Here is a 525,957-nt window from a genome sequence, read left to right as displayed (position 1 = left end):
TAGAAAGTGGCCAGAATTGCTGAGTTAGTCTTACAGTTTTTATTTTGTCAAGCTATTTGTAAGTTCCTTGTTTTAACAACTACCAATTAGATTTCTATTTTCAGTAATGACAGAGTAAACTTTTTCAGGCCACCCTCGAAGCCTATTTTCCCCTCAAGGATTTGCCGTGTTGGAAGTGGCACAAGGATGAGAGGCTGAAAAGCCACACCAAAGCCACTGAGAGGCCACAGCCCGACCTGAGCTTTGGCAGAGTCAGCGAGCTGGGGAGACAAAAGTGCGAGCTCAGAGTTGCCAAGACACCAGAACGAGAAAGGCCAAGATCCCAAATAGAAAGAAAGCTCATTGAGGTGAGCCCAACTTCTCCACCACATTTACCCCTGGTTCGTCTGCTCAGGCTGTCACAACAGAACACCGCAGACTGGGTAGCTCACACAGCGGCGTTTATTTCCTCCCAGTTCTGCAGGCTTGAAATCCAAGACCTGGGTGCTGACAGGTTTGCTTTCTGGTGAGGACTCTGCTCCTTCCTGGCCGCAGACGGTCACCTTCCCACCGTGTCCTCACACAGCCTTTCCTTGGTGTGTGCGAGGAAGGCAGGCGAGCGCTGGTGTTTCTTCCACTCCTGGAAAGGATGCCCGGCCTGTCAGATTAGGGCTCCTTGTAACCTCATTTAACACGAACTACCTCCTTAAAGGCCCCATCTCCAAACAGCCACGTTGGAAGTTGGGGGCTTCAACGTGTGAGTTTTGGAGGGACACAGTTCAGACCGTAATACCCCTCAAGGCATTTGGCAACTAGTAATGCACAGGTTGAAATGCTCTTAGTATCTGTTCAAGCTGAACGTACCTAGCGGGGCCACTCCTAGGTGTACGTATGCCCAGCACAAGTGTACCCACACGTGTCACCAGTAGGCATGTCCCCAAATGCTTCTCACAGCATTATTTGTGATGGCCCCAATTTATAAATAACCCCTGCCCATTAATAATAGGATAAATCGTGTTGTGTTCACACCATGGAACACTAGACAGCGATGAAAAAACTTATACTATCATAGATCTGTCTCACAACTGTAATATTGGGTAAAAAGAAAAAAAACTATAATACATACTGTATTGGTTCTATTTAAGTTCAAAAATAGGCCAAACTAGGGGCACCTGGGTGGCTTATTGGGTTAAAGCCTCTGCCTTCAGCTCAGGTCATGATCCCAGGGTCCTGGGATGGAGCCCCGCGTCGGGCTCTCTGCTCAGCGGGGAGCCTGCTTCCCCTCTCTCTCTCTCTCTGCCTGCCTCTCTGCCTACTTGTGATCTCTCTCTGTCAAATAAATAAATAAAATGCTTTAAAAAAAAATAGACAAAACTAATCTTCAGACCTAAGAAGTCATGATAACCGCTCCCTGTGCAGAGGGGGTGGCTAATGACTGGGGCCGGAAGGGTGTGCTGCTGGTATTTTGCGGATTAGGGGGAGCTTGAGTTACTGGTTACATGGGTGGGCTTATTTCATGAAAATTCACTGAGCTGTATACGCTCAGGACTTTGCATTTTTCTGAGTCTGGTATACATTCAGTTTTAAAAAGGGATACGGGTTCTAAACCATGTTTCTCTCTTCACTGAGTACCTCTGTCATCCCAGGTAGAATATTCTGTCTTTGCTCTAGTCGCTCTCTCATCGCCAAAATGGGAATGATAACCGTGCTTGCACCCAGGGCCGTTTTTCAGACTCGGTGAGATGACCCATCTAAAGGGCTCAGCACAGTGCCCGGCCCCCCACAGGTGTTCACCGACCCTTGTCACGCTTTCGTTGCTGATACCGTTCCCCTGCCAGCAGCGCGAGGACGGGCCTTACCCTCGGCCGCTTCTCTGGGAAAGAGGACAGGCAGACGCTGAGCTTGCTTTGGAAGGAGTTCGGAAACGACCATGTACAGAAACTGCAGGGCTTTGCACAGGCTGTTTATTCGAGAAAGCCGCCGTGCTCCGTGGTGATAGGAAAGCGGGAGGGTGGGAGGATTCGAGGACGCACTTCCCCAGAACAGCCATTTACCACAGACATCAAAGCCAGGCCTGTCGTCGGCACGGGAGTCCCAGAATAGCTTCATGGAGCCCTCAGAACCGGTTCTCAAAACGCTTCCATGTGGTGAGAGTCAAGCAAAGTTTAAAAAAAGAAAAGAGAAGAAAAAGGCCTTGATTGGGTGCTACATAATGGGATAGTTTTCAGCTGCTTCGGAGCATTTGGGGCCAACACCTTTATTTGCAGTAATGAGTCACATGAGAATGAGCACGTTAGGGCTGGTGACCGGGCCCGTCCGCCTCTCCCCGGCGGAGTAACAGAGAAGCCGGTTTCGGAGAGACCTGTAAATAATTTGTGAAACGGATGGTCGGAAGAGTGACTTGTAAAAGTAGCACCTCTTTACCGTCCACATTTACTCCATATGTTCTTGAAAACAGTTTATTTCATTTGCTGAGCAAAACTTGGAGTTTTACTACATCAGTCCTGCAGGGCCAAGGCTAGTGGGAAATGAGAGTCAAGCTTTAAGTTTAGGCCATTTTCGAATGGAAGGGGAAAAAAAAAACTGGTGGCAATCCCGAAGTGTATACTGTTTGGGGCCAAGACCAAGCTACCAATTTGGATCTCAGACATGGGCCCCAGGAGCAATTAAGAGATTTGCTTCAGCAAATCAGACTCACTTTGACCAGGATGTCATGGCAGAAGTTTTCAGAACAGCCCGAAACTCCCATTTTCCCTCCCAAGTCTCAAATCTCGGACCGTGGTCAAAGGAGTTGAAGTATTTTTCAAGTCCAGGTAACAGCCCTCGTTGCGTGCGCAACAAATTTTAAGTCTGGTTAACTCCCAATCATTCACGGTATTGGAGGCAGGGAACAGTTTGGATAAATTAAAACACGATGGATCCACATTCTTTCATACTGGATGTGGGGGTGAAGTTTACATTCACGTTCTCAGTAGAACGTGAGTGAAGGCTTGGTTCGCTGTACGTGAAACAGCGACGTCCACGAGCCCTGTCTCTGAAGAACCCAGAGTGAGAATGTCCTCTGCACTTTAAGGAATGATGACAGATCTTGGAGGGTCGGGTAGCCTGGCAACAGGGGCGCTCTAGGCCAGTGGCTCTCCGAGTGTGGTTCGTGGGGGCGGCAGCATCAGCATCACCCGGGAACTTCTGAGAAATCTGGGTACAACCAGCTGTCGGTGTATTAACAGGTCCAATGCAGCCTACAAGCTAAGCGCCCCCCCACCCCCCGTTGTAAGCTACACGAAGAGCTTTGGGATCCCATCCTGTCTCAGAGCCAAGCGTTGGATTTTTAGGGGTGCCAGAGAACCCACCTCTTGGGAACCGGCTACCCACTTCCCTCTTTCTTGCCGGCGTTACACTCCTCTGTAAGCGCTGGCTTGTGCTGGACTGCACCCCCTACCGGTTCCAGCCGCACCCCTGCTCCTCCCCGACCTCTGCCCCGGCCAGTGGAGAGTCTACACAGAGGACGCTGCTGTCAAAGGCGAGATTTATACCGGAAAAGCTCCTCTCCAGCTGCTGCTCACTTGTGCTGACCGGGTTCTGGCTCTGGCCTTGAGCTTTCTGTTCTCTTCTGCGGCTTTCCGCCCCTCCCCGCGCTGCCTGCCAGTTCCACAGAGACAGCCCACATCCAGAGTGGCCCTTCTAGAATCACTGTTCGGAAAGCTCCAATGTCTGTCTCCCCGCTGGTCATTTCAGTCTGCCCTCGCAGGTCCTCGCCAGGAGAGCACGGTCGCCTCTTCCGAAGCCAAGCAGAGTCAGCAGAGACGCCCTCCGTGCTGCAAGGCTTCCTTAGGGCCTGTGGAGGTGGCCCGGCGCTGTGCTTTTCCAACTCTTACCACCTGCTGTGCCTCCAGGGGTCGGGGAGCCCCCACAGTGACTTACCTGCTCTCCCGATAAAGAATGGGTGCAGGTGTCATCAGCAGAGAGACGGAGCCACCCTGCCCTTTCTGTGTTGTGTGCCCTGGTCTGGGGCTGGAAGGCCCAAGTCTTCCCCTAACAGCAGGAGTCTCGTCTTCAGCGTTCAGTGGGGGGGTGTAACTTCCCCACCTGGCTCGTCCACCCCCACGCCAGCCTGTAGGGCTAAGAACAGTACCTCCCCGTAGGTTTGCTGGGACAAGTCCTGAGTGAGCGCCGGTGAACGGTGCCTTAGAATGGAGAACGCTGCCTGCCCCGAGGAAAGGTTAGCTTTCCTCCCCTGCTATCCGTAAACCTCAAACTAAACCAGAGTTCCTCACTCTCAGCTCTGTTACCGTCTTGAGCTGAATAATATTTTTGTGTAGAATGTTCTCCCGTGTACCATGGGCTGTTGAACAGCATTCCCGGCCTCCCCCACTAAATGCCAGGAACATGCCCCAACCGCGACAAGAGCGTCTCCAGACACTGCCGCACGTCTCCTGCAACAGAACCACGAAACTAGACGATGCTAACGAGAGTAGTGTAAACTGCAAAGCCAACAAGAACCATTCCAGCTTTGCTTTTGGGTTTAGCGCTATGAATTGGTTCCCAGGAAATGGACAGCTGCCATGCTTCTGGGTAATCGAGTGACTCATGTTAGCATGGCACAGCCCTTACTTTCTCTTCAATGCACCGGCTGTAAGTGGCGTAAGAGACAAATGATGTCAGCCGTATCGGTCATCAAGTGAAATAAGTTTCGTTCCCTATTATAAAATGTGCTTTTGTATGTCTGATGATAATGTTACAATGATTAAAAAATAAGGTCGTTATCATCTCCATTTTTATCCACACTTGCCCACAGCCTGATGTTTTAGATCGGAACTTTTTTTTCTTTTCCTCAAAGACGCTCCCTGATTTTCATCATTTACCAAATCAAACCTTGGCTGCATGCGTGTCCACCTGCCTGCCATGTGGCGGGCACTGTTCTGCCCTCAATCCACCCCAAAGCCAGAGACTGCCATCCCTTTGAATGGGGCACGACGGCCCCAGATGTCAGTGGGGCCATAAGCTCCCTCCTAGCAAGCTTGAAGGTGAGCAGTAGGGTTCCCCAGAGCAGATTTCTCAGCAGCAGCAACTGTCTTTCTGAGTTACTGGACAGTTTCTTTCCTCATGACTCTGGGTCCTGCATACTCCAAGTAGGTCTACAATCTGTCAGGACCTGAAATATAACAACGCTGGTCCAGAAAATGCAACAGAAGGCTGTTAGTGATTCATTACCTGCTCCGCCTGCAGGGAGAGTTGCTCTGATTACTTCGTCAGTGTCAGATGTTACAAAAATCTGGGAGTAAATATTTGTAGAGATTGAGACAGGCACAGTTCTGAGAGTACAGATGCAGTAGGACCTTTGAAATAACGTCAGGGAGGCAAAATACCCATACATGTGCTTCTAGTCTGCGTCTGGATCCCCTTAGGCTGTTCCCTCATTACTCAAGGCAGGCTACTCGGCTAAACCTGAATTTGGCCTCAGACCCTTGATCCCCCAGCTCAGCCAGCTGTCACCCATCAATCAGGAGGCAAGAGCTTGCCGGGTCGAGAGAGAGGACTGTAGCCAGACTGCCTACCTTCAAATCCCGCTCCACCTTCTCCTAGCTGTATGATCTGGGGCGTTATGTTTCGCTTCAGTTTCCTCCCTGTAAAAATGAGGCCCTAGTAGTACCTACTCACAGGGCTAATGGCACCAGTGCATGTGACCCGCATAATAAGTGCTCAGCTATGATATGTGTTGCAACGGAGACTGAGCTCAAGGGTGAGGCTGACTGAGGCTGCAGCCACGGGCACTCCCAGAAAAGGAACCACTGATTTACCTCGCACTGGGTTAGGAGCTCAGTCTCCACCTGGGGAGGCAATGCAAGGCATGCACAGGGCATCGCCGGCCTTCCCATCCGGCGTCCCCACTCCCTCCAGTTACCAGATCATGTCTATACCTTTAGATTCAGCCGTGTGCACTGAACTTCCCGTCAGCGTCCCCCCAAGTAAGAATCCGATGACCTGCGTAAGAAAGAATTCATATGAAGGAATCTTTGGCTTATGTGCAAAGGAAAAAGTCTCCCTCGGAAAAATACAGGCCTTACACATTTCACAGACCCTCGTGTCCACAGAAACAGTCACTGGCAATTAGGCAGCCGCTGAAAGATCAGAGGCAGGAGCCCGCACATGAAACACAGGCAGCGCCTGAAGATCGCCGCCTTCTATCTGAGTTATGGGCGGCCAAGGTTGCCTCCCCCTGGGCCCAATATGCTCTGAGCTTTTCCTGCTGTGGACGGAGGCCCCGGGGACTTTTATGCACCCCAGTTTTCATGCAGCTTACTGATCCCTTTTTCACATGAATGAAAAACGCCTTTGATTTTGAATACTCATGTCTGTTTTGTGTAACACTTAACTGATGTGCCAGAATCATTCTGTACCTTAAAGGGGGTCTTGCGCTGGGTTATTAAAATCAGTCCTTCTGTGAAGAGTCACTTTGTTCACTTAAAGGATAACCGCCCTGCCTTTCTTAATGATGCTCATCTCGTTAAACCTGGATTAGAGAAGAGAGAGGCAAACAGGCCAGCAGTCGGAACACGGCCAGAGCCCATCGATGAGTTGGTCCAGCCACAGAAGAGGCTTCAAAGAAATATTGTCTGCTGATCAGCTGGGCTGGAGGCCTCCGAGCCTTTCAGCCCTGCTCTCCCACGGGAGCCCTGCTTTAGAGCATTCATTCGGTCAGAATCCTGATAAGCCAATAGAGACCTTGACCCAATGGGTCCACTTCATTTACTCAGAAGACATAATGTGCTGTTTCATCATCTGCGGAATTCCCCATCACTGGAGAGGTCCGTGAAGATAAACCATTCATCCATTCAACCGGTGTTCGCTGTTTCCTCTAGGTGCAGGGCACTGCAAGTCCTGGGAATGAAGTCATGAGTCAGCTGCTCAAAATTGGGAGGGAAGACAGAGAAGTTACAGTACCAGGGGTCGAGGCTTCCACTCATATCTGTAGCTGTGGCAAGTTCAACTGCATGTTCGGCACTGGCAAACAAGAGGAAGGTAGTATTTAAACGAAGCTGACAACTCTGCGTCCATCTCCGCTCTCATTGTTGAGTCTCGACGAAGTGGAGTGTCATCTGCTGTCTGCTCCCGCCCCTCCCAGTGTGAGATTCTCTGCTGTAGTGTGAGTCTCTCGAGTTAAGAAGACTGTAGGTGGTGGCTTTGCATTTTGTACATTATGGACCCTAAATTTAAGACACCGTCCTGTTGGGGGCTCAGCCAAAGAGCCAACTGTTCCAATGCTGAGTGGCTTAAATTGTCTTCAAGGGTAATTTTGACTTCATGGGGTTTTCACTTTAAATGCTGATGGTAGAAGCTACTCCCCAGTGAGACCAGATTCCTCTATCATAACCGCAGAAGGGGAGCCAGGCTGTGACACCATAAAATGGAAGCCTCCGAGCAGTCAGGACACCTTTCCCAGAGGAGGCCACTGCCAGAGCTGGTTTGGGAAGAATGAATGGACATTAGCCAACGCAAGGAAAACCTGAGTGGAATTGGTGGGGAGGAAGAGAAGGAGGATGACAGTGATCATGTCGACAGCAGGTGGAGAAAGCAAAGAAGTACAAGAGACAGGACTCTAGGAAGTCAGAGAAAGAAAGGAATCAAGGAGGAGCTCTGAAGTCACGGCTTGGACACCCAAGTAGCAAACTAAGTAAACCAAGTCGAGCAAGCAGACCAAAAGCCAGTGGTGTAGGGACAATGATGTGCTCCATTTGGAGTAGGCTGAGTTGGGTGCCTGTGGGACACCTGAGTCAACAGCCGTGCCTGGAGATGAGAGGCAGGAGCTGCCAAGGCAGACTGGGAATTCGCCAGTGATGGAGGGCCCTGGAATGAGTGTGACATCCTCCCCAGAGACGTACAGAAGGAAGAGGACCAGAGATGGAACCTCCGAGACACCAACATGCATGGATGGGCATGGAGAGAAGCATAAATAAAGAAAGCCCAAAACAAAAGTGTCCAATAACCCAAAGAAGAACGGATTTTGAAACGGGAGTGGGGATCATGAGTAGGGCACCGGGGAGACAGGAAGAGGATCAGGATGAGGAAGTCTGAAGGCATCCTAGGGATATCTAAGCTATGACGGCAGATTCAAGGACATGAAGGAGCTAGGCATTTGCAGAGGTGGAGGGCGAGTGGAAGGTAGCAATTCAGTAGGGTGCCACGGAGCTCCTAGTCTCCCTCCTACTTAGTGGTTCACAGGGGCCAACACCAAGGGAACACCCTGGCATCTGAGGAGCCTCTCATATGTTTCAATACCCTTTCCCAGAGTTCTGTCTCCATCAGTCTGCCTGAAACCCCTACCATCGGACTCCTGCAGGCAGGTCTCTGGGAGAAAGCATTAATTAACTAATGAACACGCTGATGGGTGTCATGACAAGAAATTAGCTCACCTATATTCTCAGGTCCCTAAGGGGATGCACAGAGATCAGAAGAAGTAGATGAGGCCAGTGAGAGAGGAACAAAGTGGGCAGACTCAGCTAGAGGTCTCTTTCCCCTACCCCATTCCATCACCACTCCCATAGTGGGGCTCTTGGATTCATGATCAAAAGGGACAAGGAGGGTTATATGAGAACCTAATGTTCTCCTCACAGGTTTGACAGTTTTGAGTTTGACAAATTTGATCAATCTTGCTAGTGAAGGAAATTAGATTGAGTACCTACTATGGGCTAGCCCCTTTGTATAAACTATGCCACCACCCAAATCTGCTAGGTAGGCATTATTTCCCCCATTTTATTCCCTCTAACCAGATGTGATGGGAAAGGTGTCTTAATACCGATTAGTATTCTAGACTTTTTTCTATCTATAGTTATACAAGTGCACACACACATACACATGCATGCACAATCTCTTTTTTGAACTTTAATCATGGAAAATTCCAAATATTTGCAAGACTAGAGAGAAGAGCATAGTAGTCTCCATGTGCCCATCACTCAATTTAAACAATTATCAACTCCCTACTGATCTTGTATCTGTAACCCCAACCACTTTCCCCACCTAGGTTGTTGTGAAGCAAATTACAGATTTACAAGTATCATTTCACCCATAAATGCTTCAGTATGAACCACTAAAAGGACTATTTTTAAAAAACTATAACCAGGGGCGCCTGGGTGGCTCAGTGGGTTAAGCCTCTGCCTTCAGCTCAGGTCATGGTCTCAGGGTCCTGGGATCGAGCCCCGCATGGGGCTCTCTGCTCGGCAGGGAGTCTGCTTCCTCCTGTCTCTCTGCCTGCCTCTCTGCCTACTTGTGATCTCTCTCTCTCTCTCTGTCAAATAAATAAATAAAATCTTTAAAAAAAAAAAAACAAAAAACTATAACCATGGTACCATTGTCACACTCAATTATAGGTAAAAATAATCTCTTATTATCAGTAAATATCCAGTTAGTGTTCAGATCTCCCAATACTCTCATAAATATTTTCCCAGGTGTTTCAGTTGGAATTCAAGTAACTGACATTAGTTAATAGATCTTTTAAGTCTCCTGGAATGTGTACTAGTCCCTATGATCTCCCATGTACCTATCTCTTTTTTTAAGTTGCAATTTATTTGTTGAAGAGCTGGGACATTCATCTTCTAGTTTCCCATAATCTGGACTTTGCTGACTGTATTTCCTTAGTATTTTTTATCATGTTTCTCTGTCCTCTGTATGTTCTGTCAGTTTGCATTAGATAGAAAGTCTTGATTGGATTCAAGGTTGATCTTTGTAAGAGGACTCATTCGTAGGTCATTGTGGTCTTCCAAGTGGGAGGCATGTACATCTTGTCTCTCTTTCTGTGATGTCAGCAGCCATTGGTGCTCCAAGCTCCATTCCTTCCATAGAAGTTACGGAATGGTGATATTATTAATTCTATCACTTCCTCGTTTATTAGCCAGGATGCACCCATTTAGAGGGCCTCCCCCCTTCATCAACTGTTCTGCTACTTAGCGGTATATTTCATTTAGTAAGGGCTGGATATGTGCTTGATTCTTTTCCTTTACTTACCAGTTTTCAAAATAATGAAAGCAGCCTTTCAGTGAGACCAATGAGATCTCAATGAGGGGACTCAATGAGTTGTGTGTGGGGGGGATATTATTATGATTAAACATGTTTCATAGGTCCCAACCCATTGTCATTACTATCTTTCTGATGCTCCTTGTGTCCCATCTTTTGCCAAGAGAAACTATTCACGTCAGCTCCTGAGTCTTTTTGGTACAAACCCAGTAGCCCTTAAAAACTTGCTTGCTTTCATGCCATAATGTTCCAGTCTCCTATTGTACATTTCCTGTCCAAGGACTGGACTGAACAATTTCTCCAAGGAGCATGGGTTTTCCGTGTGTGTGTGAGGAATGATATTTCAAGACCACAATCCAGGTGTTAGGAACACTGATTATTACTAAGCAGGTAATTGTTTCTAGGTCTTTTTGCTATTTAACATTAAGATCAATGAGAGAAAGAAGGGGGAATGGGGGAGAGAGAAAGGAAGGAAGAGAAAGTGTATCACAAGTTCATGGGAATGATTTCAATTCAGGACTACAAGGTTTTCTTATTTTCATCAATCTGGCATCTATTTCCATACCAAACTCCCAGTACCCAGCTTTTAACAACATCAGTATAATAACTCACTATCTCAGAATGCATGCACCATAGTCTCTGAGTAGCAAAGCCAACACCAACACGATTACTGAAGAGAGTTTAATGTTCTTGTGGTCTTAGAGTTCTTTATACAGTCTATCTCAGTAGGGATATATAGTTAAATTACTAGTTGAACAGTAATTTAGAATTGTTCTCTCTGAGGTTTCCACTGATAGCATATAAAGTTAGGTTCGTTATTTCATTTGGTTTTGGGTTTTAGGGATTTTTAATTTAATTTTGCGTTATATGAAGTCTAGCTTCTATCCCTATTCTCTATAGGTAACATTTTGGTTTTTTTATGTTTATATTTTCATTGTTTTTAAAATATATCATATAATCTCCTCCTCCAGAAACAAACATATGACATACACTTTTCCAACATGATTTTTTTCAGACACGTTATATCCATGAGGCCCTTCCGTAATATTTGTGGAACAAAGGGGTCTGTCATTGAGACCAGATACTACATGCTATTCGGTAGCTTGCCTTTTATCACCTCACACTCCAGGAGCTGTTTCCCCCTCCCCCAGTGCTCTGGAAACACCATCTGATGCCCACCAGCTTTGTGGGAAGATCCCCATGGCAATGTTTTTTGGACTTTTGGCTTCGTCCATCAGTGAAACACTACACGTATGTAGTCCACCAATTTTAGGCTGCATTCCACAGAGTTTCCATACATTTTGTAAACAATAAAAACAGCATTTTAAATTATTCCCACTTGTTTTAAATCTATGAAAGGGATGATATTCGCCATTTTTTACCCAGGATTTATATGTAACTTGATGGTGAATGGCTGGAGACCTAGGCAAGTGTCTCCATGAGTCCTGTCTTGTTTTTTTTTTTTTTTCCCCCTCAACTATTACATTTCACTCAGAAAATTTTAACTCACATATATTTGGTAGTTCTAATTGTTCTGGATGCTCATGTGGAAAGTGTTTCTAGTACTGCCTTAAACCACTTCAAAACTTAGCAGTTTAAAACAGTAATTCATTTTTCGTGATGCTGTGGGTCAGGAACACATGCAGGCTTGGCCACGCAGTTCTTCAGCTCCATGCCATATGCACCCAGCTGGTGGCTGGGCTGGGCTGGGCTAGAGGGCCCAAGAAGGCCTCATTCCCATGTTTGTAGGGGAAGTTAGGAGTCAAGTTTTGAGGCCAGAGGGCCCGGGTTTGAAACCCAGCTCTGCCACTTGTCACTACACACGTGGACTGTTGGATAAGTAACCAGAGTCAATGGGTCATGGACCATATTATGAGAACTCCTGACACTCCACATGACTTGCTCTAAGAGTCCTTGGAATTGCTTGATGGGGAGCAGTTGGAAGGCAGGAGTGAGGCTGAGGCCCAACTCATAAACTTCTCAAAGGTAAAATTTTGAACTAATGATGTAAAGAAAGCATGCCTTTGTTACATTCTGAATTGGTAGGGGGCTCCTGAATGAGAACATACCAGAGATTATTATGTTGTGTTGTAAAAGGAAGTTAAAACTGGATGCTTTGGGATTCTCCGTTGTTTTTTTTTTTTTTTTTTTTCTTTTTGACTAAGGTCCCAAGGTGAGACTTCCTAATTTGAGGTAGTAGACACCCTAGGTGGGGCATGCTGAGATGAAGCATCTTTTGTCAACATCAAGAATCACCCACCTCTGCTTCCAAAGGGAGGTGGTTAGAGAGGCCAGAGGGGATGATTTCTTTGAAGAGAGGAATTGGATTGTTGTGGCATTTTCCCTTCCCCTCACTTATGAGGGACTTGTGGGGCCCAATTCTTTCCTCCCTTTAAAGAAGGTTGGATATGAAGCTTGACACATGCATAAGAAAGCAAAAGTGAGAGGCTGAGGACATAGGACCGAGGAAGTATAGAGGGACAGGGCTGTTCACATTCAGGGGTGACAGGGACAAGTCTGCGTGAGTTTCCCCAAAGGTCTCCTGGACTCACAGGAGTGAGGCTGCCTCGCACAATTACTTGACACCAGGCAAGAGAACAGCTTCCAGATATTATGCAACTTCATGAAAGTCAGAATAGGACTATATTAGTTAGGATTTAGTTTGATGCAAGTTAGGGAAAAACCTACAATAGCAAGATAAGAAAGAAGTTAGTTTCTCTCAAACAAGACTTAAAGGAGGAAGAAGTTAATATCTCTCAGGTCAGTGTAAGCAGGCCAGAGCTGATAAGGGTGGTTCCCAAATCATCAGCAATCCAGGATCCTTTTGTCTTGTTCTGCTACACTCAACACATAGCTTACACCAGAGGGCCCGACATGACTTCTGTCTGTCCATCCCTTCTCCATTGCAGCCAGCTGGGAGGAAGGAGAAAAGCAGTGTCCCCAAATATGAGGACAATTCCCAGAAATTGCACATAAGACTCTCACATACCACTGGTGAGAACATGGTTGTGACAGACCATGTCCACCTATGAGGCAGGCTGGGAAACATCATTATGCCAATTTCTCATGTGTTCGGCTGGCTGGGGACTCTACTTCTGAGGAAGGAGGGTAAAATTGCTGCTGGGGAGTAATTAGTAGTCTCTATTACATTGGTAGACTGCCCACAGTCAGGAATTGAGTTGTAAGAGACTGGGCATAAGAGAGGCATTACCCAGGTCAAAAGGAATTACAGGAAGCTCCCAGCAAGGGCATCACCAAACACATTCTCATTGCGCCACATGACAGAAAGAATCCACGCCAATACAGATGACAATTGAACTCACCGTGTAAGGCTGCATCTCCTTTTCACCAAACTGTCTCTCCCCGCCAGACCTCAGGTCAGAGGATTCGGAAGCCATGACCCATAAGTGACAGAGGAACCAGGAAAGACAATAAAATCCCCCTTTGCCGTACTTCTAGCTGGGGTCCAGGCCAAGCTGGAGGAGGGAAGGCATACTACGTATGTAAGAACTTGGATTTTTAAATTATTATTCTACACTTTTAAATGACTAAGATAAGACTTGCTGTTTTTATAAGTGCCTAGAGGACATCAAAAAATCTAACAGAGGCATTTCCGCCAAAAGTTGAACATAGAATTACCATATGACCCAGCAATTCTGCTCCTAAGTTTATACCCCAAAGAACCGAAAACATATGTCCACACAAAAATTGTCTATGAATGTTTCTAGCAGCATTTTTCATAATTGCGAAGAAGTAGATCCAGATGTCCATCAACTGATGATGGATATACAAAATGTGATATATCCATACAGTGGAATATTGTTCATCTGTAAAGGGAACGAAGTACCACAAAACTTGAAAACATATGCTAAGTGAAAAGAGCCAGATGCAGTAGGCCACATATTGTATAGTTCCATTTATATAAAATGTCCAGAATGGGCAAAAGCACAGAGACAGAAAGTCAGTTAGTTGGTTGTTGTCAGGGATTGGGACTATTGGTGGGTAACTGGGGAGTGACTGCTAATGAGTATGATTTTCTTTCTGAGATGATGACAATGTTCTGGGCTTAGATAATGGTGATGGTTGCTAAACCTTGTGACTATACTAAGAACCACTGATTTATACACATTCAGAAGGTGAATCTCATGGTATTTTAATTATATCTCCATTTTTTCCCAAAAAAATTAACCTAATACGAGCCAGAAAGTTATCCTGCCTGAGATCCTACCTGGAGTTGTGACAAGAACTCATGCACAGGCATATCTACAGAGACAGTGGGAGAAAGGGTTGTTTTTTTAATTATACTCACAAAAGCCCAGTCCCTTCCATATAATGGTTACATTTACGGAGCTCATCTATGATCCTTGATATGATAAAGATGTGATCAGAGCAGTAGAAATGATTAGGGGACTTCAGGCTCAGCTTCCACACATAAAGAGCTTGTAGACTGTCATTCCCATTCTTCCAATAAGAACAAACCAAGTTAGCTAAAAATTAACTTTTTTGAACCCAGCAGAGAACAAAGTCTGCAGGTAGGCTGCTATAACAAAGTACCATAGACTGAGTGGCTTACAAACAACAGAAATGTATTTCTCACAGTTCTGGAGGCTGGAAGTTGCAAACAAGGTGCCAGTGTGGTCAAGATCTGGTGAGACCCGTCTTTCAGGTTGCAGACTGCCAATTTCTCACTGTGTCCTCACACAATGGAAAGAGGACAAGTGAGCTAGCTCTCTGGATTCCCTTCTATAAGGGCACTAATGCCATTTATGGGAGCTCCACCCTCATGACCTAATCACCTCCCAAAGGCCCTGTCTCCTAATATCATCACACTGGATGTTAGAGTTTTGACATATAATTGGGGGTGGGGGCACCAATACTCACTTTATAACCACAGAGCAAACTGCCGCCTTGAAATTCAGAGAGATGGGAAAATCCAGACACACATCCAAGATCTGCTTACCTGGAGCAGAATCCGCTGGAACCATAAACTAACAGGAAACTTTAAAGGTAATTTTGATGAATTTCTGGAAGATGAGTGGGGACTAGCCTAAAAATGAGAAACTTTGGGGACCTTCAATTTTGGGAGGCCTTCACACTTTGGTGAGCTTTACCTTTAGTAACCCTATCAGGTTACCAGATGAAGATGCTATAAAAATCCCCTGATGGCTCTGGCAGGGGTAGGGGAAGAATAGCCACTGTTACTCAACGCGGAGTGTTGTCCATAACAAAGACTACTCCAGGGAAAAAGCCTACACCAAGGCATTATCCCACCTAGGGGAAGGGCAGTGCTCCTCCTTCAGCCCCCTCTAACCTCTGATCTCACTTAGGGAAGAAAATCTATGCCAATAGAGAATCACTTGTGGAGGTCACAGCCAGAGGCATAGCTCACAGGAACACTGAGCTCCGAATGAGGCCATAAAATGCTCTCCTTCCCCCAGTTCACCACCACTCCCACAGAGCTCCAATACAATGACAGTGGAATACAGCATAAAGAGCTGCAAGACACTGACCTTCACTTCACAGATGAGGAGCACTTAGGGAAGCCCAAAGTCAAGACAGAAGACAAAAACAAGAACACTAAGAGGAATTTGAATGCTTTGGCACCTGTAGCTACAGGAAACCTGAAACCCAGTCCAAATCCTAACCAGATTAACATAATCCTCAAACTAAGGGCTAAGGCCCTGTTACTCAATACAGCATGTCTGGCTTTCAACAAAAAATTACAAGGCACACCAGAGGCATGAGAAAAGGCTGCAGAGATCAAGCATCAGAACCAGACTCAGATATGACACAGATGTTGGAATTATCAGACTGAGATTTTAAGATAACCATGATTCATGTCAAGAACTCTAATGGGAAAAGCAGACAACATGCAAGAAATGATGGGAAATATAAGAAGAGAGATGGAAATTTTAAAAAAGAATCAGGAGGAAATGCTAGAGATCAATACTCTAGCATAAATTAAGATTGCCTTTGATGGGATCATAAGTGGACTCACAATGGCCAAGGAAAGAATCAGTGAGCTTGAAAATGGATCAATAGAAACTTCCCAGATAGAAATGCAAAGACAAAACAAAGAAACCCGAACATTCAAGAACTATGAAACAATCTCACAATTTCAAAGTATGTAACAGACATGTAATTGGAATATCAGAAGGAGAAAAACAGAGCAAAACATTATTTGAAATAATGTCAAGAATTATGCAAAATTACTAACAGACACCAAATCACAGATCCAGGAAACTCAGAGAACACCAAGCAGAATAAATACCAAAAACTATACATAGGCCTATCATACTCAAATTGCAGAAAGCTAAAGACAAAGAGAGAATCTTGAAAGAATCCAGAGGGGAGAGAAAAGACCTTACCTATAGAGCATAAGAATTACAGTGAACTTCTCATTGCAAAGCAAGTAAACAAAAAGAAAGCAGAATGAAATCTCTAAGATGTTGAATGAGAAAAGCCACCAACCTAGAATTCTATATTCTGCAAAATTATCCCTCAATAGAGGGATAATAATAGGAGTACTAGAAGTACTTCTAGAAGTAGAAGTAGTAGAAGAAATAAAGACTTTCTCAAACAAATAAAAACCAAGGGAATTCATGGCTGGCAGACCTGCCCTACATGAAATGTTAAAACATTTCCTTCCAGCAGAAGAAAATTATATAGGACAGAAACTTGCATCCACATAAAGGAGGAGGAATAAATGAAGGTAAAATAAAATCTTTTATTTTTATTTTTCTTAACCTTTTTAAAAGATTTTATTTATTTATTTGAGAGAAAGAGAGAACACAAGTGGGTAGGAGGGCAGAGAGAGGGGGACAAGTAGACTCCCTACTAAGCAGGGATCCTGACATGGGGCTTGATCCCCAGATCCTGGGATCATGACCTGAGCCGAAGGCAGACACTTAAATGACTAAGCCACCCAGTTGTCCTTAATTTTTCTAGTATTAATAACTGTTTAAAGTAATAATGATAATGATAATGTGTTGGGTGGTTATAGCATATGAATGAATGAAGTAAATGCAGCAATGTCCTTGGGATGAGTGAGAGGAATTCACAGTACTCTGTTAGAATGTACCTACACTGCACATAAGCTATAGAGTGTGATTTGAAAGTAGACGTGAGTTAGTTAAAAATGTATTTTGGAAACAGTAGGGCAACCATAAGAAAAGTTTAAAAAGAAGTATAATTGATATCATAACAGAGGGGATAAAGTAAAACCATATAAAATGCTTAGTTAAAACCAGATAAGGCAGAAGGAAAAAGGAGAGAAAAAGAAACAAAGAACAAATGCAAGGAATAGAGCACATCACTTTTAATGTGAGTTGTCTAAATATACCAAAAAATCTAGAATAAGCAAAACAATCCTGAAAAAGAAGAACAAAATACTAGTGTTAGATGTTAATAATAAGTGTTCATAGGTGTGGGATATATGTAAACTCTCTGTATGATCTTTGCAACTATTCTGTAAACTTAAATTGTTCTAAAATAAAAAGTTAATGTTTACAAAATTATAGAGTTCCTTAGAACTGCAATTAGAATGATTTAAGTTTATATTTCATCTATGCATGCCAGTGAAATAGTAAGTGAAACAATAGTGAATGCTAAAATTTTAAAGAAAGGATTAGAGAAAATTATAATGGAGATACCAATGTGCCCATTAGAATGACAGAATTTCTTGGTTTGACAACATTAAGAGATGATGTTAGCAATGATGTGGAGACACTGGAACTCTCATACATTGCTGATGGAAATGTAGAAATGATATCTCTTTGGTATAAGTTAAACATGCACTTACCATATGGTCCAACAACTTAACTTCTAGGTGCTTCCTCAAGAGATCACACAAAGACTTATTCATGAATGTCCATACAAACTGGTAACCACACCCAAATAGATGAATAGCTAAACAAATTCTGGTATTTTTATACAATGGAATACTGTTCAGAATTAAAACAGAACAAACCAGGGTTTCTACGTGGCTCAGTCTTTTAAGCATCTGATTTCCGCTCAGGTCATCATCTCCAGGTTCTGGAATCGAACCCCACATTGGGCTCCCTGCTCAGCAGGGAGTCTGCTTCTCCCTCACCCTGCCCCCTGCTCATACTCTCTCTTGCTATCTCTCTCTCTCAAATAAATAAATGAAATCTTTTAAAAAATAAAAAAAATTAAAGGAAGAAACCTACTGATATATGCAACAAAGTAGGTCAATATCAAAAATATTATATCCAGTGAAAGAAGCCAGACAGAAAATTACCTACTATATGATTCCATTTTCATGGAACGCCAAGGAAAGACAAATCTAATCTGTAGTGATAAAAAGCAGATCAGTGGTTGCTTGGGGCTGAAGATGGGAGGTGGAAACTGAGCAGGGGCAAAAGGGAACTGGTTAGAATAATGAAAATATTACCTATTGATTATCATGGTGGTTATATAGATTTACATGTTTACTGACACTCATCCAACTGTAAACTTAAAATGTGTGCATTTTATTGTATATAAATTATTTCATAATGGAGTTGATTTTGAAAAAGGAATAGAGATAAAATAACAAACTGAAAGATGATGGAGAGATTAAACTTATGCAAAATTGACATTCCAAGAAGAATACCAAAGAAATGGAACAAAAAAAAAATCTTTAAAATTTTAGAAAATGTTTTTGCAAAAAAGAAAAGCCTCAAACCACAGTTTGACAGACCCATTGTACCCCTGGAATATTTGATACAGGAGAATCAACACTGAAATTAGAAGGTTTACTGTGTACCAAAGGAAAATAGCAAATATTTGGGGTATCTATGTAAAAAAAAATCACCTATAATGGGAGAAATTATGGCTGGCCACACTCTTCTCTTCTGCATCAGCCCTAGAAAACAGTTGGGCAACATCTACAAATTCCTCAGAGAAAATAAAGATCTGTACCCAGCCAATATTCTTTGACAAATAAAAGCGAACAACAAATATTTTTGAACCTACAGGGAACATATTGCTTAGGAGCCCTTATTAAAGAAGCTGTAGGCAATTCCAGCCAACTGCCCCCCTTCTTGGGTTCCATGCTCAGCAGGATTCTGCTTGAGATTCTCTCTCCCCTCTTCCTCTGCCCCACCCCCACTCATGCAAGGCACATGCTCTCTCTCTCTCAAATAAATAAATAAATAAATTCTCCTTTAAAAAATGTACTGATTAGCTCCTGTTTGACCACCTAACTTCGAAGGGTATTCAAGCTGAGCTATTACAACTAACAGATATAAAAGGATATTTTAGTTATTTAAAAGTTAAAACTTCAAAAAGTTATTTAAAAGTTTAGATATTTAATGTTATATAAAGATATATAAAGGTATAAAGGATATTTAAACATAAATGCTAGAAGAACCAACAACCACAGTATAATACAGGAAACTGAAAGTTACCATTGAGGGGAGAAACTTGACAGGGGAGGTGGGAAGAGGCAGAAGCATACTAACTTTTATTGCACATAGTTGAGTTGATAATTGTTATTTGAAGAGAAAGAAGTTAATTATATAAAATTCAACCATTAAAATAACTTTAAAAACACTAGCCATTGAAATAACTAAAAGCCAACTTAAAACCTTTCAAATCCTCAGGAAATATGTGCACAAAATTAATACAAAGAAACACAAATCACATAATAAAAAGATTTTTAAAGGGATTAAGCAATACATATGGTAACATAAGAGACTATTAAAAATACCAAATGTATCTGTTGCTATCGATAAATTCAAATGGATAAACTGACTAAAATAAAAATACCCAAGCTGGATCTCAAAGCAAAAGTCAGCCATTTGCAGTGAATCAAAAGGAGGTGTAAAACAGAAATATGGGGTAAAACTCTGGGCTATATAAACAAAAAGAGCAAAAATGATAGCTTAATAAAATTCGGGGGAAAATATTAAATGGGGGTAAATAAAGACAATTTATAACAAGGACAGTACTATAAGGAAGACCTTATATTTATATATATATTTATATACAAGTTATAATACCGTTCAAATTTCACAAAGCAAAAACACAAAGAGGTAAAAGAAGAGGTAGGAGTAGGAGACTTTACCTAAGCTGATGACAAATAAAGTTCATAAAATAATAAATAAGCTGAGAGAAGACCTACATAAATACTTAAGACATATTTTATGCATTAAGCTCACAGAACAGGTAGTCAGTATCTTCTCAAGAACCCCACAAGAGGGGCGCCTGGGTGGCTCAGTGGGTTAAGCCTCTGCCTTCAGCTCAGGTCATGATCTCAGGGTCCTGGGATCGAGCCCCACATCGGTCTCCCTGCTCAGCAGGGAGCCTGCTTCCCCCTCTCTTTCTGCTTGCCTCTCTATCTACTTGTGATCTCTCTATATATCAAATAAATAAAATCTTAAAAAAAAAAGAACCGCACAAGATAAAACGTTCTCCAGTCACCGTACAGAAAAACTCACAATCAATGACAAAACTAGAAAACAAAGAGAACAAGCAACCTCACAACTGTTGAATCAAAAACCGAAACAAAAATAGAATTTTTTAGAAAATAACTGTAATGAAAACACTTCATATGTGGACTTACGAGATATAACTAAAATAGCATACAGAGAAAAATTCAGAGCTAAAGACATGGATATTTATAAATTAAAAAATGAGCCCTGGAGGGATCAGTCAGAGGAGTATGGGACTCTTGATCTCAGGGTTGTGAATTTGAGCCCCATGTTAGGTGTAGAGATTACTAAAAAGTATAAATACTAAAAAATGAAAAATGATCTAATTCAAGAAATTAGAAAATAAATGGAATAAATATGAGGACAGAAGAAAGAAAAACTGATGGAGACTTTAATGTATTGGAAAGGAAAGGATTTTAACTAAAAAGTAAGCAGGGTTATTTAGGATAAAAACAACCTAATCAAGAAAAAAAAAAGAGAAAGCACAAAAAATACAATAAAGAAGAATGATGAAAATAACCTCAGACTTAGAGTAAATAATTACATATAATAATTATTAAAATAATTACATGTAAAATAATTACATGTCTTATTTGTTTAGTTGCAAAATGAGCTAAGATGATTTCCCAGAAAAAAAATGAATGTCTAATACTAACCTTAGAAAAGAGAAAAATCTAAACAGACCATTATTTAGAAAAAAATTAAGTTTTAAAGATTTAGTCAGCTGTCATCCACCAAAAAAAGGCTGACGTGTTTTCCCAGATGGAATTGAACCAAAACTTTAAGGAAGTCTAATGTTTTAAAAATTTCTTTCTGGAAAATTAAAGAATCAGTTCTGAACATTCATGCATTGAGGCACTTCCCCTGCTCCTTTTTTTTTTCAAACAGCAATAATGGACAAAATACACAAAGAGAAAATTAGACAAACAGAGCCAGTTTCAAAAACAAATTAAATATCTCCATGCACTAGGAAACAGAACAGTAACACGAAGTGAAAACCTGATCTGCGGACACTGGGCTCTGAACCGACCATGGCAGCTGGGAGCTTACCTTTTGAAGGGTCACAGGGTCTAAGCATGATCGTATGCAGCCAGGGTCTTCGCCAGAAAACAGAGGCTGCACCAGGGCTCCTCCATCTAGGAAAGGAGGCTGAAAAGCCATTGCCAACTGTGCCTGGTATGAGGCTTGAGTGAAGCTGTGGTCCTCGGGAGGCAAAGAACACAACACAGTTTATGACCAGGAATGAAATCAAGCTGTCCACTGACAGCTTGGCAGCCTCTTTGCCATTGCTTCAATATCACCATGGGGCAGGAACCCTACATAGCCAGATAAGACCGGCTCAGGAGTGAGGGAGCAGGGTAGGTCCACTGGGCTGGCTGGTAGGATTGTGAAGGGGGGGGAGGGGAGTGATGACAAAACAGTTTCCAAAACACAAAGACTAAAAGAGTTTATTGTACATCAGATGTGTCCTTTAGCAAGAAGAAAGGAAGAAAGCTGTGGGGTTCAAGACACAATGATGAATACAACAATTAATGAATGTGTGCATAAATTTAATTAACTGTAGACTATAAAAACTGTTAACTTTTTTATGTATAGAAAAGTGAAACAAAGTATAGGAATCAATATTGGGTGGGGTGTATGTTCACTAGGCAATATTAAATCCTGTTGAGATTCTTATTTTGTGACGTGGCTTTTTATAAGATTTATTATTTATGTTAAAACTTCAAGTGCAACCATTAGAAGGACAGAAATACAGTCAACACAAAAGGAAGCAAAAGAACATAGAAAACTTTATCAATCCAACAGAAATCAGGGAAGAAAATTAAGCAGAAAAAAAAACATGGTAGGGGCACCTGGGTGGCTCAGTCGGTTAAGTGTCTGCCTTCAGCTAAGGTCATGATCCCAGGGTCCTGAGATCGAGCCCCGCATCCGGCTCCCTGTTCAGTGGGGAGCCTGTCTCTCCTTCTCCCTCTGCCCTTTCCTCTGGTTTTGCTCTCTCTCTCATTCACTCTCTCTCTCAAATAAATAAAACCTTTTTTTTTAAAAAAAATGGTAAACAAAACACAAAAATAGGTGTTAAATATAAATAAACCCAACTCTGCTACTTACCACAATAAGTATAAATAGAATTATTCATTTTCCAGGTCTGCTATTACCAAGTTACCACAAACTCAGTTGCCTGAAACAGCTGAAATTTACTCTCTCAGTGTTCTAGAGGCCAGAAATCCAAAATCCAGTTGGTGTCAGCAGTGTCCTGCTCCCTCTGAAGGGTCAGGAGAGAATCCTTCCTTTGCAGCTCCCATCTTTGGCTGTGGCTATATAACTCCAATCTGCCTCTTTCTCATGGCCTTCTCTCTTGGTCTGCCCCTGGTGTGTCTCTTATAGGAACACGTGTCATTGGGTTTTGGGTCCATCTGGATGATCCAGGATGATCTCATCTTTACCTCTGCAAAGACCCTTTGTCCAAATATCACATTCACAGGCTCTGAGGGTCAGGAAGGGCATATGTCTTTAGGGGTCACCATTCAGCCCACTACCCAGGTTAATTTACCTACCATAACAAAAAAGAGAGACTATAAAATCGGATTTTTAATATCAGCTATATACCAATTACAAATTATATACCTAAAGGTAAATCACCTATAATGATTGAAAATAAAGGGAAAGAAAAGTATATACCAAGGAAGTGCTAATCAAAAAGTTGAAAGAGCAGTAGCAGACAGCCTTAACTTGTATTTTCACTGTACTTTCAGTGTCTTTGATGAATAATTCTTAATTTTATGAGACAAATGTATCAATATTTTCTTTCATAGTTAACACTTTTTGTTTAAGATACTCTTATCTCTCAAAATAACATTTATCTGTATTTTATATCAAAACTTGTAAAATTTTGCTCTTGACATGTAAGTTTGTGATCCACCTGGGTTAATTATCTATGGTGTGAGGTAGGGATAAATTCCATTTTTTTTTACCAATATGAATGACTTTTTTTTCAGATCCACTTGTGGAATAGTGCTTCTTTTCACCATTGATCTTCCATGAAAGATAAGTAGATCTGTTCCTGGGACCTTTGCTCTATCCAGTGTTTAAATTGTTTACCCCTGTTCCTACACCATGTTATCTTCATAACCATAGCTTCATCATAAGTCCTAATTGCTGATAGGACAAGTCTCTCTGCCCTACATTGTTCCTCTAGAAGATATTGACCTCTTTGGGCTTATTATTTTTCTATATAAATTAAGAGACAATAAAGATCTGAATAAAGAAATCTATTATGTTCAGGAAGACCTATTATTATCAGGAAGATAATAACATAAAGATGCCAGTGCTCCCCAAAATGACCTCTAGATTCAATGAAAATTCCAATCACATTCCCAGCAGGATGTTCACAGAACTTGATAAGCTGATTCTAACATACTTGTTCTCCTTGATCCAGCAATTCTATTTCTAGTAATATATCCTACATGTGTTGCACATATAGGCAAAGTGAACATATAAAGAAATTCACTATAGCATTGTTTATACTAAAAAAAATTTAGAAACTACCTAATGTCAGCAAACATGGAACTGATTAAATAAATTATGGAACATCCATACAAAGAAACACATAAAAAATGTTTTTAAAGACCAAGGCTACTCCATATACATATGTCAGGATCTCCCACATACATTGTTAAGTGAAAAACAAAAGAGCAGAATAATTTAAATTATGCTTTTAAATTATATTACTTGTAGTTATTGTTGTTAATACCACTAATACATATTGAACATTTATTATGAGATGGGCACTTCTCTAAGTGACAGAACATGGCTGAGATGGTTTTGCCCTGAGAAGTGCTGAGAAGTGGCAAAGCAGCAGTCATCTACTATTGCCAGAAGGAAGGGCAGGACAACGGAAGCAGTACACATGTATATATGTACCTTGGAGAATTCAGCCCTATGTTCAGGAAGAGGGAGGCAAGCAGGAAGACATCATGTAAATAGTGTGGAAGTCCTATTCACCATTCTACTCAATAAGCACATGGTCAGAGGAGACGGACCCACTCCATCATTGATGAACACTGAAATAACAATTAAAAGACATTGACCAAAGCTCTCAAAGGAGAACAGGTATGATAAAAGTCTATGACATAGAGATTATTCATTTATTTGGGACTCTCTTGTTTGCAAGTAGCAAAAGCCAAACTCAAACAGCCTTAAGCAAGAAGGCGAATTTACTGGTTCATTCATTTGAAAAGTCTAAGAGGAGATCATCCTTCAGGCATGGTTGGATCCAATCACTGGGACTGTCCTGTCCTTCCTTGGCTCTGCTTCTATCTGTCCAGAACTTAGCCTTGGGCAGCCTCTCCTCTTAGTCTACCACCAGCAGAACCTGCAATTTGCCCTTCCTGTTTAAACTCTCACAAGAATTCTAACAAGAGCCCAGGCTATGTTTGGGCCAAATGCCCACCCCTTGAAATGGGAATGGAGTCCGTTCCCTATAGGTCAGCCACAGAGACCAAAGCAAATGGTATCAAAGAAAAACAGAGCTGTTTTTTTTAACAGAATGAGTGTGAATAGAGAGATGCTGAGTGTGCAAAACCTACAGATGTTTATAGTCGGGGCTTAGCCTAGTCTGGAAACCCAGGAGCGGCTGTTTTGGGAATGTGGAGCTTAAGACGGAATATTTAGAAAATTCTACCAAATATGCAAATGTTTACTGCTCTTCCAAATAAAGACTCTTGGTGCCTTTTATTGCTTCTACCCTTATGTGACATTAGTTAAAGTTCTAAATTGGGAGGCCGTGGAGGAAGAGGCATGAAAGCCTTGTCTTTCCTTTTTGCCTTTACCCCCAAGTATAGGGGGTAAAGCATCTACCTCCAAGTATAGGAACAATGTCTTATTCTTGTCATATGCCTAGAACATAGCCCAGAACCTGGACTGTAGTGGGGAATAGGTAAGTCTTTGACAATCAACGGTAAAATAATGAATAAAATATCATTTCTAAGAGTATCTTTTGTCATTAGATCTGCTTAACTGTATTCTTGTACTGAGCTGTTTTGTCTTTCTGTTCATCTTGCCATTCTTTTTGCTGGTCTTTTTGCCTCTTCTGCCCCTTAGTTTTGTATCTGGGTTCCCTTTAGCCACTCCATACTATTTATGTTTTGATGACTCGTTTCTTTAAAAAAAAAAAAGATCTTATGTATTTATTTTTGAGAGAGAGAGAGAGAGCATGAATGGAGTGGGTGGGGGGCAGGAGCAGAGGGAAAAGCTCCCTGCTCAGCAGGGAGCCCGATGTGGGACTCGATCCCAGGACCCTGGGATCATGACCTTAGCAAAGGCAGATGCTTAACGAACTGAGCCACCCAGACACCTTTGATGACTCATTTCAACTCGTTCTCTCATAGAAGTCAAATCCTCAGTTTTTATCCAGGTACCCGAATGTTGGTTTAAAAAGTCTGTTTTCTGACGTCCTTTGCAGCTAAGCATGGTCATACAACCTAGACTTAGTTCTGGATGATGGGAGGTGAGCATAGGTGTCCTATGACAACTTCCAGGAAATTTCTATGATTGCTCATCTCCAAAGATGTCTCCCAATGACTCCACCCTCCAGGAAGTGCACGCCACTCTTCACATCAGGGAGTGGAGCGTGTCCATAACCACCTCTTCCTTGCGCTGCTCCTGGGACTGCTTTAACCAGTGCAATGCAGTAGGAGAGAGACATTCGGGGACTTCCCAGCCTCGGCCTTAAGAGGATTAGAGCTATAATTTTCTTCCTCTTGGGACACTCATACTTGGCATGGTCCTTTTCAAATGCAGCTTCCATGCCTTGAGGGGCCCAAGCAGCTGTGAGGAAAAACCCTCAGGAAGGAGAACTGAGTGTTTCAGGCCATGGCCCCATCTAAGCTCCTAGCTAACAGCCAGTGCTGACTTGCCAGCCATGTGGCTGAGGTCTATTTGGACCTATCAGCTGTCCCTGAATGTTGGCCAACACCATGTAATCAGAAGAACTGTGCATTCTACTCACAGAATCATTATTTATAATAAATTATTGTTGTGAAAAAAGACAAAAAATAAATTACTGTTGTGTTAAGCCACAACAGTAATGTTAGCTTGTGTTAAGTGTTGGGGTAGTTTGTTATGCTGCATTAGAAAACAGAAACACATTCCTTAAAAAGCAGTTATCATATGCCCTTTGCCTCTTCTTTTTCCCTTTCTCCTTCTAGTTGGCTGCGATAGAGGCATAGTAAATAGAACTAAAGCAACTATCTTGGACTATCCCTAATCTTAGGGATTAGGTCATGAAGGACAAGATAACTACACACACACACACACACACACACACACACACACACACACACACGAAATAAACTAGAATAACTAGAATAAACCACTGTTCTTTTGGGTCTCCTACTCAAGTTGAACCTAATTCTAGCTGTATTGCCTCATTCTCTAGGCACCATTCAAATGGTAACTTTTTTTTTTTTTTGGAATTTCTAATCTGAATTTATTTCAACATTGCATTTTTTTTTCCATTTTATTTATTTTTTTCAGCGTAACAGTATTCATTGTTTTTGCACAACACCCAGTGCTCCATGCAAAACGTGCCCTCTCTATTACCCACCACCTGTTCCCCCAACTCCCACCCCTGACCCTTCAAAACCTTCAGGTTGTTTTTCAGAGTCCATAGTCTCTTATGGTTCGCCTCCCCTTCCAAATTTTTTTTTTAATAAACATATAATGTATTTTTATCCCCAGGGGTACAGGTCTGTGAATCGCCAGGTTTACACACTTCACAGCACTCACGATAGCACATACCCTCCCCAATGTCCCTAGCCCCCTCCCCCTCTCCCAACCCCACCTCCCCCCAGCAACCCCCAGTTTGTTTTGTGAGATTAAGAGTCATTTATGGTTTGTCTCCCTCCCAATCCCATCTTGTTTCATTTATTCTTCTCCTATCCCCCTAACCCCCCATGTTGCTTCTCCATGTCCTCATATCAGGGAGATCATATGATAGTTGTATTTCTCCGATTGACTTATTTCACTAAGCATGATACGCTCTAGTTCCATCCACGTCGTCGCAAATGGCAAGATTTCATTTCTTTTGATGGCTGCATAGTATTCCATTGTGTATATATACCACCTCTTCTTTATCCATTCATCTGTTGATGGACATCTAGGTTCTTTCCATAGTTGGGCTATTGTAGACATTGCTGCTATAAACATTCGGGTACACGTGCCCCTTCGGATCACTATGTTTGTATCTTTAGGGTAAATACCCAGTAGTGCAATTGCTGGGTCATAGGGTAGTTCTATTTTCAACATTTTGAGGAACCTCCATGCTGTTTTCCAGAGTGGTTGCACCAGCCTGCATTCCCACCAACAGTGGAGGAGGGTTCCCCTTTCTCCGCATCCTCGCCAGCATCTGTCATTTCCTGACTTGTTAATTTTAGCCATTCTGACTGGTGTGAGGTGATATCTCATCGTGGTTTTGATTTGTATTTCCCTGATGCCGAGTGACGTGGAGCACTTTTTCATGTGTCTGTTGGCCATCTGGATGTCTTCTTTGCAGAAATGTCTGTTCATGTCCTCTGCCCATTTCTTGATTGGATTGTTTGTTCTTTGGGTGTTGAGTTTGCTAAGTTCCTTATAGATTTTGGATACTAGCCCTTTATCTGATATGTCGTTTGCAAATATCTTCTCCCATTCTGTCAGTTGTCTTTTGGTTTTGTGAACTGTTTCCTTTGCTGTGCAAAAGCTTTTGATCTTGATGAAATCCCAATAGTTCATTTTTGCCCTTGCTTCCCTTGCCTTTGCCGTTGTTCCTAGGAAGATGTTGCTACGGCTGAGGTCGAAGAGGTTGTTTCCTGCATTCTCCTCAAGAATTTTGATGGATTCCTTTCTCACATTGAGGTCCTTCATCCATTTGGAGTCTATTTTCGTGTGTGGTGTAAGGAACTGGTCCAATTTCATTTTTCTGCATGTGGCTGTCCAATTTTCCCAGCACCATTTATTGAAGAGGCTGTCTTTTTTCCATTGGACATTCTTTCCTGCTTTGTCGAAGATGAGTTGACCATAGAGTTGAGGGTCGATTTCTGGGCTCTCTATTCTGTTCCACTGATCTATGTGTCTGTTTTTGTGCCAGTACCATGCTGTCTTGATGATGACAGCTTTGTAATAGAGCTTGAAGTCCGGAATTGTGATGCCACCAACTTTGGCTTTCTTTTTCAATATTCCTTTGGCTATTCGAGGTCTTTTCTGGTTCCATATAAATTTTAGGATTATTTGTTCCATTTCTTTGAAAAAAAAGGATGGTATTTTGATAGGGATTGCATTAAATGTGTAGATTGCTTTAGGTAGCATGGACATTTTCACAATATTTATTCTTCCAATCCAGGAGCATGGAACATTTTTCCATTTCTTTGTGTCTTCCTCAATTTCTTTCATGAGTACTTTATAATTTTCTGTGTATAGATTGTTAGTCTCTTTGGTTAGGTTTATTCCTAGGTATCTTATAGTTTTGGGTACAATTGTAAATGGGATTGACTCCTTAATTTCTCTTCCTTCTGTCTTGTTGTTGGTGTACAGAAATGCAACTGATTTCTGTGCATTGATTTTATATCCTGACACGTTACTGAATTCCTGTACAAGTTCTAGCAGTTTTGGAGTGGAGTCTTTTGGGTTTTCCACATATAGTATCATATCATCTGCAAAGAGTGATAGTTTGACTTCTTCTTTACCAATTTGGATGCCTTTAATTTCTTTTTGTTGTCTGATTGCTGAGGCTAGGACTTCTAGTACTATGTTGAATAGCAGGGGTGATAATGGACATCCCTGCCGTGTTCCTGACCTTAGCGGAAAAGCTTTCAGTTTTTCTCCATTGAGAATGATATTTGCGATGGGTTTTTCATAGATGGCTTTGATAATATTGAGGTATGTGCCCTCTATCCCTACACTTTGAAGAGTTTTGATCAGGAAGGGATGCTGTACTTTGTCAAATGCTTTTTCAGCATCTATTGAGAGTGTCATATGGTTCTTGTTCTTTCTTTTATTAATGTGTTCCATCACATTGATTGATTTGCGGATGTTGAACCAAACCTGCAGCCCTGGAATAAATCCCACTTGATCGTGGTGAATAATCCTTTTAATGTACTGTTGAATCCTATTGGCTAGTATTTTGGCGAGAATTTTTGCATCTGTGTTCATCAAGGATATTGGTCTGTAGTTCTCTTTTTTGGTGGGATCCTTGTCTGGTTTTGGGATCAAGGTGATGCTGGCCTCATAAAATGAGTTTGGAAGTTTTCCTTCCATTTCTATTTTTTGGAACAGTTTCAGGAGAATAGGAATTAGTTCTTCTTTAAATGTTTGGTAGAATTCCCCTGGGAAGCCATCTGGCCCTGGGCTTTTGTTTGTTTGGAGATTTTTGATGACTGTTTCAATCTCCTTACTGGTTATGGGACTGTTCAGGTTTTCTATTTCTTCCTGGTTCAGTTGTGGTAGTTTATATGTCTCTAGGAATGCATCCATTTCTTCCAGATTGTCCAATTTGTTGGCGTAGAGTTGCTCATAGTATGTTCTTATAATTGTCTGTATTTCTTTGGTGTTAGTTGTGATCTCTCCTCTTTCATTCATGATTTTATTTATTTGGGTCCTTTCTCTTTTCTTTTTGATGAGTCTGGCCAGGGGTTTATCAATCTTATTGATTCTTTCCAAGAACCAGCTCCTAGTTTCATTGATTTTTTCTATTGTTTTTTTTGGTTTCTATTTCATTGATTTCTGCTCTGATCTTTATGATTTCTCTTCTCCTGCTGGGTTTAGGGTTTCTTTCTTGTTCTTTCTCCAGCTCCTTTACGTGTAGGGTTAGGTTGTATACTTGAGACCTTTCTTGTTTCTTGAGAAAGGCTTGTACCGCTATATATTTTCCTCTCAGGACTGCCTTTGCTGTGTCCCACAGATTTTGAACTGTTGTGTTTTCATTATCATTTGTTTCCATGAATTTTTTCAATTCTTCTTTAATTTCCTGGTTGACCCATTCATTCTTTAGAAGGATGCTGTTTAGTCTCCATGTATTTGGGTTCTTTCCAGCTTTCGTCTTGTGATTGAGTTCTAGCTTCAGAGCATTGTGGTCTGAAAATATACAGGGAATGATCCTAATCTTTTGATACTGGTTGAGACCTGATTTGTGACCCAGGATGTGATCTATTCTGGAGAAGGTTCCATGTGCACTAGAGAAGAATGTGTATTCTGTTGCTTTGGGATGAAATGTTCTGAATAGATCTGTGATGTCCATCTGGTCCAGTGTGTCATTTAAGGCCTTTATTTCCTTGTTGATCTTTTGCTTGGATGATCTGTCCATTTCAGTGAGGGGAGTGTTAAAGTCCCCTACTATTATTGTATTATTATTGATGTGTTTCTTTGATTTTGTTATTAATTGGTTGATATAGTTGGCTGCTCCCACGTTAGGGGCATAGATATTTAAAATTGTTAGATCTTCTTGTTGGACAGTCCCTTTGAGTAGGATATAGTGTCCTTCCTCATCTCTTATTATAGTCTTTGGCTTAAAATCTAATTGATCTGATATAAGGATTGCCACCCCAGCTTTCTTCTGATGCCCATTAGCATGGTAAATTGTTTTCCACCCCCTCACTTTAAATCTGGAGGTGTCTTCGCATCTAAAATGAGTTTCTTGTAGGCAACATATTGATGGGTTTTGTTTTTTTATCCATTCTGATACCCTGTGTCTTTTGTTGGGGGCATTTAGCCCATTAACATTCAGGGTAACTATTGAGAGATATGAATTTAGTGCCATTATTAGTCTGTAAGGTGACTGTTACTGTATATTGTCTCTGTACCTTTCTGATCTACTACTTTTAGGCTCTCTCTTTGCTTAGAGGACCCCTTTCAATATTTCCTGTAGAGCTGGTTTGGTGTTTGCAAATTCTTTCAGTTTTTGTTTGTCCTGGAAGCTTTTTTATCTCTCCTTCTATTTTCAATGATAGCCTAGCTGGATAGAGTATTCTTGGCTGCATGTTTTTCTCGTTTAGTGCTCTGAATATATCATGCCAGCTCTTCCTGGCCTGCCAGGTCTCTGTGGATAAGTCTGCTGCCAATCTAATATTTTTACCATTGTATGTTACAGATTTCTTTTCTCGGGCTGCTTTCAGGATTTTCTCTTTGTCACTAAGACTTGTAAATTTTACTATTAGGTGACGGGGTGTGGACCTATTCTTGTTGACTTTGAGGGGGGTTCTCTCCATCTCCTGGATTTTGATGCTTGTTCCCTTTACCATATTAGGGAAATTCTCTCCAATAATTCTCTCCAATAGACCTTCTGCTCCCCTCTCTGTTTCTTCTTCTTCTGGAATCCCAATTATTCTAATGTTGTTTCGTCTTATGGTGTCACTTATCTCTCGAATTCTCCCCTCATGGTCCAGTAGCTGTTTGTCCCTCTTTTGTTTGGCTTCTTTATTCTCTGTCATTTGGTCTTCTATATCACTAATTCTTTCTTCTGCCTCATTTATCCTAGCAGTGAGAGCCTCCATTTTTGATTGCACCTCATTAATAGCTTTTTTGATTTCAACTTGGTTAGATTTTAGTTCTTTAATTTCTCCAGAAAGGGCTTTAATATCTCCAGAGAGGGTTTCTCTAATATCTTCCATGCCTTTTTTGAGCCCGGCTAGAATGTTCAGAATCGTCATTCTGAACTCTTGATCTGACATATTACCAATGTCTGTGTTGATTAGGTCCCTAGCCTTTGGTACTGTCTCTTGTTCTTTTGTTTGTGGTGATTTTTTCAGCCTTGTCATTTTGTCTAGATAAGAGGATATGAAGGAGCAAATAAAATACTAAAATGGTGGCAAAGACCCCAGAAAAATGCTCTGTAACCAAATGAGAAGAGACCCCAAATTGTGGGGGGGAGAAAGGGGATAAAAAGAGGTTCAGAAAAAAAAAAGAAAAAAAATTTAAAAAATAAAACAAAAAAGAAAAAATATAAAAAAGAAAGAAAAAATATATATATTTAGATAAACTAGTCAAAAAATGTTTAAAAAGAAAAGGGTAAAAGTTTTAAAAAATTTAGCAGAAGAAGAAAATAGAAAAAAAGAAAAAAAATTGAAAAAAGAAAAAAAAATTGAAGTAGCCGTAAGACTAAAGAATCATGGGGAGAAAGCCATGAGTTCCGTGCTTTGCTTTCTCCTCCTCTGGAATTGCTCTGCTGTCTTAGGAATTGAACCTACTTTCCTTGATAGATGAACTTCGTCCTGGCTGGATATTTTGTTGATCTTCTGGGGGAGGGGCCTGTTGTAGTGACTCTCAAGTGTCTTTGCCCGAGGCGGGATTGTACCACCCTTACCGGCCGCCGGACTAAGTAATCGGCTCGGGTTCGCTTTTGGGAGCTTCTGTTCCCTGAACGCTTTCCGTAGAGTTCCTGGAGGACGGGAATGAAAATGGCGGCCTCCTAGTCTCCGGCCCGGAGGAGCCGAGAGCCTGGGGCCCCACTCCTCAGTGCGCCCCCAGAGGACAGCATCCAGTCACTCCCGTATCCCCAGCCTCCAGCCGCGCTCCGAGCTCACCCAGCCCGCGACCAGTTCAAGGTAACCCCAAGCTGAGAGTTCAGTCCTCGGCTCTGTCTCTGCAGCCAGCTTCTCCGTTCTAATACCTGCGAGCTCTGCGACACTCCGACACCCCCGATCCTTCTGTGACCCTGCGGGACCTGGGGCCACGCTGACCCCGCGTGGGCTTCACCCTGGTTTAGCCTCTGGAGCAATGTCCCTCAGTGGAACAGACTTTTAAAAGTCCTGATTTTGTGCTCCGTTGCTCCGCCGCTTGCCGGGAGCCGGCCCCTCCCCCCGCGGTCTATCTTCCCATCGTTTTAGATTCACTTCTCCGCCAGTCCTACCTTTCAGAAAGTGGTTGATTTTCTGTTTCTAGAGTTGCTGTTCTTCTTCTCTTCGATCTCCCGTTGGAATTGTCGGTGTTTGCAATGTTTAGATAAGCTATTGAGCTGATCTCCTGCTACCTGATGTAGTCTCAGCCTGCTACTTCTCCGCCATCTTGACTCCTCCCTCCCAAATGGTAACTTTTGCCCATTCCCTCAGTTTCTTGTTGTTCTTTTCATTTTAAAATTAATTTTTGTTTTATCCAAGAGACATGTATATACAGTTTTAAAACTCTAAATAATTTGGGCATTCCAGTTTCTGATAATATGAGGGATAAGCTTAGCCTCCCTTATACCTTCCTTCAAGCTCCCCCTTATAAATGCCACAAAAATCAGAAGAAAGTTGTGTGAAACTCAGGTAAATTTGTGAAAACTCTCTGGAACACTGGGAGGTGTTTAGGTCCCAGTGTGAGGGAGAAATGGAAGCCCAGAGCCAACATGGCTGAACCTCATGGATGGAGACCAGAGGCAGCTGGGTTGCAGAGACTTTGAGATGCACCTGGGCTCTTTAACACTGTCCTGGGCAGAACTTGTCCACCCCAGTGCCACAGTGAAGCAGAAAACACAGTGGCCAGCCCTGTACTGTCAGGACTGCCAGGGTAACAACAGAGTGGACACGCTAGCCAAGCTGGGTTGTTAAGAACTAGTTAACTGTGTGTGCAAACTGACTGGCCAGCCCCTTCGCATTCCTTGCTTGCCCCACTCTGCTTTATGGTGACTCCTGCTTCATAGATAGTTCTTGAAGAAGAATGAGTGTGAACCATCATATACCGAGATGGGTTCTCACTCTCCCTGCAAACCCCGAGTCAAACTTATTAGGACAGATAGAAGCTAGGGCTTATGCTTTGGCCCTTCTTATCAGCTCAGACATCTAATACCTCTAGGGTAGAACTTCTCATTCTTGGCTTTAAGGACAGTTTGGGCAGATAAATTATTATTGTGAGAAGATTTCCAGTACCTGGTAGGGTTTTCAGGAGATCCCTGGCCACCACTCCCTAGAAGCCAGTAGCCCGGATCTAATACTGCATCCCCTCCCCTGAATGCAACCTCATAGGAAAAAATAATAATGATAATTATCTTGTTGGGAGGGCCACTGAGATATGAAAAAAACAACACATGGAAAAAATGTAGATGAAGCAAATTCAGCAGACCAAACAGATCAAGAAGGAAAAATAAATCTATCAAAGCAAAAGGAAATGATTGTAAAGGCAAAGGCATAAAGGAGCTCTGAGAGGAATTCCTGAGTATTGGGGCAGGGAGGAGAAGGAAGCGAAGGATTCCATAGTTTGAATAGCAGAAAAAGACAGAATAATCAAAGAAGTGAAGGATTTGTTACGGAAAGTATCAGGATGGGTTATAGAGATGAAATATAAGAAAGAAAAGAGACATGGAAAATAGAAGTAGAAGCATCAACATGCAAATAATAGAAGTCTCAGAAGAAGAGGAAAAGTATAGAGTGGAATATCTAACTAAATAATGACAGGTCCTCTCAGATAAGAGAAAGTTTTAAAACCTTGAATTACAAATACAAGTACTTAAAGAAATAAGACAGATGAGGTAAAACATACGTAGGTACATTTTTGTATCACATAAGTACATAAAGACAGTAAAAAGCTTAAACTCTTCTAGATGCAAAGCAAATTGCCTATAAAGGAAGAAGAAGCAAACCAATGTTATTTCTCAACAGCAACATCTGCAAGGAGACCAAATGGCGGTCTTTTCAGTAAAAGAATTTGGGACCTAAAATTTCATAGCCAGCTAAACTCTCATTTAAATGTGATGTCAACATAATTACTGTTTACCATACGAAGACCCTCTTTTTTAAAACCTTCTTAGAAGAAATGGTCCAGCAAGAAGGAAAAACTCTGGGGGAAGGGGAGGGAGGGTGACTGAATATGGAGGTACAAAGAAATAATTCAGTAAATGTCACTGTTGTAAAAGTCAGCAACCATTACAACAAAATAAGCAAACAAAAATTTTACATACACAGCAATCAGTAACGAAGATTGATCACATAGATCGGGGCACCTGGGTGGTGCGGTTGGTTAAGTGTGTGACTCTTGGCTTCAGCTCAGGTCATGATCTCAGAGCCGTGAGATCAAGCCACAAGTTGGGCTCCAGGCTCAGTCCAGAGTCTACGTAAGACTCTCTTCTCTGCCCCTGTGGCCATGCTCTCTCCCTCTCTCTAAAGTAAATAAATAGGGGGTGCCTGGGTGGCTCAGTCCTTAGGCATCTGCCTTCAGCTCGGGTCATGATCCCAGGGCCCTGGTACTGAGCCCTGCATCGGGCTCCCTGCTCTGCAGGAAGTCTGCCTTCTCCCTCTCCCACTCCCCCTGCTTGTGCTCACTCACTATGTCTCTCTCTGTCAAATAAATAAACAAGATCTTTTTTTTTTAAAGTTTCAAAAATAATAAAACAAATAAGTCTTTTAAAAAAATTTTAAAATTGAATTTTAATTCAATTAATTGAATTGAATTTTTTTGCCTGAAATTATACATTCAATTTTATTCTCCTGGTGGTTGCTCATAACTACTAAACCCAAACTTGGTTTAATTTTCCCCTTTGTAATGGAAAGTAACAGGGAAGGAAAAAAAGAAAAAGAAAGAAAGTATGGTAGATAGATTACATGAAGAAATACTGATGGGGTTTTTGTTAAGAATTTAAATATAAGAGTATTTGCAGTAAGTAGAAATAGATCAAACTCCGTATAAAAGTCTAAAGACTCAGAAGGACTTATCTACAAGAAAAAGCCTTAAAGCAAAAGGTTATAAAAAGATTAAAACCATAGGGATGGAGAAAGTAAAATCAGAGAAATAAGAAATTTTTAAAAATGTAGTGATGTTATCAGAACAAATAGATATGACCAAAAGAATGCTCTATTTTTATAAAACATACTTCAATAGATAAAGTGATCATATACTCACCTAAGGATTATCATCAAAATGATCCTCTAATGACCATTGAAAGAATGAATTGAGTGAGCAAGTGTAGTTGGCAGACTGAGATACACAGGCATAAGAAACATTTCTCATCCTCATGGAACAGTACACAAGATCTAAGCATTTTACCGTATGTAAATTATTCCCATTTCGGTACAGTTCTTCCAAGAAGTAGGAGCCAAAACAAGATTGGAGTTTCCGTAGTGTAGTGGTTATCACGTTCGCCTGACAAAACAAGATTGGACACGATAGAAATTTATTGGAGGAAAGTCTCCATAAAGAATAAAGGGAATGGGACAGAAAAAGGTGGGGAGAATCTTCACCGCAGGGCATGTTTGATACCTGTGAAAGGAGAGGAGGAAGGGAAATTGAGTAAAATACTCTCGGACTTCCACGTGGTTCTAAGAATGTTTCCGTTAGGCGGTTAGGAGAAGAGGGAGACCTCAAGGCAGAGTCTGCATCCCGTAAGAATGAACCAGCTCTATCACCCCTGCTGTGCCCAGTCATTGAAGTGTGGCCCCTGTAGGCAAGAATGAGAGGGAGATTCAGAGTGGTAGCTGCGGAGGATATGCCAGTCAACCTCACTGCCTGAGCAGTTTCCCTTGAAGGAGACCTTAGTGGCACAGTCCCAAGTCTGTCCCATACCTAAATAAAATAACCCAAGAGTGTTCTTCTGTACCAGCAATAGCTATGCATAAACTACAGACAGGAGATCATGCACAACAGCAGCCCAACCATAAAGCCTCCTGGAATGAATCAAACCAAAGTCCTTTATCAAGAAACTCAATTAAAGGGCACGGGACTTTTTTCAGTAAGTGGAGAGATTATGCGATGTTCGTTCATATGTGGAATGAATAACATGTAAATGTGTTGATTCAACTCAATTTAACTCAAGTCCACTTAAAATATCTCAGGAAGTTTTAGTAAATCTGATAAATTTATTTTAAAATATATGTGAAATCATTAGTTCCACGAGTAGCTAAATTTTGAGAAAGAATGGGAGAACTTGCTTATATAGCACATATATAAGAAATATATATAAAGAAATGTTAGAGAGCCATAGTGATAAATACGGAGTGGCACCAGTCAGGGACAGGCAAAGAGATGACAGAAAAAGACTAGAGAGTACAAGTACAGGAAACTAGAATATGATTGTGAGGGCACCACTAAACACTGGGGAAAGTATGGATTATTTAATAGATAGTTGATATGGACTGATTGTGTTCCCCCTCACCCCTCCCCACAAACCTACATGTTGTAGCTCTAACCCTCAATGTGACTATACTTGGAGATGGGATCTTTAAGGTGGTCACTAAGGTTAAATGAGGTCATAAATGTGGGGGCCTAAGCCTATAGGATTAGTGGTCTTACAAGAAGGGGAAGAGAGAAAGATCTCTTCATCTGTGTAGGCACACACACCAAGGAAAGGCCACATGAGGACACAGAGAGAAGCTTGGCCATCTGCAAGCCAGAAGGGTGGTCCTCCCAGGAAATCATGTCAGCTAGAACTTGATCTTGGACTACTAGCCTCTAGAACTGTGAGAAAATTAAGTTCTGTTCTTTAAACCACCCAATCTCTAGTATTATGTTATGTCAGCCTGAGCTGACTAAGACAGTTTTGGTGGTGGGGGTGGGGGTGCGGGGGGAAGTTAACTGTATTGAAAAAAAAATTGTTTACAAAGATGAACTACAGACGGATTAAACATCTCTGATGGAATGATCAAATGTTTAAGCTAATGAAAGAAAAATGAAAACATGTTTTATAACCTTGGGGACAACAGGAAGATTTCTTAAATAAGACCCTCAAAGCACAAACCACAGAGTGGGGGAAAAAAAAACTGAAAGTGACATCCCATCATTTTTACCAAATTCTATTCATTACAAATAAATCACTAGATTTAGCTTATGCTCAAGGAGAGAGAATGGCATAAGTATATGAATACCAGAGGTGTGGTCCCTGGGAGCCATTTTAAAGGCTGCTTAACACAGAATAGAAGTGGGCAATTCCTTAAGGACAAAAAGCAAAAACTAAATAAATACATGAAAAGGCACTAAACCCCACTAATATATATAAATTAAAAGAGCAATTATTCATCATTTTTACTTCACATTTGGCTAAAAATCTTTTAAAGTAATGACATTCAGTGCAAGTATGAGCTTGCAGAATCTGCCTCCTTCATATATTGGTGGTGGAAGTGCGAACTGTTAAACTTTTGGGGAAAGCAATCCTTCAAAGTCATTAAAATATTAAAGGACCTCACTTTGCCCTTCATAACAATCTATTTGATAGAAATAAAAGTGCCAGTACTTAGGAACATATGTGCAGGGATGGTCTGTTGTAACATAACTGATGGCAAAAAAAAAAAAAAAAAAAAAAAAAATCCAACAACCTGGGAACAACCCAAATCACATTCAAAAGGAGATTGCAGAAATTACGGCACAACCAAACTGAAATGTTCTTATCCAGTTATTAATGTTTGAGCCTAGAGAAAGGTATGGAATCACATATACCAAATCATTAGTATGTTATCACAATAGGATTATAGGAGAGAAAAGAGATGATTAATTTTTAATGCACTTTCATGTAACTTAAGTTATACAGCATACCTGTTACCTCATTATTTAACAAAGACAAACATAATTTTTTGGAAAAAATAAATATTTTCTTACCCGTTGCATTGATTTACACTTCCAGATGAAATAAAACCACATTGGAATTTCTCTTGGAATTGCATTAAGTATGTAAATATTTTCTTCCAAGTCATTTATATATTTTAAAAGCAGACATTCACTCATTTGTTCAATGCATAGTTCCTGAGAATGAAGAGCCCTGGCTCCTGAGAGTAAACCATTTCACTCTGGTAAATCAGTTCTTCTCATGAACAAGAAGAGAGAGAAGTTTTTGCAGGGCTGGGGACATGGGTTTTCTTTACACCCGTCAAACCCAACCAAGGAACCAAGTTTGGAAGATTCCATCTTGAGTGATGGGTAGAGTGCTAAGGTTTTGCCATCCTCAGTGAATATTATTTCTCACAAGTGAACTGTTGATGGAATTAAACAGGAGAGCATGGAGGTCATGTACTCCCACAAGGCAAGGACCTGGAATGAAGGTATTCACGGACAAGATGTGTGTTTTGTTAGTTGAGCAGAGAGCCCTTCCCATTACACAGCATGAAGTTATGCAAGGCTGATCCTCTATTGAATGGCATAGCAGACACAACTGGCTACTCATGCCTCCCCTTCTTCCTTGGTAACTGAACGCAGATTTGGTTCATGTACCTGATGTCTATCTGTTTTAGAGGAAGGTGGGCCCTTTGTTAGCCCTCGGGGAGAATTTTAGTTCATCTTAGCCTCCCATGGCATTTATTTTCCCTTTGTTACTGGTTAAAGGATGGACAGGTAAATCAGTTATATGATGGGACAGGAGGAAAAATTATCCAAGAGGCTTCTGAGAAAGTTTTCTTACTCTTAAGAAAGGATGGAGGAAGGGACAGCTTCTCTTTTCTCCTTCCAGTCTCTGAGGAATGTGTGAGGGAAGCTGTGGTACTTTAGCAATTATAGCCATTTTGGGATCATGAAGAAAAGCTGAGCATAAGTGGAAAGAACCTAGATCCTGATAACACCTGAACCTCTCGTCTTCTTAATAACCCAGAGGGACACTATGTGACTTCCTGCATGATACAACAGGAAGTAGGCATCACCACTAATGTGCTATTTTTGTCATAAACTTGAATCTGAATCTGATCATGTCTCTAGACCCAGCTAACAATTTACGGGAACTACAGGGGACAGAAGAGCATGTTAAATAACACGATGGGGATGCAATGAACATATTGCAAAATGCTGGGCACACAACAGGAAAGAAAACTTGGCTTTTGGCAACACATAACTGAAAAGGAATGAAATACGGAGGGAAAATCTCCAGATTCAAAGAGACTTCAGAGACATAACAACCAAATGCATCGTGTGGATCTGCTGTGGATCTTGATTCAAGCAAACCAACTTTAAAAAAAATTATCAGGTGGTTTGGCAAATGTGAAGAGTGAAATTTGGTTATGGAATTATTGTTGATATTTTAGGTGTGATAATGGTAATATGATAGTGATTTTGTAAAAACAATCTTTCACTTTAGATTTTGCATTTCACATTTTCTGGCTATAGAAGACAGTTGTGAGCAGAAATTAATTTAACCTTCAGGTGCTTCCTGAGTTAGCTGGGAGAGTCAGCTCCTTCCGTGGCTATCCCAGGTACCCCTCTTGTACAATACTGATCCAGCTGTTTTATAGTTCTTCTTGACTTTCTCCTTCACTGAGCCACGACTTAAGGTAAACACAGTCATATCAGACTATTTACACCCACAACTCGCAGAGGTACATAGAAGGTGCTCAGGCAATGTTTATTATTATTATTCAATTATTATTGAAATAATTACTTAGCTAATTAGCAAATTAATCATTAACAAACATAAGGTTGGGGCGCATGTCTTTACTATAAGATCCATGAAGGAAAGATTGTTGTATCTCTTAGTTTCTCTGTTTATTTTCAGCTCTCCCAATAGAATGTAAACTCCAGGAGGTGGAGGGGAGAGGAGGACACTTGACTATCCTGTTCACCTCTGAACCTCTACCTAGAGCAAAGCCTGGCACATGACTGGTTGTTCAGTATTGGAAGAAAGAAAAGGAAAGACAGAGAGAAAGAGGGAGGGAGGAAGGGAGGTGGGGAGGGAGGAAGGGAAGGAGGAAAAAGTCTTACTCTGTAGAGGTTTCTCTATGGAAGGTGATCCAGGCTTAGACCCACCCATAATGCAATTCTAAGCTATAGATGTATACAATGTATATGTATTTGGGAGATTTTTAAAGACAAGATATTTTTCCATAGATTTCATTTTTAGAATCAGTTGAACAGAGCTCTGATTTTCACTTAGAATAAATAAGAACCTTTCAGTACTATGCAAAGTGCAAATCTTGTGTCCAGCGACTTTGTTGCACAAGGAAATCCACCTGTGCTCTTGTGGGTCTGTGTCACCTGCTTCCAGTCAAGCCAGTGGGTGGGTTGTTCATGGTGGCCAATAAATGCTGTCCAGAGACAGAGATGAGAGCAGTGAGCAAGAAGGACAAGGTCCCAGCCCTCCTGAGGCTTGCATTCTGATGTGGAGAGGCATACAATGAACAAGGAAACAAACAAATAATTTTAGATGGTGGTAAGCTGTGTAGACAAAATAAAACATCAGACAAGCAAAGGATCCCAAGACTTTAGGATTAGCAGGTAATTAGCTGCACCACGGAGAGTGCAGCAGCGGTGGCAGAACATACCAGGTGACGGAAAGGGAGGAGTCCTGCACCTTTCCCTTGTGTGTGGCTCACGCATCCATTCCGAGGCCTCCAGCAGCCGTCCAGGGCTACACAAGCGGTGCCAACCCCATGGTTTTGTGGGACTGCCTGCTAGTGGGTCACTGGGAAGCTTTATGAGCTCTTCAAGTCACCTCTTCCTTGCTGCCAAATCTCTAATCCTGCCATTCCCACCACCTCCCCTGACTCTCCCTCCACCACCGATGATCTCTGGGAAGGGTGTAAATAGGCCAAGTCAGAAAATTGGACATCCGTCTTCTGTGTCCCTAACCTGCCACACCCAGTCACCAGCAAAGCTCGTGGATTAGTCACCTCTGCCTGCTCCCATGGTCAAGTCTATTCCAGACCACCATGATCTCTTTCCCAATGACCTCCACCTCTAGGAACATCATGTGGGCACACCATGACCCCACTGGCATCTCCAAAACACAAATTAAGTCCTGTATGCTCAGAAGACTTTCAGGATACATTTCTTAGCCTGACCCTCCCGACCTGATCCTCACCTACCCCCCCCCCCAAGAAATTGCCCGTTACTCCTTGCTCCCATGGCGTGTGTATCCATGCCAGGCTCCAGTCCTCAAGCATACTGCACAGGCCCCCCTCATGTCCTTACAGCTGTCGGCAACACCCTCCACCCCTTTGCCTGCTGAGTTTGGCCCCTGGCTTAGTCATCACTTCCGCTTCCTCGAGGGGCCTGCCTCAACACCACAGACTCTGAGCCTCCCAGACTCAGTTTCCCCTCTCCTCTCTTGGTCCCCATCACACCCACACTCTCCCTCCTGCCGGCCTTGCTATATTCGCCTTAGATTTCGAGCTTGGAGACTCAGCGCTGCATTGTTCGTGATTGTATCCAAGGGGACAACAGCCACGCTGAATCCCAGTTGTCCTTCTCTGAAAAGTGGAGACGAAAACAATATTTAATGTTAGTTGTATTGTATGGATTAAATGAGATAATGTGTGGAAATGCCTACCACAGTGGAAGCACAACCCATGCCTGAAGAGTGCATGGTAGCTATTCCTCTTACGTTATTGAACCTGAACACGCTTTTCATTGAGGTTTGAAATACATTCAGAAAAATGCATAAAATCCTTAGTGTACACAGATCAGTGAATTTCCACCAAGGAACACACCCTTGTTACCAGCCCCTAAGATAGCACTGTTTTTAAACTCAAATGTTATCACCTCAGAGAGGTCCTCCCTGGTCCCACCTGCTACATAGCACTCCCCATTGGACAACCTCTATAATCTAATTATCTGTTTTACCTATTAGCTATTTCCCTTCCTTCCAGTGTAAGTTCCAGGAAGGCAGGGATTTTTTTTTTAAGTCTCCTTTCTTCTCTGCTGTATCCCCAGCTCCTTGACTGACTAGTGGTGGGCACATAGTAGGTGCACAATAAAAATTTGCCAAGGAATGAATGATACCGTCTTTCAGCTCCTGGGTGCTGCAGCACTGTCAGGGGGAGAGCTAGGGCCATTCCAGGTTAGACAGCACAGGGCAGGAACCCCCGTGCCCCAGACCAGCCCGACCCACCTGAGACTTTTCTCCTCACTTTCCTCGCCAGCCAGGCCCACCCCACCACACCCCACCTCCATTTATCGTGTATAATTAAAATAATATTAATAACAAAACACCTTGCCCCCCCCCACAGCATCTCTTAAGAATTGTCCCGCGGACCCCCAACTCTCCAGGTGGTGGCAGCTCCGGCTGCCCTCTGCAAGCACCTGATCGAGCTCCTGGCCAGTCTTCCACCTCCGGCTGGGCCTGCAGGCGGCTGAAGGGGTCTTTTATCATTTGCTCCATTCCGCTCAAGGAGAAATCGAGGATGCGTGAGGCAGACCCAGCCGCTTAGATCCTTGGACTCCGAATCCCGCTGTCTTCACCGCCAGGCACAACACGACGACGTGCGGCGATCGCCACCGCCACCTTCAGTCGCCACGGGTTGTCATCGGTTTTCCAGTCGTCACCCCTCGCAGCTGGAAAGAACGCCTGGCTCTGTTCTGGGCCTGGGGTCTTGCTTGCGGCTGTGAACAAAGTTTCCGCAGAAACGAACGGGTAATGAAGGCAGCAGCGGACGGAAGCAGAGGGGACCCGCGCAGAGAGGCTCAGCCACTCCCAGGAGGCAGCCCTTAGCAGAGCCCCGGGTGGTGGGAAGGAGCGGGCCACAGGGCGACATGCTGGCGGGGGGCAGGTGGTAAAGAGCAAGTAAATGTTCCTGCCACATCCTCTCCTGCCGCATCCACTGCCTCATTGATTCTTCCCCCAACTTTGAAAGCGGACACCTTTGCCCCATTTTACAGACAAGGAAGCCCAGGCCCAGAAAGATGAAGGCATTTATCCAGTAGGAATTCGAACCCAGTGCTCTGAAATGTGCCAAACCCGGGCTCTGTCCAGCCCTCATTCGGCGCCGCCGCCTCCTCCCTCCCGCGCCGTGACCTTAACTCGGCACGTGCTGGCCCCTTGCGCCTCCCCCCACATTGTCCCACTTAGCCCTTCCTGGAGGGCAGACTGGGGGGCTTTGCGAGGGACCGCGGGAAGACGCACCCAGCTTGGGGTCCTGGGTTAGAGGCCCCCCTCGCCAGGCGTTAGGGACCCCGCCCGCGCGCCCCGCCCCTTCCGCGGCCCGGCCGGCGCTGCCTCTGTCCATGGTCAAAGCACCCGGGGTAATCCGCCTTTCTCTTCCGCCTGCCGAGCCCCATTCATATTCTAATCACAGCGCTGCCGGCCCGCGAACGGCCACTTTATCGGGGCCCTCAGAGACGCAGCCTGCCCCCCCCCCCACTTCCACTTCCAGACCCCCAGCTCCTCGCCCCCCCCCCCTTTCTGCACTTTAAACTCAGCCGGGGAGGGGGTCCCTGGGAAAACCGCGTCCCCACTTGGACGCCGGGCTTCTCACAAACTTCGCGGCTGGCTGGGGGGGCGGGGGAGAGGGCGGGAGGAGGGAGGGAGGGAGGGGGGGTCTGGGACACAGACAGACTGACAGAGTTACGGGAAGAGGCGGGGAGGGGGGTGTCAGAGAGACCAAGGGGGATAGAGACAGAGGAGCAGAGTCCTAGGGAGAGACAAAGAGACGTGGGGGCAGGGGCTGGACAGAAATACTGGCAGCCAAAACAGGAGAAATAGAGGGACACAGAGGACGAGAGAAGGACAGAGAGACAGAGACTGGGAGACAGGCAGAGAGCGAGAGCGAGGCAGGGAAAGGGGAGAGACTCGGTGAAGGAGATGGATAAACCCAGGGAAAGACAGAAAGTTCTGGAGGAGACGAGTCCGCCCCTCACACCCTCCCCGCCAGGCGGCCTCCTCCCCGCCCAGGTTGGGGGCTGGGGTCTTAGAGCTGCCGTTCTCTCCCCCACCTTTCACCCTCCGCTCCCTCTACTCCTCCACGCGTGTCCGCGGATCCGCGTGTAAGGGAGTCGAAGCATTCCTCCTCCCGCATTCCCAGGGCCCCCACTCAAAATCTGACCCGGGACCAAACCGGGAGGGGGGCACAGGAGGAGAGGGAAAGGAGCCCACTCGTGGCCGCGTAGGCGACTCCCCAGGCTCCCCGGAGTCCCCTGCCACCCCCCACCGCCCCGCCTGGCCCGATCGGGGGAGGGGTGGGGAGGGAGGAGGGGGCCACATCTAAGCCAATTTTGATTTTGCCTATAATGAGTGCCGGGCGAAGGCTGGAGAAGGCCTCTGGAACTTTAAATAAGAAAAACGTTGCTAATGCTATAATAGAAGGGGGAAGTCGGAGGGCTGGGATTGCGTCGCTCCGAGCCCCCCTTTTCGGAGGCGGCTTTTCTTATTCAAAACAGGCCCACAATGGGCTTCACAGTGCGCCTCGCCACGGCCCCATCTGACGAGCGGCCATTCATCAGGCCGGCTGGCCTATCAATGACATTGCTCCCATCGGGGCTCCTATAAAATGATGCTTTTTCCCATGAAACATCCGCAAACATTTTGACGGGTTTGGCTTTGCCCGGCTGGATTACTGAGTGTCCCCTCGCTCACTCGCTCTTTCTCTCTCCCCCTTCTCTGCACTCTCTCCCTTCTCCCTCTCTCTCTCTCTCTCTCTCTCTCTCCTCTTTCTTCTTTCTCTTTTCTTTCTTCTTTCTCTTTCTTTTCCTTTCCTCCTCTATCCTTTTTCCCTTGCACTCTCTACGTCTCTTTTTCTTTCCGACTCCCTTCCTCCCTGGGCATCTCTAGCACAGGGGATCCCCAAACATCAGGACTTTTGGGGGGCGCCCGTGCTGTCCATGGGAAGAGCATGCATTGTGGGTTACTGGAGGAACCCGACATGGATTCCACAGGTCAGTCCTACTGGTGGGGGGTGGGGGGAGACATTGGGAGGGAAAGAAAGGGGAGAAGGGGAACTTCAGAAAGAGTTGCAAAAAGTTCAGAAGGGTCAACTTGACAGTGGAACCCTAGGAAATAGCGGAGAGCGTGCACAAGTTTTCAATCCATCGCAATGTGCGATGTAAGTGGATGCGTGGAAGTGTGTGTGTGTAAGCCTGTGATTGTGTGTGTAAATGTGTGTGTGTGTGCGCGCGCGCTCTGAGGAGCGCGCTTTTGCTTGTCCTGAACACAAAGTTACGTAAAGATTCTCTGGCTCGCGGCGAGCTCGAGGTGCCGCTCGCAGAAACTTTGCGAGCCGACCGCCCCCTTCCCGGGCCCGGCTCCTCCCCCGGGTTTGGGGGCCCCGGAATAGCGGTGCGCTCTGAGGCTGGTGGCTAGGGCCAGGAAGCCGAGCGGAACTCTCCAGAGGCGGGGGAGGGCGAGGGCTTCTCAGCGCCTGGGAGGTGGGGACGGAGGCTCCGACTGGTGGAGACGCGCAGCTGGAGGGAGTGGCGGCGGCGAACACGGTGGTCCTGGGGAATCCGCGCCGGGTCGGAGGTGGGAGCCCCGGGCCGTCCGAGGCGGGGTGTAACCTCCTTGCCCGGAAGGGCCATCCGACGACGCGCTCCGCTGCGGGGCTGTAACTCCGCTGGAGGAAGGGCTGGACGCAGTGCGGCCGGCGAGGCCTGGCGTCAGGGTCTGCAAAACTCTTCGGCACTTTGGAGGCTGTGGGCGTCAGGTTTTGGGGTGGCGGCGATGCATAACAACTGAGGAGGGAAACCGAGAAATCTCTTACAACGAAAAAGCCCAGCGTCTTGGTTCTCCAGTAGAGTTTTCTCCACCTTCCTCTTCTAGCACCTAGGAGGAGCCGCCAAACTTCTAGACCTAAGCTATGCTCCCTAGGCTCGTTCCAGGTGGAAGAAGTTCCCTGGAAGCCCCCACCCCCCTTCTCCAACCACAGTCCCTAACCAGTCCACTCCCATCGCCACTCGGAGGCAGCCTCTGGAATTCTTGGGGAGATAGGGTCGGGGAGAGGCAGGAGCTGGGCAGTGAGCGCAGCCTGGGCCGAGGCCGCAGCTTGAAGAGATCCTGGGGCTGAGGTCTAGGAGCAGAGCGGAGCAACAAGTGCCTTCTAGTCGCTGCCATCCCTGAACACACTCGCGTCCCTTCCCCGAGCAAATAAACCACCACCACCAGAATATTTCTTCACCGCCCCCCAAAGCAGGCTGGCAATAGATGTGGGGTGGGGGTAGAGGTCATCTGTGCATCACCCCAGATGGTCTTTCTTCGGTCCGCGCAGAGATTTCCAGCCTCTCCGGGCTTCTGCCGAGGCCCTGGTGGCCAGGACACCCATCCCCTCGGGCCAGCGGGATCTTCGGTTTTCCTGGGTAGTTGCCTATCTCTGATCCCAAGAGTCAAGTCCCTCTCCCACTGAGTGTGCGCCCCCTCGGAGTAAGGAAAGGCTGAACCCCGCAGTCTTCCTTACTGTATAAACCGAGGCAAGGAGAGGGGTCGCCTGCAGCGCGTTCCAGCCTGCAGGTACCCAGCGGGCCCCGCTGGGGTGCTCTCTACTGGCGGCAAAAAAGGCACCACAGAAGGAAAGAAAGCCCAGCCCTCTATATTTTTATGTAGAGCGCTTGCACCAGCACGCACCCCAAGCACCCCAAATTTAGAAGCAAATATCCTTGAATAAAATTAAACCCACGTCTGCATTGTTTGCAGCCAAGCATTCACAAGGGGAACCACGTAGGGACTTGGGGTTTCCCAACGCCCCACACCAGCCAAGCCCCAGTTTGGGGTTTTAAGTGCCCTCTGCCCTCTCCCCTTGACGGGACCTCCTTGTGCGTTCTGGGGGAGGCTTATGGGGCGTGAAAACGTTCTGTTTCCTGTCCTCGATGTAGCTGGTGGCCGTGGAGGCATCTGGTCACTTTTACCCCAACCGCAAACACCCCAAACGGGTTCTGAAACAGAACTCTTTTCCACATCCACTCCCCCTCTCTTTTCCGAAAATCGGAGACATCCTCAGATCGCCATCCTGAAATCAAAATACAAGTTTCGGGCAATGTCAGGGTGCAGAAATGACACGGGGAGCACTAGGTGACATTTCACAGTCGCAAACCCGACGACTAGGAAGGTGCAGCTCAGCGCGGTCCGGTCCAGGAGCCTCCCCTCACCTCCCTTCCGAGAACTTAATCCAATTAGCTTTTCTTCAGAGTTTCCCTTGTTATGTAAAGGTCCTTTCTCCCCTCTCGCTGAGCCTAGCGCTCCAAAGAGCAGTTCGATTCTGCTCCTTTTACAGCAGATTGCGTGCGACCGGAACCACGGGTGTGATGATCACTGTTTCATCCTCAAAGGGCTCGAGCGATCGATTCGCAGCAAGTGCTGGAGCCAGGCCTCCGATCCCGACTCTTAAAAGGAAAATCCCCGCAAAGTGCCTCGGGCCCGGGAGAACCGTTTTGCAGGGGCCGGGGCTCTAGTGGTCTGCCTCGGGGCCACTTCAGCGTGACCTGAGGAAACGCGCCCCTTTGTTCCGCGCACCGAGTCGGTAATATATTCCTCCAGTTTTCCCCAAATACTCATCAAGTGCGGGGCTAAGACAATGGCCCCGTCGGGGGAGGCCGCGGAGCTGGCGCGCGCGCCTCAAAGGGCCTTCCGCGCGCTCGCGGCGGAGCGCGACAAAGCCGAGCCCCTCTCCCAGGAGACCCGCGGCGCAGCCGAGCTCCCGCCGACTGCGAAGGCCGCAGGCGCGCGCGTGGGGCCGTCGACGCACCGCCCCGCCGGTGCGCGGTTTGCGGTTGGGGCGGGCGCACGCTGCTCCCGGCCTGCGCGCCGGCCCCACGCGGCCGCCCCACGCCGCTCGGCCGCCGGCACCCTGCCGCCCGGCCCACCGTCACCTCGAGAGCCGACCGCGGCGGCCACGCGCGCCTAGCCCTGTGGGTCGGAGCCGGGCCGCCCTGTCCAGGCGAGCGTTGCTCGGTGACTCAGGCTGGAAATTCGAGAACGAGGGAGAAAAGCAGGTAGAATTTTAGGCCACGGAGAACTTGTGCCAAGTGGGCCGGGGCGGGGTTGGTCGGCTACGCAACAGAGGGGTCGTTTCTTGTTAAACGGGATGGCACGTTAGAGAGGGGCACTGCCCAGTCCGAACTGGAAATTTCTGCCTCGACCACTTTCTGCCCTGAGATCCAGAATCCAGAGCTGGGGAGGCCGAAGTACCCCTGGAGCCGAATTTGAGCACCACAGGCCACGGCTCAGCACAAGGCCTGACCTGGCCCCATGGGCCCCCAGGTGGGGACAGACAGTGGCCCTGGCTTGGGGACCCCGGGTCGGAGAGCGCCCGGGTGGGAACAGGGCCCGAGCCTCCTCCATCCTCTCCTGGCCACGGCCCTAGGCAAGGAGGGGGGGGGGGGACCCGGTCTGCCGGCTCAAGGGAGCAGAGGGCCGGGGGGTCTGCCCTTCGCTCCTGCGCCCACATCAGGCTGTTCTCTCCCTCCCCGGGCCTGTGTGTGTGTGTGTGTGTGTGTGTGTGTGTGTGGCCGGCAAGGGGGGGGGCATGAGCGCCCCACCTTCGCCACCTGCCAAGCGCCAGGGTCTGTGAGTTTGGCAGCAGGGTCAAGTGAGAGCCGCGTGGTCCTGGGGTCCCCAGGCCGGTGGCTGCGGCCCTCGCCGACGCGGACGCGGCGCTCAGGACAGGTCCGCGAAGCCCCTCAAGCGACTCCGCGCGGCGGCGGTGACAGAGCGATTTTCCACCGGGCCTGCAGGATCCGGAGACCCGGAAAAGTTTGCCGGGCCGCCGGGCCACTAGGCCCTAGGATTGCCTTAGCGGCGCCCTCCCCCCCCCCCCCCCCCCCGCCCCGGCGCGTCGCCATGGTGACCGCTGGAAGTTGGTGGTGGAAAACAGACCCGGCGCAAAGCAAAATATTATGAGTGCAGTTGGGGTGACTTCATGGGGGGCGGGGGACCGGAGGGCATGAGCTGGAGCCAGAGGCACAGGCCGACAACAAAGGACCCAGTGCGAGTTGGAGAGAGGAGTTTGCTCGGGGCCTTCCCGCCGCTGTGTGAGAGCTGGGCTGACCTGCTCCCCAGAGGCGCCGAGGTCTCTAATTTCCCTCCGGGCCGGCTACACCTTTTCTCTGCCCACCTGTGCGCCCTTCCTCCCACACCTCTTCTCTAGCTTCTCCTGCAGCCGCACTCCCCATCCCCAGGTTAGGCGCCAGCTGGACAGTGCTCCTGCCTCCCCCACGAGCCACAAGCTCACCAACGTGAGAGATTCAGGCTTCTTTCCCTCGTGCCCCGTAGGTCACCCAGGAGGAATTTCTCCTCGCTCCTTCTCAAAATCATTCTTAAAAGGGTGGGGGAATGGGATAAGGTGGGAAAGAGAAGAGGAGGAGGCTCCTGGTCTGAAATCTGGGGGGGGGGGGGGGGGGAGGGTATGGGAGCGTGAAGATCCTGTCCAGTTTTTTTTTTCTCCTTTGCACAGTGGGAAAGCTCAGAGTTATCATTCCAACTCAGCCGCTTATAATTGTTACTTTAGGTAAATCTTATAGAGCTTTGTCAGATTTTCGTTTGAAAATCTAATAAAACCTTAGGCAGCTTACAGTCTGGGTTTTCTGATAAATTAGATACAAACCTCTTTATGATAGAATCAGGAAACCTCTTTACTTGTAGAACCCAGGAAGCAAATAGGAGCCGGTAACCACCATCTGAACTGTGACCCACTGCACAATTAGTGCCTCTCTTCCCACACTAATAATACACTAAAATGTTTCAGTGAGCCAACTACTAGGATTTTAAGAGTCAAGGACCTTGGATAACCACTTTTGAAAGGTCTATAATTTCCTTTTTAAATTATACCTAAGGTGCATTTCTGAAGACGTGAATTTTATGGGCTATACCCGCATCAGTTTAGGAAACACTGAAATGCATCTGGAGGATGAAGCCAGTATCATAGACCCCCTTCTGTGTGGGACATGGATACACACTGGCCAAAGAAGGGAGATGTTGCCATCAAAGGAAAGCCAGACTCCATTTTCCCTTGCTCAAGCTTTTAGAAAGGGGAGAGGGTCTTCTCACACAGACACCCTTCCTGGTGATAATTCGAGCAGAGGAGCCCTTCCCTTCTCCCTGACACTCTGTTACCTCATTTATAGTTGAATGGACCGGATGTAAAGATCGCTAGGGCCCACCTAAAATTTTCCATATGGTTACCTGCCCGTATTATGTATGTGGAATCTGCCATACTTTGTAAAGCCATTTTCTAGACATTAATCCTCAAAAGCACCCCCAAGAGAGGGATATAATTGTGACCTGCACCAAGCACAGGGTTTCTCTTCCATTTCTAATGCTGTAAGGTGGTGCTTCTAAGTCAAGTTGACGTGTGTGTTTGCCTTGGTGTCTGCGCCCAAAAGGCTAAGAAGACATAGAATGGTGACATCCCAGCATGGGGAGTGTCACTTGCACAGGCCCCTGAGAGCCAACCCCATGTGTTCTGCACGACACTTGGGACTCCCTTCAGCTGCCCTTCCAGGGCTCTGCAGGGTGGAAAAGGTGCAGGAAATGTCTAATGTTGTTTTTGCCCCTTCCACTCTATTTGAGAGATCTGTGCAGTTTTAATTAAGGCTGGGGGAGAGAGAGTGAACTCAAACAGATGATTTGGAAGCAGCAGGTCAAAGTAAAAGGAAATACTTCATGTGAGTTTATTGGAGGTTTTGTTCAGTCTCACTCACTGAGCACCTGCTGGGTGGCAGGAGGGACAAGGTCACAGTCTCTGCCGTCAAATGCAGTGCATTTGAGAAGGGAAGGCACGGACACCCTGAGAGCAGTGAGCGGCCAGGGAATATAGAAATAGGTGCTTTTTGGAGCCTGAAGGAAAGGATTGTGCTCTCTTGTCAAGAACCAACTATGGGTCAGCCCTGTCACAGGCACATTTTCACACACTAGCGGAGTAAACCTTACCATAATTCCGCGGCATCCCTTTTGTGAGATGAAAGAGGGTCTGGAACTTGTGTGAGGTCACAGCTCCTATGAGACCAGACTGGGAAAGCCTGCCCCTCGCCACAGCCAGTCCCATTCCTATGGGTCCCGCTAGAATGCTAGCCTGGCAGGGCTTGGTGACGCCTCTGGCCTTGAGATGGATTTGAATTCCACTTGGAGAGAGAAGTGGACGAAAGCGGAGAATCATGGAAAGTTTTAGTCTTGGCCCCCAGAGAAAACGTCTCTGAAGGAGTCATATGATTCTTCATTTGGAGAGGATTTTAATGGATGGCTTGCTTTATTCATTCAAGAAAACTACATGTCTCCGGTGTGCCAGGCACTCTCCTGGATGCTAGGCTTACAAAAATGCCAGCAGTGCTCTTCTGAAGCATGAGTTCTAGACAGACAAACAAGGTAACATCCACAAACACACAAAATAGGTGATTTCAGTGTGTGATAAGCACTATAAAGAGAAAAACCACTCCCTGGGGTGAAAAAGGTAGAGCATGGTGATGGGAAGGTTGCTCCCTTCTGGGTGCCCCATAAAGCTGGGTGCCCTTGATCTGGAAGCTTACTTTAATGAGCCCCAGTGTTCTAATGGAACTGATGCAAGCATCTGAAAGGGCCCTTGTATAAAATGTGAAAAGGGCCATACGTAACAGTCAGTACATATCTCTACTGTGCTACTAAGCATTTTTATTTAAATGCATTGGCTGCACAATGCTCACAACAACCCTATATATATAGAAGGAACTGTTATCATTCACAGTGTAAATGGGCAAACCAGCAAGCTAGAGACAAAATTTAAAGCTAGGAGCTGTCAAGTGTTCAGTGAGTTTCTGAGCATTAGAAGCTGGGCTGGCGAGACGGACTGCGATTGCACCGGAAGCAATGTCCACTGTGTGTGCCTGACTTTTCCTGATGCAGCGTGCAAGCACCGACTCTAGCTTTGCACTTGGGTGTTTAAACTTCGTTACGTGCCTTTCACATGCCAGGCATGAACTAAGTGCTTTAAATGCATTATTAGTTGAAAAAAAAATACATTTTGGTTGCATTTTAAAATATATGTCATGGGTACTATTATGATCTACTCCATTGTACGCCGTGATTTCTGGGGCAAAAAGGGTACCCATGAAGGGAGGAGGTGACCTAACCTGCGTGTGGTCCTCACCCTTAGTCACAAGGCTATCCTGATGACTTTTTCTTCTTGTTCCTCCTCCTCCCCCCCTTCCTCCTCCTCTCTACCTCTTCCTTCTTCCCCTCGACTTCCTCCCCCTCCTTCTTCTAGTGAGGGAGAGGGTTGTGTTGGAAAGGATGTCCAATAAGGCATGTATCATTTTAGTGAAAACAAAGGACTTGTTATTTTTGTCCCTATATGAAAGTGGCAGGGTGGTCCATTCAACTGTGGAGGCAAAATTTTTTAACTACTGTTGGCAAAAATAGGGAAATAAAGCATTCATATCTTTACTACAGATGTGAAATGTACTTTAGTCTTCAGGATTCATTTGAACTTAACATTTGCTTTGTCCCTGAGAATGTCAAAGCTTTCTGCACGCTCACATGCGGACATGCCTCCATAAGATTAAACTAAAGAGGGAACAGCCATTAGGTCATGTGTGAATAAACATAGTCTTCAGGTGACTTATCCCACAGTGTATTGCAGAGAGAAGTCATCCACAGACATGCATTAACCTGTGACTGGAGGCGAATGTGGTCTGACAATGACAAGAACATAAGCTTCGCCATCACACAGACCAAGGTTTAAGTCTCAGTTCATTTGCTTTCTAGCTGTTGTCACCCAGGGCAAATGACCTAACTTCCCGAAGTTTTCGGTTTTCTTCTTTGTGAAACTATCTATGCTGTACGTCTCAGGGTTAAGAGAATATAATGAGATCACACGTGTTAAGACTGGCTTCTAGAAATTGCTCAGTAAATGGCAGATAGCATTATTAAAAATATTTATCTGGTCTTCCTGCGCCCACTTCTGTGTGTCTAGTTGGAAAAAGGGGACTGTTTCAGCATAGCTAGATGTTTTCTGTTACCGCATAGATACAACCTTGATTCTAATGTCAAGATAAATCACTCTTCTCAGGTTTAGGAGGAGGGATTAATTTCGTCCTCGTTTCCCTACCTTTCCATGAAGAAGGCATCTTAAGTGCTCCCGTTGGCCACGATTTCATCCTTGTGTTGTCCAGCTTGTTAAAGGAAGTAGGAAATGTGTCTTGGTAGAGAGAACACATGTTCGCTGGAATGTGAACCCTGGAAGGAAGTTCCATGGGACCCTCAGAGTAGACCTACATTCTGCCCCCCTGCCAGAAGCCCCCCACAACTCCCGAGACCCTTCCCATCCTGGAATAGGAAGGCCTACATTCTCTATCCCTGTCCCCCACCCCCGTTCTGCTTGTAGGCACCACCGTTTTAAAGACAACCATTTTACACTTGATCCTCAGGAAGTGGCAAATTCTGTTTCAAACAAGCCACTCTCTGAAACTCAGTTGAACAAGATACACAGGAGGAGTTTCCTTCTTTTGCCTTTCTTGCATACTTTTTTCATGCAAGGGGCAAAATGTTTGCCTGTCTGTCTCTGCCTTTATCATGAGTTTTTAAAATCTATGTTGTGATTTTTAAATTTTCTGAAATGCGAACCAATTTTTTTTTTAAGGGAAAGCGAGAGATCATAGAAAGCAGAAAAGAATGAAACTCGACCACTAGGTGTTCAGTTGACTATGATCCAAACATAGGCAAACAGGACTGGATTGCCCTGTACCAGCAGACTATCTGGTTTTTGTTTGTTGTGTTAGATCGGATCCTTAGAGCAGAGTAACTTCCAAATATGTATGTAGTTTCCACTTGAGAGGGTGGTTAATCCCCAATAAAACATAAAAGTGTGATCTGCCCCTGAGCAATCAGTAGTTATTAGTAGCAGTAGTTATTAGTAGACAGGTGAACCTGAGTGCGGTGGTTTTCTGTCGCTGTGAGGGTCTTGTTTAATTTAAAGGGATAACAAGAAAAGCCTTTGCAAGGGCTGCAGTCCAGGGAAGAAGGTCAGCTAGCCCTGTGTGTCCTCTGTGCTTTCGGACCAACCTGTTGTGCTAAACGTCAGTGTTGTTCAGATGCAGCCTAAATGAGCTGGATGAACGTGGCAGATTTTTATTTTCTCAGAACGGAGAACAACCGCTTCAGAAGCGCCGATCCCCTGCTCCATCTTGTAGGCGAAAATGCACTCCGTCAACACAAGTGAACCCTCTTGAACTAGATTTTAAACTGTCATTTGAAGAATCTAGAGAATGACTAGCGATTGCTGATTTACACCAGCAGCATCTGATTTTTGAGGCGTAGATGCGTTTCGTGAAGAAAATTACGGCAGCGTGTTTGTTTTGAATCTTGTGATGGCTGCAAAATCATTTCCCGCTATTGTTAGACTTTCGAAGAAAGAGGTATTTCTTGGAACGTTACAGTTATTGAACGTAAGATTTTTAAAAGATGAGCCCGAGCGATTTTTTTAGTCCCACGTCCTCTTTTTCAGAATGATTAGTCTAGGTTTGGGGTGTTTATGGGGGGGCGTAATGGATTTCTAATTGGTGTGCTGATTCTAAATGCTCATGGTTAGGCTGGGCTCTTAGTGAAGTTTTTAGGATTTTATAAAGTTCCAGAATTGAGACCAGGGCACACACTCAAGCTTAATTATGCTGTGTGTGATATCAATAACTTCAAATATTTTGCCATGTTTTCTTGGCAGGGTTCCATTCCACTGCTGATAATAAGTGTAGAGTGGGGGAGGAATTGGGAATTAGTATGTGCCCATTTTTTGTTCCACCCAAAAGAAAACCAACGAGTTTTGTGTCATCCTTCTGTGACCACGAGAAAGGCTATATTATCTCTGTTTCTAGGAGTTTAATTTCTTCTACTTGATGACTCCTTTTATGAAAGAGAAGTAGATTCTCTATAAAAGCATTATTTGACCTCATACAAAATAAATAACGTTGGCTGAGAAAGCCCTAGGAGTCTACATGGAAGAGAGATCCCAGAGCGCTAGAGGCCCTCAGTTAAATCATTGAGACTCTCAAGCGTTGGAAAGAAGATTGAGTGGTTATCGTGAGAGAGGCTTTGGTCTCCATGAACTTTTACTTTCAACGCAGTGGGCAGAGTTTTTGAGGTTGCTGTGGTTTGGGTAGAGTAGGGGACCTTTTCAGAAATGCCAGGCTTTTAGGAAAAACAAAACAAAACAAGAACACAGCTGTTCTTCTAATCAAGGCTCTGTTTTCAAGTTTGAAAACTTTGCTGCGATTAGAAGAATGAGTTATTTCTCTGCTTCATTGGGGTTTCCTCAGGGTGCCCAGGTGGCAGGGAACTCTCGGCCTGGGCTACCTCACCGGGCACAGCCGAGGTGGTGCTGGGAGCGGGGAGAGCTGCCCACCCAGACCTGCCCCAGGCACCCCACGCCTGGTGCGAGCCTCACCTGGAGCCCCGCCAGGAAATCACACAGTGGGGCCCAGAGGGCTGCAGAGGGATCCAAGGGAAGAGCAACCTAGAAAAGGGACTCCCTCTGCATCTGGGTTTTGTGCAAAGGTTTTCATGATCTCGAGAGTTTAGAAAACAAACAAAAAGTCCCGAGAAAGTTGTATGATTATAGGTAGTGCCTGGAGACTATCCGTTGACACGTAGATCATTTTTGAGAAGCAAAGAATGGGAGGGAAGAAGGAAACTACATTGAAATAATTTTTGGCAATTGACGTCAGGCTGACTGAGTGAGTTACTTTCAAACTGGTTATTTATTTTCTTAGTAAAGTGACTCCCTTCTTTGAAACTGGGTAGCAGATGAATAAACCATACCGTGTTTTCCAGGCTCTGCGCTAACTGCTGGTGCATGCCACCTCGTTTCATTCTTGTTCTGGACCTTTGGTATCATTATCCCCGTTTTGCAAGTGAGGAAGCTGAGATTCAGAGAGCCAAGTTACCGTGTCCAGGCCAAATATCCGGTGTCAAACCGGGTTTGGAAGACAGATTATTCTGATTTTGAAGCCAGGATGCCTCCTTGCCTCCCCAAACCTAGAGTTAGAAGGAAAACCCGAGAGATGTCCATGCTAGCCCACCTCCCCTACTTCCTACCTAAAGAAGTTCAGGAGGACAAGTCATCCCTGATCCTTGATGGTGGGGAAGGTGGCAGGTGGTAACCCACACTGCGGTTCTTGGGAGCTCACTGTCCTGGGGGCAGTGGGTGTCTGGCTGCCATGGGGACCTCAATGTCACTTTGGCAACAGGCTGACTGAGGACGCCCAGGGGCATTCCTTCCTATACACTGCCTTGGTGCAGCGTGTACCTTCGTCTCAAATCACTTCCCCAGCTTCCAAACTCAACCTGGCCCCACCACTGGGGAGGGAACTCCGCTGGCCAGTTACTCTGGCAAATTTGACATCCTAACACACCATCAGAGCTTCATAGCTACTTACTTACAGGCATGATTTTCCTTATAATAGGTTCAACATGGAAAGCTTGCTGTTCAAATAAAATAGCGCCTTCCATTTGCATAGCATGTTATAGTTTGCAATCACCGGTATAACAGTCAGTGAGGGCAGTTTGCAGTCATCGACTCAATCATTAACAGCTCTGGTTCTGGAATCCCAAAGTCTTGGAGAGAATTGGTTTTTCCATGAGCTGGGATGTATGCTTCCCAGTAAAGTGGGGCCATGCGTTGTCCCCACCTCATAGGATATTGTGAGGATTAAATGAAATAAAGTGTGTAGAAGGTCAGCATGGGGTCTTGGCATGTCATAAAATCTCAATAAACAAAAGGTGCTTTGAGCTCCATGTGCTTCTTGTTTTCCCCTAGTAGCTTCTAAGACCTGTCGTCTCTCCCCTCCCCATGAGGATGGCATAGGAGAAGAAAACAAAATTTTATACAACACTTCCACTGTGTTCAGTCTTTTCAATACATGACCTTGTAAACCTATAGGCAGGGTCTTTCCCAGTTTCTTCTCCTTCTTTCTTCTTTCTCTTCCTCCTTCTTTCTCTTCCTTCTCCTTCCCTCCTCCTCCTCTTCCTCCTTCAAGATTTTATTTATCTGAGAGAGAGAGAGAGAGAGAGAGAGAGAACACACAAGCAGGGGGAGCAGCAGACGGAGAGGGATGAAGCAGGCTCCCCGCTGAGCAGGGAGCCCAATGTGAAACTCGATGTGGACCTTGATCCCAGGACACTGAAAGCATGACCTGAGCCAAAGGCAGATGCTTAACCGACTGAGCCACCCAGGCGCCCTTCCCCAGTTCATTCTTAGTGAAACTGCCCCTCAGTGGGCTCAGTCACACGCAGTGGCTCATGTAGCGAGACTATCCACCCTGAGGTCAGTTACCGTGCCAAAGCTGATGTTGCTTCCTTTAAACCGGGCCATCGCCTCCCCACTTAAAAACATCGGGTCATAAGGAAGGAGATGGCGGTTTCCCTTCCACAAAGAACTGCCATAACCATGCCTCACGGGGGACTTACCCACGTGTGCACAAGTGCACACATTTTTCTGGCCTCATTTTTACATGTTTACTTGACGCTTTCTTTGTTTCTCAAGATTTCCCCCTGTGTCGTCACTATCTGGGCTTAGCCCAGGACAAAGCATTTTGCCGAGGGTGTCTTGCACAAGTCAGTGCTCAGTAAATGTTTACTTAAGATACAAGTCAATGTGGGATGCCTGGGTGGCTCAGTCAGTTAAGCATCTGCCTTTGGCTTGGGTCATGATCTCGGTTGGGGTCCTGGGATCAAGCCCGTGTCGGGCTCTGTGCTCAGTTGGGAGTCTGCTTCTCCCTCTCCTTCTGAAGCTTTCAGTTTTCTTCATTGTGAAAACTTCTATCCTGTACTTTCCAGGGTTAAGAGAACATGATGCAGATTAACTACCCCCTGCCCCACTTATGCTCTCTCTCTCTCTCTCTCAAATCTTAAAAAAAAAAAAAAAGAAATGTCAACCCATCCTTCATATTATGAAGAACGCTGCATCTCTCTGCTTGCTTTCTAGCAAGGCTGGCTCGTAGCTCCATGCAGATGAGTACTTGATTAACTCCGGCTGAGCTGGCCCTTTTCAGAGCCCCCTGCGTGGTGCCAGGCATGGATGCTGGTGCTGTTTACTCCCTTGCCTCCTCCCTCTCCTCACTGACCTGCAATTCTATGCCTAGCTCCGTCCTACCTGCAGGGAACAGTGGGGTAAGTAAGGTGCAGTCAGCTCTTAAGGAGCTTATATTTGTCCTAATCCTCCTAGTAACTTCATGGGGTAGTTTCTGATTTATTTATGAAGATTTTATTTATTTATTTGACAGAGAGGGACACAGAGAGAGGGAGCTCAAGCAGGGGGAGTGGGAGAGGGAGAAGCAGGCTTCCTGCAGAACAGGGAGCCCGATGCAGGCCTTGATCCCAGGACCCTGAGACCATAACCTGAGCCACCCAGGTACCCCGTTTCTTATTTATATATAGGAAGGAATTGAGACTCATGAGGTTAACTAATGTGCCTAGGGTTGCAGAACTTAGTGACTTTTCTGGGGTGGGGGGGACAGTAGAATTAGTGTCTTCCTGGCGTCCAAAGTCCTTCACTGCACCAAAAGATCTAAGAATCAAACGGAAAGAATGCTCACAGAAGGGACCACTGTGGCATGCCATGGGAGTGGGCATAATGCAAAAATTTTAACAGCTAAGACTTTTGTGGTGCTTATCATGTGAACATTCTCTGTGTGTTGTTCTCTGAGTCTCATAGAAACTCCATGAGGTGTTGTTAGGACCACCCCTCTTTTGCAGACCTTCAGAAATGAAGCTTGAGGAGGTTGAGTCCCTCCACTCCAGGTCACACGGCAAGGCAATTAGACTTGAACCTGGGAGTAGAGATTCACGGGCTGTGTGCTTAATACCTACCGTGTCATGAAAACACACAAAATGTCTCTGGCATAGACAGGGCCTCGGGAATCGTAGTGGTTCCATGGTGCTGGAACAGGCACTGTGCTAAGAGCTTTCCGCACCTCCCACCACTAAGATAAGTTTGGCAGATTATGGTTCTCCCCGTTTTACATAAGGGGACACTGAGGTTTAGAGATTTTGCCTAAAGTGTGAAGGCCGGAATTCAGGCCACTCATTCCTGGCTAGTGCCTAAGCCCATGTGCTTGTTTTTCTTTCTCCTAGTTGACTCTCAAGAAATAACTCAAAAGAGAAAAGGTACGTACCAAATTCATTAAGACGTTATAAAAATAGGAATATTAGTTCGTGGGAACACTGGGCATCAATGAGTGATCAATACGAGGGCTGTAGCAAAACAGGAAAAATCTGCTTGATGGAAGGTTAAGGGAAAACGAATAGAAACAGTATGTCCAACCGGTCCCTGGGGATGTAGGTCATATGTGTGCCCATGACTGCTTTAGATGCGGAAGCACCAGAAAAAGGACAAGCATTCACATGTGAGGGGGTGGGATTGTGGACGAATAGGTTTCTCCTTTCAACAATTTAAAATACAGTTTCGAGGATCCATTAACACAGGAATGAAAAAAGCATTTTTCCTAAGAGAGGGATGTTTTGGGAAGGTTCAGACTAGTTTGAAGTCTGTTTGGGTCTTGCCGTCGGGAGTGGGGGCTCCTGAGGCTCCAGGGCAAAGCCCCATCCCCTCAGAGAGGGAGTGAGAAGAAATGCAGACGAGACAAAGCAAACCCATAGACTAGAAAAGGCAGTGATGGGGGCGCCTGGGTGGCTCAGTGGGTTAAAGCCTCTGCCTTCAGCTCAGGTCATGATCCCAGGATCCTGGGATTGAGCCCTGCATCGGGCTCTCTGCTCAGCGGGGAGCCTGCTTCCTCCTCTCTCTCTGCCTGCCTCTCTGCCTACTTGTAGTCTCTGTCAAATAAATAAAATCTTTAGAAAAAAAGAATTAAAAAAAAAAGGCAGTGATGTCAGAAATCAGATACCATCAGATGCCATGCATAGTGAGGAGCCTTGGCCCTAAGAACCTTTCTCCAGACTTTTATATGTTTTTAATAACGTTATAATCATAGAAATAGAAACAAAGGAAAAGTCTGCCAGCATTAGGTGGAGGGGAAGTGAAATTTGCCCAGCGTGCTCAGGCAGGAATGTGCGTTAACTCTGCTGTTCCCAGGGACATTTCCAGAGCAGAGATCTGCTTTTACATGGAATGTGTCTTTGACAGGAGATGGCACTGAACACCTCAGCTTTCATGTTCTCTAGTCTCCGGGGACGTTGGTGAGTCTGTGTGATCTCCGAGCTAACAGCTCTGGGGCACTTCGGGGCTTCCTTGTTAATTCTTGTCCGTTGCCAATAATGACGCCTCCATCCTCTCTGTGACCGCTTTTGAGTTTTCCGTACTGAGTTTTCCTAAAGTGAGAAAGGGCTTAACATCGAGCCCCTGATGAGTACTTGGCAGTACGTCAGACACAGCTGGGTACTCACAGTGAGACCTTAAGGCATATATAATTACGGGTTTTACAGTATAAGGTAATGGTTAGGTGTAACCGCTGACGTGTTTTGAGTCAAACTGTCATTCTTCAAAGATATTCTTTCACCTGTGGATGCTTTTAAGTTCTATTTTTGTTGCTCGCGTGTGAACAGTGACTTTGTGGTTTTGGTTTACTGTTGTATCTTCAGAGCCCAGAACAGTGTCTGATAGTAGTTGCTCAATAAATAATTTTCAAGTGATAATTGAAGCAAAAAAAAAAAAAGTGGATGGTTAGGTTAGATTTGGGTTCAAACCCTGGCTTGGCTGCTTACTGGCTGTGTGATTTGGGACAAGTCATTGCCACGACGTCCATGAAGTGCTTGCATTGGGAGGTCACGTTCCAAGAGATGACATTAGTGTCACCTTGGGCTCACCTGCGTTCTGTCATGATTGAGACCCTGGCCAATGAGGAAGACCTGACAGGACACTGGGCACGTGGACCAGCCGGGAGAGTGAATTCCATTAGCCAAAAAGAAGGCAGAGGCCATAGCTCTTTTCATCCAGACCTTTGGATGCCTTGGGGGCCTGCTTCCCCCATCCATGAAATGAGATGATGATTCCTGTATATGAAGTAATTACAAGAGGTATGGAGCAGTTCAGCTCAGTGGTACAAAATGGCGGTTCACACAGTGGTAGTTGCTGTAACTGTAAGAGAGAGAGAAACTGAGGCTCAGAAAGGGGTAAGTACGTGGTCACGTTCACAAACCAGTGAGACAGCGAGGCAAAGCAATCAGGCCTCCTTGTCCTTTTCTCTGTATCGGATCCCCCCGCTGACAGGAGGGGCTTCCTTGCTGCAGTCGGCCATAAGGGGGCTCAGGCCCTGACGCTTGGTCATTTCCAGACCTGCAGGAGAGGCTCCCCAGGGTACGGATGGGGAGACAGCACAGCCAGCAGGTGAACGTGGGCAGTGTGGAGAGGCCCCTAGAAACACAGAGTGAGTGGTTTGGGCCGATGGGAGAGCACGGAGGCGGAGGGGTCGAGGAAGAGTGGCACTGCCTGTGGCGGAAGTAAGAAGGCCTGTGCAGTCGGCCCGTCCGCCTTCCGCAGAGACTCTCGTCCGTCGTCAGCACCCGAGGAGTCTCAGGGCAGCCTTCTGTAGCAGGGATTATTTGCCTAAACTGGAAACTGAGACATACCTACAGTGGGAGTTGGCGGGGCGGTGCATTATTTTTTAAAGGAAAATATTAGAGTTAGGAAACACATGAAAACATGGCTCAGATTTTTTTTTTAAAGATTTGATTGATGGATGGATGGATTGATTTTGAGAGAGAAGAGAGTGCACGAGCATGGGGAGGGGCAGAGGGGGAAGGAGAAAAGAATCCCAAGCAGACTCAGCATGAACGGGGAGCCTGACGTGGGGCCTTGATCTCTGGACCCTGAGGTTGTGACCAATCTTGTTGTGACTGACGGAGCCGCCCAGGTGTCCCCCTCCCCCGCCACTGCTCAGATGTTTAAAGAAAAGAAGAAAAGTAAAGAGGCAAACTGGGGAGTGTGTTCTTTAGCAAGTACTGCAAGGAGAGTGAGTGGGGTTGTGGATTAGGGATCTCGTCCCAGGAAAGGGTTGAATTGAAGGAGGAAGCGAATCCCTCCCATCTTTGCAGAGAGCCAGGCCACCAAATGTTGAGCGGATTCTAAGTGGGCTGGTGTTTCTGAGCACCCCGGCCCCTGTGTGCGATGGGCTCCCATCAGCTACAGGGATAAAGAGGACACAATGGACACATCCTGAGGCCCGGGGTGTGGGGATCATGGCACCAAGCCATTCACACTCCTCTCTGTCCTGGCCATGTGTCTGTGCAGCCTGTACCTTCCCCATCTGCACCGTTGATATCGAATGAGATCATCCCCGTAAATGACCAGGAGCCCAGCGCCGATGCTCCACAGTGAGCTACCGTGCTGCTGGTGGTGAAGACGGTGGGAGGCCACGTTCCAGGACGTGTCATTACTGTCACCTGAGATTCACCTCAAGTTGTGCTTGAGACCCCAGCAGGTGAGGGAGAGCTGTGGGGACAGGGGGACACCTGTGTCTTGGACCAGCTGGAGTAGTGAATCCAGTTAGATGGAAAGAGGGCAGAGTTCTTATCTTTTCTCATCTTGCTGCCTCTGTCCTAAGCCACTCCGAATTCATTCGGCTCTTGCAGCGGCCTCCTACCTGGGGGACCGTTAAGTCTCAGTTTGCCTGGGACTGGCTTGCACATGTGGTCCTGGCAAAATCAGTCTCCAAAGTGTGGATCATAATCATGTGGTCTCCTGCTTCCCTTTCTCTGCCCTCTGCGTTTGTGTTCAGTAGCACCCAACGGAGCTGCCCACAGAATGGTTTCTGGTTTTGTTTTTTAGAGATGTGTTTATTTGGGGCGCCTGGGTAGCTTGGTTGTAGAGCCTTTTCACGTGACGCTCCTTCTGCCAGGAACACTGCTCCCTCGCTGTTGACCTGGGGTGGCAACAGGATGCCTTCGGAGTCTTCAGCTGTCGGTTACATGCCACCTCCTCCGAGAAGCCTCCCTGACTCACACATTAGATCAGACTCCCGTTTCTTTTCTCTTCCGCGGCTCTCTCAGGAGCCCCATCTCTGTTATCCAACGGCTGACTCTCACGCTAAACTCTAACCTTCCCTGAAGGCAGAAGCGGTGCCTGCCTGGTTTGCCGCTCCGCCCCTCCCGTGTCGCACAGCGCCTGGCACGCGGTGCCCCACAGATGCCTCACCAACAGGCCGTGGGGTGAATGTGTGTACAGCCCCTAGCAGGCTACACTTTCTGAGCCTGTGCCGCTCACGTCACCTGCTTGGGGCCCCCCCAACAGCTTTTTAGCACATTGGGGTAAAGTGGGGTTCTTCCTAGGGCCAGCAAGTGCCTACATGCATTCGGCCCTTCCTACCTCTGACTTCGTTTCCTGCTGCTCTCACCGTCCTCCCTCTCCCCGCCACACTGGTTTTCAGGCCCACCCTCAGGTCTGGCCCCTGCCCCCACATCGCCTCCTCCAACAGGCCCTCGGTGTCCCGCTAGCTCAAACAGCTCCCCCGTCTCTCTTTATCTCATTCTGGGGCTTCATTTTCTTCCCAACACTCCTTGTGTTCTGAAGTCATCTTGCATATTTGTTTTTGGGCATCACCACCACAGAATCCAAGCCCCCTGAGAGCAGGGACCTTGTCTGTGGTGTCCAGCACGAGAACCTACCTTGGTGTCAGGCAAACAGTTGGCGCTAAAGCAATGTTTGGTGAGCAGGGGAAGGAATACAGGCAGGGGCAGGGTGGGGTGGCCCCCTGGAGGCAGGGCAGGAGCCCCTTCCTGGAACCCAGAGGCCCCTGGGGCAGGGCCTGTGGTGTTGTCATGGCAACCCACTGACCTGTGCTGCCCCCCCCTCCCCCAGAGGCCACAGCTGCCTGCCTCCTGGAGGCAGACTTGCCACGTGTTCCTGTGTGTCACTACGGTGGGGAGCCCAGGGCAGAGGGAAACTGGGGCCGGGAGAGAGAATGATGAAGAGGAGATCACGCCTTGGTGCCGGGGGAGACAGGAGCAGGCCTTGTTGGCATGGTTCCACTGGTAATGGCTGCGCCTGGGGGAGGGGAGAAGGGGGCGGAGACACCCTGACACCTCCAGGACCTGGGGTCTGGCCCTCCCTTGGCAGCTGGGAGTGTGACGTGTCAACTTTTTGATGTAACATTTCTAGAGCTGTGAGTTCCTAAAATAGGCCCCAGCACAGGGCCCTGAAAGACTGTTGATAGAAAGAGTATGAATAACGCCTTCTATTAAAACCCGGTGACAGTTTGTAAGTCAGGCAGCATTTTCTTCAGGTGTTGCATAAGTCGAGAACTCCCTGTTCTCATCCAGTTCCTCAGAAACAAAGCTCGTCGTGTCACTCCCCCACTGCTCCAGAACGATGGCTGGCTCCCAGCTGCCTGTAGGCTTCTCGGTCTGGTGGGTGAGGCCTTGGCAATCTGCTCCTCCCAGACTCTCCCACCTGCTCCCCCGCCTCCTCTGATCCCAGGTCAGTGGGCTTGTCGCCTTTCTCAGAACCCACTTTGTGCTTTTGTCCGTGACATGGCCCTCCTGGCCTCTTCTCTCTGGCCCGGGCCGTATCCTTTAAGGACCGGGTGAAATGCCACCTCCTGTACGAAGGCCGACACGGAAGCTTCTCTGTGCTTCTGTGACATGGTATTATAGTAACAGACTACTCCCGGTTACCTGCCAGCTTCTTGAGGCCGTGTGTCCCAGTAAGAGCACACTAGCCTCAAAGGGAGCCAGACCTGACCCTGGCGTGGCCAGCAGCTAGCTGCCTGCCTTTACCCAGCGTCTCTGACTCTCCAGTGCTGACTCGGAAAGATCCGAGTCAGGATCTTTCAGGTCTCTGTTTCAGAGTTGTCGTGAGGAGGAAAAGGGAGGCATGCAGAGCAGAGTGACTGGTGTGGGGGGAGAAAGGTCAGTAAATGCCTTTACTGTCTGTCCTCGTCACTCGGCCGCGAGCTCCTGGTGGACAGAGACCATGCTTTCCTCATCTTTCCATGGCCCGCAAAGCCAGGCCTGCTAAGCGCTTCACCTGTATTATTTCAGTTAATCTTTGGAGAACCTGGAAGGTGGGGCTCTTGGAAGCTTCAGGAATCATCCTGATGTTACACAGCTAGTAAGTGGCAGGGCTGGGAGTTGAAATCCAGTTGTTCTAACTCCGAACCCCACATTCTCCCTGGCCTGCCTCTGTCTTCTCTTTCATCTTGCACTGTCTCCCCCTTGGTCACTCCATCAGCCACAGGCCTTCTTGCCATCCTTCCATCCACGATCACCAGCCACCCAGGATCTCACCTCAGGGCCTTGGCCTCTCCGGACCCCTCCCTGCGGACCTTTTGAAGACTTACGCCCTCCCTGCACTCAGTCTCTGCTCAGATGCTGCTACTTCTCAGAGGCCTTCCCGGGGGAGGACCCTTTCTTCCCCATCCTGTTCTTTTGTCCTACTTTACTTCTTCACAACCCACCACCAGCAGCCGGGAGCCCGACACCAGGCAGGTGCCTGCGGATGACGCATGGCAAAGATGGACAAGGTTATTAGACTTACATGTTTAAGGTGGGGAAAATAAATAATAAAACAAGAATGAGTGAACAAGGTATTCTCGGGTCCCCCGACCCTGGGTCCTCCAAAGGTATCTTGCTGTAATATATTGACCCCCCGTTAAAATGTTTGTGTCGTCTCTTCTGTTGCAACTTAACACTTGGTCGTGACTTGCACAATGCATGAGTGGATGGATGGCTAGCCCACGATCACTGTCTGTGCCCGGTATGATGTGGCAGGCAGAAGCAGCATAGGCTTTGGAGATGGAAGGTCTGGGATTGAATTCTGGCTTTAATCCCTCTGACTGTGTGACCTTGGACCAGCCTCTGCCATGGTCTAGACCCCAGTTTCCTTATGTTTAAAGTAAGATGAATTTCAGTCTCATGAGGTACACCAGGAAGCTCAGATCATGTTCTTGGGTCAGTGTGCCCTGTGAACGTCAAGGATTACCTGGCTTTGGGCCACCGTCTCTGTCGGGTCCTCCCGCCGGATCAATACCTGTTCCCCAAGCTGTTCTGAGCCTTGGACGTGCCATGTCCCTGATGCAGTTACTTCCTGGCTGTTCTTTGCTGCTGCACAGGGACCCAGACTTCTAGAAAACCCAATCTAAAGTGGGAAGGCTTGAAGATCTGCCTCTGAGGAGTAAGGGTTAAACTCCTTGGAAAGTAAGAATCCACAAGCATGGTTGGTGTCTTCCTTCCTGCCCGTGACCCCAGATGAGTCAGGGGAAGCAATGCTTTGCAGCCCAGAAGCCCAACTCACAGCTGTCTGTACATCCTGTGGGATACTTAGAGCATATGGGGTCCTTACTCAAAGATTTGTTTTTATAGATCAAGAACGAGGCAGTGGGGAGCAGGGAGTTAGCCAAGTGTGAGCTGAACTCTCTTTGTCCCATGCCCAGGTCAGGGTGCAGATAGGGCAGCACTGACCACAGCCTGCCTTCTCTTGGAACTTTTGCTTCAAGCCTCAGTTTTCATGTCTGTTAGTAGAGATCTTAAAACATACCGCATACTGTTATTCTGAGATCCCTGTAATGTAAGCCACATTTGTGAAAGTATCTTGCATAGTACCCAGTGCACAGTGGGAACTTAATGTTATTCTTCAAAAAAAAAAGAATGCACTGAACAACACATTCATTGTGTCACAGCCATGGGGTAGGGCACAGTGCAAGCCACTGGGTACAAGGTGGACAGAAAGAACAGGCTTCCTGCACTCGTGAGTATGGGGAGTAGCATCTGCCCGGCTTTCTAGTGACAACTGCGGGCCCGAAGCCAGTCTTCCTCATGTCTGTGTCACTTACAGCTTTTATTAAAGCTGCTTCTTTCCAGAAGGCACAACAGAGACACTCGTTGAATGCTGCTTTCTTTATTTGAAAAATCACCTTTGATGTACCATTTCGTGCCTTCTGTGGTAAAAAAGAAAAGATTAGGAAATTCTGTAGCCATACGGATCTGCTTATATGCGGTGCATTCTTTGATACCACGTGTGTCAGTGACGCGACATTTCTCGGGACGGTGCTATCGGAGCAGCTTCAGACCAGGTGCTAGTGAGAGTCGAAAGAAATAGAACAACACGGACTTCATTCTGAAGATATTTAGGACCTAAACAGAAGGGCCTGCTATATATAGCAGAGGCTGGCAAAGAAATACGTGAATGAATTTAACAGAAAACAGTAGTAGGTTCTTAGACTTCCAGCAAAAGTCCGAATGCCAGGCAGACTGTGCTCAGTGTTGCTGTGTTGGTACCGGGTGCTGGGGACCGTAGAGAACACAGGAGGAGGAGAGAGCTCAGCCCACCCTTGGAGAGAGCATTTTGGTCATGATCTAAGTCTAAATGACAGTCCTGCCTCTTCTTAGCAGTGTGACTTTAGTCAAGTCACCTAATCTTACTGAGCCTTCGTATTCTTGATGACACCCACTTCAAGCTCATTATGAGGATTAAGTACCGCTGGTTTATGTAATGTATTTGCGTAATGCTTGGCCCATAAAGAGCCAATGGACAGAGACCTTTATTATTATTATTAAATCACATAATCTTCAAGTAAATGAGTTAGCACAGCGCTTGATTAGAAATGCAATAGTCCTGTCGTAAAGACCAAAATACATCGTTAATAGTTTTCAAGTAGATGAAGTTTCCTGCAGGTGACCTGAAGAGAGGCCTTGCAGTCATGTGGACCAACCTGACTTAGGGGGCGTCGGCTGTAGATGCCGCTGTTGAGAGACCTGCCAGGGAGGAGGACGAAGGTCAACAAGCACCTGCAGATGCAAGGCCCACGACCTGTTTAGATGTCCCGGTGACATCTGATGTAAGACCTCTGAACGCTCTGAGAACTCCAGATTTCCAGAACAGCAGATGCTTCTGCCGTATTTGGCACTGCTGGGACCATGGTCTGGACCCTCCAGAGTGCATCCTGGATGCCACAGGGGCACGTGGCCATTGATGCGCTAGAAGACAGCCAGATGCAGGTGGACTGGATGGCACGGAAGCGGGAAGAGCTCCCTCCAGGCAAGAGCGAAGTGAGTGGGGGTACTTTGACCAGGAAGATGGAGCCGCGGTGTCTGTCTTCTGATCTGTGCTCTGTGTTGCCCCGGGGAGAAGAGTAGCAGGGTGGCTCCCGGCATAGGCCATGGTGTGGGAGAGACCTGAGTGGTTGCTGTGGGTGGAGCGAACGGTTACTTGGTGAGTTTTCTTCTTTCCTTCCGGCACTTCCAGTCCCCTCTCTCTTCTCGTCACCCTGCTCTCATTTCTCTCCAGTGCTGGGCAACCTGGTGGGGGGGGAGCACAGCCCTCTGGAAAGTTCTTCCTTGACTTGAGCTCTGAGCTCTTGTGGGCTGGTGTTGCGCTCTCTTGGCCTTGGGTGTTCAGAGCCATCTCCCTTCCAGAATGTTAGCATGAGTTCTTCAGAGTGTGCCCCGCCAACCACTGGGGCTTCTCACCTGCAGGAACTGGCCCTTTTGAGGACTCCAATGTTAACAGGCCTGATCTTTTTTTTTTTTAAAGATTTTATTTATTTGACAGACAGAGATCACAAGCAGGCAGAGAGGCAGGCAGAGAGGGGGAAGCAGGCTCCCTGTTGACCAGAGAGCCCGATGTGGGACTCGATCCCAGGACCCTGAGATCATGACCCGAGTCTAAGGCAGAGGCTTAACCTACTAAGCCACCCAGGCGCCCCAACAGGCCTGACCTCGACACAGACAAATGGGTGAGAGGGAGAGTATTTCTCTTAGTTCCCTGTGTCTGCTGAAAAGGTGTGTGTGTGCACGTGCATACACGTGTGTGCATGTGAATGTGCGTGTCCATACGCATGTGAGAGTCGCTAGATGTGACTAGTTAGGAAGACCAGGGTGGGCTCGAGAAACAACAGCAGTCGCTCTCACCGGGGTGCTCTGGTGGAGGACGGGGCTACGGATTTCAGGAGCTGCCCTCCCAAACCAGCCGCGCCTGCCACCGAGGAAAACGGGCTAGAACTCGAGGGGATTAGAAGATCCGAGTGGAGATATTCTAGAGCATCCTGAAAAGAATTCTGGAGATTTGTACCCCGAAGCATCTTTGGAAGCAATGTGATGACAAACACCCACCTTGCTGTGTCCTCTCACCTTTGACAACCTCACAAGCCACTTGTTTCTGCGTTGCACAGTTGGTGTCTGGAAACTGGTGGCATTTTAATGTTTTGAATTTCTCTTCTACTCAGTGTTTCCTCAGAAATACCAGCTTTCCATTTCCTCTTAACAAGCTGCCTCCGGTTCCTCCCCTTGGATATGTCCCCCTACTTATTTACAATTTAGGGAGCAGCTTTTAAAAAAGCAGTTTGTTGGGACATAGAATGGAAAACAAACCCCAACGCTTCTCCCTGCAGTTTGCGTTTGCTTCTTCCCTGTCCCCCCACCCCCGCCCCACCCCTGCCCCTCGGTTGCCAGCATGCCTCCTTTCTGGAATATGTCACCTACAGTGTTAACTCATGATCTTGTCTTTGGCTCTTTGAATTTCAAGGAGTCACATGACTTAAATCTCATGCTTTCTAGGAAGAAAGATGGCGATTAAAATCTTTCCTTCTGAGAGTCGTCAGAATTCTGTGAGATGACATATGCAAAGTGCCTGGCAGATTAGAATAGGTGCTCAGTTAATGCCAGCTGCTAAATTCCAAAGACAACACGGTGCGGGGGGGACTGCCCCCTGCAGAAACACAAAGCTGTAGTCAGCTCTGCTCTAACACTGTATAGGCCTTCCCCCAAATCACTACATTCTACAAAACAAAATGATAGATACCAGTTTACTAGAAAAATAAATGAGGGGCGTAACACTCAAAAGCTCTTTCAGTGACACATTAAAAAAATAGGAATCTAATCAAAATGACAGCAGAGTTTTGCCCACGTTAATTCAGTGTTTAAGAGGTGCAGAAATACAACTAAGCCTGGCATTTCACCTTGGAAAAGACCTGAAGTCTGACTTGGAGGTGGATGTCCGAAAGGCTGTCGCTTGTGAGTTATGGTGAAGTGGTTATTATCCAGGCAGGTGTGGCTCATAACACGCGTGGTGAGCTTAGGTAGCTGGTAGATATCTCCGGCGTGAGCACGTGGGATTTTTGCATATTCCTATGGCTGGGGGGTTTGGTTCAGCTAGGTGTGGTTTTCTGCATTTGCCTGATGCTTCTTAGGGAAGAAATGAGTGTTAGCAGACACAAAGTTTGCTGTCTGCTCAGATCATTTCCTAATGTATTACCTGCACGGGAGTGCATGCTTATTTTCCAAACAAGCATTGTAGGAGAATGGACTGCAGTTAGCGGATGTCGTTGAATGAATGACGGAGGGAGCGCTAGCTGGTCTAGCCAATGGACTAAACATCGTGCTACATTGTGGAAAGTACTTTTGTAGACTTTGGAATCTGATGAAGAAAACAGTCTTTTAGATTTTGAAAGTACTACATAGCTGTTATATAGCTTTTAAGATCTCCTCCCACAGTGGTTTTGGGCTTATGCTTGGAAGCGCTCCTGGGGCGGGGGCGGGGGGGTGGTGTGGCGGGGAGGGTCACCAGGCAAAGGAAGGGAGCTGCCAAGTTCCCTGCCCTCCTCCTCCAGTTCATCCAGAACCCTCAGGTTATATCTGTTTTCCTTTTTGTTTTTCATTTGAATAAAGGGTTCTGCTGCTAATTTATCCATAAACCACCACCAGTGGTTTAGTAGACCAAGCTTTGTTTTACAAAGGACTTCTCGGTGCAAAGATAATCCTCAGCTGGTACTATTGAGATGTGACTATTCCAGAAGTAGTAGAATCTGACCAAGAAATACTCAAGAGGGCTTCGGTCACCGTTGTGTCTCCGCAGTGGCACCCGTGGGGCTTCGTGGAAAACCCAGTTTCAGCCGGGGCAGGTCTCAGATGAAAACCAAGGGGCAGTTGAGTCGAATGTGTTTATGATGTTCCTGTCTCTTCACAAACACCAATAGCAATTCTGCAATTCTGTGATTTTCTTTCCTCTTTCTCTCTTTCTTTCTGTTTTGTTTTTTGTTTTTTGTTTTTTTTTAGAGAGCTGGATTGAAAGATGTCTCAATGAAAGTGAGAACAAACGTTATTCCAGCCACACATCTCTGGGGAATGTTTCTAATGATGAAAGTAAGTGCTTGAAATTCCTTCTTCCACCATGTCCTAGACACGGCCAGTGTCCTCATGGGAGGGATGGTGTTTCTCGAATGCTAGGTTGGGTCGAGTCACCTGGGGCAAGAGACTCTGAAGCCATTTATGGAATACACTAGCCCCCCACCCTGGGACATTCTGCGCTGGGGAGTGCAGTGCAGTCGGGTAAACCGAGAAACGAGCCACAGCAAACACCTGCTGTTTACACGTTCATATTGTCTGAGTCCCCAAAGACCGTGTTACAGTGACACTCCAGTTGGGCAAATGTGGACCCTGAATGGGAAAGGCCATTCTCTGTGTCCCTGTAGATGCAGGATTAAATCAGTGTGTCATGGGATCGTTGTTTCAGCATCACAAATGTCCTTGCTCGTTGAAAATAAAGATTTCTCCCAGATCTTGGACTAGAGATTTGGGAGTTAATAGGAAGATATAAACTGCTGTGGTTACACCTTTCCCTGCGTTATGTCAGATTGGGTCTTCTGGGGACCTCATATTAAGAGAGAAGACTGATGGGGGCTTGTTTTTGCCTCCTAAACACTGAAAAGGGGGGGCAGCTCATCATAAATGTAATTTCCAGCAGGGACAGAGTGCCTTTCTCCCTTGGCTGGTAAAGTACATCGCCTTAGTGCAGCTTTCTCAGAGCATGGCCCAGGGACCATCTGCTCCACAATGCCCAACAGTGTTTGCTGGTCATGCCAAATAGCTTTCTTCAGGTTCCTTCTGGCATTGTCGTTCTATCATCACGATTTTGCATCATTTTATAAAATTGAGATTAATTGAACATAAAGTTTATAAACTTTATGTGAATGGTCTGATGAATATCTTTTGTTCTCTCATTTTGCATCTGCTTATGTAAACACCACCCAGAGAAGAGGCAGAATGTTTCTAGAACTCTGGGAGGTTCCTTTGTGTCTCCTCCCTGTTAATAACCACCATCCTGAATTTTATCACTATCGTTTGAGTTTGCCCGTTTTTGAAGCATTATATAAATGGACTTATAGAGTCTGTATTCTTTTGTATATAGCTCCTTTCACTCAATGTAATATCTGTGAGATGCGGCCACACTGTTTACGTAGCTGTACTTTTTCATTGCTGTGTAGTATTCCACTGTGGGCATATGCCACAGTTTACACATCCATTTAAATGTTGATGGTACATAAGTTGTCTCAAGTTTTTAGTTATTTCTTAAGCATCTCTGAGCATTCTTTGTCTTGTGCTAAAATATATATAACATAAAATTGGCCATTTAAATAATTTTAAGTGTACAATTTGATGGAGTATTAAGTACATTCATCCGTCACCACCATCCATCTCCAAAACTTTTTTCATTTTCCCAAACTAAAACTCTAACAATAACTCCCCATTCCCGCCTCCCCTGTCCCATCTCCCAGTCCCTGGCTACTACTATGCTACTTTCTGCCTCTATGAATTTGACTATATAAGTAGAATCATGTAACATTTGTTTTTTTGTAACTGGCATACTTCACTTAGCATAGTATCTTCAGGGTTCATCCATGTTGTAGCATGTATCAGGAATTTCCTTCCTTTAAAGTCTGGATGACATTCCATTTTGTGTATACCCCATTTGGTTTATCCATTCATCCTTCGATAGGCATTAGGGTTGTTTCCACCTTTTGGCTCTTGTGAATAATGCTGCTATGAACATGGGTATGCAAATATCTGCTCAAGTTCCTGCCTTCAGTTCTTTCAACTGTATACCCAGGAATGGAATTGCTGGAATGTGTGATAATTCTATTTTCAATATTTCGAGAATCACCATACCATTTTCCATACCAGCTGCACCATTTTACGTTCTCACCAGCAAAGCACAAGGGTTCCAGTAGCTCCATATTCATGCCAATATTTGTTATGTTGTGTGTGTTTTTTAAAGTAATAACCATCCTAATGCATGTAAAGTGGCATCTCATGATTTTCATTTGTACTTCACTAGTGATTTGTGGTTTGAGCATCTTTTCATGTCCTTATTCATCATTCACATATCTTTCTTGGAGAAATGTCTGTTCAAGTCTTTTTAGCCACTTTTTAATTGAATTGTTTATTTTTTTTGTTATTGAATTGTTAGATTTCCTTATATATTTTACATACAAACCCCTTATCAGGTACATGATTTGCAAAAATTTTTTTCCATTCCGTGGGTTGACTTTTACTCTGTTGGTTGTGTCTGTTGACACGCAGAATTCTTATTTTGATGTAGCCCAGTGTATGTTTTTCTTTTGTTGCCTGTGCTTTTGGTGTCATATCCAAGAAACCAATGCCAAACCCAACACCAGGAAGCTTTTCCTCTATGAGATTTTTATAGTTTTATCTCCCACATTTAGGTATTTGACCTATTTTGAGTTAATTTTTATATGCAGTATAACTAAGGGTCCAAATTCAGTTTTTTTTTGTTTGTTTTTGCATGTGGATATCCAGTTTTCCAGCAGTATTTATTGAAAAGACTGTTCTTTCTTCATTGAATGGTCTCAACACCCTTGTTAAAAATCGTTTAACCATATATGTGAGGGTCTATTCCTGGTCTCTCTGTTCTATTCTATTCTATTGGTCTGTATGTCTATCCTTATGCCAATGTCACACTATTTTGATTGCTGTAGCTTTGTACTAAGGGGTGTGTGTGTGTGTGTGTGTGTGTGTGTGGTGCATATGATCATCTTCTCCAACCACTCTGACTAAGCCTTCCAGGACTATATTAAATAAATTGACAGAAGTGAGCGTCCTTGTCTTGTTCCTGATGTTAGAGGAAAACCTTTCCGACTTTCACCATTGAGTATGATGTTAGCTGTGAGTTGTTTGTATGGGCTTTTAGTGTGTTGAGATAGTTTTCTCCTATTTCTACTTTGTTGGGTGTTTTATCATGAAAAGGTGTTAAATTTTGCCAAACACTTTTTTCATACCCATTGAGATGACCCTGTGGCTATTCTGTTAGTATAGTGTACACACAGATTGATTTTCCTATGTTGAACCATCCTTGCATTTGGGGAATAAAAAACCGCACCTGGTCATGGTATACAGCCCTTTAACACACTGTTGAATTCTGTTTCCTAGATTTTGTTGAGGACTTTTGCATTAATATTCATGAGGGCTATTGATTGGGAGCTTTCTTTTCTTGTTGTGTCTTTGTCTGGACTTGGTATCAGGGTAATGCTGGCTTCATAGAATGAGTTGGAAAGTGTTCCCTCCTCTTCCGTTTTTTGGAGGAGTTTGAGAAGGATTAGTGAACATTCTTGTAGATACTGCTTTTGTGGTCTGCCTGCTCACATCCTTTGCCTGTTGGTTTCTTTTTAAGTTGTGCTGTTTGTCTTTTCCTTAATGATTTGTAAAGGTTGTTTTTATATTCTCAGGAGGAGGTATTTGTCAGATAAAAGTATTGCAAACATCTCTGAGTTTGTAGTCAGCCTTTCATTCTCTTAGTGGTATTTTTTTGGTGAACAGAAGTTCTTAATTCGAATAACATCCCGTTTATCAGTGTTTTTCTTTTGTAGTTAGTGCCTTTTGTTTTGCATTAAGAAATCTTTGCCTACCTCTGGGTCATTAAGATAGTTTTCATATTATTGTCTAAAAGTTTTATTATTTTGCCTGTTACTTTGATATCAGAAGTCCATCTGTAATTTTTGTATATGGTGTGAAGGAGGAGTCAACAACAAAAAATTAAAAAATTTATTTTTAATTTTTGACTGATAGAGCACCTTTTGTTGGGAAGAATCCTTTACCCATTGGCTGTAAATCAGGAGACTGTACATATGTGGATCTGTCTTGACCTTTATTCTGAACCATTTGGTCTGTTTTTCTGTTTTGGGGTCATAAGATTCTTTAAGATCTTTTTGGTTAATTTAAATTATTAATATTTCCATACAAATTTTAGAACCAGTTTGTCAATTGTCACAAAAATCCGCAGGATTTTGATTGAGATGACACTGATTCTACAATCAGTTTGGGAAGAATGGACATCAACATCAAATTTCCTGTCTGTGTGTGTGACCTCACACCTCCATGTATTAAATGGCCTTTAATTTCTCTCAGCAGTATTTCATAAATTTTAGTGTAGAGGCTTTGTGCATCTTTCATTAGATTTATTCCTAGGTAATTGATATTTTTCAGCGTGCTTGTAAGTAGTCGTATTTACAATTTTTTCTCATTCTTTGTCACTAGCATATGAAAATGCAGTTGATTTCTTAGATCATGACCATATCCAGCTGCTTTGCTAAATTTGCTTATTAATTATGAGTTTGCTTTTAAAATTTTTTCAATGGACATAATCACGTCATCTGAGAATAGTGAGAGTTTTCCATCTTCTTTTATAGTCTGTATGTTATTATTTTTCTGTGCTTTAGAGACCTTAGTGCAATGTTGAGTTGAACTGGTGATAGCAGACACGCTGTCCTGTTCCTGACCTAAGGAGGAAAAGCATTTTGTGTTCTAGCATTGAATGTCAGGCTTGCTGTGGGTTTTGTTTGCAGGTATTCCTGATCAAATCCCTGGTTTGCTGAGAGATTTTTCTTGAATATATGTTGACCTTCATTAAATGTTTTTCTGCCTCTGTTGAGATTATTGTAGTTCCTCTTCTTTATTCTATTAATATGGTGAATTATATGGATTAAATTTTGAAAGTTGCCAATCTTCCATTCCTGGCATAAATGGCACTTGGTCAGATATATTATTATCTTTTTTTTATCTATTTCTAGGTTACATTACCTGTTTTGTTAAGAATCTTCGTACCTATTATTTATAAGATTTTATTGGCTTCTGATTTTTCTTTCTTATGATTCCCTTCTCAGGTTCTCGTGTCATACAGGTCTTCTAAAAAGAGGCGGGAGTTTCTTCTTTTTTGTTTCTTCTGAAGAGTTTGTGTAAGATTGACACTACTTCTTTCTTAAAAGTTAGGAGAATTCAGCATCAAAGTTCTCTGGGTTTGGAGTTTTCTTTAAGGATATTTTTTTCTTGATTTGTTACTTTTAGCAGATTGTTACTTTTAAGGAATTAATTTCATCTAAATTATCAAATTTCTTTATATGACACTGTTTAAACTTTCCTTTTTTTACTTTTCCTCATGTATTTAGCACATAGAGCAATGGCTCCCTCTCATTTCTGATATTGACAATCTATGTTTTTCTATTTTCCTCAGTCAGTTCTGCCAGAGTTTATCAATTTTATTAGACTTTTCAAAGATGCAACTCTTTAGCCTTATTGTTTTTTCTCAACTGACATCTTTTTAAAATTTCATTTATTTCTACTCCTCTTCTGTATATTGCTTCTTTTCTTCTACTACTTTGTTTGAGTTTTGTCTTTTTCTAGCTTTTGAGACTCTTAGATCATGGAATCTAACCTTTTCCAAGACAGGCATTTAAAGTTACAGATTTTCCTTTAAGAACTGCTTACGTATATCCCATAATTTTTCTGATGTCATACTTTCATTATCATTCAGTTAAACTCATGTTCCAATTTCTATTGTGATTTCTCCTCTTTTCTTCTGGCTTAGTTAGAAATCTGCTGCTTTGTTTTCCAAACATTTGGTTATTTCATAGTTATCTAGTTATTGGCTTCTATTATAATTCCACCTTGGTCAGAGAACATATTCTCTATGATTTCAATCTTCGAAATTGTCTAGACTTGCTTTTTGTCCTGACAGATGGTCTCTTTGGCAAATGCCCATGTACACTTCTGAAGACTGTGTATTCAGCAGATAATGGGTGAAATCAGATCAAGTGGGTAATGGTATATCTTTTTTCATCTTCCTATTTCCAACCTTTCTGAATTGAATATTAAAGTTTTTAATATGTGTTTTTATACCAGTCTGATCATCTGTAACTTAAATTGTAATATTTACATCATTTAAATGTAATGCACTTAAATTAAATTACATTGTTGGGTTTAAATCAACAAACTTACTATTTAATCTTAATTTGTCCCTTCTGTCTTTATTCCTTTATTACTTCTTTTCTTGATTTTTTGGGAAGAATGATCCAGTTTAAGATTTTTTTCTTTGATGTTTTCCTCTACTGACTTTCCAATGACAGATTCTTTTCGATTGGTCCTCTCAGGTCCACTCACATTACCCTTTCTCTCCTTTCCAGCCTAGTCACGAATTGCTCACACTTGAACCCTATTTAGCTCCATCCCACCCTCTGTACTATTGCCTTAATGTATTTTACTTCTAAATGTTTCAAACCCCATGAGACATTATTATTATTGTTTTAAACAGTCAATATTTTTTTCTATTTATTCACATATTTACCCTTTTGGGGGCTCTTGATTCATGCCAGTAAGTGCTTCCACCTGGGACCATTTTTACTTCAAGCCAAATAAACTCCTTTAATAGTTTGGGTAGTGTAGTGTCAGGTAGTGGAGAGCATGAAGAACGTCTTTATTTCACCTGTATTTTTTGAAGGACATTTTTGCTGGATATAGAATTCTAGGTTGTTAAGATCTCCCCCCCGCCCCGCTTTCAGTACCTTACGGTTGTCATCCCATTGTCTTCTGGCTTCCAAAAGTTAGTCTTCAGACTTATTTTTCCCCCTTTGAATGCAATATGTCTTTTTGTCTCTGGCTGCCTTAAAGATTCTTTTCTTTGTCTTCAGTTTTCAGCACTTTGACTACAAGGTACATGGATATGGTTTTCTTATATTCTTTCTTCTTGGGGTTCACTGAACTTCGCTATTCACTGAACAACTGGATTGTTGTTCATCAAATTAGTAAAATTCTTGACAATTGGCTCTTCAAATAGTTTTCCTGCCCCATTCTGTCTTACCAGCTTCTGGGACTGTAGTTATGGGACTACTGGACCTTTGACTGTACCTCCTATGTTTCTTATCTCTGCTTTGATTTGTCCATTTTTCTCTCTTTGTACCTCAGTTTGGTGTTTTCTATGGACTTCCTGAACTTCCAGTTCTCAAATCTCATTTCTGTTTTGTCCAGCCTGGTAATAAGCCTGTCCAAGTGATCTTAATTTCAGGTTTTCTTCTGTGGTAGATATCTGTTTGATTTTTCTTTTTTTCCCTGAATCTCAGTTGATATTCCCTGTTTTTCATCTCTGTTGTCCATCATTTCCTCTATTTTGACCATCTGTTCCCTTGTCCCCTTAAGCATATTAACCATAGTTATTTTAAAGTCCCTGTCTGGTAACTGTAATATTCGAGTCCTCTCTGGATTAACTTCTAAGACCCGTCTTTTTCCTTTGGATTTCAGGGTTTGGGTCCTGTTTTTCAGGTTGCCTTATAGTTTTTGATTTGATGCAGATATTTTGGATGCAAAGCAAGAGAGGCTTTGGGTGAATTATGTTAACTTCCTCTGAAGGGTGTTAAATTTTGTTCTAGCAGGTAGATAGAGAACGAGCAGGTCTCCTCAATCCTGTCAAACCTTGATTAAATCTGATTTGTTTTAATCTTGTCTATGCTTCTAGGATGGGGTCTCTACTCCAGGCTCACAGCTAAAAGCTCTGGGTCCACAGCTAAAAGCTCTGGGTGTTTACTAAGTTCCTTCTTCCTCATCCAGCTTGAACTCTAGCCTCTGACTCCCCCACTAGTCAGTGATCAGTTGATCAGTTCTTCAGCCTCGAAGCTGATGTGTTCTCCTTGATTTTTTGGTTTCTTACTCTCTGCATGAGTCAGTGGGCTAAAGATTTAAGGGGAATTCAAATGCAGATATGTTTCCTTCTCTGAGGCTCTTCTCTCTGGAACATGGTTCCTTAGATCTGAGTGAGCCACTTTGTCATCCCAAACTCTGACTTCAGCCCAACAGACCATACTGTTGCTTGGGTTCTGTTTCCCAGGGCAGCAGTTGAGAAGCATAGTCAGGGAAAATTCAGGGTGAACGTGGAGGGTACATCCTGCGCTTCCTTTCTCTCAAGGCCTGTGGTTCCTCTAGTCCTGTCTGCATTGACTGTTGTCCCATGTCTTCAAAGCTGTCTAGCTTTTGCGGTTGTTTTGGTGAATGAGTTAAACCAGTGCAAGAGATCTCACCATGGAGAGACCAGGAGTCTAGTTGTCATTAATTTTAGACAGGGAGATTTAGACTCGAATTGGTGAAGGGACTTTCTAAGACTGCACAGCGAGTCAGTGCAGTGCTATGTCTAGAGTGGGGCCACCTGACTCCTACCTGGATAAAAGAACAAAGAAGTTGCTGTCCACATGTTGTTTTCATTTTTGAAACACAAAGATTCTATTAAAAACTATATCTCCTGGCCGTGAGTTATGTGTATCTATATTTTTGGAAAATCTAGGAAAAAATAGAGGAGGAAGAAAACTTAATTGCCTCTAATTTCACTGTCCAGAGGCAACCACTCCTGATGTCCTTCTAGTCTTTCTTCCTTAGCATGTATTTTTAAGCAAACTTTTATATATGTATATGTTTATAGTTACAGGTATATATGGTTGTCATTTACTGAGCTACAAGTGCTCTAAGTCCTTGACCTCATTCAAATCTCATAATGGTCTTAGGAAGTATCTTATAATGAGCTTCCTCTTAGACGTTTGAACACCGAGGCTCAAAGGCCCAACATTACATAGCTGTAAGTGGTAGAGCTAGGATTTGAACTTGGTTGGTCCATCTGCTTTGAACATCAGTCATTTTGTCTTTGCACTATTCTCTCTCTCAGAAGGCAGTGCTGCAAAGCCTTGCTGTTGGCAATAGCTTGTTCACAGGAAAATGAGACCAGAGCTAAGAGTACTCATCACCCCTTTTCAGTGGCTGAAGCGTAGACCAGCTTTTGCCTGTGCCTTGTCACATTTTCCACTCAACTGGAGGCTCCATGAGGGTAGAAATGTTGTGGGGTTCACTGTTGGAATCCCAGGGCCTGGACATAGAGGGGGGCTCAGGAGATGGTTGAAGTTTTAAAAAACAGGAAAAAAAAAACCCAGATCTAATATTTTAAGAACGCTTTGGGTGATGAGACACCTCACAGTGGTTTATCATCTTATGTAACTAAAAGATGGGAGGTCGGAGGTTCCAGGGTTTATTTAACAGCTCAGGATCATCCAGGACACAGACTCTGTGTGTCTTTCTACTAAGTCCTCCAAGATTGTTGGCTTTTGTCCTCATATTAGAACCTCATGGTCACAAAATAGCTGCTTTAGAGAATAGGCATCCAGTTCATATTCAGGACAGGTGGATGGGGAAAGGGCAAGCGCCAGTTAGCTTTCATCTTACATGTCTTCCTCTTATCAGAAAACAGCAAAATCTTTCCCAGGAGCCCCCCGCAGACTTTCCTTAACATTCTTTGTGTTGAGAATGTTATCATCTGTAGCTGACAGGGAGGGTGGGTGACTGAAAATTTGTCAGAAGAATAGAAAAAAATAGAATTACTCTTTTTTTTTTAAAGATTTTATTTATTTATTTGACAGCGAGAGAGAGAGATCACAAGTAGGCAGAGAGGCAGGCAGAGAGAGAGAGAGAGAGAGGGAAGCAGGCTCCCTGCCTGGCAGAGAGCCTGATGTGGGACTCGATCCCAGGACCCTGAGATCATGACCTGAGCTGAAGGCAGCGGCTTAACCCACTGAGCCACCCAGGCGCCCAAAAATAGAATTACTCTTAATGGTTGCACCACCCCAGGCCAAAGCCAGCCCGCCTCCTGTGTTATACAGCCCAGGTCCTAGGATGTTTTTATTTTTGTTTTGTTTTTAATTTTTAAAGAGTAGAGAAAAAAATGAAGAAGTCTATGTAACAGACATCATCTGTGGCCCCCAAAAACCTAAAACGTTCACTATCTGGCTCTTTACAGAAATAGTTTGCCAACCCTATCTTGGATGAATCAGGATTTTTCCTCTGGGGCTGTCCTTTCACTGCCCTGAATAAACCTGGGGTTTTATTAGCAAGCAGGAAAAAAAAAATGCAAGATTGGCTATTGAGTGGCTAGTGAAAGGGTCTGCCATAGCGTTTATCTCCGAACTAGGCCAAGAAGGTAGAAATGCCTTCCTACGGTGATGGGAGAGAAGTTAATGTTCCACCGCTGAGAAAGATTTCTTCCACTGTTCTGAGAAATGGTGGACATCAGCACCGGGAGTCCTGGTGAAAATGAAATGGAGTGGGAGAATAATCCTTTTATTAGCCTAGAACTAAAAAAACTGAGGCTCGGAGAAGGGAAGTTTTTTGCTCCAAATCATACTCTCGGGTAGTGCTAGAGTTCCAACAGCTGCCCACGTCTTGATTCTTGTGCAGTGCTCTTCCTACGGCGCCCTTCTTAGCCGACAGGGTTTTAATCGATCAACAAGAGCACTAGTGAGCAGGAGGAAATGGGACATGAAACATTTTGATGGAATGTGGTTGGGAAGAAAACCCCGGATCAGGGAGGTCAAGCCTCAAGTGCCTGATGAGTGAGAGGCTGAACAGGAGTGCATGGGTTGGTTATTTGCCAGAACTCAGGTCTTACACATCCCCATTTCCAACCTGAACAAATTGCATTTTCTCTTGAGCAGATAGTAGTGGAATTTTATGTTTCTGATGGCATATTCACCACCAACAAGGAAGACTTTGAATGTAAAGCATTATCAGGTCAGGACTGATTGGAGTATCACGTCCAGTGAGGAGAGCCCAGGAGTATGGATGGAGCAGAATTGTACGGGTAGAACAGACATTCCTGCAAAAGATTCCCTGAGCACTTGCTACATACAGGACTATGTAGAAAACCCAAAGTTATACAAAGAAGGCAAAGGCAAAGAGTCAATATTAAAGTATGAAATAAATGAAATATTATTCAGTATTCATTAATATATTGAATATTATAATAACATGTATTCGATACTATTCAGCATCAGGCAGTATGCTAGGCCCAATCACAGCCACGATTTCCTTTAATCCTCTGGGAGGGAGCTGGTCTTCTAGACAGAGGAGGAAGCAGATCCAGAGGGGGGACTTACCTCAGCGTCATAGCCAGTATGTGGCAGAGCTGAGACCCGAACTTAGTGGTGTCTGGTTTTACAGCTTTCTCTCTTCCTACCACATAAAGAGCCTCTTCTGTGATTCTCTGCTCTCAAGGAATTTTTAATCTAGAAGGGAAGAGCAGGCCCAGCCCACAGCTGAATAATAATACAAGGTCATAGGGGATCCATTCCATTTGAATGAGGCAATGAGTTCTACCTCCTCTCCTGGACTCAGGAACAACCTCATTGGAAGCTTGTTAGAGAGGTTCCTTAGACTCTCAGGCCTACTCCAGAACCTCCCCCCACCACCTGGCCCTGCCTCCGCATGTGCTCTGCCTCTTTACACAACCTCCCCAGCTGATGGGAATGCAAATGAAAGTTGGGAGAGGTCACAGCCTGGATGGTGACCGGGAAGCATCTTGGAGGAGGTGGCATTTGTTTTGGGCCTCAGAGCATCCGTGCGGTTTGTTCCTTTAACTGGTGATGGTCAAGGGCTGGGAGGCAGAAAGCCACGAGGAGGTTTTTGAGGTTGGAGAATTTTCCAGATTGGCTTGAGCAGAGAGGTTGAAAGAGCGTGGGAAACTGGGCTGGAGAGGTAAGTTTGGGCTATTCTGTCTCACCTGCCTCCCTGGGCACACAGCCCTACTCCCGTCACCCTCCCTGGCCCCTCACCAACTCCTCAGGGCAGTTACCAACGGTCTGCTCGTGATGGAGGATTTTTACAGCACAAGGGAGGGGAAAGTTGGCATTCAGTGGCATGATGGCCTACGGCCGGGGTCATAGCAGGTCACAGCTTCATGTGACTCATCACCATCCTATTAAAATCTCCTCACAGTTCAGGGCTGTGTCATAACTCTGTCATCCCAGTCCGCTCACTCAGCACGTCAGGTTATTATCCAGTGTGAGATCTTGTAACTTCCTAAGATGGGTTCCGGAGAAGAGGAAATGTAGCGAAACATTGTCCTAGTCCCACCGAGTCGTGGACAAAAGCCCCCTACCAAAAGCAGAAAGGCATTCTGATAACTTCTAGGGCAAAGGCACAGACTTAGAGAGGGAGGTTCTTGGCAGGGTGTTGGGGGGTGCATCCACAGGGAGTCCTCCCATGATGGCTTCTAACAATCTGATTGCCCTCACGGGGCGTCTGCTGCAGTTTTATTCCTGAGTGGGAAGCCAGGGGCAAGACTGCTGGCTGGCCCAGGAGGCCACGGTTTAAGACAACCCACCAGACTCCTCCCCTTCCTCAGCTGTCCACTCTGCCACCACAGGCTGCCCTTCCTGTCCCCCCGAGTGTCCATCTGTCCTCTCCTCCTGCGGAGAAGGGGCTAGTCCGTCATCTGTGACTGGGCCCCTCGGTCCCTCCATGGGCCGTAACCACCCGGGGGGAAGGGAACATGCCTAATTGAGTCACTGACTAGAATAGGGCTTGGAACATAGCAGGTGCACATGTCGGTTAGGAAAATGGATATTAGGAAAGCAAAGTGCCGTCGAGTCATGGCAGGTTATGAGTCTTTGTTATTTGCTCACAGTTTAGGGCATCCCAGGACCACTTAACCATATGACCAGACTCTTCCTCCGGTGCTCCCTGCCCAGGAGAGGAGTTTTTCATTTGTCCACACTTAGAGTATTTCATACGCTCAAAAGCCAAAATGCCTTAAAGTTACTCAGTGAGAAGTCTCGGTCCCACCCCGGTCTTCCCACCTCAACTCCCTAGGGGTGTATGTTTTTTTTTTTTTTTTTAATATTTTTTATTTATTTGACAGAGAGAAATCACAACTAGGCAGAGAGGCAGGCAGAGAGAGAGGAGGAAGCAGGCTCCCTGCAGAGCAGAGAGCCTGATGTGGGGCTCGATCCCAGGACTCTGGGATCATGACCTGAGCCGAAGGCAGAGGCTTTAACCCACTGAGCCACCCAGGCGCCCCGGGGTGTATGTTTTTATTGGCTTCTTGTGTTTTCTTCCACTATTTCTGGTGCTTTTGGGGGGGTGAATTCTGTCAGTATTTTATTTCTTTTTTTTTTTTTTTTTTTTTTTAAAGATTTTATTTATTTATTTGACAGAGAGAGAGATTACAAGTAGGCAGAGAGGCAGACAGAGAGAGAGGAGGAAGCAGGCTCCCTGCGGAGCAGAGAGCCCGATGCGGGGCTCGATCCCAGGACCCTGAGATCATGACCTGAGCCGAAGGCAGCGGCTTAATCCACTGAGCCACCCAGGCGCCCCTATTTCTTTATGCAAATAAAAATTCAAACATATGTTCTTATTCATCACCTTTTTATTTTTTTAAAAGATTTTTATTTATTTATTTGACAGGTAGAGACCACAAGTAGGCAGAGAGGCAGGCAGAGAGAGGGGCAAGCAGGCTCCCTGCTGAGCAGAGAGCCTGATGCGGAGCTCAATCCCAGGACCCTGGGATCATGACCTGAGCCGAAGGCAGATGCTTAACCCACTGAGCCACCCAGGCGCCCCATCACCTTTTTAAAAAAAGATTTTATTTTTAAGTAATCTCTACACCCAACCCGGGGCTCGAACTCACAACCCCCAAGACCAAGAGTCACATGCTCCAGTGACTGAGCCAGCCAGGCACTCCCTTTACTGCCACTTTTTAACAGAGAAAAGGGCACAGCCTATAAGCCTTTTGCTGTGACTTGCTTTTTTCACTTAATAATAACACCCGGAATGTTCCTTATCAGTAAGAGCAGAGAGCATCTTCGTTCTTTTCTTGTTTTTAATCTTTTTTCCACAGTCGTGTAGCATTCTGCTGTGAGGGTGTACCCTAATTTAGTTCACCAGATGAGCACTGGGCTCTTCCTGAACTTTGACCACGTTAGACAAGTTGCAAAGAAAAACCTTGCGTGTGGTCATTTCCCACGTTGCCATAGGATCTGTTCCCAGACACGGGACGGCTGGATAAAGAGCATGTGGGATTTCAGGAGATTCTGCCAGATGACCTCCTCGTTGTGGGGGGCGGGGGGCGGCACCATTTCACACCCTCCCCACCCCCGCGAGGCGGGAGGGCACCTGCTCCCCATAGCCTCCGCGGAGTTGTGTGGTCGAGTTTGGATTGCTGCCAATCAATGGTATTTTGGTCCAGTTCTCATTTTCACTAATCGAGATTAATCATCTCTTCACATTTCAAGAACATTTGTATTTTTCTCCAACTGTGTGTCAGGTGCTTTGCCTGCTTTTTTCTCTGGGTTCGTAGCTTTTTTCTTTCTGGTTTTCCTGGAGCTCTCTCTGAGGTGAGGAGATGAAATCATCTGTGGTATGACTCCTGTTTTCCCAAGCATGTTGTTATCTTTCTACTTAAGGTGTAGGTCCCCCCCCAACCCTGCCCAACACACACACACACACACACACACACACACACACACACACACACAGAAGCTTTGGATTTCTTATGTAGGAAAGTTTATCAGTATTTTCTTTTATGGCTTTCAGGTTTAATATCAAAATTAGAAAGGCCTTTTCTTATTCCAGTGTTCTGAAGGAATTCACCCAGAGGAGGTAAAAGGAGGCAGGTGTGGGGCCCCCTCAGAGCAATGCTGCCAACATCACAGTTTTGTTTGGGACTGAGCCTTGTTCCCACGGGGGGAAGGGTATGCTGCCAGGGGCTGGTGCCCACTGCCAAAGGCTTGGTCCAGGCACCCCGCTCATCAGCTTTGCAATGGCTGGGAAGGGGTTGGATAAGGGGAAATGAAGTGTTTGGCAGGCCAGGTGCAGCCAGGTTAGTATAATGAAAGGAAATAGAATTAGAACTTTGAAGTGAAACTCGAGATTCGCATAAACTTGAACCTTTCCTGGGATTTAAAGAGAAGTAATTAATTTACAAACTTTCTCTTTCAATATTAAACTCTACCACACTGGCTCTGGGCAGGAAATATTCTAGAAGAGGTTCCCAAATATTGTGAAATCCATCAGCAGATATCAAGCCGATGATCTGTTCTCTAAAATATTTTGTACAGTACTAGAGTTTGGAGGAGAGACTGAGGCTCATGATGTCTGGGTTCAGGAAGTTTCGATGTCAGCTAGCCTGGGTCCTCTCCTGACCCCACCACTAGCTGTGTGACCTCAGACCAATTGCTTCCCACTTATCCGAGCCTCAGTTTTTTTCTCCCTTAAAAGGGGATACTATTAATAATCAGACCTAAATTTGATTAAGCACCAAGTATCCATCAAGCACTGTATTTGACGTTTTATGTCTGTTAAGCTGTTCACTGTCTTGGGTAGCAGTGAAAATTAAATACAGTGAAGTAAAGAGTGCCTGGCCCCTTATACATTTTCAGTAAAAGTTCTCTGGTGGTAGTATTATTTGTATGCTTATGAAATCAGATGGGTAGGCTGAATTTAATTGTGGTATTATCTTAGCCATTCATTCATTCATTCAAGAATGAATTCATTCAAGCAAAGGCTTCTTGAGCCCCAGCCCTATGTGGGTGCTGGAACCATAGTGGTGAGGCGGTCTGTGCCCTAAGGAACTTACAGACAAGTGAGGCAGACACACTGGGGGCAAGCAGTGACCACACCCCATGAGGACTTTTCTAGGGACCAGCCAGGGTGCTGGAGGAGCACTGGGGAGGAGCAGACAGCCTTGTCCCAGAGGCTGGGCTTGCCAAACGCAGTCCCATGGACAGGATGGGGAGCCAGGTGCCTGGCCCCTCCAGAAGACTGATAACTACTATAGGAATAGGGAATACTTAGGGTAGCTTGTATCTTGTGCCAGGAGTGGTTAATTAATCCCTACAGTACGTGCCTGGTGCTATTATTATCCCTGTTTCTCAAATAAGAAACCAAGGCACCAAAAGGCTGTTAGAGGTCACACAGCTGGCAAGTGGTAGAGCCAGGGCTGGAGCCTGGAAATTTGGCCTCAGAGTTTCTACCAGAAGATGGATCCAGAGAGGAAAGCAAAGGAGCTCACCACCGGGAAGTGGACTGCGGTTCCCTGGACTGTGTTTGGAGATAGGACTGCACAGGGGCAGCGGGACAGGACGGCGTGAGCGGCGTCTTTCTGGGAGGCGTGTAAGCAGGCGGCCGCTCTCCGACTTGGGTAGGACGCGCAGGGTGGGCTTCACAGATAGACAGCCTCACCTGGGCCCTGAGCACCTCCGGGAATCCGCTGGCCTGAAATTATGGCGTGAATCTCATTTGGCTTGAGGCATTTTTGCCTGTTAAAAAAGAAAAAGCATTAGGCAGAACCAGTTCCTGAAGTTTCTATCAGCTATGGTTCTTTTCTTCTACCTAAAATGTGCTCCGCTGTCCTCATCAGCCCGACGGCTCCCGCTCCTCCTCCAGCTCCCAAGGCTCAACTCACAGCCCACATCTGGTCCTACTCTAACATCCTGGACTCTCCCGTCCAGTTTATTTGCTGATAATTTGACTCTGAGCTTGAGAGAGCAGAGACTCTGTCCTCGCCCTTTCGTCCCCGGCACAGGGCTGGACTGTAGCAGACAATCACTATTTGATACATGAATGAGCAACCAGCACTTTCGGTGAATTGGGATTGATAGCCCCCGGATAGGAGGTGTCTATGACTATGACACACACCCCCTTCTGGAAGAAAGAGGCTGGCCATTCAGACCTTGAGCGCCAAGTCGCTAGTGGTCTAGAAAGGGGCCTGCAGAGGTGGAAGGCGCCTGTTTGATGACTGAGCTGGAGAGGCCACATTGGCACCAGGGTAGACCAGTTCTTGGTTAGTACCATAAGCAGCCGCCATACGCCGAGCGTGCGGTGAGACCCAGCCATTCCTCACCGGCTGCACTGCCCTCTGCAAGGGAGAGACTCCCCAAAGCTTGGTTTCCTTGGATATAAACTTCTTCATAGCACGCTCAGGAGGAAAGCAGTGGGATGGCATATGAAAAATGATGCCTATCCCTGGCTTGAGTACTTGGCCGATAAATGCTATTGTGATTGTGACGGTATTCGTTTTTTTTCATGTGTCTAGTTGTTAGCATACTCTATTTAATTTTCAAGCTGTCCTTGGGATCTAAGCTATGATTCTCATGTTTTAGGGGAAGGACCCTCAGGCTTCGCTGAGTTAAGGAACTACCTATTCAGGGTTCCACCCAGAGTTAAGGACATGGCTGGGATTTAAATCCAGGTCTGCCTTGCCCCCAAAGCCAAGTCTCTTTCCATTCACTGGTATCTGAAGTGGGCCATCACAAAGCTTAATTGGGGAAAAGCATCCAACATAATAGAGACAGGTCTCACTTACATGGGAGGTGCTAGACAGAATCCCAAAATGAGGGGCTCTTCCAGCTATGGCCAAGTGGACCCCTTGTGTGCTGCCTTGGGCTCTGGATTTTGTCCTCCCAGCCTTTCTCATGTTGCCTCCTCTCCTGGTACGCCCCTCCCTCAGAGTCCGCCTCTCAAAGTCTTACTCGTCCTTGTAAAGGCAAAGGCAGCCACAAGCCAGGGTGCTCTGTGTGGCCCTCCCTTGTTTTAAGTTAGGGTTGTGTGCATGTCCTCGGGTGTGAGAGAGAACATTGAAAACAGACTGGAGGTAAAGAAGATAAAAACAATAGTTCCCTGTGTCGAGAGGGGCTTGGATTTACAGGGATTTTTCTATTTTCCAAAGTTAAAAAATGAACATGGATGACTTTGGGGAACAGGAAACAAAGTTATTTTAAAAACCAAGACTGTGTCTTCAAGGCGCAGCTGAAATGCCCCCTCCTGTGTGGAGCCATGATGTGGCCTGGCGTGTGTTCACCTGGCGGGGTCTCCGTCCCTGCCTGTCTTTGCCCCCGTGTGTATCTCCGAGCAGAATGGCTCCAGGCCTCCTGGCCGCCAGGGCAACTGAGGGCAGTCTTGGGAGGTTTGGGAGCTCTCAGTCTCTGTTAAGTTCATGTCATCATTCCCCCAACAGCCTTTTAAGGTAGGCGTGATGATCATCCTCAGTTTAAGAAACGGTCTGGAAGCTGAAACAGACTCATTAGAATGTCCGAAAAGTCCCTTTCCAGATCCCGTCCCCATACCCCACAGGGACCCACACTGCGGTCATCATGATCTTATGGGTCCCCATGTCTTGGTCTGTCCCTCGCCTTCTCTACCTTCTTTCCCCTGACTTGGTCCCACCTTCCTTGCCACCTGGTTCCCTTCTCTGACACACTCCAAGACTTACAGCTCACTTACCACTGCCTCCAGGAAGCCTTCTGAGAAGCCTCTGCTCTCTCAGGCTCCCGCTTGCCTACCTGTGTCACAGCATTTATCACTTCTTACTGAACTTGGCCTTTCTCTCCACTGTTTGTCTTTCTCTTTCTCCAGCCAGACTGAAGGACAGGAGTCTAATTTCTTTGTCCCCAGTGTCTAGCTGGCATAAATTAGGTATTCAGTGAATATTTGTTGAATTAATTAATATAGTCATTTCAATGGCCTTGTAAAGTGACCATTTACAAATGAAGAAAATGAGGGGTTTGCTCAGTCACGGCCAGTGAATTTTGGCACTGATTCTAGAACATCGATCTTTTGATATCTAGTCCAGCTTGGCTGAAATGCTGAAATTTAAAGAAGCAGAGGAGAAAAATTCTGCCAGTTCTAGGCGGAATGGAAACTGGTCCAGTCATGGTCCAACATAAGCTGAGAGGTTGTTTATATGCTTTTCCTTGGTTAAGAAGAAAATTCAATTGATCGTGTTTTTTAACATTGCTTTTATTTCTTTTCAATTATTTGCTTAGTATAATTTCTAAGAGTTAGGATGTGAGGTCAAGGGACTGGACATTTTAGATGGCTCTCAATATTGGTAAGCAACTGCCAAATTGATTACCAAAAACTTTGTACCCATTAACACTACCTTCAGAAGTATGTGAGTGTCAGTTTTACCACTTACACACCAGCACTGGGAATTATCATTACTTAACATTTTCATTACTCTCAGAGATGTAAAGTTGTGCCTCATGATTATTTTCTTTTTATTTCTCTGTGAACAGCTGAGGTTGAGTATTGTTTTCTACATCTATCTATATTCTTGTAAGACTCACATGTTCATGTTCCTTATTGTGCTACTTATTTTCTGAAGATAGTCGAAGGCATTTGTGGAAGACAAACCTGGCTATTTAGTGGAACAGGCACTGTTAGGAGGAAACACAAAGATGAGTATGTGAGTGTCTGTATCCGTTACAAGGCTTTTGGTGGCAGGGAAGAGGTTATCCAGGGAAAAGAGGTTTTATGAACTAAGAAATTTTATTACCTCACAAAACAGGGAGGCAGCTGCGCTGGGGGTTGGCTAATCAGGCACAACATGACACTCTGATCCCCCAGTCCCTCCCCCTTTCCTCTCTGCCACCTCAGCGTGGACTTCATGCCGAGGCTGCTCTCTTCCCAGCTGAAAGCTCACCGCTCTGTGTCTGCTCTGCCATGTTCAAGAACAGGACAGACTAGACTCTCACCTGCTGGTCTGTTTGCTTTTGCACAAAACAGAAGATACTATTATTTTTTCACAGTTTTAGAGGCCAGAAGTTCAAAATTAAGGCCTCCAATTTCTTTTTAATAGGGAAAAATATCTTTCCCAGAAGCCTCCAGAGAGCTTTTCCATAAGTCTGATAGGCCAGCACCATGTCACCTGCCACACCTACCCCATCAGTGGCTCAATGGGTAGATTTAAATTCATCAACATTCTGTCTGGGATTCAAAGGGGAATCACCCCCCCTTGGCACATGGTTTCCTCTACATTGCGGTTCTGTGAATGAGCAAGAAGCTGAGTATGTACAGTGGTTGAATAAGCAGCAGCAGTATCTGCCCCAGATACTAATTAATCAGAATTATAGCAATCTTTTTGTTTTTTTTTATTTTTTATTTTTAAATTATTTTTATTAACATATATTATTTGCCCCAGGGGTACAGGTCTGTGAATCATTAGGCTTATACATTTCACAGCACTCACCGTAGCGCACACCCTCCCCAATGTCCATCTCCCAGCCACCCTGTCCCTACCCCCCTTCCCCCAGCAACCCTCAGTTTGTTTCGTGAGATTAAGAGTCTTTTATGGTTTGTCTCCCTCCCGATCCCATCTTATTTCATTCCCCCTGCCTCCAGGATCCCCCGCCCTGCCTCTCAAATTCCTCATATTAGAGAGATCATATGATAATTATCTTTCTCTGATTGACTTATTTCGCTCGGCATAATACCCTCTAGCTCCATCCACATCGTTGCAAATGGCAAGATTTCGTCTCTCTTGATGGCTGCATAGCATTCCATTGCCAGATTTATACCAATCTTGATAAATTTTCATCCAGAAAATATTTTCTGAACTCTATTAGGCTAATTTATTTAAAAATTTCTTTTTGCTAAGCATACTTCTCTTTCTTCCACTTTCATTTTTGTTTCATTGAAATCTTTTCTCTGGGTACGGATCCTTTTCCATATAAAGTTTATACCAGAGATTTATTTCACTGACCATTTTACATGTTCTCTATAAATTTGGTTGATTGTAGTTGTAGGCTTTGACATCACTAATTTTCTCTTGAGATTATATCCATACTGGTCTTCTTGGGTCAAATTTTGTGGACCAAGAAATTTTATGTTGACTATTTCTATTAATAGGCTTATTAGGAATCGGATGAGGGTCATTATATGTATTTCTCAGCTTATCCACGATGAAATTATGAGAGTTCTTTTTACACGCAAAGTTGGATCTGTTATTCAGGTCTGGCCTGATGCCTGTTTTCATAGGGCTGTAAGCCAAGAATGGCTTTTATAGATGAATATTTGTAATCTGTTCATTGGTAGAGAATATGAAATTTAAACCCCAGTTTAGAAAAATGTTAACCTCCTCCCCCAAAGCAATCTCATTTATTCTTATTAGTAGATATATTACAAAACTTGTACTCAATTGCTATTATTTTGTTTTGAATTTTATCAATAAAAGCTTTGTGGAAATTTGTTTACCCTTGTTATATAAATATGACACGGTAGTTTTGATTTTGCCTCTTGGCCCCCAATCCCTAACATATTTAGTGTCTGGCCCTTTACAGAGAAGTCGGCTAGCACTGCTCTGTGATATTGCTATCCTGAATCTCCTGGGCACCGACTCCCCCTCCCTTACCCACACTGCTCCGTGGGGTTAGCAGGATCAAATGGTGAGTTCTTAGGGTCCGAATCATAGAGTCAGGCATCCACCTGCAGTTGGAAAAATAGTAAATTGGGTGAACACAGTCATATTGCTCAGTGATAGAGACAGCTCTTCAACTCTAACGAATTTCATCAAATTAAAAATGCCAAGTGCTCTAAGAGTTTTCTGTATAAGTTAGTCTCCCTTTTTTTTCCTTTTTCAAGAAGATATCTAACATTTTGGAAGAGCCCAATTGTCACTGCTTTCAAAGCATCAGTATTTGAGGTTTCTTCAAATGCTTGGGACCCTGGGGCTGCTTGGGAGAGTATTTTTCCTACTGAAGGTCACTCCTTTTTCTTTCATTTAACAGATGAGGAAAAAGAAAACAATAGAGCATCCAAGCCCCACTCCACTCCTGCTACTCTGCAATGGTAAGTTCATTTTCAGCAAGTCCTCTCTTGATGGGGCCCTCATGCAACTGTCACTTCCTACCCGCGGAGCAGGGTGGCACTGGGAGGTCTGACGTTGTCCTGAGAACTTGACAACCAGTAGCTCACATGCAACCAGTTTGCTTTGCGGCTCTGTGTAAAATACTCAACTTAGATCCTGCCTGGATATTTGGATTTCCATATTTCTTGTATTTTGGGGTAGATTTTGTTTCCCGTCATCAAGACCCTGGCAAGGGCTGGATCCCACAACGGTGTTGCTCACTGACTTTCTGGAATGTGTTGTTACCATTAATAACGTTGCAGCAAATTACAGAAACATAGGTCTGTTCACCCCTACCAAAGAGTCCTTCATGGGTTCATATTTGATTGCAACTATACTACAATTATTTTAACATTAATAACACGAATAAGCATTACCTGCTTCAGTGGCTTTCCTTTCGGTATCTGGAATTCCTGGACTTGGTGCAACACCTAATGGATGTTGTTTGAGTGGCTGCTCTCATGTTTGAGGTTTACAGGTAGATTTTCACGTAAGGGGCTCACTTAGAAATCATGTTGTAGCTTTCCCCCCAAACACCATTTCAGTTAAGGCTGTTACTCCACTGGCAGCCCAGCCCAGCAAACCCGAGGAGATTAAGGAAGGAAGGAGAGGGAAGAAGGACTGGGGAAGAGAAGGCATGAAGACCTATTACGTGCCAGACTCCATGCCAGGAGCTTCCCATACGTGCCTCATGCCTGGTCTCATTCTCACGGTTCTCTGAAGTTGGTATGTTATGCCCATTTCACAGAGGAGGATAAAAAGCTTAGACAATTAAGTCATTTACCTGAATCTACACAGAGCCATGAAGGGGCGCAGGCAAGAACCTGGCTGGGTCTCTTTAACTGCAAAGCCCCTGCTTTGGAAGAAAGGAAGAGAAGACTCGGGAAAGATAGAGAAGAGAGAACAAATGAGAAGAGGAAGCAGGTGGGCTTTAATGAGCAAATCGCATTAGATTCTCCGGACTAATCCACGCACAGCTGGGAGGAAGACAGCATCGGGGAAAGCGTTCAGGAGTGTAACTCAATTTTCTCTAACGAGGGTCTCAACAGTCCACTCGCTTGGCTGCAGGAGAGCAAGGGTTGTTTGCAGGAGCTTGATTTCCAGACTTTGGCTTGTTTCCATCGTTTTGTCCCTATATTCTTTTTCTTGTTGCATTCGCTGCTTTTTGCTTTCTTTAAGTTTCTGCTCTATTCCCTGGTCGAACTTCTGCCTGCACCCTTCCCCCTAAATTATGGTCACACAAATTCCCATAATGCCAGGACATCTAAGGAGGCATCCATACAAAGGACTTAGGGCATGGGAGTTTCTAGAAATGCAAGGAATCAGCAGACACTCTGACTTAAATAACCTGAACACGGCGCCTGTTTCAGAATAAAAGATGTGAGTGGGAGCAGAAGAAAATCACCTTGTTCATGCCTGTTTCTCTGATTCTCGACATCTGCCTGGCAATCGTGAGCTGGTAGACAGTGCCTCCTCTTAAGTCTGACTGCCAGAATGAATGCCCAGCTGTGCCTCTCCTCAGCTGGGGAATCTTGGACAAGGTCCTTAACCTCCCCGTGCCTCAGTCTGCTCACCTGTGAAATGGGGAGAGCAGTGGTGTCTAACTCCTAGGGAGAGTCATCAAGAGGAAACAAGTTCATGCAGACGAAGTGCTTGAAGTGTCTGACGTCTGACGTAGATCCAGCTGCTCGGCATATCCTCCCTTCTGAGTTGCCCGAGCATCCTGGGGTCAGGGCTTCTCTCCTTCCTGCTGTAGGCACCGTTGGTTCACTCCTACTCTCCCTAATATTTGTTTCTACGTGAAGGGTCACATAGATGATTCCAGAAGAAATGACATCTTCCAATTTCACAAAGTCAGGCAGGAGATTTTTTTAAAAATAACTTTTAATTTCAAGGCCAAATCAGATTTGAGAATTTGGCAACTTTTGTTTTATTATTATCAAAAGACATCAAGTTGTTTGAAGAACATCAAATTGCTCTCCAGTTCTCTTTCTATGTAGAAGACAGACTTTTAGTCACTAGTTCAGGAAATATTGGTCCAGCTCCTTCTATTTGCCACACCCTGTTTCTAGGCTCTGAGAATGTACCAGTGAATCAGACAGCCCAGGAATAGGGACCCAGGGGCGGTGAATTTGTAATGATGTAGAAGTATCCTATTAATGATAAAGAAACAAGGAATACATTAGATGCTGACAGGTGCTGTGCGGAGAATTCGAATCGGCTGGCGGGGTAGTGTCTCAGAGGGTATTGTAGGTGGAGTGGTGAGGGAAAGCTTCCCAGAGGAGGTGACATTTCAGTGGACACTTGTATGACAAGAAGTCCTCACTGACAACATGACAATGTGAGAATCAGGGTTGGGGAACATTCTAGGCAGAAGGAACAGCTTCTAAAAAAGCTGTACTATTATAGGTCGGGCTTTCCCAGAGGCAGCCTGAGCAGAGACCTGCACACCCGTGTTTTATTCAGGTATGCAGCCAGGTGGGGGTGTGAAGGACGCTAGGGTAGGCAGGGCCAGGGGGTGTCAGGTTAACAGGAGGCTTCGGCAGAGCCTTCAGCAATCCCCAAGGGAGTTCTGAGGCTGGGCTGGCCCTTCTGAGAGACCAGAATCTAGGCAATGGATCCAGGCCTTTACCTCCTCCCCCCCTTGCCCATCACTGGATGTCAGCGGTCCCCTGGGCGGGGGGGGGGGGGGGTGTGAAGCTTTGGGCAAGTCAGTTCTCTTCACATTCTGCTGAAGACAACTCCATAGGATGTCTTCTGTCTCAGTACCAACCTCCCAGCAGTGAGGAAGGATGCCTCAGTCCTCAGGAGCAACCTGGGCACACACCACAGCGTCTGCCACTCCCTCCAGGGTGGGAGGTAGGTCGAGCTTGTTCAAGGAACCATAGGAAGCAGCCAGTGTGGGACACAGCAAGAGATAGGAGAGTGATAAAGATAGGGAGAGGGAGTTAGGGGAGAGGATCTGTGAACAGCAGGAAAGACTCTCTTTTTAAAAGATTTTATTTACTTTTTTGTTTATTGAGTTGGGGGGAGGGGGAGAGGGAGAGAAAGAATCCCAGGCAGATTCCATGCTGAACAAGGAGCCCGCCGTGGGACTCAATCCCCCAATCCAGAGATCACGACCTGAGCTGAAACCAAAAGCTGGGTGCCCAACCACCTGAGTCCCCCAGGCACCCCAATATTTCTCTTTTTAAATTTTCTTTTATTTTTAAAATTTTTAAATGATGTTCAGTTAGCCAACATATAGTACATCATCAGTTTTTGATGTAGTGTTCAAGGATTCATTAGTTACGTAAAACACCAAGTGTTCATCACAACACATGCCGTCCTTAATACCCACCAACCAGCATTTCTCTTAAATAAAAACAGAATCATGCTTCAGACTGTGGGGGAAGACACGTGACCTCCTATATATAAATTTGCACTTGAGCAAAATTTTTAGAATGTAGTTTCAGCACAAATACTTTGTCTCTGAAAAGGAACTGGACGCACCCTCCATTTCGCAAGGGAAAATGATATCATTCAGCCTGCGTACCCTTTCTGCTCTGGCCGCCAGCGAGTTCAGAGCTAAATCTGTGTTCGTGTATTTTTTCTCCTTTTTCCCTTGTCCGACTTTCTTCTCTTTCTTTTGTTAACATTGTAGAAAAAGGCAAGATATAAATTCAATACTTATTTTTGCTTCGATTTTATTTTATTTAATTTACACGAGGGATATATTTCCTCTCTTAAAAACGGAAATATCGTTGATGATGCTAACTTGGTTGTAGTTCCTGCCTCTTCCCCCAGAGCAGCCCTGTCACTAGTGAGAAGTGTGCTTGTGTGTTTACAGTCCTTGTCGACACGTTTACGTGTCTGTGTACCAACACAAGTTTCCAAATTGTGATTTTTAGGATTTCGTATTTCTTCCTTTCTGAAAGGAACACAGACATATTGCACTAAAAATACGCTATTGACCCATGGCTTGCTCTTTCCTCCCTGGAAAGTCCGAAGCCATCCCCATGTTAGTCGGTAAAGAGCAGCCCCATTGTAACCGCTGCGCACGATTCCATGGATTTCGCCCCTTGCCTCTTGATGGACATCTAGGTTGTGTCCGGAGCTCATCTGCGCCCTCACAAACAGCACTGCTGGGAACCTCTCCATACCTGCCCCCTTGCACACCTGTGGGAATGTTCTCCATGTTGGGGTCAAGAATTAGAAGAGTTGGGTGCTCAGAAAATAATAATGGGAATAAAATTTGCCCTCTCAAATGGTTTTGCCATTTTGTATCTTCACCCACCATACAAAATACTTAGAAAAAAAGAAGGGGGGGCACCTGGCTGGCTCAGTTGGTTAAGTGTCTGACTCTTGATTTTGGCTTAGATCATGATCTCAGGGGTGTGAGATTGAGCCCCGCATCAGGGTCCGTGCTGGGCTTGGAGCCTGCTTGGGATTCTCTCTCTTTCCCTCTCTCTCTGCCCCTCCCCCCATCCCACTCTTTCTCTATCTAAAGAAAAACAAAAAAGAAATAGGACCCTAGCTCCACACCATTGCATCTCATTCTCTGAGGTGCGCGCATGCTTCACGCCATCCCCTCTCTGCAGTGGCAGTGTGCAGCCCCTCAGGACCGCGAGGGGGGCAGGCCCAGAAAAGGACATTGGTCTCCTTGCCAAGGAGGCCTGACTGTGCTGAGCTCTCTTGGGATGCTTGGCTTGTTTTGGGAATTGGTGTAGGAGCTATTTGCTTCCCCACCTTCTCCCTCCTTGCCACAGGCCCCCTCGCCATCACCCTCGAGACCATCCCCACTCTAAGAACCAATAATACAGTGGCCAAGCAGCCTAAAATAATTGAGGCCACGTGATCTGGAGGCAGCTCCCAGCAGAAAACAGGCAAATATTGTCAAATGCCTTCTGCCAAACCCTTTCCAGCATCCTCGGTCACGAGGGTTAGTAAAGCCCAAGCCGCTGGGGAGGGTGAGCGCTGCTGGAGACCTGGCCACACAATAACCTCTATTCAAGCAGAGCATTTGGGAATGGAAAGCAGCCTATTCCTCCATCCTGGCCCGCTCGCTGCCAGCACATATCCCCCTGCGCAGCCCTGCCCGCTCACACACCTCCCTGTCTCCTGTGCCCCTTCTGGCTCCTTGGGTGCCAATCAGGGTTTGAGACATCCTCCCTTTCAGCAGTTCACAGGGGGAGGGAGGTCCTTCCCCAATGGAAGATGGTAGAAGACCAAACTGTCACTTTGTTGGGGGGCATTTTTTCCCCCTTTCTTTCGAAAAAATTAAAATGAAGTCTCGGGTGATTGACAGCCTTTCAATAGTTCAAATTAATAGGAAACAAAATACATTTCGTGTTTCCCTTTAAAATGCTCTTGGAGGCCAGAGGTAGAACACTGGGCTTTGTGCTGTTCCAAAGAAGCGTGTTGAAGTTTTACACCAGATCACAGCTCCTAGACCGGAGTCATCGAGTGTGACCGACACCTGACGTTTTGTACCCCTTTCTGACTGGATCCCTTACTCAAAAGTGACATGACCTTATTTGCTTCCATCATAGGAGTTCCCCCATCTGGTTCTGGAAAGGCAGGCCAAACGCTTTTAGGTCTGACACAGCCAGAGCTGTCAGGTAATGCCAGTAGGTGTGGCGGCGTCCTCTGTTGCTGATGGAGAGACGAAGTCAGGGCCCCATGAGGGGTGGGTCTCAGAGCACGAGAAGATGTGGTGTGGTGCTAGGAGCCTTTTTTTTTTTTAAAGTATTTTGTGCTGTGATTAAGATATACGGTAAAGGCATTTGAGCGGGCAGTTCTGTGGTCCCACTAATGTTTCCCCGTGTGTCCCAACCACTCCCGCTTCTTGACCCCAACATGGCGAACACTCCCACAGGTGTTCGTGATGGTGAAGTAGAGATGCGTAGAGACAGGGAAGGGATGGAAAGAGAGTATCAAGGAGGGGATGGCTCATGGTGGAGAATGGTGCCCAAATCACCTCAGCTGTCAGGGGTGCCCCCCAGAGCTCTGGGCTGCCCTCCCCCAGGCCGGCCCCAACAGAAGCATCAGCAACAGTGCAGAACTGTGACACTGTGCTGTTAGATGATGCCGAATTTTTGTCCAGAAAATAAAAGGGGGGGTGGCTTAAACCAAAAAAATGAACGTAAGGATTCTAGAACCTGGCTAATCCCAGGCCTTTCTGGAGTACCAACCCAGTAATTTTTTTTTAAAGATTTTATTTATTTATTTGACACAGAGAGATCACAAGTAGGAAGAGAGGCAGGAAGAGAGAGAGAGAGAGGAAAGCAGGCTCCCTGCTGAGCAGAGAGTCCGATGCGGGACTTGATCCCAGGACCCTGAGATCATGACCCGAGCCGAAGGCAGCGGCTTAACCCACTGAGCCACCCAGGCGCCCCCCAACCCAGTAATTTATAGACCAATCACAGGCTACGGATTCAATTCCTGGAGGTTCTGGTCCAATTCCATAATTACAATGGCAGCACTAAGTCCCTGAGTCAGTCCGTTGCTCCGCGTCAGCCAAACCTATAGGTCAGATGGGCTTGCACCATGTGACATCCCCAGCCGAGGTCTCTTGTTCCTCGTGAGAACCTTGTAGAGTCAGCAGGACTGTCAGTCCTGTTTAAAGAGAAGGTCTGGGTGGCTCAGTGGGTTAAAGCCTCTGCTTCGGCTCAGGTCATGATCTCAGGGTCCTGGGATCTAGCCCCGCATCAGGCTCTCTGCTCCGCTGGGAGCCTGCTTCCTCCTCTCTCTCTGCCTGCCTCTCTGCCTACTTGTGATCTCTGTCTGTCAAATAAATAAATAAAATCTTTAAAAAAAATAATAAAGAGGAGGAAACCAAGGCCAGCAGCTGTATGCAGCAGAGGGTCACTGTCTCACTCCACCCGAGAGGGGAATGCCTGACTTCCAAGAAGGCCCCTGAAGGGGAGGCAGAGCTGGCCAAGGTCCTGGAAGAATTACCAGAGCCACCTCAACACGGGTGTCTGGTTGGTGTGTCTACCCAGGAGCAAGTCGTGGACTTAAGTGCTATTGGATAAAATGGATCAGTTCTGTTTGTTTGTTTCGGCTTTTTATACTGTCAGCCTCAGATCTGGTCAGAACCAGAGCCCGCCATTTTGTATGTGGTTATTGTCTGGTGCTGTACTCTCTTTGGTTCCCATCTTCTTCGGATCAACCCTCGGCTTCCTAAAGGCCATGGCGGGAATTGTGTATTGGTGTTCAGTGCTGTCTTCTACAGCCTGGCACATAGTAGATGCTCAATAAGCATGTGCTGGCTCACTGACCCCACCATGAATGTCAGGCCATAGCATAGTGAGGGCTTTAGAAGTTCACACTGCAAGTCCGGCTTTTCCCAGAACAGCAACTTTGGGCAAGTCCCTTCCCTCCTCCATGTGATGGAGATAATGTTACCCACCCTGTGCCAGTAGCCATAGAAAATGTGACTATGCCTGGCACACTGTAGGCACTGGAAAATATAAATCAAATATGCGCCTATGAATCAGGGTTTTTCTTTAATCACCTAGGTCTTAAGATTCAAAAACAAAACAAAACAAAACAAAGCTCTTCTGATCTGTGCAAAAGTCTGTTTTCCTTCCTTCCCACCGCCTCCTCTGTTCTTCCTTCTAAAGTATTGACTGACTGTGTTCAGGGCTAGGAACTCTGCTAACATAAATAGGGGTTTGGTTTGGTTCCTGCCTTCACAGGACTCTCTAAGACGTGAAACATTCCAGGAAATTTCCACTGTAACCTGGAATAACGCTGACAGGTGTCCTTACCCGGGTCCCTCTCTGCTGGCCGGCGGGCTGCAGGCTGTGTGTGGATTCTCGTTGAGTCCCTCTGCGGCCTTGAGGGAAATCATTTGGGTCATTTTACCGAAGAAGGAGGCAAGAATCTGGGAGTTCGAGCAGCAGCGCCAAGACCGTGGCACCTACGAGCGGCGGAGGCAGGATTTCAACCCAGAGAGTGCTGTCTTGGAACCCAGTGCCGCTTCTCAGCAGAGGTGGTGGGAGACACAGAAGGATCCAAGAGCCGTGGAGAGGCCCAGCAGGTGGGGAGAGCTGTAGGGGCAGAGGCTGGGCCTCCTGTCCACACGCTGTGCTCCACGCACGATGCTGGGTGCCGGGAGGTGCACATCGCAGCACCCTGCATGTTACTGAGTGCATGAGTATGTGAGTCCGGCGAGGAGGAAGAACCGTTGAAGAGGCCATCCTCAGAGGGGCTGGGCGGGCGTCAAACACGGCGTCAGGAGAGAGGAATCCGAGCTGGGCTGTGGAGGGCAAGGCACAGTAGAGCAGGTCACCTCTCACGGGGGGCGCACCAGGAACGTGGAGATTGGTGCGGGGGAGATCCCGTTGGCTGGAGCCAAGTATATGTGCAGAGGTGTGGGTCGGCAGAAGCCTGGAGAAGTAGTCAGGGGTCCGATGTCGGGGTCTTAGATGCCAAGGGAGGGAATTAGGACTTTACAGGGGCAGAGGGAAGCCATGGGTGGGTTTGGATCACCATCTGGCCTCCAGTCGCTTAGCAAGTGTGATTTCACAGATTTTTAAGTCTCGGATGACTCTGAAAACCTCAGTAGTAAGTTATTATGTCCAGCAAAGTTTTTAAAACACCCTACTGTCCGATCTTCTGGGAAAAGAGAAGAAAAGGGTTCTGTTACAGACATGTCTGCAAGGACCTGGGAGAGGAGACTCTGAACCGAACGCTCACGTGTGCGTAGAAGAGAACAGGTTGCACAGGGGAACAGCAGGGCCCGTTGTGCTGGTGCTGAGACGTTCACTGCAGGCACAGACACAGAGCCTCCTCCCGTGCCCCCCGACCCCAAACCTCGTGAGGAGGTCTTCCTCAAACTGTGTACTGCAGATAATGACTCCCGCTGGCACCTGGACGGAGTTCATTATCTCCGCATAATAGGATGGGCTCGATTCAAATATGATCGCATTATTAAATAGAAGATCAGAAAATGGAAGACGTGGGGAATTTTTTGGTGATCATTAAAAATATCCAGGTATAATGGAGTATTGTTCACCATGTCAGACTAATGATGTCCTCCACAAGTGAGGAGGAAAAGGGGAGATTTCATCAGATATGAAAAGAAATAATTAACTGTCTTTCTTTCTGCCGTGCCTTGGTCAGCGAAGTGGACATTCCAATTAGCAACTTGAGTACACACGCGGACCTCTGGATTTCGTAAGGAGGTTTGGGGAAAGGTATCATGACGCTCTTTCTGCGGAAACTCATCAAGCGTCAAAGTGGCCCTGAATGCCAGTTACATCTATTCAGTCGCAGAGCTTATTAAAATGCTTCCTAGTCATAAGCCACCTGGATACCTTGAGGAATAAAACGTGCGTAGAAACGTTCTTCTTTAGAAGGCTCTGGCCTCTGGCAGGTAACTACTTAATTAACTCAGCCTGTGTGAACTGTCACTTGGACCCGCATGGATTCAAATAGTTTGTTGCTGCTATGGGTTTATTTAATGGGATACATTTTCACCTTGGTCTTCCATCTTAATGCTGATCTGTTGGCCTTACTAAGTGAGGAAACAAGCCACAGGAACGTTCAGTAGAAACTGAGGCACGGGGCGGGGGGGCTAAACAAAATAGCTAATGGAAAGGGGAGTCAGGAATTTACCTGGGAGCCTGTGCTCTTTCATACCACATCACTCCTGCCCTCTGTAACTCCACTGCAGTCTTTAGTCATGAGGAACAGGGCCCCCAGCCATGCAGTTGGCCCTCAAAACCCAGAGCGTGCCTTGGTTTCTCCCATCCACCTCACATCTAGCAACCACAGCATAAATGTTGTCTCTGCCCTCACGGCCACTCCTTCATTTCACGCTCTGTCTCTTCTTGCCTGAACTCTTGGAGTAGCTCTTAACTGGTCTCATTTGTTCATTCATTCATTCAACAGATACTACTAGTCAGCCGCCATGTACGTGCCAGGCCTCACTAATCAGCCGTGGCCTCCCACCATCGAGGCGCCACCATGACCTTTCCAAAGAATGAATCTGATCAGGCCACAATATGCTAAAGAAAATGTAACGGGTCCCTGTCATTTTAAAGGATCACATGCCTTTCATAAGATGAAATCTGAATGGCTTGAAATGCATGCGTGTTGAATGTACCCATGGATTTTTCTGGCCAAAATTAATTTTAGGAAATTGTTAGCGAGGATGAACAAAAAGGGATACTTTTCTCCCTCCCACAGCTTGTCCTGCACAAAGTTGCAGCCGCCCAAGTTGTGTGTGTGTGTGTGTGTGTGTGTGTGTGTGTATTGGACTGGAAAATGTTCCCCCATAGTCCAGAGAGTTGAAATCAAAGCTTGCAAAGGAAGTTGCTTAGTAGGACTCTCAGGAGTCTGAGATGAAACCTATGAGACTTAGGTGTTTTTGTTTTAATTGTTATATTGTCTTACAGTCAACCCGTTGCTGCCTAATAGATCATATTAAGCTTTAAATTAATGTTGGTGACTATTGTTACTGATGACACAGTGATGACTTCTGCAGCATCCCAGAAACACTCTGCTCTTCCCTCCTCTGAGTCTTTATTTTTTCAGTTCTCTGAGTTCTGCTTCACCACCCCCCGAAAATAACACTTTTGTTGTAACTCTTAAACTCCAAGGGCTGCCAGACTCTTGTGCCAGGCCGTATTCTCTTGTGGGCACCAAAGGATTCTCCCTCCCCCCTCCCCCATGGTTTCATGTTTTCAGAGGTTCCTCTGAAGCCCGTTCTCTGCTCATACCATTGTCTCCATCATCCAAAGCGCGTCTCGGTGTGTCCTGATCCTCCCTCTTCTCCTCACCTGGAACCCCTCCATCCACCAGAGCAAGGATACTGTCCCATAGAGTAAGACTGTCCCACTGACCGGCTGCTTGACCACGGGCACATGAGTTCCACTGCCTGAGCCTCAGTTTTGCCATCTAAAGCGTGGGTGTAATACCTACTTCAAATGGGTTTTGCGAGGATGGAAAGAGATACAAGATACCCAGTGCCTGGCGCCCGGCAAGAGAGCAAGAGATGCTAACCGTCCTTGTTGTCACAGGGTTCAAATCCCAGTCCCTCCACGAAACTTTACAGCATCTTCCCACTGTCCACTGCTCCTGTTGTGCTTAAGGATTCCTGTCTCTGTGCGTTACCCTCCGCAGAGAGGCTGCCAAGTGAGCTCGGGCCTAGGTTGTGCCTCATGTCGACACAGGAGCCTCAGGAGCCAGACAAGGAACAGAAAATAGATTAGGTGTCAGAAAAGGAGGGAGGAGTGGGGACTCTGCCCAGCTCGAGGGCACACATCCCTCTGGCCAGTTACTGGTCATACGGGAATATGGGCTCAGTGTTGCCAGATCTCAGCCTTTTCAAAGGAAGCTAGATTCTTACGTGAAGTGTCCTTGGGCCAACACTGTTTTCAGGTCAAACGAAGCATGTCTGTGAGACCCCCGTTTGTGAAAACTGTCGGTGATAGCCCACACAGGTTTGTGCATAAGCTGGTTATCTGGACCTCTGAGCTCACTTTTAGAGAGAAACAATGCTGCGCATGCCATGCAGGGGTCCAGGCTAAGCTAGAAAGCAGATTCCCGTTCATAGCTGACCTACAGCTTAGGGCAGTCCTAAGAAATGTAATCTCTATGTGAAAGCCTTTTCCCACAGGGAATGCATTTAGAGTTCTGATTTACGATGCTGGGGACACGTGTACTAGAATGGAAGCCCTTTCAGGACAGGTCCTTTGTTTTGTTCACTGCTATTTCCTCAATATCTAAAACACCACCTGGAACTCAATAAACACTTGTTGAATTAAAGATTACTTGGGTCTTTATCCACCTGCTCACCAGTAATCTGCTCCTTGTATGCAAACAAGGACGGTCTTGCTCCCCATGGGATCCCCAGCACTTGGCAGGAGCTAGGAGATCAGTAAGTATTTGTGGAACGAGTGTGTGGTGGCAGCGATCTAACCATCAAACACTTATGGAGCACCTGCTGTGTGCCAAGGGCTATGCTGGTCTTCAGGGATGTAGGAGTGACTCAGACACGGTGCCAGTCTCCAGGAATTAGGTCACACAGAAAGGATTGCACAAACTGTTTCCTGGAACGCTTCTAAAAACGGTCAGGAGTTACTCAGCATCCCCCTTCCCAGAAGAGAGGGGAGTGGGTGAGATGGTGAGACCATTCAGCACCAGGATTCTTCATTCATCTGAGCATTCCTGGGGTTGAACTCATCCGTAGGGTGTGGATATGAAGTCATTGAATTGATTTTCTTTCAACTGCATGTCGGAATGAGCCAAGCAAGTGCTGCCTTTTCAAGTGGGCACCTCGGGAGGCCACGTCCTCGTTGAACTTTATAGTTACGACAGTGCTGGACCCTTTTTTTGGCAAGTGCCTCCAGAGAAGCTAGAAGCCATTTGAGGACATTTGTTTCACTGCTTTAGGATCACGCCTTATTTTTGCTCCTTCCCCTCCCCCAAACTGTTTGGGATGAAAGCGTTCTTCCAACACTTTATCTCTCCAACTTGGTTCCAAGTGACTTTGGGTTGTTTCCTAAAATCCAATCTGTGATCAAAAGAGAAATATTTTCTCTTCTTGAGTTAATTGAGCAGCATGTGCCCCAGGCTGTGGATGCAGCAAGCCCAAAGAGAAGTCCCCCAATTGTCACGTACCCCAGCAGTTCTGTCGGAAGAAGTGTTCAGTCTTCCAAGCTGTCTGTGACAAAGGGGGCAGGATTCTTTCTGATGCCTGCACTCTGGTGTTTGTGTTAAGGAGGAGGGGGAAAACGACAAACTCTACCTCGTTTACTTTTGTGTGCCCAAGATCTAGCACGGACTCTGGCCGTGCAGGCACCCAGAGAGGTTTTACGGAGAGGAATAGTGATGAGGAAGATGATGAGGTCCAGCATCGAAGTGTTGATTGCGTTTCTCACGGTGCTGACTCAAGTCACACGTCGCATCTGATTGTCACGTGATCGAAGGTGAACACAGCCAGCACCTCCAAAAGGAAACTGAGGTCTGAGGTTAAATAAGTTGCTCAAGATTATCAAGCCAGCAGGTGACCACACTGGGGTCTGAGCCCCTGTAGGAAGCCCTCACCCTGGGCCGTTAAACTGTACTCATGGAGAAGGTGATGGGCATGGAATCATAATGATCCCAAAGAGACCAACGGGTTCAGCCTCCACTCTGGCCATAAAACCTCCCTTCAGTCAGTGGGTCCCTGGCTGTCCAGCTGTCTGGTTTTTCCTTTGGCATTTGTGTTCTCAGGCTATCCCACTGCACTGCTCTGCTCCAACCCTGGGACCCCTATCAGAAAAGGCTGCACAAGGGAGTGTGTGGTTCGAAGCTCAGCTGAATGGGGCGCCTGTAAGCTCCTGTGTATTTTTGGAACATTTCTGAACCTTCTCCACCGAGAATGGGGCCAGACCAGTGACAGCACAGAAGAGAGGGACTGGGAATTTGAGCTGAAAGTGACCCAAAGTCATAACCACAGGGACCACGGGTCTGATCCCGTTAACCTACCAACTCCGTGCCTGAACTTGGGTGGTGTGCTTGGTCCTCCTGGGTCTCAGTTTCCCCATCTGGAGGAAGAGTTCTCTCCTGGTCAGGACTAGAAGGCGCATGCCTTCCTTGCCTGAGGTTTGCTCACTGGGCGTTTGTCCGCAGGCTGGAGGAGAACTACGAGATCGCGGAGGGGGTCTGCATTCCGCGAAGTGCCCTGTACGTGCACTACCTGGACTTCTGCGAGAGGAACGACACCCAGCCTGTCAACGCGGCCAGCTTCGGGAAGGTGAGTCGGCCTCCCCAGCCTTCCTCCTCTTTCCCTCTTCTGAGTCACTGATGCACCATTCTTAAGCATTGCTGATATCTTCATTGCTTTTGTTTTTAAGTTACCAAAGTAAATACTTCGGTAACTTTGCTGCAAGCAAACACGTCTTAACAAGGAGATACCAAGCCAAACACCAAAACGAACAATTGCAAAGTATTGAAAACTCCAAACGATTCAGACAGGTCCTCAAGTGAAAAAGCGAACACCTAACTTGAATTTCCTCCCTACTTAATTTGCCAGGAACTGGACTCTTTCCTCTGAGAGGCCAATGTTAAACTCCCCAGCGTGTTGCGTGTGTGTCAGTGAGGCTGGGGTGGGCAGGCTGCTTGGCTTTGTATTGGGAAAGCCTTGGGGAATCCGGAAAACGGCCTCGCATCATTAGCCTGCCGGTCTGAAAATCCTCTGTGGGGGGTCGGTGCTATCTGTAACACGACTGCAGGCCTCGCTGCTGTCTGTCCATCTCGTGGTAAAAATACATCCCACACTTCAGGCTATGTCCACAAAAACTCCTTGTCGCTGGTCATTCATTTTCACAGGCCAAGGAGCGCTGCTGGAACACTCTTCTAAGACTGATAGAATTGCAGGTTTGGAGGCACCTGGGTGGCTCAGTTGGTTAAACATCGGACTCTTGATTTCAACTTAGGTCGTGATCTTAGGGTCATGAGATCGAGCCATGAATTGGGCTCCATGCTTAGTGCAGAGTCTGCTTAAGATCCTGTCTCCCTCCCCCGACTCTAAGTAAAGAAACAAGTAAGTAAAATCTTAAATATATATATATGTATAGGTTTTTATACCTCTAAAATACCTAATTTAATTTGAGTCCGTACATCCAAACTCTTCCTTCTTTTATTAGCTTCTTTCCCCCATGTATAAGTTTTGCTGCATTTGCTCACAAAAAGGCAGGTGTGTTTTGTACCAGGACTCCTCACCAGGTTTCCGAGTACGCCCATAACAAGGACTGAAGTGGCAGGAAGAGGTGACCTTTCATCCGTCATCAGCTGGGTTAGGGGAAAGAGCAGTGTCAGGCCTGAGCCAGCAACTGCCCTTCTGCCCCTCTGCTGGAGAATTCAAAGCCAAGTGGCTGAGAATTATTAGCTCCACTGAGGAAATGGGAGGATGCTCCGTGGTGACTTAGGGGAGGGCCTATGATTTTGTGATGCATTCCACGTGCAAACAATTGTTTAAAAAGGTGAGTGGGGAAAGCAGCTTTGCCGTTTCTTTCACTCATTTCTTCGTTCCTTTGGCGTGGGTTGAGATGGGCTGCGTGGTAGGCACTGTGTTCTGCAGAGACCCAGAAAGGAATTGAGTGTGGGTCCCACTTGTGGAGAGCCTCACAGTCGAGGGAGGTCGGTGAGCGCCTCAGTGGGTGCGAGAAGGAAGGGTGTACCAGGAATGCAGGGGGTGCTGGAGCTTTGTCACTCATCTGGGGTCCGGAGACATTCGCTCGTATCCACACTCCCTCACAACGGCCCCTGTGGAGAGATCAGATAAAGCCTCCAGTGGCGGGAGAGGTTGGGTGAACCGAAAGATCCAGAATGCTAACTGTCCTGGACTTATCCCTTAACTTCTCTGAGTCGCCCTGACCTGGGACTCTTCCTTCCGCACAGAGCACCTCTCTCCACCTGTGCTGTTCAGGACAGTAGCCACTATGATTGTTTAACATAAGCAGAAGAAAAAATTCTGTCCTTCAGGCACACTAGCCCTATTCCACATGCTCACTGGCCACAGGTAACTGGAGGCTGTCCTACTGGGCAGTGCAAACAGAACACTTCATCATCACATAAGGTATTACTGGACAGCCCCGTTCTGAACCTTTGTGAGCCAGGGATGAAACTCACAGCCCTCTGGACTTTGCACCAGACAGCCCGCAGGAAGCACCTGTGATCCCAGGAGATGGAAGTCTGCAGGAGGGACTTAAATCCCAAACAGGGTCCTGTGGAACAGGTAGCCCCAGCTCAAGACTCCCCACCACACTTGGAGGTTCTGGGGCCTCCCCCTGCTACTTCCCCACAAGTGGTCTCAGCCCTCTCTGCTTGGCTGCCTCCTCTTTCCCTCTCCACCACCTCCCACTGCTCACCTTCCCCCTTCCTCCTCGGGACCACCTCCACCAAATCGCCCCTGTTCTCTGATCCACATTCCTGCTGACCTCTATGCACCAAATGGCTTTTCAGAATCTTTTTCCAAATAATAACTTTTTCTCTCTAAGAATTATAATGTCAGCTGCTTCCAAAATAGCCACCAAAAAGGCAGCCAAACTCTGTCTTATCTTCATTCCAAAAGCAAGGACATAGTCCAATGGTTTTAAACACACAAACGAAAGAGCTCTTTGCAGGTACCTAGACATGGATTTCAAACGTACTGGGAACTGGGGCTGTCCTTCCAGCCACAGAGGACAGAAGGGGCCCGCTGAGGGTTTCCGCACTAAGCTCCTCGAGCTGGAGCCCCAGCCGTGCTCTCCCTTCCTGAGGGCTCCCAGCTGCAGCCGCCTCCCCGCCCCCCCCCCCCCCCCCCCCGAGAGAAAGGGACCGGTTGTTCTGTGAAGCCTGGGATTGTCATCGTGGGCAGCCTTGCTTTGAACAGATCCATCCAAACTTTCCATTCATCTACGAACTTTTAACTCTGAGCAGACAAGGTTCAATACTTCGGCTTCGCGTTTAGAGAAAAGTGTCACTGGTGGCAGCTTCCCCCCACCCCACCCCCACGTCCCCTTCTTGCAAGTGGGCTGAGGGGAATGCGAGGCTCTCCCCCCATGTCGCCTGGCTGGGATACTGTCCTTGATAAAATGAGGAGAGCGCAGCAACGGTTTTGCCCCAAGCACGATCTGAGAGAGATCCTCTTTCCAGCACTGCGGCCACACTCCATCAGCCCGGGCTTCCAGTAATACCGTATTGACTTTGGGTCCCAGAATTAATTTAGGCGTCGCAGAGAATGCTGAAGCTTCGAGCCGAGCTGGTCTTGTGCCTGCTATTCTGTTGGCCACCACGAAAGGTGACCCAGCTTGGAGTCACTGAAATTTTCTGAGCTCCCATTTCCTTACCTCTAGACGGGAGTAATCCCTCCCCAAATTACTGTAGGGCTAAAATGACACAGTGCCTATGAGAACATTTTTTAAATTGTGAAGTGTTCTACCAACAGAAGAAGGCGCCGCTATCTAAAACTGGCCTCCCTCCATCCAGCTTCTTGTTTTCCACCATTCTTTTCTTTTCTTTTTTAAAGATTTTATTTATTTCTTTGACACAGAGAGAGAGATCACAAGTAGGCAGAGGAGCAGGCAGAGAGAGAGGAGGAAGCAGGCTCCCCGCTGAGCAGACCCTCCCCCACTCCCTGACGTGGGATCATGACCTGAGCCAAAGGCAGAGGCTTTAGCCCACTGAGCCACCCAGGCGCCCCATGCTTTTCTTTTCTTAATAGCACTTATCATTGTCCCGACTGTTACCTGTACGATACAACTAATGTATTACATGTTGCATGAGTAGTTATCTACATGTCATTGCCTGTTATTCCACCACTACATACTACAGATAATATAGACTGTATATAAATAGTTATATACTAGTTGTAGACTGTATATAACTGTATAACTATCATATATATGACATAACTAAAAAATATATATGCGTACGTATATGTTAGTTGCTTGTTTTTTATTCACCTCCTTCTCTAGAATTGGAAGCTCCACGAGGACTTTTTTGTTCACTGTTAATCCCCAGCTCCCAGAACAGCCCCTGGCACGTAATAGATCTTCAGATATTTATTGAAGATTGAATTACTTATGTTATGACCATTTTCCAAGGACAATCATTTGACACTTGTGAATTTGTTTGACCTGTATGATGCCCATATAAAGCAGACATGATATCCATTTCCCATTAGCCCATCTGCTGAGCAGGGATGAACCTGTTCAGGTACCAGTGGAAACTGGCTGTGTTTTCCTGTACTCTGAAGGACTGCCTCCAGAGTCCTCTGTTTCGCCTTCCCGCTCTGTCCTCTGATGACATCACAGAGAAGCCCCACAGCATCTGACCATCATTTTGGTTTTGGTTAGATAATTAAAACTCCCTCTCAGCTATAAGAAAGTCCCATTCAGTCCAGTTTAAAACCTCCATCTGTGGGTGCCTGGGGGGGGGCTCATTGGGTTAAGCATCCGCCTTCAGCTCAGGTCATGATCTTAGGGTGCTGGGATCGAGCCCCGCATTGGCCTCTCTGCTCAGAGGGGATCCTGCTTCCCCCTCTGCCTGCTATTGTCTCTGCTTGTGCTTTCTCTCTCTCTCTTTCTGTCAAATAGATAAATAAAATCTTTTAAAAGACAAAGACAAAAACAAACAAACAAAAAAACCCTCCATCTGACATGGAAGTCAGAGTCTCTCCCTTCCTGAGTGAGGCGCAGGATTTGCTCTGTGCAAGGGGGGCACAGTGGGCCCTCCCGCTGTCCTCCGACTTCTCCAGAGCTGGGGCAGAGGGATGTCGGAGAAGGGCGGGAGGAGGAAAGTCAACGGGAGTCATTTTGAACAGCTGGTGCCCTGCAAGGTCTCCTTCTGCTAGTGACCTCTGCTGGGCTCATGGGTTTGGGGGACCCTATGGATCTCCATCCACACTGGCTACAGGGATGGTCTCTGCAGCTGACCTCCCTTCCACCACCCACCCCCAGGCCGCTCTTGTTCCTCCACTGAGTTGTGTCAGAGGGTTTTGACTAGCTCACTGCATACCGACTGTTACACCCCGACTCTCAGAGATGCCCAGATGAGCCCCCACAAATGTAGTTAATGTATGGGACAGGCTGAACTCAGCAGTGTGCACACAGAAAGTGACTTTGCTTTGTTCTACCATGTTCTGGCCAGGCCTCCTTCCCTGACCCCTGATGGTTTCATGGCAGGTTTAAGAGCTTTTTGGTTATTGATTATAAGAGCAAGTCTCTTTTCAATAATTCAGACTCTTTCAGACATTCAGACTCTTTTAGTCCAGTCCAGTACAAACCTGCAGCCTCAAATCCTCTTGAAAATGCCTCCCTGACCTCCAGCTCAGCCTTGACCACGTGTGGCCTGGGGACCTGCAATGGGGAAGAAGAGAGCGTGATCTGACCTTTGCTTTTCCCCAAACTTTTCTTCCTGCTGCTGGAGTCTACAGGCTTGTCAGCTTGAGAAAAAAGACGTCCAAAATGGTAACCCTAGTTTTCCAGAAGAAGCAGTAAAACAAATTTTACAATGGAACTGTACATTGAAACAGACACAAGATCATAGGGCTCAGTTGACCTGCACGCGACATCATACCCAGCTAAGTTGCCAGAGCCTATTACCATATCATTCTTGGGGCCGCCGGGTGGCTCAGTTGGCTAAGCATCTGACTCTTGGTTTTGGCTCAGGTCATGATATCATGGGTCATGGATGGAGCCCCACGTCAGGCTCCATGCTCAGCGGGGAGTCTGCTTGAAGATTCTGTCCCTCTGCCCCTTCTCCCACTTGCCCACACTCTCCTTCCCTCTCAAATAAATAAGTAAATCTTAAAAAAAAAATGGGTAACTCTTTAATAGATGTTAGAAGTATTTAGCTATGTCTAATTATGAATGCAGCACTCACAGACCTTTTATAAAATGAATAAAAATCACAAACACATAGAGCTTTCTATGACCTGGTACTGCTGTAAGCATTTTACATAAATCAGCATTCTCCAAACTACTATTTGAGGTAGGAACTGCTGTGACTCCCCCATTCTAGAGATGGGTAAACTGAGTCCCAGAAAGGTAAATTGCCCAAGGCCACATAGTTATTAAGTGGATGGGAACCTGGGAAATCTGATTCCAAGAGTCCAGGCACTTAAACTTATCTCATCTACCCAGAGCATTTATTTTGGGGATCGGGGGGGGGTATGGTGTGTGTGTCTGGAGGCAGGAGGTGGGTCTATGCGGACAACAAAACTGTGGGATTTTGGACTTCGATGTGGTCATTAGCAGCCACCTGGCAACCTCTTAGATGATGGAATTTGGGAGTGAGGTTTCAGCCTCTCTGTCTCTCAAGGGCAAGTGTGCTGGTCATTGCAGTTGAGAAAGGACCCCCAAATCTTGCCCCACTGGAGGGTTCTAGGCACTGTGAATCCTGCCGCCAGTATTCCCCATGCTGCTTCCCCCTCAACACTTGGTTCACCCAGTTATTAGATATTCATTGACCTCATCCTGATATGGCCTCAGCCCTGTACGGGCAGGTGGGAACTGGAATGAAGAAGATAGTCTGTCCTTGGGGCATTTGGGTGGCTCAGTGGGTTAAGCCTCTACCTTTGGTTCAGGTCATGATCTCAGGGTCCTGGGATCGAGCCCCACGTCAGGCTCTGCTCAGCAAGGAGCCTGCTTCCCTCCCTCTCTGTGCCTGCCTCTCTGCCTACTTGTGATCTCTCTCTCTGTCAAATAAATAAATAAAATCTTAAAAAAAAAAAAAGAAGATAGTCGGTCCTTGAGGGGTGCAGGCTGCAGAAGGGACATATCCCTACGGGAAACCACAGAGCACAGTGGCAGATGTGCCCCTGAGCTGGAATGCCCGTGAGTGGAGGGGCTCGGAGAGGAGACTGCTGCCTCCTCGGGGTGGGGCAGGGGTGGCAGCCCGAGAGTGGGGTCAATCTGGGAGGAGCCCCAGACACCCACAGTCATCCTCTCCCCACAGCAGCCCCGTGAGAGCCACAGAAGCTGAAGAGGGTGTGTTAATGTCACCAAATACTTCCTTTTTCTGCGGCTCCACTGGTCTTTTGGAAACTCTGAGCAAAAACTCTACCTTCACAAAAATGGAGCATCCCTGATTTGCAGCAAGCTAGGCTTTTTCAGGAACAAAAATGGGTCTCAGATCTCTGAGCTGGAGTACGTCTCTGACTTACCAGTGGATTGCTTTCCAAGCATCTATTACATGCGTTGGTGAGAAGCTGAAAGGCAAAAATACGTCTTCTTTAACAAACCTTGGTTGAGGTTCTACCGTGTGCTATAGGCCAGGAGTTTCCAGTAATGCCAGGTGTGGAGTCCTAAACTTGAGGATTATCACCCTTGCTCTCTGCACCTCCGTCCCTCCATCTGTCACGGGGGAAAGTTAGTCCAAAACATACGACGGTCTCTACCACATGAGCTGGAAATACTTTGCAGCTAGAAACCGTAATGGCAGTATCTCGTGTCCTCCTCATACGGCCCTGTGAGCTAGACGCTGGTTGGTTTGTTCATTTTGAAAGTTGACATGGCTGACTCCAGGCCACTGGAACCTTCTCCATGAAGTAAATCCTGGGTAGAAATCAGAAGGTGGAACAGTTAGGAATTGTGTTGGGAATGTGACATGTCACCCCAAACAGTGACATAAATAAGTGAGTGATTTTACTTTTCTTCACGTAGAATAAGTCTAGAAGATGATCACCCAGTACTGCCATTACAGTTCTAGAAGCGCGTCGGGGACCAGGGTACCTTCGATCTTTCCGTGCTCTGGCCTTTGTAGCAGATGGCTTCCAACTTCGTATTGCCTCGTGATCCGAAGTGGCAAAGGCTGTATTCCAGGCAACAAGTGGGAGAAAGTGGGGGGAAGAAGAGAAAGGTCAAAAACTCCAGCCAAATCAGTTGTCTTCAGGAGCTTTGCCAGAGCCCTCCATCTTGCCTGCCGAACTTGGTTGTCAGGGGAGCAGGAAACTGTACACTGTTGCCCCCTGGAATAAAAAATTAGAGTTTGGTTAATAAAGAAAAAGGGGGAACAATGAGACATTTTAGCCACGTACGGACACTTTAAAAATCCATTGTATTCTGTTTTTTAAAAATTGAGATATAATGGACATATAACTTACTAAAGGTGTACAACGTAATGCTCTGATACATGTGTGTATTGTGAAATATTCACCAGACAAGCTTAGGTAACGTCTCTCACTACGGTAGTTAATGATTTTTTTTTATATTTTATTTATTTATTTGACAGAGAGGTCACAAGTAGGCAGAGAGGCAGGCAGAGAGAGAGGGAAAAACAGGCTCCCCACTGAGCAGAGAGCCCAATGTGGGGCTCGATCCCAGGACCCTGAGATCATGACCTGAGCCGAAGGCAGAGGCTTAAACCACTGAGCCACCCAGGCGCCCCGGTAGTTAATGATTTTTTATTGTGATGAGAACTTTTTTGGTGATAAGAACTATAAGGTCCACTGTCTTAGCAGCTTTCAAACATCCAGCAAGTCGACAGTAGCCACCATACTGACCACGGCGTCTCCAGGACTTACTCGTCTCCCAGCTACAAGGGGGAACCTGTTGACCCCTTTTCCCCACATGGCCCCTGTGTATCCACTATGAAATGGAACCAGGATCCTGAAAACGTGTACCGAACACCCTGAGATTAGGAGCCCATGGGAAGGAACAGAGGCAGCACGATGCGATCTCTTAAGGCTGGGGCTGGGTAACGTGATTTACGGTCAGCACCGTCCAGCGTGTCAGCGAGAGGCAGATTCGTGGACAGCTGTGACAGCTGTGACACAGTGTAATTTGAACACGTGGAAAGGCCAGGTCACCTCAAAACTGCATGTCCCCTGAAGACTTGTTGATGTCCCATAATCCTTAGTTCCTTTTCTTGAGGAAATGCAGCCAGAACAGAGCCAGATAACTCATTAATACGTATGGGTTACTAAGACCTCAAATGCAAAGAGTTCAAGCTATTCAAGGGCCTTAGAGATTGGTTGGTGGGACCCAACCACCTTCCTTTTCTAGCTGAGGAGATGGAGAGAGGGACTGAGTGGTTCTCCTGAGGTCACACGTGTCTTGGCAGGGCTGGGGATGTGGGGCGGGGGACACCAGGAAGCAGTAGGGAGAGAGACAGGGGGAAGCTGGGGTGCCGGATGTATGAATTGGGTTCATAATTTTGGCCTGCCTTTCCCCTGTGCGGACTTGAGGTCGTTGGCAGTTTGGGCTGTGGGTGGCTTTTCCTTGCCTATTTGGCTCCTTCCTCATGGCTGGCCATGCTTGAGTAAAGCCAAGAATCGCCTAGCGTATTCTGGGGACCCGTGCTTGGGGCAGCTGCATATACCTTGAACGGAGAGGGAACCAAAAGTTCCTCTGACTTTGTGGGCCTGCCGTCTCTCCTCAAGAGTGCTGACAGGCCGTCCTGGCCCTGGGTCATGCGTGCCCCTGTGCGGGGTCCCTGACCAAGATAAAGGTGCTCTTGGGACATTAGGATCCTTCAGGAATGGTCTCTTTCCAGTTTTCAAAGGAAACCCTTCAGTACATCGATTTCCTTCAACTTTAAATTCTCGTGTATGGTTTTCTCCACTTTTAGTACCTGCTGTGGCGTGTCTGTGTCAGGAGGTCTGATGTCACCCCAGGTCCCATAGTTTGTTATTTCAGGTGTCTCTCCTGTCGTGCCGTGTGACAGCTCAGAAGTCAGATTGTGGGGGCTCGAATCCCGTCCCCACCATTTCCCCGCCGCGTGAGCTCAGACAGTTTCTGAATCACTCCAGGCCTCTGTTTCCCCATGCACAGAATGGGACAGTGACAGCGACCACGTGGAGAGCTGTTGACGTGATGGCTGTCAGAGAGGCTTCCGCGGCTCAGCGCCTGGTAAACACAAACACTCGCGCCACGGGAGCTGAAATCATGATTTCAGTTTACCATGGCGACCTCTCATGACTTTCCTACACGTTTTTAATATATCACCGCCAGCATCGATGTTTCGACTCTTCCTCCTGAACAATCTTGAGAACAATTGTTCTAAAAATGTCCTGCCTCGCACACATGCTGCCATTGCCACCCTCACCCGCTCTTGTTATCGCCCTCAGAGTTATTCCAGGTTTGACTTAACCTGCCGCTTATGTAACTCACCTCGTTCCAAGTAAGTCGGCGTGCGATACTGGCTCTTCTCATCCTCTCACACGTGACACGTCACCCAGGCAGCCTCGGGATGATGCTGGGCTCCCCTATGGAATCTGGGACTTCTCGGAATTGTCACCCACGGTACTTCTCAAGGGGGCAACACGGTTCCAGCTGTTACCCTCCTGGCCCTGGGGGTGTCCACAGAATCCCGCATCAATCCGTACGCGTGATTTGAAATTCCATTCCCGTCTCATTGCACTGGATAGGAATTTCTTGAGAATGTTTGAAATTGCTCTTGCGGAATTTCCCATGGAACCTGCAGTATCCTACTGCCATTGACCTCCCTCCTGCCCCAGTACCTAGTGCCCAGCAGGTGTGACAAAAAAACGTTGAATGGCAAGGGTTATACAGCATCGTGTAACCACTCTGGCAAACACCCATTTCAAAATGAAAGCATTGAGTCAGGCTGTTTAAAAATCCTTATTGGTAGCACCAGATTTAATTTTTGTTTTCTTTTCTGTTAAAGGGGTGAGGTCTCTTGTCAACAAAGACAGTGAGTCCATATCTCACTTTCAGACTTAGAGTTGTGGCGATATTAATTCCTTTCGCCAGTTGGGATCCCTCATCATTTCTTTCTTGTGCTCACGAAATAGCATGTGGGTTTGAAGAGAAGGCACAAGAATTTTGCAGTATACAGTTACAAAACAACAACTTGTCCCGGTACTGGATTTCTCATTTCTTGCTGTTGGAGTCGTCCCTCTTCCCACACCCAAGGAACCTCTGAACTAAGACCCACAGCTCTTATTTTAAGCACACTTGACTCTTTCTAGACACAGAAGTTTGTCTCCTTCAAAGTGTGGGAGAATCTGCACTTATCCCATTACCTTGGAACTCCTTTTGGACCGGTTCTTGTTGGTGGCAGATCTTTGCCTACTGAGGGTGGGTTGAATTTTTGGAAACAACCAAAGCCTTTTTTCAGAGCCATCCCTGGTGACTAAGTTTGGAGACTAAGCTGGATCAAGATCATATGGTTTGAGGTCAAAGTGAAACAAAGCCTGTCTGTAAGACTTAACGAGATAGAGTGGCTCTAAAGGTGTCCCTTGAGGCAGCATCTAGAGAGGACATCAGGAGTCTCACACCCCTTGCTGGCCCCCATGGTGCCGGCCATACTGAGGAACAGGAGAGACAGTGGAACTGGGATCCCGTTTCTCCCACTGGTCGAGTCTGTGAATCTGAGCGGCCTCGAATGGCCATAGATCCCAGTACCTCATCGTGAAACGGGGATCTTCATACTTCCCTGCAGTGTCGTTTTCAGGACAAAATCAATGTTGTGTGTAAAATACCCCATCTGGTGCCTGGTCCTTGCTGACGCCCCGTGGGCGCCAGTTCCCCTTTCCCTTCCCCCATCTTAAAAGAGGCCAGTGATTTGAATATGCCATTTCAGAAACATGTGCCTAAAACTCACATTTATTTCAAAACTGCACCCTCAAAATGAGGTCAGGGTATCCCCCATGCAGAGTTTCCTCCGGCCTGGAGCAGTGTATTGGTGGCTGGGGAGAAACATGGACAAGTGAGACAGATAACCTGGCTGCCACCACCACCACCGAGAAGAATCCAGGCAGCTCCAGGGAGGGGAGATGGGCAGAGCTGCTCTGCCTCCCACCCTGAGCCCCACGGAGCCCCCTGCCCCAGCCCGGCTGCCTAGGCTGAAAGGGAGAAGGGTGGGATTCCCGAGTAATTAAAGGGAATTTGGAAGGCTGGGATGTTGCGGAATGTTAGATCAGTAGCTAGAACAGCATGTGGCGTTCTTTAGGCAGGCTTCATTGAATCCATACAAAAAGAGAAAGAGGGGCTGCCTGCCGTCTGCTCATTTATCAAACAGCGAAACTCAGCTTTCACAGTTCCACAAAAGTGTTTGACTGTTTGCTGAGTCTTGCTCCAGAAATTAAAAGCTGAACAGCCTTAGTGGTGCTGAATCGACTCTGCATTTTGAGACTCAAACCAAACTGTGCAGGGCTTTCAGGTTCTGGGACCAGCTGATTATCTGGTGAAAAGAGAGGAGAATAATTTGTAATTTGCCGCCTATAAGAAACACTAAAAAAAAAAAAAAAAAAGCAGCAAACCCCCTTCCCACAGGTTTTTGTTGTGGCTGGAAGGAGGAGGTGCTCTCTGTAACAGCCCTTTCTGTGCTCAGAGTGGGAAAAGTCTTGACTTCCATTTGGGCAGCAGGGGTTGCGGTCCAGCCGCGCCTCCCCCCATCCCCCACCCCCAACTCCGCCCCCAGCCCTTCCTCTTAGTTCTCTGTTTGAAATTACTTTTCCCTCTTTGGGAGGAGGAGGAGAGGGCTTGGCCTTACAGTACTTCCAGATAAAAAGTATTTTCCTAAAGGGAACTAAATATTCCAGCAGCACAAATATATTGCTTGGGAGACCAGGATATACCACAAAAGCCTGAAAAAAAAACGAGTTGAATGAGGCCCCTCCAAAAACCCATCAAAGAGTAACTCCGTCACTGAAGAGAATGCAGTAGAGGATCAAGGAGACGGGGCGGGGGGGGGGGGGTACCACATGTAGCCTCTTCTCTCCAGCCCCCTGCCCTTCAGCGGGTCACTGTCCCCCTTGTGCCGCCAGGAGAACCCATTGAGGCAGAGCCTTGCTATAAGCCTGCGAGGTTAGCTGATCAAGTGTTTTTCCCCCATTTTACAGACAAGAGACCGGATGTCAATGGAAGGTCTCTTTTGGCTCCTCAATTTCGCACAGATAACCGCCTTCTACCCTTCACGGAAAGTGACCTGATGGTATCTTTTACGAACCTTGAAATGTTTCTCCCCTTTAATCAAGCAGCTCCACACTTGAGAAACTACAATAAGGGGAGAACCTCCAAAATGCTAGCAATAAAAATAAAAATCATTCCGCAAAACGTACCACTCATAGCGTGATTTATGTCAACAGAACATCGGAAACGATGTCCGTGGCCAGCCCAACAGAGATACTCACTTATTCTTTCATTTACTGAAATCAATGAGTTAATGTGCTGAGCTGTCATATCTCCTCCAGGGACTACACAGTGGCCTTTTAATGGCCTCCCTGCTTCCACGCTTGGCCCCTATGGTCCCTTCTCCACCCAGCAGCCAGAGCCATCCTTTGGGAAGCTAAGTCAGCCTCATTCCCCTTTTCCCTGCTTGGAGCCCTCTGACGTCTCCCATCTCATTAAGGATAAAAGCCGAAGTGCTCACAAAGGCCTACAAGGCCCTGTGTGAACTGTGCTCCCTCACCCCTCCTGGCCTCCCGACCTCATCTTCTGCGCTCCTGAGCACTTACTCTGCTCCGGCCACAATGGCCTCCTCGCTCTTCCTGACGCGCGTGAGACAAGCTCCTACCTCAGGGTCTTTGCACTGCCTGTTCTCTGGGCTTGCACCCTCCCTCCCCTAGAGATCCATGGGGTTCATTCCCTCACTTCTTTCAGATCACCCCTCAAATGCCATATTAGTATTTAGCCCTTATCACCCTAAAAAATAACCCCTGCCCCCACACTCCCCCGCTTTTCTCTCCGTAGCACTCACCTGATAGAAGATATATTGACTTTTTAATGTATTTATTTTGGGTCTTCTCCCACTAGGTGTAGGCTTCCTAACAAAGGCTGTTTCTGTTCAGCTCAGTGTGGTGTCCCTCAGCCTGGCCAAATGTCTGGCGTGTAGGAGAAGCTCAGTAAATGTTTGTTGTTGAGTGAATCCTAACTGCGTACCAGCAGGCAACCAGTTGTAGTTGTTGAGGCTGCAACTTGTCAAACATGGGGCAGAGCCAAGGAGGCAAGGCTGCAGGTCCCGTTCCTGTAGAGTCCCATGGGCCTACGCAAGGACTTGGTGGTGCTGAGAGGAGAATTAAAAGTATTAAAAGCTGGATAAGTGGGTCCTATGGACCACGTAACTATAGTCCCTTAAACCCAACCAGTGGCCCAGGGACGATTTTTGGAAAGGTATAAGGTATAAGCTAATATTTCAAAGGTGAGTAGATAAGGCAGACAAGGGCATAGGGAGAGGGTTCCAAAAAATGAGAACAGCCTGTAGGGAAAGGTAGAGTAGGAAAGAGCGCAGTGTATTCATGAAACGTGAAAGAAATTACAATGGCCTTGGGGACCGAGAGAGGAAGAGGGGAGCGGTGAGCTAGAATGAAGGTCCGGCCAGTCTAGCAGGATGGGTGGGTCTGGACTTCATCTAGGGGGTTCATGGAGAAGTGGTCATGGTGCCATGATTGGATGCAGGTGCAATGAGGAGACCCATGTTCACAATCCAGGCACGAGATCGTGGCCTTGGGATTGGTGGTAATGGGAGGATGTCAGCAGAGTCCAGGTATGTTCAAGATGGAGGGAGGATGGAAGTTGGGCACAGATTGGAAGTGACAGGGGCAGTCCTGGTTTGGAGAAGGGACAGCGCTTATCTGGCCGGAGAATCAGGAAAGGGGCGTGGAGGAGCGGTGTACGTGCTGGGTGCCCGGGGACTGCTGCCGGAGGAAGATGCCGGAGCATGGTGCCCAGGGTGGGGGAGCACTCGGAGAACTGGCGGGCGCCAAGTAGTCCGATTTGGATGGAGCATGGGGTCATGCAAGGACATTGTGAGAGCAAAATTAGCAGCAGAGCGAGGCGTTGAGCTGTGCGTCTGAGCTCCAGAAGAAGGAGGCTCCGCTCGGGCAGCTGGCGTGGAGAATTGTCAGAGAGGCCTCTGAGGAGACAGGTCATGATCTGGATTGTTCTCTCGGTCAGTCCGTCAGGGGACTCCGAATCGTCCAAACAGAATGACTTTTGCTTACTGAGTATTTCTATTAAGCAGAAGAAGTGTTTAATGGCCAGATTTCACTTTACTGGAGGCGGGTGGATTGAATCTAAAAGAGACACCTGCGGGTATCACCTGCCAACGGCTCTCACCGTCCTCTCAGCTCTTTCTCCCTTTCCCTGGGGGATTGGGGCCTGGGCCCTCAGCGGCTGTTCATAGCAGAGGCCACCAGAATGCTGCCAAGAGTGTCACAGGCAAATTGGAATCTTCATCGAAGAGCCGCCGGGAACAAGAAATCATTTCATTCCTCACCTGATGTGTAAATGCAGGAATATGACATAAAAGGGGAAAAAAGGTTGCTGTTAAAAGAGGGGATGAGGGGGCCCTAGGACCCTTTCATTCATTCAGAGGCAAGAGTATTGTCATGGTAATGTTGAGTCAGACTGGGTGCCTTTGAATTCTGGGTCCACGTCTTGTGAGCTGTGTGGCTCCGTGCCGGCTACTTAGCCTCTCCAAGCCTCTGTTCCCTCATCTGTACGAGGGTGTAGCAGTGGAACCTGGACTGCTGTAATGATTAACTGAGATTAACCAGGACTTGACCCCAAAGCATGTGTGCTTACCCATCATACCGATAGCTTCGCTGTTCGCCAGGGAAATGGAGACAGGGGCATCTGAGGTCGTGTGGGAAGGTCACAGGGGAATTGGGACAGGCTCAAAGAAAGAGAGGAGTTCCTCTGGTGTGAGCAGGGCACAGCGTGGGTCTGGTGTTCCAGGCAGAGGGAACAGCATGTGCCTGGAGCTCAGGAAACATGTAGGGGGTTGGATAGTGGGATTTGAGGCTGAGGTGCTTGACTGGGGCAGATCACAGAGGGCCTCATGGACCAGCCTGAGGAGGCTGGATTTTTATCCACTGTAGGTCGTGAGGAGGCATCTAGCATTTTCAACATGGAAATGAAATGATCATATTTGGATTTTAGAAAGGCAGCGCTGGGCTGGGCAGCAAGACCGGGGGCAGGCCAGGCAGTTAGGAGGGTGAGTCTGTGGGTCCGGGGGAGGGGTCATGGCGGGTGAGGGCAGTGGCTAGGGGGACAGGGAGAAGTGGCCAGGCTCAGTGGGTCTCTTTGTCAGAATCAGTAGGACGTGGGTCTGTGCAGTGTTGGGAAGGGTGCAGTCTCTCCTGCTTCTGTCTTGGATGACTCAGCGGAGGCTGGTGCCAGCCACAGAGTTGGTAAAACGGCATGTATTGATCCATACAGTGTTCAAAAGGAGCAAGTAAAACCCATAGGCCAGCGAGGAAATCGTAGGATTCATGGATCCATGGATTCAGAGGCCCGATTCCACAGCTCGATAATTCCCCAAGACCACAGCGTGGAGAATTTCAAACACACTGTATGTTTTATTTCCTCTTGGAGGTAGAACAACCAGCTCCAGAAATCTGTCCTTGTTTCCTGAGGGCTTTCTGGAACATCTCTAGACCAGAGTCTGCGGCTCTGGTACATTAGCCTGGGGCCAGGACATTATGTAGGATGCCGTTTGGCTAAGTATGTAGAAAGATTCAGAAATTTGCCCATTCTCTTCAGTCATGTGTGATCAGGCTTAGGAACAACAATGGCAACAACAAAATGCTGCTTTTTGATTATCTACATACGGTTTTCAGGGAATAGGCAATGATTTTTTTTTTTTTTTTAAAGAAGAGTAAAAGAGCCACCAGAACATTGTGGAAGAGTTCTGGTGCTCCTTTCAAGGTCAACTTGACCTTCTTTTGTCAATTAGGAATATTTCCAATAAGAAAATCCTTTTTTTTATTTACAGAAAAAGTTGACCTTAAAACAAAATGTTAAAGATCTTTTTGTTCTCATCACAATCCTACTAACCTAACAAATAGCCATTTTTACTTTTCCTTCTTCCCTTTCCATTCCTATATTTGTAAAATAAATTATAAGCATAGCATCATTGTAGTCTGAGGTACGCTATTTCATTTACCATTATGTCTTACATAGACTTGCTGTGCTGTGACAAGTATTTGTTACTCTCATTTTTTTTAAAGATTTATTTGAGAGAGGGAGGTTGGAGGAAGGGCAGAGGGAGAGGGAGAGAGGATCTCAAGCAGATTCCCTACTCAGCCTGGAGCCCGACCTGGGGCTTGATCCCACAACCCTGAGATCAGGACCTGAGACAAAACCAAGAGTGGTACTGGGACACTTAACTGACCACACCACCCAGTTGCCCCTGTTACCACCATTTTTAATGCCTGCATCGTGGTCCGTTGAGTGCACATAAGATCATTTAGCCAGCTCCCTGCCATCAGACACTTACACTGTTTCTAGTTCCTCTGCCTTACTAATAGACCTGCACACAGTTTTCCTTACTTCAGATTAGTTCCTTGGATTTCATAGACCGAAAGGTATGTACGTATATTTTGTGAATATATGTACGTATATTGTGAAGGGTCGTACCCATAAACTGCGTCACCAGCAATCTGTGAGAACTTCAGTCTTGCCACACCTTGGACAGCACCTGCCATTCTTTTCCGAATGTCTGCTAATATTAGAGCATTAAACATGGTATCTTCCTGTTGTGCCTGCTGCATGGGGGGAATCTCCCAGACTAAAATGCAGAAAAATCTCTGATTTTTCCAAAGCAACTCATCAGTGTTTATCTTGTGGGGACTGGGGCTCTTAGAACTTTATTGTAGTGGCTAGGTGGGAAACTCTGAACCCAAATCGTAATCCCATGTTTAACCAAGGGCAGACTCTGTCCATCTTCTTGCTTTCCGTATTTCCCTGTTATCTCTATCGGCATATCTAGAAATGGTCAGCACTACCACTTCGCAAACAGCTGCTTCGTATCTGGGCAGTTCTGGGGGAAGACCAGTTCTGTGATGAAAGTCTGAGGGCGTCCTTGGCCAGACGTTGTGAGGCCACCCAAACCGTGCCATGCATCATGGGCAGAGCGCGTAGAAAGTCCTGTCCCTGACCCCGATCAGACCCATCCCCGAATCCTGCTTTTCCTCAGGTCTCAGCCGTTTGAGAGGGACATGGACAAAGTGAGAGCCCATAGCCGCAGCTTCCAGGAGTTAGGCTGAAAGAAACCAGGGCTGTGTCAGCTACAGACGTGATGTCCTCCAAGATTTCAGAGAATGACTAAATTGTTTCCTGTAGCATCATCGCTATCAGATAACATTTTAGAAGCCCTTTTTCTTTCCTAAAGCGGTATCGTCATGTTCTCTTATTAGATTTTCTAACCATCCTTGTAAACAATGCATGTTTTTTGCTTGTTTGTTTGTTTTTTACCCGTTTTCAGATGAGAAAAACCTGCTCCATTATTCACAATGGAGACGGCTTCCTAATGAACAGAAATGGTCCATCTTCATGGCTCCCATTCCAGAGTCTCAATTTCTCTCTAATTTGTCCACTTCCTTCCATCCTACTGATGCTGATTTAGTTGAAGCCACCATCACCTATCCCTTGGATCTGGGGAGGAACATATAAACCCCTGTGTCCCCAGGTGTCAGAGGAGGGAGCTAAGCGCAGAGAAGTTAAATAGCACATCCAAGTTCAGATAACTAGCAGGGTCTCAGTAAGTGTCTGTCGAGTGGCTGAGCAGATCCATCAGTAAGAGCATCAGTGTGGCTAGAAGAGGATGGGGGTGGATCAGGAGAGACTCCCCCACATCCTTGAAAAGGCACGGAGTGTTCACGCCCCGCCAGTGGGAGGTCGTCGGTTGGGTCTCATCACAAAGGGCAGCCAGGAGGACAGGCTCTCTCTGACCATGCCTGCCTGCTTGGTGAGGTTCTAGAAGAGGAGGGAGGCTGGAAGAGTTTGGTGAGAAGAGAAAAGTCCCTCGAAGTAAAAGGGAATGAGTTATCAGGACAATCGGTGATACTAACAGGTAATTTTTATTGGGCCCTTACAAAGGGCAAGGCATTGTTGTAAATTATCTGCATACATTTGCTACTAGATTTTACAAGAATTCTCTAAGGTCTGGGTTATTATCATTCCCATTGACTTGAATGTTGACTTGCCTAAGGGTCCCCAGCCAACAAATGGCTAAGTTTGGATCTCTCTAACCCAGGTAACCCAGCTCCAAAGCCCTTCCACAGAACCCCCTTGTCACCCTGCCTCCCCACAAACATCATCTCTGTGAACACCAAGACTGAGGCCTGCTGGTTATGTCTTCACCTTGGCAGATGGCTTTGCTTCCAAGTTGCTTGCAAATCCTCACGACTATCCCAGGCAACACTGTGCATGAGCCGAGTGTACCCCTGGGTGGGGGTGGGGCTTCATCCCTGCATTCAGCAACATGCATGGAGCTCCTCCTCGCAGGTGCCCAGCCCGGTGCCAGGTCCCTGCTCTCAGGGAGCTTATCTTCAAGTAGGGGGAGGGAGAAAATCGGCATGCAGGGAGCAAGTGCACAAGATAGTTTCAGAGTTCAGAGTAAGAAGACGACATGAAGCAGGGCCACGAGATGGTGAAAGACTGCCTGTTCTCCTCCCCCCTGGCTGGTCAGAGAAGGTTGCTGGGCAGAAGCCTGAGTGTTGTAAGCAGAGGAGCTAACTTCATGGGGATGTGGATGAGGTCGCATTCCCGGAAGGAGGGAGCTGCCTTACAAAGGCGCTCAGGGGAAGTGAGCCTGGTGTGTTTCAGAAATAGGGAAAAGAATTTAAAAAGCCAGCGTGGCTCCTCGCTGGAGTCTGCTGAGTAAGGGTGAGTCACCAGAGAGGAAGACCAGGAGGTAAGAGCAGGGACTGGTGACAGAGGCGGAGGGCGGGTCTTCACCCCAGGCACGATGGAATACACTGGAAGGCTTTAAGTAGCTGGGCAGACACTTTTGCACACACTTCCCCCACATCGTGAGCAGGAGGGCAAAGAGCAGGGCAGCTGAGTGAGACCCCTCAGAGTCCAGGCCTCACGCTCACTCCCATGCTCAGCCCCCCCCCCCCCGACCCCACTCCCAACACTGGTGTCTTCTCCAGGGTCTCTACCGACTGCCAAGAAGTCATTGCAATCAAGGACATGTTTTCCCTTTTCTTTGGATTTTTGTTTGAGAAACGCAGTGACTATGCTGATGGGTAACTGATTCCTGTGTTGACTTACAGATCATAAGGCAGCAGTTTCCTCAGCTAACCACCAGAAGACTCGGGACCCGCGGACAGTCAAAGTAAGCACCGGCCACCGTGCCGTCCGCTGAGCGCGTATCTTTGAGTCAGGCCCGCACTCTGGGCTGTTTATCCCCAGCTCCATTCCCAGGCCTGGGGGGAAGTCTGGATCTGGCACGGGGTAGACAGCAGGGCCCCCTCTCCCAGGGTCTCTGACAGAGAGGCTATGGGAAGGCCCGGGGCAGTCGGGTCCAGCCAGCTGCTTTAAGGAATCTGACTTTAGGCCACCCTGCCTTTTGGTGTTTTTGTCAGATGGTCTCGGCCATCACTTAGAGGAGCGCTGGAGGCTTCGTGGACAATCTCTAGTTCCTTGGATTGCTTTGCTGAGTGCATTTTCTACTCTGATAATATCCAGTCGACCAGAGAAGCACCCTGCACCAATCCCTGCAAGGGAGATGGGGTGGAGGGGTCCAGCCAGACCCCGGTACCCAGGGTGTGCCGTCAAGCAGCCAGCCCGTATCTGCTGTCACACTTTCTGTGTGTCTCATGGACAGGTGCACATCACCTGCCCTCCCTCCCAGAGGGTATAGTCTGGTGGGGAAGACAGATCAAAACAAGTTATGCAGATTGTGACAAAGAGGCTTGTCATAGGGAATAACCAAAGGAGAGTGGCCTAGCTTAGAAAGGGTAGCCCAGGAAAGGCCTTTTGGGCGGAGTCCTGGAAAGTGATAAGGATGCATGGACCCCTTCTCCTACATGGGAATCGGTGGGGAGGGAATCTCTGCCTTCACTGCACAGGCTTCACTAAAATCTGATTTATAAGATTTGCCTCAAAGGGTGTTTCAAAAATTATTGGAGGTTAACAGGTATTCTGTGGAAAAGCTCTATTTGCCACATACGTTTGGAAAGCTCGGAGTTCATTCAACAGGTTCCTTTTTGCAGGACTTCTCAGAACCTTTATTATGTTGATGTACACGGTGACTCCACTAGAGGGTGCCTTATTATGTAGCATTTCTAATGCTTTGACCATGTCCAGTAGCGGCACATACTGATACATAAAATATTGACACTTAAAAAGAAAAAAAACAGAAACAAAAACAAAAACCAACCATGTAGGACTTGTTAAGACTGGAAACTGAGGGTTGTACTTCAAAAGCAGCATGTCCGGTAATGTCCCCCAACTCCCCCTGCTCCTGCCGTCCCTGCGCAGCATTCCCATCCTCCCCAGGTGGATTTAACTCTGGAGCCAAGTTAGGTTTTAAAAAAGTTAATCAGGGACACCTGGGTGGCTCAGTGGGTTAAAGCCTCTGCCTTCGGCTCAGGTCATGATCCCGGGGTCCTGGGATTGAGCCCCCAATCAGGCGCTCTGCTCAGCGGGGAGCCTGCTTCCCCCCTCCCCCATGTGCCCACTGCCTGCCTTTCTGCCTACTTGTGATCTCTGTCAAATAAATAAATAAAATATTTTTAAAAAAGTGATCAAACTGGGAAAACCCCTTTTTTGGTGGGGGGCAGTAAAGCTCTAGAAAATAACAAGACTCATTTCGTGTGTATGTGGCTCAGAAGCTCTTGGGGAAATTTCCAATGAGCTTTACAGAAATATTTTGAGCAGGGAATATTTTGGAATAGATTTCTAATAATTTTCCAAAGCAACTGCTCTGAAGTACAAATCTCATCTGTAAAGAAAAAAATCCAGTATTTGTTTAAAAGTGAGTCTTCAGCCTTGGTAAGAGCAGGGAGTACAAAACCACACCCCTCCTTACTTATTTGCTGGTAAGGCCAGGGGTTGGCACATGATGGGCAATTCAGTCTTCAGATTGGTAGGAACAGTGTTGCATGAACAGAAATGAGTGGGTCTTTGAAGAGTCCCTGGGTCTAATACATTTTTGCTCATCTCTAAGAGAGAGGAGGAGAAATAAGACTGCAAAAATAGAACCATAGTAGAGACAGGGAGGGAAGGTGGTAAAGATAGAACAGAACCATTTCCCATCGTTTATAAACTTGGAGAAAGTTACCTTCTGCCTACATGTGAGAACCTGTTTTTGTTTTGGTTTTCTTCTTCTTTATCCCAGAAGCAGGCAAATTGGGCACTATTTTCTTTAAAAATTCCGTGGTGTCAGTTTCATGGTGCCCCTTCCACAAGGAAACCTCCCCCCCAGGTTGGTCACACTTTTAACCAGTTGAAAGGTAACAAGAAGCTCTAGTCTCCAACCTGCCCGTTGGCCTTAGGAGAAAAAAAAAATCCCTCAACAAATTTACCATGACAGAATACATGGGGGGGCGAGGGGAGTGTGGATTGTGTTGACCTGTCCTACAGAACTGAAACAGAAAAACCGAGACTTTTTCAGAGCAGAGCAATAGCTTCGCCGAAATTGCTGGTCTCAGCAGCACACACTCTGGAAAATTAAGAAGTGGCCCAATCTGAATACGCTATTGGACCCGTGATCTCAAGAGATTATAAAGGGGAACTTTGTTAAGGTTCAGGAGGCGTGTCCTAACTGCCTGGCCGCCTGGAGGACAGTCCTGGAGCCACGGAACCCGCCCCTCCCCCGCCCCAGGGTACCTCTCCCCGCGGCTGGCAGTTATGACAGTTGGGAAGTAGAAGGTGCAGAAGACAGAGAGCAGCTCAACACAAAGAAGAACTTTCTGATAACTGTCCTGACCCAAAATGAACTGGGCTGCCTTCGGAGGGCCTGAGTTCTTCATCCCAGGAGGCATTCAGATAGAGGCGAGATGCCCACTAAGCAGAAATGTCACAGAATGGTATCAGGATAAGTGGGGCAGGGAGAGGGGAGGTTATGTGTGCTCATCTTCCTTCCCTGTGAAGCCTCTCCCCTAACTCAGAATGCTTTCTCCCCGGTATGATTTGAGGACTACCCACAACCGTACCTCCGCGAGCAGCAATGAGTAATTTATGTGCTGTACAGCATTTCTGAAAGCGAGGTCCGTGAATTTCTTCCACGAGCATTGCCCTGTGGCTATAGAAACCTACTCTAGACCTACTGAATCAGAATCTTTGGGGGGTGGAGCCGGGGAGTCTGTATTTTAATGTTTTGTAGGTGATTCTTATTAGTAGCTAAGGTTGGAGAATCCCTGGCTTAGTAGTTAAAGCACTTCAGAGGTTCAAAGCCTGCCTCTACTCACTGGGGGATCTTGGGTGGGTTACTTCAGTTCCCCGGGCCTTAGTTGCCTGGTCTATAAAATGGGGCTAATAGTTAATTCCAGACTTACAGGAGTTTTGCGAGATTAAATAAGGTAATGTGTGTAGAGTGCTTAGCACCATGTTAGCTGCTGGGATGAGTGTCGTGTAGTAGTAAACCGTGACAGCATCTCCAGCGGCTGGGGATCATAGAGCTGGGAATATAATGCAGCTGTGCTACCGAGCGGGCTGGTCAGTCTCAAACTGACGTGCGTCGCAATGACCCGCGGTGCTTGCCCCAGTGCTGATCCTTGCATCCCACTCCCCTGTTCTGAATCAGTAGGTCCGGGAAGGGCCTAGGCATCTGTATTTTTATTATGCTCCGTAAGTGACTCGGAGTTTGTAGTCGCCTCCCGTGGTGTTCTCTGCTAGGGCAGCATAGTGCCTTTGTGCTCAGACAGACGGGTGTTCAAGAATCTCTTCTAGAAATCTGGATGACCTAGGGCACCTGTCATAAGCCTCCTTCCCTCCTTTTGCTCATCTGTAGAAAGACTGTGCTAATAATCCCCATTTCCTAGTAGGAGTTTCCGAATTCCAAATGTAGGTAAAGCGGTTGGCAAAGTGCTTAGATGTGGCAAGCGCTCAGGAGTTTCTGTAGCTAAAATCCAAACAAAATGTAGCTTCTGTCCCTCCTTCCATCTTCATGGAAAATGTTGCTATTACTAAGCCCACTAGAGTTAATGAAAAGTTTCGGCCTTTTATATATCCAGTGCCAAGGGAGCCGCTGAATGTATCTTTTGAAAATCCAGTTAAGACTATCTTTATTGACTAAGGAAGATCTGGGCTAGTGAATTGGTGGCGGTGGTGCAGTTATGGGTTGCAAACACACCCTTCTTCTTGGGTCTTCACCGAAAAGGACCCCGAGTTCTGTTCCTCTGAGATCACACTGGCACAATACAAGAGACTAAATACCAATGGAAATTTTTTGCATCCCCCCCCTTTCTGCTTTGCAAAGTATTTGACTTAACATTTTCTGTAGGAGGCAATTTGGGTTATTTTTACCTGCCTGACTGATGGCTGGCAACTTGGAACTTTGGTTTAATTCTAGATTTCTGAGATGTCAAGTCTCCCAGGAGAGTTAACTCTTCTAGCCCGGGGAGGGTGGGCCCAGCCATCCTTGGCCTTGGGGACCCCCTCTCTGGAAGTCGCACTTGATAAAGTGCATGTGGGTCTCTCTGTCTCTTCCCCCCCACCCCCCACCCCCGGCCCAGGTATCATTACTACGGCATTGCGGTGAAGGAAAGCTCCCAGTATTATGATGTGATGTATTCCAAGAAAGGAGCCGCCTGGGTGAGCGAGACGGGCAAGAAAGAAGTGAGCAAACAGACGGTGGCATATTCACCCCGGTCCAAACTTGGAACGCTGCTGCCAGAGTTTCCAAATGTCAAAGATCTAAATCTGCCAGCCAGTCTGCCCGAGGAGAAGGTGACCACATCTGAGGTGTTGCTGGGAGTGGGTGGCTTCCCTTTCTCTCTCTCTCACACGACACACACAACCTCTCTCCCTCTCAGTGCAAAATGGTGAGTTTAAAAATATAAAGATAGAGGGGCACGTGGGTGGCTCAGACTCTTGATTTCGGCTCAGGTCGTGATCTCAGGGTCATGGGATCGAGCCCCGCATCGGGTTCTGCAGTGAGCGTGGAGTCTGCTTAGGATTCTCTCTCTCCCCCATCCCTCTGCACTATCGCCGCCACCCCCGCCTCCCCCCAGACTCACATGCTTATTACACTCTCCCTTTAAAAAAATTTGAAACATATAAAGATAGAAATTGGAATAAAATATGGACCTTAGTTAATGATAATGTACGCAAATTTATTCATTAGTTGTAAGAGAGGCACCTCCCTAATGTAAGAGGTTAGCAATAGGACTAACAGGTGTGAGGCATATGGGAGCCCCCCATACTGTTTTCAGAACTTGCCTGCAAATTCAGTACTCTCCTAAAATAAAAAGTTTATCTACCTATCTAACCTCCCTACCTCCCCATCTATGATGCCACTCCGTCTCATGTCATGAAGGAAGAACCCTTTTGGTTCTAGATTGTAGATTGGTTTTTTAATAGGATCGAGTTGGTGTCCCCGTGTGCTGCAGAGGATGTGGTGAAATCATAGTCCCATAGACAAAGAAGACTTTATAGGGTACCGTGAGTCAGATAGTTTGGGGCATAAGGCATTTGGAGAAAATGCCTGAAATATATCTCTCACCTTGACACAGCCCAGTGCACCAGCAAATGTTGAGCGTCTGTTATCTATGGATCCCCCTGGGAGCTGGGACGCTGTAACTGAGGCATGAGTCCTGCTCCCAGGAGTCTCATGGCCGACGGGGGAGGTGGATGTCTGTGCACAAGCAGACCAAGTTTACATAAAATGAATGCATGTCTGCATTCTGGAACAAAATGAGTATCTGTAAATGCTTTAAATCTAGGAACTAGTAACTTTTTCCCCCTCAAAGTTGCCCCCCCTTTTTTTTTTAATCAATAAACTTCCTATATTGTAGCTTTAAAATTCTTGGATAAATAGATCTGGAGATGTTGTTCTACTGAGCAGATTCCAGGAAATTTCTGAATGTCTTTTTGGGATTTTTGGCAAACATCCTTCTTATAAGTACTCATTGGGTTTTAATTCTTCAGTATCTTAGCTGATGAGGAGAATCTAATTAATAACATCCTACTGAACTCTGTGGCGGGCCAGGCGCCGTGCAAAACACTAGATACACAAGTGTGAGTAATATGCCATTTAAATTTTCCCAGGGCCCGTGGTCTCAGGTGTGGGGAACGGGGGAGAGAGAAAATCTCACACTTTCCACTGGATCCTGGGGCAGGTGCTCTGCTGTAGAGGCATGTCCAGAAGCACAGAGGAGGGACCCCAGGGCCAGAGAGCACCACAAAGGAAAATTCGACTTACTTGGGTCTTACAGGATAAATAGGTGTTAAGTGGGTTTCATCCCCTCAACAGGGAATAAATGACTTGAAAATTGAAATTCCAAGGGTGGACAGTGGTAATGTCTATTAATTATGCTTTTATTGTTGACCCCCCTTCTCCCCACAGGTCTCTACCTTTATTATGATGTACAGAACGCACTGTCAGAGAATACTGGACACTGTCATACGAGCCAACTTCGATGAGGTAGGTCAGTTAAGGTTGATCCACAGCATACTCTGTATTAAAATATCAGTCGCAGGAGCTCCTATTTTGAGAGCCCCTACCGGGTGCCAGGCCTTTGGAAACCCCTGTGGTGCGTCAGCTCCCATCATCTTGCCGGTGATCCCGGGAAGCAGGTCCTGTCGTCACCCCCATTTCACACATCTTCTGTGTGGACAGCAGGTGGCATGGCCCGCTCCTTGATCTGACTCAGCCGCCTGCCCCGCTGGCTTACGAGGAAGACGGTTTCTCAGGGTTACTATGATCCCCGGTATTATAGGTTCAGAGAGATAGGAGGAAAGCTTTCCTATATTTTGGATTTAATCTTTTCCTGAGGCCCCATTTTCTTTTTATCTTCAAATAGTACAGTTAAGGAAAGGAGAGGAGAAACAGGAGAGGATGAAGGACAAGTTACATAACCAGAGAGACCGTAAAATAAATCTTCTTGCCTAAAATGCCATCTGAGAAAGCCTTCCAGAGGGACAGCGAGAAGCCACACGTTTCACCTCGTAAACCTGAGGCCTTTCTGATTCCAAAAAATGCCTTCAGGCCAAAAAAAAAAAAAAAAAAATCCAACTCCCACCCCCCCTCCCCCCCCCCCACACCCTCTGGCGTAGGTGGAGGACATTGAATTTGAGAAAGATGCAGGCTTCAGTGGGGTTATAAAAACCAGGAGCTATTGGCGGACAAGATCCCAGAGACTCCCTGGTGTGGGTTTCAGGGGGGGTGGTGGGGGGGTGTGCACTGTGGGAGAGGGGAGGGTACAAAATGGCATGGAGCACAAAGTGCTCTCTCCCCCACATTCTTGTGCCTTTCTGCCCCCCAGCCCCCAGGCTCACGGCAGTGAGCATTCCCTGAGCACTGTGCTTACCTGTGAGAGATCACAGACTGTTCCCTCAGTAACCGGGGCGCGGGTGGTCGCCTGCGAGCTGGCACTTGGCTCATGGGTCCAAAAGAGATAGCAGGGTGCTGGTAGAGAAGGGCTCCTGTTCCTGCTCTTGGCTTTCATTCATGAGACTGTTTAAATCTCCCAATTGGTTGAGCAACCATTTAAGCGGATTCTTTTAAAAAAGAAAGAAAAATCACTGCTTTCTCTCTTGTTGTGGTTTGGCTATGTCTTACACCCCAAAGATCACTGAGATGAGAGCAATAAAGGTTCATGCTCAGTTCAGATCACACTGGCTTCTGTAGCTAATAACCCAAGTCTTAATACATTAGAAGTTTATTTCTTACTGGTGTCACGACCCAGTGTGGATGCTCACAGAGGGCAGGCTGGTTCCTGGGGGTAGTTGAGGGACCCAGGGCCACACCCTGCCTTAGAGCCTTGGAGTCCTCATTTTTCAGCTGACAGATGGGGACAAGGTTACAGGGAAGACATACCCGTTTCTTAACCTTGTCAGCCTGGAAATAAAAGGCATCATTTTTGCGCATGTTCCATTGGCAGAAGCTAGTCTCATGGCCCCACCGTGATGCAAGGGAATCTGGTCCCTCACTGGGCAGCACTTCTCTCCCACAGAAGAGGAGCTCAGGGAGCTCTAGTGGCCAGCTGTCCCTCTCCACTACAAGTACTAGCCACAGAACTGGAGACAGTCTCCCCTTACATTCATATGTACTTTATTCAGCTCAAAACTCACGCTCATCATCTCATGGCACTTAATTCCATGCGTCAGTTCCAACACTTACTGGGCACTTAACGGGGCCGTGCTCCTGCTGTAGGTCTCGGGAATGGGGCAAGAAGTAAGATCCAGCCCACAGGGGGGAAAATAGGAATGCACATCAGGACGAGGATGCAGAGTATACAGTGCAGGCTGCGGAAATCTTGAGGGGGCTGAGTGCTTTTCTGAGGAAAGTGCCAGACTCAGCCCGGGCTCTGCCATGAAGGCCGTTATTGTGTATCCCAGAAATAAAGGTAAAAACATTATCCCTGCCTTTTTAATGCAGAGCGTTCCTGGAAGGTGAAGATGAGACCATGCCTAGCAAAAACCTTTTGTAAACTATAAAAGGTCATATGAATGCCTGTCAGGTATGTCAACCAGAGAGTTACACGACCGGCTCAAGGACACACATTCAGTTAGGGCCAAAGTCATGACTGCCTCTTTTGTCACCTGACACCTCCAGTCCAATATTCTTTCCATGCCCTTGGCAGGGATATTTGGTGGCTGTTTTATAAAATGGGTAATCAAAGTGTGGTTCATTCACCCAGCCACAAAAGAATGAAGGGGGGGTGTTATTTTCCTTTTGATGGGCATGGCTTTCTCCCATGGCTGAGGAAAGTCATGGGTAAGTGGATTGTAGGTGCATGAGGTACACCTTGACCTTGCAGCTTGCTTCAGGTCTTCAAGATCTTTAAGGGTTGAGTTATAACTAATGGCTGGTATCACATTCTTAAATCATCTTGTTGATGATTCATCAAGATGATGAAACAAACATCTTGTTTGTCCCCTTCCTTGAGGGCAGGGACCTTGTCTGTCTTGTTTGCTCCTGTATCCACGTCACCCATATTCTTAGGCTCTCGGTAAATATTTGTTGGGGAGATGAGAGCATGGATGAATGGGTGGAGGGATGTAAAAGTACCACGGCCTTGTAGCCCAATCAGGCAAGTACAGAGAGCCCCAGTCTGCACGGAGGGGACTCCCTGCAAAGCCTTCTCCCAACGACGTTGCATAAAGAGCTGTCAAGTCCAGAGGTCTTGTGTTTGAGTCCAGATCCACCACTTACCAGCCTGTGACCTTGAGCAAGTTACTTAATCCCTCTGAGCCTCAATTTCTTTGGCCCTAAAATGGAGATGATCATTTTATCTACATAAGAACTCATGGAAGTGTCTGATTTTGAAATCAGAGCATAAGAAATGATAGATATTTTGGTGGCTAATGTTTTGTTGAGATCCTTTCAACACCGTAGCAACTAAGCACCCCTGACTGGAAGTTATCAGATGTGTTTCCAGAAGGTGCTAGTATATTTAGGATGAAGTGAAGAATAGATATGGAAAAGAAATAGAAAACCCACATAGGTATTCTTTTTTTTTTTTTTAAAGATTTTATTTATTTATTTGACAGACAGAGATCTCAAGTAGGCAGAGAGGCAGGCAGAGAGAGAGTGAGAGGAAGGGAAGCAGGCTCCCTACTGAGCAGAAAGCCTGATGTGGGGCTCCATCCCAGCACCCTGGGATCATGACCTGAGCCGAAGGCAGAGGCTTTAACCCACTGAGCCACCTAGGCGCCCCAACCCACATAGGTATTCTTTTTTTTTTTTTTATTCGTTTATTTGTTTATTTACAGCATAACAGTGTTCATTGTTTTGGCATCACCCCAGTGCTCCATGCAGTACGTGCCCTCCCTATTACCCACCACCTGGTTCCTCAACCTCCCCCCCCCCCACCCCGCCCCTTCAAAACCCTCTGGTTGTTTTTCAGAGTCCATAGTCTCTCATGGTTCATCTCCCCTTCCAGTTTACATAGGTATTCTTAAGGAAATCGTCTCCTGATGCTTCACTGAGCCAAGAAGGAAAGGGCTGGGAGTTCAGGGGACTGGAGTAGATAAGCCAGAAAACTCGTGCTTTTCCATCCTTTGCCTCTGATGATGTTGCCTCTTACACTTACAAGGAATAAAGAAACCTCCTCCCTTCGGACTGATAACCCATTTCTGTTTGTTAGATGCCTACACACTACCAGGCATTTTGCCTCCGTGATCTTACTGGGTCCTGTACTGGGTAGATGTGATCTTTATTTTACAAAAGCCAAAAGGCCTCCTATTTAGATATTTCTGCATGAGCTCCAGACTCTGTTGACTTGACATCCAACTTAATGTGACCAAATCAGAGCTCTGACTTTCCACCTGAACTTGCTTTTCCCTTCTCAGAACCCACCCAAGGGCTCAAGCCAGGAATCTTGATGCTTCTCGCCCCCCTGACCTTTCATACCCAGCATCCTGGGAGGTCCCACCCACTCCCCCTCCTGTGTGACACTGTGCCTGTCCATTTCACACCCAACTTCCAAGTCTAGGCTCTTGAGCTTTCCACTGTCCTCCCTTCTTCCTTTTCCTCCTCACTGTGAAGAAATAGTACCTTAAGATGTTAAATGGCCTGAAATGTGGAGGGTAAAAAGGGAGGCTAAAACTGACCCAACACCCCCCTCTCCAAAGGCTGCTCAGGAGACTAAGGACTGATCAGGGCTCCCTGTGCAAGCTGAGCAGGATTAAAACAGACGGATGCCTGCTAAAGACTGATTCCCCACAGGTTTGTTTTAACTACACAGCTGCTGATCTTTTCCAGAATTTCGGCTAGAAATGGACTGTTCACATATTAAAAAAAAAAAAAAAAAGGCAGTAGGGCTGCATGCAAGGAGAGCTAAGAAAGACAGATGAATTCAGAATCTATAAATCATAGGAATCAACGGGGCAGAGGTTTTCTAGGCAGTATTAGAAGGGCAGGCAGGGAGGTCTAGGACCCAGGGACCCTGATGCCCAGGGACAAGCTGGCGAGGGTCCTCTAGAAAGAAAGCACCTTAGCCAAGAGCCCTGGCCATCTCTAGGCTCAAGCCAACCAGCAGTCAGCCACCAGCCGTCCCAATGCCAGAGCAAGAGCCTTGACAGGTGAGCAGAGCTACGGTGGGCATCCTGGCTGGGTGACACTCAGAAGCTTAGGCAAGGTATCACAAAGCTTAGGGGAGCCCATGGATTTCTTGGGGCCAGCAGTGGCTGTGTCTGCATGATGTAATGACCACGGCCACTAACCCTTAGTGAGCATCTACCGTGTGCCAAGCATTAACATAGGAGCTTACAGGAACCCTTACCAAAACCTATGCTGTAAGTGCCAGCTTTACTGCCATTTCACGGGTGAGGACGCTTACCTGTCTCTAAGCTGAGACGCAGTACACCCCTGGTTGGTAGTGGGGCCTGGGCTGGAACTCTGGAAGATAGTCTCCACTCACCTGCATTTTCTGTTTTAAGTTCTCGTCTGCCTGAATACTCTGCAACATTGTCACTGTTACGGAATAAAGGGGACTGTGATTTAAGTGTCACGGTTTACAAACCCGAACTTCATTCACCGCATTGATCATGGTTTTGCTCAATACCTTGGGCCCCCTAGGAAGTCCGGGGGGCGTGCTTTCTCCCCATGCCTTATCCCATTAGCCTCCCACCCAGGCCAGGCCGTGGGTGTCAGGGACGTCTGTCCACAGGAGGCTGAGCTCAGGTCGCCAGGCTTGGAGTCAGAGGTAGCCTGGTCAGAGGAAGGTGAGACCCTTCCCCTGAGAGGGGCCTGAGGGACACGGAGAGTTGTGAGGACAGGCATCATGAGGACAGGGTAGAAAGCTGGGAAGCCGTCAGCAGTCCAAGAGGAGCTGTGGGTGTCAGGAATGGGGTAGAAGACCCGTTACCATGAGAAGAACAAACCAGCCACGAGACCGATCTGTGGAATGATCTGTGGACAGACGTGGGCTCCGCCTCATCCATTCCCTGACATGCTGTCTGGATTTGGACAAATAACTTAATGTCTCTGCAACATGGGAGCGAGGATTCTCAGCTGTAGTAATACAAGTATTCAGTGAGAGAACCCATGCAAAGTGCCTGGTCTGTCGTAGTGACTTGATAAATGAAACAGAAGCCCACAGTAATCCCATCTCCAAAGTAATGGACGGTGCGGGGTGGGGTACCAAATTATCTTTTGCGTTGGATCAGGGTTGATTTAGGGAACCAGGAATGTGGGGAATGCTACATGTGGGGGTTTGAGAGAACCCAACTGTGGAGAAAAGAAGGAAAAGGAACCAAGTGGAGCCTATGAGAATTCACAAAAATTCAGTCATTTGTTCCCTGTCTCCAAGATGAGACACTCCTCACTGTTAGCTAAACTCTAGGTATTTTTTTTTTTTAATTCTAGGTATTTTAATGGTATTATGTACATTAGTTAACCATCTCTGCTGTTTCCCTTCACTTCCCTTACCTTGTCCTGCATCCCGGGCCCCCACCCTGCTGTCTCCTTGACCTCCAGCTCACACGGGAGAAGAGGGAGGTGTACAGGCCACTGAAGAGTTGTCTGCCTTAGACATGGGCTCTGCCGCCTCCTCAGCAATGGCACAGCTAGAGCTCCTGCCACGATGTCGATCAGGCTCTCTCCAGGGCCACCTGTATTTCTGTTCTGTGCTAGTGGTTGGGGTGAGAGTGCCCACGTGATTCGCCGCCCACATATTACCATCTAGCATCCCATAGTGGCCACAGCCAGCCAGGGCTCTTTGGGGAAATGGAGGAATTTGGATAGGAAGAGGTCCTTGCATTTTCTTCCGGTTTGGGTACACACATTTCGAGATGCCTTCCAGATACATTCCTTTTACCAGCACCTCATGCATCATTCCCTTCTTTTCGAGAACACCCAAGGGCCCCCAACAGGCCCAAAGAATAGTGAGCCCTGGTGCTCTCAGTTTGTTAAGAGCACCTTCCTTTCCTTGAGCTTTCCCTGGACCGCGGTGAGCATGAAGGAGCAGATGTTACCATGAGAGTCCTCTCTGGCAGGACAGACTTGACCCCAGGCTGTGAGGCCAGGTGGTTCTGCAGCTGGGAGCATGCACACATGGGCAGGGAGAGGATGGCGCTGGGGATGGTGCCACCCCTGCACAGCAGGGAAGCAGACGACCCCACTGCAGGGTGGTGGAACCCCTGGCTTTGTTGGAAGGACCACGTAACCTCATGGTTCTCTTTTCTGTGGGTTGATACAGGTTCAAAGTTTCCTTCTGCACTTTTGGCAAGGAATGCCCCCCCACATGCTGCCTGTGCTGGGCTCCTCCACGGTGGTGAACATTGTCGGCGTGTGTGACTCCATCCTCTACAAAGCTATCTCGGGGGTGCTGATGCCCACCGTGCTGCAGGCGTTACCTGACAGGTGGGCACGCTTCTTCCTGTGACTCGTCCTCTCGCTGAACGTAATCGTGCACTAGCTGGTGCTCTCCCTTGTAAAGACCACAGACATTGGGCTTTTAAAAATTCAATTTGATTTATAGTTTTTAATATAAATAAAAATTTGAACATTTTGAACCATTTGTGTGGTTCAAAATTCAAAAGGTGTAATGCAAAAATGGTGAAAAGTCTTTCCTTACCAACTCCTATTCCCCAGGCACCCCAGACTTCTCCATAAAGCATCGAATTGAGTCATTTTCTTGGCATGGGGTAGGGTTCAGGGGGGTCCATCCAGATCAGCTGCACACATAGAACCAATGCATATATCATATTCTTTTTTTCTTTCCCACTGAAATGATGATGTACTATATTATACTGTTCTGCACCTTGCTTTAAAAAAATCTTGGAGCTTATGCTGGGGCTTCCTTGCCCCTCCAGATCACTCCCTACCATGCCCCATGCTGCCCCCTGCCCTGGGGCTGGACCAAATGGAGTACCTCACAGGGCTCCCTTTCCCTGTAGCATCCAGCTAGGGTCAGCCAATGGGGAGATCAGAAAGAGGGAGGAAGAAGAGGGAGGTCAGGGGACGGACTCTGTCTCCCTCCCTGGGAGGTCACCTCGGGCTGGCCATGGCCATCCACACGCCTCTGGGGCCTTCCAGTATACCACCAGATTCAAATTCTCCTGGAGTACCTGTGCTCAGGTTGGAAGCTTGTCCTTTGGACATGGGATGGGTGAGAGCCTGCTGCCCCTAACCCCCCACACCACAGCAGAGTCTCCGTCATGGGCTCCTTCATGCTTATGGACACCTTCATGACTTGTCCCTTGTAAATAAACTCTCCTATTTTGAGTGGCCTCTATTTCCTATTAAGACTGTTAGAAAACATTTCACATCAGTCTGTGAAGAGATTTTATTCTTTTTTTGTGCCTGCATACTGTTCCCACCGGACTGGATGTAATCAGTTGTCTTCATGTTTCCAGTCTTGTTTTACTGCAAACAATGCTGTGATGGATGATGTATATTCTTTTTCAGGGAGCAGAGTGCATTAGCTTTCCCAGGGCTGCAGCAACGAAGTAGCACAAACTGGGTGGCTTTAAACAATAGACATGACTTCTCTCATGGTTTTGGAGGCCAGGATTCTGGAATCAAGGTGTTGGCAACGTTGGTTCCTTCCAGAGATGCACTCTGTGCCTGTCTCCCAGCCTCTCGTGGTGGCTGGAGTCCTTCGTGTTCCTTGGCTTATGGATGCTTCCCTCTAGTCTCTGCTTCTGTCTTCACATTGATTCCCACTCTCTGTGTGTCTCTCTGTCTTATAAAGACACTTGTCATCAGATTTAGGGCCTACCCAGCTAATCCAAGATCTCATCTCAAGACCTTGAATTTAATCACACTGCACATAAGGTCAACTTCTCACATTCCAGGTAGACATACTGGGGAGTGGGGAGGGGGTACCATTTATCCCACTAGATGACGTGTGTGTGCAGAATAAGATCCTATAGGGCTGAAATTCTGGTTCAAAGGATGTATGATTTAAACTTTTCTCAGTGAACTTTTGATGGGCATTTCTTTTATTATGAGTGAAGTTGAGTGTCTGTTCATATCTTTAAGAGCAACTTCTGTTTTCTTTCCTGTGACCACTCCGTTTTTATCTTCTGATCATTTTTCTATTTGGTGGTTGATGGTTTTCTCATTGATTTATAAGAGCTTTTTATTTTTTAAAAGATCTATTTATTTGAGAGAGAGAGAGAAAAAGCAAGAGAGATCATGAGCAGGGAGGAAAGGGAGAAACAGGCTTCCCGCCAAGCAGGGAGCCCCGATGTGGGGCTCCATCTCAGGACCCTGGGACCATGACTTAGCCAAAGGCAGATGCTTAACTGACTAAGCCACCCAGGCATCCCCAGGAGCTGTTTATTTATTAGGTATAATAACCATTTATCTGTGTTTAAGAGTTGCATATAGTTTCTCATTTTGTTGTCATTTTTTTTGTCTTTGCCACGCAGGAATAGATTTATGTAGTTGAATTTATCAATCCTTGCTTTATGGCTTTTGGATTCGGTATCATAGTTTTAAAAGTCCTCCCGATACCAACGGTTAAGTAATTTTCCCATGGTTTATCACACTAACTTTATGGTTTCATTCTGTACTTTTGAATTTTTTTTTTTAAAGATTTTATTTATTTATTTGACAGAGAGAGATCGCAAGTAGGCAGAGAGGCAGGCAGAGAGATTGAGAGGGAAACAGGCTTCCTGTTGAGCAGAGAGCCCAATGCGGGACTCGATCCCAGGACTCTGGGATCATGACCTGAGCCGAAGGCAGTGGCTTAACCCACTGAGCCACCCAGGCGCCCCTGTACTTTTGAATTTTTGTTCAATCTGGAACTCATCCTGGGGTAAGATGAGAAGTATGGCTTTGTTTTCTCCTTAGCAGCTCTCCTGTTCTCCCAGCACTGTATGCTAATTATTCCTTCTTTTCTTCAGAGTTGAGATGGCGCCTTTATTTTTTTTTAAGATTTTATTTATTTATTTATTTGACAGAGATCACAAGCAGGCAGAGAGAGAGAGGAGGAAGCAGGCTCCCTGCTGAGCAGAGAGCCCGATGCAAGGCTCGATCCAGAATCATCAGGGATCATGACCTGAACCAAAGGCAGAGGCTTTAACCCACTGAGCCACCCAGGCGCCCCGATGCCGCTTTTTTTATATAGTAAATTTTATATGTATCTGGGACTGTTTCTGGACCCCCTATCCTATGCCATTGATACTTCTCTACATTCATGTTCCACGGTCACTCTGCTTTAAGTTTTGTGCTTTTAAACATATTTAATATTTAGTAGGACAAGCTCCTCATACTTACTTTCCTTTTTAAATAATTTTCCAATTATTATCACTTATATTTCCGTATGAACTACCTTGTCATCAGTTTGCCTATTTCGATACATATACATAGATCACATTACATATGTATTCTTATTGGGATTACATTACATTTAGAGACCAATGTAGGGAAAATTATGTATTTATGATACTGAGAATTCCTAACAACATGGTTTGCCTTGACATTTATTCTGATCTTCATGTTGTGACTATAGGAATACTGTAAATGTTTTTCTTTCTTTTTTTCTTTAAAGATTTTATTTTTTTGACAGACTGAGATCATAAGTAGGGAGAGAGGCAGGCAGAGAGAGAGATGGGGAAGCAGGCTCCCCGCTGAGCAGAGAGCCCAAAGTGGGGCTTAATCCCAGGACCCTGGGATCATGACCTGAGCCAAAGGCAGAGGCTTTAACCTACTGAGCCACCCAGGCACCCCTGTAAATGTTTTTCATATAAATCTTACACATTTAAAAAATTTATTCTTAGACATTTATCAATTTGTTGCTATTTTGAGTGCAGGCTTCTCCTCTACAGCTCTTGACGGTTGGTGGTTTAGGTATATGAAAGCTACTGATATCTGTGTGTTATATTTGGAGCTGGCTATGCCAAGCTTATCTTGTTGTTGTATTTCTTTTTTCAGGTTCTTACATTTTCCATGTTTAGAATCCTGTTATCTATAAATACAGATAATTTTACTGTTGTTTTTCTAATTTTTATACCTCTCATTTATTTCTCTTACCTAATTACATTGGCTTATGCCTCAAGAACATGTTGAAGTTCTTGACTTTAATGAAAATGCATTGTGTTTCTCCATTAAACATTGTGTTGGTTTTTGAATTAAGATTGACATATTTTATCATGTTAAGGAATGTCTTTATTTCCTTAATTCATTAAATCTTTCGTGAAGGGTGTTGTTGAATATTATCCAGTGGTTTTCTTCATCTATGGAAATTATTACATTATCTGTCTCCTAATACTGAACCATTCTTGCATTCTTAGAGTAAACCCCACTTTCTCATAGTATATTTTCTTTAATGTGCTACAGGATTTTATTTGCTAATGTTTTATTTAGAGGTTCTACATCAAAGTCATAAAGTGAGATTGGTCTGCGATTTTCTTTTTGTATTTAATCATCATTAGTTGTTGGTATCAAGGTTATTCTTGCTTCATAAAAGAAATCTGGAAGCTTCTCCCCACCCCCATTTTTCCCTGTGCTCTGACACACTTTAAATAGCACTGAAATTATTTGCTCTTGAAGTCCATGTAGAATTAATTGCCCTTTGAAGGCATCTGGGTGTGGTGTTTGTGGGAGTAAATCTTTGAAATTTTTCTTATTTCTTTTTCTATAGTAATTGGTTAGTTTAGATTTTCTGTCTTCTCTGAGGTGAGTTTTGGTAAAGATCTTTAAATGTATTTGCTGAGGGTTAAATGTATTTCTATATTATATTTATTATAATATAATATAATATAATATTATAATATACTATATTATAGTATATTATATACTATATTATATTAATATAATATATTAAATGTATTTCTAGATCTTTTAATGTATTTGCTGAGGGTTGAGCAGAGTGGATTTGTAGACTCATTGAATTTCCTCTGTGTCTCACTATTTCTGCTTTAATACATTTCAGTTGGTGTACTTGGGCTTTCTGCTGCTTCTCTGTGATTAAGTTACCAGTTTGATTTTTTCAAGGCCCATGCTCATCGATATATTTATTGGTGCCATTCCTCTTTCTTTTTTCTAATACAGCAAATTATTTTAACTCATCTCTTTTACTTTCCTAAGTTTACTCTGTTCTTCATTTATTCAACCCAAACCAACTGACCAAAAAACAGATGCTTGATTTACTTACTTACTTTCATTCTTGTTTACCAACATAAATATTTCAGACTTGGGTTTTTCTTTGAGCACTATTTGAGCTGCATCCCATAGGTTTTGATATGTAATATTTTAACATTGTTATTTCCTAGATATTTTGCAGCTTTGGTTTGGAGCTCTTCTTTACCCTAAAAATTTTTAAAGAGTCCTTAAAAACTTCTAGTTGTTGGGAGCTATTATTTTCTGGTTATGGGAGCTATTATTTTCTGGTTATGTTGTTCATTTTAGCTTTTATTGCCTTGTGATTAGTGACTGTTTCTGAACTATTTTTTCTTTTAAGATTTTACTTGTTTTCTAATACATGGTCAATATTGTGACACTTGGGAAAATGAAGCACTGTCTGTCTTCAAAGTATAGACTTTGACAGATCTGTATTTGGGTCAACATTATTGTTATTTATTCTGTTGTCTTAGAACTGGTCCACTTGGACTGTTATGGACCAAGACAGGTAAATAGGTTTCAGACTTATTACTAATACATGTTTAACTATTTCACCTTGAATCTCCCTTAATTTTTGTTTTTGAATGTTGATGCTATGCTATATGGTACTTTGATATTTCTAGCTGCTTTATCTTCAATGTAATACCTTCATTATGAATCACAACATCATCATTGTAAATTGTACTCTTAGCATTATTTTTGGTACACTTAACATTATAAAATCTAATTCAAAATTTTTTGGTGCAGAATTTAGGTTGTCTGATATTAAGATAATGACCTCTATGTTCTTTTTTTTCATCTGTCTGAATACATTTGCCCATCTTTTTATTTGTGACCTTTATAACTTACATACAGAACCATTCAGAATTTGTTTTATAGTTCAATCTGACCTTTTTTCTTACTAGGTAAGTCTGGCCCAATTACATTTATTGACACAACAGATACTTTTGTTCTTAGTTCTTTCATTTCATTTTATATTATTACATAATATGTTTATAGCTTTTTATTTAATTTTATTTTTAAAATTCAGGCTTATTGACATATACTTTATCTATAACAACATTAGCCATTTTTAGTGTATACAGTTGCTCCTTGAACAACACAGGTATTGGTTGTCAAACCCCTGTGCAGTTGAAGATTTGTGTATAACTTTCAACTCTCCCAAAACTTGACTGATAGCTGACTGCTGACCACAATTCTTGCCAATAACATAAAGAGGCATGAAACAAAAACAGATTTTGTATGTTACGTGTATTATATACTGCATTCTTACAATAGAGTAAGCCTGAGAAAAGAAAATGCCATTAAGAAAATCATAAGGAAGAAAAAATAAATAACAACAGTGCAGTATTTATTTAAAAACAATTCCCCGTATAACTGTGCTCACACAATTCACACCCATGTTGTTCAAGATGTAGTTTCATCACTTTAAAAAATGTTCTCATGCCCCTCTTCCTCCCTCTGCCAGCCCCTTATTATTTGGGGTTTGCATGACATGTCCTTTTCCACCCTGTTACCCTGTATCTTCGTATTTAAAGTAGGTCTCGTGTAGCCAATATAGTAAACTCTTGCTTTTTTATTCAATCTGACAATTTTTACTTCTAGTTGCTATGTCTAGACCTGTGCATTTAATATTAATGATGCAGTTCATTAAAGAATTCCCTCTTACTAGTTGTTTTCTTTTTTTTTAAGATTTTATTTATTTGAGAGCAAGCGAGTGAGTGAGCATGAGCAGGGGGAGGGGCAGCGGTAGAGGGAGAAGCAGACCCCACTGAGCAAGGAGCCCAACGTGGTCCTTGATCTTAGGACTCCAGGTCATGACCTGAACCAAAGCAGACACTTAACTGACTGAGCCATCCGGGCACTCCTCTTTTCTTTTCTTTCTTTTTTTTTAAAAAGATTTGTTTATTTAGTTTTAGAGAGAGAGAAAGCACAAGTACATGGGGGAGAAGGGGCAGAGAGAGAATTTTCTTTTCTTTTCTTTTCTTTTAAGATTTTATTTATTTATTTGACAGAGAGAGAGATCACAAGGAGGAGGAGTAGCAGGCGACAGAGAAGGAGAAACATCTTTCCCGCTGAGCTGGGAGTGGGAGCCCAATGTGGGACTTGATCCCAGGACCCTGAGATCTTGACCTGAGCCAAAGATAGACACTTAACCAACTGAGTCACCCAGGCAATTCAGAGGAAGGGAATTTTCAAGCAGACTCCCCACTGAGCACAGAGCCCCACATGGGGCCCGATCTCACAACCCATGAGATCATGATCTGAGCCAAAACCAAGAGCCGGACTTTCAAAGGACTGAGCCACCCAGGTGTCCCCTACTATTTTCTATTACTTCCTTCTGTTTTTATCCCTTTTTCCTCTCTTTGTGCCTCGTTTTAGGTTAAATTTTTGTATCACTCTATTTTATCTCCATAATCAGACTGTTCTTTATACCTGTTACAAAAAAAATCTTAGTGGTTGCCTTACTTGCAGCCTACCTTCAGATGACACCATGTTGCTTCCCACGTTGTGTAGGGACCTCCCAACAGTCTGCCCCCAATCCATCCTCTCATTTTTTATGCTGCTGCTGTCCCACATTTTGGATTCGTATACACTCCTAACTCACATGTGTTGTTACTGTTTTTGCTTTAGATAACTATCCTTTAGACTGGTTAAAGATATAGAAAACAATCTTTTTAAAATTTACCTTCAGTCTAGTGATTTTTGATCCTCGTTTCTTTACATAAAATCCCAGTTTCTGTGATATATTGTCATATCCCCTGCCTGAAGAATCTTCTAAAACTTCTCTCATATTGTCGGTCTGCTGTTAATGAATTTTTTCAGCTTTTGTTGGTCCAAAAAAGGCTTTATTTCTTTTTCATTTCTGAAAGGTACTTTTGGTGGGTGTGGCATTCTGGATTCACAAGTTTTCTGTCTTGTTTTGTTTTCAGCACTTTACAGATTTTAATCCGTTTTTTTCCGACTTGCATGTTTGCACATCTTTTCTACTCAGTATACAGTGTGCCTCCCCCTCCCACCCCCCCGGCTGCCTTCAAGATTTTTCTCTATCTTTGGTTTTTAGCTGTTTGAATATGACATGTCTAGTCGTTTTGTTTTGTTTTGTTTTTAATCCTGCTTGAGATTTTCTGAACTTGGATCTGTGCTTTGATGTATTCCCTTATATTTGAAAACTCCCTGCCGTTATCTTCTGCTCTGTCTTCTCTCTCTTTCTCTTCCTTCTGTTATTTCAGTTACATGCGTGTCAGACCTTTCCATACTGTTCCACTACTTGGAGGCTCTGTTTTGTTTTGTTTTTTTAAGATTTTATTTATTTATTTGACAGACACAGATCTTAAATACATACACAGACACAGATCTTAAGTAGACCGAGTGGCAGGCAGAGAGAGAGGAGGAAGCAGGCTCCCTGCCGAGCAGAGAGTCCGATGTGGGTCTCGATCCCAGGACTGTGGGATCTGAAGGTGACCTGAGCTGAAGGCAGAGGCTTTAACCCACTGAGCCACCCAGGCGCCCTTGGAGGCTCTGTTTAACTTTTTTTTTCACTCATTTTGTGGTTTGGTTTAGGTCATTTTTTATTGGCCTATCTGCAAGCTTACTGACTTTTTTTCTAGTATATGTCAACTTTACTGATGGAGCTGTTGATGGCATTCTTCATTTCTGTTGCCATGTTTTGTTTTTATTTTCATTTCTAACATTTCATTTTTATTATTTCTCTTTCTCCTGAAATTCCTCATCTGTTCATCCTTATTGTTAATCTTTTCCGTGGGAGCCTTTGGCATATTAACTATGGTTATTTTAAATTCCTTGTTTGATAGTTTCTTTTGATTGCTTCATCTCTTGAGAGTGGACTCTTTCTCTTTTCAAAATGTTTATTTTTGGAGTATATATTTTTTATATTATATATTATAAATATTTATATATATATTATATATATAAATATATATATTTATATATATATATACTCCTATATATATATATATATATATACTCCAAATAATATATTTATTTGGAGTATATATATTGACCTACAATGTTACATTGGTTTCAGGCATACAGCATCGTGATTGGAAAATTCTATACATTATCAGCGCTCATTGAAATAAGGGTAGTTACCATCTGTCACTATCCAACATTATTATAATATTGACTATATTCTCTATGCTGTACCTTTCATCCCTGTGACTGACTTGTTTTGAAACTGAGAGTTGGTATGTCATAATTCCCTTTGCCTGTTTTGCCCATCCTCCCTATCCCCCTTCTGTCGGGCAACCACCAGTTTGTCCTCTGTATTTATTTATTTTTTTTTTTAAAGATTTTTTTATTTGTTTATTTGACAGATCACAGGTAGGCAGAGAGGCAGGCAGAGAGAGAGGAGGAGGCAGGCTCCCCGTTGAGCAGAGAGCCCGATGTGGGGCTTGATCCCAGGACCCCGGGATCATGACCTGAGCCGAAGGCAGAGGCTTTAACCACTGAGCCACCCAGGCGCCCCAGTCCTCTGTATTTATGAGTCTGTTTCTGGTTTTTTGTTTGGTCATTTTGTTGGTTTTTAGAATCCATGTATAGGTGAAATCCTATGGCATTTGTTTTTTTGGTCTGATTTATTTCACTTAACATAATACTTTCTAGGTTCATGCATTTTTGTTGCAAATGGCAAAATCTCATTCATTTTGTGGTGAAGGAATATTCTGTTGTGTATCTGTGCCACATTTTCTTTATATATTAATTGATGGACACTTGGGCTACTTCCATATCTTAGCTATTGTAAATATGCTGCAGTGAATATAGGAATGCACATAGCTTTTCAAGTTAGTGTTTTGATTGTGAGTCAACAGCCAGAGTGGAATTACTGAATTGTGTGGTATTTCTATTTGGAATTTTCTGAGGAACTTCCCTACTGTTTTCCGCAGTGATTGGATTAATTTACATTCTCACCAACAGGGCGGAGGGTCCCCTTTCCTCCATATGTTCACCAACGCTTAGTAGTTTTTGCCTTTTTGATACTAGCCACTGTGACTGGTGTGAGGTAACATCTCATTGTGGTTTTGATGTACATTTCCCTGGTGATGAGTAATGTTGAGCATCGTTTCCTGTGTCTGTTTGCCATCTGTATGTCTTCTTTGAAAAATGTCTGTTCAAGTTCTCTGCTTATTTTTAATTTGATTACCTGTTTTTTGGTGTTGAGTTGTATATGTTCTTCATATATTTTGGACGTTAACCCCTTGTTGATATATCATTTGCAAATATCTCCTTCCATTCAGTAGGTTGCCTTTTTGTTATGTTGATGATTTCTTTTACTGTGCAAAAGCTTCTTACTTTATAAAAATTATATATATTATAAAATTTATATTATATATATATATTTTGTTATATGTATCTATATGTAGATACAGATGTATAATAGTTTATTTCTGCTTTTGTTTCCCTTGCCTAAGGAGACATGTCCATAAATGCATTACTAAGACCAGTGTCCAAGAGCTTACTGCCTAGGTTTTCTCTCTTAGGAGTTTTATGGTTTCAGGTCTCATATTTACGTCTTATTTTGAGGGGGTTTGTGGGTGTGTTTTTGTCTTGTTTTTCCAACACCATTTGCTGCAAAGACTGTCTTTTGCCCATTGTATATTCTTGCCTCCTTTGCCATCGATAAATTGACCACAGGAGCATGGCTTTATTTCCGACTCTCTATCCTGTTCCAGTGATCTGTATGTCCATTTTGTCCCAGCACTTTACTGTTTTGATTACTTTAGCTTTGTAGTATATCTTAACATCTGGGATTGTGGTGTCTTTGTTCTTTCTCAAGATTGCTTTGGCTATTTGAGATACTTTGTGTTCCCATATAAATTTTAAGATTATTTGTTCTAGTTCTCTGAAAAATACTGTTGGTATTTTGAGAGTGATTGCATTGAATCTATAGATTGCTTTGGGTAGTAGGCCCATTTTAACAATATTAGTTCCTCCAGTCCATAAGCATGTATTTCTTTATGTTAGTTTATGTTGTGTTCTGTTTCTTTCATCAGTGTTTTATAGTTTTTCAGAGTACAGGCCTTCCACCTCCTTGGTTAAAGTTTATTCCTAGGCATTTTATTCTTTTTGGTGCATGTGTAAATGGGATTGTTCTCTTAGTTTCTTTTTCTGGGACTTCATTATTAGTGTATAGAAATGCAACAGATTTCTGCATATTTATTTTGTGTCCTGTAACCTCACTGAATTCACTTATTATTAGCTCTAAGAGTTTTATGGTGGACTCTTTAGGGTTTTCTATATATAGTATCATTTCATCTGCAAATAGGGACAGTTTTACTTCTACTTTACCAGTTTGGATGCCTTTTAATTCTTTCTCTTGTCTGATTGCTGTGGCCAGTGAGGATGTCCAGTACTCAATTGAATAAAAGTTGGTGATAGTGAACATCCTTGTCTTGTTCCTGATTTTAGAGGGGTAGCTTTCAGTTTTTCACTTTTGAATATGATGTTAGGTGATATATAACCTTTATTATGTCAATGTATGTTCCCTCTAAACCCACTTTGTTGATAGTTTTTATTATGAACTGATGTTGAATTTTGTCAAATGCTTTTCCTGCATCTATCCATCCTTCATTTTGTTAATGTGATGTATCATTTTGATTGATTTGTGTTAAATAAACATCTTGGCAATAAATCCCTCTAGATCCTGGTGAACGATCCTTGCAATATATTGTTGAATGCAGTTTGCTAATATTTTGTTGAGGGTTTTTGCATCTGTGTTCATCAGGGATATTGGCCTGTATTTTTCTTTTTCTGGTAATGTCTTTGGTTTTAATACCAGGGTAATGCTGGCCTCATAGAATGAATTTAGAAGCTTTCCTTTCTCTTTTGTTTTTGGGAAAAGTTTGAGAATAAGTATTAACTTTTCTTTGATTAATGTTTGGTTGAACTCACCTGTAAAGCTTTGGACTTTTGTTTATTGAGAGTTTTTTGTTTTTTGGTTTTTTTACTGATCAATTTTGTTACTAGTAAACAGCCTGTTCAGATTTTCCATTGCTTTCTGACTCAGGCTGGGAAGGGTTATATGATTGTAGGAATTTGTCCATTTTTCTTCTGGGTTTCCAATTTGTTGGTGTATAATATTTTGTAATAATTTCTCAATTTTTTCTGTAATGTCAGTACTTTCAGTTCTGATTTTATTGAGTCTTCTCTCTTTTTTCTTAATGAGTCTGACTAACGGTTTATCAATTTTATCTTTTTAAAGAACCTGCTCTTGGTTCCATTGATCTGTTGTTTTATAAGTTTCTGTTTCATTTATTTCCACTCTGATCTTTATTCCTTCCTTCCTTCTACTGACTTGGGGCTTTGTTCTTTTTCTAGTTCCTTTAGGTATAATATAGATTGTTTGAGATATTTTTTGTTTCTTGAAGTAGGCCTGTATCTCTCTAAACTTTCCTCTTAGAACTGCTTTTGCTACATCCCAAAGACTTTTGGACCGTTGTATTTTCAGTTTCATTTGTCTCTATGTATTTTTAAAATTTTTTTATTTAAATTCAATTTTGTTAACGTATAGTGTATTATTAGTTTCAGGGGTAGAATTTAGTGATTCATCAGTTGCGTTTAACACCCAGTGCTCATTCCAGCAAATGCCCTCCTTAATGCCCATCATTTCTTCTTTGATTTCTTCATTGACCCATTGGTTGTTTAGTAGAATTTTGTTTAGCCTCCACATGTTTGTGTTTTTTTCCAGTTTTTTTTTTTTTCCCAATAGAGTTCTGGTTTCATACCATTGTGATCAGAAAAGATGCTTAATAATATTTAAATATTAAACTAACGGAGACTTGTTTTCTGTCCTCACATGTGCTCTATCCTGGGAAATATTCCATTTGAACTTGAAAAGAACATGCATTCTGCTGTTTTTAGATGGAATGTTTTGAATATATCTATTAAGTCCATCTGGTCTAATGTATCATTCAAAGCCACTGTTTCCTTATTGATTTTCTGTTTCCTTATTGATTTTCTGCCTGGACGATCTACCATTGATGTAAGTGGGCTGCTAAGTTTCCCTACTATTAATGTGTCACTGTCAACTTCTCCGTTTATGTCTGTTAATGTTTGCTTTATGTATTTAGGTGCTCATGTGTTGGGCGCTAGATATTCACAATTGTTTTATCTTCTTTTTGAACTGATTCCTTTATGATTATGTCATGCCCTTCTTTGGCTCTTGTTACAGTCTTTATTTTAAAGTACTTTTTTTGCCTGATATAAGTATTGCTACCCATTTTTTTTTCTATTTTCACTCTCATTTTGCATCCCTTCACTTTCAGTCTGTATGTGTCTTAGGTCTGAAGTGAGTTTATTGTAGGTGGCATAGAGATGGGTTTTGTTCCTTTAATCCATTTAGTCATTATAGGTTTTTTTTCTTAATTTTCTGTGTGTCCTGTAATTTTTTATTGACTTCCAAACAGTGGTTGGAACAGTAGAGACTGAAGTAGAGAGTATTTATGCCTGGAAATAGACATGCTTCTTTTCTCCTAGACTCTTAATGTGAGGAGTTGAGTCCGTTGATTTAGGCATTGATTGCTTTGGGATTTTGTTTTTGTTATGGGTACCCTCAGTGAACTACCAGATTCATATTCTTCTGGGATACCCAGTGCTCAGGTTGGAAGTTTGTTTGTTGAAGGGGTTTTTCTCAATGTTGCTGCTACACCATTAGCGTTGGGCCTTCCCTGTTAGGGAAGTAGACACACTTGTCAGCCTCTTTGGGGCTGAGGTGGAGGTGTGGGGGTCCCCTGCTGTCCTGGCTTAACCCCAGCAAGCCCTGCGTTTTGGGGGATTCTCAGTGATCCACCCTCCCCATCGCCCCCCCCCCAGGAGAAACCTCTAATAATCTGAGCCTGTGATGATTTCTACCAAGATTAGAGAGCTTTTTCTTTTTATTTCTCCCACCTTCAATGGGTCTCTTTCTTTGCCCATGGTCAATAGTGTTTCTGTCCTTCCCCTAGCCACTTGAGGCTTCTGTTCCATAGGGGAGAGGGCTGGCTAGGACGTCATGCTTTCTCCCACGGCAGTGGTTGCTCCCCTCCTGCAGAACAGGTACCTCAGAGATAGGCTTCCTCCACTCTGTTCTCGGGGACTCTTCATGAGCACCAGACACAGTCTGTGGTGATCTTGTGAATAGGTGTACATTTCCTTTGCACCCATGGCTCTCAGAGTTCTATACCGTCATGTGAGTTCACACGTTGCCTTTAGCAGTTTGTTTTAAAAATTGCTGAGCTGAATTCTTTTTACTTAGCTGTCCCACTTTCCTCCCTCAGCCATGGACGGACCAGTCCCCAAATCCTCCTCTCTTTGGAGGTGACTGTCTTTCTGTGTATTCCAAGTTAAGCAGTTGTGACCTCAGCTATCCGATGGATTAGAGAACAGTTAGGACTTCGCAGATTATCTGGTTTTCTCTTGTTATGGTAGGAGCGTTGCTCTTTCTAATTTTCCACATTCTAGGTGGAACAGAAACACACCTAGAAAGGCAACAAAGAGAACATCCTGGTGGGATTGTGGTCAAATTTTAATCTCATGCTTTTCTGTATTTTTCTAGTGTTCTAATTAAGATGAGATTATTTTTATAATCCTGTGCATATGCGTATATAGCTGATTTTAAATTTTAAATATGCATAGGATTATAAAAATAAACACACACACACACACACATATATATATAGACCCCTTTAAGCTTTGAGTTATTCTTTCTTGTGCATTGTTGAAGGGAACTAGATAGTGGCCAAATGTGTATATCTTTGTTTTGTAGTGAAAAGGTACCTCTGGGGGTGGGGGGACAGGTCAGCAGGAGTGTAGACACCATTATATGAGGGCTTCACATTCCACTAGTGCTTACTGGGTGTTACACACAGGCCAGGCATCCGTGGTTTGTTAGGAAGCAGTTTGTGGGGTGCTAATGAAATGCTAACCCCTGCTGCCTCCTCTGTAGCTGGCTTGTCTTTATAGACATAAAAATTGAAGCTTAAGAGCTGAAATAACTTAAGTCTACTCTCAGTTGCAAATAAATGAAACAGCCATGGCTCAGCTGTTCATTCCACACTAAATAGTGTTTATTGATTACTACAACATGCAGGGTACTATGCTGAGTCCTGGAGCATCACATTAAAGATGACAAACATGCTCCCCACCCTCACTGAGCTCACAGTGTGCCCAAGGAGGCCATTTTTTAAAAAATGACATTGTTAACTGATTTGTATGATTTTGCCAAAATGATCCTTGACTTCGAAATCCAGCCCCTTTCCCATGAAATCAGGAAGAAAAAGTTACTCCAAAGACAGACTTCATCAGATAGCTAACTTTTCACAATTTTATGTACTCCTTCATCCCTGAAACCTGTTTGAGTGTCTTCTGTGTGCCCGGCCCTGTGCTTGGCCAGGGTAGAAATGAGATTTGACTTGGAGGTTCTCACCAGCTGACTAGCTCAGACCCACCCCTTACCTTCTCACTCAGTAGAGCATATTGAAAGTCTCTCTCTCTCTATATATATATATATAATATATATTATATATCATATAATTTATAGATTATATGATATATATATAATATATATAGTAATAGAGAGAGATATATCTCTCTCTATATATATCTATATATATCTTCTTTGGTGAACACGTGATAATATAGAGAGAACCATGAACCATTCGCTGTTTATAAGAAAAGTAGATCATTCTCAGACTTGGGCTTGTCACTTCTTGTGACCTCCCAGGGGATCCTGGCATAGTGGTTGTTAGTGATGATTGGTTTATCAGAAGTAAGGAAGCGTGTGTGTGCATGTACATGTGCACATGTGTGTAGGAGTGGTGGAAGGGCGGAGAAGATGAGCTAGCAGAGAAGCAAAGAGAAGACTGAGATACTAGAGCTTTGGAGGCACACACATGCAGCCTTCAGTCTTGGCTTGTCCATTTGCTTGTTGGATTTCCTTGGACAAATCACGTAACTTCTCTGAGCCTCAGTTTCTCACCTCTCTGCTGGGACTAACAGTAGTACCTATCGCACAGGGTAGATGTGAGGGTTAAATAAGAAAATACGTGTGAAGTGTTTAGCACTTGGCACACTGCACTCATTAACAGCAGCTGGTATTAGTGCGGTTGCTGTTGTACCAGCCTCTGGGCTGGAAGTCATTCAGAGAGTTACAAGTGTGGACTTAAGATGCAGGAGAAGGGCTGAAGCAGGGGCTGTAGACAAGAGAGCCACCTGCACAAAAGGGATGGGAAGGTATAACACTGGATTTGGGGACAGACCCTGGGAGTGCCAGCCTGGGGAGTGAGATGGAAGGAGATGGGGTAGTCAGCAGAGAACGGGGTCAGACCACAGGGTGTATACCATTGGAGGAGAGTCTGTGAGAAAAAGGGTGATGGTCAGGGTCATCTGAGGCTGCAGGAAGGTGGAGCGGGCCAGGGGGCATCTCCAGGCTAGGTGATCTGGAGGCTAGCTCCTCACTTGCTCATGTTCAGATCACTCCTAAAAGTCTGTGCCAGTTCCAAGTCCCAAAATGGAATCATTTCCAAGATGAGTCTCTTCCCACTTTTCTTCAGTGTAATAAAATCAAATGATTGCACAAAGCAAAAGGACCATCTCAGGTCCTGCTGCTTACTTCCTGCTCCCATACAAAGGGCAGCTCCTCTACTCCAGCTGCAAGTAATGGCCTCTGGGGAAGATGTGATGGGTGGTCAATGGCAGCCCACCCTCCTGGATGGTCCAGCAGCCATCAGATGATTACTCCACACACTTCTCTAAATTTTGACCTCTGTCAAGAGTGGCCAAATGCTCTGAGAAGTCTTCTCACTTCAAAGTTGGATCCAGTGTGCTAATCACTGAGAATGTACTTGGGCTTTATTACGTGTGCAGTACTTTTGGTTCACTCAGTATTCAACATTTATTAAGTACCTCCTGTGTATCAGGCACTGTGCTAGGCACAGGGGGTACATATACCGCTTTTCTTTCATGAAGACATCTTTGACAACCTTCTTTCCTCATACACCCACAACCACTCACCAGGACATCATGCTTGGCTCTGCCTTCCAGGTATTTTAATCTGACCATATCGCATTATTTCCACTGTTACCATCCTCATCCAGGATGCTTTGTTGCCTGGATTGTTGGGATAACCTTCAAACAGATCTCCCTGCTCTGTCCTTGCCCTTCTAAACTCAATTTTCATCTCAGGAACCAGGCTGATCTTTTTAAAACATATGGCAGGCTAACTAGTGTTGAGATATTTGGTAGAGCTGGAAGCGTGAGGAGACTGGCAGTTTCAGATACTGTGGTCAGCACTTGAACCCAACCTCTAAAGTTGCTAAGGAAGGGAGAAAACTGGCTGCAGTCTGGGGCAGGAGCTTTCCAAGCTGGGAGAACAGCAGATGCAAAGGCCATGGTGAGGTTGTCAAGGACCTGAAGAAAGAGAAAGCAAGCTGCTGCTGTGTGAATTGAGTAAGCTGGCGGGAGTGGGGGTGGTGAGAGGGAGTGGGAGGAGCTGAAGTCAGACAGATAAAGGGGGGCACAGTGTGATGTCTGGCACTATGCTAGGTGCTAAACACACTGAGAAGCAAAATAGACATAGCCCCTTGCCCTCCACATCAGAGCATACAGTCTATTGGGAAAGATGGACATGAACCAGATAATCACACAAATCAGTGTATAGTTACCAACTGTCACAACTTGCCCCTTCAAGAAGAACAATCAGGGGCTCTGACCTAGATTAGGGGGCTTCAGAGAAAGTTTTTCTGTGGATGTGACAGTTGCTCTGAGATCAGATCAATGAGGAGTCGAATAGATGAAGAAGGGTTTGATGCTCTTGGGTGGAAGGATGCCAAGGTCAGAGACTCTGAGGTGGGAAAGAACTGGGCAGAGGCAAGAGAGGTTGAAACATGGTGAAGAAAGAGACTGCAAAGTGAGGCTGGAGAGGAAAGCAAGGCTAGAATGTGAGCTTTGGGGATCGTGGTTAGGATTTTGGTCTTTACTGTAAGAAGAATATGAAAGTATTGGGGGGTTTTTAATCAGAAGGTGAACTAGATCAGAATTGCAAGTGTTTTGGAGAAATCCCTCTTGAAATGTGGAAGACAAGGTAGAGGTGGGGAGGTGAGCAGAGCAGGTAGGCTCTTGTACCCACTGTTGCAGAAGCTGCAGTACTGGCCTGGGTGAGAGATACTGATAGGTGGGAGAAGAGGGAAAGACTGGCTGTGGCTGAGAGAAACTTGGAGATAAACATCGGCAGTACCTGCTCATGGCACAAGAGACTATTCAAGTGTCAAAAACCAGATGCAGTAAAAGAGGAGCAAGCAGCCATTACAAGTCTTATGGTGTGGCACAGAGGGCAGACAGGGGCCACCTGTGAAGTTCTCGTGCCTTAAAACAAATTGTAACTTCATTCGATCTATTCTTTAGGGCTGTCGGTTTATGAGAAGCATGCAGGATAGATGAACAGGTTAAATGGTACTATGAGGATGTCAGCCAAATCAGAGGATGGGACATTCCAGGGAACAAATAACAGGAGGGGGTCAAAAAACCAATGGCATGAAAGAGACTTTTTTAAAAGTCTTTAGAAATAGAACAAGGCAATTTTTTGTGCAATGTGTAGACCTTGTTTGGATCCTGGATTCAAAGAAACCAAAAGACTGCTCTGAGAGAAATAGAGAAATTCGAGGACAGACTGGGCTTTAGATAATATTAAGGAATTGATGTTAATTCTGGTAAGTATACTAATGGTAATGGTAGTTTTAAATGTGTGTGTGTGTGTGTGTGTATGTGTGCGCGCACATACATACATGTTTAAGTGCATGTTGGAAGATGGACACAAAGTTTCTGAAATGATACATCATGAATTTGTTTGTAGTGTTCCAGAAAAGACAGAGCAACATGTGATAAACTGACCTGGGAAAATGTTGCTCTTTATTGGAGCTGGGTCAGATATACTTGAAGGTTTATTATACCATTCTGTCTTGGGGTATATTTGAAATTTCTCCACACAAAAAAGTTGAAAACAAAAATTTTTGGGAAAGTAGAGTTCCCAGTGAAATAGGGAACATAAGAAAAGAATGTCTGATGGAGAAGGAATGAGTTCAGTTTGGATGTGGTGAGGTTGATGTGCCTTTAGAACGCTAAGTGGAGGGGTGCTATACATGGTTGGTCTAGAGTTCTGAAGACCTTTGTTCTGGACCTCAAAAGCAAGTGTGCATAGTGACTAAAGCTGTGGTCACAGAGAAGTTATCCAGGGAAGGACAAAGTGTGACATGTGGGCCCAGGACTGGATGTGGAGAAGTTGGAGGAAGTAAAGGCCAGATAGAGGGGCTGAGTTTTGTGACTGAGAAGGAGTAGCCACAACACAGATGGGCCACAACCACCGGGGGAAGTGAAATGTTTCCAGATGAAGGAGGGGGCCAGCAGAGCCAAATGCTGCCAAGATGTCAAAGAGATGGGAACCAAAATGAGTCCACTGGGTTCACATCTGGATGCAGCTTACTGCCTGGTGGGAGCTGTTTAGGCTGAGGGACTGGAGTGAGTGAAAGGCGAAGGAAAGGAAAGAGTGTGGACAAGTCTCTAAAGAAGGATGTCTGTGAAGTGGAAGACAGAAGGTAGCACCCTGAAGAGAGAGCATGAGGAAATAAGAGGGTTTATTTTTAAGATGAGACATGCTTGGTGAGAGGAAGAGGTGAGATACCCCAGAGAAGGGGCAGAATGGTGGTGGGGTTCCTGAGGAGGCAGGAGGGGATGACATGGGGTTGGCCCTTGATTCTGTCATGGTGGCCAGGGAGGAGAGCTGTGCTCCAGTGGAATGTTAGAAAGTTCTCCCTTTGCGGCTGCGTTCCCTGAGGAGTGGAGATGGTGCCCACTGCTGGTGGAGGGTCTTGGAGAAGGTTGGCAAAGTGAGGAGTGAAGGAAAGAGAAACTTGGTGGGACTGCCTGGGGGAGGGAGGGGGGGTTGGTGATTAGGGTCTGACAGGAGAGTCTGCGGGACACTACCCAGGGCCAGAGCCAGGTAGGCGGTGTTGCGGGGTATAGGGGTGTCGGGGGTGGGGGGTGAGGACAGCATGGATGCTCCATGGCGGCTGAGGTCCCATGGCGGCAAGCCAAAGGAGGACTCCAGGATGACATAGGACCCAGCCTCTGGTGTTCACAGTGAGAGCCTGAAAGCGGTTCTCAAAGTCCTCCTGGTTCCCATCTCTGGTACAAACTGCTGCAAACCTGCCGTCCTCTCACCCTTCACCCCCGGCCCCCACACAGAACCTCTGCTCTCCAAGCGGGATATGGTTTCAAGGTCAGGACTGTGGGTCAGTGCTTCCCAGTTCCTGCCAAGCGGCCCACATCAGGGGCAGCCGGAACCAGGCCGGGGGCGGGGGCACGGGGGGCACTGGGCCAAGAGTGGCAGCACAAGGTGCTGTCAGGCCCACCGCCCTCCCTCCACACCCTTCACACAGGCTTGTGCAGCAGCACGACCAATGACGCTCAGAGTGAGGGCGTCCTCCGGCAACCAGCGTGGGCACCAGAGCACGTTCCCTCCGGGCCCTGCTCATGCCCACACGCGCCGCGCGGGGCCACCCATCTTGCCCCTGAGGCCACTGTTCCGAGTGACACTGGCACGGCCAAAACACGATTCTAGAGCAACCCAACCAGGGCGGGCAACACACGAGGCACTTAAAACAGATCCTTTCTTCCTTCCAGCTTAACTCAGGTGATCCGAAAGTTTGCCAAGCAGCTGGATGAGTGGCTAAAAGTGGCTCTCCATGACCTCCCAGAAAACTTGCGGAACATTAAGTTTGAACGTAAGTACGAAGGTGGCGAGCCGAGGGGAAGGGAAAGCAACATTTTGGTGCCAAACAGTCTTATTTGGTTGTTCATGAAATGATAATAATAATAATAATAACTTCCACTTACTGTTTGCAAAGCACCAGATAGTAAGCCTAACGCTTTTCCTGCATGAACTTCCTCAGTGCTCCCAAAAGGTGTGTTACAGCTGGTGCCCTTCTCCTTGTATGGCAAATGAAAAGGCTTAGGGGGGTTAGTCAGTAGCAGAGGCAGGATTTCCCCCCAAGGTCTGTCTGTCCACACCAGAGTGTCTGCTCGTCACCACTATCTCGTCCCACTTAATCCTCATGCCACCACTGGGATACAGGGGGCGGCATCCCCACCCTGCAGATGAGGCTCCCGAGAGGAAGAGCAAAACCTCCCCAAAGCCACCCAGCCAGCAAGAAGGGGCCAGGAGTCAAACTCAAGTCTGGCCAACCCCAAAGCTCTGAGATTTCCTCAAAGCCCCTGCCCCCAAAAAGGTGGTGACGGGAGCCAGAGAAAGGCTTCAGGGCTTCACATATTCAATTCTCTGCCTAATGAGAAAGCCAAATTAATATTTCTCCTACGGGGATTAGGACTGTGATTTTTTTTTTTTTTTTTTTTTCTGCTGAGCATCACCAGCCATCCTCCCCCATTCGTTTTGCCTGAGAAAACCGGTCCTATTCCTCTGTCCTGGTGTTTCCGTACTTGTGGAAAGACGCACGTGCTACTCCACAAAGATGAAATGATTTTAAGCCAAACAAAGTTTTAAGATATAGGTTTCTTAAAGCAGCATTTGAATACAGCTTGCCATTCTTGCCCGGGAGTAAGTGGCGGCAGGGAAAATGAAGGGGATCAAATTACCCTCTCTGGGCAGGCACAGGGAGCCCTTTCAGACCCGCTCGGGGGCCGAGGCCGCCTGCAGTGCCCAGCACCTACTGATAAAGCCTGCTTTATTTCACGGCTCTCAGTTCTTTTCTTTTCATGAGCACTAAATTCCACATCACAAAGTTAAAGAAAAAGTAATTAAGGAGAAGGATTAACGATTGATCGGTCTGGAAAATTAGAAGTTCATTGGTGCCCCCCTCCCCCCCACCCCACGCCCTTTTTTCAAACCAAGCTGGCTCTGAGTACAAATTAGAATAATCCCAGGGAAATTTCTGCTTCTTGACCAGTTCAGAAATTAATGAGAAGAATGCCCTGCACCCGTTTTAATTATGCTGACAAAACGAACCTGTTGAAAGTTGGCGGCGAGGAGGTCTGTGGGACCTTCCACCTGTCGGGGCCCACGGGAACCCCTCTTCCCAGGGAACCTCAGGGGGACTTCGAGGATGGGCAAGGCATGGAAATGCTCACCACTCCAGACAACTCTGTGAGCGCGGAGACCTGAGGCTGGCACATGGCTTGTCTGCCTGGTCTTGAAATCTTCAGGTCGCCCCGCTTTGAACCATTAGCCTGTTTTATCAATGTCGTAAACAGGATCAGTGAAACTCACCAACAGGTCATGGAGATCATTTGATAAAAATGGCAGATTATGAATGCAAGCTCTATCCAAGACACAGCCCAGGGTCCCATCCTAAAATCTACCCCTCGCACCGCACACCACTGAGGCTCAATCAAGTTTCCCTATTAGATATACTACTTTTAAAGGGCCTTCTTCAAAGCTTCCACTCAATTCCAGCAATTATTTATGGGGAGAAGTGATTGAGCTTGCAATTAGCGAAATGAAAGACAAGTAAATAATTGCTTTTACTCACGGTTGATTGACGCCACAATTTCTCACACCTGCCAGTATGGCATGCGGTTGACTTTGAAATATGTACCCCAAATATCGCCGCTTTAGGAAATCATTGTCTCTACAGGAGAACAAAGAATCAAATGCAGGGTTTTGCCAGCAGGTGCATTAAAAAATAGGGTTGGACAGCGAGACAAATTTAGGCCAATAAGCCACTTTTTGAAATCCGCCCCTGGAAAATCCGAGGTGGGACCATACAGCGTGCAAATACTTCAGACTAACTCTTTCTTCTTGCAGTGTCGAGAAGGTTTTCCCAAATTCTGAGACGGCAAACATCACTGAATCACCTTTGCCAGGTACATGTCCTGCGGAGTCATTACCTGCGAGGGGCGCATGCACGGAACAGCTCCCCGGAGGAACTGTCGGGTGGGGCTGTTTGGTCGTTGAATGCAGCATAATAGGTGTTTGATATATTTTTACCGTTACCTTTCATTTCTGCCGATAAAGAATAAAAACATTAGGCAATCACGAAATAGTTTCGATTGACGTACAGAATAGCTTCTGACGTCAGTCGCCCCTTAACCATGCACCATGTTCTGGTGCAAGTTTGCATTTCCCTTGAGTGAATGAGGCTTTCTCAGCTATGGCTGGCACGTGAGCCTGGACCATTCTTTCTCTCGAGATGTTTTTGGTGCAGTGCAGAGGTCTGGTGGCATCCCCGGCATCTTCCCGCATGCCAACACCAGATGCCCGGCACCCCACCCCCAGGTACCAGCCCCAGTAGAGCCCCGGGGGCCCAGTGTCTGCCCTTGGAAGTCACAGAGATAAACGATTCACATGCATAAAGGGGGGGGGCGGTGATGTGCTGTGTATGTATCATCCCAAGGAGTTCAGAGCTGCACAGTATGTTAAATATTTACCCACTTTTATTTATTTAATCCGGATTTTTGTTCTTTTCAGCACTAAACTGACATATGCTTCCTATAAAAAATAAAGCAGTAACAAAAATGCGTACAGTGAAAGGCAGAATATCTCCCCATGACTCGTTGGTAATGATTCGATGGCATAAATCTTTGCGTTTCTCTTAAGTTTACACCTTAAGGAAGGGAATCGAAGCCTATTAAGGGCCCAGTTAACATTCGTTAGAACTTTTATGATCTTAAAGCAGAAGGGGCAAACTGGTGGCTACAGGTCAGATCTGGCCCTCAGATGGGTGGGGTTATTTTTGTTTGATTTGCATGTGTTCAAAAATTGTTTTACTTCGTTGTTAACAGTTGGCCCTAGGAGATGTCAGCTAAACAGCCCCTGAGCCACATTTCCCAGGGCAGGAAGCGAGTGGATGGGCCAAGCTCCTCTCCATCAGGCACTGTCCTCCTTGTCAGCCCCACTGCCTCTTAAGCTTGGCAGGACCCCCTCACTCCCACCTGCCACCTGCCTGCCTTCTTTGTGTGGGTGGGGTTTGCCACCTCTCCCTCATATCGTGGGATCTGGGTCGGTACTGTTTATTCAAGGTCAAGGTTGAAGGGAGGGGTTTCTACTTAGAGTGACCTGAAGGAAGCCTCCAGGCCAGTTCTGTATTCTGAAAATAAAGAACTACACTCCTGCGCACCTCACTGTTGCTACCCTGCCCCCGGCATAAAAGGCACAGCGGGTGATTTGGAAGATCTGGAAACCAGAGTTATACCTTCATGTTCATGCTGGTTGTGAGAGAGGCCACACCTGGGCACTGTTCCGGAATAAGGCAGAGCCCCACCAGATTAGTGGGATTTAGGGGAACAAACAAATATTGGCACAACAGAGAAACACTGCCGTATTTCTGAGGGTGCGTGCCTTCGGGTTCTTTCCCCAGCTTGGAAGAGCTGGGCTTGGATCATATTGGAGAACTAGGCATGGTTGTGATGCCTCCCTCCGGGGCTCAGGAAGCTTAAGGAAGCCTTTGAGCCTTTAATGCGTGTAGGTAAAAACATCCATACCTGTACCTACAGCCGCCAGCACACGTGTGCGCTCGCCCACGTGCACACATAAGCTCACTCTCCGCTTCCCACACAGACGGTACGTATTTTAATCAGCATGTGCTGCCTTTCCATCTTCATGGGATAAGCTCTCAGACACACTTCTGGACTAGCCAGAGGAACTGGGGTTGGTGACAGGAAGGAAACTCCATGGAACTTCCCAGCTAATATCCCAGCAAACTTTCCTAAACACATACAAGACAAGTCACGCTGAAACCCAGGATCTAAGTAACCAGGCCCTTTTCGGGTAAACTAAGCAAGCAGCTTGGCTTTCCTGTCTCGACCATTCATTGCAGAGAATCTTTGGAGCGCCTACTATGTGTCAGACACGATGTTTAGTGGTACTTGCCCTGAGCAGGAAAAAAAAAAGGTGAACGAAAAAATAATTAAGAGTACTAAGTGTTAGGAAGGAAACACAATGGAAATAGAGAATAATGGGGCACGTGAGTGTGACTGAGACGCAGGGGTTAGCGGAGGCCGCGCCACGGGTGTTGATCTTGTAGTTGGGGCGTGCGTGATGGCAGGATTGCTGGGCAGGGTGAGAGAGGACCGCTCCAGCTGGCCCGGAGCCATGAGCCCTGGCCCTGAGGTGTCCCTGCATTGCCACAACCAGCACGGACCTGAGTAACAGTAGCTCCTGTACTGAACTCTTCCTCCTTCAACTATGCCCTTTGCAAGCATTATCTCAAAGAGTCCCCCAACAGCAGCCTCCTTCAGAGGCAGGTCCTGTTCCCTCCATTTTCTAGATCAGGAAACCGAGGCAAATCTGCTGGCCTGCCCCAAATCAGCCAGCTCGTTAGCAGCAAGGCCAGGACTCGAACTCAATATATTTGAGTCCAGAATCCCAGACCTTTACTTCTGGTTGTTTTCATTATCATTAGAGATGGACCCAATTCATAGATTCATATATTTGAGGTCTCTGACCTTTAAAAAGTCCTATAGTGATTTAAGTAAGAGTTTACTTGTGCTCAGAGCGGGGAGAAAGGGGTTGTCAGTATTTGCCTTTGTCTGGAAATTCACACACATCAGGAGACTTTTAAAGATTTTATTTATTTATTTGACAGACAGAGATCACAAGTAGGCAGAGAGGCAGGCAGAGAGAGAGGGAGCAGGGTAGAAGCAGGCTCCCCGCCGAGCAGAGAGCCCGATACAGGACTCGATCCCAGGACTCTGGGATCATGACCTGAGCCGAAGGCAGCGGCTTAACCCACTGAGCCACCCAGGCGCCCCCAGGAGACTTTTAATGTCCATGTGTATCAGAAAATTTTTTTTCTCCACTTTGTTAAAGGCATTTTAAAAACATGCAAGCAAAGGAAATGATTCTGGAAATATTTTTCTTTGCTTATCAGCATTGTTGAATTTGGTGGTCCCAAGTATTGTTCCCATTCACCAGCTGCAGGGTTTGCGGAGGAAACCACAGGTTGAATGCTCACACGAGTGTGCTCACACAAACACCACAGGCACGTTAATGAGCAACTGAGTCTCAAGGTTTTGTTCCCCTTCCCTTCCTCTCATCATGATAGTCACCTAAAAACCAAAAAGCAGAAAGAGAAAGCTAGACCATAAACTGCTTCAGAATGCATTTATATGAAAAAGACACATGGTCAGATTGCTGAGATGAAAGCTGTCGTTGGCCCCCGGGCAGCAGGACCATTCCAAGGTCTGGGCCCATTGCTTCTCGGACACGAGAGAGACGTGGGTTATTAAGCACAGAGATCCCATCCTGCAAGCTTACATCTGTAGACTGACGGGTCTCTGGCCTTCATCCCATTGTTCCCCAGGGGTCAAGACCAAAGGGGCTGGGAACAGCAGGGTGTGGTCTACTCTCGGGCACCCTGGAGAAATCTTTTACACAGCTGAGAGAAGAGAGCCACAAGAGAAAAGACTGTACACGTCTTCTGAGTGATGGGCTCATCTGCTGATTTCCTGAAATGGAGTTTTCCTGAATTTCAAAGTAGTTTGCAAAATACCCTATGCAGATTCATTCAAAAGAAAATAACGTGCCGGGGTTTTAACCTAACAGCCCTCGAGCTAATGAGTTAATTGGCTTGGATTACAGGCATCTCGGACAGTGATCCACAGTGCAGACATCACATTCCAAATGCTGGAAGACTGGAGGAACGTGGACCTCAACAGCATCACCAAGCAAACCCTCTACACCATGGAGGACTCCCGCGATGAGCACCAGAAACTCATCATCCAGTGTAAGACGCTCTGCCAAGGGGTCTATCTTTTCTGGTTTTATTTTTAAAAGAAAGAAAAAGTATCTGCGCAAATATTTAAGTGGCATTCCCACCTTGTCCTTCCCCCTAGGTTCCCTTTCCTCTTATTGTTCCTGTTAAGTGGGTCAGCCCAGATAGGAGGACTAATTGATTCAAGAGGACGTGTGTCAACATCCCCGGGGAAAAGGGAGCCGGGTGCAGCTGGGCAGTGCACAGTGCCAGGCAGAAGGCCCCACCTGTGACTCTCGGCACCGGGCGTAGTCCCAAAGGTGGCATAAAAAATGAGAACAGCAGTGTGTTGCCTGTCCGAGTGTACATCGGCCTGGAGTGAGCCAGATACGCTGTGCCTGTTTCCCAGCGGAGGGTCACACGAGTCAGCCCAGCTACGGGCAGGCGAACCTGCCATCACACTCAGTGTTTGAGGGGGGGAATGGATGGTGGTGTACTTCTGCGAACATGTGTTCATGTCCTGGTGGACAAAGCCTACGGGAATATTCCAGCTGTTGTCTGGATGAGGTCAGGCCAGGTGTTGTTAGCAGTAGCGGACGTGCAGGGGCCAGAGAACACCGCCACCGTCCACACACCTCTGCTGTTCCTCACCTGCCCACCGCGGCCTGCAGCCCCGGGACCTCCCACACCCAGTGGCCCTGGATGCGGGTCTCCTGGCAGCTTCCTTGTTTTGCTCAGCCTTCCTTTCTCATGCCTGGGTGGGGCCAGGAGTACGGAAATGGGAAGCTGCATGGAGGTTGGCTATCCCCTGAGAAGTTGGGCCTGTTCTCCTGAGCACCCCGGGCCCCTCAGACTGCCAGTCTGGGCCTTCTGTATGTCCTCTTGAGGGAACGTTCTTCAGCCAGGCTAAGCATGTGGTGGTTAAAAATAACTAAGTTCTGAAAGATGTTCCTACTAGAGACCTTCCCACTGAGTCCTTTTCAGAAGCCACAAGAGAGCAGCTGAAACCTGAACCCTGAGGTCCTTCCCTGTGGCTTCTTTCCTGGAGCGCCTTGTGTACTAGTTCCTTCCTCCACAGCAGCCATCAGCCTGCTTCCCCCCGGTAAGAACTTAGAGGTGGTCACTAAAGTAAGACGGGAGCTCACAGATGGCCGCCTCTGTGCAGGGTCTTCGGCCAGACCTACCACGGGCATGATCTCGTTAATTCTCTACACCAACCCCATGAGGAAGATACCCGCTCCCATTTTACAGAGGACAAGGCTCAGCCTCAGAGCGGGTGACCCTTACCCCCGGCAGCAGAGCGGGGCCCCTGACCTACACCTGACCTTGGCTTCACCACCATGTTCCAGTGCTACTCACCTGAAGGAGAAGAGAAGACAAAAATGATGAGATATGGGCAAGTTCCGGAGGCTGCGGGGTCTTTTCAGATTCTTATGGTCATGCTCCTGTTCTGTTTGTCCCCGCTCCCTGCTACAAGGCCAACAGAGAGCTTGGGTGTCAGCTGCCTACCAGCACTAGCTGTACCTCTGATCACTGTCTCCAGGCCAGGCATGGATGTATGGGAACCATCTGTGTGGTTGGGCCAGACAGATGAATGGGAACTGAGAAGGACACGACTCCCAGCAGCACGAGACCCAGCTCTCCCCTCCCCAGCACCTTTTATGGAGGAGGAAAACATCAACCATACGCACAGGAGACAATGCAGTCCCCATCGCTTGCTGTAGGGACATGCTCTGAGACTTTGCTGGAACACCTTGGAGATCACTGCAGCCTCTCCAAGAAGAAAACGTTTCGGGATTTTCTCTTCAGGTTCTCTTGGGCCCAGGACAGAATGGCACCCTTTAAAGCTGTGAGTGTACTCTTCTTCCCGAGGAAGGGAGTGCTGAGGTTTGGTTCATCCCAGCTGATACTAAACGCCTGTCATGGGCCAGGTACTGTGTTGGAAGCTGGGCAAAAATCATGGAGTAATATGGACAGTGCCCTTCCCGTGTGGAGCTCGGAGTTAATGAAAGATCAGACATTGAACAAGTAATTCACAAATGGTGGCGTGTTACACCTCTGTATGATGCAGTGCCTGGAAAGGGGGGGAGCAGAGTGAGCAAAGGCACCAGCCCCCAAGGCAGCAGGCCTGGCACGTGAATATCATCCCTGCAGATCCCCCTCCCCCGCACCCCAGACAGGTGGGCAGTAAGTTCTTGAACACAACTGTGTGCTGCACCCTCCTTTCCTTATCAGCAGTTGACAAGCCTGCACGTTCCTGCTTTAGGGGTCTCCTCAGCGAAACTGGTCCTTCCTGGGAATGCTCGCTTACCCTAAATTAAAGAACGCACATTCGGACTTGAGCGTGCTGATGAGCATGACCGTGGTAAGAGCAGGAGGTGGGGTGCCCCCAAATCCCTGGCTCTTGTGCCCAGTGACCCCAGCCTCCCTCTGGCTGGCTTTGAAACCCGCCTCTGCTATTCGCTGGCGGTGAGACCTGCGGAGGGTCACTGAGTGCCTCCGCCCCCTCCTTTGGAAAACGGGAGCAATAACAGTACCGGCCTCCTTGGGTGTTTCATCTGTTCACTCATCCAGCACCTGAGAATCCGCTGTCACATTCCCGAGGTTACTGCAGGCTTAGACTTGAGTGCCCATGCAAAGCAGTGAGGAAGGTGCCTGGCACGCGGCAAGACCCCAGGAGGTGTGAGCTGTAAGCACTCTCTCCGCCACTTGTGTCGTCCTCATCATCATCGACAGAAGCACGATAGCGCCCGATGCATCCACAGGGCCATCAAGAGGAAAGCACCCTGAAGAGAAATTAGATACCTGGGCTCCGTCCCAGCTCTGGCATTCACTCGCTCGCCCTCTGACTTCGAGGGGGACCTTTAATCTCATTGGAACACAGCTTCCTCCTCTGTAAAAAGACACTGATATTGACTCAATGGACATTTAAAGCCCCTTCTCGGGGCACCTGGGGGGCTCAGTGGGTTAAAGCCTCTGCCTTCAGCTCAAGTCATATCCCAGGGTCCTGGGATCAAGCCCCATATCAGGCTCTCTGCTCAGCAGGGAACCTGTTTCCCACCCACCAACCCCGCCTGCCTCTCTGCCTACTTGTGATTTCTGTCTGTCAAATAAATAAATAAAATCTTTAAATAAATAAATAAATAAAGCCCCTTGTCATTCTAAACTGTTCTGATATCCCCTGCCGGTGGCTGACAGACGTCATGAACTCAGCAAACTGGAGCACCTCAGCTATGCCTGTGAATGGGAGACCAAACACGGCACGGACAAATGAAAACTTTAAAAAAAAAAAAAGTGTGGCTCTAAAGGTGTGGTTTGGTTCACAGAGCTCCACATGCAGAAAACACAAAAGGGTCATGAAAAGAGATGTTTCAAACTGGAGGTCACCCCAGCAAGGTTTCTTTTTTCTCTAGTGCTTCACAAATTCCATAGCCCTTCCGGACCGGTTATTTGATGAGCAGCTGAAGACGGGCTATAAAGTAGCACCATTATCTTCCTTTTCCTAACGCAGAAACTAAGGACACAGAGATTGTTTCCTTTGCACTGTGAACATTTATTAAGCATCTACTGCATGCTGAGCCCTGAGAGGCTGGTTGGGCAGCTTGCCCAATATAGTTGTGGTTTAGAAACATTGAACTATCAAACATGCCCCGCCACGGGGCAGGAGCAAGGGATCGGTGCTGCCCGGGTCTGTTCATACAACCAAGCACATCCTGGATAACAGCTGCACGCGGGGAAGGCCCCAGCTAGGAAAGATCCCAGACAGAGAACTAGCCCCGGGAAACACACCACAACTGTCAAACAGCATTAGCAATGCAGCAAAGCGGGGGATACAGATAATAGAGTGCTACAGAAGCTCGGAGGACGAGTGACCAGTTCTGCTGGAAGCTCGGAGGACGAGTGACCAGTTCTGCTGGAAGCTTGGAGGATGACTGACCAGTTCTGCTGGAAGCTCGGAGGACGAGTGACCAGTTCTGCTGGAAGGTCGGAGGACGAGTGACCAGTTCTGCTGGAAGCTCGGAGGACAAGTGACCAGTTCTGCTGGAAGCTCGGAGGACGAGTGACCAGTTCTGCTGGAAGCTTGGAGGATGACTGACCAGTTCTGCTGGAAGCTTCAAGGACAAGTGATCAGTTCTACCAGTGTCCTGCGGAGGAGGAAAGGGATTTCATGAGAGGCATCATGTGGGCTGGGCACCAGGAGACAGACAGTCCAGGCAGAGGGAACTGCCTGAGAAAGCAGGGCTTGTTGAGGGCATGGCAAGTTAAACATGGGAGCCAGGCTCTCAGGCACTCAGGTGGCAAAGATGAGCCTGGAAAGGTAAGTCAGGGCGTATTTTCTAAAACCTAAATGCTCTGTTAAGACTGGAGTTCCATTCTATTCAATTTCATTCCTTTGTTCTTTTAAGATGTATCTCTGTGTAGACACAGCTGCAGTGATGTGTGGGGTCTCTCCTTTGTTTGACAGTGTACCAGGAATTTGACCACCTCCTGGAGGAGCAGTCTCCCATCGAGTCCTACATCGAGTGGCTAGACACCATGGTGGACCGGTGTGTTGTGAAGGTTGGTAACCCAGAGTGGAAGGAGCAGCCCGGGTACTGCAACTCACCATTCACCTTTGTGGCACTTGGGAGATAGAGAGCCCCACGCTGAGCTGTCTGAATGTTCCTCAGCAGCCACGGAGCCCTGGGATTCTGAGGAGAGCCCTCGGTCCCCTCTGGAAGTGGGGGCTGTAGAAGGCAGAACCATGAGTCTCCTTCCCCTGATTCAGCCAGGTCAGCATCTCTTTTATCTGCTGTGTGCACTGGGTCTTGACATAAGATTTCATTCTTTAAAGCATATTTTTTGCTGGAAGACACAGCAAGTCAAAAACCATTGTTCCAAAGCATTGAACTTGGAGACCCATAAGCCTTCCTGACATTTTTCAGGGGGTCGGTAATAAACCAAAAGTTACGTTGACCACTGTTTAAGCTGTTCCCTTTCTTGTAGGTGGCTGCCAAGAGACAAGGGTCCCTGAAGAAAGTGGCCCAGCAGTTCCTCTTGATGTGGTCCTGTTTTGGCACAAGGGTGATCCGGGACATGACCTTGCACAGTGCCCCCAGCTTCGGTAAGGCCACCCCAGCCCTCCCCATATCCAAACACTTTCTCTCTGGACTTGGTGCTTGAACGTCACCTCTCTAGATTCAACCTTGATCTCACTTGCTGTGTTTGAGCCCACAAGGACATCACCCTGAAACGTAGCTGTTCTGGAAGGCGTCGACATTGTCAGGACTTCCAGGGAGAAAGACAGCATTGTGTGCTAACGTATGCAAATCTGAAAATGGAGGTTCCCACCCAGCTAGTACTATTGGAGTTTAGAGGGGACTAAAAACATTGGGTGCACTCCCCTTTGGCCAGGTGTCCCCAGTGAGCGCCGCCGCGTCCCAGGACTATTGCAGAATTCCATAGTGTGGCCTTCCCAAGACCGAAAGCCTCTGAGTGGGAACACTGGCATACAGCTTGGCTAATGCTCCAGGAGTGGGGAGAGTGTCTAAAAGTTTCTTTAACACTGTGCCTCAGTCGGATCCCTAGAAAAGGACATTCATGTTCATTTTCCCTTTGGTTTTGCTGACCTTTGGGTGCGCCTCACCTCCCTCCCCAAGGGCACACCTACGGCTGCCAGAGTAATGTGACTTGGAATCTCTGCCCAGCGGTGCTCACGCTCGTCCGCAGGCAGGAACCCAACCACCGACCTAGGGAGAATGCTGTGCTACATTGTGGGACGCGGTTTACTCGTTTTCACTGAGTCCAGGTCCTCGTTAGCAAAGTGAGGAAAAACGCTAAGGCATCATCCAGACATCTGAAATCTCCAAACACTTTCGCCTCAAATTTTGAGGCATTTCGGCAAAGGGCTGTTGGTAGATTTTCTGCTTCAGTTCACTACTTGACTTTGCGAGTAGAGATGTGGTTTCATTTCTCATTACCTCCAATTAAGCCAGTCGGCTCTGGGGTTCGCTCTGGGTTTAATTTGACACTTTTCCATCCAGCTTTTTTATGGTCTTGTCACCATTTTCCAGTTGTGCTACACAACGAAGCGAGTATGTGGTAAAACAAAGGCGGCACTATTTTTTCTAAACAGCTCTGCCCGTGAAAGACTGTGTTTCCCCGGTTGGAGCAGTGTTTTGTTGTGGATTTCTTTAATCTCGGCCTTGGGAAGTTCTCGGCGCTGGCCTGCACCGTGGCTACAGATGGAAATTCTCTGTGAATGGTGCATGGAAATGCTCTGGTGGCCAATACCTGGGCAGGGCCATCGGGCACCGCGTTTTGATGACTTCCAGCAATTGTGTTAGCACATGTCACCACTGGTTCTGGGAAAACCATTCGCGCATCGCTGCTTGCAAGCCGCGAATGGCTGAAACATATTTGCGGTCTGTTCACTGCTTCAAAATCAAAGAATCCACAACATCGCACCCAAATATACGTACCCGCATCCACAAAGCAAGCCTCCTTTTTCGCTTTATCCCTTAATCTTCAGTGTGCTCATTCTTAAACTGATTATATAGATTACGGAGGCCCCTTCATTAGACAGGGAAAGTAATTTACTTGGCAGGATTCTTTGGAAATCATTTGTTTTTACTAAGTTAACAACATGATAGAGGAAATCAAGACAGTAGAACAGCTAGGGTTCTGTGAAAGGGCTGGATTTATTACCAAGCAACATTTTCCTTGAAATGTTTTCCTTTCTTTCTTGAACCACGCACTGTTTTAGGATATACCAGAAACTTGGACAAATGGCAGAAACGGTCACAGATGTCTTAGGAAAGGCAAGGAGCTGCTCACCCAATTTCACGTTGTCAGTATTTCCCAGCCCGAGGCGGGCTGAAATAATACCTGTTTCCAAGTCCATTTAGCACACTCTCTGCCGTGGTCCCGCTCATCCGACTCATTGTGGAATTCGGCAGCTTTGGGGTGACAGGCAAGTTGAAAGAATCCGCGGCAGACAAAAGCCCAGCTCCCCCTTTCTGCCTGTATATGTCAAAGACACAGTTGGTGGTTGTGTTTGGGTCATGTGTTCCCTGTATAAAAACAGCTAATTAGGAAAAAGAGCCCTCTGTTCACCGGCCCCCTCCCCCAGCGGCAGGGGCCAGCTCTATCTCGCCCATAACTCGCACAGGATCCCTGCCGCCCCCGTGGTGCGGCCGACCGTGCAGTGAGGGTGGGGAATATCACAGCGATCGGGGGAGGGGGGGCCTCCTCTGCCACCTCTGCCCAGAACGGCCTCTTTCAAAGGTAGTTGACTCCTTTCTTCTCCTTAATTCCTTTTCACTCTTTTCTTCCTAATTCCTTCTCACTGAAAAGAGCCTATGCTGTGAACTGAAGTAGCCAGACGATCTTTCTTTGCCGCCAGCAGCAGTTTCTAGTAAAATCAGTCAGCAAAGGCAGGCTGGCAGGAGACGAACTTTGAGTCCTAACGGGGCTGAGGAAAATAGTTTGTGTTTTTGAAACACACACACACACACACACACACACACACACACTCTCACACCCTCACACCCGTGTATTTTCCGTCGACGCTGTGATTTCCGTTCAGAGGACACCTGGATCCCAAGTCAGTGCAGGTGTCTTTACCCTTTCACTCTGGGTTCTCCCCACATGCCCTGGATTTCACTGCTGGGAACATCTGGAGGCAACCATAGTCCCTGGAAGTACTCCGGCATCAAACTGTTGGAAAAGCCACCCCAGGTTTGCCCACCAAGGGGGCAGGATTGCTCACAGCCCACGTTCTCACCTGCCCACGCACCTGTTTTCTGGCTTAGTGTCGTAGTTCAGCTGCTCGGGAAGGGCCGAGGGGGCCACATGGGAGCAGTCCCGTCAGGCACCCTGCTCCCACACCAGGTGGCCGTGACCGGAGACTTCCACACTGCTTCTCCTGGCGTAGGTGACCAGGCCTGGCTGTCTTACCCAGACCCTGCGAAACGTTGCACACATCAGCCAGGCCCCTGCCAAGCGCTAGGAGGCAGGAACTGCTTCTCCTGTATTCAGGAGGAAGCCGACCCCAGAGGAGAGGGGCTGGCCCACAGGTGCACAACAGACTGTGCTGAGGCCCCTGGAATCTTCTCCATCCTAGAGCCCTGTTCTTCCTGCTCAGCCACCACCTCGTCTAGCTTTCTGCAGCTGAATACTACTCATAAAAACAAGGTAACATTGATGGAGAGCCTAGCATGCACAAGGCACGATACTGGGCACATCCTCATTTAACTCTTGCAACGACCTGTGAAGTCTGATGGAGAACGTGAAGCAAAGGCAGGATCATGCTGCTCATCGTAGCAAATGCTTAGAAGGCACGTATTACAATCAGTCCTCACACTAACTCTTCGAAGCAGATAATAATAGGTAGAAGAGAAGCTTGGAGAATTTTCTTGCCCAAGATCAGTATGGCAAGGGGCAGAGCTCTGTTTCAAAATCACATCTGCCTGACCACGAAACCCATGCTGCTTCAGTCTCCACAACTCAGACAAACACCCTGGACTCAGAGGCTGAGCACCGAAAGGTAAGACAAATTTGTTTAATCCTCACAGATGGATTTTTAAAAATCCATATTGATAGATTTAAAAATGTTTTGAAGCTATGAGAGAGCAAAACATCATGAGTAAGAAGGGATGCCAGAAATGGTATCTTTCAAGTGTTGAGAACAAAGAACTGTCAACCATCATTTAAGACTGAGGGCAAAGTAAAGACACACTCCGTTCTGCAAAGACTAAGAGAATGTGGCCCCACAGAACATCACTTGAAAAGCACTTAAAGGATGCATTTTCGCAAGAAGAAAAATAAAGGTCTGGGATACAAGAAACAACCAGGTTCTAGTTATTGTTGATGTGTAACAAATTACCCCAAAGCTTAGTGGCATAAAAATAGTATTTTCATTATGCATGTGGATTCTGTGGGTCAGGAATTTGAACATGGCACAACAGGGCTGGCTTATCCCTATGATGTCTGGAACCTCAGATGGAAACACTCAAGGGCAGTGGTGCTTTGACAGCTGGAGGCTGGAATCAGCTGGAGGCTTCTTCCCTCCTGTGTCTGTGCTTGGGTTTGGATGTCTTGAAGACAGGACTGCTGTGATCAGGATGCCTTCTGTGGGCACTCCATGTGGCTCAGTGTCCACACTGCAAGGTGGCCTCTGAATAAGTCAACTTGTCACATGGTGGCTCACTCTTCCGGGGGAAAGCCACATGGCTTTTTATGACCCAATCCCAGAAGTCGTCACCTCCCCCATACTCTGTTGGTCAAAGCATTCACAAACCAACCAAGTTTGAAGAGGGTGCAGAGACACCCAATTTTCCATGGAAGGAGTGTCCAACAATTTGGGGGCCCTCTTTTAAGATGAGAGAAATTCTTAAATTTGCAAACAAATTTAATTACTAGCATTTAAAAAATATTTTTCATGTTTAAAAAAGATAAAAGCAAGCCCCAGGCTACAAAGTAACATGAGATGGTGGGAAAAGAAGCTTCAAGGACTGGTTAAAGAGCGCTAAGGTTTTTGTCTCCAAATGTTAAATAATTTTAGACTTCACTGAAAAAAATACATTTTGGATTTAATGTGTGAGATATATATTAATAAATCAAGAGCTCATCACTAAATCATCATAATTTACAAAGGAAAATGGAAAAATTTGAAAAGAGATGGCAAGATAAAAAAGCATAGAAACAGGATGGCAAACAAAAAACATAAAACAAGATGCTAGAAAAAAGATCAAGTAACAATTGCAGTAGATGTCAAAGTCTCTTCCTTCCAAAACATCGGGCACCAATGTTTTTACAGATAGCTTTTACTAAACTTTTAAGAAATATAAAATCCTTAGTTAATGAAAATGAACATGTTTCAGACAATAAAAACAAAAGGAAAGCTATACAACTCACGAAGCTGATGTATCTCAATTATGAAGCTAATACAACCTCAACTTCAAAATCTTGGAAGAATGGTAGAAGAAGAGAAAATTTCAACCCAACCACACATATAGATGAAAACTTCTAAATAAAATACTAGCAGATCAAATCCAGCAGCAAAATTTTTAAGATCATGATTAATAAGGTTTATGGCAAGAATTCAAGTATGATTCAAAGTCAGAAAAATTACTTATCGACATACACAATTAAACATATTAAATGAGAAGAATCATATGGTCCTCTCTATAGATGTAGAGGGGGAAAAACGGATTTGATATAATTCAGCTCCCAGGTATAATTTTTTAAACTCTTAGCAAACTAGGAATAGAGGGGAATTTACTTAATATGTTTCAAGGGCAACCAAAACCCTACAGTGAACATCATACTAACTGGTGAAACTTTAGAAGTTTTCCCATTCAAATCATGAAGACAAAATGCCTTTTAACACTGTTTCTAATAAATATTGACTGGAAGTCCTAGCCGATGCAATAAGAAAAGTAAAAGAAATCTAAGAAATGGAAAGGAAAACACAAAAACTGCCTTTTGTTATAGATGTCATGATGGCCGACAAAAGAGTCTACAAACTAATAGTGTAAAGAAGAATTCAGTGAGATCATTCAATTGAGTTTTTTTTAAATCATTGGTATTCTTAGCATAAACCAGAACCTAATTAGAAAATATAATTGAGTGTGTGTATATAGTAAGTGTATACTAACATATATTAAGTATATGTCATAGTATATATAAATACATTCTCATATACCATTCAAAATAGCCAAAGGAACTAAAAAATACCTATAAAATAATTCTAACAAAAATCGTTTGAAGAACTTCAAGGAGAAATTTTTAAAATATTATTGAAATATACCCTGTTTGTGTTTGGAAAGAGTCAACATCAAAGAGATCATTCTACCAATTAATACACAAATCCAATAGAATTCTAGTCCAATTCTTAATTTTTTTCCCTTTGATTTTGACAATCTGATGTGAAAATTCATGTGGAAAGGCAAAATGCCAAGGATAGTAAAGATATTTTGAAGGTGAAGAACAAGATGTAGGGTCTTGCTTACCTGATACTCACACTTGTTACAGACTAAGACAGTGTGGGGCTGTAACGTAGTGAGACCAGTAGAGAAGTGAAACAGAACAGAGGTGCCCAAGACAGACAGATAGAAACTTGTCATCCCCTCATCAGATCCTTGTTCCCTTATCTGTTAAACAAGAGGATTGTATATATAACAGAGATGGCACTAAAAATCAGTGGATTAGGCAAATTTCTTCTGGACAAATTAAAAAAAAAAAAGTTGTAGACCCCTTGTCTACAACTTCCGAAAGGAAACATCTCAATGGGGGGAAAAAGACCTTAAACCTTTTGGAAGAAAACAAGGAATGATATCTTTATGATCTTGAAATAGTATATTATTTATTTTTAAAGGCACAAAAAAAACCCAATCATAAAATATTACAAAAATAAATATGTTTGGGTTTCAAAATTGTGTTTATTAAGCACATCATAAGCAAAGTGAAGAGATAAAAGCCACAGACAAGAATGTATTTTGCAGTGCATACAACAAACAAACTGCATATATAAGAAACCCCTGTAAACAAATTGTTTAAATACCCCAGTAGAAATTCATATACCCCAATATTATTCCAATACCCCAAAAGAAAAATGAGCAAAGAAAATGAATAGGTGATTCACAGAAGGGGAAATGCTAGTTGACATTAATCATTTGAAAAGATGTGTACCTTTCTAGTAATTAGAGTAATGCCAACTATAAAGACCATAAGATAATACTTCACACCCTTCAGACTGGCAAGGATTATATTTCATGCACTATCAGTAGGATTGTAAAAAATTGGGGTGAGCAATGGGACACCATCTCTTAAGACCAAAGATGCAGGCACTCTTGGACCCAGCAGACACAAGAAAAGAGGTGCAGAAAATATTCGTAAGAGTCAGTTTCCAATAGTGGAAACTTACAAACAACCTAAATTCCATCACCAGGAGAATGGATAAATAAAGTGTGGTATATGCGGACAGTGGCCATCGGACTCGAGCTGCGTGCCTCCATGTGGATGGATTATCAAAAGCAAGTAGTGGACTGTTCTGTGAGGTATGATACCATTTACATCATGTGTGAAAACAGTACCATATGTTATTTATGGATACATAATTATATGTAGTAAGAGTAGAACAAATAAATACCAAATTCAAGTCAGCGATTATCTCAAGTTGAACGCCATGAGGCAGAGAAATACAATTAAGGAAAAGAACACAGAGACTTCATCCTTATCTTCAATTAAAAAACAAATCTGATTCAAACATAGTAAAATATTAAGATCCTATAAAGCCAGGAGTTGAGTCCACTGCCGTTCATTTTAAAATTCTGTGTACTCTCCTATATATTTGAAATTGTTCATAAGAAAAGAGAAATGCTTTCATGCTATGAAATGTGATCAACTATGTTAACATGTAGCAACAGCAACAAAAATCTCCTTTGTCTGTGTCCTAATACCCTTTTCCACAGCAGACTCAAATGCCAACTCTGTGACTTTAGGCAAGTTGTTTAAAGCCTCTGAGCCTTCATTTCCCCGTTTATTAGTTGAAGATAATAATCTTCGGCAGATAATAATCTGCCGGAAAGAGAGCTCAGCATAGTGCATATAGTACACGGGGCTTGCGCGTTTGATTGGTTGATCTAACAGATAGTCATTGAGCCTCTACTCTGTGCCTGGCACTATTGTGGACACTGGGTATGGAGAACAGTGGGGGGAAGAAAAACCAGATAAACATCTGCATTTATGGAGCTTGTATCTAGTATGATACAGGTTATAAAGTACAGGGAACGGTGATAAGAACTAGGGAGAGAAAACCCAGGGTGTCAGCTGTAACTGCCTCTCTCCTGTCTGTTGGTCTTTGATGTTTCTCTCTTCCTCCCTCCATCCTGCCTCCCCTCATCCCTTTTTCTCTCTCTCAGTCTTTGTATCCCCCTTTTCACTTTGCCCTCTTCTCCTCGCACTGTTCCCATGGCCAACCGCCCCCCAACCCCCTGCCAGCACTGAACTATTTGTTGCCCAATTATCTTAATGATTGACTTCTGCTACGTGGGACCCTGTAGCTTTTGTGGAGTCAGGATCTGAACTTTAGGTTTCTTGTGGACTCAGAGCACTTGGCAGCGTAGGGAGGCAGCAGTAGCTCTACAAACTCATGAAAAGGTGATTTAAAATTAGAGACCAGTTGGGTAACTGATCAGAGCCATTAAGGAAGAGAGCTTGAAGCTCAGAATCAACACTTGCCCCAGAATACTGGCCTCCCAGCCTAGATATGATGCTTCTCCCTGTGAGGTCTTGGACAAATTTCTTCACCTCGTCAGATCTTTGTTTCCTTGTCTATAAAAGGGAAGGGTGTATAGATGACTTCAAAGGCATCTGCCTGGGATAAAACTACGACACCCATTTCCATTATCTAGAGTTTTTCGTTCTAACTCATCGTTACGTGTTTCTATCTTTCTATCCTTTTGGACCTAGAGCAACATTGCAGCAAATAGTTTTTTCATTTTGAAGGCCCTTTGAAGTATTTGATGCTATCTTTTGACCACTTTGGCTGTATGAGCAAAACAATCATTATGATATGATATCCTACGGGATCTTAAAACATCAGGAGCAAAAGGGACTTTACAGATAACAATAGTTACCATTCATTAAACTTCTAGTGTGTCCTTTTCCTCACTATAGTTAGTACTTCTGTAACCAAAACGGGTTGTACTACCCCCCTTTTAGAGAGCTATGTTGCCTAATGAGCTGCATAGAATCAGTCTTAGGTTCAAGTCCCAGTTCTGCCAGTTATTAGTTTTGTGATACTGGACACTTACTTCACCTCTCTAGGTCCCAGTGTCCTCCTTTGCAGAAGGAGAGTATCACTCATCTCCTATAGTTGTGATGAGGATTAAGTGTGATAATAAATCTGCACATTTACACAGATCTACATACAGATAATGAATCTGTCCTAGAGCAAGGGCTCAAGAAGTGGCTGATTTTGTTGTTAACGTTTACTAGGAGTAACTCATCCAGGGTCTAAGTCACTAAGTGGCAGAGCTGGATGTCAGCCTGGGTGCATTGTTCTAGCGCCCATGCAGTTACTCACAATGCTGAACCTCCTTAGTGGTTCAGGGGACCCATTTTGGGGAAGTGGATGGAAAGTTGAGTTTTGGAGGCTACATCTCACTGTGGCTTAGCACAATCGACCCCTTTCTGAATTTCAAATGGACACAACACCCTGGGGATGAAGGAAGAATGTGGTAAAAGTATAGGACAGGAACACTGGCTTTGAGCTTTGTGGATACCAGGACCAGAGTTTGTGGCAGGCTCTGAAGAGAGGGGGGATATAAGAGTTGGTGTATGTGGCCGGTTGGGCATCCACTGGCCTCAGAGTTAAGCTGAGGATTTTCTTCTATAGCCTTCTGTAAGGGGGTGTGTATGTGTGTCCGTGTGTATGTGCAGAAGCCAGGTGCAATTAAAAAGGAAATTGACAAATTCTACCAAGAAGGTGGAATTAAAAAGGAAAAATTGATGAATTCCACCAAGGAGATGTTGTGCTGTTACTCCCCCACTGGCCCCAACACCTTATTTCTGACAAGTATGATGCACTAACCAGCTGTGCACCTGGAGCCATAGCCTTAGCACCCTATTCCTGAGACTTGAAAAGGCACAGCTCCCAACTCAAAGGACCCATCTGGGACCTGGGCTTTGATTTTCTTCATCTGTGAGTAGACTGAACTGGATGATCTGTAGGGGACTGGAAACAGATTTGGGAGCCAGACCAAACCAAGGCAAATCCCTACATATCGCTAATGGAGGGACTCATTTCCTGCTCCCTAAGGGAGCACAGTACCACCTATCCCAGTCTTGGTAAGGAGGAGACGTGTGTTAAGTGTTTCGTAGAGTTTGAGCACATGGTAAGCATTCAGTAGACCATGACGGCGACGATGAGGACTACGACTAGGACAGTGATAACAGTCATGGTGGTGATGATGGAATCACAGTAGAAGTAATACCAGAGAGTCTTCCAGGTCCTCTAAAAAGTAGACTAGAGGGAAATGGGAAGAGGAGGTCAGCTGTACATAGGTGGGTGAGAAGTTTTGGACATTTCATGGGTAGCGTTTTGGACATTTCATGGGTAGCAGAATAGCCACACGGAGATGTCCCCTTGGGAGTTGGAAGCATGGGACTAAAGAAGAAGGTTTGGTCCTTCTGGCTCTGGCTTTCCTGAAGCTTGACCACAGCAGACATTAATCGAGCCTCTTCCACATGTGGATCATCCCACTGGCCATGGTGGCAGCACGACATGCAAGAAAAGATGGTTTTGAAATAATGTGTTATAATAGGAACATAACTACCTTATGGGGTGGTTGTAAAGATTAAATGAGAGGATATGATTTTGAGCACAGAGACTGGCCCTTGGGAAAATTCCTGGGGAGGATTGTTGTCATCCCTTTTCATAAACAATCTAAGAATGAAGAATGCTATTTGAGAATACCATACATTCTCGATTTAATACCTTTTCTTTTTTTTTTTTAAGATTTTATTTATTTATTTATTTGTCAGAGAGAGAGAGAGAGCACACAAGCAGGCAGAGTGGCAGCCAGAGGCGGAGAGAGAAGCAGGCTCCCTGCTGAGCAAGGAGCCCGATGTGGGACTCAATCCCAGGACCCTGGGATCACGACCTGAGCCAAAAGCAGCGGCTTAACCAACTGAGCCACCCAGGCGTCCCCTAATACCTTTTCTAATAAACATGTGTTAAACAGATGTCTCAGAGACATTTAAGGAAATAATTCAGTTGTTGTAATTTTTAATTTTCAGTTCTGCTCCCAGAATTATGTCAGGTACATCAGTATAGGTACATCACTATACTGATGGCAAAATCCCTGCCATGGACATCCTTATAGTCCAATTGGGGAAACAAGGCATACTTGTGAAAGAGATAAAAATGAAAGATTTTTGCACAGAAATCAGTTGCATTTCTGTACACCAACAACAAGCCTGAAGAAAGAGAAATTAAGGAGTCAATCCCATTTACAATTGTACCCAAAACTATAAGATACCTAGGAATAAACCTAACCAAAGAGACTAAGAATCTATACACAGAAAATTATAAAGTACTCATGAAAGAAATTGAGGAAGACACAAAAAAATGGAAAAATGTTCCATGCTCCTGGATTGGACCTAAAGCAATCTACACATTTAATGCAATCCCTATCAAAATACCATCCATTTTTTTCAAAGAAATGGAACAAATAATCCTAAAATTTATATGGAACCAGAAAAGACCTCGAATAGCCAAAGGAATATTGAAGAACAAAGCCAAAGTTGGTGGCATCACAATTCCGGACTTCAAGCTCTATTACAAAGCTGTCATCATCAAGACAGCATGGTACTGGCACAAAAACAGACACATAGATCAGTGGAACAGAATAGAGAGCCCAGAAATCGACCCTCAACTCTATGGTCAACTCATCTTCGACAAAGCAGGAAAGAATGTCCAATGGAAAAAAGACAGCCTCTTCAATAAATGGTGCTGGGAAAATTGGACAGCCACATGCAGAAAAATGAAATTGGACCACTTCCTTACACCACACACAAAAATAGACTCCAAATGGATGAAGGACCTCAATGTGAGAAAGGAATCCATCAAAATCCTTGAGGAGAATGCAGGCAGCAACCTCTTCGACCTCAGCCGTAGCAACATCTTCCTAGGAACAACGGCAAAGGCAAGGGAAGCAAGGGCAAAAATGAACTATTGGGATTTCATCAAGATCAAAAGCTTTTGCACAGCAAAGGAAACAGTTCACAAAACCAAAAGACAACTGACAGAATGGGAGAAGATATTTACAAACGACATATCAGATAAAGGGCTAGTATCCAAAATCTATAAGGAACTTAGCAAACTCAACACCCAAAGAACAAACAATCCAATCAAGAAATGGGCAGAGGACATGAACAGACATTTCTGCAAAGAAGACATCCAGATGGCCAACAGACACATGAAAAAGTGCTCCACATCACTCGGCATCAGGGAAATACAAATCAAAACCACAATGAGATATCACCTCACACCAGTCAGAATGGCTAAAATTAACAAGTCAGGAAATGACAGATGCTGGCGAGGATGTGGAGAAAGGGGAACCCTCCTCCACTGTTGGTGGGAATGCAAGCTGGTGCAACCACTCTGGAAAACAGCATGGAGGTTCCTCAAAATGTTGAAAATAGAGCTACCCTATGACCCAGCAATTGCACTACTGGGTATTTACCCTAAAGATACAAACATAGTGATCCGAAGGGGCACGTGTACCTGAATGTTTATAGCAGCAATGTCTACAATAGCCAAACTATGGAAAGAACCTAGATGTCCATCAACAGATGAATGGATAAAGAAGATGTGGTATATATACACAATGGAATACTATGCAGCCATCAAAAGAAATGAAATCTTGCCATTTGCGACGACGTGGATGGAACTAGAGCGTATCATGCTTAGTGAAATAAGTCAATCGGAGAAAGACAACTATCATATGATCTCCCTGATATGAGGACATGGAGAAGCAACATGGGGGGGTAGGGGGATAGGAGAAGAATAAATGAAACAAGATGGGATTGGGAGGGAGACAAACCATAAATGACTCTTAATCTCACAAAACAAACTGGGGGTTGCTGGGGGGAGGTGGGATTGGGAGAGGGGGAGCGGGCTATGGACATTGGGGAGGGGAGGCGAACCATAAGAGACTATGGACTCTGAAAAACAACCTGAGGGTTTTGAAGGGTCAGGGGTGGGAGGTTGGGGCAACCTGAGGGTTTTGAAGGGTCAAGGGTGGGAGGTTGGGGGAACAGGTGGTGGGTAATGGGGAGGGCACGTTTTGCATGGAGCACTGGGTGTTGTGCAAAAAGAATGAATACTGTTATGCTGAAAAAATAAATAAAATGGAAAAAAAAATAAAAAAAAAATGAAAGATTTTTGAACAAAGTGAATGGTGCCCAGATGAGGGTAAGGCCAGTGACTCTGCGAGGGCCAGATTGAGCAAGGAAAAGACTCGCTTGCTACAAAGTGTTAGTGACACTTACCTGATGTCAAGCACTAGCCTAGGCTGAGGACACAGCAAAGAGGAGCAACTTTTGACCATGCAGAGAGGATTATGGAGCGGGGAATGAGAGACTTGAACGGAGCGTTGGAGCCCAGTGTAACACGGACTGCTGAGCAGGTGGAGGGGTGTACCTGAGCTGCCCTGACTTACCTTTCTGTTCGGATCTTCTCTCACCAGGGTCTTTTCACTTAATTCACCTGATGTTTGATGACTACGTGCTCTACCTGTTAGAATCCCTGCACTGTCAGGAGCGTGCCAATGAGCTCATGCGAGCCATGAAGGGAGAAGGAAGCACTGGTAAGCTGGCATTTCCCTGGGAATTTCCCTACTTGGCAACTTGATTTGTATCCTTACTTCCATGTTCTGTGTTTCTTCAGCTCTGTCTTCCCAAGAATTTAACTGTAGTTGGCAGGCCAAGTGGTGTGAAACCAATGATGTCTTCTTCTTCTTTAGAGTGGGCATGCGCGTGTGTGGAATTGTCTTGCCCGCCATGATGGTGGTGCCCAAATCATCAGAGGGCTTGAAGCAGGGGGTGACATGACACAGATGAGAAAGAATATTCCAATTGTTAAAGTCCTTTAAAGACAACTTGCCCTGACCTTTTGTTCTGAGGACCCATCCTTTCTCTACCCGTAGCAGAAGTCCGAGAAGAGATTGTCCTGACAGAGGCCGCCCCGCCGACCCCTTCCCCAGTGCCATCGTTTTCGCCAGCAAAATCCGCCGCATCCGTGGAAGCGCCACCTCCGTCCTCCCCGGTCAGCAACCCGTCCCCTGAGTACACTGGCCTCAGCACCACAGGTAACGAAAGGCCTCCCGCAGGCTCTGAGTGCGGAGTTGGTACTTAAAGCCAGAGCTTTCTGGAAAAACGTTCTTCCCCCCAAAATGCCAAGCATTTGCCTGGATTTACAGATGCCTCGCAGTTACTCATTTATTTGTAGGTACATATTCTTCTTGCTTCTGTTTTCAAGTTGGCAGATGGAGTACATGATAACTGCCACCCTCCCCAACCAAGCCACTGAAATGGTGAGAATGATATGACATAAATTAATACACAGCCATTCTTTCTTAAAAACAAGAAAGGGAGCTCTCTGAACCAGAAATTGAGCGGCATCTCTGGAAAGTGGGGCAGCCAGGAAGCCATATGCTAAGACATGTCAGCCATGGCAAGGCGGGGGCAGTAAGCAAGGTGCAGGCTGGTGCTCTGGGGCTCCCCAGGAAGCCGAGACTCCCTCTGGTGGGAGGCCCCGAGGAGGACCACACACAGGAGTGGCTCTTCACTTTAACTGTGGACGGCGGAGCAGAAGGGCCTTCTAGACAGAGGGCGGTGCGAACAGATGCACAGGGCTGGGGGCGTGTGAGGCTTTCTCAGGGCACGGGAAACTTTTCAGTAGGAGATCCGCGAAGGCATCCTGGGAGGCTGGACCTGTAAGCTGCGGTCGCGTCCTGAAGGACCTCGAATGCCAAGACACGGTTCGGAAAATAGAGAGGAGGTGATACGAGGATAATAATAACTAGTTGCTAAGGTCCGGTGTCACTGGGGTAGTTGTCTCACGATAACACGGCAAGCTTGTGGCGGAGAAGTGAAGGGTCACAAACCTTAAGTCCCTTGTTCCGGGCACCGCACTCACTCAGCCATTCAACAAATGTCCTTAAGACATTGCTCACGAGACTTGTGGAAACGAGACTGTGGCGGTGGCGTGCGTCCGTGCACATGCGTGCATGTGCCTCCAGAGCAGCTCATGTGGCTGCTGTGGGATCAGAGGACGTACGAAAGCCAAGAGCACTTTGCTAACAATGAGGTTTGATCCAGATAGAAGGGCTTACTGTGATTAATGCCTAGAAGGTTGGGGCTGCGGGGAAGCTCTGGAGGCCAGAGGAAGCAGTGGTCCGCTCCCTTCCCACCTGAACTCTGGCAGGCAGGAGGGAAACCTGCAGGAGAGAGGGGACATGCAAGGCAGTCTTAGAAGCTGACAGAGAACTGACAGGAGAGGAATGAAAGGCAGAGAAGACCTTCTGCTAGATGGGCCCTGGGTCGGGCTGGGCCAGCCGAAGGACCAGTCCTTGCAGAGTGGAGGGCTTCTAAGACTGTGATGATCCATTCGTCATCTTTCCTTCCAAACCTTAACTATTCTCCCCGTTACCTAAATCGAAATCTGGAAATCGGCTTCAACTCTTTCCCTCAGCTTCTGTATTCGTTAGGTTAGGCTAAGCCACTGTAACAAAACAGATCCAAAAGGTACGGAGTTAACACAGGAGAGAGCGATTTCGTGCTTACAGACAGTCCTGGCAGGGTGTTCAGGTCAGAGAGGAGGCCCTCTCGAATGCAACCATTTGGAAACACTGGGTCTTTTGGTATTAGGTTGCACGGCACTGCAAGGCAGTGGTTCTGAAAGTGCGGTCTGTGGACCAGCAGTCCTATCTTCTCCTGGGAACGTCTTAGAAATGCTCGTTATCAGGTCCTGTCACAGACCTTCTGAATCAGAAACTCTAGGGGTGAGGCCCACAGATTTGCTCAACACGCCTCCAGGTGATTCGGATGCACACCAGCTAGAGGCCCACTGCCTTTGGGCTTGTCAAGTCTGCGACCAGCTGATGGAAAGAGAAGGTGGGTGGGGAGAGGAGAGCGCACGCTCTCAAAGCTTGCACCTTCCTGGCCTGCAGGGGGTGCTTGCTTGTCCCTTCCATTCCCATCCCCCCAGCGAGGACTCAGTCACAGGGGCTCAGGTAACTGCAGAGAGCAGCTGGGAAACGAAGGCTGCTTGGACGGACCTGTTTCTTCCCATCCCACCGTCACCGTGTGTTCAGGCCTTCCCCACCTCTTGCGGACATCGAGCGGATTCTCAAGCTGGTGGCCTGCCTCCCCTTTTGTCTGTCCACTTTCTTGCTGCCCACTGCACTAGTTTCCCTCCCAAGTGCAGGGGCCAAGTCCACCACCCCGCACCTCACACTCAGGCCTGTGAGCAGGCTCGTTCTCCAGTCGCTGCTCACCCCGCTCCCCCTGCCCCTGAGGAAATCCCTGTCGTCTCCATTTCCCTCACGCTCCAGGTTTGCATTTTCCTCCAGACCCTCACAGCATGCTTGAGCTTACTTATATCTGAGTTCTACTTAGAATTATTTTGAGGATAGACTAGGGACTAAATCGCATGGTTTTGAAGACCAAATAAATAGGGTGAGATTGCCCTATTTAGGATGTTGTGTTTTACCCATTCATTTGTTTACGGGTCCATCCGTTTATCTACCCATTTATCCAATAAATTTTTCTCCAGTGGCTTCTATGTACTAAGCACTTCAGATCCTTGCCTCCTGGGACGATGTTATTTAGAGGTTCGGGATCTGATGGGTGCTAACTTGGGCTGATTTTGGAGCAGGGAAGGGAGGAGCCCAAAGGAAGCCATGTATCTGGAGGGTCTGTGAAGACTGGATAATGCGCGAGCAGGTGGTCTGGGCAGAGGGAGGAAGCATTAGTACAAAGACCTGGAGGCAAGAGACAGCATGTCCTTTTCAGAGAAGCTAAAGTATATATCCTAGGAATCTTCCATTAATTCCTTCCCTCGAGTCTCCTCCTCCTCCAGAACTAGCGCTACTCAGGGAACGAGCAGGTGCTTAGGAGCCTATCAGGTGCCTGCCCTCGTGTGCACTGTGCCAGGGGCGGAAACTTGCCAAGGAACTCAACGTCCTTTGTCAGGGACGGCTAAGGAGACTGGATTCTTCAGTGCATTGCGAAGGAAGGGGGTCAGAAACTGGCATTAGATAGAGCTTTGATTTTGCTTTGGGTATGCGGCCGGAAAGCGCCCTCACCTTCCGTGGGAATTTACATTCCGCCATCACATACGTGTTTACATGGATGCACCTGGAATTGTGCTTTGTCTCCACTTTAAGGAGGAAAAACACGCCTCCTCCCTCATCCATCCCATTTTCTCTCCGTCGTGGGCTGTTGCAGTTTCTGCTTAGGAGGCTTGGGAAGAGGAGCCGTAGGGGAAAGAACCACCTGAGTCACGGGGAGAGAACTCGAGCCCTGTTCACAGCTCTTCAGCCACTCGGAGGTCCTTCCCAGGCCAGAGCATGGGGCAAGGCAGGAGCCAGGTCAGTAAGAAGGGCTCTCAGCCTCACGCCGACCGCCCCGGGAGACGCACGTGAGCCGATCGGTGACAACGTCCTTACCGTGAAAATAAAATAAACAGGGAAACCATGCGCACCAGACAGTCGTGCGTTGTGGAGCAGAAGTGGTTTGTGGGGGGAGCTCTTCGGCAGCACGGCAGCTCGTCCAGCCAGGAGACTGTGAGGCAAGAAGGGGACAGGAGGGCTGCGAAGGTGGTATGTCCAGAATCTCTTCATAATTCTCGTCCGGCTAGTGGGTCTGCCTGGCTTTCCTCACAGCACTGTGGAGGCCTCGAGGTGCGGCAGGTGTGATCGTCAGACCCACAGGAATATCATAAATGTGTTCAGAGATTTCTGCACAATGTGTTCAAGAGTCATAAAAGTAGCTTCTTAGAAATACAAATGTGAAACAGGTTCTCTTCAGATGATCGTAACCTTTGAAGATTTTGGCACATTCCTGCTTTGTTCTTAGACATCTCCAGGGGGCATTAAAAATGTCATCCTAGATAAAACTATGTGTAATATTTTTCTCAAGCACCACTTTTGAAATATCCCACGGCTAAATTAGACTGGATCTTGGCATGCAAGTGGGTCATGGTCTTGGAGGAGACATAAACATAATTTCCTAACAACACGGATGGTTTTATAGATATTGCATTATAAAACACATGTATCCCTGATATACACCAAAGTATTAGGAAATGTACTGTGGTGGGTTTCTTAAATTTGGAGATTTGGGCAAATATTCCATTGACCAATATTGTGAATTGGAAAACAATTATTGTGTATCTTATAAAATGCATTCCCCATGTTTCTTTATTTTTTTTAAGTTAACTCAACATATGGTCTTCATGCCCAGTTAATTTTTATTTTTGTCTTAAAATTACTGGCTGATTTATATACCATGACTTTCTAGAAAGTATCTGAAGTGATTAACAATTTAAAAAAAAAAAGGGAAAGAAAAAGCATTTAAAAAAAAAAAACAACCCCAAACCAGAAAGTAAGAAATAAAGAAGTGAGGAAAATTAAACAAAACAAACCACCCCTGCTAAAAACAGTTTACTAATACATTAAGTGAAATTTCAAGTGATCTAGTTATTTTGCTGGGTCTCTAGCATTTTCTAGATATCAACACTCAGATGTTGTACGTATTATCAAGTTTGAGTCAGAGTCAAGGCCAATCAGGTGTCTGCAATTCTTCCACATATCAGTGTCTCACTTTTGATGGACACTTCCCCATTTTTCAGCTGTGAAAAAGAGAACAGTATTATGTCCGCTTGGTGAGCACAAGGAGAAAATTAATTCATTGCACATAATCTTTCGGCATCCTTTGGTACAAGCTCTAGTGAATACAAAGTCCTTTATTATAGATAATGAGTTATGACTTACTAGGAAAACAGCCACTCTGCTTATCTATGGCTTTGTGTCATTCTATGTCCGTACCTACATGTATTTCTAAATGTGTTTTCTTAGGACTGTTTTCATCAATTGTTTTTAAAGGGGTGGAGGGGGGTGTGGAAGAAAGTGAAAGGAAAGGAATATGGGGCACCTAACGTGGAACCCGATACTGGCTGATTTTTATTGGGCACGTTCAAGTCTATGGCAAGGCCATGATAGGTGACTGGGTAAAGGATTCCATTTCAACGGATTTCCACAAGGTAAAAATCTAACCCATTTATCTGTTTTCTTCCCTAACTTTGTGAGCTTGCCGCCTCACTCTTGGCCTAGCAAAGGTCAGAAACCTTCATTTTTGTTGAGGGAAACTGGCTCTTTTCCTCCTCAGGAGCGTGGCAGGTGGTGCCAAACCAACCAGCCCACTTAACATGACATTGGGCTGCAATTCTTTAATGTCATTTAATGCAAACTGTAAAGCTCCTACTCCATCCTGCTGAGGCCTCGGAAGGGCTCGAAGACCTGGTTTATGATGTCATTTGAAGTATTCCCTCCTTTAGCAATGACAATAAAAGTTAACTATTAAACGCATGTTTTCACCTTCCCACCATGGTTTCCCTGTGCCACAAAACCGGCAAATTAAATCACCGAGATTCTAGGATCCCTATAGAAATAAAGGCAGACTCCTTACAAATGGCCTGAGCTGTAGAACATCTGGCCTGCCCAGCTGCATTTGCTCTCCGCCGGTTGAGGATGTAACAAAGCTAACTGGCCCCTACTCTTTCCAAATAACAAAAGCTCAGTTATTCCGAGGGGAGCTAAAAGGAGTGGGCCACGGGGGCCACCGCGGCCCTGCCCCAGAGCCCACGATGACTCACTGACACATCCTCGAGTTGTCCCTGCCCATGAAGGCCTCCTCCTCCAGCCCCGCTGCTTCCGCTGTCGAAAGGAATGGAATTAGGAAACATAAGCTGGGACTGAAAACAAATTGTTGAATCTCTTCTTGACTTCACTTCATCGGGTCTTGCCTTGGTGCTGGGGCCTCTGGAGTTGCTCGTTCATTCTCCTGTTGACCTCTTCTGGGCCTAGTCTGTGCCGTGTCCTGGGGGCACAGAGTGATAAGAAGGGGCAGAGTCGCCGCCTTCTGATACTTAAATCCTAGTGGGTAAGGGGATTCAATACAGAAGTAAACTACCAGGTCAATAAACCATTTCAAACGCTCATAACGAGAATAAGAGTGTGCTAGGAAATGGTCAGAGGAGGCCTCTCCGAGGAGGTAGCATTTATCCAAGCCCCATAATATCAGAAAGGGTCAGCCACATAAAGTCTGGGGAGAGGGAAAGATCATTCTAGGTCATAGGGAATAGCATGGACACAGGCCTGAAGCAGAGAAGAGCCTGTCATCGTGAGGACTGACTCCTCACTGTCGCATGAGCGGACAGTGGCAGCCCGGGAAGCTGCGGAACCAGCATCTCTCTTGGGAAAGGATCCCGGTCGGCTCTGTCAATGAGATTTTGGCCAGGGAGCTACCGATAAAGTCACCCGAACAGATGACGTTTTCAACTTGAGCAAGTGTTCTCCTTAAGCACTATTCCCTGGAGGACGGGTAGCCGGTGGGTAAATATACCTATGAAGTTTTTTCCTGTCACAGTCTTGAAGGTTATACCAAATGTTTGCTTCATAGCAAATGCTGTGAGAGGACACCGTTCAAACAGAATTTTCTGTGATGATGGCAACTTTATTTTTTTATCTGAGCTGTCCAAAGCAGTAGACACTGAGCACACAGGGCTACTGAGCACTTGAAAGGTGGCTAGTGCAATTAAGGAACTGAATTTTTTTTTTATTGTATTTTGTTTTAATTAGTTTAAATTTAAAGAGCCATCTGTGGCCTGTGGCTACTGTCTAGACAGCTCTGGAATCTAGACACACTTAAGGGAGCTTATTTCTCAGGAAGGTACTAACAAAAGGCTTAGGTTAGATCAAAACCTGAGCAACATCTGTGATGGTTCATAGAATCCTTGCAGGGGGAAAAGGTCCCAACAGTTTAGGTCAAGATCTGAGGGAAGGCTACGGCCAGGTAGCCTGAAAAGTAACCTGAATTTCCTCAAGTCTGTACCAGATCCTTACAACCTCTGATCTTGACGGGCCCGCTACACGCAGCGTGCATGATAGGAGGCAGTGGCTTAGAGAACCTTGCTACTCAGAGTGTGGTCCACCGACCAAGAGCATTACCAACATTTAGAAGCTTGTTATAAATGCAGAATTGCTGGCTCAGCTCCCAACCTGCTGAATCAGAATGTGTCTCTTAACGAGATCTCCAGGGATTCAAAGACACATTCAACTGAAGCCACAGCTGTTGTGGAAAGGCTTTGGAGTTGGGCAGGATCTGGGTTCAAATCTGAGTAAGTCTCGGGCCACAGTTGTCTCACCTGCGAAAAGGAGATTATACCACCTACCTCAAAATGTTATTGCCAAAATTCAGTGAGTTAATGTATTAAAAAGAAAGTAGCTTGAGGTCTGGTTTATGTTGGATGATTAATAATTCATTCCTTCATTTATTCAACAGGTTATTCCTGACTGCCTGTTTTATTCCAAGCCCTCTTCCTAGCCTCTGTTTAAAATCCCCTCCAGGAGAATCTACAACAGTAACAAAAACTCAGGGATGGGAAGGAAGGACAATCTTCCTCTCCCGCAGTTTTAATACTAGAACATAGACAAAACTTACCTTTATAGGATTCTTGGATCTTTTGGGATCTTTATGGATTCTCAAAGCCCAGGGGATTTTCTCCATGATCCTCAGACTTTGAACTAAGGATGGGTGTGTAGGGAGGGAAGAATAAGAGAAAGATGTGTAATTAGGCACATAGGGAAGGTTTGTTATTGTCTTGCCCAAAAATAAAAAGCATGAGAGCGGTCTTAAAAATTAAGCACAAACTGTGAACCACACACATTTTCTTTTATTAGTTTCCTAAAAAGAGCAGCAGCCACCGTTCTCACTGGAGGCCCCACTGATAGGACAGGAAATGTAAGGGGTGTTCTTTTCTAGTCCCCAGGCAAAAAGGGTTTCTCACCCGAGCCAGTAGGTGTTACTCTGCTAAAGCCTGCTTGAGTGGGTCTGTTCGATGGCTGGCACATGGCCATCTAGGGGTTTTGTTTCCCAGACCACAGGAGCCCATTTTTCCAAGAGTTCCACTAGCTTTTTGTTTGATAACATCTATTTCTAGCAGCATTTACTCCTTCAACAACAACTTCAATGAAACGAAGATTTACTGAACACCTACTATTTGGCAGACCCTCTGCTGAGGATACAGAGATAAATAAGGAACAGTTGCTCCACTCCAGGGGCTCAGACAAAAGTAACTTCCACTGCATTCCCTAAAGTGATGGCTGTTATCATCACTGTGTCTTCTTATTGCTGGGTGGGGTGGAAAAAGAGAAAATCTTTTGGCTTCCTTGGCTGCCTCCTTTAAATACCCACAGACCTCACAGTGCTCTGCCGAGGTCCCAGGGGCTTGAAGGGTTAATTACTTGCTTGCTGTGGCTGGCTCATTTTTCTCCTGTACTTCCCACCCCTCTCCAATTCTAGCTCCAGTTGTAAAATTTTGTTTAATATATGTTAATAATGTTTTTCTTTTCACAGAGGTAGTGTACATTCATTCTAAAAAAATACAGATAAGCAAAATGAAGAAATGTTTTAAAAGTTTACCTCAATCGCACTGCCTAGAGATAACCCGTTTTAATAAAAAGGATCCTTTTAAAAATTATAACAGTAATATAATTTCATATGAAGCACAAAACAGAGGAGGGCAGCCGGGCATAATCCAGTCTTCTGGGGCATGATCATTTTGGAATTTTGTCTTTCCAGTCTCCATGCAGTTGCTATGAACGATGCCTAACATATAGCCTGCTAAAATCATTATCTCCTTGTATATGATGTACATGTGCAAACCAGGAAGGGGTACTTTTAGCCACCCCGGTGAATAAGAACATCTATGATTTTATGGAAAAAAACATGTTTAGAAGTTTGGTGTAATTAGCTCAATTTCTACTGCTGTTCAAATTTCATCCCTGGTGACAGAATCTGACCCAAGAAAAGTGTCTTTCTTCCCTGTCATCTGAAATGGGACATAGAGGAATCCCTGAGAAAGTCCAATACAAGAATTCCTATGAATTCACAGGGAAGAGCGTGTGAGTATCATCGAGAGCTTACACGTGCCGAGCTCATGTCAGTTACCGCTCACGACAGTTCTGCAAAATAGCAATTATCATGCCTGTTTTACAGATGATGAAAGAAAATTTCAGAGGCTTGCCCAAGATCTTCCAGCCAGTACACAGCGGGACTAGACCCCAGAGCGGAGAGGCAGTTGGTAGAGAGAATGAAAAGCCTATGCCAGACTGGGGTTCAGAGCCCCACTGGTCCCACCCACGGGGACCTCGGGCAAGTTAACAATCTGAGTTTCCCTGAAATGGGCTTGAGTGTGACACCACTAGCCTGAAGGGCGGACCTAAGGAACCATCCTGAGAACCAAGCGTGGAGTCCACTGTAAGAGTGTTGTGGGGGACACTGTGGGGCAAGTCCCAGTTGCCTTTTACGGGGCATCTGAAAGAAATTCCTGTTTGATCTTAACTCCAAACACAGGTGACTCCTGAGCTGCTTGTTTGCTATCTTATGGCTTCTGACTTGTCAGGTTTCCCTGTGGCCTTGTTTCCTGGAAAACCTCTGAGCCCAGGTTAAGGCCCACCTCTACAAAGAGTTAGAGTAGACATGTTTAGCTTCACTCCTGTTTCACTCCAGTTTTAATTTCTTTGTTCACTCCCACATTCGCATGATTTTCTTGAATCCTTTGTATTCCTACGTGCTCTCTTACGTTCTTTCAGATTTAACCTTCTGTTTCCTCATCTGTGAAGTGGGGGTAGTATTTATTTTAAGGGTATCTGTAAGGCACTTAGCATGGTGCCTGGACTGTATTAGATGCGCAATAAATGGTGTGTCCTTCATGCTGTTGGAATAAACCTTTGTCCCTTCATTTAAAAGGGGCGCTATTTGCATTCTGAAAGATTCTCCGGTTTACAACAGAGTTCAATACAGAGTTCTTTTAATAATAAACAAATGTGTTCACAGTAGGACTCCATTTTCACTTGCCTTCCAGAGTATCCCTCAGTGAACCTGTCTGGGATTGGCACAGGGCTGGCCCACCAACTCCTCCTCCCACCTGCCCCACGCCAGTTCAGCTACTTGTGTACTATTTGCAAAGTCCTTGGGATGGAAGGAACCGCATCCTTCAATGACAAACGTTCCTTCAGCTTCTCTCAGGGATGTTAGAATAGAAAAGATCTGCTGCAGAAAACAGAACTAAAACACCAAGTTTTACTTCCCCTTAAGAATGGCCTCCCATAACCAGTTCTTCAATTTTCCCTGTGCCTGCAAGGGGCCGTTCAATTCTAGTCCCCCCATCTCCTAAAAAAGGTTTCATTATTTCCACTAGATCAACATTTTGAAATTTATCAGAAATCGACAAGTGTATCATTTAGTGATTTCTTAAATTACCATTTTTATAGTCTAACCATCTTGTAAAATTGTTAAGCATCTTGAGGGTTTTAAAGTTTGTCAATTTCCCTTCCCAATCCCTAACACTTTAAAGGTATCCAATTAAAAAGTAAGTTAATGGAATTAGTAAATGTATGGAATAGGTCACCGTGAAGGTCACTGTCTAATAATCTTCAAAAAGACCTGGGCAGGCAGAGCCTAATAATCTACTTAGGGCTGCTTAGAGCAGTTTGTTGGCTCTCTGACACCTGGTTAGTTGGGTGTTGAGAAGTTACTTGGCCGTGCTTCTCTGAGCTTTCTTTTGTCCTCTCTCCTTCCTTCTCTCTTTCCTCTCCCTTTTCTTCTTTTTAAAATGTTTATTGATTTTGGGCCACCAGCCTCTGTATCAAGCACCGGGGTTCCAACAGGGGCCAAATGGACAAGGCCCTATCCTCATGGAGCTTCTAGTTGAGGGGGGATAAGCATTAAGTAAATCACATTCGTGAATGGGGGTAAGATGACAAACTATTGTAGGCACCATGAAAGACTAGAGTGTGGTAGGGGATCAGACTCCATCTGGGGTTAGAAGACAGCTTCTCTCTATTGAAATATGAGGAATGAGTGGAAACTAAGGGAAGAATACAGTTTCAGGCAGCAGAAAGAGCATGTGCAAAGGCCCTGTGATGCTGGGAATTGTGGTTCTCTGGGAAAAAAATGAAAGAAATCTATTATGGCTAGATCAGAGAGAACAAAGGGAGAACAGAGAGAACCTTCTCATGAGGTCAACTAGGACAGAGACACATGCTCTGTAAAGATTTTGACTTTCAGCTTAAAGAGCATGGGAGGAGGCCACTAAAGTGTTCTAAGAATGGGGCATGGAGGAACTGCGAGAGTGACTTACACATCTTAATTTGTCTCTGCAGGAGCAATGCAGTCATACACGTGGTCTCTGACCTATACGGTGACAACGGCGGCAGGGTCCCCAGCGGAAAACTCCCAACAGCTGCCCTGTATGAGGAGTACCCATGTGCCTTCTTCCTCCGTCACACACAGGATACCAGTTTATCCGCACAGAGAGGAGCACGGGTAGGAAACCTGCCTCACATGCCACTGGACTTTTACATTTGGGGTCACTTAGCAGCTGTTTTCTCAAAGGGCAGGAGGAGTGCTATCCTTCGCAGGCACTCAGCACCACCCTGAGTATAACAGACTCTTGCAGTCCCCACGGGGCACTGGAGGTGGACATTAGCAAGCCCATTTCCCAGATGCGGAAACTGAGATGGCGGCTCAAGTTCAATCCCTCGGGGTCACACAGCTGATAGACGCAGGGCCCAGACTGAGCATCTGTCGTGTCACATCCAAAGCCTGTATTCTTCCCTCTCTTCTGCTTCAGAGCCCCGCAGAAGACCCCCTTCCAGCAGTTTCCCCAGGCAGTAGAGCCTTGTGGTGGGCCCAGGCCTCCTGTGGCTGGATTAGAGGAGGGCTTCCCCCCCGAGGGCTGAAGGTCTCTGGACAGCGGCAGTTGTTCAGGGGACTCAGGGTTCTATTGGTGCTTTGTGCCCAAAGAAATAAGTCATTGATTTTGCCCATTTTTTTCCCCAAATCTCTGTTGGGGAAAAAATGTTGTTGCTGTGATGAATGAACCACAAGTCCATTAAGAAGTGTTACCTGAAGCAAAGGAGCTTCTTGTCATCATGCAGTGTCTTCATCAAAAGACACGAATCCTAGAGTGTCTAATGTGCAGTCATCTGAAAACCACATGACATTAAAAAGGGCCCTTATTCTCAAGAAGGCGAGACTGCCACACGGGTACTGGGAGGCGTTTCCAGCAGAGCAGCTGTGGGAGACACGGGAGGAGGCCCCCTCAGGTGTCGTCCACATGGTGGCCCAGCAAAACACAGCAAGACGCCAACCCCGAGGCTGGACATCGGCCTGGCTACTGGCTGACCGACTCCAAGATCTGTCCCCAGGGTCAGGTCCCCCTGACTGGTGGGGTGGGCAGAGTTTATTTTCTCAGGGGACCTCTTAGAGTATCTTCCCACACCTTTAGAACAGACTTTGAAAATGGTTTCAGGAAGCCTTTTGATTCTGGGGCAACGGCAGAAGAAACACCCACGTGGTCTTAGGTCCGTGTTTTTGCTGAGAAGATGTTAAGAAGAACAGTGATAAGAATATCCTGTATTTCATAGGACTTTCTATGTTATAGAGGGTTTTCACATATCTGACCCTCAGAATAACCAGGGCCAGCATTTTTACACAAGTGAGAAACAAGTCTGTGGGTTGCCCAAAGGTCCCACAGCTAGAAAGGGGCAGAGGCAGGCTCTCTGGCACCTGGGTGAGTGGCCCATGATGCATCCTCCGTGGGGCCAGCTCGCATACAACACCCTGCCCCCCTGCGGGCAAGCAGAGGCCTGGACGATACAAAACATAAATCCCCAAGTAGTTTCTTCTTTCTTCCCTATTTGACTTCAGGCTATAATATGGGGCTTCCCAACAGAACAGGAGTAGAAGTTTCCATCCCTAATTATGTTTTGCTCTGGGCTGGCTTTCATTCCCTGAGCGCACTCCGAGTGGTAAGGGAGGTATGCTGAGGAGAGAAGGAAAATCAGCCTGGGAGTTTAAACCCACAGCAGGGTGGCGATGGTAAGAACCAAAAAGAAGGAGAAAAATGGAAAAGAAGAAAGAAGAACAAAAAGGAAAGAAAAAAAGATGAGGTTGATGTTTGGAGGCAGGAAAGTGATCCGCCATCCGCGCCCTGACTCCCACTCTTCACTGTGTTTCCTGCGTTTCAGATACACGGGAAGCTACAACTATGGGAGCTACGGCAGCCAGCATCCTCCCCCCATGCAGAGCCAGTACCCGGCCCTCCCCCACGACACGGCCATCTCTGGCCCGCTGCACTACGCCCCTTACCACAGGAGCTCCGCACAGGTAAGTCCACGGTCTTGCTTGCTGGCCCGCCCAGGCCTCGGGACACCGGGTGGCAGGTCTAGTCAATTTAACACAGTTAATAGGTACCTTCTGTATACCACGTGTGTCTGTCACCAAGGAGAGGGGAGGATCCTTTCCTCAGGGTCATGTCCACCTTTTGGTGGCTGCCCACTGAAGTGGGTGCTCGGCCACTGTTCAGGCTCCACTCCCTCTTGCCACGTGGGTGCACACCACCTGTCTTTGGTTCCATCTGCTCTAATCCCATGGTCCAGTCAGCCACCATGTCTGCTGCCCTGTCTCAGGCAGCCGCCCACACACAGGATCACTGGTCGGCCATCTTGCTGGTGTCGGCCCTCCTCGAGTCCTGTCAGGACTGTCACCTGGCAGCATTCTAACTGGTCTCTGGGTCTTACGTCTGTTCCTTTCCAGTCTGATCCACACACACAACCTCACCAGAAGAATGCTCCTGAAATGAACCCTTTATCAGATTGTTCTCAAGCCACACACTTCCTTTGGCTCTTCGCTTGTCTAACAAACCAAACCAACCCTCTGTGGCCTGTGGTGAATGGAACTTGTGGTTGCACCTCTAACGCCAGTGTTGGGCCCTCTACTTGTCTCAGACACTTCCTGTTGCTCTGGCTTCAAAGGCAGCTGGTCTCCAGTTCTATTCAATTCTACATCCTCAACAGCTCTGCACCCCGCACTGTCCTTGCCTCAGCTCGGGGCTAAGCTAGATGGTGACAAAATCCTCCCACCGGTCTCTGTGTCACTGAACCTGCCCCTCTCTGGTCCATCCTCTAGACTGCAGCTGGAGGAATCTTTTGGAAAAAACCCGACGGGCCGTGAATACTCTCCCTCTTTTCATGTCATTGCATTCAGAGTCACGTTCAGTTCTCTTGTCTCTTATGACATGTTACCTTATGATGTGTCTTGGCATGTCTCTTAAGACTTGTTACCATCGGGCTTTTGCCTGCCTCTGTGGCTGACCAGCCACCCCACTCCCATTTCCTCCAGCCATGCCAACCCCTGTGTGGTTCACAGATGCTCCTCTCCCAGGGTAGGACTTTCTTTCCCCAGAATTGTGCGTGTTGTTCAGGAGCCGCACTTGTCTCTGCGGCGCCTCCTGACACCAGCCCTTTCTTCCTCCAGGACTTTATGAGGTCCCACTGTTCTGGACTCACATAGCGCCTCTGTCGGCAACCCTCCTCACACCCTGTTATCATCACTGACTTCTCTGACTCCTGCAGGAGACCCCAGAGCAACTCGAAGGCCAAAAAATAAGTCTAGTGTCCTTGGGTCACAGGCCCTGGCACCTGTCAAGAGCCACAGCTACCTCTGACTGAACACTTGTCATGGGCCAGGCACCATCCTGAGCACTTTACACATCATCACGGTAGTTTGTGCAGAACCTCCTGCCTGAGGATCTGAACCCAGGCAGTGTGACCCCGTGTGTCCAAGCTCCTTCACGTGGCCCTCTGCCCCCCTCTCCTGTGCTGGCATTCGCTAAGAGTTTCTGGAACCAGTGAGACAGGAAGTGAGGCAACACAAGCAACGGGAGTGCAGAGGACCCTCACTCCATGCTGCTGGGGGCTGGCAGCCAGGCAGGCAGGATGGGAGCGCTCCTTGAGGCGGGGAGTACTCAGGATAAACTAGAAAGGGGCCCAGTACAGGCAGGGAGCTCTGCTGCGGAGCGCTTGTGGGAGTCTAGAAGAGAGATGGCAGGACCCGAGCGAGGGCGGAGGCCGGGATTGCATCAGCTGCCAGCCCGAGGACCAGCCTCGGAGGGGAGGCACCGAGGAGCCTGTATCCACAATACATGGGCGCTCGGGGCAAACAGGCCTCTGTTTTGATTTCCATCTGCGGTACCAAGGGAAGCCCCAGTATAGTCCCCAAACAAGCCAAGAAGTTGATTCCACTAAACCATCACCTGGGGCATTCATTATAGGTCTCCCAACTGCGTCACGCAGAGAAGCCAGCTCCTGAGGTCCTGCTTCCCTCGGGAGCAGAGTCTGTGCTCCTCACTGTGATCTGCAAAATGCCTCCGAGCTGCTCTGGAGGCCAGCTCACACTGAACAGAGGCAGCTCACGGGGGCCTTTACTCATTCACTCATTCATTCATTCACTCCTCAAATGATTGTGGGATGCTTGCTGTGTGGCAAGCGGGCACCAGTCCCTGATCAGACAGTGGAGAAAGGGACAGAAGCACACTTGCCCTTGGAGAGCTCAGGCTCCAGTAGGAGACAGTCGTCTAAGCAGCAGTGGCCAGATGAAGCTAAAGTCCTAAGCCACAGAGCCCATCATTGTCCTCCCTCTTTCTTCCCTCCCTCGTCCTTCCTCGTGAAATTTCAGGGGTGATATCTTTAAAGCCATGGCCATGTCTCCTAAAGGCCCATGTGGTCCCTGGTGATCAAAGATAGGTCTGCAGCCTCCACTCTGGAAGCCACAGAAGTCCCCGAACGGAGCACTATCATTTAATAGCAGCTCTTAATCAAAGGACCAAGGACTAATTGAAAGCCCACGGAGGAGCCCTTTGAATCCAGACAAGGGGTGAGAGGTGACAGGGTCGGGCAGCCTCTTCGGCACCATGCCCTCCGCCCCTTCGACAAGGCCTTTTGACAACCTCTGACCCCCCCCCCCCCACACACACACACTCACACTCTGTGCTTGAAGGGTTATGCCTTAGCCTCCATTTGTTAAGTGAGGTGAGAAGTTAATTATATCACCTCTCTACCCCGGTTGATTGGGGGGGTATGGTCAGTACAACGTAAAGAATCCTTTGTTTTTTCATTAACATTTATGCATCAAGTCCTGTTTTAGACACTTGAAAATACATAGACTCACTTAATTCTCATAGCAACCTGGGGAAGAAGGCATTTTTCTCCAGTTTCTAAAGATAAGGAGACGGCCTCATAAGGTAATTTGCCCCAGCTTATGCATCCAGTAAGTAGCAAAGCAGACTCAAATGCAGATTCTCCAGCTCTGAACCCCAAGCCCGGGGCTATGAACACTACCCCCAATGTGTTTTTGGAGGGTAGATGCGAATTCAAGAAGTTACTGCAACTATTCTCAGTCAGTTTCAAGGGATCAAAGAGAAGAATCCCATACCCTGGGCTCCCTCTTTCTTTCTTCCTGTGGTACTCTGGTTTAACGTTGAGCAGAGAGGGGAAAACCCACCGCAGGGCTGATGAGTACCGAAGTACTGAATATCACACTTCATTATATCAGACTCACTGCGGAAAAGATCAGTCTGAACTGGAGAAAAACCACAATTATAGAACACGGTTAAGGAGTGCAGGTGGTCATCAGCACTAGAGTAACTGAAACAAATCTCGGCAAATGAACGCCTGTCTTCAAGGCGCATGCAGTTGTCCGTGAAGTGCCGCCATCCTGCGTCCCAGCCCCAGTGGGTGTATGCTCGGAATAATCAGAACCCATTTGGTTTGGTTTTGTTTTTTAAAGATTTTATTTATTTATTTGACAGACAGAGATCACAAGTAGGCAGAGAGAGAGGAAGGGAAGCAGGCTCCCCACTGAGCAGAGAGCCCGACGCGGCCCTCCATCCCAGAATCCTGGGATCACGACCTGAGCTGAAGGCAGAGGCTTTAACCCACTGAGCCACCCAGGCGCCCCCCCCTCCCATTTGGTTTTCGAACTGGAGTATGTGTGTGCCCTTATCTGTACTAGTTATTTGCATGACACACGCTTTCCTCTTGGGTAATAACAAACACAGACCTCCGGTCCTGCTTGAATTCTCGTAATTTCTGAATCAGTGAGTCCCGATGAAGGAGGTTTTATGCTGTAAGGCTTGAATGATTTCAGAAAAACACCCTTCTTGCCACTCTGCCATACTTGTTCACATCCAACTAAGTGAACGAGGGATGGTCTCTGCTGCCTCTTCCCAGGTGCCCCATTCCCATGCCCGACCAAACAGGGAAAACCAACCAGACCAAATACATGGCTGCAAAATATTTCTGAGCCTCATTCAACACACATTTGTGGAACTTCTGCCCCCTCAGCGGCCATGAATGTGCACTGGGCCCTGGAGCCCAAAAGCCATTTGATCAACTAGAAGCTGGAGGGCTAGAAATTCCCCTAGTGTAGACGGGAAAGCTGTGCTTTATCCCTCATCTGCATGGCCAAGGCCCAGCCTTGCCAGCCAATTCCACAACTCTCACAGAATCCCCAGTGGCCCCACCTGGCCCAGGGCCAGTCTGCTCAGGGTGTTCCACTTCGGGAGAGCAGGATCCTGAGCCAGAGGGGAGAAAAGTCAATCAGCCAGAGTAGTGGAAGATCTGTGACTGCAGAGCCACCTTCCTGGGTTCAAATCCCAGCTCTGCCTCTAATCAATTTCCTTATCTGAAAAATGCGGAGGATTGTAGTACTTATTTCTCAGGGTTGTGAGGGTTAAGTGAGTTGATAAAGATTGGAACAGGGCCTGGCTCATGGGTAACACTATTTGTGTATATCATCTTTCATGACACTATACTTGTTATATTTTGTGTAATTAAAGAATATCTATTTCTCTCGCTCTACTAGCTCTATGGAGACAGGGACCACATCTTTTCTTCCCGACCATTATACCCCCAGGGCTCAGAATAGATGTGGCTTTTAGTGGGTGGTCAGTTAAGTATCTGTCCATGAAACGAAATGAATGAATGGCTCCTCACTCTGGTACTAAGTTGCTCTGTGACCTCAAGCAGATCGTTTCCCCTCTCTCGACCTCGATTCCCGCATCTGTGGAAGGAGAGGTAGGACCAGATAGTCCGTCACTAAGGCTCTTCCTATCATTAACGGACCGTGATCCTGTGATGCGAAGAAGAATACTAGTAACAGCTAACGCATTTTGAAAACTTACTTTGTGGGAGTTCTAAGTGCTTCATGTGTACTAACTCATTTAAGCCAGACCCTAAAAGCTCAGCGGATGTGGCTTGTCTGGCCAAGTTTTGCGAGGGAGCTACATCCTCTTCCAGAAGAGTCCAAGAGGAAGCCTGCCTAGGGGCAGGCCCACTGGCAGAACCTCGGTGTGGTGTGAGAGCCGCCTTTCATAGGAAAACAGTTTGTGCTCCTGACTAGGCCACCTTTCACCCCTTGCTCAAGGAGCAGCCCATTTCTGAGGGTCAGGGATAAAGGGCTCATTCTTCCCTCTTCATGTGCAGGAGCGGCGAGTCAGCCTTGGGGTGGGGACTTGTTTCTCAAAATAGAACTTCCTAATGTGATTCCAAAGAGGCCCAGAATCAGTCACAGCTGGGATGGCCACCTGACAGAAAGTCAGACCCCTGATGCACGCGTACACGCACGCACATGTGCCCACAGGCCCCCCTCACACACCTCACTCACCGGGCGGGGACTGGGGACTTCTCCCCAGCTTAACATCAGTGGCCACAGCGTGTGATTTAAGCCAGCAAATGGTAACTTCCTGTTATGGGCCCTCAACAAAAAGCGCCTTTCTTCTGGGCAGAGCTCTCTGGACCCCAGGGTTTGTGCCCAGCATGCTTGAGACCCCGCACGAAACCGGATGTAAAGTGTGAAAGGTGAGGCGGGTGCCACAGGCCGGCCTCAGCCGCTCCCGCCAGACTGAATAGAAGCTTCATTGGTGGCTTTAATCAGCAGGCTGAGGCAGCGGGCTCTTCAGCCTCTCATCTTTCAATGGTCTCTTCACCACGGGGAAAACGAGTCACTGACTCATTTGCAATTAGCTGACCTAACGGGACAGATTTTTCCATGCTGGATTCTGTGGTAACAGGATTTTATTGTCCCATTAGAGATATTTTGAGCCAGTCTCATTTCCAGGCAATTACGCTTTTGAGCCTGTGACACCACCCCTGGGCACAGCTGCATCTAGGGTCCTGGATTAGGCACAAAAGCCACACTCTCTTGGGCTCTATGGGAAAGAGGCTCCATAAGTCCATATGGCGACATTTTACCTACACAGGCCAAGCCAAGGCAGGTTCTGTCAGAATGAGCAAGAGGAGGCCTGGTCAGCGCTGTAAGACCCCGTGGGGTCTTAGAGGAGGGGGCTTAGAGCAAGAGGGACAGAGACATTAAAGTATAATGGGGCATGTTCCAAAACAGGCATGTCTTCCTCTCTCATGTGATTCAGTCATGGCCGGTTATGCCTACTTTGTGCCACAGCGATGTGGGGGGAAACGCTACCCCAGCCCTGGGTTTCCGCGCCAGCCCTCACGTTAGCCTGCAGGTGGCTGTGGGCAGGGTGCTTCACCTCACGGGTCCTGGGGCTCTCATGTGCATACACGGCCTGGAGTATGTGATCCCTAAGCTGCTTTCTAGTGGTCACACCCTGGTGTTCAGTTGCCAGATAGCCGCTGCGATGCCCGGCATCATTCCAGATATTGGGAATATGGTAGTGAACATGGCAAAGCCCAGCCAGGAGCTTATGAATAGAAAGCAGTGGAAAGAGACAGCTAACAAGCAGGATGGTAAGGGCCTGACCTGAGAGGCAGAGCGTGGAGCATTTAGCATCTTGAGATAGGATGTCCAGAAAAGTCTCTGAGGAGATGACGTCTGAGATCTGAAGGAGGTTCAAAAGGCAGGCGATGCAAGGAGCTTAGGGCTAGGGCTGGAAACAAGTGTTCTAGGCAGCGGGAACAGGTAGGACCAAATTCCCTGAGAGGAGAACCAGCCTGGCATGCCACAGGATGGGAGAAGGGGGCCTCTGGGCCAGGGAGAGCACCATGAGCCAAGGTGACATGCATGTAGGGAGCTTACTTGGGAGACTATCAGGAGGGGGAAGCAATCTTTTGGGAAAAATGCAAGACTGTTTTGTAATAATATTAACATTACCTGTGTGATACCTGGGATCTTGTTTTCTTGGGCAAGGTCAAGTCCTGCTATGATCTCAGGCCTGAGGCTTCACCATGGCTGCCGTACACACAGGACCCTGTAGATCCTCGTACTGGGCACATGGGTGCACTCAAGGGTTTCTGATCCGATTTGGGGATATGAAAGCCTTGGTATGCGTTCAAAGCCCCGGGTGCTTCTCCCTTGAGTTCCCAGACACCATCTCCACTCTTCTCCCTCTTTCTGACCTGTTCTTGGGCTGGGAAGTGGCTGCAGTTTCAATACAAGGCATGCTTTCCCATATAAAGAAACCCTTCCTACCAGGAGTTGGAGCCGTCTCTCTTGATCCCTGAGTAACTGTTTCTCTCTGCATGCTTTGGGCCTAACAGCCTGCCCCTGCTTTCCTCGGGCTCCCACTCAAAGCAGCAGAATGGTTCCCCGTGGTCCCCTTGACTAAAGGGAGGAGCCACTGTTGTCAGAATCCCTTCTCGAGGCTGTCTAGGCTTCAGCCTGTCTGTCTCCCTCCTACCTAATCCCCCGGGGCTCCACTCTCCAACTGTCAGGGAAGACAGATGGGCAGCAGAAGAATTCATACTTACTCTCTCTCCCCTATTCGCTGCCTTTGCCATCCTTGTTGACTGACTCCCATCCTTGCTGGGGTGGCCCTTCTGTAGCCCAGGGAGGAAGTCTGTGTGTGAACCCGCCTGCAACTTGGAGCTCTCAAAGGGTGCCTGAAGCGCCACACGTTCCTCCCCTCTAAAAGGGGCTTATTTGCATAGCTGTCTTGGAAACAGAAAAGAATGTCGAAGAAGCACTTCTCTTATTCCCAGTTCTTTCTAGAGCTACTTCCCCTCTTCTGTCCTCCACAAAAGCACCCCTCCCATCCCCTCTCCATTGGCTTATCTCGACTCCTTCCTCCACATTCACACCAAGCCCAACAATTCACCATTTCCTACTTTGTGCCTCTTTCGGGACTTCAGTGAATGTGAACCAAAAAGAGAGATGTTCTCTAAATGATAGGCACTAATAATAACCTTTGAAGCTGTTGGCTTGCTTCCTCTTCAAAAGCCTGCTTTTAGGCTGCAGTTCATAATTGAATTCAACTGTAAAATGCTATTTTTAATAATGTCACTGTGTTTTACTTGGTAGTATTGTTCTCTTGGGTTAATGAAATGAGACCTATCACATCTCCTTAATGGTAAAATTCACAGCCATACCTCCATATGTCCATATCTGTTTGGACATGCTGTTACTTGTACACACTCACACACACACACACACACACACACACACACACACACCCCTGTACTCCCAGTGGGGCTTTCCTTCTTTTGGATTTGACTTTCCCAAATATTCTAGATTCCAAGCACAAAATCAGTACTCTTACTTGAGTGAACACCAACTGTGAAAATGAAATCCTTTGCATTTCTCCTGTTGGTTCCTTCCTAGACGAAGTTTCAATCTTTCAGAAGTTCACTGATTTCCTTCCTATCAACTTTCATTAATAGCATCTTAAGAAATTAACTTAAACTGTGAGCATGACCAATATTGTGTATATGCAACTCACAAGCTAAGTTTAACTTTGTGGAATTTCTTTCCCCTCAACAAGTACCCTTTCAATAGCCCTACTTCCCGGATGGAACCCTGTTTGATGAGCAGTACTCCTAGACTGCATCCCACCCCAGTCACCCCCCGATGGCCAGAGGTGCCCACAGCCAACACGTGCTACACAAGCCCGTCTGTGCATTCCACGAGGTACGGAAACTCTAGTGACATGTACACACCCCTGACCACGCGCAGGAATTCTGAGTACGAGCACATGCAACACTTTCCTGGCTTTGCTTACATCAACGGAGAGGCCTCCACAGGATGGGCTAAATGACTGCTATTGCAGGAATCCATATTTAATATTAATAATTATTAATAATAATAAACCCAACAACCCACCCCCAGAAGACTTTATCTCTATACATCATAACTCATGGACTACTCCTAGGTGTCCATTTCCCTAATGAACGTTGAGTCTGGGATTCAGTGTGGAAGGAATCAACTTTAGTTCAGAAACAGGACTCACTGAAAGTCCGTGAGATTGGGTTCCTGTAGCCAAGCCAGACTTGACTGTTTCTATAGAGCACTATTTTGGGCAGGCCAATCTGTGCCTTTTCCCTCTGTTCCATGACTTTGCTTTGTGTTGGCAAACACTCCCCGTAAGCTACTTATTTTCCTGTTGACAAAAGCTCATTAGTCTTGATGGATACTAGAGACAGAGTCTGGTTTGTGTTCTTGGAAGGGCACATAATTTACCAAGAGCATTCACCTTGCCATCTGTCAGTCACCTTACTATACAACCAACAGCCCTCGGGTATGTTCTACGCATCCCTTCTTCCTGGTGGTGCCATCACTGCTTCCGGGAGCACCAGAGCGAAACGCTGGTGTCTGGAAAACTCTAGAGTCCCTGTAACTACACCCATGTCTTTCACAGTACCTGCATTGTCTTGGAATGTAAGCACTGTCTAGAGGGAAGGAAGAGGCCTGTTCTGTATGCCTTAAGTTGATTGACGTTTGTAGGGGACCGCGTCTTCTACATACAAGTATTTGTCCTAAGTTTGCACAATGGCTAGTGTCAGCAAAAGGCAGAAGAGGGGTTTTTAAAATTCTGTGAGAATGTGGGTTTATGGTATTGAGTATCACACTCAGCTCTGCTGTATTAACTTTGTGAAACCAGATGGACCAGACGTTCACTTACCAAGCACCAAGTGTGAAAACGACTTTCATGGTTCCTTCATAAGACCATAATAATTTCCGACACTTTGATAGAAAAAAAAATTCAAAGCTGTGCCTTTGAGCCTATACTATACTGTGTATGTGTGGAAATAAGAAAATGTATTGTACTTTTGGAAAATTTTTTCGTAGGCATTTTTCTGTCAGATTTGTAGCAATTTGTGAGGTTTGTTAGAGATTAACATAGGTTTTCTTTCTGTATTATAAAATGCACCAAGCAATTATGGTGGACCTATTACCCTATGGGTAAGAAATAAATGGAAATATGACATCGGATGTTTTAGCAGTTGTTCTGTAAATAAAATCTTTGATCACACCACTCAGTGTGATAATCATGTCTACAGCTAAAATGGAAATAGTTTTATCTGTACAGTTGTGCAAGATATGAATGGTTTCACACTCAAATAAAAAGTATTGAAATGAGCTCTTTCTTCATTTTCATTTTACATTTGACATTTGACAATTTGTGTGTGTGTCAGAGAGAGAGAGAGAAATAAAGAATAATACATAGCATTGTGTTATAAGTAGGCAAAATTAGGTGGTCTCATCTGGTTGTGCTTATCCACTTCCCCCATCATCTTGTCATAAAACAATCACTACCATTTGGATGGGCCACACATCCGGTCCTTGAATGATTTAGCATCGATAGCCTAATGGAGGTTTGTAGGGGACCAATTCTACATACAAGGATTTGGCTTAGGTTTGCACGATGGCTAGCGTCAGCAAAGAGCAGGTCTTATAGGGAATATTATTCTTCAATACCAGCATCATGAAGAGGTCCCCTGGTACTTAGTTCATTATGTTTTAATGATCACTGGGTGTAAAGGTATTTCAAGTGCAGGGCTTTAAATACTAATAAACTTCTGGGATAGAACAGTAACATTACTGAATACTTAATCAGTTTCAACAAATTCTTCTCCAGCTCTTCATTTTAACTCTAGGGCTGAGGAGTTGAGGATACAGAGGCAAAATGACTATTTTGTCCAAACATTAAAGAGTAGGATCTATGAGAAATTGAGAGCCACAGATTTCCAGAAATGGCAGCAGTGACTATTTTAACTAAAAGGCAAGAGAATTTGACAACTCAATTTGCATGTTGAAAGATTTATTTTTAAAGCCAAGCTCTTACTTGCCATTACATAACATATTTATACCTAAAAATGATTTTAGGATTAAAAGGATATATTTTACATAGCATCCCCTTAAAAATATTTCCCTATGTTGTTCAACAAAAAGAAAGCAGATGTTGGATTTCACTCTCTGAAGGTAAATTAGTTTGATCTCCCGGCCACGATGTGTTAGTTGGCCCAGTCTGAGGAAAGCAGCACTGGGGGCGGGGCGGGGGGTGAAGAAGAAAAAATGTCAGATTTAGTCACCGTGTAACAGGAACCCGAGAAGAACCAAGCCTGTGGCTCTCTTACAATAGAAAGCTAGTGCTCTGTAAAGGAAAGGATGTAGTCAGTCTGCCATTGGAGTTACCAAGCATGAGAAAAATGAAGCATTTGCCAAATTTTCTGGCCAGGTAGCACATAACGAACACCACTCATGTGCAAGTACAGCCTCAAGGTCGTTAAATGGACAGATGTTGAGGCAGAGATCATCTCAACCAACAAGGGCACAATCCCAGAGAACAGAGTGGTCATTGCGTTGACTTTGCAGGGGAGAGAATGCATGCCTCCTCCTCACCGCAGAGCCGAGGACTGGGGTTCAGCACTGTAGGAAGACGGCAGCTTTCCATGAGGACGGGGTCGCTGGGCGCTCTCTCCAGAACGCAAGGTGCCCACTCTTGGGAGTTGAGTGTACTGCCCGTGTTCCCAATTGTTCTAAACCTTCCATTTCAGAACTGAGAAGGATCTGATTAGGAAAAGACAACAGCTGCTGTGAACTCGCGACTCAAACGCACCTTCTCTCCCCTCTGATGGTTCCTCGCCAGTGACCAGAATGGGAACGGGCAAGGTTGGCAGCTGGGAGTAGGGCCAGCCACTTGTCAGAGGAAGAACAGAGGAGTCTTGGCAATAAAGGGACACTCCCCTCCTTAGGACTCTTTCTGAAAAGGACTCTGCCAGCTTGAAACTGGCCGAAGTCATGAACAGCAGCCAGGACGGCTCACCCACGTTGCAGGCCTGTGGCGTCCTAGGCATCCATCCTGCTGTGTCCCTTTGTCAGGCCTCTCGTGTGCCCCAGGTCTGGAAAGAAAGGGAATCTGTGGCCCTTCTGAGATTGCAACCCAGTCAGAGACCAATCAGAAATGTGTGCCATTGGGCAAGCCCAACTCAAATAGGGAGAGGGACTGAAATCTTGGAAAGAGATCTGAAAGGGAGTCTTGGCTTCATCACCACGTGACCTCGGAGGCATTACCTCCTCACTGAGGGCCTCAAGTGGGCAGGTTCTAGGACTGTAACATCTCAGATTATGGCCTGTGCGCCGATGGAGCAAGGCTGGCAGATCCGGGTGAGGAGGGCAGACAGCTCAGGGGAGACAAAGAACGGACTGGCAGCTGGGCAGTGACTCAGAGAGGGAGCCACAAGAGAGCGGCGACGGCTCCACCAGCTGGTGCTCAGACACAGCCCAGGGTTCGTACCCATGAGCAGGGCCCGTAAACCCGCCCCTGCCACTGAGCGAGGCGTTACCCCCTTCCTCAGAGCCAGTCCCCTCTCTTCCAAGGCTCTGGACTGCAGTCTGCTGCTGTTTCCCCTGCCTCCAGCTCTGTCCTTCACACTTGCTTTAAAGTGACATCAATCAAAAGGTCAGAAGCGAATTGGCCGATGGAAAGAGCAAAAACAAACAGGCTGTTTGTCCCAACGTCTGTACGTCTTAAAGGCAGAATCCCAAGATTAAAAAAATAAATAAATAAATGCTGGGGAGGGGATAGTATAAATACTCCCTTTATTACAGGGAAGAGGGCATGTGTGTGCGTGCACGGGCAGGGGTGGGGGTTGATGTAGGTCTCCTGAAGCACAGAGTTCACACTTACTCAAGAGCCCGAAATGTGCAACACGTTGCCACTGGAAGCTTAAGAGAAAAAGATGGCTCTCCTCCTTGGCTTCCAAGTGAGGAAGCCCCGAGATTAAATCTCGCTCCCACCACCGAAGATGCTATAGAAAGGACATTCCTGCTCTAAGTAGGCCTGGACTTCAGCAGCTCTCAACTCTGGCTGCCCAGGGGAGTTAACCCTGTCCACGTTTTTAAAACTACTGACGTATATCTGTCCTATCACAGTAAGTAATTGGCCAGGAATGTGACAACCCACCCATCCCCCGCCCCCAACAACAGCACCAACTGCTTTCAAGCTCCCCAGGTGATTCTAATATGCAGCCCAGGTTGAGAAGCAAGCCCTTCCACCTCGAGGCTCTAAGATCCAGCGGACTGCTACTTCCTGAGTGCGCACCCCAGGGTTCCAGTCTGTCCAGAGTGGAGAAGGGTGCCACTCCCCATAATCTAGGCCGCCTGGGTTCCCCGCAGCTGACGAAGCTGTCCCTAAGGGCACTGTGTGGTTTGCCCTTCAGCCCAGCCCACCTCCCTACTGCCGCCTGCCCTCCTAACCTGGACCTTCTCTGCTTGGGTTCCTTGGCAACCTCTCAAGCTGAACCCGCTTGGACGTGGCCCCTGTGCTTTCCTCTTCTTCCAAGGAGGTCAGAACCTTTTGTGCTTCGTCAGCCTCCTCCTTGAAGCTCTTCCCCCGGCCCCTCTCCTGCACCTCGTGCCCCCCCTCCCCAGCCTTCTCACCCTCATATTTTGCTGCTGCTGGTGTAGGTGCGACAGAAGACGTGGGCCCCCAGAGTTGAGAAAGGAGCTGTTGCTAGGAAAAGAGTGTGGGTGAAAAGAGGTGGTGGGCGGGAGAAACAGGGCTCCCCAGTCGTATTCCTCCCTTTGCCATCATAAATGCCTAGGAGCTAAAACCAGTTGTTTTGAGAAGGATGATGAGAAATGATGAGGTCTGACCGCGACAGCAGGGGTGAGAGAATCAGCCTCGGGAACGGCTGCAGGGCTGCCGCTCAGTATTGAGACTGGCTTCCTGAGAGGAGGGAAGAGCGTCGGGGAGAAGCTGAGAAGAGTGAATTCTCCGGAAACTGCCAGACTGTGTTCCCACCAGGGCTGACATCTGGAGTGTCCGGGGCCCGCGCCTCTCAGACCCCATCAATGGCGAGAAGAGAGATGTAGTCAAGGCAAGTGAGTCTAAGCGAGGAGCCCTGCAACACGCTCCCTTCCCCTCGCTCTCCGAATTGGGTCTGCCTCCGTGGATGGAGGTCCCCATTTCTTGGGGTCTGCTCTTTGCCAGGCATGTCATCAGATGGCCCGTCTCCATCCCTCACAACCTCCTTGCAACGTCAGTGGCATAATCGTCTCGGTGTACAGATGAACAGACCGAGGCCCAAAGTCACACACGGTTAAGTGGCAGGGCTGGGATCTGAACACACAACGGCCCCACTCCAGCGTGTATGCTCTTCCTACAACCACACTCTGCCTTCTTCCTCCTTCCTCCTTTGTCTCCACACCACCCCCCACCCCCTTACCCCCGCCAGCCTCTCTCCTAAGCGCCTTTGGCTGGTGCAGTTTTTAAATCAACCTTGACCATGGTAATAGAACCTACCGGGGTTCAAAAGAGTTTCAGAAGTTCTGGGAAATTCTTGTGTGCGCTAAATGAAGGCAGTGTCCAAGCTGGGCACCAGATCCTTCCCCCACGCCCGAGGTGGCATTCCACTCACTGTAAGTCAACAGCACGCGAGCTTTCCCTCTGTCATTTCCCAGGGTACCTACGAACAATACATGATCAAGGACTAAGATTGGGTCATTCTATACAGAAACAGGAACAAAAGAAAATCAGTAATAATGTAAAAAAAAAAATACCAGGTCACAGGAGGATTTTTATTAGCAGGTTGAAAAAAGACTCTGCAGGGGAGGTGCAATGAGCCAAGTATTCAGGAGAATGAAGTCATTTGAAGGGGGGAGGCGGTGGGGGGGGCCTGGCTACCTCTTGCTGTTCAGGTCACTACCCTTTGACAGCAGTGGCCTCTGACCTCAACAACCCCACAATTCTGTTTTGACTGACCCTGAAACCCATGAAATTCAGATGTAGGCACTGCCCAAAAGTTTGAGATAAAGCTGACTAATATGGGAAAAGCTCCCGGTATGTGCCCCCAGCTGAAAGGAGCTGGCAGTTCTTTGGCGGTAGACGCAATTTATTCTGTCCTCCTCCTTTCAGGGAAATGCTAATCCTTCATAGGCAACTGGAGGGGAAGACTAAAATGAATGATGATGAATGACAATAATCCTTTGTCCTCTCCTGCCTCCTCCTAGGGTTGAACCTTAAGAGTTTAATCAAATGTTGGTAAGTAAATTAATGCTTTACTGCCTAAACAGTTAAAAAGCAAGCAGTGGGAAGACGGGCTTTGAGAATATATTTCTTCTGACCTGTGAATCTCAAACACTTAATTGCAAAGACACGGATATGGGGTGTGTGTGTGTGTGTGTGTGTGTGTGTGTGTGCGTGTGTGTGTGTGTGTTGAGTGTTTTAGTCTCCTTACTCACACATACACATATATGACAATGTCCCCAAACGGTCCTATCCCGTTAAATTGTGTCAGCCTTAACGACATTAACTTCAAGGCCGAAAGACCAAAGCAGCGTGCTAGAATTACTCTTCTGTTGTTACACATCAGCAACAACAAAACTCGTGTGTTTGTACATCAGTAGGAATAACATGACCTTTATCCCCGAATCTTCACATCATTGTGAGGGAGGCTGCATTTTTCATTCCAGTTCAGCTAACATTTCAGGGGCTACTCCACACTGGGCTGCTGGGCTGCCCACTTGGATGGCCATCTCTTGTAACCCTCCAAAGTTTTATAACGCTCGCTACAGCTGAGAAAAATCAATGCTCGAAGAGAGTGAGTGACTTATCCCTGAACACCCAGGGACAGAGTTAAAATCCAAACGAGTCTTTTTTGGCTTTCAGGTTTTCCTGTTAGATACAAAAAATTGGTTGTCAGTAGGGGTTTTAAAGAATTTGACGAATGATGGGCTTCTGAGATGCACACAGAGAGTCGGGACTCAAATCCAGGTTTTCCAATCCCTGGTCCCGGGGCCTTTTGCCACATGACAGCATTGCCACCCAAAGCGCTGGGTTTTCCCAAGAGGTGTTGGATGGGATTCCAAGCCAGCAAGATGCAAATAGGTCTGACCCACATTCCAGCTCTTGGATAAATAAAAACTCCTAAAGGGCAGAGCCCATTTTGTGTGCTTCATTTGAGAGTCCCACTGTGGACAGTCAATATTAAACGACGATAGGTACATGTGCCAAGGACTAACAGCATGGGTTCAATTTTAGCAATTAAAATACTGGGAATATGCCTGAGGAACCTAATAAAGGTGCCGAAAGGCTGGATCAAGTAATCATAGATTTTTAGGAGTTTTTTTTATTATTATTTGTTTATTTATTTGACAGACAGAGATCACAAGTAGGCAGAGAGGCAGGCAGAGAGAGAGAGAAAGAAGGAAGCAGGCTCCTGGATGAGCAGAGAGCCCGATGCTTGGCTTGATCCCAGGACCCTGAAGGCAGAGCTGAAGGCAGAGGCTTTAACCCACTGAGCCACCCAGGTGCCCCAGATTTTTAGGAGTTTAAAAAAAAAAAAAAAAACTTCGAAGTCATCCAGTCCAACTCTAATTTTATAAATGATACCTGAGCAATTAAAATAATCTGCACAATTATCTGACACCAGCTGGCAAGAGACCCTCTCCTGTTTCCCAGTGTTATTTATCTTTGTCATATGGCATGGTAAGAGAATGTTTTCAGGAACGTCACATTTCACAAACTGAAGTTGCACTGGTTGGCTGTAGGGTCATCATTGATAATGAAATGTCTCTAGGTTTAACTTTTACTTATCCCACTGACCAACTGTCCTCTTAAGAAATCTCCACTGCTGGCTTTCAAGTTTAACCGGGTTGGTATTTTCAATAAGTGTCTCACTAATTTTGATCTCTTGAACTCCTCTCATGGCATCCCTCCCCCGAGTCTGCTGGCTCTCCAAGCTCTCTCCACTATTCTCTCTTTATAATTCACTTTCTCCAGGAAGGCTTCTCTGCTTCCTTGTCTTCCCATCAATGTGCATCTTGCTTTGATTTGCACAGTACTCAATTCTCCCCTTCCTGCTAGAAAAGATTCATGTATTGCCTGGCTGTTTCTTAGACCCCCAAAGGACAAGATAATGGTTTCTACTTCCTTTTTACTCACTTTTATTTTGGCTGGGGGGAGGGGGGGGGTGTGCCTAGCACAACACTGTGCTCCAATAAGCACCAAATATTTGTTAAAGGGACAAACCATGTTAATTAACTTTGCTACAAAAGGGGGATTATTGGCAGAAAATGAAATAATCACTTTTATCTGCTAGGTTATTCTGAATGCTCAAAGACTAACGGGTCACAGGCACATGAGTTTGATAAGTCTACGGAAAAACTAGTTCAGTGGTTGATACTCTACCAGAATCTTGGCCCAGTGGTTCTCAACCCTGGCTGCTCACTCAAATCTACTTGGAAGCATTTACAGCTACCAAGACCTCACCACAGATCAACTGAATCAGAATCTTTGCAGGTGTGCCCAAGCAATGATTTGCAATACATTGGTATTTGATCGGCACATACTGATTCCTACAACCTCACCCTGATTAACAGATTTTTTAAAGACTGAGCATGATCAAATATGGTTTTGTTGTTCTTGGAATCATGGAGTTTTAAAACTGAGAACTAAGATACTATCTGGACCAACCCCTTTATTTTATAGCTGAAGATTCTGTGACTTAAGAGAGATTGAGCAAATAGCCTGACACAGTGGCAAGGGGATTCCTGTGTGACAGGTCATGTCCTGAATTAGTGGAATTCTCTAGTTCAGGGGCTGTAGCAAGTAGATCAAACTGTTCTGTTCTTAAACTTCTGCTTTCTTCTATAGAAAATGTACAACAATGTGTGTGTGTGTGTGTGTGTGTGTGTGCGCGCGCGCGCGCGTGTGCGCTCACACGCACAGCCGTGCACATACAAGATTTGGATTTTAAAAGCTGTTAGCACCAGGTACTCCTTAAAGACCAATCTGGCACATTCCATCTAGCCCATTGTCACAGCAGAGGAAAAGCCACAACGGGATATATCAAAGTCTAAAAGAAATGACTAGCATGTATTTGCGGGTTTTTTTCACTGGCCCCGGTCCATAACATTTTATGCTATCAGAGCCCAGTGCACTTCTCACCCTTAAGTATACCACTTATTAGCAGACTTATTGCTTGTGAGCAAGCTAATCAACACCCTGAACTTCCCTTTTCTCTATAAAAAGGAAGATAATGCCTGTCCTATTGACCTTGCACTTTTCAGCCATTAGGAGGATTAAATCAGATGATCTATGTGGAGATATCTGAGAAGAGTAAAGCACTGTGTGAATATATGTATAGAATATACATACGTATAGAATAAATATGTGTATAAAATTATTATATTACTGGGGCACCTGGGTGGCTCAGTGGGTTAAGCCTCTGCCTTCGGCTCAAGTCATGATCTCAGGGTCCTGGGATCGAGCCCCACATCGGGCTCTCTGCTCCGCAGGGAGCCTGCTTCCTCCTCTCTCTCTGCCTGCCTCTCTGCCTACTTGTGATCTCTGTCTGTCAAATAAATAAATAAAATCTTTGAAAAAAAATTATTATATTACTATCTTTCAGAGAAATGACTCGTGAATACTTAATACTTTTTTTGATTATCTGGGCTCTAAATCCCAATTCTTCAGTACCATGCCACCCAAGAGTCAACAGGAACTAGAGCTATGCTGGACTAGAAGCCCTAGTCACTGAAAGTATCACATAACTAAATATTCAGGGAGGTAAAGTGATGTAGTGACCAGGATTTAGCTAGTCTAGGCTCTAGTCCCAGAGTCTGCTTTTAACTATTGACTTTGGACAAGTCACTTAATGTTTCTGGGACCAGAGTCTCGTCAGTGGTCAAAGGATGACTTGAATTAGAGTCAAAGATCCTTTTGATTTATAAAATCAGAATATTAGTGCTTAATTAAAATTACTAAAGTGCAATTTCCCAAGTTCTTAATTGATGTGGTTTTACATTTTTTAAATCTCTTTTTAGAAGTACAGGGTTGGAGGCTAAAAACATAAGCCTATTTCTAAATCCATGTGTAAGACCCTCTTTAAAAGAAACATCTCAGGGTACCTGGGTGGCTCAGGTCATGATCTTGGGGTCCTGGGATGGAGCCCCACATCAGGCTCCCTCCTCAGTAGGGACTCTTCTTCTCCCTCTCTCTCTGCTTCTCCCCACAGCCCAGCTCGTGCTCTCTCCTGCTCTCTCTCAAATAAAGTCTTTTTAAAAACTGTATAAAAGAAACATCTCAACTCAGATACTTCATGCTTGTTAGTATCCTGTCCTGGTGCCCTCGTTCCAAAAATAAATATATGGTTACCCAAAAGGCATGTAATATACTACTAGACACAGAGTAGGCACCCAAATACTGTTACCTTAAAGCTCTCAGTTTGAGTCCTAGCTCTTGTTACCTAGCTCATCTGAGCCTGTTTTCTTATCTATAAATGGGAACAGTACCTTCCTCAATGATCCTTTGAGACAGTGTATATTAAAATGTTTTGTATACTGTTAAAAAATTGCAAGATATTACTATTATCTAAGGAATGTAGCTTATTATAACTGCAACACCTCTAAGAACTATACTTTCTCTCTTTTGTTGTTTTTTTTTTTTTACGATTTTATTCATTTGACAGAGATCACAAGTAGGCAGAGAGGCAGGCAGAGACAGAGAGAGGGGGAAGCTGGCTCCCTGCTGAGCAGAAAGCCCCATGTGAGGCTCAATCCCAAGACCCTGGGATCATGACCTGAGCTGAAGGCAGAGGCTTTAAACCACTGAGCCACTCAGGCACCCCAGAACTGTACTTTTGATTTCAAGAGATAGATTAAAATCTTTTTGAATTAGTTTATTATGGGCACAGCATGTACTCCAGGGCCTGGCTCAACAAATATGCTCAATAAATGTCTGCAGCATGAAAAGTATAATCCACAGAAAGACCAAAGGCTCCATGAGCTTAGATTCCATATTCCTTTTTATCGCCAAATTCCCAGAGCTAGCACAGCATCTGACACATAGAAGAAATAGAATAATTATGAGATGAACAGATTTTTGTCCCCCGTAGTTCCTCTTCCGCACAGTTCAGGAGGTCGACATGGGCAGCAGCGGCATTAAAGATGATTTTTGGTGAAGGCTGCTTGGAATGGAAGTGAGAATTACTTGGGAAATGCACTCATTCTCTAACAAATAGCTTGGGAGAGCAAAAAGAGCATAGATTCGGAGTTCAGGTTGTTTCCAAATTGTCCAGTCTTGGTAAATTATTCTATTAACTTCTCCAAGACTGTTTCTTCATCTTAAAGTGAGAATAAAAAGAGAACAGTACCTCCCTCATAGGGTTAAGCACTAGAATGGAAGCCCCCTAAGAGCAGGGGCGTTATTTGGGGCCCACTGTACCTACACTGAGCAGTACTGAACCTTATTGAAGAGTGCCGGGCACAACACAGGTTCTCAAGTTGTGTTGACTTTGTGAGACACCGCCTGAGAGGACACGGGTGAAGTATGTAACAGGAAAATGGCACATAGTAAAAACATTTCGCACACCTGAGCCTCTTTCACCTTCACTTTCCGCATCGCCCCTATCATCACTAGGACATCAGTATTATTACACGACTGGAGGGTGTAGAGCAGCTGTCTTTGGGGGAAAGACCCGGATTTAAATCTCTCATTCCCCATTTACCAGCTGTGTGACTTAGGACGAATTACTTAACCTATCGGGGTTCCTCTGCTTCCGCAAAAATCTGCGTGTCGCGAGAATCAGAGGCTGCATGGCGACCACCTATCACTGAGTCTGGAGCCCCCGCGGCACGCGATACGTGGCAGCGACTATTACTAAGGGGGAAAAAAAAAAGACCTTTTATCCAGATAAGTGCCTGCAATTTCCCACATTACTGCTGCTGAATACATAACATGACCGCAAACAAGGGGAGGAAGGAAAGAATTTCAGAGAGACCGAAACCGCTAAACGAGAAAAAGAGGGAATTAAACCGGTGCTCGGCAGTTCCCACCACGGGGTGCCAGTTTCCGCGACTGTCAACCTGCCCGACCAGCCAAGGCTAGAGCGGGACAGTCAGCCCCGACAGGAACAAAAAGGAGGCAGAGCCGACGCTTACACCCTCCCCCTAACGGTCTCCTCACCGCCGGCCTCTAGCGGCCCCGGGACTCCCGTTTCCGGCCCTGACCAGACCACAGCTCCCAGCATGCCTTTGGCGGGAAGTCTTTCCCGCTGGATGACTACTAATCCCGGCATGCCATTCGGCACACCAGTAAATTAGATGGAAGAGGGGAATGCCCTCAACGAACGCAGGGAACTGTAGTCCATTTAGCTTCTGGCTCTTAGAGGGGAGGAGAAGAGCCGGGTCGCTCTCGTCAGCTGAGGAGAATGATTCATAGAGGAGGGTCAAGAGAGAAAAACAGTTCTGTCTGCAAGCGCCCACTTAAAAGGCTGGACTCTTCTCCGAGGGAGGGAGAGGCAGGAGAGTAAGCCAGGCCTCGGGACTGACCTCGCCTCAGGCCGCTCGTCAGGCCTCTATCGAGTCCTGGGCCTTGACGGGGGCGGCCGCGAGGCGCCGGTTGCTGGGGGACCGTGACGTCGCGGGGTGAAAGTTGAGGGGCGGTGACGTCGGCCCAGCCCGGGCGGAGGCTGGCGGGTTGGAGGCAGGAGGGAGGGAGGGAAGGAGGGAAGGAAGGAAGCTGGGAACGAGCGAGCGAGCGGGGGCGCGAGGCGTTTACCTGGAGGCAGCGGCTTGGGCGCGCAGAGCGGCCGCGGCTCCCCCGCACCTGCGGCCATGGATGAGGAGCGCGCCCTCTACATCGTCCGGGCCGGCGAGGCGGGGGCTATCGAGCGGGTCCTGAGGGATTACAGCGATAAGGTAAAGAGCCCTGGATCCGGGCGTGCGGTAGAGCACCCCCGGGCCGCCCTCGGGGCTTGCACCTCGCATCCCTCCCAACCCCCTTCATTCCGGGGATGCGCGTTACTCTCCCCCGAAAACGTTTCCGGCTTGGGCATGCGTGTTTGTGCCCCCAGTCTTCCCTGTCAGTGCATCCCGCATCCCCCTGCCCCCACTCTGGCGCCCACTCCTCTGATTCCGGCCCAGCAGCCTGTCCTGTGGTCCTCCTCCCAAGCGTGCAAGTCACACCCCCGGAATCCGTAGATGTGCGTCTGTGCCCTGTGCCCCACTCTGGGATGCCTAAATGCACGCGAGGCTTCCTCACCTGTATGGCATGAAAATCCGTGTTTCCGTGTTTAAACACGGCCCTTGATGGGCATAAAACCTATCAGCCACGATGGCAATTCTTTGTATGCCTACAGCACCGCACACTTTCCAAGGCTTGATGTCTCCTGTATGGTCAAACTTGATTCTCAGGGTGTTTATAGGGTGGATGGTACCATCCTTCCCATTTTATAGATGAGAAAACCGAGGCGTTAAGAACTGAAATCATGCCAAGGTCATGGACGTACTATGTTGTAAATTGGGGGGTAGATTCTGACTCCAAATAATACCTATTACATGTATCGGATTAACAGCTTTCCCATCCATCATCTCATTTAATCTCAACAGCAGTCCTGTGAGGTTTTATCTTCGTTTTGCAACTGAGATTGTTTCTGTTAAGTAACTTGCCCAAGGTCATCCTTGTGAGCTGGGATTCCAACCTAGGTCTTCAAACCATTAATTGTTCTTGCCACTTCACACCTGTGCGGTAAGAAGGTATCTTGTTATAAATCCCAGTCACCTCTCTGAATGTTTCTCCAAGAACCGTTAGCTCTCCATTACTTCTCCTTCCAGGAATTTTACATGCGCACTTCAAAAGGTAGCATATCACCCCTTTATTCTTCATTTAGGAGACTACTTTATAGGAATTGACCGACTACTCACTTCTGTGAAAACAGTCAACACCAAGTCTCACCTTGGATACAGCATCTTTCTTCCTTTCGCTTGCTCCCACTCGTAGTTTCCCCTTCTGTGTTTGCTGTGTGCCCACCACTGCACTTTATTGTACTTTGTGTGATTGAGCTGCCATTGTGCTATTTCTGCCCTGGGTGGAGAAGATCCAAAGATAAGACACCTTCATTTCCATTTCATCTTCCCAAAAACCCTGTGAGGAAAGTGGTGGTATTCCCCATTTCCCAAATGACATTTAGGATAATGTTGCCTCAAGACCACACAGTCACTGAGAGATGGGGCTGAGATTTGAATGTAGGTTGTCTGACAGCTCTTTCTACACTACTGTGTTGCTTTCTCTGGGAGGATGTATGACTTGATTAAATTCTGTTTGTATCTTGCTCTTCCACTCTGTGATATGTTTTACTATTGCGTAGCTGCCTAATTTAGGAGAAATTCATTTAAGGCATAGGTGTACATATTGTGGAGATTATATTCATTTAGCCTGATTTGTAACTCCTTTCCAAAAAGAAATTCAGGCAGCTACCAACTGATTTTCAAAAGAAAGAGTGTTGAATCAATGAGTATTTATTTTGCAATTACTATATGCCAGATATCCAGCAATAAATAGGAACTTTCTTCTTTAGGGAAGGGAGGAGGAAAAACCTCCAACTGGATCTTACCACTTTCTTCAATATTTCTCCTTCCCTTCATGTCCAAACTGACCAGAACTCCAGATTCGATTCCTTGAGTTTATCTCTTCCTCTCCTTGATCTCCCTCCAGGTTGGTTTCCACTTACTACTCCTGGCCAGGTGCTGTCAGAGCTTAGCTTCTGGACATCTCCAGCTCTCCTTTCACATTGGGAATGTTTTTAAAGTTATAGTGCCCAGTGTATCTTATTTAAGGCGATATTCCTGAAGTACTCTTTGAGCCATACCTGAGAATGCTCTGATTTGACATGAGCCCCATCAGTCAGCTCCTTCAGAAAAGAGCTCTCATGTTTAATGCTGATTATAGTAGGGCTGGCATACAAAGAAAATAGCTACGGTTCATATTGGCAATGGGGCTTTGCCCCTCAAGGCAAGAGAGACCTTGGAGGCGGAGGAATAGGAGGGGGAAGTATGACTGTGGTGGTCTGGTGCTAAAAATGGGGAGGTGAAATTAAACTACCCAGCTCTATGGGATATGGAGTCTAAAACTCTTAAAAAGTAGCTGAATACTGTGTGCTTCATTTTCCTCATCTGGAAAAATAGATTTGAGAAATGTTTAGGGACATTGAGGAGTCTAACCAAGAATGGAAACGAACAATGTACAGGGAAAGTGACAGGTTTGTTATTTGGGGGATGAGGTTCTTTATGCTACCTTTTTTCTCTAATAAAGCTAGAACTTGGGATAGTTCTAGAAACACAGTGTATATTTGAGTAGGGTATGTAAATAGCCTGGACCATGTAAGAGGACTTTTTGCTTTCCAGTTTGAGGTTGAGTTCCAACTCTTTGAGTTCATTCCACAGATTTTTGCAGAGGAGCATGTTTAATGGGCTGTTCCCACCAGATAGTGGAAAGAAGGTAGAATTTAGAGTCAGATAAATCTTGGTTCAAATCTGCCTTTTATTGGCTTCATGGCTATGGATGTTATTTTAAGCCTGAGTCTTGGCTTACTGATCTGTAAAATAGGGATACTATTACCTAAATTATCATGTGGCTTAAATTAACTGAAGTTTAATGCTGTACACTGAACACAGTGCATCTAGGAGGCGCTTACTCAGTGAGTTATAGTTCTAGTGATCAAGGTACTCAAGGACATTCTGTGGCCATAGCACAGGCTCTGGAGCCAGACTGCCTGGACTCTGATTTTCAACTCACCATCTATGTGGCCTTGGACAAGTTACATAACTTTGTTGTGGCTCAGTTTCCTCACCTGTCAAACAGGAACAACAGTAGTACCTACATCATAGGTTTGTTGTCAGGATTAAGTGAGTTATATATCTAAAGCACTTAAAACAGTGCCTGGCAGTGAGGAAGGCAGGAGTTAAACCTGTAGCACTGAGTTGAGGTAGCCTGATTTAACAAAAAATTAGGGGAGTATACTCGAGCCTTTCTTTTTCCTTGACCCTTACATTTTCTAATGGGTAGCAAAATACCTTGTACCTTGTTTAGAGCATAGTTACCTATCTGGCTCCAGGTAACAACATCTAATTTCTACTGTATTACTGAGACTCTAATTTTCAAGCCTTCTTCCTTCATTCCCTGACCCTTGTTATTCTGGGGGAGAGAGAAGATCCATCTATCCCAGAAAAAAAAAAAAAATGAAACTTGTCTGTTTCTCAAGGGCATAATGCAAGTTGACCTAGCATAGGAAAGTATTAAAAAACAAATAGAGAGAATGGTTATTCTTTTTCATTTGTCTCAATTCACCTGTTAACCTTCATTGAATGCTTGCTATGTTCTATGTATTATCTATCCCAAGCATTTTGACACATCATCACATATAATTCTCTTACATTATTACTTATGAGAAAGATAGAAGTATTCTCTTTTGCAGGGAATAGGAAATTGAGATTCAGAAAGACAAAGTGACTACCTATGGGCTCAAGGGCATATAGCTAGAAGTGGCAGATTCCATATCCATATTCTTTGGATTCCATATCCAGGACTCTTTGTGCAGGGTTATGTTGCCTTTACCCTGTCTATTCTGTGTTTTTGAGCACAGAAAAGAAAAATGTTTTCAGGACCAATACAGTACTTCCTTTGGTTACTGTTGGGTCCTAATCACTTCCACTCTAGTTATAGAGGGAGCTATTAAATTATGAGACATATGGTCTAGTGTAGGCTGTCCAGGCTCCTCCTCCTTCAAGTCCTGTTCTGATAACAGATTTAGTAGAGGGGGGCCTGGTGGCTCAGTCAGTTAAGCATCTGCCTTCAGCTCAGGTCATGATCCCAGACTACTGTGATCAAGTCCCACATCAGGCTCCTTATTCAGTGGGGAGTTTGCTTCTCCCTCTGCCTCCGCCTCTTCTCCCCCCACGCCCCCCACTCATGTGCTCTCTCTCTGTCAAAATAAATAAAATCTTAAAAAAAAAACGGATACAGTAGAGAGATTACCATCTTTATGGTGTTGTTGCTGTGATCAGAACAGTGATCATTGGCCTGAGATATTCAGTATTATCTTAGCTCCTTGAATCAGAGGATATTTAGACTAGAAGGAATCTCAAAGGTAATTGGAGCTGTCCCCTTTAGTTAATAGGTGAAGAGACTGAGCCTAGAGTCATCGACTATGATGATAGAGAGATGGCTTGGTAGCCATAGAGACTACCTGGATTTATGATTATCCTATAGCACTCTCCAACAGGATTCCATTTTGGAAATATGACAAATTTATGACCAAATTAAAGATAAAAGTTATATAAGATATGGGGAAGTAGGTAGATCTCCAAGAGTACTCCTCATAAGAAAAGAAAATGATACTGATCACAGCAAGGTCTTCATTTATGTGCTAGAAGAACCTGATGGATAGGGACCTAATATTGAGCCAGTTCTAGAAATACAGGCTACACATTTGAATAGGGTATGTAAATATCCTGGATCATGTCAGAGGACTTTATGCTTTCCAGTTTGAGGTTGAGTTCTGACTCTTTGAGCTCATTCCACAGATTTTTTGCAGGGGAGCATGTTTAGTGAGCTGTTCATTGTTATACCTTGTTCTTGTTTCCAGACTGAATTATATAATCTCAGTTACTGGCGTTTAGTTCTAGGAATAATCGCTATTCGTGAAACACAGCACAGTACAACACACACACACACACCACCCCAGTAGGCTAATTCCCTTGTATCAGTACTGTTTGAGTATATCTTCTAAAATATGAAATGACTCCTAGTTCTCTAGTAGGTCAGTATTTGGCTAGATGCCACATCATAGGCCATGCTATAATAACAATAGTGGCCACTTACTGAACACCTGCAATGTGCAATGTGCCATACATAAAAGATAAGGAAACTCTGACAGGTAGTAAAATTGGATAACTTGACCAAGGTCACACTTTTAGTAAACAACAGGACTGTACTCAAACCCAGTGCCGTCTGACTCCTAAACCTGAGCTTTTTAGAGCCTACTCATGGGATATAAAACCTACGGGGAGGAGTCCTCTTAAAAGTCTGGTCTATCACGGAGCTGTTCCTAGTTTACTTGGTCTCTAAATTGAACAATGGTTTTACTCTTTAGTTTATATTTGACTTGTTGCTCCTGTTCATCTGGAAATTAAGCATATAAAGAAGGTGAGGTGGCTGGCTGTTGGCTAGCAGTTCTATAAAGGTATTTACAGCCAGAAATGTTAGTTCCCCTTCCCTTCCCTTTCAGCTTTTGAAAAGGTATAGAATAAGGGCTAGAAGTACTAAATAGATGAGGTACAATCTAAGTTGTATAAAAGAAACCAGCCCTAGAGAAGCCAACATCTTTGGATCCAAATAATCATAGAGGGTTGAGCTTCTGAATAGATTGGCACATTCAAAATTCAATTTGTATTGCCTCACATGCGAGTATATTTTCTAATTAAATTAAGCCCTCATGCTAGTTAGGGCTTTTGAAAGCTTTTCTTTCTTTCTTTGTTAATGTTGTGGTTTTATGACGGGATCAGCCTTGCGTTTAAAAGCAACAGAAAATTTAGTCCTTGGTACTATTCTAAATTATCACCTTAAAAGATAAATTCTATGTAGAAATTGTCTGAAAGATATTTTTATAACTTAATGACGGTCTTTCCAAAAGATGATTTCTTTCTCTGTTCCTTTACCATAAATGCCAGAAAAAGTTGAGGAGAACCATTATATTGGCAACCAGGTTCATTTGTCCCAGATAATTTATGAATTTAATATTTCACATATAATGGGAAAAAATCAGCTTTCTTGGTCTTTGAGTGCAATTTATTATCATATGTATTGGACTTTTATTATGCTTCAGTTTAAAACCTTAGCCTGATGTCTGCTGCTTCTTTATCTAAAGTTAGTTTTTATTAAACCTTGTCTATAAATTCCTGAGTTACAGACTTCGGAGTTACAACTTGTTCTTCCTTTCTCTCTTCTTTCTTTCTTTCCGTGTTCATTCATTCATTTATCTTTCATTTTTTAAATTTCCCTTTTAATTGTGAAAATAATATACCAACAGTGGATTTTGTCAGACCTCACCAGAAATCCTACCACCGCTATACAGTTGCTTTTATTTTTGCATTTTAACACTCAAGCCTTTGTTCGAATGCATCCATGTACTTAAACAGGTACTGTCACCATAGACATCTAGCTTGGTGTTTTATGATTTTTTCCACTTGATGCCATTATAAGTAATCTTCCATGTTGTTAAGAGATTTTTAGCCATCTTTTGTTTTAATTGCAAGGCAATATTTTATCAGTGGATGCACAGCAGTTTATTTCCTCAGTCTCCTGTTGTTGGATATTCAGACTTTCTCTTTCTTTCTTCCATAATATTAGATAACACGGCAACAAATATGATTATGTATATAATTTTTCTCTCCTTCTGGATGACTTCATTAGGATAAATTCCTAGGAGTAGAAGTTCTGGGTCAAAGGATGTGAATATCTTTATGTTTTCTAGTATATGCTGCCAAATTACTTTCACTTTTAGAGTTTATGTCGGTTTATACTGCTGCCAGCAATAGCACACCTGGATTATTGATGCCCATTTCTTAGAATGCTTTATGTCCTCAGTCTTGCTCTCCTTTGATCTGGCCTGTAAGCAGCTGCCCAAAATATTCTTCCAGAATGCTCTACTGTTCATACCTCCCTCAGAATCTTCCTTTAGTTGCCTGTCACCTATCTGCCCGATCAGGTATAAATTTTTAAATTCAAGCCGTTCTTACCACCTCACATCATCCATTTTAATTGTTTCGCAAACCATATGTGAGGCAGCCTCTTTCCATTTTCTTCGAACAGCCTTGTCTCTTATCTCTAAGTCTTCCCCCTGACCATTTCTTCAGAACTGCTTCTCTGTCAGCATTTCTCCATCTCATTTAATTTCAAAAATTGCTTCTTCTGTAAAACTGACAACATAGAACCACCTGTAATGAAGATGTCTTTAGTACTTTGTGTACTTAACTCCTAATGAGTTGCCAATAAATGTCACTGTGGCCAATGAGAAAAATACAAAAGAAAGGCAGAGATGTTCAGTGGATTTTTTTTTAAAGGAAAACTTAGGATTCATTAGAGCACTTGATTCTCCTGAATAAAACCTGAGAAAGGGATTGAGAAGCTTTGTGCTCTGTTTTGGGTAATATCACTGTTTCTGTTGACAGTGGGCAAGTAACTTACTCCATCCTCTGTTTCAGCTACAGAAAGGAAAACGGTGTTGCCAATCATTTGGATTGGAAATTTGGAGGGTCCTGATACTCTGTTCTCTTACAGTTATTTTTTTGGTCAATGTTGTTGGCATCATCATCATTATAATCCTATTTACTGAGTGTTTACTCAGCACCAGGCACTGAGATGTATGTTATATGCCTTAGCTATTTTAACCCTCACAGCAGCTCTGTGAACTAGGTATTCCCTCTTTTCACAAGAGAAATTCAGTAATAGAGATTTTATTATCTGCTCAACTAGTTAGTGGTGGAGCCATAATTTAAACCTTAATTCTTAGAGAATTACTTTTCTGAAATACCAGTCTATTAAATCTCTTTCCTATCTACAATTCTCTGATCATTTCTAAGTGCGTATGAAAAAGAAAGCAACATTGGGTCTTAGCAACACTGAAGACCCTTCCAAATTTCTGTCCATTTTATTTTTCCATTCTCTTTCTCCACTTTCCCATCCCCTCACATGTGTCCTATATTTCATTCTGATAGACCTGTTTATTTCACAAATATATCATAGCATTTCACACATCTGAGCCTTTGTTTCTGTCCTTACAGTGCTTTCCATTTGCCTCTTGGCAAACTCCTATTCCCCCATGATCCAGTTCAAATGCTCTATACTCTGTGCAAAGCATTCCAGATTTCCTCAGGCAAAGTTAGTGGCTTGGTACTCTGTTCTTTTTGTCTGTTTTTCTGCTGTAGTCTTTCATACTGCTTAGTAATTATTTACTTACATGCCTATCTTTCTTCCTTTAATGTGATTGTTGAAATACAATGTGGGAAGGCAACATTTCTACAGACATGTTTTTAAATATAACCAAAATTAAAAATCTGTATATTTAAAATGACATTGTTTCCCTTTTTTCCCCCCTCAGCATAGGGCTACTTTCAAATTTGAATCAACAGATGAAGATAAAAGAAAGGTAAGCTTTGGTGTTTGTGTGTGTGTCTGTGTTTGTATGTATGTGTGTGTGTGTGTGTGTGTGTATTTCATTCATGAACTCTAAACAGTGAACTTGTTTTCATCTGGTGATTATTTAGTTTTTGGTTTCCCTTCAGTTTGTTTTCAGGAACTCTGAGAAGATGACAGTGCCAGGGGTAGTATGGATTACACCCAACTTTCTCTGTTTCATCCTCACAGGACCATTATACTTGCGTAAATCAGGGAAATAGGAAGAGTTTAGAGGGGTCTCTCCCCATATCTTCTCACCTCCAGAGATTGACTTTATTTGGTGGCAGAAATGTAGGTTGCTCAAAATGCATTGCTAATATTGGGAAACTTGGCTTTGGATTAGGTTTTGGGAAAGCAGCTGTTTGTGGTGCTGCCCCTCAACCACACATTGTTCCCTGTACTGGCAGTTATTTATATTGTCAGCAATTGTCTTGGTCACTGACTTCACAGGCATAGAGGAAAATGGAATCAAGAGCCTCACCAGCAGAGGAATTATAAGAAAGGGTGGATCAGAGGGGTGCCTGGGTGGCTCAGTCAGTTAAGCATGTGACTCTTGATTTTGGCTCAGGGCCCTGCGTCAGTGTCCACACTGGGTACCTAGTGTCTACTTAAGTTTCTCTTTCCCCCTCTCCCTCTCTCTAAAAACAATAAAAAGATAAAAATAAAAATAAAGAAAGGGTGCATAAGAGATAACCATGTAATGTTATGTTTGCCTGTTGGGGTTGCCTGTGGTTGCTTTACTTAGCTGATTAGAGCATGATGTGAAAGGAGGAGCTCACCAGATCCCCCTGAGCATTTTGCTGGGCCCCCTACATCTATCCCTGGCCATATAAATATCAAGAACAAGTGAGAGAATATGACTGAACCAGTGTAAACCTATCACTGCTGCTGAAAAAAATAGCTTAAATCCAGGGCTTTGCTGGGAATGGTTTGATAATATGTTGAAATCATCCCTTTATTTACCTCCACCCCCATGTATGTCTACATTTTGCTCATTCTACCTCTTAAGACTCCTTCAGTCCATTATCTTCTTAACCCCTGCCCTAATTCAAGCCTTCATCTGAGTTATTGTACCAGTTTCCTGACTTTTCTTTCTTTTTCCAGTTATGTGTCTTTTCAGTCCACTGTCCATAATTCTAAAACAACAATATGATCTTGTCACTCACAACTTTAAAACCCATGAGTGACTTTCTTTGCCTATAGAATAAGGTCAGGTGTCTTAACATGATATAATACATGTCCAGTGATCTGATCTCTGTCCAGTACTACTCTATTATATTTTACGCTTTAGTCATATGAAGTATTTCCAGCTACATACACATCCACATCCCTTCTGTCTCTTTCTTCCTAACTTTGCATATGTTGTTTTCTACCTAGAACGCCCTCTCCTTCTTGTATACCACTTCCTCTTTTCACCTACTCAGCTCCAGGAACACCTTCAGGAAGCTTCCTCTAACATTCTGCCATGATGAAGTAGCCCTCTTCAGTGTTCCCATAAAATTCTATGTAAATCTCTAACATTATGGTTGTACATAGTCTCTCTCTCTCTCTCTCTTTTTTTTTTAAGATTTTATTTATTCATTTGACAGAGAGAGAGATCACAAGTAGGCAGAGAGGCAGGCAGAGAGGGGGGCAAAGCAGGCTCCCTGCTGAGCAGAGAGCCCCATGCAGGGCTCGATCCGAGGACCCTGAGGTCATGACCTGAGCTGAAGGCAGAGACTTAACCCACTGACCCACCCTGGTGCCCCACATTGTCTCTCAATTATATATTAATGTCTCTCGTTGATAAACTCTGCACACTCCAATGATAGATAGTAATATTTATATCCTCAACATCTAGAATGAACAGCACATAATGGGTACTCAAAAAATATTTATTGAATGAGTGACATGGGGTAAACTGTGAAGGGTGAAGATTTAAGATTTAAGTTTTCTTTTGGATTTGAACAATGTAAACAAGACTAGAGTACCTTGTGGAACAGATTCTTAGCTAGGGATATGCTGATTGGAGACCTTTTCAAGATAGGCCTGCCCAGAGAAAGACAATTATCATATGATCTCCCTGATATGAGGAAGTTGAGAGGCAATGTGTGGGGTTTGGGGGGTAGGAAAGGAATAAATGAAACAAGATGGGATCAGGAGGGAGACATACCATAGAGACTCTTAATCTCACAAAACAAACAGGGATGCCAGAGGGAGGGGGTTTGGGGAGGGTGGTTGGGTTATGGACATTGGGGAGGGTATGTGCTATGGTGAGTGCTGTGAAGTGTGAAACCTGGTGATTCACAGACCTGTACCCCTGGGGCTAATAATACATTAATGTTAATTAAAAATAAATAAATAAAAAAAAATTTTTAAAAGGCCTGCTCAGGCCTGACCCCTTATCTACTGAGTCAGAATTTGGAGGGTGGAATCCAGGCATGTGTATTTTTATAAATAGTCTTCAGGAAATAAGTACTTACAGATTTGGTGAGAATACAAAATGGCACAATCCCTGTGGAATAGAAACTGGCACTGTCTACCAAAATTACAGATGCATTTTGCCCTTTGACCAAGCAGCGTCACTTTTAGAAATCTATTCTGTGAATAGGTTCAACCCAAATAAATATAGTTTTTTATTGAAAATTGTACATAATAGCAAAAGATTAGAAACAAATGTCTAGGGAGTATTTGAAGAAACTAGGGTACATCTGCATAGTGGGATACTATGACATAATAAAGAGAAAAGGGAAGGAGGAGAAGGAGAGAGACAGGTATATGCTAAGGGGACAGAGTTAAGTGAAAAAAAGAAGGGGCAGGGTGTTTAAAGGAATAATTTTTGACACACTCATGATAGGTATTCAGGCTGGGGAGGCAGTTGCTACTTTTATTTTGAGAGAATCTATACTATATCTCTTGATTCAAGGTGCCTTGAGACTCTGATACTAGAATCTGACAGTGCTTTTACTGGTCAAAATAAGTACATTAAGACAGAGATTCCCCCCACTCCATGTAGGTTTCAGTTGAGGCAGAATAATTCCCCACTCAGTTGTTAGTAAAGCATGTGTATTTTCTGTAGGATAGTAGCAAAATGTAACACATTGAAGTATTGTCTTTTACTGCCTGCTAGATCTTTGGAGATAGTAGCTTCTGTGTCAGTGATGGTAGGTAGATTCCTGCTTCCTGGGAGGTCGGATATAAACATATGCAGTTAGGGACCTAGGTAGCTATCTTATTAATGGAAAAACATAGGCAAACAAAATCATGTTAGTCTCCAAGGGTTAAAATCATTAGTGACTCTTTCATGCCTAAGGCCCTAAAACTATTGGAATGCTCTAAAGGATCTATATCCTAACAGCTTTTTAGGTTCTCTCTGTAGAGATGTAGAATAGTATAGGCATGACTCCACATTAAACCCAATCTGAAAATAAGAGGAACTCAAGTTACTATACAATTTATTTTGCTGCCCTAGTTCTCTTTTCCTCTTTCCTAAACATGTCTCTGGAGCCTTCTTCCAATAGCTCCTTGGTAACAGCAGCACCCCTTTCAATAAACTACAGGTGCTATCTTTCTAAAAAACACAATCCCTTTCTACTAAGAACTTTAATGATAACTTAGAAGTAACTATAAGTGAACAGACAGAGCCTTTCAAAAAATAAAACTTGATTATACTGAGCTTTTAAGGAAATGGTTATAAATTAATGATCCTTATGCCTAATATATATATATATAATATATATATATATTATATATAATAAAGACCCAACCCTTAGGTAGTGTCTGCATTTTTTACAAAGATTTGTATTGCAACAGTAATGCAGTAATGATATAAGTATGGTGAGAATATTGCCAGCCCTATTTTATGGATGAGAAAACTGAGGCTCCCGTTAATGACAACTTGCTAACACTCACATGACTAGTAAGTGGCAGATCCTCAAATAGAGAATGGATTTTCGTACTGATAAGTGCAGCTCCGCCACTGCTCAGTGCTCCATAGCTGCCACTCATTACCACTTGAGGTATATTTCAGAGGTTTTGAAGTTATGACTCACTACCTTGTTTTATCTCTTGTTTCATTCCTTGAGACACCATTTAGGCAACTAGACTTAATTGGAAAATAGCAAAGGAAATTACCAACAAGGAGGGCTTAAGTTTTTCGGGGAAAAGCAAAGTCAGATACAACTGTTAAATTTTGCATATAATGCAAATAGTTCCAGGTGCGTATGGATCATTGTATAGTTGGATAAAAGCACCTGTGCTTACTGAAGCATTTGCCTTACATCCTCTACCTCTAGGCTGTGATTGTTTACCTGCACATAAACAAATACATCATGCAAATAGGTAGGATGGTTGCTGGGGGTAGTATGATGAATAATCTGAACATTTACATTGTGAGGAAATAAAATCTCTTATATTGGCTTCTAAAACACAACTGATCTCAAGACCAATAAAGAGTACTAATTGTAATAAATGTTTAAAAATACATGTCATAAAAGAGTAAAAGAATTGCAGCTCTTTGACCTGTCAGGTAAGAGAATACAGCCATATCGAATGTGGAAAACCTCAGTTGTCTGAGATAAATCTTTGTGTACATAGCAGTTTTCCTCAAGAGAGTAAAGTTAAAAATAGCCAAATTTTGAGCATTTATATCATTACCTCTAAACTCACATAGATAAGCCCATTTTTTATAAAGGCAGAGAGTAATTGCTAGTAGAGAATTCTTGAAGAATAAGAACTCTGGCTTAGCTTTTTTTAATATATTTCAGCCCCCCATGCAACAGAAAATAGGCACCTAGATATAGTAAACACCTCTTAAATAAATGGAGGGAACTTGGAGATTGTGCAGAGGCCAGAATTCCTATGACTTGTACATATTGTTTGACTCTGAATGTGATATTCTCTTAATTATACAGCAGAATCTCAATGTAATGTTTACTGGAAAAAAATGGATACAATAGTATTCATATAGTATGATCATAATCATGTAAAAGTAATAACTATACAAAGAAAAATGACCAAGGAAATTTACTAAATGGTGGCTATCTGAATATTACTATTTTTCTTTACCTTTTCTATATTTAAATAGAAAATTACAGTAGATTTTAAGAATACGGTTATTATATAGCATATGTTATATATTCTATTCTTCTATAATAGCATGATTAGAGGGATAAACAAAGACCAATGGTTTTTTAAAAATCATTTAGTTTCTCTAAAATTGAGCCTTCTTGATTATCTTATATATGCCTTTGGAAGGGAACATAAAAAATGTTACTGGTTTGGAAATAATATCACTCATGGAGCCAGTTTATTGTGCAAAATAAATTTATATGAACATGAAAGTTCATTCTGCCGTTTGAAATTTTCATTTTACTTTTTCCTCCCAGACTTGATGTACTTGGCATAGTAGTAGAGATCTCTGTATTCCACAAATATTTTTTCAGTAATTCCTGTGTGCCAAGTCCTGTGTTAGACCTTGGTTGCTAAATTGGCTATTTGCCTGTGGTGTGTGGTTTGGCACTTGATCAGCTACAGATGCATACTAAAGATTGCCATTGTAGACTCTAGAAAATGAATGGGTAAATTTCCATATTAGATTCCCCTAAGGAAAACGTGCCAAGACAGAACCATTGATTCTATACTGTGAATCCATACTTAGGAATAACTCAAGGCATGATGCTTGTCCTGAAAGCCCTTTATACTTATTTTAGTTATTTGAAATTGTTAAACTCTAGTTTTTGCTAAAACAGAATGAGCTTTATATGCCTTGTAAATTTGACTCAAATTTTATTTGATGTCTCACCTTAGGGAGTATTCTGACACATGACGCTAGTACAACTCTTATTTAGAAGACAGTAACTTTAAAAATAATCATTTTCATCATTTTGATTTCTTTAAAACACACATTCACACATGCGTGCACACACACACACACACACACACAAAAGCGTCCTAAATCTTTTACTTTCTAAAGTTCTAGAAGAGCTGGGATCTGGCATAAAACTTGACTTAGAAGGGCTGAATTGTATCATAGGCCAAGGTGAATGCTTCATAGGAGTTCAAAATAATTTAAATTTCATTTCAGATTCCATTTTTTATCTTGGATGTTTGCAAAGGCATTGAGAGACTAAGTGTAGGGAGAAAGAATCAAACAGCTCTTCCAACTTAGTAGGCCATAGATGTGGCAGCCCACATACGGTCTTTGGATTACATTTGAGGATTTCTTTTTCAGAATGATAAGAATAGTATCTCCAATTTGTACTTTAGAGTTTCAGATTCATTTTCTCATACCAAAAACAAACAAACAAACAAACAAAAAAACCACAAAAAACTCATCAAGAAGTTCCACTTCCAGTCATGACAGTATGAGTTCTACAGACCTGCTCCCCAATGAAACTGGTGAAAATTATTTTTAAAAAACAATCATTTAAAGTCTCTGAAAATAGTCCTAAGAGCATACAGTCAATAAGAAGTACTTATTCAAGAAAATCTACTAAAACTCAGTAAGAAAAGTGAAAGTCTATGGTATTTGAACTGAGACCTGCTCCCTTCCACTGTATTAGCTGAATGACATAGAAACTATTCTCCAGACCGATGCATTCAAGATTCAAGAACATAGAACTCTCTCTTTCCTCAGTTCTCAGGTGGAAGGCTGTCTTCCCAGTAGGGATGTAAGATCAGCATTTCTCATCCTGCCCAGCTACCTGTTGCTGAGACTAAATTCTAGGTGAATGCAGTTGAGTGGTAGGGTCCCCCTCCTTTCACCCAGCCCTCCTTCCACGGTACAGAGGCTCTACTGTGGATATGGCATCACAGAAAATAGACGAGCCCCAGCTGCCCTTGCCCTCGCCTGTGGGATGCAGTTTCTACTCTGGGAGAGGCAAGCTGAGAACAGCTGGGGTTGCTGTTTCTCTGTCCCTTCATCAAACTCTCAAGGAGGTATCACCCAGAGAGAAGCACGACATTGTCTTTGCCCACAGCATCAAAACCAGAGCTCAGAAATTGTGCCCAGAGGAACAAGCAGACCTTATTGCAGAGATCTCTGAATCGCTCCCAAAAGGAATCAGCATCATTTGCAACAGAGTGTGAAGTGCATGCCTGAGGATGCAGGTTGTGGCGAAAGGAACTGGAGGGAGACTGATAGTCATTGAGATGCAGGCTAACCAAAAGACTGGCTAGTTTGCTAGAGAGAAAAGGGGAAAGAAGCAGCTGGGAGGAGCCATGGGGTGGTTAGAACAAATCCTAAATACTGACCTCAGGGACTATCCCTTCAAAGGAGCCCTAATAGATTGGTTCAGTTTGTGGAGCAATTTATGCCCAGGACATTGTTGAAGACAATAGATCAATCAGCTGGTAGTTAGTGGAACTTAACAGCTGGGTGTGGCCAGGGAAAGAGAAGGTCAAAGAGGGGCCAGCCAAACCCACTGTCATTTTAGGATGACTGTGGCATTACTGAGGGTGAGCCCCCTGCAGAGCAACATCTATAGATAAGGAGAGGGAAAATATACTTAATTAAAATAACTCATCCAGTCACTGAGCAAATAATAATAGCAAGTCTTAGAGGATAGATGCAATATCTAGTGTTGCTACTGTATATTACATAAAGTGTCCAGTTTCCCAAAAAAGTATATATATGTACATATACATACACATACCTACATATATATATGCATATAGATGCATATATATATGAACGACGTGAAGAAACCAGAAAGAATGACCTATACACTGGAGGAAAAAGCAGGGGACAGAAACTGTTGGTGGGAATGACCAGATGTTGGCTTTAATAGACAAAGACTTCAAAGTAGCCATTATAATTATATTCATATAACTAAAGGACGCCATGATTTACAAAGTAATGCAAGGGTTGATGACAATGTCACATCAAATAAAGAATATCAGTACAAAGAGAGAAATTGTTAAAAGGGAAAAAAAGAACCAAATGGAAATTTTGGAGTTGAAAGGTATAATAAAGTACAGTAACAAATAAAAATTCACTAAAGGAGCTCAACATTAGGTTGAAACTGGGAGAAGAAAGAATAAACAAACTTGATGATAGATCAGTAGAGAATATACAAGGTCAAGAACAGAGAAAAAAGAATAAAGAAAAGTAAAGAAAGACTCAGAAATATGGGATAACGTTAATGCCAACAGATATATATAATGGGAGTACCAGAAGGAGAGGAGAGAGAGAATGAAGAGAAAATATTGAAAGAAGTGATGGCTAAAAATTTCCCAAATTTATTGGAAAACAACCTACACATCCAGGAAGCTTAATAATTCTGAGTAAGATAAGCCAGAGATCCACAAACAAATACATCATTAGCAAAAATGCTAAAAGCCAAAGACAAGGAGAAAATCTTGAAAGCAACAAGAGGAAAATGACTCATCATTTACAAGGGAAGTTCTACAAAACATACAGCTGACTTCTCAAAAATGTAGGCCAGTGGCAGTGGGATAATATACTCATTCAGCTCAAAGAAAAAAACCTCAACCAAAATCCTATTACCAGCAGAGCTATCTTTTAACAGTGGAAGGAAGATAAAGACATTTCCAGATAAATGAAAAGCTGAAAGTATTTGTTCCAGACCCACCTTATAAGAATACTAAAAGTTCTTTAGACTGAAAACAAGTGACCCAAACCACAGTTTGAATTTACATGAAGAAAGAAAAGGAACTGGTAAAGGTAATTGTGTAATTTTAAAAGACTATATAAATGCATATATTTCTCCTTTCTTAACTGGTTTTAAAAATATTTGTATAAAACAATATACAATGTATTGTTGAGCCAATAACATACAGAAATGTAATATATTTGCTAAATGGCACAACGGTGGATAAGAGCGAAGCTGTATTAGACTAAGGAAGTGAGTCTAGATAGTAACTCAGATCCTCAAGGACAAATCAAGAGAATCCTCTACCTTCAGCTCAGGTCATGATCCCAGGGTCCTGGGATCGAGCCCCGCATCAGGCTCTCTGCTTGGCTGGGAGCCTGCTTCCTCCTCTCTCTCTCTCTGCCTGCCTCTCTGCCTACTTGTAATCTCTATCTGTCAAATAAATAAATCTTAAAAAAAAAAAAGAATCCAAAATGATAAATAAGAAGGCTAATGTAACAAAATCTATAAGTATATGCTTGTTTTCCTTTCTCCTCAGGGTCTTTAAAAGACAAAATTATGTAAAGTAGTATTTATCAAGATATCTTGTTGGGTTTGCAACATTCGTAGATACATATATAATGATGATGCTACAAAAAGAGGGAAAGGGAGTAGCATCATGTAGAAATAATGTTTCTGTATCTTATTGGAATTAAGTTAATACAAATCTGGAACTGATTCTGAAAAGTTGTATATGTGAAGTAAGCCCTTGAGCAAGAACCAAGAAAACTTAGACTCAGGAAGTAACTCAATTTTAGGAAAACCACAAAATGTTGTTGAAAAAAATTAAATAAAATCTAATAAATGGGAAGACATTTTATGTCCATGGATTGGAAGACTGACTTGTTAAAATGGCAGTAGTTCCCATATTGATCTACAAATTTAATGAATTACCTTTTAGAATTCTATGTAGCTGCTTTGTAGAAATTGACAAGACAATTCTTAAGATTCATAGAAAATTGAAAGACATTCAGAATAGCCAGAACAATTTTGAACAAACTTGGCTCACAGTTCCCAATTTCAAAGTGTACTACCAAGCCACAATATTCAAGACAGTGTGGTACTGGCATGAGGATAGATTAAATATATGTATATACATGTAAATCAATGAGAGAGTATCAAGAGTCCAGAAATAAACCCCTGTGTCTCTGAGACTAATTTTTGACCAAGGATGCCAAGACCATTCAATGGGGAAAGAACAGTCATTTAACAAATGGTGCTGTGATAGCTAGCTAGTCCCACTTAAAGAATGAAGTTAAACCTTTACTTCATGCCATATACAAAAGTTAATTCAGTAGATTAGACCCAAATGTGAGAGTTAAAGCCATAAAACTCTTAGAAGAAAACAGAGAGAAATCTTCATGACCCAGAATTTGGCAATGGATGTTTAGATAGGATCCCAAAAGAACAAGCAACAAAAGAGCAAAATAGATAAATTGGACTTCATTGAAGTTAATTTGTGCCTCTAGGGACACTGTTAAGAAAATGAAAAGACAACCCACGGGATGGGAGACAGTACTTTCAAATCACGTATCTGGTAAGAGACTTGTATCTAGACTACATAAAGAATTCAATAAAAGGACAACCCAATTCGGAAATGGGCAAAGGATCTAAATAGACATTTTCCCAAAGACATGCAATGGGCCAGTAAACACATGATCAAAATGATAACATGACATCATTAATCACCAGGGAAATCCAAATCAAAACCACAGTGAGATTCCAGTTCACACTCACTGGTATGGCTAGAATAAAAAAATCAGATAATAACAAGTGTTGGGGGTAGAGAAATCAGAACCCTCATACCTTATTGGTGAGAACATAAAATTGTGCAGCCATTTTAGAAAACAGTCTAGCAGTTTCTCAAAAGGTTAAACTCACTAATTGTACTCCTAGGTATCTACACAAAAGAAACGGTATATGTCCATGCAAAAACTTATATGTAAATGTTTACAGCAGCATTGTTCATAACAACCAAAAGGTAGAAACAACCCAAATATATCAGTTTGTGAATGGATAAACAAAACGTGTTAACCATACAATGAAGTATCATTCAGCCAAAAAAAAATAAAGTTATTGATAAGGGCTGCAACATGGATAAACTTTGAAAACATTATGCTAAGTGAAAGAAGCCAGACACAAAGGTTACATAATGTATGATTCCATTTATATGAAATGTCTAAAATAGGCAGATCCATAGAAACAAAATTGATGAGTTGTGGCATAGGGGCTAGAGAGAGAGGGGAATGGGGAGTTAACTTCTGACTAGTGGTTTTTGTTTTTTTGTTTTTTTTTTGGTATCAAGAATGTTCTAAAATGAGACGATGATGATGGTCGTACATGTGTGAATATACTGAAAACCAGTGCATCATACACTTTTATTAACAGGGTGAACTTTATGATATATGAACTATATCTCAATAAAGCTTGTTATTAAGTACTAGTAGGTAACACACACTACCTAGCCATTATCATTCTTTTTTTTTTTTTTAAGATTTTATTTATTTATTTGACAGACAGAGATCGCAAGTAGGCAGAGAGACAGGCGGAGAGAGAGAGGAAGAAGCAGGCTCCCCACTGAGCAGAGAGACCGATGTGGGGCTTGATCCCAGGACCCCGGGACCATGACCTGAGCCAAAGGCAGAGGCCCTAACCCACTAAGCCACCCACTAACCCACTAAGCCACCCTGTCCATCATCATTCTAAGCAGTGTATGATATTAACATGTTTAATCCTCACAACAGGCTATAAAGTAGGTACTCTTATTTTGCTTTGCAGATGAGGAAACAAAGGCACACAGGAAATTATTTGCCTAAACTAGTGATGTGGGAGGCCATGATCCAAGCGCAGGCAGTCTGGCTCCACAGCCTATGTGCTACACCATACTGCCACTCATTAATAATTCAGTTGACGTGCTGTATAGCTTAGGAATTGATCCTATTCATTTTCTGATTTTAGGCTTCTAAAATTTGAAACTTGATGCAGAGCATAAGCAAAACTTTGACACTGAGCTGATTATCTGCACTGACAAGAAACAGAAGATTGTGCTTTGTAGTGGGTCTGGATAGGGTAGTATGTAGTGTCAGCTCTCTCCTTAAGCCGTGTAGTACTTGATCAGAAGGAGTTAGGCATTCTGCAGTTTGGGGGGTTTTTTCGTTTTTGTTTCTGTTTTTGTTTTTGTTTTCCAAACATGTACTGTTTCTTTTTCTTAGCAGTTAGCTCTTTCTTCCTTACAAAGTTTGATTGTGTACTAAGGAAAGGGGAGAACATGCATGTCTGCCTTTGACTAATAAAAAATTCTTAGGGACCTGAAAGAGTTTACTGACTGAACAGACATCTCCAGTGTTCCTAGCTTCCCCATTTATAGGTGAAAAATTGAGAAGTTGACTTGCCAGAGGTCGCAATTAATGAATGGAAGAGCTAAGACTCAACCCAGGTCCTTTGTCTCCTTTTCTGCCTTCAGTGCTCCTCCTCAGGGAACTCACAGTGTAGTAAGGGACCCAGAATATCTTCCAGTACTGTGATTCCTTCTAAGTAAGTTATCTTGCACCAAGGGTCATCACACTCAATACTTTCAGTAGCCGGAAACCCACAGCAGCCACTGCTGTCAGATAGCTTTAATTGTTAGAAAGCTTTTAGTTATATGAACTCTAAATCTGCTTTGGTTGATCCCCCTACTTTACACGTATCCCTCTCTGCCTCTACCTTTGTCCACTGTTTGATATGTCTTCCTACCTCCTTTCTGCCATACTGTCTCTATCATGTTTTCCCCACTTATTGCCTAACACTCATATTGATCAAGAAGCTTTTTCTGGCTGAATTCTGTATATTTCTTCAGTCTTGTAATACACAGCTTAAATTGCTATACATTGAAACACATTTACTTTCCTTATTTATTCATTTTACACATGTTCAGTCTTCCCAATATATAAACAACTTAAGTTATGCGCTTTTTAGCTCCCCAACCCAAAATAGCCTTCTTGTCACTTAGAATTTACTTCTCGAATAATTTGCATGTACTTGAATTTTAAGTTGGGAACATTTTGAGTTGTGTGCCTATATGGGGGCTGAGTACACAAGTGCTCAGTAATGGACACTATAGATTCCAAGTGAACACCACAGAATCTATAAAATTAATACATAATTGCAGTGTTATGTTTATAACATCAGCATCTTCCTTTTTCAAGTGGCTTTGCCATTAAAAGACAAATACAGATAATAATTTCCTAGCCATATTGTCCCTGTGTAGAGTATGCCTGTTAATGTTTCTTGAACTGTTTGTTCATCTGGCCATCTTTATGATGTAAGGTATATTAACCTCTGCTCTACCTCAAGCTAAAGATTTTTAAATATATAATCTCATTTAATATTTAAAAGCCTTAGATGTTATTCCTATTTTTAGAGATGAAGAAATGAGACAAAAGTGATTTCAAGAAATTTGCCCAAGATCACATAGCCACAAGGGCAAAGCTAGTGCTTGAAGCCAGGTGCTTTCTTCACTTCAATTGTGCTGTTTCCCAATAAGTAACATATAAGGTGAATTACATCTTACTGTATGTTCTCTTAGATGCTATCTATATTAACTAATGACAGTAACTCTGTGATACAGATACACTTCTGTCTTATAAATGAGGAAATTTAGCTTTAGATAAAGAAAATTGCTCCAGATCCAGGTTCAGAAAATGGGAGTACTAGGGAATAGGGAGAAAAACAATACTCTGTTCTCCGCTTTTTCTGCTACGTCACTAGTGTCTTTGTGTACCTTAAAGGATCTCTAAAATCTCATAACTGTCACATTGGGATACCTTAACTTCTCTGTTGTCCCTCTTCTCAGCTATCTTAGACTGCTCTGGTTGCCATTAGCAGAATACCATAGACTGGATGGCTTGGTTAAACAACAGAATTTTATTTCTCTCCGTTTTAGAAGCTATAGGAAGTCCAAGATCAGGATGCCAGCAGTAGATTTCATCCTGAGACCTTTTCTCTTGGCTTGTAGGTGGCTGCCATCTCACTGTGTGTTCACATAGCCTTTTTGTGCAGAGAGGGGTGGGGGGAGACTGTGAGTGAGCTAGCTCTCTAGTTTTCTTCTTATAAAGACACTTCTTATAAAGCCCCTCCCCAATGACCTCACCGAACCCTAATTACTTTCCTAAAAGCCCCATCTCTAAATACCAACACACTGGGGGTTAGGGCTTCAACATACAGATTAAATGGGGACACAGACATTCAGTCCATAACATTAGCTTACCATCAGAGTGCCCCTGACTATGTTCTGTACATACCTAGGCCATTATAGCTGAGAACCAGGGATTCAGAGATAGAGTAATTAGTACAGAGTGAATAGTTCAGTGTTGTGGAGTAGATGACACTGGACACAAAGCACGGAAATCCCAAAGAGACTATACAGGAAAAGACTTTGAGAAACTGAAAAAGGCAAAAAGGCAAAGCAGCTGTAGAGATCCATGGGACCATGATCTCTATTAGCCACTAAGCAATGAGGTATACGTTGTGGCAATGTCCATCTTTCAGCCCTGTTAGTACATTGCATAATCAAACTACAGCTTGTGCTAAGAATTCGCTAAAGATTAAATGAGATAATGACCCTTACTTGGTATATTATAATAAGCAACAAATGATGATACTTTGTATTTGCCACTATATTAAAGCACTAAAATATGTTTTATGTAGGTAGTGGAGAAAAGGGCTTTCTGAAAAATAAACAGACTCTTAAGTACTAAGAGAAGCAGAGTTGGCTGGTACTGTATTTGAAGAGAAATAAAAAGTTTGACATGCCCATTTCTGCCCTCAGTCAAGGAAGGATGGGTAGCTGAGTGATGTTGTGTTTCCATTTACACCTAAGCAGTCTTTCCTATCCCTTAATGAATTCTTGATGGTGCAACATGTCTTTCTCAGGATTGCTAATTAGCAAAAAAGCTTGAGCCAAACTTACGTAATTGTTGTTCCTCTGTACTCTTTTCAGTCTTTTTGGCAGAATTACCATGGTATATAACATAACCGGAAGGACTGTCTTACTGAAAAGTGTGAATGTGCATATGGGAAAGTAGAGGTGAAATTTAGGCAGTGAGATGAAACCTTACTCACAAGGATAGTATCCATTACATAAAAAGTGAGAATTACCATTACCTCCCGTACTATAAGCAGGAAAAGAAACACACAAGAGTGCACAGGTAAAATATTAAGCTAAATATCAAATGGTCCCAGCTGCATGAATATTCATTTAGAAAATTTCATCTTTAGCTTTTTATAAAGAAATTCCAAATTTGACCTTCAGAATCCTTTCTCTAACCTTTATTTAACAACTCTTTTTTTTTTTTTAAACATTTATTTGACAGAGACAGATCACAAGTAGATAGAGAGGCAGGCAGAGAGAGAGAGAGAGGGAAGCAGGCTCCCTGCTGAGCAGAGAGCCCCATGTGGGACTTGATCCCAGGACCCCGAGATCATGACCCGAGCCGAAGGCAGCGGCTTAACCCACTGAGCCACCCAGGCGCCCTCTCTAACCTTTATTAAAAGCACAGTTGGAAGTTCTGGCAGTGAGTCGGTGATTGTTTAATATTTTTGTAAAATACAAATTTTTAATAGGTCTGTCTTATAGAACTGACAGCACTGTTCCAACTATTAATTATAGTAAGCTTGTTTGAGAATTTAATACCGCCCCCGTCTGTCTTGCATGCGCACACATACACTCACACACTCACGTGTGCTGTACACAGAGGGCAAAAGTTTAGAACTATCAGATTTAGGTGGCTGACCTTCAACTCCGGTTAAGAACTAAAATTAGATCCCCGTGGAATATATATCCAGTGACATCCATCAGAGTAAGCACAACCTTGAGAGGCCAGGGAGGTGTCAACCAATGGACCCTGCCTTAGCTACAATATTCCTTTCATATCTTATTTTCTAATCTTAAAAATTCCTGAGACTTTTTGTATTGTGAGTTTTAACGTATTTATTTTCATGTAGAAATTCTTCCCCACCCTGCCCCCACTAAATCTTTTAGTCAACCAGTGGTTAAAGAGGATGTACTAAGATTGTCCTGTGACTTTAAGTATCCTTGGCACTGTGCCACATCTCCCAGATGAATATGCATAGTCTATTTTAAGAGCAGTGTCCTATCCCATCACTATAGGAGCACTGGTTGGAGCAAGAGCATAAATCAAGCATGTGGTTAATGTTGTGGACATAATGGACAAAAAGTGGGTGGGCGGGAGTCCATTCTTACTAAAGAGAAAGTAGTAGACTCTAAGATTAGGTATTCACTACCATGAAAATAGAAGAGAAACATTAATAATTAAAAAGTGATGATAAATAGAACCATGTTTAAGGACTGAAGTTTGTTTATTGAAGGAGAAAAAAAATCAGTCCTCAGTAATTCCTTTCACAGGCCTAGCTTAACCCAGAATTGCTTTGAATGTTAGAACACCCACTTTTGCTTTATTTTCTTATACATCATCTGATACCAGTTGAATAGAGACGAGGACTGAGAGGTAAGAATCTGAGTCTCCCTTCCCATTGTAGCTTTCTGTGCTACATTAAGCAAACAATGTAGCCTCCATTGGAGGTTTCCTATCTGTAAAATAAAAGAAATATTCCCTAATCCTGAGTACATTATTAGGTATTATTTTTAAAAAGAATTCTGTGGCCAAAGTACCAGTTTTTTAAAATTAAAAAGGTTTCTTTTCCATAGTACATCTGAGAATCTTTAATACTTTATTAAGGTTTATAAGTTTCTCAGACTTACTCTCCCCCATATCCACTTTTTTATAGAACCTTTTGCATTGCTAATGTTTGCTAATATTAAATAGTCCCTATAGCCCCTTCTAACTCTTAATATTCTAATCAGTCAATTATACTCATTTTGCTTGGCTCTTCAGCTGTTTTCTGTCCTGTAGTTATCATAGGGTTACTGCCAAGTTACTGTGTGTGTACCCTGAACTGGAAAATTGTTATATTTTCCTATTTCATATAAATAAGACAGATGTTAGTACATGTTTTTGGCAATGTTCACTTTCTCTGTTCACTGCTGTTTCATTTTGATTTAGTTATTCAATCATTGGCCCACTTTTATTCTAAATTAATCTATAAATCTTTACCTGTATTTCCCAAATAATAGTGAAGATTTTTTAAAATCTCAGCTCATTAAATCTCTTTGGTAAGTACTTACGTTAGAGAGAAAATTACATGTCAAATATACATATAGGCTTATTATTTCAATCAGAAAAATAAGCCTTCTTCAAAATATTGCTGTTGGCTGAGATTATTAATTAGAGGTCTTGTTCTTGGAAGCATACAATTTTAGCTCTTACTGTGTACCATCATCTCGTTTACTAAAATAACACTGTAATATATATTATCCCCATTTTACACATAATGAAAATGAAGCTCAAAGAAACCAAGTAACTTGCCCAGATCTTACAGGTAAAAACAATGGCAAAGTGAAGACAGACTCTGGAAGTCTTAAGTCATATACTTTTTTTTTTTTTTTTATAGAAAGTGCTCGTATGAGCTGGTAGGGGGAGGGAGGAGCAGACGGGGAGAGAGAGAGAATCTTAAGCAGGCTCCACACCCAGGATGGAGCCCATTGTTGGGCTGGATCTCACAACCCTGAGGTCATGACCTGAGCGGAAATCAAGAGTTGGACTCTTAACCAACTGAGCCACCCAGGAGCCCCTAAAAGTCATATTTTTTTTATTACAGCATGTAGCCTCTCACTAAATTATAGTAATACTATATATGGCATATGCATTTTAATGTTAAATAATGTTTATTGAGTATTTATTTTATTCTAGGACAGCACATGCACACTGTCTCATTTAATTCCCCCAATGACCCTATGAAGGAGGTACCATCATACCTGTTTTATAGATAAGGAAATTTTAAAAGTTGACCAATTTATTCTAAGTCATACAAATAAATAAGTGGCACCTAGGAATTAAGCCCAGAGCTTTAATGACCTATCTGGACCTAATACCCTATATTTAACACACAGTGCTTTGAAGATGTAGCGCTTAGTATGTATGTGTATATATATATGTGGGTATATATTCAGCATATTTGACAGCATCTTTGTACCTGTGTAACAAAAAGAAATAGTATCAGACAAATCTTGCCCCCCACCAAAAGTGATGAAAGAAATAAGAAATCTCCATAAATATAATTCAAGGTCAGAAGTGTGTTAAGTGCTATAAAACTGGTAGATGTAGAAGAGGTTACTTCTTAAAGATTACAAGGATGACATTTGCCTTGAAGATACAAGCCAATGTATTGGGAGGGTCAGGGTTAAGAAGACATTCTAAGTACAGGAAATAACATGAGAAAAGGCACATACGTTCACATAGGTAGTAGAGAGTAGGTTTCTTAGCCCAGGTCAAGGATATTGTGACAATAAGTAGTTGAGTATGAGTTTTGGAAAGGTGGACCTATGGGGGACTTATGATCTGACCCCCTCTAACTAGGAGTTTAGGTCTATTTTATTTGAGGTGTCCACTGTGGAACAATTACGGAGAAATGTCTACCAAGCATTATCATTTTCTTTTTGCTGCCAACTTTTAGAAATGGTTCCCCTATCTCCTGAATGACTGATACCTCCATCAACCAAGTTGTCCAGATTAGAAATCTGAAGAGGCTCCTTGTCTCTTTTCCACCCTTGACATCCAGTCATTCTGCCAATCATTCGGTCAGTTCTACTTCCTTAAATCTCTTTGATTTCATTTTTTTTTTAAATAAGCTCTACGCCTAATGTCTGGCTTGAACTCAGGACCCCGAAGATCAAAAGTCACATGCTATACCAACTGAGCCAGCCAGACACCCCTTAAAAATCTCTTAGCTTTCTATTTCTCTGCCCTAGTTCACACTACCCTCATTTTTCACCTTATTATCCATTTTTGGTTCTATTCCCTTTCTTGTGCATTCTCCATATTACTATCAGAATGATAATTCCAAAGCACTCATCTAATGTCTTCCCCCTGCTTAATACCCTGCAGTAAGTTCCCCATTTCCCTCTGGATTAATTCCAACTCTTCATTCTCTTCAGCATACAGACATGGACTAGTATATCTTCTCTTTAAAAAAAAAAAAAAAAAGGGAAGGAAAAAAGAAAAAAAGGATCTCTTTCAATCTTATAGTCTCTCTTATTACCATCCTATTTATCTGTTTCCTTATAGTCACATGTATTGAAAGATATGTACTTCTCTCTGCATTTTCTCATCTCCCAAATACTGTGCATAAACTGCTTTTATCAGGGTCACTGGTGATCTAGCGTTGCCAAATCCTTAAACTACTTGCCACTCTCCTAAATTTCCTCGTTTCTAGCTGCAATTCTTAATCTCTTTGATCAGGTTCTCCTCCTCCCAGCCTGTAAGTATGGGCATTTTTCAGGACTCTTACCTTAGTCCCTCTATTTTTTATACATTTTCCTCCAGGCCATCTATTCCTATAGAGAAGACATAGCCCTGATGGCTGCTTAAGGTTTTAGCCACATATGTTCAACTTTCTACTTGACATCTCTGCAAGCATTGCAAACTTAATGTATCTATACATAATTTTCTCCAAAACCCATTCTTCCTCCAGTCATCCCCTTCTCAGTAAATGGCGCTATACCACTCAAGCCAGAAACTTTGCTCTCCCCCACAAATGGCAAGTTCTGTCTCAAATATATACATCAAATCCATCTACCTCTCTCCCTCTGTACTGTTTCCATTCTAGTTGAAGCTGCATTTGTTCCCCTCCATTTTTCGCACCAGGGTGATTTTTTTAAAAATCTTTAATTGCGTTGTATTTCTTCTTTGCTTAAACTCCTCTAGTGATTTCATAGCATTTAAAGTCTAACCTCCTTATCATAGCCTATAAAACTCCACGTGATCTGGTGCCAGTTTGCTTTCTAGTTACATCTCCGAGCACTCGGCCACTAACATCATCCATTCTGGCTTTCATGACTTTAAACACACCAGGCTCTGCCTGCAGTACTCTTTGCACATTTAGCACCATCTCACCATTAGGTGGCTTAAATATCACTCTAAAGTTGATCCTTTCTCCTATTATTTTCTATCATACCATCCTGTTATTTCTCTTTTAACATTTAAATTTTTTATTTATCTTCCCCGTTAAACTGCCATCCCCATAACACATAACAGAATTATGTTTGTTTTGTTCCCCAGTATACAGCTATCACATAACAATAATATAGTAGGCATTCAAGTGTTTGTTAAGTGATTGAATGGAAATCAAACATGTACATTTCAGATCTCACCTTAGATGCCACTTCCTTAGGAAGTCTTTCCCTGAACTGGTCTACTTCCTCCCATAGAATTTAGATTTGTACCATCACAGTTTTTTACACTTAAATCAGTGATTCTCAGTAGAGGGTGATTTTGTTTCCCGGGATTTGGCAGTTTCTGGAAACATTTTTGATTGCTGTGACTGAGCAGTGGTAGTGAGAGGGTGTTACTGGCATCCAGGGGGTAGGGGCCAAGGATGCTATTAAATATTTTGAAGATACATATCCTCAGAGAATTACCCAGTCCAAAATGTCAGTAGAGCTGAGGCTGGGAAATTCTAGCATAGACCTATCAGACCTATTGTCACACTAATCCATGGCTTATATTTCTTTGTAATTCTCCCCTCTTCAATTTTAAGTTCCTTAGAAGTTTGCCATTGTCTACCCAGTACTAAGGACATTGCCTTGGATTTATTAAATAGACACTTGGTGTCTTCTTGATGAATTAATAAATAGATAAACAAATGAAGATACAAACTAGCCATGGCACAATTGGGTTATTGAGATGAAGTATAACTTCTGTTGCTTATGGAATAATGGAACAAGGGGTTCTATATGAGTTATTGATGAAACATCATATTTCAGAGGGCGTTTTAAGTTTAAATCTAAGTTGTTGCAACAAAGGGGCCCCAAGATACATGTGATTTAGGCAATGTTGGTTTTATTACCTTTTCAAGTAATAGTTCTGAGGTGATTGATTAGTTCTAGTCAGATGGGTGAGTGACTCTGCTGCATAAATTTATTCAGTTGCCCTATTTCTTTCTAAGTTGTAAAGTTATGTTTCACCATCTGAGCATTGTCATGCCTGAACTGGGCTGCCACTTCCAGGTTACAGAATGGGACAAGAAAATGGAGAAGGTATGCCCACTGTCGTAGGGACCCAAACCCGAAAATGTCATGCCACATGCCCACATACACAAGAGCTCAGGCAAGTGGCCATGAAGAGCAGCTGAAGAATGTGGTATAGCCAGGCAGTCATGGGTCTTGCCATAATTCTCTTACCATGTAAGAAGGAAAGAATGGATTTTGGTGGACAAACTAATGATGTACTGTATGGTGACTAACATAACATAATAAAAAATTAAAAATAAAAAAAGTTAAAAAGAAATGCATTCTCTGGACAGTGCTTCTTAAATTATTTGTGTTGAAGGGCTAAGAGTTTTTTTGTTTGTTTTGCAGTTTTACCTAATTTGTGGTAGACTAGTGCTTTCACAAAATGCAATAAAAGTGAAACATTAAAAGAAATAATCATATCCTTCAACAGTCACAGCAAAGTTGGATTACTATAAATATTTCTAAATGCAAACTCAGATTTTTGTACCTATTTCAATTTGTGTACCTCTCTCAACAGTCTGGGAACAAATAGTTTGTGAACTGGCATCAAGTCAAAAGTAGACACTTTTGAGTAGCATCTACCTTTTGGGTTGCCAGAGTATAGTAAATTATGATGCCTATATTTTGAGCAAAGACTTCTTTCTGTATAGAACTTGACTTTAAGTTTTTTGTAAGTATTTTTAGAAATCACCGTTTAAAACTGTGTAAATCACAAGAGATCATTTGAATGTTCATATATGCTTTATAGCATGTTCTGCTTGTCTCATGGCTAAAGCCAAAGCTGATCTTAGTTTTACAGATTCATAGTGAAAAGCTTATCACTTTGGAGCTGGAAGAAGGTTGCTTTAGAGAGTCTTCCAGTTTTAGTATATTTGCTGCCGAAGCAAATACTGCCTTAAACAGTCTTAATGCATGGTATAGGTGAAGAAAGAGGCCTAATAGGGTGTCATGCTCAAGATACAGTTAATAAATGGCAGCTAATGGTACAATCATTGACTTGGAGTGGAAATCACACTGGAGTCAGATGATCTAGATAAAGGCCTGGCCTACTTCTTAGTTCTAAGTGTCCTTAGGCAATAATTTGGTAAGTATTTAGTGAACATTTCTTAGATTGAAGGATATATATGAGAAGTTCTTTTGTAAACTGTACATCACATAGAGCAAACAATATCACCATAATTATTAAAATTATGAAACCACCCCTTCTGATATTAATAAGTCCACTCTTCTTTCTGGATCCTGCTGTATATCATTTTAGAGGCTTACTGAGAAAAGAATTCATTTAATAATGTGTCGATTTAAACTTTTTTTAAAGATTTTATTTATTTGAGAGAGAAAGAAAGAGAGCGAGCACAGAGGGAGAGGGAGAAGCAGATTCCCCACTGAGCAGGGAACCTGACATGGGGTTTGGTCCTCGGACCCTGAGATCATGACCTTAACTAAAGGTAGATGCTTAATGGACTGAGCCACCCACGCGCCCTAAAATTATTTTTATAAGTATTCTGGCAATGTGGAAAAATGCTGGTAATTAAATTAAAAATTAAAAAGAACAAAATGATGTACACAAGATGATTGTAGCTGTGTCAAAACAATATGTATGGGTTACTGCTAATCAGTGGATTGACTAAGAATAAATCCTTCTGTCTACTGCACGTAAGATACACTAGCTAGTGTAATTATGAATGTTTTTCTATTAGAGAGCTTTTAGTAACAGGAAGAATGTGTTGAGCACCAAATGACTGCTGCAAATTGTGGTTTGGATATTCTTTGGAGTGGAAGAATGTTGGGGGCTGAAGTGGTTAGAAAAAAATTTATATCAAAAGTGAATTAGCTTTGGAGAATGGTTAAAAGTTGAATAGCTGAAGAGGAAGAGGAATGGATGCAGGGAGATGGGAGGCAATAAGAAAGAAAAAAAGAGCTCAGTGTGAGATAATAGCTAGAGAGGAGGGTTTAAGGGGGCATAGTATGAAAGAGAAACCTGAAAACGCAGGTTAGAACATCTTAAATGTTAAACTGTGAACTTTGAGATTCACTGAGATATACTAAGATGTAAAACCTGTACTGAACACTCGCCACATGCCAGGCGCTATTCTAAGTGCTAGACACGTGGATGTCATGTAACTCTTACAGTAAATGAGGCGCAGGGAGGCCAAGTTTGCCACAGTCTCACCGTTAAAAGATGGTAAAAGATCCAGGGTTTGAATACAAGAAATTTAAATCCAGAACTTATGCCCTTAATCACAAACTGCTCTGGTTCTAGAGTCCATGGTAAACTAAACAAGTTTCAAGCCCAGGACCACTGACCTTAAACAAGTAATATACTTCACCCCTGGAGTAGTTTTTAATATTTAAGATAAGAAAAGTAATGTGACCAGATAGTGACACCCCATTCCTATCCCTGCCACCCTTGTACATCTTCAGGACAGTCAAGGAGAAGTTAAGGCATTCTTGCTAATGGCTTTCAACTCTGCCTACTTTTCTGTACTTACCTGGTTCATTGCTCTCAGTTAACCCCTACCCTCTGATATCCAAGTTATAGCAGTCCATTGTTAACCATAGTTGAATGGTTCTCAGAGTGTGGCTCCTGAATCATCAGCAGAATTTAGGAACTTCTTAAATGTCCCAATTCCAGAGCCTCACTCACAACCTACTGAATCAGAAATTCTGGGGGTGAAGTGCGACAATGTGTTTTAACAGTCCCTTTAGCGGATTATGATGCATGATGAAGTTTGAGAACCACTGCTGTAGTAGACTCCCAGGTTTCAGTTCAGGAGCAAACTAACCTTTTTTGGCAGTACTAGTATTAACATTGGGGAACCATTTGGGATCTTACTCTTGAATTTATACTGTTGGATTTGCAGTCTGACTTTATAGAAGTAGTCATGGCTTGGTAAGTTAGTGAGCATTTTAAAAGGGCTTTTCCTCAGATTCTTTGATTCTTAGTAGTTATACTTTGTAAGCATACCTAGACTTTGCCTTATGACTTTAGTTCTTTACAGAGAAACAGTCCTCTAAGTGGAAGTTATTAAACCAGAAAATATTTCCATTAATTTTAATGGAAAAAATTGAGTTCCCTGATAATCTAAGGTACCAAAATAATTTTCAGATTAAAGGTCGGTTAACATCTGCCTTCGGCTCTGGTCATGATCCCAGAGTCCTCGGATCGAGTCCCACATCAGGGAGCCTGCTTCTCCCTCTCTTCCCCACTCATGCTCTCTGTCGCTGTTTCTGTCTCCCTCTCTCAAATAAAATCTTTAAAATTCACACACACACGCACATGCGCGCACACATACACGTGTCAGTTGAACAATGAAAACAAGTCTGTATAAATATTTTGAAAGTAAATAAAAACAGTCTGTACCTAACATGTAATGACAGTCTGTTGTACTTGCAAAAAGAGGAAGAGAAGACTTGATAGTAAGTGGTGCCTGGTGGAGGAGGGATACAAAGGAATCATTCTTTAGAAAATGCTGGAGAGTCAGGGGTTAGGTTTTAAGGATGGGAATTTGTGGTTATCTTGCACTTAAAAATAGTTCTAGCACACCTGAGCCAGCTACAGGGATACAGATGAAACATAGCCTCTATTAAGGAGCCTGGAAAAGGAGTGAGATGCTCCAACAATTTACTCTACACAAAAGCAAAAACTTAGTTTTAGTTGGAAGCACAAACAGCAAAAGAGGGAGCGACTGGGAAGCATGTAGACCCCTCAGTCTTCAAACTAAACCTGGGAAAAGGAGTGGGCTGAGAAAAGGAGTCTACCATGGGTGGACATGGTAGCAGAGCCTGCCATGGAAGGAGCAGCAGGGGAGAGGCTAGGACGTATAGCCAGAGGCCTGGGAATCCGTTTGAAGCACTTGAAAAGAGAAAGGAAGCCGTGCGTGACAGAGAGCAGTAGAAAAGGGAGCTGTGGGCTCATTTCAGCTGCATTCTGTGGGCAACAGGGAGCTGTGGAAAGTGTTTCAAAAGAGGAAAGTATGTTTTAGGAAGAGTGAAATCAATTGAAAAAAATAGTTACAGCACAGAAAAATACCGTTTGAGCAAAAATAAAGGTGAAATACAAGAGTACCTTTGAAACAGGTAGAGCATGCACTCAGCAGTTGGAAAAGTGTAAAGGATGCTCCTTCTTCAGTTTTCTTGCCTGGTGTACGTATGTATGCAAAACAAAATTTTTCTGGTTCATCCAAATGTATGTGATTTATTAATTTGCTCTTTAAATTCTCTGACTAAAAAATGATTGAGTATAACAGTAAGTGTGTCTATTAAGCATCACTTTTATTGTATTTTAGGTATGTCTTGATTTTTTTGGCGGGTTGTAATAAAAGAGAGAGAAAAGAATCATTATCCAAAAAGTGGTTTAATTTTCAAAATATGTTGAAATTATAGCAAAAATCTACCTAGTGATCATTATGTGAGGCAGATCCGTGAAAAGAAATGGTGTGTTTAAGAACAACTATGATTGAAAATTATGCTTTAAAACTAGAACTCTTGTCTTTGGTTAAAACTAGAACTCCTGTCTTATCTTGAACTCTAGAACCCACTGAACTTCAGGAAGCCTATAGATGAGGAAGTTTTTAACTATAAATTTTGTAGGCTCTCTAATCTCTATCATGTAGCCTTCTTATGTCCGAGAATTTCAATCCATTTGATTTATAGCCTTGTCTATTCCTATTTGTATTCATGCTTTGCTCTTTTTCTTTCTTGAATCTGAAGGTGGAACAAGAAAGGACCCATATCGTCTGTAGATTTGGGGGGTATTTTATTGTTGCTTTTCTCTTTGGTTTAAAAAGGAAGGAGGTAAAGATGTCTTTTTAATTCAATATGTAGAACTCCAAATTCACATATATAATATTTTCTAATACCTTATTTGTAACATGTTTCTTAACTTAAGCAGCAGTGTAGATGATTTCTCTCCTGAGTAAAGTTATGTGGGAATAAGGGTTATCTGACTCCACCTCCAGAAATATACTGCATAGGAAGTAGTATATAGAATGTGGTTTTGTTTTTGTTTTTGTTTTTTGTCTTGGATCTGAAAGATCAGACACTGGAGAAGAATTTCCCTGTTTTTTATATTTCTGTAATGGGGACATTATACTTACCCCACCCTCCAAACTTGTGTTCATTTTTTTTTAATGCCTTAATGATGATAATAAGACATTGAATGAAAGTCCCTTCTAGTTATGAGAGATAGCCGGGATAGAGTTGACATTATAAATTTTTCTCAGCTTGTCAAGTTAATTTCCTTCCCACCTCCAAAACGTAGTATAGCCAGCCCTTAAACAATGTAGAGGTTAGGGTGCTAGTCCCCAGCACAGTCAAAGAATCTGCATGCACTTTTTGACTCTCCAGAAACTTAACTACTGATAGTCTAATGTTGACCAGAAGCCTTACCAATAACTTAGTCAGCTAACACATATTTTATTTGTTATATATTATTATATCTTTTTTTACAATAAAGTAAGCTAGAGAAAAGTGTTATTAAAAACATCATAAGGAAGACAAAATACATTTACAGTACTATATTGTATTTATAAAAAAAAAATCCATGTGTAAGTGAACCCATGCAGTTCAAACCCCTGTTTAAGGGTCAACTATACATTTAAAGTTGCCACTTCATAGCTGTACAACTAGGAGGTACTGAGAAGGTACACACAGCCTGGGATTCTTATCAAGATCATCATGCTTGACCCAAAGATAGCACCTTTATAAGAATTAAAGTCTGATGATAAGTAAATACAAACTTTGTTAAATCCGACGTTAGTCCTAGTTGTTGCTGTTGTTTTTATAAAGTGTAACCGGTACAAAAATGGTCAGCAATAGAGTGGTTCATACCTGCTTGCTTCACATGTACCGGTGCGAGCTTGAGAGACCCAGACCTACAGCTTATGGACAAGCAAGCTGGACATTGAATTTTGAAAGAATGATCAGTGGTTCTTAAATTTAGGAATAATAGGAATAATTAAATTTCAAAAAATGCAAGACAGATATGTACACTTTGGGCCATCAGCTATGATTCGGACTAATTGCCTTTATCCTGATAGTCTGTGTATTCTGATATTAAAAATCTGTTGAGAACAAAGCTACGTAAGACCTGACTGATTCACTCTGGCCCAGTACAGCCTCTCTGGCCTTTAATTTCCATATCTGTAAGTGAAAGAAATGTAGCAAATATAAAGTCTCTTTCAGTTCTAACATTGTGTGACTTAAAAAAAAAAATTAAAAACCTTTTCTAGCCAGAATCTGATTGCTGTTACATACATTGGTAGAGAAGTATTCTGTTTTAAATCATTTAAGCCAAGTAATGATTTTTGAATACTCGTTCTTGTTTTTCAGAAACTCTGTGAAGGCATATTTAAAGTCCTTGTAAAGGACATCCCAACAACATGTCAAGTGTCCTGCCTGGAAGTTCTCCGCATTCTCTCCAGAGACAAAAAGGTTTTAGTTCCTGTAACAACCAAGGAAAATATGCAGATACTGCTGCGATTAGCCAAGCTAAATGAGTCGGATGATTCTTTGGAGAAGGTGTCAGAGTTCCCAGTTATTGTGGAGTCATTAAAATGTCTGTGTAACATAGTGTTCAACAGTCAGATGGCACAGCAGCTCAGCCTGGAACTTAACCTTGCTGCAAAGCTCTGTAACCTCCTAAGAAAGTGCAAGGACCGAAAGTTTATCAATGACATTAAGTGCTTTGACTTGCGCTTGCTCTTCCTCCTGTCACTTTTGCACACCGACATCAGGTCACAATTGCGCTATGAGCTCCAGGGACTACCGCTGCTAACCCAGATCTTGGAAAGTGCCTTTAGCATCAAGTGGACCGATGAATATGAATCGGCCATAGACCATAATGGACCTCCTCTCTCACCTCAGGAGACAGACTGTGCCATTGAGGCCCTCAAAGCTCTCTTCAATGTGACAGTAGATAGTTGGAAGGTGCATAAAGAGGTAAGGTTGAGAAGGATATTCTTATCTACCTATAACTTAATTGGTCTGGGACATCCCTAGAGCTGCCTACGAGGGAGGAATCCTTACTTCCCATTTGTGTAACACTTACCAGAAAAATAGGATGAAGATGGACTATTTCATTATTTTTGTTTTTTATGGATTTTTAAATTTTTAATTCCAATTAGTTAACTATGGATTATTATTTTGTAAGGTTGGCAAATATAGTTCCTTTTCCCAGTTGTTCTATCACCTGCCCTTTTTTTTTTTTTTGAGTGCCTCTTTCAGTAACAAGGTTTAAATGAGAAGATTTGAAGGGAAATAAAACAATATGATTCATAAAGTTATAGGCATTTACAATGATTGCCATCTCAAAGAAAAGATAAGCTAAATTAGGCCAGATAAAATTGATCAATCAGAATTCATGTCTGTTCAGAAGAGCAAAAGACCTTTTGTGTATCCCCTATCATCCCTAGAGTGTTACAGTATGAGATAACTATCAGAAATGTAGGACTACAACTAGATATCCATACTTTTACACAGTTCTAGAAAATATAATTACACCACAGTGTGGGAAAGGTTTTTTCTGGACTAAGATCCTTTCTGTGGCTTAGACCTTACAATAGCCAAAGGCAGATATGACAGTTTATATCTAAGTACCCACAAGAACAATATGCTAAACAAGAAACTTAGCTTAAGGAAGGCAACAACTGTAAGCAAAATGGACATAAACTTTTTTCCTTGTCTCTAGAATCTTAACATTTCACATTTACATTCTTTCTTTAACCTTAAATGATGAGTGAAATTGAGCCCCTGCCTTTAAAAAAAAAAAGAAAAGAATAAAGAAAGAAAGAAATGGAGTATTTTGGTGCCAGCGTAAATTATCTTCTATGACAGCTGACTTGAGGACTTAGACTAACATCTTGCTGTGTCCATTTGAAGCAGTGCTCACCATGAATACAGATCTGTTTTTGCCAGCAGCCTACTTTGAAAGGATTATCTCAGTACAGTGCTATAGTGGGAATATGCAGGCATCTGAGTTTTAAAGTGCAAATAGGTCTATATTTTGAAACCAAATATTTGAAGATCAGTCCTAACAGCTGTTTTAGATGACTGTAGTATGGTCAGTTTTTCCTGAGACTTGGCAGGAAAAGATGTGGAAAGCCCACATGCTCCATTTATGCTTTGAAACCAAATATTTGGAAGTATTTAAAATATTATGTCTCTATGCTTATTTGGTACCTTCTATGGTTATTTTTCTTACACTGTTTGTTTTGGTGTTTTTAAGTTCTCCATTTAGTTGCAAGAGCTCTTCGGAGACTGTTGGTTTGCCATTGTTGGAGCCCCTATTATTTAAATTGTGCCCAAAATAGTAGCTCACACTGTTCCAATTCCTGACTAAAAGGGTTTATTATAATTTAATGGCTGCACATCAGTATAAGTATGGAATGACATGTAATATATATCAGTAAATTGAGATTAGCCTTCATTAGTTTAATAGTGGGGCTAGAAGAAGCCTTGAAGATGTTGAAACAGCAGTTACTCATTCTGGGTAATAGAAAGTTTATTCTCCAAAAGATACGTGAGAAAGGACCAGTAGTCCTGAAGCAGGCATCTCTGCAGACCTAGGACTTCTTGTGAGTTGTGGATCAGTAGATAAAGCCATTATAAAAATGTGCCCGGTTATTGTGACGGGGCTATTACTGAAGTTATCAGAAATTTAAGCAGTATTGAAACCAGGATCTTGCCAACTCATTTAGGCAAGAGTGTGGGAAAGGTTTTTTGTTGTTGTTGTTGTTTTAACCAATTCAGTCTCCATGAGTCTCCACATTCAAATTTTAGCGAACATTTAGTCAGTCAGTCAGTCAATAAATACTTATGGCCATTTACCAGATATTATACCAGCATTGTGTAATATGTTGGCAAATAATAGGCATAGTCTCTGCCTTCAGTTTTGTTATGGTAGGATAGATAATAAATAAGTAAACAAATATATAATTCAAATTGTGTTAAGTGTTAGGAGAGAAACAGTGCAATGATTGCGAATAGTTTACATAGTCAGGGAAGACCTGTGAAGGTGTCTCCTGAGATAGGATGACAAAATGATGGAACTGTTTGACAACTGGGGAGGTGAATGTTTCTCAGAAATTGAACAGCATATGAAAAGACCCAGAAATCAGAGCATAGGGAGGGACTCAGAACTTAACATAAGGAAAATCTGTAAAAAGGATGCAGAGAAACTTGCCAGTAAGAGCCCATTTACTTGGAATTTAATAACACCTCGATTGTCAGATGAATGGCATCTTTCTCCAATGAAACAAGCACCTGAAGATTTGTTAATACTTGAAGAAAGCTACTGAAATAAAAGGACGTTGAAAACTCATTATATAGAATAATCCAACTTTCAAATTTAACTTTAAAAATAACTAATATTATTTTCCTTATAATGAAAATACATGCTCTCATAGATCTAAGGGGAAAAGTATAGAGGCAATAAAAAAGTGCAAATCACCTATAAAACTACCACTTGAAGATAAGCACTGTTTGCATACTATTCTAACAATTCTTCATTATATAGTATGTAAATATAAACATGTGTAATTTCTTTTTATAAAAACACAGTCATTTTATAATCTTGATCTTTTTTTCCACAGTAAATGTTCTTGAAGAGTGGTGGTTTTCAAAATGTTCCTTGAAGCCATAAAGTTCCTAGGAATAGGATGAGTTCCAGGTTCTCCTCCCTCACTTTCAAAAGAGCATCTTTGATTGTTGCAGTTGCTATTGTTTTTTCTCTTTATAGTAGGTTGTAACTAGATATCATGTGGGGATAAAAAGAGTTCTGCAACCAAAAAATAATTTTTTTTAAAGATTTTATTTATTTATTTGACAGACAGAAATCACAGGTAGGCAGAGAGGCAGGCAGAGAGAGAGGAGGAAGCAGGCTCCCTGCTGAGAAAGAGCCCCATGCGGGACTCGATCCCAGGACCCTGGGATCATGGCCTGAGCCAAAGGCAGAGGCTTTAACCCACTGAGCTACCCAGGCGCCCCCTAAAAAATAATTTAACAATTTATTCTCTTTGTCAAAGGTTGGTAAATCCTTATGAAGAACTAATCTTCTTAAGTCATTTTATACTTAATAAGTAATTTTATACGTGAATATTCCTTCATAAGGATCAACCTTTAACAAATTCCTTATGTGTAGGCATTTAGTTTGTTTGCATTTGTTTGCTGTTTTACATGGTAATACAGTGAATTTTCTTATTAGAAAATTTTGTAGATAAATTCCTGAAACTACTGGGCCAAAAGATTTTTTAAACCTCTAGGAGTTTTTTATATGTATTGCCAAACTGCCTTTTAGAAGAGTGCTAGTTTATACCTTTCCAGACCCTGGGCATTGCACCTTTAAAGATCTTTATCTATTAGACAGCTCAGCTGTTATAGAAAATGTAGATGTTTGGTTTGAGTTTTAACTGTTTTATATGTATTTTTAATCACTGTTCACTTAGCAGTTCATCAAAACCAGAAAATTAATGACTAGGTTTTTCTTGAGGCCTACCAGATTAGTGCCGTTTGTCCATTTTAGGTTCATGCCTCAGTGTTAAATTCCTGCCTGCCTGCTGATACCATCAGCAGATTAATTTGGAGATTCCTTTCCATTCAGTAGGAAATATTTATTTCCACATGGTGTCCTTCTGTCTCCCACACTTCCTCCTTCCCTCTCTGTCTCATTCTTTCCCTTTCCTAAAGGTAGTATAATGTTTAAGATTGTCAAAGGCTCCTTTAGCAGGACCTGAAGTCAGTTCTAGAAACATTAACTGAAATGGTCTTGTCTTCCTCCTCCTTTAACACTTTGCTAAATCTCTTTGTTGATGGAGTTAAGCATGTTACTGTAGAGATCCCTCACTTAGCACACACTCCCTTCTGCAGTGCTTTCCAGATTATCAGTGCATTGTAACGAGAAGACACAAGGACCAACAGATATGGTAGAGCCAGACAACCAAAAGCAAACATAGAGAAGTAACACAAGTATCTGAGTAGTCAAAAGATGCATTTGAGTCAGATAAAACAGTGAATGTCCATAGGAGTTATTTGGGAATGTCACACTGTAACAGAAGAGGTTAGTGCCATGATTATTTTAGAGACTTGAAAGGGAATGTGGGAAAAGGACATGATATTAATTAAATAAAAATAAAGCTTCAAGCTGTGCCATGTTTTTTTGCTGAATCATCTTTTCAGTAAATATTGAGTGCCCAATATATGCTGAGTTCTACATTAGGGATACAAGATACGAGATGAAGAAAGCATCACTGCCCTCAAAGAACTAACAGTCTAATAGGAAAATCAGACATATGAACACAGATGGATATACAACTGTTTGTTACATTACTTACTTTTCTTCTCTATATTTTCTGTATGTTTAAAAATAAGAAAGTGTCACCTCCGTAATGCACAGATGCTTCAAATACCATATGTTCTAGATCTTTGAGGGTTTATCTGACCTCACTGGCATAGTCTCTCTGCTAAGCAACATAACCCAGGACAGAGTACACATTCAATAAATATTTGTTTAATGAAAAATAAAGTGTGATATAGAGAAATATATAGGAGAAAAAATCCAAAGTAATCAAGGAAGAAGGAAAAGTTTATGATACTTTTTAAAATGTCAAAGCTGTTGGGGCATCTGGGTAACTAAGTTGGTTAAGCATCTGCCTTAGGCTTAGGTCATGATATCAGGATCCTGGGATCAAGCCCTATGTCTGGCTCCCCACTCTGCATAGTCTGCTTCCCCTTCTTCCTCTGTCCCTATCCCTGCTCATATCTCTCTCTCTCTCAAATAAATAAAATCTTTTAAAAAAAAGTCAAAGCTGGGGCACCTGGGTGACTCAGTGGGTTGAAGCCTCTGCCTTCAGTTCAGGTCATAATCCCGGGGTCCTGGAATCGAGCCCCATATTGGGCTCTCTGCTCAGTGGGGAGCCTGCTTCCCTCTCTCTCTGCCTGCCTCTCTGCCTACTTGTGATCTCTGTTAAATAAAATCTTAAAAAAAAAAAAAGTCAAAGCTATTACAAAATTAATTAGAAGCCTAAAACATTTAATAACATTGTTTAGAGCAGCAGATTTCTAGCCTTTTTAGAGTTACAGTACTCTATAACATTTATATCTTCCCTTGTGAATTAATTCAAAAAAGCAAAATATTATTACTCTGTGCCCAGCACCATGTTCAATGAAAAAGTTGCTAAGGTAAAATACATTATCTTTGCCTGTGAGGAGGCAGAGAATTTTGAATATATACAATTTGGCAGGACAAATAACCTTGGTAAAGGTAAAGCAGAAGGACTAGGGTAAAACAGGGTCAAAGGTTACCTGAGATAGAGCCGTATTTCTAGGTAAATGTGTGTATACTTCTGTGTGTGTGTATGTCTGTATCTGAATGTCTTTCAGTTTTTATGGAATTGAAATCAAATTTTCACACATTCCTAAACCTTCTTAAAGAAATCAAATTTTCACACATTCCTGAACCTTCTTGAAGAAATTAGAACTGTCCTGGGATAACAATACAAGATTAGGACTTGGTGTGCAGTTTTCTCCCTTCAGACTTTCACAGGCATTGATTAGATCAGTAGACACTTTGAATGGAAAGATGTGAGGAAATCCATACCTTTACCAAACAAAAGTGAAATCTTCCACCGTTTGCAAGGAGAAAAAAGGCAGCAGGACAGTAGTAGAATTTGTAATTAAGAAGTAAGGACTATATAAAGAGATCCCAAAGACTTTCCTGAGTTTTTAATCTCCCTTTTAATTGAGTGTTACTTTATTTTGATTTCCACTATCACAGTAAGCCTGTTTGCTTTCTGTCTCTTCCTCTTCCCTTCATCCCTGGTGACTTATTTTTTCCTTCTGAACCTTTGGAGATAATGATTTCAAAGGACAGAATATTGACATCTGAAAGATATGATTTCAGAGGAGAGAATATAGATATCTTAAAGATATCAAAACTAAGATGAAGCAAGTAAATTATAGTTATATAAACTGTATTTGTGTAATATTTTATAAAGAATAATTATATTTAATCTTTCCAGCATCTTTGTGACACAAGAGCATTAACCCCGTTTGATAAAAAAGGACAGGAAAGTTCAGAGTTTAAATTACTTATGGAAAGTCATACAGCAGAATAGCCAATACTCGAAAATAGTATCCACTCTAACCTTTGTTAAATAATACTTCTTAAATGGTAGCATTCATTCAGCAAATTTTGACTGAGACAGACTAATGGAATAGAGTCTAGAAATAAACCTACGCATATATAGTCAACTCATTTATGACACAGGTAATGTTGAAGTGCAGTGGGGAAAGAGTGGACTTTTTAATACATTGTACTGGATCAGTTGTATGTCTTTATGGAAGAAAAACTAATTTGAATCCTTACTTATGCCATACACAAAAATTAATTTGAGATAGATAGGACCTAAATATGAAAGGTAAAATAATAAAGCTTTTAGAAGGAAGCAGATTATCTTCATGACTTTATCTATCAAACATTTCTTAAGTAGGCAAAGATTTTTAAAACAGGACAAAATAAAAATCAAATTTTAAAGGAAAAGTTGACAAATTGGTCTTCATTAAAATGAGCTCATCAAGAGAAGAAAGTAAAAAAGCAGGCGACCAAAACAGAGGAGTTATTTGCAACACATCTATAAAGAACTCTATCCAGAATACATTAAAAAGCCTTACAAATCCATAGAGTCAACCCAATTAAAAAATCAGCAAAAAGGCTTGAACAGGCACTTGACAAAAGAGGTATCCAAATGGCTTGGAGTCATATGAAACTTCATTAGTCATCAGGAAAATGCATAATAAGAGACCACTGCACACCCAAAAGAATGGCTAAATTTTATAACTCTGACAATACCAAGTGTTGCCACAACTGTAGAGCAACTAGTGGGAGTGTAAGTTGGTATAAACACTTGGAAACACTATTTGACAGTATAGTCTAAAGCTTGATGCAGCAGATGAGGCATAAGAAATTATATTCACAGCAGTACCCGTCAATATAGCCCCGAACTGGAAACAATCCAAGTGTCCATCCAGAGTAGGATAGATAAGTAAAGTGTAATATATTCATTGCATTCAGCAGTGCTTTCTTAAACTAACTGTGGTGAAGGACCAGATTCTTTTTTCCCCTAGCTATCAGAATAAAACTCTTGTATAATACAATATTACATACATTGTCAAACTGGAAAAGTCTCTAAATGCTCACGCACACTTTTTGCAGTGGGGACACTACAGATCAGTGGCAGGCAGGGTGTGGATCGACACTGGTCCACAGACTGCACCTCAAATAGCACTACTCTCAAGTGATGAAAATGAACACAAGTGATGAAAATGTGTAGACTAACTACACATACCAATCTGGGTGAATCTCACAACCAGACACAAAAGGGCCTATATTTTATGATTTCATTCAAGCAAACTTGAATGACAACAAAAATCACTAACCTATAATGTTAGAAACTAGAATTACCCTTGAAGAACAGGTGACTGTCATCTGAGGAGGCCGTGAGGGGAATTCTGAAGTTCTTGATCTTGACATTGGATCATTTTTGTGTGGGTTATATGGATGTGCTCATTTTGTGAAAATTTATCTAGCTGCCCACTGAAGACTGTGTCTCTCTTTTGTTTTACTTATAGTTTACATTAAAAATTATTGAATATTGGGGCACGTGGGTGCACCAGCTGACTGGCTCAGTCAGCTGAGTGTCAGATTCTTGGTTTTGGTCTGATCATGGCCTCAGAACTGTAGGATTGAGCCCTGCCTGGGCTTCACACTGGGTGTGGAACCTACTTGGGATTCTCTTTCTCCCTCTGCCTCTCTCTCTCTTTCCTCTCTGTCTCCCTGTCTAAAAAATAAATGAATAAATAAATATCGAACACCTATTAAACATATGTACTCTAAACTTCTAAAGTTACCAGATTAGTGGAGAAAGCAATGGAAATGCAAGTGTGGCATTAAAAATTATGATTTTATGAAAGGAATCATAATAAGATAGCGATAGAAAATAATGAAGGAAGAAGCCTACTTAGATTAAGTGGACAAGGAAGAGGCTTCTCTGATAAAATGTTTTAGCCGAGACCTAGGAGATGAAAAGGAATTGGCTATGCCAGGAGTGGGGGAAACAATCCATGGATTTCAGCAGTTGTTTTGGGTACAGAAATAAAGAGAATTTAGTGGATTTATGGTAAAAGGGCATTGCAGACATAAGTACAACTTGGGAATTGGTGTTACAAAAGTTGGGATATGAGGAAATGGGATGGAAAGAAGTAGGATTTTGATTTACCAGTTTCAAGTAAAAAGACCAAAATGGATAGTTTTGCAAGAAGCTTATCAGCATCAGTGTGAAAAGAGAACTGTGATATCTAGAATAAAGGAAAATCTAGTATTTGTTTTTGTTTTGAGAGACAGCATGTATGAGCAAGTGCATGGGTGTGGGAAGGGGGAGAGAGAGAGAATCCCAAGCCGACTCCTGTTCAGCATAGAACCCGACACAAGTCTCGGTCTCATGACCCTGAGATCATAACCTGAGCTGAAATCAAGAGTCCTATACTTAACTGACTGAGCCACTCACTCACCTAAGGAAAATCTTAAAATCCTTTTAAAAGGAAGTGCATTCCCACTTAATTTTCAAAACCAAGGAAAATATCTTATTAAGAGTTAAGAAATGGAAGGAGTACCTGGGTGGCACAGATAGTTGGTGGCACAGACCCTTGGTTTTGACTAGGGTTATGATCTCAGGGTCACAGGATTGGGCCCTATGTGGGGTTCTGGCTAGGTGTGCAATCTGAGTTTCTCTCTCCCTCTGTGCCTGCCCATTGCTCAAACTTGCTCTCTTTCCAAAATAAATGGATAAATCTTAAAAAACAAACAAAAAAAGTTATATGGAAGAATTTCACATGTGTTTCAATGTGTTTCATGTAATTTGGGGTAAGTAAAAGTGTATTTACGTATTAGAGAAATGGCTGGCGAATGGGACAGTGTCTGGGTCAACCCTGCCAGTCTTCGTGTCTCTGGCATTCCACTAATTCCTCCTCCCTTTTTCTTTCTTCCTTCCCCAGCACATGATTATTTCATTATCACTCATTTCAGCTCTATCTTCTGTTTCCTTTCTCCCTCATTATTCCCCTCATCTTCAAATGTTCCATTGCAAGTGCTAAGCACTTCCTTGTGTATCATCCTCTTTAATTCTTTTATGACCCTACCAGTCACATATGTGTGGAGATGCCTGTGGGGAAACTTTGGCTCAGAGAAGCTATATGACTTCTCTAAGGTCACAACTTAGACACTAGACTCCCAAATGCAGTGCTTTTTCCGTTGTGCCACTGAGGCCTTCCTCTCTTACAAATAAACATATAATAATTTTATGCTTAAAATACTGTCCTCTGCATTATGAGTAATGAAATTGTGCTCTATTGTTTGTTAGATTTTATGACACATCTTCTCACATATATATGAATATATGTATAATATGTTAGTATATTTCACTTTATACAGACTTGAGATCAATATATACTAAAGTTTTAAAATTTTTTATAAAGTTTTTTGAATTTTTAAATAGTTTTTGAAATAATTGGTGACTTCCTGAAGTATAGCGTACACAGGATCTCTATTATAATTATCACTCATTTTATTTGTCTTCTAATTATTAAAAATCTGGACAAAGAGAGAGATGACTTTGATGCAGGTGACTAAAGAAATTGTAGTGGCCCAAGAGCTCACTAAAAATGAGGAGGTAAACTAAGTGATTACTCATAACTTAGCTTATTTCCTACTGCTTGCCTTTTTCTCTCTGACTCTCTATGAGTCTTTAATACTAATAAGGAGTAAACATTGGGAGAATAGGAGATTAAACTCATTCACTTGTTTTTCATCACTTGCCAGTAATTTGGGAGGAATTAGCAAGATTTGGGGAAGCTAGGAGAATAAGAAGACTCATTAAAATGAAATTGATAGATTATATATTTTAACTTAATTGCTTTTGAAAATCAAGAAATGAGGCATTAAGGATATATAACCTGCTCTTAATATATCTGATAGCAGGGCGCCTGGGTGGCTCAGTGGTTTGGGCCACTGCCTTCAGCTCAGGTCATGATCTCAGGGTCCTGGGATCGAGTCCCGCGTCGGGCTCTCTGCTCAGCGGGGAGCCTGCTTCCCTCTCACTCTCTCTGCCTGCCTCTCTGCCTACTTGTGATCTCTCTCTGTCAAATAAATGGATAAAATCTTTAAAAAAAAATCTGATAGAATTATATCTGTTTAAACTTTTATAACAATTAGCAGACTGAAACAGTATACTATCAAAAGAATCTAGGCTTTCTGGAAATGGCAAAGATCATTAGGTGAATTGAATCTTACTGTAAAACAGAGTAGGAAATGCATGGATGTTGATCATGCATCTCTTTGCCCGACTTGCCCAAGGGAGCGGCTAGATCAGTACTGTCTGCTTTCAGCCATTTCTGGAGGTGGTTGTAGCTCTTCATGTGAGACAGTAACTATTCACTTAGTACTGAGAACTTTCTCTTCAGTATCCTAACTTCTGTTATGTATGGTATAAGAATGACTGTTGGCGGGGTAGGCAGGTGAGCCATAAGTAACCCCGAGGAAGGTAGTAATACACCAGGCTCCTTCGTTAAGGCATTTAATCCCAAATTTTTCCTCTTGTCTTTTTTGTTTGCTATAGAGTGATTCTCATCAGTTCCGTGTCATGGCAGCTGTCCTTCGCCATTGTTTACTAATCGTAGGTCCAACCGAAGACAAAACAGAAGAGCTGCACAGGTAGGTAACCTCTGTGTTGATATCTCAATGAAGAGTATCATCAATTCTTGTTTTTATGCATCCAATTTTTGCTGTTGAAAGCACAAGAAAGTGAAAATATTACAGTAAGTCTGGTAACTGTTAAGAAATCATTACTGTGCCCTGATGAGAAATTTTCATTCTATTCCCTTTGACTTTGTTAAATTGAGTCCCAACAAAAGAGAATTTGGCATTTGTTGCATTCAACAATAAAACCCAGAATAACAGTAATAATAGCACAATTCAGTAGTTACTGAGTACTATGTGTGACACGATGCTAAGTGCTTTATAAAGATTAACTTACTTTAATCAGCATACTCATCTTATGAGGTTACTGCTATTCTTCCCTTTCGATAGGCCATGAAATTGGGGCATAGAAAAATGAAGCAATTTCTTTGAGATTACACAGCCCTAGTAAATGACAGGACTTGGATTTGAACCCTGCTTTTCATTACTGCACTCAGTAGTCTCACTGATTTCACTATAAGAGTAGTTACCAAAAAGTATACCATAAGCAATATGTATTAATTAAAATTTTAAAACTTATTATAAAAATTGGGTCACAGTCTCAAGTATTAATATTTAAAAAATAGTTCAGATGTTGTGACTTGGTGTTGGAGCTCTTGGTGGACTACTACTAAAATGTGTCATTCTGTAAGAATTGAGTTCATGCATTTTTCTAGTTCTCTCTCTATTCTAGATCAGACTTGCAATAACAACACTTCTGACTTTAACAGACTGCTTATGGTGCCTTACTCTTTAAAAATACAAGTGGTATTTTTTTAAGATTTTATTTACTTATTTGACAGAGAGAGAGCATGAGCAGGGGAGAAGCAATGGGAGAGGGAGGAGCAGAGGGAGAGGGAGAGGGAGAAGCAGACTCCCCACTGAGCAGGGTGTCTGACTCACTGGGCTCAATCCCAGGGTTCCAGGATCCTGACCTGAGCCAAAAGGAGATGCTTAACCAAGTGAGCCACCCAGGAACCCCAAATACAAATGGTATTTTAAACAATTCAAATAAATTCAAATCTGTAAACAATTAACTTTGGCATTAACTCTGCTTTACAAATAAATTTGGATTCCTCTTAATAGTCGAAAGCACCTACATTTACAATATTCTATTTTTCAAAATATGGCTTAAATAAAACTTCATAGAAACACAACAAAGTGTAAAAATGAAGCATAACCTTATTGTTTTTCAATCAAATCCTTATTATTTTAGTTATGATCAGTAATTTATTATTTGATATTTTACAGAGTTTGTTGGTAGGTTATCTTTATGTACTCTGCCCTGCAAACATTCAAAAGATTATTTTATTCACAATTAAAAAGTGTGATTTCTTTTCCTTCAGCTACAGATCAAAGTTCCTTTAATTTTCTTGAGACTGTGCCTTTAAAAAATAATCAGATTAAGTGCAATAAATCATGGCCTCTAAAACAACTTAAACACTCTGACTCATAATTTTTTTCATAATCAAGACACTAGAAATACAGATGCTAAAACTTTTAAAAAATGGATTTACAATAAGAACAGGAGTAAATTGATGGCTTTTTCTTTTGGAAATCAGTTATTATAAGTTAAATGGCATTCATACAAGAATATAAAGAGAGGGACACCTGGGTGGCTCAGTCGTTAAGCATGGCCTCAGGTCATGATCCCAGGGTCCTGAGATCGAGCCCCAAATCGGGCTCCCTTCTCCTCGGGAAGCCTGCTTCTCCCTCTCCCACTCCCCCTGCTTCTGTTCCCTCTCTCTAGCTGTGTGTCTGTCAAATAAATAAATAAAATCTTTAAAAAATAAAAAATTAAAAAAATAAAGTTCGTAATAAAAGAAAAAAAGAGTAAGGAGAAAGTGTTTTGGGAATTGTTACACTGGTTACAAAAAACATTGCTAAGGATTTCTCTGATAAATTTAATATTTTAACACAGTATCCAGTATTTATCAAAAAAAGAGCAAGAGGAGAGGTTTTAAGAACCAGATTTTTAAGGGCACCTGGGTGGCTTAGTGGGTTAAGCCTCTGCTTTCAGCTCAGGTCGTGATCACAGGGTCCTGGAATCACGCCCCACATCAGGGTCTCTACTCGGCAGGGAGCCTGCCCCCCCTCCACACACACACCCTGCCTGCCTCTCTGCCTACTTGTGATCTCTCTCTCTGTCCAATACATAAATAAAATCTTTAAAAAAAAAAACAAAACAAAACAGATTTTTAAAAAAGTAATCAGATTTCTTTATTTTCTGATATTTGCTTTAAATATTCTTTTTAAAGATATTTTACTTTAAATTTACTTTTATCTTAAAAGTTGCTCTGATAAAATATCTATTGGCTACACTGTAAATAAGATTTCCCTAGAGCCACAAACAGGTTATAGGAATATATCTCAAAGCCTTTCCTAGGAGATTGAAGTTGCTGCTGACTTGACAGTTTATCTGGAATGGCCCTGCATGTCCCTTTAATCGGAATTAAAGTGATTAGTATCATTTGAGAGTAGTGACTCTAGGCTAAGCCATTTAAATACAAAGAAAACTACATTAACCTCAAAGAGCTATATTAGGAAACTTACTAGGATCTTAATACCCACTAAATTCTACGTATTTATTTATAGTGTAACACCTACTAAGTTCTGCATATTTGTATTTCAGTATTTATACAGAAAACCATGTGTGTGTTTAAGGCAAAGTTAAAACAAAAAAATTGGAATGTTTTTCAAAGTAACATTTTGTTCCTTTTTTTTAAGTTATTTTGTAAGTTTATTTTTTTCTTTTTGACACTTTAAGGAAGAATGTAACAAAATAGGTAAACCTGGATAGTGCATGATTATGCATTAAAACTCATAAAGAGTTGTGGTAACAATTAAACGAGAAATTAATAAAGCACTCTGTCCCTGCACTGGGGAAGCACTCAACAAGCGTACGAGCTGCTGTCACCTCTGCCGTCACACTGCTGCCCCGGCACTTCTTTTACTATTATCACAATAAGCACACTGGCTTTTAGGTCCAATACTTAGTTCCAGATATATTTTTTAAAGTTGTTTTTGATTTTGATATTTTGTCATATTGTGAAATGATAACCACCACAGCATTAGCTAGGCATAATGTCTTAACGCATGACCAACTTTTAATTAATGTTTGAAAATTGAGGGGAGAGGAGATAGGGTAACGGTTAAAACAGGTGAAGGGGATTAAAAGGTACAAACTTCCAGTTTAAAATAAATAAGTCACAAAGATGAGAAGTACAACATGGGGGGCACCTGGGTGGCTCAGTGGGTTAAGCCACCTGCCTTCGGCTCGGGTCATAATCTCAGGATCTTGGGATCGAGCCCCACGTTGGGGCTTCTGTACCTTTACCTTTGCCAGAATAACTCTGGTTTAAGGTCATCAGTAACCCATCTGGCTATAAGCTACATCTTATCATGGCAGTCCCCTTTATAATACTCCTATCCCACTCCACACAGACATACATGTACTTTTCTGGTCTCATTGTCTACCAAGGCCCCTCCCCGCCTTGTCCTTTGCGTTACACGGTATACTTAGGGCCTAGAACAAGGCATAGTAAGTATTTGTTGAGAATGAAATGAGGTTTAAGCTAGTCTTGAAGAATGAGAATATTCTTCTAGGCAGGAGAACCCATGGCCAAACACAGAAAAGAGTTTTTGTGTCTATGGCGTATTTAGAGAACAATGACCAGGTCACTGTGGGTTAAAAAGCTATGCTTTGCTGAGAGCAGCATTCAGGAGTCTTTCCATTGGTTATCTTATCTAAAGTTTTCTGGATACTTCTCACCTCCTGCAGTGGCTCCAGTCTTCTCTTAACTATCTGGTTCTTCTACTGTTCTTGAATTTTATCTACTTGGGCTTTAGAGGCATGGCTCCACCAGAATGCCTATTAACTAAGGTCACTAGTGACTTCCATTTTGCAAAACCCAGTGGACACTTCCTATCATCTTACTTGATCTGTCCCACATCATTTGACACCCCACTTTTGTGTATGTACTTTCTTCCAGGATACCATACTATCCTGGTTTTCCTCCTACCCCACTAGTTGTAATTTTTTCCTCAGTTCCTCAGCTTCTAGACAATAGAGTGCCCCAGGTTCAGCCCTTACAGTTTTTTAGTTCCACACGCATTCCCTCCCTAATTTAATCAACCTTTTGTCTTCAGACACCATCTATTTGCTAATGATCCCCCAGCTTCTATCTCTAATCCAGATCTCTCCCTCCAGACTCAACTCTTGCCACTAACTTCCTATTAACATCTCCACTTGGAAGTCTAATAGATATCCCAAATTTAACATATCCAAAATTAAATTCTTAGTCTTCCCCTGAAAAGCTGCTCCTCCTGCAGTGTTTTCCATTTCAGTTTATGGCAACTCCAGCTTTCTACTTGCTAAGGCTTGAACTTGGATTCTCACACTTCACTACTGGCCTGTCGATGTCTTTCAAAATGTATCCGGATGTAACTGCTTCACTATTATCATCATATTCAGTCACCTGAATTTTATAGTGATATCCTGATTCTTCTCCCCTTTGATGTCCTGCCATTCTTTCTCAATGCAGTAGCAAAATGACCCTTTTTAGGTAAATCAGAGTATATCATCATGAAAGACCCTACAGTGGCTGCCACTTCACTGAGCATAAATAATTTTAAGAGCCTGCAAGACCAATCTGGCCATGCCTGATCTCCTGTCCTACTCCTTTTCCTATATATAGTGGTTTGGCAACACCAACTTCTTTACAGTTCTTCATTTATGCCACTGCTTCTACCTTGGAGCCTTGGCTCTTGCTTTTCTTTCTGAAATGTTCTTTCCCCACATTGTCACATGGCTCACTACCTCACTTCATTTCTTTGCTTAAATGACACCATTTTAGTGAGGTCTAGCCGAATCACTCTATTCAAAATTATAACCCACCTGTTCTATCTTACTTTCCTGAGTTTCTCCGCCAGGCTGCTTATCACCTTCTATCATGCTATTTAGTTATCTTACTTCTTTTGTTCACTTTTCATTGACTGTCCTCTCCATGCTGGAAAATAAGCTCCCCAAAGGCAGGGATTTGTCTTTTTTCTTCATAAAACAATGTCTGACACAAGTAATAAATAATTACTGAATCAAGCTAAAGTTAGGAATTTACATCTTTTGGAGGAAGTCTTTTGGAGGTCTTAAGGTTCATTTAAGTAAGTTCTCAGCCATAAAGAAAAGATATGTGAGCCCCAAATAAAGAAGATATATTTGAACCAGGAAGATTTGTTAATGGCTATAGGTCTCCATGTACCATTATCATGTTCCTCATTGTCATTTGGTATTAAATTATGTTTAGTCCAATGATTGATACAGGACTGGATTTTAAGATTGCCTCCCCTCCCCCACAACTAACAAGGCTTTAATCAGGGCATTAAGGAGTTCTAAATAGGCATTGCTTTTAATCTGCATATCAGGAGGGGGCTGGGAGCATGAGTAGGAGGATGTCATGTCCCAGTGATTAATGATCTCTAGGAAGCTGAAAAGGGGAGAGTAATATACACAGTATTTCTACCCCCTGGAGTAGGAATGCAAACACCATTGTGCGGATCTGTGCATAGTCACTGACTTCCTGGTAGCTGGAGAATTTCATACACTCTTCTACCACAAATAAAACTGTCAGAGAAGTGACAGAGCTCAAAAAGCGGGCCTTCCTTACTTAAAAAGAATAGCTCAAACACAGTGAGCCAGAAAATTAATTTTGTAGTTGTTTGGAAACCCAGTTGTTTAATAAGAAAAGTGAAAATGGGAACTTTCCTTGAAAAGCCTAAAACCTCCAAATATTTGTTGAATCAAACTCTACATTTGGTTTTTTAAATTTACCAGATTCCTAGAAACTGCTTATTTTAAATGAATTTATAGGGAAACATTCCTTTATAATGAAATGCATCGTTTTAAACTTTTCAGTGTGGTCTCTATGGTGGATTTAGAGAATCATACTATCAGTGGACTTCAGTGTCTATTGCCTTATGTGTTGAAAAAAATCCTAACATTTCAAAATGGTTTATACAGTTGTAGAAAGTAATGCTATGGTAGAGTTCTTTTTGTTTTATTTGTTTTCATCCCCAGTGAATCTGTGATATTTAATAACAGTTTCCAAATGCTAAAGTCAGAAGTGAAACATTTTTAAGTCTAGATAAGGAACTACAGATGTTTGCAAAAATTTTTAAAAGAAAGTTTTTGGGGAAAGCATTGTATTTCAACTAATTGTGTGTGTGTGTGTGTGTGTGTGTGTGTGTGTTTATACGAATAACCAAAATTAGGGCCATCGTTGAACAGTAGCAGGTAGTAATCACAGCAGCAGCAACAGATTTCTTTCATGGGGACCACCAAATAACTTGTATTCTGCCAGGACTCATTCATCCATAGGACTTATTATTTTTGTTTGTGGCTCAGATTGTTTTGATACCTTTTACATTACTACTCATTGTTCTGCACTAATTTTTAAACTTTGATTTCTTATGAATATTTTTTCCATGATATAAAAAGAAAGGAAGGAAATACTTATTCTTGGAGAAATGAGAGCTACACTTCAGACTGAAAGAAAGAAAACAAATGTATATATTATTTCTGTTTTGTTGTTGCTTACTTTGTTTTATTTTTGAGGGTACCATTATAATCTAAATTAAAAAGAACTACTATGGTCTAAATTAAGATAGCATCAGATAGATTAAGCCCTGAGTTTGGTTTCCAAGTGGTTAGACTTCTCCATTGCATTTGCAAGAGTTTATTTTTAGTCAGGATGTGGTTATTTTTAGATCTGCTTCTCTGTCACTAGGAAATGTAATGCCTGTCTTTCCATTGTTGTTTATCAGGAAGTTCTGAGGCACAGGCTTAGGAGATCCAGTTAGCAGAGAACACCACCTCCTTTTAGATGAAAGAATGTGAAATAATGCCTGAAGGAAAATCTGTTAATTGAGAACATATCTAATTTTAAAATTATTAGTGTCACTTTAATCTCTTACACACTGAGCAACAGAAGATTTTTAAGGAATACCAAAAACACAAGGTTTGGGTTCCCCCTACTGGTGTGCATCCCAGGTGCCTGCGTTCATTAACAACATAGCAGAAAGGTCTAGGGGATAAAGATTTGAAATGGCTATGTTGGGCTCTTTTAAAGAGAACTGGTGATGAGAAAAGGAGAAAAAGCACCATTACCCATTTTCGCTAATGTCTTTTTAAAAATGGATGATCTAAAAATTGTATTTTTTATGTCCAGAAGGAACAAAACTTAATCCTATAATATTTGGTTTTTAATGTTGTTGCCTGTGATAAGCTGCTTATATACAGCTTCTCAGATGCTTTATGTTATAATCTAAGGAATAATAAAACATCAGTGGCTCCACAAAAGGATTTAAAACCCCACGGAAAGAATATAAAGCTAGCATTGTGTCATAGTAAAATTAAAGAGCTGGTGTTGAAGCTAATTCCTATTTTAGCATTTCAGAAAGTGACATGACATCATGTGATTGTGTGTGTCCATTTAACATCTGTTCTTTCTAATTTGTCATATGTGTATTTAAAACAGTTCTCTTTATTTTCTGTCTCTTAGTCAGTAAATGCCAAGTAATATAAAGGCTTGTTTTGAAAAAGAAAAATTTTAATTGACTCCTAGAAGTCATTTCTGAACTTCTTCTGTTTGCATTTTAAAAGACTATTCAATGAAATTAAAATATTGTATTTTTAAATTGCTTTTCAGCAATGCAGTCAACCTTTTAAGCAATGTTCCAGTCTCTTGTTTGGATGTTCTCATTTGTCCATTAACCCATGAAGAAACAGCCCAAGAGGCAACGACACTAGATGAACTGCCCAGTGATAAAACGGCTGAGAAAGAAACTGTTTTGAAAAAGAATACCATGGTATACAATGGTATGAATATGGAAGCCATTCATGTTTTACTCAATTTTATGGAGAAGAGAATAGACAAGGTAAGACTGATAACATGGGAGGCCTTGGGAAGATGTTTCTAAAGAATGTAAATGTGCCATATATGCAGACATCACAGGGACATGATTTTTAAATATAAGCTTTTTTAAAGTAGCTAATGTTTTACGTAATTATATCTTGGAAATCATTTTATTACAGTACATGATTAATTGCAAAAACCAAATTTATTTGCTTAAAGCCAAAAATTTTGTTGATCCAAGACTAAAACTATGACTGGTGCCTGAAAGTGAAGGAAAAATTAATTACTTTTCCATGTAGGTATTTTGTGAGACCTAGAAGTAAAAATTATCCCCCCAAAATACTTGATGATAAATTCTTTCCATAATACCAAAAGGCTATCTTTTAAAAAAAATCATCAACTTTTCATTTGTTGTAAGTTGCTTATTTTCTTATCTCTCACTTGCTTTTTCAGGTTAATTATATTAAAAGGTAGCAAGGTAGTGTGGGTGGGTCATCAAAACCTTTGGTTCATTTAAGCCCATTGGCTGAGCCAGTGAGGACTCCACAAAATGTAGGAAAATCCAGGGAGGATAAAACAGACATTAATAAACATGAAGTTAAGTGATGGAATGGAAGCTTATGTTGCTTTAATAACATAAAATGTCTCTCCCTCAAAAAAGAAGTATTAACATGCTCAGTTATATAGAGGAAAGTAATACTGTTAGAAACTAAAACAGTATGTCTGGTTTTCTTTATAGGGAAGCAGCTATAGAGAAGGTCTAACTCCAGTTCTCAGCTTATTAACAGAATGTTCCCGAGCCCATCGAAACATCAGAAAATTTCTCAAAGATCAGGTAACTTCTTAATGCAAATTACACAAATTACACCTCATAGTTAATCTTATATGTGGTTTTTAAAAATAGAATTAAAAAAAGTGAGTTGCATTCTTTCATAATGGTTTTCTTTCATAAAATCAGAAACTCAGAAAAGTTAGTTTTAATCTTTGAAATCTCCCTAATCCAGAAAAACGTGACCCTTTGTATTTTTCTGAGTCATTCATTCATTTATTCAGCATACATTTTAGATCTACTTTGTGCTGCTTGTAGAGTTTACCTTACAGTGGCAGAACAAAAAGGAAATGAATATATATATATATATATATATTTTATAATGGCATGTAGAGACTTGTTCTAAAAAAAGACAGAAGGAGAAGGGGAAACTTAGGGAACTAGGGAGGGCCTTTGTGAGAAAATGACATTTGAGCAGAAACTTTGATAAGAAAAGGATCTCTGAGAAAACCCGGAAGAGGAATGTAAAGAGAACAAGATCAAAGTCCCTGAGATGAGAGGATGGTTTGGTGTGCTTATGGAAGAGCAAGGAGGCTAGACCAAATTGGCAAGGAGAGTGATAGATGAAGTTAAAAAAAGGTAAGTAAGAACCAGATCCCTAAGGTTGTATAGGACTTTTGATGCCCTTCTAAGTGAGATGGGAAAGCACTGAACCATTGTGAGAAGGGGAGCTGAAGGGGATGCCATTTATATTTTAAAATACTCTGGCTGCTATATATAGGATAGACTAAGAGAGTGTGAGTAGATGCAAGGAGGCCAGTTGAAAAGAGAGCTGATGGTGAAGGTTTGGGGCAGGATGGTAGAGTTCATGGTAAGAATTCTTTCCACAACTGTTCTTCTGTCAATCTGCCCTTATGATTTATCTTTGTCTCCCCTTCTGTCATAATGGGTGAATTTTCCCTGCTCTCTTCTGTGACCAGCCTCTGTACTTGTGTCCTGGATTCCTTTCCTTCTCATCTTCTCAGGAACTTTGCTCCTGCGTTTATTTCCTCTCTTTTTGCATTAATCTTTTTTTTTTTTTTTTCCCTAATGTGCTAGGTCATTTCTGTCTTCACACAAACACACCTTCCATCTTAAAAACAAAACAAAAAACCTTCCCTCAATTTCACTTCTCAAGTTGCTTCCCCATCACTCTGCTCTTCTTAGTGCAGTGTTCCTCAGAGTTTTCCATACTCTCTCTATTCTTTACTCGTCTTTCTCTCCTGAACCCACCGAAATTAGGCTTTCATGCTTTCCACCCTAGTGCAAAGGTGCTCATCAAAATTCATCAACCCAATATTGCCAAACCTGATAGCTCTCAAATATTTTTTTTAATGCATTCCCCCAGTGCATTTTGATGTAACTGACTATTCTGTCCTTCTTGAAATACTTTCTTCACTTGGTTTCTAGGACACAATGGGGGAACCTCGTTGCAATGTCTGAGTACCCCAAGACAATGTTGTCTTTGTCTCCACTCCCACTCCCCTGGTGATCTCATTCAGCAGTCATGGTTTTGAAAATCATCTATATGCTGATGACTCCCATATTTATATCTCCAGCCCTGACCTGTCCCTTCAGCTCCAGACTGATGTAACAAGCAGCCGACTCATCTCCTCCCCTTGGATGTATAGTAGAGGTCTTCAGTTTAACATATCCCAAACTAAGCTCTTGATTTCCCATCCCTTCACCCTGTTTCTTTCCTTCTTCCACATTTCAGTATATGGTCCCATCATTCACCCCACTGCTCTTTTTCTCTCATATAGAATTTCCCTTGTTCAATGAACCAGCTTCATTTTACCCCTTTATGTTTATGGTCAAGATTTAGTAAGCATCTTACTATATGTGAGGCACATTAGTAGATACTGCTGCTAAGGAGAGATTAGAAAGTAAAGACTCCTCCTTTGAGGAATTTACAGTTCACTGGAAGAAGAGAGGAGTGCAATGAAAACGTGAATAATCATTTAAATCTAATGAAATAGTTATTGAATTAAGATAATTTCCAGTTTGATTATTTTAACACATTCTGCCATGACTAGGAATACTGGGTAAAAAATAATGAATGAAAAATATTTTAAGTTTTCTATATTTTAGCTTTTTTTCATAGGAGATCCAGGTTCAACTGAACTGTTTAGATTTTGCTGTCCCTAACCAAGATAGCCCCCCCCAAAAAACCTGTTTCTTAACAACTTTGTATGAAGACCTTGGGCCACATATTATGTGGACACAAAGATTTCTAAGACTCACTTTTTGTCTTCAAAGAAGCATTAGAGTCTAAAGAGATGAAACATGACAAGTAAAGATGACTGAGATATAAGACACACACAAAAAATCAACTTTCCTTCTGAGAAAGATGCAGTCTAAACTGTGATGATTAAGAAAGGCAGAATGTGTGGCACCTGGGTGGCTCAGTGGGTTAAGCCTCTGCCTTTGGCTCAGATCATGGTCTCAGGGTCCTGGGATGGAGTCCTGCATCGGGCTCTCTGCTCGGCAGGGAGCCTGCTTCGCCCCCTCTCTCTGCCTGCCTCTCTGCCTACTTGTGATCTCTCTCTCTTTCAAAGAAAGAAAGGCAGAATGTAAAGTAACAGATGATTAACTTTGGTAATAGTACAAATAGAACAAATAGTATAAATAGCTAATTAATTATTACACCCTGTAGTTAATACCTGATTAAATCCAACTCATGCATACCCAGAGGAAATTGGTCTTAAGTATTTAGACAGGTGGAAAGAGAATGTGGTAGAAATTACTGACCCAGGTTGGGTTAGTCTGGAGAGGCGCTTACAGAAGAGACGAGATTTTGTGGATTTGAAAGAGGAAATGGACAAGATTTGTCAAAGAAAAGAAAAAAAATTTGTTGGAGGGTAATATTTGGGAGAAAATAGAATGAGTCCATGCAAATGCAGATTGTCTGGGAGTGATATATAAGAATAAAAGCAACAAACTTCTATTTTTTAAAAAAACTTGTCTCTAAGAAATCCAAAACACAGCTAACAAAACTTTGGGGTGATAATCTTTGTTAATAGATTCTTTACTCTGGAACAGTAGGCACATACTACATATTACATATACTACATTGCTCGATATTTCATTCTTCAATATATTCAGTATATAGAGACCATATAAAACTCGGTCTGGTTGGCTGAATCTTTACTGTGCAGTGACTTTGTACTTACAGAGCAAGAAATCATGGTGCTCTACTATTAGAAATATGGCTTCTGTAAACATGTTGGGTAGATTATTCAATTTTCTGAGGTTTAGTTGCCATTTGTGTTCACAGCACCTTCAGTATACCTCCTGATACATGGTAGGCACTCAATATAGAAGGAGAGAGGAAAGAAGTCCATTGAATGGATTAAATAAAATGATATAAACATGAAGGGTCTGGCACAGTAAATTATTATTTGACTTGGTTTTTATCCCCATTTCCTCTCATAGTGCCTAGCTTATAGAAGGTGCTTTTAAAAAGATTCTGAGGGATGCCTGGCTTCCTCAGTCAGTAGAGCATATGACTCTTGATCTCAGGGTTGTAAATTCGAGCCCCATGTTGGGTATAGAGATTACTTAAAATAAAAACTTTTTTTTTTAAAGATATCTGAATTAATCCATTCCTCCTTCAGTCAACAAATATTTATTAAACACCTGTAATATGCCATGAACTGAGAAGAATAAACAAAACAAAGACATCCCTGCTCCCTTGGCACTGACTCTTGTGGAAGAAGGGCCAATGGTAAAGCAATATATACTGTGTCAGGTGGTGATGAGTGTTTCGAGGAAGGCTAAAGCACTTAGAGGGGGTGGTATACAAAAAAGAGAAGTCATATAAGGTGGTCAAGGTTAGTCATACAGGGTAGTCAGGAAATGTCTTCCTATAAGTAACATTTGAGCACAGACCTGAAGTAAGGGAATGAGGCATGCAAGTTTCTAGAGAGTTTCTGGGCAGAGGGAGCAGCAAATGCAAAGACCATGAGACAGGAAAGTGGGTGGTGTGTGTAAGGAGTTCCATGGAGGTCTGGGTGGCTGTAGCAGTGTCGGCCAGAGCTGTAGAAATAAAGTTAAAAAAAGAGCAGGAAGCTGAGTTATGTGAAACCTAAAGGAGTTGTAAGGACATTGTTTTTCACTGTAAGATGAGAAGCACTGGGAACTAGAAGACTTTGAGAACAGGAATTACATGATCTGACTTTCAGAGGCTCCCTAGCTGCTTTGTAGAGGATAAATCATGGAAGAACTGGGATGGAAGCAGAGAGCACTGGGTGGTTGTGGGAATAACCAGCGTGAGACATATCAGTAACTTGGATATGATAATATTAGAGGAGGCAGTGAGAAGTGGCTGAATTATGGATATATTTCAGCGGTAGAAACAATATAATTTACTGGTGGATTGGATATGGGGTATGAAAGAGAAAAGGCTATTTCCAAGGTGTTTGTACTAAACAGTTGGAAAAATAGACTTACCATTTAATGCAATGGAAAACTAAGAAGGAACAGCTTTGGTGGGAGCATGGAAGATTTGTGTTTAGGACATGCTAAATTTTTTTTTTTTAATATTTTATTTATTTGACAGAGAGAAATCACAACTAGGCAGAGAGGCAGGCAGAGAGAGAGGAGGAAGCAGGCTCCCCGCGGAGCAGAGAGCCCGATGTGGGGCTCGATCCCAGGACCCTGAGATCATGACCTGAGCCGAAGGCAGAGGCTCTAACCCACTGAGCCACCCAGGTGCCCCAGGACATGCTAAATTTGAGAGGCCTATAAAAGTCTGGAAGTCAGTAAAGAAATCAAGATAGAAATATAATTTAGGGAGTTCTTAGTGTATAGAGACCATCTAATGCCATAAAACTGGATGAGATCACCAGCAGATTTAGTGAAAATAGTGAAGAACATTGCCCAAGAGCTCAACCCTTGACTATTCCAATACTTAGAAAACAAGAGGAGAAAAGGAATTGGCAGAAGAGGCTGAGATGAAGCAACCAGTTGAGATAGGAGGAGACTCTGAAGAGGGAGGGTTCTGGGTGGATGAATTGAGTGAGTGAGTGAGCAAAAAACAGACAAACCAAGAAGTGTCCTAAGCCCTCTGCAGATCACAATCGATAAAATAGGGATAGTGATATTACTACCTCCTTTGCAAGGTTACTGTTGGAGACTGAATATACAGAATGTATGTATATCCTCTATTATAGCAACTAGCACCTAGAAAATATTCAATAATGAATAGCCATTTTTTATTATAAAATAAAATAAGAAAACCTAAGTACAGATTTTTTTTTTTTTTAAGTAAATACTGAAAATGCTACAGGAATTACAAGAAGGGGAAAATCAATAGGAGTCAAAGTTTTAAGGAAGGCCCCGTGGAAGAAGGAGAAACTTGACCCTGACTTTAAAGTGGATTTTGATAGAGGCAGGCAAAGTCATTCCAGATGCTTTGATGATTAAAAATTCCAAATGAATCAGAGTATTTCATGGTGGTACAGTGAAGAGATGTTTCTCTTCAAATGAAATTTCATTACAACCATGAAATCACTTTAGGGGTTTTTTTATTTTTGTTTTTGTCTTATTTGGAAGCAAACCTATTTAGTTTTTAAAAGCTTTTTCCATTCTTACAAAACTGAGCTCATAGACATTATAAGACTGACCAGTTGCATGGTACCATCCTCACTTACTCTAGGACCCCACAACTGATGATGGTTTTTGCATTTCTGCCATTAGGTTTTACCACCATTGAGGGATGTGACAAACCGACCTGAAGTTGGCTCAACTGTGAGAAATAAGCTGGTGCGCCTCATGACACATGTTGACCTTGGAGTCAAGCAAATTGCTGCTGAATTCCTTTTTGTTCTTTGCAAAGAGAGAGGTAGGTTAAACTCTCTTTGCTCTCTACGTTTTTATTTTTCAGAGGGAATTTGAGAAATCTTTCTGTTAATAGTGGCCATCTCATTCCACTCTTTTCAGAGCTTACTCCTAACTTCTACTAGAGGGCCTGAGGATATATTAAAAATTAATCATTTAAAAACATTTTCTATATGCTTCTGTGCAAACACACTCACATTAAACTTTGCCTTCTGTATCCTTAACCTTGTGAGTCAGGACCTGGAGTCATAATGAAAAATCTGCTTAAGTAATTCAGGTACTACTATTTTTTTTTAAGATTTTATTTTTATAAGTAATCTCACTCAGTGTGGGGCTTGAACTCACAACCCTGAGATCAAGTGTTGCACGCTTTTGCATGCACCAACTGAGCCAGCCAGGTCCCCCAGGGTGCTACCGTTTTATAACAAGACACGGGCCTGGGTTAGTTCCCCTTTTTAATTCCTCTTGGAATTAAAGCTATAGGAGATTTGGTTTCTTCACTAAGTTATTATATCAGTAGGTAATTATTTGATATGAGCTACATAACATAATATGGAAGTGAAAAAAGGAAGATGGAAAGTGCAAAGAAGCCTAAGATACATTCCTTACCCTTGAGATAAGGATAAGATAGCGGTAGAGAGAAATTTTAAAATAACTATACTACAGTGTAATAAACACCATTATAAAGTGACTGTCTTCTGAGATAACATCTAATAATTTCAGATATTTTTTTAATTATATGGGCTATTTCCCCTGCAAAAGCAGGTTCTTCAAGATACCCAGATATTTTTACCTACTTTTTTCTTTAGCTCCTAGTTTTATAAATGTACTGGTATGAAAATCCTATCTAAGCAGATTTTATATTCCACTTTTTTTTAAAGTACCTCCGTTTTGTGAGACAGAATTTGGAGGTAGAAAACTCACTTCTCTTAAAATCTTAAGTTAGTTTAATTCTTTTTTTTACCCAGCTTTATTGAGGTATAATTGACAAGTAAAGTTGTATGTATTTAAAGTATATTATACAACATCATGATTTGGTACATGTAGGTATACATTGTGAAGTGATCAACACAGGTTAAGACATCTACCACCTCACAGAGTTACTTTTTGTTTTTTTTTGTGTGTGTGATGAGAACGCTGAAGACTGATCTTAGCAAATTTCAAGTGTAGATAGCATAGTATTAACGACAGTCACCATGCTGTACATTGGATCCTCAGAACTTACTATAACTGAAGTATAACTGAAGTCTTACAGCATTTGATCAGCAGCTCCTCATTTCCTCCATCCTCAACCACCACTCTACTCTCTGCTTCCAGGAGTTTAATTTTTTTTTTTTTTTTTTTAAAGATTACACATTTAAGTAAGATCATACAGTATTGGTGTTTCTCTGGTTTATTCACTTGGCATAATGTTCTCTAGGTTCATCCTTGTTGTAACAAATACCAAGATTTCATTCTCTGTCATGGCTGAAATAAGTAAATACACACACACATATCTCCTTTGTCCATTCATCTGTCAGTGGACTCTCTGCTTTTTTCCGTATCTTGGCTATTGTGAATAATGCTTTAGTGAACATGGGACTATAGACATCTCTTGGGAATAAAGACTTTGTTTGCTTCAGATATATACCCAAAAGTGTGATTGCTTGATCATATTGTAGTTGTTTCTAATTTTTTGAGTAGCCTCTGTGCTGTTTTCCATAGTAGCTGGACCAATTTGCATTCCCGCCAGTGGTGCATAAGTGTTCCCTTTTTGCCACATCCTTGCCAACACTTTCCATCTCTTATCTTTTTGGTAAAAGCCGTCCTAACAGGTGTGAGGTGATCTGTCATTATAGGTTTGATTTGCGCCTTCCTAATGATTAGGGATGGTTGCACCTTTTCACAAAAATATCTGTTAGTCATTTGTATGTCTTTTTTGAAAAAAGTCTTTACAGGCTTTTTGTCCATTTTTAAATAGAATTATTTGGGGTCTTTGCTGTTGAGTTGTACCCACAGAAGTCTTAAACTTTATTTTCTGACTTTATTTCCACTAAAGTTCCTGTTAAGATGGTATATTAACAACATAATTTGATCAATAATAATAAACACAACTATTATGTATGGGGGTGTCATGTTCCAAACATTCTATGCCATAAGCTCATTTATTTCTCATAAGGACCCTCCATTGTCATAAATGAGTTAACCTGGCACTTTCAGTAATTTATTCAAGGTCACACAGTTGCTTGAGGGCTAAAGCCCAAATTTGAGTCCTCTTTCCATTCTGCCACATTTCCTTTTATAGTAATTTTCACCAACTGTCCTCATATCTGCCTTTTTAAACAATTCAATTCTTTCATGACTGAAAAAAGATTGATGTAGCATCTTGGAATTAAGTGACTGGTATAGTCATATAGTAATCTGTAAATACAGGCTTAATTGAATCAGTTTTTCCAAGATCAGAAATGAGCTGTTTGGGGCACCTGGGTGGCTCAGTGGGTTAAAGCCTCTGCCTTCGGCTCAGGTCATGATCCCAGGGTCCTGGGATTGAGCCCCACGTCGGGCTCTCTGCTCAGCGGGGAGCCTGCTTCCTCCTCTCTCTCTGCCTGTCTCTCTGCCTGCTTGTGACCTCTGTCAAACAGATAAATAAAATCTTTTTTAAAAAATTAGAAAAAAACGAAATGAGCTGTTTTTTAAAGTGTAATTATGTATGTATACATAAATCTAAATTACACACTATCAGTCAAAAGAAGTTTATCAAAATATACACTAACATCTTATCCATGGTTACCTCTCACTAGAATGACTGGTGACTTTTTTTTTAGTTCTGTGTATTTTATAATTTTTCTACAATGACCATTTTTTTTTTTAAAGATTTTATTTATTTATTTGACAGACAGAGATCACAAGTAGGCAGAGAGGCAGGCAGAGAGAGAAAGGGAAGCAGGCGCCCCGTGGAGCAGAAAGCCCCATGCGGGGCTTGATCCTAGGACCCTATTTGAGGTTTTTATAATCCTAACTTTGAGCCCAAAGCCAACCCATATTAGCCGAAGTATATCATTTTCATTTGACCTTGAACAATTCTATATATACTCATCCACTTTTCCTTCCAGTTTGATTTTAAGTTTAGTAGATACATTCTTCTGGAATAAAAATTTACCTATTTAACAAAAAACTTGTGAGCTAGAGCCAGGGAATACAGAGGTTTAAAGATTAACAAGGTCTCTGCTCTCCTATTACTTTCTTATCAAGGGTTACCAACTCACGTGCCGAGTTGGTAATAAAAATTAACTGGATGTAAGAAGATAAATGAAAACTGACACTTACCTCATTGCTGGGAAGGCAGCGGGTTGGGAGTTGGGGAACAAGGGGATGGTGCAGAATTGGAGAGAGGACATTGCTGCTACTTAGCTCCAACTGATTGTTACCATGAAGGAACATAGATGGCCAACGTTACCAAATCTTGCAGGTTTTCAAGAGAAGCCAGGGCTCTGAATTTTTACATAAAATCTCCCAGTTTTTAAATGCTGTCAACTTATTCTAATTTAAAACCTTCTAGCCAAAAAAGAAAGAAAGAAAAGTTTGTAGTCTACATTCAACTTGTAAGTCATCAGATTTTGGAGTTAAGGTTAGGTTTGGAGGGAGACTCTATTAAAATGAGATAAATTCCAAATAATTCATCAGTGTTGAACTTCCCTTTTAAGGACGTTCAAAGCTAAGCTTGAAGGTGAAGAAACCATGATCAAGGCTCAAGAGTCACGTCACACTAAGTGGAAACAGCAAACATCAATCAAATTAGGTTAGGGACGCAGAGACTAAATGAAGAATGAAAACTGAAATGGTACAGGATACAAAGGGCAAAATTTCATGGCAGACTTGGCACAGAGAGAGTCATTCAAGTGTCTTAAATACCCATCTGCACCAGGCTAAAACTGTAACCCCAGTGGACAGTGGCCCACAGGTTAACTTGTACTCATGCCTACCAACTTGTGTTGAGCCAAATCTAAACTTGTATTACCTGCTCTGCAAATTGTATACTTTCTCCGGGGTGCCTAAACAGAGGCCATATATCATGTAATAAAAGAAAGTAATTTATAATACAACCTGCCCCGTTAACACATTCATTAATTCCCAGCATATGCTAGGCACTGTGGTTGGGGCTGAACCACACAGAGAAATAAGGCTGGAACACCTCAGCACATAGCCCCGCAACTGCAAGCTTGCTCTCATCTCCTTTATTTCAGTCTCCCAGGTAGAAGTATCAGTTTAGCTTGAAGCTAACATCTCCTGCCTGCTGATCTTTTCATCTTCTTGGAAAGCAGTTACCTTCTATTCTTTTGGTAACTCTCCCTATGTGTTTTCCTCAACCTATATACATCTCCATGTCACTGTCCTTCACATCTTAGCATCTTGAGAGATTAGTCTGGTTTTCCTCTTAGTATCCTTACTAGCCACTCAGGCTTCAACTTGCTGCAAGTTAGGGTTTCCAATGTCAATCCCTCCTTTCCAGACCCCCTGGAAGTGTTCTCCATAAGCTCACAAGGTAACCAATGTTCAAAAGCAATGTAATTTTTTGGGGGTGGGGGGTCTTTATCTTACTGTTGACCACTCTCTGCCTCTGCGCTACCAAGCACTCCTAGATTGCCTCTGACCTTTCTTTCTAGTCTTACCAACTGTCTTTGCACACATTTAATTGCCAGTGTTCCCTAGAGTTCTCATCTGACCCCTGTTCTCTCTTTATATTATTTCCTGAGTCATCTCACCCTCTCCCTTGGCTTCTGCTTCAGCCTATTTGCTGGGGATTCCCAAATCTGTGTATCTCTTAATAAACTATTAAAATATTCATAGCCATCTGTTTCTGGTCAGGTTTTCTTCAGTCTGTCTTCCACATGGCCAACAGAGGGATTCTTCTAAAATACAGTCTTGTCATGACCACCCTGTAGAACTGTCAGTGACTTCCTGATACCTGGTAAAATCCAAATTTTATTAGATACTAACTTCATGGCCTGCCTCTATATTCTAAATTCAATTTGCTATTATATACTTTCTGCTTAGTCATGCTAAATTTTTTATTCTTGCCTAATTTTACTTTACTATTTCTTGGCTTTATTCTTGAAGATCAGCTTAATTATCTTCTCTGTGAAGACTTGTCTCATCATAGAGGCAGAGTTAATCATTCTCTCTTCCTTGTACCATTTTTACTTAAGTCTGTTTTTAGTGCTTTTGACATTTGCTATGTTCTCATTCTCAGTTAATGTCTAGAATGCAAGTTCAATGAATTGAGTTTCTTTAGGTCAGAGATCGTGTCTTCTTCATCTTTGGATTCCTAATTTTAACAAAGTACCTTAGAGATGGTTATAAAAAAGTAAACCTTTCTGCTGTCTGAATGCAGTGTAGTGACTATATGGTCTTGTGGATCTCTCCATATAAAGGAATAATCAGTACACTATAAGTGAGAAATAACAGCCTGAAAGAGGGAATGACTGGGTAGTGTGGACACAGCCAGAGAAAGTCTTCACAGAGAAATGGGAAACAGCCTTGGTACTTATAAGAAAGAGACTAATTCAAGAAGAGGAGAATCCACGATGTACAGGAATGATAGGCGATAGGTTTGGAAAAGGCTGCAGAGGCCAGAAAATGAAGAATCCACAGCCTTTGTGGCAGATCTTAAAGGTTTTATCCATGAAGGTGATAACACCATATTTTTGCTTTACAAAGATCTATGAGGCAGTTGTGTGGAACAAGGAATAGAAGGATGTGAGACTAGAAATAGGGAGACCAATTAGAGGAAGTTGCTAGTGTAAAATTTCCAAAAGTAGCAGTATTTGGAAGGAAAAGCATTATAAAACCTCTACATAACAGAGAAAAGGGAATGGTCTCTGGGTAGAATCTGGCTCTGCCATTCTATCCTTGGTAAACAGCAGAACCTCTTTTTGCTTTCATGATAGAGTGTGATAAGACCCACATTTGTGTAAGCAATGATATCATTACTACCAGTGCATGTCTAACTGCAGTGACGTTGTTTTCCTCTGTTCATAGTGCCCTCTGGCATCTTGATAATGGTGAAATACTTTATGCAACTGAATGCTGATTTGTCTCATTTCTGTAACAGTTTTACAAAACTAACTGCATGGTTGATTACTGGGACAAAAAAATAAATATTTTTATATTGTTTCTTTTTGGGGTTTTTTTTAAGATTTTATTTATGCATTTATTTGACAAAGAGAGAGCACAAGAAGGCAGAGCAGCAGGCAGAGGGAGAGGGAAAAGCAGGCTCTGTGCTGAGCAGGGAGCCTGATGCAGGGCTCAATCCCGGGACCCTGGGATCATGACCTGAGCTGAAGGCAGATGCTTAACAGACTGAGCCACCCAGTGCCCTGTTTCTTTTTGTTTTTAAGGGCCACCCAGAAAACCTTTCTTTGCCTTAGCAACGCATTTTAACATCTAAATTTAGTCCATTTTCCTTTTACTACCTTCCCAATACTGAACAGGATATCGTACAATATATTTGAAAATAGCTAAAAAGTAGCTCCAAACACTCCACTAAATAATGTCAGTCAGAACTTCACAAAGAAAATGTTTCTCACTGTGAAAATTTTGTAGTCCATTTGTCTCCCTACCCCAACCCCCATTTTTTAAGTATTTTATCCTATTAACAGAAGTTCATTTGATTTTAAAATTACGGCTATAGCCTTACCTGTTTTAAAGGCAAGGTGTGTCTTAAATAGCCTTTGTAACCCAAAATATCACAGAGTTGTTTGTTCCTGTGAATGAACAGTAAGCATTATTTTCATGAAAGTGCTAGGTGTTTTTTACTATTAACTAGCTTCCAGGAGGATTGTCTGATTAAGAAAGCAGATTATTTAATATTCTGTTTACTTCTTTTTAACCTATTTTGGCCTTTCATAAACTCTGCATTCTTCAACTATTTTAATGTTTAGCCATTGAAGTGGCTATTTATATTTTATGTCTTTTTTATTATTGTTATTTTTTAAGTATATTCATATCTCAACTTAGGCATTTGCAGTTTTAGTGAATTTTTTTCCTGAAACTACTAAACCTCTTTATTTGTTAAAAAATAAGCCTTATCAGAGGGGCGCCTGGGTAGCTTAGGCGGTTAAGCATCTGCCTTCAGCTCAGGTCAGTCCCAGGGGCCTGGGATCGAGCCCCACATCTGGCTCCCTGCCCAGCAGTTTGCTTGCTTCTCCCTCTGCCTGCCATTCGCTCTGCTTGTACACACTCTCTTTCTCTCTCTCTCTCTGTTAAATAAATAAATAAAATCTTTAAAAAAAAAAAGTCTTACCAAAAGTGCTTGCAGTGAGAATATCAGTGCCATGTGCATTCAGATTTATGATCCTTTGCCTCACTGACTTTGTGTCTGACCATGTCATTAAAGTCATGTCTGGGGGCACCTGGGTGGCTTAGTCAGTCAAGTATCTGCCTTTGGCTCAAGTCATGATCTCAGGGTCCTGGGATCAAGCCCCACATCAGGCTTCCTACTCAGCAGGGAGTCTGCTTCTCCCTTTCCCGCTGCTCCTCTTCCCACTTATGTGCCCTCTCTCTCCCTCTCAAATAAATAAAAATAAAATCTTTAAAGTCATGTCTGACATCCATGAATATTAAAAATATCTGTATGCACTGGATATTCACTTCTCTAATTATCCATTAAGAATTCATTAATTTAGGTAAACCTTCCCCATCTTGGAGAGGCACTGAGAGTAAGAGGGAGCATATTCAGATTTATTCCAAGGGCTTTCAAAGTATACCACCCTGATCCCTCATTAAATTCTAATACGATTCTATCTAGCATCTCCTGAGAATTATTACCAAAGAGACAGCAGTGACCAACAGGTTTTAAGGTAGAAAATGGTTGAAAGAGAATAAACTTTAATCTACTTTATTATTTAATCCATGTTTCCTTTTGCACAGATGTCACCAATTTGCCATATCCTTTGAAAGAAGGACTTCCTTTTATGTGTCCCCAAAGTACCTATTTTCAGTGTCAAGGAAGGTACCCTCTAGTTCAAGAACTTGAAAAATTTAATGAACAGTTCACTCCTGGACTATTCATCCTATCGATGCCTTTAATGATTTCATACTCTGATCACGTATATCCCCTTTCCCTACCCTATTTCCCTATCTGCTGCCCCTTTCGGACCCCAAAGTCACTTTAATTGCCCTTCTTTGAATTTTCTCCAGCTTTATGTTGTCTTTTTTGAGGTAAGTGCTCTGAATTACAACAGTATTTCAAGATGTAGGTTTTACTAAAACTTTATACATGAAAAAAAAATGTGTTAAGTTTGTTTCCTATAGTTGTCTTTAGGATGACATTTTATTGAAAGCCTTAAATAAAATTTTTATCTTTAGATTGAATATTTTAGTGTTCACCTTGAAACTGTACCTGAAAAGGAAGTGCTCTTAAATAAAGCTAACAGTTGTTTAGTATCCTCCTTAAAGGTTCTTACAAATCACACACACACACACAAAGAATTCCTGTAGTTTCCGGTTACCCTGCAAAAGTTTTATGTGTCTGCTTATCTTAGACTTATCACCTTGCACTAATGACAGGGTAACACTGACCTGCACCAAATGGTTCATTGGGCTGTTGCTATTGTTGTTGACTAAAAGAAGTCCACCATGCTCAGTTTACCTAATATTACCAGGGAAAAAGAAAGAGTATTTACTGTGTGCCAGATACTTTTCTAAGCATTTTGCATGTGTTAACCTGTGAAGTAATTATTATTCCAGTTCTCTAGACTAGAAAAAATAGGGTAAGATAACTTTCCCATGTCAACCAGCTATAAGTGGTAGAACCATTAATAAAATCCAGCCAGTCTAACTCCTGGACCTTACCTTTTCAGTGGGTATCATGCGCTCATGTACTGTTGCTGACTTTTTGAAATAAGTAGTGACTTAGCTATCCTTTTTACAAACATCCTTAAGTTTTGTGATTTCTGGTACTCTTTCCGTACCATTACTATGAAGGGTACAAGAAAGACTTTAGATAATGACTGTGTTGGTAAAATTCCAATCTGGGTTTCATTAATTCTGGTTTCTAGTCTTCATTTCTCTAAAACTGGATAAAAAGCTTTGTGACCAGAAACTTAAAACACCACCTTTACCAACAGCATTGTGGTCACAAAGGCTCCACTCCTGCCACAAAGTGTATTCCAAACAGCTCCACTTGACTTTCTGATACCTGAAAAAAGGCTTTTGGTCCTCAGAGCATGTAGGAGAATTTGTAGGTAGTTCAGTAAAACTTCTACCATACTTTGAAAACCTCTCAATTTTAAGGTTTACTGCCATGGTATGAATCTCCCGACTTCCCTGTGCTGGAGAATAGGCTGTAATGACAGTGAGCACAAGGATTCCTGTCTAAAAACCTCTTCTGTTTTTGCAGTGGATAGCCTGCTGAAATACACTGGCTATGGGAATGCTGCAGGACTGTTGGCGGCCAGGGGCCTCTTGGCTGGAGGAAGAGGAGATAACTGGTACTCAGAGGATGAGGACACAGACACTGAAGAATACAAAAATGCAAAACCAAAGTATAGTATCAAGTTTCTTTTCACCTAACTATGTCTGTGCCTCTGATTTGGTTATTTGCCTTTCACTTCCTTCGTCTCTCATTTTCCAAGTGTTTCTTTTCTTTTGTGGATTTGGAAGCTTTCCATTTTAATAGTGGTTTTAGAGGCAGTTTCATAGCTAGTGGCTTAAAGAGTGACTTCAAGGGATTGAGGAAGGATAATATTGCAAGAAATATTCTGCTGCATGCTCATTACCCTCTCTGAAGTATCTGGAGAGATGGTATTTTTAGATATATGCCATCATATACTTTAAAAATATTATTGCCCACTTTTTGCTTTCTTTTCCATAAGGTTGAAATTTTATAGGGTATAACTAAGACCAAGCATTTAATTTGGTTATTTAATGCTTCAGTTTTTCTCAGAAATCTAAACATACATTCCATGAATTCTGATCTTCCCTCTTGCATAAAAGCCATTATGAGTCAATAAAATGGTACATTACTAGCAAAAGGAAAGAAGTGTAGCTCCACAGTAAATTTTAATCCAACACTTGGGTAATAATCTTTTAACAGATGTGTTATTGCACTGAGGCAAACCAGAGACTCTTATCAAGTCTTCCCTGAATCAATGCTTAGAAATCAAAGACACTAATTCTTCTCTTATCCCAAAACAGACCACCTCTACTTCCTTCTGTTTCCTCCCCATCCTTTTCGTCCCCTTCTTAACCCCCCCATATCCCAGGTAAATTTCTTAGTTCCACTTATTAGAAGTTACATGAGCTCAATTTTCTCGTTTCCATTACTAAATGTTAAAAGGTTATTCCCTTTCCTTTTGGCATTACCAATGATGTTGACATGCTAGTTTTTCTACTGACAATTTCTAGAATGTAGTGAGGAACATGTGGTAGTTGTTGAAGGACAGAAAATCATTATCTGCAGAATTGGGCTTTTTTTTCTTAAAGGATAGATTGTGCCCTGTTAACATGAAAGTACTACATTATCAGAAGGTGAAAGCAAAGATCATTTCCTAATTAGACAAGACTTATTTGGCCTCTATTCCTTGGCAAATCAGGCCTGGGTAAATAGCATTACTTTTAGTATTTCCAGTTCAGCCTCAGCAGGATCTTGGAGAGTATGTCCTAGAAAAAAAAAGACTTTTGGGGAAAAAAAGCTAGCAGTGACTCTAAGCAACACATTCGTAAGACTGCCACCATTTAGATGTTATAAATCGGCAGCTCTGTCATCTAATTGAAGCTTAGATACAGGAATCATACTTTAACCTTTCCCTAATTATAGAAGTCATCATTCTAATTAGTTTTGCTAGCTCTTGACTTTTCTATTTGATAAACTGTATTTTCATCAGTTTAGTATTTTCTCTCCCTCCATTTGAGACATTAAAGAATACCACTTGAGGTATACTTTCATATTTTTTAATGAAAGCAGAAATTACTTTAGGCATTCATTGTGTCCCAAGTTATGTGGACATGTCAACTAAGATTTAAAAAAAAAAAAAACAACTCTTAAATACTCAGGAGTGGTTGATGTCCTTATATCTTGGTGTGTATTGTTGATTTTGCTTGACAAATGACTTCTACCAGTGGTAATGATCACATATCTTATAAGCACCAGAATGCTACTATAACAAGAAATTGCTTGGAGAAAATATAAGAACATTGGGTCTCTCCTAATAGAATGGGAAATAGAAATGTGTTAGATTATGAAAGTGATGTTAGATTTCAGGAGAGCACCTTTTGTTGACATCGAGGACCATGTTGTTTGGTATTCTTATAGTCTTGGCTAGGAAGTTTCTATACTTAGCCCTTATGACATCCCTAGTTGGAATTTTCATCAGCTTTGGACCTGGCCTATATTGTTCATAGGAATGGTGTGTTAGTGTTGTCAGAATTGTCACCATTGTGAAATCTTCTTGTTTCTTAAATATTGCTCATGACAAATATAAATATGTGTTTCTCACACAGCGTTACATCTTTCCCCTTCAGATATATTTGCATCTGTTTTTTTTCTTAGATCTTCCCTCTTTCAGGTGAAACACTAGTGGGATATTTGTTAATTTAAAATACTTATTTATGGTGTGCCTGGCTGTATCAGCTGTTGGAGCATGAGACTCTTGATCTCAGGGTTGTGAGTTCAAGCCCCATGTTGGGTATGGAGCCTACTTTAAAAAAATGAAATGCTTATTCAAATGGTCCTTGTGGAAGTGGTGGGAAACAAAGTACTTTACAAGCAAGAGAACGCTTTGTGCCCTGGGGAGTGATCTATAATGCTCGAAGAACTTTTTCCCTAAAAATTACAAAAACTCTTCACCAATCTAGTCAAGCTTATAAACTCAGCCCTGAAAGAATTGCTTTTTCCCCTACTCTCTGATTACCCTTCACCATCAGTGTTCTCAAGATCACAGTATGCTTTTCTTATGATGCATTTATTCACAACAGTTGCTAGTATTGGCAGAAGCAGAGAAATTACCCTTTATCCAGTTGGCCCTAGTCCCGTTGTCAAAAATGTAAGTGGATTCTGATTGATGCACCAAGGTAACCTATAATCCTTTAGTGGAATCTGAAACCAACGATTGTGTGGAGCTTACATTCAGGCTATGGGAGACCGTTAATTTCACAACAATCTTTTTTGTGTCAAAGTAAGTGTATTTAATGGACTGGAAATGGCTTTCTGCAATTAGCAGAAATATACTTATAGAATCAAGTTACATGCCACACAGGTTTTTGGTGTAAATCTAAGCCATGCTTGTTTAAGGTTTTCAGATAAACTTTGATCCTGTATCAAAGAGAAAAATTTCTAAATTCTAAATTTTATACCATGTCTGGGGTATAACTTTTACACCATGTCTTTGTGCCTCTGAGCATGGAGGCCCCTTGCCTATATAGGTGGGTATAGTCTAACTGACTAATGCGGTTTTGCACATCATTCCAAACAGCAATCGAAAGATGTGTACCTAATGACATTTGGCTCGTTTTAGACCAGTAGCTGTCAGGCTGGGTGTATAGGAACCTAGGAGTCCAGAGAGTATCTTTAAAGGGCTGCTTAATGGAGGGCAGGAGGAGGGGATGGCCAACGTAGGCAGAACTCTAGGATACCTACTTAGACTCTTCATACCCTACACTAGTTCATAATCACATACAGAAGCTTAAAATCATTGCAAAAGCAACTCGGGTGTTTCCTTCTCAGCTGTATTTCTCTTAGGAGTAGCTGTGGCAGTGACTGTATAATTTCTCCAGCATGAGACAAGAGACTTTTTTTCTTCGTCAGGATTTTGTTTGGTTGCTTTAAGCCTCATTGTAATTGTCACCATATATTGAAGATGTAACCCAAAAAAAACCTTTATTTTTAATATTTCTTGAAGTAAATGAACAAGGATGTAGTAACTTTCTACTGTTCTTTTTATTATTTTGTTGGTGATCAAGTATTCTGGGGAGTTTTTCCTGGAAAGACATTTCTAGCCTTATTTGCATAGGCTTTCCCACCCCACCTCCCCCTATCCTGGTTCTGGGCTCACAAGTGCCTTTTCCTGAAAACCCTGATCCCTTTTCAGAGGTTGCAGATTGTCCACCCAGAGGCTCAACTTAGCCCACAGTTAGCTGCTGCTTGGCTTGTTGGATCGTTGGTTATTTAGTTCTTGTGTTGCATCGTTGGTTATTTAGTTCTGTGTTTTTATTTTCTGTTTTACATAGTACTTCTTAATTAGTTGCCGACATTTAGAATTCAGATATTTCAGATGATGCAAATTTGGATTTCTGACTTCTTTTCAATGAGTTCTAATAACACTAAGCCTGTATTTTCACATGGCAGACAATTGGCTGATGGAGCTGAGTGGCGGTGGTCCCCATCATACCAGGCGTAGGCTCCTCTGGTTTAACAGTGGATCCTTTTCATTCTTACCTGCTTAGCCCCTGTAGAGATTTGCCCTTCCAGCCCCTCCTTTAACCAGAATGGTTAAAAGTAAAATTAAAAGTAAAAGTAAAAAAAATTAAATCAAAATTAAAAAGTAAAAGTAAAGTAAAATTAAAGTAAAATTTAATCCCTGCTTTTTAGAGACTGAAGTTAACTTTCATATAGCTCAGGGAAATTTTAATAGCTTTTTTGTTAAGTGACTAGTACTGTTGATGTTGGCCAAGTATAGCAACAATCTGAAAGCAAAAGTCTTGAAATATATTTCAGCTTTTGCATATATATTCATAGGCCCATACCTTTTTATGTCTTAATCCCTTCATCACCAGGTCCATAACTGTGCTCAGTTCACACAATGACCTTATATAATACAAAATGTTCGATGATACTACAAATGAGTTTAAATAATTCTTGTCACCTAACTGGAAGACATATATAATCACAGAATTGGAATGCTGGAAAGACGGGGTAGGGGAGCAGACAGGGTGAGAAAATTACCCAATATAGTATCCACCACAATTAGTGTACCTTAAGCATCTTAAGACTCAGTCTTAGAACAAGATAAAACTAACCCCAGAATTTCAGTGTCAAGATCCTGAAACCTATAAAATTAAGTCTTAGACTATATTATCTGAGGTTCTATAAAGGTAGCAAGTGAATGTTCAACTGAAAATAATCTCTTTTATGAAACCTCACATCATTGTTACAGTGACTATTTGTTTTCCTCTCTGGGAAGGGAAACCACAGGAGTCTTGTTTGAAGTGGGGAGCAGGAGGGGAGACAATGTCCAAGTTTGCCTCCTGACCCCGAGCACAATGGCATTTTTCCTATGAGAGTGGCACAGTTTCATGCCCTAACTTGTGTTTTTTGTGATATTGCGTACATTCATCTGTGTACTGGGGGTGGGGGGTGTTGCTTCAGTAAAGGTTGATAAATTCTTACTCTGTAAGAATGAATTTCTGCCTATTGCTTTTATGCTCCTTGAGCAAAGGATTTTGTGACTTTAGTAGCTAATTTCAGAGCAAGCCATTAAATTATTTTAGCAGCAGAGGACTTGAGGTCAGCTTGTGGAAAATGGACGTCATTTCTATTAAGCCCTTAAAAGTACCAAAAAAAGAATCAAATGTGCCCTGATTCAGGAATTCATGTCCTGACTTTACATTGTGGATACAACAGAGTTTACCAGTGTATCCTCCTGACACGTTTTACCCCCAAGGCAAATGGTGGCTTGTGCTAATGTCATTATAGAATACAGCAGTCTGGGGATCTGATTTCTTAAATCACCCCTCCATTGAACTTGAGAAGAGGAGCCTTCTCTCAAGAGACAAATCAAACGTGTTTTACTTAGTTAATCCATCTACCTTCCATTGTACTTTCTTCTAACGCCTGATTTCCTTTGCTTGGGAAGTAGAATGTGCTAATAATAAGTACCTTTACTAATTTATTTATAAGACTCGTTGTTTTCTAATTTAGAATGTGGCAGAAAAGAAACCAGTGAAAACATTCTGTTGTTATAAGCCTAAGCAAATAATAGATGGGTGGTGGAGTTACATTTTCAGTGTGGCATCTGCATACATCTTAAAAACGCTGTAGTTCTCTGAAGCCTTGTCTGGGTCCCCTTTGTTCTTGACTTTTGGGGACTCTGATGACCCCATTTCAGTGTTTTTTTTTAATGACCACTAACTAGAGGCCTTTTTCTCTTCTATTATGAGCACCTTAAAAAAAAAAAAAAAGAGGGAATAATAGCACACGGTGAAGTGTCTGAGGTTGGCACTCCAGCCCTATGTGGTTTTTAACCTCATTGAGGATCAGAATCACCAGGAAAATAAAATACATAGATTTAGTTGCTCTCAGTCAAGGCCTAAGCCTTTTCTTTAAAGTTTACGGAGTGATTTCTAATGTGCAGCCAAAGCTGAGAATGACTGCTAGGAACTTTCAAATTCTGTCCCAGAGTTCCTAAAAGTGCCTCAGGGGCAAACTTAAGAGGAAACAAGTAAGTACAGACAAACAGGAGAGGCTTGAGGCCTCCATTCTGCTTGGCCACCCCATCCCCTCTTTTGCTTGAGTAGTTCCACTTTGTCTATTTTATGTATGGGCTTTCTGTGTAGATTTCATTTGTTTCCAAAAAAGGCAGGGGGAGGTTGGTGGTGGATCCACTGCTCTGAAGGAAAAAAAAGTTTTTAATCATAGCTGTAGGTGTAGGTCTTAAGCAAGACTGTTAAAACAGATGTTTTAGATCTGGTTTTTTGAGGATGCTGAGCACTGAGTCCTTCCACAAGAATCTGAATATCATGTGCCCTCTGAGGAATGTAGAAAAACAAAAGGAAATCTTTCAGTAATAGATGATAGTACCTAGTGACCTAGCCCTTTTACTACTCAAATGAGAAATCCCTGGTCAGTAGAGAGTTAACCTGCCCAAGCCAAAGTCTAAAGCAGGGCTTGCAAGCTAGCTTCCAGAGGACCTAATTGATCACAAGGTCTTTGTTTTGGCCCACAGGATTGTACCTCCTGCCACTTTAGACTGGCACTGTCCTCAAGTTTACCCCAGTCCCTAACACTCCACACTGTTTATAGCTGACCAGTTCACTCACTTGCTTATCCTGCAGACCTGGCCCCTGAAAGCATTTGTGTTTGTAGACTCTAGAAAGCAATTTATTAGCAATTTGCTCTTTGTTTTTTTTTTTTTTAAAGATTTTATTTTATTTATTTGACAGAGAGAGATCACAAGTAGGCAGAGAGGCAGGCAGAGAGAGAGGAGGAAGCAGGCTCCCCGCGGAGCAGAGAGCCCGACGCGGGGCTCGATCTCAGGACCCCGAGATCACGACCCGAGCCGAAGGCAGCGGCTCAATCCACTGAGCCACCCAGGCTCTTTGTTTTTAATGATTGAATGAAATATCCCTGCAAATTGTCCATACTTGGCTGAAACAAAATGCCGTAACCTCTTGTCTGCTTTTCCAGAAAGATGTTTAAATTATAGATAACTTAGCAGCCATTGAAGAATTTTCTTTTATCTCCTTTAAAAAAATAAATAAGTGTGGCTTTCACCTAAGAGAGTAGCTTGTTTGGTATTAGAACTTCATACAAAGTTTATGGGACATACACATTTTAAGCACTTTATTATTTCTAGAAAGTCAAATGGTGTATACCTGTCTCTTGGTAGGTTAGATTTCATTCCTTTTTCTTTTGAATCTAGGTCACATCAAATCTAATTAAAATCGTTCTTCTGCTTTATCTTTTATTATTTGAACACTCACTGCCTTCTGTGGTCTCACTAATGGACTAATTTCCTGAGATGATAAATCGGCATGCTTTCATTTTCAGATTTCAGCCTCTCTCCATCATTTTTCCAGTTTTTTTGACACATTTGTTTTATGCTGTATCACAAAATGGATTTCTCCCACTCTGAAATCATTTGTCCCCTTATATTAATAAACTATGCATCCAAGGATATTTATCCTAACGGCACCAATCAAATTTCACATTTTTTAAAAGCAGCCATGCCTTTAAAAAAACAAAAAGTTGGCAAGTCAGCTATTGGGGTTTTGTGTTTTTTTGTTTTTTTGTTTTTTAAGTAAAACTACCACCCATTTCCCAAAGCAAATTAATAGAAAAAGTAAATTTTTTAAAATTCCTGTAGTAGTTCTATACTACAAAATTGCTATTATTGCCCATTTTTGGCTATTATACTCTTTCTTATTATAACTTACAACTTGGACCAGAAAGTATAGAAAGAGCATAATTTTAAAACATACAGCATAACTTTTTCTTCTTTTTGTAGCATTAATCTTATCACTGGTCATTTAGAGGAACCAATGCCAAACCCCATAGATGAAATGACAGAAGAACAAAAAGAATATGAAGCCATGAAACTTGTCAACATGCTTGATAAACTTTCCAGGTATTGTATTCCCATCCATTTTCTGCTTGGTTTCTAAAAAATGTTCTATTTCTTTGTCTCTCTTACTGAGAGTTATCATGGAACAGCAACTCTGGAAATCCATGTTAATTGGAACAGGGTGGCCTGGGCAGCAGTAGTTCAGATCTCTCTTGGCTACCATGGTTTTTCTACATGTGCCGCTTCTGGATGTGCATTCTTAAACATTTAAACTCTCAGAGCTAGGACAGTAACTACTAGATCATTGTGATATTTAACCAACTAACCTCCCTGTCTTCAAAAAGAGGCAATGAGTTAGGTTCAATATTTTGCTGCTTCTTGTATTTTTTTTTGTTTTAGTCTGTTTTGGTTTTTGTTCCAAATCATTATGCTTTTTCCCCCCTCATTTTTGATGTGCAAGTTGGCAATTCTGTCTTTTTGGGTTGCTGCTGAAACCAAGAATTCTAAAATGTCATGCACCCAACAGGAAAAAGTGAAAAGGAATAGCTCAAATTAAGGGTTTTCTGAAAGCAAGTGCTTATATTAATTAGAGGTTCTAAAGACAATCTCCCCTTCCCTTCTTGCTTCATACCGCCTTCCCTTCCCAAAATAGCCAGTCTTGAAAATTCTTAAGTCAAATATATACTAATCAGCAACTAGTCATCTTTGAGGAATACTGGAAAATATTAATTCCTTTCACACTTGCCTGAATTGCTCTATTTTCTGGTCATTCATTGAGTCACTGTCTCCTTTAAGCCATCTTGAGTGAGTGCTTCTGTGTGTCAGTGGCAGCTGCCACTTAAAGGTGTATTTCTTCTGATCATCTCCTTTTTCACAGCAGCTATATGTAAAGGCTAGTACCCCTCAGTCAGAAGAAGTAGCAGCTGGAATCCAGGGAAAGCCAGAAGGTGTAACAAAGAAACAAATAAGAGGTTAAGGCAGAGCAGAAGGCTGACTGACATGAGGAGTGTGACATATGGGAGAACTGCAGAGTCTGACGGTGCTGCTAATGTGGTAGTAGTTATACAGAAATAAACAACTTCATCATCTAGATCACTTCTACACAGCTAGTATGACTAGAATTCAGTATCTTCCAGCTAGTCTTTTTAAATTTCCATCCTTTCCCAAAGAGGTTAGAATCTACAGCTAACTATGCTCACAACCTTTGTTTGCAAATGACATTCTCCATACCTTTATATAGAACTGACATGTTCCTTTAACAAAGGAATTAGAATCAGAGAAGATACTGTAGGGAAACCTACAGGAAGCAAAATAACACACTCTGAATGAATATATAAACATGAGATTTTTTGCTTGGCTACTTCTGAAAGGATCTGATGTAGCTAATGAAACAGTGGTATAAGTACAAAAGTTACGATGAGAACCAAAAGAATCCATCTAGTAGAAGCTGGAGAGGGAAGTGTTAATGAGGACCTATGTGGAGCCCCTCAGTGGGTTAGGACAGTAAGCAAGTTTCATAAATTTCACTCCAATAATATGAGCCTTAAGAGAACACAGATGTTGTTCAACTGCCTATATACCTTGAATGAGTAAACTCCAAACTAGGAAAGTGGGAGATGGGGAAAAGACTGCCTAAAATAATACAGTAGAATCCAAGTACTTGACTTACTGAAAAAGACAAGATCATTTCATAAGACATCCCTATACAAGGGACAGAAGATGGTGCTAGGTCCTTCTCCTTTTAATCCCAAGGGAATCCACATATTCTAGAAGTTGCCAACAAATAAACACACAAGTGTCAAGTTTGAAATATCCAAGCTTCCGCTTGATTTAAACTATGCCTCAAAGAAGATGTGTACTCACCCAGAAACACCCAGCAGATGCCCAACTCAATCTGAAGGTGATACTGATTTCACATGTATAAAACAAAGCAAGTATGTCTTGTGTTGGCTTTGATAGTACCGATTTTGCCATTAAAATGGAAGCGAAAGGCAACTTTAAAAATAGTCCTAAATCACTGATATTTTGCATGACGTGTGGTGGGTTTTTACATTGTCTGCTTTTGTGTGTGTGCTTTCTAACATTTGCTCTCACTAATAATCAATGACAAAACTGTATGGAGATCAGCAGTGGGCATTCCAAAGCAGGAATGCAAAGAATGAAGCCATTCTTTATGCGTCTTATATGTTTGTCTTAAGTTTCTTCTCTCTCTTCACTGTTGATTTTTGGGTTTTAGTTTTTTTGAGGTAGAAGATATGGCATAGAGCCAAAGTAGACTAAGTTCAGTACAATTCAGGAAACATTTATTAAGCAGCTACTCTGTGCAAGGCACTGTGCTAGGAAGATGAGGGAAATTCAGAGAATGTGACAGGCTCCGCCCAGAACTCACATTCTAGTGAAGGAAATGGCTATAATCTGTTCTAAAATACAAGGTAGATGGAAAATGATGACAAATAAGGTCTATGTTGAACTGTAAACACCCAGGAAAAGGAGCAGTTCATTCTGTCTGGATGCATCAGGGACGATTTCACAAGGAAGATAGCATTTGTGCTGATTCTTGAAGCTTAAAAGGTATTTAACAGATACGCGGAGAAATGACCATTCATTCCAGGTAGAGAGAAATCTACTCTTGTCGATAAGATAAACCTTTGGTATTCACATACTGCATCTTTCTTCCAAAAAGCTCAGGTTGTTTTATCATTATTTGATTAATATAATCTGTTGTCAGATTTCTAATTGGGGGAGGACCCAAAGAATTGCCCCAAATATTTCCAAGCTAATGCTGTGATATTCCATTTCCCTTTAACAGTTTACAAAACACTTCCACATACATTCTCTTTCTAGCTTCATACCAAAGTGAGACTAGGAACTTCATTTTCTAGAACTCAAGACCTTTGCTCTGTCCACTGTGCTACTGTGTCTGTCTGTTAGAGTCAGTGTTTGCCAGAACACTTCCTGATCATCCTCTTCAGCATTGTGCTACCAGTTAGTTCCCTCAACTGTCACTCTGAGGATGTTCTTCATCCCACCAAGTCTTTATTGTGCTAAGAGTGTACTGTAGCTTTGTCTGATTAACTTTTCTTCTCAAAAATGAAATCATTTTCTCCTGGGCCTGAATTGAAAGGCATGTGAGTAAAGGCTAGGTTGGAGGTGACGTGGCCAATGAATGGACACTAGACACTTCCTTTTTTCCATCCATAGGAGAGCAGATGTGAAGGACCTGCACCAGGATGGTGGTTAGCAACAGTGGCCCGTGCCAAAGCATTTACCAAAGTGATGACTAAGGTTGGTCATGCCAAGTACTGTTACTGAGCCTGGTGTAGGGTATAGATGTCACCCACTACCAAAACTACAAAACCACCAATGCAAAAACTAAAGTTACATTTCCACTTTGCCTCCATGCTGGACATAGCGACCACTGCAAGGAGCTCACTACCTTGGCAGCTTTATCGTAGCTATATTTCCAAGGACGCCGGAGAAATTCATGCTCAAACATTTTCTTCCCATTGAATACCAACTGACTCAGTAGTATTCCTTGTGTGTGTGTGTGTGTGTGTGTGTGTGTGTGTAATGATTGTATTTGTGACAGATGTAGGTAAGGGGGGTTGGCAGTGGACCTGGAGGTCTTAAGAGTTTGAAAATAATCTGAACCCTATAAATCCCATCATGTCTAGCTAGTACAGTGCCTTGTACCCTGTGGTTCCCCTAGTGTGTGATGATGAAATAATGAGCACAGCTGATCCCCAAATCTGTAGGCCAGTTTTTTGCTCTATAAAATAGCCTACATGGTTTACCACCTTTGTCAATTCCGTTTCTTGGCCAGATATGATAAAATTCAGGACTGGAAAGGAATTCCATAAAAGTACATTGGCCCACGACTGACTTATTTAAATATTGGGGTACATAATTTCTTTAAAGTGATCAGTGTAATATATATCATAAACATTAAATCCTGAGCCATGACATTAAAAATGTTAAATGAAGCTTTCTTTATGAGAGCAGAGGTGAAAAGGGTGATGAAATCTGCCTTCCTCTCCACCTCCTCTTTCCTTCTTTGAATTGGGAAAAAAAAAAAAAAGCCCCCGCAACTTAAGTGGGAGATTAGAATGGGGACTGTGTGGTTAAGCAAGTCCAGTGCAGCTAATACAATTGCGTTCACCTTAGCTACAGCATACAGCTCGTGTACAATAACACACCTCCTCCAGCAGAAGGGAGAGAGGATTGATTGGCTTAAGCTTAAACTAACCAAGAAAAAATATTTCAAGTTTCAATTCTGTTTTGACTTTTCTAGTCCCCTTCACTTCCTTAATTGGAACCAGGCACCATCCCCCCACCCTGCCCCGGTCACATTTAACAAGGTGCATTGCCATTTTGCTTACATGTTCTATCAGAATCTAAAATTTAAGTAATTGTTTTCCATTTCTTTCTTTTATATATATATGTGTATATAAATCAAATATATATATATTTGCCACCCATTGTGCAGTATTTGGGACATGGCTTTCTTAATAAATGTAGGTTCCAAATACGGGAATAGTTCTCTTTAATCCAGAGATTATTTTTAGACTTATTAAAGCTGGAATGGGCTAACTGAAAAGTAATATCTAATTTTTTTTCCCTATGAATAAGTTACTCTGCTTACAAAAATATCAGCAATTGTGATTATACCTACCTTTATAATAAGTTAGTCAAGGACATGTTTTTCAGGTATGTTTCCAAAACATCCTATTTTTAAAGCATTGTGAAATATATTGTAGGTACAAAAATGTAAAGATCTTAATTGTGGATACCAGAACATCTTTTAAATCTGTGCTGTCCAATATAGTAACCACAAGCCATATAGGAGTACTAAGCACTTGAAATGTGGTTAGTCTGAATTGGGATGTCCAATAGGGTTAAAAACTCAGGCTTTCGAAAACTCAGTATAAAAAGAGAAATGTAAAATATCTCAATTGTTTAATATGGATTTTATGTTGAAATAATATTTTTAATATACTGTGTTAGCAAAATATATGAAAATCAATTTTACCTTTTTCAATGTGGCTACAGTTAAAACTACATATATGGTTTGCGTTTGTAGCTTTCATTATATTTACGTGTGGCAGCACTATTCTACATCAAAATACACTGTAAGGTTGCCTGGAAGTTCCATTAAAGGAACTTGGACCCAGTTAAATTAATAGACCCTTAAAGTGGCAAGGCAACATTAATTTGAGAAACTTGATATTATGTATCTTTAGGTTATAGAAGGCCCTTCCACTGGCTGGGCACCTCCAGGTAGGATTTCATGTGACCTTTGTACTGCCTGTTGGTAATCATTGTCCTTCAACCTCAGTAGTAGGAATGACTACTTTGAGCTCTTGGTTTAAGCACTAGCTGAAACAGCTTCCATCTATTAGAGAAACATCACCTAAGAATGTCCCTGGCTGTTTGTGTTCTTAGTTACCCTCCTTCAACTTTTAAGTCTTTCTGATTGGGGAAAGCACGTAAGAACTCCTGTTTCTCCTGCTTTATTCAGCAGTGTCAGTTGGCATGCTGACCTTATTAATATTTATTTGCTCATTTGGACAACATGACAGAAAAATTCTATAGAGAAATTACCAAGAAAAAAGAATACCTTCACTTAAGGATAAAACTGAATTTGATTCTTTAGCACTGTCCCTAATCTCTTTCTACATATTTTTTTAACCATGCTATTTAATGTGAGGTAGGTCACAAATCTTTAGAAGCTTTGCATGTGATCTTCTAACAGAAAATGAGGATAAAAAACTAATATTTATTTAGTGCTTTCAAGTTTAAAAAGTAGTTCCATATATATGATCTCCAATGATCAGTGAAGCAGCCCTCTGAATTAGATAGGGCAAGGAGGGTTTCACTGAAGAATAAATGGAACCAATCATTAAGTGACTGACCCATGATCTGGCACCTGATTAATGACATAGTCAGGACTCAATTCTCAGTCTTATGACGCTAGAACTTAGGTTATTTTGAAAATCAGAAATGTGTCAGTCTGATTTTAAATAAGATGGTCTAAATTTTAAGTAAATGCAAAGCACAAAGACAGATAGTAAGCATATTTACCTGAGAAGAGGATTAAGATTTGGAAGACATGTATTCCTGCTTTCTCATTCCATAGTTGAGGTCTTCTCAAAGATAGGTGAGGTGCTAAAATAAATAGTTGATATTAAACACACACACACACACACACACACACACCTTTATATGAAGGAAACCAGTAAAATTGCTGTGATTCTATGTTAATGTAAGTTATTTTAATTATTTTAAAAAGAGAATGATTACAGGTATTCTAACAAATTCTTACTACAATCACATTAAAAAGGCTTTAAATCACTTTAAAAAGGCTTTCCATTGGGACTATTTAGGCAACTCCTAATTACCTTTGTAAAGTAGAAAATAGTCCAAAGTAGTGGACATTATGCCACACTCATTTGTCATGGAAATGATATTTTTATGCGACATATTTACCTCCCTAATTGCACCCAGTCCCAAAGCACAATGGTGTGATCTGAGGGAAGATTTCAGAATTATTTTGAAAGAAGCAGCCTGAAGACCTCAAATTTGCTATGGAAAAGCCACCATACCCCTTCAAATGTACTGGGTTAGTGGCTTAGTGAAAGATCAGTGCACCCAGTCGGCACTAGGAAGCCATTAGATGGAAAATCACAAAACTTGAAGGATCAGGGTCCAAGCCCAAAGGACATTCTTGCCCAGCATGTAACTCAACATGTTAAGCAATGGCCAAAGTTAAAATATTTTTCTAAGAGAAAAAGGGGTTATAAACACTTGTAAGCATCTCAACAAGTTATTAGGCAGTCCACTGTACTTTGTTGGATTAAGGACTGTTGCAGGAACACAGAAATCTTGAAATAAGATGCACTCTCAGACTTGGAATTAGAGCAAAGATTGCAGAGCTGCTTTCTCTGGGCTAGCACAGGCTCCACTCCAGCAGGCATTTTTGGAAAAGCTCTGTGTTCATTAAAAATGTTTTCTTTATTTACCAGTTTCTCATTCTATCTTTCAAATGTGAAAAGGAATTAACTATGAAATGGCTAATTTTAAATGTCAGGGTTTTTCCAAGCCAACCTTACATTAAGAGCAGGAATCCCTGTACCACAGAAATGGTTCCCAATTATCCCGTCTTGGGTTTTGTTATACGTTGTACAGAAGTCAACAAAACAAGTATGTAACAGAACCTGCCTAAATAGCAGCCACCCTCATTAGAAACAGAGAATTAATCAGGGGGCGATTGAAGGAAGCAATGCCTCACAGGTTTCCCCCTTTCTTCTTTTCTAATCATAGAACAAAATATATTACATAAAAGGATCGGAACTATTATGCAGTACTCAATTAGAGGGAGGTGAATAGGTCTCTAACATGCTGTTTTATCAAAAGAGCAGACTGGTGTTTGCATGACTGTTGTTTCATTACAGACCCTGTCATTAATTCCATGTGTCAATACTGCCCTGTAGTACACAGAGCAGACAAGAAAGAAGAGCCCTTGAAAACAAGGGAATGATTTTTGAGTCGTTATCAAGCTAAGTGGCAAGCGGGAAGCTGAAACTCGTATAGGTAAATTCGAAGGGACTCTTGGGAGATCTGCAAGTGGGAAACAAGAATGCATTTTACCAACTGCTTAATTATGTCCTGGTTTTCAACAAGTACACTTGAATTGAATGCTTTGTTTGTATTGCACAAAAACATGTGCTGTGGGCAAGAGTATTCTCTTGCTTCCAGGTCAAGTAAGGTGTTTTATACACATATACATCTGGCCTATTGTATAGCGTGCGATTGGGTATGTTAGTGTCTGAGCCCCAATATTGCACTGTCATTTCTGGGGGAAAGACTTATATAGGAACCAGAAGCCCTAAGAAATGCAATCTTCTCTAAGGTTCCGAGAAATTATGTAAGCCCAGGCATTGCAGAGGACCATCCTTACAGGGGAATGGTGGCTCAGGAAAATGTTAAAATATTTCTGGGGGAAGAAAAAAAAATGAAAAATTTAAATATGGTATAAATCCCATAATCTCCCACCCCACCCCCAAATCTAAGAAAGTATTTTTTGGTTTCTATTAGCAGTCCCAAGGGTTAGGCTGGGCAAAATAGGATTTCCTTCCTTGGACGTGCTTTATCTATGTCCTCGTGCCTGGCCAAGCCCTTATAGATTATGGTTCCTTATCGTTTAGTAAGATCAAATTTCTAAATGATGTTTCGTTCCAGTTGAACATTCTTGGAGGCTTATCTCTTCCCTGGCCAGATGCCTGATCAGATGAGAAGCCCGCCATGATACTGTCACAGTGCCTAGAATGGGCTCTTTATCCAGTAGACATCACTGTACTTTTTGATGATAACGAGGGCAGTCTTAACTTGTGTTAAGGCCTGTGTATAGCATTGAAGGTAAGTATGAAGGAGTTGTTGCTATGTGAATATCTTAATCCTGATGCACATTTCAATATACAGTATCTCCGTTTAAACAGAATGTACATATTATCTGACACCTAGCCATCCTTTTTAGATGTGACCTTCATATTTAGGGCCAGTAACTCTTCATGAAATGGCCTATTTACTGAGGGCCATGATTGAATTTAGATCCTTCCTTGTAACACTTGCCATTGCTTTGATTTACTTTTGTAATCATTCTAATCATCTGCCAGTAGTTTTACAGAAAGGATTTCTCATCTTGGTGTCGGTCAGTTACAGGTAGGATGTTGTGTTTGACTCTTAGGCTTAGAATATATATCTTGATTAGAAACAAAGGCTTAGCAGCATTGAGTTTTAGTGTCTTAAACACCTAGCAGCTTTTTAAATGGAAGAAAATTAATTAGTAGCTTATATTTTGATTCTTAGAATCTTGGGGATCATCTTGTCCAACCCCTTCATTTTATAGATGGGTAGACTCAAGCCCTGAGAAGGAAATGACTTGCCCAAGGACACCCAGCAAGTTAGAGGGAGATCTGAGACTAGAATCTAGACCTCCCGATGCCGCATATGTAAGAAGCTGAGTCTACACTAGTTAGTCGTTGGGAATTCCAGGCTGTGTAATACAAAGGGGGCCTGACTTCTGCTGCACCATCAGAATGTCTAATGACATAGACTCATCAGGGAAATAATAATTAAAATAAGTATTCTTGACAAATGGTTCTCTACCATTTTCCATTTTTGCCATGACCCATGTATCATAGCTTAATAAGCATTTACTAAGCACTTACTGTGTGCCCCCAGCCTATACTAGATAGTGCAGATCGCAGCCAGATAAGACATGGACTCTGCCCTCAAGTTGCTCATGGTCTAGCAGAGAACAAGAAATCCCTGGAAAGCATTATGCAGAATTTCCTGTAGAATGCTACTATCTTTCCTAACTTTGTAGATATTAATGATGAAAATGAATTTTCTACTCAAAGATCTAGCTTTTCTCATGATCATGGTTTATTTATTAGGAGTCCCATACATCTTCCCTTTCTGTGAAAAGTACAAGATAACATCAACTGCAACTCAGTTTAGTCCATAAACACTTAATGAAGGACCCGCTATTGGCAAGGTGCTGTGCAGACACATAAGGGTATGAAAATTGCATACTTATAGCATAGAACATTTTCTTTTTAACGTCAGGGCAATACAGTTTCATAGCTTTCAAACTTTGTGATGAGAATTATTTTTAATAAGTATTCTTAGATGTGGGGCCCTTGAAATAGAAAACAAAAATACCTCTGTAACTATAATCCAGACTTGTCAACCTAGGATTTCAAAGTCTCCATTCAGATCCTCTTTTGTACCCCAAATCTGTTTTGAGCTTTCTTTTTCCTTTACCTCAGCCAAACCAGCCTGCTTGCCAATCTCTGCACACAACTAACTCTTGCTTCTGTGCCTTTGCTTGACTAATTCTTCTGCTCCTAGGATGCCTTTCTCCCCCATGAATCCATGTCCATCCCTGCCATTACAGTCTGGCCCTGAGTCTGTCTCCTGCAAGGAGCCTGTGATCAGCATCCCCACCTCCTCCTGTGTCCCTCCCACATGTACGTAACCAGATGATGGTGGAAAAACATTTCTGTGGTATTCATTAATGCTTCCCATTCTCCATCCACATCTTGCTGATCTAGCTATCTAGATACAAAATCTTACTCAGTGAATAAGTTCAGTGAAACAGTCTAGTATAACCAGGTCATTCATCAGACCTTTTAGGAGTGAGTCTCTATACCAAAGATTTCATTTGGGTATTTGTGGGCTGTTAGTTGCATGACAGAGGGAAGATTAGAAACGTTGAGATGGGAATGTGACAAGTAAGCCTGGAGTCCTGCAGAAAAAAAAGTCACATAGCTGTGAGACATCCTCTCTCCTTCCACTCCCAAACAGGGCAAGAAATTTCCTTTAAACATGTTTTAATTACAATGAGAGTACATTGATGAACTGTCAAGGTAGGGAAAGCAGGGCCCTGCCTGTTAATCATCTCGAGCTTGTTGATCTGCTGTTCTGTAATTCTTTTAATACTGTTCAATGTGTGTGTGTTTTATCTTCTGAACTGACTAAAAGCTTCTTGAGGACAGGGACCATGTCTTTTATTTGCCTCTGAATATTCTTCCCCCCACTTAGTCCCAGAGTGCTGGTACCCAGCTGGGGGGAGCCTCCCATAAGCACATAAAGACAGGAAATGCAACTTGCGGTTCCACCTACATTCTGGCCATTACATTACGGTTTATATGTATAGTGACCTTTTGCCTTCATGACAATTCAGTGAGGTGGATATTTCTATCCCATTTCTACAGATAAGGAAATTGAAGTTCAGAGAGCTCTAGGTCTCGCTGTTAGTGACTGGTGGACCCAGGATTAGAACCTAGGTCTGTCCGACTCCAAAATCTGTAGTGTGCCTTTCACTGTACCACAGTAATAACAACAACTAATATTTAGGACTCATTTGCAGTTCATAGAACTCTTTGATCTGCATCACTGTTTTTATTGCTACCACCACTGGTTCTGTTATGGTTACTCCTCACATCATCACTAGGAAGTAGGTAGAACTAGTATTACCACTATCCCCATTTCACAGATGGGAAAACTGAGACTCAGACTTGCCCAAGATCACACAACTGGTAAGTGAAGAGCCAAGGTTCCAAACAGACGTCCAGACTCCCGATTTTTTTTTGTACAGTGTATCACATTGCTCTCTTACATCACTTGCACAAATGCATATGGTCATGGGGCCAGTTATCACTGACACCTCTCCTCCAGAGGCTTCCGGAAGTCCAGGCATCCTGTGGTGCCCTCAGAGGGTGATACAAAGGGCCCAAAAAATAAATGCTTGAGAAGAATAGTTTGCAGGTGAGAATTAAAATATGGGCTCCTTTATCCCATAGACAAGTTCCTATAACTTGGCCATGGGACTTCTGTAATGTTAATTACTTCCATCATGAAACTGGAGCAGGGATGAAACCAGTGGACTTGAAAATATTCCTCCTAGGTCTGGAGAAGGTGAGAGCTACTTTGTACAGCTGGTAGCTAGCCCAGCATCGTCCTGTTATCACAGACGTGGAGTCATGTTGGTAGCGGGGTGGGGTGGGGGGCCTATCCACCCAGCGTCTCATGGCGATCTCCGTAGGATTCTCTAGTCCCATCCAGGGTCATTCTTCCATCTACCCCGACCCTTCACTCCCTACCCTATCTTACTGGACCCTCTTCCACAGGCCCCTTTAGACCTTTCAACTTTCTTTTGCATCGGTGTTTTATTCCCAGCAGGTTACCCCCTTGTCCTTTTACGTCATTAGTGAGTAGTGTCTAGTGTCACAAAATCCTTCAGCACAAGCACTTAGCAGTAGGCAACTATGTTGTAAAAATGTAGGTAAGGGGTATATATCAGTGCTAGAGGGAAGTTTTCATGCAAACGGTTGTTTATAGCTTTCAACTGAACATTTCTACCTGGCTGTCAGGCAAGGGCCTCAAGCTCTTCGTGTCCTGAGAGGTGTCCGCATCTCCCCACCAAAATCTGCTTCATCTGCTGTGTTCTTGCTCCAGTGAATTGTATCGTCATCCTCTTGATCATCTGAGCCGGAGGCCACAGGGACATTCTACCCACGCCCCCACCCCTCGTCTCTCCTTCACTGGCCCTCTCCCCTGCCAGTGGGTCACAGCCCAAGCCCACTATCCCATCTCCTGTCCCATACACACTGTACGGTGACATCCTCATGACCGGTCTCTCTGTCACCAGGTTCTCCCTGGTCCAGTGCGCCTTCTACATTGCTGTCAGAGACCGTGCCCTATAAAACAGATGGGACATCCCTTACAGAGAAAAACCCAAACTCCTCACCTTGACTCTTACCTTTAAGACACTTAACCTGCTAAACCCCAAATTACCCTTGAGCCTTACCGTCCTGTCCCTCCTTCATTGAACGTCACCACTCTCCAAACACTGGGCCCTTTCACAGCTTCATGGGAGCACAGCGAAATGGACATAACCCAAAAAGAGATGCAAAACACACAAGTAGATGGGACCATGTAGAGCCCTTTACACAGTCTCCTTAGCCTCAAATGCTCTGTGCCTCCTTTGCCCGGCACTGGGTACCTTCTTCGTGATGCCGTCCCTCCCTTCCCCAGGCAGTTCGGTCTGTGCTTCATCTTCGGAGCTGCCAGCTCTTTGTTCATGATTCTGTGACAGCATTTACCCCATTATGTTCTGAGTTATTTTTCATATGTGTTTCACCTGCTCCTCGAGGACCACTGTGCCCACTCTTCCCTTCCCTGCCTCGTGTACGACCTAGCTTCTGGCATGTAGGTGTTGAGCAGACACTGAACCGCTGAACTCAGTGTGCTCCTGCGGGGCAGTTAGAGCAGTTAATCCAGATGTGGTACACTGCAAAGAGCACTAGCCTGGGATGCAGGAGACCTGTGTCCCAGGCCCTGCTTGGCACTAGGTGTGTGACCTTGGGTAAGTCACTCAGTCTCATTTAGTAAACAAGGGTGTTGGACTAAATGATCTCTGAGGCCCTTTCAAGTTCTCTGATTCTGACCCCATTTCTTGGACCAGGAGCCACATCTCCTCCTTTATAACTCAGGAGCCTCAACACAGCCCGGCAGCCCTCCCATTACTCACATAGTCTTTTGGTGCTCGCCAAAGCTGCTTGCTGAGGCTCCTGTTGGCGTGTCCAGGGGCCACTGAGCTGTTCTTACCCCTCCCCAGGGGTGCCTCTAACCTCACACTACTGTGTGGCCGGTCCTCCCGGAGGGAGCCCTTCTTTGTGCTGTCCTTGGGGACAACAGCAAGGAGGCAGGGAAAGCAGTTTTATCGTTCCCCTTCACTCCAGATCCCGCCAGCATTACAGCTGCCACCATGCGGCTCCCTGGTTATAGATGCGTTCTCCGGGGGTGATGCCCATTTCCTTGAGAAATGAACGTGAAGCAGCTCCTGTGCCTCTTTGAGGCTACTCTTAAAGTACGCAGCTGACACTTCGGGGGTGGGAGGAGGACTAGAGTCAGCAACTCAACAGGTACATTTGCCATAATCTCCATGTAATAAGTAAGAGCCTATGAAAAGATTAAATAAATCTTTCCTAATGCTTTTTGATTGACTTAATCAATAATTAATCATCTTTAGATGAGGCTGTAACTTGTGGAGTAGATGTAATTGGATTAGCTGAAAAGAGGCAGTTGGGGAGCTTTGAAGAGATTAAAATGGCTGTCAATCCCGTAATTAAACTGCCACAAACAAAAGCAGTGGTGTTTAAAAAAGAAAAAAAAAGAAAAGAAGAAGGAAAGAGAGAGAGAAGGAAATCAAAGGGAGGGAGAAAGTTGGGGAAGGCCAGTTGACTTGGATTGAATTGAGAAGTACTTACGTATCCCTAGAGGCTGGAGAGGCGAAACCAGATCTGACAGATTTATTCCACTGAATGAAATCCGTACGGATCAAATCAGCCACTTGATTGTACACTGGGCCCACTGGGACCCATGAAATTTTGGCAGCTTCAACTTCACTAAAACAATGAATCCACAAAAGGAAAAAAAAAGTTAATTATAAAAACAGAAGAGACCTGCTCCTTGTCCTGAGCCCATTTAGACCTTGACTTTTCATACTTTTAATTGGCTTAGTAGGTTTGGCCTGTGTGAATGAAGTCTTTTATCTCCCTCTTTTTCTTTCCGTGCCCCTTTCATCTTTCCTGTTACAAACACACAGAGAGCTTGAGGAAAAATACTTTGGTTTTTAAAGACTTTTCTTTTTAAAAGGATGTGGATTTGGGCGGGGGGGAGGGGTGTGTGTGTGATGCTGGTGAATACTTTTTTTTTTCTCTCTTTTATCTCTTTTTCCAGAGAGGAGTTGCTTAAACCAATGGGACTAAAACCTGATGGGACAATAACGCCTTTGGAGGAAGCACTCAACCAGTACTCTGTCATCGAAGAGACCAGCTCTGACACAGACTAAAAGCGTCACCTGCCCAACTCAATATTGCTTTTATCGGCATCTTTTCTCTGTAGCTCCAGGGGAGTCTTTTCTCTAAAACATTTATGCCCTTGCTTTGGCTAGAAACACATTACCTGGTTTACTCATTGAGAGTCCAGCATATCTGAGAGGTGATCCTGTGTTTTTGCGAGACCGAGGCATTCGTCCAGAGCTGCAGTCGGACGGAGCGGCAGGGGCTGACCGTGGCCAGAGAGGAGCTCCGTTTCATCCGTATGGAACTGAAGGACTTCATCTGATAAAGCAGCCCTGGCTGAATCTGGCCATTCTGCTCGCCAAGGTTCTTGGAAGATTTAATCGTGGCCTTCCTCTCGCCTGTGAAAGCTGCCTCTTCCGAATCTCTCCAGCAGACGGAGGCCCGGGAGAAGCAGAACGAGCCTCCATGTAAGGGCTGAGGCAAGTGACTTGCTGATCAGGACTGACTACATGGAAGCCAAGCAGCTGCTCCATAAACCTAGTCCCACTCTTCATTTCAGTTTTGTACAGATACGTGGAAATGCACACACACACACACACACACACAGCCCCAGGCCTGCAAACTGATTACACTCTAAAAGTTTGTAGGTCCCTTCTCGAGAACTTCAGAATACATTTCTCCCTATAAAGGGTTATAAATGATGGTTTAGTTCTGAGGCAGCTACAGATGCCTATTTATTCCGTATGAACCTTAACACTAGTACCAGAGAACTGAACCCCCATCTGTATCATTGCATGGGAGCATGCATTCTGAGGTCTAACTCGGGGTGCCGGGGACACACGTCCTCCAATCCAGCAGAGCGGTGGGGACCCCCGGCGTGCTGGGAGTTCTCCTGTGGCCTCTGCTGGGCCTGGAGGGGGTCAGCGGCACCCATTTGTACATATAGGTCATTCATAGGTCACAGGTTGTACATTGGGGACTGTGTGTGCGCTTGTGTGTTCGACCTTTCTACCATATGTGATCAGTTTAATGGTAACTTTATTTATTTAAAAAAAAGAAACACAAATAGTTACTGTTAAACTGATTAAGGCTGTTTATTTTTACTTTTAGAATTGGTCATATGAAGAAGTAGAATATGAATCCTGCAATAGACAGTGGGCCTAGTTTTCAGTGGCTAACGCTGAAAGGGGTTGGTTTCCTTGTGTGTGTGTATGCATGTATGTACGCATTCATACGTACATACACGCATACATATTTACACTAGATAATGTGCTTAACCACTGCCTTTTAAAACTTTAAATTAAATAAAACATTGGGGTTGATTCAATTTAGCCATCTGTGTGTGTTTCTTTATAGATACATGGGGCAAACGATATTTCAGAGTTCATGCTTTTTTAAAGTGTTTCCACATCCATTATCTCACCATAATACCCCTTCTAAGGATAGATAAAGTACATGTATTGGTGGAAAATGTCATTTATCCAGAGATCCCTTCTCTGCCAAAACAACGGTTCAAGGATGGAGTTTTTAAAGGCCTTTGAGCTGCCAAAGAGATCATTAGAGTTTCTTGTAATTTACTCATAGGAGAGATCCTCAAGAATCTCTCCTTTTACCCCTTTACTAAAATTTGCATACATTTCTAACCGATTGAATTATCTGTCTTTCAAGCCCATTTAAAAGGAAAAAAAAAAAAAGGCAGATGAGGCGGCTGCTCCATAGAAGGCAGGTTGACAGAAAACTGCTGAAGGCCAGCTGAAACCCAGATAGGAAGGAGGAAGTCTACACCAGGCTTCATGAGTCTGGGACGGTCTGTTTCCCAAAGGACACTGGTAAACCCAGAAAGATCTGTACCTACAGTATGGCCCATAGACAAATTCTCAGAGAGAGCACCTGGACTTTATTTTACAAAACTGAGTAAGTCCAGAATACTCCAGAATAAAAGGCTAGGAAGAATACAGTACACTTCAGGATTTTCATCCAGATAGTTAAAGACATTTAGTAAATAAAATGAAACTCAGCAATTTATAAATTTAGATGATGTGAAAAAAGCTTAGAAAAAGTATTTTTGTTACTTCATTCTACAAATGCATTTTTAAAGTATTTTTCTAATTTCTATGATCAGCTTTGGTGTGAGTGTTCGCTTACCTAAATGAAGACATGTTCACGGAAAGAGCATCTTGCCAGCTGCGCAAAGTGTCTGAACAGTCCTGCCTAAGTAGCTGTGCTCTTGCGCTTTGAGGGAGTTTGTCTGACTCTGAGTTTCTCTGCGCTGGGCACTACCCACTAAGCTTTGTTTTTGAAGAGAGCATTTGCAGGGGGAGAGGAAGGACCTCATTCTGCCCCTGCAAAGAAAATTAACATCTGCTGAGTGCTTACTATGTGCTGGGCTTTTCATGTCTCTGGTCGCAAGTAACCTCATCACATCTCTTGTTAGAGGCCATCCCTGGCAGGCCTCGGTTTCCCAGTGACACAGCAAACAGGAGTCCAAGTCTGGCTGGCCTGACTCCCAACACCTACCTCCCTCCCCTCGCCACCCTGACCACCTGGGTCCTCACCAGGCCTCCCAGGACTCTGCGGCGCTGCAGGGCAGGCCTTCTCAGGCCGTTCTAAGCAATAACCATTTCAGCAGAACCAGCTGAAGGAACTTTATAAGCAGAGAGGTGACCCGGAGTGATCTGTGAGTGGAACACTTGCTCAGGACTGGGTTTCGAACAAGGACCTGGAATCCCTGAGGTCAGAGACCAGGGCTACAGGCCTCCCCCGGACAGATGCGCGCCACGATGGCCCGCAGCAGGGATGAGGAGGTCACCGTGGCCATCCGTGCACTGAGGGCCCATGTGTCCATAGCCCTCCCGTCCTCTGATGCAGGGCGTGCCAGCGTCTTACGACCAGGTACCCAAGATGCTGCTGCAGAGTAACAGGAGACACTTGGGGCCCCTTCCCCACACCTGTGGTCCAGGGAGGTGGGCAGACAAGACAGGGCTTCTCTGCCCTCCTTTATAAATAGGGACACCACCTGAGGCAGCGCAAGTACTGAGCATCCCCTTAGCACCACGTCGGTCTCACTGCCTCCCAGTACTAGGGGTCACGTGTCACCGGTATGGACGTCTCCCCCCGCCATGATGAAAGTAATAGATGAATATGTGTTCCTTATGAAAAGTTTGGAAAATATAGAAAAAGTTAATTCTCCCAAATCCCAGCACCGAGATAATCACTGTTAACGTTTTAGTGTATTTCTGTCCTGTATTTTTTCTATGCATATATTAATTTATTTTATTACAAGACTGGGATCATACTGTATTTACAGATTTGTATCCTGCTTTCTTCTTTAATATATTGTGAACATTTTCCCATGTCAATAAATATTCTTCAAAAAGTAATGGCTACATGATATTCCATTATATGGATTGCGGTAGACACTGCTAGTTGCCTACCCAGTGTTACTCCTCCTTGTTAACACAGAAGATATCATGCCCCCGCCCCCCGCAAGAAGGTGTCCTCTGCCTTCCTGGGAGGCCGCAAGACCTTCGTCAACACTGAAGAGCGACAGAACATGGGAATGGCTCCAAGAGGCGCAGATTTGCTCTGCCATACAGCACCGATCTTTGGAAGCCTCAGCAGCACCAATCATGACACACCGAGATTAAGTGCCCAGAGAATCTACAGTTTCGTGGAGGAGAGGCATTTGGCGGTAGCAAGGTTCCCAGAGGACTTTCACAAGTCTGTGTGTGAAGGGAAAAATGTCAGTGTTTCCTGCTGTAGAGTCCAGGCATGGACATGCATTTCTTGGCAATACTCTTCACCGCGATCCTGGAGGAAAGAGGGGCGCACAAGGATGGAGAGACACGCGTTCTTCTTTCAAAAGACGGGGACACCTGTTGGAACTACGGGCTATGTGGTTAGCACAGTGTGGAGTAAGAGCCAGGGAACGCTGTTTGAGGAACAGATCGCATGGGTGAGGGAGAGAGTTTTATCCACCGTCCTTAGAAGGCGGGAGAAAATGAGGTTTCCAGGGAAGACGGGCAGCACTGCTGAGCCCTGTCCCGGCTCTTCAAGAAGCAGCGGAGCAGCCTTTCTGGAAGGGGACGGGGTGGGGAGAGGCCTGCGCCCCAGTGTCCTCCATCAAGCATTGCGAACCGTCAGGCAGCAGTCCCGGGCATCCGGAATGGTGCCTGTACAGTGCATCCTGGGGGAGAGAAGAGTCACTTGGCCGTTTTGAGCTTTGTGGTTCACATGAACCATGGCTGAGAAAGACAGGCCTAAAGAACGGACTCTTATGCAAGGCTTCCGGAGTCAGATTGAGGTTTTCTCAAAGCACCTCGGTGATGATCTTGGGCCGAGGAGTCCAGCTGTACCCCTGGTCTCAGACCACCTTTCCCGCGCGGGCCAGAATTTCAGCTGCGCATGTTTAGGGAATCATCACTGCGCCAGGTGCCGCGCTAAGCACTTTACGGACACTAATTTCATCCTCGTGGCCATCTTAGGAAGAACTATTATAATAATCTCCACTATTCAGAGGAGAAAACGAAGGCATAAAGAGATCAAGCACACAGCTACTAAATAGCAAAATTCGAACATGAGTCTGTCTGATGGCCATGTAAATGACAGGCTATGTAATGCTTTTGCAGTCAGACGAAATAAAGCCTTGTTTGGGAGAAAAAATGTCAAAAGAGACTGAAATGGGGGGAAAAAACAGAACTGGGAAAATAATTTTAACATGTTTTTCTTGTTCCATTTCTATGGCTTTATAATAAAATACACGAACTCCTCTTCAGGATCTAGTCTGCAAGAGACCTGTCCTCATAAGCATACTAGCCCACACCAGTTTGTTCAGGAAACATTTACTGGGCATCTGCTATGTACCAGGCACTAAGGCGCTTGGAGATACGAACGTGACTGTTCCTTTCCCCACGGTGCCCGCATTCCGAGAAGTCCATCGCCAGAGCCTGCGCCCAAGTGCTTGCAGGACGCCCGGAAAAGGTATGGCTATCATGGCCGAGGAGGCTTGTGGGGGTTGATTGACGAAATCTCATAGGTGATGTCTGAGCTGAGCACGAGCTTGTCGTGAACAGGAGGACACTGCTGTAGCCGGAAGAACTGGTTCAAACGAAAGGCCATAAGCAAAAGGCACAGGACGTGTTTGCAGGACACGCACGGCTAAGCAGGACTGAAACAAAGGTACCCCGGCTGTCCTGATGGGACACGGGAGTAGCAGCATTTCAGGCAAGGGCAGCACACAGCGAGAAACACCTGCCATACAGAGCTCGGCTTGGAGAGGGACAGACAGCAGGAAGCGAGACCAGACAGACCAACTGTTTGTCGCCTTAGTGCCTGCAGGGGCGAGCGGGGCCCGGACTGCAGCGGTGGCGATCAGTGTGAAAGAGGAGGATGGGGTCAAGAAGTGCGTAGAAGGCGGAATAAATTCAGTGAGGTCTTGGAGAAAAGGCAAGACAGAGTTCATTTCAAATCTGACCGAAAGGACTCTAGAGAGAAGGTAATCTAAAGCAGCGGCTGCCAACCCATGAAAGAAGCGTCTTTGGGTCTGGGAGTCGGTGTGTGGAGCGTCAGGTTATTTCAAGGAATGACAAATCCCCGAGGTCCCCGAGCATCACTTACACACTGAATAGACAATGTCTCAGACTTGTGGGCACTCCCATTTTACAAATATTGTACAGATATATCTTGATGTGATGAATAAAAGTTCATCCATAAGCATTACGGAATTCATTGTATCCCTTCGCCCATCTGTCTGTATTGGCTAGACTTTCTCGTTCAAAATTCTGCTAATAAAACAGCCATCGTGTGGAACGGAGATCCACAAGGTTCAAGCTTTTAAAAAAAAATTCTCGTAACTGAAAAGACTTAGAGCTCTTAGCAACACATAACAGAAAGCCAAACTAGCTTCATAGTGGAAGAACACAAGGGTATTTTTCTGTTAAAGGAAGGAGCCATAAACAACAAAGCTGTGCAGAGAACAGAGATGAAGTAGCGTTTCAGTAACAACCGACATCCGAGTCTTGTTATAGCGCAGGAGGAGATAAAGGAATTTATAAAATCCTTTTTTCACAGTAAGTGACTTTTAAGCCTATTATTTTGTCTTCAAAGTGAGAAAACCTCAACATGAATTTCCTTCTTTCCTGCTGTAACAATTCTAATTCCCTCCTCCTCCACCCTCTCCCTCCAGATAGATAAGCTTGCTGGGAATAGAGTCGAACTAAGGAAAGAAAAACAAATGTTGATAGATTTTTTAAAAACGCTATCTCATTTTACCCAAAACAAAGACCCCTGAAACTAAAATCTTGACTATAGATTAATGTCTGATTTCTAGGTGGTTAAAAGAAAAGTTACCCATGGTGTTATAAGGAATCCATTTTCATACCAAAAGCTCAGTAAGCAATGGAAAATTAAATGAAGTAAATTTCATCCTAAAAGTCTATGTGAGCCATATAAGGTTACTAACTATTCAACAGTCAAGAAAAGAGAGAGTCCATATAAACCAGAGAACATAGTCAAAAATTATATTTTTAAACGTGCACGTGCAGTGAGTTCAAAGTGATTCTAACTGCAGACCTTTCTGGTTAAACACAGTACTTTGAAAACCTGCATTGACCTTGACCACCTTCTGGAAACCGATGAAAATGCAAGTAAAAGGATGTTTTTTCAGGAAGGCTTAGGACAGTGAGACTGAAGTCCAGAAGAGGACAAGCAGAAAAGAGCCACCCACAAAAGTTTAGAAACTGGAAATCAGATGAACCAGGGATAACTGACACAGAAAGAAGGTACCAGATATCAAAAAACGAAAACCTGCAAGGGTAGGGGAATCCAAAAGCATGAGAATACCTGCTAGAACCGGCTCACGGAACCAGAGCTATCAAATTTTAAGGAAATTTACAAGCTGGTTAAAAAGAACCATCATTAAAAATTATGTAAACCTCAAACTACATTTAATAAAACAAAGGTAACAGCTGTTCAAAAGTCTTCTCCTCCCTCTTATGTTACTAGGGACTAGGTCTTACCATCTCTCCTCCTGAAGTCATTCACATCTGTTGTGTCTAGAAGGTGTGACACGGGTGTCCGACTGCACATTTCTTCCCAAGTCCATGTTCACTGATGTCATGGCGGTACCTAAGTTCACTTACGGTGGGAGGACTTACACCATGACAATGAGCCAACACTGCACACCAGGGCTTTCCTCCCTGGTGAGCCAATGAAACGGTTGCCAGCACGTGCTTGTGATAAACCGCAGACCGTTTAGGCCTCAGAGATGCAGGGCACTTCTGAGATAAGGGTGTAGGTAGGGTTTAAAACTGGCAGTCAGTCGGGCTCCTCTCCACCACCTGCGCCCCTATATACACAACCAGGCAGTCGCTATTCTAGCTCCCAGGGTAAGGTAATGCAAAGAGCTCAGGTTTGGAAGTACTTTGGGGTACTTTGCTGTAAACAGGAGGATCGAAAAAAACACCTTCTCCCAGTCAACTCCAAGGACACCTGTAACTAGGACTCCCGCCGCTGAAGAAACAAACCCCAAAAAGGATCTAAAGAGACTGAAGGTTAGGGCTCTTCCAGGGAAATGGCCAGATCCTGGCCCTTCCACGCTCAGTGAAGACACATCTCCTTCCTTCCTGCATCAAACTTGCGTTTGATACTTACTAATGTGCCCCGGGATGCTTCACGCGCAGCAGACAACAGTGAACAAAACAAAGACCCTGACTGCAAGGACTGTGCCTCTTCTGGATGAAAACAGACAACTACAGCATCACAGGAACCCCCCTCCCCAACAACACCCTACCAGACGCGTCGTGGGGGCCCCTACAGCCCATGTTAACTAAAGCACAGGTAGGTCACGTAGAAGGTCACTGCCCTTCTCACAGGGCAGCAGGGAGGGCCTCTGTGGTAAAGGGTTATTTGAGCAGACCCGAAAGAGGTGAAAAAACCAAAGGAAGTGGGGGGCGGGACGTCTCTCCAGGCAGTGGGAAGAGCCAGCGCGGAGCCTCAAAGCAACAACACATCCAGCGGGCAGCGGGGAGAAAGGCGAGAGTCAGAGAGACCATGAGGCCAGAGCTCCGAGGCCTTCCAGGGCGCACAGCGAGCGCAGGCGGAGCCCGCAGCTGGTGCTCACGGACTCGCTCTCGGAAAGATGAAGGGACAGTCGAGGGACAACAGACACTGGAGGAAACCCTCACATGGGAAACAGACCAAAACAAACAGAAAGGGGGGGCGCCCAAGAAAACTCCTACAAACTATGATGAATTATCATTACAGACTTCAACTCCAATATCAGAATAGAGATTAAGCAATAACCAAAAATAAATAAGAAATCTGGAGCAGAACAAGACAAGGGAGAATCAACTGACAAGCGAGAAGCTCGGTGGCGAGAGGCTTGGCCCTTCAGTGCGGCTGGGTCCCTGGAAAACCCCGGCCGTATGCGGGGCCTGGACGCAGCGCGCACGCGACGCCTTCCGTGGGGACCAGAGGGGGACCAAGCCGGCGGCGCAGGGTCGGGACAGGGTCGCGACAGGGTCGGGACACGGAGGCCACTGGGTTTCAGGCTTCTCACACTCCCTGTGTTTGTCGCCACGTGCGTGGCTTTCCCCGGTCCTTCAAGAGGTGGATTTTTTAAGTTCTCCCCAGTCTTCACTGTACTTAGGGGAACCCAGGAAGGGGGGGGGGGGGGTTGTTCCTAAGCTTGTGCCAAGATGCCGGCGACAGGAAAACCCAGTCCTCCCTCTGCGTGTCCCCTCCCCCACCCCAGCACAGCCACCCGCGCAGCGCCCCCGCCCCCGCCGCCCCAGACGGCCTCCTCCGCACGAACAGCGACGCCCCGCAGGCAACAGCGACGCCCCATAGGCAACGGGGGGCCAACCCCGCCGGGCCTCCCTCTACCTGCCCGCAGGTGGACCGCTCCGTCCCGCAGGCTGCCCCGCCCCCACCGCGTCACAGCTCTGAGTTGTCACCCCAGACACTCCCGAGCCGCCCCGACCCGCTGTGGACAGGAGGGTCCGACGACGCCCGTTCCTGGGCGGTGGGGGCGGCAAGTTCCTACCCAACTCCCGGAACTGAGAGAACCGTTTTACTCACTGGATCCCCCGCCTGCTGGAAGAAGACACAGGTCACCAGCAGAGCTCCCACGCTCTCCCGGCCGGCGCACCGCTGCCCCCGGCCCCACGTGTTTACCCGCGCGGAAGCCCTCCGGACCTGCCCTCGTGGAGGCTTCCTGACACCGGCATGATTGATCATGATTGAGCACATCAGCGGCCATTGGTGATTGCCTCAGCCTGAGCCCCCTTCCCGAGGGTCAGGAGGTGGGTCTCAAAGCTCCAAACCCCTCATCACCTGGTGGATTCCGGCAGCCAACCCCCACCTGCAGGTGCTGGCCCACCAGTCCCCTCATTAACATAACAGAAGACAGGCCTGGCTCTCTTCACTCAGGAAATCCCCAGGGTTTTAGGAGCTGTGAGCCTGGAACCAGGACAAAGACCAAATATTTATTACAGTATCACAGCTTGCTATCCTCCTCATCCTCATCCTCATCATCGCCAGCAGGAACCTGGCTGTGAGGAGCACGGTGAAGGTCAAACTCGGGACAGCCTTACAAGATCTTTAGCAACAAATGTCTCCCCGGAAATCATCCGACAGTTAAACCGCAGAGGTCCACAGCTGCATTAGCATCCAGCCCAGCCGCCCTTGTGTTACCCTCACCCGAGGTCGGAATCCTGCCATACTGTACTCGGTCACTGTCTCCAATACAAGAGGAGGACCCCAGGGAAAGAAGGTAGAAGTAAACATGACAGGCATTATCTCACTTAATACACCTGCAGGTCAGGATTCCCACACCTTCTAACTGATAAGAAACCTGAAGCTCAGAAAGATAAAGTCCAGCGTCTGATGTCACAAAGCGGTGACAGGCAGAGCAGGGATTCCCTGTCTCTGTATCACCCCCAGTAGTATTTTTTTAAATATTTTATTTATTTATTTGACAGACAGAGATCATAAGTTGTCAGAGAGGCAGGCAGAGAGAGAGGAAGAAGCAGGCTCCCTGCTGAGCAGAGAGCCCAATGTGGGACTCAATCCCAGGACCCTGAGATCATGACCTGAGCGGAAGGCAGAGGCTTTAACCCATTGAGCCACCCAGGCGCCCCCCCCCCCAGTAGTATTTTACGTAACTATCCCACAACTGATTTACGGTTCTCCCTAAACCTGCACAATGGCTCTCTTCCCTTCCTATGTCAGGGAGGCAGGAAGGAAGGAAAGAAGAGAGGGAAGGGAAGCCACCATTCACCAGTCTCCATTTGTCACCTCTAAATGCTCAGGAATACTTTAGACTATGTGCAGTAAGTACTCACTTTAGGACGCTATGATTTGTAAGATCACCTAAATGGACCCAACCAGTATGCCCACCCTATACGCGCAAGCCAGTAAGAACAGACACCTAGATTTTGCGGGGAAGAAAGACAGGCTATTTACTGGTTGGCACCACCCAGGAGGAAGGGAGCCAATGCTCCAAAGTCCCCCGTTTCCTAACAACTTCCAAGAGAGGACTTTTTTTTTTTTTTTTTTTTTATTTGACAGAGAGAGATCACAAGTAGGCAGAGAGGCAGGCAGAGAGAGTGAGAGGGAAGCAGGCTCCCCGCCAAGCAGAGAGCCCAATGTGGGACTCGATCCCAGGACCCTGAGATCATGACCCGAGCCGAAGGCAGCAGCTTAAACCACTGAGCCACCCAGGCGCCCCCAAGAGAGGACTTTTAAGGGCAAAATTTGGGGCTGGGGTCCTCGGAGAAGGTGTTCACTGTTGACTGGCGCTCTGGTACCACTTGGTCTGGTCCCCCAGAGGTCTTTTCCATCTCAAGAGACTTGGAATTTGAAAAATACCTTGACTTGCAAGCTAGTGGGGTTGCATTCCTACAGGGTGCTCAGTTGGCCCAGCGTGCCTTGGGGGAGAGAGAGGACCTCTAGGGTTCCTTCTTCCAACTGAACCAACAGAGATGCACCTAGCTTCAATCATTCCCACTGCCGTCCTCAGGACATGTTAAGGCATAGCCACTGTTTTGACTCCTAATTTACAGAGGGGAGATGGGAGTCAAAGGTTAGGTAGGTTACTTAGCTAGCTAGCTGGCAACCCAAGTGGCCTCAAAGGCACAGGGGCAGACCCAAAGCCCTGCGGTCCAAGGGAGCCGTCATAGGGAGCGGCCTCTTCTTCCCGCATCTCTAGACAGGCTTGCGGAGCGCCCCTTGATACCATCCCTAGTTTCAAGTCTGAGTATCTTGGGAAACTGACCAGCCCTCATGAAGGCCAGGTACCCTCCTGGGGCCACCTCTCCCCTGGGCTGCGGAGGCCGCCCCAGTCCCCTCCTGCGCGATCCCTCCGGCCCAGACTGGGTCCGGAGGGGACGGGAGCTCAGGCCTCCAGATGCGAGTCTCCTCCCCAACCACTGTCCCCGCAGGGCCAAGCCTCTAAGATGGGGGGGGGCGCAGACGGTGGAGGAGCCCCCATTCCACGTGCCCGCCCGTGCCCCTGTGCACTCCCTGCCCCCGGGGGGACACAGCCCGGGGGACGCACCTCCCACCCCCACCGCACCCTTTAGCAAACACAGCGAGGGCTTCCTCTCCACCCAGGCGGGAAAAGCCACCCCGTCCCGAAGGACCGGACCACAAGCCCCCTGATCTTAATACTTCCCGAAACAGGAGCAAAAAATGAAAAGACACTCCTGGCCTGCAGGCCGGTCAAGCAGCTCTGGCTCCCCACTCACTGTGGGGAGAGGAGGGAGGTGCAGGTGGGGCGTGGGTTGGTTGGAGACAGATGCCCCCGCCCCGTTTCTTCCTGGTGTCAAGTCACATAATTTACAAGGGAGAAAAACAAAACAAAACAAAACAAAAACCGGCCGATCTGTGTGATTGCTTTCAGGCTTTGAACTTCTCCATCCTTTGGGGCTGATTATGGCCAAGTGACCCATATTTAAAAAGCATTTAGAATAAAATGATGCACTTTCTTTGTGCCGTCGGGTTCCCTGATGAAAAGAAAAATGTTTGAAAATTGTCCTTTTTTGTCGGCGGTAATGGCTGGGCTCTCCTGCAGCTCGTCCCCTCCCCGGTGCGGGCACAGAAAGGGCGGGGTAATCAAGGGCACAGCTGTGGACACTTTATGGCCTGCTGGGGGGGAGTGGAGGGGGTGGAAGGGAGGAAAGAAACAGATTGACTGTGTGTCAACAATCGTCGCTGGGAAAGCGAGAGCTCTTGGAGACCTCTGCAACGTGAAGTCCAAGATAAATGATGTCCCTGTTTGGCAAAGGAACAAAATGGAGGTGAAATTCAATAAAGGCTGGCTGAAAAGAGAAGGGCCCCAAAGGCCTTTCTCTGCAGCTAGGCAGCCCACAGAAATAAGCAAAAGTGGCCAGAGGAGAGGAGGCTGTGCGGCGGAACAAAGGCCCAGGCGGCCACCGGGCACCGCCCGCAGGAGCCCCGCACAGAGCTGGGCTCCCCGGAGCCCCGCCCCCGGAGGAGTGCGGTGGGGGACACGGGTGGAGAGAAATTCCCCAGGAAACTCGGACCCAGATCTACTTCAGGACCCACTCAGGCTTTGCATTTAGGGAAAAGCCGGGAAAACAGGAGACGATCCCTCCGGGGGCGGCAGAGAGGCTGAGTCACGTTAGGATAAAAAAATACATCGCACTGGGGGGTTAGGAGGACGCAGGGGCGTCCAAGCTCAGCGCCCCCCACCCACACCCCCTGGCAGGGCAGGCTTGGGGAGAAGCAGGTCTGCGGGAGCGCCCTACTACTCTGCCTACTAAGACCTCCTTCCAACCCACACCCGGGGAGGCCCGCCCGGATTCCCAGCCCCCAATGACGGACAAACTAAGGCTCCCGGAGCACCGGCGAGGGTCACCCTCTACCAGTTGGACAAAGCAGAGATTCGCCTCCGTCCAGGAGCCTCGGGCTCCGAATGCTCCTGCTCTTTCTCTTGGTTCCTAGCAGCCTCCGAGGCAGCTCGCCTCCGCGGGAAGGACCCAAATTTCCCTCCCCCGCAGCCTGCCAGAGGGAGCTGCGTTTTCTGGGCCCCAAGCTCTGCGGATGTTGATGGGCTCTAAGGGTAAAACAAGTCGTATCCATTAGGAGTCAGGGTACAGAAAGGTCTCCTCACTCTGGCTTAAGTTAGCTAGTTAAAAATAAATTAACCAGTTATTTTATTAGCAAACCGAGTTTGAGAAGAGCAGAGGCGTTGCACTTGGGACAAGCTATGGTGAACCACAGGCTGTTGTGAAGAGAGAGAGAAGGTCAGCTTTTATTAGGTTGTTGGAGGAAACTTGGTTGGGGAGGTGGGGGCGTTGCATAAAAGTTCGTGGGAAAAGGCTTGGAGGTTGTGATTTCTTGCTGGCGGCCAGCGGTGGGTGATGTGTTGTTGCTGGGCAGGGAGGGATCGTCCTTCTTTTTCTTAAAAGCAGAAGATGAGGGGCGCCTGGATGACTCAGTTAAGCATCTGACTTTGGCTCAGGTCATGATGTCAGGGTCCTGGGATTGAGCCCCTGAATTGGGCTCCCTGTTATCAGGGAGTCTACTTCTCCCTCTGCCCTTCCCCTGCTTGCGCGCTCTCTCTCTCTCTCACGCAAATAAATAAATAAAATCTTAAAAAAAAAAAAAAAGGCAGAAAATGAAATCCCTATGTGGAAAATGTGCTCCCTGGTCTAAATAATGACCTTCCTTCTTCCTGCTGGTGACGCAGGCTATGGGGGAGCACCTGCCTGAGCGCTCCCCCTTCAGGGCTCTGACTCCATTTTTTTTTTCCATTTTATTTATTTTTTTCAGCGTAACAGTATTCATTGTTTTTCCACAACACCCAGTGCTCCATGCAAAACGTGCCCTCCCTATTACCCACCACCTGTTCCCCCAACCTCCCACCCCTGACCCTTCAAAACCCTCAGGTTGTTTTTCAGAGTCCATAGTCTCTTATGGTTCGCTTCCCCTCCCCAATGTCCATAGCCCCCTCCCCCCTCCCAATTCCACCTCCCCCCAGCAACCCCCAGTTTGTTTTGTGAGATTAAGAGTCATTTATGGTTTGTCTCCCTCCCAATCCCATCTTGTTTCATTTATTCTTCTCCTATCCTCCTACCCCCCCATGTTGCTTCTCCATGTCCTCATATCAGGGAGATCATATGATAGTTGTCTTTCTCCGATTGACTTATTTCACTAAGCATGATACGCTCTAGTTCCATCCACGTCGTCGCAAATGGCAAGATTTCATTTCTTTTGATGGCTGCATAGTATTCCATTGTGTATATATACCACCTCTTCTTTATCCATTCATCTGTTGATGGACATCTAGGTTCTTTCCATAGTTTGGCTATTGTAGACATTGCTTCTATAAACATTCGGGTACACGTGCCCCTTCGGATCACTATGTTTGTATCTTTAGGGTAAATACCCAGTAGTGCAATTGCTGGGTCATAGGGTAGTTCTATTTTCAACATTTTGAGGAACCTCCATGCTGTTTTCCAGTCTGACTCCATTTTAAATGAGGTTTCCTTTATTATCGCACCCAAGCTGAAATCCAAAGTGTGTGATTCAGCCGCTCCGTGATGTTAAAAAGAACATCGCTTCACCTCAAGTTAGTAGCAAGATGACAGGCCTCCCAGATGTCACGCGCAGACGTGAGAGTAGCTAAGGTCATCTAGCCCTGTGCCTCCTTCTCAAGGGTAAGGAGACTTCCCAAATCCTTCCAGTAAACCTCCTGAAGACTCTTTGAATGGAATCAGATCACCTGCCCATCTTTGAACTGACATTATTAAAGGAGAGGAATTGCCCTTAGTTAAATAAAGCCTAGACATGTCATCAGGGCTAAAATCGGCTTCCTCTGAAGCCCAGGGTAAGGAGGGAGACAGGAGAAAAAAACAGGGGTCTGTTGGAAAGGAGATGAAAGTGAATTCGGGGTACGTCCACTAAAGAGGTCTAAAACACCCACGGACTTTGACTCTCCAGCCGCCAGAATGGTGGAAATGAAAAAGATGAAAAGTGCCAGAAGACCAAGTAAGTTGGCAAAGGAGGGAAGCGACCAGATCGCCCATACGCCCCTGACGGTGGTGGTTACGTGGTACATCCACTCCAGTCTTTACTGAAGCTGAACGCATGGGTGCTGGGTTATGCACCAATGCTACTCCTAGAAATACACCCGGATGTTCACCGGAAGACCTGCGCTAGAATGTTCCTGTATTCCTGAGCGCCTGAAACTGGGAAGGCACCCAATGCCCATCAGCAGTGGACCAGGTAGGCAATTGTGGTGAATTCACACAGCAAAGAGAACGGACAGCCCCTATCACATGCAATATATGTGAATTTCACACACATATTGGGGAACAAAAGAAGCCAGGGAGTGTAGAACCTCACAAAAATGGGAACTCCAAGGGGCTGACTCAGCAGTTCTACTGTGACAAAAGAATATTCTGTGTACATATAAAATATTATCCGTATAAAGTGCAAAACCAGAGAAGTCATCTCCCCATGGAGACACACAGCAGTCTCTAGTCCTCTTGCAAGGCTAGTGCCTGGAAGGGAGCATGAGAAGGGCTCGTTTTCATGGAGAAGCAGCTGTACATTCATGAGACGTGTGCATGCCTGTGTGTACATTGTGTCCTCCTGGTTTAAAGATGCAGATTCTAGAATCATACCAGCTTGGAACTGAATCCTTGATGCATCAATTAACTTGCAGAGTGACTTGGGGCGAGTGACTTCACCTCCTGAACCTCATTTTTTCATCTAGTCTCTGGGGATAATTATACTCATGCCATAGAGGCTCACATGAAATGAGAAAATGCATATAAAATGCATAGCACGGGGGCATCTGGGTGGCTCAGTTGGTTGGGCATTGGACTCTGATCTCAGTGTCGTGAGTTTGAACCCTGTGTTGGAGCCCTGCATGGAGCCTACTTTAAAAAATAAAATGCCTAGAGGGTAGGGAGAGGGTGGTGGGGTTATGGACATCGGGGAAGGTATGTGCTATGGTGAGTGCTATGAAGTGTGTAAACCTGGCGATTCACAGACCTGTACCCCTGGGGCTAATAATACATTATATGTTAATAAAAAAACTAAAATATTTTAAAAATAAAATAAAAAATAAAATGCATAGTACAACACCAGGCACACAGTAAGTAATCAATAGATAATATCTATTAGTGTTATTATCATCATCATTCATCACAACAAAGACAGGGCCTTCTCAGGCACATTATTTACCCTGAAGGACCTCAGCAGTAACGTTAACAGTTTTAGGGCCATTGGTGACAGGGACTTCATTGCAATGAACTGGACCATTCAGGAGGAAAATGGCGGGCTCCACAAAGGGACGCAGACCAGTGCTTCTCAAACTTCGCCGCACATACAAGTGCCGGGACCCTGGCTAAAATGCAGATACTGATTCCATGGGACTGAGTGAGCTGATGTTCTACGTTTCTAACAAAGTCCCAAGTGAAGCCGATGATGCTGGTCTGCAGACCATACTTCGAGTAGCAAGACTGCAGGTCTTGGAGAATGCAGGAGTTGGAGGAATTTGAGACATTCAGGGTGTGTGCACGCATGGGAGGTAGCTTTCCCACATGGTGGAGATAGAATGTGGTGCAGCTTCTATAACAAATGGTGCCTCGCATGCCCTGCACGGTGCTTCTGCTCCCTCCTCAACCCTAACTGCCATGCCTGCCACGAAGTATTTGTTTGTTTTCTTTTTAAAATGAACATATGAGGGCGCCTGGGTGGCTCAGTGGGTTAAACCTCTGCCTTCGGCTCCGGTTGTGATCTCGGGGTTCTGGGATCGAGTCCTGCGTCGGGCTCTCTGCTCAGTGGGGAGCCTGCTTCCCCCCCCCCCCCGCCTCTGCCTGCCTCTCTGCCTACTTGTGATCTCTCTCTGTGTGTCAAATAAATAAATAAAATCTTTTAAAAAATAAAAAAATAAAATGAACATATGAGACAGAAATTGTATCATAAAAAAAGGCAATCAGAAACTTCAGGAAATGAAAAGCTATACACAAAAGGAAATGTAATCACAGGCAAGGACTTGACTTGATGAAGAATAGTTATTGATTCCAAATTTTTAGAATCGACACATAGATAAAGTGGAGAATCTGTAAGTATCATTACCCAACAGAATTTAGATGTATCCATCTTGACAAGACAAGGACGAAAGTGTGAAAAGTGAAAGTAGGGAGGAAAGAGCTAAAGGGAAGGCAGGAACACTTCAAAATCTCATTTTAGGAAGTGATGAGTCAAAAAATATTGCTCAAACTTGACTACGATTTATAGAGTTTACTAGAAAGAGGACAGACCTTTGCTTTGGTCGCTATTTATCCCCAGTCTCTGGAACAGTGTTTGGCACAGAGGAAAAGTTCAACAAATACTTGTCAGATGAAAGGAGAGCAGAGTGTCAAAGCCTAAAGTTACCTTGGAGACCACCTCAGTCCACTCCTCTTTTCCTGATGATGAAAACAAGGCGCAGAGAGCTACAGGAAGTTGCCCGAATCCCACCGCTATTTTGTGGACAAGCCAGAGATTAAATTTAGATTCTCTAAACTCCCAAGTGTTGTGCCCTGTCCCCCAGGCTGCCATCGTCAGCATGAGCCTTCTTCTGGAAGAATCCCACTGCGGTTTGGCAGAAGTCCCTTCCAGTCTAAAGAGTGCCTCCGAGAGGTACCCTTAGGGTACCCTTGTGGCCGGCTGAATGGCACCAAGGAGCCAAGACGGGGATGGGAACCTCAGTGGACTGACCCCAGTACCACTGACCTACCCACCAAAGATAATCATAGCTAAGAGTTTAGCGTGTCTTCCTCGTCTCTCTCCTTTTTTAATATATTTTACAATTGTGATCATATTGCATGGAATTTTACCTACTTTTTTCACTTATTGTTAATAACATGACCCCCTTCTCTGTGACAGCATATTCTGAAACACTTGGTTTTCTAGTCACTTGCATAATATTGCCTCACACGGCTATACTCCCCTTAAGCATCCCCCCACCGCCCCCCACCACGGCTGGCGGGTGAGGTTGCTTACTATTTTGGCTTTTATTATTTGGACCTTATTGTAATGGCCTCAGTGAATGGCTCTGTAAGAAAATCTCTGCATCTCTTAAAACTGGCTGAGTGTAGACTCCTAGAGCTGGAGTTACTGGAAACAAGGAAGAAGCATTCCTAAGACTTTTGTTACCTGCAACCAAACTGCTTTCCAGTAAGTGACGCTGTATTTTCTAAGGGACCCTGTGGTGCATCACATTTCTACCTGACTCGTTACGGCTGAGGCTCTGACAATGTGTTTCATCAAAGAATGTCAGTCCTTTGATTCCATGGCTCTTTCCTCACCCTGTGTGTGTCCATGGTATCGCTCAGGTCATTCATTCATTTAACAGACACTGAATAAAAACTACATAGAATCTGTACTAGGCACTAGACAGTCTGTGTGCGTACGGTCTATGTATTAGTGCCTGAGATCCATACCTCATAGTCTTTACTCCAACTCACAACTCTAAGAAACAGTATTAGTATTTTCCTCACTTTACAGCTGAAGAGATGAAATACTTAGAAAAGTTGAGTAGATTCCCCAAGGTCACGCTACCATAAGTGACAGGACTGGAATTCAAACCCAGGTTCGTTGGACTCAAAGCGCGTTGACTTTCCACCATTAACTAACAGTTACCGGCCCCAGATGTGGGCTGCCAGGCTGGGCCTGTGGCGCTGACTGCTCAGAGTCTTCAAGGCCCTTCACCAATCTCTGCCCCCACGTCCCAATATCTGTTAGCCTGCTCGCTCATTATTCCCAGCGTGGGTCCTACCGCACCCACCTCCCAAACCAGTTATTGAGGAAATGCACTTCGAGCACCATCACATAACGGGGTCCCGGTACACGAGAGACACAGTGCTGTCTCCATGGACCTCACAGTCCAGTTGTCGGGAGGAGACAGACAATGCGCAGGTGAACAATTGTGTCATCACAAATTAGAAAAGCGCTCCGGAGAGAAGAATCGGGCAAAGAGGTAGGAGGTGGACGCAGAAAGGCTGGAATGGGACGGCCACGTGCAGAAGACTAAAGCTGTCTCAGTCTTCCCTTCTTGGCCCAAGGCTTATTTCATCAAGAAAACTAAGGAGCTACATACAAGATCCCTTTCCATTCAGAGGTTTTGAATTTGGACACATCTCTGCCTAATCCCTTGCAGCTACTCCAGCTTTGCGGTTTTTCAGTCCTTTTGTTCCAGCTCTAGATTTTAATTTTGATTGATCTCTGGCCCCGTGCTCTGTAAACATTCTTGATTGCATACGCCACCAGCAACAAGCTGAGCTGCGCGTAAATGTTTTTCTTATTTATGTACCAGTGCACGCACAGAAACTACGGTATTAACACACACTATCACCCGTGCCATTCAATATAGTGGTAACTTACTTTAAATTTTAAAAAACTTAAAAACTCAGTTCCTTAGTTGGAAAGGGCCACATTTCAAGTGCTGATATAAAACATTTCCATCATCACAAAAATTTCTATTGGACAGTGCTGTTCTAAACTTCAGACCAAAAGAGAAATGTTTAAAGGGTAAGATAAAAAATTAAAATAGAAATTCCAATATTTTCCTCCCACACCTCCTAAGATCCTCTAGCACATCCCTGAGAGGCACGCAAACCACCCTCTTCTTTAGAGATCACGGCTCTAGATGTCGGATATGAAGAGGGGATTAAAAGCAAAAGCAAAAAACCAAACCAAAAAACTACCTTCCTCACCAGCATGCCTTCTGTCCAGCACTCCAATCTAGTCCAATCCAGCTTCTGGGAGAGGTTCAGGCTGCCATACAAATACCACAGACTGGACAGCTTATGACCAACAGAAATGTATTTCTCACACCTGCGGTGACCAGAGTCCAAAATCAGAGTGGCAGCATGGGCAGGTGAGGGCGCTCTTCCAGGCTGCGGACTTCCCCTTGTACCCTCAACTGCTGGAAAGGGCAAGGGAGCTCTGGCTCCCTTTATCGGGGCGCCAATATCACTGGTGAGAGTTCTACCCTCATGACCCAATCACCGCCCAAAGGCCCACTTCCTAAGACCATCACATTAGGCATTAGGATTTCAACATCTGAAATGGGGGGGGGCACATTCAGACCATAGCATGGGGGGCACAGACGGAGTGATATAAATCAATATAAACACATATTCCAAGAAGCTGCCAAGGCTCCCAACCTCTATGGACAACTCTTTCGTGAGTCCTTGAGAGCAGTTTACACAAAGCTTTAGAGTCAAGCCTCATTTCTGACCCAAAAGTCCATGGCCTGTCTTGCCCACCGAGCTTATCAGTAACAAGGCCAGAATTCTAAGAAGCTTCTGGAAGGAAGTCTCCCTGGGACCCCAGGAGACTCACAAAGTCCCTTGTTTTTTCCTTTCACAACTCTTCTCACAACTTGTAATTACATGATTATACGCTTGTGAGTATGTGTTTACTGTCTGTCTCCCCGGCTGTCAGCGTTTTTGCTCCCACTGTACTTTCAGGGCTTGGCTCTCAGGAAGGTCTCAGCAAAGCTTTCTGGTTCAGCCTCCAGAGGCCGACACGTGAGCCCCGCCCACCGATCGCAAGGCCCCACCCATATACACACGGTCCCACCCACTCCCTGCCAAGCTCCGCCCCCTAACCTTGTCCTAGTGGAAGCGTCGGTGCAGGTACCCGGAGTACACAATAACAACCAGTCCCCTGGGCCGGGCTGCCCGGGTCCCACTCCCCTTCGCCGTCGCCGTCCAAGTCCCAGACTGGCCCCCTCTGCCACCTGCCGGCCATGGAGGACCCAGGCGGGGAAGAACTGGAGGTCCATTACGGCCCGCCTGGCATCTCGGTCACCCCTGCAAACCTATGACCCCAGGCGGCGCCCCCGGGCTCATCCCCTTTCACTGCAGAGAGAGAAACCCACTCCCGGTAAAAATGAGGCCACAGCCACCATTGGGAAGCAGCTCCCAAGTAAAAGGGCCCGTCGGGCACCGGGGCCAGGAGGACTGCCTTCCGTTTGACAATCGCCCTTAGGAGTTGCCTACAGAGCTTATGGCTTTCTTAACTACTAGGCGTTGCAGCTTCCACAAATCCGCCAAGTGTGGTGGGCCCAGGCCTACTGAGGAGCGCCAGGCCTAGCTAAGGAGTGGGCGGGGCCTGATGGTAGGAGGGCGGGGCCTAGTGAGGGGCGGGTGTGAGCAGGTGTCTCCTCCCAGTGCTCCGCCCATACATTCAATGAGGCTTAAAACACGGCAGGTGGCCAACATCCCTGTCTGACACGTAGCCCCCTTTAACTGGCCCATCTCGTGCGATATGGACACAGTTTTCAAAAACGTACATTCTAACCGTTGTAGTGGCTCTTTCCTGCCTTCAGAGTAAAAGATTATAAGCACCTTTATTCAGGTTGTTTCAAATCAACTTATGATTACCTTGTAGTATTTTCTAAAAATATTTAAACATTAAGAAATTTTAAAAAGCAACCCCTATACATGTGACAAAATTGCACAGAACTAAAAATACACACAAACGTATGCAAAACTGGTGAACTCTGTAAATTCCATGGGTCATACCAATCTCAGTATCAGATTGTGATATTGTATTATAGTTATGCAAGATGTCTTATTTCTTGTAACTATATGTGAATCTACCATTGCCTCAAAGCTTTTCTTTTAAAAAAGCAACCGACTGGATATATAAGAGGAAATAGTTTGTAATAAGCTATTTTTTAAGTATATTTTTATGTAATCTTGTGTCCCTCGAAAGGTGTTTGAGGAGAAGAATCAGATCTGATTAATTTTTATAATGGTAATAGTAGATAGTAATTAGGGCAGGACTTTGTATATGCCACAAATGCATGTCCATGAATTCCACACTATAGCATCTAACTTAATACAGTGTTAAGTTCTAGGGAGGCAAGGGTCCTTGCCTTCAGGGACCTGGCAAGAGGACACAGAGAAGTAAAACCCACAAATACAGTACCATGTGATCGACGCAGTGAGGGAGGGAAAAATGGGTTCAGCGAGACCATTCAGAGAGGACTTCTTGGAGGAGGTGGAGATGTAACTGATACCTGAGAGAGGCAGGCTTACCTTGAACTCAAAGAAGATTAAGCTTCTGGGCCCCTTTAAGGGCCTGAGAAAACCCTAGCAAAGGGTCACATGATTATGTATTTTTTTTAAGATTTTATTTATTTATTTGACAGACAGAGATCACAAGTAAGCAGAGAGGCAGGCAGAGAGAGAGAGTGGGGGAAGCAGGCTCCCTGCCGAGCAGAGAGCCAGATGCGGGGCTGGATCCTAGGACCCTGGGATCACAACCCGAGCCGAAGGCAGAGGCTTTAATCCACTGAGCCACCCAGGCGCCCCTGATTATGTATTTTTAATAAAATTTAAAAATGAAGATACTTGGGTGCCTGGGTGGCTCAGTGGGTTAAAGCCTCTGCCTTTGGCTCAGGTCATGATCCCAGGGTCCTGGGATGGAGCTCCACATTGGGCTCTCTGCTCAGCGGGGAGCCTGCTTCCTCCTCTCTCTGCCTGCCTCTCTGCCTACTTGTGATCTCTGTCTGTCAAATAAATAAATAAAATCTTAAAAAAATAAAATATATTTATGATGTATTTCCTCTAGAGGAAATTCATATAAAATATGGCATTTGAAGCAAAAAGAAATAAAGATGAGCAATGAAATCGAAGGAAATTATTCTGACTCTGAGAAGAATAAAATCAATTTCAGATAAAAGCCAAAGTACCCCTGTTCATTGAGAAGAGACACATTTTAAGTAGAAATAAAAATTTGGCTTTTGGATTACAGATCTAATTAATGAAGAGCAAAACAGAAAAATATTGGGAATAGACCTGAATTTCTTACTGATTTGTCAAGAAATACTGACAACTATAAAGAGAATATGATACACACTACCATAAGAACATTAAAGATATCTTGGTATCATCATTTCAATAAATAATTGATATACTTATTGGCATCCTTAACTCAATGAGTATTTAATAGCAGTCGCTGCGCAAGAAAACTTTAAACACCCTGACATCTTATAGTTCCTTCATGACAGGAATTTGGTATTTTTTCAAATTTGACAACAATTCTAAAAAACTTGTAACATGTTGCTGGTTTTTAAGGTTTTTGTAGAGTTGGAATAAGTATTTCCAAACTATCCATATAAAATACAAATTTTGATCAACCACTATACAAAAGAGGCTGGGGACTATCTGTACCCAGGGACTGAGGGACTAATGACAGAGCAGGGATTTGAACCCAAGTAATCAGATTCCAACATCCACAGTCCTAACCATGAACTTGACTGTCTCTCAACATTGGTCATATCTATACCATATATATCAAGAGCTTACAACTAACAGTGTTAGAGACATAGACATTACTATTGAATACTCCTAACAACCAGGGAGAAAGGCACTATTACTGTTCCTGATTTATAGAAGAGGAAATGGAGGCTTGTTCAAAATGGCACATCTCCTAGGCAGAGGGCCTGGGGAGCCTCTGTGAATTATTTTCTCTCCCCAGGATGTTCTAGGCCTTTCTTGCATGCAAACTTTTGCAGATGCCTTTTCCTTAACCTGAGCCAGAACACTCCCTCTCACCCCCAGCTTGCTCATTCCTGCCGTCTTACAGAGTTCAAGTCAAGCATCAGCTCCTCTAAGAAAGTGTCCTTGTCACTCTGTTCTGGCTCCCCAAGGTGACGTTTTCCCCATAGGATCGTGTGCTCATCTCCATCCAAGCAGCCCTGGGCAGGCTGCAGTGTGAGACCAGCTTCACTGATCCACCTCTACCACGGGACCCCAAGTATCACAAGAGACAGGGCCTGTGTGTTGAGATAAGCCTCCAATATTTAAGGCACTGAGATTGTAGGGGATGTTTGTTTCTGCAGCATATCCTTGTTTGGCCCAACTGATACAGCCCTTGAACTTCCTGAGTAGAAGTGGGGAGAGAGACTCAATTTTTCTCTAATGAAAAAGATAGGAGCCATGCAGATTTCTTCCAGTCGTATTTCCAGTCCACTGGAGAAAGCAGATTGGAGGAAAGGAGACCAACAAAGAGAGACAGGGATGGAGAACGTGCACTAATCAGCAGAAGTCCGTGGTTCTCCAGTTGGGCCTATTTCCCACAGTGACCGTGAACCTATAAATCCTGCGCCGCCTCTCAGAGACCACTACATAACACAGTCAAACTGCCATGGACTGAGTTCCAGAAAAGCATTAGAAGCAGAGAGAATAAAACTGGAACCGATTTCAAAGACTCAGCCTTGTGACAGAGAAGTGATCTGCCCATAGTCACTTAAGAAAAACCATCAAAAGAACCCAAGTGAGATGCAACCAATGTCGGAGGCCTCCAGGGACCCCTGCCACAGCTCTGGCTCTATCTAGAAAGTTCACACAGAGAAATGAGCTTATAAAAACTCCACTCCTAGATTTCAAGTTCAGGCTCTCCTAACTATGAGGATCCCAGAAGAGGGAGTATGAACTGACCAGAAAGCCATCGTTGAGTTGAAGGCATGCGGGAAAGTGCCCTGGAAAAGTGGGCTGTGTCTGTCTTGGGAAAGTAGCTGTCAGACCTTGGGTAAGCTGAAACCAAGGGGAAAAGGAGCTGTGGAAAGTCTATGCAAATGAGCCCTGGGGCAGGGGGAGAGTTCCTGGCAGGTGCGAGCCCTGCACCAGTCACCCTGGGCTTCCGCATGCTTGTCTGATTCATTGCAAAACTGGAATGAGCTGAGAAGGAGATACAGGGGTCGACTGGGAAAACCCCAGCTCAAAGGACAAGCTCCTCAAACCCCAGGCTCTCTGGGTGCTTCATTCTTCCTCCCACTTATAGCTGTAGCTGACGCTTTTCCAAGTACCTGCCCAGCCTCCAACCCCCCAGCCCTGGCTTGCTTCCTTGCTCCTACCCAGCCACACTCAGAGCCTTTCCAGTTAATTCCAGTTAACCCTATGGGCGCCAGCCCTAGCTCCAGGCTGGTAGCACAGACAGAGGCAGAAACCAGACACGGTATGGGACAGAGGGCCACGGGGAGTCACCCCAGAGCCCCGGACTTTTTCAGGACCTTGTTCAAGGTCTGGGGTACTTCTACCCATTTGTCTCTGTAAGCCAGTGCAGTGGGTTCTAGCAGTGGTTCTTAACCTTGGTGGGTCACAGATCACCTTAGGAATCCAAAGAAAACAGTAGAACCGCCCCCCAGAAAAAGGCAAGTAAACACGATTTGACAGGCAACATTGGGGGTGTTGCAGACTCCCGGAAATGGACCAGAGGCCCCAGGTTAAGAACCACTAAGACTAGGGGCCAGGAAATTTAGGCCAAGAAGTCTAGACAGAGGGTCCCAAGCCCATGGCTGGGAGCTGGCATGGTGGAAGAATCCAGGAGATTCAGACTCAAATTCTAGTCCTGGTCATACCCACGTACAAGAGTCTGTGTGTGCGGGGGCGGGGGGGCGGGATGCGGGTGAGGGGCAGCAGGGCGGGGTCAGAGGCATAACAGGATACAGACCTAAAACCCAAAGGTACAGCTTCATGAACTTTCATTAAGCACATACCTGTGACACTCCCAAGTCAAAAGATTAGAACACTGCCCGCACTCTAGAAACCTCATACGTTTTTCCAGATAGAAACCATCCCCCTTCCACCCCTAACCCAAGGGTAATCACAGACCTTAACCCCAATTATCTCCATGTTTTTCCTCTGTAATTTTACTGTCCTAGTGTGCATTCCTAAACAGAGTGATTTTCTTTTGCTTATTTTTGAACTTTATATAAATGGAAGCCTAGGAATTCTTCGGGGTCTGGCCTCTTTCCTCTAATGTGTTTGTGAGATTATCTGTGCTGTAGCATGGATCTGCGGGGTGCTCCTTTGCATTACCGTGTGGAATTCCACTCCATGACTACGACAGTTTCCCCCTTCTGCAGCTGATGGACATTTGGATTCTCTCCAGACTGGGGCTATTACAAATAAGGCTCCTATGAACATTCTTGTGCAGGTCTCCTGACAGTTTGGGGCTCCCTTTTGTAGGCCAAACACCCTGAGCTGTGCGGACATGCTGAACCATAGCATAGGAATGTTTCCGACAAGTTCGTAATGGCAAATGGTTTTCCAAAGTAGATGGATCCGCTTAGGCCCTTTCCAGTGGTCTGTGCAAGTTCTTGTTGTTCCCATCCTCTCCCCTTCATCCGCTTTCCAGAGCTTCCAGTTTGGGTCATTGAGGGACCCAGACCTCATTTCAGATGATGCCGAAAGCAGAGTCCTCCACGGCAGCTCTTGGGCCCAACCCTTGTGCTCCTGTTGGTTCTTCCAGGGCTCACGGGCTGCGAGCTCTGGAACTCTGCTTCCTCACAAGCAACAGACCCTTCCTGAAGGCTGAGTGTGAAGGAAGCTGTCTGGAGAGCTCCAGCTCCTATGGAAGGAGTTGAGGGCAAGGGAAGGTAGAATTGGCAGATCCAGGAGACTGCACCAGCATTTAAGACATCAGTATCCCCTCTCCGCAAGGCCAGTAATCAGATCAGATCTTGGGCGTACTCATTAGCCTCTGTGTGCACCCAGCTCTTCCTCTGGGAAAAAAACCCCCACCACTGCCTGCTCAGATAAGGCTACTTCTGGGCATCACAAAATGATAGAGAAGGCCATCAGAAGACCATCCACCAAATGCAGAGGAGGAAAGAGGCTAACACAGTTTCTAGTTCTGGTTTTGGGGTTTTTTTCTTTTTGGTTTTTGTTTGTTTGTTTTTTTTTTTCCTTTGGAAACCATGAGATGCCTCCCATATCCTTCCCATATGCTTTTGTTGATTAAGCCAGGAGAACAGGTTTTTGTCTCTGGCCATCACATGCGCCCTGATCAGGAAAGAAAGAAATCCATCTGACTCTTTTAAAAATCTCACTTTTCAAAACCTTCCCAGGAAGCCTCAGTAATATTTATGAAGTCTCAAACACGAAAAATGTCTCCATGGTGGGTCAGAGGAACACAAACAACTTCTTCTATCCTTGTCTTGCTTTAGGATCAGGCTCTCCGTTTGCACCCCACACTTTCTCCCGGCTGCTCCTTGGATTCGCAGGAGGCATAGCTGAGTGGGAGAAGCTTGGGTTTGGGCGTTAGAGCAGAGTTTGAATCATGTCTCTACAGACTTGAGCAAGCAGCTTCCTTTCCCCAACCTCAGCCATAAAATGGAAATATCTCCATTTTTGACAATTTGTTATAACGGATACCACAGATGATGCAGCTTAAACAACAAAAGTATTTCCTCACACTTCCGGAGGCTAGAAGTCCAAGTGCAAGGTGTCGGCAGGGGTGGTTTCTTCGGAGGCCTCTCTCCTCAACTCCTAGATGGAGGTCTTTTACACAGTTATCCCTCTGTCTGTGTCTATGTCTTAACCTTGTCCTTTTATTAGGACACCAGCCAGAGTGGATTAGGGCTCACTCTAATGACTTCCTTTCAAGTTAATTACCTCTTGAAGGGCCTTAATTCCAAATACAGACACATCCTGAGATCTTGGGGGTTAGGACTTAAAAAACTGGGGGGCACACGCTTCAGCCCATAACACCATTGCAGGCTGTTTATTTAAGGATCTTTGAAAATGAACCAGCACAGAGAAGGTATCAAGGGTGAAGGCGTCAAAGCTCAGCCCAGCCTTGCTCCCCAATGCGGGCAGTCCAGCAACTACCTGGTGGAGAAGCTCAGACCGGGGTCTCAGAGCCACACCAGTGTTGCACGCAGAATACCTGCCTGCTGGTCAGAGCTCCAGCCAGAAAGAAGCAACACCTTTAGGAGCCCTGATCTTGGGCTTTGCTTTGAGGACGGTGAAGAATTCATGGAGTAATTCTCGGAAACACAAAGTGATGAATGACTGCTTCCATGACTCGAGAACACACTTTTCTCTAGCCAGGTAACTTTAAGATAAAGCAGACTTTTCTGGCAGCCTGGTGTTACGGTCAAAATTCTACAGCAATAGGTGAGTCAATGCAGACAGGGAAACAAGGCAAAGGAGTAAACATTTAAATAATAATGGCCTGGTTCTTTTGGCGAAGTGCTTTACACTTGACAAACAAAAGCCTTATAACCAAATACGTCAAAATAGATTTCTCTTTTGTAAATCAATGAGTGGTGTTTCTATGCCTGGAATATTATGTATGTTTGATTTACTGCATGCTTACGTTTTAGGAAGGAAGACATTTTTATCCTTTTTTTTTTTTAAAAGAAATATTTGCAAGTTGTTGGTCCTAAGATTTTTATCCCACAACAGAATTTGCTCTGTTCTCATGGATTTATAATCGATAAATGCAGACAAGTATAAAACTGGGGGAAAAATAGGCTTTACTAATCCAATTAGATCTTGGGTTTTCTCAATGAGATTATTATTTATTTATTTATTTTTAAACACTAAATATGGGGGAGCTGTTTCTTAGCAAATTCGCTTGGGCAGATTAATGCGGTCTTATTAGATTGCCCCATCCAGTGTATGAAAGGGATCTGATCTTTGTCTTAAGTTCCCCTCCTTTATAGCTGTGGTTGTACGTTTTTAAAAAAATACATTATTTCATGCCTTAAAAAAAAAAAACACTTAAAATGGGACATACAGAACATTGCAAATGGTTAAAAAGCAAAATAATGTGAAAATATTACAACCCCAAAGATTTCTCAACATCACTAGTGTTTCCCTTTGATGATGTGCCTTTGATTTAGTTTGAGACACTTTGAAAACACTTTATGCGTGAAATAATTTTTGAAGAGTTTGGAAATAAAATTTCTGCTTAATTCATTTTAAAAAAGTAGTAAGTATTACTTTAACTTGAACCTCAAATATTCCAAGATAATCCCTATTACAGTATTCTCTCCTTTTGTTCATGGACACCCCTGGAGTATTGTGGACTTTCCGATGTTTTGGTACCAACCTTCAGAACGGACGCCCAAGTCTGCTGGGGAACCTGTGGTCCTCGCCCTTGAGAGAGACCTGGGCCCCAGGAGAGGTGGACAGTGGCAGAGGCGACTTGCTGGTCCCTAACAGAAGAACCTTATTCCTTTGAGGCTTGAGAATCCTGCTCTAGGGGGATGGCATTGTCCCCGCTGCCCCACAGAGCTGCAATTCAGGCCCCGCGCTCAGCCCTGCCAAGCTCCCGGAGAGCTCTGGATCCTACCCGAGTGGTCATCGGCCTCTGGTGCCAGCCCTGTGAAAAGAGGCCACTTTACATTTGATACAAAGCGTCAGCCGGTCTCATTCACGGTGCCTGGAACATGCTAAGCTCCGGACGTAGGGCTGGGAAGTGGCACTTGGGCACAAACGCCCTTTCCTGTCCCCCACCCCCTCCCACCTGCGAGGCTTTCACAGGCGAGAGGAACACGCAGCGGCTTGTCTTTGCCACTCCTCATCTCCCCAGATGTCAAGAGATGTTGTTCTGGGGAACAGCTTGAGAAAAGCTCTATTCTCCTTGCTCTTCCTCACCTGCCAAGAAGCCCTGGGCTGCAGGTGCCTTGTAGCACCGAGGAGCTGCCAGGAAGTGTCAGGCCATTCACGATGGTTGAGAACTGGCCTCCCTTCTGCCAAGTCCCAACCCTGGCAGCTCCGTCCGCCGGGGCCTGTTCTCATGAGCGGCACCTGTCTGCCCGGGCCTCAAACTCCAGTGGCCGCCCACAGTTCACACAAATGCAGGTGACCCCGTGACCAAGGGCCTCCGTCGGAGCTGTGGTGCTGCCCCTGATGAAGCCCGGCTCTCAAGAAGGTCTCCATCCCCGAAGGAAACGAGAGAAGCCAGGGGACTCATACTATTGCCCAACGTGCTCTTTTTACACCTGGAGGCAAGAGAGGGACCTTGGAGAGTGTCAGTGGGTGGGAGGGTTCTCAACCCTGGCCGCAACTAGAATTGCCCCGGGGGAACTTCAAAACCTAGATCCTGGCTTAGAGGATCTGGTGTGGGGGTGGAGGGGTAGCACCCCTCAGTGGAGACCCAAAAATATTAAGAATCCCTGACCTGGTTCAAGCCGCTACTTTTATAGACAATACAAACAAGAAACGCAGAGGTCCGGACAGAAGGGACTTTTGAGATGGCTAATCTTGTCCAATCCACCTGTTTTACAAATGGGGAAACTGAGGCTGGGAAGCTTCCGGAGAACCACGTAAGGCTCCACAGCTAGTAAGTGGTATTTTAGTATTTTGGACAGCTTCATTTTTATATTTTATTTTTTTTTTAAGATTTTATTTATTTATTTGACAGAGAGAGATCACAAGTAGGCAGAGAGGCAAGCAGAGAGAGTGAGAGGGAAGCAGACTCCCTGCCGAGCAGAGAGCCCGATGCGGGACTCGATCCCAGGACCCTGAGATCATGACCTGAGCCGAAGGCAGTGGCCTAAACCACTGAGCCACCCAGCTTCATTTTTAATGGTCTCAGAAGGCCTTCTAATTCGATCAGGGCTAGTTTTATTGTCATAGACTCTGCTTTAAACTCAGGTTTGGTCCCCACTGCTCACGAAATAAAGTCTGCTTTCCACAGCATGGCATTCAAGGCCCCATCACAACTTGGCCCTGCTTGCCTCTCAAAAAGCACCCTCATACCCAAACAAGAGGGGCCTCTGCCCTGGTTCCCCTACTTTTGAGGGCTCCCCTCCGGCCTTTTTCTGGCTGTGTCACACATCATGGGACCGAGTCTAGGGGGTCAAAGGGACAGGATCACCTGGGTACTCTGGACCTCATACAACCCAAATTCATCATCTACGGGACCTGTGTAGGCTTCTTCTTTAGGTCTTTCGGCGGTGGGCGGGGGCGGGCGGGGACACCAAAACCACTGCTGGGTCTGAGGGATGGCCCTGCACAGCTGCCCTGTCCATGTGTGTCCACTCTGGTCTCCTCCTGGTACAGGCTGAGTCCAGAGTGGGAAGAGCAGAGAAGGAGGCTTTTAGGCCAGGATTCAAATTCCAAAGGTTGCCTTCTAGACTATCACAAAACGTCTATTTGTCAAGGTAGAAGCATAGAACCTATTACACTGTTTGAGTTACAAATTGTAAATATTCAGACATGGTACATAGGCCTCTATTTGTGCCCTTTCCCTAACCCTGTACATGCTGGGGAGGGGGACTAATTTCTGAGGGACTCAGGAAGGAATGACAGTCAACCTTGGTGCTGGAAGGTACATGGCACCGCCCGTCAGTAGGTTGGACATCGGCACTGGCAAAAATCCTGGAGGGACCACAGGCTGTACAGTGATCTGAAATGTGGTGTCCTTCTGGCCCTGGTTGGTGAGCACCTGCTTCCTTCCTCCCTGCAGGGCAGTCCTTATAAAGTCCTGTCTTTAAATTCCTAGGCTGTGGCCTTTTCTCCACAACAGAATTTCCACGGAGATTGTACATACTAGGAACAGGACTGCTAGGTCCGAGATATCTCAGATATTTAATTTGCCTAAGTAATCCCAGATTGTTCTCAGGATGGCTGAATCTGCCAATCATCAGCCCAGCTAGCCGTCCATGAGGGTTCCACTGTCCCTGTGTCTCTGCCCACACTTGACATTATTTAGCTTTCTAAGTTTTACCAGATCATTGGTCGAAAAGTTCTATCTCGCTGCTGCTCTAAACTGCAAATTTAAAAAATTGCTGTCTTGGTCTATTTGGGCTGCTGTAACAGAATGCAGTAGACTGGGGGGTTTATAAACAACACAAATTTCTCACGGTTTTGGAGCCTGGAAGTCTGAGATCGCGGTGGCAGCATGCTGGGGTTCCGGCAAGGGCCCATTCCTGGGTTACAAATGGCCGTTTTCTCATTGTGTCCTCACATGGTGGAGACAGCCAGAAAGCTCTCTGGGGTCCATTTTATAAGGGAGCTAATCCCATTCATGAAGGCTCTACCCTCATGACTGAATTACCTCCCAAAGGCCTCAATTCTCCTAAAATCATCGCCCTGTAAGCTGGGAATTTGATGTAGGAATTCTGAAGGGACACATTTCAGTCCATAACAGTTCTACGGATTGTGAGTAGCTCATCATGCACCCGTTAACTTCAGTCAGCTCAAATACTCCCTCTGACTTAGCAGCCAGGCACCTTTCTCAAGGGTTGTCTGCAAAACCAGCTTGAGAGGCAAGGAACCAGCCTGCTGACATCTAGATTCACTGAGACACTAAATAATGGAGATGCCCATGACGCTATCACCTTTGCCATTCCTGTTTATTCTCAACTTCAGGGACTTCATCTCCTCCCTTCTTGCCTTCCTAGCTCCCTGTTCTCGAGCTGCAGCGGCCGTGAACATGAAAAGCCATTCCCGCAGCAGGACACCGTGACTCCCACTGTTCCCTCTGCCTGGAACACCTACATTCTCAAGGCTTGTTCCCTCCTTGAGTTTCTACTCCAATGTCAACTCATTGGTGACATCTTCTCTGTCCTTTGTATCTAAAAAAGTAACTCTTTGAATACTTTCCCCCATCAAAGTTTTTTTTTTTTTTTAAATTTTAAAGAAGTTTATTTAAGTGCTATGGTGAGTGCTGTGAAATGTGTAAACCTGGTGATTCACAGACCTGTACCTCTGGGGATAAAAATACATTATATGTTTATTAAAAAAAATAAGAAATCAATAAAAAAAATGTTCACCAAAAAAAAAAAAAAGTTTATTTAAGTAATCTCCATACCTAGTGTGGGACTCGAACTCACAACCTGGAGGTCAAGAGTCACATGCTTTTCCAAATGGGCCAGCCAGGCACCACCACCAACCCCGCCCCCCGCCACCCCTGCCTTATGTTTTCTTCTTAGTACCTTCCACCATCTGGCATTCCCACTGCTTATTATAGTATATACTTACTGGTCTGTTTATTTACTGTCTATTTCCTGGGGGCCACAATAGCAAAGACCACGTCACTGCTCTATCCCACGTGCCTGGAAGGGGGTCTGGCACATAGTAGGTACTCAGTGATCACTTGCTGAAAAAATCCTTACTAGTTCCTTCTACACCTCACAAGTGTTATATCCTCGTGATACAGTCCTTAATTGCAAACATCTGGACATTTCCCAGCTTTTCTCAGGGTAGTTTTTAGCCCATATCTAATGGGTTAATGTAGGAAGAGCCATCAGAGAGCGACAAAATGGGAATAAACCATGAACTGAGAGGATTTCCTGTAGAGATGCAGTTAGCTCCTTGGGGTCTCTGGTGTATTCCCCAGACGGATCAAATCAATAGATTTCCAGACCTGGCTTTGAAAGACAAAAAGTGAAAGTTTCTCCTAGATGTGAAATTATTTCCTGGAGCTCATTTGGCACAAATTACTTTGGTTGTCTCATATTGCTCTACTGTCCTCAGTCTGAATGTTCATTTCTTATTTACCAGAAATACATCTTTCCATAAAAAGCTACTGGTTTTTAGGCTTAAATTTTTAGTCCAGCACAATTGACAGATTAGAAAAACACTTTGTCACGGTTGTACAAACCCTTTCCAAAACACTTAACTCTACTAGCTTTCTCTGAAACCTAGCGGGGGGAAAGTGGTTAGGAAGCACTGGGGCTAGAATTCAGTCCCACCCATGTCTTTCTTTAAAAATAGAAAGAAAGAGAGAGAGAGAGAAAGAGAAAGTGTGTGTGAGAGAGAGAGAGAAAGAAAGAAAGGAAGGAAGAAAGGGAAGGGAAAAAAAGTCTGGAGTGCCAGTTGTATGGGACTGTCCATTGTTAAAAAAAAAAAAAAAGTTTTAACCCCAGGGTGGAAAAACTAACATTGTCACTAGGATATGAAGAAACCATGGTGAAGAACTAGCGACGGGGAGGCCCTACAGAATGGCCGGTGGCATCTGCTCCTAGGGCCTTTATCAGCCGTCTTGTATGTTCTATTCAAGGCTCTCAGAACGATTGTTGGCATGATGTAAACAAATTGACGCAAATTAGTTTAGCACAGGCTGTGCAAAGTTTAAGCTTGTTGAGCAACACACGTGGGCCACATAGCAACAGCTCCCAACCCGATGCAAAAAGGTGTTGGATGCAAAGTACCAACTACCCAGACTCTCGGCTTCTAGATGGGGCAGAACTTGCAAATCACTGGTAGAGACAGGGGGAGGGCTGGGATTTGGTGAGGGGGGCAGGAAGTTGGCAAGGGAGGCTGGAGCCCTGACCAGGCCCCTGAAGGCCAGGGATGGCTCCCGAAAGAGCCACTTGCACGGTCTACAACTGACTGCCTGGTATAGTCTGGCCGCAAATCCCCAGAGGACTGGCCCCCAAAGATTAAGGTGATTCTGCCACTTTGCTCCTTACTTTTGGTTCAAATATCTCAAGACAAATCCTTCTGGGCTGGTGTCGCACAGACCACCTAGAGGGGCCTTCTAACTGTATTTACAGTAATTTAATTACAGCACGGAGAGCTTCAGAAGGCAGGGTTGACAAAGATCTGTACTATAGGCGTTTTAATCTGTTAAATCAACAGAGTAATGGTAAAAATAAAGCCACGCCAGAGTTTGGAAGCCAATTCACGGACTCCCACCTCCCCTGCCTTTTGTTTTGTTTTGTTTTGTTTTAGGGGAGATTGGGAGGGTGAAGGGGACATTTCCCTGAGGTCTGCAGCTTTCCCACTTTTGTTCATATTATTTTATACTCCATGAACACCTTCCATCCATCTGAACACACACACACACACACACGAATTTAGATATTATAAATGCACCATTGCCTTGTGTGGTGTATGTGTGTGCACGTGCGTTTAATTAAATCTATCTCTGGATAGTTGTTCAAGAACTTGGTAATAGTGGGGTTTCTGGGGAGGGTACCTGGGAGAGGAAGAGGATGGAGTGAGAGACAGACTTACTCTTAACCTATTCCTATGTACTATTGCTTTCCCCTACCCCAAACCATTTTTATACCAAATATTTAAAATCATTTTTCAATGAATTCATAAGGAAACTTTTCCTGTAAATACTAAGTCACCGAAGTCAGCAATGTGTATACAATTTTGATTCTTTGGCTAACTACCTACCTAGCCTTGTAGGTTTTTTTCTCTCTGGGGGCCTCAGCTCTCCTGGCTATACAATGGGAGAGAAGGGACCAGCTACTCCCGAAACCTCTTCTTTTCTGCGAGATTTAGAAACCAGAATCTAAAAACAGCGTGTGCTACTACTGCCACCTAGCGGTCGAGAGGGGACCATGTGTGTCCAGCTTTTCTCTGGCATTGTGAAAAGAGGTCTGTGGGCTATTATGCAAAACACAAAGACTTCATTGGCTATGCAGACATCTTGAAGCCCCTAAGTGCTTTCTGGAGCATGAGAAAGTATAAATATACAAACAAATCCTTAGACATTTAAAAAAGAGTTGTCCATCAAAAACCTACTAGAATAAACGAATTCAGTAAAATTGCAAGATGGAAAATCAATACACAAAAATCTGTTGTTTCTATACACGAATAACAAACTATAAGAAAAAGAAATTAGAAAGCAATCCCATTTATAAATGAATCAAGAAGAATAAAATATCTAGCAATATATTTAACCAAGGAGTTGAAAGGCCTGTATGCTGAGGACTATAAGACACGGGTGAAAGAAATGGAAGAAGATGTAGATACACAGAAAGGTGTTCCATGCTCAGGAATTGGAAGAATATTGTTAATATGTCCATACCATCCAAAACAATCTACAGATTCAAAGAAATCCTTACCAGAATTTGAAATTTTTTACAGAAATAGAACAGGGGTGCCTGGGCTCAGTGGGTTAAGCCTCTGCCTTCGGCTTAGGTCATAATCTCAGGGTCCCGGGATCGAGCCCCGCATCGGGCTCTCTGCTTGGCAGGGAGTCTGCTTCCTCCTCTCTCTCTGCCTGCCTCTCTGCCTACTTGTGATCTCTGTCAAATAAATAAATAAAATCTTAAAAAAATAAAGATATAGAACAAACAATCCTAAAATTTGCATGGAACCACAAAAGATGCAAATGCCAAAGCAGTCTGGAGAAAAAAAAAGAACAAAACTGGAGGCGTCACACTTCTTGATTTTAAACTATATTACGAAGCTATAGCAATTAAAACAGTATGGTATTGTCATAAAAACAGCCACATGGATCAATGGAACAGAATAGAGAGCCCAGAAATAAACCCATGCAAATATAGTCAATTGACTACAAAAGAGCCAAGAATATACCATGGGAGAAACGATATTATCTTCAATAAATGGTGTTGGGAAAAACTGGACAGCCACACACAAAAGAATGAAACTGCAGCACTATCTCACACTGGACGCAAAAGTTAACTTGAGTTAGATTAAAGACTTGAACATAAGACCTGAAGCCCTAGGAGAAAACATAGGCAGTAAGCTCCTTGACCTAGGTCTTGGTGATGCCTCTTAAAATTTGATTCCAGAAGCAAAAACAAGAGAGACAACACAAAACTAAAAAGCTACCATAGAGCCAAGGAGACTACAAACAGAATGAAAAGGCAACCTACTAAATGCGAAAAATAATTGCAAATCATATACTAATAAGGGGATAACAACAAAAATATAGAAAGAATTCATACAACTTAATAGCAAAAACCCCATTCTGATTTATAAATGGACAGAAGATCTGAATAGACATTTATACAAAAAAGACATACGGATGGCCAATGAAAAGATGGTCCACACCACTTATCAGAGAAATGCAATTCAAAACAATATACATATAACCTTACGCCTGTTAGTATGGCTTCTGTCAAGAAAACAAGAAGTAACAAGGGCTGTGGGTGTGGAGAAAAGGAACTCTTGTGCACTGCTGGTGGGAATATAAATTGGTGCAACCACTATGGAAAACAGTATAGAGGCTCCTCAAAAAATTTGAAAATAGAACTACCATGTGCTTCAGCAATTCTACTTCTGGGTATTTATCCAAAGAAAATGAAGACACTAATTTGAAAAGATCTATGCACCCTTATGGTCATGGTAACATTATTTACAATAATCAGGATGTATGTTACAACAAACTAAGTAAGCGCCCATAGATGGGTGAATGGATAAGGAAATTGCGATGTATATACAACAGAGTATTATTCAGGCACAAAAAGGAATGAAATCTTGCCATTCGTGGCAACATGGCTGGACCTGGAGGGCATTACCCTAAGTGAAAGTCAGAGAAAGAACAAATACCATATGATTTCTCTTACACGTGGAATCTAAAAAACAAAACACCATGCTCATAAATACGGGGGTTACCAGAGGTGGGGGGTAGGAGATGGGAGAAATGAGTGACCTTTTTTTTTAAGTCTAAACTGAATACACATTTTTAATAATTCTGAGCCTGTAATATTTGACCAACAGTAAAACCCTCATTGCAAGTCCGTGGTCTCAAGGGCCTTTGGGGATGTTCCCAGGCTGTTCCACGTAACAGATATTCGTTGGGTACCTACTTGGTGTGTAGACCCCCGTGCAGATGTGGCAGGGAAAGGCAGGAAATTTGTTTTTGTGCAGTTTAGACTGTGTAACTCCATGGGATGAAGGTTAAGATCTTTTGGAAGCGTATTCCTGGTTAGCCCAAGCAGCTGCAGCAGCTAGCACGTACCGGTATGTACCAGGAACTTCATAAATTCTTGCTTTCAGTGAATGAACTATGGAACGAATGAATGGCCTGGAGTTGAATTTGTGTTCCCTGCATAAAACGGTATTTTCTTCTCTGAACTTCTATTTTTCTGGTCTGTGAAATAGAAATGATAACCCTTACCCCAGATGGTGAGGATCTACTGATATAACAAAGGGTGATGCTTGTCAACTAGAAAACACTTAAAAAAAAAAAAAAAAAAGGAGGAGGTGGGGGAGGGGAATCTCTATTTTTTTTTAGGCTCACCAAACTACGTTGCATAACTAGGAAATATACTCTTTATTCCCCAAAGTGATGTTTCCATTTAAGAACTAGAAAACTAGAATGTTTTCTGCCATGTTTTCTAAGTTTAGCTAAAAGGGATATTGTGGAAATAACCCAAATTCATTCGATGTGAAGTACACAGACTGTTTTTACCGCCTCTTCTCCCGAACCCACGCTTTCCTGGAAAATGAGTAGGTTGTGATCTTTGGGTTTCTGTTTTTTGTTGTTGTTGTTGTTTTTTTAAACTTCATTTCCAGGTTTCCATGGGCCAATTAAAGGAGATAAATTAGATAAATTCTAAAGTCTCTTCCTTTTAAAACAGACTGTTTCAGGGACCTTTGTCCAGCCAGGACACCACGCAGGCCCATCCTTGTGGAAAAACTGTGATATGCTGCCACCTGTTGGTGATGCGTTGAATTATTTTTTTGATTTTTTTTGTCCCAGCTGAAGTTTAGCATTTAAATATTATTAACTACAAGCTAATGAATTTACACAAATATTTACAGTAGAAACTCACTACAGTGCCAAGGGAAAGAGACATCTCCCCCCAGGTATTAACAACACTCGACTCTCAGGCACCCAGTACCAAATGCTACAGGTGCTCTCCCACTTCATTCGTCATTGTCACCTAACGCAGAGATTCTTTGATTGTCCCCACTTTACAGATGAGGAAAGGGATGTCACTAGGTAATAGCTTGCCCCAGGTCACAGGGCCGGTAAGGAGCAGAGGCAGAACTCAAGCGCAGTCCTCTCTGACAGGGCTCAGGGCCCAGCATGAACAGATACTCCCACAGGTGTATTTTATAATATTGATTTCCTTGCTTCTGATTAGAAAAGTATTCAACATCTTTGTAGGAATTTTTATAAATCACAAAGAAAATAAAAATAACTTGAAGTCCTAGGACTAAAGTGAAATCAATACTAATATGTTGTGTGCATCTACCCATTTTTTAAAAGTTTATTTGCTTATTTTAAAGTAATGGCTACACCCGACATTGGGCTCAAACTCATGACCCCAAGACCGAAGTCACATGCTCTTCTGACTGAGCCAGCCAGGCACCCCTCTATTCAGTATTTTTTAGGCTTACATTGTATACCTATTTGTACTTTAATATGTAATTGTTGTCAAAAGATCCCTTTTTCCTTTTAAAATTTCATTCAATTATCCAATTAAATTTAGCAAATGTTTACTTTGTGCCAGGCGGAGATACAGTGGAGGAGAATAAAAAACACAAATACGACCCCCCACCCTTGTGAAGCTGACAGTCTCAAAGAAGTGCACAAATAATCACACTAAAATAAACACTCCGAAGTATTCCATTCTGAAAACTGTTTCAGAACAGGTGACCAGGGAAGCTACTGGAAGACGGACACTGGGAGACCAGAGAAGCTTTTTTGTGGAGGTGTTTAGAAAGATATGGACAATTCATGTAACTTTTTGACCGCCCTCCCCACCCCCACCCTTGCCCCCACCACACACCTATGCTCCCACAACCAACTTGCCAAGCAATTCTTGGCTTCTCAGAGGGAAAACCTGGCCTCTCCATTCTCTCCCCACTGCTCAGGTAGGCACAGGGACAGACGGGTAAGTCCTTCTCTAAGCAGATGAAAGAGTGGGAATAAGATATCAACCTCCTACTTCAGGCACCCTGATATTTACAAGTGATTTGGGGGGACCTCCCCTCTCCTGGGTTCAGAGAGAGGAAAGCTTCTCCCCACACAAACTCCCCATTTCTACTTCCACCACTGACGGGATCTAGCCCCCATGGCTGGGTGCCTCTCTTGGGGGAGAGCCAGGAGTCTACAGTTTGCAGCGGACGTCCTACTGTCAATGTCTGGGTGACAGAAAAGGCCCACTTCACAACTCCACCACTGGTTCTCAACCCTATCTGCACAGTGAAATCACCTGAGCGCTGGTTCTCAGCCTCAGAGACCGATTTAAGTGGTCTGGGGCAGTGCCTGGGTCTCTGGGGGGTTTTGTTGTTATTGTTGTTGTTGTTGTTTTAAGCCATCAATGTGCAAAGTAAGCAGACAACTGTGTCATTTTGGTATTTCTGTAACATTTAAAACTGTTATCGACTTCCTTCTCCCACGTTCTCAAAGGCTTTTCTTTCCCTGGCTTCTGAGGTTGTGCGGTTCTAATGGACTCGTCCCTGCCCCTGCACATCTTCCTACTTTAATGGCTCCTTTCCCTTCCGGCCCCCAAATGTAGGTATTCCTGTGGTTTTTCCTTCACCTTCTCTGTTTTTACACTTGTTTCTTTGGCATCACATAAACTTCTGGAGATGCAGCTGTCTCTCTCCGGTTCTGGTCTCTTCCCCTAAACCCAGACTCACTTTATATTTTCCTCCTGGACACTGATACCTGGACATCTGATCAGACCCACAGAATCATTACTTCCGTTAAATGTCTTTGCCACATTTGAGTTTCCCAACACTGGTACAACAAATAACCGCAAACTTTTGCCCCAAACAATATATATTTGTTATCTTACAGTGCTACAGGTCAGGAGCGAAAACTGGTCTCACTGAGTTAAAATTAAGATAAGTCAGCAGGGCTGCATTCCCTGCAAAGGCTTTAAGAGAGAATTCGTTTCTTACCTTGCCCAGTTCCTCAAGCCTGAGCCTGCTGCATTCCTTGGGTTTGGGGTCCCTTCCATCTAAAATCAGCCACAACGTGTTGAATCTTCTGCCTCTCTCTCCCCCGTTTAAGGATCCTTGTGATTACATTGGTCCCATGCACGTAGTCCAGGATAACCTCCCTAACTGAAGGTCAGCTGATTCATACCTCAGTTCCATCTGCAACTTGAACCCCCCCGGTCATGTAACAGAACACATTCACAGTTATTGGGGGCTGGGATATGGACATTTTTAGAGGTCACTGGTTCGCCTACCGTAGTCATATCTTCACTCCTTCCCAGCATCATTGCTTTCAATCACTTCTTTTAGATGGGGGAGGGACAGACAGGGCAAGAGCGAATCCAGCAGGCTCCACACCCAGTGCTGAGCCAAATGTGGGACTCAATCCCACAACCCTGAGATCATGACCTGAGCCAAAATCAAGAGTCAGACGTTCAGCCACCTGAGCCACACAGGCGCCCCCACTGCTTTCATTCTAATGCAGTCCTTCACTTTTTCTCATCTAAGTTACTGATACTAGCTTCCTAACTGGTCTCTCTTAGTTTCTCCTCACTTAATCTATCCAATAGTGGGCTATAAAATCAGTCTTCCCAAGGACATTTCAAGTAATACTATCATCTTGCTCAAAAACATTCAGCTTATCTCTGGAGAACTGCTTCACTGATACCTTATAAAACAGTAACATTTGCTAATACCTTCCCTTTGTTTGGGGTGCCAGTGGGTTAAAGCCTCTGCCTTCAGCTCAGGTCATGATCTCAGGGTCCTGGGATCGAGTCCCACATCGGGCTCTCTGCGCAGCGGGAAGCCTGCTTCCTCCTCTCTCTCTGCCTGCCTCTGCCTACTTGTAATCTCTCTCTGTCGAATAAATAAATAAAATCTTTAAAAAAAAAATACCTTCCCTTTGTTTTCTTCTTCAGTTTCAACTTCGTCCCTTCCTTTCCAGGGATAGCCTCACCAAGAATCTTGTGTGACCTTTTGGGTGCATGAATTTCTATATTTCCCGCACAAATACATAAATACAGCAATATATAGAATGTTTTGGATACGTTTAAGATTTTTTACATAAATGATACCCACTGTTTGTATCTTTTTGCAAGTTGCTTTCTTCACCTTGCTTGTGAAGTCTCCACTTGTTCATATGTATAGATCTAATTAATTATTTTAACTAGAAATAATTAACTTATAAAACTTAATAATAATTAAAACTAATTGTTATTTTTAATAATAATTAAAATTAATAAAATATAAAAATAAAATAATAAAAAATAATAAAGATATTAAAAATAATTAACTTAGAAAACTAATATATAGATTCAATTGGATGCATATGCTACATTTTAGTTTTTGAATTTTTTGAAAAGATTTTATTTATTTATTTGACAGAGACAGCACAGAGGGAGAGTGAGACTGGACTCCCTGTTGAGTAGAAAGCCAGTTGTAGCACTTAATTCCAGGACCCTGAGATCATAACCTGAGCCAAACTACACCACCGGGTGTCCCAAGGTTTTTTAGTGCTTTTGAATGGATAATTCATTTGAATGGTTCAGAAGTGAAAATTAAACCAAACGGTACACACTGAGGTCTTGTTCTGCCTTTGCTCCTGTCTACCCACTTTGACCCCAATACTCGAGTTTCTTTTATATCATTCCAGCATTTCATTATGAAAATACAAGTGATTTTCATAAATCACTTATTTTCAACTCCTTTGTTTTACAAGAGAGGACTACAATATATTCACCCTTCTGTATTTTGCTTTTCACGTAACAGATTATTCTGGAATCACTAATGAAGCTGTGGGTCTTCAGTTCTATGGGAGGTACAGGAACCCAAGCTTCTTCACACATAAGCCTCAGGGGCAGCAAGGCCTTACCAGAAATGGTTGTACCCACCTTAAGTGCCTTGGCACTGGTCCATAAGGATGATCTTGTCGTGGTGAAAGATGGAGCAATGGCAATGGACCCCACAAAGCAAGGACCTTCCACATTTCCCTGGACTGTTGAATTTGAGAAATATCACCCATGAGCGAGGAAAAGGACACAGAACAGCAAGCAAAGGTAGCAACATGTAGAAATCAGCCATGTCCACACCTACTGTTTGATGAAAGCAGCCCTGACAGCAGGTCTTCAAAGATCACCCCCTGAATACAAAAATAACATCAGAAGATTGTGTATATCAAAGACCAGAACCCCTACCAGGAAGATGTTTACACCAAGCAACCAATTTAGCCAACAAAGAGTTCAAATCATGTTTGAGAACTCGAAAACAGTATCGATGGTCTTGGGATGATCAAGAAAGATTTGATCCTGAGTCAATGAATTGGTAACATCCACTTTTGCTTCTTAGATAAAAGGACTGCAGACAATTGACTACATTCATGCTTCTGGGAATATCATCTACCAGCATGTACTGTTAACAACAAAACAAAAAGAGGCCCAGCTCTATGGATAATATAAAAACTCCTCCAACCACCTGTCCTAGGCATGTGGGGCGGGTGTCTTTATGATCATCACTTCTGACCAGCAAAGAACAACCAGACCCTAAAAAGGAAGTAAGCCACTGAAGATGTTATCAATAGAAATGTTAAAAGGATTTAAGTTCCCTGGTTAGCTTTCTATAAAAGACCGACCTTAAAGGCCCTCACCGGCACCTCTCTTACTCTTGAGAGCTTTTTCTGTATCTTCATTTAATAAACTTCTATTGCTTTGCTCAAAAAAATTAATTAATTAATTAATTAAAGTAAAATACAAACTCCTACACTGAACACATCAGCTTTACGATTTCTGGCTAGTTGCTTTTTTTTGTTCTTTAACTTAACTCTAATTCAGTGGTCTTCTAACTTTTTTCCTTCTTTATGTTAGTTTGTAGCTGCAAATTTGATGTAGTATGCAAATCAAGAACTCCAAAGAAAGTTTAAATTCTATATAACTAACTCTGTAAGTCTAAAGCCAACATTAAATCTAACAAAACAAAAACAATTAAAAAAAAAAAACCTAGCGATACACCTTAGAAATCTTTCCAAACAAGTTCATAGAGTTTGCTCATTCTTTTTTATCTTTTTTTAACAACTTTATAGTATTCCATTGTATGGGATGTACCATAGCTTAATTATTTCCCTATTGAAATAATTCTGTAATGAATAACCTTGTACATTCAATATTTCATATATTTGCAAGTGGATCTTAAGGATAAATTGCCAAAAGTGGGATTGCTGAGTTGAAGGGTAAATGTATTTGCAATTGTGTTAGATGTTGCCAAATTGCCCTTTACAGGAGTTTATCATTTGGCATTCCACAAGTAGAGAGCAAGACAGTATATATTTCCACAAACGTCTCCAAGAGGTGTTGTTGAGCAACTAGGCTGAAAGAGCAGAAAGTATCTTAGTATAGTTTACATTTCCATTTCTCTTACTATGAAAGAGGAGTGCAGGTCAACATTGTTTCATGACTAAGAGGCATTTGTTTCTTCCTTCCTTCCTTTTGTCTTCTTTCTTTTGGAACTCTTCTTGTATTTTGCCCATTTTTTCCTATTCCTATTGTGTTGATGTTTCATTTCATCTTAATTTCTAGTAGTTCTTTACGAATTTAAGTTGATAGGTAGAGTGATTAACTCCTTCTGTCTGTAATTTGGATTGCAAATGTTTTTCCCAGTTTACAATTTATCCTTGACCATGGTTTCTTTTACTTGAAGAGGTTTTAGATTTTTAGATAGCCATATTCATCAAATTTTAAATGATACCTGAATTTGGAGTCACAATTAGAAAAACCTTCTTAAATCCAGGGTGATAAAAAATTTCACTCATTTTCCCTCTGGTACTTTTGTGAAGAAGGGATCCATTTTCCCCCCAAATGATTACCCAGTTGTCATAACACTACTTACTTTACAAAAACATTTTTACTCCCCAAAATGGAGATGCCACCTCTATCATACAGAAATTCCCATATATATTTGGATCTTCTGAATTTTCCATTATATTCCATTAGTTTATTGTCCATTAACGCACACTGTTTTCATCATTTATAGCATGTATAATATTTGATAGGATTAGTTTCTCCTCATTGTTTCATTTTTTCAGAGTTTTATTGCCAACTATTGCTTATTTTTTTATATTAACTTCAGATTTAACCTGCCTAGATTTTTAAAAATGGTTGCTATTTTGATTGGAATCATGTTAGATAAACATATGGCCTGTTACAATCTTTTTAATGTTCAAATTGTCCTATCTTTACAAGTGAGAATCACTTCAAGTTGGCTTCAAGTTTTTTTTAAATTAAATAAAAATGGTTATAACACGTCATCCAGGTTTAATGATTATCAGCTAACGGCCAGTCTTGTATCATCTATATTCATCTTCACTACCCCACCTACAGATTACTTTTGGGCAAATCCCAGACATTATATATATTATTTAATTCATAAAATATTACAGTTGGTACTAAATTATAAAGACTATTTTTTGCCTTGAAAAAAGAGTCTTTTGAGATATAATTATCATGTAATATTGTATACGTTTAAAGGTATACAATGGGATGATTTGATACACAAATATATGAGAAGCAATTAAGAACTTTTAATTTTAATTTATTTGTTTTAAAGATTTTATTTATTTATTTGAGAGAGAGAGAGTGTGCATGCCCACACACGCAGGGGGAGGTGCAGATGGAGAGAGAGAAGCAGACACCCTGCTGGGCAGGGAGCCCGCCATGGCCTTGAGGGGCTCAATCCCAGGACCCAGAGATCATGAAGGCAGATGCTTACTTGCGCATGTACTTTTTTTTTTCTTAAGATTTTATTTATTTGGTATATATAGAGAGATCACAAGTAGATAGAGAGGCAAGCAGAGAGAAAGGGGAAGCAGGCTCCCTGCTGAGCAGAGAGCCCCATGTGGGGCTCGATCCCAGGACCCTGAGATCATGACCTGAGCCGAAGGCAGAGGCTTTAACACACTGAGCCACCCAGGCGCCTCTTGCACATGTACTTTTGCTAGATATGATTAAATTCTCCTCCATGGGCTTGTGCCATTTTGCATTGCTAGTGGCAATGTATGGAAGTGTGTATTGATATAATCTAATTGTCAAACTCCTGGATTTTTGCCAATCTGATAGGTGGAAAATGAGATTTTATTATGAAACATGTTGAGATATTTTCAAATGCCTTTGTATTTCTTTTTCTGTGAAGAATCTATTCCATATCTCTCATTCATTTTTTTATATGACCCTTGGTCTTTATTTTTTTCTACCTGTAGAAATTCTTTATATATTAAGGACGTTAACCCTTTGGGATATCAGTTGCAAGCATTTTCCTCAGTTTGCCATCTTGATTTTTACTTACTGTGGTTTTTGTCATGCAGTTTGTTATGGGCTGAATTGTTTTCCTCCCAAATTCCAATGTTAGGTCCTAACCCCAAGTACCTCAGAATGTGACTGTACCTTTTTTTTTTTTTAAGATTATATTTATTTATTTGACAGAGGGAGAGAAAGATCACAAGTAGGCAGAGAGGCAGACAGAGAGAGAGGGGGAAACAGGCTCCCTGCTGAGCAGAGAGTCTGATGCGGGGCTCGATCCCAGGACCCTGAAAGACCATGCCCTGAGCCGAAGGCAGAGGCTTTAACCCACTGAGCCACCTAGGTGTGCCAGAATGTGACTGTACCTTGAGATAGGTCCTTTAAAGAGGTTATTAAGCTAAAATGGGGTCATATTGATGGGCCCTAATTCATTATGACTGATTTCCTTATAAGGAGACTAGAACACAGACACTGGGGAAGACCATGTAAAGGCAGACAGAAGATGGTAATCTATAAACTGGGGAGGGAGACCTCAGAAGAAACCAATCCTGCTGACAGCTTGATCTCATACGTCTAGCCCACATAATTTTGAAAAGTCAAGTTTCTGTTGCTTAAGCCACCAAGTTGTCCTGTTGCTTAAGCCACCAAGTTTTAATACACTTTTGTGTATTAGTTTGCCACATTTATCAGTCTTTTCCTTAGTGTGTCTCAGTCTTGAGGCAGTTAGTAAATGTCTCCCGCTCCCAACAGAGAAATTCACCCTCACCTTTTTTCTAATATTTGATCATTTCATTTTCCCCTGTAACTGTTTAATTTTATAAGTTTTAGTTTTACAGAAAAGTTGCAAAGACAGCAGAAAGCATTCTTGTATAACCCTTAGTTCACCTTGTGGGTACCATCTTATATTACATAGTATATTTGTCAAAACTAAGGAACGAATGTTGACACAGTGCCACTAACTAAACTTCACACTCTGTTTAGATTTCATTAGATTTCTTCCGATGTTTCTTCTGCTGTTCCGGGATCTCATCCAGGAATCCACATTACACTTACTTTTGTGCCCCTTTAGGTACTTCCAGGCTGTGAAATTTTTTTCAGCCTTTCCTTGTTTTTGATGGCCTGCATCCCAGAGTGCTGCTCATGTATTATGAGGAATATCCTTCCATCGGGGTTTTTCTGGGGTTTTTCTCATTGTACACTGGGGTTTGGGGCTGCTGGAAGATCACAGAAGTAGAGTGTCATTCTCATCACATCATATTAAGGGTACAGGATATCAACCTGACTTATCACTGATGATGTTAACCTTGATCACTATAAAGTTACATTTTGTCCTCCCCTTTCATACCCGACTCTTTGGAAACCAAGTGCACCCGTAATTGGGAAGAGGAGTTGATCTCTTGTTAGAAAAATGCCTGATGAATTTTTATTTAAAGACTATATTCATTTATTTGAGAGAGAGAGAGAGGGAGTGCACATGCACAGAGGGAGAGGGAGAGGGAGAAGTAGACTCTCCGCTAAGCAGGGAGCCCAGGACCTTGGGGCTTGATCCCAGGACCCTGGGATCATGACCTGAGCTGAAGGCAGATGCTTAGCCAACTGAGCCAACCAGGCACCCCATCTGATGAATTTTTTATGACAAATGCCCTACCTAACATTCCACTGCCCAAGCCTCTGCTGTGAGAAATAAAAAACGTGGTCAACCTCTTCAATGCTGGCCAGATTCCAAAAGTGTAAATATAAAATCATTCAAATGTGATACTTAATGGTTTTCATGGAAGCTTAAATCAATTATTTTAATTAACTATATTGAACTATGGGGGGCTGGGTGGCTCTGTCAATTAAGCATCTGTCTTTGGCTCAGGTCATGATCCCAGGGTCCTGGGATAGAGCCCAGCACTGGGCCCCCTACTCAGCAGGGAGCCTGGTTCTCCCCCTTCCCCTGCTCATCCTTGTGTTCCCTCTCTGTCAAATACCTAAATAAAAATCTTTGAAAAAAATTATATTGAATTGCTCTTTGAGAGAATTTGTTTACTCTATGAACCACATACTTAATATCTAAGATGATGTGGATTATAGTTAGAATTTGCAACTTCATACACACTTTCGAAAACAATCACATTGCCATATAGAAAAAATAAATGTGGTCCTCTTGAAGTTACGTTTTGGAGTATTTATCAGTAGCTAAAATTGCCAGTAACTGTTGTCAGGTATTGAGTTCATTGCCAGCGTTTACTTTTATTCTTGAGTTTTGATTAGTGAACTTTTTTTGAGTTAGTAAACTCATGAGTTATTCCTGATTTGTATTGTTTTTAGCCAAATGGGTTGTATAGCTCTAAAATCTACTATTTATGGAAACTACATTAAAAAAAAAAATCCAGGGGGCGCCTGGGTGGCTCAGTGGGTTAAGCCGCTGCCTCGGGCTCAGGTCATGATCCCAGGGTCCTCGGATCGAGCCCCGCATAGGGCTCTCTGCTCAGCAGGGAGCCTGCTTCCTCCTCTCTCTCTGCCTGCCTCTCTGCCTACTTGTGATCTCTGTGTGTCAGGTAAATAAATAAAATCTTAAAAAAAAAAAATCCAGGTCAATGCATATGTAAATCATGGTTGTCCTACATTGGAGTGAGTTGTCAACTCTGCCTGTAGATGCGGTATTAACATTGTTGCATCACGTGTACTCACTGGCAACAAATCAGTATCTGCTCCTCAGCGACAAGCAGTGACAGTCCCTTCAACCTGGAAAAAAGGGAAAGGGAAACATCTCATTACTTTGTATACTTATATAGTTTTACTGACAAAGACTTCTGACAAAAATCAATTTCTTACAAGTGACCTTGACTTCTACAGCCCTTGATTTTTCTTGAAATTGTGATCTAATTAACTTTTTCAATGACAAATTTATTGTATGTGATTCTCTATGCACTTTAAGTTAAAATGCCTAAAATATGAATTCAGACATACCCATGTGTTTGTGTTATAAACAGTAAGCAATCTGTTTGAGATGTTAGGTTTTATCACCCACTGCTGTATTGGTAAACAAAGACAAATGTTGCTCTAAGATGTAGTTGTCATTGGCTACGGATGTGATACTTGGTTTTTTAAGGATAAGCTTGTTTGCTCTTGTGTATTATACTTAAAAACTTTCTAAACATGTATTTTCATAACTTTAAAAAGTTAGGTAAGTTCCCCTTTCTTTTTTTCTTTCTCTTCCCCTTCTCCCTATTATCTCCCTTTTCCTTTGTGACAGTTCAGCCCAAGACCGCTAGATGCCACAGTGGGCTTCCCCAGCAGGGTGAGGACACAGGGTTGGGGGAAGATCACGTGGGGTGGGAGCAGTAAGAGATTTCACAGCCCATGTGGAGTGAAGAAGATGTTAGTGTAGGAGGGCGACCGCTCCCCTGGATCAGAAGCCCAAGTGGAAGGGGAAGGCCCCAACATGGAAGCTGGGGCCATGCTGGCGATGAGAGATTGATTACATAAAGTGTCATTAATCAAATAAGTAAATACATTAAGGTAATGGGAACCAAGTGTCTCATTGTCAGAGAAAAGACAAATAAATATGGAGGAGAAGGGGAAAATGAACCTTGTGGCATTCATTTCAAATCAGAGGTAGTGGTGTAAACTTACGGTGGTCAATACAGACATACAGAAATATAGATTGTATTCGTTAATTTTTAGATTTTATTAACATATCAATTCATGTGTTTGTACAACCTTACAGCAATGAGCCTACCCAGTGCCAGATCTTGGTTCCCACACACCGTAGATAAAGCTGGGACATCTTGTACAGGAAGTTAGAAACTGCTCAAGAGTTATGGGGACATGTCAAAAGGTATGAGAGGCAACTTAAAAGGGCTCCCACTAGCCAAATCTAGGCCAATCTGAGCAGCAAAATAAATAATAATAACCTACTGAATAAAAGAGAAACGCATTAATCCATACTGATTGAAGTAAACAAACTAATTGAATGTTTGATGAGCAATGGGAATATTTACAAAGTCTCACAAAACCTCTGCACAAAATACTTACTATTTCAAAGGGAAGAGTAATGTTATAGTTGCAACCACCTTAGACAAGTGATAGTCGGGGTGCCTGGGTGGCTCAGTGGGTTAAGCCTCTGCCTTCGGCTCGGGTCATGATCTCAGGGTCCTGGGATCGAGCCCCATATTGGGCTCCCTGCTCAGCGGGGAGCCTGCTTCCCCCTTCTCTCTCTCTGCCTGCCTCTCTGCCTACTTGTGATCTCTGTCAAATAAATAAATAAAATCTTTTAAAAATAAATAAATAAACATCGTGAGTGATGAGACCGATTGAAATCATGAGCCCAATGACTGTTTGAAATGCAAAGAACACAGTATCACTTCTATCATACTGCTGTTCTGGTTATCTCTTGCTGCTTAACAAAGCGTACCCCAGCTAGTCGCGGGAAACAAACGATGATTCTGCGGGTCAGGATTTGCATGAGGTGCAGCACAAATGAATTGTCTGTCTTCTATGAGGTTGGGGTCTCAGCTGGGGAAAAGGCTGTAACTTCTTGAGGCGGGATGGGGGGCACTGAAACAGCTGGGGGCTGGAACCATCTGGAGTCTTCTTTAGTCAGTTTGGCACCGGGGCAGGGGTGGTTTGAAACCTGCGCTCAGCTGGAGCTGTCAAACAGAGCATCTCCAGGTGGGTCTCCAGGTGGTGTGGCTTCTCACAGCCCACTATCTGGATTCCTTTTTTTTTTTTAATTTTATTTATTTATTTGACAGAGAGAGAGAGAGAGACAGACATCACAACTAGGCAGAGAGGCAGGCAGAGAGAGAGGAGGAAGCAGACTCCCCGCTGAGCAGAGAGCCCGATGCAGGGCTCTATCCCAGGACCCTGGGATCATGACCTGAGCCAAAGGCAGAGGCTTTAACCCACTGAGCCACCCAGGTGTCCCACTATCTAGATTCTTTTTTTTTTTTTTATATTTTTATTTTTTTATTATTTATTTGACAGACAGAGATCACAACTAGGCAGAGAGGCAGGCAGAGAGAGAAGGAGGGGAAGCAGGCTCCCCGCCGAGCAGAGAGCCCGATGCAGGGCCCGACCCCAGGACCCCGGGACCATGACCCGAGCCGAAGGCAGAGGCCCCAACCCACTGAGCCACCCAGGCGCCCCCCCCCCCCCCCACTATCTAGATTCTTAAAGGGAGCATCCTGAGAGAGATTCTAGGGAGGAGGGAGTGTTACAAAGGACCTACACGGAAGCCGCAAGGCTTCTTCTAACCTAGACTTGGAATTCACCAACATCACTTTCACTTCATTGTCTTGATAACAAGAGAGTCCTTAAGGCCCACCCAGATTCCAAGGGAGAAAAATTAGACCCACTTTTTAATGGGAGAGTAGCAAGGTCACATTGCAGAAGATCATGGATATGGGAAAAAGACTGGTTCAATATGATAATTTTGGCTATACTTTCTTTCGTTGTGTGTTTTGTAGGTATTGTCTTATTGTCTTCTGGTGTTGAATGCTTCTGTGAGAAATTGTATGTTTCTGAGGAGAACCCAATTTTCTTTCCCTTAAAAGTGACTTGATGTTTTTACCTGGCTGCCTAAGTAATTCCTTATTTCTCTCTCTGGAATAATTTACATACCATAGTATTTGCTCATTTTAAGTGAACAATATAATAATTTTTAGTAAATTTACAGAGTTCTGCAACCATTACCATAATCCATTATTAGAACATTTTTATCACCCCAAAAAGATCCCATGTGCCCATTTGCAATCTATCTCTATTCACAACTCCCTGTCCCAGGCAATCACCTTAATTTTCTATTTTCTATCTACTTTCTATCCTTATAAGATTTGCCTTTTCTCTTATTCAACATAGTACCGGAAGTCCTAACTGGTGAATTAGGAAAGGAAAAAAAAATAATACAAGCCATTCAAAACAGAAAGGAAGAAGTAAAACTATTTCTATTTGTAGATAAGATATTATATATAGAAAGCCCTAAAGACTCCACCAAAAAAAACCTGTTAGAACTAACAAATATGGTAAAGTTGCAGGATACAAAATCAATACGCAAAAATCAGTTGCATTTCTATACATGAATAATGAACTATCACAAAGAGAAGTTAAGGAAACAATCCTATTTACAATTAAATCAAAATGATTAAAATACAGAGGAAGAGGGGCATCTTAGCTGGCATATGACTCCTAATCTCAGGGTCATGAGTTCAAGCCCCACATTGGGTGTAGAGATCACTAAGAAAAATTAAAAAAAAATTTTTAAGATAAATAAAATAAAATAAAATACCTAGGAATAAATTTAACCAAGGAGGTGAAAGACCTATACACTGAAAACTATAAGACATTGGCGAAAGAAATTGAAAAAGATGCAAATAGGTAGAAAGATATTCCATGCTCATGAACTGAAGCATTAATATTGGGTTTTGGGGGAAGAATTAATATTGTTAAAAAGTCCAGACCACCCAAAGCAATCTACAGACTCAGTGCAGTGCCTATCAAAATACCGATGGTATTTTTCACAGAAATAGAACAAATAATTATAAAAATTTGTACGGAACCACAGAAGACCCTGAATAGCCAAAGCAATCTGGAGAAAAAAAGAACAAAGCTGCAGGTATCCTATTTCCAGATTTCAAATTATGTTACAAAGCAAGAGTAATCAAAATAGTACGGTATTGGCATAAAAACAGACATATAGATCAGTGGAACAGAATAAAGCCCAGAGATAAATCCATGTATAGATGGTCAATTAATTACCAAAAAAAGCCAAAAATATATAAAGAAGAAAGGACAGTCTCTTCAATACATGGTGCTGAGAAAACTGGAAATCCATTTGCAAAAGAATGAAACTGGGTCACTGCCTTACACCATACACAAAAATTAACTCAAAATGGATCAAAGACTCAAACATAAGACCTGAAACCATAAAACTTCTAGAAGAAAACATAGGTAGTAAGCTCCTAGACATTGCTCTTGGCAATGATTTATTGAATTTGACATCAAAAGCAAAGGCAACAAAAGCGAAAATAAGCAAATGGGACTACATAAAACCACAAACCTTCTGTACAGCAAAGGAAACCATCAACAAAATGAGAAGGCAACCTACAGATTGGAAGAAAATGTTTACAAATCACATGCCTGATAAGGGGCTAATATTAAAAAGTATAAAGAGTTCATACAACTCAATAGAAAAATGATCTATTTTTTATTTTTGTTTTTAATTTTTTTTAAGATTTTATTTATTTGACACAGAGAGAGAGATCTCAAGTAGGCAGAGAGCCAGGCAGAGAGAGAGAAAGAAGGAAGCAGGTTACCCTGCGAGCAGAGAGCCCGACGCAGGGCCTGATCCCAGGATCCCTGATCCTGAGCCGAAGGCAGAGGCTGCAACCCACTGAGCCACCCAGGTGCCCCTTTAATTTTTTTAAAGACACATTTATTCAGCATCATGATCAGACGATTACATTTATCAATCAACAGCATGGGTGCAAAAAAAAAAAAATCTACATGAGAACCCTTTGTTGGAATGCTTTACACTTTCCATAGAACAGAAACTAAAATAACCTGTTATACAATCAGTCACAAATACAGACCTTGAGGTTTTTGCCCATACACATGAGTATTGTCTAAAACATGCTTTCTTTGTGATAGCTCGGCCCTGCCACCACTGTGTTTGGCTGAGATCACAAATCTGTTGTGACCTGTAGCTTCCCTGTCACTTCTCTGGCTCTCCTCTCCCGCTGAGCTCTGCTTCCTGGAAGCAATGGAAACCTCCCGCCCCTGCCCTTGCTGCTGCTACTGCTAGAACCAAGGTAGCCACCTTGGTTTCATGGTTTAGTAAAGTATTGGCCTCCACCACCACAGGGGCCGAGTTTCAGCCTCCAAAATATCCTCCTTTCATGGGTCCAGATTTTAAAGATTGATTATTGTAACTGACAAAATCATTGTAGCCTCCGCCACCTCCAGAGCTGCTTCTAACATTACCAAATCCATGTGGCTATCCCCACCGTCACCATATCAACCACCTAAGTTTCCTGTACGACCAAAGTGGTCATTGCCGCCAAAACCACCTCCACGACCACCACCAAAGTTTCCAGAACTACTTCGACTTCTTTGGCCAGATAAAGCACTCGCCACCTCTTGCTTCGATAGGGCTCTCCTTACTTCACAGTTGTGGCCATCCGCAGTGCGGTATTTCTGAATGACGGTCTTGGGTACAGAGTTATGGTCATCAAATGTTATAAAAGCCAAGCCTCTCCTGTTGCCACTGCCTGTCAGTCACGAGTCAGTCACGTCAGTTTTTCCATACTGTTCAAAATAATTTCTTAGATGATGTTCCTCAGTGTCTTCTTTAATGCTGACAAAAATCTTCTTCACAGTGAAGTGGGCACCATGTCTTTGAGAATCTTCTCTTGAGAGAGCCCTCTTTGGCTCCACAGCCCTTCCATCCACCTTGTGCGGCCTTGCCTTCATGGCTGCACCCACCACCTCCACAGTGGCGTACGTGACAAACCCAAAGCCTCTGGAGTGCTTGGTCTTTGGATCTGTCATTACCACACAGTCCATTAAGTGTTCCCATTGCTCATAACAGCTCCTCGGACTCTCATCGTTGTTGCAGAGCTCAAACCTCAACGAAGAGAGGGTCTGTGGGAGACTCTGACTGAGACATGATGGCGGTAGGAAGGGAGACTTTATTTATTTATTTATTTATTTATTTATTTATTTATTTATTTGACAGAGATCACAAGTAGGCAGAGAGGCAGGCAGAGAGAGAGGAGGAAGCAGGCTCCCTGCCGAGCGGAGAGCCTGACGTGGGGCTCGATCCCAGGACCCTGAGATCATGACCTGAGCCAAAGGCAGAGGCTTTTAACCCACTGAGCCACCCAGGTGCCCAGGAGGGGAGACTTTAACAATGCTTACCTGGCAGTGTCCACAGGCAGAAAGGCACAATCTGGTTTTTTAAATGGGCAGAAGATCTGAAGAGACATTTTTCAAAACTAAGGCACACGGATGGCCAACAGGTACCTGAAAAGATGCCCAATGTCATTAATCATCAGGGCAATGCAAATAAAAACCACAATGAGATAATCACCTCATGCCTGCTAAAAGGGCTACTATCAAAAAGGCAAGAACTAACAAGTATTGGCAACAATGTGGAAAAAAAGGAACCCCTGGGCACTGTTAGTGGGAATATAAATTAGTGCAGCCACAATGGAAAAGAGTATAGAAGTTCTTCAAAAAATTAATAGAACTAATATGTGATTCAGCAACCCCATTATGGATTCAAAGAAAACAAAACCACTATCAAAAAGATATCTGCACCCCCATTTATTCAGTATAGCATTATTTCCAATAGCCAAGACACGGAGACAACCTAAGTGTCCGTCCGTCAATGGATAAGGAAAATGTGGCATACATTGCAATGGAAAACTACCCATAAAGAGGGAAATCCTGTCACTTGGAACAATGTAGATGTAACTTGAGGGCAGTGTAAGTGAAATAAGTCATAGAGAAGAAGACAAATAGCATATGATCTCACTTACATGTGAAACCTCAAGAAACAAACAAGGGTTTTACCAAACGCCACTCACAGATACAGAGATTAGTGGCTGTCAGAGGTGGAGCATGAGGGGGTAGGGGAAATGGATGAAGGTGGTGCAAGGTGCAAACCTCCAGTTACAAGTAAGTCCTGTGATTTAAGGTACAGCAGGCGTCACAATACTGTACTGCACACTGGAAAGTTGCTAAGAGAGTGGGTCTTAAAAGTGCTCATAAGAAAAAAAATGTAACCATGTGTGGTGATGGATATTAACTAAACTTCTTGTGGTGATCACTTCACAATCTATACATCTGTTGAAACATTATGTTGTACACCTAAAACTAACGCAACAGTACATGCCAATTATATCCCAATTTTAGATTTTTTTAAATTTTTATTTATTTATTTGACAGACAGAGATCACAAGTAGGCAGAGAGGCAGGCAGGGAGAGAGGGGGAAGCAGGCTCCATGCTGAGCAGAGAGCCCAATGTGGGGCTCGATCCCAGGACCCTGAGATCATGACCTGAGCCGAAGGCAGAGGTTTAACCCACTGAGCCACCCAGGTGCCCCTATATCCCAATTTTAAAAAGAGATTTGCCAGGGCACCTGGATGGATCAGTCGATAGAGCATGATCTCAGGCTTGTGGGTTTGAGCCCAAGGTTGGGTATAGAGATTACTCAAAAATAAAATCTTTGAAAAAAAAAATAAAAAGGGATTTGCCTTTTCTGGAAGAGTCACATAAATGAGATCATGTAATATGTAGTCTTTGCATCTGGGTTCTTTCACAAGTGGGAAATGTTATTGAGGAATGTTGAAGCATGTAATGAATTGTATGTACCAGATGTACTGGCAGAGGCAGCCAGAGGAGGTACTGATAAAAGTTATGAAGAACAGAATATGAAAGTCAGTCTGATTGATTATGAAAATCAGGACTTCAGAGTAAGCCTGATAAAGAATTGTGAAAAAGATGATGTCAGAGTAAGCTTAATATATCGAGTAACACAAATTGAAAAAATTGCTTTATCTATTAAACATAGGTTGGGGGGGAGGGCACCTGCGTGGCTCAGTCTGTTAAGCAACTGCCTTTGGCTCAGGTCATGATCCCAGAATCCTGGGATCGAGTCCCGCATCAAGCTCCTCACAGGACCAAAAACAAACAAACAAAAAAGAATGCTGTATAACAACTGTAGCTTTAATTCCAGATAAATAGAACTAAAAATCCACTGTAGCTTTGTAGCCACTTGTGAGTAACTCGTCTACATTGTGGCATTTTTTTTGCTCAATAATAAAATTATCTAATTGTATATTATGAATTGGCATGTTCCTTCAGGTCTCAATTTCCCATTCCTCCTACATACACAGCGTGTCTTTGAGGTTCACGTATGTTGTTGCGTTGATCAGTGGTTTGGTCCTTTTTAACTGCTGAACATTACAACATTGCATGGATACAGAGCCTATTCTCATTATTCCTGGTAGTTATGTTCTACAAAACCATTCCAAACACTGAATTTAGTGAATACTGAATTATTGAGCCTAGGGGAAATGCAGGGTTAGGTTCCTGCAACGTGTCTTTTTCATCAACTAATAATATATAACTTCGTTGTGTGTGTGTTTCTGTTTAAAGACACCATATTTACTATTTAGTGTTGATTCATTAACATTGAATTCATGGGGGCGCCTAAGTGGCTTAGTTGGTTAAGTAGCTGCCTTTGGCTCAGGTCATGATCCCACGGTCCTGGGATCGAGCCCTGCATTGCGCTCCCTGCTCAGCAGAGAGCCTGCTTCTCCCTCTCCCTCTGTCTCCTGGCTTGTGCTCTTTCTTTCGCTCGCTCTCTCTGTCGAATAAATAAATAAAATAAAATCTTAAAAAAAAAACAACAACATTGAACTCATGGCAAACAGCACTATAACTTATGCCTGAATGAAGCTTCTCTAACACGTCGTCTTCTCCACAAGGCGCATCACAACCTGCTTGTGCTTAGGAATGCTAGCCAGCACTTCAGCCCTAGGCTTGGATGCTTTTTTAAACAAAATCACCAACAAAAATCACCAAAAAAAAAAGTGAAAAACATGGCGTTAAATAGACTGCAAAAGGACAACTGTGTACAGGAACAGGGCTGAAGTGAGAAGGCAGAGTGTCTCCTCGTCTGACCTCAGCGGGAACATGTTTGTTGGGTGGCTCAAATTTTCTGCTGCTCTGGACATGTGCGTATCCAAGAATGGCCCGGAAACTCCGACTGATTTTGAGGTTACAAATAGGTTTTGTTTAGCAAGTCGGGAAATCTGCGTATGTGGAACCCATGAATAATGAGAATTGAGTACTATATTTTATCTATTCATCAGTTGATGAACACTTAGGTTATTGCCAATCCTAGGAACCTCTGTGTACAAGTCTCTGTGAAAATATTCGCTTTTTATTTCTCTTGGGCAGATACCTAGGAGTGGAAATGCTAGGTCATATGTAAGTTTGTTTACCTTTTGGAGAAACTGCCAAGCTATTGTCCAAAATGGTTGTACCATTTTATACCCCCACCAGCAGTGTCTGAGGGTTCCAGTTTCTCTAGGACTATAGGAAAATCACCATAAGTTGTAGCCTATCTTTTAATAATAGCCATTTTTGTGGATGTAAAGTGGTATCTCAATAGATTTGATTTTCATTTCCCTAATGACTAGTGATTTTACACACCTTTTCAGGTATTTATTAGTCATTCATATAACTTTTACAGGTAAAATGCTTAGTAAAATATTTTGCTCAGGGCGCCTGGGTGGCTCAGTGGGTTAAGCCTCTGCCTTTGGCTCAGATCATGATCTCAAGGTCCTGGGATTGAGCCCCGCATCAGACTCTCTGCTCAGCAGGGAGCCTATTTCCCTTCTCTCTCTCTGCCTGCCTCTCTGCCTACTTGTGATCTCTCTCTCTGTCAAATAAATAAATAAAATCTTTAAAAAAATAAAATAAAATATTTTGCTCATTGGGTTTTTTAATTGCGTTGTCTTTTTATTATTAAGGTCTTTCTATATTCCGGATACAAGTTCTGTATCAGATATAAGATTTGCGAATATTTTCTCTGAGGTTTGTCTTTCTATTCCAATGGTGTATCATGAAGTACAAAAGTTTATGACATCTAATTTATCACTTTTATCTTTTCTGGAAGTGATTTTGGTGTTGTACTTTGTCTAACCCAAGATCCTGAGTATTTTATGCTGTTTTCTTCTTGGAGTCATATTCTTTATCCTTTAATGTCCAATGGTTTTAATAGAATATTGTGTTGGGCATTATTGAGCAAATTTTCCCTAAATTATTATGTATCAGTTAAAATGTAGATTTCAGGCTTTTTCAGAAAAATATATTTTAAAATTTTGCTTATAAATATTTCTATGTTCTACTGTTTTGCTTTTCTTCTTAGGGGAGAATAAAGTATTTTGCCTGTCTTCTATTATTTGCCATTCGCTCTAGCCTTTTTAATGTCTTTGTTTTATTCTGTTTCATCTTTTCTTTTCTCATTTCTAATCTTTATGCCCCTAACTGTGCTGTCAGTCATGCCTAGTCTTATTTGTGCTTCTTATAATTTAGTCTTTATTTTTTGTAATGGTTTTGTTTTTCTCTTGTTTCTTCTTTGATACTTATCACTTAATGCTTCACCCCCTCCTATCATCTAGATAGCACCTCCTATTATCTGACCATTACTTTACTTAGCTCTTCTACTTCTGCCATGTGTTTTCCCTTCTTAGATTTAACTAAAGCATTGAGCTTCTGAAAGTTCACACTGGGATATTGGGTAATCATTTTCTTTTGCTTTGGGTCAATATTTTTCTATTAAGTTTCTTTGTCCCTCAGGGAAATTTTGTTGCCCTTTCTCATCATTTTCTTACAGTATCATTGTAAGAATATATTTTTTAAAAAATATACTGTATTTAAAGAGTTATTAGTTATATATTCCTAACAAGGTTAGAAGAGGGTAACTTCTGGGTTTTGCATTACCAAATAGGCTTATCACAGAAAACCTCCCTAATAAAGTAACATTAGAGCAGGCCTGAAGGAAGTGAGGTGGAAGCCAGAAATCCCAAGCATTCAAGGAGAAAGAATAGCAAGTATGAAGTCCCCAAGAAAGGAAAGGATTTGATATGTTTGGAAAATAGCAAGGGCCAAGCTGTTTGGAGTAGAGTGTTGAAGGGGGCAAGAACGGACAATGAAGTCAAGGTACAAGATAGGGGGAGAGAGTACAGTTCCCACAAGGCCTTTGTAGGAAGTGAAAGGATTTTGGCTCTTACTCTAAATGAGATGTGAAGCCACTGGAAGATTCTGAGCGAGGAGTTATCATTGAGATTGTGAAAGGATCACTCTGAATACTTGGTTGAGAGCTGACGATCTGGGTGCAAGCGGGAGGAATAGGGAGACTGGTTGGGAGACTACTGCAGTAATTCAGGTGAGAAACGATGAAGATGTGGACCACAGCAGTAGAGATGGAAATGGTGAGAGATGATTAGATTCAGAATATATCTTGAAGGTACAGATAACAATTTCCCCAAAGACTAGATGTGAGCTATGAACAAAAGCGAGTTTTCAAGGTGACTACGAGGCTTTTGAACTGCGCAGCTAGAAGGATGCAGTTGTCGTCAACTAAGCTGGGAAAGACTGATGAAACAAGAGGTTCAAGGGGCAAGATCAGGGATTAGGGTTTGGACATCAACTTTGAAATGCCTGTTATGCATCTTAACTGCAGCCTTCTAGTAGACAAGCACTTATATATACAAGCCTGGAGTTCAAGGGAGAGGTCTGGACTAGAGATATTAATTTAGGAGTAACTGGCATATACATAATATTTAAAGCCATGATACAAGAACTAGAGGAGTAACTGAAGTTACTCAATTTAGGGGGTCACTTCTCTTTCTCTCTCTCTCTCTCTCTTTCTTTCTTTCTTTGACAGAGATCACAAGTAGGCAGAGAGAGAGAATGGAAGCAGGCTCCCCGCTGAGCAGAGAGCCCAACGCGGGGCTCAATCCCAGGGCCCTGAGACCATGACCTGAGCAGAAGGCAGAGACTTGCTGAACCATCCAGGTAATCCTAGGGGGTTACTTCTTTTTTTTTTTTTTATAGATTTACTTGACAGACAGAAATCGTAAGTAGGCAGAGAGGCAGGTAGAGAGAAAGAGGGGGAAGCAGGCTTCTCGCTGAGCAGAGAGCCCGATGTGAGCCTCGATCCCAGGACCCTGGGATCATGACCTGAGCCGAAGGCAGAGGCTTTAACCCACTAAGCCACCCAGGCGCCCCCTGGGGGTTACTTTTGATTAAGATATCTGAAGCCTGAGCTGAGCCCTGGGACTCAAAGTTTAGAGGTCAAGATGAGAAGGCACTAAAACATGAGATTTGTATGGAGCCTAAAACACCAGTGAAGACCTCGTGGAGAGCCCAAGAACCCATTCACAGAGCAGCCACCTCTTCTACCTTGCCATGAGGTACATGTACAACACGCAGCCCCTTTGGGAAAGGGTATGGTGGGGAAGACCACCCTGAAAGACTAAGCATTTATCTCTAAGGAGGCCAAGTTGACTCTAAAAAGACTCTTTATTATGGAAAGAGACTGAGTTACCTATAATAGCTGGCAATTTGTGATTTTTCCTCTGCCACCAGAGGGAATCAGAGCATCAAGGCAAGTTATTGGAATAGAGGGCTATATGTTTTCACATTTGGGTGTAGTGGGCAAAATTCAGATTCTGCTACATTGATTAACAATTTGTCAAAGACATCCATGTTTCTCAGCTCCCCTGAAGCTCTGACAGCCCCAGTGGATCCAATGTACCCTCAAGCCTCAATAGCTTGAAGGCAGAAGATGTTGTGCCTTCAACCGTCCATCACAATACAAGCAGCTACTATATATGGAATATTTACTCTGTGGGTAAGCAGTTTAATACATTTAATACACTGTTCCTTGAGCATCATCACAACCTTAGGAGATGAGGACTATCAGTCTACATTTTAGAGATCAGGGAAAAGAAGCCCAGACAGGTAACCTGATCAAAGCAGCAGAGTCATGATTCAAACCCAAGTCTGGTTATAGCACCTGACTTTGATTCAGTGTATCATATTACCTGTCACATCACCTTGAAACTTAGGTTTATCTACTCAAGACTCCAGGAATCTTGAAGGAAGGGGGAGCATAATTAAGGCAACGCACTAGAGACCAACTGAGCTGAAAGGGTTGGAGGTCACATCTTTCATACACAGAGGCACTGACAGATAGAGCTTGCTCAAATTTCGTCACTCCTATAATCCATCTTCCTAAGAAGCAATGGGCTGTGGGACTAGTGGTCTATTTTGGGACTATTAACTAGCACAGAGGCTCTGAAAAGCTAATTAATCTCCTGGCATATAAATGATTAGACCCCATGTAAGGATGTGCCCTCAAAGCAAAGAAGGAAAGTAGGTCAAGGAGTCAGTGATAACAAATTTTAGCTTGGCAGTTTTAGACCTAGGGAGAGATTAATGTTGGCTCCTTCACACTTTGGTGAAGGATTTGTGGTTATTTCCCTCGAATTCTATGTGAGTATACATGGCAGATTTCAAAAGTTCCTCTAAAACAGGGTTCCCTCTCTTGGAATTCATTTGCCTTTGCATATTGTTTGATATTAGTATTTCATGTTAGGAGAAATCTGTCTTCCCTTGTTATAGAGGGTTTAAGATCCTAGATGTCCTCAGGTTTTTCTTTCTCTTCAGCTGTAAAAGAGAAAGCATACCCTGTATAATGCATACAGTATTGTCTAAATCATAGGTGGGAAGTAGCTCCCAAACACAGGCCTAATTGAGAGGCTCTCTTACTGAAGTTCACACAAATCCCAGGCAACCATACTGTGCTCTGGGCCAAATAGAAAATGTTAACTCAGTAAGTCCCCCATCCCAGGGTAAACACACAGGTTCGTTTAACCTGACTATTGTCAATGACAATAAAGACCCTATGCTGCTCTACTGGGTATTTTTTTTAAAGCCCTACCATGCTCATCTTCACCCATTGCCATTTAACTCTTTGTCATTGAAAAGGCTTCTGTCCGGTGAACTCTGCTACCATTTTGGGTGCTTTGTCCCAAGGTGAAGTTTTTACTACTAGTTCCCTTTGTGGGTCTAATATTTATACTGGATGTGAGTGGAAAATAGTAATCATTCCACTCTGCCTACTCGTAAGTATTCAGCTCAAGTCCTTGTAAAAGTAGGCACTTAATACTTACTAAGAGATAACTTCCTCCCACCTCCTTATCCTAGAAGCTCTCTGCAGGCCACATCCACATCTCTCTCTTCTGTACTCATTCAGTCCTCATTGTCAGACCACTCATTTGATGTTATTTGTATTATTCTTCAAAGATTTATAAATGCTTAATGTGCATATGTCTTGCCTTAAGAGCGAACTACCTAGGGATAAGATTTGTATCACCTATCTTCTAGTGCTAAACACACGGATGGTATGTAAGAAATGCCCAATGTTTTGGTTAGATTCTTCTGGTTACAAGAAACAAAGGCTACATCAGTTCCCTCAACTAACGAGAGAAACTATTCAAAGAGAAACCAAAGCCAAACAGCCCATAGGAAGAGCAGGGCCACAGCAGAATCAGGCTATAGGATACTTAGCATTCTACTACTCTAGAGGGTGGAACCAGGGGTAGAAACCAGATTTAAACAGGGTTGTTTTTAAATAGGTTGTTTTCTCTAGGCAGATAGACTTGAGTCCCAATAATTCTAGTAGAAAAGCTGGTTTAAAGCTAATCTGGTAAGGGATATGGAAAGATAACTTTTATTATCTTCCTCGATCATGGAGAGCCTACCAGTTCATGGTTATAGACCTTCATGAGGTCTGGTTACACTTACTGTCCTTGCCTTCCATAAGATGTCTACACAATCATCTTCCTAACTCCACCTCCGTTTGATTCTAGCTCAAATGGGTTTCTCTCTCTCACAACAAAACGATCCCTTTCTAAAAACCAATTTCCTACAATAAAATGGTTTTCACTAAGATCAAGATATAGCAATAGCCTATGAAAGTATCCACTTTATTTCAACCGTACCATAAATTTTATTAAAATTGTTTTCTGGGGTGATTGGGTAGCTCAGTAGATTAAGCATCTGACTCTTGGTTTCAGCTCAGGGTCCTGAGATCCAGGCCTGCATTGGGTTCTGCACTCAGTATAGAGTCTGCTTCAGATTCTTTCTCCCTCTCCCTCCCCCACTACCCCTCCTCGCTTGCTCTCACACTCTCTGTCTCTAAAATAAACAAATAAAATTTTTTTAAAAATTGGTTATTTTCTTTTCAATAATTGAATTCCCTCCTTTTTGGAACTATTGGGAAGAGGAAACACTACCTTTGGTGTAGACATTGTAGTCTGCGCTGTCTCTTCTGACCATGGAGGGGTTAGGGGAGAGACCGCCAAAAAAAAAATAATGCAGACTACACTGGGCTTGAAAAAATTCTAAGTCATAAGGAGAGAAGAGCCAGACAAACCCTCAGTGAAAAGAAGAAAAGAAGATCAATTGACAGAAGAAATAAAAGAGAATCTTTAAGCAATTATAGACTCTCTGTCCCAGCTATGGGTTAGGAGACTTAGACAGAACTGAAGAGCAAGAAAAGAAACCAACAAATGCCAAAGAGGAACTTGAATTTAGGGATAAAAAATGGGGCTAAGTCAGAAGGAGATTTTTCTTTAAAATTCACTATAGCTGAGCAGAAAGAGGCAATGCCAGGGAAATCTGATGATACAGAATCCTTAACTAGGAATACACAAATTAAAAATGACTTTATGAAAGATAGGAAAATACAACTGGTTGACCCCAAAGACATACTGGATATGAAATGCTTGACTCCAAAATTTTTCTCCTTCAGGAAAATTTTCTTAAATCTCTGTCAAGATACTTCAGGAAAGCAAAGTCAACATTAGCTACTGATGCTGGAGAGTTGGTAGACAAACCAACCTGGCGCACTGAGACCCTTTAAGCAGACCGCTCTATGGCAATCTGATAAAAGTTTCATACTCCCCAGGGAACTATGAGTGAGGCTGAATTCTGCAAGTAAAACTGGAAGGTTTCCAGGTACTGTGCAGTCTTCTTTAACTGCTTCTTAGAAGGCGCCTGGAGGACTTAAGCAGAGTGAAGAACCTGGCCACCACTGCTACTGTAGAAAAGGGAAACGAGAAAGTCCATCAAAAGGAGGCCTTCTGGGCACTAGTGGGTAACATTCAGGATGGACCATTAGCATAGACTATGAAATTAATCTCAAATTAATCCACCTGTATCTCTGCTAGATCTCTACATAACATGATAGAGGTTATAAAAGTATTAGCACAGGTCGCCTGGGTGGCTCAGTGGGTTAAGCCTCTGCCTTCGGCTCAGGTCATAGTCTCAGGGTCCTGGGATCCAGCCCCACATCGGGCTCTCTGCTCAGCGGGGAGCCTGCTTCCCCCTCTCTCTCTGCCTGCCTCTCTGCCTACTTGTGATCTCTCTCTCTGTGTCAAATAAATAAATAAAATCTTTTTTAAAAAAGTATTAGCACATTTTAAATCATCCTTAAACTAGATACTTACCCAAGAGAAATGAAAGGATATTTACATAAAAACCTGGACATACAATTTATAATATCCCCCAAATGGAAATAATCTAAGTGCCTTTTAATTGATGAATGGATAAGCAAATATTCTCATCTTTATTCCCTTTTCCTAGGTCCGAAGAAGAGCAGCCACATATGCTCCTAAAGAGGAACACTTCGTGGCATGCCCACTTCATGAACATCCTATCAGAAACACAAGCTGAGTTCAAAGATGCTCAATTTGCTTCTATGTTTTTACCTACTTTTGCCTACTTGACCACTATTGGCCCTGGTAGGCTCTCAAATGCCTTTACTTCTACAGTACAGCACTAGGAAACTCATTTGTGCATAAACATGTTCCTGCAAAGCTGTAAATCAGAGTTTTTGAAATCCAAATATATTTTCCTACAGTTCTTAGTTTCAGAGATGTTTTATCTAAATTGTGATTCATAATCGTTGACAGTGACTTTCAACTGCAGTTTTAAGTTACTCTATTATAAACCAATTCCAATACAAATCCTCACTTGTACAAAAAAAATTTTTTTTAAGATTTATTTATATGAGAGAAAGAGAGCTTGAGCATGAGCACGGGGGAAGGACAGAGGGAGAGGAAGACAAGCAGACTCCCCAGTGAGTGGGGAGCCTGACACAGGGCTTGATTTCAGGACCCCGATATCATGACCTGAGCCAAAATCAAGAGTCAGATGCTTAACTGACTAAGCCACCCAGGCACCCCTCTACAAAAGCATTTCAACATACTATGAACTTACTCTATAAGCAAGAAAGGACAAGTTGTTTCATAATGTGGATTATGCACTAATAATTTATCTTTTTAAGATTTAGAATTTAATTATCAGGTACACTACTGTTGTCTTTGTATTCATAGTTCCCTGTGGCCCTACCTCATCTCAACTTTTCTTCCATTTCAACATTTTTCTAGAATCAGGCTTATTGAAATATAATTGACATGCAAGAAAATTGCTTCTAAGATTTCTTCAAAACTCTATGAGGGTGATTTTTTTAAAGACTTTATTTATTTATTTATTTGACAGAGAGAGAGAGCACAAGCAGGGGGAGTGGCTGGCAGAGTGAGAGGGAGAAGCAAGCTCCCTCCTGAGCAAGGAGCCTGCTGTGGGGCTCAATCCCAGACCCTGGGATCATGAGCCGAAGGCAAATGCATAACTGAGCCACCCAGGTGCCCCAAAACTCCTGAGTTTTGAAAGATACAATGTGTAACCCACATGCCATTCAAGATACCAAAGATTTCCTTCACCCCAAAAAGTCCCTCAAGCCCCTCTATAGTCAACACTTCCCAACTCCCATGCAACCACTAATCTGTTTTCTTTCCATACAGTTTTGGCTTTTACAGAATGTCATATACACGGAAACACCAGTATATAGATATTTGAATTTGCATCTTTCACTTGGAAGAATACACTTGAGATTAGTTTATGTTGTTATATCAGTGGTTTGTTCCTTTTACTGTGAGTAGATTCCATTGTATATACAAACTATATTTGCTTATCCATTCACCAATTAAAAGGCACTTGGATTGTTTCCAGTCTTTGGCTATTATAAAAAGTGCATCCAAGTTTTTGTGTAAACATGTTTTCATTTCTCTTGGGCAAATATCTAGGAATGGTATTGCTGGGTCATATGCTAAGCTTGTGTTTGACTTTATAAGAAACTGCCAAATTGGGGCACCTGGGTGGCTCAGTCGGTTAAGTGGCTACCTTTGGCCCAGCCATGATTGCGATCGGGCCCCATCAGGCTCCCTGCTTGGTGGAGAGCCTGCTTCTCCCTCTCCCTGCTGCTCTGCCTACTTGTGCTCTCCCTAAATCTATCAAATAAACAAAATCTAGAAAAAAACCCAAACCTACCAAATTTTACTCGTGTCGCTCTACTATTTCCTACAATCCCACCCACAATGTCTGGGAGTTCTAGTTGCTCCATAACCTCAACAGCATTTGGAGTTATTATTATTTTTTAAAGATTTTATTTATTTATTTGACACAGAGAGAGAGAGATCACAAGTAGGCAGAGAGGCAGGCAGAGAGGGGGAAGCAGACTCCCCACTGAGCAGAGAGCCTGATGCAAAGCTTGATCCCAGGACCCTGAGATCATGACCTGAGCCGAAGGCAGAGGCTTAACCCACTGAGCCACCCAGGCACCCCTGGAATTATTTTTATTTTGACCAAAGAGTAATATTTCAATCTGATTTGCATTTCCCTAATGACTAATGATGATTTCTTTTGCCATCTGTTTATCTCCTGTGGTGATCATTCAACTATCCCAATTTTTAAAAAAGATTTTATTTATTTGAGAGAGCATGAAGGCAGGGGGAGGAGCAGAGGGAGAGGGACAAGCACACTCCCTGCTGAGTGGGAAGCCCGACATAAGGCTCGATCCCCAGATCTTGAGATCATGCACTAAGCTGAAGTTATATGCTTAACTGAGCCACCCAGGTGCCCCAAGTACCCCAATGTTTTCAAAACTGGTTTATTACTTGTCTTTTTATTGAGTTGTAGGAGTTCTTCATGTATTCTGGATACAGTCATTTATCAGATAGTTTTGCAAATATTTTCTCTCAGTATGTTACTTTTCATTTTCTAAACACTGACATCCAAAGAGCAGACATTATTCTAAATTAATTTTTTAATGGAACTTTGGGTGGTGTAAGAAATTTTTTGCTTAACCTAGGATCACAAAGATTTTCTCCTGTTTTCTTTAAGTGTTTACATTTATGATCCATTTTGAGTTATTTTGTATGTGGGGCAAGGTATGCGTTGACAGATTGTTCTTTTCTTCTTGCAAAATAATGTTCAATTATTCCAACACTTTCTTTTCTTTTCATTGTCTTTTAGTAAGATTCCATTTATCAAATGCTCTATATAGAATCTACAAAAATGAAGGACAGCGTTTAGCTTTGGTGTGACAATCTTATGGCTAGAGATGGGAGGAGAGTTCCCACTTTCTTTGGCAAGAGATGTGTTAAGTAGTGTGCTTTCTGCTCTGTAGGTATGCATTGTATTGGACAGTCCAGAAAGAATTGTCAGTGCTCTCTATCCAGGGATCACCAGGAACACATCAGTGGTTTAACAAGGTACACTTATTAATCTTTTTTTTTCCCCTAAAGATTCTATTTACTCATCTGACAGAGAGAAATCACTGAAAAGCAGGCAGAGAGAAAGAGGAGGAATCAGGCTCCCTGCTGAGCAGAGAGCCCAATACGGGACTCAATCTCAGGACCTTGAGATCATGACCTGAGCCGAAGGCAGAGGCTTAACCCACTGAGCCACCCAGGCACCACCTTATTACTCATTTCAGTAAGGGAAAGCACACACTATGGACAGCAGTGAGGCATCTCAGTAAGAGGAAGGACTTAATATTACGATTTGGATTTGTGTAGCTGATTTGGGGAACTTTGCTTTAAATCGTATGCTGTCAGGAAGCAGTGGTAAGTCTCTGGTTGAGTATCTTAATCTTTTGTAGAAAGAGGAAAGACTAGCACGAGGCTAAAGCTGTAACTGGTAAAGAAGTAACAGTCTCTCACATTATTTGATATTTTCAGTTTGTGTTTTCTATTTGGTGGCTTGGATAGGTTCATGTTTCTATGTCCAGAAATAGTTATGGAGTAGTCTTATTTTTGTTCTGATCCATCATGATTATGCAGTGGCCTTTTCTGATGTTGACATTCTCTGAAACTGTTTATGTTCCATAGGAGACATCAAGGCCTAGCTACGCCAGGCCAGCTCCTAGCAACACCAAGACCTGGCTGATAGCACCAGGTCAGCCTCTTGATGTCAGGGACTGCTTTTTTCTCTCAGAATTTGGTGGTTGGAGAACTAAGGCCCTAGACCGAGAAAACAAAAACAAAAACGTGTTTTATTCCAGGATCTGCTCTTTACAGGCTGTGGGCCCTTGGATAAATCATCTAACTTCTCTATGTATCAGTTTCCTCATATGAATATGGGGTAACAGTACTTGCTTCATTGGATTACTGGGAGGAATGAAATATGTGCTAAAAACTTGTGTCAAGGGGTACCTGGTGGCTCAGTTGGTTAAGTGTCTGCCTTCAGCTCAGGTCATGATTCCAGGGCCCTGGAATCAAGTACTGTATCGGGCTCCTTGCTCAGTGGGGAGCCTGCTTTTCCCTCTGCCTGCCACTCCCCCTGCTTGTACAAATAAATAAAATCTTTACCAAAAAAAAAAAACAAAAAAAAAAAAAACCCACCTGCCAAAAAACCTTAGTTCTGTCACACAAAAAGTTAAGAAAGCCATTGGGGCACAGAAGGGAAAACCAAGAACAGTCCAGGTAATTATTCCAGGAAAGTCAAAGAACAGTAAGAAAGTGAGAAAAGCAAAGCAAAATAATTTACATTGGGTGGTAATCTACATATAGCTGTTAACTGTCCAGCTCATTTCAAAATGCCAGGATAATGCAATACATCCATAAAAATATGATGGAACATAAGCAAATATGGGGACCTTACACCAAGTACTTTGTCATGTAAATGAATTCACATAGAAGCACTGAGAAGAGTGGTCAACAACTCAATGAAAACTATTTTTTTTTAATTTTTTTTCAGCATAACAGTATTGTTTTTGCACCACACCCAGTGCTCCATGCAATACGTGCCTTCCCTAATACCCACAACCTGGTTCCCCCAACCTCCCACCCCCTGCCCCTTCAAAACCCTCAGATTGTTTTTCAGAGTCCATAGTCTCTCATGGTTCATCTCCCCTTCCAATTTCCCTCAACTCCCTTCTCCTCTCCATCTCCCCATGTCCTCCATGTTCTTTGTTATGCTCCACAAATAAATGAAACCATATGATACTTGACTCTCTCTGCTTGACTTATTTCACTCAGCATAATCTCTTCCAGTCCCTTCCATGTTGCTACAAAAGTTGGGTATTCATCCTTTCTGATGAAGGCATAATACTCCATAGTGTATATGGACCACATCTTCCTTATCCATTCGTCTGTTGAAGGGCATCTTGGTTCTTTCCACAGTTTGGCGACCGTGGCCATTGCTGCTATAAACATTGGGGTACAGATGGCCCTTCTTTTCACTACATCTGTATCTTTGGGGTAAATACCCAGTAGTGCAATTGCAGGGTCATAGGGAAGCTCTATTTTTAATTTCTTTTTTTTTTTTAGTTTTTTTTTTATTTTTTTAATATTTTATTTATTTATTTGACAGAGAGAGAGGTCACAAGTAGGCAGAGAGGCAGGCAGAGAGAGAGGGAGAAACAGGCTCCTCACCGAGCAGAGAGCCCGATGTGGGACTCGATCCCAGGACCCTGAGATCATGACCTGAGCCGAAGGCAGAGGCTTAACCCACTGAGCCACCCAGGCGCCCCTATTTTTAATTTCTTGAGGAATCTCCACACTGTTCTCCAAAGTGGCTGCACCAACTTGCATTCCCACTAACAGTGGAAGAGGACTCCCCTTTCTCTACATCCTCTCCAACACACATTGTTTCCTGTCTTGCTAATTTTGGCCATTCTAACTGGTGTAAGGTGGTATCTCAATGTGGTTTTAATTTGAATCTCCCAACAACGAAAACTATGATTGTGCCTATGCTAGGAGGCAGATTCATGTGATGGATAGAAAGTTGGATTGGGATCCCTTTCAACTTCAATGCCTATAAATAATTTATTTTTTGCTTTCATGTTTCTGGTGTACAGCTTGCTTCTCTCTGGCCCTTACTTTTTGAATGCCCCCTCTTGTTAAGCATGCAATATCACATCTAATTTCTAGTTTTTCAATAATGCAGAAGGCTATCTGTGTGTGACCAACCAGAGGAAAATAGTGATTTAAGAAACTGGTTAACTGATAAAGGCTGCATTAAGAATTTGTTTGATTAAAAGAAAGTTATTGCCTGAAGGCTCCAAGGCTCATCGTTAGTCTTTCAAAATAACGTCTAGAAATGGTTTCATTTTAATAATCTGAGAATGGGATTTCACAGAACAGGAAACAAGACCTGAGTGGATTCAGTCTATAAAATGAAGTGGGCCTGAGTTCTTGAGACTCCTTCTGCCATACCACAGTACTCCAAATCTCTGTAGAAGCCATTTCATCATGATCATAATATTTTCATTTCAGATCTAGTGGTGGGTGAGCACCAAGTTGTGCTATTCACTTTTACAAGTTTGAAAACTGAGGCAGTAAGAAATGATGGTGTCAGCCTTACAAAAAATACATGACTATCTATACTGTTAGTTGTACAAGGTTCTAGCAGACTCACAACAACCCAAAGAGCTTCCCCCCATCTTGGTTGGTTGATGTGGTGGTTTTTAACCACTGCTGTGGATTACGACTTAAATAACTGTAAAAATGTAATCTCCCAGGAGCAACCTCAGTTTTATTAATCATTTATACTTTTTTTTTTTAGATTTTTAAAAATTTATTTATTTGACAGACAGAGATCACAAGCAGGCAGAAAGGCAGGCAGAGAGGGGAAGGGAAGCAGGCTCCCTGCTGAGCAGAGAGCCCGATGAGGGGCTCGATCCCAGGACGCTGGGATCATGACCTGAGCCAAAGGCAGAGGCCATAACCCACTGAGCCACCCAGGCGCTCCATGATCATTTATACATTAACAATGATTAAATTTTCTTGCAGAGAGAAAGAAGTGCAAGGAAGCACAGTGTAATTGTCCACTTGTAATTCTGCCTAGTGTTTACCCTAGAGAAGTTAGGTATTATGGACAGAGGTTTCTGTGACAATAATAGAGTAGGTACCCAACTCTTCACATTTTGGGTAAATACCGCAATCCTCAGAGCCTGCTAATCATCCAAATCATATTTTATTTATTTTTGTAATTTTTTTTTAGAGAGGGAAGGGAGGAGGGACAGAGAGAGAATTCTAGGCAGGCTCCATGCCCACTGCGGCAGGGGCTGGATCATGAGATTCCGACCTGAGCCAAAATCAAGTATCCCACACTTAACTGACTGAGCCACCCAGGCACCCCCACCCCGCCCCGTCCAAATTATATTTTAAAGTGACAATATTATTTAATTTCCCCTTTAAGTTCTGGGAAACTAAAATGTCCTCATAGTCCTAGATCAATAGTGTAAGTGGATCTGATTTACTGCTTTGATAAATCAATGACTCGGCTGAAACCATTAACTATATTTAGTTCACTACCTTTATGACCTGGGTCAAAGTTAGCTTCTTCCAGGCGGCTCTCCTGGGTTAGCGTGTCCCTCTCTGAGCCTGGTCAACGGTTAGTATTCGGTTGCATCACTCTGATTATTTTGCATTCGGGGGGAAAAAAACAAGACAAGACATTTTGTGAGGTCAATGACTGGCTGCTTCGCGTGTGTTCTGTCTTGCCAACCGCACCGAGAAGGAAGATCTCGGACTTGTACAGGAATCCACATTTTGGAAATCCCTTTCACACCCACCACCTCTAGATACTCTCTAAAACCTCCGATGGACTTCCTGTCCTCTTCACTTTAAGGTGCGGGAGGAGGGGCAGGGAAAGGTGAGCGGGTCCCATCTACCTAGTTGAGCGGCCTCTGCGCCCCTCATCTCCCTGCGTCGCCACGACACCTCGCCACGACGCCCAGAGCTCAGGTGCAGACAGCGTCGTCTCAGCGCTACACGCGTCTCCACACCTTCCAGAACGGCAGGTCAGCCTGTGGCGAGTCAGCCGGTGGCGAGGGAAGGGCGCCGCGCCAGGGTTCTAACTTCCGACTCACTTCTCTATCCACCACCTGGCACCCACTCTCCTCCTGGGAGCGCCTGGCGAGCCCTCAACACTGCAGAAGCCCGGCGACCAGCACCAACCGCAGCGGTTCTTCCTGCCAATTCCAGGCCAGGGCGGCTTTATAATAACGACCCCAACGTCCCTGTTGCCACCGCTGTCACCTGGACAGTAAGGGCGCGCGTCAAGAGCCCCACAGTGAAGGGCTGACAGAAGGCCTAGCTCGTCACTATTCTGAAGGGCAGGAGGAGAGGGAAGAAGACTGAAGCCCAAGGGCTAAGAGACCGAAAAACTGGACACCATCCCACCGTCCCTAGGGCAAAGGTTCTCAATTCCGGCCGACCGTTACTCGCGGCTGAAGGAAAGCTTCACTGAGCCGCGGGGCGAGCGCTTGAACCCTGAGGCCCGCCGCCAGCGCGTTCCCGGGGCTCCGCTCCCCTCGCCCGATCTGATTGGACGGTGGAGGAAAGGGGGCGGGAGGCCCTAAGACAAAGCGCGCGCGCAGGCGGGCCAGGGGCTCCCGCCGAGGCACCCAGGGGGCCAAGGGGCAGGAGCGGGACGCAGGGGGCGCCGCGCGTGCGCACGTTCGGAGGCGGCCTGCTGGGGGCTGCTGGGAGGGCAGGGCAGTTCGAGAAACGGGTGGGCGTGTGCCGGGTGGGTGCGGGAGGGGCCTGGGGTGCGCCTGCGCGTCGGAGCCGGAGCCGCGGGAGGAGGCGGGAGCTGAGGAGGCGGCGGAGGGGGCGGGTCGCGTCCGGCGCCACGTCCGCAGCCAGAGGCCGCTACTGCCGTCGTCGCCAACGGAGTCTTCTGGCTCCAAAGCCTGAGGAAGCGCCTCCCGAACCCGCAGCTGCCCGGGGCTGTGCCAGTCGCTCAAGTCACCGCAGCGCTCTTCCGTGCTGCCGGCTCCCTCCGCCCAGCCCCGGCTCCAGGCGCCGACCCTCGACCCCGGAGGTGAGTAAGTGGGGCAGGGAGGGCGGGGGGCGCCGTCCCGGCTTCCTGTCCTCCTCTCTGTCGCCTTTTTCCGTTAGCTCTCCTGCACCTCAGCACCCCCGGGCCTTGCTTCCCCGAGCGAAGCCTTTTGGGGGGGGGGGGACTGAGCGGGAAAGGGGGAGGGGCGGGACGATGTTGGGGGCGGACGGAGGTTCGCGGGCTGGGTTGTTATTCTTTACGTGTCCTGGGCTCCCCGTCGGTCGTTTGTGACCGGGGACTCTCCTTGGAAGCCTCCGCTTCACTTCTTAGCTCCTTGGATGTCAGCCTGGGGGATGGGGGTGGGAGGGCGTCAGCAGCTTGGGAGAGGAGAGGGATGCGGCAGTGTGCTGGGCTTCCCCAGCACACTAACTCCTGACCTGTTGATAAACCGCTCTCGTGGGTTCAGGCAAACGAGCCTGGGTCCCCAGTGCTCTTCCCACGTAGAAAGGCTCTACTCTCACGTCTAACCTAAAGCTGAAAGTATGGAATAGAGGGGTGGCTGGGGACCACTGGAGCACCCATCAGTGCCATTATTGCCTCCCGAGTCTAAAGAAAAACCGTGCCTGGTGTGCACACGCAGCTTCGAGACTGGTCCCCAAAGCTCCCACTTCCAATTAGATCCCCGCCCAAATAGATCGCCTTTTGTATATGAGAAGACGTAAGATTTCTGGAACCCTGTGGGAGTGGTGGTGTGCTGGGTATACAACGTGGAGCAGAGGGAGGAGGTGCTGAGCTTGGCCCTAGTCACGGCTTCTCCAGGGTCATTTTCTGCCTCTCCTGCCACGTCACTCCCTCTGCTAAAGAAAAAAAGAAAAAGACTTGCTGTGACTAAAGAGATCAGTGGGGGGAGAAGGGACCAATGGGAAAGGTTTAGAAGCACCTAAAGTGGAGAGTTCTTACTTTATTTATTACGCTCCTGTGAACTCTTGTGCTAATTCCAAATGAAAATGCTTTATTTGCTATATGCGATTGTTTAACCTTTAGAACATACACTGGTGTGGGTGCTCTAAAGGGCTCCCAGGAATACTGATACCACATCAACAGGTCTGTGTTTGCGTGTATGTGGCCATGCCTGCTTTTTCAAAGAACTAGGAAGTAATGTTTAATAAACTTATATGCACCCTGTTTTGACTCCCCCCCCCATTTTCATTTCTTTAGTCTATGTTATGGCAGATGTACCAGAAACCAAGTTCAATAAAAATATGTCTATATAGAGAGAATATTGTTAGAAAAGTTTAAGGATAGATAGAAAAGTTTCTGTGTGTGTGTGTGTGTGTGTGTGTGTTTAACTAAAGGAAAATCTTTACCTCTCTTTGGTTCAGTCATTGAGTACTTGCTGTTTTTGCTACTTCCTGAAGAGAGCTCACTGGATTACATATAAACTCCTTCAGAGTGGGGCCTTCACCTGCTTGTTCTAGTTACAACCTCAGTGCCTAACACAGTGTCTGATGACATGGTAGGGACCCAAATATCTGTTGAACTAATGAGGTATAATTTGGTGACGATTACTGGTATACTGGTTATCTTAGCTTATTGTAATTCTGCTTAATTTATTTAAAGGCAACACTTAAAAAGTTGTCATTGTGATACTGTCAGTTGTTACTGTCCCTAAGGTGTTCCCTTAAAAGCTTTACTGACAGATTACTTTTTCTTCCCTGCCAGATTCAGTGCGTTTCTTGTAGCCTGCTTTCTGTTGATTTAATGGGCGGGCTGTGTTTAAAAGCAGCCTGTTCAGGATAGTTGGTTAACTAGAGAAGCCTAAACACAGTAAGCTGGTGTTTTAATATACACTGCCTGTTGGTGTATGTCTGTTAAAGTTCTGTATAGATGTATTTTGAAACTCCTAGTAGTTATTTGGCAAAGAAGCTAAAAACAGGGGAATGCGGATGTGGCAAAGTTTCTATATATAGAATGTGTAGAAGAATTTAGCTAATTCATTTATAGTCTTTTTCTTATGGGAAATTGGCACTTACTATTTATAGTAGGTTTTTGAAATGGCTTTGAAGGTAAACGGTTGTGTAGTGTATTTTGTAGTTAGGCTTCATATAATGTGTTAGTGCTGTTTAATTTCCTTTAGTACACAAAGGGGGTGTTTCGCCATAGGCAAATTTGTATACTGTTTTCACCATTAATGAAAACTTGATGTATCAAATGTAGATATCCACAAACAACACTGATTCATCTGTTTTCCTTTAAAAAAAAAAAAGGTTCCTAAGAGGCATTTGTTTACTTATTTCTATTATTGGAAGAAATTACCCTCTAGGGAATAGTGTTGTTATTAATCCTTGCTCAATATATTTGCCAGCTGCTATATCTATGATACTGTTGTACAGGACAAGAATGACTTCTCCTTGGCCTAAAATGCCTAAAGTAACTACTGGCGAATTTTAGTCTACAGCAAAGAAGTCTTTTACATTTCACAATTTCTTAAAAAGATACACTTACAACCAGTTTTAGTTGGTATTCTAAATTTGTTCACATGTTAGGACCAAGTGGTAAAATTGATTTATGTCCATAGAAGTAGTTCAGTTATTTGTCCTGATCTAAAGGCAGTTTTCTGTTTTTATTTTTTATTTTAATTTTTAAAAAAGATTTTATTTATATGACAGAGAAACATCAAGGGAGGGAACAAAAGCAGGGGGAGTGGGAGAGGGAGAAGCAGGCTCCTGCAGAGCAGGGAGCCTCATGTGGGGCTCGATCTGAGGACCCTGGGATCATGACCTAAGCCAAAGATAGACACTTAACCAACTGAGCCACCCAGGTTCCCCGTAAAGGCTGTTTTCTGTTTTTATTGCCTTCCTTAGAAAGGTACTTTTTAAATAGAAACTTACGTATTTTATGAGTTCCTAGAGAGCAGATAATTTTGGGGGATTTGCATGAAATAAATTAATAAATGCAAAGAAAATGTGTCCCCTTTGGGTAAATTGGTTTAGAGAAGTCCTATGTGTGCTGAGTCACACTGAAATCTCAGAGCCTGACAAGGTGACTGGCACATAGTAGGGACCCACTTCTATATTGAACTAATAATTCAGTGAGTTTAGGTCAGATGGTTTGCATAGAATGAAATAATTTTGTTTAAGGGTAACATTTAAATGGTCATTTTAACACTTTTCCTGCCATTTGTTACTTGTCTCCATGTGTATACTTTTAAATTTTACAAGCAGATTATTTATCTTTCCCAGTTTTAAGAGATTAGAAGTGTGTTTGTTTTCAGAATTCCCAATTTAAAAGAAATAAGACTGCTGTAGTGATGATAATGTACAAGGTGGTAATATAAAAAATAATTCTCCTTAGTGATAAAGTGGTAGTACCTGTAAAGAGGTAATATCACTAAAAGTTTGGCACATATGTCTGTGAAGGGGCTGGGAATGATTTATCTGAGTAAAAAGTGCACGTGGCGTTACAGATAGTTAAGGATTTTAGCAAAAATACTTTCTACAAGGTATTTGATGCCTTATGATCAAATTAGGAATTTAGAAAACAACAATATTCCAAATACTTGCACTTTTACACAATTTTTATTACACTATGAGTTCTGGAGGAATTTTAATACTTCATACTTGCTGTAAACACCAGTGATGTACAAGAAACTCAGACATTTAAAAATGTATCTGTAAAACAAAAATCAATCTCTGTGGCCTCTTAGGACTGCAGAGCCCTCTAATAGCAAGTTCCTCTGTTCTTGGTAGCCCTGCTTCTAGACTGGCAGGACTCCACATTTTCTTTTTTTTCTGCTTATTGATAATCCTTTTGGCAACTATCACTAACAATATTAAATGTATCTGTGAATATTTCTGTATAATAGTATCTAGATTCCTACATTTCAAACTCTTCTACCAAAAGTACATGTAACTTAAGAGCAGAATAAATTCATGGGGAATGGGGGTGGGAATGTTGTGGGCTGGGAAGAGAGAGGTGGTAAATCTGAGAGTATATCCTGAAGAAATTCCAAGCAATAAGGAAATTTCTTGAGAGTCTGGTTATCCTAAAAAACTCCCAAGCACTTTTCAGTTATCTCTTTAATTAGTGTATATTTAAACACAAAAAGTATTTTAAATTACTGTGTAGTAAAATGCATGCATCATCTCTCTCCTGTGGTTCTTGAAGCCTCTGGTGTACTACTGCTTTCTCTTAAATAAGAACATTTGGATAGCACAATTCTAGCTTAAAGTATTCTTTTTCTTAAACCAAATATTTGAACCATGTATTGGTATGTATCTTTCCTTGGGTTGCTTAAAATTAACATAGATACAGTTGATAATTTTATCCCATTTATTCCACAAATACTGTGTATCCGCTTACAACAAAAACATATTCTAAAATGGGCAGAAGATATGAACAAACACTTCTCCAATGAAGACATACAAATGGCTGTCAGACACATGAAAAAATGCTCGTCATCACTAGCCATCAGGGAGATTCAAATTAAAACCACATTGAGAGTGCTCGCTTCGGCAGCACATATACTAAAACCACATTGAGATACCACCTTACACCAGTTAGAATGGCCAAAATTAGCAAGACAGGAAACAACGTGTGTTGGAGAGGATGTGGAGAAAGGGGAACCCTCTTACACTGTTGGTGGGAATGCAAGTTGGTGCAGCCACTTTGGAGAACAGTGTGGAGATTCCTCAAGAAATTAAAAATAGAGCTTCCCTATGACCCTGCAATTGCACTACTGGATATTTACCCCAAAGATACAGATGTAGTGAAAAGAAGGGCCATCTGTACCCCAATGTTTATAGCAGCAATGGCCACGGTCACCAAACTGTGGAAAGAACCAAGATGCCCTTCAATGGACGAATGGATAAGGAAGATGTGGTCCATATACACGATGGAGTATTATGCCTCCATCAGAAAGGATGAATACCCAACTTTTGTAGCAACATGGACAGGACTGGAAGAGATTATGCTGAGTGAAATAAGTCAAGCAGAGAGAGTCAAGTATCATATGGTTTCACTTATTTGTGGAGCATAACAAAGAACATGGAGGACATGGGGAGATGGAGAGGAGAAGGGAGTTGAGGGAAATTGGAAGGGGAGATGAACCATGAGAGACTATGGACTCTGAAAAACAACCTGAGGGTTTTGAAGTGGGAGGTTGGGGAACCAGGTGGTGGGTAATAGGGAAGGCATGTATTGCATGGAGCACTGGGTATGGTGCAAAAACAATGAATACTGTTACGCTGAAAAGATATAAGTGAAAAAAAAAAAAAAACCATATTCTAACAAAATGGTAAGACTGTAAATAAGATACTCAGATTGCAAACCAACCAGGAAGAATAGCAGTGAGAGCGGGGTCTTGAGGTATGCAGTTGGGGGAAAATAGGACAACTAGGCAGGCCTCGGGAACCTGCCCAGGTAAATTGTGATTTTACCTGTCAGCTTCCTGGAAGCCAAAGGGAAAAGGGAGATATCACATCTTTCTTTTAAATAGGAAAGTGCATAGCTCTCAAAGAGAAGAAAGCGTTCTGAATCTGTTGCGGAAACAAAAGTTTTTCTGAATACTGTTAAAGAAATTTCTTATGTGGAGCTTCCTATCAGAGCTATCTAGTGATGTAGTAGATAATTTCTTTACAGTGCAGCACAGTGTACTAAATAGCCTGCATAAGGCTCTTTTTCAGGGTTTTCTTACTAAGGACATAACCGAGAATTAAACCTAATGTCATTTTCTTCAAATCAGCATTTTGTGATTTAAGTTTTTTTTTTTTTTTTTTTTTTCAGATAACCTTGATTTGAGGATAAAAACCTAAGTAAAACTAGGATGAGAACTAGGTAGATGAACTGCATAATCTTCGGAAATACCCTTTAATGAATATTACTGATTTCTAAGGCTTAAAAATATATAATTTTCTTTAGGTATGAAAGCAATACATGTTTATGGTAGAAACTTAAAATATAGATGTTAAATACATATTTGTATATGTATTATATATAAATATATATATAGATTTACATACATAAGGGATTTCTTTCTCTCTGTAGCATGGTCTCTGTCTCTTCTCTTGCTATATATTTCTACCCCCTAGTGGCAGTCTTTGTCAACATTTTGGTATATTTCATTTTTAAAGTCTTTTCATATGCATTTAAAAAATTGGATTATATGATATATGCCTTTTATATTCTCTGAATATAACATTAGCATTTTCATAGTATTTGGTCTTCATAAATTATCTTAATGTCTGCATTGTGTGTCTCTAGGAAGCTTATAAATTCATCTCTTGCCTTCTCTGAGGCTGTAGTCATTTGTACATTTGTATATTTGTGCATTTTTCAGATGTATTTTGTATTTTGTTTGCTTTTGCTGGCTTCTCTTTCACTCAGCTCTTAAATATGAGCGGTCCAGTTAAGGTTATCAGTCTATTTCTCCCTTCATTCTTTTCCTTGATCATAGCACCCATCCTCCACATTCGTCACTATCACGTCATACCACTTACAGGGCCTCAACTCTAACTCACACTTCAAGCTGAGTTTCAGACCCCTTAAATCCAGTTGCCTCCTAAACTTGTCATGTAGATGCCCCAAAGGCATTTGAAATCCAGCTGTTCAAAAAAAGGTCCTTTCATCATATGTGTAGTCAACAGTAATGTACACTTCTATTTTAGAGGGTAGATCTCATGTTAACTATTCTTGTCACAATAAAATAAAAGTTTTAAAAAGTCTTTCATCTTTTCTCAGAAGTGGTTTTTTGTCCGCTGTCCCTTGTCTTTATGCTCACACTAGAAATTTTCCATTCTACGTTTTCCTTTTATCTCATATTAATATCCAAGCTCTGTTCTGCTTCATACAAAAAATTCAGTTATTTGTCTGCCATCCATCTGGCATTGAAAAAGGCTCTGGGGATGCAGCAAAACCAAGCCTTGTTCTCAAGGAGCTTACATTCTAATTATAGGAGACACAAAGTAAACCTATGTGTTTATATATAAATATTTTCTATATAAAGTGAAAGTATGAGCAATGAAGAAAATTGATCAGGTTTAGGTGAAAATGATAGGGAAAGAAGTAGGAGGGTGCTAATATAGTGATCTGGGAAGATCTCTGTTAGGGGACATTCACATAAAGATCTGAAAGGGAAGTAAGGAAGCAAGCCATGAACACGTGGGGAAGAGCCTTTCAGGAGAAGGGTGAGCAGGGAAACCCGTGTTGGTAGACTGGTATGAGAGAGAGGCAGAATGTTAACATCAGAGTGTTAGATGTCAGGCCTCACCTCTGGATTTTATTCTGAACAAAACAAGAAGCAGTTGTAGGGGTTTAAGCAGAGTGTGACCTGGCTAGACCTGAGGAAGAGCAAAGGTGGAGGCTCAGAGGCCAGAGACGTGGTAGCAGCCCAAGTAAGAGAAATGATAGTTTAATTGAAAGTGGTAGCAGTAGAGGTGATGAGAAGTCGTTGTATTCTGTATTTATTTAGGCAGCAGAATTTACTGATGATTAGATAGGAATGGAAAAAAAAAAAAAGGGAAATCAAGGGTGACTCCTAGATTTTTGCCCATTTATTTATACAGGAAAAACTGGCAGGGCTTAAACTGTTACTCTATCTCACTGAATTTCTAAAATAGCCACTTACTGTGTTTAATCTCTCTGTCCTTCATCTGTTCTTTTTTTTTTTTTTTTTTTTTTAAATTCAAAGGAGAGCAAGCGTGAGGTGGGTGGTGGGGAGGAGGGACGAAGGGAGAGAGAAGATCTCAAGCAGATGCACTGAGCTCAGAGCCAGACGTGGGCTCGATCCCATGCCCCGCAAGACCATGACCTGAGCGGAAATCAAGAGTTAGCCACTTAACCAACTGAGCGACGCAGGCGCCCCTCCTTCTTCATCTGTTCTTGATTCTGTTAGCTTCTTAAAGCACAGCTCTGACAGTGTTACTGTCATGGCCTTCCTTTGCTTACCCATAGAAGGATAAAGTCAAGTCATATTATCTCAATGAATTTGCATATGTCTTTTATGAAGCAGCACCCGTCTTTTAAAATGGTGGTCTTTGGGACGCCTGGGTGGCTCAGTGGGTTAAGCCGCTGCCTTGGGCTCAGGTCATGATTCCAGGGTCCTGGGATTGAGTCCTGAGTCAGGCTCCCTGCTCGGTGGGGAGCCTGCCTCTCTCTCCACCTCTGCCTGCCTCTCGGCCTGCTTTGTGCTTTCTCTCTCTCTCTCTCTCTCTCTCTCTGGACAAATAAATAAAATCTTTAAAAAATAAAATGGTGGTCTTTTAAATTACAAGATATATGTGGCAAAATTAACCTTTTAAAGGGATTCTGAATTAGGAAAAGGTAAGCCTTTTAGTTGGGGTTTGTGGGATATATACAGAAAGGCAGTTTTGAAAAGTAGGCAATTGCTGTCACACTTGTTTTTTAAGTAAGCTTTATGACCAGTGTGCGGTCAGGAGTCACAAGCTCTACAGACTGACCAGCAAGGCACCTCCTCCCCATCACACCTGTTTTTAAAGTCCAGTTAACATATGTAAGATGTGTGTAAATAATTTCTCTATATTTCTGTACATGATATAGTAGCATCTCTTGATTGGTTGATCAGCTAGATAATCTGGATTTGTATGTGTATAGTATACAGATCCTGGGAACATAGTAGGGAACAAGCTGAACAGTATCTTCTTTTGGAATTAACAGTTCAGTAGGGAAGAACATGGCTCCACGGTAATTTTTCATTAGGAAGGGACATGCATATTCAGTCCGGAATTTCTGCATATTTTGTTTTAAATTTGTTAAGTAGGATTCTAATACTTAGTATTGGAGTACTAGTATTCCAATCTTGTTTTTAATCTTTTCTTGGTCAATTGAATATAAAAACAGTAAAGGAAATTGGGAAAAGAAAGTTTGTTTTTTTCAACACAGTGTAGCTTATTTTATTTCCTAGGTTTCTTTACTACTTGTACTAAGGAGGTAATCACATACGTATTTTTTCATACGTTTTGAGTTCTTTTGCTACCTGTGTTTGTAAGAGCTCTAAAAACAATAAAAAGTAATCAAAATCCATCTCTTAATGATTCAGATTGATGATGCCATCTTTATAGAAGGACATCATGATTTTTAGAAAATTTTCAGATAAAACATGTTTTTTAGTCATAATACAGGTTTTCTCTAAGTAAAATAAATTACAGTTAAGTTAACCAGTACTCTGTAGGAGGAAGCACTTAAGACTTTTGTCTACCAGCCCTGACTTTCCAACTTTCTTTCAATTAGTAAGCAGTAGTAACAACATAGGAAAGCTTGTACTATGCTTGTTACTCTTTGCTGGTGTTTAAGATAAGATTTATATTGTCTACTATTGTAAGTAAAAGTGTTTCTTAAACACCATAAACTAGGAGAAAAATAAGGTGTAGTTTTGTGACGAGTGTTTTAAAATGTTGTTTATCTGAATAAAGTTGGTTAAGTCTTAATTTAGCATTTGCGAAGAGGTCATCTCACAGGTTGAGGTTACAATGAAATGTGTATGTGTTTTTTAGGAGATCATGAATCAGGCAGATAAAAATCAAGAACTCCCATCATACCTTAGTGATGAACCACCAGAAGGTAAGTGTGCTTCTGACATACTAAGAATGAAAACAAAGGTCCTACTGAATTAAAATTCTGATTCTTTTTGTTAAATTTAAAGTAACAGTCTGTTTATCTTGTCAGTGAAGATGTTCCAAAAGTAATTGAAGATAAACACTTTTAGCTTTTAAGATGAAAGCACATATATTGCTGAATGGGGACACCATGCAACAGTTTTCTTATATAAGATCTGTTCTTTTGCTACTCTTTTAGTAAGACCATTTCGCAAGTTAGAGTATCCTTTCATTTGTAAAGAATGGGTATGGGGTGCAGAGGAAGGATGGACCATGTTTAATTTTTCATGTAATGCATACAAAAACTCAATTCAAGAGCCACTTGAGATTTGTTATTAAGCTGTTATTTATCATTGGTAGTTCTTCTTCCTATAGTAATACATCATGGTCTTAGGGTCTGAAAATTGTGACATCACGAGTCCTTTTCTTACTTAGACTTCAAAAATCGTTGGAAATGCTAACTGCTTATGTGATTGTCTTGGCTATATACAGAAAATGACCATAGGCATTTTCTGTTTATGTAATGAGAAAGTCAGTAAGGACTTTGTAGGGATAAAGTCGGGAAAGAGAGAAAGACGGCTCAGGAGCATGCTTGTCAAGGAAGAGAAAGCTTTGGTAATGTCTTTGTACGGCAACCTGCTAAACCAGAGTAGTCTGCAGAGCAGATAATTTATATGGTGGTAATTAAGAGCACACTAATTAAAGAGTGTCAACAGCATTAATATTTATCTACTTTGACTAAGAAAAATCATCTTCATTAAATGCATGTGCACCGAATTTGGCATAGCAGGGTAATACTAATGAAGGTACTCAGCATGAAGAAGTTATCTGTTCTATTCTCAAATCAGGATTTTTTCCTTTTCCTGGTGTTAGTGACCTTGATTACAAAAGAATTACCAATTATGCCTTTTCATCATAATTTTATAATTAACATACTCAGACGCTTTTCCATATTCTGTCTTTTATTTCAGCTCTTTAATTTTATTTAAACAAATAATTTTATTTCAGAGAGAGTGCATGTGCACACTCAAGCATGCAGGGGTGAATGGGCTCAGAGGGAGAAGCGGACTCCCTGCTAAGCAGAAAGTCTGATGTGGGGCTCAATCCTAGGACCATGGGATCATGACATGAACCAAAGGCAGTTGCTTAACCAACTGAGTCACCCAGGCACCCTTAGTTAAAAATTTATATTAACTATGCTTATTACTCAAATAGCTTCAATTAAGAATTTGGTTTTTATAAATTTAGCCATTGCTGTATCTTTATCTGAGGTATTTTGATGAACCAGTGGTCTTTTCATACTTGTAAAACCTTTAAACAATGGAAGGAAAATCTTTATCAAGGTAAATTTGTGCTGTGTTAGAAAAGCTCGATTTTTAGAATTTTTTTTTTCCCATCAGATATTACCAGTTTCTTATTGTTGTCTTCTCTGATACATTCTGCTTGGAGTTAGTAGCTTTGGTAGTCCTAATTGTGCCTGTGTACCCAAGAATTTACTTTTCTTTGTGTGAGTTGTACCTTTTCTGTAATTAAAGTCTGAACTGTTGGGTGCCTAGTGGCTCAGTTGGTTAAGCAACTGCCTTCGGCTCAGGTAATGATCCTGGAGTCCCAAGATTGAGTCCCGCATCAGGCTCGCAGCTCCGTGGGGAATCTGCTTCTCCCTCTGGTCTTCTCTCTCATGCTCTCTCTCACTGTCTCTGTCTCTCAAATAAATAAATAAGATCTTTAAAAAATAAAAATAAAAAAGAAAGTCTGAACTGTTTCATGACCAAGTATTTTTCCACAAAGTTTAGGAAATATAAACACCATTGCTTATGTGTTGTTGCTGCCTAAATCATTAGATTACAAAGGAGAAAAGACCTGTGTTTGTTTGAGGTTGATTACAAGCAAATTTTTTTGAAATCTTCCTGTTATTTTATGCCCAAGTTTGATATACGTGCCTATTTGAATTACTATTCAAAATGAAACAAACCAGAGAACAAAATAATGACTTAAATAAATCTGAATTTTTCATATTGTTATTACCTTTTCTGGAGTAAAGGAGTTTTTACAGACTAGATATTTAAATGACATGCTCTCTCCTCTAAGAATTATTGGTGTGGTGAAAGTATTAAGTATAGCTGTAGTTTCTCAACACTGTAAAAAATGATTTTAGGTAAGTAACATGATTTTAAGATATAAATAATTATTCTATTTTTACATAACATTAGTTCTTTAAATACACTATTAAAATGCAAATAGAGCAGACACCCACATATATTTAAATTAGTGTTTCTTAAACTTTTTGGCTTTTCCACTTTTAAAAATTGGGGACCCCAAAAAGCTTGTGTATTCATTGATATTTGCCATATAAATAATAAAAACTGAGAAGTTAAATATTTTATGAAAAATTTAGTAGACCTATTACGTATTAATGTGACTAATATAGTTTTTGAAAAGTAGCTATTTTCCAAAGCAAAAAAAAAAAAAATTGAACAGGTTGGGTGACCTTGTTTTTAAATTTTTGAGATCTCATTAATATTAGGGTTAATAAAAGAGAGCTAGTTTCTCACAGCTGCTCTGTGTTTCATCTTTTGTGTTAGTCTGCACATCATTTAGATTCTGGAAAATTCTGTAGACTTGTGAATGAATGTGAAAGAATGAAAGTGAAAAGATAAATCATGTGTATAGTATTATTATGAAAATCATTTTTATCCTGCGGAGCCCCTGAAATAGTCTTGTGGATATCCAGGGGTCCCAGGCCATACCTTGAGAACCACTGCTTTAAATGAAGAAGGTTGTTTCAGAGGTGATTGAATTCTGTCAAGGAAACGACGGCTAAATATATTTGTCTTCCTATTTTTTCATGTCCTTTTAGGATGTAAAGATTTTTATTAACAGCAACAAAACTATAAATCAGGGAAACATTTAAGTTTAGATTCTATTTGATGAAAGTTATCTAGTCCCCAAAGCATTTTTTCTCATAGATACTAAGACACAGCATTGGACCAAGATGTTTTAAAACCATGTACAACTATAGTTTTGAGGGACGAGATTTTTAGTGTCTTGATCAGGTTTGGATTTATGTGGTTCGTCTTATCAAAACAACCTCCTGATTGTTAGGAAATTTTAGGATACTTAATGATTTGAACTGCTCTTGTAAAGGCTTACAGTTGACTGTCTTCATGTTTTTTCTCATCAGGTTCAATGAAAGATCACCCACAGCAGCAACCAGGCATGTTGTCCCGTGTGACTGGCGGTATCTTCAGTGTTACAAAGGGGGCTGTTGGTGCCACCATTGGTGGTGTGGCTTGGATTGGTGGGAAGAGTCTGGAGGTGACCAAAACAGCTGTTACAACTGTGCCTTCCATGGGAATAGGGCTGGTGAAAGGGGGCGTATCTGCTGTGGCTGGAGGTGTTACAGCTGTTGGGTCTGCTGTTGTAAACAAAGTGCCCTTAACAGGAAAGAAGAAAGACAAATCTGACTAAAATATGGAGATACACTTGCTCTCCACAGCATTATGATGCCAGTGGCATTGAATTGCTAAATTATGGACTACAACGAAGTCACCTGTTTGGACGTTTATCTTCTAAACTGCTGTGTTGAAAGTATTGATGACTGGCTTTTGTCTAAAAAGAAGAGACCAATACTAGCACAGTGTATGAAGGTTTCTCATACTTAAATTCCAGCTTTTTATCTGGTAAAATGTTACTCTTATTCAGTTGTAACTGAAGATATGGTATATTTGATATTTACTATAAGTCTTTCAGTTTAACTAAAAAATGTGAAAGTTGAATTTAGTTGATGATCTTTACAGTTCCATATGTATAATGTGCCAGGTAACTCATTTGCCCCTTAAGAAGGGAACCTTGAACTACATAAACTGTACCTTTGATGTGCCTAATAGTTTCAGATGTCTTAGTTTTTTTTTATAACCATAGTTGGTTAGGCCAAGAGGCATTCTTTTCTTATTTAAGCTGGTAAAAGTAGCAGGAATTAGAGAAATTTAAGAGGTAAATGGTTTTATGATACTGAGTGTTAACCATCTTTTGTTAGATACGCATTACATTAATTTAATCATTGATGCCTTATGAAACATCTTTTTTAATACCCTAACCATGTGCAGTTCTTAGAACTATCTATGGATTCTTTCAAAAATTGTGAAATTAGCTTTCCCTCTTAAGAGTCTGAGGAGTGGTGGGTTAAAGGCATTTCTTGCTCTCAGCAGCTAATGCTTGTAGGCGTTTTGTTAACTGTCAGTATAGTTACCAGCCGAACGTTACATTGCAGTCTGGTTTTCATGCTCCATCTTTAATACACCTCACAGTGCCTAAGGAACATTTCTTTGCTGGTCATAAGCTCTCTTGGAAGTTTCACATTAAGGAGGAACAAATAATTTTAAATTCTTAAGAATCTCCTAAAGCATCCCACATGTAAAAAAATCTTCACATCAATTTTATCTTTAGGATGGCTTAAAGTGTCAGCAGTACCCCTTTTTAAAAACACAGTGAAAGCAGCCACAAATATGGGGGAGCTGACTTTGAAATTGAATGAAATGGGCTCCACAGATTAGTTTTGAATGTAAGATATGTATACAAGTGCTGTCAGTGGTTTATAGGCTTTTAAAACGTTATCTTACAATCAATCCTTAAAGAAGTCGTAGACTTTGTACCATTTCCGAGTCAACTTCAGGCAGGGAATTGAAGTTTTTGGTTGCGGATGATAAAGTGCGTCATGTCTTCTTAACATGTCTCATCATGTCTCATTCATTCTCAAGGAATATGACTTAGCTGGAGTTCATCATTTTTTACATACTCAGTTTCATGAAAAATTTTTAAAAGTGGCACATATATTTGGTATTCCTCTTAACTAAGGGTTATAATCCAAGTCTGAAAAATCTTAGTTTTCTTTATACTTAAGTTTGGAAATTTGCCTCTGTTTCGCAGAAGTGTGTGTTCGTGTAGCAAAGGAGGTGGCACTCTGGAGTCAGTCAGAATACATCCTTGAGAACGTAAAACAGGTCACTTGGCTTCCAAGGCTTAAATGTCTTTCTAAACCACTAAGAGTTTTACATTAATAATGTGGAACAACAAGTGGATAAGAACCTAACTTTTTAAAAAGCTTTCATAAACACCAGGAGGGATCTTAAGCAAACCTGCAAAGGTTCTTGAACCTACCATTATATACAAAACTGAAAAGTTGAGTTCATCATAAATGGTCATTTATTTCATGCTCTATGACTTAAGGTATTTTGGGTGGTGTATCTGGTCAAATGTCATAATCAGCAAAAGGGATTTTTAAAAGTGACTCCAAAGTTAATGGAAGAACACTAAGCAGTGGTCTAAATAATGGTATTGGAGAACTCGTTTCCTGCTATTTGAAAGAAATGATTGCTTCATTGCTAGTTTATATTTCTAATTTATCTTCTATAGTCATAGGTTCTGCTGTGCTTTGTACCTGAATTTCTAAACACAGACTTTAGTTTACTGTGTGCTTGCATATTTATTTTCAACCTTGTCTTTAAAATTGCTTGACGAAAAACGGTTGTGATTTCTGCCACAGAAAAGCCTCCTGGTACATTTTAACTCCGAACTATAACTTTATTCAGGAGAGGCTTTTGCAAGGACGGCAGAGCAGTGTACAAAGGAATGGTTAAGTTACAGAGGTTCTTGTTGCAGTGAACTTGCCACTTGATGACACATACAGTGTACACTCGAGTCTTCTCCAGTGTATTTGCGTAGACTGGCAGTTTGACCTGTGAAACAGTACTGGTTCACTTCAAGAAACTAAGGTTGATGCACACACTTGGAGGCATCTGTTATTCAGTGTATCTTTTGAGTGGGTATTTGGCACAATGAGGATGAACTTGTGTGACCCACTTGAATAACTGATCTAATAATGTTGGCATTATGAATCCTGTACTTAGTGAAATGTCAGATGAAGATTGGTGATTGAATAAAAAATTTTTTGTATAAAGGAATGGGAAAAGAATACATAAATCTGTCAATAAAGCACTATGATCTGCAAAAGATGAAATGTTTCTTAAAGATCTAAGGAAATAAAGGAAATTTAAAGGAAAAACAGGACAGTATTAAAATTTTTAGTTATATAGTTCAGAAAGTACTGTAGTGTTTTTAATTTTTGATACTAATGCACAAACATGACAAAACATCTTTGAGTATGTATTTTGATACCAAGACAGTGAAATGCAAATACATTTTAGTCAACTCTGATGAAGATTAAAAATGCAGATTTTTAGGTTTTATCCCCTTTCTCAATCTCTGCAGGTGGGGCCCAGGCCTGTAGTTCAGTATCCTCCACAGCTGATTCTTGTCAACAATTTGGGATCTGATGTAGAAGTAGGCAGCACTTTACTCTGTCCTAAGTAACTGTGGAACCAAGTTGCACCCCTCACTGGACAGAAGTGATTCAGAGAGATGGGAACCAGTTGGAGGAACGTAGAAAATTGATACATACTAGGTATCTACTTACCTGCCAGGTGCTGTCCACACATCATCTGATTTCATCAGCACTGGGGAAGTATCTCTTTTTACAAATACGAAACAGGCTTTCAGTGTTAGCAATTATCATTATCACTTTTGAATTCAAGTAAATCACTTCTCCAATTAATACCCAGAAACAGAAGTGGGGCTACTCAGTAACTAGTACGTCATTCTGCTGTTGGCAGTCAGTGCTGACTGTACGCTTCATTTACCAGACTAACTTGAGTTCTCTGGAAGTCTTATAGGTAATCATACTTATTTTGGCAGCTAATTACATTTTGTCATCGAAATGAATTTAGTGTAATTATAAACTGTTTAAGGGAAATAATTTTGTTACTAGAGCCTTCACGGAGGAAATAAAATTTGACTCTAGTGTTTTATGTAAGGATATCTCTCCTTGCTATATTGTTGACTTTGAAGATTTCAAATTATGGAAAAAGAAAGGTTCAAGGGCTTAAAAACTAATGGAACAGGATTTGGTCTAAGGAAAAATAAAGTCAGTAGATTACATGTTTGGTCATGAATGTGTATTTTCTAAAAATTTAATCTTGTCAGGTGAGAGTAAGCTACAAATGTATTTCTATAACCATATATGCCTCTGGTTTTCCGCACCTGGACCTGAGCACAAGTTTGCTGGTGTACGACTATAGGCTTTTTACAAAATTAATGGCCACTGAACCCTGCCATACTGTCTTACATACCATCTCTTGTTATGTTCGTTTTCTTACTCCTCAAAATAATCATTTCATTCCTTTTCTTTCCAGCCCTCCTGTAGTACACCCTCTCATTCTACTGCCCTTTGTCAAAAGAGGCAACCTGACAGCAACTCTCCTCTCACACCACTTATTCCATCAGCTGCCCGCATCCGTCCCCAGGACTACAATCCCTGTTCTGATCCTAAGTAAGTCCGCTTTCACTTCCTGCAGGATAGTCATCCTGCAGTTTTTCCATCTCTCTCTCTCTCCTGAGTCATATCCATGAGCATATAAACATCTTCTGGTTTTTTTTTTTTTTAAGATTTTATTTATTTATTTGATAGCGAAATCACAAGTGGGCAGAGAGGCAGGCAGAGAGGGAGGTAGAAGCAGGCTCTCTGCTGAGTCGAGAGCCCGATGCAAGGCTTGATCCCAGGACCCTGGGATCATGACCTGAGCCCAAGGCAGAGGCTTAACCCACTGAGCCAACCAGGCACCCTATTTTCTTTAAAGAAAAAGTATGCCTGGGGCGCCTGGGTGGCTCAGTGGATTAAGCCGCTGCCTTCGGCTCGGGTCATGATCTCAGGGTCCTGGGATCAAGCCCCGCATCGGGCTCTCTGCTTCCTCCTCTCTCTCTGCCTGCCTCTCTGCCTACTTGTGATCTCTCTCTGTCAAATAAATAAACAAAATCTTTAAAAAAAAATAAAAAAAAAAAAAGAAAAAGTATGCCTAATCTAACAACCTTCATTTTCCTGCTTCCCTTTGTAGCATTTTTGAAAAACTTTATAGTCTCAGCCTTAGTCATCTCCTGTTCTCACGACCCCCTCCAAGTGCCTTACCTTTCTCATTGCACCAGTTACTCCTGATAGGGCCAACCAGTGATTACTTTTTTGCCAAATCCATTGGTCACTTATCTGTATCTTAGTTGACCACTCTATGGCATTCAATATTATTGGTCATGCCCTCTTTTCTCGGCAGACCTCTTTTGGTCAACTCCTTCCAGGCGTGGTCAGTCACTACTACAAATCTGTAATTTATTTCTGGGCAATCTCATTTAGAGTCTTAGCTTTAAATACCATCATAGAATCATAAATGATCCCTGAGTATCTCTAGTTCTGACCTCATGGTTTCAGACTTTGCCATCTGCCTGTTTGACATCTCTGCTCAGCTAGTAGGCATCTCAATGTAAAATAAAACTAAGGTAACCATATAAATGTCCCAAACTAGGACACTTCTGACAGTGGAAGATAAGCACACCACTGATAATTAGGTCAGGACAACAAGCAAACTAAACTCTTTCCGGAGGTTTCCCATCACACTTAGAATGAGATCCCATTCCTTAGATGGACAGGGGACACTCCTCCTGTCCCAACTGTTGCTGCCATTCTTTTTCTTGAACAAACATTCCTGTTTAACTTTGGGTAAGTGACACCCTGTCTGTGCCTGCATCTCCTCATTTGTGGAACAGTAAATGGTGGTTCTCAGCTCTAAGGGTTCTAAAGCACAACATGCCCGGCACTTAGTAGGTGCTACATGAGACTATTCACTACCCCAAGGAACCAAACAGATTTGAACACAGAGTTACTTGCATTTGCTAAGTGAATAAAGACACGGCATGTATTTTTAATTGGGTTTTCATTACTTAAAAGGCCATGCACACATGGGACACAGATGTTGGGAGTGTCAGAGTCAACTGTTTGGTGGTGTTACTTGTTAACAAAATTCAAGTTCCACAGCTGGAAGTGAGCCAGTCTTTATCTGGATAATGTTTATCTTGGAACAAGACTTAGAAATAGGAATTTGGGGGCGCCTGGGTGGCTCAGTGGGTTAAGCCGCTGCCTTCGGCTCAGGTCATGATCTTGGGGTCCTGGGATCGAGTCCAGCATCGGGCTCTCTGCTCAGCAGGGAGCCTGCTTCCCTCTCTCTCTCTCTCTGCCTGACTCTCTGCCTACTTGTGATCTCTCTCTCTCTGGCAAATAAATAAATAAAATCTTTAAAAAAAAAAAAATAGGAATTTGGAATGCTATTAAAATCGGTACCAACCATCACACTTTTTCCCTTTCAGGGCCAGACCTGGATTTTCAGTTTTCTAAAAAAGCTGCTTAGTTCAAATGTATATAAATTAGATCACTTCATATTTAAGGAATTTTACAAAAAATTCCTAAGTTTCTTGTTGGTACTCCTTTGTCATGTCAGGTAAGGGTATGGTTTTTCTTTTAAAAAGACATTTATTTGAGAAAGAGAGTGCAAGAGGGGAACAGGACAGAGGGAGAATATATCCAAGCAGACTTCCTGCTGAGCCTGGAGCCATGAGATCAGGACCTGAGCTGAATCCGAGTTGATGCCCAATCTACTGTGCGCCTCAGGCGCACCAGGATATGGCTTTTCTTAATGCCAACTCCTAAGCAATCCTTTTTCTATTCACAGGTTTGAACAGAAGTCAGATCACAGTAAATCTGGACTCTATCACTTGGCAGTCCTCTCTAAGCTTGTTTCCTCATCTATAAAATGGGGAAAGTAATGATGTACATAAAAGTTCTTGAGAGATGGTCAGTTTTAAACTAAACACACAAGCTCTATTCTTTTCGAATGAGAAATACTTCATTCTCAAAGACACGCATATATCCCAACCAAGAGATGAAATCAGCTTTATCTGAAAAAAAAAAAAAAAAAAAATGTATTGTAAGTTTGCTAATTTCACCTAATACTAAGCTACAGGTTTCAGACCACAGTAGAATGATGTTTCGGAGCTGGTGGAGAGGAAGAAGACTGGGTCTGTGTTCCAGATGAAATGTGCTATATAAATAAAATAAAAACATATCCATACTTCGAATTAAGGGAGTACACTTGACAATTTCTTAGAAATGATTCACTCATAAAGTTATCACTCTAATGTGCCATTTACTAATACAGGAGTTTTTCCAAATAGTTCAAAGTAAAATTACCAACTTTATTTAAAATAAATGCAGCTTATAGTTTAAAATACAGAAAATATGTCAGAGATTATATACTTAAAGGTAACTTAGACACAACTCAGAAGCTAAGTAGTTTCTTCAAATTACTAGTGCCCATAAACTGCCTGAATCACTTAAGTCTTTGCTGCTTAGCTTCACTCTGCAATGCTAGAAAGCAACAGCAGTCGGCAAGTTACTCTTCAACATTTAATGGTGCCACAGGGTTAAATAATGGTCTTCCTTTCTTGGCCTGAATTTTGCCAAAGTTAGCCTCAAACTCTTTTTTTGTTCCATTTAGATTTCCTAGATGTCCATCCTTTATCCTATAGCCTAGAGAATTCAGTTTCCTTATCCTGTACTGTACTATCTGTGGTGTTAATTCAAGTACCATTGGTGTCTCTTTTATCTGAGCTATGGAAATGCCTTCTTCCAGTAATCCCTGAATTCTCTCTTCCAACACTGGAACAGAATAATATAAAATGGCAGGACATTTCAAAACTAATTGCTTCAGGTCATGATCTGTGCATTTAAAAGTATTTTTAGAGAAGGACATGCTGTTCTGTATACTTCCTGGGCAAAGTTGAAAAAGAAATCCTTTGAGCTTAGATAGAAGCTGGAGAATTTCAGAGTTTGTAAAACCTTGCTCCTGGAGAAATTCTAATGCTTCCTTGATAGCTGCTGAAGAATTTAGCAAAATAAATGGATTCTGGCTTAACAATTTGAGTAACCAAACTTTCATGTTGGCCTCAGAGCCACCTAAATTTAGATAACTCTCCTGGAGAATACTTATCATTTGCTTATTTTTCTCAATAGGATTATGAAAAATATTAGATGCAGTTGTCAAAAATCTGCTAATGACCACATTTTTGAGTCCCAACTCTTGAAAGAACTGAATGTTCAGCTTCTGGGTTTCCTGGTCTTTAACGGTAAAGAAAGATTCTGGAAACTGTTCTATTAACTTGACTAACTCTTGCTTGTTTTTGCAAACCAACTGCCAGAGTTCTCTCTGGGTGGTAAAAGCGGCTGGACTGCAGACAATTGCTTCTGGGCAGCGTTCCAAAATACTGGCTATAGCAGCTTCATCGGCACCTAGTTGTTGTAAAATGTCTGCAATTTCTTCAACGTAGGTTTCCTTCTCAAAAAGTACCCATCCTTTTAATCTGCGAATTTTCCTGACGTCCACTGAAAATTTATAGAGCTTTTCCACTGTTCTTTTATTTTCTTGGTTTGATTGATGATCAGTTGTATAGAGAAAGCCTGCTAAAGAGGGTCTGGATTTTGAAGCCGATGGCATCTTTCTGAAAGAACACAGCCTGCAGGGCTGGGATCTTAGCAGCAGCTTCCACAACATGTCTGCAGTCCCTTGGCTAAGTCCCACCGTCCTGGGACTCAGAATGTACTCATTGTACCTGTAACAAAGAAAACATAGGTTTTAACACAAGGGGTGTTGACTTTAAGAATGCAAACACAAATGTGGGTTCTAAGCAGTAAGCACAGAAATAACGTGGATTTAAATTAGACAGGAAAACTGAATTTGGCCAAAGTTAGTCTCAAACTTTCTGTGGAATATTAAATATTCCTGTTAAATAATTTATAAAGTAACTAATATACCTCTTCACAACTTAGATGTCTTATACATTATAAACACACTGTCTATGTGAGCTTTGCCACAACCTTGTGAAGTAATTTCCATTTTACATTTTAAGAGTTCAAAGATTCAAAGACCTCAAATGTTATTCTGACATGAACTCCCTTTCCTACAACTGTTATGGTTTTCTTTAAGAGACATGTTTTACTTCTACAAACACACACACACACAAGGTTTTCCTTCTTTTTTTTTTTAACATTTAAAATTTTCAAGTTTATGTTTAGCTGAAGCAAATACTTATTGGGGAGGGGAGTCATCTCTAATTTTATATTTTAGAGGAAATATTTCTGCTGAGGAATTATTATCCAAAGTCAATCTGTTTTATTTAAAAGGAGTTAGTAAGTATAAACTTGTTTTATGAGAATTATGTAAAAATCCTTTTTATAAATCCAAAATTAAACCAAGTCTTAGCCAAAGCGAGGAATGCTGCATGACTGGCCCAGCGGAGCAATGGGCAATCAAATTAAGTGGAATGGGGACCATACTTTTACAACAGTCTAACCAGCTGTCCCCACTTGACAGCTTTAGGTCCCAAGCAATGGCTATACTGTGGGTAATGCCTTATGGACTTTGGCACTATTTTTGTTATCTCTGGTAATGTAAACATGCCTAGTTTGTTGTTTTAACTTTTAAAGGTCATATTTATTTACTTGAGAGAGAGCGTGCACAAAGTGGGGGGGGGGAAGGGCCAGAGGAAGAGGGAGAGCAGGGAGCCAATGAGAGAGACAATCCCAGGACCCTGAGATCATGACCTGAGCCAAAGGCCACCACTTAACAACTGAGCCACCCAGGTGCCCTGTTCTAACTTATAGTTGCTGGGAGTGTTAAGTGTTGCATCCCTGCCACAAAAGCATGAACAGTTTAGCTAGTCAACAGCATTCCCTTATTATTTGTAGGTTTGAAGGAAAGTTGAAAAACCATAATCTAATCTCTGCCCTTAATAATGCCATTGCCATATATATATATATATATATATATATATATACACACACACACACACATATATATATATATATATATATACACACACACCATATATACCATATACCAAGGACTTTTCACTTCCAAGCCTATTCTAACTAATGCAAGTAAATCACTATTCTCAAAGGAAAAATAACAACTAACAATGTTCTCAGTTTGTTTTACCATTTGTAATAATAGCTCATTGTTAGTCCCCATAGTGTCCCAAATAATTGTAGGCATAGTGTCTATTTTACTTCTGGTGGTTCACCGAGAGTATTTTTCATATAATTCCTAATACCCCTTTCCTTTAGATGACTCCTGATAGCCAAAATATAAATATTAAGCTATCTTAAAATTTCTAAGAGGACCATGGATTTTGACTGGAAGCAGGAGATACTACATAATGAATTGGGTACATATAGATCTAATCTGGAGCTCACAATCTTGGGCCTCACAACTGTACCACACGCTGGAAGAACTGTGGGCTCTATGGCCAAAATGTCCATGCTCAGTCCTGGTTCTAATTTATGGGGTTATCTTGGGAAAGTTATTTAGCCTCAGATTAATTAAGTGAACAAGTAGTGATCAGAAGAGTACCTCACAGTAAATGTTCAATAAGGATGACTACTAACAGTACCATCCTTAAAAAGAAAAGAGAGTGCATGAATTTTCACAGGAATACTGTGAGTCCAATACTTTGCATAGAGCCTGGTACATAGTAGCACTCAATAAACAGTAGCCATTACTAGGAAATACCTGGGGCTAACATTCTTGTACGAATATGACTAACATGACAAAAATTGCATTTTAGACAGAAGTACATTTATAAAAAATATGTAAGAATTGTGAAAACTGTATTTTAAATGCTTTGGTTGTCCCAAATAACTTTATAAAAGCAATACATTTTCACTAAAGCAAATTTGCCAAATTCTGAAAAGAATAAGGGAGTGGAGTCAAACTATCACTGTCTGCAGATGATATGATACTTTATGTGGAAAACCCAAAAGACTCCACGCCGAATCTGCTAGAACTTGTAAAGGAATTCAGTAAAGTGTCAGGATATAAATTCAATGCACAGAGATCAGTTGCATTTCTATACACCAACAGCAAGACAGAAGAAAGAGAAATTAAGGAGTAAATCCCATTTACAATTGCATCCAAAACCATAAGATACCTAGGAATAAACCTAAACAAAGAGACAAAGAATCTGTACTCAGAAAACTATAAAGTACCCATGAAAGAAACTGAGGAAGACACAAAGAAATGGAAAAATGTTCCATACTCATGGATTAGAAGAATAAGTATTGTGAAAATGTCTATGCTACCTAAAGCAATCTACACATTTAATGCAATCCCTATCAAAATCCCATCCATTTTTTTCAAAGAAATGGAACAAATAATCCTAAAATTTATATGGAAGCAGAAAAGACCTCGAATAGCCAGAGGAATGTTGAAAAAGAAAGAGTTGGTGGCATCACAATTCCGGACTTCAAGCTCTATTACAAAGCTGTCATCATCAAGACAGTACGGTACTGGCACAAAAACAAACACATGGATCAATAGAACAGAATAGAGAGCCCAGAAATAGACCCTCAACTCTATGGTCAACTAATCTTTGACAAAGCAGGAAAGAATGTCCAATGGGAAAAAGTCTCTTCAACAGATGGTGTTGGGAAGATTGGATAGCCACATGCAGGAAAATGAAACTGGACCATTTCCTTATATCACACACAAAAATAGAATCCAAATGGATGAAAGACCTCAATGTGAAAGAGGAATCCATCAAAATCCTTGAGGAGAGCACAGGCAGCAACCTTTCAACCTAAGTCGCAGCAACTTCTTCCTAGGAACATTGCCAAAGGCAAGGGAAGCAAGGGCAAAAATGAACTACTGGGACTTCATCAAGATCAAAAGCTTTTGCACAGCAAAGGAAACAGTTAACAAAACCAAAAGACAACTGAGAGAATGGGAGAAGACATTTGCAAACTAAGTATCAGATAAAGGGCTAGTATCCAAAATCTATAAAGAACTTATCAAACTCAACACCCAAAGAATAATCCAATCAAGAAATGGGCAGAAGATATGAATAGGCATTTCTGCAAAGAAGACATCCAGATGGTCAACAGACACATGAAAGAGTACTCCACATCACTCAGCATCATGGAAATACAAATCAAAACCACAATGAGATAGATCCTCACACCAGCCAGAATGGCTAAAGTTAACAAGTCAGGAAATGACAGATGCTGGCGAAGATGTGGAGAAAGGGGAACCCTCCTACACTCCTGGTGTGAATGCAAACTGGTGCAGTCACTCTGGAAAACAGCATGGAGTTTCCTCAAAAAGTTGAAAATAGAGCTACCCTATGACCCAGCAACCACACTGTTGGGTATTTAACCTAAAGATACAAATGTGATCCGAAAGGGCACACGCACCCATATGTTTATGTCCACAATAGCCAAACTATGGAAAGAACCTAGATGTCCATCAACAGATGACTGGATAAAGAAGATGTGGTATATGTGGCAGCCATCAAAGAAATGAAATCTTGCCATTTGCAACAACGTGGATGGAACTAGAAGGTATTATGCTGAGTGAAATAAGTCAATCGGAGAAAGACACTTATATGATCTCCCTGATATGAGGAATTTGAGAGGCAAAGTGGGGGGTTTGGGGGTTAGGAAAGGAAAAAATGAAACAAGATGGGATCAGGAGGGAGACAAACCATAAGAGACTCTCAATCTCACAAACTGAGGGTTGCAGGGGGGGATGGAAAGGGTGGTTGGGTTATGGACATTGGGGGTGTATGTGCTATGGTGAGTGTGTAAGCCTGATGGATGATTCACAGACTGTACCCCTGGGGCTTATATTACATGTTAATTAAAAAAATTAATAAAGGAAAAAATATTACTGGAGTGGAAAAAAAAAGAACAAGGAAGTGGAAAAGTCCTTCACAACTGTTCATATCTGACATACATGTCTGTTTTTTTCTGATTCTTGTCCCTTTTGTTACCATTTTTAAATACATAAAGCAAGGCTACCTTGTATATGAGAACTAGGTCTTAAGCTCAGCCTACAATTTGAAATTGTAATGACTCAGCATTTTTCTTGAAAATGTCTTCAGCAGGTACCATACTAAAGACTGACATGATGTCTTCCAGTGAGGCCAGCACAGCAAGGGGCTCCTCAGCACTGGAACAGATCCTGGTGTTTGGTTAAATACCAGATAAAGTTATGTGGCCTAGTGTAGGGGTTACGCTATACAAAATGACAGACTGGGTAAAGCAGCCCGTCTCACCCTTTCTGCTCACTCCAGGGTGAAATATTATGTGCTCAGCGAGTTGTCTCACAATTAAAGCTGTCTTGCTCTTTTTTAGTCTCTGATGAGCAAACACAGTTAACAGTGAAACTGAAGAGCACAAATGTGTCTTCTAAAAACAACACAAATTATATATATAATTGATTTATTATATGCACTCTAAGTACCTAAACTTAGCATCAAAAACACTCTATAAACATTTAAAATGTGTACATGATAGTGGGGACTGATACACCGTAATTCTGTAATTCTTTCCCAGCACTGAGTATTTGGGCTGTTTGTAATACTAGTTATCTGCTGCCTATCTGTCTACATTTCATTGTTTTTTAGGATGAATCCCTAGGAGAATTACTGAAAAGAAGATAAGGGAACATTTGAAAAGCTAGGTTGTTAATTTACTGTTCCAGAAAAAATATCTGTTAATCTTTTCACAGGCACTATGACCAATTCATCAGTTTTAATTTTTTTTAAGGACTTTATTTATTTATTTGACAGAGAGACAGAGAGAAAGCACAAGTAGGGAGAGGGAGAGAGAGAAGCAGGCTCTCTGCTGAGTAGGGAGCCTGATGCAGAACTCAATCCCAGGACCCTGGGATCATGACCTGACCCAAAGGCAGCCACTTAACAACTAAGCCACCTAGGTGCCCCATCATCAGTCTGAATTTTTATATGTGAAAAATGAAAACAATACTAAATTCATTTTCTTCTACTAATGAGGCTGAACTTGATGACTTATTTTGGCCAACTTTATTTTCTTTTGTGTATTAACTACTCCTGCCTTTTTTTTTTTTTAATTTTTTTTTTTTTTTTTTTTAATTTGACAGAGAGAGATCGTAAGTAGGCAGAGAGGCAGGCAGAGAGAGTGAAAGGGAAGCAGGCTCCCTGCTGAGCAGAGAGCCGATGTGGGACTTGATCCCAGGATCCTGAGATCATGACCTGAGCCGAAGGCAGCGGCTTAAACCACTGAGCCACCCAGGCGCCCTACTCCTGCCTTTTTAAACTGCAATTTTCTGTTTTTTTAAGAATGGACTTACATAAACTCTTCATATATTAAAAAAATATGTTTCTGGATTTTCTCTAATTCACTTTCAGTTGTTGATGGTATAAAAATTCCAGCATTACCAAAGTGGTTACATTTTTTACTGTGGTAAGATAAAAATTTTTACCATTTTAACCATTTTAAGTATATACAATTCAGTGGCAATAAGTATATTCACAATGTCGTACAACATCTACTACTATTTCCAGAAATTTTTCATCACCCCAAACAGAAATTCTGTTCCCATTAAACAATAATTCCCCATTCCTTCCTCCTCTCAGCCCTTGGTTAACTTCTACTTTTTGTCTCTAGGAATCTGCCTGTTCTTGGTACTTAATGTAAGTGGTCATATAGTATTTGTCCTGTTATATTTGGCTTTTTTCACTCGGCATAGCGTCTTCAAGGTTCTTACGTAGTATAGCATGTATCAGAACAAAGTGGTTAATTTTAAGTGGTCAGGGATCATAGAAGTTTCCCTTTTCTTGATTCTTACTGCTTTTATGCACCACATGATCAGATAAAAATTCATCCGTATGTCCTTCTATATTTTTGATTTTAAAAAGTTAGCTCCTTTAATTCACTTGAAATTTCTACTGTGAGCTGAAAGTCTACAGATTATCATTAGTTTAGCTATCTCCAAGCACTGTTTTTGAACAATCCTTTCCTTCCCCATGATCTGTGAGGCCTCCTTTACTCTACATTAAATGTAGTTTTTGATTCTATCCAGCCTCTATCCTCACTCTCTGAATATTTTGCAATTCCCTGAATGGCCAAGGAGGCTCATTTCTTTGCTGCAAACTTGGTTCCCTCTGCCAGACCATTCTAAAACAATCTCTGGGTCAGTGTACTCTTGCATACCCCCACGCAATGATGTCAGAGTGCCTCAGCTTGGACCTCCAGCTTCCCCTGACCCCTACTCCACTCTCATTCAATGCTCCCGCCTCTGCTCTGTACAAAGAAAGGAGAGCAACTCATCACACCAAACGTAAACCTTCTGCTGTCTCCCCTTTCCTATAATTACACCCTTCAGCATCCAGGGTAATCTCTGCTTCTGTACTGATCCCAACCTCTCTGGCCTGAAAACCTCCAGAGCCCCTCTTTCTCATATACTCATTCCTTAGCTGTATCCTCCTCTCTGGGGCTCCCATCCTTCAGCTCAATGGCTCTTCTCACTGCCACCCCAACTAAAACCCTATTTTCTCTTACCTTCAGTTAATTCTTTTTTTTTTTTTTTTAAGATTTTATTTATTCAACAGAGAGAGCACAAGTAGGGAGAGCAACAGGCAGAGGGAGAGGGGGGAGCAGGCTCCCCACTGGGCAGGGAACTGATGAGGGGCCTGATCCCAGGACCCCGAAACCATGACCTGTGCCAAAGGCAGACGCTTAACCGACTGAGCCACCCAGGCGCCCCATCCTCAGTTAATTCTTGCAGATGGTTCTTTCTCTCCAATTCCTCTCCTCCTACTTATATAGATCCCAATAAAGATAATTTCCAAGTGATTAGAGCCAATGAGCTCTGTTCCTTCCTCTTTTGACCTCTGTAAGCTTTCAGCATAGTTGACCACTTTCTCCAGGAAATACTCTCACCGGATTTCCAAGACTTCCCATTCTCAGTTCTCTTCCCCTCCCCACCTTGCTACACTCTCACTTCCTTTTATCTGCCTTCTTTGCAGGCTCATCTTCAAGGCTTGACTCTAGACTCTCTCCTCCTCTTACCTTACAGTTTTTCCTCAGGGATCCTGTCCTCATCCGGGCTTCAGTTAATCACTTGGGCTTCTTTCCAACTTTTTCTCAAAATGTGATCTTGTCACCTCCCTGCAATAAACTTTTCAATGGCACTTTAGGGCAAAGACATAAAACAAAATCAAAATGCCTTACACCATGGTCTAAAAGGCCTCTGTCTGGGCTCTGTCACCACCCAAATCTGTGCCCCTCCCCTCCAATCTCCCCCAACCCCACCAGCCACACCAGTTCTTTTCAGTCCCTGGTGCTCTGCCTGTTCCTACCACAGGGTCTTTGAAGGCTGAGGGCAGTTCCCCATGCCCAGAGTGCCCCTGTCTAACTCCTAGGACTGAGTGCCACTCTCTCAGGGAAACTTCCCTGACCGTCTTGAATAGATGAAGCCGCTTGTCCCATTATAGGCTCTCATGGCACCATGGACTGCTTCTCTTTGCCACCTATCATAGCTGCATCTGTTCATGTGTTGTTTCTGTCTCACGCTCCGGGGGGACAGAGATTTGTCACCACCACCTTCCAATGAATTGCTTTCCTACGTTCACTTCCCGGGCACTGCTGGACAAGGAGGACCTTTGCGTGTGTTCTTCCACAGCACCGTCCTCTTAACCCTACTGTAGCACTTCAACTCCTGTAAAGTTCTTCATCCATTCAACCAATGGTTTTTCTTTCTTTTTTTTAAAAGCTCATGCTGTGTTGTCAGGCATTATGTCAGATTCCAGCTCTTCTGCTAAAATGTTTCTTCATAACTTTGGGTCACAGACCCACTAGAGAACCTGGTGAGAGCCCCAGATTCTCTTTTCAAAAAAAAAAAAAACAAAAACAAAAAAGAAAAGACCTGTACTCACAGCATTTTGCAAAAGATTTTACCAGGATTCACGGGCACCCTGCAGCCCAGCTATAAACAACCTGTACTAGACTGCAAGCGCTGGGAGGGCAGGGTCTGAGTCCTGTTCTTCTCTGTCCCCTGTACCCAGCAAAGAAGTTGGTCCACAGAGGAACAAAATCAGTATTTGTCAACTGGAACTGAATGAACAAATCCAATTCATGAGGCAACCTAAGGTAGCGTGTAAAACTGTGGTCTGCATGGGCTTAATTCCTGGTCACTGGTTATGTTGGGACTTGGGAAAGTCACACCGCTTCCCGGTGCCTCAGCTGGAGTGTCAGGAAAATGGGGACACTACATCCTGGGTACCTGTTCAGACTAAATTGAGTTAGTATCATAAACCACTTACAGAGTACACAGAAAAGTCACCACAATGACCCACTTTAAAGTTGAGGAAACAGATGCAGGTAAAGTAACCTCCCCAAGGTCCACTCAGGTAACAAAGGACAGCAGACCTTGGATTCAAACCCAACAACTTGGCTTCAGAGTACAGCGCTTACCCTTTGCCCTACACAGCAATACACTTGGCAAATGTCTGTAAAATCACAACGTGGTCTATTCCCACATACTCATGTTTCTTAAGCATTCTTGAAGTGTTAAGTTCACTTCAAGAATATGCACAATATCCATACTTAACACACTACGCTCTACAACACCGGTAACAGTTCAATAAAGTTCTACTTTTATAACATGCACGATCTGCTGCCAGTTTCAAATTAAGCCCAATGTGTATAAACAAGTAGAAATGAGGGCCTAAAGGAAGAAAATCTCGGGGAATGATCGAAAGCCACACATCCATCCTGTGGTGCCTGCTTTTTTCCAGAACCTCCGACTTAAGACGCCTGGGCATCCGCCCCGGGCCTGGCAGGCTGAGCGAGCTGGCAGGGAGTCCCGTATCTCGGTGCGCGGCCCCCAACCCCTGCCGGTCGGCCGCTGTGTTGCTGGTGAGGCCCACCCCGGGGGAGGGGGAGATCGGAGAAAGGGGTGCGACTCACCTGTCCGCTCCGTGCAAGACGCAGTGAGTCCCGGGTCCCTGGTTCCGTCCTTCCTCCCTCCCCCCGCCGAGGTTTCCCGTGGCCGGCCGTCTTCCCGAGGCCTGGGAACAGGGGTCAGGGTCCCGAGACTAGTGTCCCAACAGGGCCGCGAATTCCCCTCGGTAGTGTGGTCCCAGCCCCCAGCCTTTCTACCCGCAGCCAATCAGGGCACAGGAGAACCTTGAGCCCGCAGACGCAGCCCCAACGCAGCCAATCAAGGTGCGGGACGCAGGCTGCGCGCCCCTCACGTTAGGCGGGGCTGCGCGACGGAGGCGGGGCTGCACGACGGAGGCCGGCCTGCGTGGGAATCAGCTTGCCTGGCAACGGAGCCAGGTACCGCAATTACGCGCCTGGCATTTCCACACCCTTTCCTTACCAGCGTTTAGAAAACTTGGGAGTTCCGGTCGTTTTTCCCTTGGGGAACGTCACTAGCTCATAAGAAAAAAATGTAAAAGTAACTCAGAAGCCGCTGTATCTTTAAGCTATAGCCATTCAGAGCTCCCAAAATAATTCGATGGGTAAAGAACTAATTTACAAAAGAAAAAAAAAAAAAAATGTAGTTCCAATACAATAAACCTTTGGGAACATATCTAGCCTTCTTGCTGCCTCTTCCACCCGCCCCCAGTAGTCAGCAACTGTGTTATGTCTTTAAAAACCTCCCCCTGCCCCTTCCATCTAAATACTTGCCTTTTCTGATAAACTGCCCAGTGGTTTACATTCTAATTATTATCTCTGATGCCAACCTCATAAACTGCTTTCTCCTTAAAGCCAGTCTCAATGTCTATCCCATTTATTCTTACATTTATCTATCAGTCAACAAATATTTATGGTATGCCTATTAAGTTCCAAGCATGTGAAACAGCAATGAGAAGACAGCAGTGGACAAGGCAAGGGGGAAGAAAGTACATTCCCTGTCTTGACGGAGTTTACATGTAGGACAGTGAAGGACAAAGACATTAACAACGGATAACATGATTAATCCCAACTAGAGTTAAAGTTAGAGTCCAAAGTTAGGTGCCCCCACCCTGCCTAGTTGTCCTATATTCCTGGGTAGAGCTGGGAGTCAGGAAAGCTACGATTTTCCCAGGCTGGAGATCTCTCCCTTCGTATGTTTCATAGCACACACTGTGTACGGTTCTAACACAGCTAGAACACACACCATTGTAATTCTTCCAGACTGCCCCCTCTTTGTGAACCCCTTGTGGAAATTTACAGATTTTTTTCCCTCTAAACAATATTTGGCACATAATAGGAATCCAGGAAATGTTAATTGGAGTCTAGCCTTAATAGTCAGTCTGTGCTCAACAGGCTTTTTGAGATGGCTTGACATTTGCATTTTAATTACATGGAGTAGCAGCAAGAATCCTTGCTCTTTATTTCAAGATCAACTTTGATCTCCAGGATATTCTAGAATTAAATGGGTAGCTAATGTATATGAGGTCTGGGATGCTAGTCAGTAACCTTTCTCCTTCTGAGTTATCTTTACATAAAAATCCTATTATTCATGGCTTTACTGAACACTTTTTCCTGCAATACAAGGATCTGGGGCCTGGATTAATCAAAATGTTTCACTGCATTTAGGAAAAAGGAATTAGAGTAGGATATGAGAAGAGAAGGCAGTTGAGGAATGTAAACTCAAGCACTTTAGAACTGCATGCTGCAATCACTGGTTAGGAGGAAGGGAGCAGACATGTACACTAAGGTGCTGGCAGCTTAGCTTGAACCTGGGCTCCGCATAATTGTGTAAGAAATAGTAAAACATATGATCCTGTACATTGTAATCAAAACTTGAAACTGACCGATTCAGCTATGCCAACTGTGTTAATAAATGTGACCTAGTTTTTTCCATTCCAATATTTAGTGAATTTCTAGGACCATGCAATCAGGAAAAAAAAACCCTTGGATGGAGAAATGGAGAAAAGAAGCCAGTATTATGGATATTACCTATAAGAAAATTACAAACATGTTTGAAACTGTGAGAAGATCCTGAAGTTTCTAGTACTTATGAGAGGCCTTAAAAACATACTGTTATCAGTCTCTTATATCCCAATTTTACTAATTTATTTCCAGTGAATGTAAAAACATAAAAACTTCACATAGGTTCTTTGAAAAGTTTGCTTTCCTCAACTTAATTTTTCCAAGTTGCCAGAACAGAACAGGTTTTGTTTATATGATTTCAAGATATACTTCCTGAAAGAATATAAAATCTTAAATCCCTCAACCACCAGCAGCACTTTCAGAATACTAACCCTTTGGTTGGGGGAAAACACTGTATTCAAACATCCGCTCAACTGGAATACGGTGATACTGGTCTTTCCCTTTCAGTGATTCTTTTCCATTACAATTTAGACCAAAGTGAAAAAGCTTCCCAAAAAGCTCCCTAAAAGTCAAAATCCCCCCACATTTCAAAGTAAAATATCAGTGTCTATGCTGAAACAATGTTCTTTTACTAAAATATTTATTCACATTAAAACTGAATCTTTTTTTTTTCTTAAGATTTTATTTATTTGACAGAGAGAGACATCACAAGTAGGCAAAGAGGCAGGCCGGGGGGGGGGGGGGGGTGGCGGGGGAAGCAGGCTCCCTGCTGAGCAGAGAGCCTGATGCAATGCAGGGCCTGATCCCAGGACCCCGAGATCATGACCTGAGCTGAAGGCAGAGGCTTAACCCATTGAGCCACCCAGACGCCCCTAAAACTGAATCTTTTAGGGGTACCTGGGTGGCTTAGTCTGTTAGGGGTTTTTTTGACTCTTGATTTCTGCTCAGGTCTTGATCTCAGGCCCGTAAGTTCAAGCCCCATATTCAGCTGCACACTGGGCATGAAGCCTGCTAAAAAACAAAACAAAACAAAACAAAACAACACAAAAAAACCCTGAATCTTCTATTTCCCTGGATGAGGATGGTCCCAGGTCTATGAATTTCTCAATGCTGTACAGTACAATCAGGTCCAAAGAGTAGACTGACTGGTAAATACAAGCATCATGAAAAACAATTAAGATATCACTCCTTATTAACAGTGGCAAAAGAAGATAAGTAACGCATATTTTTTCTTTTCTAAGTAATGGAACTTATCACTCAGTGTTAATTCATTATTCAGGATGCCTTTTTAAATGTGTATCATATAAAAATATGTTACTGTTTTTGGATTTTAGACTCAAATTATTCTTAAGTTACTTTTAAATACAATTATCACCCTGAACATCTATCACAACTAAAGACTGGGGAAAAGAAAAAAAAAATAACACTGGTTATAATTTCAAAAGGAAAAAACTAGCCTACAAGAGACAGGAATGGGATAATAATAGTAATGAGAATGACAACAGCTAACCACAGCTGTAGCATACAGTTAGGCAGACTATGCACTGCATGATCCAGGGATCTATAAAGCACAGAAGCCTTGTAGCTAACATTTATCGAATAACTGCCACATGTCAGGCACTGTTATGAGTATTTCATATGTAGTATGAAGCAAATACTACTCTTATCCCTATAAGGTTAATAACTTGCCCAAGATCTCAAATGAGTGGCAGAGCCACTCTGACTCTGACTCCAGAGCCCACATTATTAATTATAGTGACTAACTCATAGTTATAAGCCCCATTATCTGAAATAACCACTTTGGTTTTATATCTTCTTGCAGATAGATAGGTATTATAAAAAGTATAAAGCATTTGGAAGTTGGTAATCTTATTTGGAATAATTGTGAAAAATACTGTATTACTAAAATAAATGGAACCTGATCCTTATCAGAACGGTTGGTTACATGTGGTTTACAGACTGTCTCTGATTTGTAATTACATCTCATATAACAATGCTCTGCCCTTACCTAAAACAAAAACTTAAAAAGAAAAGAAAAAACAACCACCACCAAGTACACAAGATTCCATATATGCATATACTTTAATAACAAGGTCACTTAGCTGTAAATGAACAAAAGGAGACAAGGAGAACTTAACACATGATACTTCCACAGATTTGGGTCAAAACAGGCATACATGAAGATTTAAAACATATATTGTCTGTGTTAACAGAGGTTATAACTACCAATTTTGGTTGAGCACATTTTCTAAAACATTATCAAAGAGTGTAAAGTTAGATCAAACAATGATGTCAAGAAAATTTTGTCCTAAAATTTTAACAAAGTCTTTTAAGAAAGTCTAAAAACCTCCTATTTTCCCACATTGACTCTCAAAACTTCAGTTTGTATATCAGAATATCAGTTTGCCACTTTAACTTTTACCATACATGAAAAATTATCAAAAATATATTGATGGGTCTATATTAATTGTGACTATTTATATTTACATTAAGCAAAATTTTTACCAAGTTCTTTATATACAAATTACCATTTGTCCTACATGAAGTTCATTAAAAAGTTTAAAACTACAGAAATGTCATTAGAAACAATGCATTTCAAAATGTAACCGCTTTCCATCAATGAAGAACATTTTAAAATAATTTAACTGAAAAAAGTAGTGAACTCCCCACCAATTTCAGCTGCAACAGTATTCCTCCTGAATGTTTTCTGTGATTTAAGGGGGGAAAAAAAAACGGGGTAAAGTTTGATTGCAAGGAATTAAATGATAAAAATTTGATGAGTGTTTACTGATCTTCAAGAAATGTACAAATTAGGGCTGGTGCTAAAAACTACAGCAATTTTTAAAAACTTGTTATATTTTTTATTTTACTTTTTATTATTGCTGTTCATATATATATTATTACTGAAGTATAACTGACAGACAATCTTATATTAAGTTTCTGGTGTACATCATATTGATTCAACAATTCTGTATGTTAGTCAATGGTCACCATGATAAATATAGTTAGCAGTAATTTAAAAAATGCCAACAGTTTAAAATAACTGAATATGTTTTTAAAACCTGGTAAATAAATGTACTATTATAGATACTTTTCAAATAAACTTAAATCAAAAAATAGTATCCCACATCCAATTCAACTGAATATAGCCATGGCCTTTTGATACCTCTAAAAAGGACCAATATTTAAAAAATCAAACTATTCCAGAACTGGAAAGAATTTAGATTTCAGAAGTATCACAACAGATAAAAGAAAGTTATAAACATTTAAGAGGAAAAGATTTAGGGAAAAGTGGGGATTAATAATACCACTAAAGTAAAAAGTCACTTTAATTGTTTCAGACTCAAGGTCATATAGTAAGGAATAAAAAGATGTCTTTTTCTGAGAAAAAACTTGAGCACAACATCATTACTTTTTCAAATTTAAATATCAATTAAGATGATCCTAAAACTAAGTGCTGCAATTTTTCCAGTAGAGATGCACTTCTCTTGTCTAAGAATTAACTAATTTTATAATAATCACGGAAAAATTTAAGTCTCAGTTTCTCTAGTTTGAAAAATGTGATAAGCTCCATTTTGGAAATTGTCTTAATTTATATTGATTACACACTACACTAAAGCAAGAAATAAAGGTCTAAAGTATTTACCTAATTAGTGCTCTGTCGCTGGACCTTAGAACCGATACTCTGCGTGTCCTCTTCCTCACTAGGACGTTTCCCACTGCTGAGACCAGTGCTCATGGGGCTTCTTCCTACATATTTAAAAAAAAATTATGTTTAAGATAGGATGGTGAAAAGAACAGTATGCACAAATGCTTCATTCTTACCTTGCTTTAATAGGTGAGTTTGCTGATTGTCTCCATGAGCATAATGTAAAATACCACTCCCTTGAGAGCAACCTGTTAGTATTTAAAACATAGTAAAATCACTTAAACCCCAAATCTTATGTATTAAGACTACAAGTCTAGTTTTTAGTAATTGTATTAAGGTCATTTATGCCTTTTAGGACTAAACCTCAACCCTTCATCTGAACAAAAAGTCACAAGTCCAAATCAGGAAAATCTAAACTTAGGGTCATAGAAATGTTGACTTTTGGTTCAAAGGTAAAATCACTGATAATCATTTTCTAAAAAACATTTCTTTACTGAATAACAATTAGACACTTGACCATGGAAACAAAATATAGAGCAACAGTGAAATATACATCCTCCTTTACCTCTTGTCCCTTTATTCCACATTCTTCCCTCAGTGCCTGTCCAAAACATATATCCTTGGAGATAAGTGAAAAAGGGCCTTCCAGATGAGAATTAAACAATTCAAATCACACAAAGAGGAGGAAACACAATGTGGCAGTTACCTAGCCTAAGCAATTACATTAATCCTTCCAAAAAGAAACAATGTTATAGGAGAGGGGGTTGGCACAGAAAGTAGGTTCCAGAGAAACATTTTTGTCAGTGTGTCCAGATAATAGACAAATGTGAACATTCTAGCCCCTACACAGAAGTCACTTCATGGTCTGACTAAGACAATCTACTTATTTTTTTTTTAATTGTAATTTCATGCCCATCAAGTTCCTCTGGATAAAGAATTCAGCTTTTTAAGTACTCAGAATTGGGAAAGTGAATGCCCTGATCAGGGATGAGGGCTTCTATCACTGGAAAGGGATACCTCCACCATAAATAATAAACTAGTGTTCCCTGTTGACATTATATTTTAAACATTTTATTTATTTGTCAGAGAAAGAGAAAGAGAGAGAGAGAGAGAGAGAGAGAGAGAGAGAGAGAGCACAAGTAGGGAGAGAGCAGCAGGCTCCCTGCTGAGCAAGGAGCCCTATGCAGGACTCAATCTCAGGACCCTGGGATCATGACCTGAACCAAAGGCATATGCTTAACTGACTGAGCCACCCACACATCCCTGCTATTTTATATCACATGGATGGTGTGTATGTGTGTACATGTGTTTGTGTGTGGGTGTGTGTATGTTTGTATTTGGGGGTGGTGCAGAGGAAGAGAGAGAGTCTTAAGCAGGCTCCACAACCAGTTGGAGCCTGATGCAGAGCTCAGTCTCATGACCCTGAGATCATGACCTGAGCCAAAATCAAGAGCTGGATGCTTAACTTTTAAACTTCTAAACTTTTAAACTTCTAGTCTGCCATGTACAGGATAGTCACCTCTAATTATACTAAAAACACTCAGTTCTTGGACTTGTTGAAGGTCAGATTCTGGACTATAGCACATTCACCACTGAATGGTGCTACTCCTGGTTTCACCATCAGCAGAGTGTCCCTTAATAGTGATAATTGTTGTCTTCCATTATTGCACAAGATTATTTAAAACTTCCTCCTGTGAACGTACTTAATTCCACTGAATTGTACATTTAAAACAGTTAAATGCTAAGTTTTATGTTACATATATTTTGCAATTAAGAAAACTTCAATAGGGGCGCCTAGGTGGTTCTGCTGGTTGAGTTTCAGTTCAGTTCATGATCTCCGGACCTAGTCCTGCATCAGGTTCCCCACTCAGCAGGGAGTCTGCCTGGGATTCTCATCTCCCTCTGTCCTTCCCCGTACTCATGCACACACTCTCTAAAATAAATTTTTTAAAAAAGAAAGGAAACAAACAAAAAAAGGAAACTTCAAAAAATACATTTTCAATTATTCTATTTAGTCATACCCAATACAATTGTTGAGTGCTCCTTTATGCTAGAGATTATACTAGGTACTAGGGATACAAATATTACAAAAACATGAGGTCTTATCTTCAAGGGGCTCACAGTCCAAGTAGAAGGTGACAGATACATAAAATCACTAAGTACAAATAAGTAATATAATGGTTCTGGGATGGAAGTTGGTACAGTATACAGTGAGGACACTGAGGAAGGAAAAATCAATTTTACTAGAAGATTCACAGAGGTAGGCTGTAAATAACAGACTAGTCACCTCATTTTCTCAACTCCATCAATTTTATTCCTCTTCCTGTTCTAAGATAAATGAGAATAATCTCATAAACAAAAAAATACTGAGTGAAAAGCAGTCAAACACAAAAAAGAATACAAACTATAAGATTTTTATAAAGTTCAAAAATGGGAAAAAATAGAATTAGAAATCAGGAGAATGATTACTTTTGAAGATGGGGAGGGATTAATAAGCTCAAAAAATACATACAGAATTTCCTTAAGATAGCATCTTATTCCTTTAGAGAGTTAAATGATAAGCAGGCACCTAGAATCTTCCTGTGCCTTAAATTCATGAATATCTCAACTGCCTATAACTTCCCCATAAAAATGCAGTAAACTGGGGCGCCCGGGTGGCTCAGGTGTTAAGTGTCTGCCTTCAGCTCAGGTCATGATCTCAGGGTCCTGGGATGGAGCCCCGCATTGGACTCCCTGCTCTGCAAGCCTGCTTCTCCCTCTCCCTCTGCCAAATTAATAAATAAAATCTTAAAAAAAAATTCTAACTTAAAGTACTGTGGGGAGAAAACTGCATAGAAAAGATATTCAAAGGAAATATACTGAAATTTTAATAGCGACTATCTCTGCTGGATGGAATTGTAGGTGATTTTTATTTTTCTTCTTTTATATTTTTCTGAATTTCCTAAATTGTATATAGTGAATAGTTTTTTTTTAAGCAGTTTTGAGGTACAATTTACATAACATAAAATTCAGCTGTTTTAAGTATACAGTTCAATAATTTTTAGTAAATTTACAGAGTTGTGTAATCATCAGCACAATCCAGTTTTAGAACACTTTCATGACCATTTGCATTCATTCTCATTCCTACCCTTAAACCTAAGGTAACCATTAACTTACTTTGTTTTAAAGACATGCCTTTTCTGCATAATTCATACAAATGGAATTGTGCAATATGTGGTCTTTTATGTTTGGTCTATCCATGTTGTAGCAAGTACCAGCATTTCATTCCTTCTTATGGATTAGTATTCCATTGCATGGATGTGCCACATTTTGACTATTATAAATAAAGCCATCATAAACATTCTTATGATTCTTGTCTTTGTGTAGATATATGTTTTCATTTCTTTTGGACAGGTATTTAGGAATGGAATTTCTGGGTTTTATGTTAAGTTTATAAGCTTTTAAGAAACTGGCAACCTGTTTCCCAAAGTGGCTGTTCCATTTTACAGATCACCACTCATAACATATGAGGGTTCCAGGCTCTTCACATCCTCCGCAATTCTTGTTATTGTCTGTCATTTTTTAGGCACTCCCAGTTTGACAGGGATTTTTCAAGTGTTAGCACTGCAAGTCTCATGTCTCAGGAAACCCCTCAATTCCAGGTAATCATTGACAGTTGGTTACCCTAAGTGGGAAGTCTCTGAGTGGTTTTGATTTGCATTTCCCTACTGACTAATAATTCCCAACAGGTATTTTTAATAGAAAAAAATAAAAACTAAAACATATTACTATCATAAATAGATTATTATTTGCTTTTTTATAAGAACAGAAATACTTCAAGTCATCTGTGTACAAGTTATAAATAATCTTGCCCTTTGATATACCTTGTGAGACGCGATAAAAGTCTACAAACAGGGTAAGTAGATGGCATAAAAGGATATATTCAGAATGTGGAAAAATCCCCTTGTATTGGGCATAAAGTAGATAGTCAAAATGTGAGTGCTTTGTTCCTTTCTCCTTAATCTAATTGTTGAAGAAAAAAAAAACATATATATATATATGCTCTCAAAAGGATACAGAGTAGTTCTGAATCAGAAAGGCTCAATTTTTTAAAGGTTTTGTTCTTAATATCAATTTTAAACATGTGACTTTCCTCAAATGCCTTGTTTTTAATCAAATTAATTAGCCTCATGCTATTTTTGGTTAGAACCCTTGAAAACTGATACAATGATTCAAATTTCCAATACTGGCTCCTTGACATTATTAACATCACACATTAAGAATATATATGGCAACTAAGTATATATCATATGGAAAACCACTACAAACAAGATTGGAAGGAAAAACTCATGTGCAAAAAGCTAAAGGCCCTATGCATGTGTATGATAAACCTTTTGGCCATATTCATAGGACCACTAAACCTTAACTATTTACCTTATACATAAAAGTAAAAAAGTAAAAAAAAAATGAGCCTTCAGAAGGGATACCTGAGTTTCATTCTACCCTTAAAATTGTCCTCCTCGGGGCACCTGGGTGGCTCAGTGGGTTAATGCCTCTGCCTTCGTCTCAGGTCATGATCCTGGGGTCTTGGGATCGAGCCCCACATTGGACTTTCTGCTCAGCGGGAAGCCTGCCTCCCCCTCTCTCTCTGCCTGCCTCTCTGCCTACTTGTGATCTCTGCTGTCAAATAAATAAACAAGATCTTTTAAAAAAAATTGTCCTCTTCATTCAGTTTGTAAGATCTTTACCTTGAGCTAAATTCTACTACATGTAATGGTGTTTTCCATCTCCAAAATGTCACTAATGGAATGACAGGTGTGTGTGTGTGTGTGTGTGTGCATACATGTATGGAGAAAAAAATATTATAATGAGATTCAATAAAAAATGTATTTGATTATTAATCTCTTTATGTTGCAAAGTATAGAAACTTCCTTTTCACTTACTTCCACTGCTGCTACAACCTGGAATATTTTCTCCAGGAGAATACCCCAAGAGGCCTCCATTCCCATTAGGATTAGAAGGCACTGATGCAAGAAGACCTAAAGGGAAAAAATTTCCTATTAAATTATGGCCAAGATCAAATTCAAGGATAGATACATAAACACCTCCCGAAGAAACAAACCAAAGTTAATTACTGACATACCTAGTCCTCTATATCGTGAAAGCTGTTGATAGATCTGCTTCATCCTTTCAATATTTAAACGGCTTGCCTCAGCATGATTCACCATTGGTTTAGGATAATTAACTCCTATCAAACATTTGGCTACCTTTTGGATACCTTCTGGTGCATTCCAGGGATCATAGATATATTTTGCAGGGAAACCTCTTAGGACAGGCAAATAACGTCTTTTGGGAGAAGGAAGAAAAATTATAAATAAAATGAACTACAAGCAAATTATAACAAACTAATTATTAGCTATGAATGACCAAAATCAAGTCAAAAACCATTTAATGATTTATTTACCCATCTCCTCATCTCTGCTGCCCATCATGAGTGGGGAAAACCTTAAGTGTTGCTTTAACATGAAAAGCTCTTCCTGGATTAGGTATTCCAAACTGAATAATAATCACCCTTGATTTACCTGATATAGTCTCCATTGGGATCTGTTCTCCTACCAAAACCAACAGGGCAATAGCAGTGAAAAAACTGTTGGAAAAAGGAACTACAAGACAGCCACATCCAACTTCCAGCATTTATGCTCCAATCTGCATCAAGCAATAATTCTTCAAATACCTTCAGAAGTAACAGTAACCAATTAGTTTGTACACATATAATTCTCAAAGCAAGCATTTTCCAGGTCTCTGTAGATCAAAAGTCAAGGCAAAGAAAATCTAGCACAGAACTGTAAAACTAAACATTCTGAAGTAGGCTCCTTGTCAATATTCTGTTCTATAATGAGTTATTTCAGGGAAAGAAAAATATCAGTAATATAAGTGAATTTTTCTTTCTAGTCTTTGCAGTGTTACGGGGAAGGGTAAAATAATCAGTCAAGTCACTGATTCAATTAAAAAATGGAAGAAAAAAAGCAGTAAACACTTTCAAGAAAGCAAAGATGTTACCAAATAAATCACTAACAAAAACTGAGAAGCTTGGTACACTCCCCTACATAGGGAGCACCCAAATATAAATGACTTAAAATGTACTAGCGAAAAAGCAAAAGATTAAAAAAAAAAGCACTAGCATTATAGAGTTTAAATTTGGAATTCCTTGACCAAAAGGGAATTAGACTTTAAATGCCTTTTTATAAATTCATTAAGTCTGTACTATACATTTACCTCATGTAAAACTTTATATTAGGAAATACCAGAGACACAAAAGAAAAAGAAAGGATCAGAAATGGTCCTTGGACAGGGGACATCTATGATATAGGCAGATAGGTAAAACAAGTCCTGTTATATATAACCACAAGATGATGTCTCAAAATGTAATATGCTTCACTTTGCATAACAAATCATTAAAAAGTTATGATGTTGAAGTGAGGGAAATTATATATATTTTAAATTTTGTAATATAAATTCACTATTTCTAAGAATTCTTGGGTAAATCCTCCTTTGTAACAGAAATGATCACCTATAAATATGTAATCCAATGAGTCCAGAGTGTTAAATCTTATAGTTCCCTTGATGGCTAGGCTGGTTCAGTCTCCTGAAATGACTTGAGGTTAATCAAACCAGTTATCACCATTTCTCCTGTCTGATTGCACCATATCTGCTCTCCAAGAGTGTGCCTGTATTAGGGAATTAAATTCTTTACCTGCTGGAAAAAATTAGACTATAAATGAATCTAAGTAACAGACAACTTCTGGAATTGTTTTAATAAGGTATAGACTCAAAATAAGACTGTGCTACATTAGTTAGAAGAATACTCACCTTCATTCCTTCTTCCCAACTAATCCACAGGTCACCTCGGGTCAGGAAGCAAGCTACTGCATGTCTGGCTAAATGGTGAATCCAACCCTCCTGGCGAAGCTGTGTCATGATGGCATCAATCCATGGAAAACCTGTCCGGCCTTCCGCCCATTTTGCTAAAGCCTCAGGATTTTTATCCCAAGGAATCTGAACACAGATGGGATTTCCTTCCATTTTATCAAAGCGTGGATTATTTGTTGCTGCTGTATAGAAAAATTCACGCCATAACAGTTGCCCATAAAGGGACAGTGGAGGGGAACTGTTCTTCTTTACCTAAAGTTAAAAAGCAAAGAAGTAGTAACAGCAATTTTTAAGGAAGTATTTTGAAAAATAAGCTTCAGTTTTAGGTAATACCTTTTTGTATAGATCTGTTAGTTTGAAGTAAAACAGTCGACATGACAAACAACCAAATCGGAGATAAGGACTGAGTCCAGTAGGGCTAGCGAGCAGGGAATTTGCATTCATTCGAGGTCTTTCAAAATTTGCCACCCAAGCCTGAAAACACAGAGAGAATTATGCTAGCTAACTGCCTTTTCCATTTAAAAAGAGTGTTTAAAACTGACCTGTTTTTTTAAAGTTACATAGTTCTTGGGGAATAAAATTTTATTACCCCAGTCACAAACATGTTTTACTAAGAAACACAAGAGAATAAAAGTGAGCATTCTTTTGTTTCTGCCATCCTTGGGTAACACATACTCATATGAAATAAATTAACCTCAAATTCCTAACACCAAGCTAAGAGCACTTTCACCCTGCCTCCTTGACACTGAGCTCAAGGTGAAATAGAAGAACTTTATCTTAGCTTCAAAGATACGGTCATCAGATACCAGCTTACATAGGAAGAATAGAAGAGATGGTATTGGTAGTAGCTAAAGAGGAAATAGTCAGTGGAGGAGGAAAAAAATATTTAAATGAGGAGATGGTTATTAATCTTCAAACAATTAGGCTTAAGTTATTTTAACTATTTCTCTCAATTCTTTTCAACATTTTTTCAAACATTTTTTGTTTTTAAAAAGAGTGAAATTATTTTTTAAATGTCAGTTTGGAAATACAAGCATGATCTATATTATCATACTTTTCTTTCCAAATGCCTTTCCAAACGTGTAAGTGCTTCAGTTTCTCCGCCTGGCCATACTGCAGAGGGCAAGCCATCTGTATCAAAACCTAAAAAAAAACAAACAGAAAAAAGAAAAACATATTCTTCTGGAACTAAAATAATTTTCTATGAACCACAATAATTGGGAAAAAATACTTCACAAAAAAAATTATGACAGTAGCATAGATATGCACTTATGGCCCTAGATAGGTCTTCACATAAAGGATATAATATGGTCTCTGTTCTTTAGGACAAACATCTTAAGGTGATTAACAGATACATCACATTTATAGAACACATAATGTATAGATTTATCACTTCTTGTATAAGAGATTAGAATTTTTTTCTCCTTTCTTTCCCTCTTAATGCAAAATACTTTACATGTCAAATCAGAAGTGAGATTTTCTCAGTGGTTTATTAACTCTCAAGCTTCATTTACACCTACCTAGTTCTTCTAGTGAAGGGACTCCATATTTCTCATCATGGTCATCAGACAGAGGAGTTGTACACTTTTCTATCACTTCAGAAGTAATTGTCTCTACTGGCATCTCTAGTGGTTCCATTTTGCTGATGAGAGTCTGGAATCTTTTATAAGTAAGAGGTGGTTGTCCACCATTGAGTTCTATGATCCTATTACAAATTTAGTAAAATGCAAAAAAAAAAAAAAAAGTAAAATGCAGCTAGTATTAAAAAATGACAACATATTTTGATTGGTAACTTCTGAAAATTCTTAAAATCAAAAAACAAAGTTCATTACTTAAGACTTCCAGGAGGATATAAGCTTCTCATACGACCAGGAAACTTATTAAAATAGCTAGTGAATCTAAAAACTATTATCTTCATTTTCTAGACATCTGCTATGTGTCAAAATATGCAGCATGCAAATAACAAAACCTTTAAGACAAAGGGTATTATTAAGCACCAGAGTGAAAAAAAACAAGTGGTTAAGTTAGCCTAAAGACAATAACATAAAAATAATATATGTGAAAAGGTAAAAACATATTACAACTCAGTTCAAAGAATCTCTTAATCATCAGTAAAAAACAAACCAGATCAGTATTATAGTGAGGAGCAATAAAGCAAGTCTTATTAATTAGGATTCTACATACTAGCATATAGCTATATGCATATAGCTATATACTCTATGCTATATGCTATAGTGATAATCACTTGCAACTTTCTTTTGTGCTCAACATGCCTTTGTTAAATATGTCAGTATATGTATCTTACAGACATACTTTATATTTCCCTCCTCCTTTTCAATGTACTGTTGGAATCAGTTTGCTAGTATTTTGTGAGGATCTTCGTATTTATATTCATGAGAGATACTGACCTATAGTTCCCTTTTTTTATGGTGTCTTTATCTGATTTGGTACCAGGCTGATACTGGCCTCATAGATGAATTTGGAAGTGAAATTGAGAAAACAATCTCATTTACAGTTGCACCAAAAAAATAAAATACCTAGGAATAAACTTAACCAAAGAGGTGAAAGACTTGTACTCTAAAAAATATAAAACACTGACAAAAGAAATTGAAGACAACACAAAGAAATGAAAGACACTCCATACTCATGGCTGAAAGAACAAATACTGATGGGGTGCCTGGCTGGCTCAGTCAGAAGAATGTGCAATTCTTGATGTTGGGGGAGGGGGAGTTCCACGTTGGGTGTAGAGATTACATAAATAAATAAATAAATAAATAAATAAACCTAAAAAAATTAACACAAAAGATATTAAAAAATTTATACACTACTCAAAGCAATATGCACATTTAGTGCAACCCTATCAAAATATCAATAGCATTGGGGTGCATGGGTGGCTCAGCGGGTTAAAGCCTCTGCCTTTGGCTCAGGTCATGATCCCAGGGTCCTGGGATGGAGCTCCACATTGGGCTCTCTGCTCAGCAGGGAGCCTGCTTCCTCCTCTCTTTCTGCCTGCCTCTCTGCCTACTTGTGATGTCTGTCTGTCAAATAAATAAATAAAATCTTTAAAAAAAAATCAATAGCATTTTTCCCAGAGCTAGAACAGACAATTCTAAAGTTTATATGGAACCACAAAAGACCTTGGAGAGCCAAAGCAATCTTGAAAAAGAAAAAACGTAACTGGAGGTATCACAATTCCAAATTTCAAATTACATTACAAACTGGTAGTAATTAAAACAGCATGGTAGTAGCATAAAAAGAGACATATAGGTCAGTAGAACGGAACAGAAAACCCAGAAATAAACCCACAATTACATATGATCAGTTAATTATCAACAAAGGAAGAATGAATATACAATGGGAAAAAGTCTCTTCAATAAATGGTGTTAAGAAACTGGACAGCTGAGGCGCCTGGGTGGCTCAGTGGGTTAAGCCTCTGCCTTCGGCTCAGGTCATGATCTCAGGGTCCTGGGATCGAGCCCCGCATCGGACTCTCTGCTCAGCAGGGTGCCTGCCTCCCTCTCTCTCTCTCTGCCTGCCTCTGCCTACTTGTAATCTCTGTCTGTCAAATAAATAAATAAAATCTTTTAAAAAAAGACAATGGGCAGAACACATGAATATTTTTCCAAAGAAGGGTCAGGGGTGGGAGGTTGGGGGAACAGGTGGTGGGTGATGGGGAGGGCACGTTTTGCATGGAGCACTGGGTGTTGTGCAAAAAGAATGAATACTGTTACGCTGAAAAAAAAATAAATAAATAAATAAAAAGGGAAAAAAAAAAAAAAAAAAAAAAAAAGAAGACATCCAGATGGCCAAGAAACACATGAAAAGATGCTCTGTATCACTCATCATCAGGGAAATGTAAATCAAACTATAATGAGATATCACTGCATACCTGTCAGAATGGCTAAAATTAAAAACACAGGAAACAACAAATGTTCGTGAGGATGTGGAGAAAAGGGAACCTTCTTGCACTGTTGGTAGGAATGCAAACTGGTGCAATCACTGTGTAAAATGGTATGGAGGGTCCTCAAAAAGTTAGAATTACCCTAAGATCCAGTAATTGCACTACTGGGTTTTTACTCCCAAAATACAAAAACACTCATTCAAAGGGATACATGCATCGCTATGTTTATAGCAACATTATTTACAACAGTCAAACTACGGAAGCAGTCCAAGTATTCATTGACAGATGAATGGATAAAGACAATGTGGTTTGTATGTGTGTGTGTATACACACATGTATATGTACACACATGTATGTGTATACATACATGTATATATGTATAACACACACACAAACACACACACACAGGAATATTACTTAGCCATAAAAAAGAATGAAATCAGGGTGCCTGGGTGGCTCAGTGGGTTAAGCTCTGCCTTCCGCTCAGGTCATGATCTCAGGGTCTTAGAATCGAGCCCTGTATCAGCTTCTCTGCTCAGCAGGGAGCCTGCTTCCCCCCTCTCTCTCTGCCTACTTGTGATCTCTCTCCCTCTGTCAACTAAATAAATAAAATCTTTAAAAACAAAGAATGAAATCTTGCCATTTGCAATAACAAATACACACAGAGCTAAAAAGTATGATGCTAAGTGGAATACATTAGTCAGAGAAAGACAAATACCAAATGACTTCATATGTGGAATATAAGAAACAAAACAAACAAGCAAGGGGGCAAAAAAAGACAAACCAAGAAACAGACTCTTAACTACAGAGAACAAACTGATGGTTACCAGAGGGGAGGTGAAGCAGGATATGGGGTAAATAGGTGATGGAGATTAAAGAGTACACTTTTCTCATGATGAAAAAAATTTTTTAAAAGTACATTTTTCATTATAATACATATAATTACATATAAATTATAATTTCTATGTAATTGTAATACCACAAAAACTATCCTCTCTGCTTTTAGTAATTTTGTTTCAGTGTAATACTTTTGAGTTTATACACAGGGGCATAATGAAACTTATGGATAGTGATACTGCAGTGTTATTATTGACACTGCTAATTACATGACTTAAGCAAAATAAGAACCTGAGAAAAATGTTTTCTGTTCGTTACATTTTTATATGATGAATTATATATGGTAAATATTCACATTCAATCCACTAAACAATCCAATTATATGAAATCTCCCACTCGGATGCTTGAAAATATTATCACTTTGGCATATTGATTACTTTGAATTAAAGTTACTTAAGAAACAGTCAGTATAAGAACAGTGCTCTGAGCCTGCTCTGTCCCCCTGAAAGCAAGAAATAAGTTCCCTATATGAAGGGCACTCTCCTAGAACCTGGAGAATAAAAGGTATCCTTATCATCAGAGACAGGGAATTCAGGCCTGAGAAGGCTATATTAACTTCATACATTTGCTACCCTAAACTCAAACTTATTTAAGTGTCTTGGCATTTCTTCGTTTATTGTTTCTTTGTCTAAGAGATTTAAAAGCTGCCTGCTTTGCTCACTTCTCTGAGTCTCATAACCTGGATATATGAATTTTTTTTTGGATATATGAATTAAATTTATTTTTCTCCTGTTAATCTGTCTTAAGTCAATTTAATTATTAGACCAGCCAGGAAGTTAGAAGGGAAAAAGGGAAAGTCCCACCCCCAAACCTACCCCAAATATACTTTCTTCTTGATATCAGCTTCCTAAAGTTAAGAAAACTGGTAAACTAGAATGCAAGTTGATTTTCAAGAGATATATGACTTCGACTTAATAGGAAATGAGACCACTGCCTGAAATCAAACCACAGTTTTTTCATACATTTGGAAAAATAGAATAAAACTAACTAGTTTGTCATATAACTTATGGAATTAGCTTTACTAACTCGATAAAATGAGGAAATAACTAAAAGCAAAATAATTTAAAAGGCAAAAGTTACTACGTTAATGATTCTTGTGAACCTTCAAAACTCAAAGCATATAATAACTCCTAAATTTAAACTATAATCTTTTTGGACAAAGCGTCACCAAGAAATGGTATTTCAAGAAATATATTTTAAGGGGCGCCTGGGTGGCTCAGTGGGTTAAGGCCTCTGCCTTCGGCTCGGGTCATGATCCCAGGGTCCTGGGATCGAGCCCCACATCGGGCTCTCTGCTCCGCGGGGAGCCTTCTTCCTCCTCTCTCTCTGCCTGCCTCTCTGCCTAGTTGTGATTTCTCTCTGTCGAATAAATAAAATATTAAAAAAAAAAAAAAAAGAAATACATTTTAAGAAATAAGATAGTATGCTGTTGTTCAGAGGACTACGGCTACACAAAGTAGTATTACATACAATTTGCAACTGGACTTAAAATCCAGATAGACAAGACTAACACACATGAAATAAAAAAACTTCAGACAATCATACTAAATATATCACAGCACTTCATGGTTTTATGTCATATAAACTATGAAATTAATATTGCTAACAGCTCAGAAAAGCAAGACCACAGGCTGAGTTAGGACACTCAAGGTAAATTTAGTGATACTCTTAACAGTTTGAAACTGAGACTCTAAGTATTTTTGTCTTATGCACTCACACATCTGTAATTTTGGCATCTGTCACTAAGTAAAAAATCAGAGCAGTTAAATAAAATGCTAAGGGTCTGACATATTTATTTAATTCTCCCACAACTGTATTATGTATATGTTGTTACTTCCATTTTAAAAAACTAAAATCCCACAGGTTAAAATTTACTTGTCCATTTACTTTTTTTTAAATGCCCAGGGTGAAACCTAATGTAGGGTTTGCGTTCATGACCCTGAGATCAAGACCTGAGCTGAGATCAAGAGCTGGACACTTAACCAATAGAGTCATCCAAGTGCACCCTCGTCCATGTAATTAATACCCCTGAACTGTACAGTTAAAAATGGCTGAGACAACAAATATTATGTGTATTATACCATAAAAATAAAAGAAAAAAACTTACTTGTCCAGGTCATACAATGTATGTGAAATTCGAACAATCACTTCCACTCCAGCTTCAGTAGCCAGTTTCTTAATAGCTGCATCTCGTTCCTTTCCAAAAGGCTCAGAATCATACTCAATTGAAAGTTTAGTAATGTTCCATTCCTAAAATACAAAAAAGGAACAAAAATGTACATAAATATTCATAATTATTTTTCCACTATAACAATACATTCTGGGAAAAAGTGAAAAGCTTAAACCCTACATATGAAATGATTATACATAAATCAAACTTCAAATATGCAGAAAGAAACTACAGAATTTATTTATTTTTTTAAAAGATTTTATTTATTTATTTGACAGAGAGAGATCACAAGTAGGCAGAGAGGCAGGCGCAGGGGCAGGGGTGGGGGGGAAGCAGGCTCCCCACCCAGCAGAGAGCCTGATTCGGGGCTCGATCCAAGACCCTGGGACCCTGACCTGAGCTGAAGGCAAAGGCTTTAACCCACTGAGCCACCCAGGTGCTCCGAAACTACACAATTTATAAATTCAGAATTATGTAACTAAGAAATGTATACTCAGTAGATTTTAGGCATTGTACTAGGCAGCAAACAATCTAACTAGTAATATGCTTAAAACCAGCTTCCTACACTAAATTTGTTTGCATAGCACTTTACTTTTCAAATAATTTACACTTATATGTTCTCATTTGGTCCTCAAAATAAACCCCAGTTTGGTACTTTGGCTGATACCTCCATTTGGCAGAGAAGGTTATTTTAAAAATTTAGGGACTTGGGCGCCTGGTGGCTCAGTCAGTTAAGCATTTGCCTTCGGCTCAAGTCATGATCCCAGGGTCCTGGGATAGAGTCCTGCATCGGGCTCCTTGCTCAGTGGGGAGTCTGCTTCTTCCTCTCCCTCTGTTGCTCACTCTCGGTTTCTCTGTCAAATAAATAAAATCTTTTAAAAAAAAAAGTTTAGGGACCTGCCCAAGTTCACAAAGAACCAGAATACCTGGAGGGTATTTATGTCTGCTGAATTTATGTCTGCTGATTCTAAGAATTGGTCTTTCACAAACCTTTTTTTTTTCCTTAAGATTTTATTTATTTATTTGAGAGAAAGAGAGAGAGAGCATGAGTCAGTGGGGAGCACAGGGAGAAGCAGACGCCCCAGTGAGCAGGGAACCTGATACAACGGAGGGCTCAATTCCAGGACCCTGAGATCATGACCTGAGCCGAAGGCAAATGCTTAACTGACTGAGCCACCCACATGCTCTTTCACAAACCTTTGATAGTTAATATGGCATATGTTGCTTTGTGGAGGTACTCTGTTTTATAATGTTTTTATTTCAGATTACAAAAAAATGTTAGCTGTGGAGATTGATATAGAGATAGTAATAATGTCAGATATTTATTGAGTATCAGGTGCTATATTGATAAGTTCTGTATACATCTCCTTATAGTGATTTTCAATGTAGACTATGACTTCAGGGAACCGTGATTTCCTAACGGGGTAGTAACTTTTTTTAATCTAAAATCTATTCTGATGTATCTTACAAGAAAAAAAAAATCAACTGTAAGTCTACTATTATTTAATTCACTATACGGTAACACACTAATTCTCCAAACCCGTATAGTTTTTAGACAAGGGCTGTTCCCAACGGTGGGCTAAAAAAAAAATACTACTATAAACCTTGCAGTGTATATCCTTATCTTTAAGCATGCATCTTAAACATTTTTGGGCATTTGATCTATTTTTCCTAGAAAGAGTTCCTTAAAAAACAACAGATAAGCATATTTAAAATTTCGAAAGACACTGTCAAATTTTCCACCACATATGTTGTACTAATTCATACTCTCATCAGTAGTATACCAAAGTGCTTGCTTCCCATATACTTGCCAGTAGTATGTTAAAGGTTTTTTAAAAACCAATAACACATACTATGGTATACACAGAAAAACAGTACTCATTTTAAAAAATTTCCTTTCTTGAACATCTTGAAGAATGCATACCAAACTGTCAATAGCTTTTACCTTTAAATTTAGGAGTACAAATAAGGTAATTATTTTTTATTTTACACACTGTTGCACTGTTCACATTTGTTAGTATAATCGTGTACTGTTTTTGAAATTTAGAAATAAAGTAAGACTAGGAAAACATTATATTTGTTTTATAGTGAAGCACTATAGAGTAGTAGTTAAAAAACAAAGGATCTAAAGTCAGGGGCACCTGGGTGGCTCAGTGGGTTAAAGCCTCTGCCTTCGGCTCAGGTCATGATCCCAGGGTCCTGGGATCGAGCCCCACATCGGGCTCTCTGCTCCGCAGGGAGCCTGCTTCCTCCTCTCTCTCTGCCTGCCTCTCTGCCTAGTTGTGATTTCTCTCTGTCAAATAAATAAAATATTAAAAAAAAAAAAAGGATCTAAAGTCAGACCTCCTGAGTTCAAAGACTGGCTCAACTATTTACATAAATGGCTAAACTCTTCATGTCTGCTTCTTCGTCTATAAAATGGATAGAATGTGAGTAATGTGCTTAGAGAGTACCTAGCAAATAATAAACACTACGTGTTTGCTACAGTAAAATGAAAAAAAGAAATCATTATGTTACATGGCTGAAAGATTAAATGAGATAATGCCTATAAATTCTTAAGGACATAGAACACAGTTAAATTCAATGAATGACAGCTCTTATTACTAGCTATTTGTATATTTCTTTTTCTGTGAGTTGCAGGCTATGTTTGCTTGGTTTTCTATCACACTAAATTCTTCTCTTATGGACTTGTAAGAGCTCCTTATGTTTTAACGATAGCAACCTTTCTCTGCCATATATGTTACAACTTTTTTTCCTAAATAGTAGTTTGCAATTCTGATTTTTTTTATAATTTTTTTTTAGTTTTTAGATACAGTTTAAGATAGAGTTTAAGTCAATAACATTTTTGAAAAAGAAGGAAACATAAGTCAAATACCTAAAGATCAAGATACAGACCACATTACTAGTAAAGATGAATTGCAGAAAAATTTCAGGTTTATAGGCAGGTAAGCTTGCTAATATTTCACCCTTGAATTAAACAGATTTACCTACCCAAGATAAGCAGCCCGTCTCCTGCAGTATGGATTTATTGCACAGAAGAAGAGAACAGGATGTGTGCTCTCAGCAAGTGAGAAGAAAAGGTATAATCTGAGCTATACTCGTACAATCTGACCTACACTCACCTAGCTCCTTCTACTACATTCACCAGTGAAATCTTTCACTTCTTCCCTGGGGATAAATTAGTGAATATCTCTCAAGGGGGAAAAAAAAAAGCTAGGGAAAAGAAGGTTCCTCAAACATTAAATAAATTCATTTATACATCAAATATTATAATCTTTATTACAGGCCAGATACAATGCTAGGTCCCTCCCCCTTAGAGCTTACTGAGGAAAACTAGCAACATGGAGGTAAATTTAAAAAGTAAATACACGGGGTACCTGGGTGGCTCAGTCATTAAACATCTGCCTTCAGCTCATGTCATGATCCCAGGGTCCTGGGATTGAGCCCCACGTTGGATCCCCTCCTCAGTAGGAAGTCTGCTTTACCTCTCCCACTCCCCCTGCTTGCGTATCTGCTCTCACTGTCTCTCTTTTTCTGTCAAATAAATAAATAAAATCTTTTAAAATAAATAAATAAATACAAAATAACCATCAGAAAAAAACAGAATGCTATGATAGAGAACATGGGAATTCCGGTAAGCTGATAAGCTAATTATCTACTCTTTTTCTTTCCCAATTACATATGCTGGCAAGACTTTCAATTAGTGATGAAAGTTTATATCCTTGCTTTTCTCCTGATCTTAGGTGGAAAGCACTCACTATTTTGCCATTAAGAATGACATTAGCTATGTTTTAAATTAACAACTTTTATCGAATTAACATTTACCAGTTTTCTACTGCTAGTTTGGTTAAAGTTTTTTAAATCATAAATTGATGTTGAATTATGTCCAATGCTCTTTCTTCATCTATTGAGATAACTGTAATAGCTTTTCCTGTATTCTATTAACAGGAAGGATCACCTTAATTGATTTTTAAAATGTTTTATAATTTTTTTTTAGTTTTTAGATACAGTTTAAGATAGAGTTTAAGTCAATAACATTTTTGAAAAAGAAGGAAACATAAGTCAAACACCTAAAGATCAAGATACAGACCACATTACTAGTAAAGATGAATTGCAGAAAAATTTCAGGTTTATAGGCAGGTAAGCTTGCTAATATTTCACCCTTGAATTAAACAGATTTACCTACCCAAGATAAGCAGCCCGTCTCCTGCCAATATGGTTCAAAATGTTGAACCAACTTGGTATTCCTGGACTAAACTAAATATTGCTAATTTCAATTTGTTAATATATTGTTGAGGGTATCTGAGTCTGTTTCTGGGGGGACATTTGGCTATTTTTTTTTCCTTAAAATTTCTTCACCAGTTTTGCTAGTAGAGTATGGTATTAGAGCTAAGTTGGCCTCATAAAATAAGTGTTTTGGGGAAGTGTTTCCAACATTTTCCTATGTTTTCTGAAAAGTGTTATAAACCTGGTATGATTTCTCTCTCAAATATGTGATAGAATTCACAACTAAAGCCTTCTTGGACCTGGAGTTTTATTTATAGGAAGGTTTTCAATCATAAATTCAATTTCTTTAAGAGATAAAGGGCTATTCACGTTTTTCTTTTCTTCTGAGAATTTTATAACTTGTACTTAAGAAAATTTTCATTTTAGTTGAGTAATTTATTAGCATTATATTTACAACATCCTTTATTAAGCTTTTAAAAATTTAGAGACTCTCTAGTAATATCCCCCTTTTTATTCTAGATAAAAGTAATTCTCCCCTTTTTTATCCTGATCAATATTGCTAGCAGTTTATCAATTTAATCTTTTCGAAGACCCAGCTTTTGGCTTTGCTGACTGAATCAATCAGGGTTCAGTCAGGAAACAGAAACCACATCAGCAATCTGGACAGGGAAAATCTAACGTAAAGAATTATTAGCAAGTAAAGCTGATCAACGATGACAAGGAGTAAAAGAAGGAGTAAAAGAGGAGTTAAGGCTACACTATCCAGTATGGTAGTCACTAGCCACAGAAGTGGCTTCTGAGCACTTGAAATGTTGCTAGTTCGAATAGAGATGTGCTGTAAGAATAAAATATACACTGGATTTCAAAGACTTCATATTAAAAAGAGGTTAAAATAGCTTAAAATTTTAATAATTTTATATTGAAAGGAAAATATTTTGATATACATTAAATAAAAATACGTATTTTTAAAAATAAAATATATTATTAAAATTAACTTCATCTGTTTCTTTTTACTTTTTTCAGTGTGGCTATTAGAAAATTTAGAATTACATATGTGGCTTCTGTTGTCTAAGGTGTTCAAAATTAGCAATTGCAGAATGCTGCTACCACCACTAAATGGAGGGAAAATAAGAAAATAATGAATTAAGAACTTAGAAGAAAAGAATCCTCTTCTGAAATTCACACCTCAATGCATGGGTTCTCCTGCCACAGTAACACAAAACCTTCCCTGTAGAGAAGGAACTTGCCAAAGGGCAAGGCCAGACCTGGTTCATAGGAACAGCACCCTCGGTGGCTAAGAAACTTCCTGCAGGGTGTAGGTAAACTGGAGCTGGTCGGTGGAAGTGGCCTATCAAGGGACAGAGAAATTTGCCAGAGGGTGTGGTTAGGCTGGGGCTTGTCCAGAAGGGAGGCTTAGGTCTCCCACAAGCTCAACTCCCAGCTAATGTGCCAAGAAAAAGCAAAAAGCACAAGGCTACCAATATGAAAAGCCCCTTCTTTCCTACTATGATTTTGCAGAGAACCACCACCAACATCTCTCAACAAAACCTAGTATCAAGCCAGCTGAAAAAAGAGAAACGTGGATAGCATCCAGCTTCACTATCACAAAGCAGGACTTGGAAGGGTGGATTAGAGCTGAGAGACAATAAACTGATTATCACAATTTATTTTCTCTACTGTTTGTCTGCTTTCTGTTTCATTGATTTCTATTCCTCTGTTTATTTTTTTTTCTCCTACTTACTTATAGGTTTGATTTGTTCTACTTTTTAAAAAGTTCTAACAAAGTACTGAAAGCTATTAATTTTCCTCTAAGCACTGCTGTAGCTGAATCCCATAAATGTTTTTTTTTTTTTTTAATGGCAAGTTAAATTTTAGTATTTTAAAGAAATTACCCTAATATCAACACTATTTTTTAACGGAAGGATGTTGTGAATCCATAAATTTTTGTATAGTTTCCATTACCAGTTATAAATACTTGTAATTCTCTCGCTATTCATTTTAATTCTATTGAAGTCAAAGAAAATATTCTGTAAGATGTCTGTTACTTGAAAAATATTTTTTAAAGATTTATTTATTTGGCAGAGAGATAGAGAGAGAGCCCAAGTAAGCAGAGCAGCAGGCAGAGGGAGAGGGAGAAGCAGGCTCTCCACCAACCAGGGAGCCCGATGTGGGGCTCGATCCCAGGACCCTGGGATCATGACTTGAGCTGAAGGCAGCTGCTTAACCAACGAAGCCATCCAGGTGCCTCTGAAATTTATTGATAACTGTTATGTGGCTGAACACATGGTCTATCCTGGTGAATATTTCATATGTGTTAAAAGAATATGTATATAAATAAGTGCTCTGCATCGCTTGACATCAGGGAAATACAAATCAAAACCACAATGAGAAACTACCTCACACCAGTCAGAATGGCTAAAATCAACAAGTCAGGAAATGACAGATTCTGACGAGGATGAGGAGAAAGGGGAACCCTCCTACACTCTTGGTGGGAATGCAAGCTGGTGCAACCACTCTGGAAAACAGCATGGAGGTTCCTCAAAAAGTTGAAAATAGAGCTACCCTATGACCCAGCAATTGCACTACTGGGTATTTATCCCAAAGATACAAATGTAGTGAACCAAGGGGCACATGCACCCGAACGTTTATAGTAGCAATGTCCACAATAGCCAAACTATGGAAAGAACCTAGATGTTCATCAACAGATGAATGGATAAAGAAGACACTATGCAGCCATCAAAAGAAATGAAATCTTGCCATTTGTGATGACATGGATGGAACTAGAGGATATTATGCTTAGTGAAATAAGTCAATCGGAGAAAGACAACTATCATATGATCTCCCTGATATAAGGAAGTGGACATGCAATGTGGGGGGTGGGTTGGGGGGATAGGAAAAGAATAAATGAAACAAGATGGGATTGGGAGGGAGACAAACCATAAGAGACTCTTAATCTCACAAAACAAACTGAGGGTTGCGGGGGCGGGGGGGGGTGGATGGTAGGGAGAGGGTGGTGGGGTTATGGACATTGGGGAGGGTATGCGCTATGGTAAGTGCTGTGAAGTGTGTAAACCTGACGATTCACAGACCTGTACCCCTGGGGCTAATAATACATTATATGTTAATTTAAAAAAATGTGTAGTTTTCTGCAAATATCAGTATATCAAACTGGTTGATAGCATTATTCACATCACCTGTATCTTTATTAATTTTTGTATATTCTATCAATAACAGAGTTTTTATCAGTTTGAGATTCACATATTTTTGTGCTGTTAGTTGGTACATATACATTTATAATAGTTATATTTTCTTGTAAGATTGCTCTTAATCTCTGGTAATTCTGTCTTGAATTCTATTTTCTTATGCTTACTCTTTCCAAAGTATATCTTTTTCAGTCTTTTTTATTTCAAACTGTTTATTAAATTTTTTTTTAGTAGAGTTGATACACAATGTTACACTGATTTCAGACCCACAACACAGTGATTCAAATGCTCTATATGTTATGCTATACTCACCAAAAATGTAGCTACCATCTATGACCATAAAACACTATTACAATTTCATGGCCTATAGTCCCTGTGCTGTGCCTTTTATTTCTGTGACTTATTCATTCCATAACTGGAAACATGTATCTCTTGTTTTTCATATTTTTCCCGTTTCCCATATTCTTATTTTTTATAGTTTATTTATACATTTTTAAGATTTATTGATTGATTTTAGAGAGAAACCGAACAAAAGAGAGAAGAGGGGAAGGGGCTGAAGGAAGAGAGAGAATCCTTAAGCAGGCTCCTGGCTGAGCAAGGAGCCCAATGCAGGGCTGGATCCCGGGACCGGGAGATCATGACCTGAGCCAAAATCAAGAGCTGTACACGTAACTAACTGAGCCACCCAGATGCCCCTCTTCATATTTTTAAAATGTCTCTTCTAACCAGCATATAAGTTGGTTCTTGCTTATTCTTTATCCAGTCTGACAACTTATGCCTTTAAAATGGTGAGCTTAAAGTAGACCATTTATACTGAATAAAATTATTGGTATGTTGAGCTTAAATTTACCCATCTGCTTCCATTTAAATGAGTCAAATACTTTTAGTATTCCACTTTAAACTCCTCTATTAACTTATTTGAAAAGCTCTTTATATTATTTTAGATCACAATGTACATTCTTATCACTGTCTACATTCAAATTATATATTACTATTGAATAATGTAAGGACTTAGCAATACTTGTATTTATTTTGCTCCTACCTTGTGTGATCCTGTTGTAAATTTTATTTCTATTTATGCTGTTAAGTCCATTAATATTGATATTATCTCCTACAATTCACTGCTATTGGTTGGTTTTAACCTGGCAATAGTCTTTTAAAGAAAATAGAATATATAAATATACATAACTAAAACTAACAAAAAAGTTGGTCTTTTATATTTACCCATATACTTAGTATTCTTTCCTTTCTTGTAAATTCTTTCATCCAGAATGACTTCCTTTCACCTAGCAGAACTTCCTTTATTATTTCTTACAGTACAGATCTCTTAGGAATGAATTGTTCTCTGTTTCTGTCTGCCTGAAAATGCCTTCATTTTACCTTTTTATATTTTTATGTATCAATCTATCTGTCTAAACCTATAGCACCAGGTATTCCCAGGCAGTCTCCCACCCAAGTACTAACCAGGACCAACTCTGCCAAGCTTCTGAGATCAAACAAGATCAGGAACATTCAGGGTGGTATGGCTTTAGACTCCTGTCTTTTTTTTTTTTTTTTTTTAAGATTTATATATTTATTTTCAAGAGAACAGTGGGGAGGGGCAGAGAGGGAGAGAGAAATCTCAGGCAGACTCCCCACTGAGTGTGGGGCCTGATGCAGGGCTTAATTTCACTACCCTGAGATCATGACCTGAGCTGAAATCAAGAGTTGGAGCTTAACTGACTGAGCTACCAGGCACCACTACCTTCTTTTTTTTTTTAATGAATATTTTTGCTCAGTTAACAAAAATCTCTGTAGGTTTTTTGCTTTTTTTTTTTTTTTTAAAGATTTATTTTTAGAGAGAGTGTGCAAGTGAGGAGAGAATCAAGCAGACTCCTTGCTTAGGAGTCTCCAAGCTAAGGAGCTTGATGTGGCGCTCAATCCCACAACTCATGAGATCATGACCTGAGCTGGAACCAAGAGTTGACACAAAACCAACTGAACCATCCAGGCGTCCTCTGTGTAGTCTTTAAAGATGTTGTTCAATTACCTTCTGGACTCGACAGTGTCTGATTAAAAAGCCACCAACATTCTTTTTTTTTCTTTTTTAAAGACTGGCTTATTTATTTGATAGAGGAAGAGAGAACACAAGCAGAGGGAGCTGGAGAGGGAGAAGCAGACTCCCCTCCAAACATGTGGGGCCTGATGTGGGGCTCAATCCCAGGACCCTGAGACCATGACCCAAGCTGAAGGCAGAAACCTAACTGACTGAGCTATCCAGGGTCCCTGCCACCAACATTCTTATTGTGGTCCCCTGAATATGTCTTTTCACCTCTGGCTCCTTATAAAATTTTCTAACTTTGGTTTTCAGTTATTTGACTTTGATGTTGGCAAGATGTGGTTTTCTTTATATTTATGCTATTTGTGGTTTTGTGGAGCTTCTTGATACTGTGGGTTGATATCTTTCATTAATTTTAGAAAATTCTTAATCATTATCTCTTCAAACATCTTTTTTCTGTACCAATCTCTCTCCCCTCTATCTTCCTAGGTCTACAGTTACACATATGTTAGGCCATTTACTATTGCTCCACAAATGACTTTTTAAAGGTTCCTTGGTTCCCTTTTTAAAAAAACTTTCTTCTCTATGTGCTTCAGTTGGGATAATTTCAATTTCCAGTCTTCAAGTTCACTGATTTTTCTTCTGCTCTACTCTGGAAAAGCCCACTGAATGAATTCTTCATTTCCTTCTTTTTAATAGTTTCCATTTTTATGCTGAAATTATCATTTACTCACATCTTTCACCTTTCATTAGGTTATTTAATGTCTATAGCATAATTATTATAAAGTCCTTTATTCTAATCCCAACATCTGCATAAACTGTGGGACTATTTCTACTATTTTCTCTCTCTCTCTCTCTCTCTTTTTTTTAACTGGATTGTAAATCACATTTCCTGCTTCTTTATATGTCTCATTTTGTATGACAAACAATGGTATAAAGGATAGAGATGGAACAAATAATATTTATCTCTAGAAAAGCACATACTCTTGGCTCTGATTGCTAGAATTTGAATTACTATAGTCTATAATGGAGGTGGGGCTTGGCTTTGTTGCTTCTTTAAATTCCATTCACCAATGGTGTTCAAATATTTTGAGGGTAGGTTCCAGGCTTTTCAACAGGGCTTAGGATTTGAGCATAGACAAGATTCTCACTCTGCTTTACAGCCCAGTCAATATCTTTACAAACTGTGTATCTCTCTCTGCTTTGCTGTCTACCCATAAGCTCTATGATGGCTTCATCTTCCTCTTCTCTTTGTTTTCTAGCCCTGTCCCCTAATTTTCTGTACCTCTGGAGACATCTTTCTGTCTGTCCTGCTGTATGTCTGGAGACATCCTGCTGTCCTGTCCCAGCTTCAGTGGACTGCTACTTTGCACTAAGTGAACACCCAGTAGCACTTCAGGGAGGGATCTCTCTCAGCTCTTCTGCCTTGCCCTAGCCTTTGGTATATTGCCTGGTACTCCACAAAAGCACTGCAGGAAAGAACTAGAGAATATGTATGAACTTATCTGTGATCAGGGTTTCTTGGAACTCTAATGTGCCATGTCAGTCCATGTATGACCACGAAAAGCCTGGTAAATTTTGACTGGTTTCTTTTTATTCTCAACTATGGTGGATTCCCTTCTTTTTCTGCTGTGCCTCCATGGATATAGACATGAGTCTCTTTCCTATGAAAAGCTCATCTCTTTATGGAATTTACTTAGGTTTCTCTGTGTCCTCAGCTCTCTAGCCTGTTAAAAAAAAACAACCTATGATTTTGTGGCATATTCATTTTCTTTTCATTGTTGAGACATTTGTCTTAGCAACATATTTATGGATGTCTCCTCTGGCAAGGGAAACAAAAGCAAATTAAACTATTGGTTCCTCATAAAATAAAAAATAAAAATACCATATGATCCAGTAATTCTACTACTGGGTATTGACCCAAAGAAAATGAAAAATACTAATTCAAAAATTATAAGTACCTCTTTGTTTGTTGCAGGAGTCTCTATAATAGTCAAAATATGGAAGCAACCTAAGTGTCCACTGATGGATAAAGAAGATGTAGTGTGAGTGTGTGTGTGTGTGTGTGTGTGTGTGTGTGTGTAAACACAGAATATGGAATATTACTCAGTCACAAAAAAGAATGAGATCTTGCCATTTATAACAACATAGATGGACCCAGAGTATATTATCCTAAACAAAAAAGTCAGACAGGAAAAGACAAATATATGATTTCCTTGTATATAGAATCTAAGAAACAAAACAAATGAACAAACAAACATACCAAACACACTCAAATATAGAGGACAAACTAGTGGTTGCCAGAGGGGAGGTGGGAAGGAAGATGAACAAAATAGTTGAAGGGGACTAAGAGGTACGAACTTCCAGTTTTAAAATAAGTAAGTCACGGAGATGAAAAGTACAGCATAGGGAATATCATCAATAATACTGTATGGGGACAGAGGGTGACTATACTTATGGTGAGCACAGAGTAATGTACAGAATTATTGAATCAATATGCTCTATACCTGAAACTAATATAACATTATATGTCAATTATATTTCAATAATAAAGAAAAAAGAAAAGATGATGTAAGTGAAATCATGTCATTCATGTACTCAAAAATTTCCACGGATCCTACCCATTTCACTCAGAGTAATAGCCTAACTATTAACTAACTATAACTCCTAAATATAGTCTATAAATAAAGTTCTGTGATTCAGCCCCTCACAATCTCTCTGGCCCTTCTCTCCTCTTGACTCACTGCTTCTAGTCATGCTGGTCTTCTTGCTATTCCTAAACAAGCCATGGCACACTTCCACATAAAGGCCTTTATAACTACTGTTCCCTGGAACATTCTTCCCCATGTTGCAGTGATCTTAGCAGCTCAAAATGATAGATTCTCAGAAGTCTGTCAATTAACTAAATGGTGGTTCTGTAGGTCTCACCTGGGCTTACTCATGAGTTTGCAATCAGTTGACAGCTTGGCCAGACCTAGAGGATCTGAGAGAATCTCTCTCCCACATCTCAGATTTTGGTGCTGGCTACTGAGTGGCCTTCTCTCTCTACATGGTCTCCCATAATCTGATATTGTAGCCCACATTCCCTGCATGACACAAGAAGCATTCTAAAAGGGCAAAGGCAGAAACTTCAAAGTTGCTTGAACTTTAGGATTCGGAACTCAAAGACTTTCTTGTCAGTTGGTCAAAATGAGTTATATGGCCAACCCAGATTTAAACTCAACCTTTTGATGGAACAAGGTGCAAAATGTTGTGAATTCACAGTACCACACCCCAGATACTTGCATGGCTCAGTCCCTTCACGTGTTTGCTCACATGTCATCTTAGAAGTGAGGCCTTCCATGATTCCATATAAAGTCCTTACCTCCCCTTGGCATTTAATATCCCACACTTCATTTTAGCACCTACCACTGCCTGACATTGCATATTTACTTGTTTATTATCTGCCTCTTTCCTGCTATCATATAAGCTCTGCTAAGGTAGGAATGTCTTCTATTTGGTTCACTAGTATATCTGCACCACCTTGAACTCTGCCTTGTACACAGTAGGCACTCAATCAATCAATATCTGTTGAATGAATTCTCTTATTCAAATGAGCATGTGCTATAAAATAATAAGGCAAGAATCCAAAATAACTCAAAAAACATAATACAAATTTTATGCCTGTAAAATATTAGTGGCTTTAGATGTTCTTTGATTTATTCTATGATTTTGAACAGAACATTTTGTTACACTTCAGTGAGTCCATCTATAAAGACTTTAGTCCCTGTTTCTTGGATATAATGAGAAAGTTTTAATGTTTAAACTCTTCATAGATGCTAAACTCTTCATTAAAAGGTTCTGCTGGGCCTAGGATGTACATGGTCTTGGTAGCTTACCATATATGGAAGCTGCAAGATTCAACTGCATAATAATAATAATTTATGTAAGATTCATATGATTAATAGTGTATCCAAGTTTTGCATACATTAGTGTCTACTAAGTTTCTTTATCATTTCTTCAGAACATAAAAAGAAGTTTTAAAAAAAAAAGTCCTTTATTAAGTTCAGAATTTAACTGGGAAAAATTCTAAGCAGAAAACACATCAGAAGAAACAACAGTTTATCAGACATATATGTAAATATGTGCTTACAAAAAAAGTAAAAATGCTCTGAGCCCATCTCTAAATCTACTCAATATAAATAGAATAAGGAAATCCTGTAGAGAGGAGAAGATATATATTAGACCATCAGTACTGGAACCACTCTCACCATCCCAATCAACGAAAGCACTGTTATCAGGTTTAAAACAGTTTCACCTCCCAAGTGGGAAACAGGATTACTCATGTATTAAAAATTCTATTTTCTGAACTAGAATAAGAAAACCAGAAACAGTAATGTAAATCAGTCAGCTGACTGACAGAAGAATCTTTTCCCTTAGAGGAAAAGGGGTGTGAGACTGAGGGGGTGGGAAGGAGACCTGCTTTTTATTATATATCCTTTTAGGCTTTTTTTAAAAACACATGCATATAGCACCTCTTGACAAAAAAGTAAAAATAAAAACACCAATGTAATAAAAAAAAGGACTTAATTCCCTCTGTGGCTCTCGACATAGTATATAATCTGAAAGGAAGTTTTCATAAGTGGTATTTTACATAGTACGTAGCCCAAGGAAAAATCAGAATAAAATGGTAAGCACTTGATGTGCTTTATGTGTTACATGCATCTGTACTTTATGGCCCATGTGGAAATCACTGCTTCTCCGCCCAACTGACAAAGACTGGGACAGCATCTAAATGCAGAAGGTAGTTTAATCCAATAATATTAATTTAGGTAAAAGAAAGCTCAAAACAAAGAACATAAAAGATTTGCTAACTTAAAACAATTTTTTTTAAAACAAGTAAATACAAGTTTTGTGATTGTATTTTTTTGTCGTAATTCCATTACAGTTAACATACACTGTTACATTAGTTTCAGGAGTACAATACAGTGATTCAACAATTCTAAACATCACCAGTGCTCATCACAAGGGCATTCCTTAATCCCCATCACTTATTTCACCCATGCTCTTACCCCAGCCCTCCTCTGGTAACCAGCAGTTTGTTCTCTATAGTTAAGAGTCTGTTTTTGATGCATCTCTTTCTCTTTTTTTCCTTTGCTCATTTATTTTGTTTCTTAAATTCCACATATGCATGACATCATATGGTATTTGTCTCTCTCTCACTTGCTTTGCTTATTAGCATTATACTCACCAGCTCCATCCATGTTGTTGGAAATGGCAAAATTTCATTCTTTTTTATAACTGAATAATATTCCACTGTATATAGACACCACAACTTCTTCATCCAGTCATCTATCAATGGACACTTAGGCTCTTCCACACTTTGGCTATTGTAAAAAACGCTGCTATATATGTAGGGGTGCATATATGCCTTTGAATTAGTGTTTTCATATTTTTTGTGTAAATACCCAGTAGTGCAATTAATGGATTATAGTATAGTTCTAGTTTTACTTTTGAGGAATTTCCATATAGTTTACCATAGCTGGCTGCACCAGTTTGCATTCCCACCAACAGTGTAAGAGGGTTCCTTTTTCTCCATATTCTTAAAACAGTTGTTGTTTTAGTTTTGTTATTTTAAAGCAACGAAAGTCCTCTTAGGCTTCATTTTACTTATACTACATGGACTCAGAGATACATACACTTTTACACTCATGAGTTATTGATAAACTATTACACCATTGTTCCTGATGTGCTTTCTACTCAGAATTCTTACATGCACCTAAAGTTAAATTCTGACTCTAAGTAGCCATAGTAGTAAAACATACTTTAATAAAACAAATCTTCACTAGCCAAAACTGTTGCATTAGTGAAATCCTGAACATTAATACCAGTGAAAAAGATTAGGTAGTGTTATTTGACTCCCAGCACTGGGAATATTTTCATTCAAGGAAAGGAACTATTCTCTTCTGCATTAGAAATAGGAACATTACTATCAAAAAAAAATTGATAACTCAAATAGCTGCAAAAAAAAGAAAAAGGCAGATATACATTAGGAATTCTAACAGTAGGAAAGAAAGAGAAAGGGATGGATAAAAAAGACAAAACCAGGAATCAGCTTCTGGTCTGAGCACTTCCATGTGCTAGCTGTATGACCTTAGTCAACTCTTTTAACCTCTCCAGGACTAATTTTTTCAATTGGGAAAAAAAGAAGGGAGACATAAGATTAGGAGATTTAAGATTCTACCAAATTAAAAAAAAACCCACAAAACTAAAGTTTTGTATTATTAGTAGCTTGTTGTTCATTATAGCCCTTGGACCCAAAAATTCCTCTTCTAAGAATTATCCCAAAAATATACTAGCACATGTGAGCAAAGATATTTGTATTTGGACAGGGATGTTCACTGACAGCATTATCTGTATTAGCAAAGGCGTGTGGAAAATGACCAAATGTTCAGTAGAAAGCTTGTTAAAGAAATCATAGCATCCTACACAATGGAATACTACGAAGCCATTTAAAAGACTGAGGGAGCAGTAGGAAACAACCTCTAAAATACATGGCTATGTAACTAAAGCACGACACGGATGGTGTAAAATATAGTGCATTCTTACCTTTATTATTAAAACGGGGATGGTAACATACACAAAAATGCAAATTTATATATATAGATGGATCTACAGGTATTATATATATATATATATATATACTATATTATATATAATGTGTTAAATACATACATATAGATACATGGACATACATATTCTTACTAATGCAAAAAAATATTTGTAATGCATATGTAAGAAACAGGTAGTAGTTGTTGCTTCTAGGGTTAGGCAGAAGAAAGATTTAAGTTTTCATTGCAAACTACTTTTTTTGCGGTCTTGATTCTACCATGTAAAACTTTTATTAAATTAAAAAAACGAAATTTTTATTTAAAAATACTTGTATTTCACATACCTTAAATTACCTCAAATACCTTACTCAGCAAATATGTGTCTTCTCTGAAATAAGATTATTATTTTAAGCAAAGATTTTTTCAGATTACCTTAAAAAGTCTGGGAAACACATCTGCTGGCTGTCCACGAATCACAAACAAACGAGAGTTTAATTTTCGCAGATTGGCATCAAGGTCTTCAAGACACTGAAGCAAAAATCTACAGAGAAAAATATTAAAATTTTTAAACATGTATATTTAGAAGATACAAAGTATTACAAAATCATGTCATTCTAAAAACTGACATGCCAGCCCCATAATTTTATTACCTCTTATTTTATTTCTAACTGGTCTGTAAATTACTCTTTCCAGAAATCATACTTACCATTTTTTAATTACAAACAACTTTCTCAGTATTTTAATGAAATTCCTAAATTAAATCACTAACTTCCATTAATTAATAGTGAATGAATGGTAGCAATGTTTAATTTGTAAGCATCAAAATTATATAAATTAAATGAATTGATTTCATTGATGAAATGAACTCAAGTTCAAACAGAAAAGCCTCCTTGAAAAATCTAGAACATTTTTCTACTAAAAAAATGGAAATATCCTATTTAGTCACTCTGAGCAAGTGAATAATTTAAGAATTTGAGTACTAAAGGATACTATAATCATCTATGAGAGAGAAAACATGCCTATTTTCAAGTTTCTTATCTAATTAAGGAAACTGATAATAAATAGACATGAAATTATGTGGCATAATTCTGAGTGCAGAGAATGTCAGGTTAATTAAAAAAGAAAAATTTCATGAGACAGGTGGACTTTTCTCAATGAAATAAGTACTAAGAAGGCTTACCCATGATAGTTATGTTGGGAAATTCTGAGGCAGTACCAAAAGACTGCTCACTGTGCATCTTTTATTGTGAAGAAATGGAGCGGTCTCCAAGAACATTTCTTTTTTTTTTTCCCAAAGATTTTATTTATTTATTTGACAGGCAGAGATCACAAGTAGGCAGAGAGGCAGGCAGATAGAGGTGGAAGCAGGCTCCCTGTGAGCAGAGAGCCCGATGTGGGGCTCGATCCCAGGACCCTGGGATCATGATCTGAGCCGAAGGCAGAGGCTTTAACCCACTGAGCCACCCAGGTGCCCCACCAAGAGCATTTCTAAAAGAGAGGTCATCCCTAGAAAATCCAACCTCACTATCTGCCTCATGCTAACTTCTCTAACATTTCATCTAGATTCCCTTCCCTTCAGCTGGACAGATCTTATTTCCTCTTTACTCTGCTTCTTTTATGTATCTGATCTTAAGGTTAAATATTTGTCTGCCTTTCCCACAAGTCATGTGTTCTTTGAGAATAGTGATGGTGTTTCCTTGTGAGGAGTCAGAAATGCACTGTCCAATATGGTAGTCACTATGCACATATAGCCAGAATTAACAATTCAGTTTCTCAGTCACACTTGCCGGATTTCAAGGCCTCTCAACAGCCACATGTGTGCCATTAGTTACCATACTGGACAGCATAGGTGAACAACATTTTTATTGCTGCAGAAAGTTCTACCAGACACCATTATTCTAGGAGGCTATTCAGTTCAGATCATTTTCTTATTCTGATCCCATCATTTCATCAAGAAAGTTTTGTTAATTTTTATAGTTGTAGTTATTACTGACATCAGTATACCTAGTCAAGTTTGATATTCTTTTCCATTTAGGAGTCATCATCTCTATAGATGTGGGGACTCAGGGGGACTCCCATTATATTACCTTTATTTATTTATTTATTTATTAAAAGATTCTATTTCTTTATTTGCCAGAGAGACAGCGAGTGAGAGCACAAGTAGGGGTGAAGCGGCAGGCAAAGGGAGAAGCAGGCAGTGAGCAAGGAGCCCAACGCAGAACTCAATCCCAAGACCCGGGGATCACCACCTGAACCGAAGACAAGACACTTAACCGAAGGAACCACCCAGGTATCCCCCATCGTATCACCTTTAGGAAGGTGCACAATTGTCTTTAAACAAATAGGAAAACAAACCTTTCTATTTTCACATCTATATTTCACCTCATCACTGTTCTGTTTGGGTTTGGAACCACCACCCTAACACTGACCCCTACCCCAACCTATCACTACAAACATGCAAATACTTTGACGGGGGTGGGGTGGGGGGAGATTGTTGATGTTGTTATACCAATACGAAAGTACCTGAATTTTACAAAATTATCCATAACTATGAATAATTTATCATATTGATGGTGATAAATGTTTATTAGGAAACATCTAGTTTTATGTATTTGCTTGGCAAGCGTTTTTAGACACTGTAGTAGTCAGATAAAAAATTGAGTTTAAATGAACTAGCAACTCTAAGTTTTCTTAAATTTAAACAGTATAAAACTAAAATGTCCTGGGAGGATAATCCACCCAAGCACCCCCAGAGAGTACATTTTTAACAAGAACATATTTTCAGATCTTCTCTTAATATGGCGTATTACTATACCTAATTGGAGGCTCAGTTAATAACACTATTAACTACATGCAACAGGTTACTTTTTAAAGGCCACACAGTAGTAAAACTCACCACATCTCTTTGCATAATTGTATTACCTGTATAGAAGCACAGTTCTCCTGTTATTTAACTGATTACTAATTGCATCACTTCAAAATAAATAGAAAGGGTACTAAATAAGAAAATATACTTCTTCACTTTAAACATATTAAAGACTTAAAAAAACCTCCAGAGATAACTTATTGTTATTAGAAAAAAAATTACATGCATTGAGTTTCCTTATGCCATTTCCAACAAATGATTTCAACATGAATCAACAGAAATAGTTTCTTAAAGTAGGTCATTACTATAGCAACCAGCGGGCGGTTTGGTATACTCCCCGTCACAATGACCTACTTTCTAGCCTGTGCTAGAATAGCTTTATATAACCAGAATTTCTAGTTCTGTCTATAAAATAGTCTAAAAAAGGCAATGATGGGATACAACACAATCCACAGTTGTTGAAAACAAGGCATACAAATTAACACGTATCATACCAGAATAAAACCATCTGGTTCTGCACTTTAGTTTATAAAATATATCTTATCATATGCTCAAAGATGAAAAATACACTTAGAATATCTAAATCAAAACAATTCACTGCTGGGGCGCCAGGGTGGCTCAGTGGGTTAAAGTCTCTGCCTTCGGCTCAGGTCATGATCCCAGGGTCCTGATATCAAGCCCCACATCGGGCTCTCTGCTCAGCGAGGTGCCTGCTTCCTGCTCTCTCTGCCTGCCTCTCTGCCTACTTGTGATCTCTGTCTGTCAAATAAATAAATAAACTCTTAAAAAAAATTCACCACTGATCCTGAAGAACTAATTTAAAGACTACAAATTAAAATAATTAAAAACACACGTAAAAAAAATCTTTTGTCCTCTGCATGAAACAATGGTCAAATTTTAAAAATTAAAGTTCTGGACATATTAATTATAATAAAGAAAGTATGTAAAGAATGTTAGTCATTAACCCAAGTCTATGGCATTTTATTAGAAAATTTAAAAATTATAAATAGCAATTTTCTCTCTATAAATTGAATAAAGTTTGCATATACTTTTTTCTAGTTTGTAACAAATTTTTGGTGTTTTCATCTAACTTAATCATTATTCTAATTGTCAGAATATTTTGTGATACACATTTTCTGTAAAGAGAACAGTTTAGGGTGCATGGGTGGCTCATTTGGTTAAGCATCTCCCTTCGGATAGCTCAGGTCATGACCCTGGGGTCCTGTTTCTCCCTCTGCCCTCCCTCTCCCTCTGCCCATCCTTCCTGCTCATGCTCTCTCTCTCTCTCAAATACATAAAATCTTAAAAAAGAGAGAGAGAGAGAGAAAATAGTTTAATGTTCAATAAAGATTAAATCTATATTTTTAAGTAAATTTACTTTGGCAAGCTATAATGGTCATAAATCAGTGAATATATAACATGACACAATGTTGCTTTTTTAAAAAAATATTTTATTTATTTATTTGACAGAGAGAGAGGTCACAAGTAGGCAAAGAGGCAGGCAGAGAGAGAGGGAGAAACAGGCTCCCCACTGAGCAGACAGCCGGATGCGGGGCTCCATCCCAGGACCCTGAGATCATGACCTGAGCCGAAGGCAGAGACCTAAACCACTGAGCCACCCAGGCGCCCCCAATGTTGCTTTTTTTTAAAAGAAGGTTTTTATTTATTTGAGAAAGAGGATGAGCAAGAACGAGTGAGAGAGAGCATGCGCCGCACACAGGCCTGGGGAGACAGAGGGAAAGAGAGAAACAGAGAGCCCAATGCAGGGCTTGATTCCAGGACTCTGGGATCATGACCTGAATCCAGGACCCTGGGATCATGACACTTAAGGATCTGAGCTACCCAGGTGCCTGACAATGTTGCTTTTTATAATAAATATTTTGCAGTACCCTCTTCTAAATTCTGAAATTTAAATAAAAATTTTAAAAAGAAATTTATAGATAAGTAGCATATTTATGTGTACAAATATAAAGCATTAATAGAATGCTTTACTGTAATATATGGCAGAAATTAAAGGAAGGTCATTTATATTTTAAAAAGAAATAACATGTATTTCCAAATGTAAATATCTGAGTATGACAAAACAGGGAATTAATTCGACGCCGACACCTACATCCAGAATCGTTTTAAAAATTCAATAGCTACAAAAACAGACTGACATATTTGTATTAATGGTGACTCAAACACCATGAGTGGTACTGCCTTTGGTGACATGACTTTCTGTAATGTTGAGCAAGACTAGTAAAATTCTGGACAAGAAAAAGTACAATTTTTCCTTGATTTACAAAGGTGATAAATATAGGAAAACTCAGCATATATCTTTCATAAGAATATACGTATATATTTCATAAGAAATACCTAGCATTTATTTATAAAAATGGATTTAGGCTCCAGATTCAGAGAATTGGAAGTTTTTCACTTACATGAAACATCTCGTAGAATATTTGAAAGTTATTGGGACTCAAGACAACAATTTATCTTGAGAGACTATCCTGAGCATTACAAGTCTTTCTTTATTAGCCTCTCTTCACTAATTCCACTAGTGCCTCTAATCATTGTGATAAACAAAAATGCACCCACAAATTCCTAAAACACCTCTAAGGAGTGATATTATTCATTATTCACATGATTTCACTGATTTGAGAGATACAAGTAATAGGAGTGTCCAATACGCAAGGAGCTGAAAATCTAGAAAAGAAATTTTAAAATATACATGATGTATGAGACTATAACAGAACCTGCCAGGTAGAATGCAACATATATGGTAAGAGATCTGTATGGATAACATTAATATAGCTTTGAAAAATCAAGAGGGAGAAATCATTTCTGGATTTCTCTTTTTGAGATTGGGAAAAATTTAGGCAAAAATTTCAAAGATGCTGATTGTAGAGGAGAAGCCTTCCAATATTAGTATGATTTTTATAGCTGGAGATAGGGAGGGAGAATTATTGGCCCTTAGACTATAACCTCCTTAAAGACTGGGACTAGATCTCTCTCCCTCTGCCTGTCATTCCCCCTGCTTGTGCACATGCTCTCTTCTCTATCTCTGACCAAAAAAAAAAAAAAAAAAAGAGATGGACTAGATCTCGTTTACCACTTTCCAATGCCTAGACAATACATAACATACAGCAGAAGTTCAAAAAATATTTATCTAACAACCAACCAAATAAATAAATTCATGAAGGCAAGAGAAAGGGATTTCTTTCAAGTTTTTATTTAAATTCTACTTAGTTAACATACAATGTAATATTAGTTTCAGGTGTACAATATACTGACTCAACACTTCCATACAACACCCAGTGCTTATCACTAGTGCACTCCTTAATCCGTATCACCTATTAACTCATCCCTCCCACCCCACCCCCACTTTTGGTAACAGTTTATTCTCTATAGTTAAGAATTGTTTCTTTTTTCTTTTATTTCTTTTCAGCATAACAGTATTCATTGTTTTTGCACCACACCCAGTACTCCATGCAATACGTGCCCTCCCTATTACCCACCACCTGGTTCCCCCAACCTCCCACCCCCCGCCCCTTCAAAACCCTCAAAAACTTCAAAACCCGGTTGTTTTTCAGAGTCCATAGTCTCTCATGGTTCACCTCCCCTTCCAATTTCCCTCAACTTCCTTCTCCTCTCCATCTCCCAATGTCCTCCACGTCATTTGTTATGCTCCACAAATAAGTGAAACCATATGATACTTGGCTCTCTCTGCTTGATTATTTCACTCAGCATAATCTCTTCCAGTCCCTTCCATGTTGCTACAAAAGTTGGGTATTCATCCTTTTTGATGGAGGCATAATACTCCATTGTGTATATGGACCACATCTTCCTTATCCACTCGTCCGTTGAAGGGCATCTTGGTTCTTACCACAGTTTGGCGAGCGTGGCCATTGCTGCTATAAACATTGGGGTACAGATGGCCCTTCTTTTCACTTCATCTGTATCTTTGGGGTAAATACCCAATAGTGCAATTGCAGGGTCATAGGGAAGCTCTATTTTTAATTTCTTGAGGAATCTCCACACTGTTCTCCAAAATGGCTGCACCAACTTGCATTCCCACCAACAGTGTAAGAGGGTTCCCCTTTCTCCACATCCTCTCCAACACACGTTGTTTCCTGTCTTGCTAATTTTGGCCATTCTAACTGGTGTAAGGTGGTACCTCAATGTGGTTTTAATTTGAATCTCCCTGATGGCTAGTGATGATGAACATTTTTTCATGTGTCTGATAGCCATTTGTATGTCTTCATTGGAGAAGTGTCTGTTCATATCTTCTGCCCATTTTTTAACAATATTTGTTCTTCCATTCCATGAGCATGGAATGTCTTTCCATTCCTTTGTGTCGTCTTCAGTTTCTTTCATTAGTGTTTTATAGTTTTTAGAGTACAGGTTTTTTGCCTCTTTGGTTAGCTTTATTCCTAGGTATCTTATTGATTTTGGTACAACTGCAAATGGGATTGATACGTTAACTAGTAGAAAGGGATTTTTAAGACTTGAGTCAATAGTCAACGGAATGAACATTCTCTGAATGTCTGTACTAGGTAGTTTACATATACTTCCAACACCTTTACAATAAGCTATCTCATTTAAAAAATGATGAATCTAAAACTCATTAAGGACATTTTCCGAAGTAACTCAGCTAAACAATAAAAGTTTTAATTTGAATATGTCTGACCCTAAATCCATGTTTTTTGCACTATATAATGCTACTTTCCTTCGGCTCAGGTCATGATCTCGGGGTCCTGGGATCGAGTCCCGCATCGGGGGTCTCTGCTCGGCGGGGAGCCTGCTTCCCTCTCTCTCTCTGCCTGCCTCTCTATCTACTTTGGATCTCTCTCTGTCAAATAAATAAAATAAAATCTTTAAAAAAAAAAAAAAAAAAAAAAAAAAAAAAAGATGGCCATGGGCGCCTGGGTGGCTCAGTGGGTTAAGCCTCTGCCTTCAGCTCAGATCATGGTCTGGGGTCTTGGGATCAAGCTCTGCATCGGGTTCTCTGCTCAGCAGGGAGCCTGCTTCCCCCTCTCCCTCTGCCTGTCTGTCTCTATGCCTACTTGTGATCCCTCTCTCTCTCTCCCTATCAAATAAATAAATAAATAAAAACCTTTAAAAAAAAAAAGATGGGAAGAAAACAGTTTTTTTTTATCTTCTAGATGATGGACAAGCACATGTAATATGGGACACCTGGGTAACTCAGCTGGTTTAGCATCTGCCTTCAGCTCAGGTCATTTTCCCAGGGTTTTGGGATTGAGTCCCACATTGGGCTGCCTGCTTCTCCCTCTGCTTGTGCACTCAATCTCTCTCTGTGTGTCAAACAAATAAATATATCTTTAAAAAAAATAAAGTTCATTTCTCACTCATGTTATACATCGATTACAGATCAAGGCATTTCTCTCACATTTAATTGGTCAAAGCAGGTCACATGGCCAAGCCAGACTTCAAGAAAGCTAAAAATACAAAATAAACTTCCTGCAGGAAGAGACACCAAAGAATGGTAAACAGAATAACATCTACCATAATACATAAACCAAATATGGGTATATATGTACCACATGGTGAATTTCTTAATGGTGTATTATGGCAGCACATTAGAAATCTAACTCTGGGGGGGGGGGAGCAGGGAAAAGGGGACATGAGAGGGATGAGAGGGCATGAGTAAGAAAACATTTGAGCAGAGTTTGGAATCAACAGATTGTTGATAAGATAATATAGGAAAGGACACCACCTTAACCACATAATCAGAGTAAACATCACAATGTGTTGATATCCCGTACATCCTGACATGATGTGATGAGAACATTTTACCACTATGGATTTTTCACAAAACCTATATCCCAGTCTAATCATTAGAAAAACATCAAACCTAAATTGAAGGCCAGTCTACAAAATACATAAACATACTCAAAATCAAAAAGGCCATAAAAAGCAAGGAAAATTTGAGAAACTGTCATAGACAGAGGAGACTAAGGAGACATACAACTGAATGCAATTTGGTAATCTGGATGGGATCCTGTAACAGAAAAGAAAAATTAGTGGATATCTGAATAAAGTCTGGAGGTTAGTTAACGCTTATAAGACAGAGTGCAAGATGAAGCAGGAAAGAATATCCAATGGAAAAAACGACAGTCTCTTCAATAAATGGGTTTGGGAAAACTGGACAGTCACATGCAGAAGAATGAAACTAGACCATTTCCTTATGCCATACACAAAAATAGACTCAAAATGGATGAAAGACCTAAATGTGAGACAGGGATTCATCAAAATCCTCGAGAAGAATACTGGTAGCAACCTCATCAACCTTGGCGGCAGCAACTTCTTACTACACCTCTCCAAAAGCAAGAGAAACAAAGGCAAAAATGAACTATTGGGACTTCATCAGGATAAAAAACTTCTGCACAGCAAAGGAAACAGTCAACAAAACCAAAAGATAACAGAATGGGAGAAGATACTTGCAAATGACATATCAGATAAAGGGATAGTATCCAAAATCTACAAAGAACTTATCAGGGAGGCACCTGTGTGGCTCAGTGGGTTAAAGCCTCTGCCTTCAGCTCAGGTCATGATCTCAGGGTCCTGGGATCAAGCCCTGCCTTGGGCTCTCTGCTCAGCAGGGAGAGCCTGCTCTCCCCACACCCCCCCCCCCCCACTCTGCCTGCTTCTCTGCCTACTTGTGATCTCTGCCTGTCAAATAAATAAATAAAATATATTAAAAAAAAAAAAGAATTTATAGGGGCACCTGGGCAGCTCAGTCGGTTAAGCATCTGCCTTCAGCTCAGGTCATGATCTCAGGGTCCTGGGATAGAGTCCAGCATCAGGTTCCCTGCTTGGCAGGAGGCTTCTCCCTCTCCTCCCCACTCATGTGCTCTCTCTCACTATCTCTGTCTCTCTCAAACAAATACAAATCTTAAAAAGAAAAAAAAAAAAAAAAGAACTTATCAAACTCAACACCCAAAGAACAAATAATCCAATTAAGAAATGTGCAGAGGACATGAACAGACATTTCTCTAAAGAAGACATCCAAATGGCCAACAGATACATGAAAAAGTGCTCAATACCACTTGGTATCAGGGAAATACAAATCAAAACCACAATAAGATACATCCACACATCTGTCAGTATGACTAAAATTAACAAGTCAGGAAACAACAGACATTGGCTAGGATGTGTAGAAAGGGGAACCCTCCCCCCCAAACACTGCTAGTGGGAATGCAAGCTGGTGCAACCACTCTGGAAAATAGTATGGAGGTTCCTCAAAAAGTTGAAAATAGAGCTACCCTATGACCCAGCAATTGCACTACTGGGTATTTACCCTAAAGATATAAATGTGGTGATCCAAAGGAACACTTGCTCCCAAATGTTTATAGCAGCAATATCCACAACAGCCAAACTATGGAAAAAGCCTAGATGTCCATCAACAGATGAATGGATAAAAAAGATGTGGGGCATGTGTGTGTGTATGCAGACACACACACACACACGAATATTATGCAGCCATCAAAAAATGAAATCTTGCCATTTGCAATGATGTAGATGGAACTAGAAGGTATTATGCTAAGCAAAATAAGCCAATCAGAGAAAGACAATTATCATATGATCTCACTGATATGTGGGATTTAGAAACAAAACAGAGGATCATAGGGGAAGAGACAAAAAATAAAACAAGACGAAACCAGAGAGAGAGAGAGACAAAACATTAAGAGACTCTTAATCATAGGAAACAAACAGGTTGCTAGAGGGAAGGCAGGGGAGAGATAGGGATGCTGGGTAACCGACATTAAGAAGGGCATGTGATGCACCACTCAGAATGGCTAAAACTAACAAGCCAGGAAATGAAAGATGCTGGCGAGGATGCGGAGAAAGGGGAACCCTCCTACACTCTTGGTGGGAAAGCAAGCTGGTGCAACCACTCTGGAAAACAGCATGGAGGTTCCTCAAAAAGTTGAAAATAGAGCTACCCTATGACCCAGCAATTGCACTACTGGGTATTTACCCTAAAGATACAAACGTAGTGATCCGAAGGGGCACGTGCACCCGAATGTTTATAGCAGCAATGTCCACAATTGCCAAACTATGGAAAGAACCTAGATGTCCATCAACAGATGAATGGATAAAGAAGATGTGGTATATATACACAATGGAATACTATGCAGCCATCAAAAGAAATGAAATCTTGCCATTTGCGACGATGTGGATGGAACTAGAGGGTATTATGCTTAGTGAAATAAGTCAATCGGAGAAAGACAACTATCATATGATCTCCCTGATATGAGGAAGTGAAGATGCAACGTGGGGAGTTTGGGGGGTAGGAAAAGAATAAATGAAACAAGATGGGATTGGGAGGGAGACAAACCATAAGACTCTTAATCTCACAAAACAAACTGAGGGTTGCTGGGGGGAGGGGGGCCGTGAGAGGGAGGTGGGGTTATGGACATTGGGGAGGGTATGTGCTATGGTGTGTGCTGTGAAGTGTGTAAACCTGGCGATTCACAGCCCTGTACCCCTGGGGATAAAAATACATTATATGTTTATAAAAAAATTTAAAAATTTAATTAAAAAAAAGAAGGGCATGTGATGTAATGAACACTGAGTATTATGTAAGACCAATGAATCACAGACCTGTACCTCTGAAACCAATGGACACATATTAATTATATGTTAATTAAGTGAATTTAAATTTAAAATGTTAAAATGGCAAAAAAAAGTGTGTAAGATGTTAATATTAGGAGAGACTGGGTACAGAGTACAGAGGAACTCTCTATACTATCTTTGAATGTTTTCTACAAATCTGAAGTTATTTTCAAAATTTATTTAAAAAAAACCCTTGTGCCCAACCTACCCCACAAAAGCATAATCTCAATACCAATTTATGGAATTTAAGTGGTCCTAAATACCTCAAGCATATCATTGCATTTAAAGTGGTCCCAGGGGGCACCTGGGTGACTCAGCCACTAAGCGGCTACCTTCGGCTTAGGTCATGATCCCAGGGTTCTGGATCGAGCCCCGTATCGGGCTTCCTGCTTGGCGGGAACCTGCTTCTCCTTCTCCCACTCCCCCTGCTTGTGCTCCTTCTCTCACTGTATCTCTGTCAAATAAGTAAATAAAATCCTTAAAAAATAAAAAAAATAAATAAATAAAGTGGTCCCAGATTGGTTGTGATCTGGGATAACTGTTAACAGAAATTATAAATCCTCTTTGGATTCAAACCCATGCCTCAATTTCCACACAAAAAAAATCCCAACAAAAATTAATCAATCAATCAAAATATCCAAGGAATCAAGAATTTAATCTGAATCACAGAATGCGGGGCCTTAAGTTGATAAGAACTTCTGGAACTGCTACTAAGTACCAATTCAAGGAGGTCACGAATCCCAAGCAGGGTAAAAAAGAGAGGGACATGGGGTAGGAGATGAGTGGAAAAGAGGTGGTAGGGGAAGTAAAGATATAAATAAAGAACACGCAGAAATGGGCAGAGATATAAAGAGGGAGAGTCAAGAGACAGAGACACACTCTACATCTAGACACATCCAACTGAAACTATACAAAATAAAAAACAAAGATATAGTATATAAAGCAGCTAAAATACAGCTATACCCAATAAGCAAAGAATATGTATTCAAGTGTACAAGGCACAATTATGAAAATAGACCCTATACTAAATCATAACACTGTACTTAACAAATTTAAAAGAATTGGTATTTTTATATCTTAAAATTTAAAAAGCACTTTTCTAAACAATTAATGGGACAAAGAACATCATAATGGATTTTGGAAAATACCCACAACTGAATGATAATGAAGAAAATATATCTCAAATGTGAAGAATGCAAAACAAAAAAGTGGTATTAGAAAGAAATGTACAGGCTTAAATGCTTTATTATAAGACTGGAAACTGAGTTAGAAAAACAGAATAAATCCAAAAACAAAAGCAAAAACACAGAAAGAAGGAAATGATAAAGAACAGTAATTAGAAGAAACAGAATACAAATACATAATAAAACAAAGCCAAAATTTATTATTTGAAAGATAATTATGGGGAAAAAGGAGAAGCAGCAAAATAAGCAATAATAATAAAAAGGAGATATAATCTCATCTACATTTTTAATATTGATTGATTGATTGATTGATTTGAGACAGAGATCTCGGAGGGTGGGCAGAAGGAGAGAGAGTCTTAAGCAGACTCTGTGCAGAGTGCGGAGCCTGATGCGGGGCTCTACCTCACAACCCAGAGATCACAACCTGAACCAAAACCTAGAGTTGGTTGTTGAACTGACAATAGCACCCAGACGCCTCCTCAGATAAAAATTTTTATTAAGAATAAAAAATACTACAAGATTAAACAGAAAATAAGACAATATGAACAATTTTATGCCAATAAATTTGAAAACATAGATGAAATGGAAAAATTCCTCACTAAAACTGACTCAAGAGCAAAAACAAAACATGAATAGTCCTATAGCCATTAAAGAAACTAAATCAGTGGTTAAAAATCTTAGAAGCAAGATACAAGAGCCAATAAGCTTTACAGATAAATTTGACCAAACTTTCAAGGCAACATAAACTCTAATTTTATAGAGGATGCTAATTTCATGCAGAGGATATATAAAAAAGGAATATTCCTCAACTCATCTTATGAGGTTAAATTTACCTTAACACCAAAATTAGACGAAGACAGTACAAATGGAAAACTACAAACTAACTCATTCACAAGGATATTAAACATATCATATCAGTAAACCAAATCGAGCAAAATATAAAAAATATTATACATCATAATCAAGTTGGACTTATCTTCAGAAAGGTGATTAATATTAAAAATTAGTTAAAGCAATTTACCTCATTCACAGAATAAAAGAAAAAAAAATCACGTTACTAATTGAACAAATGCAGAAAGAGTAGCCACTAATTTCAATTTAACCTCAATAAACTAGGGCTAGAAGGTAACTTCCCTAACGTGAAAGAGAGCATCCAAAAATACACAGAAAACATCATATTTAATAGTAAAATGTTGAAAACACTGCTTTTAGGTTGGGGAGAAGACAAAGATGCCTGCTATTACCACTTCTATTCAACTTGTAGGTAGCAGACCTAACCAGTGAAGTAATAGAGCAAGAGATAAAAGATATAAAGAAGGGGAAGGGGAAGAAACAAAACCATGATTATTTATAGATGATAGGAGTATCAATACTACCAATATAAAAAGAGAAATACACAGAAAAATTGCATTAATAGTAGGGCTTAAAAGGGTTAAAATCACTTAATTCTTAGAATCAATTTACACTAATATAATTTATGTAATTTAGGCCTCTCTGGCTTCAAATATCACACAAAGCTATTTATAATTAGAACTCTTATTATTCCTTATCTAATTTTAGAAACCACTGCATTGTGACTTTACCAGGTTAGAACAAAACTAAGTATCAAATGTACCTGTGGGTTTTAAAGGATTTACATACAACTAAATAAAATCTGTCCAACATGAGGTCAAAAGCATGCTGTCCCAGATCTACGTATAATTCTTTTCTATGGTCTAACAGTACTATTTGAAATTTCTCTCCTTCAGAAAAAGATTAGTCTTATGCCACAGTTATATCTCAGTAAAGATGGAAAAAATGGTATTTCACTTTTTGCTAAATAAAATTTCAATATTCATATGTGAAAAGAAAAAACTAATAATGATGAAAAAAATTTTTTAAAGATTTTATTTATTTGACAGAGATCACAAGTAGGGAGAGAGGCAGGCAGAGAGAGAGAGGAGGAAGCAGGCTCCCTGCCAAGCAGAGAGCCCAATGCGGGGCTCGATCCCAGGACCCTAGGATCATGACCTGAGCAAAAGGCAGAGGCTTTAACCCACTGAGCCACCCAGGCGCCCCGAAAAATTATTTTTTTCTAAAAGTATGACTTACTACGTGTCACATGGGTCTATCTACGGTTTGGCCAATGGTCAAGATCTTTCACTCATTGACATTACTCCAAAAATTGATAGTCACCTAATGCAATCTATCCATCTACCTTTTCATCAAAAATTTGAGAGCCTACTAACATTGTTGTGGTCCCTGGGATAAAGGAGAAAACAAAATTAAGTGCCTGGTCTCATGAAGTTTTTATGAAGATAATGATAATAGCTGCAAACATTTAGAAAGTGTATTATCAGATACTATTCTAAGCAGTTTACATGCACACACACAACCAATTGATATGGTACTTCCCTTATTTACAAATGAGGAAACTGAGGCATAAAGAAGTTAAAGTATTCTCCCAAAAACACATGAATAGAAATGTAGCAAAACTAGGATTTAAAACCCATTCAACCTGGGGCGCCTGAGTGGCTCAGTGGATTAAGCCTCTGCCTTCAGCTCAGGTCATTATCTCAGGTCCTGGGATCGAGTCCCGCATCAGGCTCTCTGCTCGGCAGGTTCCTCCTCTCTCTTCCTCCCTCTCTCTCTGCCTGCCTCTCTGCCTACTTGTGAACTCTCTCTGTCAAATAAATAAATAAATAAATAAATAAATAAAATCTTTAAAAAAAAAAAACCATTCGGGCGCCTGGGTGGCTCAGTGGTTTAGGCCGCTGCCTTCGGCTCAGGTCATGATCTCAGGGTCCTGGGATCGAGTCCCGCATCAGGCTCTCTGCTCGACAGGGAGCCTGCTTCCCTCTCTCTCTCTGACTGCCTCTCTGCCTATTTGTGATCTCTCTCTGTCAAAATAAATAAGTAAAATCTTTAAAAAAAAAAAAAAAAAACCATTCAACCTGCCTGGCTTCAGATTTTAAGTTTTTGAATCATTACACCATAGTTCAGTTGTGATCATTTCCACAGAGAAAAACTAAAATATGGTAGAGGATTTGTATATAAAATTTGTATAATTTTATACAAAGTGGTCACAGAAGGACTTTTTTTTTTATATTCTACAGCCTTGATTCAACATCTTCCTTTGAAAATCCCCTCAAACCACCTCTTCCCACAGTCTCTCGCAATCTTAGTTACTGATGATTCCATCTTTCAAGTTACTCAAGCCAAATCGTAACCTGATTGGTCAGAATAGGATATACTTACATTGAGAAATTTTGTCAAGCTACCAAATCAGTAGCTTGACAAAACAAAAAATTGTATGTTGCGGGGCGCCTGGGTGGCTCAGTGGATTAAGCCGCTGCCTTCGGCTCAGGTCATGATCTCCGGGTCCTGGGATCGAGCCCCGCATCGGGCTCTCTGCTTGGCAGGGAGCCTGCTTCCTCCTCTCTCTCTCTGCCTGCCTCTCTGCCTACTTGTGATCTCTCTCTCTGTCAAATAAATAAATAAAATCTTTAAAAAAAAAAATTGTATGTTGCTCACGCTGAATTCACTGCAACTCCAGGCAGTTATCCTCTAAGTGGTGACTTTACCATTCCAGTTCCTTTAATCTTGTGGCTCTATAATTTAAACACAAGGCCTCCTTCACAGCAGGAAGAATGGGAGAAGCATATAGGGGCTTTCCTCTGCCTCAGCCAAGCACATCCTTACACAAGTCACTGACCATAACTAGTTGTGTGACTTCACGAAACTACAAAGGGATATAAGAAGGGAAATGTCTCATATGCCCAAGTAAGAACAGGATGTTGGTGAGCAGTAGCATATTGTCCTTGACTCCATTTTCTTTTGTAGCTAACATATAAAACTTCAGCAAATCTTACCAGCTGTACCTTCAAAATACATCCAGAATTTAACTACTTTGCACTACCACCTTTACCTTACTACTCTGGTTCAATCCCCCATCATTTCTTTAATTTATTTATTTTTTCAGCGTAACAGTATTCATTGTTTTTGCACAACACCCAGTGCTCCATGCAAAACGTGCCCTCCCTATTACCCACCACCTATTCCCCCAACCTCCCACCCCTGACCCTTTAAAACCCTCAGGTTGTTTTTCAGAGTCCATAGTCTCTTATGGTTCGCCTCCCCTTCCAATTTTTTTTTTATAAACATATAATGTATTTTTATCCCCAGGGGTACAGGTCTGTGAATCGCCAGGTTTACACATTTCACAGCACTCACCATAGCACATACCCTCCCCAATGTCCATAACCCCCTCCCCCTCTCCCAACCCCACCTCCCCCCAGCAACCCCCAGTTTATTTTGTGAGATTAAGAGTCATTTATGGTTTGTCTCCCTCCCAATCCCATCTTGTTTCATTTATTCTTCTCCTATCCTCCTACCCCCCCCATGTTGCTTCTCCATGTCCTCATATCAGGGAGATCATATGATAGTTGTCTTTCTCCGACTGACTTATTTCACTAAGCATGATACCCTCTAGTTCCATCCACGTCGTCGCAAATGGCAAGATTTCATTTCTTTTGATGGCTGCATAGTATTCCATTGTGTATATATACCACATCTTCTTTATCCATTCATCTGTTGATGGACATCTAGGTTCTTTCCATAGTTTGGCTATTGTAGACATTGCTGCTATAAACATTCGGGTGCACCGGGTCACTATGTTTGTATCTTTAGGGTAAATACCCAGTAGTGCAATTGCTGGGTCATAGGGTAGCTCTATTTTCAACTTTTTGAGGAACCTCCATGCTGTTTTCCAGAGTGGTTGCACATGCTTGCATTCCCACCAACAGTGTAGGAGGGTTCCCCTTTCTCCGCATCCTCGCCAGCATCTTTCATTTCCTGACTTGTTAATTTTAGCCATTCTGACTGGTGTGAGGTGATATCTCATGGTGGTTTTGATTTGTATTTCCCTGATGCCGAGTGACGTGGAGCACTTTTCATGTGTCTGTTGGCCATTTGGATGTCTTCTTTGCAGAAATGTCTGTTCATGTCCTCTGCCCATTTCTTGACTGGATTGTTTGTTCTTTGGGTGTTGAGTTTGCTAAGTTCCTTATAGATTTTGGATACTAGCCCTTTATCCGATGTGTCGTTTGCAAATATCTTCTCCCATTCTGTCAGTTGTCTTTTGGTTTTGTTAACTGTTTCCTTTGCTGTGCAAAAGCTTTTGATCTTGATGAAATCCCAATAGTTCATTTTGCCCTGCTTCCCTTGCTTCCCTTGCCTTTGCCATTGTTCCTAGGAAGATGTTGCTGTGGCTGAGGTCATCAATCCCCCATCATTTCTGACCTAGATTATTACAATGGCCGTCTATCTCACTGCTTCCATACTTGCCCTCACTGTCCTCTCAGTCTTCACGCAAACACCAAATGGTCATGAACAAATCCTTCAACTGCAATGACTTCCCATTTCATTAAAAAAAGAAAAGTCCTTAAAATGACCTTTTAGGCCCCACAGGATGAACCTGGGCACCAGCTATCTCTCTGACTTCATCTCCTACTACTTTCCCTTTACTTTACTTTGTTCTAGACACAGATCCTCTTTGAGATCCCCTGAATAGGACAGAAGTGCTCCTATCTTAGTGCCTTTGCATAGACTATTCCTTCCATCTACAATACACTTCCCTAATATATATACATGGTTCAATTCCTCACTTTCTTCAGGTCTTTGAGCTCAAATATCACCTCTGAAGTGACATCCTCTCTGACTATCCTATTTAAAACTGATCTCCCCTCACTTATGCCCCTAGCACTCTGGACCCCCTTCCTTGCTATATTTTTCTTTTTAACACATGCCATCTCTTACATACTAATACATACACTTTTATATTTATTACTTGTCTCACATTCTCATTTAGATATAAGTTCTACCACAGCAACTTCTTTCAAGATATGTCTCCAAAGGCAAAGGAAACAAAAGCGAAAATGAATTTTTGGGACTTCATCAAGATCAAAAGCTTCTGCACAGCAAAGGAAACAGTCAACAAAACAAAGAGGCAATCCAGAGAATGGAAGAAGATATTCACAAATGACAGTACAGACAAAAGGTTGATATCCAGGATCTATAAAGAACTTCTCAAACTCAACACACACAAAACAGATAATCATGTCAAAAAATGGGCAGAAGACATGAACAGACACTTCTCCAATGAAGACATACAAATGGCCATCAGACACATGAAAAAATGTTCATCATCACCAGCCATCAAGGAAATTCAAATTAAAACTACATTGAGATACCACCTTACACCAGTTAGAATGGCCAAAATTAGCAAGACAGGAAACAACTTGTGTTGGAGAGGATGTGGAGAAAGGTGAACCCTCTTACACTGTTGGTGGGAATGCAAGTTGGCGCAGCCACTTTGGAGAACAGTATGGAGTTCCTCAAGAAATTAAAAATAGAGCTTCCCTATGACCCTGCAATTGAAAAGAAGGGCCATCTGTACCCCAATGTTTATAGCAGCAATGGTCACGGTTGCCAGACTGTGGAAAGAACCAAGATGCCCTTCAATGGACGAATGGATAAGGAAGATGTGGTCCATATACACTATGGAGTATTATGCCTCCATCAGAAAGGATGAATACCCAACTTTTGTAGCAACATGGATGGCACTGGAAGAGATTATGCTGAGTGAAATAAGTCAAGCAGAGAGAGTCAATTATCAAATGGTTTCACTTATTTGTGGAGCATAAGAAATAACATGGAGGACATGGGGAGATGGAGAGGAGAAAGGAGTTGAGGGAAATTGGAAGGGGAGGTGAACCATGAGAGACTACAGACTCTGAAAAACAATCTAAGGGTCTAGAAGGGGTGGGGGGTGGGAGGTTGGGGGAACCAGGTGGTGGGTATTATGGAGGGCACGTATTGCATGGAGCACTGGGTGTGGTTCATAAACAATGAATTCTGTTACACTGAAAAGAAAAAAAAAAAAAGAGTAGGTTTTTGCCTCTTTTGCTCACTACATTCATTAAATATATTTTTTATATGAAAGAATGAAGACATCATGTGTGCAGAGAGAAACACTTAAGAGAGTAAATGACCTATACAGATATATGAGAAAAGAGGGTAAACATCCAGACCCATGAGGTCTTGTGTTTGTTTGAGGAACAAAAAACATGCTTGGAGGCTAACTAGTGAATAATATAAGATTAAAGAAGAAATGGTGATTATGTAGAATAAAGGAATGGAGGTTGGTATTTCACAGAAGACTGTCATGTAAATCCCCAGTGATAATGGAACATCTATGCAGAGACCTGAAGTAAAGTGAGGGAACAGGCCACAATGGAAGGAAAACATTCTGTGCAGAGGGAATAGATATGTATAATTCAGATGAATATGCACAGAATCTTTAGAAGAATACTCAAGAGACTAGTATGGCTACAGCTGAGTGAAAGGTAGAGTGCTAAGAAATTAGGTTAGAAAGTTATCAAGTTCCAGTTCACATAATATCTTACAAATAATATCTTACAAAGTATTATATGGACATCACCTTTTACTCTGAGATGTCACTACAGAATTAATCTTACTTATGATTATGAAGGATCATAACAGGTTAAAGGGAAGAAGAGGAAGAATAAGGAAACTTTAAAAGGAAACTATTGCAACATTATATGCAGTGGCTTCAGTGGAGATAATTAATTATATAATCATGAGACATGCTCTGAGCTTGGATACATTTTGAAAGCAGAGCCAACATGATTTAATCAATACATTTAAAGCTAAAAAATAAACAAAAGCAAGCAATCAAGAACCAAAAACAAAACAGTAAGTTTAAGGAGTAAAAAATAGGAGTAAAATTTTTTTCAGATATGTGAAAAAGAGCAAAAGGAAGCTCTATAAAAAATATAACTGAGAGGGGCACCTGGGTGGCTCAGTGGGTTAAGCCTCTGCCTTCAGCTCAAGTCATGATGTCAGGGTCCTGGGATCAAGCCCCACATCAGGCTCTCTTCTCATCAGGGAGCCTGCTTCCCCCCCGCCCCCGCCTACTTGTGATCTCTATCATAAATTTTAAAAAATTTAAAAAAAGACTGAGATAAAACATAATGATACAATTAAAAAGAATTATGTAATGGAAAGTTGATATAAAGAAATTTTACAAAATGAAACAGAGAAACAAAAAAATGGAAAGTATGGAGAAGTAAGAAATTAAGAATGCACTGAAAAACATCTAAGCAGTGTACAAAAGGAGTATGTGGTAGGAGCACTATTTGAAAAGTAGCAGCTGAAGAATTTTCAGAACTGATTAAAGATACTAACTCACAGGTCCAAGAAGCCTTACAAATCAAGAGGAATAAATGTAAAAAATACACCAAGATCCATTATTGAAAAACTGAAGATGTATCAGAGAAAGAGAAGATTTAAAATTAAACAATAAAAAAAAATTATCCTCAATAAAGTAAAAGCAGGCATGGCAGCTGACTCTTACATCTCTAATATGCTGAAAGAAAATAACTGTCAACCTAGAATTCAATACCCAGTGTAAGTAAGGACCGAAAGACAGCATCTTTAGACAAACAAAATGAGTCTGCCACTAGCAGTCCTTCACTATAGAGCATTCAAAAAGATATTATTAATGTTAAAAGAGATTCCAACTACAAAATTTGAGATGCTAGAAGGAATAAAGAACACAGAAAGTGGTAAATATGTTTGCAAATAAACACTAGCCTTATAAAACAGCAAAGAATAATGTATTTGGGATTTTTTTAAAGCAAAAAAGAAAGGATGACTGGGTAGCTCAGCTGGTTAAGCGTCTGACTCTTGATCTCAGCTCAGGTATTGATTTCAGGGTCGGAGTTCAAGCCCCACATTGGGCTCCATGCTAGGTGTGGAGCCTACTTAAAAGCTAAAAAGAAAGCGATAATTAGTATATGAGTCAGGAAACCAACTGAACTTTAAAATTTTAAGTGTTTTAAGGGCTTTGTATTATCTAAAAAGGGGCAGAGTTGTTGATTAACTTGAGATATTGATCAGTGTGCCTGCAGTAATTTCTAGGATAAATACTAAAAGAACAGTTAAAATTATGTGATCATTTAAAGCTAGTAGAAAGAAATGAAAAAAGTTAAAGCAATTAATTCTAAAGAAGGGAAGATAAAGAAAGAAAACAGGCAGGACAGAAAAGAAAATAAGATGGTGGATAGAAATCCAAATACCTTGGTAATTATAACAAATGTAAATAAGCTTCAATTAAAAAATAATATTGTCAGACCAATTAACCCAAAAGCCAAATATATGCTGTTTTAAAAGACATCTAAAACAAAGGTTCCAGACTGAAAACAAAAGGATACAAAAAGTTCAACATGAAAATATCAAAGAAAACTGCTATAGCTGTATTAATTACAAACATAATGGACTTTAAGGGAAAATACTATAAATTAAGAAGACACTTTCATAATGATATACACTCCAATTCACCAAGAAAATACAATAATTATCTAATAATATAAATTTTACAGCTATATCCATATTTCATAATGATAAAAACTAAGAGCATCAATTTATCAGGACATATATTATAGTAACTTAAAAATATATAAAGTAAAAAGTAACAAAACTTCAAAGAGAGATCCAGGCCTGCATCAATACTTTTTTTTTTCAGGTTTTATGTCTTTTTATTTGAGAGAGAAATCACAAGTAGGCAGAGAGGCAGGTGGGGTGGAGGGGAAGAAGGCCCCCTACTGAGCACACAGCCCCATGTGGCTCAATCCCAGGACCCTGAGACCATGACCTGAGCTGAAGGCAGAGGCTTAACCCACTGAGTCACCCAGGCGCCCCAACACTTTTTTTGATATATCTGAGATAACAAGCAGATCAAAGACAAGTATAGAAGATTTGGACAACACATTAACAACTGTGACTTAATGAAAAACCAACTCTATCTAATAATAGTAGTAGACAATGATAGAAAAGTATATACATTTAAAAAAAAAAACTGATCATATATGGGAACATTTAAAAAAGTCTAGGGTGCCTGGGTGGCTCAGTGGGTTAGGCCTCTGCCTTCGGCTTGGGTCGTGGTCTCAGGGCCCTGGGATCCAGGCCTGCATCTGGCTCTCTGCTCAGCAGGGAGCCTGCTTCCCCATCTCTCTGCCTGCCTCTCTTCCTACTTGTGATTTCTCTGTCAAATAAATAATAAATTAATCCTTTAAAAAATAAATTAATTAAGAAATCTAAACTAATTTCAAGAATTTAAATATTACAGAGCATATTCTTTTATATTGATATATTTAAGCCAAAAGTTAACCCTAAAAAGATAATCAGAAAAGTTTTCTGTTTGGAATATAAGTGTTATAAATGTTATAAATAAATAATAAAGAAAAATACCTCTAAATAGCCAAAGAAACAAATTATAATAATATTTAGAAAATATTTTGAGCTGAATGATAATGAATATACCACATTAAAGAGAACTGTGGGCTACAACTACAATAGAAATTAAAGGTACTTTTACATAGCTAAAAGTTTATGTTAGGGGAAAAAAGGGCTGCAAATAAATAGTCTAGGCACACACCCCAAGAAGTTACCATTAATGGAATATAGATGTCTATAAACAACTCAGAATACAGATTTATATATTCCCCCTTAATATGAAAGACAGCATGAAAAAAAGAAAAAGACGAAAGAATAAAAAAAATAGAGAGTAATGAAATTGAAAACAAACCTACAACAGAGATGATCAGTAACGACAAAAGTTTGTTCTCTGAAAAGATGATAAAATTAATCTCTGTCATGTGGATAAAAGGTACCAAATAGGGATCACAGTCAGTGGTACTGTAATAGCATTGTATAGTGCAACATGGTAGCTACACTTGTGGTGAGCATAGAATAATGTAAGACTTGTCAAATCACTGTTGTATACTTGAAACTAATATAACATTGTGTGTCCACTACACTTCAATTAAGAAAAAAATTAATCAACTTCTAATGAAATTCATCAAAATGAAAAGGGAAAAGACACAAGTAATATGAAGAATGAAAAAGACTAAATAAATACAGGTACCACTGACATTTAAATCACAAAAAAATAAGGTAAGTGGGTTTCAATTTCAAGAAATGGTCTAGGTTAGTTAGATCAATGTTCCCATTAATAACAAATAAAAATATTAATTAATATATATAAAACACCTTAAAGCAGCCAAGAGCTGAGACAAGACAATAAGGAACTACCAAACCAAGTTGAGTAGAACACACATCAGCTTTTACCCTAAAAGAATTTGCTAATCCCAAGGCATCTGAACAGCAGTTTTGATCACCTCATGATACAAGGGGTACAAAAGTCAAAACACAGAATCAGCCAAAGACACAAAGTCTAAAAGAAGACACCCAAAACATTAAGCCAAAATGCTACACACTTCCTTTGGGAATGAAAAAACTAGAAATAAAATCCTCTTTCACATGCCTAGTGGTGAGGAAGCTTTGGCATTCAAGCAAAAAAGGAGGGGGAAAAATAAAAAGAAAAGATTCTAAATTATAAGCACTGACTGGCCCTAGGGCAGATCTGCAGCCCAAATAAAAAGAATCAAGGGTGATCTAAGAAACTTCAAACCATAAATTTAAATTGTCCCTTAAGTGGTGGTGACTCTAATGCCACTAAGAAATACAAATTCTTTATGGAGAAAGGCACCCTTATCCTGGGCCTCAGGAAGTTCTGAAAAATAATTTTTTCAAATATAAAAGTCCTCAAAACATCTAAAGGGTAGGGGCAGATGACAGATTACCTTCAAAGGAGCCAACAGTGTTCAACAACAACAATGAAAACTAGAAGACAGCATTCTATATTCAATAAGCTGGGGGAGGGAAGCAACCTAAAATTTTATATCCATGAAACATCTTACAGGTACTGAGATAAACATATAGATGTATTTTGATAAAAGATGAAAGGGTTCATCTCTAAAAGATCTCACTAAAGGAAATTTAAAATGGTATGTTTCAGGTAAAAGTAAATTGATTCCAGATGATCAATTGTCTAGTATGTAAGAAAAACAGAAAAAGTAGTGAATACATGGGTAAATATAAATGAACTGAAACTTAACAAAACAATATTATAATAATAGCTAGTGGAATTGTTTTTTAAAAATGATAGAATTAGGGCCCCTGGGTGGCTCAGTGGGTTAAAGCCTCTGCCTTTGGCTCAGGTCATGATCCCAGGGTCCTGGGATCAAGTCCCACATCCGGCTCTCTGCTCAGCAGGGGGCCTGCTTCCCTCTCTCTCTCTGCCTGCCTCTCTGCCTACTTGTGATCTGTCTCTGTCAAATAAATAAATAAAATCTTTTTAAAAAATGATAGAATTAAAACACTGAAGTTTAACTATGGAAGGGAATAATGAAATTTAAATGTTCTAGGCCCCTTGTACTATGTAGGAGGAAGGCAAAAGGTAAGGATTTACATTAGACTTTGAAAACTTAAGTATACATCTCATTTTTAATCACTTTAAAAGTCATGCAGTATATTACACTTATGGCATTCAATAAAATTTAACCACATATATGAAAATATTCTTAGAAAGCTAGAAACCATTTTTCTTAAGTTTCTCACTGTGACAAAAATTTATCTAATAAAAATGTAAGCAAAAAAGCATACTCAATGGAGAAATATTTAAATATCCCCTTTTAAAAGTTGGAATAAGACAAGGAAACCTATTATGACCACTTCCATTCAACGCTTCTTAGAGGTCCCAGCTAGTGAGTAAGACAAACACCAATCAGCCAAACAAAAACCAAACTAATAAATAGAAGGTATATGGAACAGAAGGGGGGAAACAAAGCTGCTATTATTCACAGATGGTATGATGTATATTTAAATTCAAGAGACTATAGAGAAGTTAGAATTAATAAGACATTGATGAATACAAAATCATCTCCATATTCTCCTAACAAATCATTATTTTTTAAAGATATCATATATCCAGGGGCGCCTGGGTGGCTCAGTGGCTTAAGCTGCTGCCTTCGGCTCAGGTCATGATCTCCGGGTCCTGGGATGGAGTCCCACGTCGGGCTCTCTACTCAGCAGGGGGCCTGCTTCCCCCTCTCTCTCTCTGCCTGCCTCTCTGCCTACTTGTGATCTCTTTCTGTCAAGTAAATAAATAAAATCTTTAAAAAAAAAAGATATCACATATCTAGTAGCATTAAAAAACATGAAGTACCCAGGAATAAATGTAACAAGTGCAAAAGATTTTTATGGAAAAAATGACTTTTGGTGAAATTTTAACTTTAACCAAAATAAATGAAGAAATAAGATGAATTAATAAGGTCCAATGGGATAAAGATGTCAATTTCCCCTAATTCATATATAGATTCAATATACTATAATTCCAATAAAATTTTCAACTGGTAGGCTTTTGGGAACAAGAAAAAAGATGGCTGGAAAAGGAAAAAGAAGGACTACTATCTGCTTTTTCTAAAGAGTTTTAACATTTTTTGACACTTTAAACTATATTTAACATGGATAGAAATAAACACAGCAAAGAAAAAGTATTAACTATTAATGGAAATGTGCCAAATACTACTTTTCACTTTTAAAATTAAAATATACTAAGTATACAATAAAGCATATCAATCATAAGTTACTTCACAGTGAATTATTATAAAGTGAACATCCTTGAGGCGCCTGGGTAGCTCCATTGGTTAAGTGTCTACCTTTGGCGCAGGTCATGATCCCAGGGTTCTGGGATCAAGCCCCACTGCATACGCTCAATAGAAATTCATGAACTGACTGCTGTTCCCCTGCTTGTGCTAGCTCTCTGTTTCTCTCTTGCACTCACCCTGTCAAATAAATAAAATCTTAAAAAAAAAAAAGTGAACATCCTTGATTAATCACCTTTACATCATAAAATAGAACACAAACAACACTGTAAACAAACTCCTTCTCACCTTCCAAAATTGCAAAGAAAACCACTTTCTTCATTTCTAATTCCATAAATCAGTTCTGCCTAGTTTTAGACTTTAGTTTATGGAATTATATGGTATATATATTAGTTTACCTCTGACTTTTTTCATTAAGCATATTTGTAGATTTTATCCATGCCATTGTGTACAGCTGCAGTTAGTTCCTTTTTTATGGTATTCCAATATGTATTATACCACAATTTATCTATTTTGCTGTTAATGGACATTTCTTTCTAGTTTGGAACTACTATAAATAATGTTGCTATGTATATAATATGCACTCATCTACAAACGTTCATGAATTTCTATTGGGTATATGCTTAAGAATAAAATGACCAAGTTACTAGTAAAGTAAATATTTGGCAAACAGCTCTATAGTTTCCCAAAGTGTTAACTGTTAAAATTCCTAGTGGCAGTGTATGAAAGTTCCAGTTGTTCCACAATTTCATCAATACTTTGTACTGCCAGATCTTGTCATTTTAGCCAATCAACAGAGGTACACAGTAGTATTTTTAACTTATGATTAATTTAACTTACATTTTTCAAATATTCAATTTGGCTGGACAATTTTTACCATGTCTTTAAGGCTTTCCAAATCATGTTTTTTGAATATCCTCTTCTGTGAAATGCCTATTCCAATTCCCACCCATTTTTCTACAGTTACCTGTATTTTTCTTACCAACTTTAGTTCTTTATACATTCTTGATACAACTCCCTTGTCAGTTATATGCCTTCAAATATCTCCTCCTACTGGTTTTTCATTGGCTTGCCTTTACTCTTTTATTGCCATTTTTGATGAACACGTTTCCTTTTTTTAAGATTTTAAGAGAGCGAGCACCCTCTCGCAGGCAGAGGGAGGAGCAGGCTCCCCACTGAGCAAGGAGCCTGATGTGGCACTTGATCCCAAGACCATGAGATCATGACCTGAGCTAAAGGCAGACACTTAACTGAATGAGCCACCCAGGCGTCCCTGAACAGAAGTTTCTTAATTTTAATGAAATTAATCTATTTTCCCTTACTGTAATTCTTGTGTGTGCATACGAGAGCATGCATCCTAATGCTTAAGAAATCTTCACCTCCTTATCTCATGAAGATTCTTTCCTACATTTTATTCTTTAATAAAAGCATCATTGATATACCTTTCATATTCAATCTATAATTGATTTTTATGGTATGGTTCAAGGTAGGGACCCAGATTTATTTTTTTTCCACACAGATACTAAGTTATTCCTATTTTAGGAGGAATACATGTTTAGTAATCAGAAGCTGTGGGTTCTACTTCCTAACTCTTCAAAATACAGAAATGTGCAAACCACTGATGTTTATGAATTTCCTGATCCAACTCAAATACATACTTAGAATCAAGGAATTAGGTGCTCTCCAAGAGTTTATAATAAAGCACGGTAAATAGTTATATAAACACCATATATAAACACTGTAGGAAGTACTGGGCAATAATTAGTGATCCTTTTGTAGACAAGACCAAAAAAATCTGAACTGAATGGACAAGACTGAAAATGATATTAAGAAAGACCCTTCCCCCAAAAAAGCCAACTATAAAGAATTACAAAGTTATGTTTACAAGGAATGTTAAAGCCAAGATTAAGGGAAAAAACTGCAAAAGATGACAACACAATCCTTTTTTAAAAAATCACACTCATGACAAGAAAACTAATGAGCTGAAGTCTATACTCAGGATAATAATAGTAATAGATGACAGAGAAAGAGCAGAATGCCCTATTTCACTAGCCCCTACTAAATACGCACATACACATATACCCGAAAAAGACTTTATATAGGAATGTACAAATCTAAAGAGAAAACAGAAGTCTAAGAGATAAATCCTGACTAAAGTAATACAACACCAAAGACATAATGAAGAAGCTCAAATTGAGAAAAAAGTCTGAGGACCAGAGTTGAGAAAATAAGCCTGACTGGTTGATTGATTGACTTTCTTAATTATTTTAAATATTTTATTTTATTTTTTTTTAATTTTATTTATTTATTTGAGAGAGAGACAGAGTGAGAGAGCATGAGAGGGAAGAGGGTCAGGGGGAGAAGCAGACTCCCCATGGAGCTGGGAGCCTGATGTGGGACTCGATCCCAGGACTCTGGGATCATGACCTGAGCTAAAGGCTGTCGCTCAACCAACTGAGCCACCCAGGCGCACCTTAAATATTTTATTTTTGAGTAATCTCTACACCCAACCTGAGTCTTAAACCCACAACTCCAAGATCAATAGTCACGCATTCCACCAACTGAGCTAGCCAGACACTCCAACTCTATTTTTTTTAATTTTTTTTTTTAATTTATTTGACAGACAGAGATCACAAGTAGGCAGAGAGGCAGGCAGAGAGAGAGAGAGGAGGAAGCAGGCTTCCTGCCAAGCAGAGAGTCCGATGCAGGGCTTGATCCCAGGACTCTGGGATCATGACCTGAGCCGAAGGCAGAGGCTTAACCCATTGAGCCACCCAGGCGCCCCTCTATTTTTTTTTTTTTCAAAGGTATGTATGTATGGGGAAGATTCCATAAGTACAAGCTAGTAAGTCTGATTATTCACCCCTGGAAAATAACAGAAAGGGTTACTCAAACATAAAGTTTAGAAAGACCTAGAAAACAAAGCCTGTTCTAAAAACAAAAATACAATCATTGATAACTTCATGTCAAGATAATCTCTTTTCATTCCCTGACAGAATTATTACTCTGATAGATATATGACAAAGTTAATAATGGTTTTTGTGGACAAGACTGAAAATTCTAAACTGTCTGATAAGATTCTTAATTGTATGAACTATGTTCAATAGAGTACTTTTGAATGACTTAATGTTAAGCTGAAGTGAGGACTCTAATATGAAATACCATGAGGTGGTCTGTAGTCATATATCTCTTGACAACTTCATCATGATTTTAAATTATGTAAAGAAGCTGGAAGGATTTTGAATGTAATAATCATGCAATAATCATGCATAATAATCATGTAATTATCAGCACAGATGTGGCTGAGGAGAAATCATTTAATCTCACTGGACCATTTTCTCCACCTGATAAGTGGTCTAAATCAGTGACTTTCCAACTTTTTAACAGTGATCCACAATAATAAACATGATTAAGAACAACTAATACTGTATGTCTTGGTGTAACTAAAACAAGTTTCATAAAGTAACTCACCCTTACAACATAGCACCCCCTGATATTTTCTATTCTCTATCATTATTTCTAGTGTAGATTACAACCCACAAAATTAATTTCATAATCAAAAAGGCATGAATTATAATTTGAAAAAATGGACTAGATGACTTCCAAAGCAACCTATAGCTCTAAAGTGTTTTATTTCTCTAATTTAGATATTGATATAAAATATATATCAAATTTAGTAGACAATATATGCCTGACCGAAATAATAACAATGATTTCACATGATGGAATTCAGAAGCATATCAAATAGATGAACACTGGGTTGAAAACAAGATCAATCTACAGAGGTAAGGGTCTATAATTAGGTTCAGAAATATCCTCAACAAGTAAACAGAGCCTTGCAGCAAGTCAGACTAAAAGACCTGGAGGCTTTATTAACTACAGGCTTATCAAGAGATATCAGAGGAATCCATTAGTTTACCCAATCTTGGTCTATAAATAAAATGTTTTTAATAAATATTGTATTATAAATAGGTTGGTATTATGCAGACCAAAGACAATATGAGATCAAGTTTAATCTGGATCAGAGTTACTAGGTCTAGGCTCCATCTTTTATTACACGTGATATACAAGAACAAAGCACTACTAATATTACATGCATTTACAATATTTACTTTTTTAAGATTTTATTAATTTGAGAGAGAGAGAGAGAGAGAGAGAGATAGACAGCACATGAGCAGTGGGGAAAGGCATAGGGAGAGGGAGAAGCAGGCTCCCAGCTGAGTAGGAGTGGGGCTCCATCCCAGGACCCTGGAACCATGACCTGAGCCAAAGGCAGATGCTTAACCGACTGAGCCACCCAGATGTCCCTACATATTTAAATAATACTTCTTTTCACTGAGTATAATTTCCTAGACATAGTGCTAAGTATTTTACTTTACCTAATTTAATCCTCAAAGAACGCCATAAGATGGTTAGTTTTATCTCCACATAAAATATTAAGAAATAATCTCATAAAAGTTAAATACCCTACCTAGGTTACACAGATTGTTAACATAAATGAAGTCAGGAGTTGAACCCAGGTCTGTCTGAATACAAACCAGGACCTTTTAATTTTTTATCACTGTTTATTAAATTATTCACATCCATAGCTTTAATAACTACTCAGCATATATATATGGACCACTAATTTCAGGTAAACTAATAGAAAATTTATTAGAGGTTTAAAGACTCCCAATTAATAGCAATAATAATAGTTTCTTACCAGTAAGAGGGACGCTATTGTTTGCAATACTTTATCAAGGTCTCCTTACCTTACTTAAGTGATGGGTAACTTCTTTAAGCATTCAGAAACCAATTCAATGAATCCCCCCAAAAAGCTGACAGTTGAACTTCAACTTGAGAAACAATGACAAATGGATTCCCAATTTATTTTTTAGTTGCATTTGGACTTAGAAGGTATTTCTTCAAATTCTATTGCTATACAAAACATACACGTTTTCTGTTAATGTGTCTACTACTATGTTGTTAATTTCCTTCTCTAAACAAATGAGCAAAATCAGCAAGTGCTAGAAAAGATTCAAACTTTACTATCAAAGCCAGCTGTACCATAGTTTAATCTTTAGAAATCCTGTTATATATCCTCAGTATTAAAAATGATCATTTTGGGAGTGCCTGGGTGGCTCTGTGGGTTAAGGCTCTGCCTTCAGCTCAGGTCATGATCTCAGGGTCCTGGGATGGAGCCCCACATGGGGCTCTCTGCTCAGCAGGAAGCCTGCTTCTTCCCCTCTCTCTGTCTGCCTCTCTGCCTACTTGTGATCTCTGTCAAATAAATAAAAAATAAAATCTTTTTAAAAAAATGATCATTTTGGCCCTATTCAAGAAACTGTAACATGTCATTAAGGCACACCACTAGCAGTCACAGAAATAACATTTTATTGGCATCAGTATTGTAAAGAAATGCACACAACTACTGGGACTAGAAGAAATTCCTATTAACTACTGCAGGATTTCAGGAATTCTAAAGAAGAGGGAGGAATTATCAGGGCTTGACATTTTGGTCCCTTCTAGACTACTGGAACAAAAGACCAAAGGAAAAACTCAGTGGTCCTAACTATAACTCGCTAGAGCTGTTTACTTCTATCAACAAAGTCTCAGCAGAACTGAAAATAAAATAAAAAATGGTTAAGATTCTGAAAAGGTACACAAAAATCCCAGGGTGAAACTCTAATATTAAATTCACTAGTCCCATTTCCACCAACTACCAATAACAGGGCCAAAACTCACAGGAATCCTTATCATTTTTAGCCTGAGGAGAAACAAATGCCCCTGGGGAAATAAAGGTGACTAACTTTTTTAAAGATTCAAACAACCATGAAAGACTTTCATTTTCAAATGATAGCTCCAGAGCCCCTTGCTATAAAAGCTTCGCAATTAGAAATCTGAGAATATGCCCCCATAAGAAAAGAGTAATTCTCAGTCAACATGGACAGAACCCTACTGCAGAACGTTAACACGTTAACACGTGTTAACACGTGTTTGTTAACACGTTAACAAATTAACACAGTGCAGAACTCAGCTCTGAACCAAAAGGTATAGTCTAATGGAGCTATCCTTTCAGCAAAACACACATACAAAGACACACACATCAATGCCCTCAAGTAAAGAGAAGCAGAATAAATGCAATGGTTTAGCTCAAAGTATAGTTTCCAGGAAAAAATTTAAAAGGTCTCAGCCTGGAGTTAAGGATAACACAAACTATCTCAAAAGAGCTTCAAACAAACTGAGGGTTGCTAGGAGGTGGATAGGTGATGGACATTGGGGAAGGTATGTGCTATGGTGGGTGCTGTGAATTGTATTAAGACTGAGGATTCACAGACCTGTACCCCTGAAACAAATAATACATTATATGTTAATTAAAACAAAACAAAACAGAGAGCCTCAAAACAATTCCTAGGCTCTGCATGCTGAAACTATAAACCAGATTTTAAAAATCAAAGACCCAAATAGATGGTGAGATACATTACGTTCATGTATTGGAAGACTCAATATTGTTGTCAATTCTTTCAAACTGAGCTATAAATTCGATGCAATTTAAATCAAAATCCTAGGAGGATCTTTTGTAAATATTGACAAGTTAATTGTGAAATTTACATGATAAGACCAAGAAACAAGAACAGATAAAACAATTCTGAAAAAACAACAAAGTTGGAGAACTCACACTGAACTCACACCTGATTTCAAGGCAGTATAGTGTTGGTGAAAGGACAGAGACATAAATCAATGGAACAGAAAAGAGAGACCACAAATAAATTCACATATATATGAGTACACATACACACACGGCCTTTTGACAAAGGTGCAAGAGCAATTCAATAGAGAAATTTTCAATTAAACGGTGCTAAAACCCCTTCAGATCTATATGTAGCAAAACGAGCCTTGACACACAGCACACATTTTTTATTTCTTTTCAGCATAACAGTATTCAGTTTTTGTACCACACCCAGTGCTCAATGCAATATGTGCCCTCCCTAATACCCGCCACCTTGTTCCCCCAACCTCCCACCCTCCGCCCCTTCAAGACCTCAGGTTGTTTTTCAGAGTCCATAGTCTCTCATGGTTCACCTCAACTCCCAATTTCCCTCAACTCCCTTCTACTCTCCATCTCCCCATGTTCTCCATGTTATTTCTTATGCTCCCCAAATAAGTGAAACCATATGATAATTGACTCTCTCTGCTTGATTTATTTCACTCAGCATAATCTCTTCCAGTTACTTCCATGTTGCTACAAAAGTTGGGTATTCATCCTTTCTTTTTTTTAAATTTTATTCATTTATTTTTATTTTATTTATTTATTTTATTTATTTCTTTATTTTCAGCGTAACAGTGTTCATTGTTTTTGCACCACACCCAGTGCTCCATGCAGTACGTGCCCTCCCTATTACCCACCACCTGGTTCCTCAACCTCCCCCCCCGCCCCGCCCCTTCAAAACCCTCTGGTTGTTTTTCAGAGTCCATAGTCTCTCATGATTCATCTCCCCTTCCAGTTTCCCTCAACTCCCTTCTCCTCTCCATCTCCCCATGTCCACTGTGTTCTTTGTTATGCTCCACAAATAAGTGAGACCATATGATACTTGACTCTCTCTGCTTGACTTATTTCACTCAGCATAATCTCTTCCAGTCCCGTCCATGTTGATACAAAAGTTGGGTATTCATCCTTTCTGATGGAGGCATAATACTCCATTGTGTATATGGACCACATCTTCCTTATCCATTCGTCTGTTGAAGGGCATCTTGGATCTTTCCACAGTTTGGCGACCGTGGCCATTGCTGCTATAAACATTGGGGTACAGATGGCTCTTCTTTTCACTACATCTGTATCTTTGGGGTAAATACCCAGCAGTGCAATTGCAGGGTCATAGGGAAGCTCTATTCTTAATTTCTTGAGGAATCTCCACACTCTTCTCCAAAGTGGCTGCACCAACTTGCATTCCCACCAACAGTGTAAGAGGGTTCCCCTTTCTCCACATCCTCTCCAACACAAGTTGTTTCCTGTCTTGCTAATTTTGGCCATTCTAACTGGTGTCAGGTGTATCTCAACGTAGTTTTAATTTGAATCTCCCTGATGGCTAGTGATGATGAACATTTTTTCATGTGTCTGATAGCCATTTGTATGTCTTCATTGGAGAAGTGTCTGTTCATATCTTCTGCCCATTTTTTGATATGATTATCTGTTTTGTGTGTGTTGAGTTTGAGGAGTTCTTTATAGATCCTGGATATCAATCTTTTGTCTGTACTGTCATTTGCAAATATCTTCTCCCATTCTGTGGGTTTCCTCTTTGTTTTGTTGACTGTTTCCTTTGCTGTGCAGAAGCTTTTGATCTTGATGAAGTCCCAAAAGTTCATTTTCGCTTTTGTTTCCTTTGCCTTTGGAGACATATCTTGAAAGAAGTTGCTGTGGCTGATATCGAAGAGGTTACTGCCTATGTTCTCCTCTAGGATTCTGATGGATTCCTGTCTCACGTTGAGGTCTTTTATCAATTTCGAGTTTTGTTTTGTTTTTTTCTTTTTTAAGATTTTATTCATTTATTTGGCAGAGAGAGATCACAAGTAGGCAGAGAGGCAGGCAGAGAGAGAGAGGGAGAGAGAGGGAAGCAGGCTCCCTGCTGAGCAGAGAGCCCGATGCGGGACTCGATCCCAGGACCCTGAGATCATGACCCGAACCGAAGGCAGCGGCTTAACCCACTGAGCCATCCAGGCGCCCCTCAATTTCGAGTTTATCTTTGTGTACGGTGTAAGAGAATGGTCGAGTTTCATTCTTCTACATATAGCTGTCCAGTTTTCCCAGCACCATTTATTGGAGACTGTCTTTTTTCCACTGTATATTTTTTCCTGTTTTGTCGAAGATTATTTGACCACAGAGTTGAGGGTCCATAGCTGGGCTCTCTACTCTGTTCCACTGGTCTACATGTCTGTTTCTATGCCAGTACCATGCTGTCTTGGTGATCACAGCTTTGTAGTAAAGCTTGACATCAGGTAACGTGATGCCGCCAGTTTTATTTTTGTTTTTCAACATTTCCTTAGCAATTCGGGGTCTCTTCTGATTCCATACAAATTTTAGGATGATTTGCTCCAGCTCTTTGAAAAATACCGGCGGAATTTTGATCGGAATGGCATTAAAAGTATAGATTGCTCTAGGCAGTATAGACATTTTAACAATGTTTATTCTTCTGATCCAAGAGCATGGAATGGTCTTCCATCTTTTTGTGTCTTCATTTCTTACATGAGTGTTCTGTAGTTCCTTGAGTACAGATCCTTTACCTCTTTGGTTAGGTTTATTCTCAGGTATCTTATGGTTCTTGGTGCTATAGTAAATGGAATCGATTCTCTAATTTCCCTTTCTGTATTTTCATTGTTAGTGTATAAGAAAGCCACTGATTTCTGTACACTGACTTTGTATCCTGCCACATTACTGAATTGCTGTATGAGTTCTAGTAGTTTGGGGGTGGAGTCTTTGGGGTTTTCCATAAAAAGAATCATGTCATCTGCGAAGAGAGAGAGTTTGACTTCTTCATTGCCAATTTGGATACCTTTTATTTCTCTTTGTTGTCTGATCGCTGTTGCTAGGACTTCTAATACTATGTTGAACAAGAGTGGTGAGAGGGGGCATCCTTGTCATGTTCCTAATCTCAACAAGAAGGCTGCAAGCTTTTCCCCATTGAGGATGATATTTGCTGCGGGTCTTTCATAGATAGATTTTATGAAGTTCAGGAATGTTCCCTCTATCCCTATACTTTGAAGCGTTTTAATCAGGAACGGATGCTGGATTTTGTCAAATGCTTTTTCTGCATCAATGGAGAGGACCATGTGGTTCTTCTCTCTTCTCTTATTGATTTGTTCTATCACATTGATTGATTTGCAAATGTTGAACCATCCTTGTAACCCAGGGATGAATCCCACCTGGTCATGGTGGATAATCTTTTTAATGTGCTGTTGGATCCTGTTTGCTAGGATCTTGTTGAGAATCTTAGCATCCATATTCATCAGTGATATTGTCTGAAATTCTCCTTTTCTGTAGGGTCTTTGCTTGGTTTGGGGATCAGGGTAACGCTGGCTTTATAAAAAGAGTTTGGAAATTTTCCTTCTGCTTCAGTTTTTTGAAACAGCTTCAGACGAATAGGTGTTATTTCTTCTTTGAAAGTTTGGTAGAATTCCCCAGGGAGTCCGTCAGGTCCTGGGCTCTTGTTTTTTGGGAGGTTTTTGATCACTGCTTCAATCTCGTTACTAGATATCGGTCTATTCAGGTTGTCAATTTCTTCCTGGTTCAATTTTGGGAGTTTGTAGTTTTCCAGGAATGCATCCATTTCATCTAGGTGCTTAGCTTATTGGCATATAACTGTTGGTAATAATTTCTGATGATTGTTTCTACTTCCTTGGTGTTAGTTGTGATCTCTCCCTTTTCATTCATAATTTTATTAATTTGGGCTTTCTTTTCTTTTGGATTAGTGTGGCCAATGGTTTATAGATCTTATTGATTCTTTCAAAAAACCAGCTTCTAGTTTCATTGATACGTTCGACTGTATCTCTGGTTTCTACTTCATTGATCTCTGCTCTAATCTTATTTCCCTTCTGTGTGGAGTTGGTTTGATTTGTTGTTGGTTCTCCAGCTCTTTAAGGTGTAGAGACAGATGGTATATTCTGGATTTTTCAATTTTTTTGAGGGAGGCTTGGATGGCTACGTATTTCCCCCTTAGGACTGCCTTTGCTGTATCCCATAGGTTTTGGACCAAAGTGTCTTCATTCTCGTTGGTTTCCATGAATTGCTTAAGTTCTTCATTGATCTCCTGGTTGATCCAAGCATTCTTAAGCAAGGTGGTCTTTAGCTTCCAGGTGTTTGAGTTCCTTCCGAACTTTTCCTTGTGATTAAGCTCCAGTTTCAAAGCATTGTGATCTGAGAATATGCAGGGAATAATGTCAGTCTTTTGGTATCGGTTGAGTCCTGATTTGTGACCCAGTATGTGGTCTACTCTGGAGAAGGTTCCATGTGCACTTGAGAAGAATGAGTATTCTGTTTTAGGGTGGCAAGTTCTGTATATATCTATGAGGTCCATCTGGTCCAATGTGTCATTCAATGCTCTTGTTTCTTTATTGATTTTCTGCTTCGATGATCTGTCTATTACTGAGAGAGGCATGTTAAGATCTCCTACTATTAATGTATTCATATCAATATGACTCTTTATCTTGATTAATAGTTTTCGTGGATAGTCCCTTTAAGAATTATGTAGTGTCCTTCTGTATCTCTGACTACAGTCTTTAGTTTAAAATCTAATTTATCTGATATGAGAATCGCTATTCCGGCCTTCTTTTGAGGCCCATTGGCATGAAAGATGCCATCCCTTCACTTTCAGTCTGGGTGTATCTTTAGGTTCAAAATGACAGCGTACATTTTATACAAAAGTTAAATAAAAATAAATCAAGGAAAGAATACAAAAACACTAATTCAAAGGGATACAGGCACCTGATGTTTGTATTTATAGCAGCATTATCTACAATAGCCAAACTATGGAAACAACCCAAATGTATGTCAACTGATGAATGGATAAGTAATATGTGGGGGGTGTATGTATGTGTATAAAATGAAATATTACCATATAAATATAGCCACTAAAAAAGAATGAAATCTTGTCATCTGCAATGACATGGATGGAACCAGATAGTATTATGCTATGTGAAATAAATCAGTCAGAGAAAGACAAATACCACACAATTTCACTTATAGGTGTAAGTGCAATTTAAGAAACAAAACAAATGAACAAAGGGGAAAAAAGAGAGAGCGGTAAACCAAGAAAAAGACTCTTTTTTTTTTTTAAGATTTTATTTATTTATTTGACAGAGAAAGATCACAAGTAGGCAGAGAGGCAGGCAGAGAGAGAGGTGTTAGCAGGCTCTCCGCTGAGCAGAGAGCCTGATGTGGGGCTCGATCCCAAGACCCTGAGACTGTGAACTGAGCTGAAGGCAGAGGCTTAACCCACTGAGCCACCCAGGGACCCCAACACTCTAACTATAAGAACAAACTGACAGTTCCTAGAGGAGGGGTGGGGGAGTGGGGAAGGATGGGTTAAACAGGTGACGGTGATTAAGAAGTACACTTACTGGGGCGCCTGGGTGGCTCAGCAGATTGGGCCGCTGCCTTTGGCTCGGGTCATGATCTCAGTGTCCTGGGATCGAGGCCCGCATTGGGCTCTCTGCTCCGCAGGTGAGCCTGCTTCCTCATCTCTCTCTGCCTGCCTCTCTGCCTACTTGTGATCTCTCTCTCTGTCAAATAAATAAATAAAATCTTAAAAAAAAAAAAAAGTACACTTACTGTGATGAGCACCGGGTGTTGCATGAAGTGGTGAACTGCTACACTGTACACCTGAAACTATATTACACTGTGTTAACTAAGTGGAATTTAAATTAAAAACTTCTAAAAAAAGGGGGGGGGCCACCTGGGTGGCTCAGTGGGTTAAAGCCTCTGCCTGTGGCTCAGGTCATGATCCCAGGGTCCTGGGATTGAGCCCCACACCGGGCACTCTGCTCAGTGGGGAGCCTGCTTCGCTTCCTCTCTCTGCATGCCTCTCTGTCTACTTGTGATCTCTGTCAAATAAATAAATAAAATCTCCCCCCCCCAAAAAAAAACTTCTAAAAAATGCAAATTAAAACCACAACAAGATGCAGTACATACTAGAATGGGGGAAAAACCTTTATAATACTAAATTCTGACAAGGATGAGGATAAGACTCCCTTATCTTGCCAGTGGGACTGCAAAATGGTATCAGCCACTTTGGAAAACTATTTGGCAGTTTTTAATACAGTTAAAACATTTACCATAAGGCCAACATTCTCACTCCTAGAGAAATGCACAAGTGAAATGAAAAGCCATGTTCACACAAAAACCTATATATCAATGTTTATAGTGGTTGTGTCTGAGGCCCCAAGACAACAACTAGGTTCAGAGATTCACCTGAAGAACTTGAAGGACTAAGCATATAGCCATACCTACAGTTAAGATTTACTACAAAGAAAGGATACGAAACAAAATCAACAGGGAAAAAGGCACATGGGGTAAAGTTGGAAACTTGGTGTGTAAGCTTCCAAGAGTCCTCTCTGGAAGGATGTGTTTAATCCTTCCAGCAGCATAAATGAAGTACTATTTATCAGGGAAACTCATTTGAACCTAGGATACAAGGTTTTATTGGGGGCTGGTCACACAATCACCGTAGCTTAGCAAGTACCAAAATTCCATCCTTCCAGAAGGAAAGAAGGTGCTCAGCATAAATGTTTTAGGCACATAAACCATCCTTAAGTTAGAGAATGGTGGGAACATTCTCAAAATCAATTCCAGAGAATAGGCACAAGCCAACCTTGCAAACAGGACTTTCTAAGTAACACCAGCAATCTCAAGCCCACTATGTTAACTCTTTTCTGCAGAATGCTTTATTTGCTTTTGCTTTTTAAGATTTTATTTATTTATTTGTTGGGGGTGGGGGGAGATTGCGCAAGCACAACCGGGAAGGGGGGGTACAGCAAGGGAGGGAGAAGCAGACTGCCAGCTGAGCAAGGACCCCAATGCAGAGTTCCATCCCAGGACCTGGGGACACTGGGCTCATGACCTGAGCCAAAAGCAGACGTTCAACCAACTGAGCCACCTAAGCACCCCAGACTGCTTTATTTGTAACTGCCAAAACCTGGAAACAATCTGAATATTCCTTGAACTGGGAAATGGATAAACAAACTGCAGTACATCCATATAATGTAACATTATTCAGCTATGAAAAGAAATGAACTATTGCTACCTAAAACAATGTGGAGGAATATCAACTACATTATGTTAAGTAAAAGACACCAAATTCAAAAGGTAACACACTTTGACGTTCTGGAAAATACAAAATAGATCAGGGGTTGCCAGGGAGCTAAGGATGGGGGAGAATGTGAATACAAAGGAAAAGCACAAGAAAATTTTTCTGGAACGATGGAACCATTCTGTATCTTGATTTTTGCAACAGTTGTAGTGCTCTGTTGATTAATCAAAACTCACAGAGCTGTATACAAAAAACAGTGAATTTTACTTTATGTTAATCTGAATTCTTTTAAAAAGTAAAATACAGTTCCCCACGAATAAGATGAAAAGAAATAACATGGTGATGTTAATATGACAAAAATAATTCCACAGCAGGTAAAACAAAACAAAGCAAACTCAATCCTGAATGGGAGAAATCAGAACAGGGGATAGAAAAATCTGCCAAACAGATCTGTAGCTTCAGATGAAGCTTAAAAGAAGGCCTTTTCATAATAAGGAAACCAGACTTTTATCCCATATATGGGCATTTTTTCCTTAGCATGGTGTCATCAGACTCCATGGTGATACTGGCATGCACAACTTTTACTTGATTATCAAACTGAATTTATTAATCTTTTATTTATTTTTTTTAAGATTTTATGTATTGATAGAGATCACAAGTAGGCAGAAAGGCAGGCGGGGTGGGGGTGGGGAAGCAGGCTCCCTGCTGAGCAGAGAGCCTGATGCAGGGCTTGATCCCAGGACCGTGAGATCATCTCCTGAGCTGAAGGCAGAGGTTAACCCACTGAGCCACCCAGGTGCCCCTCACCATTCTTTTCTTTATGGTTTCTGATTTGTACTTTAGAAAGACCTACCTACTTTAATGATAATTTTTAAATTTTTAAAATTTCCCCCAGGGTTTTCTTTTATAAGTTTTAGAGTTTTGTTTTTTACATTTTTATAAAGACCACTGGAATTTGTTGTAGCTTTCCTGAAGCCTTTCTAGGAAAAAAAGGAATAGAATCTATACAGCAGGATTCCGGGCTGCAAACTAATATGGGGAGAGAAGTGCTGGAAAGTTTAGGGAAGAGGAGTAAGATGAGCAGGACTCTTTAAGAAATCTTGAAACTGAATGAATGATAACTACTATCATTGGTTTGTTGCCTCTTCTGTTTGGAAAGCCTCAAACTGCACTCTTTGTTGAGTCCTGAAAGAATGTTCTCAACTAAGAAGTCTCATGGGTCACAAACCTGTTAACTCTAACTATTCCACTCCTCCCTCATCCCTTATATTTGAAAACAAGAGGTTAGGCAGAGAATAAGACCCAATCACCAATCTCTCTGTAACTGAATTCACGTTATTATGAGGTGTTGTTTTATCTCTTTGTTGCTATTGTAAATAGGACTTTTCCTCTTAAGATTCTAACTGGTTGTTTACCTTTAGCAAGGCATCAGCAGACAAATGCTCAAGGGCCAATCCATTCCACTGCTGCTTTGTAAAATGTTTTGTTAGTACACAGACAGGTTCATTTGTTTACTGTCTGCAACTGCTTTCATGCTACAACAGGACAGTTGGGTAACTCTGATAGAGACTAATGTTTTTAGAGTCTAAAATGTTTATCATTTGGACCTTTACACAAAATGTTTTCAAGCCTCTGATATATATGAAAGCTATTTGTAATTTTGGGATAAAATTCACATAATGTTAACCATTTTAAATGTATAATTTAGTAGCATTTAGTTCAATTCATAGTGTTGTATAATCATTACCTCTAGCTCCAAAACATTTTCATCACTCCAAATGAAAACCCTGTCCTCATTAAGCAATCACTCTCCATTCTTCATTCCCCTTCCCCCAGGATACTGCTAATTTACTTTCTGTATCCATGGATCAACTTAAATTCTGGATATTGCATATAAATGGAATCAAATATGTTATATTTTGTGCTGGCTTCTTTTACTTAGCATAATGTTTCAGACATTCATCCATGTTGTAGAGAGACTCATTTCTTTTTACCGCTGAATGATATCCCATTGAACGGATATATTACATTTCACTTATCTGTTCATCACCTGGTAGACATTTGGGTTGTTTTCTCCTTTTGGTGATTGTAAATAGAGCTCTTATGGACAATCATGTACAAATTTTTGTCTCAATGACTATTTTCAATCCTTCTGGAATTCTTAAAGTATAACTGCTGGGTCATATAGTAACTGTAGTTACTATATATATACTATATATACTATATATATATATACTATATATATATATATATATATATAGTATATATATATATATAATTTTATACTCTAACCAGAAATGTAGGTGGGTTCAGATTCTCCACATCCTCACCAACACTTCTTTTCCTTTAAAAATGTGTTTATTATAGCCATCCTAGCTAGGGGTTATAAAATGGTATTACACTCTGGTTTTGCTTTGCCTTTTCCTAATGACTAACGATGTTCACTATCTTTTCATGTGCCTGTTGGTCATTGTTTGTACCTTTTAATATATATTATTTTAAAATTCCAACAAATAAAATTTTAGAAGACAGCAACATCAATAGAAAAATGGGCAGAACTATTAAAATGCAATTTACAGAAGAAAAAAAAATCTCCAAAGCTAATATAACAAGAAATGTTCAAAACTATGACTAACCAGAAAAGCACATATTAAAACAGAGATTACTTTACATTTATTAGATCGGTAAAATTTAGAAAGCTGGATAATTTTTTTTCCATATGACATGGTCTTATTCTTTTCTTTTATTAACCTATAATGTATTACTTGTTTCAGGGGCACAGGTCTATGATTCATCAGTCTTACACAATTCACAGCACTCACCATAGTACACACCTCACCCAATGTCCATCACCCAGCCACCCCATACTTCCCACTCCCCTCCCCTCCAGCAACCCTTAGTTTATTTCTGAGAATAAGAGTCTCTTATGGTTTGTCTCCCTCTCTGGTTTCATCTTGTTTCATTTTTCCCTCCCTTTCCCCATAATATTCTGTGTTGTTTCCCAAATTCCTCATTATCAGTGAGATCATACTGTAATTGTCTTTCTCTGATTGACTTCGCTTAGCACTGTAGCCTCTAGTTCCATCCACATCATTGCAAATGGCAAGGTTTCAGTTTTTTGATGGCTGCAATTCCATTGATTCCACTGTGTGTGTGTGTGTGTGTGTGTGTGTGTGTGTGTGTGTGTGTGTATCATAACTTCTTTATCCATTCATCTGTTGATGGACACCTAGGCTCTTTCCACAGTTTGGCTATTGTGGACAAAGCTTCTATAAACATTCGGGTCCACATGCCCCTTCAGATCACTACATTTGTAAATACCCAGTAGTGCAACTGCTGGGTCATAAGGTAGCTCTATTTTCAACTTTCTGAGGAACCTCCATACTGTTTTCCAGAGTGGCTATACCAAAAGCTGGATAATTTTTAAGTGTTGGGATATAAGAACACTCATTCATTGCTAGTGGGAATAATCTGGCCATTGTGGATAAAGCAATCTGGCATTTCTTTTTTTTTTTTTTAAGATTTTATTTATTTATCAGAGAGAGATCACAAGTAGGCAGAGAGGCAGGCAGAGAGAGTGAGAGGGAAGCAGGCTCCCTTCAGAGCAGAGAGCCCGACGTGGGACTCGATCCCAGGACCCTGAGATCATGACCTGAGCCGAAGGCAGTGGCTTAAACCACTGAGCCACCCAGGCGCCCCGCAATCTGGCATTTCTTTTTTATTTTTATTTTTTATTTTTTTTAATTTTTATTTATTTATTTGACAGAGAGAGATACAAGTAGGCAGAGAGGCAGGCAGAGAGAGTGAGAGGGAAGCAGGCTCCCCGCCGAGCAGAGAGCCCGATGCGGGACTCGATCCCAGGACCCTGAGATCATGACCTGAGCCGAAGGCAGCAGCCCAAACCACTGAGCCACCCAGGTGCCCCAATCTGGCATTTCTTAATCAAATCAAATATAGGGCTATCTTATAACCCAATAATCCTATTCATATGTTTATAGGTTCCAAAGAAATCCTTGCACAGAATCATGTACAAGGATGTTCACTGCAACACAATGTGTGATGTCAGGAAACTGGAAACAAATAGGTAACTATCATTAAGAAAACAGGTAGGTAAAATGAGGTAAATGTCTCACAAAATATTATGCAGCTATTAGAAGCAATGGATTAGCTGGGGCACCTGGGTGGTTCAGTTGGTTTTGAGTCTGACTTGATTTCGACTCAGGTCATGATCTCAGAGTCCTAAGATGGAGTTCCACATTTAGCAAAGAGGCTGCTTGAGATTCTCTCTCACTCTCCCCACCGCCCAGCATCTGGCTCTTTTACACTCTCTAAAGTAAATAAATAAATCTTTAAAAAAAAGAAAGAAAGAAACAATGGATTAGAAGTACCCACACAAGTAGATCTTAAAATTGTAGTGCCTATGGAAAAAAAGACAGAATAATATACAATAATAATAATATAATATAATTATATATATAATATATTATATATGTATTATAATATAATATAATAATATACAATGCAGTAACTTTCATGTAAACTTAAAAATAAGTATACACAAAATAAAACTTATTTTGCAAGAACACAGAGAGATAAATATATTAGAATATAAACAATATAACATACATTTTCTGAAAAACATAAATATTAAGATATTTGTTTATATGGGGGAAGGGAAATTCAAATAGATAAATAGGAGAACTAAAGAAAAAAAATAACCAAGAGAGACTTTATATACACGAATGATGATAATGTCTCTTGAATAGAGGATTAGTTTAACTTTCTACATTTAAGGTTAAAAAAAATTATACACTGAGTTCTTTTATTATCAATAACACTTTTTCAGTTGACTCTGGATATTTCATGTGTATAACTGTATCATGTAAGAACAGCAATGATTCTACCTTCTTTTCCATTTTTGTATCTCTCTGACTGTATTAGGCAGTACCTCTAGCACAGGGATGGCAATAGTGATAGCAAGCATGTGTATCTTGTTTCCAGTTTTATAAAAATTCTTCCAAAATTTACCCATTAAACATGATGCTAGCTTTTGAGCTGATTTTTTATATAACCATATTAAAAAGACTTTGGGATGGGGCGCCTGGGTGGCTCAGCTGTTAAGCATCTGCCTTCGGCTCAGGTCATGATCCCAGGGTCCTGGGATCGAGCCCCACATTGGGCTTCCTGTTCAGCAGGAAGCCTGTTTCTCCCTCTCCCACTCCCCCGCTTGTGTTCCCTTTCTCTCTATGTCTCTCTCTCTGTAAAATAAATAAATAAAATATTTTTAAAAAATAAAAAAAAAGACTTTGGGCGCCTGGGCTGCTCAGTTGGTTCAGCATCCGACTCTTGATCTCAGCTCAGGCCTTGATCTCAGGGTCATAAGTTCAAGCTCTGTATTTTTTAATTAACTAACTAATTAATTAATTAAAAGGTAGCCTTCTATTTCTGTTTAGCACTAGTTTTTATTAAGAATGAATGCTGGAGGGCGCCTGGGTGGCTCAGTGGTTTAAGCCGCAGCCTTCGGCTCAGGTCATGATCTCAGGGTCCTGGGATCGAGTCCCGCATTGGGCTCTCTGCTCCACGGGGAGCCTGCTTCCCTCTCATTCTCTCTCTGCCTGCCTCTCTGCCTACTTGTGATCTCTCTCTGTCAAATAAATAAATAAAATCTTAAAAAAAAAAAAAAAAGAATGAATGCTGGAAACCATAAGAGACTCTTAATATCACAAAACAAACTGAGGGTGGCCGGGGGGAGTGGGGTAGGGAGAGGGTGGTGGGGTCATGGACATTGGGGAGGGGTATGTGCTATGGTGAGTGCTGTGATGTGAAGTGTGTAAACCTGGCGATTCACAGACCTGTACCCCTGGGGCTAATAATACATTATATGTTTATAAAAAAAATAAAAATAAATTTTTTTAAAAAAAGAATGAATATTGGGGGGCACCTGGCTGGCTCAGCTAATAGAGCACACAATCCTTAATACCAGTATTGAGTTTAAGCCCCATGTCGGGCATGGAGCCTACTTAAAAAAAAAAAAGGATACTGAACTTTACCAAATGTCTTTGTGTCATCTGAAAATGCTCTTGTGATTTTTCCTTGCTCTATTAGTATAGAGATTGTATCATTGTATTTCCAATATTAAATTATCCCTACATTTTCAATATGCATGTAGAGCATATTTTTAAATATAATTCTTGGATTCTATCTGATAAATATGTACATTTTATTCCAAAACATATTGGACTATAGATTCCTCCTCTTTTATTATGCTCTAGAACAGTGCTTTTCATAGCACCAAAGTTACATATTCCTAAAAGTTCTGTAGAACCCAACAATGAAACTACCTGGGCCTGGTGCTTTTTATAAAAGTAACTCTTTGACAATATTCCATATTCCTTCTGTCCTTTCAAAAGACCAATAAAATAGAAAAGCACCTGGCAATCTAAGAAACAAACTAAAAAAAGAGAGAGAGAGAGAGAGAGAGATGGAAACAAAAATATAAATATCTGCTAGTAAATGTGAAAAAGAAACTATCACAGCAATTCTGGTAATTATTAAAATAAAAGAATGGTGCACATGACTTTAGCAATACATATGAAAATATAAGCTAGATTAAATGGTAGATATTTTAGGAAAATACAAATTATTATCAAACTAAATAACCAAACTAACTGAAAAGAAAATTAATAAATACCAATGGAATCTAAAAGAATGACAAAGACAGATACTAAGTCAGGATTTGTTTCACTGCAATAAACAGAAATCTACTTAAACTAAATCAAGCAGAAGAAAAAAAAAGGATTGGTAAAATACTGGGGTATCTCACAGAACCTGTGCTAAGGGAGTATAGTCACCTAAGGATTCTATAATGTTAGGAACCCAGGATTCCTGCTCTTTTTTGGAACTGAATGGTCTCACTTGTTCCTTTCTATATATGTGCCCATTTTTTTTTCTTTCTATACTCACTTTTCTATGCTAAGATTTCTAGCTCTTTATGCCTGCTCAATGTCAAGTCCCAATACCAATCAACTAGAGTCTCTGTGCGCCTTTCTGAAACTTCCAAATTCCAAATTGGTAGAGCTTAGGTTGGACATCAATTCTAGATCCACAGGAGAGAGGAAAAATAGAGTGGAAAAAAAAAAAAAGAGTACAATGTCATAAGCTAAATTAATACTTTCAGTAAGGATTGTGACGTGGACACTATAATGTGTGAACTGCACAGGTACCCTGAGATACCTACAAAAAGAACCTTTCTCCTCCCAAAAGCCCCCAACCCAAAGACTTTGGTGAATTCTAGCAAACCCTTATGGAACATAAAATCCCTTCTATTTATTCTGTTAGGGAGCATAAAAAGGATGTAATGTTACAGATTTATTTTACAAGGCTAACAGGATCCCATTATCACAAACCTAAAAAAATTAACTCCCAAAGCAATGTTCAATGAATTACTCACATTTTTAATAGAGATGCCAAAATTTACATATATGTACACATATTCGTATGAATTCATATTTTCATATTTTAAACTATTACCAATAATATACTTCTCAGGACTGATACTATAGAGATAACTTTCTTCATATTATTTGAATTATTTATAATTATTAAATTCTTCATCAGAAAAAAAATTTTTAGTTAGATAGCCTAGAAATAGACCTCAAAATGTTAAAAATTTAGTGTATAGTTAAGATAACAGTTCAGTGGGGATATTAATTAGTTAGTAGTAATGGAATGACTGATCACCATTTTGGAGGAAATGACCATCATTTGAGGTAAAACAAGAAGTAAAAGTTCAACCTTAGTGTCAATATAAATTCTAGATAGAAGAAAAATTTTTATGTATAACTGAAAACATAAATGTATTAGAAAAGCATATAGAAAAATTTTTTTTTACCATTTTATTTTGTTTTGTGTTTTATTTTTTTAGAGAAAGAACATGAATAAGTAGCGGGTAGGGAGGAAGGACAGAGGGAGAGGAAGAGAGAGAATTTTAAGCAGATTCCACACAGGGCTTGATCTCAAGACCCTGAGATCATGACATGAGCTGAAATCAAGAGTTGGATGCTTAACTAACTGAGCCACACAGGCACCCCATCCATTACCTTAATTTTGATACACCTTAAACCAAGCTTACCGTTCTAACCCCCACACTAGCTCCTTCTGATTTTGTCTCCCTTTTTGGGATCCCAAAACTTGGAATCATCTTTGTCTCCTCCTTTTCTAAAGTCTCTCATCTATATCACAAAATCCTTTCTAGTATTTCTTTTTCATTGATTCAATCTTTGCTTTCTATTCATATTATACGACCTAAGGTTAGAACCCTTGTTACAAAAAAACAGCAACACTAAACCCTATAATGAAAAAGGTCTGTTAACTCTAAAGTGAGAACCTGACCACCCATCACACGTTAATATCAATAAAAGGACTGGCAGGCATATTCTCTAGTACATATACACTATACAGTAATTTAATATTAAATCATTCTAATATTAAATCATTTAATTCCTGCTGGCCTATTTCACTTAAAACAGTAAAACTTAAAGACACCACAAATGTCATCAAGACATTTAGTTTGTTATTGTTGCTACTGAGAGGTAAAGCTGGAATAACATAAAAATGGCAAAAGTAACTAGAGTCAATAGAATCCCATTTTTAAAATAGCATTTTTGGGGGCACTTGGGTGGCTCAGACATTAAGCATATGCCTTCAGCTCAGATTATGATCCCAGAGTCCTGGGATCAAACCCTGCATTGGGCTCCCTGCTCCATGGAAAGCCTGCTTCTCTCTCTCCCACTCCCCCTGCTCGTGTTCTCTCTCTCGCTGTCTTTCTCTGTGTCAAATAAATAAATATTTTTTTAAGATTTTTTTTTTTTTTTTGACAGAAATCACAAGTAGGCAGAGAGGCAGGCAGAGAGAACGGGAAGCAGGCTCCCCGCTGAGCAGAGAGCCCGATGCGGGGCTCAATCCCAGGACCCTGAGACCATGACCTGAGCTGAAGGCAGAAGCTTAACCCACTGAGCCACCCAAAAGCCCCTAAAATCTTTTTTAAAAAATAGCATTTTCCCTTCTTTCATCTCTAGGAAACCCTAATATCCAATTAAAACAAGCAATCTGAAACAAAAATATGTGAGAGTTTTAAAATATCAAATCTTAAAATAAAATGTCGAATCTTAAAAACCTGTAGTTACATCTTTTATAGTACTAATAATGATATTTCCTATTACCACCACAAAAACCATACAATATCTCCAAATCCTCTGTAAAACAAAGGCCAACACTGATAGCCAAGATGAATTTCAGGTTGATAAAAGCAAGCTATCACTTTCGAGCACACCTGATTCCTGTTTCAGTTAAAATTCTAGGCATATTAAGAGTCAAACCTGCTTATGTCAGTTGAACTTAACTGTAATCACATAATTACATTTTATATGTACTGATTAAATGAGTGTAAAAAGAAAGTTTTTTGTCAAGTCACTATGTTGCACACCTGAAACTAATGTAACACTATGTTAAGTATACTTCAATATTTTTAAAAAGCTGTTTTATAAAAACTAAACTGAATGTTTCAAAATGGCTTGATAAAAGGTGAATCACTAAAAAAGTTTCTAATTTCATATGAATAAAATATTTATAATAAATCATAAGAAAAAATGTACTAAAGAAATGTTGTACTCAAGTCTGCTTCACAAGGGTCTTCAAGGTTTTAATCAACTTAAAAAAAAAACAGGCAGTATCAGACTATGGGTAATTTACACAGGAAAGCCAACATGAAACTCCATCAATGAAATCAGCGGAACAATATTCATTTATATGCTTAACCTACAGGTACATGTCGAATACCTATATTAACTTTTTGGTCGCAGGACCTTTTACATTCTTAAAAATTACTGAATAACCCCAAAGAGCTAAGTCTTATAGGTAATATCTACCAACACTTATGTGAGAAACTGAAGCTGAGCAAATTTTAAAATGCAAGACTACACCTGCATGCATCCCATTAGCCATCACAGCAATAATGTCATTACTTATCAGCATCTGGAAAACTTACTGTATACACAGATGAGTGACAGTTAAAAAGTCAAATAATGTCTTAGTTCTATTATGAACGAAGACAGTTTGAGCTTAACTAAAGAGTCTCAGTTGAGTAGTACTCAGTTGAGTAGTCTCAACCAATGAGAACTACTATTATAGGGCTGAAGAACCAATAATGAATAACAAGGAAGCAACAATGAATCAATCCCTCTTTTGTGTAATTTGCTGAAGGAGCAAGACAATAAAGAAGTAAATCAATAAACACATAATTTCAGGTAGTGATAGATGCCATTAAAACAGGGCAAGGAGATAGGAAAAAGTGGGAGGTATATAATAAGGGCAATTACTTGGTCAGAAGTATAGGATTGTCAGAAAAGGTCTCTTTGAGAAAGGCTCCTGAAGGAATGAGCCCTGCTAATAAGGTTTGAGTTAATATCAGGTGGAGAAGCAGAAAATGAAAACACCTTAGAAGTGAGGGGAAGATTCTGAGCATAGAAATGACCTCATCTGATTAAGGTTTTTGAAACATTCCTCCGGCTTCCACATGGAACAGACCAGGAAGGCAAGTATAAAAATGGAAGTAGAGAAATTAGGAGGCTATTGTAAATAAATATTGAAAAAATATTGGTGACTTGGATAGTATGATAGTAATGGAAGGGTGAGATTTGAAAGGATATGAAAGCTATTTTTAAGGAAAAGACTAAAAACTGCTAAAGGACTAGACATGAGGTTGTGAGGAAAAAAAGAAATGAAATAAAGATGGCTCCTACGATTCTGCAGAGCACCAAGGTGAATGTTGCCATTTATTGTGATACAGAGAAACCATGGTAGGTGGGGAAGATGGAGACAAAACCAAGCTGAAGACAGTTATTTGGAATCCAATAAAAATACTGGATATGTGGGCCTGGAGCTCAAGATAGAGGCCAGGGCAGGAAATGCATGAAAGGGAATCATGAGGTATTCAAGTATGTTACTAGATCACCTAGGGAATAAATATGGATAAAGAAGTGAGTAGGCACCAGAAACCAGGAGAGAAGCATGGAACAAATTCTCCTTCAGAAGGAACCAACCCTGCCTACATCTTGGACTTGAACTTCTGGCCTCTATGAAAGAATAAAGTTCTGTTGTTTCATGGCAGAAAGAAAGAAAGAAGAAAAGAAAAGAAAAGAAAGGAAGGAAAGAAAGAAGAAAGAAAGAAAAAAGGAAAAATAAAGAAGTGGTAAGAGAACTGAGATCTGGAATTTCACTTACATCAAAAGCTGCCAAATTAATATACATTTATGTATATGTTCTTTTTTTTATGTTTGTCTTTTCCAGAGAACTATTTGCTAGTTCCAATGCATCAGCTATTAGAGCTTTATCTGGTACTCCCCTTTTCATATTAGGACACTGACTCAAGAATCTCCAGAACTTCTCTTCTCTCAAACCAGTATTTCACTCCCTCCCTCCTCCCACCTCCTCTCCCACAATACACACACTAATCACTCTGCTCCTAATTCTTCCTTCTTCTTACCCCAGGGTTGTCTCTCCTCTGTGCTCCCAAGATTTGCATATTTCTACAGAGATCCTATTTAACATTCTATATTCTAATTATTTGTCCTTTAATGATGTGAAAGCTTCCTTATGGGCAGGAACCTTGACTTTCATCTTTGTATTCCCAGTGCCCTGTAATGAATGTTTCCTAAATGAATAAAATGAAGGGTAAGTGACCTACCCAAAATCAGTACCACCGTTACTCAGTAGTAGAGTAGGGATTAGAATCTAGAGAGCCAGATATTCTAAACTCACTTTAGTCTGTCATTCAAAGAACTCTACATTGGGGCCTCACTTCATCTATATATTTCCTATTTATTATCCTGTCTTGACTGTAAGTCTGGTGATATACCCAAAATCCTCTTTCTTCACCCAGTTCAGAATCTGTGCAACCAACTTATGTCTCATCTCTCCCATAAAAACTATCTTCATCAATTCCTTGATCACTGCCCTCCTCTTTCACACCACCCACACACACAAAATCAGTAACGCCCTATATAATCTGATTTCTGATCTTAAAATGACACTGAAGCTACTCACTCCAAGTTTACAAAAGGCCTTTATAACAGTTAAAGTATAATTTTTAAAACAGTAAAACCATGAGATTTTATTTAATTCATTACAATAAAGGAACCAGTAAGATGTTAAAATTGGTTCAAATGAGAATTGGACATACAGAGATTTACAATGCCCATGCGACAAAATTCATTTGCATGACATCAACAGGAATAATTTACATTGGTATGGACAGGAAACATTTGTTCTGTCACCAGATTTTTAAATTTCAACTTTAAAAAAATTTTTATTTCAAGTGTAAACATATAGTGTTATATTAGTTTCAGGTGTACACTGTAATGATTCAATAATCCTACAAATTTCTCAGTGCTCATGGACATAAGTGTACTCTTAATTCCCTTTACCTACTTCATCCACATCCACACCCACCTCCCTCTGGCAAGCACCAATTTGTTTTCTGTATTTGAGTCTGTTTTGTTTTGTTTTTAAGATTTTATTTATTTATTTGAGAGAGAGAGAGAGAAAGCATGAGAGGGAAGAAGGTCAGAGGAAGAAGCAGACTCCCCGCGGAGCTGGGAGCCTGATGTGGGTCTCAATGCTGGGACTAAGGGACCTGAGCCAAAAGCAGCTGCTTAACCAACTGAGCCACCCAGGCACACAAGTCTGGTTTTCTTGCCGGACTCTTTCTTTGTTCATTTCTTAAATTCCACATATGAGTAAAATCATATGGTATTTTTCTTCGGCTGACTGACTTATTTCACTTAGCATTATACTTTCTAGGTCCATCCGTATTGTTGCAAATGGCAAGATTTCATTATTTTTTATGGCTGAATAAAATTCCACTGTGTATGTGTATGTCTGTGTGTGTGTACCACATCGCCCTTATCCATTTATCTTATCAATGGACACATAGGTTGCTTCATGTCTTGGCTACTGCAAATAATCCTGCAACAAACACAGAGGTACATACATCTCTCTGAATGAATGTTTTCATTTTCTTTGGGAAAATAACCAGTAGTGGAATTACTGGATCATATATTTTTTTGAAGAATCTCCATACTGTTTTCCACAGTGGCTGCGCCAATTTGCATTCCAACCAATAGTGCACAAAGGTTCCTTTCTCTCGACACCTTCACCGACACTTGATTCTTGTGTTTTGAATTTTAGACTTTCTGACAGATGTGAGGTGATATCACAACGTGGTTTTATTTTGGGTTTTTTTTGTGTGTTTTTTTTTTAGAGAGAGACCACAAGGAGACAGAGAGGCAGGCAGAGAGAGAGAGAGGGAAGCAGGCTTGCCGCTGAGCAGAGAGCCCAATGCGGGACTCGATCCCAGGACCCTGAGATCATGACCTGAGCCAAAGGCAGCAGCTTAACCCACTGAGCCACCCAGGCGCCCCCACAATGTGGTTTTGATTTGCATTTCCCTGATGATGAGCGACATTGTGCATCTTCTCATGTACCTGTTGGCCATCTGTATGTCTTCTTTAGAAAACTGTCTATTCAGGTCCTCTGACCATTTTTTAATCAAATTGTTTGTTGAGTGTGTAAGTTCTGCATATATTTTGGATATTAACTATCAGATATGTCACCTGCAAATACCTTCTTTCACAAGTTGCTTTTTTGTTTTGCTTACAGTTTCCTTCACCGTGCAAAAGCTTTTTGTTTTTTATCTTTTTAAAAGATTTTATTTATGTATTTGACAGAAAGAGAGAGATCACAAGTGGGCAGAGAGGCAGGCAGAGAGAGAAGGGGAAGCAGGCTCCCCGCTGAGCAGACAGCCCAATACAGGACTCGATTCCAGGACCCTGAGATCATGACCTGAGCCGAAGGCAGAGGTTTAACCCACTGAGTCACCCAGGTGCCCCACAAAAGCTTTTTATTTTGGTGTAGTCCCAATAGTTTAATTTTGCTTTTGTTTCTCCTGCCTGAAGAGACATCTAGAAAAATGTTTCTACTGCTAATGTCAAAGAAATTACTGTCTGTGCCAGGTATCTTATGGTTTCACACACAGTTAGGTCTTAAATCCATTTTGAGTTTATTTTTGTGCATAGTGTACAAAAGTGGTCCAGTTTCATTCCTTTTCATGTAGTTGTTCAGTTTTCCCAGCACCATAAATTTCTTTCCCCCAAAGGTAGAATTTAGTGATTCATCACTTGCATATAACACACAGTATTCAATCCATCAAGCGCCCTCCTTAATGCCCATCGCCATTTACCCCACCCTCCTACCTACCTCCCCTCTAACAACCCGCATTTCGTTCCCTATAGTTATCAGCTGCTTACGGTTTGTCTCTCTGATTTCATCTGATTTTATTTTTCCTCCCCTTCCCCTATGTTCATCAGTTTTGTTTCTTAAATTCCACGAGTGGAATCATATTTTTCCTTCTCTGACTTATTTTGCTTAGCATCCTGCCCTCTAGTTCCATCCACATCATTGCAAATGGCAAGATTTCATTCTTTTTGATGGCTGAGTAATAATCCACAGTGTGTATGTGTTCCATCCACATCATTGCAAATGTCAAGATTTTGGTTTTTGAATGGCTGCATAATATTCCATTGTATATATACACCACATCTTCTTTATTCATTCATCTGTTGATGGACATCTGGGATCTTTCCATATTTTGGTTATTGTGGACATTGCTACTATGAACATAGGGGTGCATGTGTCCCTCTGAATCACTATGTTTGTATCCTCTGGATAAATACCTAGTAGTGCAATTGCTGGGTTGTATGGTAGCTCTACTTTTTAACTTTTTGAGGAACCTCCATACAGTTTTCCAGAGGAGCTATACCAGTTTGCATTTCCACCAACAGTGTAAGAGGGTTCTCCTTTCTCCAAATCCTCACCAACATCTGTTGCTCTTGAGTTGTTAATTTTAGCTATTCTGACTGTCCAGAATACAGAGTTGTAAAGCAGTCTAGTCAATCCAGAACAAAAGAACATATCCCTAAATTAGAATAATGTAATTGCTGGAGGGCCCTTTATACCCCAGAGGGTCTACCACCCAGCATTCAAGACATGCAGTCATTTCTTCCACCTGTTTCCAAGTCACTGAGTATTCTTCCCACATAACTGTCAAAATTCATCCTAATCTGCCGTCTTTAGCACAATGAAGAAAATTCTTGCCACTTTTGGTTTCCATGATACAGTACTCACCTGGCTCCTCTTTCTACCTCTCTTCAGTCCTCTTCACCAGTTTGTATTCATCTTAAATATAGTAACCACCAAGATTTTTTTTTTTCTAATTATACAGAGTTTTTTTTTTTTTCCATTTTATTTATTTTTTCAGCGTAACAGTATTCATTCTTTTTGCACAACACCCAGTGCTCCATGCAAAACGTGCCCTCCCCATTACCCACCACCTGTTCCCCCAACCTCCCACCCCTGACCCTTCAAAACCCTCAGGTTGTTTTTCAGAGTCCATAGTCTCTTATGGTTCGCCTCCCCTCCCCAATGTCCATAGCCCGCTCCCCCTCTCCCAATCCCACCTCCCCCCAGCAACCCCCAGTTTGTTTTGTGAGATTAAGAGTCATTTATGGTTTGTCTCCCACCAAGATTTTGATGCATCTTACTCTACCCAGTATCATCAGTCGTGCTTCACCTATTATAGAGGAATTATTCCCATATCCACAGTTTTAATGTCTATAATCCCTAAACATGAACTTCTATTTTCTCCATTTCCCATGTTGATATCTTAGCAGTACCTCAGATTCAGCAAAGACCTGAACGAAACTCATTCTTTCCTCATCTAAATATGGTCTATTCCTGTGTTCTCTAACTTAATAGCTAATTGTCAAAGAGGCACAAAGCATGTGAATCTTGCACTCTACTGCCTCTCTGAAACTGCCTTTTTGACAGTCACCTAAACTGTCCATTGCACCTTTACAATCACTCTCTGGCATGTTCCCCTTCCTCACAGACTTTTTCCTAATTAAGGCCTATATTATCTTTCAGTGGACTATTCATAAAGCCTCCATACTGCTCTACTATCTCTTTTCTCTATCATTCACTCAAATGCCAAAGCATATTTCCTCAAACAGGAGTCCAAGTTTTTCTGACCTGGTCCCATCTTCTGATCTGAGTTCTTACGTAATAGGCATCTGCTCTCTTAGGACATCTACCTACTTTCTACTCATTCTACTTCAGTTACCTCAGTCCAAATGAGTTGATTCCACCCATGAGGCACACAACTACAGCTCCCACAGATGCTCACAATGACTGGGTTCATAAATTGGTCCAAACAGAGCCACTGAAGTACCACAGACTTTTGCTGAGACTTTTGGGGCAGAGGCATATGCTTTTTACTACCACAACTACTATTGTTATATTTCACCACCAGAGGAAAGCCCGAGAAGCCAACCCAGAATAACTGAAGTTTGGAGATGCAAAAAGGGAAATTTGGTCCTGGTGACATCTTCTGAGCCCTAGCACTAACCCATGTCTAGAGCCATATTCCCTTGGGCTGTTCAATTATATTTACCAATAAACTTTCGTTCTACTTAAGCCTGTTTGAGTCAGGCTTAAGTAGTACACCCAGAGTACTAAACAATACCTCCTGTCTTTTCATGCACCATATGACTCAGTTACACCAACATCTATACCAGTATCAGAATACTGTGCCTTCCCTCATGTTTTTTCCTTAGCCTGAAACTTTCGTCCCTCATCCTCAATGGAATTCCTTCCCTCTATTCTGTGTTTATTAAGATTCATCTCATACTTCAAGCCTCAGTTCTTATGCCTCAGTGAAGAAATCCTCTAAGCCTAGAAAAAGAAGCAAAGGACTAGATTACACAGGGATTTTAAACTATGCTACAGCTTTTGAACTTTAACCCAAAGGTAAAGAAATGTCAGTGAAGGATTTAAAAGAGTAAAGGACATGAACAGATAAGCAATTTGAAGGGATCACTCTGGTTGCTGTATAGAGAATGAATTAGAGAAGGGCAAGGGGGACAATGGTTCATAAACTACTCAATAATCTAGCCAAAAGGAGAGTGGTATGGGCTAAACTGACAGTGGAGACAGAAGAATGTACTTCTGTGGTTATTTTATTTCTGAATAAATCCCTCTTTATACTGTAAACCTTCTGAGGGCAGAGAAATTATCTGACTTCCATTTACCCACAGAAATTAACAAAGTGGTCGGCACACAGTACAAACTCAATATTTGTTAAATGAAGTAATATATAATTAACAATCTAATCTGTTAATTGAGCAACTGGTCAAATGGTGTTGTTATTTATGAAGATAGGACACACAGGAAAAGTCCTTTGTTTTTGAGATAGAGATAATAGAGAAGATGATCTTTGTGGTTTTTAATTTTTTTAGAATGGGGGTCGGGGGTGGGCCAGAGGAGGAGGGAGAGAATAAAATCTCCTCCACACCCAGCACGGGGCCTGACACAGGGCTCCAACTCACAACCCTGAGATCATGACCTGAGCCAAAAATCAAGACTCAGACGCTTAACCAACTGAGACACCTAGGTGCCCCGATGATCTCTGTTTTGAACAAGGTGAGTTTAAGGTAATATAATACATACATTTTAAAAAGATTATTTATTTATTTGACAGAGACACAGTGAGAGAGGGAACATAGGCAGGAGGAGTAGGAGCAGGAGAAACAGGCTCCCCACTGAATAGGAAGCCTGATGTGGGATCCCAGGACCCTGGGATCATGACCTGAGCCAATGGCAGCCACTTAATGACTGAGCCACCCAGGTGACCCTAGAATACATTCAAATAGACAGGGAATCTATATATAATGGATGCATATCTGGGGATCAGGAGAGAGATATGAGCTGAAGATGCTGATTTGTGAATTCTGAGCAAACAGATGCTAACTGACTTTCTGAAGAGAGATATGACTGCCTAGGAATTATGTAAAATGAAAAAAAAGGGTGATCAGAGACCTGAGGGGCATTTAAAAGCTGAAAAGAAAAAGAGAAGTAAAGGAAGAACACTAATAGCTTAGCAGAAAAAACAAAAACAAAAACAAAAACAAGAGGAGGGCCCTCTAACCAATGCAAGGGGAAGAACAGGAAAGTATGGTCAAAAGTGTCAAACATGGTACTAAGTCAAGGAATGAGAAGTTTAAAAGCATCCTTTGGATGAATACTGTCTTCGCAGAGTAGATGCACTGGAACCCAGACTAGGAGTGGACTGAAGAAGGGAAAGTAGAAAATAAAGAAATGAAGTCAGCCAATATTAGACATCTAAGAGTTCATTAAGTTTGGCTATATAAATAAACTGAGAAACAGAGTTATAGGAGAAGAACATACTCAAGGGTAGGTTTTCTTCCCCTGTTGGTTTTCTTGTTCTTACAGAACTGGGACTTAGGCATGTTTAAGTAGCTGACTGGAACAAACCAAAAAGAGGTTAAAGAAAGGATAAGAGAATAAGAATCAAAATGAGAGTGACTTGTGTGTGTGTATGTGTGTGTGTGAGAGAGAGAGAGAGAGAGAGAAAACGTCATGCAGAACACCTTGAATATACACAATTTTTGTCAACTATACCCTAATAAAGCTGTAAAAAATATGAGTTTAAAATGGGGTATAGCTGAAAAGACTGGTTTTGAATAAGGAAAGCAATATCTCTTCTGCTGAAACCAGACTATAGAAGGAAAGAATGGGTAAGGATGTAGGTACATGTATAGATTTGGTTACTGAAAATTAAGAGAATCTACATATGATAATGTCAACTGTGTTTTAAACACGTTGAAGTTTAAATGTCAAAAATAATTTCTTCACTAAAAATTATTTCTCTGAATTATGAGTTTAAGATACACATTAGCATAAAAGTTAAATGAAGTAACTATCACATTACTAAACACTATACTTAACAAAGAAAATTTTAAGAATATTTATCAAATATCTACTTGTATAGGACACTGTGAACACAGAGAGAGCTCTTTCCCCAAATATCTGTACAGCCTTGTTACCTCCCTTTCTTTAGGTCTCTGTTCTCACACTCTGCTTTATTTCTCTCCATTATACTTATCACCACCTGACAGATTCTATTTGTTTTACTGCCTGTTTGTCTTCCTAGACTCCCCAAGGGGAGGGGCCTTCTCTTATTTACTGCTGTATCTCCAGTAACAAAATAGTGCCTGCCATAAATATGAATGAAAAATAAATTTTTGTTTGAATGAAATGGTACCTCCTCTTCAGGAAAAAGAACTGCAATCTGTTAAATGAAGGAGAAATGAATATACGAGGACTATATCAATATTTACAAATTAAAGAAGTATTTACTTCTTTTTAATGGTATTTAATGGTAATATAGGAAGCAATATCAGAAAATGGTGTAAGAGTTCACAAGACTATGAATCCCAGACAACATGATAAAAAATGTATTATGGAAAAGGCAGCATATGGACTGGACCTTAAAGGGGTAGGTAGATTTTTAAGTGTATAATTCTACCTTTTTTTAGTATATTCAAGGAGTTGTACAACCATCACCTTCTAGAACATTTTCATCACCTCAAAAAGAAACCCTATGCCCCTTAGCTACCACCTCCCAACTAACCCAGTTAGCCCTATGAAGCCACTAATCTACTTTCTGCCTCTACATATTTGCCTATTCTAAACATTTCATAGAAATATAATCAAATCATTTGTGAAATTTTGAGACTAGCTTCTTCACTTAGCATAATGTTTTTAAGGTTAATCCATGTTGTATCAGCACTTCATTTCTTTTTATGATTGAATATTACTCCATTGTATGGATATAACATATTTTAACCATTTATCAGTAGATGGCCATTCGGGTTGTTTCTACCCTTTGACTATTATGAGTAACAGCAAATTATTAAAATAATAGTCCTATGAACATTCATATATAAGTTTTTGTGTGGTATAATTTTAATAAGAGGTAAGTAAGGATGGAAATGAAATTTTTTTCTTCAGTAGGCTCCACCCCCAAAGTGGGGCTTGAACTCACAACCTTGAGATCAAGAGTGGCATGCTCTACCAACTGAGCCGGAACTGAAACATTTTGAATCACTCAATCCCAAATACGACAAATTCAAGCTAATATTTTCACTGATGAGGCAAAGTGAATTTTCATAAAGCTTAATTTATTCAAGTCAAAGAACTGTCCTTTATTTCCCAAAAATGTCCTTCGAACTTTCTTTTTTTAAATGTTAAAGCATCCTTTTTAAATGAAATGATGGCAGTGTTGAAAGGTAATTTTGGGGGGTGCCTGGGTGGCTCAGTTGGTTGGGTGACTGACTCTTGATCTCAGCTCAGGTCTTGATCTCAGGTTTGTGAGCTCAAGCCCTGCACTGGGCTTCACATGAATGCTGGGCATGGAGCCTACTTAAAAAAACAAAAACAAAAAAAAAAAAAAGGTAGTTTTGTTAATTTACTTAGATAAAATAAACTTCGTTAAATCTAATCCAAAAATCTAGGAAATTCTGTTGACTGAAGGAAATGGCATGAAAGTAAGAAGGTAGAAACCCACAAAATAGCCTGAATGCCAACTAGGAGATTGCACATTATCCTATGGTCAATAAGGAAATGAATAAAGTTTTTTAAGTATAAAATAACTGACTTCTGGATGCCATCTCATTCAATGAACAGTAACTGAGCTACAACTATATAAAAAGCACAGAATTCAGTGCTATAAAAACAGTCTAAATAAAACACTGTCCCTACCTTTTTATAACTTAGTCTTTAGTAAAAGAAAAAAGTCTCTCTAGTCATTATTTACATCTTTACCCATCTTTCAGAGAGGGCAATACTTAGTAGTCAAAAATAATCTTTTAAAAAGGAAAATATGGGAATTAAAAAAAGGAAAATATGGGATTACTCCTACTGTGCTTACAAGCTTTATTTCACTCATTTGACAATGTGAGTTGCTGGGTATATAAAGATAACATATAACCCCTATCCTACAGAAGCTTATAGTCTAGATTTTATAAACTTATCAAATGCTCTAGAAGAAACTGACCGCAAATATGTTATTAGATATTATTCACCTAGGGCTTTCAACTTAGTAGCAAATAAAAAAAGCACTTACCAGTCACATTTTAAGCATTTTACATTTGTTACCTAACCTAATCCTCTTTAAAAGTTTTATGAAAAAGTTATTATTACTATATTATTTTAAGATATTTATTAATACATTAAAATATATTACATTTATCTTTTCCCAGAATCTACGTTAATGACATCAATTCTGCTGAGTACTTTTATATACAGTTGCTGTATCATTCCCATCAGCACACAAACATTCTGTAATTTCGCCAATCTTCAAAAAAAAAAAAATCCTCTCTTGAGTTCACATTCCAATCCAGGCTCCTCATCATTTTTCTGATCCCCTTATATCAAAACTCCCTAAAAGAGCTATCTGTAGAAGTTGTTCCCCAAATTCTCTCCTCTCAGCCTCTTCGCCATTCCAGAAAGGCTCTGCCTCTGACACTACTAAAACCACTCTAGTCAAGACTATAAGTGACCTCAAAATCCTAAATAAGATTCTTAATTTTTAGTCCTCATCTCACTTGACCTATCAGCAACACCTGACATAGGTAAAGCAAGCTCTTGGAAATACTTTCTTTACTTGGCCTCTAAGACACCATACTCTTCTAGGTTTTCTTGTCATATTACTAGATACTCCTTCTCAATCTCCTGTGCTAATTCTTCCACAGCTCCACAATTACTACACATTAGAGTATCCAAGTCTCTGTCCTCTATCTGTAGATAGAAAACCTGCTCTGTTTTCTACCTACACTCACTTCCTTATGTTCTCACAAAGTCTCACGACTCCACTAAAATTTAACAGGATAGGGATTTTTTTAGCTATTTTTGTTAATGCTGAATGCCCTGAACCTAAAACAATGCCTGGCATGTAGTAGATGCATGACAAATGTTGTTCAATGAAAGGATGAATGAATAAATGGCTTTAAATATTATCTACAAACTGATGACTCTCCAATTTATACCTCCTATCTGGAACTGTCCTGAACTCCTTATATATCCAACTGCCAAACAGCCATCTCTACTTGGGTGTATAATAAACACTTCAAACGTAATGAGTCCAAAAGAGAATTCCAATCACCCTCCCAATGGCTTCTGCAAATGACTTCACTTTCTTTGCCACGTGCAGCTTTAGCCTAGTTCCCCAAACCAACAATTCTGAAATAATTCCTAATTCCTTCTCTTTCTGTACTACACATACAATCTGCCAACAAATACTGTGGATTTTTTTTTAAGATTTTATTTATTTATTTGAGAGACCACATGAGAGGGGGGAGGGTCAGAGGGAGAAGCAGACTCCCTGCTGAGCAGGAAGCCTGATGCGGGACTGGATCCTGGGACTCCAGGATCATGACCTGAACCGAAGGCAGTCGTTTAACCAACTGAGCCACCCAGGAACCCAACACTATGGATTCTTCCTTCAAAATATACTCAATATACTCAGTATTTGACTATTTCTCACTACAGCCACCACTATCACTGTGGTACAAGCCACTACCATCTCTCACCTGGATGAATACAATAGCCTCCTGTTTCTTGTCCACCTTCTCCTCCCAATGCAGAACTATGATCAGAGATTACACCACTCCTCTGCTTATAATCCTGCAATCACTCCATTTTTGCTCTGAATAAAAGCCCAAATCTTGACAACTGCCTTATACAAATCTCTTTTCAGTCTGGCCCTGTTGTATCTCTGACCTCACCTACTACCACCACTATTTTGCTCCTTTTATATTGCTTCTTTTGCTGTTTCTTCCAAAGGTTAAACACATTTCCACTTCCCTGCCTTTTCCCTCACTGTTTCCCCAGCCTGAAATGCCTTTCCCCTAGGTATCTGCAATCCATTACCTGTCTCATCAGTTTGTTCAACTGCTACCTCCTCTGAGTTTTCTCCAATCACCATATTTAAAACTGCAAGGAGGGGCACCTAGGTGGCTCAGTCTGTTGAGCTGCATTCAGCTCAGGTCATGATCTTGGGGTCCTGGTATGGAGCCCCAAGTTGGGCTCCCTGCTCAGTGGGGAGTCTGCTTCTCTCTCTGCTCCTGCCCCAGGCTCCTGCTCGCTCACTCTCACTCTCTCAAATAAAAATCTTTAAAAAATTAAAAAAAAAAAAACCCTGCAAGGATAATCCCACCCCATTGTATTCTTTATCCCCTATCTCTGCTCTATATTTCTCTACACCTTTTATCACCAGCAACTACTATATATTTGACTTTCTGGAACATGTGCTGGAAAAGGCTAAGAATTTTTTGTTTCATTCACTGCTCTATCTCTGGTGTTAAAAGCAGCGCCTGGTATAGAGCAGTGATCAATAAGCTATGTGTTAAACCAATGCTTTCATTTCCACCAGGGGGCCTAACAATCATCTAGCCTGGGATTTCAGGAAAAGATCATAAAGCTTCTCGAAAATTTTTTTCAGTGCTCTGATCCCTAGAAGGCTTTATACTTTGCCTAGAAAGAAAAACTGTGTTTTCTCTAGTCAGCCGCAAGGAGGAGTTGAGAGGAAGAGCCGAGCAAAGAGAAACCAGACGTTTCCCTTGCTTTTCCTAGGCAACCCCGAGGTGGAAGAAAAGTGGTTTTGGAGGTGCCTGTACTGAATGAAAGGTTTTCTGCACACTGTGAGTTACCTAGACACACACAAACGTAAACACGCAGAGCCGCGATCCTTTCGAACGCCACAAAGAGGCCAAGAAAAATCAATCCATCCACCGGCCACTGAGAACCGGGAGGGTGTTTAACTCCACCGCTAAGAATTCCCCATAAAAGCAGGGGAAGAGTTCCCACTAGCGCAGAGGCACGTAACTCACACACGAAGGCCAACGTGTTCCAGGCTGCCGGGACTCTCCGGCCAGAGAACTATTAAATCAATTCTATTTCCTATTCAAGGCACCTCTACTTCTGAAAACGGCTCAGTACCGCGGTCCCAGGTCTGAGTTCTCAGATTCGCCGATTGCAGGTCAAGTCCTGATTCGTTCAGCCCCGAAATCCCCATTTGCCACGGGATTCCGACTTACCGCCACCTGTTGATGCCCACATTGGAGGAGCCGGCGAACCAGGGGTCCAGGATGTAGACGCAGCGGATGGTGTTGGCGCCCTGAATGCACTCCTTCAGGGCGGGGTTGTCGTGAAGCCGGAGCCCCTTTCGGAACCAGTGCACGGCGTTCACCCCCATCCCGGGGGCGCGGCAGCGGCGGGCGTGTCCTCGCCCAGTTCCCCCACCGAGAAAATCAAGGAAGGAAGGGCCGGCTCATACCCGACACCTCTGCTTCCAGGGGAGCCGCCACACCCAAGGAGAGGGGAGAGGGCGGCAGACGGGGAAAAAAGGAAAAAATGACTCCGAGGAGGGGACCGGAGGAGGAGAGGGCGCGGGAGGTGCAGCTGGGAGATGAATGGAGGCTGCCGTCAGCGGAGTCCGGGTGTGACGCCCTTCAGGAGCCGGCGCCCGCAGCAACCGCCGGCACGAGGCGCATCGCTTCGAGGGCCTCGGAGCCCGGGGAGTACGTTCCACGAGCCCGAGCCGCCACGACGGCCACGACGGCCCCTACCGGCCCCGGCAGCCCCAGGAGGTTCGTCACGGAAACCTCGCCCCACCGAGGCAGCCTCGGAAGCGAAAACGGCCCGCCTGAGGCGAGCCACCGAGAGGGATGAGAGAGGATCCAGCCACAGTCGGCCACGCTGTCTCTCGGGCCGGGGAAGAGCAGTGAGCACGGAGGCGGTGGTCGAGGCCGCTGGACGGTTGCCGGCGGGTGACCGGTCCCGAGGCTGCCCGGGTGACTCCACTGCTACCGCCGCGTCAGCGGCCTCGGCACCGCCCCCGGATCCTCATTGGAGCGCGCGCTCCCCACGTGACCCCCGGCACCTCACGTTTCTGAAGTGTGTTTACTACAGCGGCTCTGACTGAGGAATCGGCTCGCGATTCAGTCGCTTCTAGAGGGCGGCAGCTGCTTGGTCTCAAAGCCGTCGACCCTCGCTGAGACTCTAAACTCCCTTCCTCTGCCCTTTTTCTCCGCCGACTGGTCGCCTACAAGCTCGCCCGGTGACCGCAGGCCCCATGTGAGGGAAGCCTTAGCCCCGCCTCTGGAGGCCGTGAGCATCCCCTATTGGCTGAGGCTCTCTGAGACCCGGATGAGCACGGGGCTGCAGGGAGCTCGCGGGCGCGCGCTCGGCTGAGATGGCGCGCGTGCGCTCTCTCTGCGTTCCAGAGGGAAAGAGGGCGCGGCCGGCGGTCTGGAGCGCGCGACCGGCGATCTGGAGCGCGCTCTGGGATTCCTCCTGTGGCGTTCCGGGAAGGCCCGGATACAGCCGGTTGCCATCCAGTAGTTGGCGAGGGACTTCGGCGGGGAATGAGCGCGGGATGGGTTGAAAGGAGAGAAGAACGCCCCGTTAGACTTCAAGCCCAGCCTTGCGCTTCCGTGCAGCTTTGGCTAAAGAGCCCGACTTTGGAGTGTGTGGAGCTGGCGCCCCCACACCACCCCCCGCCATTCTTCCGGCCCTCGTGGTGTGGCTGCCTCGGACGCCTTCTGGGGACTAGGGATAATGGGCATGGCAGGTGTCGGGCACCCGGAATTCCTTAATTCTATGTAGCTTCTTCTTTTTTTTTTAATATTTTATTTATTTATTTGACAGAGAGAGAGGTCACAAGTAGGCAGAGAGGCAGGCAGAGAGAGAGGGAGAAACAGGCTCCCCACCAAGCAGAGAGCCAGATGCGGGGCTCGATCCCAGGACCCTGAGACCACGACCTGAGCCGAAGGCAGTGACTTAAACCACTGAGCCATTTCTCATCCTTAATGTGGCAGAGCGACAGTGAGCATCAGGCCAGGTCATTCCTTTCGACATGAGATGCCCTTTTATTGATTAAGCGATTACCGAATGAGCCAGGCACTGCCCAAAGTGCTCGAGGCACAGGAGAGAAATAGACAAAAATCTCAGACCCGGTGGAATTTACGATATGTCTCTTAACCTTCAAACGTGCTATTTTTTCCTTTATAAAATGAACTTCTTTGGAATGTGCTATTCACCATAGCAACCTTTGGGCTACCTAGTATATTTCTACACATCCTTTTAGACTCAGATGAACGTGCTACCTAATTTGTGAAAATACTCCTGTCATCCAGAGCAGATTTAGGACATACACCCTTCTCCCCAGGTGTGTCTCTGAAACATTAACATACTATGAAGATTAAATGAAAAGTACCTACTTTGATTCCTAGCGTGAAGTAGGTGTTCAATAATAGTGTTTATTATCATAATAATGTGTCTCTGATTTCCTCTCAAGGACAGCATGGCTGTCTAGTTTGTTTTCTGAATCATCAATACCCAGTTTGGAGCCTGATGCATATGCATTGCAGTTTTCATTGAATGAATGAGTGAATGCATGAATGCTCTCTGCCACCAAGGTTAAAAGGAGGGAAGATATGGCAATTGGTACGGGTTGAGTTGTGTCCTTCTAAAATTCATATAACCCCGAGTACCTGTGAATGTGCCCTTACTTGGAAATAAGGTCTTTGCAGATGATTAAGATGATGTCACTAGGGTGGCTACCCTAATCCAATACGATAGTGTACTTACAAATTTGGAAATTTGGTCACAGAGACAGACCCACAGACAAAGAGAATACCATGTGAAGATTGGAGTCATGCTACCGTAAGCCAAGAACTATCCAAAGCTGGGAGAGTGACCTGGAACAGATCTTTCCCTAGCACCTTCAGAGGGGGCATGACCTTCCCAACACTTTGATTTCAGATTGCCAGCCTCCAGAATGATAAGACAATAAATTCCTGTTGTTCTAAGCCACTCGTTTTGTGGTACTTTGTTATAGCAGCTCTAGCCGACTAATACAACAATACTGTAAATTCAATCATCTAGTCAGCCAATATCTGGATAGTCTTTAACTCTGCTTCTATTGTCATAAAAAAGGCATAGCATCCTTTCTTTGATTTCTTAAGAGCATTTACAGTTATGTATATATATATATATATATATATATGAAAACCCTTTGTTCACTATAAAGTATTAAATATTTGTTATTTTTATCAGTGGAGGTGAGCCTTGAGTGATTACCACTCTGAAGGATCCGTCATTTGTGCATAGGATGTGCATGCAGAGCTGTGACCTACTTGGATTGCCTCATTCTCCAGGCTCTATTGTACTTTTTAAAGTACAGTGTTTTGTGTTTCATTTTAGGCAGTTTTAAAGTAAGTAGATTATGCCTAAAGACATAAGAATCGTTTTCAAGCAATCAGGTGAAATTAGAATGGAGAGAGAATATTGATTTGTGTAGAATGGACTTATGTTTGCCAATTGTTCATTTAATAAAGACAGATTTTTTTTTCCTAACAGGCAGCTGTGTGTGGGTGTGTGTGTAACTTTCCTTTACACAGAAAAGTACTAATTCATTATAAAAATGTCAGTACTGTCAACTGTGCATTCCTCAAAGACTAAGGGTTTTTATGGCACACAGGTGGTTACTTTAATGTATCTATTACAGGGAAGGAGTAACCATTTTATAACTGCTGTGATTTATTGAGCACTTACTATGTGCTACACACCTTGGGTTATTATTAGCCCTCATAATAATCTTCTGAGGCAACTTATTATTATTATTTATTAATTTATGCCTGCTTTCCTGATGAAGACACTAAAGCTCAGAAATACAAACAGCTAGTTAAACAAGATGAAAAACCAAGAGTGTTTCTGAATCCAAACTCCTTGCTTATGTATATATCCCTCATTGATATCACCACTCCCCTTCTTTTTCAGAGTGAGTATGTTTAAAGGGGTAGAGCATTGTCAGAAATGTGTGAAGCTCTGGTTGGCTCCAATATCACGGGGTAGAAAGAGTATGGGATTAAGAAGAAGAGACTAGGTAATTATCTCAGCTAGCCAGTAATTAGTTGGTGATCTCAAACAAGTCACCTATGCTTTCTTATCCTGATTAATTCGTCTATAAAACCAGCGGATTGGACCAGATGATTTCTAAGCTTTTTCTACTATGTAAAAATGCTAGACTTCTATGAACACAACCCTGACACAGGCTCAACAACCCCTACCAAGAGTCCTGTTAAACATTACTTTAACCGCCAACAATGTCGGATCGATATCTCTTCAATTTCATGAGCACCCTTGAAAAAAGTGTGTGAGCCTCTAAAGTGAAGACCTGTAGTCTCTCATGACCCCATCTGGCAGAGGTGATCTGGGGATATGTTACCAAAACACAAGTAATGAAGGAGTAGAGTATATGTTCAGCTCATTCAGTTACAACCACACCTCTCCAATGAGGTCTGAATCCCACCCTTGGAAAAGACCCCTGACACTCCTCCAAATTTGTCCTTCTTTAGGTACTCTCCCTCAGGCCTGGGGTATTCATCATACTCCCCTCCCTGCCCCATTATCATTAATTATAAATTCCCTGTTATAATTAATAATTCTTTTTATGAAACATTCCTTGTTGGATTTACTGTGTGGTTTTTGTCTCCTCATTGGACACTGACTGATACAATCTGTTGATCAATTGGGTCCACACACAGATGATGTGAACAGTTTTCTTGGTTGGTCTTACCCCCTTTTTGTTGCCCAAATGCATTCAGAAAGTGTAAATAGTTACAAATGTGGCAACATGATATTGTGAAATATTAGCCAACATTTTTACGCCATAGATCTTTTTATGTCCTGTGATCATCCCCATTCAGATCATTGGATGTGAGTCCTCTGTTGCCTCAGAGGGGCAGAAGTTGAGGACAAAGGTAGTCCAGTGTTTTTGTTCTAAATTCAAGGGCTTAGATAAAGATGCAAATCAGGAAGAATTTGTTGCTTCCCTCCTCTCTCCCCAACACTATACAAAAATTCTTTAAGCTGAAATGGGCTATGTGTGTAAGGAAAATAAGACAGATACGCACTGATCTTTCTAAAACAAGAATATGGTATTTTACCTATCCTTGTCAAGGATTAGCTCCAGATTCCTAGATGAGCTTAGGGTGTTCTGAGAGTAGAAGACATTTATGCCAACTTCCCATCTGAAATCTGGAGACTGACCCTCATGGAGTCCCCGTATCGTTTTACTGGGGCCCAGAACAAAAGCCTATGAAGGATGCCACTGGACAGAGAGGGTCTGGAAAGCCCTGCCAAGCCTCCTACTGGCTAAGAGAACAGCTAGATTTTTCTACATGTTCCTTCTTCCTCAGAGGACTGCAAAGGTTAGCTGAAATAGAAAACCATCTAAAGGGTTTTGACAGAGGGAACAGTATTGCACAAAATGTCATGAAAGGTTATAACCGGGGGCACCTGGGTGGCTCAGTCAGTTAAGTGTCTGCCTTTGGCTCAGGTCATGATCCCAGGGTCCTGGGATGGAGCCAGAGTTGGGTTCCCTACTCAGCGGGGAGTCTGCTTCTCTCTCCCTCTGTGTGTGATCTCTCTTTCTCCCTCTCTATCTCAAATAAATAAAATTAAAAAGAAAGAAAGAAAAGGAAAGAAAGAAAGGAAGGAAGGAAGGTTATAACTGACAACCAAATGGGGACATGGGCATCTCAACGGATGCCATCCTAGAGACAGCAACACCTGAGGCCAGCACAGGATCACACATTCAGTAGATGGCACTGTAGACAAGGGAGGAATGACACCCAGGTCACAGGCTTCCTTCTAAAGATGTGCTGATCCTTAAACATCTGGGAACTTAAATGCTACGCTGAAGGGAAACTGAGGAAAGGAAATGGTTTTTCACAGTTGACTGAGTTGGGATGACAGGAAAATTCTAAAATGAAGAATTCAAGAAACGAACCCAGTTTTCAACCAGGGTGTAGGTTGAGATGTTAAGACAGAAATTAAGTTTAGCTATAGAAAATAGGACCGCTAGGAACTCTCTAGAGAACATACTCATAAATGACCAGTATTATTAACTCAAGGCAAAAGAAGAAAGAACAAGGTAGAGGAGTCAAGGTATACCTGCTGGTGTGGGACCAGCTACTGCCGGGTCTGCTGCTTACTTTCCCTGCCCCCAACCTCTCGGAATTCCTGGAAAGCGGAGAAGTCGCCTGAGGCTGGTCATGCCACCTGGTGGCTAGTGCAAGAAGTACAAGCAGTTCCACAAAAATCCATACAATATATCCCAAAAAATCACCACTCTGCAAAGAGCTACTGTTAAGATGGGATCAGGAGGGAGACAAACCATAAGAGACTCTTAATCTCACAAAACAAACTGAGGGTTGCCGGGGGGTGAGGGGGGTGGCGGGATAGTGTGGCTGGGTTATGGACATTGAGGAGAGTATGTGCTATGGTGGATGCTGTGAAATGTGTAAGCTTGATGATTCACAGAGCTGTACCCCTGGGGCAAATAATACATCATATATTAATTTTTTTTTTAAAAAGCTACTGTTAAAACAATAGGTTTGTGGAAAACATTCGGTTGAGACAGACCACTTAAAATGTATACAACTTAACAATGGCATCATTAACAAAAAATACCCATCCTAATAAATTAGCAGTACAATTAAAAAGACAAGTTCAATCCCCAATAAAGAAATAAGTAATTAATAAAGGACTTTACCTTTAACAAATGAAGTAGCTTCATGGAAAGGGTATAAGAACATGTTCAGGCTATTAATTCCATAAATAAAGATCAGGTAGGATTCCAACTCTAAGGTAGAGGACATGGCCAAATCACAAGAAGATAGTAATATAGGATGAATTACAGGGATTCTACACAGCACTGTATCCCTCGGGAGCTCGACAGCTCGCTGTGTTCAGCAGTGTGCACCCACTTTGACAGTCAGTTGTTGTTACTTAGTGGAACAAAACATTAACCAATTGGGTAAAACTGTATATGAATCAACACAACTTTTGCCTTTGTCCGACGTCATTTCTCTATTAACCAATCACAGACAGACTAATTTGCCTATCAGAAACCCTTGTAGCAGAAGAGCTTGTGAGTCACTTTCCCTTTCCCAGGTCTCAATAGGACCTTGACCTACAGAGCAAACTGTATCCAGTTTTCACCGGTCCCCCACCCTGACTCCCATGCTCTCTTTTCCTCCGGTCTTCAAAACCTGATCCCACCTCAAGCAAGCTCTTACTAACTCTTACTTAGCTGTTGTGACTCTCAGTTCACAAAGCCAGTTTGTAGAGAAAGATCATTTTCTATAAATTAGCTTAGGGGTGCCTGGGTGGCTCAGTGGGTTAAAGCCTCTGCCTTCTGCTCCATTTTTGAACCCAGGGTTCTGGGATTGACCCCACATCTGGCTCTCTGCTCAGCAGGGAGCCTACTTCCTCCTCTCTGCCTGCCTCTCTGCCTACTTGTGTTCTCTGTCTGTCAAATAAATAAATAAAATCTTTTTAAAATAAAATAATAATAATAAAATAAATTAGCTTAAGGGGGCCTGGGTAGCTCAGTCAGTTAAGCATCTGCCTTCAGCTCAGGTCATGATACTGGATCCTGGGATTAAGCCCCAGGTTGGGTCCCTGCTCAGGGGGGATCTTTCTTCTTCCTCTCCCTCTGCCCCTCCCCCCTCTAGTGCTCTTTATTTCTCTCTCTTTCTTTTCTCTCTTTTCTTTTTACTGAAAACCGTCTTTGGAACCTGCTGCATTCTGTGCTTGCTTCGGCAGCACATACACTAAAATTGGAACCTGCTGCGTTCTCTTAACATCACCTTTACCCATTTCAACATAAATACTAAAAGGCTGGGATTCCCTAGTCAACCCAGACATCTGGGATCAGGGAATCCCTGCAAGAGGAATGTCAACCACACCCATTATGGTTCAACCTAAGGACTCCCATTACGACCCTCACAAAAAACAATACCCTCTCAAACCTGAGGCTAAACAGGGGCCACAGTCCATAATCATGGACTTCTTCTCCCCACAAGCTCATCCTGCAACACTCCCATCCTAGCAGTTAAAAGAAGGACAATAGTTATCGCCTAGTCCAAGACTTATGAGCCATTGATGAGGCTGTTATACCCCTACACTCAACTGTGCCAAATCCGTATGTCATCCAGGGCCCCATTCCTTCTAACAGTCTCTGGTTTATGGTCCTGGATATTAAAGATGCTTTCTTCTGTATTCCATTGGCTCAACAATCCCAGTTTCTGTTTGCATTTGAATGGAAACCCCCTTGTGGGCCTACCCAACAACTTACGTGGACGGTACCCCCACAGGGATTCAGGGATCACCCCATCAGTCTGGCCAAGCTCTCTCTAAGGATTTACAAGACTTACAACTTGAGGGGAGGAACTATCCTCTAACATGGGGACGATTTGCTCCCCCACTCAAGAGCTGGCTGTCCAACATACTGTTCAAACCCTAAACTTTTTGGCAAAAAAGTTTCGACGTATCCACACCTAAAGCTCAATGGATACAGCAGCAGGTGTCCTACCTGGGAGTTACCATAACCTCTGGGAGACACAGTCCTTCCCCAGAACGGAAGCGAGCCATAATGAATCCATCCATACCTACCGCTGGTAAGCAGCGGAGGGCCTGCATAGGTCTAACAGGCTACTGCAGAGTCTGGATTCCCAGCTATTGACTTTTTGCCCAATCTCTTCATAGGGCTCTAAAAGGCAGATTAGACTCCACTCCCGTTAATTGGAGACCTTTACAACAGTCAGCCATGGACGATTTAAAGAGCCTCTTAAGGGCACCTGGGTGGCTCAATCGGTTGAGGGTCTGCCTTCGGTTTGGGTCATGATCTCGTTGGGGTCATGATCTCAGCGTCAGCCTCTGCTCAGTGGGAGTCTCCTTCACCCTGTCTCTCTCCCTCTATACTTTCCCCCTCTCTCTCTATCTCTCAGATAGATAGAATATTTTAAAAATAGTAATAAATAACGAGCCTTTTAAGCAGGGCCACTGTTATTGGTCTAACCCAACCCAGCCAAAACAGTCCAATTTTATGCCCAGGAAAATGAGGACATTGCCCTTGGCATTTTAACACAAAAACTTGGGATCACTCCCCAGCCTAGGCTCAGAAGGTGTCGCTATTAATCTCGGGGGTGGCCAGCATCTGCTTTATCCCTCCTCCCTCATGCCTAACTACCTCTTCCAGACCCTGTTCTAAGCACCGGAGATACAAGAGTGAGTAAGCGGGGGCCCTCTGTCCCCCATGGAGCTGCCATGTTGTACAGAAACATTTGGCCCAAAATGGCATCCATTAGGCCAAGTCACCAAACCCAGGGCTTAATTCCTAACCTAATTGCAGTTTCAACCTCCAGAAATGTATACCTACAGTGGGGAGTCATGCATTTTCTTATCAGCACCAAGGAGATCATCAGTCAACTCCCTGCCCCCACCAAAGGAAGCTTGAGGGTGGTCACCTTATAAAATGCCCTGGCTTTCTGCCTAAGGAAAGGTGACCTCGCCTAAAACAATCCTTTCTTTTCTTTTGCTAATAACTTTCTGGTCCCACCCGCCTTCCTATCAAAACCGCCTTCCTATCAAAACCTTCCAGGCGGTACAAATCCACAGACGACCCCTCTGCTCCTTAGGAGGGATGCTGCCAATCCCTGAATGACTTAAGAAAGATCTTCATATTCACTGGGCTGAATTTTTGTTCTTGAACAACAGTGGTAACTGCAACACCACATGTAAGCCCAAAAGAAATTCTAGTAATTACTGATAAATGGAAGGCTAATGCTAACTAGTCTTTTATCAAGGATAAACAAGACATTTTGAA

At 42.2% G+C, this 525,957-nt stretch overlaps 5 protein-coding genes, 1 long non-coding RNA gene and 1 pseudogene across 17 annotated transcripts; 3 read left to right on the top strand and 4 right to left on the bottom strand.

Moving 5' to 3' along the window:
• Positions 1 to 45,753: 45,753 nt before the first annotated feature.
• RFX4 (regulatory factor X4) lies at positions 45,754 to 208,433 on the top strand. 2 transcript variants are annotated; one of them, XM_046010817.1, is made up of 18 exons: positions 45,754 to 45,917; positions 71,926 to 72,012; positions 93,306 to 93,366; positions 107,033 to 107,156; positions 126,855 to 126,916; positions 131,262 to 131,475; positions 133,094 to 133,171; positions 139,893 to 140,056; positions 160,439 to 160,539; positions 162,576 to 162,634; positions 166,350 to 166,494; positions 170,927 to 171,021; positions 171,448 to 171,565; positions 184,701 to 184,820; positions 185,163 to 185,321; positions 196,464 to 196,626; positions 198,333 to 198,471; positions 206,879 to 208,433. In XM_046010817.1, exons 1-18 carry the CDS (start codon positions 45,875 to 45,877, stop codon positions 207,149 to 207,151), a joined length of 2,205 nt encoding a protein of 734 aa, XP_045866773.1. In that variant the 5' UTR covers positions 45,754 to 45,874; the 3' UTR covers positions 207,152 to 208,433. The 2 variants fall into 2 exon arrangements, with proteins under 2 accessions (XP_045866773.1, XP_045866772.1); XM_046010816.1 differs by having other exon boundaries at positions 185,160 to 185,321.
• Positions 208,434 to 219,526: 11,093 nt separating this feature from the next.
• RIC8B (RIC8 guanine nucleotide exchange factor B) lies at positions 219,527 to 314,413 on the top strand. 6 transcript variants are annotated; one of them, XR_006819700.1, is made up of 13 exons: positions 219,527 to 220,038; positions 228,276 to 228,323; positions 255,446 to 256,054; positions 266,779 to 266,873; positions 274,601 to 274,829; positions 275,547 to 275,642; positions 281,316 to 281,460; positions 290,836 to 290,980; positions 298,658 to 298,777; positions 301,916 to 301,999; positions 306,166 to 306,304; positions 306,990 to 307,129; positions 313,022 to 313,138. XR_006819700.1 is itself a non-coding variant. In XM_046013107.1 (11 exons), the coding sequence occupies exons 1-10, from the start codon at positions 219,955 to 219,957 to the stop codon at positions 301,953 to 301,955; spliced, it is 1,611 nt and encodes a 536-aa protein (XP_045869063.1). In that variant the 5' UTR covers positions 219,527 to 219,954; the 3' UTR covers positions 301,956 to 301,999; positions 313,022 to 313,088. The 6 variants fall into 6 exon arrangements, 3 of the variants coding, with proteins under 3 accessions (XP_045869063.1, XP_045869062.1, XP_045869064.1); XR_006819699.1 differs by having other exon boundaries at positions 306,953 to 307,129; XR_006819701.1 differs by lacking the exon at positions 301,916 to 301,999 and having other exon boundaries at positions 306,953 to 307,129.
• Positions 266,856 to 385,082, bottom strand: LOC123947115. Of its 2 annotated transcripts, none has more exons than XR_006819703.1 (5): positions 384,992 to 385,082; positions 361,367 to 361,486; positions 359,810 to 359,970; positions 355,364 to 355,467; positions 266,856 to 266,944 (listed from the first exon to the last, which is right to left on the bottom strand). It is a non-coding gene; the product is annotated as an uncharacterized LOC123947115 (long non-coding RNA). The 2 variants fall into 2 exon arrangements; XR_006819704.1 differs by lacking the exon at positions 266,856 to 266,944 and adding an exon at positions 316,883 to 317,272.
• Positions 385,083 to 386,056: 974 nt separating this feature from the next.
• Positions 386,057 to 405,956, top strand: TMEM263 (transmembrane protein 263). 2 transcript variants are annotated; one of them, XR_006819702.1, is made up of 4 exons: positions 386,376 to 386,504; positions 395,972 to 396,038; positions 399,255 to 403,457; positions 405,679 to 405,956. XR_006819702.1 is itself a non-coding variant. In XM_046013113.1 (3 exons), the coding sequence occupies exons 2-3, from the start codon at positions 395,978 to 395,980 to the stop codon at positions 399,539 to 399,541; spliced, it is 348 nt and encodes a 115-aa protein (XP_045869069.1). In that variant the 5' UTR covers positions 386,057 to 386,504; positions 395,972 to 395,977; the 3' UTR covers positions 399,542 to 402,936. The 2 variants fall into 2 exon arrangements, 1 of the variants encoding a protein (XP_045869069.1); XM_046013113.1 differs by lacking the exon at positions 405,679 to 405,956 and having other exon boundaries at positions 386,057 to 386,504; positions 399,255 to 402,936.
• Positions 405,957 to 406,132: 176 nt separating this feature from the next.
• MTERF2 (mitochondrial transcription termination factor 2) lies at positions 406,133 to 417,367 on the bottom strand. 3 transcript variants are annotated; one of them, XM_046013109.1, is made up of 3 exons: positions 416,790 to 417,365; positions 414,891 to 415,012; positions 406,133 to 407,614 (listed from the first exon to the last, which is right to left on the bottom strand). In XM_046013109.1, the coding sequence occupies exon 3, from the start codon at positions 407,554 to 407,556 to the stop codon at positions 406,399 to 406,401; it is 1,158 nt and encodes a 385-aa protein (XP_045869065.1). In that variant the 5' UTR covers positions 407,557 to 407,614; positions 414,891 to 415,012; positions 416,790 to 417,365; the 3' UTR covers positions 406,133 to 406,398. The 3 variants fall into 3 exon arrangements, with proteins under 3 accessions (XP_045869065.1, XP_045869067.1, XP_045869068.1); XM_046013111.1 differs by having other exon boundaries at positions 414,891 to 414,989; XM_046013112.1 differs by lacking the exon at positions 414,891 to 415,012 and having other exon boundaries at positions 416,790 to 417,367.
• A 3,342-nt stretch (positions 417,368 to 420,709) lies between these two features.
• On the bottom strand, positions 420,710 to 516,479 carry CRY1 (cryptochrome circadian regulator 1). 2 transcript variants are annotated; one of them, XM_046013502.1, is made up of 13 exons: positions 516,317 to 516,479; positions 452,663 to 452,771; positions 436,110 to 436,252; positions 430,725 to 430,909; positions 430,259 to 430,347; positions 429,538 to 429,678; positions 429,145 to 429,456; positions 427,857 to 428,008; positions 427,418 to 427,620; positions 427,218 to 427,313; positions 422,472 to 422,543; positions 422,293 to 422,396; positions 420,710 to 421,353 (listed from the first exon to the last, which is right to left on the bottom strand). In XM_046013502.1, exons 1-12 carry the CDS (start codon positions 516,472 to 516,474, stop codon positions 422,293 to 422,295), a joined length of 1,764 nt encoding a protein of 587 aa, XP_045869458.1. In that variant the 5' UTR covers positions 516,475 to 516,479; the 3' UTR covers positions 420,710 to 421,353. The 2 variants fall into 2 exon arrangements, with proteins under 2 accessions (XP_045869458.1, XP_045869459.1); XM_046013503.1 differs by lacking the exon at positions 422,472 to 422,543.
• LOC123947674 lies at positions 445,018 to 445,136 on the bottom strand (annotated as a pseudogene).
• Positions 516,480 to 525,957: the final 9,478 nt, after the last annotated feature.

This window comes from Meles meles, chromosome 7, assembly GCF_922984935.1.
Source record: "Meles meles chromosome 7, mMelMel3.1 paternal haplotype, whole genome shotgun sequence".
Classification (NCBI taxonomy): domain Eukaryota; kingdom Metazoa; phylum Chordata; class Mammalia; order Carnivora; family Mustelidae; genus Meles; species Meles meles.
This window is presented reverse-complemented; position numbering and strand designations above follow the sequence as displayed.

Coding starts and splice junctions, on each gene's coding strand:
- RFX4 (XM_046010816.1), top strand. CDS start 45,875: ATGCATTGTGGGTTACTGGAGGAACCCGACATGGATTCCACAG. Junction 185,322..196,463: donor CACTGGCCTCAGCACCACAG/GTAACGAAAGGC, acceptor TTGTCTCTGCAG/GAGCAATGCAGTCATACACG. Junction 196,627..198,332: donor CCGCACAGAGAGGAGCACGG/GTAGGAAACCTG, acceptor CCTGCGTTTCAG/ATACACGGGAAGCTACAACT.
- RIC8B (XM_046013106.1), top strand. CDS start 219,955: ATGGATGAGGAGCGCGCCCTCTACATCGTCCGGGCCGGCGAGGCGGGG. Junction 274,830..275,546: donor TGGAGAAGAGAATAGACAAG/GTAAGACTGATA, acceptor TTTTCTTTATAG/GGAAGCAGCTATAGAGAAGG. Junction 281,461..290,835: donor TGTTCTTTGCAAAGAGAGAG/GTAGGTTAAACT, acceptor CTGTTTTTGCAG/TGGATAGCCTGCTGAAATAC.
- TMEM263 (XM_046013113.1), top strand. CDS start 395,978: ATGAATCAGGCAGATAAAAATCAAGAACTCCCATCATACCTTAGTGAT. Junction 396,039..399,254: donor TAGTGATGAACCACCAGAAG/GTAAGTGTGCTT, acceptor TTTTCTCATCAG/GTTCAATGAAAGATCACCCA.
- MTERF2 (XM_046013112.1), bottom strand. CDS start 407,556: ATGTTGTGGAAGCTGCTGCTAAGATCCCAGCCCTGCAGGCTGTGTTCT.
- CRY1 (XM_046013502.1), bottom strand. CDS start 516,474: ATGGGGGTGAACGCCGTGCACTGGTTCCGAAAGGGGCTCCGGCTTCAC. Junction 430,910..436,109: donor ACATTGTATGACCTGGACAA/GTAAGTTTTTTT, acceptor AATTTGTAATAG/GATCATAGAACTCAATGGTG. Junction 429,679..430,258: donor AAAGGCATTTGGAAAGAAAA/GTATGATAATAT, acceptor CTGTGTTTTCAG/GCTTGGGTGGCAAATTTTGA.